The 576,716-nt window shown below is 45.0% G+C and overlaps 4 protein-coding genes and 2 long non-coding RNA genes across 8 annotated transcripts; 3 read left to right on the top strand and 3 right to left on the bottom strand.

Moving 5' to 3' along the window:
* Positions 1-101,909: 101,909 nt before the first annotated feature.
* Positions 101,910-115,962, top strand: Arrdc4 (arrestin domain containing 4). Its single transcript, XM_070043173.1, has 8 exons — positions 101,910-102,386; positions 107,082-107,148; positions 107,383-107,530; positions 109,358-109,460; positions 110,646-110,902; positions 111,486-111,648; positions 112,513-112,667; positions 113,068-115,962. The coding sequence occupies exons 1-8, from the start codon at positions 102,095-102,097 to the stop codon at positions 113,122-113,124; spliced, it is 1,242 nt and encodes a 413-aa protein (XP_069899274.1). The 5' UTR covers positions 101,910-102,094; the 3' UTR covers positions 113,125-115,962.
* Positions 115,963-129,864: 13,902 nt separating this feature from the next.
* Positions 129,865-145,765, top strand: LOC138842041 (uncharacterized). Of its 2 annotated transcripts, none has more exons than XR_011376565.1 (4): positions 129,865-130,185; positions 130,813-132,557; positions 135,786-135,869; positions 143,207-145,765. It is a non-coding gene; the product is annotated as an uncharacterized lncRNA (long non-coding RNA). The 2 variants fall into 2 exon arrangements; XR_011376566.1 differs by lacking the exon at positions 143,207-145,765 and adding an exon at positions 136,721-136,933.
* On the bottom strand, positions 133,968-281,073 carry LOC138842042 (uncharacterized). The gene is made up of 3 exons (XR_011376567.1): positions 281,034-281,073; positions 267,058-267,218; positions 133,968-134,072 (listed from the first exon to the last, which is right to left on the bottom strand). It is a non-coding gene; the product is annotated as an uncharacterized lncRNA (long non-coding RNA).
* A 1,028-nt stretch (positions 281,074-282,101) lies between these two features.
* LOC138842039 (protein FAM169B-like) lies at positions 282,102-311,962 on the bottom strand. Of its 2 annotated transcripts, XM_070043169.1 has the most exons (9): positions 311,924-311,962; positions 304,738-304,865; positions 301,290-301,389; positions 295,111-295,196; positions 291,655-291,832; positions 289,795-289,977; positions 287,991-288,122; positions 283,622-283,691; positions 282,102-282,358 (listed from the first exon to the last, which is right to left on the bottom strand). In XM_070043169.1, the coding sequence occupies exons 1-9, from the start codon at positions 311,931-311,933 to the stop codon at positions 282,346-282,348; spliced, it is 900 nt and encodes a 299-aa protein (XP_069899270.1). In that variant the 5' UTR covers positions 311,934-311,962; the 3' UTR covers positions 282,102-282,345. The 2 variants fall into 2 exon arrangements, with proteins under 2 accessions (XP_069899270.1, XP_069899271.1); XM_070043170.1 differs by lacking the exon at positions 283,622-283,691.
* Pgpep1l (pyroglutamyl-peptidase I like) lies at positions 311,015-324,324 on the top strand. The gene is made up of 5 exons (XM_070043171.1): positions 311,015-311,105; positions 319,733-319,785; positions 320,709-320,831; positions 322,182-322,408; positions 323,121-324,324. The coding sequence occupies exons 1-5, from the start codon at positions 311,039-311,041 to the stop codon at positions 323,347-323,349; spliced, it is 699 nt and encodes a 232-aa protein (XP_069899272.1). The 5' UTR covers positions 311,015-311,038; the 3' UTR covers positions 323,350-324,324.
* Positions 324,325-334,442: 10,118 nt separating this feature from the next.
* Igf1r (insulin like growth factor 1 receptor) lies at positions 334,443-556,700 on the bottom strand. The gene is made up of 21 exons (XM_070043168.1): positions 556,454-556,700; positions 518,981-519,526; positions 382,360-382,672; positions 378,744-378,895; positions 376,921-377,065; positions 369,039-369,253; positions 367,104-367,230; positions 365,727-365,965; positions 362,039-362,206; positions 361,352-361,556; positions 357,017-357,300; positions 355,109-355,245; positions 354,135-354,294; positions 350,158-350,260; positions 349,219-349,289; positions 348,608-348,837; positions 348,272-348,382; positions 345,636-345,798; positions 343,169-343,298; positions 338,647-338,781; positions 334,443-334,992 (listed from the first exon to the last, which is right to left on the bottom strand). Exons 1-21 carry the CDS (start codon positions 556,545-556,547, stop codon positions 334,611-334,613), a joined length of 4,110 nt encoding a protein of 1,369 aa, XP_069899269.1. The 5' UTR covers positions 556,548-556,700; the 3' UTR covers positions 334,443-334,610.
* Positions 556,701-576,716: the final 20,016 nt, after the last annotated feature.

The raw sequence follows: 576,716 nt of genomic DNA, 5'->3' as shown, positions 1-576,716 counted from the left end.
GGTTGCTTTTCTAATTCTCTCCCTTTGCCAGGCTCTCTTTGCTGGCAGTCTGCATAGCTGACACTTACCTCTCCCCCTAACCCCTCAAACCTTTTACTTTTGTCGCTAATTTGTTGTGACGTGGAGCTCCACAGACGCAGGCTTATTGTTTATTAAAGGTATAATGAGGAAGTCAAGAACTGCATTTGCTACTCATAACGTCTAATCATCTTATATCCCCACGTTCGGTGGCTTGTTCAATTTCCTCCCAAATTCCGACCAGTACAATTTATCATCTGCAGGCCACTTCTAGTGGTAGGGTGATCGTTTACAGTAAGAGAATCGCACTCTGAGAAATTCACCGGGAGGAAAGTATAACCTTTACCCTCTCAGAAAAAATAATAATAATGATGATGATGAAACAAAGCAGCCAGCTGTGTAACCCATTAAACACACTTGGTGTGTGGAGTCACTCGTGTTATTTCAGTTAAAATTCATAAACTCTATTAGTACCAGAATTGCCCTATTGTAGTATCATATTGTGTTGTCTTATTTCAATGTGTTGGTTAAAAGGAAACCATTTTGTCTATTTCGTCCGAAGTGAAATTGTGTTTATCCACCACAAACATAAATAAAAAGAAAAAAATAATAATAATTTTCCATTTAATTTTCTGCTAACGTGTTTGGGACAAGTTGATTATTCAGAATGAAAGATGCCTCTATTTGCTTTTAAGACATCAGGGGTAGAATAAATGTAAGTAGCTGTCTCATCTCCAGAAATAATCTGGGTCTCAATAAAGCTTGTTTTATATGGTTGGCTTGATGAAGCACCAAGCAAGTCATGCCAAGAAGTGTCAGGCTGTGGGAACTCCAGGACAGGTCATTTTGCTATCTGCCCCAATGACTTGTTGCTTGGTTCCATATAGATTTGTTTCGCCTGTCTGAACAGCAGCAGGTGATCAAGGTGTTTCAGGTAAGTTATGTCTTTTCCTAGGACTGGTGTCATAAGCCAACGCTTCAGAAGTAATCAATTGTTGGGTGTTTACAAGTTGGATTCAGAGGTCAAACTTCCATGTTAAACTCCACTGCTTAAAAAAAAAGGTAGGACTTCCCTGTTAATGTTTCTGTCTTCAGAACCCGAAGAGACAATTAAGTGTGTAGGCAGAATGTAGAGATGGCAGAAGAAATCTGGCATTGTTTACCACTATACCAGAAGTTAGGTTTCTCTTGACAAAGAAAAATAATAATAATTCAATGGAAATTCTAGCCACATAAGCTCTCGCCAACACAGTATGGGTAAACAAGGTTGTTAACACTGTAAATAAATGCAGCAAGAAGCCCAGAACAGAAGACTCAGAGAAGCTTAAAAGGGCTGAAGAGGAAGTAGAAATCAGGACATATATCAAATTGTAAAAACACAGAAGGATCAATCAGGTTGAGCTCAGGGAGACTCAACCATTCGCTTGATCTGTTCGTTCATGCTCTATGCATCTATTGTGAGAGGTTTTGTGCTATCTGCAGAAGCCAATCAGAGTTGAGAAGCCAGACCCAAGCACCAGAGATGATCAGGGACTCCTGAAGAAAGGCACAAGAGAGCTCTTACCAATGACATACGTGACAATAATTACATCATTCATTGACAGTACAAATGTAAGGGACCAGAGGCCAGGAACCGTGAGTGGTTTGTGGATTCTGTGTGTGTCTAAATAAAGCCAAAGAAAAAGTCAAGGAGCAGAAGGGTGCAAGACAGAGAAATGGTCTGTCAAGCCTTTGCCACACCCAGCTGGATTGTGCTGCGTGTGTTAGACTCTCTTCCTTTCCATTTTCCTCATGAGTGAGAAGTGCATATCATGAAGAAGAGCCTATGATTAACTAGGATATGATCTGCTTCCATCTGTACATAAGTGATCCCCAAGCCCTGGTACCCCTTCCCACCAACTTCAGCTGTAGCTACACTCCTGCATTTAAGTGTGGAAGGACTTCTCTATCACCTTTGCAGTTATGCAGATCAAATTGTATCTTAGCTGCTAAAATGGTGTTCACAGAGAGAGGATTCAGTTCCTCTTTGCTGGTTAATGGATGGTTTTAATTAAATATAAACCCTCAGGAAGAATTCCTAAGTAGTGTAATGTACTTCAATCTTCAGGAGTCCGTTGCCTCTCTCTGTACTGAGGATTCTTCTTCGGCCCCTTCTACTGGCAGGAAGCCTTTCTGCCTATTGTGAGCAAAGAGAAATGCTTTCTTTCTAGCCTAACCAAACCTAGAGGCATCTGTAAAGTGTAATTTCCTTTCAGCTCTTTGACAGAATTGGTATAAATTTTAGAGTGTGGAGGAGGGGTCACTTTCCAAGATAAATTTCATCATATATGTCTGACAATAGTATATATGGTCTGAGCCCCTTTCTCCCCACCCCCAATTTATAAAGGGAGGAAAAAGACTGCTTTTAAACAATCAAAGGTTAAAGTTAGCCCGTCATTCATGTGGTTTCATTCTCTTATGCATATTGAAATACCTCAGAAAGATTTATAACCCTGGTTCATACAGTCAGAGTTCCAGTAAATGAGTCCCTTTTTGAAGGTTAAATATTTATGCTTCTATTTTGCTGCCTTACACAGACAGCAAGGGTAAAGCCATGAGAGTCAAGGAGCCATGGTGACAAGCCAAGTTATGAAGAGAAATGGCGGTGAGTCCTACATCCAATCATCTCCTCCCCTCTTCATTCTTCATGCCTTGTAGATTAAATGATGGATGGATAGACGGATGGATGGATGGATGGATGGATGGATGGATGGATGGATAAATGGATGGATGGATGGATGGATGGATAAATGGATGGATGGATAAATGGGTGGATGGATGGATGGATGGATGGATAAATGGGTGGATGGATGGATGGATGGATGGATGGATGGATGGATGGATGGATGGATAAATGGGTGGATGGATGGATGGATGGATAAATGGGTGGATGGATGGATAGGTGGATAGATGGATGATGGATGGATGGTAGGTAGATGGATGGATGAATGGATGGATTGATGGATGAATGAATGAGTGGATGGATGAATGGATGAATGGGTGAATAGTCCATAGTAGACCTAAACCTTCATGGAAATAGTTTACATCATTTGGCAGGACTATCAGAATCATCATTTTTTTAATATATGAAAGTCCATGGGCTAAAGATTACATATACATCTTTAAAGTCACATTCCAGAAACACTAAGTTAAAATTGGAGAATAGGTAGGAGTATAATCCTAGCTGTTCAGGAAGCTGAGATATGAGGATCATGGTTCAAAGCCAACCTAGACAGGAAAGTATGAGAGACTCCTACCTCCAATGAACCAGTAAAAAGCTGGAAGTGGAAGCTGTGGCTCAAGTGATAGAATGCTAGCCTTGAGCATACAAAGCTCAGGGACAGCGCCCAGGCCCAGAGTTCAAGCCCTAGGAGGACTTGCACAAAAACAAAACCAAAATACTTAGGAGAAGCTATGTGCAAGTTCCAACATAGCTGTCGCCTCCATCTGTCCCCTTCCTATTCCTGCATGCCCACCAGGAGAAGAAAAAGACATTGCGTTAGCTCAATCTGCTAAGGCAATGAGAATCTGTGATTCCATGTTGCAAGTGAAAAAATAGAATGCCACACAGGGAAAAAAATATCCCTGACATAAAGTAACACAACCACCTCAGACAGGGCTTTAAGCACAAATTCTAGTGTATCGCCTAATTTTGCCCAGCATCATTCGGCAGAAATTAGGCTGACTGCTTTTTATTTTTAAGAGTGTGTCTGGAATACTCTTACTCTTCTTGCAGTTTCCTAGTGATATCATGGACTTATCACTAAGTAGTTGATGTAAAAGAACATGGGAATTTCCCTGTAAATTCTCAGAAATAGATCCAGGTTTCAACAACACTATAAGATAGGAAACCGGATCCAAGTCAATTAATAACAATAGAATGTTGCTCCCATTGGCAAAAGAACAGGATATGGGAAAAGAAGAATCCATTGGCTCAGTTCCACACAGGATTCTTACAATATTGGTTGTTCTGTAAAAGAATCTTGCTTGGTCTATTTAGTTGGTGGGGAGAAGGGAGACACAATTCTCAGGGTCTGGACACTGTCGCTGAGATTTTTTTGCTCAATATTAGCTCTCTACCACTTGAGCCATATTTCTACTTAGGGATTTTTTTGGGGGTTGTTCATTGGAAATAAGAAATCTCACAGACTTTCCTGCTAGGGCCGGCTTCAAACCACCATCCTCGCTCTCAGCCTCTGGAGTAGCTAGGATTATAGGTGTGGGCCACTATTCCCTGACTATCTAAAGGTTTTAAATCCAAGAGCGAGATGCTTCCATCAGGTTATCAAATAATGGTTCTTCTGAATTGAAAGCTGATCTCAGCACATGTCACCTTAGAGAGGCCCCTTAGAGTTCTAGGCCAGTGACTGTGTAGTAAGGCTATGATCCACCCTGTGTCCCAGTAACTATAACTGTTAAGAGAGAAACAATGAGGAAAGATACATAGGTAAACTACTTAGCTACATCTCTCAACTACAGGACACAAAACCCTTTACTAAGACCCTCAGAAGAGTCTTAAGCCCAGCTTAAGACTTCAGTCATGCCCTTCTGAGGAAACTGCTGCGTATTAGGTTAGAGGTCCTCTGTCATTTAACCCAAACCGTAACAGCGTTTTCAGATCCTCTGCTAAGTCAGTTTCAATTCTCTGACAACTTCAGACAGAATCTTCTTTCTACCAAGTAAGGGTGGGCTTTGTCTCACCAAGCTCTCAAAACAGTGAAGTGTTCATAGTACCTCAAAGGCCACAAGCATGCCTAGATTGTCCCTTGGGTCAGGTACTTCAATCATCATCCTGAGAAAAAGACACCTAAGATGGCGCTACGCCTTCCTAGGTGGTGGTCGGGAGGCGGGGGGGGGGGGGGGACCCGCGAGGCCAGGGTGCGGGGGTGGGGGGGTGGAATGAGATCTTGTGGAATGTTCCAGACTCCTCTGGCAGCCTAGAGTACAGGAAGGTCCCATAGATATAGCTGGCCAGCAGAGCTATGGGTGAAACTTAGGGGCATTTGCTACGTAACACAACTACAGCAGTCTCTGAGTTCAATCTTCAGTACTGCCAAAGTAATAAAGAAAAGGGAAGAGGTGGGGAAGGGGAAGGGGAAAAGGAGGGGAAAGGGAGGTAAAGGGGAGGGGAGAATATATTCATACATGTATATTCTATAAATATTCTAATTCCTAATAAGTAAACTTATCAGAAAGTTAGTGTTTAAACATAGCAAACCCAAAATTTTATTGAAGATTTTCCTGGTTTTACAAGTCTATGTTAACCTCACCAACCTGCTTTGTCTATATGTTGTAAATACTTTTGTAAAATGACTCCAATACAAAAACAATAACATTAAAGCGGTTAATGCAATCTAGATGTATGTGAGAACATTCCTTTCCCCTTTGTTTTATCTTTTTACTGGCATTATTGACCTCTTTAGCACATCACTTAATGGAAAGGAAAACAGAGAACAAAAAACTAACAAACTAAGAAACCAAAATGTGGCAGAGAAGATAAACAGGCCAAATATTGTTCCTTTGAAGAAAACATTAAAGGGAAAATGTAACATTCTCAACTTTGAGGGGCATGTAAATGCATGCTCAGGCCACTAGGATAAAAACAAACAAACAAAAGAAGTCCTAAAATAAAGAGTAATATATCATAAGAAAATGAATTGAAGGAATTATACATCATAAGATAATCCCACAATGGAATACTAACAAAATAAAGCAGGAAGAAAAAGCCAATTTTCACCGGAATGAGTCAGCAGGGATTACATGTACAAAGATAATCTTATTGATTTCCTCTCATAAGCACCTCCTCCTGAGTTGCAGGTAGGTACATGAGTGAGAATCTAAATTAGAGTCAGTATCTGTCATCAGGAAAGAATGCAAATGGTGAAGAAAAACTTAGAAAAACTAAGAAAATCTAAGAAAAACCAAGAAAAACACAATGTCCCCCTTAATAGTGATTCAAAGGATGAGAACCCTGGAAAACTTCTATAATGCACCTGTACAAAAATCTTACTGCTACTATATGTACATATCATATATATCATGTATATGATATATATATGTGACAGTCACTTAGATCACTTTATACTTTGTATTTTTAACAGAATTAAGTACAGAAAATAATCGGCATTAACTGTTAAAAGTTTCCGCTTGTGATTTTTTTTTTTTGGTCCATCATGGGGCTTGAACTCTGGGCCTGAGCACTGTCTCTCAGCTCTTTAGCTCAAGGCGAGCACTCTACCACTTGAGCCACAGCACCACTTCCGGTTTTCTGGTGGTTTATTGGAGATAAGAGTCTCACAGACTTTTCTGCCCTGGCTGACTTTGAACAACAATCTTTAGATCTCAGCCTCCTGAGCAGCTGAGATTACAGGTATGAACCACTGGCTTCCAGCTTCCTCTTCAGATTTTTTTTTTCCTTGCTACAACTCTAAGTATGAATGAATACTTTTTTTTTTCCAGTAGAAAAATAGAGTCCTGTTCAATATAGACCGAGTGACGGAGGAAAAACTCACTGAAGTATCTTTATTTCCTGCCAGCCACATCACAGCCTACAGCAGACGTGTGAGACTCTGCTCACTAAATAAATAAACCTCCAACAAAAGCCTTCTTCGAAGGATGGAGTTGACCGGTATAGTAGAGTATATTTTATTACCATCTCTGAATTTTTTTAAACGTGACATTCAATGACTCTTCTAATTTTATTTGATGGTAGAGCCCTAAATAATCATTGAAAGAACATATTTGGAAGAAGCCTTCCACTTCACAAAGGATATGAACACACACACACACACACACACACACACACACTGAATTTTCAAGTCAGGTAACACGATCCCTTCCTTAAGTGTCTCTACTCAGCAGATGGGGTCTGGGCTCAAGGGCTAAGTGCCTTAGGTAAGGATCTTAAGTTACAGGAAGTGACAATGAGATCTAAAACCCAGCTGTTTTCACACCAAAGTGTTTTGTTGCCCAAATACTATAATAGGCTGCCGACAAAGACAACCCAACAAATCAAACTTGGGAAATTTAAAAAAAAGGCCCAGGACTTCTGAGTCAGGCCATTTGAAGCACGGAGAAACATTTGGGTTTTTTTCTGCTTCCAGCTATCATTCACGAGGATGGGTTAACCATCTTGTATCCAAAACATAAGACATTTAGAAACAGACAAAAATCTGAATTCAAACCCCACCAATCTTCCAATACTTCCAGGGGGTAGGGGATGGAGAGAGAGAGAGAGAGAGAGAGAGAGAGAGAGAGGAGAGAGGGTTTTTTTTTAATCACTACAAGTATATATCACATTTCCTGTGAAGAAGAAGCTGGTTAAAATGGCAGTGAGCTCCCTTTGCTGTTTTAACACAAGGCTTTGAAACAGCAATCTTTAATTTAACCTTTTTTAAGTCTGAGTAGTGAGTTTCTAACTGCCCTCACCACGGCTATTCAATTGGGCAGGAAGAGTTAATAGGTGCTCCTCCAAGCCCCACTCCTCCCACACTACCCTCAACACATTTTTTTCCTCACATGGATGAACACAAAGAGATAATCAGATCGAAGATTTTCCTTCTAAATTAGACCTCTTGTTTGTAAACTGAAAGAGCGCTAATGCGTTTCCAACCCCGCTCAGCACCGCCTAAGCCCCATCTACCCAGACGCTCACAAAGACAGAACAGAATGATTCCGTTCTATTCTTCAGGCCCCTTCTGTGTTGAAAGAGGGCATTCAAGACATCAGAACCCTCTCCTTCATGTGCTTCTTTGGAGCTCTCTCTCTCCCCCTCCCTTACCTACCCTCTGACATTCATTAGAAGCCAAGCTTTAATGTTCACCTCTCCTGACAAACCTGTAGTAAGAGGTGAGGGGCTGGTGTATAGGGGAGCTAGGAGGTTTTGGTAGGGAAGAACATCAAAGGAAAGGGGACAATGCTGATGGTTTGGCCACACTCCTGTTCTGTTCTTTCAGATGCTCCAGGAAGAAGAAAAATGCCAACCAAACCAACCAGCTACCTATCAGCAATCCCCCGTAAGAGTCCCTGCCAGACGCCTGTTCCAGCTTCACCCTGCATTTCATTTTGTTTTGTCAAAGGAAGAAGAAGAGATGGAATGACACAAGCCACACACAGAGCCAAAGGGACAAGGCCAAAGGAGAGGCTGGTTCATCCGGGGAACCAGGAGGGCTGGGTCACAGCCCACTGCCTCACTTCAGGCTGCATTGCATGACTGGCCTGGGCCAGGTGTCAGGGACACCACCAGAGAGCAGGTGACACTGGCAGATTCCCTGTCCCCACACCATAGGCCGGGGACATGGCTAACGAAGGACGTGTGTGACCCACACCACTCCTTGGCTGTTCTGCTTGAGATAGTTGAGTTTCTGGGAGCCCAGATACAGGCAAAGGTTGTGGCTGCCACGTTGTCAAGATGAGCCTTGAACTTGACCCCTGGTGACTCTCTCTTGTCTTCACCCAGTGAAGGGCCCAGGGTTCTTTCAGCCATATGACAGAGGCAAGCTCTCAGCCACACGCTCGGCCAACCGCGGATAAAACACCAGATCCATGCTGCGTTCACTTCTCTTTAACATATTCCCTTCTCTTCATTTGTGTTAGTTGTTTTTTTGTCTTTTGTTTACATTCTGTTCTGTTTTATTTCTGGTAATTCTGAGGTTTGGACTTGTGTTGGCAGGTGCTTTACCACTTGAGCCATGAGCCCCAAACCTTGCTTTTCATACTTTCGTGGTTGTTGTTTTCTTGTGTGGTTATATATGTGGTGTGTCCCAGTGTGTGGGTTTGGTGGCGGTGGGTGGTGGGATATTCTTGGATAGGGTCTTGCTTTACCTTTTTTTTTTAACCCCAGGCTAGCCTTGGTCCATAATACTCTAACATATGTCTGTAGACCATACTGAGTTTATTAGTTGAGATGAAGTTTTGATAAATGTCGCCAAGAGCAAACACCGCAAAAGGGGATGGAAGTGTGGCTCAAGAGATACAGCATTTGCCTAGCAAGCGCGAGTTCAATAGCCAGCACCTGAAAAACAAAACGATCGGCCTTTCCCGTAATTAGATTTCTTCTAGAAGATAAATCTCTTTAAATAGGAAAGAAGAAGCCTTTGATGTTTCTACTATGTGTGTCCCGAGATTGCCGCTTTCCTGACTGAGTGCGGTATTGATAGGGACTGCATGCTCACAGGCAAGAATAGCATCTGCCCGTCACCTTCTAAATGTCGTTTGGGCCTAGAGAAGCAAACACGGGACAAAGAGCTTGCTTTTAGGTTGTTTCCAGAGTCAAGCCTGCCTCTCCCTTACTGTACAAGTCACAGAGTAGAAGAAACTCCTGGACATCTCCTCCGCTCCCTGCTGAGCCCTGCGAGAGATGCAGGAAGGAAGTCTTCCTAGAAAAAGCTCAGCTTGAAGCCAGACCTTATGGTGGGGTGAGACAGGGGGCTTTCATTCAGTTCTTCCCTGCATGGACTTTCAGCTCTGAACTGGACTTACAGTAGCAAAAGGTGTTTCCCCAATGGACAAAACACGAAGGGGCATGTGAGCTAGACCTCCGTGGCTGACACCTGTAATCCCAGCAACTGGGGAAGTGGAGATCGGGATTTTTTGTAGTTCAAAGCCAGCCTGGACAGGAAGTGTACCAGATTTCATCACAAACAATAAAAAGCTGAGCATGGTGGTTTATGTCTGTCAGCCCAACGAACGGGAGAGGAAGACATAGAAGGATCACAATCCAGGGTAGTCTGTGTCTAAGAATGAGATCTTATTCCAATAGAGATAGAGATAGAGATATTGCATAGAGAGATACAGATATAGAGAGATAGAGAGCTAGATAGAGATAGATATACCTATCCTATTCTGGTATACACACACACACACACACACACACACACACACACACACACACACACATATTACTTGGCTCCGGCAGGTGCTAAGTTCAAACACCAGTACCAAGGGAGGGGGCAAATTAGAGAGAGAGAGAGAGAGAGAGAGAGAGAGAGAGAGAGAGAGAGAGAGAGAGAGAGAGAGAGAGAGAGAGAGAGATCTAGATTAGATGAGATAGAGCCATTTGCTTGAAAAATAAGTACAACCCCAGAATCAAAGGCTGTAGTTGAGCTACGGATGCCTATTTTGGAAGCCTGAATCATTTTGCTTTTTTAAAAGCCATCTCTTGATGTGGAATGGTACAATCATGAAAAATGCATCAAAGCATTAAAATCCCAACTAAAGCAGATAAATCGCTGGGTGGTGGGGGAGCCCTTCTCCTGGCCCACAGTCAGGCTCTGGCTGCTGCTCACACAGCAGGTTATCTCCGCTAACTCCCCAACCCCCCCCCCTCGCCCCTCAATTATGAAATCAGCAAAAATTCTCAGGGGGAAGAAGACCCAGAAAGAACAAATGTGGCAGTGAGGGACGGAGGGATCAATACCTGCCGTGTCTGAGAAAGTAATGGGCCCTGTAGGTCTGTTAATTATCAAACAAAAACTCTGTTTCAAGAAGAGAAAAATACATTTTAATAGCTACTCTATAATTAGCCCGGGCTCTTCATGCTTTCTTAGTAGATTTCACTGTCTGTCTGTTTCACCTTTAACAATGGCTCAGAATTGCTGTCTCTAATTATTTACTGTAACCACCAACAAGCTGAGAGGAAGCTGGCAGAGTAGCAGAACGCTGGTAGTATGAAATGTCCTGGACTGTTCCTTCCTACTCCTTCATAGCTCGTTCTTTTCCAAAGGATCATTTGTAAGTATGCACAAAACACCTCGACTTTCATTTAGGGGTGTTGCCAGACTCTCAGACTGTTGATAGAACCTGCCCATCCTTCTGTCCTTCAAGTCACCCTTGCCAATGTAGAGCAAGTATGACATTTGTGGGGAAAAGGGGTATTCAGAACTGTACAGGGGACTCCCAAAAGGTGGTCAGTGCTCAGATGCTGAAACAAACCTGTAAGAAAAGAAATAAGGCCAGGTACCAGTGGCTCACACTGCAATCCTAGCTTACTTAAGGACTCAGGAGGCTGAGATCTGGGGACCTGAGTTCAAAGCCCGATGAAGCTGGAAAGTCCATGAGACTCTTATTTCCAACTAACCACCAAAAAGCCAGCAGTGGAAGTGTGAATCGAATGGAAAAACACTAGCCTTGAGAAAAAAAGTTCAGGGACAGCACCCAAGCCCTGAGCTTGAGCTCCAGGACTGGCACAAAAGGAAAAAAGAAAGAAAGAAAGAAGAAAGAAAGAAAGAAAGAGAGAGAGAAAGAGAGAGAGAAAGAGAGAGAGAAAGAGAGAGAGAGAGAAAGAGAGAAAGAGAGAGAGAAAGAGAGAGAGAGAAAGAGAGAGAGAGAGAAAGAGAGAGAGAAAGAGAGAGAGAGAGAAAGAGAGAGAAAGAAAGAGAGAAAGAAAGAAAGAAAGAAAGAAAGAAAGAAAGAAAGAAAGAAAGAAAGAAAGAAAGAAAGAAAGAAGAAAGAAAGAGAGAGAAAGAGAGAGAGGGAGAGAGAGAGGGAGGGAGGGAGGGAAGAAAGGAGGGAAGAAAGGAGGGAAGAAAGGAGGGAAGAAAGGAGGGAAGAAAGGAGGGAAGAAAGGAGGGAAGAGGGAAGCTAAGGGAGGGAGAAAGGAAGGGAGGGAGAAAGGAAGGGAGGGAGAAAGGAAGGGAGGGAGGGAGGAAGGGAGGGAGCAAGGGAGGAAGGGAGGAAGGAAGGAAGGAAGGAAGGAAGGAAGGAAGGAAGGAAGGAAGGAAGGAAGGAAGGAAGGAAGGAAGGAAGGAAGGGGAGATAGGAAAGAGGGAGGGGAGGGAAAAGGAAGGGGAGGAGAGGGGAAGGGAAGGGGGAAAGAAAGAATTTAGGGAAAATGATCAGTGTGACATTGTAGGAAAGCAAACCAAATGAGAAAACTAAATCCTTAGAGGGCAAAACTGGAGACAGAAACCCCTAAAACAAAGTCTCTGTATTCAAAGTCTCTGTAATCAGAGGAAGGCAGAAGATGTGAGGTATCTGATCATTTGTTCCAAACTGAAATGGTTTGCATCTACCTTTCTGAAACCCCACCTTAAAAATGTGAATTAGGACCCAGCAACTGGGAAGCTTATGATACAAATAACCCAGGCTCACTACCCAGCCAACATCTGGGCTGTGGATGAGGAATGAATTTGGGAGTCAGAGCATAGATCACTTTGGAAGCAGGTTGAGCCTTTCTTCCACAGTAGATTGATGAATAATTATTCTTATTCATCAATAACACGAAAGCACTGTTCTCAACAAGTCGTCACTGCCAAGTGATTGGTCCACTGCCGGTGACGTGGCAGACTGAAACTTGAAGAACTCTAAGGTCACCAAAAATCAACCTTGAGGGTGACCTTTGTATTCGTCCTAAAGTGACACATAAAGAAGGGCCTACAATAAAGAAAAAAGTTCAGAGTATACAAAGATACCACTGAAACCAGAAAGCAATGTGGTAGCAATCTTTCTAGGGGTTCTCTTTTAAGTCAATGGTAAGTATGACCCATAAGCTTTGCTATTTCATTCCAATATGCATTTCTTTCAGAAAAGCTATGGCTGGCACACATAGCTTATCAGAGGGGGCTTCCTTCTTTCCAGTCCAGAGCTTCTAGAATAAGCACTAGATCGTCTCCCTGTATCATAAAGCAAATCACTGGGTGATGCTGGAGCTTTTGAGTAAGGTCAGGAACAAAATAAATTTTGCTCTGTCCTCTAGGCAGTAGTGCTTCTTAGTAATGGGCTCTGGCTATAGTTTATTGGTCCATCTTGTAGTCTATTAGAGCAAAGCCTATGTCAAGACTTCTATTATAAAACTATATTTTCTGAGTAGAAAAATCAACAATAAAATTGAGCTGGTATTGAACCCTAAACCTGTATTTGGACCTTCACTGAGGTGCCTGCTGCTCGTACATTGAGACAAAGAGAGAGAAAGAAACCTCAGTGGGTAAGATAGGGTCATTTCCATGTTTGTTTATTTATTTTAACAGGCTTCCTTCCCCCCCCCCCCACCAATGTTAAGATTCACGGTCATTTCATTTTGCTTCTACCTAGGGGGAGGCAGGCTGGAACAAAAGTGAGTCTTCAAATTCAATATTTCATAGAATGAAAGGGGAAAAAAATAAGGAAAAAACAAATCAACTTCTTGCTAAATTAACCATATATCCAGAAAAAAAATAACCCTATCCTTAACAATGTAATTTGGTACGTAATTCACCTACAGAACACAGGCTCAACATTCCAAAAGCCAAGAGGAAAATAGTGGTGTTATTGCTCGCTGATTTCGTGAGTGTGTGTGTGTGTGTGTGTGTGTGTGTGTGTGTGTGTGTGTGTGTGTGTGTGTGTGTGTGTGTGTGCCAGTCCTGGGGCTCGAACTCAGGGCCTGGCCACTGTCCCTGAGCTTCTTTTGATCAAAGCTACCACTCTACCACTTGAACCACAGCTCCACTTCCGGCTTGTTGTGATTTTGTGGAGATAGTCTCAGAGTCTTTTCTGGATAGGCTGGCTTTGAACCTTGATCCTCAGATCTTAGCCTTCTAAGTAGCTAGGATTACAGGCATGAGCCACTGGCATCCAGCTTGTTTCTGGATTTTTTTTCCCCAGTGCTTTCTTCCTTTCTTTTCTGGTGATGATCATGCAGCTTTTATGATTTTCTTCAATTAAACAAAGCCCATAGAGTACAAACATGTTTATTTTACTTGTACTACGCTTAAGGAAATTATGTAAACTTATTTAAAGCCCTTCCCAGGATAACAATATCTTAGGAAGTTCCTGAGTAAAATGCTCCATTTGGAAATCCACAGTCTGGTTGTAATGTCCACTATAGAGAGAGAGAGACCTTGGCTTAAATTATACCACAGCTATTTTAAATGGATTTTTAAATTATCTACCTTTGCATTTTATCATAAAGTTTTCAGGGAAATTATCCTGAGATAATGCCAACAAATGGCTTCAGACTTCAGGTTTATAATTGCTCTTGTTCATTTAAGGTTCCCAGCAGACCACATCAGGAAATTCAATGCCTGGGAAGTCCAGGTTGAGAATGTACCGTAACTGGCGTTTTCTTATTAGACAAGTGCCCAAACCACCTTTCATTTGTAGCAATGACCCTAATTAAGAGAACCATGATTTAAAGTAGAGACTCTGCATGTTAAGACTCAGAATTTTGGATAGGCTAGCGTTTTAGCCGAAGGCTTATTTTCTTTTCCTAGAAAATTGATATCATCTCATCTTCATTTTAAGGTTTCAATAGCTATCACATTTTTTTTCTATTCTTCCCTCTTGAAAAAAAAATGAGGAGCTTTTTCTAGATGCTGAACAGAGATACTCATAGAAGAAAACGTTCACGTGCATACACATGCACAAGTACATCTGGCTAAACACAACCTATCTCAGTTCTCATTGAATGATTCTGTCGGAAATCAGCAAGAGACCTAGAAAGAATGATCTCTCCATTCGGTCTCTACCGTCTCTGCCATCTCAATGGGAGGAACAGAAGACCAGGGAGTTAAAAAACACTTTGTTCATTACATCTGCTATCAAGTGGTAGAATGAATCAGAACTCCACAAGTCCCTAGAATCAAGTCCAGCCCTCTGGAATTGATCTGTCAAAACTGCCCAAAACACCCCCTTCCAAAGAAAAGTCCTGTTTAAAGATGCTACCTGTAGTATTTGTGGATGCCTCTGACATTGTTGTTTTTTAATAACTCATTCAGTCAACAGAAATTATTAATCACTGTGGGCTACAAAAATGTTCACTCTGAAATTTTATTACAAGGTTCCAAGGAGCCTTTACCAAAAAGTAATTTTGTACCATGATGTAAAGACCTTTAAGTGTTTCATATAAGAGTATGTGTGTGTACACACACACACACACACACACACACACACACACACACACACACACACACACACACACACACACGTGTCCATTCACATATGCAAGTGTATAAGTTAATGTTTTAGTGGGTGTAATTTAATGGAAATCAAATTTATATAATATGTCAGTGACAACAAAATGTTGGAGAATAATTAGCAACATTTGGAGATCATTTTACAATGCCTAACAAATGTTTGCCTCTGTTATTTCTTTACCTGCAATGTGTCTTCAACCAAACATTGTAAAGATTCATGCAAAAGACCAGCATGTGTGATGCAACTATCACCTTCCTTCCTGTTATGGTTGGTAAAATAAAGCTCAAGTTTGATTAAGTGGAAAATATAATGCCTGTCTTTGTTAACTTTCCAGTGCATTCATAACGGAGGCATAAACAAAAGTCAACCAAAGACCTCTTGATAGAAAACAAGAAAGTCTACTTGAGGATAGATTTTCTGTGTCTTCTGTGTGTGTGTGTGTGTGTGTGTGTGTGTGTGTGTGTGTGTGTGTGTGTGTGTGCGCACATCATTGTATGCATGCACACACACGCACACACACAAGAAAGACATTACATGTATATCTGTATCTGTATTTTCATTTGGACATAGAATTACATCAAAAACAAACTTTTTAAAATAAGAATTCTTTTTTTTTAATCACATATGTGTAAGATCAATCACAAACCCCCAGAAAATTATCAAGTTATTAAGTCAAAATTTTTGTTATAAGTTTAGTGCAAGAGGAAAAAAGAAATCCTACCAGTGTTAAAGGCAACTTTTTTTATCATCAAGGTTTAATTGTGGGAGTTGCTTCATTTCAAGGAAAATGATTTTGCCCCAGGGTATGAATATCACTATTATAATAAGCCAGTTTTTTTTTTTTTAGAAAACCAGGGGAGGGCCTTCAGCTATTCTTGCAAGAGTGAAAATTTCCAGGAATTATTCTTACTGCTATTATAAATTAATAAATTTTAGTAATGCCACACCGCAAATCTCTGGCACTGACCTATCTAGAAACATTAATATCTTATGATATTGATTTCAAAGACAAAAGTCCAGAACCTTATGGTAAATCTGGAGGAAGTTTGTCTCTTGTGATGGATGCTGCCGTAAGGTTTACCTAATGATATCTGAGTAAATCACAATTGTCCATGAGCTGAAGAAAGGCTCAACTAGGCATGTGCACTCCCCTCAGAGGCCCTGGACAGGCCTGGCCACCCAAAGCCAGCATTGCTGGTTCTCTGTGATTCTCATTTGTGGACTGAGTGATTACCAGGCTCTATTTGTGTTGTCAGCGCCATTTTGGTGGGGTTGGATATGCCCCCACCCCCTCCACCCCAAGGCAAGGGCATTTGCAATGGAGAAAAAAATAAATCACTTAAGGAAAATGAGAAAGAGATGGAAACAGAACTAGGCACCAGAATCTCAGACACCATAGCACTGTTTCAGACTTTGGTAGATCCACTGGCTAAGCATTCATCTTTCTAGATATTCTGCCCCTGACTTACTGCACAGGAAGGGCAGGTCCTTAAAAAAGAAATAAGTTAAATGATTGCCTGTACACACTAGGATTGAAGAAAAGCGGTGTTTCTCCTTTTCCTCTCCTCTCAACTCCAGCACCGGCACCAGGTTTATTATTATTACTGGAGTTTTATAATTCAGAAAATATTCAGAATTATTTCTAAGCTGAATCCTTTTGATAGGTGAACACTAGAGAGCAACTTACATAAATATATCAGCACCATCTTTAGGAATACTCGGTAAGTTACCTTTCACAAGCCCCTGTAGTGCCTGGAGAATAGGAAGGAAAGGGACAGCAATGGAAGTTCACCTTCCCGCAGCTCCACCTATCAACCTATAAGCTATTTTTCCAAAGTGCCCAGCCTGCGTACACATTTGAGATGATATATTCCAGTTTGTTTATCTTCTTCCTGCCATGTTCACCCATACTCTCTGCCCCTCTTGGCAGCTGACCTTTCAGAAATGTTGGCTTTGTTTTAGATATGCCCTATTGTAAACAAGAGGGCAGGGATCACCAGAGCAGAGGCCAACATAACCAGAAGGCTCTGTGTGGGCCGAGGAGCCTCGTTTCATCTGCCAAAGGCAATCGTTTACCCAGTGCCAGCCTCAAGGAGAAGCGGGTCAGCTGTCACCCCCCGACGCTTCAACCAGTTGGAGCATAATTTCTGAATCGCCTCCAGGATATGAAGTTGGCTAATTTGTTTGCTGTGAGCTTGTCTGGGGTGGGGGGGGGGAAGAGGGGTCCACAATCATCTGGGTTGATTTTTAGATACAGAAGTTGAAATTAACCAGTCAATCAACAGCACGGATGATGATTTTTTTTAAGAATGTCCTCTCGGAGATTCCTATGTTCCATGTTGCTTTTTTTCATTTCTGTTCAGAAACCAGAGTCTAGTATTCCACAAAATGAATGGAGTTTATGTTAAAGGAAAGCAGATTCACATAAATGAGGTGTAAGCCCCAAGCTCATTCCTATCAGAATATCCTATATTCTGGATGGGGAAGGATGGGGGGTGGGGGGGGAGGGGGGAAGGGATCAAATATCATCGCTGACCCCACAACACCTTCATCAATAAAATTAAGAGAATAACCACTACCTACCTGCTTCAAAAGATTGTGAAGCTCGACCCCTTGGACACGGCAAGATTGCTCATGAGGCGGATTTGGCCCGCACAAGCCTCTTCAGGCCAGCTTTACATCATTCACCAATTATCCTAAACAGGGGCTTCAGGGAGTCCCAGACATGGAGCCTTCTTAAATTAGAAGAGTTGAAATGAGGCCCCACATTTCTAGGGCTTCATACACGAGAGCAGATTGCAAATGGGACAACTGTGTCCATCATGAGGGAAGAGGAAGAGGAAGTGGAAGAAGAGGAAGAAGAGGAAGAAGAATAAGAAGAGGAAGAAGAGGAGGAAGAAGAAGAAGAAGAAGAAGAAGAAGAAGAAGAAGAAGAAGAAGAAGAAGAAGAAGAAGAAGAAGAAGAAGAAGAAGAGGAGGAGGAGGAGGAGGAGGAGGAGGAGGAGGAGGAGGAGGAGGAGGAGGAGGAGGAAGAGGAAGAGGAGGAGGAGAAGGAGGAGGAGGAGGAGGAGGAGGAGGAGGAGGAGGAGGAGGAGGAGAAGGAGGAGGAGGAGGAGGAAGAGGAGGAGGAGGAGGAGGAGGAAGAAGAAGAAAAAGAAGAAGAGGAAGAAGATGTCCATGCAAGGGGGTGATGGAATGAAATCAGAGATTCTGCACAGCAAGCTCTTCTCCATGTGTCAGGACACAGGGTAGCTTAGAGTGGGGAAGGATTTCCACTGGCCAGGTACCAGTCAGCAGGGAGGACAAGGGCAGCCTAATGCTATCCTTCAGTTGTCCATAAGTACACCTGGGATTTGCCTCCCAGAATGCTTTGCAAATCCCCCATCCGAACAGCCCTTCCTCCCTGGCTTCCTGATCATCTGTCTTCCTTTCCCACCTCTCCTCCCCAGGAGGTGACAGGCAACCTTCTGCCATTCCGATCACATGGGTGACTTGCCTGGTAAATCTCTGCTCTGCCATGCTTTTCATTTGTCAAAACACAGAAAAAGAAAGGAGCTCTTGGAAGAATAGGATGGAGAGACTGAGGTTCTTCAAACTGGCGGGGGTGGGGGAGGAATGTGTAAGTGTGCTGTGATAGAGAAATGGCAGTGGCGAGTGATTCAGAGATGGTTCCATTCCGTCGCTGGGCTTGAACTAGGCGCTGACCACGTCCAGATCCATCAGACAAAGTTGCCATCGTCCCTAGAAAACGGGTGGGCAGGGGGTGACTTTCTCTCCCCCTCCCACTGTTGCTGGCATCACCAACCAAAAGCTTGGAGCCTCCATGCCACCAGGCCACATGGTGATGGATAACCCTCATCCACCAGCAACTCTTCAGATCGTGGTCCATTTCCAATCCATCCTCTGCCTCTGCTGTGTGTCTTGCAACCACCTTGCACTCACAGACCACACATGGGGAGACACATGAGGAGGAAGAGCAGGACCAGCAGTGCCATATGAACTGTCAAACATCCCAAACCCCAGAGCCCATCAAGGCCTACCATGGTGGGAAAAGGATTCCGGGAGACACGTGCATCGTGCATCAGAAGTTTGATGCCCAAGGTCTCACTGGGAGAGGAATGAGGAGCCAAGGCCTAAGAATGGGTCCTTAGGTCATTTGGGATGGGACCTCTCAGGAGGATTGTGGGACTGTGGTGGTCCATCCTCCGCCTCTTACTTCCTGGATCAGGAAGGGAGCAATCTGTGTGCTCTGCATCCCTAGCAGAGATGCAAACCACCCCTACCCCTACCTGCCCCCCTGGGCCCCGCCCTCCCTTTTCCTGGAACCCTCCAGAACTTTGGAGTGGGATCCACCTTTTCTCTGAGGCGTTAATTTTGACAGGGATTTCTGTGACATTCCTGGAACACTGGCTCCCACGGTGTGGACAGGACGGGAGAAGTGGCTGTGAGCATGGCCGTCCTGGGCCTCCCCTGGGTCGGTGTCTGTGTTTTATTGTTCTGCCCACATCCCTCCCCAGAGGGGCTCCGGTGCACCCTCTCTGCGTAGCTAGTGCCTCCTCTGTATAAAAGCCTCCAAAGGACAATTCCTCCTTACCATTCTCCACTCTGCTTTTGTCAATAAGCGCGGAGGACATAAAAAGGGAAGATGGGCTTTGCTCCTGAATGAGAGCCATTTGACTTTTCAATATCAAGACGGGGGCAAAATACCTTCAGATGTTCCGTCCCGCTGAGCCTTTTCAGAGGGAGGTTTTGTCTGCAGAGGGCTCTTTTTCTCCTTCAACGAGGCCCAGAGAGTTGATCCTCTCTTAATTTGACCTTGTGTGCCCACCTCCTCCTCCCCCCCCACCCCTTGGCATGCCAAATGGCGCCCTGGTCATTTGGTGGGGAGGGATGATGTGTGAGCAGTGATTTGGGCATGTGGTAAGTGCCATGCTTGCCTCTCTCCTGCCTTTGGCCGCTGCCTCCTTCCCTCCCTCCCCCCCCCCTTCTCTCTCCCTCCTCTTTCTCTCTCACTTCCTGTATCTCTGTCTCTGTCTCTCTGTATTCCACTGTTCTGTGTACGTTTCTCTCTGGATCTGTTTCTCTCTGTCTTCCTCTGTCTCTCTTGTTCTCTTTCTATTTCTCTATGTGTGTTTTACCTCTGTCTGTCTCTTTCTCTGCCTGTTTCTCTCTTTTTCTGTTTCTCTCTGTCTCTGTATTTCTCTGTCTCCTTCTTCCACTCCCTTTCTCTTCACAGCCCTGGGACTGGCAGCATTTCAAATGCAGCACCTTAAAAGCCACTATGAATTGTCGTTTTCAGGCATTATATTTTTTTGCAAGCATTAGGTCACACAGAAAGAATTTCAATGCATGTCCAAATAGTACTTGGTATCAAGAATGAAGATCTTGAAGGTGCCCTGTGGAGAATGATAGAAGCTGGAACAGGACCACAAACAGAAGAATGAATGTACACAATGAACGTACCCTCCTGCATCAGTACTTTAAAAAGAAAGAACGAATGAAAGCAAAAGCAATGGGGAATAACAGCCCATTCTCTCATAACAGTCTTCATAGTAAAAGACACTTTATATTTATGCAAAATGAGCTGTTTCTGTTCTTTACAGGCCATTTTGCACATGATTTTTGTGTCTTGTATTAAATTTGATGATGTATACAAAAGTATTTTATAAACACAAAGTTGTTATGTAGATTTTAGCCATTATGAAAATAACGATGAGTAAATTTACTTCAGGTAGTGAAGTCACTAAGCCCATGTGGATACCTCTGTGTTCTTGAGGCAGAAACAAAAATGAAATAAACCTGGGACAGGACAGGCACTGGTGGCTCACGCCTATCATCCTAGCTGCTCAGGAGCCTGAGATCTGAGGATTGTGGTTCAAAGCCAGCCCAATCAGGAAAGTCTGTGAGACTCTTCACCTCCAATGAACCACCAGAAAACTGGAAGTGGTACTGTGGCTCAAGTGGTAGAGCGGTACCCCTTCAGCTGAAGAGCTGAAGGACAGTGCCCAGGCCCAGAGTTCAAGCCCCACAACCGACAAAAACAAAACAAAACAAAAAGTATACATAGATAAAAATTAGGCTAGGGTAGTATTGTTCATAGTCCAGTAAACTAAGTAAAAGAAAATTTGTATGATCATTAAGAAATCAATAGCCATTCTTGCATAAGATAATTTATATGTGCTATTCTCAAGACATAACATACTTTATGGAGACATGCTTATTTTTCAATGTGTGAGTTCCGGTATTTTGCTATTATATCAATGAAAATAGGCAGAAGAAATCTTTTCCTGCAACTCTGATCGTTCCTGGGCCATTTGTTCCAAAGAAGAGACCTGGAGAGAGGCAAGAGTCAGGGGAGGTGAGAAATCAAAACAGATCACATCTGTAGGTTGAGAAAAATTTGACAGTGTAGATTAGTTGGGAAGTTTAAGGAAGAAAGCATTCTCTCCCCCAAAAAGAAATACTTAACTCAGAGAGCTGGTCTATAAAAATGAATCAGGAGGTCTGGGAAGGTGGCTCAGTGGTAGAATGCTTGCATAGCATCCATGAAGCCCTGGGCTCAATTCCTCAGTACCACACACACAGAAAAAGCCCTACGTGGTGCTGTGGCTCAAGTGGTAGAGTGCTAGCCTTGAGCAAAAGAAGTTCAGGAACAGTGCCCAGGCCCTGAGTTCAAGCTCCAGGACTGGCAAAATATCCTTACAAAATAGCCTTTGAGATAAAAAGACATAGTAGGTCTAAAGGCCCCGAAACAAGAAAAGCATTTCAAAGGTTAACAGAGTTAAGAGGAGAGAGGGAACGTATACATCATGGACCCAGTGATCTTAGTGAAGGAATTAAATTTTCCTGTAGAAGATGCTGTACAAAGCTTTTGGGAGTTTCCAAGCAGAATGAATTCAACGACGCGACGTGTGAACGGGCGTGGCTCTGGCTGTTTGTAGATGGGTTGGCTGAACCATGTAGGCAACAGTGAAATGGCCTGGCCTCAGGGACAAAGACATCATAGACAGAAATGGCCAGATGACAGAAAGGAAGCGCTCAAGAACAACGGCTAGGTTTTGCTGATGATTAAGTGCGCCCATGGTAACTGCATCCAGTGATGGACAAGAAAACAAGTTGGAGGAAGGCTTGCCTCCAGTCGACTGTGAGGAAGATAATTAAGGTGGTCAGCAGGCCCCAGGAAAACTCTGACAACAAAGATGCTGAAAACCATGCTCGAAGAACATGCAAAAGTGATATATAATATATAATGGATATATATGGATATATAATGGATCATCTACATACTGTAATATATGTAATATATTATTATATAGCATATGTAATTTAATACATTTTAATATATTATAAATTATATGTAGTATGCATACATATTATACTAATATTGTATTTATCGATATGTAATATTATAATATATGCCATGATATTATATATAGTATACATGCCATATATATTATAATATATATTACATATAAAATATTTATTATATTTTACTATGTAATTATTTAGTATATACACTATATTATTTACTATGTATTTATATATAGTATATATACTAGATATAATTATATGCCATCTAACTATATATAGCATAATATATTTATATGATATAAAGTATAAATAATATACAGTATGTATAGTATATGTCTAATATAAAATATACATAATATATACATATATTCTTTGTTTTGATTTGTCTTTTACCCTGTGCTAATGCTTACATGTTCTTTTGTCTTTTTATGATATTATAGCAGGACAGGTGATTTATTGTTCTGGTATTAGTAGCAGTACTTTATGATTTCTTAAAAATAAAATCAGTAATGATATTTGATCCCTTCAAGTATGTAACACTGATTTACAGAGGTTTTTTTAATGATTTATAGCTTCTTCCTATTTGTTCTTATACCATATCCTAATTCTAACTTTATTTGTGCTCTCCATTTTATGGGTAGAATTCTAGAGATATGACTTGAAATTACTTTCCTTATTAAAAAATAGCATCTTAAATCTGCTTATTTATTTACTTGTTGACCTGCAAAAATTGATTATATTTTTTGTATATTGGATAATCTTCCACTTACTGTAATATATGTAATATATAACATATTACTTTAACATATGTAATAAAATATATATTCTTGTATATAGTATATATAATCCAAATATATTTGTAGTTTTATAGTCTTTCTTGAGCTTAATGTTGAATTTACTGTTTTCAATTTTATCTTGCTTAATAATGCTATGAATTTGCTTTTCACTACAGTTTTGGAAGCATCCAAGAGCCGGTGTGAATGATATCCACTTTTGCTTGTAAAATAGTTGCAGAGATAATTTCCTTCTTGTTTTCATAGACATGGATAGTAAAATTTCTGAGTAGGTTGACTTACAATTTTTTCATCCATTTATGCTTTTTGGAATTTGAGGTGCTATTTTTATGCCCTAGGATATGAGTTCTTTTCGCTTCTCAACAGATGCCTACAAAAAGAAACACTGGTTTTTATTAGAGGGCAAAAAAAAAATCTACTTGAATATCTTTTTATATTATCCTTGATAGAACCAGAAAATCTAGTAGGAAGACTTGTAAGTAACGACACTGGATGGTATGGAAGTTTACATATACAAATGTCTATTACCTGGAATGAGGTAGATTCCAGGGGAAATTCAACTGGTGTAATTCCTTAGAAAGGCAAAGTATGACAAAATAAACACCAGGAATGGAGTAGTAGAAAGAGGTTGGGTTGGGATCAAGGGGAGAGGGGTAGATGAATGGAGGGAGGAAGAGGAAGAGAGTGCAGTCAAGAATTCAGTGTGTCTCCTACACAATGAAGAAGAATGAGAGAAGGGGTGGGGAGGTAAGTAAGATTGTTGAAATGGTGACATCGATCAAGGCATGTGGTAGTCATTAACTGCTCTGTTCAATGGCAAGTCCTTTATAACCCCTTAGGATATTTTTTTCATTGTAAAAACAAAGTGATACATTGTACTTACAACCTGACTTATGGAATTGTAACCTCTTTGAATAACTAGTTAATAATACTTTTTAAAAATTTCAATAAAAGTAAACAACTAGCGGGGTTAAACAGTCGTCAGCTGAGAGAGTTCCAAGTCGATGAATAGTCGTTATCTGACTTTGTTTCCTCGCCTCTTGCGCATGTATTCTGTTCCTCCTTGAGTTTCAAGCCCCTGTACTGGTAACCTGTTCCTGACATGTTAATCCACAGTCTTTATCTTGCCAGCAGCTTTCCTGGTAGATGAAGACGCTCAGCTCCTCCTGTGAACCTGAACTACCCTAGCTCCACCACTCCCGCCTAGTGGCTTTTCTGGGAATTACACAGAGAGAATCTGCCTGCAAAACTGATTGTGGTTCTGACACATGAAAGAAAAATCATTGCTGCACTAGAAAGATGGCGGTTATTAAATCCCGTCATGTTGCATTAAACTGCGACACTTTCCTAACACTGAAATACTAAATGCCTTTCCTTTTCTCGACAATTTCTCTCTCCTTACTGGGTCAAGGGGAAATAAAGCCATCTACGTGACAACCTTGCTAAGTGGCTACTATTATAATCATTATTGTTGTTCATTTAAATTTCAGTCACCTTCTCTTCACCTCCAAGTTATTTATGATCATGGGACACACATGACAGGTATAAAACTCATGGAGAGAAAAGAACACACATGCAGTTTTGTGGGGGTTTTTTGATCAGTCTTGGGGTTTGAACAGGAATGGGCCGGGTTCTAACATGCATGTCAGCTGCAGTGTCTGAGTTTGCAAGGAATGTTTAGATTCTCCACAGTCTACTGCTGGACTGAAACCATGCCCAATAGAAGAAATAAGACGCGTAGTTATTCTCGCTTAATTTCCATATTCAGCTCTACAACTTGGCCAAATTTGTTCTGTCCCTATGCTTCGTAACACCTGTTAGCAATAACTCTTAGTTTTCCAACTCAAAATACTAGATCCTTTTCCTGCTGGTAGTAGGCCTTGAACTCAGAGCCTTTCACCCACATGGCTTGCTTGCTCATGGCTGGCGCTCGGCCACTTGAGCTACATATCCAGCCCAACATGTTGCTGGTTAACTTGGAGATAGTCTTGTGAACTTTTCATCCCCAGGCTGGCTTTGAACTAGGAATCTTCTGGATGCCCCAAGGGGAAATGCATGGCCAGGACCTGGAATCAGAGAGAAGATGACCCCCCCCCTCCATCCTGTAGCCCTACCTCCTGCTGGGGTTTGTGGGGAGGGACAAAATATCCAGAAGACCCGAAACCAGGCCCAGAGGCCAAGAATACACACACACACACACACACACACACACACACTCACAATTTCTTAAGGTACTTTAGTTCATTTTTCCAGTATGATTTCTATGATGCAGTATGAATATTAGATAATAAAGTTTAGGACAATAAACCAAGCCTAATTTTCCTTTAAAATATTAAAGATTCAAGAAAGAAAAGACATAGGCAAAAGGAAGCCAGAGACCACGCAGGGAGGAGGAGAGGGGGCAGCTGACCTACCCCAACCCAACATGTCGACCCCCCCAAGCACAGTGACACCTGAGGAGCCCTAGTAGTCTCCTCCTTTGCCCTCCCAACGCACACCCTGGGTCCTCCTTCTCTGTCCCCGCTAGTTCTGTGAATGCACACAGATTGCTGCCACCTACGACCCACACCCCCTTCACCCAGACTCAGCTTTGACCTGGGCAGTGCAGCTACAGGGCGTGTGCATAGAGCAATCTTCCTGTAAACGTCTGTGGACATGAGCTCGCAAAGGGCCTATTACACAGACACGTACCTCAAACCATGAAGTTGGACAGAGGGTAAGAAGTTGCTCTTGTTCTTTCCTTCTTTTCCAGAAAGGATCCAAATTTACTAACATTTGATACAGCTACAGATATATAGGTATGGATATAGATGATAGAGATGGACAGACAGGAAAGAAAGAAAGAAAGAAAGAAAGAAAGAAAGAAAGAAAGAAAGAAAGAAAGAAAGAAAGAAAGAAAGAAAGAAAGAAAGAAAGAAAGAAAGAAAGAAAGAAAGAAAGAAAGAAAGAAAGAAAGAAAGAAAGAAAGAAAGAAAGAAAGAAAGAAAGAAAGAAAGAAAGAAAGAAAGGAAAGAAAGAAAGAGAAAGAAAGAGAGAGAGGGGGGAGGGAGGAAGGAAGGAAGGAAGGAAGGAAGGAAGGAAGGAAGGAAGGAAGGAAGGAAGGAAGGAAGGAAGGAAGGAGGAGGAAGGAAGGGAGGGAAGGAAAAGAAAAAGAAAGGAGGAAAGGAGGGAAGGAAGGAAGGAAGGAAGGAAGGAAGGAAGGAAGGAAGGAAGGAAGGAAGGACAAATGAAATAGGGAGACAGACAGACAGACAGACAGACAGACAGAGATGGCTCTGGACCACAGATGCCCTAACACTACAAATATGTAAACTCTCCCTTAGTTGCACTAGCTGAACTCGCATGTGGTTTTGCAAACCTCCAAGGTTTTGGATGCTCGGACACCAGGAAGTGCCTCCTTGGGAAAGAGAGAAAACTAAGTATATATACATAAAAAATATCAGCCTTCAAATGAGCAGAGAGAGCCCAGGTAATTCTTTTCACCCTGCCTGGGAAGGACTCAGCCACCTCTCATTATCCTGGCTTTTTCTCTGAGGATAATGCACAAGATACAAATAAACAAGCCGCGACATTCCCCAGTGGCTCCCGGGCGCCCATTGGTGCAGATAGGCTGGTTCAATTAGCTCCCAGCAGGTGGAGACGTTTCTAGGGTCACAGGAGTAAATCATTTCTTCAGAGGCATCTTTATTTTCTCTTTCTTTCTCCCTGGAAGCCAGATCAGCCAAGCCCACCCCCTTCCACCCGCCCCCCACTGCCCAGCCAGCCAGCAACAGGAGTGAGGAAATAGCTCCAGCCATCTGGCAGGTGACTCTCGGGGTCTTCCATCTCAATGTGTTTCGTGAAAGAGACGCAATTCTCGAACAGATTTTCTTCAGGCCGTTGCATCCACGAACCACACAAAGGGGAAGATGTGACCAAAACGCTGGCCCCCCGGGGGGTGGGGGGTTGTTTGTTGATGCCATCTTTAAATCATTCATCTTTATCTCCCATTGAATCCATCGCTGCATGCCAAACAATAAATAAATAAATAATAAATAAATAAATAACGGTGTCGCCTTGGCCTATTGTTTGCAGCTCAGGATTGTGGAGCGAGAAGAAGAATACATTACAGAGACAGAAGGAGATACACGCAGAAGTCTGACCTTTCCCTGCACTACCTATAAGCAATCTCATCAAATTAAAGCGCTGTATATTTTCCTTAATAATCTCTGATTAGTCTGGGACTATGAGTGGACACGGACAGCCGCCATTGCTATGCAGTCGGACGTCTGCTTAGCACTAGCAAAGCGTGTGGGAATAAGTGAGCAAAATGCTTTAATTTGATAGGGTTAGAATCCTGCAGGCTCTAGAGCCAAAGGTCCCCAACAGCTCCGCGCACACTGAATATGCAGAAATAAAAAAGTAAATGGCTTACATCTGCTGCAGGCAGCAAGGAAAATGATCTGATTGGCCTATCCGAGGGCTCTCCATCTCTTTTGGGTTAGAAAGAGGGTTTCAGAGTATCAAAAGCTTGTAATTGGAGTAATTCTGAATTAATGGACACACACACACACACACACACACACACACACACACACACACACACACACACACACACACACACACACACACAGCTGTTGGCAGAAGCCTGTCTGTTTAGGAATGCTTACAGATTGCAAAAAGATGCAACTGCAAAAAGTAGTCCCCTGTCCTCTTTTCCGGGTCATCTGTGATGATCACCCCTGATGTAACCTAACTGGGAGCTTGAACTGGACCACAGCTAACAGGTAGACGATTCCAGTTCCTTGCGTAGCCTCCTGCTTCTGTCCCAAAGCCTGGGCGATGTTAACTCTCCCACTTGGAGCATCTGGCTGAAAATGCACGTCCAGAGTCTTGCTCTGCTGTATGCATAAAAGGGCTTCAGGAAGATTCCAAGGAATCGACCTAGAGAGCTCAGGTTTTTGGTCTGGCTGTGTGATGTGGGGTTCCATCTGCGTACTGGATCAAGAGGAATCAAAGGCAGGGTTCCAGGGTCTTTGGGGGGCAGGAGCTGGCTTGCTCTGGCACACACACTGTGTCAGGAGCGAGCCAGGGACAGCTGGCCCGTCCCCTGTCCTGTCTGCTGTGTGAGGCCGAAGAAGAGGCCGGGGTTGGCGTGTTCACTTTGTGCACACTGTGAGCCCTGCTATGCGCTCACCCCGGCTTGCAGATCTCAATGAGATCCCCTACTTCTTCCTGTCAGCTGGCTCCTTGTCAGGAGCTGAGAGCCGTGCTGGCCTCCGCTGGCTGGGGGGAAGCTCCTCCTGGGAAGAGGGGGATTTACTGAAACGCTGCTGACCTGGGAGAGCAGACTGGGAAGCGAACCTTCAAGGAGGATTTCTCAGCCAGGCAATGGGTGTGGGAAGGCCAGGATGCAAGGCTGAGACCCGGGCTCAGCCGCCTCCGACTGGGGGCACCCCCCCCCACCCCGAAGCCTCCAAGGTTTTCTCTATAAATAAGGATGCTGTCCCAATTCTAAGCTGTATTCCTCTCTTTTTTTTTTTTTAATTTTCCCGGGTTCAAATCACTGCCCCAGGCTTTGGGGAATAAGCTAAATAGCTGGCTATATTCCTATGAGCACCAGATTCATAGGTTTTAGAATGTCATTTAAAAAAAAAAGCAAAAACTATCCTGGATAGTAAATCCCATTCCGGCTTCCCTCTCAGTACATTTGTGTAAATGTACATAAATGATTACATATGATATATAACATAATCTTTAAGCTCGTATGAATCATAAATCATTATGTGCATTACATATAATTTCGTATTTTATATACTATAGATAATTATTATAATTATATATTATTATACATAAGATCTTATGTATAAGATAAACTATGCCTTACAATCATGCATAATATAATTATATATAAGATTATAAACAACCAATCTTATCTATACTTATGTATAAGATTAATATATTTATTGTGTAATTAGATAATCAAATATATGTTTGTTATATAATTATATAATACAATCTTACATCTAAGATGAATATATATTTATGTAATATAATCTTATATGGAAAGCTGATTTATTATATATAACTGTAGAAGACACAGGCTCATGATGTAATTATATTTGTCAGGATACGGTATCATCTTATATCTAAGATGAGTATATGTTTATTGTCTGATTGTATAAAAATAAATTTACATTATGCTTTTGTTTATTATAAAATTATGATATACGATTCGATTATATATCAGATTTCCCATTTCTGTGGCTCAATGCAGAGTTGATGCCATCATTCCCTCCCGGGAAATCCTGAGACCCTGAACAATGAGTCTTTGTGATTTCTCCGTGTTAGCAGGATGGGCCCGGGTTGGCCATGGAGGGACCTTGACCTTGTTCCTCGTGGACGCTTCCCACAGCTGTCTCCTCCGTAAGGCTCAGCCTCCACCCAGGGAGGAGGTCTGGCCTCTGTCATCTGCAGTTGCCTTTGTCTGCCTGGGCATTGGCACAGCCTGTTGGAAGGTATTTGCCAACAATTATATGTCTATTAAGGATCCGTCAATCAGCGTGGGCCCAAACAACCAGGCCTCCAGGGGCCAGAAGTATCGATAGGAAACTGTCAATATCCCACCCGGCCCTTTCCTCCACAGATCACATCGTCACCTAGCCGAAATCACTGTCTGCAAACACGGACGGACGGCCTGAATCCCGGATTTCTCTCTCACATCCACATTTGGTTTGAATGAACCAAAGCCGTTCCAAATTTCTGAATATAGGATACCTATTAAAATACTATTTAAACCCAGTGCGTGTGGGAGGAGGTGAGGGTAGATATTTAATATAATTAAAAATATTACAGGAAGATGGTACACGTAGGTGACTGTAATTACTGTTGAAAATTGTAAAAAAAAAAACCAGAAGAAAAATTAATAAGAGATATTTTAGATGGTAATTAATAACCTATAAATAGGATTCATTGCATCAACACCAAATTTTAGGGCTGTTTTCCTAATTCGTGATGAAAGGTTGTGATATTTATTCAGCCAAGGTTTTCTTCTTTGCCTATTTTCAGTGGACAGCAACTTTGGCCGCAGGTTTAGGGGGTGATTGTTACAAGGGGCTGAGAGATCTACGGGAAGGTTTTAAATCCAATGCCTCCCCACCCCCAGCTGAAGCCACAATGTGGAGGTGGAGGGAGAGGAGAGGAAAAGAAAGAAAAGAAGCCGTGAGGCCGGCCCTCTCCTTTGAGCTACCATCTCCTAGCGTCTGAGAATTGGGGTGATGTGTGTCCAACAAAGGCCTGCACACCCGGCCGTAGCTAGAGCAGATGTAACATTTTTGGAGACTCAGGGTTATGTAAGGCACCCCTTTTAAGATCTGTGAAAAGCCAGAGTAGAGGAAATTTACACACACCAACACTGTGTTGATTTTTTTTCCTTTCCCCCCTTAGCATTGGGAGTGTTTGCCTACGATGCTCAGCTTCGGCCTTTCTCAGTCAAAGAAATCAAAGCCAGGCAGTTCTTCTGCTGGCCGGAATTCAGGTAACACACATCTACTTACTGCTTACTTACTGCTCTTCCTGATGAACTGATGCTCACTGATGATGAGCTCCAGCATTCGCGCGCGCGCGCGCGCGCACACACACACACACACACACACAGTGTGACAGAACAAGGAGAATGCAGGGAAGCTGAAGTTTCAGGTGATTTTTTTTTCTAACTTGGTGTAGAAATGGAAAGTTTTTCATCACTCTTGGTTTTGCTTTTGTTCCTTTTTCAAGTCAAACCACAGTGAGTTCGAAGCACAAGCTAATTAGATGACCAGCTCCACCCCATCTACAAAAGTATCCCTGGTCACTCCCAAATCCAAGAATCTGTCCTGTGGCTTATGACCACAAACCCAGGGCATTGGAGGGGCAGAGGCAGTGTCCACGATCGGCTCTCGTGGTGGATGTCCACACGCTGTATGCAACCCACCGTTCAGAATGAAAGCCGACCTGTCTGGTTCGGTTCGGATATTCGTATCAGGAAACCATAGATGGATTTTTTTTTTTAATGTCCCAAGGTCATGAATAGAGAAACGGACTAGGTCAGAAACTTGTCATGAAGAGCCCCTGGCCCGTCCCTGCCCAGCAGATGTTTATCATTCTGATCTCCTTTCTGAAAGCTCTATTATATGTATTGATAAAATAAACAATGCATGCGTGTTCATGATTGCTGCGATTCATAATATGCATTTTAGCAAACCATTAAATAAATATACAGGCCATTGTGGTCTGCCAGGCCCATCAGGCCTTCTTTTTTTTTTTTCACCTACATTCCATCGAAGCTATTGTCTTTGTTCTGATTTTTTTAGAAGGAGAAGGAGGAGGAGGAGGAGGAGGAGAAGAAGAAGAAAACCTCGCTGTTTGTGGAATGATGCCGCAGCCACAATAAATCATTAGTTAAAATAGCTCAGATGCTCCTGATTTTTTTTTTTGTTAATCATGTAAGTCAGCAAGTTCAGAGTTGAGAGGAAATGGTCTCATTAGACTTAGGTTTTGTTTTGTGTGGTGTGTGTATGTGTGATGTGTGTGTGTTTTCTGAGACACAATTGCAAAGCATGAATATAAAATGTTCTCCATGCTTCAGTAATTAACTCTCCTTTCTGTGGAAAAAGACAGACAAATAAATAAATAATGTGATCTTTGCCCAGTTCACACCCATCAGGTTTTGTGACATGAAATTCAGTCCCCATGCTCCCTTCGAATTTTATTCTATAACCTCAAGTCTTCCTCTTTGACAAACTTTTCCATCTACCTGCATACACACACACACACACACACACACACACACACACACACACACACACACACACACTTAAACAATACCACTTACCTTGAGGACTTTGAACATCAAGTCCTGCACATCTGTATATAACTGTTCAGAGGCCTTAGTCACTCTCTGGTTAAAGCAGGCCGTGAAAAATGTTTAAATTCCATATTTTTAATCTACATGTTCATCCAACTTCTTTCATTAAGTAATATCTAATTTAAAAAAAAGAAAAAAGAACAGGCAAGAAATAGTTTATGTATTAAAAAACAAATCCCTGTAGGAAAGAGCTTAAGCTTCTCTTTGTTTTTTTTTTAAATGCATAGGAACATTGAATGTGCAGCAGCATTATTACTGATATATTGTATCTGAAAGTTATGTGGCATATATGTGTTTAAGAAAAGGTACATTTATGCCATTCACTAAAATAAAGATAGAGTCTCTTCTGGCTTCTAGAAAAGGTGACTTTAAAAAGTTTTAAGAGGGGAAGATGGTTGTTAAGTATGATCGCAATTAATCATATGGTCAAAGAAGCAATGCCTGCATGGAATGAGCCTTGCATTTTTTGCCTCTGAGCCTTTCTTGAAGAGAGTTATCACAAGACTTTTTGGACATTTATTTCATACAACCTTGCCAAATTTCCAAGGGTAACCCATATGCCCCAAACATCAGCGGTGATACTCGGGTCCCCAGAGGGTCAGCCCATCTTCCACCCGCAGGAAAGTGCAACTCTCCATGCAAGTTATACATTAAAAAAAAAAAACTGAACTGAGACAGACAGACAGACAGACTGAATGACTGACAGACAGACCAAAAGGAAAGGGAATTAAAGAAAAAGAGCGTGTCTGCATCGATCAGATGAGAATCACAGGATCGGATGAGAATCACACGCATCTTCTGGTTGGTGGTTGTTGTTGTTGTTTTAGTGTTGTTGTTTGTTTTTGTGAGGGTTTTTTTTCTAGAAAAATCCTCTTACTCAATGTCTGACAGGGTGCTCCAGTACTTTTGGAATGAGCTCTTACCGTCTTGGAGTGTCCTAACAATGTGAGCAAATTAAAGCAATGATTCTCCCTGTAAGCCCAAGGTACCGTTTAGTGCTTCGAGTTGAAGAGGAGTAAGGGAGCCTGCTGCTGCTTTGAGACTCACTGCTGCTCTCTGAATACGACTTTGCGCATGAAGAACCAGGCTAGAGTAGGTAAAGCCAGCACCTGCCTGCTCCCGGTGAGTGGAGAGGAAGATATTTCCCTTTTAGATGAGCTTGAGCACCAAGTGTCTTGACGTGATTTCTTTTTAAAGCAGGGGAAAGGAAAGGGCAAGCTACATTGTCTTATTATTTACAAATTTAAAATCAGCAAGCTGTATTTTCCCCACGCTTGGACATCGAGACATTTTTTTCCTTGTGACAAAGTACCAGAGTTGCCCGTGCACTGCAGAGCGCCAAAGAGAGAAAGCTAGAGGAAGGGCAAATCTATAGTTCGGGGGCAGTCTCCCAAGCTGAGCACCCCACAACAATAATGTTAAAAGGGCAACCGTTTCCGTGCATTGACAAGGAAAATACGTTTTTCTCTTAAAATGAGTAAGCATCTCAGTAGAAAAACACGTGTCCTAACAAAATGTTGGGGGGTTTTTTTTGGGGGGGAGGGAATTTCTTCATAGAAATACATTCTATTCGACTCAGCCACATATTTTTAAGTTTTACACTGAGTAAGATATATTAAATTTGGCAATTGCGTTAAAACAAGGCCTTTCACACACACACACACACACACACACACATGCACGCACGCACGTACTCACACATGCACACATGCACAGAACCACAAAAAAAAAATTTTTAATTCAAGCCAAAGAACATTGGTGGGATAAAAACAAACATATTTGCTAATTGTTCCTGTCTGTTTAATTAGGAAATATTATTTCCTGCTTTTCAAACCAGTGATTTCTCTCGGAACAGTGGATTAGGACACACCTTCAAATAATAATTAGAAAAACCCATTTTACCACCCTCCTTCCCCCCCAGACCCCTGCACTGGGGGGGGGGGGGGCAGAGAGGGAGGAAATTTTCCAGTGGCGATTGGTAACATCCACGGTATACTAGTGCCATCTACTGACAGTTGTTGGAATATTATGATGTAAAGATATAATTTACATTTGCAGACTGAATTTCAACACTTGGGATGATCTCGTGGAAGAAATCAGTGCTTTGCAGGTTGTTCTAAATGTTTGAAGGAACAGGGGGGAAAAAAAAACTTTCCAAATCTGAGCTGAAGTCTATACCTTCAGCTTCCTGGGGCCAGGCTTCGCTGTCTGTGCGATTAGGCATCAATCACTTCCTTCTTTCAAACTGAGAATTCTGAGTGCAATCAACCAAAGTTCAAGCTCCCCCTCTCCCACCACCTGGCCAACACACATGTATACGTGCGCGTGCACGTGCGCGTACACACACACACACACACACACACACACACACACACACACACACATCCCCTCTCTCAGCTTCTTCCCTCACTCCATATTTTCCATGTTTATCATAATGTCCCATTTCCCACATGCCAACTGGTTGTTCTCTGAACTTATTTCCCACTCTCCAGATGTCTTTTTTTAATTCTCTACCTGGAAAACAAAATATTAGGTAGACTCGATTGATTACCTCCTTATTGTGTGTACCACAAAAACCAACCAGATCCTTTCTGTTTATTTCTCTCCTGCCTGTGGTCTTGAGCTATTTTGTGAAACCAAAATAAATAAATAAAAATCTTTGCATAAACGCCATTTTTAGGTGGTGACCCATGGTTCCCGTCTTGCCAAAACATTCTGTAACTTCGGGCTTCTTTCTACTTTAGTTTTCTAGTGGTGAAGTTCTTGTCATGGATTCGTATTATTATTTATTCATAAGTAGATAAACAACATCGGCCACTTCCCACCAAGCCACGTTTCTGAATTCCCACACAAGTTCTCCAATGTAATGAGACACTTCTCAGGCGGGAGTGGAGGGTGTCACTTAATTGCTGAACATGATGTCTAACATATCAGGAAAATGTCAACAAAGGCTGCTATGCTTGTGATTGTCATTAATAAAAAAAAGATGACAGTTATTTTAAATTAATGTGAGATCCTAGCTCATGTACCTCTAATCCTAGCCACTCGGGAGGCTGAGGACCAGAGGATCACAGGTCCAATGTCAACCAGACTAGAAAATTCATGGAAAATCCCTCTCTAGAAGAACGAGCCAAAAGCTAAGCTGAAGGCATGGCTCAAGTGGTAGAGCACCCAGGAACAAGCAAGCTGAGCAAGAGTTAGGGATCTGATTTCAAGTCCTGGTGCTCTCTCTCTCTCTCTCTCTCTCTCTCTCTCTCTCTCTCTCTCTCTCTCTCTCTCTCTCTCTCTCTCTCTCTCTCACACACACACACACACACACACACACACACACACACACACAAATTTGAACCCATGATAAGAATGTAATGTATGACATAAATTGTAATTCTAATATTTTACTGATAAAATCTAAAATGCATGAAAAAGCCTGATAGGCCAAGTGAAAAGCCAGCCAACAAAATGACCATGCTGAATCAAGTTTCCTTAGGTTTCCTGGTGGAAAGACTTCCCTTTAAATTGCTGAGGGGGAAAAGTAGCCCACAGAGCCCTCTCATTTTAATTATGGCCAATTTTTTTTGAGTTCCTCACTCTTTACAATCTCTCTTCCTTCCCAGACTATGAGCAATTAAAACATGGCCAGTGGACAAGCTTCTGTGTCTTGGTAAATACACGCTGATAACAAATCAGAGATGGAGAGATAAATAAGTGCAAACGTCCAAAAGAATCTTCCCGTCGCCTGCTGCAGTGTCTTCCTGGAACTCCACATTTGTGGTGGGTTGCTAATATACTTTTGACTAAGAGCAATATTTGTATCTTTATATCCTCTTAAAAGGATATATACATATGTATATATGGATATATATATACATAGATATATACATATATGTACATATATATAGAGAGAGAAATCTTGGCTCAATTCAGTATGAATTACATACCACGCTTCTCAATATACTATGCTCCAAACGTCAGAGTTAGCCCAGTGGTTACCATGTGCTAGGAATGAGTTGCTAGTGGGGTCCAGGCCGCCCCTGTGATGTCAATGTCTTGGCATTTGACGTCAAACTTGACCAAACACGTCCTGAATCCAAAGCTTTCCCTGGGGTGGGTGTGGGGGGGCTGAGAAGGAGAGCAAAGGGCCCGTGGACACGGGGCTGGGGACCCCCAGTGCGCACCTCAGCCACAGTGCGGAGGAAGGCGATGGCGCTTGCAAAGCAATGTCTTGGAATTGAATGCAGGAAATAAAAAATTATGTAGCTAAACGTGGGCTACGAGACTATTCAATACCCTCACCTAGAGGAAGTGCAGCAGGGGACACATATACCTAGAGCCTGTGCCTTAGCCAGATCTCCCTCTCACCTGCCCTGCTTACCCTCCCCTCCACTTTCCTGCCATCTTCCTCCTCCTCCTCCTCCTCCTCCTCCTCCTCCTCCTCCTCCTCCTCCTCCTCCTCCTCCTCCTCCTCCTCCTCCTCCTCCTCCTCCTCCTCCTCCTCCTCCTCTTCTTCTTCTTCTTCTTCTTCTTCTTCTTCTTCTTCTTCTTCTTCTTCTTCTTCTTCTTCTTCTTCTTCTGCTTCTGCTTCTGCTTCTGCTTCTACTTCTGCTTCCTCTTCTTCTTCCTCCTCTTCCTCCTCCTCCTCCTCCTCTTCCTCTTCCTCCTCCCCTTCTCCCTCTCCTCCCTTCTTCTTCATCTTCATGGTCTTCTCTTTCTCTTTTCTTCTTCATTTCCTCCTCCTTCTTCCTCTTCTTCTTTCTTCTTTTTCCTTCTTCCACTTCTCCTCTCCTCTTCATTTCCTTCTTCTCCTCTCTTCTTCTTCTTCCTCTTCCTTCTTCTTGCTATTCTCCTTGTCTCTTCCTCCTCCTCTTCCTCCTCCTCCTCTTCCTCTCCTTCTCCCTTCTTCTTCATCTTCTTGATCTTCTCTTTCTCTCTTCTTCTTCATCTCCATCTCCTCCTCCTTCTTCCTCTTCTTCTTTCTTCTTTTTCCTTCTTCCTCTTCTCTTCCCCTCTTCATTTCCTTCTTCTCCTTCTCTCTTCTTCTTCCTCTTCCCTCTTCTTCCTATTCTTCTCCTTGTCTTTTCTTCTTCCTCCTCCTCCTTCTTCCTTCTCCCTTATTTTTCTTTTTTCTCTCCCTCTCTCCTTCCCTCCTTCTTTCTTGCGATCCTCTGAGCTTCTCTATCCTGCCAAGCCCTTCTCACCAGGATGCATTGAAAGTCTTGATCCCAAATAAAGCTACCGTCCTTTAAGTCATTTGTGCCCCGCATTTTGTGATTAAAAAGGGGAAAAGCTAACATATCAGCCCCACCAGAGTGCTCACAACACCATCACGAGCTCAGGTCTCTTTCTCAGGGCCATCTTCATTACCTTGATTCCATAACCCTTTGGGAACAACACCTTCAGGAAATAATTACTCCCCGGGGAGGGTGGGTTTGCTAAAATAAAATGGCAGAGGGAAGAACAGAGAAAGAGCCCATGGACTGCATCGATTCTGAATAGAGATAACAAGACAGGCTCGGGAAACCTGACATCTAGGTCAATATCACAGAGCTCAGACAGAATCTGGGAAGCCAGGCTTCTGTTTCTTTAACCACAGCAAAAAGTGTTTAAGGGAATCTCCCAAGGGGTCATGCCCAGGTATATGGCTTTGCTCTGAAGTATAGGTAGAACCTCTGACTTCCTTGTAATAAATCTGACAGCTGTGATAGCACAGAACTCCGATTCCCTTCTGAGATCATATAGACACCCAGGCCTGCACACTTGCATTGGCCCTGATGTCTATGGCCAGACTTGGAACGGTCGATCTACGTTCATGGAACCATCACCTAGCTGCTCCCCGAAGCTCTTTGCTTCCTGGGCTTTATTTGTTCAGCAAACAGGGAAGAAACACAAAGCCCCGCCATCGGCTCTGAGAAATGTTCCATGTGGAAAGAAAAGGTGGTCCGGAAAGGGGATTCTCCACATGAGCCAGGAGACCCCCCCCACAAAACATGGAGGCATGTTAATAAGAGATATCAGAGAGAAGAAATAAGGAAGAAAAAAAGACCAGATTTCGTGGGACCAGCAGATGCAGCAAAAACTAACCTCTGCCCATCCACCCGAAGGACAGCAGTAACAGGCCCAGGAGGCATGTGGGAGGCATTCTGTCATGTGTGACTCCCTGGTAGTGAGAGTTCCAGGCCAGAACTCAGGGAGTCCGTGTGGTGAGGCGGAGGCTCACATAGCTCTGTGGAGTGGAGCAGACACACAGGTACCGGAGGCAGGTACGGCTCCACTGGGAAAGTTAGTTTACCAGGCTGGGAAGGTGGCTCGGTGGGAGAGTGCTCGCCTCGCACGCATGCGGCTCTGGGTTTCGATTCCTCAGGGCCAAATAAACAGAAAGAGCCAGAAGTGGCGCTGTGGCTTGAGTGGTAGAGCGCTAGCCTTGAGCTGAAGAGCGCAGGGACACCGCCCAGGCCCTGAGTTCAAGCCCCACGACCAACCAAAAACAGAAAAAGGAAAGTTAATTTACCAAATGCCCATTTCTACTGGCAGGTAGGACCATGTTTCTAACCACAATCATCACGGACTAGATCTATTTTTAGAGCCCCACCCATCTGCCAGGCTTGCTTTCTATTTATTATTACTAGTATCATTATTAGTGTTATTATTGTGAAGCAGTTGTACAAAGGAGTTGTCATGTAACAAAGTAGTTTGTAAATACAATATATCTCGATCAACATCACCCCTTTCAACATTCCCACCCATCCATCCCCTATAACCCCCCCCCTCCACTGTCCACATTCTTCTTGATGCTCTAGGATATAAATTGGATTTTGTTTGCATTCTCCTCCTCCTCTTCTTCTTCACCCCTTCACCCCTTTTGAGTACCTGCTTCCTGGTGATTTGTTTTGCTGAACTTTAATTATGGCTTTCTTAGGGATTTACACTGTCAGCTCTCCCTTGAATCTACCATAATTCAGTTAATATGTTTGTATACACTTACCACCCAGTGTATTCACTTATAAGTCCATAAGCTAAATCTAGCTTCCACACAGAAGGGAAAACATGTATCTTTTGTCTTTCTGGGCCTGATGTAATTCACCTAATATCATTTTTTCCCCAAGACTTTCCATTTCTTTACAAATGGTACCATATCATTCTTTCTAGGGGATGAGTAAAATCCCACTGTGTATATATACTACATTTTCCTATCTGACCACCAGCACCTTGGTCTTTCTGGTCTCCCAAACACAAGTGTAGTTTGTTCTCCATGATGAGCTCCATTGATTCCCACCATCACAAGAACACCACTCAACGCCACAATCTTCATGGCTCATGATGCCAATTTTCAATCGTGAATCAAAGCTAAATAAGCAAATGTTGACACCCAGGACATCGCAAACAGTTGTGTCCCCACCGGAAGGAAAAATGCTCCTTCCGATATTTACGAATCCTATTTGTTTCCACTTCAATCTTCGGAGTGCTAGAGGAAAGAAATGTGATCTGATGAGGGACCCACACTCTAAAATTCCTTCTATTATCAATAGTAAGTCCAATTGCGGATTTTTCTCCTTTTGGGTTCCCCCCCCCAGTCCTGGGCCTTGAACTCTGGGCCTAGGTGTTCTCCCTGAGCATCTTTTGCTCAAGGTTAGCCCTCTACCACTGGAACCACAGAGCCACTTCTAGATTTTTCTGTGATTTAATTGAAGGTCAGAATCTCACAGATTTCCTGCCCAAGCTGGCTTCAAACTATGATCCTTGGATCTCAGCCTCCTGAGTAGCTAGGATTACAGGCTGGGGCCACTGGCAACCGACTCAACTGTGGTTTTAAGTAAGCATCAGATGTTCTCTATACCCGGGATAGAAAGAAAAATTTTTTTAAATCCACACCACTAATTTGTTTGCTTTTTTTTGTTACTGCTGAAAGTCTGGTAACTGAAAATGAAATAAATTGCCATAGGTTTAAAAAAAAAAAAAAACAATGCTTTTCCAGAGTGCGGCTCCCTGTCTGTCTTTCTCCACGTCTGTAACTCATCTATAAAAATTAATACTCGCTGGACGGCTGACCTTCACGTGAGAGAGGAACAGAGAGGAAGGGGCTCTGTTTCTTTCTCCAGCCTCTCAAATATATTCTTCAGTCAAATCACCCATTCCAGGAAGCCACAACGCCTCTGCTTTGTATATTTCCTTTGCTTTCCCCCAAAAAACAATTTCTATTCACGAAAAAATTCAGAGTCAGTGTATTTATAAACTTCACAACAGCTTCTCAACAGGAAGGCAACCCCCCCCCCCAAAAAGAAGCACTCAAAACTTTCAAAAGTGTGCTATTTATCTTCCTCCATGAACATAAAAATATTTCCACATACTAACAGGGTGAATATGTATTTTGAGCATATGCTATACATAGAAGAAAGTGCCCTAAATTTCTTGTTTTTTCTTTTTAAACCCTCCTAAGTTTCAGGCAATATCTGTAAGCGAAGTCAGTATTACAGATGTTGGAGAAGAAGGAATGACTTTGCCCATGCATGCCTTAAGTCCTAATGAAGGGGCTTATTTGTTCTAGGTAGATCTAGTCCAAAAAAAAAATAATTCCCTTCCTGAAAAGAAGAGGGTCTTCCTCAGCAGGCAACTAATAAGGTCTTTCTTTTCTTTTTTTTTTTTGCCGGTCATGGGGCCTGAACTCTGGGCCTGGGTGCTGTCCCTCAGCTCTTCAGCTCAAGGCTAGCGCTCTACCACTTGAGCCACAGCGCCACTTCTGGCATTTTCTGCTTATGTGGTGCTGAGGAATCGAACCCAGGGCCTCATGCATGCAAGGCAAGCACTCTACCACTGAGCCACCTTCCCAGCCCCACAAGGTCTTTGTTCATCCTGGGGTGACAAGTATCAAAGCTCCTCACGACACCCAGTTCATTGTTTTCTATTGTTCAGTTCTATGGTTTGAAAAAAAAAATCTTCTATGTGGAATAAAATTTAACAACAAGAAAAGGAAGAATGGGAATTTGTTTCTAATGGAACAATAAATAACTCCGTGCAGTTTTAATTAAAGAGACCTGAGTCCGTGGGAACACCTGGCAGGCCAGAGAACTTCCTGTCCTTGTGGGCAGTGTTCATGTTGAGGAGACTAATACTTAGGAAATACCACAAAAGGTCGAAGTCGCCATATATTCATTGAGCCATCCCTAACCCGGAGATCTGTGACTGAATAGCTAAACGGTTCACACCTGTCAGCCTAGGTACTCAGTAGTCTGAGATCTGAGGGTCGAGGTTCAAAGCCAGCCTAGGCAGGAAAATCCACGAGACTTTTATCTCCAATTAGCCACCAAACATCTGGAAATGGAGGTGGGAATCAAGTGGTCAAACACTAGCCTTGAGAAAAAAAATAAAATGAAATAAAATAAAGCTCAAGGACAGAGCCCAGGCCCTGGGTTGAAGCCCAATCTGTGACCCAGTAAAAACAAAAACCCCATTTCAGAGTAAGAATTAATTTCATTCCCCATTCCTTCTTTATGGACCAAGAAAATTAACAACTAAATCATGTTGCTAAACCTAAAATGTAGTTAGTTCCTTCAGTTGCTATTACAGTAAAATGAGGCAGAAGTTGCTTCCAGAAAGTTCTCTAAAGCAAATGCTAGGCTCAAGTTGCCCTTCCAGGAAATTTCCGTACTTTCAGATTCTGAAACAAGTGAATCCTGACTGTTCTATTTTCAACTTCCCTGGGAGAAAACTCTAGACTAAGGGTTGCATGCAAGGGTTCATTGTGGAAAAGCTCTAGGAAACAGAAGAAGTAAGCTCTTTTCAGCCTCTGCTGCTACTCAATCAGTATATGGGCCTTTACTTGTGTATTTGAGTAGGTTGTATGGTCATTTGGGCTGATAAAACAGAATACTGTGAGGTGAGTGGCTTATGAGCCATAGAACTTTATTTCTGATGCTCCACCAAGGCTGCGCAATGCAAGTTGAAGTCACCAGGAAAGAGCAATGTCTGGCGAAGGCCATTTTCCTGCTCTTCTCCCTGTGACCTCAAATGGCTAGGCTCCTTGGGACCCCGAATTCGAATTCATAGAGACCTTCATCCCATTCATGAGGTCCCTGTCCCCCTCATCATTCCTCCAGGCTCCACCCACCCAAGGCCATCCACCAGCGACCAGATCTAAACACATGAATGCTGAAGAGACACGCTTTTCCCAGCCTCCAAGATCTGAGCTCACAGTGCGATAGCGCAGTTCCTAACTTCTTTTTTCTCTAGAATCGGGCCATCCACAGACGCTGGGACTACACTCATGAAGTAGAAGCACGCTAGATGCCCAGGCTGCGTGTTAGTGAGATGTGAACCTGAGAAAGAGTTGATTCCTGCCAGTATTTACGCCAAGTGAGTGGGAACACCCACGGCTCACTCTAGGATGGCCTTTGCAAGAGGGATGGTACTTTTTGAATGAGGGCCCCTCCTCTGTAAGATTCTTCCAGCAACTATAAGGTGGGGGAGGGAGAATGAGGAAAGGGGTGACACTGGCCATTGGTCCCTACCTAAAGATAATAAAAATGGATGATTATTCAGGACGTAAGGAAGGCATCCCAGATTTGCCTGGATCCCTGCCTCCTACACCTCAGAAACAAAACAAAACCTTCAAGGATGATCATAATGCTTTCCCAGTCTATGAATAAAGCGAGAAGAGACACATGAGTACATTCCTCAAGGATTTATAAACAGCACATTTTCTTCAGTAGCCAGCCAGTTCGATTCACATGGGAGACCAAGGAAGACTTCTAAGGAGTTGTTCGTTGACACTTGGAATAGCTTTCTGTAGTCACCATTCTGAAGATGAGACCCATTAATTGCAGAGAACAGATGCACTTAATCAGTCTAGCAACTAGGTTAATATCATCAGCTTCAACTCTTCCCGGCCAATGGCAATCCATCACCAAGCTTTGGGGACTAAGGAAGGAAAAACAAACTAGGAACCAGTGTGCCAGGATGATTTAAGACCTGGCATTTCCAAGTTCCTAATTCAATGGCTCTTTTGATGTGGCTTTTGGCCTTGCCTCTTTTTGAAGAAAGCTCTCAGAGAGTCACCCCCAAATTGCCTGTGGGGAGGGGAGCAGGCAAGCCCAAAGCAGAATGTTTACTACAATCCATCCCAATGGCAAATGGAGATGAATGAAGAGAGGACCACAGGGAGAACACAGTCATAAGACTCAATGCAAAGCCCATTAAATTAAGAACATTGAGGGAAAGGATGGGATGGGGAAGGATGGGAGGGGGGGCGTTGGAAGGTGAAAAGACGTGACACTGATCAAGCTGCCTTGTATTCATATGCTGCTTGGTTGAATGGGAACTCCTTTGTACAACTACTTAAAGTTAATACAAATATTCTTTTAATGGCAAATGGCAGTCCATCTAGAAGAGCAGACTCCTACACTTCATTGCCATGGTGAATAGAAACCCCTGTGTGCAACTACTTAAAGAGAATTATTTTTAATCATTTAAACAAAGGATGACAGGATTGTCAAACAGCTTCTGTTTTGGAGTGTGAGTTCCAATGAAGGGCAGGGGAGGGGAAGAGGAAAGGGTATAACGGGGTACATAGGAATGTGTGAAGGCAGAGCAGGGTAGATCTTGAAATTCAAGGAGTAGGAAGAGAAAAGGAATGATGAAATTTGGTCAGGATATATAACATACATGTATGGAGATGTCAGAATCCCCTGATGTAGCTAATATATGTAATAAGAAAGGGGGTGGGGAGGGAGGGAGGGATGGGGAGATGGACCAATGGAGGGTTGGTCTTGATCAAGATATATTGTATTCATATACTGTTTCACTAAATGGCAACTCCTTTGTACATCTACTTAAAGATATATTTTAAAAAGAGAGACTGATGGCTGTATATTTTGAACTTTTTTAACCTAGTTCATACATGCACAAACAATGAAAAGAACTTTAGCCCACAGGTGTTGAAAGGTGTTGTAGAGGAATTGGCCCAAGGAAAGGCTACACCCAGACTGGAGCTGTCCTGTCCCTCCGGGACTCACAATTCTTTCTCTTCGAGGGTTGGAATTCTGAAGACTGAGTTCCATGAATGCACACACACCGGAGTCCCCACTCCACGACTCGGCTCCGTCATCTTTACAGGAAAAAACCCAAGCATGACAATTGCCTAGTGCTCCAGTATCCCCTCCAGGTGACCCCTATCCTTCTCTTTTATTGGATTCTACATTAGTAAAACGTGAACACAGGGTGTTTCTATTCTCCTGCTCCTTCAGCTTGATTTGTATTCCACAGCCCAAGTGCTTCTCAGCAAGGCTGATGTGAGTTTAGACCACAATAACCAAGGGCCTTTCTATTTTAATAAGAGGCAAATTCAGCAGGAAAACTCACCGATGGTTCCTTTTCCTTTCTACAATTCAAACAAAGGTAGGTTCTCCACCGTGTGTCAAAGTTGGTAGATCACCATCATCAAGATAGAAAAACAAGGTGCTTTCAGACTTTCAATGAAATCTGGAAAATGTCTGAGCATCCCAGATCTCCTCTCCCCTCTCCCGGGGTCTCTTGCTCCTCTCTCTTTTTCTCTCCTTTCTCCTCTGCCTTCCTCTTCCCTCCTTTCTCCTCTCTCTCCTCTCTCCCTTCTCCCCTTCCTTTCTCTCAGCCTTAGGATGTTATAGATGCCTTTACTACTGCCTAAATACTCTTTCCCATCCTTTGCTGATCTCTTCTGCTGAATTATTTTTGCATGAGCTGGTTCCTTGAGTGCCATCTTCTGAGAGAAATGGCGTGTTATCTGCCCCTCTAGTGAGATCCTTAGACTTCCTCACTGCTGTTGAAGTACCCATGTTGCCAACTCATTACTCCATCTCCTCCATGACCAGAGTCTCATCTTACTGCACATTCTATCCTGGCACCTAGCACCTAGTACCATGCTTGTCCCATAAAGAAGCCAGTGCTTCCCAGATGCTTGTGGAATCCAGGACTCAGTGGTTGGTAGGAAAGGCACGTCTTGGAGGACTGACTTTTCTTTATTTCCCTTGCAATTTTATGACCCCCCGAGAGCTCGCTTCTTCTCTGGCTAGCAGGGTTAGTGCTTAGCTAAGTTTTCCTGGGCTGTTTCAAAGATGACATTTAGCCTCCGATGGGGGTGAGGGGGGAGGGAATAAAAAGTGGGGGTAGATTAAAAAAAAGAAAGAAAGAAAAAGCGGTTTCAATCCTGGAAAGCATCACTCACAACTCCCGCTTGAAGTTTATAACAGTGGAGGTGCTATTCGGTCGCCAGGACCTGGAGAAGAAATGGAAAAACAAAGACACCAAACGAGGTGTGGTGTGAGGAGAGGCATGTCATTCCTGAGCAACAGCCAACCCCGACCCCCAGCCACTGCTGAAAGCCAAAGGCAGCCCCCCAGCCCGCTTCCCTCCAGCTCCCAGAAAAGGCCCTTTCTGACCTGAGAGTGAAGATTTGGCCCTAAATCAAAAAAAAAGAAAAAAAATAGACATCCTGGTGAGATGGGGTAAGTCAAACAGATGGTACTGGGTGGTGAGGGGAGGGGGGAGCAGGGATGGTCATTAGGGACAAAACCAAGTGAGTTCCTCCAGAATAACAGCCAGGAAGAAAAGCCAAGAAGCAGAACGCAGCAGGGCAGGGACCAGGGGCTTGTGGAGCCAAGGACTCTGGGATCGCCTCACTGCGGGGACCACGGGCACACTTTCTGGCCTGTCCCTGGGTCCTAACTCCCAAATGCCAGCTAGTCTAATCAACTGTGCCCCACCCACAATACGACCCCAGTGTTATCACTTGTATGTACAGGATGCTCACCCACCATCTTCTTACCGATATACGTAGAAAGGTCAGGACCAGCTTGCACCACTGCTGACTAGCTGTGGATCCTGGGCCCAGACACTTCGTATCTTAGTTTGTGAAATCATACAGCCTGCTCACCTCCCGAAGAGTCGATGTTATAGGGAAGGAGCCCACTTTGGGGACCCTTTCTAGACTTGATCTGACACGCTCATGGAGGTGTGGAAAGGCATACATGTACATGCATATAGAATATTATAGGTAGTATAGAATACATGTGTGTTTATGCTTTGGGTAAAAGTCCCAACAATTATGACATCAGTGTCTGGCCAGATGCATGTGAGAGAAATCATAATCAGCTACTATGGAGCAGTTGTAGATGAGTGGCAGGCTGGGAAGGCAGTGGAGGGTAATGGCGGGCGCTGGGCGGGAGGGGTGGGTTGAAGAGCTCTGCTTTTACGCAGGTCCCTTGGGGCTGCCAGATCCTAAGGCCACCATGTGAAGGAAACATCCCCAGTACTGTGGGTTGGTAGGAGGGAATATAGCTCCCTCCCTTCCATCTTGGTCTTAGTGCCCCCGCACTGTTAAGTTGGGAGTCTCTGAGCTCCACAGCAATACTAATGAACCACTTCAGGAGGAGTCGGTGTACAGACTAAACCAGAAATGCATTCAAGGCAACCCCAGAGCCTTGGCTTGACCCTCTGAGCCAACATCAAAGGGACGTCCAATGAAAGGGCTAGGTACCCAGAGACTGCTTCTTTTCTAACCTAACACCCTCTCTTCTTTCGGTCTCTTCTTTCCTGCAAACCTAGGTCCTAACCCAGAGGGTCATTAACAACCCCTTGGCACATCTTACAAAAGCAAAGATATTAACCCAAGGCCTTGGCTGTATTTCAACCCAGACAATTATGCCTCTGATTCCCAGGCGTGGTTCTTGAAAGCATAATCATTATAGCAACTTGGACAACTCCCTTTTTTTTTTTAACCAGTTCTTCCCACCTCAAAGAAGAACAAGGAACTATTCTCTCCAGGGTCCTGGATAGATGCCAGCCATGGTCAATTTGATTCTACCTATCAGGACAAAATCTATTCCAGGACTTTGGGCAGCAGAACTGCTTCATGTTTCATAGGTCATAAGTTCAAATCCTATTGAGGTGATGCTTTCAATAAGACCTCTGTCAACATTCGGGGAATGAGTAACGGACCCAGGAGCTCTCTCCCCACTCTTCCTTCTTTGCCTACAGGACAGGTAAGGTTAGCTTTCATTTCCCACCCTGACACAAGCCTCGTACCCAGGACCACGTTGACCCTTGGCATCTCATAACAAATCTGGTTCCATTTCTAAGAGCTGCTGTGGAATTGCTCTTTCTGCTACCTAGGGTTGGGGGCTGGAGGTAGAAGAAGGAAACAACAGACTTCCATTTCCTATTCAGATCGATGATTTATACAGCAGTATAAATTACAGTGATTCAATAAAGTTGTATGACAAGTACATTAAATTCAGGTGCCCAATATATGAAGTATATAAAATATCTGATCAACATATTTTGACATGTTAGCCAATACCTGGAAACCTCTGAGTCACACATGCATTTCTGGCCCTGCGCGTAGAGGGAGGACACCCTAACACACACAAAATAAAAATCAAATGGTTGGCTGGGCATCGTTGCTTCACACCTGTTGTCCTCACTACTCAGGAGTCTGTGATTTGAGGATTGTGGTTTGAAGCCAGCCTGGGCAGGAAAGACTCTGATCTCCAAAGAACCACCAAAAAGCCAGACGTGAAGTTGTGGCTCAAGTGGTAGAGCACTAACCTTGAGCAAGGAAAAGCTCAGGGACAGGGCTCAGGCCCTTAGTTCAAGTCCCAGGACCAGTGTGTATACATGCATGCACACACACACACACACACGCACACACACACACACACACACACAATCAAATGGCAATAGATGTTCATATCCAGTGATCTTAAAGTACAAAGACACAGAAAGGTTCTGTATGTGGATCATCTGATTTGATTCATAACATCTCTTTAAAGTTATCACTGATAGCCCTGAGATACAGGTAAGCCCACAGCTAGTAAATAGTGGTATCCAAGGCCGTACTTCAAGCACTGGGTCAAAGTCCTTGAATCTTTCACATCATTTCCTCTAAGACACAGAAGTTTATGACATCAGCCCCAAATGAGTTAGGGCTGTGGACTACTTTTATTTTCTCCTTTATGTTTATTAAGTTGCCTATGTTTTCAATAATGAACACACATTACATGTATAATTGGAAAAACATTTTTTAGCATGTACCCTTTTTTGAATATTATACATTTCAGACACAGTTAAGAAACAAATCTCAGTACCAAGGAACCTTTCTGAATCGGTCCCTTTTTTTTTTTTGCAATGTTCAGAACAAAAGAAAAACAGAGATGTCATATTGTTACAGATCTGCTTTCAGTCCTGTAACAATACATGCTTCAACCCCATTCTGCAAATAATAAGACCTCTTGACACACAGAAACTAAAAAAGGCACAAAAAATTGAGAGGCAAAATGTCAAATCTAAACGCTCAGAGCTGCCAGCCTTGACCAGGATGAACTGGACCTGTGGGCACAGGAATCAGAAGGGCCTGTGAAACTTGGAAGTATTTTAATACCATGAGATAATTCCCCATCCACACTATAAAAAAAGGGGAGAAAAAAATATGGACTTGAGATCAATACAGGGTGAATTAGTAGTCAACAGCGATCGAGGATGACGGAGAAAATATGATTCATTTCCTAGAAGGGCTAAGATCTCAAACCGTTTATTGAGAAGTGTTGGAAGACTGGGAAACGGAGCTGGGAGAGATGTTTTCATTTAATCGACAAGTGGGTTTGTGGAAGACACGGGCACTCGAAGGCTTTTGAGACTTGATTTTCTCATTTCGTGTGGTGACTGCCATCATCTCCTCGCTGTTGTTTCTCTTACAGCTGCTTCTAAAATCCCAAGAACAGCCCCAAGCAGGCAGAGCAAATGACCTCACACCTTAACGCATGAAAATGAAGTTTCCAGCTCAGCCTACCAGACAGTAATTAATCTAATTAACAGTGACTGGGTAGCGATGGAGTTAAGAATGTCACATCTCATGGCAGCCTTTTAATTTCAGATAGGTTTTTGAATGTGATTTTTTCTGACATTTATCTGCCTTACCGTCTGTCTCTCTTCTGGCAGAGAAATACAATTTATGCAGCCAGGTTGTGGTTTCGTTCTCCTTAGGTGCTAAAGATATGACTAAATGTGGATTGTCTTAGTATAAAAAGGGACAGCCCTAGATGCCTGCATGAATACAAATATCAGAAGAAAGAAGTCCTTTTCCTGGGTGTATTTTGCCATCAAGTTTGAAAATCAAGCTGGGTGCTGGTGGCTCACGCCTGTAGTCTTAGCTACTCAGGAGACTGAGATCTGAGAATCACAGTTCAAAGCTAGCCCAAGCAGGAAATGTCTCTGAGACTCTTCTCTCCAATTCTCTGTGAAAAAACAAATCAATAAATAAATCCAGATGTGGAGTTGTGACACAAGTGATAGAAGGTGAGCCTTGAGTTAAAAGGCTAACGAACAGCACCCAAGCCCTAAGTTCAAGCCCCAGTACTAGTGTGTGCATGTGCATGCGCGTGTGCACGTGTGCACTTACACACACACACACACACACACACACACACACACACACACACACACACACACACACACATGAGTTTGAAAAGCAAAATATCTTAGCTTCACAGAAATTTCCCACTAAATGTGGGTTCCTGACCAGGCATTTGAAGAGAGGGTGATAATATCAAGTGGCATTTATAAAATCTCCGCTCTTCTTCCCACCATTTTGCTAGTGGAAAGTAAATGGCCAGGATCACTACAAACATCTCTCAACAAGGCTCTTTAGATTCTAAATTTAGAAGAGAAATGTGATTGTTTATCTGTCTCTCTCCTTGGAAAATCTTTATAGAGCTCATGTCTTTCAAGGCCAGGCCTGACAGAGAGTCATTAATACAGAACTAAATTCTTCATTCACCGTGGTACCTATCTTCTGAAATCTACCAGTCATGAAATGCGCACTCCACCCTACCTCCCACACCAGGGAAGCGTGTTATTTTCTAAAGAAAGAAACAGAGTGTGGAGGCTAGACAGGAAGATTCTGAGCTGACTTTGGGCACACAAATATGGGGAGCCAGATAATCCCCAACTAGTTCGTGAAGAACCTCTACACGTCGCTGTTCTTCTGCAGTTCAGAGCCATCACCAAGCTAACTGACAGGTATGAAGAACAGAGGAACTCTGACCGATAAACAGCAAATTCCAAGGACCCAAGTTTGGCTCTTGCAAAAAGGAAGAACAGACTGTCACACCTCTAGTGTGTCACTCAGTATTAAAGTATCCAGGAACCAGGAGTTCAAGCCCTCACGGGTTAACCTATTCAATGCCCCGACAAGCCTGATCTGGGTACCTGTGAGGGATGAGGCCTTTCTCCTGGACACAAAGCTGGGGGTTTTAAATACGTGTAACGTTTTTGAGGAAAAGCATTGCCTCCCCCCTACCACCACCAGCTTTGAGCGAGATAGCCACTGAGTCTCAGACAAGCTAAATGGCAGGGTTATGTCACACCATTGATAAGTGGTAAAGAGAATTGTCCAACCTGTCCGTCCTATTGGAGACTCTGGGTCATCCCCACCCTCTGTGACAATGGAGATCATTGCTCCATTATCCAAAGTATCTGGAACCCAGGCTGCTCTTGGAAGTTAAAATTCTACCCTAGCAAGCAGAGGCTGCTGGGAAAACTCAGTTCCCACATTGGTCCAGCGATCGCACAGCCGATCACTGCCTTGGACTCCACCACACACCTCAGACCCACACCTCCCGTTCATGATGGCTGCTCGCTTTCTGATGGTTGCTGACACATCTGTCTTCCCTCCTCTGCTGTATACTGAGTTCAGCCAGGTTCCCCTAGTATATGGCGTAGGGCTTCCCTTACTAGAGCTGAAGTCTTTGTATGTCTGACTACGCTACCTATGGGTGTGTATCACATATCACGGGATATACACATATATGTCCTTAGCCAATAGATAGTAGAATCGTGCAGTGCATGATGAAAAAAAGATATAAGTTTAAAATAGCCTAATTTTTAAAAATGTGTTTAATGTTCCTAACCCATCAAACATCATAGCTTAGCCCCATCTAAGTAAAATACGCCACTTGAAACAAAACTAAAACTTGGCGCACACACACACACACACACACACACACACACACACACACACAAAAGAAAACCCACCTAATGCAAATCCTATTTTTGAGTAAATTGTTGGATGGCTCATGTCATGGAATGATTGCCTGCGATCAGAACGAGACAGTGACACGTGTCTCCAAGGTGTGCCAGAGCCTTCTGCCCCGTGAACGTGTGAGTCGCTGACACTTGTGGTTTTGGGGTTTCACTGCGACTCGGAATGATGAGAGACGACTGGACAGAATGGGGAAAAGATCAGACTCCAAAACTCAACTTACAGCTTCTACGAAATATATCTGCTTTCTCTAAAGTTATATTTCTATTCACAAGTCAACTGATAAATACAATGCACCTTGATCAATACCGTCCTTCTCAACCTTCCCAAACTACCCCTTTTCCTCAAGTTGTTTAATTTCATAGGGTATGCATCAAATAATATGACTCCATTTCCCCCTACTTCCTCTCTCTATTCCTTGACCCCGGTACCTTGACCCCCACCCCACCCCTCACACATACCCTCCAAATACCAATGTCCTGGAATTCATTTTGTTGGACTGTGAATTCATTCATTTTCCTAAGGAATTCCACCCTTTGGATTGTCCCCTGCGAATATCATACTTTGGTTACCAAATGCATCTACTTTTGCAGCATCAAAAAATTAAGAAATGTGTTCAGCAGAATGATCAGAAGTCAAGGATCACTACAAGTAGTTATTACATGTTGTATGGAATATATACTTCATAGGCCACAATATAATGACCATGTACTATACTACATTGTTGTATGTTACAAGTATGTGGCATCTACACATACATACAAAGTATGTTTAGATAAGTGAATGAATGAAGCACAGTCCACTTGATAGAGAATGTAATGCTAACTGTCCCCTCATCTGCGGATGTTTCTATGCATATAGTAAGCACTCAGAATTTGAATCTAGGCACTAACCGGCTAGGTAAAATTCTCTTTGCCATCTAAGCCTGAGCTAGTGAAAGATGATGGCTCTATGTGTGTACTTATTGGCGCTTCCTACGTACCAAACACGTAGCTGCTAAGTACTCCCTAGCCAAAATGAATTAACCTTCCTAGAGGCCTGAGTCAGGTACTAAGATGAGACTCATTTTGTAAGTGAGGAAACTCAGGCATAGACAGATAGGTGCTCGGGGTCATGGAGATAGCCCAAAGAAATATTCTGGATCTGTAGCTCCTGTGCTTGGGTTCTTCAGTGCACTTGAAACACCTCTCCTGGCGTCCCATACACCCCCGGCCCCAGCAAGCCGTCACTTGCCTTTGGGTAAGTCCCCAGCACTCTCTAGCTAACCACATGCGCTGTTAAAGCAAGACTATATAGTTGACTTGCAAAGAATAGAAGAAGAAATCGGTTTGCATAGATTTGATTTCCAAACAATCTATAAATAATCAGTTAAGGGGGGACTTGCCTTTCTTATTTAAGGGTCTCATTTAGATGCTTTATCAAGATGATTTAAAATGCCTTTCACTAGGAAGCCATATTTCAAAGACTTTATTTATGAGGCCTTCTTGAAAGTGTGTTTTTAATGCACATTCTGACTTTTTGCCAAGCCTCTTCTCTGAAACAGTAAAATTAGAGCAGGGCCCTCTTTAAAGAGTTATATTTATTAGACTTTTTTTTCACATATTGATACGGTACAATTTATCAAAATAAATCTCACTAAGAATTGGCGCATAAATCTTCCAACATTCTTTATATGCAGAATCTCCACTCCTAACTTCCCTCGGGTATTCCTTCAGAGCCGTCTCCTGGTAAGAAACTTCTTTTCAACTGGATCAAAGATGCAGCTTCAAGCGTTAACTTTTCGTGGCCAACTTCCCTCTCCTTGTCCTTATGGCTCTACCTGGACCAGAGTGTCTGTGTGTGTTTTATCTGACACTGGTAATTAAATGTAATTACATCTTAAACCTAAACAGCTGTGAACTCTGCAAAACCTGCAGGGCTCTTATGCCAAGACCTAAAACAATGCTTGAACCATTTGAAAACATGTTTGAAGAACATCATATATTCTCTCTCTCTCTCTCTCTCTCTCTCTCTCTCTCTCTCTCTCTCTCTCTCTCTCTCTCTCTCTCTCTCTCTCTCTTCATGCCATGCCTTGCAAAACCTTTCTTATTTTTATTTAAATCAGGGACCACTGCTTCAAATGAAGACACCAACTTTAAAGCATTTTGGCACTCAGATTCACCACATAACTCGCTCGAGCGATTTTGAAGGCAAGCCTTTCTTTGTTAAAACAACGACATTAGCACTATGGATGTTGAGTATGCATTGCTACTGATATTCTGGGGCACTGAAATGTATCATTTGATGCATGGATTTCCTGTTTGATGACACAGAGGTAAGAGATTGCAGAAAAAATAACAATAAAATAAGGCCTCAAGTTCTTTTTCTAGGGTAAAAGCAATTCAAATCTTCCAAAAGTTATGTATTAATTGTGCCTGCATTGTGTTTCTTCTTTGGACAAAAAGTCTGGGGGTGGGAGGCATCAAATGCACTTAGCAAAGAAGACAAAAATATGGTCATTGTGATAGTCTACTTTGTCTAGGTAAAAATAAAGTATTGGTTGAGTTTTATCCTATCATCAAAAAATAGTATTTCATAGCCAGGTGGTGGTGGCTCATGCCTGTAATCCTTAGCTACTCAGGAGACTGAATTCTGAGGTTTGAAGTTCAAAGCCAGCCCCTAGGCAGAAAAGTCTGAGATTCTTATCTCTAATGAACCAGCAAAAAGCCAGAAGTGGAGGTAAGGTTTAAGTGATGAGTTCCAGTCTTAGGTGAAAAAGCCAAGCAAAAGCATAAGGCCCTGAGCTCAAGCCCTAGAACAGCACAGACACATGAGCATGCACGCACACGCGCACGCACACACACACACACACACACACACACACACACACACACACACACTTTACAAGGCATCAGACAGCACACAGATCAGTCTCCATCTCCCTTTAATTCCTATTAGTGGTTTCTTTGGGTGGACTTTACTATCAGGGCTTTTCTTTATTAGTTTACCTTCTACTGTAATCAAATATGTGGCCAACTTTGAGAGGAGGGAAGGAAGGAAGGAAGGAAGGAAGGAAGAAAGGAAGGAAGGAAGGAAGGAAGAAAGGAAGGAAGGAAGGAAGGAAGGAAGGAAGGAAGGAAGGAAGGAGGGAAGGAGGGAAGGAGGGAGGGAGGGAAGGAAGGAGGGAAGGAAGGAAGAGGGAAGGAAGGAAGAGGGAAGGAAGGAAGAAGGAAGGAGAAAAGGAAGGAGGGAGGGAGGGAAGATCCAGTTATGTAGAATGAGGAATCAATCAGTCAGAGCTGACTTCCTCTCTTTCTGAACAAAATGTCACCAGGCCACACAGTCCCAAAACACAGCTGAGAGACTCTGGCCATTTTAACTATAGGGAAGAATGGAACCAAAGTTTCTTATGTGCCAAGAACCCTCCTTCATCATATCCACTTACCATTGCCTGCAGGGCAGTTTTTTAAACCATCTTCTGTGTGAGAAAAAAAAAAATGACATCTTCGTCACAGAAGAATTGCAACCAGAATTTGAATGCAGATTATTTTTTTGTTTTTCTTTAACCAAGGCTTGTATTTATTTATTCACTCTCAGTTTGAGCAGTTGCTCTGTAAAATACTCATCTAGCACTCAGGTACCAGGAATTTTATGATACACCCAGGGCCTTCTAGTAATGTTCAATCTGAGGAAAACAAAAAAAACAGCATCTGTCATTCCTGACAGGACAGGAAGCCTAAAATAGGTGGATCACACTCCAGGTTCGTGCATAGGCCAGACAGGATAGCCTATCTCAAAAATAACCAGCGCAAACAAAGAGCGAGAGGCATGGCTCAGCAGTAGAGCACCTGCCTAGCAAATTAGTCCTGCCCAGTCCTGAATTCACACCCCAGTACAGCTCCCCACAAAAGGAGGAAGAAGACCCCAGGTAGCAGGTTTGCTCTGCCACGTCAAAAATCAGCGAGATCCGCACTGATACTAAGCAGATGCTGCACCAGGCTCCTGGCCTTTTGAGCCTGTCAAACCATGAAGCAAAGAAACTTCAGTTCTCCATAAACATCCCCAGTCTGGGATGGTCTGTTATAGTCACAGAAAATGGACAACAATCCCTCCTTCTTCTCACCTCATGTTTCTCCATCCCAAAACAGAAACTCAGACTTTTCTGTTCTTTCTTTTTCTTTTCTTTTAATACTTCAACCCTCCCCACAAGAAACACTTCAAGAGTTTGCAGCATGTATGCCAAAGGTGAAGGGAAATGTGAGGGAAATGGTCTTTCCTCTGGGAAATGCAAAATCGAGGAAGGAGTTGCTTCTCCTCGACCGCGAAATTTTTGAGATCCTTTTCAAATAAACTGTAGACGCGGTTTGTTGATCTCAGCATACCGGTCTTGGATGGATTTGATCAACCCTGTACTTCCTGGCAATCGGGCCTTGTAATCAGACATGGCCACATCGGAGCTTCCGTTACAGATTTTTGTGGATGATCCCTTGCAAGTTTCTTGGGAATAGCTAAGGACTCTAAAGTCACCGTGCTCAGGTTTTGAGCAAAAGGGGAATTTTGTTTTCAAGTACGGGTTGCATCGTGTTCCTAACAGGACCAAAACAGTGGGCTTAAATTTTAACAAGCATGATGATGTGCCAATTGGCATAATCAACAAATTCTCTGGGCTCAGCCAGATGCCGATATATTCTTTGACTATCGCTTCTGTCAAATGTCTGTGCACACCACCGCCAAGCACACATTCTTCATCGTCCATTTACTTATTTATTTATTTTATTTTTCCTTAGCAACTTGTTGATGTTCGCTGGGCTAAGAGGAGCTCCAAAATTACTTTCCCTATCATAAACAACCAGGAAGAGTTGTGCTCAGGGTTACTGTAGTAATGCATTCCCAAGGACTTTAAAGAAATAACTCAAGCCAGTGTAGTGGAGCTAGCCTTCTGCCTTTTCTTTTTTTTTTTTCCATAATGCGATGGACTAAATTACCCATTGTATGGGGAGCATACATAAAAGCCTTTCTCCGCATAAGTGATAGATCAAAGGAAGGGAGAATGAGCGGTTCACAGGCCTGGGCCACACCCCCCGAATTCTGAGACCATGATCCTGCCGTCTGCATTTTAACTACCTCTCCTTGACATAAAACACGATTCGTGTGTCTCCTACTGAGGCGAGTCAGGTAAGGCTGGGCTACAAAGATCTCCCTCCATTCAACACTTACCCCCCTCCCCTGCTTCTTCTTTTCCATTCCATCAGAAGGATGACAGGTCCCTGACTGGGCTCAGGTGAATCTAATTTAAAGTCTGGACTCCACAAGTCCCTTCCACCTACGCAGTCAAAATGGGCATCAGCGCTCAGCATCCCAGTGGGGGTCCCCGGTATATTTATGGGTTTGGATGATGGCTCCCTTAGTCCCAGAGCAGCTGCAGGTGCTCTCTCCCCCTTCCTCCCCTTCCTCTTCCCCCTCCCTGAAACTCAAGCATGTACTCTGGTCTGCCACCAATGTGTCATTCAGATAATCATCTCACTAGGGGTGCTCAACATTTGTCAATATCCTAAAAGGGCTACTCATTTATTCGCTCCTTCTCATATCAGACAGTTGCCAAGAGTCTCCTAGGGGCCAGCCATTGGCCCACAACCGTAAACACGCCATCCGAAGGCTGACTTCGCCAAGCTCGCGTCCCTCACACCTTCCACATGACTGCTCCTTGACCTATCCAGCCATCCTCTGTTTCTATTAATTTCCTAGAAGGGAATGGAGAGTGACAGCCAGATCTCCGCTGAGGATTTTCCATTAGAGAAGCTCCAAGCTGAAAGAGAGAGAGAGAGAGAGAGAGAGAGAGAGAGAGAGAGAGAGAGAGAGAGAGAGAGAGAGAGAGAGAGAGAGAGAGAGAGAGAGGGAGGGAGTGGTATGTCAAAATTTGACATCATCCTTGAAAGGCAAAGATGTTGCGGGAAAACCACAAGAGTCACGTGACTAGGAGTCAGGGATGGGATTGGGCAGGTCTCTTCTTGGGCCCACGTCTTCTTCATCAGGGGCCATGGTAGGTTGAGCACTACTGGAAGAGCTGTACACATTGGAGTGAAACCAATCAGAAAGCACCAGCTCTCCAGGGGACTCTAAGTTTAGGTAGGGGTCACATGGTCAGGGGAGCGGATAATAAACACATTCGTTAGTCTTTGCAGCTGATAATAAATGCTGTTAACATAATGATGGGAAGAAAGGAAGGGTAGGAGTTAGGCTCAACTCTCTAGTCCTTCACATGTTAGTTAAAAAAAATATTATTCGTAATTTACTATTTATTATCTTTAAGTAGTTGTGTAAAGAAGTTTCAACTTAACCTGTCCAGTCTGGGAATACAATGCCTCCTGATCAATGTCACCCCTTTTGTTATTTTTCCCCCATCTCTCCCAACCCCACCCGTCCCCTCAATTTACTGAGAGGAAGGGCAAATAAATGCAGTCATAATATTTAAGGTACAGATATTAAAAACTTGGCAAGGTGAAGCTCAGGCCTTTATGTCTCTGGCCTTACTGTCCTCATCTTCAAGGTCCATTCTGATGCCCAGTGTGTGCCCTCCTTCCAGATCCATCTATCTACCTTTCCTCTACACAGTCTCACAATTGAATCGGTCTGCACATCTGACATTCATCACCAGCCAAGAATGCACTAGTAAGCACTCACCGCTGAAGAGCCCCTCAAAGTTTCCAAGGATGTCACAGGCACAACCTCATTTAATCACAACACCTTTCAACCTGTGTGGACCACAGGCCTGGCGATAGTGGTTCACACCTGTAATCCTAGATACTCGGATGCTGAGATCTGAGAATCCTCCATTCAAAGCCAGCCTGGGCAGGAAAGTCTATGAGAGTCTTATCTCCAATTACCCACCAAAAACCTGGAAGTGGAACTGTGGCTCAAGTGGTAAAGTGCTAGCCCTGAGCAAAAAAATAAAGTGCAGGGACAGAACCCAGGCCCTGAGTTCAAGCACCGGCACAACAGTGGCAAAACGGAGGCTCAGTGAAGTTCATCTCAGAGGACGATCTGAGAAGAAATGAGCCGTTAAGCTGAACTTAAAGCCAAGCCTTCTACCTCTCTACTATGTGTCTGACTTGCACAGATTAGTGACCAGGAAATCCACATGAATGGAAAGACTGGGAGGGTGGGGGAAAGAAGGAAGCAGAGCCTGTGTGGCTGACCAGAGGTGGCCCGTGGTGAGCAATGAGCTCAGCTGAAACTTGTGACCAGCACAGCAAAAGTGAAGGAGCCCCAGAAGCTGTAACCGGGCTTGGCTGTCCACTTGGGCAGGCCTGGACAATTCCACCCATATCACCAACCTTGGGACCTTCAGCTCCATTGTTCACAGAATCCTGCAGCTCAAGTTTGCGAGCCTACCAAACACCTCAGGCAGGGGAAAGAGTGGAAAGGCACAAAGACATTGCTTGCCAGGGAGTATTTTTTTTTTTAAAGAAAAGCTTCTGAGCAACATCCCATGGACCAGAAGTAAAACCAGATGTTGAAATCCAACCCTCCTGTCCAGCTGCTTCCAGGACACCAGGCACTTATCCCCAGAAAGCACTTCTCCAAAGCGGGATTGAGGGAGGACATCGCTGTGCAGAGCCGAGGGGAAAGCCAGTGTGGATCCCACCTATCAAGTCCCATGCCTGCCCTCCAGGGAGAAGGAGGAGAGGGAGAGAGAGAGAGAAAGAGAATAAACGAAGCGAAGTTCTCAGGAGGTTACTCAACCTATCCTTTTCTCATCCCTACACCAGTTTCATAAATGAACAATTGCCCCCAAGCTTTCCATGGTGATCATGAACCATTGCATGTTTGTTAGCTACTAAATATATGCATCGATGAAAAATCAATTAAGTCTGGGGCTGGGAAGGTGGCTCAGTGGAAGGGTGCTTGCCTAGCATACATGAAGCCTCGGGTTCAATCCCCCACAAAAAGCCGGAAGTTCAAGCTCCAGGACTGGCAAAATAAAAGAATTAAGTCTCAGTAATCCTGGGACATTCACGCTGCAACCTTGTGTTCACAGAGCAGACGCCTGGCCACTTTTCTCCGGGTCTCACAGCTGTGGTGGTAGCTGAGCTGGAAATGTAGGCCTAGCTGTCGGCAAAGTCCCTGCCCCTCAAAGCTGCCCCCTGGATGTCATCTCCTCTGTGACTACCAGCCCACGCCCGTCAAAGCAGAAAGTGACGCACGTGTAGAGACTTGAAAAGGGCCGATAACGCGCTGATCCTCATCCACTGGAAGCCCTTCTTTACCAGGTTATGAATGTCAATGAAGAAAAGCTTGAACACACGAACCTGTGCTTATCTTTTAATGCCTTTGGTTCCAAGGAGTCTGGTTCTGGTCACTTCACTCAGAGCCCAGTCTACCTAAGAAGAAAAGGCTGAGCCCAGGATTTCAGAAAAAACGTCTCCAGAGAAGAATACATTTTAAGCCGAGGCTCCTTACAGAAGTATGGCAGCTCATGGTCAATATTTCTTTAGCAATGGCGTGGGTGTAGCATCCTGCTTGTGTCTTGCACACGGGATCTGGCCGATGAATGATGGGTAATAACCAACAGCATGAAACAAAGATGGACCCAGGTCAGTTCCAGGCTCCGCCAAAGCCTCGTAGCTTCTACTTTCTCTCTTGGATGAGTTGCTTTGCGGAGTGGTGGTAAATTGGATAGGTCACTTCCCAAAGATACGTCCATTGTCTTAAGCCCCAGAGTATGCTACTAGGAGTTTATTTGGAGAAAAGAAAATCTTTGCGAATATAAGTTGGTTCAGGATTTTGTGATGAGGTCACCTGGGATCCCCCAGGTGAGTCCTTTATTCTGATGAGTGTCCTGATAAATGAAAGGCAGAGGAAGAATTGAGAGAAAGAAGGGTGGGATCCACCACACGAAGACAGTGGCAGAGACTGGAGATGCAGCCACAAGCCAAGGACCCCTAGAGACATCAGAAGTGCCAAGAAACTTCTCCAGGCCTCATCCCTAGAGTCATGTGGAGCAAGCATGTTCCCACCAACACCTGATTCTACCCTTGGGCCTGCACAACGGTGACAAGACATAGCTGTGACTTCTTTCACACTGTTGGAAGAGAGTTCAGGGAAAATCAAGGACCAAAAGCTCCTGAGGACTTGAGATTGGCTACGGAAAAATGTACTTGCCCCATCTGGGAGAGAAGAAGGAAAAGGGTCTGAGAATATATGGTAAGGAAGCCCCCCCCCCACACACACCAATTTCTTTCCTCTGAAAATGAAAACAAAATGCCAAAGAATAAGGACTATTTCGCTGGGGCAATGTTAATGACCAACGGTCTGCATTTGGATTCAACCATGATGCAGCAGCAACTTTGTGTTATTGTACGATCAGCTCTCCAACACTTGTATTTGGGAGAGACCCTGCCTTGAGTAGATGCCACCTAGTGTCCAAGAGAATAGAGTTCTACACAATGCAATGACTTGTTTCTTTTTGTTTTTCCATTTTGTATACTATAATCACTTAGGTGCATCCAAGTCTTCACTGTAAAGGCATTTAATGAACCTCCATCGGGTCCCCAGCTGTGGAAAAGACTCCATATGGATAAGCCAGACAGGTGTACATATGTGTGTGTGCATACATGTACTTCCATGTGCACTTATACATCAGACAGATTCAGGTGAACTATTGAAGGATAGTCATCATAAAGACGATCAATGACAGTAAAGATTGCACACATCATGTTTTCCAGTGCTATGCAAAGTAGTTACTCAGTCTCCCTCATCTTTGCAAGAATCTGGGCTACAGTTATCTCCTGCATTCTGTAGGAGATCATCTTAGTCATTCACAGGTCTAGAAAGATCCATTGCTACGTCCACCTGTCACTGGGTAAATGACCATCAACAAAGGTTCCCACCGCATTTAGCACCTGGTGGTGGAACAATCGTGGGGCCGTAAGAAGGAAGAAGATACAATGGGAAAGAAGATGCGTAGGTATTTGCTGGAGACATAGGGAAAAGAAGCATGACAGGAAAGGGAAGCTGGGGGATACTGAAGTGGAGATCCTGAGACGCGTTTAAGGGGGGGAATGCAGGTGTACAGGAAGGCTGAGGCATCTCCATTCCTTTTCTAAATGGGATTTCTTTTGGAGTTGTGCTTGGGTGCTCTAGCCTTATGAACCATCTGATGCAGGAGAGAAATCACCAAGAACAAAAACATGCCAAGTGGCTTCATCTCTTTAATTCTGTAAATTAAGGTAGGGGAAAAATTTTTTTTTAAAAAGAATGTTGTACTTCACTGATGCACTGATGGAGAAGACAAGTCTTCCTAGAGCTCAACTCAGTAGTTCGTAGATGAGCATGCCTAGCATGAAAACTTTCACGCATGGAGAGAAACAGCATTTCTAGGGCGGGAGGAAGAAGGTCCAGAGGCATCGCATCCAGTCTGTAAACTCTGGGTAACCTGGAAGAAATCAGACACCAGACAGGATGCGGGAGCTGGGAGTCGGGTGATGGCCAGGTGATACGGTTTATAAAGACAGAGGCCAAGAGGCCAGTCCATGGGAAATGAAATGGGCGAGGGGCAGGTCAAGGAGCAGAAGGAATAGTAAAAGTTGAGTGATTTCTTGTGTGATTAAGGGTTTATTTGGTGTTATCTGGAGTTAGAAGGAAATATAATAAGGCCTCCACACATGCTTGGGCCAGTCTTAAAAAATAAAGCAGCTCCCAACAGGTTGTACCGAGAGAGATTATTATTTTAACCTCGTGACCATCCTCCTCCCCCACCCCCCACCCCGAAAAAAAATGTAAAAGGCCCTCATTTAGGAGTGCCAGGTGAAACCTATGGAAGTTTCAGGACTGGTGCTTACTAAATCTTTTCACGAAGGAGACTCAATAACTGAGAGATTAGGTTTGCCTGGACACAGCAAAATGCCCTTCCGCTACCAAAATGTAAAATGCTCTTCGAAGAAGTTGGGTGTCTTTCTAAAGTCATCTTAGCTTTTCAAAACCTTATGATTTTTCATTTCTTTCATGCATGTGTTTCTAACGCATTTATAAGATTATTTCTTTGTTGCTTTGTATGTCCCTCCCCCACAGTGTAACCCCCGCTTTCACTATATTTGATGTCAGTATAACATGTGGAGGAGAAGGGGACAAACAAGTCGTTTAAGGATTCAGGTGGACCTGTTGCAACAATGAGAAGTACAAAATGTCATGTCAAAACCAGCTTTACAATGTCGGTGGGGGGGGTATAATTGGGTGGGGGGAGGGGGGAGGCTGGGAAGGGAGGTGAAGGGTAAACAAAGGAGGAGGCTGCAATGCTTGGTAAGAAATGTATGCATTATCCTGCCCATGTAATTGTAGCCCCTCTGTACAGTATGTTCTCAAATTAAAAAAAAAAACCTTATGATTTTTCAAACTTTTACTTTTGCCCTGAGCACATTTATTTCCAATAATTATACATGCTCTCTCTCTCTCTCTCTCTCTCTCTCTCTCTCTCTCTCTCTCTCTCTCCATATGTTTTGATCAATAACTTTAATGTTGTAAAAGTAACTTGATTTACAAAGACAAAACACGGGAGAATAATTTCATATGGGAAGCAGATTCATTTTAGCCATGTATTCAAAATATGGTGAATTTGCCTCTAATTCCCTCCTGCCTCTCTTTAAATGAATATTTCTATAATTCTTCAGTTAAACAAGAACTTTTTTATGCTTTCAGATTTAGAAATAAATGTAATAAAAAAATTTCAAAAGCCTCAACTCTGATACCTTAGGCAAGATAAGTTTGGGGATTAGTTCATGATGATACATATTTCGTATTCTTTCTATCATTGCTAAATGCCACTGACTTTTTTTAAAAAAAATATCATGGAAAATATTCATGAATAAACCTTTGAGGTTTATTTTTACAAACTCATGCATACATATTAGATAATTTGGGGATATCTGGGAAATCTTTCAGACATTCCGAAACCAAGATTTGAATCTATGCACTTCATGGATTCAAACACAAAGAAATTTTTTTAAAAAATCTAAGAGCTGAAGTATTTTTTTTGTTAGCAGAGAGAAACAGTATCAACAAAAACTTGAGTAAAGAAACCTAAGATGCTAATAAATTTCACAATGGAATAGAAGCAAGTGGCTTCTACTTCCTTGCATTCAAAGGATGGCCTGCAGGCTGAGCAAAGAAAACAAAACTGATACTTCAAGAAAAAAAAAAGAAAGAAAGAAAGAAAAAGAAAAAAAACACTTCCGTGCCTCTAATGCATTTGGGAGCAGGTGTCGGAGCACTGGAGTGGAACTTTAGGGTCACTGAGAAAGGAATGTCAGCACTGAGTTATTAAGTTTAAGCAGAAAATATGGCCTGAAAGTTTAGCTTCAGACAAATTAAGGATGGGCAGGGGGAATGAGTGAAGTATGTTCTCTCCAGCCATGGGGTTAAGCAGGTTGGGATCCTGCATCTGGGCCTGATTATGTTGTGTTTTAGGTGACAGGTGGCTTTAGGAAATGGAGCTCTCCCTGAGCTTTTAAAATATTTTCCTGGGAGGGGAAATAACCTGGTGCCTCCTCATGCCCTTCTGCAGGCGGTTTGAAATACCAGAAAAATAAAAATAAAAATAAAATCTACATCTTAAAAGCCACATCAAAGTCATTTCGTGGGCGATCGACTTCCAACGCTCCCGGTTGGACCCATCGATTTTACTTCCGGCATTCTGAAACCTATTCTTGGTCCACGAGGTCAGTTACCAGAACCTATTGCTACCTTTACTAAAGCAAATATTTCTCAGTCGTCTTTTTAATGCCTGATTTTTTTTTTCATAAGCCTGAAAACTTTTATTACCCAATGTGTTCCCCTGGGTGGTCACAAATGTTGAGCCAAGAGAAAATAACCTCAGTTTTGGCACCAAAGACAACACAAGAATGAATTATTCCAATTTTTTTTTTATTTTTACAAATAAAAAAAATGCTCCCTGGTATCTGCCAAGTCAACAGTCATGGCACTTGGATGAAAGATGATGGGGAATTGATTTATTCATCAGGAGCCTCCCCCTTGCCTTCACCTTAATAGTTCTTTTGGCTAGTTTGTTGTGTTTGGTTTGGTTTTTGCCTTTCTTTACATTGTGGTCCAAATTATGTTTTGTCAAAAGCTACAGCCCAGTAAGAACTCTGCAGGCTGTTCCTCCATCAGAAAGAGTTGCATAGAGATCTCTTGACGACTAGACAACTTAAGATAATGTGGACGAGAGAAGACTAAGCTGGGTTCCTTATATAGATCAGGAATACATCATTATTCAGTAGTCTACGTTTCCAAGAGTTTCTTTTTTATTATGTTGTTTTGATTGGGGGGGGTAGTGTGGGAGGGAGTGTGCATGTGTGGGTGTGGGCCAATAGTGGTACTTGAATTCGGGGCACTATCCCTTTACTTCTGGTTCAAAGTTAGTGCTCTACTGCTAGAACCACAGTTCTACCTCTACTTCCAGCTTTTAGCTAGTTAGTTGGAGAAAAAGAGTCTCATATATTTTCCTCCCGGGGCTGGCTTCAACTCTGGATCCTCAACCATTTGAGTAGCTAGGATAACAGGAATAATAAGCCTGTTGTTTTGCTGGTCCTGGGGCTTAAACTCTGTGGCTTGGGCACTGTCTCTGGGCTGCTTCTTTTTTTTTTGCTCAAGGTGAGTGCTTTACCACTTGAGCCACAGCCTCCACTTCTGGCTTTTTTGAGTAGTTTATTGGAGATCAGAGTCTCATGGAGTTTCCGGCCCAGGCTAGCTTCAGACCACGATCCTCAGTTCTCAGCCTCCTGAGTATCTAGGATGATGGGTGTGAGCCACTGGCACCTGGCTTACCATGAGTCCTTTAAACTTCATCTTGGCAAGTTGATACTAATTTTGTTCAATTGTTTTAATTCTCAGAAGTTATTTTCTTATAAGGAGGGAAGTTTTTTTTAATTGTGTCTATAAGGAACTTTATGGCTGAGTGAATACATTTATGGAATTTCTTTACTATATTGCATAGCTTTTTCTTTTATTCTCAAGGACAAATTGCTTTCATTTTTCTACACTCTCACTTACATTTGGGTCTGACACCTGGACCTGAGAACCTTAATAAACACTGTTGGCAGTCTACTATGATGAAACATGTAAAGGGCCTATGAGGTCAGCTAAGCAAAACCACTTCAAATTCAGGACCTGTCATACCCAAATAGCCTGGGATCCTTTCCCAGTGCAGATCCCTGGGTCTCACCTCCAGAACACGTAATTTCGTAGGTGTGTCAGCCAGTTTTTGCATCATGATGGTGAATGCCTGAGGTCATCAACTTAAAAAGAGAAAAGTTGGGGGCCAAGCGTGGTGGGTCAATGCCTGTAACTCCAGCAATCTGGAAGGTCGAGCTAGGAGGCTTGCCATCCAATGCCAAACCTGGGCAAAGGCTCGGCCTTATCAAGGATAAAATACAAAGGCCCTAGGGCATGGCCCAAGTGGTATAGGTGTTTGTGATGACCTGAGTTCAAGGACTAGTACCAACAAAAACAGAGAGAGGGAGGGAGAAGCGGAGAGATAGATAACAAAATAAAAGAGACTGAATGAGATAGGTAGAGAAATAGGTATAGACAGACAGAGGTTCATTTTGACCCATAGCTCTGGAGGTTTCAGTCCTGGGTTGGTGTTAATCCATTGCTTTGGTGCCAAGGGGGAAGTCATACTTCTTGGTAGGACTCTCTCCTTGCAGCCTGGTCACAAAGAGAGCAAAGGACCAGGGGCCAGAGTCCCATTGAGGACACAGTTAGCACATGGTCCCACTGAGACACGTGATATCTCTGTTTTCTAACCACCCAGATCACTTTTCTTGACTGAACTTGTAAGCCATGTTCACACATGATGGATTTAGGCCCATCTCTAAATGCTGTGATGACTCGCCCTGGGTTTTATTTTTTTGTTGGGGGAAAACCCTTAAGAGTATCCACAAAGGAGATTCTTTTGGGGGAGGGTAGGTCAGTCATGGGGCCTGAACTCTGGGCCTGGGCGCTGTCCCTCAGCTCTTCAGCTCAAGGCTAGTGCTCTACCACTTGAGCCACAGCGCCACTTCAGGCTTTTTCTGCTTATGTGGTGCTGAGGAATCAAACCCAGGGCTTCACGCATGCAAGGCAAGCGCTCTACCACTGAGTCACTTTTTTCAGTCCCGCAAAGGAGTTTCTTTATGTTTGAGAGGTGAAATCAAGCTCAGAAATCGTAGCACTCATTCTGCTTCTTCGGTACCCAGAGGGGAAAATGTATTTTTCTGACTCAAAGCCAGGCAGAAGTCCCAGGATACCTAGATTTGGTTGCGTCTTCTGCAGATCCGAAGACAAAATCTCCACTGCCTGCGAACTCATGGCTCTGCCCAAATAATGCCCATGGGCTCCCAACTTGTCACACTGAGATTCGAGTCTGTACTGGTCCTATACCCAGAAATGTAAATTATCACTGGGACTTGGAAAGCATAAGAATTTAAATACTAACTGGGCCTGGTGGCTCACGCTTGTAATCCTAGCTACTCAGGAGGCTGAGAGCTGAAGATTGCCATGCCACCCTGGGTAGAAAAGTCCATAAGACTCATCTTCAATGAGCCAGCAAAAATGCCAGACGCGGAGGAGCTGTGGCTCAAGTGGTAGAGCACCAGCCCTGAGCACAAAGGCAAATGGACATTGCCTAGTTCCTAAGCTCAAGCACAAAAATTCTGGCACAAAAATGAAAACAACAGAAGGAAAAAAAGAAAGAAAATACTAGTGATATTTAAGTACTACTTAAATACTAAGGGCATGGCAGTACTGGATCGACAGAGGAGATCTACTTGTTTATCTAAATGAAGAAATAGTAACCTACTTATCCAATTAAAAATTTTCAGAGAATTTCATAGTCATGAAAAAAGACCTCAGGAAGAGGCTGAACTGTCAGGAAATACTTGCAGAGTTTATAATTTATGTGTTTCCTACTTCTCTGTTTTTTTCTTTTCCTCCCCTTCCCTCCCGCTCCCATTCTTAGTAGCCTTCATTAAGCAAAATGCATTTGCACAGAGGCTGACTTGGGTATTTCTCTTTCTACATTGACAGGCCACATTTCTCCTCACATAAATCCAGGTAGACTTCAGAGTCTTGTTGTTGTTTTGTAATAGCTCCTAGAACTGGAATTTATTTTTGGAGCAGTTTTAGGTTCACAGCGAGCTGGGTAGGAAGGTACAGGGAGCTTCTATAACCCCATCTCTCCAGCATGAACAGCTTCCGCTACTATCAAAATTTGCCATGCAGTGACCATTGGCTACAACTGATTCTCTACAAGGAGACTTTATCACCTCCCAAAGCACACGGTTTACACTTGGTGGTTTCAATCTGACCGGTTTTTAATAAACGTGTGATATATAGTACCATGATAGTATCACAAACAGTCATTTCTCTGCCAGGAAAATCCTTCCTGCTATACCTAGAGGCCCTTACCCCACCCCAGCCCATATCAACCACTGAGTTTAATGGTCTTCATCATTTTGCTTGTCTTTCCCTCCCCCAAGATGTCACACAGTTGGAATTGTGTAGTTATTTGGCCTTCCCAAGTTATCTTCTCTCTCTCTCTTAGCCACGTACCTTCAAGTTTCCTGCGTGCCTTTCCCTAGCTCCATCAACCTTTCCTTTCCGCACTGAATAACATTCATCGTGTGAATGTACTGCAGCTTATTTATCCCCCTCAGCTGCTGAAGGACGTCTTAATTACTTCCAAGATGTTGGATGCTTTTTTTTTGCCAATAATGAATAAAGCTATTATAAACACCCATACGCAAACATGGGCTTGAATGCAGTTTCCAGCGACTTTGGGTCAGTACAAAGGACTTGTGGCTGTGGAATCCTATGGTAAGAGTATGTTTTGTTTTGTAAGAAATAATCACCCTGCCAGTGTGGCCGTACCACTTTGCATTCCCACACACTCATGGGGTGTCCCATGAGGGTGGTCTCAATGAGCATTTCCTTCTTATGGAAGGACATGAAGGGTCATGTTTATTGCAAAGGCTTCTTTACCACGGCAAATCTTTTTGGTGAGGTCTTGGGTCCCATTTATTTTAAACTTAGTTTGTTTTTATGATGAAAAATTTTAAAGCTTCTTTTTTTCCATTTCTAGGTACTAATTCTGTATACATCTTTTGCAGATCTTTCCTTCGAGTCTCTGCCTTATCTTTTCATGCTCTAGAGGGTGTCTTACGTAGAGTAGAAACATCGCATTATATACCTGAGAGATCTACAATTCCTGCTCATTCACCTCTGTGGAATGCCATCTACAGGACACAGGAGTGTGTTGGTTAGTTCTCTGATAGCAGTGTGTGCATTTTTTTAAATTATCTTTATTGTGGAAAAGTAATTTTTTTTGTTGGTTGTGGGGCCTGAACTCTGGGCCTGAGCGCTGTCCTTCAGCTGTTCAGCTCAAGGCTAGCGCTCTACCATTTGAACCACAGCACCAGTTCCAGCTTTTTTCTGCTTATGTGGTACTGAGGAATCGAACCCAGGGTCTCATGCATGCGAGGCAAGCACTCTACCACTGAGCCAACTTCCCAGCCCCAGAAAAGTAAAATTTAAAGGGAAATTTTGCATTGCTTTCAACAAAAACGTTGTTTAGCTGGGACTGAAGTCATTCAGAAGCATCTTTAGAAGCACGTGTAGGTGTTCATGGCTTACAGCTGTAATCCTAGATACTCAGGAGGCTGAGATCTGATCATTATGGTTGGAAGGCAGCAGGAGCAACAAAGCCCATGAGACTCATCTCCAATTAAACACCCCGAATCTGGAAATACAGCAATGGCTCAAGCGGTAAAGTGTTTAGCCTTGAGCACAAAAAGCTCAGGGACAGCACCTAGGTCCTGAGTTCGAGTCCCCCCCCAGGACTGGCACAATAATGAATTACTTGATAATAAAATAGTAGGCTGTGTGGCAGGTGATCCTGGATGGATCGGAATTTGGATTGTCGCTAAAGGCAGTCCACTTTTCCTTTTGCTTATCATCACAAAGCTAGATACATTGGACCCCTCCATCGGAATGGACCCTGACTTAGCAAGATCTTTCTCGCCCTACAGCCTTAGAGGAAGACAAGGTTGTCACAGCCCTGTCCTAGACACTAAGCATTGAACTCTCCTGTCACTCAAAGCCACCGTACTTAGAGCTTCGCAGAGATCAAACTTGCTTTCTTTGGTCAACATTCTTTTATTTCCTGTCCTCTCACATTCGAAAGGGCTTGAGCTCTTCTGATGGACGCTGCACACTCAGGAGCCTGAAAGTTTCCTCACCTCCTCTGGGAACACTCAGCGCTCATTCCCTCCTAAAGACAACGAGAACTCTCCCACCCAGTGTCCAGCAGGAGCATCCTCTGGTTTTTCTTCACTGATATTAAATAACAGACTCAAACAGAAGCAATGGCTTCAAGATGTCTTCCTCGCCACACTGACCAGGTTTTCTTCCTAAACACTTCTCAAATCATTCTCGGTTCTGCTCTTACCGGGCTATTCCTGGCCTCGACCACTTCTCTCTTGAACTCAAACACTTATTGGCAAGAGGTTGGAGGTCTCCAGGCAACTGTCCTGAGACTCGAACCCTAACCACGAGAAGAAGGCAGTTTGGGCTGCCCATGGCCCTTTATGCTGCCTCTGTCATTATGTTTCTCATCATCCAGAGCTGTAGAGAGAGCCCTCCATGAGGAGCTGGGAAGTGTTCCACCCCCCAGCGCATCGCCATTTATTTACAGCCAACAGTCCCCGTGTGCCGCTGGGCTTTCTTGGCACCTCTCTCTTCCCAGAGCTAACTGCTGTTTTCTTACTCTGCGAGCCCGTTGGCAATGGGCACCGCGTCATTGACGATTTAACTCCACTACGGAGATTGTATTCGCTTAGCCTGCACATAACTGCATCACAAGTGTAATAATTGTGTGTGCTTTGACCCAACTCGTGTCTTCTTCTAGGATCTAGGCCACGAAGGTGAATGAAACACGCAGCCCGGCCAGGCAACCCCGGAGGAGCCAGGCAGCTGGCGGGAAAGCCAGGATGCAGGGCTGCGTCTCTGCAGTGAGGAAGAGAAGCCACCGTCAGAGTCTTTACTGGATCCAGACAATACAGACTCAGGAGTGGACTTGCAGACCAAGTCATATCACAGTCCTCGCTAAACGGCCTTGCCCAGTTACTCACCTGAATAGAAATCTAGTCTCTAGGTTACTGAAAGCCAATTTTAAAAGGAGAGAAAGAGCCTGTGTATGCCCGCCTCACTTTGTGAATGTTCAAACTCATCAGAAGCCACGATTATATGTAGCTACAGGAACAGGCAAGAACGACCCCTTTCCTTGGTTCCTTGGGTAAATACAAAGGTAATCAGTACTTAAGGGGTGAGTCTAAATTGTCATTGCTCCTTCTGCCTAAGCATGAGCAACCCAATTTTTCTGCCAAACGTGTTACAGTTTGATGGACAGGTCTCTCAAGACTCTCGTACGTGTCAACCATTGGGTAAAAAAAAATGAGTTCTGAAATGCAGTCACACACACACACACACATACACACACACACACACACACACACACACACGAGGAATCTCAATTGCCCATGCCTCAGAGATCTGTTTGCCCTGTGTCTTGCTGCTGGTGGATAATATATTCATTTGCTTCTGGCTACAAAAATAATAGTGAGAAACCACCGGTGCATAATAATGGCAAGGAGCAGTCATTGGGCGACACGATGCACAGTCCTCTGCGTACCTCCCATCATCCTTCTCCACTCTGCGACCAATTGGAAACAATGAGCCCCCAAACTCTGAAGGCCTGGGTAAAAGATCGACCTCCTTGACAAAAAAGGGAACTGGCTTTCAAGTGTCACTAAGTGTTTTCACTGAGTACCAAGTATCATCTGATAAAGATGACTCCCCGTGGGGAATGTGTTCTTGTTCCTGACTACTTCCACGGTGTTTTTAAATAACACGCAAGATGCAGACGTCCTTCAAGATCCAAATATTTAACTTGGATCTGGCAGGAGTGAGAGCGTGTGATGGAATGTTTGAAGGTGGAGAAGGGAGCCATAAGTACAACCAAGTTCTGCCCTCAAGAGAGAGACAGTGGTCATTTCCTGGTGGTGGATGCATTTGAGGACAACAACTTGCTTTCAGGGACTCTAGCAGCTGCTTGTACTCAGCACGGGCCGCCCTTTTACCACAAATGCACAGTTGGACGTGTCATAATGTGGTATGTGTCCTAAAAGTCAAGGATGTTTGTATATCAATATGAATTATGATGGATATATGTTTTAATTGGAGTTCCTTCATTTTGTTTGCTATTACTTAGAATCATTGTGTGTGGAGATGGTACTGTTACTGTCTCTATAAGAATTATTTGTTTGTATTTCATATATTTACAAAAGTTATTTTGTTGTGCCATTCCAGCTTCTAGAAATAAACCAGAAAAAAGCATGGTTTTTGGTTTTGGGGGTTTGGTGGGTTTTTTGTTTGTTTGTTTATTTTTTAGTGCAATAAAGAAAGCTGGCCTTGGGCTGGGAAGGTGGCTCAGTGGTAGAGCACTTGCCTTACATGCATGAGGCCCTGGGTTCGATTCCTCAGCACCACATAAGCAGAAAAGGCCAGAAGTGGCACTGTGGCTCAAGTGGTAGAGTGCTAGCCTTGAGCTGAAGAGCTCAGGGACAGTGCCCAGGCCCAGAGTTCTGAGCCCATGACTGGCAAAAAAAAAAAAAAAAGAAAAAGAAAGCTGGCCTGGCCGGGCACTGGTGGCTCACGCCTGTAATCCTAGCTACTCAGGAGGCTGAGATCCTGAGAATCATGGTTCAAAGCCAGCCTGGCAGGAAAATCCATGAGACTCTTATCTCCAATGAACCACCAGAAAACCGGAAGTGGTGCTGTGGCTCAAGTGGTAGAACACTCACCTTGAGCTGAAACGCTGAGACAGCTCCCAGGCTCAGAGTTCAAGCCCCATGACTGATGAAAGAAAGAAAGAAAGGAAAGAAAGAAAGGAAGGAAGGAAGGAAGGAAGGAAGGAAGGAAGGAAGGAAGGAAGGAAGGAAGGAAGGAAGGAAGAAAGAAAGAAGGAAAGAAAGAAAGAAAAAAAGAAAGGAAGGAAGGGAGGAAGGAAGGGAGGAAGGAAGGGAGGAAGGAAGGGAGGAAGGAAGGGAGGAAGGGAGGAAGGAAGGGAGGAAGGGAGAGGAAAAAAGAGAGAGGGAGGGGGAGGGAGGGAGGGGGAGGGAGGGAGGAAGGAAGAAAGGAAAGAGAGAAAGAGAGAGAGAAAGAAAGAGAGAAAGAGAGAGAAAGAAAGAAAGAAGAAAGAAAGAAGGAAGGAAGGAAGGAAGGAAGGAAGGAAGGAAGGAAGGAAGGAAGGAAGGAAGGAAGGAAGGGAGGGAGGGAGGAAGGAAGGAAAGAAAGAAAAAAGCAAGCAAGCTCACCTGCTCCAGGTAACATGAGTAGCTTTGCCCTTTTCTTTGGTCTGAAAATGTACTGCCCTGACCATATTCCTCACCATCTGGAAATATAAAACGATGCAGTTATGACCCAAGGTCAATAGCATGAAGTTGCATGGCTGGGGAAGCCTTCTCCAGAAGGAAGTGTATGCTCTGAATCATCACTCAGCATAACGGTGTGCAGATCTAGGAATCGACGTGTGGGAACAGGAATGGCGCTGTTTAACAACCACCTCTAAACGTCACTAGGAAAACACCTTTGCTTCTATGCTAGTCATGAGGTCTCAGCTCCAATCAGAAAGACTCTTTCACCAGGAGCCACAATAACCCCACTGAGCTGGAAAATCAGGTGGGTCCTTGGACCCAATGAACTCTTCAGGCCTCTGAATGACCTAAATGTGGGGGGGGGGTAGGGCTGGGAGGGGTGTATACCCAGATATATGTACATACATTACATACACACATATACGTACACATGCATACATATAAACTATTTATTCTGCTTCTCTGGGAAATCCTGGTTCATACAAGCAATATCGCCTATTTTCTTGGGACTATTTCAGTGGTTCTATTGTTAATCGAGCATTTTAAAAAATGCAAAACAGAAATCTCCATTTCAGTGCGTTTTGATGAAATTGCAAATCCTCTGCATAAACAGCATCTTTCTTCTTCGTTATCATCTGTTTTCCTGGAAGGCAGATGGCAGGTGTTCCCATCTGTATGTGCTGTACCCACAACATTGCATGTAGGAGCTTGCGGGGGGCGGGGGGGGGAGGGTGTGGAGAGTCGGACCAAGTGACAGCAGTGGTGAAATCAGTAGCTATGGAATCCACTGATGCAGCATGGAAGAGAACATTACAGAAAGTCTAGATCCAAGACAGTGGATGAGGTCTAGAATTACTGATTGTATTCATCATACAGGCTGTGGTCTGTCAAATCCGAGGACAAGGAGTGATAGGTACCCAGAAGGGTTTATGTCGATCCATTGATGGAGAGCTACAGACCCAGAATCGAATTAACTGGTGACATTATCATACAAGTTCCATAGATAGATAAGTAGATAGATAGATGGATAGAGAGAGAGAGAGAGATGTATGCCAGTTATTTTCATATATATATGCATGACATTAGATTTCCCCAAAGTACATCTAAGTTTCCCCATTATGTTATGTACTTTATAACAGTATGTGACAGATATTACTAACCTGACCAAATGAGACAAATTAAGGCAAGGTAGATTGAACTATGAACTAAAGTATATATTTGGGGTAAGGGGAAAGGTTGTGGCAGGAAGCAAGTGCTAGAATGGAAGGAGGAAAAAAAATCCAACTAGACACAGAACACCAAAAATGAATTTCCAGAAACATGTAGTCTGCATTCCTGGCAGGTAATTATGGAATATGCTACACAGCTAGAAATACCTAGAAATAGGGCTTTTGTAGAGATAAAGCTGAAAGCTTTCAGCACATAGAAGGAAATCTATCTGCCAATCTCTAGATGATGCCTCAAGAGGAACTTCCAGGAAAGAGAGCTAGAGAGAGAAATACAATGTGGGCAAAGGACACATGCACAAAGAACATCAGAGTCCAGAAAATTAATAGCCAGGTATAACACTAAGACCACAGTGATATATACTCATAGCCCTGATGAGCATAACTCCTAACCTACCAGAACAACTCCAAATACACAAGCAGAGAGGCCCCACAGTGAAATTATCTTTGGGTAACTAATAAGGAAGGAAGGAATAAGCAGGGTTTGGCAGGAAGATGTAGATTGATGATGATGAAGAACAGACAAGTCTTGGCTAAATAATTGTCATTGTCATAGGGAAAATCACCGTAGTGGGCAGAACTGGCTGGTCCTAAGTATCTCTGCTGTTTGTAGGCTTTCCCGGGGCAGTCAGCTGAAGAAAACATGGCCTCAGATAGGATGGGAGCTTGTGCAGGTGCTGGAGCTAGAGCCGGAAGTGAGCATAATTCTTGAGGTTTTTTGGTACATAGCTTGTTCCCCCCCCCATGTTGTTAGCCTTAAAAAAAAAAAGTCCAAGGTTCAGAAAAGAATCTGGAGAGAGCCACCTTCCTATCATCTATTCATTTAAGGTCATTTAAGGACATTTAAAGCCATAACTGGGCATTAAAATCACAAGCTAAAGTGAGTTTACAGAGTGATAGGCAAAGGAATGAGGTTCACCCTGCAAAAACAAGAGCCTGAAGAAAAGAAAAGCAAGCAAGCAAGGCGCTGGTGGCCCATGCCTGTAATCCTAGCTACTCAGGAGGCTGATACTTGAGGATCTCAATTCAAAGCCAGCCTTGACAGACAAATGCACAAAACTCTTTTCTGCAAAAGCCAGTAGTGGAGCTGTGGCTCAAATGAAGAGTGCTAGCCTTAAGAGAAAAAATAAACACTAAGGAACAGAGCCCTAGCCCAGAGTTAAGCCCTAGTACCAGCACCAAAGGTGAGGGAAAAGAAACAAAGACAAAAAGAATCACCAGCAAGGTCATACCAAAGCTACCAGCACAACCATGTTTATTGCAGCATTCATCACCATAGCTAAGATATGGAACCAACCCAGATGCCCCTCAGTAGATGAATGGATCAAGAAAATGTGGTAGATATACAAAATGGAATTCTATGCCTCCATCAGAAAAAATGACACTGCCCCATTTGTTAGGAAATGGAAAGACTTGGAAAAAATTATATTAAGTGAAGTAAGCCAGACCCAAAGAAACATAGTCCCATGGTTTCCCTTATTTGCATAACTAGTACATGTTTAGGACAAGCAAAAAAGATCAAAAGCTATGTACATATGACCATATAAGATGATATTAAGAAAATGAACCCCAAGACAGGGACACAGTGGCTTTTTCTTTCTTGCTATTGTTTTTAATGTACTTACGATGCACTATGTGATTCTTTTGTTTCTTTTGTATGTTATTCCCCCCAAGGTAAAACCCCTGTTTTCACTGTATTTGATTCCAGTGTCCTGCATCTTGTATATACATTTTTATAATTTGGGGAGTGGAAGGGATATAACAAAATGCTTAAATAAGGATACAGGTTGACCCATTGTAACAATGAGATGTACAAGACACTATGTTGAAAATGAACTTTACAATTTGGGGGGGGGAGGGAGGAAGTGGGGGAAGTGGGAAGGGAAGGTATGGTAGGGAATAAACAAAGGAGGAGGTAACAATGCTGGATCAGAAATGTACTCATTGCCCTACTCATGTAACTGTAACCCCTCTGTACATAATTTTTACAATAAAAAATACCTATGGGGAAAAATAAAGAATCACCAGCAAGTACTGGTTCCTCATTCCTATAATGGTAGCTGCTCAGGAGGCTGAGGTTTGAGGATCTGAGGACCACGGTTCAAAGTCAAGTCAGGCAGGAAAGTTGGTGGGAATTTTTATCTCCAATTAACTGCCAAAGGCTGGAAGTAGAACTGTCACTCAAGTGATAGAACATTAGTCTTGATTGAAACAGCTCAGGGACAGCACTCAGGCCCTGAGTTCAAACCCCAGGAATGACTGAGAATTTTTTTTAAGTATACCATCTCAAATTAAATAGTGGGGTTGGGAAGGATACAGGAGAACAATAGAAGAGGGACAATATGCATTACACTTCTGAACTGTTTGATCAAATTGAAACTTCTTGTACAAATATTTTAGGATAATTCTTTAAAATAAATTTTAAAAATGAAATGTTATCCTGGCACCTTTGTGCCAATTTATTTTTATTTTCATATGAATGAGTCAAATAAAAAATATCTTTCTAGTAATGAAAAAAGGTATATTTTTTAAGTTTAGGAGTAGATATTTTGGAGTAGCCAAAGATAGATTTTGATGAGTTAACAGTCCAATGCATTAGAGTTAAATAATATTCTGCAAGAAATGTAGACCTCGCATCTCTGATAACTAAGCTGCTGATAACTAAGCTCCCATTTGGTGTAGATTTCCACGTGGTCTATATTTGCAGTGAAACCTCTGTCCTTGGTTCCTATTACAAACATTGATTCACATTTAGACAATGCCAACATGGTCTTGTTTCATAAGATGCATCTCCATCCAATTGAGCTCTGGTAGTAAATGTTGTAGCAATGAATTGGGCCATTTGTCCACAGGATGTACACATCCATGCAGCGCATATATATCACACACCAGACACTGTTTGGAGAAAGAACTTCAGATGCTCTGCTTTTCAATCAAAGCGGAAATCACAGTTTGGGAAAGGAGTAGTTTGTGAGCTCACTTCTGTTGACCTGTGAACTTTGGCATTGACGCCTACAGTCACAGTGTACAAAACTCATAAAAGTAGGATAGCCTGGTCAATGGGAAGAGGGATTGTTGTGTGACAAAGGCTGATAAATTGTACAAATAAAAAGGAAAAAAAAACACTTCAGAGAACCAGTTAGAGACTAACTTTCCTCATCTTCCTCAGGATCATGAGATTCCTAAGAGCTACACACAAAGATGGTGGCTCACAACTGTAATCCCAGGTATTCGGGAGGCTAAGATCTGACTCTTATCTCCAATTAACTACCAGAGCCAGAAGCAGGGGTGTGACTAAGTAATAGAGTGCTATCCTTGGGCAAAATAAAACTCAGGGCCAGCACTGAGGCCAGGAGTTCAAGCCCTAGGACTGGCACCCAAAAAAAAAAGAAAAGATTCAATCAGATGAGAAAAGATGAAGAGAAGAAAACTGATCAAGGACAAGAGGAACCTGATTCCAGGGATCTTGCTTGCCCCTGCTGGCTTCCACGGTAGGCCCCATGGCCGCTGGATAGAGAGTTAGGGGAAGAGTCTCAGGGACTGGTCTCATGGCTGCCTGAAGACAGCTTCTTATCCCATGACTCTCACAGATTTCCTTTCACCTCCCATAAGGATGCTGAAATGGCTTCGTTTTGCCTTACAACTAGAAGAGTGAAGGTCAAGGCCTTGGAGACATTCCCAGTGAAGAAGCCTGGATGGAAAGGCCACCATGTGCCTAGAGCCTGCTGTTCCTTGGGCACTGCTCCACAGTGCTTCCTTCTTGATGGTGGTGGGCCATGGCATCCTGGGGCCATCTTGAATATGCAGAATGCCTCTGCCAGACATCCCTCTTCCCCAGCTCCATGCAGAACTCCTAGCACTCAGATAGGAGGCCTTTGTTGCCCCTGAGCAAATGAAATGCAGCTCCTCCTCCCAGCCTCTGACCTAACCTCGCTGATATCCCTCCCTTTTCCCAATGCAATTCCTAAGACGGAACTAACCACCAACCGACCGACCTGGCTTCTTCTCCAAATGTGTGAAAACTAAGAATGAACGGAAAAACCCCACTTGGTGTCCAGCATTCCCACTAAACAAAAACCCAGCTCCATGCTCACCCATCTTCCCTCCATCAATCACATGTAGGGGCTTAGCACCAAACAGGGAGCAGGGAACAACTTCTTCAGACTGGCCACCTGCTCCTTTGTCCTTCTGGCCTGGATAAAGAGTGGCCAACAGCCTAGTTCATCTAGCGCTTTCCCATTTTAATTTTCCAGTTTTTCGTTTTCTCCAATCTTAACTCTCCAGTGTTAGCTTCCCAACTCCCCTGTGTTTAATTCCTCCTGCCAGGAGAAACAAAACAGTGTTGCCACCCTGTAGCTGGAGGTTTCCATTCTAAATGTTTGTCCTCTGCCTAAAATGGCCCCATATTGTGGGTGACCATTCAAGCACAAATTTGAATGTTCTTGCTCTCTCTAGTCATTCCTTTTCTTCACTCCTGGTGGGGCGCTGACTCCAGATGAGGCTAGCTCTCCAGTGCTGAACCCTGACACCTACAGGCCCCTAGTCTAAGTATAGCACCCACCCCTGTGGCCTGCAGGGTGCTTACTTCTGCTATAGGCCCTGCCTGGTTTCTTAAGCCACTGGTTCATCCGGTGCTGGCTAAGCAGCTTTGAACCTCTGACCCAGTGGAGGGAAACCTGCCACGAAGGTGGAATGTGGGACTGACCACCGTCCACCATAGCCGAGAACCCCAGTAAATGTCACACCACCAACCGAGTGTGGATTTCTCCATATGAAGGCCATGGCTAGACCCCCCTATGAGCCATTAATTCCCCATTGCGTTTTCCACTCCCCCCCCCCCCCCGAGATAACTTCCCCAGCTCTGCTCCATTCTTCAGCTAGGAATCTGCAGGCGTGCAGAATGCTTCTCCAAGAATGAGAGGCAGTCCGCGATCACCATGCTGGGTCTTTCAGAACGGTGATCATTACCTAGGCTGCCTGGGAAATTGCAAAGGCGCTATTCTTTAGAGATGAATTATAAAGTCGGAGAGGAATTCTGACAAGTCGGATTCACCCAAATCAAAACCAGGCCACCCTGACTCGAGCTGTCGGCAAGGGGGAAAGGGAAGCCGCGGGGAGCTCCATGAGCGCGTGCAGTCAGGCACTGGCTGGGGAACAGAGATGAGAAAGGGGGGTACACGGGGGAGCTTTTGAATCTCACAATTCCCAGAGCTCCTACCTAAGGTGTACATTTTTTAAGGCATTCAAAAGAAAAATAAAATCTCAGTTCAGAGGCTTTCCAACCAGGATCAACGACAAGAAAGGAAAACTTTGGGTCTTTTCCTGCGGTGCTGTTACGTCGGATTTGTTTTCGGGGGGCTGCCATTCCCTAGACAGTGAAGAAATCTCTCTCCACGGGCACATCATACATCGTTCTTTAATGGCTTCTTCTCTGTATTCCATTAAATTCAGTATGATTTTATCTGTCACCTATTTAGTGATTTGTTACTTACCTATTACTTAAATGTCTACATAGCAAGCAAACCGTTACATAACTTTATGTGTACTTTAGATCTGATGTGCATATGCCATTTATTGGCTTTATACATTCATACCTATATGTGATTATATAACATGTGTGTATACCTGCATATTCACCTATGCACAAGTACATGCATATGCACACACATGTGAGAATGTGTATACATATATATATACATACACATGTGGGGTGTAGACATATGTGTGCACACACACATACACACATACTCACATGTCATAGCCCTCAAAAGTCACAGACTCAATGCAGTAAGAGAAAGGCCTTGCATTACCAGCGCATGGCTGAGTTTTCTCCTCCAAGACAGGTGCAGTGAACACCACAGGCCAGCACAGCACTCTTCCAGTTGGAATCAAAGCCAAGGCCAGTATTGTGTTCCGCTTGCCAAAAGCTTAGCAATGTTGTGCACGTCAGAATTCCGCGTCGGTATTTCTCCAGGGTTTTGAGCCTCTGTGGAAGCCTTTCTATCACTGCTGGGTGCTGGTGGCACAGGCCTGCCATCCTAATGTATCCAGGAGGCTGAGATCTGAAGGATTACAGTTCAGAGCCATTCCAGGCCACAAAGTCCAAGAGACTTCATCTCCAAACTAACCTGGTCTGGAAGTATGGCTTCAGTGGTAGAACACCAGCTGAATGAACAAGTGTGAGGCTTTGAGTTCAAAACTCAGTCCCACCCATCAAACAAAAACCCCTCAGTTCTGTAGTTTTGCATGCAGCAAGCTGGGGGATGTAAATTGGTATTCATTTCAAGGCATCAATGTATGTGTCAATAAGCCAAGAAATATGAGATGATTATTCTTTGATCACATTGCTTAACAAGACAGTTGTATACAAAATGTACACCCAAGTGCTCCTCGTGACATTCATTAAAGCCAGTTAAGAGAATGGTAAGAAAGTAAAGGTTCAAATTCAGGGTCTACTCTGTGAGTTAGAAGGCCCACTGACCTAGTGGAATAGAACTCAGCCTTTAAAAACAATGCCTTGGTGTACCATGGGAAGAAGGGCACTGGCAGCATCTCCTCCAGCAGCCACAGGTAAGCAAGTTCACGGAAAGGAAGCCAGGAGAAGGCTGCCAGGGTGACGCCACCCAATTTGGATCTCTGACAACCATCCCGGGATCCCCAGATGGTCTGCGGCTTCCAGAAATGGCAGGCAAACCTTTTCCTCCTGCTGGCGCCGTGGGTTTGCTGCAACTGTCACGTTATTGTCACCACCCCGTGACACTCAGAAGAGTCCACCGCTGTCCTTCCTCTGGGCACGGACTGGAATGGGGGGGTCCAGGGGAAAGGGCAGATGCAGGAGGTGGAGGGAGGGGAGATGTAGCAATGGGCAGAGAGAAAGAAGGTCCCAGAGACAAGGCCTGGGGCTAGAGCCAGAGCTAGACGCAGCAGTGAAGACGTGTTCACAGAGCTGAAGAGAAGGAGATTTCTTCACTTCTCTCCCTTCAATAATGCGAGTGATAAATCAGTGGGACAAACAGAGGTAGGGCCTGAGAACTGAACGGGGTTCACTATCTGAAAAGGTGAGGCTTTCTCCTGTCCAGCCATCTCCTCCTTTTCTTCTCCATCATCCCTGATCTTTAGAGATAAGACAGACAGACAGAAATGATAGATGGTGGATAGATAAGTAGATAGATGGTAGGTAGATATGTGGATGGATAGATAGATAGATAGATAGATAGATAGATAGATAGATAGATAGATAGATAGATAGATAGATCTGTTTATGTACATCCTGTCTTCTTCCCATATGGTAATGCCAATGGCTTGGAATAATTGGATGAGCAATAGCAACCTGGTCTATCCTTCTTGGTGCAGGACAGGAATAGTGATTCACCTGTTCTCACCTTGGTCTTGAACTTGGAGAACTCAACATGGATGACTGAAAACAAAGATTCCATAAGGAAGAAGCATCTTCGTGCTGTATTGATCACCTAGATGGTTGGACCTTCACCCTGTTTACCTTCCACTGGTGGTTGTCTGCTTCCCTTCATCACTTTATTTCTCTGGTACCCCTCCCTAACTCCCTCTACTTAATCGCTGTGGATTCTCCACAGTTCTATGGTTTGTTCAACAGTCAGTGAGACTCGTCTACTTCCTTCCCTAAGAGGAAGGATGGTTTTCTTCAAGATCTTTACATAACTATGTTTTGCCGTTACAGGGCAATGACAACAATGAATTATTGGACCTTCTAATGAGTGGGTAGAAAGAGATACAGACATGAAGATCATGAGTGTGAAGTCAGTTTGAGCAATTATAGCAAGGTCAAGGATATGGGAGCTACTTAAGAAGACCCTGCCTTTAAAAAAACAAAAAAAAAAAAACAAAAGGAAAAAAAGAGTTGGGTGCTGATGACTCACCCCTGTAATCCTGGCTCCTCTGCAGGCTGAAATCTGAGGATCATGGTTGGAAGCCAGGCTAGTCAGGAAATCCCCACTTAACCACCAAAAAAGCCAGAAGTGGAGGTGTGGCTCTAGGGGTAGAGTGCTAGCCTTGAGCAAACAAACAAACAAAAACAAAAACAAAAAACCTCTGCAATAGTACCTAGACCCTACATTCAGTTCAACCCCTAGCCCCAGCACAAAAACTACTACTAATAATAATAATACTAATAATAGCAGCTAGGGATATGGTTCAAAGGTTATGCACACACTTAGCATGTTCAAGACCTTAGATCTGATCCCTAGTATTGAAAAAGAAAATCTCCAAACTGTCTGAAAAGGTACACGGAATGTTTTCATCAGCAAATACCTATAAGAATTAGTCCACTACCAATTAAAGGGGAAAATGTTTCCTCTGACACATTTCTATACACTGGTATTTTTATTTGGAGTATATATAGCTTTATTGTTAATAAAAGGGAAATGAATGGACAGCATGTGAATAAAGTCTGAATAATTAAATTGCTGATTCTATATGCTTAGTCCACTCGTGCTGATGAAATTAGTTCTGCTTCTAGGAAAGAACTCCTGACAAGAAAGGCATTTACTTAAAGCCAACCCAGTAGCAGGTGAATGATGCTATCTTTGGAGCCTACAGACTAAATTCATGGTTCAGCCACTAATTATTATCTACAAATGACAGCTTCCTTATATCACACACTTCTTATTATAGCAAGCTTAGGTGAAGTAAAAGAGTCCCAGGGTTCCTTTCTTCCTATCCCCTCTTGCTGAGAAAAGGAAAAAGAAAAAAGAGAGAAATCTCGAGTGTCACCAAATAGCCAAAACATTAAAAATGTTAGTGGCAGGATCCATAGGAAGACAGGCAGTTAACAGCATCTGATTTTTAAAAATAAAAAAATAAGTACACTTAGGAGGTTAACATTCATTTGATGCCTTGCTGTATGATATGAATTTGGGCTTTCATCTGTATTCAACCCTACATAACATCCTGTAAGAGGGAAGGGTACTGTTAATGGCTTGGCATCTCAAGTTTGGAGCTGATGGCCCATTTGGAATAGATTACAACTCTGCTTTCTGTCAACACGCATCCTCAAACCCATATTGCATCCATATGTGGCCAGAGACCAATTGCTTGTCCAGTGTTTTTTCATTTGGGGAGAAGAGAATAAAAAATCAGACAACAATTTGGCATCAAAATCTCTCTTACTCATCTTTTCTCCTAACGTGTGGATTGGGAAATATATACATGCACACAGTGATCTATCAATGCTTAACTTTATAAGCCGAGTCTGCACGTAATAGGAGAACAGAAGGAAGCAAGAGTCTCAACATGAAACAGAGCCTCCTGTCATAGGAAACAAATTGTGAATTATACTCCGAATAGGTTGTAAATTTTTTAAAAAGTAAGATCAGGAAAATTATTCAGACTTCATCTAATGAGCAAAGTTCCTTTTTATTGTCTACTCGCCGCTTACACATAATATTAGCCTAGATGTGCTGCACACATAAACTGACATTTTGGATTGAAACCCTTTGTACAACTACTTAAAGAGAATAAACAAAATGGGGAAATAATAATAATGATAATAAAGCCATTTCTTTCAATGGTGACATCCCAGAGTCACCATTGAAAGAGGCCCAGAGTGTACAATCTTCCCTTCAAATTGGACAGATTGTTCTCTGTGTGGTTTCTGATGGAAGGCCTTCATTAGGTCTTTGAATGGACATGTTCATTCTTTTTTTCTTTAGCCAACACTAAAGGAAGATGCTCTCTCCTTCTTCTACTGGGAAATCAACGCACGGAGTCTTGCCCTGAGCCCTTCCCAGAAGGACAGACAGTGTGCGGTCTTCCAATCTCCTGCCTCTAGTTTTCATAGCCCAAAAGATTTCTTCACTCCTCTTTGAAAGCCAGGAGGGAAGATCTGGTTGGACGACATGGAGGGCCTTGGAGGAGTAGAAGTTGTGGAATGAGAGGGATGACAGAAAGGCCCGACCTTCCGGACTGCGGACCTGAGCATCAATTGTTAGGGCGACAGGCTGAAATAGGAGGATCTCTGTCCAGAGCATCCCAGAATGCAATCCTGAACCTCTATCTCAAAAACAAAACACACTCAAGGAAAAAGAAATACATTCTGGTGTGGCTGAAGTGGTAGAAAGCCTGCCTAAGAGGTTCCATTGAGGATGGTAGACAAGTTCAAGATGGTGAACGAGGGGACAGTAAGTGAGCACACTCCACAACACAGGAGCTCTTGCAAGAGGATTTCTGTCTCAGGAGGAGTCACACAAATGCTGCTTAAAAGCCAGGATTGGATAAGGGGGGAAAAACTGATTTCAAGTTTCTGTGCACACACGGCTCTGTTTTTACATCTGTCACACCTAGCTCAGAGATCCTGCCTGCCGCCCCAGTTTCTTATTTAAAGAATACACCGTGGGTGTGTGTGTGCAATGCACAGATCTGAGAACACTGACATCCCTGGCCCAAGTGCACACACACACACACACACACACACACACACACACACACACAGAGAGACATAGCTAGGAGAGCTCGAGCGAGCTTTGTTAAATGCACACAGATTCCAAATCGGCAAAGCCAAGGGTTGCTTTGTGAGAAATCTGCCATATTACGGGAACATTTGGTCTCTGAACTGCCTTGAAATGGTGACCTTTTCCCTCTTGCCAAAGAAACAGTCTACAAGCTGCACTGGAGAGAAAAACGCATCTAATCGTGGAGCATACCCACTGGAGACTTGTCAGGTCCTGTTATTTAGAAAACACCCCCCCCCCAACACACACACACTAAAAAAAAAAAAAAAAAAAAGCATGTGTTTAAATTCGAAGCAGAAATCAGCCCATGCTGCTTGAAATGCAAAGAACACAAAATAATAAACGTTTCAAGAGTGCAATAGCACGCAGCCCTCCTCTGATATGCACATAAGCGGAGATGCAGAGAGAAACAGACAGACAGAAAGACTTCATAAAACATTCCATCTCTGTGAATCTACATGCCCAATTTTGTATTTAAAAATCAATTTCTGGAAGCCAGGTGTGCAAGGTTCATGCCTGTAACCCTAGATACTCAAGAGGCTAAGATCTGAGGTTCAAACCCAATCCTGGACAGTTAAGTCCATGAGACTCTTAATCTCATTAGCCAGGAAAAAAGTGAAGCTATGGCTCATGTGGTAGAGTGCTAGTTTTGAGCAATAAAACTTGCTTTCAGGGCCTTATATTTTCTCCCTTGGCTTTTTTTTTTTTTTGCTTGAGACACACAAACTTCCCACTTCTGCTTTTTTGGTGGTTAACTGGAGATAAAGAATCTCATGGACTTTTCTTCTGCAGGTTGGATTCGAACCAAGATGCTTGGATCTCAGCCCCCTGAGTGGCTAGGATTCCAGGTACAAGCTACTAGCACTCAGCTTCCCTTCCTAATATGGCCTGAATCCCAGAAGGTTGGTGAGTGAATGAGGACATGAATTTGTAGTGGGAGGGGCAGATAATAATATTCCAAATCGAGACTTTTAGCAACTCTTTACCGATTTGTTATTCCATTTTATCATAAGATCATTCTTAGCTATAGTACCTGTGCCATTCTTAAGGACAATCTATTTTTTCAAAAGAGAATTTAATTGACATTCAAAGACAGCCCTCAAACACAAACTCTTGGAGGAAAAGAAAAAAAAAACTCAAGGAAACAGCTCCAAAATAATAAAAGGCTTGTTTTCGAGGCTGGAACCTATTTAAATTCCAAGTCCAGGGGGCCGCTGCGCCCTCTCCAGCCCTGTTTCTTGTGCAGAGGCCACGACCGTAGCTCTGCTAGACTCTAAAACTCCCTGGCTTGGATTCTTCCCGACAAAAGTTGGGGGGCTCCATCATCCAGAGGCGCTTGAGCTACCCAAATTAATAGCCTGCTCAGACGTGGGGTCTTGTACGTCTCAAGAGGACCAAGACTTTCACCACCGGCGACCCTCTACATCTCACCAAATTCTACCGAGCCGAGGAGCGTGTGAATGCCACGCCTTTGACCAGTGTCACCCCCTTTAACCGCCTCACCCCCTTTCCACCCACTACCTGGCATCCCTTCATTCTGTGATACAGACAATTAATTCTTGACTGCATTTCCCTCCCCCTCCCCCTTGTACATCCCGGGTTCTTAGCTAGAATGCGCCCTCTGTGAGAATGATGATCAAATTATACTTTAAAATGAAATAACGTGAGACGTCATCTTGGTCTGTCCAGTGGACGGACGAAGGGGAGAGGTTGTGCCCAGCATCCTGGCTGCTAGACAGGGTCCAGATTCTCTTGGGACCCCAAGAGAAAGGACCACCTAGAAGTGGCCCATTGGCCCAGCAAGGCCTCAGGGGCCAGGATGAGACCCCTCGCCCCGCTCAGAGTCCCTCTCCCGAGGGGCCTTGCATTGTGCCAGATGAAGGGCAGGGATGCCACCAACAACGCCCTAAGGGACTTCATTAACCCAGAGTACTGGGGCTCTCTGCATGGGTCTGGCAACATGCCCAGCGGACACAAGGTGGCGCCCTGCAGCCAGGAAGCCCCAGCTGGAGGCTAGGAAGACAGGCCCCTGGGTAAATGGGTTATTTCTGCCTTCTTAGTGACGTTTGCTGAGTAAAACACCATCACATATAGTATAGATACTGTAGTGCATACTTAGGTAATATAGATGCACTACATATTATATTTGTATATTATCTATATGTATATAATATATAGTACATAAACATATATAGTATATTATATACTATATATATAAATATATAGTATATAAGAGATACTATATATTCTAGATACACTATATAGTCTATATACACATATTTTATATATAATACTACACATATAGTATATTTACATATATACATATATATGTAAACATATGTGTAGTATATGCACATATATATATATAGCATATATATATATACACATATATAGCACTCATTCCACTCCTCTACACACAGAGATGAACAAGTGAATTTTAATAACAAGATCCTTTTCCTAGACTTACCAGTTGTTCCTTAATGAAGATATGATTTGAAGAGCTGGTCACAGAAGAAAATAAAACCAAGTTTTTCTAAACCTCCCGACTTTCTTTTGTCGGCAGATAGATTCTGAATTCACCAGTGAGTATTTATAAAGTGATTTTAAAAAAGAGAAGAAGGAGGAGGAGGAAAGAAAGAAAGAGAGAGAGAGAAGGAAAGAAGGAAAGAAAAAGAAGGAAAGAAAGAAAGAAAGAAAGAAAGAAAGAAAGAAAGAAAGAAAGAAAGAAAGAAAGAAAGAAAGAAAGAAAGGAGGGAGGGAGGGAGGGAGGGAGGGAGGGAGGGAGGGAGGGAGGGAGGAAAGAAGGAGGAAAGAAAGGAAGGGGGAAGGAGGGAAGGGGGAAGGAAGGAGGAAGGAAGGAAGGAAGGAAGGAAGGAAGGAAGGAAGGAAGGAAGGAAGGAAGGAAGGAAGGAAGGAAGGAAGGAAGGAAAGAATAGAAAAAAGAAAAGGATTGGCTTAAAAATCCTGACACTTGCAGTGAGACTCGATCACATTCAGTAATTCAATAGTATCTACTCGGTCATTGAATTCACCCAGTGAGGCAGGCTGTGCACTTCTAGTATTGACAAGAATTCTCAAAGAAGTGTATTCAAAACGGCCTCGAGCTGGAAATAATCCAGATGTCCATCATCTAGGGGGATAATGAATAAATGGTGTTGTATTCTTAACATGAAATTGCTCTCGACAATCAAAAGGGATGCACGGCTAATACACAGAAGCGAAAGAATGATTGGAACCAAATGACCAGGAGAGAGCATCCTGCGTGAATGCACGTCCATGAAATTTCAGGACAGCCGCAACCATTTACAAGGGAGAGGAAGCACCTCCCAGATTGCCAGAACTTTCTAGAACAACAAAAATGTGTTGGTTTTCGATTTGCCTGACGACTTCCTTCCCATCGCGGGAGCTGTACATGGAGGGGTTTTGCCACCGCCCTGCCTTCGTCTCGCTTTTGTTTGTTACTGGACTTGTTTGCTTGGTTTTTGTGTTTGTGCATTTCTGTAGCACTGAGATTTGAACTCAGCCCTGAGTTTGCTTCCTCCCAGCTGGCACTCTACCACTTGAACCACACTCCCAGCACTGTTTTGTGTCTTGTTGATGTTGCTGCTGTTGCTTGTTATTTTGGAGATAGTGTCTCAAAGAATTTTCTGCTCCCGTTGGCTTCGAGTTACAACCCTCCAGGTCTCTCAACCTCCTGAGTACCTGGGATTAAAGGTGTGCACCACTAGCACCATTTGCTTGTTCGGTGGAGGGTGCTAGGGTAGCAGTATGTTTACATGAATGAGATTGAACTTGTACTGTTCCAGGATGGAAATTCTCTGTTCATCTCTCCTTCTAGAGATTTCTCTCCGTGAGTTTCTTTCCCCTTTAATGTGAAGAATATAGCCTAGATTTGGCATCTATCCTTCCCATCCCATTTTTTTTCCCTTTGGTTGTTGTTTTGTGTTGAATAATTGAGATAAAAACTTCATTAGTCGTCTCTCTTTTTAAATGTTTATGCTTCCCATCTAATGAATTGTCCAAACTCTCATCATCCGGCTTCTATTTCACTCATTAGAACCTTAATTGTCGAGCAGCTGAAACGATGCTTATTGTTTATTCTAATTGCAGCTAGGAAGGAGAACTGGAATTATTTGTAATTTATTAGTCGCATAAAAATAATGAGGGATAAATAAAGTTCTTTTCCCTGAAGTGATTTTCAAGGTACAGAGGCAAGGAAGGGTTGCTCTGGGCTGGAAAGCCAGGCAGAGCAGACTGGCTCTGGGTAGCCACGCTTGCTTTCCCCTCCTCCATGTCAGTATTTCTCCTCCTCTTCCATACCTGGAGCCTTCGTGGTTTCCTGTAGGCTAAGTCTTGGGAGCAAGATGGTCATCCTAGCAGCTCATGAGGCTGATCGATGAGGATCACAGTTCAAAGCCGGCTGGAGAAGGAAAGTTTGAGATGCTTATCTCCAATGAATCACCAAAAAGCCCACAGTGGAGCTGTGGCTCAAATGATAGAGTGCTAGTCTTGAGGGGGGAAAAAAATCTAACAGACTGCTTCTAGTTCAAGCCCCAGGACTGGCATGTGCGTGCATACAGCATGCGCGCACACACACAGACACATACACATAATAAAGAATAACACCACCAACACTTCCTCAAGGGCAGCTGGCAGATTCACTTGGGGAGCAGGTGGAGGCCTGGGAGGGGACAGACCAGGACACGAAGGCCTGTCTCTCAGGGCTGAGCTTCTGTTCTCATGGAGGGGAAGAGACAGGAAGCTGCCCCAGCATGGGCCCGCGCAGTACTGCAGGAAATGCTGGCTACATCAAGAGCAGCTGCTCAGATACTAGGTAGGAACATGGGATACAGAGTCTACAAACAGAGACCATAGGAGCAGAGCCAGCACCTGGCAAAGACATCATCCCAGGCCCTGGTGAAAGACAGCAACATGGATGGACAGACAAGACAGGCTCAGAGGAGCAACATGTCAATCAACAGAGGAAGATAGGTTGGATGTGAGGGGTGAGCCTGTCACCCTTGCTACTCAGGAAGCTGAGCTCTGAGGATCAAGGTTCAAAGCCAGCCTGGTTCAACCAACTGAAACGTTCTTTTATCTCCCATGAACCAACAAAACAATGGGACTGGAAGTGATGGAATGCCAGTCTTGAGCGAAAAGGCTAAGGGACCATGCCCAGGCCCCGAGTTCAAGCCCCAGGATTGGCTTTTTTTTTTTTTCTGAGTTACAAAAGTAGTTTTCTTAGAGGAACTTTCTTAAGACTCATATTAAACCGCACTGGCTTTCAGACTTTGTGAAGAGCCAAGTTTACGTCACAGATGGACAACGGAAGTGTGTGGTAAATCACAGATGGCTCATCCTCTACTGTTTTACCAATCAGGCCATTTTGACCACTGGTTTTTTTTTTTCCTTTTACGTTGTGTTCTCGGTCATCCTGTAGCTTATTTGGTAGGAGAGGTTTAAAAGGAAAAACCCTAAACTAACAGGAAACATAAGACCATTTACTTTCTGCTCATCATCTGACTGCTGAGCGGATGGGCTCATCCCGAGCATTCTGTGGTTTCATTTACTTTCAGAAAAAAAAAAAACTTCGAGTGTAATTCATTTTAGGTGAGCAATTTGTTTTATGAGCCGTGTATGTTTATTTGAGTTCGCACTGTGGTTGCTGTCTTTTTACTTTTTTTTTTTTTAATGGAGCACCATAAAGACACTGCTTTATCAATTGATTTGTTGTATCAGCAGCGGGCTTCTTTCCAGACTGAGGCACGGCAGCTTTTTGGAGATCATTATGCGGCATATAATTTCACCACAGATATGAATCTGGGTTCATTAGGGCTCCCGCACACGGCCTGTTATGACCTCATTTCGGGGATTTCTGCTGGATGATGGCATTAGCTCTGCATGCACACGCATGCTGTCAGACGGCTCCCCCTCCTGGGATGGTTCATCCGCAGGCACCACTTTAAACTGTGCCAACTTTTTATAGCAAAGGATTAAAAACCCGGGAGTTCAAAAGTTCACTCCCAATCCCACATGCCACGAAAACTCCCCGGTACCACGGCGCTTACAACCTCCCGGGGATGCCGGTGGAGAATTCAGGGTAGAACTGGACGTGTTCCATCACTCTGTTGGTGCTATGTCTTTTTTAAATCAGACCCAGAAGCATTTCTTAACCCAGATGTGTGGGTGCTCACAGACTTTCCTACCCAGACTGGCTTTGAACCATGATCCTCAGCTCTCAGCCTCCTGAGTAGCTGGGATTACAGGCGTGAGCCACCGGTGCCCAGAACATACTTTTTGTTGTCGTCGTTGGTTTTGGTTTTGGTTTTTGCAAGTCACTAGCCTTACCATGTTGACACTTGATCATAGGTATTTGCACCTTTCTAGGGTGGGAAAAGCCCTGTGTGGAGAACTAATGGGTGAAGATCTCTTTGGGGTGCGGGGTGGGCGCTGTGGGAACATGGAGAGATTTCATCTTGCAGAGCAGGGAGATTAAGCAGCTGTGCAGCCGGGTTTGCGAATGCTCAATCACGAAGCTCTGAATTCAGGAAGAGCGTTCTCCTGTAATCCCCGAATATCACATCTGGGCTCTCCCAGCCACGGGATGACATAGTCTTTAAGATGATTTAATGGGCTGCTGCCGCAGAAGAATCTTGGGAGTTTATTTAACAACTGCGCATTATCCGAATGCCGCTCTTGAAATGACGTGCCGCCAAAGCAGATAAAAGCAAACATCCGTGCTCCGTGACGACACCCCTTTATTATAGACTTTTCACTGTAAGTCAGTAGAAATATCCGTACTCAAGCATAAACGGGATATGCAGAAATGGGAAGACGGGAAGAGAGGCTTGGTGATAGGAACTGAGGGTGAGCTATGCTTAACAAAATGGAGGAAACTATCCTTAGAGATTTGGGGGGAGAGGGGTGCAAGATTTGTGAGGTGGAAGGATGGGGGGCTGTTCCTAGCCAACAAATCCCTTCCTCGGGCTTTTCAGCCCTCACCTGGACTTCCAGTGAGCTGGGACACAACAGAGCTCTTTGGCTTGCTTCTCCCTTCCCCACAAATGTGTACCTCAATTATAATAGAAAACGGAGGTTCATCCTAGCTACTCAGGAGGCTGAGATTTGAGGACTGAGGTTCAAAGCCAGCCCGAGCAGGAAAAGTCCCCATGAGACTCTTATCACCAATGAACCACCAGAAAAGCAGAAGTGGCACTGTGGCTCAAGTGGTAGAGCTCTAGCTTTGAGCCAAAGAAGCTCAGGGACGGTGCCCAGACCCTGAGTTCAAGCCCCACGACCGACAATAAGATAAAATGAAATAAAGGGGGGAAAAATCAACTGCCTCAAGTTGTACGCACCTCCTTTCTTACACATTTCTGCTCCCCAAACCGTTCTTTGGACCTCAAAAAGAAACCACACAGTCCATAATTTGAAGCAAAAGGTTAACAATGCTGTTACAGCTATTATCCCTTTTTAAAATAATTATCCTTTCGGTATTTTTTTTTCTTCGCAGCTATATTACCTTCCCCTTTCCCTGAACCCACTTTGCCAGCTGTTTCCCTCGGTCATAAAGTTTTGTTGAACATCATCTCAGGAATAAGAAAAATACCACGTTCTATCCATCAAGGCGAAGGGAGCGCTGGCATCTTCTAACTACAACCGTAACGAGAGTTGATGACAGGTTTCTGTTTTGCCTTGCCAGTGGTCCTTAAGTAAAGCACACACCTGATGCCAACGTACAGGGAATGCAAGGTGGGCGCAATGCAACATTCTGCCTTGCAAAAAGGTGATGGGCTGGCCAACGAGGAGGGATGCAGGCATGCCCGCCACGGCTCATGTCCCCACCCCTACCTCCCCCAAACTGCATGGCCTGGGGCTACACCCCCCAGCCCCCCAACACATGCGGAAGGTAGAAGGCTGGAGGGCGCAGCACAGTGCAAACTCGAGAGCATGCAAAAGGCATTTACAAGTTGACTAGTTCACGGACCGCCAGGCACCCATGGCTTACGCCTGTAATCCCGGCTATTCTGGCGTCTGAGGGGTGACACCATCGGGGGCAGGAAAGTCTATGAGATTCCTCGCTCCAATTAACCACCGAAGACTGGAACTGGAGCTGTGGCTCCATTGGTATGGTGCGAGTCTCCAGCAAAAAATAAAACAGCTCAGGGGCAGCGTCCAGGCCTCAAGACTGGCCCTGCCCCCAATTCAAATACCTACATTCATGAGGGGCTTCAAAATACACCCCCACATGATAAGATGCAATTAACTGCCTATCATGCTCACAAGTACTGTAACTTGTAGGTCACACCTAACCTAATACTTCTAGGAACTTGGAGGCCTTCATTAAAATTGTAGGGAATTAAAAAAGAAAAAAGAAAAACCAATGGTGTTGAATGAGATAAGCCACACACAAGAAGCCAAAAAGGTGTGTTCCTGTTCATCTGAAGAATTTAAGACCTAAGATGATGATGATGATGATGAAGATGATGATGATGATGATGATGATGGTGACGATGATGGTGGTGGTGGTGGTGGTGGTAATGATAACAGTGATGATGCCCATGGTGATTATGATGGTGGTGATGATATTGATGTTGAGTTATTGGTGATGATGGTGATGGTGGTGATGTGATGACGATGGTGGTAATGACAGTGGTGACGATGATGGTGGTGGTGATGGTGATGATGGTGATGGTGATGATGGTGATGATGGTGATGGTGGTGATGGTGATGATGGTGATGGTGATGATGGTGATGACGATGGTGGTGATGATGGTGGTGGTGATGGTGATAAAGATGTTAATAGGGTGTGAGTGTAGAAGAAGGACTGTCTAAGGGAATCAGCATGATGAGAAGGACAAAAGGAAAAGGTCCTGGGAGTAAGGAGATCCAAGGAAGTTTTAGGTACATATGTAAATACATGTAGGTATATTTACATATACTGTAAGTTCATTTGCATAATATTTGCATATACAGTGACATATATATTGATTGTATATAATGCCTAAGGGACTATGTATATGTACACATATGTGTGCATATATATAATAAACCATTACATACATATATATGTATCATGACAAATCCCATAAGCACCATTTGGAAAGGGAAGGAGGAAGGAGGAACAGGCATATGAGGTGGAATGTGCTCAGGGTACCTTGTACACATGGGTGGAAATATCACAACGAAACCTGCTCATAGTATTAATGTCTGTGAATCCAATAAGGAAGTTTAAAAAAATTAAAAGAAAGTACACAACCAAAGCAGATTTAAAAAGTGAGAAAAACATATGTAAATAAGAAATGGGAAGAAACAGAATGTATTATATATATATATATATATATATATATATATATGTATATATATATATATAATCAAAATACATTTCCTTGAAAAGATGAATACAGGTGTTAGATCTCTATGGAAACTGACCAAGAAAAAGAGCCAAGAAGACACAAGCACTCCTTGATTCAGAATGGAAAGGGAATGTTACTATAGATATGTTATACCTCTGTTAATACTACAAACAACTCCGTACCGATAATATGAAAACATGGAATGCGACATCTCCAAAAACCAGCTTGATCACCAGTTCCCTCAAAAGTGAATCGATGCTGAATGAGAATATATTAAGAATAAACAACACTAAATCACTTTATTCAATTGTCCAAATATTAGAAAAAAAATTAAAGCACCACTTCCCAGCCAATTACACAGGAAAATCATACAAAGCCCACCCTAAAAGTCTTTTTTTTGGGATGGGGGTGGGGAGAAGGATGAAAACTGTCCAATTATTTTATAACAGCCAAGGGGGAGGGGGAAGGAAATTTAGCTGGCAATGGTGATGTATGCCTGTAATCCTAGCCACACAAGAGGATGAGGGTCCAAAAACAATCTGAAATAAAAAGGGCTGGGGGTCTGGATCAAGTAGTAGAGCACTTAGCTAGCAAGTACCCTGAAGGCCCTAAGTTCAAACCCTAATAAGCATACGGATACCAAACGGTTACTAAGTCCAACCGAAGTGTCTATGAAAAATAACACACAGTGAGTTAATGGACTTGTACCAGTAAGGAAGACATTTCAAAATCGTACAACTAATACCAGAAGCAACAGGCTAAAGGACAGCCTTCTCCAGACACACAAATGTTTGAAATGTCGGTAGATACCATGACAAAATCTTTTGACAACGGTATAACCGACACTGTCTTAACCCGAAGATGACATCAGTCTTATAAAGAATCCTGGAAAGTTCTGGGACAGAGCTCCCATCATTACCAACGCTGACTATCTGGCACTAGAAATGGTAGCCTAGGAAATACATGAAGAAAAACAAACAGCAAGAAGGTCTTAATGTATGGTTCCTAGAACCAAAACAGTAAAGCTGTTGTCTATACCTAGGGTCTGTAGATTTAATGGATTTAGAAGCTTCTAGACTCAAGATAAACGAACAGATCTTATCTTCACCAGCCTAATCTACTAGAAAGCTGTGTTTCAAACACAGTTGTTGTTGACAGCAATAGTAAATAATCTATCATGCATAAAAATAATGCCACACCACGACAAAAAGCAAAATAAATGAAGATATTTTACTTAACAAAAAGCAAACGCTTTATTTAACGGCCTTGAAGGATACAAAATAAAAATGGAACAAATGGAATCTATTACTTACCTGATGTGAAGAGTAATAGTAATAGCATCAACTACAACCAAAACTGTATCTTCTAGGATCTGCCTTATTCTGAGATGTAGATAGATAAATATATAGGTGGGTATATAGATAGATATATACATACATACATACATACAGATATAGATACATATATACACATGTACATAATAGAAATTTTAATCAGGAAAGTATTATAGAAAGCCATCCCTTGGCAAATATCACAATATATTTTGAAAGTAAGATAGGATGGGCTTTGAAAAATAATAAGTTTGACCCCCAAAAAAGGCAGAATAAAACATGCAGAGGACCACATATAAGGAAACATCCATCTACGAAAAACATAACCTTAAAGGTCAGTAGGAATAGAAGAACTAATTTTGAAATGGTGCTAGGACCACTATTTATTGTGTTGGTTTTCATTACCTTTCAACCCAACTCACTGGATTTTGTTGTTGTTGTTTAGGGGTTGGTTTTTTGTTTGTTGGTTTGTTTTCCTGTTCAATGACATAGGTAGGATCCCGGCCTATTTATTATCTTGTGTCACAGGACACAGTGTGAGTCTTATATCACTAGAGGGCGCTTAAGAGACATGGCATGAATAGGGCCCTAGGAATCCTGGGTCCATGGCGTCCTCTACCCAGGTTACTAGGGCTCTTGTCTCCAATCCAGCAGGCCCCTGCCACAAAGACATCTGTCTCATGCACAGGGTCTTGCACTGTTTGGAAATAAATAAGGGAAATACGCAACGACACATTAACATGAGCATAGGATATACCAGGCACAAGAGTTAAAATCAACTGGGAGCCTCCCCTTGCTGGTCTAAGCTGTTGAAGAAGCCGGCATTATTCCTCTCAGTGTGAGGAACAGTGTGATTTGGAGCCATTCCCTGACTTGATTCAATCCCTCACAAGCTGAGGAGTTTACATGTGATGCCTACATGTAAATCAGAATCGCTCCATCCGGGCCTGCTCCTACCACACCAACCATGGGCCAGCATTTGAGTGACACCTATAGTGTGGAAATAAAAGAAGCTCCGAAGATTAATTATTCACCAGATACTATGATTTGGGGGTGGGAGAGACCTTCGGAAATGTCAATAGACTGCCATACATTATTAATCCATCTCTCTGAGTCAAGAATTTAAATATTTAAGCATTTCTTTGGCTCAAAGGGAGGAAGCAAACACCACAACCACTAAAATTAGTGAGAAAAAATTTAAATGTCTAGTTTTTCCAAATGTACTATTGGTATAGCTCTAATCAATTTCAACAGAACCAAAAAATAAAGAGAATTTGGGAGAAAAATAGTGAACAGGGAAGAAATCCAGGTCACTGATTCTTCCTCTAAAAATCTATTTCCCCAACTATGATTTTTAATATCTTTCTATCTCATTCTAGCTAAAGGTTTAAATTTTTTGCAGTAAACCCCAAAATATGTGATAGCACCTTAATTTTCTTTAGAAAATTGTGTTTATGTAAGGAAAGAAAGGTATTACTTTGACAGCCCTAGTAGCAACAGATAACCATTCTGCACCATCAGATACTTTTTTTTTAACTTAAGCTCTTGAGATCTATAAAACTGCTTCTGCCTAGAGACTCACTGGAGCTTAACGATGAGCTATCAAACAATCGGGGATGCTGTGGATAAAAGACTGAATTCATGATGTAGAAATGAAATCTGACCTACAAAGAAAGTGGGTTAGCAGTCAAAATTAATTTCCACAAACCAGACAGTCAGTGTCCAATGGATTGGTTCAAACGGCCAGGTCAAGACCTCTGACACATCAGGACTGAAGAGGAAAATAAGCTACATTCAGTGTTGGATCAGGTGACTGGATTATACAATATTAGGCAGTATCTCTCTATCATCTATCTACCTATCTGTCCATCTGTCTGTCTGTATATCTGTCTATCTATTGATGGATCTATCCTATCCATCCATCATCCAGAGATTCCATTTTTCTAGAGAAGTCTGACACAGTCTAACACAGATGTGCTAACTAGGAAAGACCCAACTGTATGGCAAGTAACACATAATAGACAATAAATAATAAGCCGGGCGCCGGTGGCTCACGCCTGTCATCCTAGCTACTCGGGTGGCTGAGATCTAAGGATCACAGTTCAAAGCCAGCCTGGGCAGGAAAGTCCATGATACTCTTATCTCCAATAAACCAATAGAAAACCAGAAGTGGCACTGTGGCTCAAGCGGTAGAGCACTCACCTTGAGCTGAAGAGCATAGGGACAGCGCCCAAGCCCAGAGTTCAAGCCCCATGACCGACAAAAAAAACAGACAATAAATAATAAATGAGATGAAACCTTAGCTCTAAAAAATGCCTAGGGAGCAGGGTCCTGGTGGCTCACCCCTGTCATCCTAGCTACTCAGGAGGCTGAGATCTGAGGATCCGGGTTCGAAACCAACTAGGGCAGAAAAGAGACTAAGACTCTTATCAATTCAAATAACACCACAAAACCAGAAGTAGCACTGTGGCTTAAAGTGATAGAGCACTAGCTTTGAGTGAAAGAGCTCAGGGACTGCGCCCCGCCCTGAGTTCAAGCCCCACAACCAAAAATTAAATAAATTCCTTCTCTCAACTCAAAACCATCACTTAGCAGATTCACAAGGATATATTTGTTTGCTTAAGCTTTAGGAGAACATCAGGCGTGGGGTATCCACTCAAATAAACACAGATTCCCACCAAACTGGTTCCACTTTACGTCTTATTGTTAAAAAAAAATTTAAGTATTCTTTTGGGCATTTTGCCAGTTCTAACAACATAAAAATCTTGAAGAGTTTTCCTTCACCGATATAATGTTGCTGTTAAAAACAAAAGTAATGATGAAAACAGTTTAGATTATTAATTGCATTTTAATCTTACTGTTAGGAATGTATCTTTGAACCAATAAAGGTTCTAACTTTCATTTTCAAAAGACACATGGTAATTGTTTTAAAATAGAGATTTCAAAATGGGTTGATTGTGTTTACGCTTTCTTTTGCCGGGGTAATTTTAATATTTTCAATTAAATATTTTAATTAGCTGCTCTCAAATTACCTTTGCCAATGACACAGTTGTCTATAAGAACTGGAGACCTGCAAACACTGTCTTAAAATTCAATTAATTTAAAATACATTGGAATAAATTATGGGGGATTTTTTTTTCCAGGACAGTTCTTTTAGAAGGCTGAAAAAAAAAAGAGATAAACAATTAAAAGATTGTTTCTCCACAGTCAGTGTAATTGCAAGGTTTATCTATAATTATTACAAAATCCTGCACGTGTCATAGAGAATATGAGCAAGATGGATTTTTAAAATCACCCATACACTTTTCATAAGTTAACTGAACCACAGCAATGCGGTTTAGCCCCTAGGAATTGACCTACCTTTCCTTCTCCATGCTAGCTTCCTTCTTCCCTCTCAACTTCTGCCCTCCGTGGTCCTAGGGACCAGGGAAACTCGGACTGCAAACTAGTCTCCATTGACTCATAATGTGTGAGCCCCTAAGCAATGTGTAATGTACCCCTGGTGCGCCCCTGAGCTTGAGATCAGTGGTACCATGCTGCCCTGTGTTATGTTTGTCCGATGGTCACCAACCCTTTGCCTTCTCTCACTTAACACCATGTTCTCGAGACTCGCTGAGACTGAAATACACACAGCTCTACCCCACTCAGCTTCCCAACACATAAACGCTACACCCCATGCCCACACATGACACCCCCCCACAGAACACTTCACACACGCCACACCACCACCCTACCACACCCACACAGCGACTGCACACTCAAGCCACACAGACATCACACATCACATGCAGCACACACACACACACACACACACACACACACACACACAAGCAAACAGTGCCCACATTCCCACTCACAAACCCAGTCTTGCCATTGCCAGGAAGTTGGAGACTCAATTCTAATCACTTCTTTAAAATACTTCGGCTCATCAGAAATGCAACTTCAGTGCAGCCGTGAGGAAACACAGAGGGTTGGGGGAATGCACTATGATGGTATGGCACGTGAGAAAGCAATCATCACCTAGCGTGGCATCCTTAAAAACATGTAGACAAAGATTCAAGACTAGTATCCAAACAAAACGAGAGTCAAGAAGGCATAGAAAAAGATTTTCTTCCCTTGGTCCGACATGATTCTTGATGCCCCTAGAGTGCTCGACAACCATGTGATCCCCAAAACAATTCTAAATAGAAAAGTGGGGTTCCCTGGCCAGAGGATATGGGAACAGACGCACCTCAGGTCCCTGCAGGAAACAAGGAAAAGAAGAGCCTCGGATGGGGGAGTGGGAGTCAAGGATTCGAAAATGGGTCCCCAGGAGTCACAGAGAAAGATCAATGTGCTGGAGAACCAATGAAGACAGAGACCTTCTGACAGAAGTCAGAACTGACCTAAGTATGACTGACGTTCATCCCAGACTCATGACCCGTGCTGGCTGCTCATTTGTGGAGGCAGAGCGGGCACAGGCCAAAGCCTTGACCCCCCAACTGCTATCAGGCCCCAGGTTCGTGCCCTACGGAACAAAACATAGTGCTGGCATTGTTCTTGTTCAGGCCACCATTGGTCACATTTTTGGGCCTGGAAATGGAAGGATTCACTGACGGTTCATCAAAGTGTGGATGGTGCATGCCCCCTAATCTCAAACACTTTGGGAGGCTGAGGTAAAAGAGGATACTGAGTTCAAGATGCAGCTCAAGCTTGGCCTGGAAAGACAATAGCTTTGGTTTCAGCATGGAGGGAAAAGGAAACAAAGCAGTGACAAACGAACAGAGAGCCTGGTCTTTCTCTCAGCACAGAAGGCTACGGCTGTCAGTCTTTAAGATCACCTTCCCCTTGTTCACCCTAGTTAGGACCCATTTACTGATCACTTGCTGTATACTACGCTGTGGTTAGCAGGAGAGGTTGAGAACAAGATGAATGAGAAATATCTGTGTTCACCATGGGAGTGATGCACAGAATTCAGGGTCTGGGATGAGGGAGAATAGCAGTAGAACTGCTTGCTGGGGAAGATTCCAGAAACGACCCCAAACAGAGAAAGCTATTTCAGAAATGTATATGGGGCTGGAGGTATGGCCCCTCCCACTTTTGATTTTCAAGGTATGATCAGGAATCTTTGAACTCCAAAGGTCTCATCAAAGTTCCACATTAAAAATGGATACCCAAGTCTAGGGGTAGGGGTTGGGGGGGGAGGGTTGGTGCACCAATGGCTCCTACCTACAAATCCAGCTCTTGAGGAGGCTGCCACGCCTGAGCAAGCAAAGTCGGTATGACTCGTATCTGTTATTAGCCACCCAAAAGCTGGACGTGGAGTTATGTCTCAAGTGGTAGAACACTAACCTTGTGTGAAAAAAAGCTAGGCCCACAGTTCAAACCTCAGGACCACTACCCATTAATTAATTAACTTTAAGAAACAGATGACCAGAGAGGATGGTGGCTCCAATTTTACTTTGGGAATCCTTAAAGGAAAAACAGGAGAGAGTTAAAGATCTCATGCTGTGACTCATCAATCCACCAGTGACAACAGCTCACAAACTGGAGATGTTGATAAGTAATAAAAGTTAGAAAATGATGGGCGTGACGGTGACAAATGTAAAATGAAAGATGAAAGAGGAGGGGGAGGGGGAGGGGAAGCCCCCATGGATGTAGAGAAACAAGTCACCAAGGAATCGGGAAGTCTTCCTGGACCATGAACACTGGGGCTGGGAAATAAGGAGGGTGGGGTTGGGACAAAAGCTGGGAGTGGCAGATTCTTCTTTCTTTTCTTTTTTTAAAAATAATATATATATTATTGTAAAGATGCTGTACAGAGGGGCTACAGTTACATGAGTAAGGTAATGATTTCATTTCCTATCGAGCATTGTTATCCCCTCCTTTTTTTCCCTCTACCATCCCTCCCTCTCCACCTCCCCAACTCCTCCCTACCTCCCAAAGGTGTAAAGTTCGTTTTGAACATAGTGTCTTGTACATCTCAGTGTTACAATGGGTCATGCTGAATCCTTATTTCAGCATTTGGTTTTATCCCTTCCCCAAATTAGAAAAATGTATATACAAGATGCAGGGCACCGGCATCAAATACAGTGACAACAGGGGTTTCTTCTTTCTTTGGAGAGATGATACTTATACATTCACGATGTTCCGTAGAAGAACTGTCAGATAAGCACATATATATACATATATACATATCTATTTAGATAAGCACATATATATTTAGATAAACACATATATATTCAGATAAGCACATATATATGTATATACATATATACACCTATATATCTGACAGTTCTACGGAACATCTATATATTTATGGAACATATATATCTGTGTATATATATATATATATATATATATATATATATATATATATGGGAGGCAAAGGAATATTATGCAGGCACGATAAAGAATTCACTTCTACCATTTCTTTGCAGCAACGCGGGTGGGCGGTCGGTGCAGTTTTGAGTCAAGCCTGACTCACGACCTTCTGTGAGAGGAAGTAACCCCAGGTCCAAGCCTGTTCCCAGATTCGAGGGAGGGGCGGAGGGGTGCGGGCCCCCCCCTCCAGACCATGGCGGGGGTCTCGGGAACCTGGTGGAAGTTCTGAGGCGGCCCGGCCTCCGGGTTTCACGGGGATTGCGGACGTCCCGGTTCCAGGGCTTTCGTTCCCTTTCCAGCATTGGAGATGCGATCATAAACAATTCACGTTCCAGCGCTGACACTGGAAGCCACGCCCCCTCCCGTCACCATGGGAACGGCGGCCACGCGGTGAGCCGGAGACGCCGGGCTCGGCCCCCACCCCCCGCCCGGACAGATTGTTTCCCCATCATCTGTCCACATGGGCGCACCGCATCACTATTGGTCCGCGCCCGCGGACGGTGCCTTGCCCTGGCCAATCAACCGCGTGTGCACGTGCATTCCTGCCGCTTCTGATTGGTCAGACCCTGCTGATCACGCTCTGTCCTCCTGCTCCCGGCCCGTGAGCAATTCCACCAATAAAATGACTCACTGGGTATTTTTCACCAATCAGCATGCAGCAGCTCTCAGGATTGACCAATGGGCGTGCGCCGGAGGAGGGCTATCCCGGCCCGGCTCCCATCTCAGTCAGGTTTGTTAAAGCGACAGGCTCCGCGGCCGCGCTGGTGTTTCACCGGTCACACCGTGGCCGCGGCGGCCCTCGGCGCCCGTGACAGCGGCGCCGCGGTGTTCACGACCCGGGCTCTGGGCCACTGCCGGGCTCCGCGGTCCCTTCCCTGCCCCCCGGCGGCGGGATGGGCGGCGAGGCGGGGTCCACGGCGGCCGCGGGTCTCGAGGGCCGCGTGAAGAGCCTGGGTCTTGTGTTCGAGGACGAGCGCAAGGGCTGCTACGCCGGCGGCGAGACGGTGGCCGGGCACGTGCTGCTGGAGGCGGCGGAGCCGGTGGCCGTCCGCGCGCTGCGCCTGGAGGCCCGGGGCCGAGCCACCGCCGCCTGGGGCCCGGGCTCCGCCGTCGGCGCAATCCCGGCCGCCGCCTCGGAGGTGGAGTACCTGGACGTGCGCCTGAGCCTGCGCGAGCCCCCGGCGGGTGAGCCCCGGAGGGGGGCAGGGGGAGGGAGGGAGGGGGAGGGATGCCCGACCTGGCAGGCGGGCCTGGGGAGGCTTCAGGAGCTGCGATCCCCCCCCCCCGCCATGGGGTCTTCAGGGCCTCAGGTAGGCCTAGGAGGTGCAACTCCCCCCATGGGGTCTTGATCCAGGGCCTCAGGTGGGCCTGGGAGGTGTGACCCCTCCCCCATGGGGTCTTGATCCAGGGTCTCAGGGTCTCAGGTGGGCCTGGGAGGTGCAACTCCCCCCATGGGGTCTTGATCCAGGGTCTCAGGTGGCCCTGGGGAGGTCTGACCTGGAAGTACAATCTCCTCCAACCCCCCAGGGTCAGAGATTCCCCAGTGACAAAACTCACACTTGCAGATCATGGAGAAGAACCGAGGTGGAGGAGGCCAGGGCTTCTTAACCTGGGAGTCTTGACCTTGGTTGGGCTTGCTGAGGGCTCAGGGACCACCGCCCCCCCCCACCACCAAGGGAAATGGGCTGTTGCCACGGTAACCAGTGATTAGACCCCCAGGTGCCCAGCCTGGAATCCACAGAAGGCTTTCTTAGTGGATGATGTCTTCGCAGCCACTCAGGTCCTGGATAGAGGGAAGTGAGCGCTTTGGTCATTGAAAGGAACTGTTTCTAGAAAGGCCATCACACTTGGCTTCCTCTCTCTGGAGAGCTCGCTGGTCTGCCTCTCCCTCATGTTCTCTGTCCTTTTGCATCTCTTCCTCCTGCCCAAAAAAAAAAAAAAAAAATGGCCTTTGAAGATAATGGCATCTGGATGACCCCTTCTGTTCACCCTTGTCAAAGGCAAAGGAAGAGCAGGCTTTTCTAGAAGGGTCCATGTGAGTGTCCTATTCCTTCCAGGCACAAAAATTCCCTTCGTCATGCAAATACCAACAACCATGAGTGACTTAGAATGATTTTTTTTTTCAAGGGAAACGCTTCAAACTGCTACCTTTCTAACACCTGAGCTGTCAAATACATTCCTTTGAAGAGCAGAGTGCGCCGTGTCTGTATGCTTCACCTTTGCTGTTTTATACAAACTAGGAACACATCTTTGTCTTAATTGCTGTTATGGAGAAGGAGATTTTCAGAGTTAAATCCTTAAAGTATGTATGTCTGTCATCTGAGTAATCTCAAAGTCAAAGTGAAGGAAACTCTCTTTGGACCCGCAGCTGTCTTTTGACTTGAGCACAGGTGCTAAGTGAAGTTGTTACCCGCCTTCCCAGTCTGGTCATCCCTGTGGTTTTCAGGATTCCCCGGGCTCCTTTCCCACAGTGGTAAGAGCCAAGGTGCTTTCAAGATGGCCGATTAATGAGAAGGACCACAGCAAAGAAGTAAATTGGTTTTTATCCAAGACTTTAGACTCTCTGAGCCCTTAACTGCTAAGTAAATAAGCATAAAATTAAATGCAGGTGAACCTATGATTAAAATTGCTTTGGTACAATCTGGGCTAACAGGTCGCTTTCTGATTAGCAAGTCAGATCTTGTGTTGGGTTTGTTTTTGTTTTCATTTGAATGGAGGAGTATTTAAACCTAGACAACCTAAAAATTCTGCTTGGTGTAGAATGTATTGTGATAAATATTTGTAATGGTACTCTTTTATTTAAACCAGAATCTCTCTTAGCTGAGGGACAGATAACCACCTCTCATATCTACAACTTGTAAGAAGTTAGCAACATAACATAGGCTGGGGTTTTCAGGGTCATTTAATGGCTGTCTAAATCACTAGAAAAAAAATTTTTAATTCAGGTTTCTAAAGTCAGGTGCTGGTGGATCACACCTATAATCCTAGCTACTCAGAAGGCTGAGATAGGAGAATCTTGGTTCAAAACCAGACCAGGCAGGAAAGTGTATGAGACTTTTAGTCTCCAATTAGCCACCAAAAGGCTGGAAGTAGAACTCTGGCTCAAGTGGTAGGTGCTGGCTTTGAGCAGATATGCTCACAGACAGCACCAGGCCCTGAGTTCAAGTTCTAGGACTGGCTCACACACCACACACACACACATTAGATTTCTAGGAATTGTGATCCTAGGATCTGTTTTCAAAAAACTCTCCCTAGATAATTCCTTGAATTATTCATCAAATCCAAGGCCTTGCTGCTGTTGTGTCTGAAATTTGTGGTTTTTATTGAGGAATTTTGATAGAAAGACAGGAAGACAAAACTAGAGACTCTGTCCAGTTCGTAGGTGCCAAGGGAAGTGTGACCTTGTACAAGCCCCTTACACTTCGAGAACACAGTTTAGTTTTTGAGCCTCTATCTTCTAGATCCCATCATCCTGAAGCCTTTAATTATGAGCCTGGCTATAAGATGAGGAATGGAGTCGCTCTGTAGTCCTCAGACTACATGAGAGGGGAATCAGAAACCAGCATGGAGTTCTAGTGCCTATTCATTAAAAATAACAAGACGCACTGAACACCAGCAGCTCACGCCTGTCATCCTAGATACTCAGGAGGCTGAGATCTGAGGTTCATAGTTCCAAGCCAATCCAGACAGACAAATCCAAGAGACACTCTATCTCCCATGAGCCACCAACAACACGTGGTGGTGTGGCTTAAGTGGTAAAGCACCAGCTTAACAAAATGCTGAAGAGACAGCTCCCAGGCCCTGAATTCAGGTCCAGGACTGGCACAAAACAAATAGTAATTTAAAAAGGGAGAAACAAACAAACAAAAGTTTCTAGTCCTATAACCAGTAGTTCCTCATTTTCTTACTTTTGTTTTGCTGGGTTTCGGGAAGGTGGTTAAAAGTCTCATCTTCAGTGAGGTCGTTACTGCGCTGAGTGCTTTCCTCAATGGCGGCACATCTTCCCCTTTCCCTTTCTCCCTCCCACAGTTCTGCTGTCTGCTCACCTGCTGTGCATCCTCACCTGGTGCTGTTCCTTCATCTGCGCCCTGCTCCATTCCCCTTCTCAGGTCCTCAGGGCGCCAGGCCCAACCATGTTCACCAGTGGCGGGGGGGGGGGGGGGGGGTGCTCTAGCCCTGCACAGCTTTTCCTTAGTACCACTGGGTAGTCTCCTTTTCCCCCTGCTGGCCTGTGTGAAGGTTGTAGTTATTTGTCTCTCGATCAGCAAGGCCTGAAATCTAAGCCCCCTAAAAGTTGAACTGGGATAAAAACCCACATGGGCAGACGTTTCTGAGTACTTTGTCGTGCTCTGTCATCGGGTAATTACAGGTAACCCCACACACACACCCATGAGTGGGAGCCGCCTCGTTCACGGAGTGATAGAAAGCAGGGCAGGCGCAGCGTCGGTGCTGGGCACGTCTGCCGCAGCCCTTCTCCCTATCCTTCCATGTGACCTCATGTCCCAGGGCTCCCACGGCCTTTGGTCAGCCAGGTGCAACCTGTTGCCATGCAGAGGGACTTTGCGCTTGCCTGCTGGAAGTGGCAGGTGGAGCTGGCCGGGTTCCTGTGTCCCTGTCTGATAAAAGAACAAGGAGAAAACAGCAGGTGTAAGGCCCCACATCACTAGCCACTCCAATCCCACGTCACCAGTGATTTCGGCCCCCCAGAAAATACTGACATGAATGTGTACAGGAGAGAGAGAGAGAGAGAAGAAAGATGTTCATTTCAGTGTGAGGTGACCGAAGCAGATCTCAAAGCTTGCTGGCTGTGCCATCTTTTCTCCAGGGTGACCCCACGCGCGTGCGTGGTGAGGAAGCCTGGTGTTCCGTCTGCGCGTGAAATACACCCGCCTTTACAGGTCTCGCCGCACAGTCCCCTTCCCAGCTCCGGAAGCCATGGAGTCCGCTTCTGGGTCTGAGTCCAGCAGGCTGCGTGTGCGGACGTGGGCTCCCGTGGAGCCCATGTTTACCCACTGCCCACCCACATCCTGGGCTCTCAGCCTTTCCCAGTCAGCACCCAGGCAGGAAGAGAAATCCCACATTCCTCCCCACACCCCCCACTGAAAACCCAACTCTGTCTTCCCGGGGGGCTACAAGGTAGATGCTTCCCTCTCGTCTTGTTGTCTTGGATATCTGCTATCGCAGACGCTACTTACAATGAGAGTATTATTCATAAATCTCTACCCACAGAATACATAGTGGTAAGCCAGGTACAGGTGGCTCATGCCTATGGTCCCAGCTACTCAGGAGGCTGAGGTCTGAGGATCATGGTTCAGAGCCAACCTGGGCAGGGAAGTCCCTGAGACTCATCTCCAATGAACCACCAGCACACCGGAAGTGGCGCTGTGGATCAAAGTGGTAGAGCGCTAGCCTTGAGCAAAAGAAGCTCCTAGACAGTTCCCAGGCTGTGAGTTCAAGTGTGTAGTGATGTACCCAAAATAAATCTAACCTTTGCTAATTAGTTTTAGGTCCAGTTACTATTTCATGTGAGTAGAATAGCATAACATCTGTGTACCTGTGTAGATATATAGACAGACAGATGTATGTGATGTATTCACATGGTCTGAGCATGTCTGTTGAGTAGTTAGAGTTAAGTCATCACTTGTGTAATTAGTCTTTGAGAATGGACATGTGTGTGTACACAATGCATGTTTCTACGGATGCATACATCTGTGCATACCTGTGTGTTCCTTGGCAAACCAGATTCAAATCTAATTCTCTAAATCTGTTTATGAATGTGCAGATTATAAACAGCTAATCACCTTTAAAAATATAATTCAAGTTGCCCAAACCCTTGTAAAATAAATAAAAAATAAGAATAAAATGCTGTCTCTCTTGTAGGTGAAGGCATCATTTTATTACAGCCTGGGAAACATGAATTTCCATTTCGCTTCCAGCTTCCATCTGAGTAAGTGGCTGTGTAGAATCCCGCTCTTCCCTGCTCTTCCCTGCCCTTGCGTGGTCCAGCCCAGGTCTTTTGACCCAGAAGTCTGCTTGCTCAGCCCGCGTCCGCCCACCCTCCCTTCCACTGCCCCATTACTCTTGCGTTTCTCAACCCAAGCTAACTCTTGGAAGCGGGCATTCCTTGGCACTGGTAAACTGGAAGAGAAACTCACAAGTGAATGTCTGTGGTTTCTTTCAGATCATTGGTCACGTCGTTTACTGGGAAGTACGGGAGTATCCGGTACTGCGTGACTGCAGTCTTGGAAAGACCCCGGGTGCCAGACCAGAGCGTGAGGCGTGAGCTCCACGTTGTCAGTCACGTTAACGTCAACACACCAGCTTTGTTGGTAAGTTCTTCCCTTTTTCCTCCCTTCTTTTCTCTTTTCCTTTGAATAGTTGGTAATCTCCGTGGAGCAGTTTCGTGGTCCTCCGTCCTTTGTCACTTTCCGATGGCTTAGAAAAATAAATCGGTGAAAGAATGCCATACAGGTATTCACCATAAATATATGAGTCTAGGTTAAGCAAATTACAAACCTGTGTGTGTTAATACTATTGATTATGTCCCGGCTGTTCAAGGCTTTCTTTTGCCAAAAAGTTAACCCAGGCTTGAAATGCATTAATAAGGCATAATAACAATAATGTACCCACCAAGAATCCTTCCCCCATTCATGGCACTGTGGTGTTCTCAACTCCTCAATAATAGCAGGTTGAGGGACCGTAATTATGGAAGAGTATTAATGGCGCTCCGCCTGCTATTGAAGCCCAGGCCATTATGTGCCTCGTCTCTCCAACACGCGTGTCATTTTCTAGCATTAAGTGAGCGCGCGCAGCTGTGGAGCACAGCCCAGAACTGCTCTCTCTTAGCATTGCCTTATGACAGATTGGGTCACATGAAAGCACTGAGCTTGTAATCACCACCAGCAATATGGTAGGCCCATAGGAAAGATCAGCCTATACATAACCGCAGAGCAGGCAGGAGGGGAGCCAATGAGCTGGATTCTTTTATCTAAACCCAATTTATCAAGATAATATAAAATTATACCTTGTACTTTCACCATCCTTAGTGGCTCAGACCCAAGGGTTCTTCATTTAAATATGAATGAGTTGGGGTTTGTTGTTTTGTTTCGTTTTTACTTCAGAGAAAACATTGAGATAATTTCAACTTTCCGACATGATAGGCTGTGACAAAGATGTTTTTTAGTGTCAGATGTTTCTTTTTTCTTACTGGTGTTTTAAAGGAAAATGCTCTCTGTGAATGGTCATTTAATCCTTATTGTCTCAAGCAAAAAAAATGAAATTAGTTCACCTTTGGATAAAAGATAGCCAGTGCACCATGGGCGTATGGTCTCTTGTGCTAAAATCAGCACAGAGACGTCACCAGCCTTTAACCAGGACCACAGCACCCTCTCAGAGTCCCCTATGAAAACTTGAGGGTTAGAGATGTATAAAAGTCTTCATGCTTGTTAGGCAAAATTACTTAAGTACTCTATCCCCAGAGAAATCCATGTGTATTCTTTACGAAGTTCTTTCTATAAATAAAGAGACGGAGATGACAAGAAACTGGTTTCGTGGCAAGTTGGTGGTGTACGATATGTGTGAGCGGAGGATCTTAAATCTCAGGACATTTCCTTGAATACTAGGAATGGAATCGGCTCCCAGTCGTGGGGTTCCATGTGTTCATAGCCTGTTCACAGCTTCTAACTTGCTTTGTGACACTAAATGTAGAGATCTCTGCCTGATGATACCTTTGGAAGAAATGAGGGAAAAAGCTGTTTGCTTAGTCCACATACTAATGGCCAAACAAATACAACATCCTGATTAGTGATTTTATATCATTTCTCCTTTCACCTGGTGTATACATAAAGACTTAACAGTCTGTCCCATTTGTAGATAAAGCAACAGCCTTTACATTTTTTAAGAGAAGGTGTATAATTTCCTACAGTAACTTCCGGAAGAAAAGGATGCTCTCACTCCAATTTGGATCTGGAAATCCACCCCGCTCCCTAAGTAGAAAATGAGTTTAGCACAGCATATTACAGACACCCATTTTCCTTGGCAGCTGCCACATGAGAATAAGAAAAGCTGATGTTTCTATAAAGAAAGGCAAAATTGTAAGTTCTATGATTTCTTTAGAATGGTTTAATTAAGGTCATTTTATCTGAATTTTTTTCAAGACCCCCGTATTGAAAACTCAAGAGAAAATGGTTGGCTGTTGGTTTTTCACCTCTGGTCCAGTCTCGCTAAGTGCCAAAATTGAAAGGAAGGGATACTGTAACGGTAAGCGACCGCGGGAACAGCATCCTGAAACATGGCTGGTCTTAAGTGGCTTGTAAAGGGCAGCTTTTATCATGTGTCAAGTACACTGGCGTTGAAAACAATGTATAATAAAGTTTTGTGTTGAATCGTAAGCGATATATTTTTAGCTAGATGAGGAAGTATCAATAAAATGCCTGGCATTTCTGACCTTGGTTCCATTCCATCAGTACCAAAGAGCAAACCTGGCACAGGGAGGGAATGCCAGCAGCTCATTTTAATCTTGGAGAAGAATGCCCAGAGGTAAGTTGTTCATGGGACAACTATTGCATTATGAAAGGACTTTGGGCATTCTGATTCCATGCTGGCTTGAGGGGGACAGAGAAATGGGTCCTGAATGTAGAACCCTCACAACTTCCATGACACTGTCAGGAGAGGTATCAGTTATGAAGGCCTCTTTCCTACAATGGATTTGCTCCCTGATCCTGGCTTCTCACTGGAAGTGAATGTGATGTGAAATATTATATTGTAATGTTGTAAAACTTGCCCACTCTACCCATTGTTTTAGTTATACCTATGCCTTAACACTATTAATTCCTTAAAAGCAAATGTTTTGAGCCCCTGTTGGAAAGATTTTTAATCTGATAGGCACTTTCTTTCTTTGTACCAGTCATGGCTCTTGAACTCAAGGCCTGAACACTGACCTTGAGCTTTTCTGCACAAGGCTACTGCTCTACCACTTGAGCCACAGCTTCACTTCTGGCTTTTTGGGGTGGTTAATTGGACATTAGAGTCTCTCACATGCTTTCTTGGCTTCAAACTGCAACCCTCAGATCTCAGCCTCCTGAGTAGGTGGGATTACAGTTCTGAGCCCCTAGTACCCAGCTTGTTAGTGATCTGTTATACTTCACAGTACTGAACCATCTATTTGCACACTTTATCTTCATTTGTATGCCATTGGTCATCTGGAGTTGGTAGTATTTTTACACTAGAAAGTGAGCGGTGGCATCATTGGAGAATGCTATCTACCACATGCTGCCACGCATTTTTCCTCATCCGCCTCGAGTTTGCAATGTAAGTGTTCCATCAAGACTTCTCAGTCTGCTAAGGAAGTTCTGGAATGGGCCGCTGTCCTTGGTCACGGCCCCTCCCGTTTCCCAGAGCACTTCCCGTAAGCCGCTGTGAGCCCCTGTGGTCTGTTCTCTCCAGGAGAGGCGATCCCCATCTACGCGGAAATCGAGAACTGCTCCTCCCGTCTCATTGTCCCCAAGGCAGCTATTTTCCAAACCCAGACCTACTTGGCGAGTGGGAAAACGAAGACCGTGCGCCACATGGTCGCCAACGTGCGAGGAAACCACATTGCTTCGGGGAGCACGGACACGTGGAACGGGAAGACCCTGAAGATCCCGCCCGTCACGCCCTCCATCCTGGACTGCTGCATCATCCGCGTGGACTACTCCTTAGCCGTAAGCAGGGCCGCCCGAGGCCTGCGGGGGCATCCTCTGCAGGGATGCCCAGGGGCAGTGTCCGCTCAGGAGTCACTACGGAGATCCAGATGCTTTCGGGGTGCCTGTTACCTCAAACAGAGACTTTGGGGGGGGGTTGTTAGGAACTTTTCTTCTCGTGCCAGTCCCGAAGCTTTGAACTCAGAACCTGGGCGCTGCCTCTGAGCCTTTTCACTCAAGGCTGGCACTCTACCGCTTGAACCACGGCTCCTCTCCTGGCTTTTTGGTGGTTCGTTTTATCGCCTGCTCCTCAGATCTCAGCCTCCTGAGTAGCTAGGATCACAGGCATGAGCCACCAGCGCCCACTTAGTTTGCAGTTATTATTCTGGCGAAGCCCGTGAAGGCCGCAGATGGCGGCGACAGGATTGTTCCGTTTGTTCTGTTCTGCATTTCTGTGTAGTTGGGACAGTTTATATTTGTTCCCGGGTGGGGTAGTAGGCGAGCAAGGCGTTTTTGTGTGTGTAGGAAAAGAGACGTGAACTTCCCATGAGGTTTCACTTAACTAACCTACCCCCCTCTTCTTTTTTACTTGTTGACATCTTAGGTATACATTCACATCCCTGGTGCTAAAAAGCTGATGCTCGAGCTGCCGCTGGTGATCGGTACAATCCCCTACAGCGGCTTCGGCAGCAGGAACTCCAGCGTGGCCAGCCAGTTCAGTATGGACATGAGCTGGCTGACCCTCACCCTGCCCGAGCAGCCCGAAGGTAAAGCGTCTTCGCAGGTCGCGTCGCACCCACCCCCCACCCCACCCCACCCCACCCCACCCCACCCCACCCCACCCCACCGCTCGCTGGGGACAAGTGAGGCACATAATACGCTCCTCATCCTTTCAACGGCCCCAACTCTCCTGCCTCTCCACCCACTGAGCAGTCATAAAGCGTCCTCAGAAGGGATCTTGAAGGTTTGATTGATCCACAGCTCACATCTGCTAACACACCCACCAGGAAAGTGTACGTGTCCCCACCCCACTGAGTCACAGTAACACCATGAAGAACAGACAAAACACAAGCAGACAATGCTAAGAATTTTTCCAGAGCCACCGCTCCATGACATTTGGTTTGTCGAGACTATAGAACAGGCATCTCTGATAGAATGTCAGCCACGTACCCGTGGCTCACACCCGTAAGCTTAGCTTCTCAGGAAGCTGAAATCTGAGGATCGAAGTTCAAAGCCAAGCCCAGACATCTCCAGTTAGCCAGCAAAAAGCCGGAAGTAGAGCTATAGCTCAAATGGTGGAGGGCTAGACTTACGCAAAAAAGCTAAGGGATAGCACCCAGACCCTGGAGTTCAAGCCCTATTGCTACCCCCCCACCCCCCCGCCGCCACACACACAGAATAGAATAGAATAGAATAGAATAGAATAGAATAGAATAGAATGCAACACAACACAGTATATTAAATGTCAGTAGTAATAGAATGAAAGCAGAATCAAATTTTGTGTAACGGGCAGGGACAAGTTCCTTTTATGTGTCTTCTGTTCAGCTAGATTTCTTGTTCCTGTAAGTGTTCAGAAAGCGGCATGTTCCTTCACGCCTAGATTCTCAGCTCTGACTCCAATTCTGTTGCAGCCCCGCCCAATTACGCAGACGTGGTATCAGAGGAGGAATTCTCCAGACACGTTCCCCCATACCCGCAGCCTCCGGACTGCCAGGGAGACACCTGCTACCCGAGGTTTGCCTGCATTCAAGAATTCCGCTTCCAGCCTCCACCTCTTTATTCGGAGGTAAGTGGAGCCAGCTCGAGTGCGCTGCCCTCTGTGTGGCGGGCCTGCGACTAGAGGAAGAGGTATGCAGACTGGGTTGTTACTCTGATGGATTCACCTGGTTTCCGGCATTGTCCTTTTGGGATCCTTGGCACACATGACCAGGAAATGCCAGCGTCTCTCTGGGCAGACTCGGAGCAGCTTAGCTTGGGGATACCATAGAAGAAAGGGAGAATGGAATCAGTGGATTTTCCTTTTTTCCCAGACATGGGGATATAGTCTAAATTCTCCATCCTCCTGCTTTAGGCTGTTGAGTGCCGGGATTATGCACTACAGTGTCTTTACAGGTCATTATAGGAGTCACTACAGGGATGCACTACAGTGCTCATTACAAGCCTTTCTTTCCCTTTTCCTCCTGTAGGTTGACCCACACCCAAGCGAGGCAGAGGAGAGTCAGCCTGTTTCCTTCATTCTCTAGACCTCCTCCAGGCCTCCCCTTGGCCTCGCCAAGACTGCCCCCCGCCTCTCTCTTTGCTGTGCGGGAGGCCAAGGAGGGAAGGCCAACTTAAGAATATAAAAGATCACCAAGGAAGAAGGCAATAGAAGTTAAAGACTACGAGAACTTTCTAGTGGGCCCACAGAAGGGTCTGCACATGTGTAGAGGATGGTGCTGTGGCTCCCATTCGGGGATGAAGAGTCAGAGAAGGTTCTGGAAGTGTTGGTGGTGATAGAGCAGGTGAAGGAGTGCCGTGCTGGGGAGAGGAGGGAATCTGTGAGGAGTGGACACGCCTTCACCAGGGAGCCTCACAGCAGACCGGACGTGCGTGTGAGCCGCGTGACCCGTGGCAGGCTGGGACGAGGCTCCGTTGGGGGGTGAGTGTGAATTAACGCGTGAATGAGAAGGTGACCCACCATCAATACAAAGTGAGACCCTCACGTTGCCAGCGCTTCCTGATTCCTTACCACAGTTCACGAACTCGAGCAAGGACTGAACTTTCCACAATGTTCTTTCTTGACACCATAATGGTTCTCACTCCTGGAGAGAGAGGTTGACAGTGCCCTTTACAAATTGGCTCAACAGTATTACGAAACCCAGACAGGGTTCCTTGGGAGGCCCGCCCCTTCAAATCCCAAAGATGGATTTCAGCCAGGCGCTGGTGGTTCAAGCAGCTCTTGGGAGGCTGAGACCTGAGGATCAGTCAGGGTTTGCGAAGCCTGCCCAGGTAGGAAAGTCCGTGAGACTCTTATCTCTAGTTATCCACCAAAATGCTCAAGTGGCAGAGCACCAGACTTGAGGGAAAAGAGCTGAGGGACTACACCCAAGGCCCTAAGTTCAGTCCTTGCTACGGGAACAAAAGAGTAACAAGAAAGTGTGTTCCGAGGAAGGCTGCCAGTTTGTTTCTTTTTTTTTTTAATCACCTTTAGAAATTTCCACCCGGTTATATGCTTGATTTTCCTCATCTTTTATTTACCTAAGGGAACTTGTTTTTTGGGGGGGGGCAGGGGGGACAAAAGGTTATAGCCTCAGGATGCCTTGATAACTGCACACATACACAAAGAAAAAAGAAAACACTTCACCTACCTCTAGTGGGTTATCAGATGTGTTCTTAAATCTGGGCTTGATGAGCCTTTTTTTGGAGTTTCTGTGATTTACAGTAGCAGATTCCTCTTACCTGTCACTAAACCTGAAACTACACCCAGGTGAAAAACCCAAATCTCGCATCCAGTGGAAGGAAAAGAACGTGTGAATTGCTAGGGGTATTTGAGGACGATTGCAAAAACTCAGAAGAGGGTAGGAATGGCATTTTTGAAACTTAATTCCTGCCGTGAGGGGAATTAAGGAGACCAATGGCACTTGGTGACTTGCACTTTGCTACTCCAGGCCTCTAGCAAGTCCTATTTAAGCTGTGATTTATTTATTATTGTTGTTTTGGTGCAATATTTTGTTGTCATCAAACCTCAGGATCTTCAACTGGATTGTGTCACTACTGGAAGGTTCCACAGTGCTTTAACTGTCCACCCACCCACTCCCTGCTCACGACCACGGGCTCGCTTGCTTTTCCCTGGTCTCTTGGGTCCAGACATTCAAGTGCAGGGAGGTCAGCGATCCCCATGGTAGAGATTTTGGGATCAGCCAGATCCTAAGGGTTTCTTCTAGAACCCTGGTGCTGCCCATTCAGAATATTGTAACTCACTCCGCAGAGTGACTCACTTCCAATTAGTATGCTCCCTTAGGAAGAACTTCTCCCACAGTTAAATTTTGTATTTCAAACTCAGTTGGCCAACAATCAGGGAAAATGTTTTTTTTACACTCATTAGATAAAATGTGTATGTTTCCTTCTCTGAATGTAATTGTCAGCTCTGAAGTTGCCATGTAAAAGATCACAATGCCAAACTTGTCAATACTGACGATGGTACTAGAATTGTCCCACAACTTCATTCCTTGATTTTTTTTTTCTATTTTGTTACTGTGTGTCTGTCTGTCTGTCTGTCTGTCTGTCTGTCTGTCTGTCTGTCTGTCTTTAAGCAGGTATGTGTATTTAAGTGCTTTCTAAACAGTTTTATTTTTACTGTAGGGAAGACCTTCAGCAGTTTATTGACTTGTCGGGCTGTAGTTTATGCACGGTGTCAAAAGTGTCTTTTTCTAGGAAACCCAAAACAAAGGGAAAAGCACAACTGGTGTGTGAACAGAGAACATTTATATATCTGGTTCCCTGTAGAAAAGCCACAGTTGGGTAGAGTCCTTCTTTCAGCTTGCTTTGATCCCTTGGGGAGACAAGTCACAAAATCCTCCACTTGAAGCAAAGCTAACTTTGCAGCCTTTCCAGGGAACAGCTCATGGGCATGGCCATAGTGATCGCATGGGAAGCATCTTAAATGGAATACTTTAATCAAGTTATTTGGTGAATGCAGAAAACTACATTTTGGGAACAGAGCAAACCTATGAATGAAGATAAAAATTTAGGCTTTTTTTTTGCTTGCTTAATCCCCTCTTGGTTTAGTTTGGATTAGAAAAAAATTTAAGTGACCTTGGAATTTTCTTTTCAATGCAAAAATTTTGCCACTGAAAGTGTGCAGTTTTGCTTTGTTTTGTTGGGCACAAAAGCTATTTCCTTCCCTGGGTAAAATTTTATTTTGCACAATAAGTGACTTAGTAGACAGGGTTAGGTTTTTGATAAGTTAGAACCATGAAAACTTTTTTTTTATTAAAAAATGTAACAATTTAGCCCCCAGGGAAAAAAAATAAAGATTGTATTTTGTATTCTTGTTTGAACCCCATGGGTTCCTTTTGTTAATAAAATGATTATGCCAATGCTGTGAGTTGCTTTTGTGAGTTTTGTTATTGTGTTTGCTTGAAAGATGGCTTCATAGCACTGAGGACTAAGAAACAGTGAAGTGCTTTGCAGATAGCTTGTATGTGTGTCTATGTCTTGAGAAAATTCACACACAGCACCAGAACTCAAAGCAAAGGGTTTTTACAGTGGACTCAGTTTCCCAAGGTAATTTAGTTTTTAGCATTCCATGAAGAAAAATCAGTATCATGGAACAACTTGACAATAAGGACGCTAGACTCTGTTGATTATTGAGACAGAACGAGAGAGTGCTATCTCCATTTATGTCCAAATAATAGCCACACCAACTTCCTGAGTTTCAGTGTTCCCTTGGGCAGCAATTCAGCAAACATGAGCGATCAGAGACAAGTCTGACCCTAGAACCTCAGCTAAACACTCAAATTCTAGGTTAGCTTTTCCCGTTGTGAATGTAGGAGATGGGGTTACTTAATAAAAGTTGGCATCCTCACAACACTGAACTATCCATCTTGAAGTAAATATTCAGGTCAAGTTTATAAGTTTGCATTACAGTTTCTAGAGTTTATTCTGGAAATTTGTGGATTTAGAATGAACTTGTAGACTACCAAGCAACTAGGGCAAAGCCCCTGATTACCAGAGAGGATAGGAGACCCCAGACGGGCCGGACCCGAGCTCTGGGCCTGAATTCAAGGCCTGGGCTTGAATCTCCTGCAGTTGGAAACATTCATTGCTCTCAATCGCTTCACACATGCGCTGCGTCGGCCTCAGCTTCTGTCTCCAACCCTCCTCTCCCCAGAGGTCGCCAGACTTGAGTAAATTGCTTCCTAAGTACATTTAATTAGTAGCTGAATACTTTCTCCAACACACATCTAAGACCTTGATAGGCCGAAATAATTACAAGGTCCCAAGGAGTTTTGAAAGTAACACAGCTACTTCTCCACCCACCAGTCTCCCCCAGTGTTGAGACTGTGCGTTGAGACTGTAGGGTGGTAGAAACTCCGGGACGTGGGTATGGGATAACCCATGACTATATGCACGCATTTGTGCTGTCTGTGTGTGTGGAATATATGAAATGCCAGCACATGTACGGGTTCATTGTAATTGCCATGGAATACCATCACAAATGGCTGCCCTCGCAGCCATGGCTTCCTTCCCTTCATGCCCCACGTTTTCTATCTCTATGTAGTGTCATTTAGGAATGGGAAAGCCTGGCTAGTCAGGGCTGAGATCCAAGGATCATGGTTCAAAGCCCCCCAGGTGGGAAAGTCTGTGAGACTCTTATCTCCAATCAACCACCAAAAGGGCAGAAATGGAAAGCAGTAGAGCTCATGTATTGAGCTAAAAATCTCAAAAGACAGCTACCAGAATTGGCACACGCGACACACACACACACACACACACACACACACACAGATGCCATTTTCTTCATTTCATCTACATCTTGTACATGCAGACCTGAGTCTAGTTCAGCTAAGACTGTAAAGTGTTCTCACAAAAGGAAGAAATGGGTTCCAATGTCCGTAAGAACTTGCTGGAAGACGCTATGTCAAAAAACCAACTTTACAATTTAGGCACGGGGCAGGGATGGGGGGAGTAGTTGTGGAGGTGGGGAGGGATGGGATGGTAGGGGAAAAACAAAGCAGGAGGCAACAATGCTGGATAGGAAATGCACTAATTACCTTGCTCATATAACCGTAACCCCTCTGTACAATAAAATAAATAAAACGTATTTTAAAAAACGTATTAAAAAAAAAAACTTGCTGGAAGAGAAACTATTTTCCAACATCTTTTTTACAAGTCTGCCCCCAAGATAGTAGAAAACTGGTAGAGCAGGACCGAGAATGATTACATGAAAAAAGGGGAAAGCAACAGATGCCAAGAATTTAGCTTTAAAAAAAAAATTACTGCATGGAGTAAAAGTAAAGATCTTTAGTGGTTACAAAAAAGAAGACGACGAAGAACAAGCCGGGCACTGGTGGCTCACACCTGTAATCCTAGCTATTCAGGAGACTGAGACCTGAGGATCACAGATCAAAACCAGCCCCAGCAGGAAAGTCCGTGAAACTCTTATCTCCAATAAACCACCAGAAAACCGGAAGTGATGCTGTGGCTCAAGTGGTAGAGTGCTCACCTTGAGCTCAAGACCTCAGGGACAGCCCAGGCCCAGAGTTCATCCAACAAAAAACAAACAAAAAAGACATTCTAGATCAAAGCCGTGATTGTAATACAAAGAAACCACACAGGTAGCATTTGTTCTCTGCAGATAGGAACTCATTTGATCATAGTTGAAGACGATCTTCCTGTATATTGACGTTGTCTTCTCATTTTAGATGCCAGAATCTACATTGTCTGTGCATTGAGTAATCCACACACTTGAGTTCTATTTGTCTTAGCCATCTATCACTGCAAAGCTTTGGACTTACCTGTCCTGGTTTACTGAGCAACTCAAATAAGCCATAGATATGCATTATCTATGGTTAATTAGCTCCAAAACAGTACATATGAACCTGTATACACACACATATGCACAGAATACATGTAACTACATATACATGCTTACACGAATACGCATATACACATACATGCAGAAGCTGATTGAAGGCTTCACTCCAGGGGCAAGAAAACACACTAACATTGTTTATCTGCCTTGGATCAGCAAGGAGAGCATTTTTTATGTCAACTACTAGAGTGTGGATTTTGGGTAAATGGCTGACATATTGGTGGGCAATTGTCAGACAGCAATAATAATTTATTCAATGCAATAATTACATGTCTCACACGCCCGTTGAATGACAGATGCATTAGGAAACCAAAAGTCAAACCTTAATATCGAGCCATGAACATCCCGGCCATAACTGAGAGGGGACTGGAAGCTCACACAGAAGAAAGCCAAATGAAGGTTGGCTGTTGGAACGCTTCGCTATCAATCCACTTACGGAGGGCCCAAGGGGGCCAAGATTACGGAGAGATCACATCACATTGGGTAGAACAACCCAATGTTTTGCCTGAATTCAACCAAATTGGAGAAGCATGTAGAGTCTGGACATGCATACACATCAGAAGAGTGTGATTTATAATTTTTTTAGGCTATTCTTTCTTTAATCCTCCTTCGGAGAGGATAAAGATTGCTGATAAACCTCTTAAGAGAAGCCATATCTACTGAGGTGATTTAAAAGCAAATCTCTGTGTGTGAGATTTCATCCTCTAGCCAGCCATCTGGGCCTCTTACATAAGGATGGAGACCCGGGAAAACCCTCCAGCAAATCCCTCCCTTCATCTTATCTGGCATAACAAGATACCCACGACCTGATGGCAGAAGATAACTTGTCTCCAATGTCTGTGGATGAGAACACCACAGCTGTTCCTCTCCAGGAGTGGCAAGATCGTATTCTTTTTCTTTTCCTTTCCAAAAAATAATGAATCTCACAGAAACCTTTTTATACCATCATTCCGGAATCATCTTCCCCAAGACAGAACAATAATGCCCTTTGCCAATGGGAAGATGTTTGGAGATCAGATTGTCTTAGACTTATTCTAGAACACTGCGAAGACGTCTCAGAGGAAGAGCTGGAAAACCAGTTTTCCTACAGGGAGCCAATACATCAACCTTCTCTTACATTTTGTTTTCTTTTCCAGTCATAGGGCTTGAACTCAGGGCCTGGGTGCTGTACCTGAGCTCTTTGGCTCAAGGTTAGAGCTCTGCCACTTTGAGCCACATTTTAAACCACTTCTGGTTTTCTGGTGGTTCACTGGAGTTAAGCGTCCCATGGACTTTCCCTGCCCGGGATGACTTTGAACCACGATACTCAGATCTCAGCCTCTGAGTAGCTAGGATGACAGGTATGAGCCACTGGTGCCCGGGTCTCTACAGCCTTTCCTAGACAAAAATTCTGGGTCTTTGGACCTTCAGCCCTAGCCTGACAGGTTCAAGGGCAAGCAGCACCTTCAATGATTCCAAGCTAGCTGCTGGGGAGGCTGGATTGGGTCCAGTCCCTGCCAGAGTGAATGACCACATACTTTGCTCAGGCATTGGCTTTCTCTGGCTGTGTCGTGACTTCCAAATAGTACTGGGAACATACTGGTGGGTGAGGCTTTCCATGGAGACTGAGGTCCAGAAGCTGAACTTCAACACCAGGGACAATCCCCAAGAGAGGACAGCACTAGAAACTCCTTAAATGCATAAATGAATCAAAAATGGATCCCATTTGCAAGAATGAGGATCTCATAGATCATATTCAGTCATCCAAAGGAAATTGTCAGCCGTGCCTGTATTCCTAGCTACTCTGGAGGCTGAGATCTGAAGACTGAAGTTCAAAGCCAGCCTGGGCAGAAAAGTCTATGAGACTCTTATCTCCAGTGAACCAGCAAAAAGCCAGAAGTGGAGTTGTGGCTCAAGGGAGGGAACACTAGCCTTGAACAAAGCCCAGGGACAACACACACACACACACACACACATACACACACACACACACACACACACACGGAAGCTGTCTTTTTAGTGCACACAGATTGTGTTGTTGTTGTTGTTTTCATTTTTCATTTGCTCCTATCTTTTGTGAAGGAAGTTGAAGCATGAAGACTCAAATAGCTCCAGGCTCTCTGGTACACATCTATAATCCCAGCTACTCCAGAGATGCAGAGATCTGAACGTGTGGGAGAGAAGCGAGCAGGAAATCCTGGGGGCCTGAAGGCTGATCTAAAGAAGATAGTCACGTCTGACATGCACTAACCTACGCATATCCTACCTGACCTGGCGTTCCCAGGTACCCTCAGCTGTGCCAGGGAGGTGGCCACCCCTTGCAAAATAGCACTCAAGCTGGGGTGAGGCTCGGCGTTAAGAGGGTCTTACAGTGCTTGTCTAGCATGTGTGAGGCCCTGGGTTCAAGAGGAGGAAGAGGAGGAGGGGAGGGAGGGAGAGAGGGAGGGAGGGAGGGGGGGAGGAAGGAAGGAAAGAAGGGAGGAAGGGAGGAAGGGAGGGAGGAAGAGGACAAAGAGGAGGAGGAGGGGGAGGAGGAGGAGGGGGAGGAGAAGGAGGAAGAGGAGGAGGAGGAGGAGGAAGCGCAGCCTCTTCACCCAAGGCCTCCTTCTCCCAATGACTTCAGGAAGGCTCCACAGGCAGCATGCCCTCTAACCCATGTTGTCTACAAAGCACAGGCTGTGATGAGGGTTTAGCAAAGTGAAGAGTGAAGAACACAGTTCATTTCATTCTGTGATTTGCTAAAACACACACAAAAAAGGCTGCTTTGTCCCCGCCCCGCAGCCTAGTGATCAGAGACGCTGCTGCTTTTGCTTTTCTGTGTGGATCTGTCTGTCTGTCCATCTTGGGTGGGATGCGGGACGCGGTGTGCAACCTTGGAAGTGGGCTGCTGCCAGGAATCAGGTGACCCCTCAGAATCGCCACCTCTCGGAGGACTAAAGCGCCAGGTCGGGCTAAATCTGTCTTCCCCGGGTCCTCTCACCTTAGGGTGCATCTTCCTGGCCCCCCGGGAGGTCCCCAAATAATTTCCAAACAATGGTGTCTAGGCTCAGGGATCAGCTGAGGCTCCATCTACTTCCTGATGGGCAGAAGTGATAGAAAAGTAGAATGATTACAGAAGGGCCCTAACACAGAGGGACAGAGAGGGAAAGAGGGAGAAGCAGAGGGGGAGAGGGGCAGAGTGAGATAGAGGGGAGGAGGGACACACACACACACACACACACACACACACACACACACACACAGCCTCCCAATCCCAGGCACCCCAGGGCAGGGCAGGGAATTGGAGCACGCCAGGCCAGCATTAGAGACTGTGGACAAGAACAGAGAATTGGCATCTCCTACTAGAGAAGAGAACCATCTGAGCGATGAACCCACGGCCTGGACACAGCAGGTCTGGACGAGGTAGTAACAGCCTTGCCCAGGCCACAGAACCCACGGCCTGGACACAGCAGGTCTGGAGGAGGTAGTAACAGCCTTGCCCAGGCCACAGAAGGGAACCATTTGGGTGTCAGCTGCAAGAAAATGGGCGCAGAGTTACCCCTCTCCTTACCCAGGCTGCTTTCCAACTCCACCTTGAGTCTCAGTGACATTTCCATAGCTATGTCCCAGAGTTCAAACCCATGGCTGGCCAAGACTGTTAGAAATGCAGCATATCCATATAATATTATATATATATATATATATATATATATATATATATATATATATATATAAAGAGTTTCATTATGTCATCAATGACCAGTGATTCTTCTGCCTCAACCTCCTAAGTAGCTGGGACTATAGGAGTACACCATTAGGCCTGGCCTGTAAACTCTGCCCTATCTCCCTTTCACCTATTCACGTGGCATTGTAAGGCTCCATCTCTAAAATAAGATTTTCCTATTTTACAAAAAAAGAAGCCTCCATGTGTGCTTAGTACAGAAGCTCACAAGTCTGGGGAATTTTTATAGTTATTACAGAGAGAGACAAGCAAGCATCAATTCTGCGTGTTTCCATTAACACAGACTGGCAATTAAGGCTTTTGGTTCAAAAGCCTTCAAACGTTTGTATACCCATTTGCACGTCGAAATGGTTCTGTATAACAGTCAAGCAGGTGGTTAACTATATGTATATTAAATTCATAGAGAAACTGGTAATTTTCAATTATAATTGTCAATTCACAGTTTACATGATAAGAATTTTTTGAATAGACCCATTAGCTGATTTAGTTAGCCAGGGTTTTTTTTTTTTTTTATAAATCATAGTTTATTTGCTTCTCCCACTAAAAAGAGAAATTTTCAGTATTCTCTCATGAATCAATAAATATTTACTTTGGTCTTTATTCTATTCAAATGCCAAGGTTGACAAAGGATGAAATATCACTGGCTTTTCTTAAACAGCTGTTTGCATGCAGCTGTTTTATTAGTTGTTTTGTTTAGTATTATTACTCAGATAATGACTGAAAAGTTTTTATTCATTGGCTATTAATTTGTTTTTTATATATATAAATAAAGTCAAAATAGGGCTTTAGTGCCATTGCTTGTAATTTTACAATGGATCGTACTTTCCTGGTAATACATTTTGACAATAGAAACTTCGAAGCCAATCAAAAGCCGGGCCACTTTTCTAAATGATATCCTTTAGAGCAAAACTCAGAAATATATAGCACTGACTGGCACCTCATAAAATTTGATGATTTTGTTACTGTGGATCATATTTCTTTTTCCTAGGCAACAGAAGTAATTTAAAAGCCTCTCATTTGGTTTTTTACAGCTCACGAGGTAATACAAGGCAGCAGAGCTGGAGAGCAATGGGCTGGCAGAGAGACACACGGACTGCCATTCTGAGAAACACCATCAGAATTCTCAACCTTTGTCCTTTCCCCAGATCTCTTCTTGGATGTCTCCCTTCATAAAATGATCAAGCAAAGTTCAGCAAAATAGAACACCAGGAATTGGATACTCAGAAGGGGTGGGGTAGGGTCAAGAGGCAAGGATGGATGAAGACGAGAATAAGGCCGAGAATGCAATCGAGAATTCAATGTGTATCCCATGAAATTAAGAAGAGGGAGGGAAGAGAGGAATGGAGGAGAGGAATGGGTGAGGAAGCTGAACGGGGTGACACTGATCAAGATATATTGTCTTCATAAGCAGTTCAAAGGCAAGTCCTTTGTACAATTAAAGACAAGATAAATTGGTAGATACAGAGATAGATAAATATAGATAAGCAAGCGAGGATGACAGAAGGGGCGACATTCATCAAGCTGTGTTGTACTCACAAAACGACATGGTGAAATGAAACCCCTTTGAACAACTACTTGAATGTAATTTTTTTTCAAAAAAGATTTAAAAATGACATCAAAAATAAAATGATCAAGCACGCACTTTTCGGTCATGTCAGGAGCGTTTCTGGAGACGTTTCCAGGGACTGAACCACTTGAACCACACCTTCCTTACCCAGTGTTTTTTGGTTGGTTATTTGGAGATAAGAGTCTCACAGATCTTCCTGCCCTGGGTTGGCTTTGAACCACAGTCCTCAGAGCTTGGCCTCCCGAGTAGCTAGGATGACAGACAGAGATTTAAATCCCACCAAATCACGGGATGTCTAGGCGGGGATCCCAGGAACCTCTCCTCCTTTTCCCCATTGACAATCCGATTTGGCAATAGATAATCTCTTAAAACTCCTTACATCGCCCCCAGGGACCTGTCCTTGAGACACGGGCGGACGCCTGAGTCAGGCTGCGTGAATGTTCTAGTACTGTGGCACTGACAGGTAGGCAATCAGATGACTCACTGGGCAGTGGAGTGATGTCAGCTCCCCGGGTCTCAGCTGGGTGGTGGTCATCCATAATTGGGAGTCAGCCACGAGGAAAGGTCTCTGGGCTTGCCTGGCGAGAAATCCCTCCCTGGGAGAAATCCAGAGAGGGCTAGAGAGGAGGCAAGGCCTCAGCCACCCCCTCCAGGCCCCGCAGAGACCACTGGTGGGGACAGGGGAGCTCTTTGGGAAGGATCGCCCTCCGCAGCAGCTGCCACCCACCCCTGACCCTCGTTCCTTTGATTTCAAGCCACATACGTGGAAAAATGGAGACTCGGAATGTGTGCCACTATGTTTGCCTAGAACGGTGAGCCTCTCTTCCTCAACCATCTTCTCGGTCCATTGCTCTCTTCTAGGAATTCACACAATGAGCACTTTGGGGAAAAGATGTCCGCGTGCTTTCCAACTTCTCTCTGCTTGTTTTGTTCATCATTTACAACAGTTTCTATCTCCAGATCTTCCTGTCTGTGGTTACTGGATTTCAAGCTTTGGGGTTTTTTTGTTTGTTTTTGTTCTCTCTCTGGGACAGCACACAAACATTGTTAAGTGGGTCATCTAAGGACTTCAGTCCCTTCACATATAATTATGAAAGGTAAACAGAGATCTTTCGCAATGAGAGGAACCCGAGTGGAGTCAGGAGATGAAACTTCCCATTGGGAAAGCCTCAAACAAGCTAAACAGAGAAATAACTCCTACGACACGCAGTAACACTGTGTGGAGCAGAAACCTGAATTCCAGTTGAGAAAAATAGAGAGATCTGTGTGCTTCTAGTATTCTGTCTTTAGGCTCGGCGTGGGTAGGGGTTGGGGATGAATTCTGTAGTCAGGTTGGGAAAACAAAACATGCTCGGGGCTCTAGATTTCAGATCTTAGAGTTTGTAGGTGAGGCTCGTGGCTGGAGAATGTGGATCTTGTGACTCATGGACCTCTTCTGTGACTTGCTCTTAAGTTTAAAAGTTAACATTGGAGAGGTGCATTGGGGACTCATACCTGTGATCCTAGATACTCAGGAGGCTGAATTCTGAGCATGGTGGTTGAAAGCCAAGCGGAGCAGGAACATCTGTGAGACTTCTATCTCCAATTAATCACCAAAAAGCCAAAAGTGGAGTTGCGGGTCAATGGTAGAACACTAGTGTCCTAAAAGCTCAGGGATAGCAACTAGGCCCTGAGTTCAAGCCCCAGGACCAGCACCAAACAAACAAACAAAAAGTTTACATTGGAACTGAGTGTGATCTCTGGTGGTACCTAAAAACAGTTCAGAGTTTCCCTACAGCTAGACAGAAATGTCAAAAAGCTGCTTATTTACTGCACATGGGCACTGTCTGATTTCAAGTCCTACTGCAACCAGTATGGTCCTGGGTGGAAAGTTAAGCATTCGCTCTTTGCTTTACAATTTACAGAAATCACCCAACATGTACTGTGTTTCTTGTGGTCTCACTTATGAAGTTCCGAGAAACATACATATGACCTACCTTCCTTCCCTTGACCGCCGAGTATTTTAATAGGGTGCCACCTTTTAACCTTTACTTGTAGGGTTTTTGTTTTGGTTGAAGGTAATCGTTTTACTGTACATGATAAGTCTTGTGTCAGCTGAAGTAAATGTACTCTCTGATAGTCACATTATTATATTTTAAAATCAGTATCACATCAATTTATTAAAAATCAGTATCAAGAGTCGGGTGCTGTTGGCTAATGCCTAATTCTAGCTATTCAGGATGCTGAGATTTGAGGATCGAGGTTCAAAGCCAGCCCAGGCAGGAAAGTCCATGAGACTCTTATCTCCAACAAATCACCAGAAAACCAGAAGTGGCTCTGTGGCTCAAGTGATAAGAGCGCTAGCCTTGAAGAGCTAAGGGACAGTGCCCAGGCCCAGAGTTCAAGCCCCATGACTGACAAAAAAAAAAAAAAAAAAAAAAATCAGTATCACCTGCAACTGCTGGGGATTTCAGTTCAAAAAGCCAGCCTGGGCAGGAAACTAAGCCTATGAGACCCTCAACTCCCGTTGACTAGCAAAAAGCTGGAAATGGAGGAATGGCTCCAGCAGTAGAGCACCAGCCTCTGTGCACAGATTGCTCTGCAAGCCATCGCTTGGAACATGATCTTTAGGAGCAGATTCCAAAGGATGCATAAGGAATTACGGGATGGATGGCTGCCTGGGGAGAAGCTCCTTTTTGATGGTTTCAGTGGCGCTGGCTTTCATTTCTCATTACTCACCTGATTTGGGCACTACCCGGTGACTGGCTCTTTATAAAAGCTTCAAAGCAGAGGACACGCCAGCCTGCTGGATTGTTCCAGGGCAAGCTCTCCTGGGAGTTCCCCCCCCCCCGAAATGCTCTGCGTGCCGGTGGCAGGGCTGGGTTCGTGGGAAGTTTGCCATTCCACAGGCTGGCAAGAAGGCCAGGCCATATGCCTGGAACAGGTTGAGAAGTGGTGTGCTGACATCCGTCCCAGAATAGACACCCGTTTGCCAATCTCTACCAACTTCTGCCTCATTCGTCGCCCATTTCCACCTAACCTATTCGCTCCAGGAAGGATAATAGAATTTAACGGGCAACTGCTCCGTCTGGGTTGAGCTAAACGAGGGCCGCGCACTGGGAGGCAGGGATGTAAGACTTACAATGACACCCCAAAGGGAGGTGGTTTGGGAAATGCCCTTAGGAAAGGGCCATCTCCACCAGAAGTGGCTCCCCGTATTTTATCTCTAACTCTCTGATTGCAAAGCGAGGTCTTTCCAACAGAACTGCGGGAGGAAATTTCTAAGCACAGTACCACCAATTGTGTCTCCCCTTCAGACTCCTAAACTCTCATTCTGAGATCCTCTCTCCTCAGTTTACCTCAGAACGTGACTGTATTTGGGCATGCAGTCTTTCAAAAGGGCACAAGAAAATAACTCATCTGGGGCTTTAAATTATGTTGGGCCTTAATCCAGTATGCCTGGAATCATCAGCAGAGGAAATTTGGACACAAACGTGAAGAAGGCTGGCAGTGTATGAAGCAAAGAGAAGACTCAGGGAAAACCAAACCCCGTGAACAATGTCATCTCCGGCTTCTATCTTACAGACCTGTGGAAAAAAACCATGTGGCTATTGGTTATGGCAGATCTAATTAGTATAATACCTATTGTAAATGAGATTGTTTTGGTGGATGTTTTTGTTCTGCTTTGTATGTGGGTGCTGGGGCTTAAACTTACAACTCTCATCAACTTTTTCATTCATGGCTGGCTCTCTACCACTTGAGCCACGCTTCCACTCTGGTATTTCTATAGTTATGTGTGAGACGGAGTTCTCTTGGGCCTTTTGGGCTCAGCCTCCACTGGCTTTGACTCTCAATCCTCCAGATCCTCAGTCCTCAGGAGCAGGGATAGCAGGGGTGAGCCCCCCCAGGCCCAATGACAGATGGCATATCTGAGTGCTAAAAATTAAGTGCTTCCTCTTCAGCAAGTACAAGGCCCTGATTTCAAACCCCAATACTACTATTTATAGAATCTACACCAAGAATCATTTCTTCTCAGAGAGGGCACAGGGGGAAGCAAGCTACAAATATTTGCCAAGTTAAATCCTTCCAGGTTTTAAGGGAAAAGACACAATGAACACAGTCACCCACAAACCACACAGATACCCCAGAGATTATCTATCCATCCATTTATCTATCTATCCATCAACCTATATGTATGTATATATAATGTGTGCATGTATATATGCATATGTGTCTGTATATGTTTATTTGCTTATTATTTATCTATTTATTTCTGTCTGTGCTGGGATTTGAACTCAGCACACCTCATGCTTTCTCAGCAAAGATGCTCCACTGGTGCTTTACCATTCAGGCCATGCCTCCACCATAGCTTTTTCCTGTTTGTTGCTGTTGTTTTTGGAGATGGAGTTTCACAGGTTTTTCTGCCCAAGATGATCATGGAAAAGCAATCCTGTGGGTTTCATTTACTAGGATTATAGGTGTGAGCTACCAGCATCCAGCAGTGTCTCTGTGGGGTGGGGTGTGCATATGGTGTGTGTGTGTGTGTGTGTGTAGTGTGTGTTGAGAATGTGTCTATATGGTATGTGGTGTGCACACAGCACATGTCTATAGGGTGATATACACACACATATGGTGTGTATGTGTGGTGTATGGTGTGTAGAGAATATATAGTGTGTGGTACTATGTGGTACATGTAGTATGTTTCATGTGTGTGTTGTGAAGACCATGTGTGTGTGTATGTAGAATGTGTTTGCATAGTGTGTGATGTGTATATGCTATGTGGTATGTGTGTGTGTGTAGAATGTGTTTGCATAGTGTGTGATGTGTATATGCTATGTGGTATGTGTGTGTGTGTGTGTGTGTAGAATGTGTTTGCATAGTGTGTGGTGTGTATATGCTATGTGGTGTGTGTGTGTGTAGAATATGTTTGCATGGTGTGTGGTGTGTATATGCTATGTGGTATGTGTGTGTGTGTGTGTAGAATGTGTTTGCATAGTGTGTGGTGTGTATATGCTATGTGGTGTGTGTGTAGAATATGTTTGCATGGTGTGTGGTGTGTATATGCTATGTGGTGTGTGTGTGTGTGTGTGTGTGTGTAGAATGTGTTTGCATAGTGTGTGGTGTGTATATGCTATGTGGTGTGTGTGTAGTATGTTTGCATAGTGTGTGGTGTGTATATGCTATGTGGTGTGTGTGTGTGTGTGTGTGTAGAATGTGTTTGCATAGTGTGTGGTGTGTATATGCTATGTGGTGTGTGTGTAGAATGTGTGTGCATAGTGTGTGGTGTGTATATGCTATGTGGTGTGTGTGTGTGTAGCATGTGTTTGCATAGTGTGTGGTGTGTATATGCTATGTGGTGTGTGTGTGTGTGTTTAGTGTGGCTGGGTAGCGTGTGCCTTTCCCGGCATGGTCGTTAGCTGTGGGGTCAGATGCTGCAGGTGTGGCTTCTGGCTGCTCTGGGCATCCTCCAGCTGGCAGGGGGCAAGGTGTGCTGTTCACACCCAGAAACGGTCTATGGCTCCCCACTAGTGAGGTCCCTCTGGGCCCCTCCTGGGCTGCTCCCCCAGCCTCTCTAAGGAAAGGGGTGAGGAGGTAGAGGAGTGGTCCAGGGAGGGGGAGAGGGAGTGATTAGCAGGTGCTAGAGAAAGAGCCAGCTGGGAGGAAAAGAAGCCGAAAGAAGGGAGACAATCCAAAGCATGCGGATGGAGAAGGGAAGGAGGGCATCATCAGACAGGAGGGGGGGGAGGGAGGGACCCCTGGCTGCCCTTCCCTCACGGGGCACAGTCTCTGGGAGGCATTTACCACAGTCCAGTGGAGCATCTGGAATGTTCTACAGGTCCTGAGCTTGTGCTGGGCAGCAGCCAGCTCCCATCGAATGTCCTGGCAGGCCCCAATTTACCAAGGCCATCTAATAAACAGAGCATGTGAGGAGCAACAGAAAAACCTCTGCCAGGGGAGCGGACGGGTGCGAGGTGGGAAATCTGCCAGAGGCCCTCACAAGGCCAGAAGGCGGGTCCTCGGCAGCCATGCTCAGGACCGGCTCTGGGTGCCAGGTTGGTTGGAGGGAGGGAGGGGGAAGCCAAGGCTCCAGCCCCTGCCCTTTGACCTCAGGGTTAGGTCAAGGGCTGATGCAGCTGCAGAGACAGAGCCGGTGACACGGCTTGCGTCCCAGTGAGCTACCATGGGTGTCAGAAACTAGATCAGCGGCGCAGGCCGACCGCCGGGGGTACGTGCTGGGTGCTGAGAAGCAGCCAGGCAGGATTCCAGCCCGAGGAGATCCTACGCTTCCGTCTGGCAGGTGGCCACCCAGTCCTTCAGATGAGTGGCCATGGAGAATGACGCCCAGGGTGCCAGGGGGAAACCCGGGTGTCTGAGGAAAGCTTCCTGGGCGAGGATCACTCCTGAGCACACACCTGGGCGGTGAGCCATACCAGAAATACCAGTCCTGGGCTATTCCAGAGAGAAGCAGGATTTAAATCAAGGTAAACACCTGCCCGGTACAGGAGGGCTTGGGGAACAGGCACTTGAAGGGACACGGGGCTGGGTGGGTGGACCAGTCAGGGCCTGGTCAGGGAGGGGCAGTCACATTCACAAGATGGGGTGACAGAGAGCAGGACTTGTGGGAACATTCTGGGTGACACAGAGGTTCACAATGGATCTTCACACTGCAAGAGCTACCCATTGGTTCTAGAACATTCTAGATCATTCTAGAATAATGATCTGCCCCGGGGAAGAAAACTCCTGGAGTCACACAATGCCTCTTCGCATTCATTAACCGACCAACTGTGAGGAATCCAGATTCTTCCACGACTCACCCACAGGGGCTTATTCAACAAGTGTGTGGGGACAGAATGGTCTGCTTAGAGGGCCTCTTCTTAATCGACACACAGAGAGACTGTCCACACTCAGGACGGGCAGGGGTGAGAGTTCACCAGGCACGTGGGGGCATTAATGGGATTTGCACCTGCAGCAGTATCTCCATACAGCAAGAAGGAGCCACAGCACTCTGCGGTGGGATGATTGCTACCTGATGCATCCTTCTGGAAAATTCAGCTAGAAGGTTTTCACTTGTTCCCTTCCCTGTGTTTACCCTCCTCTTGTCTTCATAGGTCCCTCACTCACCAGGCCTCTCCTGAGCCAACGTGACGCCATTACTCAGTGCTCATGGGAACTATTGTGGGATTCCTTGTGGCTTCTTTCTCTCTTCCTACCACTCAGTCAAAAGGAGATCGGATTTTCTGGTTTGCCTTTTGATTTTGCCAAGAGTTTTACATTCAGGACAACCAGATCAATAAGAAGAAGAAGAAAAAAAAAAGAGCTCTGAGGTTTGTCTGCATTGGGTAAAGAAATGAAGACAGCAACAGGAAGCAGAGAATCATGGTCAATTTACTAACGTGTTTCAATCACAGCAGTCATTCTTCCTCTGACGCCCTGAAGCCAGCAGTGACCTGATTTGTCAGTGTAGCTGTCAGTCAGGGCCATGTGACTGTGGCCTACACCTCCCTGCATCATAGGAATGGACCTCTCCATCAGTGATGTTGCACAGAAGAGACACCCGGATCATGGGTGACATGGAGAGTTTATGAGACATGAGCCATGCTAGGAAATGCGTCCATAAAAAGAAAAGGGAGGAGACCCATTAGTCACCAAGCATGCTGCCATTTTGAACCCTTGAGGAAAACTCTTGAGATCTTGTCCAGGTCGCCATTTCCTGCTGGGCAGTCACATCTATCCCTCACCCTTAGCTGAGCCTCCATCGCTAGGGAGTCAGGTAAGGAAGGGGTAGGTGTTTTCCAGTCAGAGCATCCTTAAGACCAGCAAATTTGCTTTATTTTTTTATCATCTTCTCATGGCTGCATGGAGAATAAAAAAATTGGCACAGGAGATTCCATGATGATGACAATCATGCTAATCCTAGTTAACATTTTGAGAATGCCCGCATCCTCCAGGAATCTAGAGTTATTCGCTCACCACTGTCTAGCAATGAAGCGGGGACCATTTTCTCCATGTTACAGTCAAAGAAATGCATCTAGAGGAGCGAAGGAACATGGGCAGAGCCCATAGGTGATGGGCAGGGGTGAAGGAGCCGGGCCTGTGCAGTGATAGATGTTTTGCCTGCTGCTGTAACAGGCCCTTGTTCACTGTGGGCCAAGTGCTCCGCTGATCAGAGCCGGTGTCATCTGGCTGGTGTGACTGCCCATGTGTTCAAAGTCCAGACTTGTCCCCAGTATGTTGACTCCAGTATATTAGCTGTTACAATCAGCGTTCCCTAATGGACTCACTGGTGAAGCAATGAATACGTCTTTCGGTGACTGGATGGTACATGGGTGGATCTCTGATGCTACAGTTGAACCACAAAGGTGAATTGTCCACGGGCTCACCAATCAACGCTTGTTTCCCAGAGGAGATGCCCTGCCGTGTCCAATCAGGGCAAGGCAAGGAAACCACTGGTCATTTTTTCCTCTGTCCCCGACCGCCGCCGCAGCCCAGCTCTGGTGTGTTCAGACTCTTTCTGGGCCTTCTTGTCCTTCACCCTGGGGTGGGGATGGAGGATGGTCACTGCTCATTTGTGGAGGTTTTTGTAAAAATCCAGAAAGAAATTTGGATTCCGGTTCCAAAAGCTGTTATTTTTCAGATAGCTCATCTCCACGTTTAATCAATTGCTGTCTTCACTCCCAGCTGCTCCACAATGACTCCCTTGTTTCCTAATACAATCCCTGCCTTACCGCTCCACGGATTTCCAGTAAATCTAGGGCCCAGTACTTTCTGAAATCAATGAGACTCCATCCAGCCATTTCCATACGATGATCAAATATTTATCTAGATAAATAAGTTATTTGGAGGAAGATGTAAGGTAAGTACTTTGCAACTTTTCTCAGTAGGATTAAATGAGATGAGCAGAGATTGATGGAGGTAGAGCTCTGAATACAATTCCATTACCATGTGTATGAGGATCTGATGTTTCAAATACAATTATAGAAAAACACATACTTGTATCATAGGAGTAACTGCCGGGGCTTTCTCTCTCTAAAAACAGGCCTCCGCCTGGGCGCTTGCCTGTAATCCTAGCTATGCAGGAGGCTGAGATATAAAGATCAAGGTTCAAAGCCAGCCCGGGCAGGAAAGTCTGTGAGACTCTTATCCACAAAAAAGCTAGAAGTTAGAGCTGTGACTGAAAACGTATAGTGTGCTAGCTTCGAGTATAAAAGCTCTGAGACAGCCTAAACCCCGAATTCAAGCCTCAGGACTGAGACAAAATTAACAAAAACAAAGTAAACAGTGCACTTATCAGTAGGCTCCAGTGAATCTCGAAAGGAGCAGGAATATGTGTATTCCCAACAACAAACCCTAGAAGAAATCAATGGGCAAAGAATAAAGTTCTGTCAGTATAAAAATTAAAAAGCAACTTAAACCCACAAAGAAGTTGGCAGTACTTGTAGCTTCATTAGTAACCACACTGTTTAGACTTGTTCATATGAAGCTTTATATTTAAATGGATCAGGTTCTCTGTACAGACTGGTTGAATGTATTTTTCCCTTCTTTTCCTTTATTGTTAAAATTTCATTCTGGTACCGTGGCTTGAGCTCAGCATTTTTGCTCAAGCCTGGCACTCTACCATGTGAACCACATCACCAATAGGGCTTTTTGCTCATTATTTGGAGATTAGGGGCTCACAGATTTGTGTGCTCAGTCTGGTTTTGAATCATGAGCCTCAACTCTCAGGCATGAGCCACCAGCACCTGGCCAGATTACCAGGTTAGTTTTTAAACTATGGTATGGCTCCTTGTTCTTCAGGAAATTTTTCTGGGCTCTAAGAATTTAACACATTCTTTTTTGTTGTTGTTGGTCATGGGGCTTGAACTCAGGACCCGGGTGCTGTCCCTGAGCTTTTTTGCTCAAGGCTAGCGCTGTACCACTTTGAGCCACACTGTAAATCACTTTTGGTTTTCTGGTGGTTCATTGGAGATAAAGAGTCTCACCAATTTTCTCCTGCCTGGGCTGGCTGTGAACTGCGATCCTCAGATAGCTAGGCTTATATACAGACCAGCCTGAACACATTTTCCACCCCCGCCCCGCTGCTTTTTTGCTTTGGTTCAGGGACAACATGCTGTCTCTATTACCGACGTATTCGTTTCTCTTCTCTCTTATCCCTTTGCCTTTATTATTCACATCCTGGGATTCAAATTAGGGGCCATGACCACCCCACCACCACCGTATAACTTGGAGGCACAGAGTCGGTTCCACAGGTGGACCGGCCAGTAGACCGGAGCAGAGTCACGAGACGCAGTGACCCCTCGTCTCCACAGTGACCTTCCACGCAGGCCACCGGCCTTCTTCCTCCTCTCCCAGGAGTCTTCTTCGGTGCCTTCTGGAAGAGAAATCACACAGAATGTGTACACCACGGGGCCTTCTCGTTCCCTGACAGCACCCTGAGATCCGCCCTTGCCCTCCCTTGTGCCTCCTCATCCCCAGGTGCCCGTAGGTTTTGCGGACGAACCTCCCCCACCCCCCAACTATTTACCTATTCCCCACTTGCCAGGGAGCTGGCTCACTGCTACTTGGGAGCGGTTTATCAAGAAAGCTGCTGTTCCCGTGTGGATGTTAAGTGTATATGCAAACCTACTCGGGAAGTAGAGAGATGAGGATCGTGGATTAAAAAATAACCCAGGCAGGGCTGGGAAGGGGGCTCAGTGGTAGAGCGCTTGCCTAGCATGCATAAAGCCCTGGGTTCGACTCCTCAGTACCACATATACAGAAAAAGCCGGAAGTGGTGCCGTGGCTCAAGTGGTAGAGGGCTAGCCTGGAGCAGAAGAAGCTCAGGGACAGTGACCAGGCCCTGAGTTCAAGCCCCAGGACTGGCCCCCCCCCCAAAAAAACCCCAAACCCCAAAAACAAAAAACGAACCCAGGCAGAGTTAGATCCTCTCTGAAAATGAACTAAAAGCAGAATGGGCTGGAGGGAGGGGGGGTGGTCATGTGGCCCCCAGTTCCATCCCCAGTAAGTACTTTGATAGTAAGAGTAACGATTTGAGTTCAATAATGACTTTGTTTTGCCTCTTACCCTGGGATTTAAGTTCAAAAGTTCTCTTCCAATTCAACTGTCTCTGTCATTTCAGCTTGAGCCAAGCTGAATTTTCGTTCTTACTGAATCACTCTGTTGTGAGTCTAAAGCATGTGTGAAGAAATTCCTTCCCGATTTTTTCTGGGTCATCCCTCTCGGCTTCACGCCATTCTCCTCTGGTCTCTCTCCACAGTATCTTTGCACCTGAGGCCGGTGGCTTTCACCTCTGGCTTTCCCAGATGACTCGGTGTTTGCCCCGTTCCTATCACAGGTTCTGTTTGCTCTCCTCCAGTCCAGGTGGCTGTTTTCCCACTCAGCTGCCATTTTCATAGAAGCCGTTATCTCCTAGTCAGCCCATTTTACCTGAGCAAATGTTAAATTCTCAACAGATGACCTTTTCCCTTTCCATTTCTTTCTTAAAGAATGCCTAGCTGGGCGCCGGAGGCTCACACCTGTCATCCTAGCTACTCAGGAGGCTGAGAGCTAAGGATCATGGTTCAAAGTCAGCCTGGGCAGGAAAGGCTGTGAGACTCTTATCTCTGATAAACCACTAGAAAACCAGAAGTAGTGCTGTGGCTCAAGCGGTAGAGCGCTCACCTTGAGCTGAAGAGCGCAGACACAGCGCCCAGGCCCAGAGTTCAAGCCCCACGACCGACAAAAAAAAAAAAAAAATAGAATGCTGCCCTTCCTTCACAGATTTATGACACTGGGTGGTTGGGCTGGGGTACAGAGAGGGGCTGGTCCCCTGGAAGCTCTCTCAAGGCTCAAGTACTCCATCCTCTCTCTGGGTAGAAGAGGCCACTGTCACGCGCGCAGGCGTGTGCACGCACACACACACACACACACACACGTGCTTCCAGTCCCTAGAGCATGTCCCCTTCTGTCACACACAAAGAAAACCCAGAGAATCATCATCTTCAAAGGAATGGGCGCACAGTAAGAATTTGGGGGTCTTTAACCATCCAGTGCCGTGACTGATAAATCCATCTTTGTAAGTGGGGGTCTCTTTGTCTTCCTATAGCCCCTGGGCCTTCCCCTACAGCCCTGCCTTCTGGAATTCTCCTACCATGAACTCGTGTCTCTTCTGCGAATGATCCAGATATTCGTGAGTTATATTCCAGACCACTACAGCTCTCCTCAGGCGCTTGTTCCAGACCTGCTGCTGCTGCCTGCTGAGTGTGTGTGTGTGTGTGAGTGTGTGTGTGTGTGTGTGTGTGTGTGCTCACATGGGGGCTTGAACTCAGGGCCTGGACACTCTCCCTGAAGTTTTTTTTTTTTTTTGGTTCAAGGCCAGAGCCACAGCTCTACTTTTACTTTTTTGGGGGTAGTGGTTAATCAGACATAAGAGTCTCCCAGACTTTCCTGCCGGGACTGACTTCAAACCTCAGTCCTCAGATCTCAGTTTCCTGAGGGTAGGGTTATAGGCACGAACCACTGGTGCCTGGCTTGTCAAACTGTTTCTTAAAAAAGAAGCTCTCTCAAAGCAGCCAGGCCCAAGGTGTGCTACTCACAGCCTTGCCTCTACCCTTTCTCCTTGATCTGGTTAATGTTTGACCTCCCGCCTTGGCTCTGGCAGGTGCAGTTAACCAACAACCATGACAGTGCCCTTGGCTTGCTCTGTGCCTTATCTCACCAGTGTACGTGAGCCTGGCTGCAGCTCCCTGCTGGAGCTCCCAGGCTTACCCTGTAAGCAGCACCTGAGTCCAGAGCCCACCCCATCCCACCCCCCGCCCCCGGGGCTAGGGTTAAAGCAGACGTGGTACTGGCCAGTCATTGTCTCTGTGAGCACGCACTCTCCCAGGCCCTGGCCTCTGAGCCTGGAATTCGTTGGAGACCTGGCCGGGAAAGAGGGGGGACTTGTGTGTCTGGGCCTTGCTGTGTTTGGGGGTGGGTTCATTGTCTTCTCAGAGCCTCAGAGCTCCCAAGATTCCTTGCTATTCCTCTTCCCTCCCCTAGGCGGCGCACTGCACTCCTTTGAAGCATGCTGCCAGTTTACTGGACAATCCTGGAGCATCTGTCCACCACTTCTGCCCGCCACTCCCCCCACCACACACACACACACCACACACACTCTCCCCCTGTCCCTCTGTGCCCACCACACTGCCCTTCCTCCTTTCTATCCACGAGGATAGTGGAGCACCTCCCTACCGCGGGGCCTTGGCTCCTGACGCTTCCTTAACCCAGGTCCACTGTCCCAGGTGACACAGGATGCGTTCTTTCCTTGCCCCTGTGGGACAGGGACTCTGGGTCCAGGAGACCCTGGTCTCTGCAACAGCGTTGGACCCGACGTCCCTGCGGAGGACCTTTACTGAGGAGCACTCACTTCCCCAATGCTCAGCACCCGCCTTCCTTCACCACCACCCCATCCCATCTGTCCTCTCTCTCCACTGGCTTGGGTCTGCTGCTCTGAGTCCCTGCCCCAGATGTGAGCACACTGGGAGCAGGAATTCCCCAGCTGCAGGGCAGCACTACAGGACAGGAGTTCATCACCTGCAGCTGAGTGCCTGACGGAGCTCTACCCACAATGCCCTGGGCAGTCTGCAGAGCAGGAGTTCATCACCTGCAGCTGAGTGGAGGAGCTCTACCCACAATGCCCTGGGCCATCTGCAGAGCAGGAGTTCATCACCTGCAGCTGAGTGGAGGAGCTCTACCCACAATGCCCTGGGCCATCTGCAGAGCAGGAGTTCATCACCTGCAGCTGAGTGAGTGGAGGAGCTCTACCCACAATGCCCTGGGCAGTCTGCAGAGCAGGTGTTCATCACCTGCAGCTGAGTGCGTGACGGAGCTCTACCCACAATGCCCTGGGCAGTCTGCAGAGCAGGTGTTCATCACCTGCAGCTGAGTGAGTGGAGGAGCTCTACCCACAATGCATTAGGCCATCTGCAGAGCAGGAGTTCATCACCTGCAGCTGAGTGCGTGACGGAGCTCTACCCACAATGCCCTGGGCCATCTGCAGAGCAGGTGTTCATCACCTGCAGCTGAGTGCGTGACGGAGCTCTACCCACAATGCCCTGGGCCATCTGCAGAGTAGGTGTTCATCACCTGCAGCTGAGTGGAGGAGCTCTACCCACAATGCCCTGGGCCATCTGCAGAGTAGGTGTTCATCACCTGCAGCTGAGTGGAGGAGCTCTACCCACAATGCCCTGGGCCACCTCCTTCCTTCCACAGAGGAGGGCAAAGAGTTGAAGGGATGTAGCTGTCCCCAGGTCACCTAAAGGTAATCCGCTCCAGAGCATGCAAAACTCAGTCCTAGTGCCAAACTCGCACTAGCCTGGTGAGTGTCTCTAGTGTCTAAGTCTTCCCTGCCCAAGGAGAAACTTGGCTGTCATACATCTATCTGGTTCGCTGGAATCTGGTCAGGAATAGACAGCTCTGCTGCTGTGAAAATGGAGCTCTCTCCTCTCACTGATTCTCCACTCGGTTTTCACTGGCAAATGCATGGTGCCTTTGCTTCTTCAGCCCTGAAGTCAATACCCTGCCAGCAAGTCACCGGTACAAGCTCTTCCTTTACTTCTCTCAGTTCTACTCGCCTCTCTGTCTCTGTCTCTGTCTCTGTCTCTGTCTCTCTGTCTCTGTCTCTGTCTCTCTGTCTCTGTCTCTGTCTCTCTGTCTGTCTGTCTCTGTCTCTGTCTCTCTGTCTCCGTCTCTGTCTCTCTGTCTCTGTCTCTCTGTCTCTGTCTCTGTTTCTGTCTCTCTGTCTCTGTCTCTGTCTCTCTGTCTCTGTCTCTGTCTCTCTCTCTCTTTCTCTCTCTCTCTCCTCCAATACTTTTCTCTCAAAGCAGCTTTCAATGCTCGAACCACTGCGACAGCTTCCCAACAGTATCCAATCTCACGTGCCACCCCACCAATGAATTCTTCACCCCGAACACCAAAGGATGTTCAAGTGTTTTCCTTGTTTGGATCCATCCAGTTTTCTCCTTCCCTTCAGGGTCTGTGGTCAAGCACCCAAGATACTCCATGCAAATATAATCATTATGCTCATAGCCTACTCTCAATTATGCACCTAAAGAATGATTCAGTGATAAATGGAATTCAATGCCTCAGGGCCTTTGCACATGCCATTCTCGCTTCCCAAAGTATTTCAGCCCTCTTCCTCACATCTTGCTGATGTCCTGCCTCTGTTCTTCCACAGTGCCTGTGTTTCTTTCTCCCAGAAAACATTCCAGGGCACAGCATTGAAGACATTTCCAAACCAGAATGGCTTGTTCTGATCTCCACGGACACACAGTGGGGCAGGCACTTCATAGATACACACGTGCTTCCATACAGAGGTGGAGATCCTTTGAAATGTTTATCCAACACTGAGCAGACATTATGAAGGCAGAGGTCCCATTGCAGAGCGGCTAGCTGTTCAGAAGCAAGGGGCGGGGAAATGGCCATTCCACAACACATTTAGCCCCAATCACCCTTTTCATTCCATTTCTTCCCCCTTTGCCAACATCCCCCCCGGGACGCGTGGCCTGCAAAACAGAAAACTGGTTATTCAGCTATTTCAAGAAGCCACACAGAGGCCTGCTTCAATTTGCCATTCAGATCAGCATCCTAACCTATGGCGCGTTGATTCCAGCTGGAAATGGCCCCGGTAGCTCTCTGTTTGTTTGCGTCTGTGAGACAGGAAGTTTCAGGTGGTGCTTTGCCACTCATCCTTTTGGTTGGCCCAGGGCCAGGAAGTCAAAGCACATTATGCCCGGAACACTGGAATACCTGCCTGGAAAATGCAAACAGCCAAAGATGCACGCTGTGACCCGCAGGGCGGTTCCGTGCATCCAGCTCACCAAGGGCCCTGCAGTGCTGGTTTTCTTCCAATAGAACCACAACGCCGAGTTGGGTTATTAACTTAAATGAGAGCGTTTATTTATCTCACTGGCAGGTGGAAATGAAGTTGCAGAAATCCAACCAGTGCAGGCCAGTTATTAACGAGACAAGGAGCACATGAATATATTGTCAAACAAGACAGATTAAAAGCCCCAAACCTGACCAACTAGGGACTGGTGGCTCACACCTGCAATCCCGGCTCCTCAGGAGGCTGAGATGGGGCCGACTGTGGTTTAAAGTCAGCCCATGCAGAAAAGCCTCCAAAATGATTCGCAGAAAGTGAGGTTGGAGGCATGCATGACTCAAATGGTAGAGCATCAGTCAAACAGGCATGAGGGCTTGAGTTCATTCAAACCTTTGTCCTGAAAGGAAAAATAAAAGCATGCCTAAACAATGCAAATGCCATAGCAGCCTTAAAAGAAATGAGGTATATTTCTAACCTCTAGAGTGGTAAAGGGGCTACAGGAGAAAGAAAATGCAGGCCACACACACACACACACAAAAGAGGTAATATTATATCAATGATGATAGCAGATGATCATCAGAATTTTCAGCCTGCGTTTTCTAATCTTGGTAGGTGGAACTTGATAACTCTTAACACATGTAGAAAGTCATCTTCCATGGGAAAAAGTATTTCAAAGTACAGGATTCAAATTAACTGTGGTGTCTGAATGGAGATTCCTTCTCTTGGCTGGAGATCACCAGTATAAAAAAAATCGCCAAACCTGTACATGAGAGAGGCCATCCACCATTGGAACAAAAAGGAGCCTGGATTCATAGAGCTACCAGCATCCACTGGCTGAACAGTTGCTCACAAAGGTCATTATCAATCACAGGAATCAAATCTGACTCCCAGCATCTCTAAAGCTGTTCAAAGGTCATTCTGTGTGCATACAGCCTTCTGTGGACATAGTGGCCCTACACTGGGTGAAGAGCAGCCTGGTTTAATGATTCAGCCATTGTGGACAAGAGCACAGTGCTTTTGAAATCTTTTCGACAGGCACCTTGCAAGACAGCACGTAGCCAAGTCTCAAGAGAGTGCCATTAGCCTAAACCCCACTGTTTACCTCTGATTTATACTAGTAGGCAGGACCTGATGGTCACGTCAGAATGAGGAGCTCCATTAGAAAAAACAACTCCAGTTTAAAAGCAATCTTCCTATTTTCATTTCAAATTTGCAAAAAAGATCAATAGAAACCTTTAGAATTTTATTTGACATGTTCTTGCCTCTGTAAATAGAATAAACCAAATTGAGTACATTATTTTTTGTTAGTTGTGGGGCTTGAACTCAGGGCCTGGGCACTATTCCTTAGCCTCTTTGTGCTCAAGGCTAGCACTCTACCACAGAGCCACTTTCAGTTTTCTGGTAGTTAATTGGAGTTAAGAGTCTCAAGGACTTTGCTACCCTGGCTGGCTTCAAACCTGGATCCTCAGATCTCAGCCTCCTGAGTAGCTAAGGTTACAGGTGTGAACCACCAGTGACCAGCCAATTTCTTTTTTGAATTTACTGTTTTTGGCCATATTCTAAATAGTTGAAATATGAGATAAATGACCTGTCTTTTACATATAGGTTTTACTACTTTTTCTTTTTTCCCATTTTTCTTGAAAGAAAATACATATTCTTCAGTGGGAAAAATTATGCTTCATATTTTTATATGTTCTACTATTTTCAATATGCTGCAGATATTTGAGAAATGCTGGTTAAGTGGATATTTGCAGAACTCTAGAGCTCTTTAATAACTTCAGACGCCAGGGGTGAAGGTGTGAAATAATAGAGGAAAACATAAGAATATGATGGACTAAAACTACAAAAACTGTCATCTTCCTTGTGTTTTGTTTGCCTGTTGACTACCTATGAAGACCTACAAAGAATATGTCTTTAGCATATTGTAAATATGGACTTGTAAAAATGAAGTTGGTCCTTCATTTTAAGATATCTGGCAGCGTCTAGATACAATAATGACAGGAGATCTTCACTACCCATTTAAAAGCACACAAATGAGTCAGGCACTGGTACTCCTAGCTACTCTTGTTATTGGAAGCCAGCAAACGCAGTAAAACCCCTGAGGCTTTTATCTCCAATTAACCAGCAAAGAAAAGCCAGAAATGGAGGTATGGCTCAAAGGTAGAGCCCAGCCTTGACTGAAGAAGCCAAGTGAGAGTCGAAGGCCCCGAGTTCAAGCCCCAGTATCAAAACAACAGCAAAGCACAAATTCTTCTTTTGCTGTTGGGCATGTCCAAATCATTTCACTCCTGGAAATTATATTTGTATCCTCTTCACCTGCCAGGATTCCATTTCTTCTGGTTTGACCTATTGTTACAGTTATTAATGCTTGTTAGGGTTTAAGTTTATGTACTGTTTCTCCCAAGGTTCACGGCCTGGCTGACCACACTGGAAGGTGCTGTGGGCCTTTAAGAGGCGGAGCTTAGTGGGAGGTGCTCAGGTCATTGGGCCTTTGCCATCAGTGAACGGTTGGGCCCTGGTCTCTCGGTTTCTCTCTGCTCCCTGGCTGCAGAGGTGAGCAGTTTGCTCTCTCAATCACTCCCACTACCCTGTGGGCAAAGGCAGCACACAACCTTAGCCTGGAGCCTGCAGAGCTCTGAGCCAAAATAATCCTTATGGCTCTGTAAATTAATTGCCGATGCAGCAACCCAAAGCTGTCCTATGTGACAGGAAATAATCAACAGTTCTCAAAAGTTTATTCAACTTATATCTTTTATAAGACCATGAGGGATTTTTTAGTTTGGCCTTTTTTTTCTTTTTCATATATTTACTGGTGATTATTATCCATTTGCGAAATGAGAGGTGGTTGGAAGAACAGAGTCCAACAGACTAAGGAAAGACCTCTTTCTGGGGCCCCAAACACCTGATGTTTCTTCAGCAGTTGGCTTGAATCTTCACCCACCTTCAGCTCCTTCCTGCTTTGTCTTTGTTATTTCTTGCTCCAACATTCCTGTAGACTTATGTGCTTCCTACTTCCTGGAAATGGCCCCTGCCGAGGCTTTCCTCTGCGGGCTGCACTGTGCGGGTTTGCAGGCTGCTCGAATCCTTTTCTTGGAATGAAGCAAGGCATAAATAAATAACATTACTATCTCAGGAGCCTCATCTTCCTCCACCAAGTTCTCAGGCCCCAAGGCTGATGGGAATTCCACTTAATAAATTACTGATTGCATCTTTCCTGAAGGTAGAACTTCCAAAGGTGCAGAAAAATTCACCGGAGAGTGGTTTATGCACTAGGAAAATCTAGCTTAATACATCCTGCCACATCTATATTTACTTTCATGGCTTCAGAAGCACCCCGAGGACCCTTTGGGATGAGAAGAGCTGCAGGAATCTAAAAAATAAAATAAAATTATTAAATGGATTTATTTTGAGTTCGGGAGGCCCTCTGGAGAATGACTGAAGGAGAATGAATTATCTTGTGCCATCTCCAACACTTGTCTTTTTTAAGAGTCTCTCATCGAACCCCTGGTGCCTACCCTAATCATTCCAGCTCATCCTGTTGCTATAGTTACAATAATTAATTATATGCTTAACTAGCCTTACTAGTACATTGCAGCAATTCAATTAAAATCTGATATTATTCTTTCTGTACATTCAGGATGGGTTATTATTTTTTTTTGCAGCTTCCAGTTCTGAAAACTGCCCAGAATATGGATGTCAATTTTTTTTTAGAAAATCCCAGAGATTGCTGAACCTGTGGCATATTCGGCTATCACTGGCTGGATGGATGATGGAAGAGGGGACTCTTATCTTGAGATAGATTTTGGTACAAGAGAAAAACATTTGGGAGATTGAATCCAACCACCAAGAAACTCATACAACTAATATCCTATGGGTTTTGAGCCATACAAAAGGGACTCTTTCCCTTCTTAACCTGAACAATGGATTTACATTGGAATCAGGAGATGCATGATTCAGGAACTAATGGCTATACCCAGCTACTGCTTTGACATCTTGAGACATCCCACCGCCCACTGTCCCCAGCAGCCTGGGTCACACTGCAGCCTGGAGGCCCCAGAGGACCAGAGAAAGGATGCCGGGACCCATTGAGGCTTCAGTCTGTGCTGAGGTGGGGGACAGTTTGGCTGGAAACATTCTTCTGCTGGTGGTCTCAGTGAACCACAGCGAGAACCGGACACTTCATTTCTTCTGTGAGAAACAACAGTTCAGAGGTCTTGCTCAGACCTGGGGACAGAGGTGATTGGTGGGAAAATCCATCCCAGTAAACTCTATTTTCTCTCTTTCGATTGTTTCATTACGAAAGATATACTATCCGTGTAGTGAACACGAGGCTTTTCTGATCTGTCTCCATTTTTTTTAACTTTGGTCCAGTAACCATGACAGCTAAAGCTGATGAATCTCAATGCACTAGGTTCAGAGGGCTAGGAGAAATTTCCTGCATCGCTTGAGCTTGCTGTCTGGTATATAAAGGCTTTCAGTGACAAAGCTACTAGCAGGCTCTCGCTTGGTGTTTTCCTCTTGGCTGGTGCTCTACCAGTTGAGCTACCTTTCCACTTCTACCTTTTTGCCAGTTAGTTGAAGATAACAATAGCATGGATTTGTCCACCCAGGCTTGGCTCAGAACCTTGATCCTCAGATCTCAGCCTCCTGACTATCTGGGATTATAGGCATGAGCCCAACCCCTAGCTTTAATTCTGTGTGTGTGTGTGTGTGTGTGTGTGTGTGTGTGTGTGTGTGTGTGTGTGTGTGTGTGTGTGTGTGTGTGTGTGTGTGTGTGTGTGTGTGTGTGTGTGTGTGTGTGTCCTGGATATTGAACTCAGAGCCTGGGCATTGTCCTTGAGCTTTTTTTGCTCAAGGCTAGCACTCTACCACTTGAGCCACAGCTCCATTTCTGGCTTTTTGGAGGTAAGAATCTCATAGGCTTCCCTGCCCAGGCTAGCTTTGAACCATGATCCTCAGATGTCAGTCTCCAGAGTTCCCAGGATTACAATGTGGGCCACCAGCTCTCAGCATTGACGCTCTTCCTTCAATGACCTGACTGAACCAAGTTTCAGTCTATGTCTCTGAGAGGGTCCCCCAATTACAGTGGAGACTCTCCCACATCTGTCTAGGACACTTCCCTTCCTTACTCTTCCATCACGTTCCAGCTCAGTGTGCACAGGGCAGGGGTGAGATTCCGCTTCCAGCCTTCACACGTCCATTCTCCTGACCCATCTCCCGCCGCGATGCCATCCAGCTTTCTTTCTGTCATGGAACCCTGGGTCCCCATCTTCTTTGTTCCTCAGCTCTTCCTCAGCTTCCTGCGGATAAGATCTAATATTCCTCCACACAAATATGAGTATGATCTCCTTTCTTTTAAAAGTTTAGGTTTTTAATTTTCTTGTCAATCAACAGACCCTCACTGTCTATATGGGTGGGGTAAAAGACTGGCATTATGATTTATGAGACAGTGTGAAATAATGAAATCAAGGCAATCAACGTGATGTGAATATATGAAATTTCATCTTAGTGGTTTTGAAATGTTCACTAGATTATTATTTACTCTGATGTTTACCATACTGTGCAATAAAACGGAAGCTAATTCTTGACTGGCCATCTTATTCCTGTTCCCTCCCCCCCACCTCCCCAGAAATGTGAACCACCCATCCATCTCTCCTTGAGTTCTGTTGTTTTAGAATTCATGTATAAGTAAGAACATGTGATTTGTGTCTCTCTGCCTGCCTGATTTCACTCAATACAGTATTTTCCAATTCTGTCTTCCAGACAGAACTTATCACAGTTGTTTCTCATTTATTGGTGAATTCTGCATTTGCAATTTCAACTACCTGCTCATATCTGTTAGTGATCCCTACATCATTACATGGTTTGGAGTTGAAGTCCTTGGAGCATTGTGGAGTATTCTTTTTTTTCCTTTGATCAGCATATTCGTCACACCATCAACTTAGCGCTTCTATGGTGAGAACACTAAATATCTGTTGTTTTAGCAATTTTGAAGTACACGGTGCATTTATATTAAGCATGGTCACCATGCAATGCGATCTATCATGAAATTGACTCCCAGTTCTCATGTGGTTGGTTTGATCAAGTTCTGTCTTTTGTCATCATTTCCCTCTCCCCCAAGGTCTCACGTGGCTCTGTATTTTTCTTTTACTTCCTGTGAGGAGTACAAATCAAGAATATCGTCAGATGATTCATTTTTAGCTCGTCACCCTTCCTGATATGTGAACTTATTCTTTCAAGTGTGGATTTGACTGCCTTCCACACATGTAATGTGTCATATTTTTCACTGCTATACAGTTAAAACACTTGAAAATTTCCATTAGAATTCCATCTTTGTTCGTAGTTGAGATGTTTATCGTCACATTTATAAACATTTGGTGGTTCTTCTAATAAACGCTTCTCGCTGATTTCTGACTTTCCTTCATTGTATAGTTTTAATAAATGGAGTTCTTACGAGATTTGATTCATGGCTCAGCATATGGTTAATTCTGATAAGTATTCCACATACTCTTAAAAAACAATGTGAGTTCTGACAATAGCTGTATAATGGTTAAATCATATTGTTCAATTTCAGATACTTGAAATGATTTGGGTTTTGTGTGCTTGTTTCACTGCTTACTGAGAATGTGTTAAAATCAGTTAATATGGTTATGAATTATTTCTTTTTTTCAATCTATGTCACATCTTGTTTTTGACACTATGTCACTGGCTGCATTCACATTGAGAAGTGTTCTGCTCGTACGCTGCTGGGCTGATCTTCTATCTTAATGAAATGGCTCATCACCTCCAGAACTGTCCCTTACTTAAATCTATTTGCCTCACCGACACGCGCCAATTTCCTTTGCATTTGTATTTGAATTACTCAATTCTTTTGTGTCCTGATACCTAAAATATTTCCTTGTCTTATTTCTTTTTAGTTAGATTGAACTATTCAGCCCATTGACAATGGACACATGTGCCGATCCATGGGAGGTTCTATTTTTTCTAGACTTTTTGTTTCATTTTTCTCATAATTACAGATCATCTATTTCAACAAATATTCAAGCTCTTTCATTTTCCCTGCCAGCCCAGTCTCTCCCTCTAGTACCCACAACCTCCACTGATCAATAGTTCTCATTGAATTTCCCAAGGCTGCTTTCACAGGTACTTGCAACATATCACAAAATCATTCACCTTCTTTCCTCTTCCCTTTCCCTCTCTCTGGGGAGTTTCCTCCATTCTCTATTACTTGTCTCATTGGTTCCATGTTCCTTTATATCTTTTCTGGCAAACTTTTGAGGCAAAGCCTTTAAAAAATATTTCCCAGTTTCTTCTATCTTACTTCCTTCATTATTATTTCTTTTCTTTTTCTTTCATGGCTGCTCAGGGATTCCAACAAGCACCTTAGACTGGAATGAAAACTAGTATTGGACTCATTATATAATGAAAGACTTTTTGGAGATTTTAATTCTATTACCTTGCTTTCATCTTGATTTATGTGGCTTTAATCTATTTATTCTTTATTAATTTAAAATCCTTCTTGCTGTATACAGACTGTTCATTCTGATTCATCCAGATATTTCCATTTCCCCTTTTCTCTACTTTCTCTGACTTACAGTTCTCTATTTTTCTCTAAAACAGTTCTCTCCTTTGAGAAAATGTTTTGCTATTGCTTAATGTGTCTTGGAAGACAATGATTGTGTTAATTTTAGTTTTTCTGAACATATACTTCTTTTTCCCTCAGTTTAAAGAATGTTTTACCTACATGTAATCCTAGAATCACAGTTAATATCATTTAGCAGTTTTTACTGGGGGGGAGGGCCTAAAACTTATCCAAAATCTGCTTTGACCAAGAAATTCCACTTTTAGCAAAGCAATTGCAGTAAGTTGAAATGCAAAAGCAGCAGCACACCATCATGTCAGTGTTTATAAAAGTAAAAATGAGAAACAAGGATAAAATGCAACATTCAGACAATTGTCAAGTAAACACTGGTACAATGTGAGCCTGTAAAAGCAAAAGAACTTGCTAACGTTGCTAAAGTACTTTTAGAACAAGGAACGATTACATTCTTAAGTGGGAATGACAAATTTTATATTTCTATACATGGTATGATTTTTTAACCCTACATACATAGTATCTCTATGAACTATTTACCTACCAGTAAGAGGTATGGGGATTATTATGTGATTAGAACTTATGATTCTCATACACAGCTAGAGTAGACTCAATTTTCCTTTACCTTTTAAAAGTACAATTTAAAATGATCATTTTCGATGGAAAATTGAAGAGAGAGTCTATCTGTCAAGCCTGAGGCCCTGAGTTCAAATATCAATACTACCACTTGGGAAAAAAAAACAAATTATACATTTAGCTCAGTCAAAGGACATTCACTTAAAAATCTAACTGTCCTGTCTCCTACAAAGAATTTTGCCTGAAATGAAAATGTGGAAGTATACCAGAAAAAAAAACATTTTTTACTGTCATTAATTTTTCTAAGTCTTGATCATGGAGAAAACCCACTTCTTCCAGGGCAGCTGCCATTTGCTCCACATGTAATTGGATTCTTTTTTGGGGGGGAGGGGGCGTGGGGCTTGAACTCTGGGCCTGGACACTATCCCTCAGCTCTTGTATGTGTATACTCCAAGACTCAAGTGCTATAAAGCCAAGAGGCCTGCGGTGCAAGTCTGGGAGTTCTAAAGAGAATGTCAAGGCTTAATTTCTAGGAGCAAGAGAAGAAGAATGTCCCATCTTGGGAGAGACAGAACTCGTCTTCCTTTCTCTAGTCAGATGGTGCTTAATCTAAAGACAGATCTTCTCCATCTTCCTTCACTCACTTGTCCATCTCACCCAGACTCAGCTAGAAATAAAGCTTCTCCAAGTTACGTAGGCATACTTTAATCTGGTGAAGACGACAACTAGTTAATCGTTGCAGTCTAGGTATTTTTTTTTGTCAGTCATAGGGCCTGAACTCTGGGTCTGGGCCCCAGTCTATGTAATTTTAAAGGAAAAAAAAATGACTTTGGATAGTATTTTCCTGATGTAATTAGAAAATTTAAGATATTTTGAGTAATCATTGAAATAATCAGAAATTGCATTGGAGTGAAAAGCCATCTTAACTTGCTCTTTTAAAAAAATCATAAAAAATACCCCAAGTTAAAAAGAAAAGAAAAGAAGAAGAGAAGACATGAAGTTTGGGCTCAAGAAAACAGGGACCTCATCAGACACAGAATCTGCCAGTGTCCTGATGATGGACTTTTTAGTCTCTAAAACCATGGGAAATCAATTCCAACTGTTTAGAAGCCATCCTGTCGGTGCTATTTTCTTCTTGCTGCCCAAATGGTCTCAGAAAATGCCATCAACATATGATCTTAATGCAGGAAACTTAATCCCACGCACATTTCGCCTGGAATTAAAAGACTAGTGTCTGCCATCCCTCACACTTGACTATTCACTTCCTGAAGCTCATTAGGCATGGTAATAATGCTTCCCCAATAGGAATTAATTTTATGCTAATCATATATGTCAGTGACTCTCACAGCTGCTTCTCAGAAGCAAGGGTTTTAGCAAATTAGTTGCTTTCTTATTTGGGAAAGGTGTGGGATGGGCCCAGGAGCGAAGGCATCATTGGAACGCGCCATAATGTTTTCAGATTTGTTAATTAGCCTCACAGTCTCATTTTATCATTTCATCAGGAGTTGGTTTGGGGCTGCAGCCATCCTGGGGTCATCAATTCTGACTCAGCTGATTAACACTGGGCTTGTCAGATAATTGGAAAGGTCAGACAAAACAGTGTCTCGTCTTTTCCTCTGAAGCTAAAATTATTGTCAGAAAATTTTCTAAGACATATTTTCCAGCCCTTGTGGGAAGAAACTTTGGAATTAGAATCTTAACTTAGATCCTTGGTCCCTGCTGTGGTGGCTGTGTGGCTTTGGGGAAACTAGCTGGTCTTGGGGAACAAAAGCCTCCCTTCTGTGAAAGTGGAAATAAAATCACCTCGTCCGTCATGACAGAATGTGTCGCGTTCCACATGCTGTGGAGGGTCTAATAAATTTTCATTTGTCCAAATCGTCTTTTTTTTATGAACTCTGAGGATGCTTATTCACAGGTATTTCTCTTGTGTATTTATTTTCTCATCTTAAGATAGAAACCCAAGAGTGGTACAGCAGTGTTATAATGTAGGTCTATTTTTTTTTTTAGTTTTTTGAGGAACCTCCATACTAGTTTCCATAGCAGTTGTACAAATCTTCTTTAATGCTTCCTAGAAAACCTTGTCTGTTTGGAAGGACCAAATTTTCCAATGTGCAAACCAACTGGACATTTCCACTCATTGATGTTGACATGCATGATTTGTCTTCTTTTTTCCTTGCCCTGGAGTTGAGACACTTCTGTTTCTTGTATGATGTGCCAATTTCTATTGAGTCTTGGGTATTTAGTATGATGTTCTGAGAATCTGCATTTTATGTTAATTGTCTGTTCATTGTATGGCTTTCTTTGCCATTACTCTGGCAAAGAAGGGGCCAGGGCTATTTTTCTACGTCCAGATGGGAGTAGAAATTCACGGTCTCCCCTTGATTTCCATAGCACAGAGGTAAAGAGGGCTCCTGAATACTACTGGTAAGGCTGAGTCCTATTTCTCATGGTCTTCAGGGACGCCATGATGGATGAGAACCGGGTACCAGTGAGGATGAATGAGTGTCTGTGGGTGTCTGGCCTTTCCTGATGCGACCATGGGTGGTGCTGTGGGGTTATCTCATTAAGCCCCAAGAAAGTGAAAATCTAAGCTTCTCATCCAAGTTTTCCTAGTGTGGTTGGGTGAAGCCATGGTTTATTCTGTGGTGTTGAAGTACAGTAGAGTGGTAATTGTCTCAAACTTTACTGTCCAGGCAGGGTTGGTTTATCTCTGGTCTCTTGGCTAGAGAGAGGAGGCATTTCCTGGGGCCATTTTTTCAGTCATGTTATTTTTGTTTCCTACATAACGTTCAAGGTATATAACAAATCTAGGGGAGGAAATAGGAAAAGTAAATCATCTACTCATCATCTCCTGTGTTGTCTCCTTTTATTGAAATCACTGAAAGGGAGAATCTTGGAACTTTTGTTCTGTTTTCCATATGAAGAACTGGCCCAGAGAAGCTGAAGTTTCATCCCAGTTCCATAGCTGCTCACTGCCAAAGCCTCAACTAAAAACCAAGTGATCTCAAGTCTAGCCGGGATTCTCTCACCCGGGATTTAAATCACAGGGGATGGAACCCTTCGACCACCAGACATGTCTGGGAGATGAGCAGAACCTCAGAGTTGACCACAGCAACTCCTGTGAGGTCAGACCAAGGTTCAGATCAAGGGGATGGGATGCCTAGGATCAAGCTCTAAGCAGCCCAGCCAAACGTCATCCTCTCTGTCCTCAGCCTTAAGTGTTAGGAGGGAAGAGTCTTTGGTTGCAAACACTTAAGCAAAGAATTCAATTGTCTGTCTCTGTGAGTACGAGGAAAACAGCTTTAACTTGCCTCAACTGGTACTAAGGGCTAGCGGTGGGATCATTTCGGTGATCCTGGATGGCGCAAGCAGAAAATTAGAGACTTCTAGTCCTGCAAAGGGATTAGGCAAACTTTTTCTCATCTAGTTTCTGTTTTGTTTTTTTTTCCACCCCCTACCTCCCCGCCTGTGGTCAGAGTTCTTGAGATCCTAGTCAAATCTTGGCTCTGTTGACGCTAACCACAAGCAAAAGATGCAGGCAATGTGGGAAGGCTGCTTTGCCCAACCACCCTTCCTGACATCTTTGTTGAAGGGGTGTTTTCAAATCTTTCCTGCAGGCATTGAAACAAAATGACAAGTCAGAACCTTGGGAGAGGCCAAGTTTAAAGAGGCTATGCCATAAGGCAGGCATTTCAGAGGGCCAAAGTACAATGCAGACTTTCAGAGACCCACAGAGCAGAGAAGGTCAGAGATCTCTGAATTGCTTTTCTTACTTGTATACAGTGACTCTTCAACCTAGCATAGCGCCATGTGCATTTCTTCTTGCCTTTTCCGTCCCTCCCCTGGTCTAGTGGATAGCTAGCCCCCAGAACTCAAGTGGGCAGAAGAAAACCTGGTGCTTCCTGCCATTTGTCCCCTAAGAAAAAGCAGAGAACGGTTCAGAGACAAGAGTCTTGACCTGAAGCCTGGCACTGGTGGCCCTCACCTGTCATCCTAGCTACTCAGGAAGCTGAGATCTGAGGATCGTGGTTCGAAGCCAGCCGAGGCAGGAAAGTCTGTGAGGCTCTAACCTTCAATAAACTGCTCAGAAGAAGCCACAAGGGGGGCTGTGGCTCAAATGGTAGAGCACTAGCTTTGCCTTGAGTACAAAGAGGCTCAAGCAGAAGGGATGGTCTTAAAGGGGGGGACCCGGTGGGGATTAGCCGCTGTTGTAGAAAGTGCCGGCGTATTTGTGGCTGCCCCGCTGGGTTTGTGGCCAGTGGGGGTTTCACCATGTCCTCTCACTGACCCCCGGCAGCATCCTGTGACGAGCAGAGTCAGATTCTCAGAATCTACGTGACTGTGCTGAGCAGCCAGGGTCAGGAGGCACAAGACAAGTGGGTGTCTCCAGCCGAACCGGGTGATCCCAGACACCGGACATACGCGGTCCCTTCCCCCATGTGGTTGCTTGTTTTCTGCCCATGTGAATGGTTACTACATTTCTTCTGTGAGTTCCCTAAACGCAGACAGGTTTGAGAGCTATAAGAAACTCTTAGCCAGGAGTCAGTGGCTCGGCTGAGGTCTGATGATCACAGTTCGAAGCCAGCCCAGGCAGGAAAACCTATGAATGCTTATCTCCAGTTAACCAAAAGAAGGCAGCGGTGGAGCCATGTGACTCAAGTGATAAGAGTGCCAGTCTTGAGCAAAATAGCTCAGGGACAGTGCCTACGCCTCAAGTTCAAACCCCAGGACTGGTGCAAAACAGTCACCTGTCCTCCCTCAAATATAATAGCGCCTTCTCTCCTGCCTTTGCTTCTTCATGCTGGACGAGAAGAACGGGGTCTCTTTATCACTCCGGTCCTTACCTCTCCTCATCTCCACTCTTACACGTTTGCATGTGAAAATTACCTTCCTCGCCTCCCGAATGGAGGTTTGTACGTGCTGGGAGAGACCTCGTTCTCTGAAGCTCGAGGAGACAGTGCTAGAAGAAGAATGATCATTTCTATTCAGATACTCACTCCATGGCCTCTCCAACCTTCCCCGTATCAGTGTGAGTGACAAGAAACCCACCCCCACACTCCGGCAAGCGTCCATCTTACTTTAAGTATGATCTCGAAGAGAAACCGACGCTGCTGCTTCCTCCTGAGTTAAGTCTGACAAACCTGCAGCTTCACGCCTCCTGTTTTCCTACTCTGTGTCACTTTCTGACATCAGGAGTGGTTTGATCTCAGATGTGACGATGCCCCCCCCCACCCCGGACCTTCTTTCCTACAGGTTGAAATGGGGACACAGGAACGCGGGACCTGCGTCAGCATCGCAGTGCTCTGCCGTGGTACACGGCTGCAGACGGCGGCTCCCCTCGGCGTCCCATGCTCAGGAAACCTCTGGATTCCTCGGGGGTTCTTGGAGGCCTCCACCTCTGCCGTCACTGGAGAGCATTGTGAAGCTGTTTCCCTCCCTGACGTCTAATCAGCAGCCCTAGGGCCTTGACAAAAAATGGTCTCACGGCCAGGCTCTCTCATGGCCTACATATGCAGAATGTCACTGAGGGGGAGGGAAAGGGAGGGGAGAGGAGAGGCAATAGTTCCAAAAGAGCTGTGCCCTGTGATTCACACCTATAATCCTGTGGTTTGGGAGGTGGACATGGAGTGGATCACAGCCTGGGCAAGAAGTTCACAAGACGGCATCCCCACCAATGGCTGGGCACAGGGGTCTACTTGTCCTCCTAGCTCTGGTGGAAAACATAAACAAGAAATCATAGTCCAACAATTTATCTCAGAAGTCACCAAAGGGGAAAAAAGGGGCTGGAGGCATGACTCAAGTGACAGCCAGCCTAGCAAATACAAAGTCCACTGTTGACACCCCAGTGCTACTTCTACTACTACTACTATTAACACTAATAATAATAATAATTCTGAAACAACAAGAAGGAATCTACATTCTCTTATGAATGCAGTCAAAACAGAGAAAGGCTTAATAGCAGCCATGCCATTGTGCATTAATGACAGGGATTCGTCCTAAAAAATACATCCATCGCTGACTTTGTCCCTGTGTGAACATAGGAGTGTGTACTGGCACCAAGTAAGACAGCTACAATGTCCCCAGGCGATCTGCTCTTCTGGCTGCACTATGGGACATGCGGTCGGTCTTTGATCAAAGCATTGCTACAAGGCACTGACTGTCCAGCCTTCTGGAGAAGGCAAAATCAGAGACACAGGAAATAGGTGCTCAGCAGAGGCCAGGCAGACAGAGAAGGCTGGGTATTGACTCCCAAGGGACAAGAGAGAACTCTTTAATGTAGTCATGTATAGCTGTCAAGTAACTGCAAGCTTGTCAAAATGCTCAGGATCAAACACTAAGAAAAAAAAAAGAACAAGATTTACTATATTACTATATGCAAATTACTGCTTATTAAGCCTGATCTCCCAAGTTCACTGTGGGCTACTACTGTGGATACTTAAACTTTATTTCCTAAGAAGTGGAGAGAGAATTATGAAAAGCCTCTGATTACCCTTGCAATTGGACTCCTTAGAAATATGCCTGGCCATCTCCATGCTAAACTCTACAAATGCAGGAAGGAGCCCTGACTCCACTCTGCTGCCTGTGGGGAAAAAGCATTTAATATCATTATCCACCCCCAAACACTGAGTGACAAGATTATCTATCCTCAGTGGGCAGACATTTCAAGTATGAACATGATCTTAATTATCTGCACCTCCTTCCAACCCAGTTACGAAGAAGTTTCACCAAGGTCGGTGGAGATGGGAGAATTTGATTAAAGTTGGTCACTAAGAAAAATCACATAAGCCTAGATGTACAACCTAAGAGAGCAGGACCTCAGGGCCAGGCACCCATGTAGTTGACCATCGAAAGTTATGCTCAAGAGGGGAATTTGAATTCTGACTGTCCAGTCTTTTGTAATACATTACAAAAAATAATCTTTTCAATGGCATAGTTTGGTTGTTAGTGCTTGAACTCTAGGCACTGTCCCTGAGCTCCTTTTGCTCAAGGCTAGTGCTCTACCACTTCCAGCTTTTTCTGTGATTAACTGGAAATAAGAAGTCTCATGAACTTTCCTGTCCGGGCTGCCTTTGAACCATGATCCTCAGATCTCAGCCTCCTGAGTGGCTAGGATGACGGACTTTGAGCCACCAGAGCCCAGCTATGGTGTCCAAAGTTTACTGATTATTTATTTTAGTTTTATCATCTTTAAGTAGTTGTGCATAAGACTTCAGTTCAACATGTCGGTTTATGAGCTCAACGCACCATGATCAGTGTTGCATGTTCTCCCCCTCTACTGTTCTCCCCCATCCCCTAGTTCCCTTTTCCCATATATGCATTGAATGCTGTGATTGCATCTCCCTACCTTTCCTCTCTTCATTCGTCTATCCCTATTCCCTTTAACTCCATATGCCTCAAGTTCCTGGTGTTCATTTTGTTTAACTGTAGGTTAGTTGTTCACAGGAGTTACACCATTGGAATCCTCTCTCACATATACCAAACTTCAGTTAATAAGTTTGTGTATGTATGCATAGGACCTTGTATGTGGTTATGCACATATTTATAAATTAGAGCTAACATCCATATAAATTAGCTTCTCTGGGACTAACTTACTTCACATAATTTTTCCCCAGGCCCATCCATTTCTCTGCAAATGATATAATATCAATCTTCCTAATGGATGAATAATATTCCATTATATATATGTATATATGCATACACATATATCACATTTTCTTGATCCATATATATCCCTTGAGGGGCATCTGGGCTATTTCCAACCTGGGCTATGGTGAATAGCACAGCCATGAACATGGTTGTACATGTGGCTTTATTTTTCCTGGAGGTCCAACAAATTGATTCAGGCACACTAAGCTGCTTTGTCATCATAAGTTACTACCTTCTCTTCACTGTTGATTGTATTACTCTGACAGCTAAAATAATATGCTTGTGGCTTGCCCTGTGTTGACTCTCTGGGGTTAGGAAAAAGATGGACAGGTTACTGCATGTGTGGTATTTTCTAAATTGACCTAAGCTCTGTCTTGGAGGCTCAAGTCAGACACTTGGTGCCTGAGGAGGTGGCAGGAATAAGACCGGGAGGGATAAACAGTTTGGTGAGGCGAGACTGTCCAATTGTTTCAGCTTGCCATACATCAAATATTATGCTTCTGCACATCCGTCACTATTCAACAGCGCCCTCTCATGCCCCTTCCCCTCGCCCAGCACCCCACCTCCCAGTTCCTCTGGTTCTCCTGATTCTTGGAAAAGTTAGAGAGAAGAGTGGAGTGTGTCTCTGGTACAGTGCTTGCCTAGTATGCAAAAGGACCTGGGTTTCAGCCTCAGGAAAAAAGGAGACCAGAGATTAAATAAACACAAGAACAGGAGTTAGAGGGAAAAAATGCTGACATATAGGAGAAGTTTCTTTGGGATTCTCTGGTAATAACTGAGTTAAGTGACAGTAAGACTTTCAAAACCCTTCTTTTCCTTGCTTTTCTTTTTCAAAACCTTCTTTGCTTAGATTCACGGAGCACCTAGCCTGTGCCAGCCTTAAGCTAACATACTGCAACCATCGTTTCTAATCTGTGTGATAATTCTGGTAATAGAGATGAGTATCAAGCCCATACAAAGCAGAATGGGCCAGGGACTCAGCTTTCTTATTTTGTTTCTCTCCAGGTGTATGATTTAAAAATGACTCAACCTCCCCTCACACACACACACACACACACACACACACACACACACACACACACACACACACACACACACACACACACAAGCACACACAAGCAGACGCACACGCATGAAGTGGATGCAGACCTCCACAGCAGGTTCTGCAATGGACCAACACAATGCTGGGTAGGGCAAGGGGGAAGATTTAGTACTCTCCCTCATTTTGTCTCAAGGATGGTTAAGGAAATTAGAAAGTAAGCAGGGTGCTGATGCTTAAACCTGTAATCCTAGCTACTCAGGAGGCTAAAATCTGAAGCTCACAAGTTGCAGCCAGCCCAGGCAGAAAAGTCTTTGAGCCTTTTATCTCCAATTAACCAGCTGGGGGTGTAGGTCAAGTAGAAGAGCACCAGTAAAAAAAGCCAATCAGGAGTTGAAAGCCTTGAGTTTAAGCCCCAGCATTGGCAGAAAGAAGAGAAGAAAAGAAAAAGAGGAGAAGAAGAGGAGAGGAGAGAAGAAAAGAGGAGAGGAGAGGAGAGGGGAGGTAAAGGAGGATAGGGGAGGGGAGGGGAAGGGATGGGAGAGGAAAGGAAAGGAAGGGAGGGGAGGGGAAGGCAGGAGAAGAGAGAAGGAAAAGAAGGAAGAGAAAGGAAAGAGAAAGAAAGGAAGGACGGAAGGAAGGAAGGAAGGAAGGAAGGAAGGAAGGAAGGAAGGAAGGAAGGAGAAGGGAGGAGAGGAGAGGAGAGGAGAGAAGAGGAGAGGAGAGGAGATGAGGGAGGGAGACAGGCAGGCTGGCAAAAAGGAAAGAGAAAACTAGAGCATGATGAGCGTATATCCATATTTATATAGACCCAGACTAAGAAAAGAGAGGACGTATATTAATGTTACATTAATATTAATCAGAGGTATAAAAATATATCCCTAAAATGAAGATGCTTGGCTCAAATTTATCCCTGACAAAATCTAGCAAAGGGGATACTGTTTCTGTTGAAACAATGGACCTTTCTGTTGTTTAAAATTACAATATGCACATACACACGTACACACGCATCAGAGGGTAATATGATAATCAGTCCTGTATTCTCCATCCAAAATTGATTTGACATCATTCCCATTCTAACAATAACAGGGTTACTAAGCTAGCTTCAAAGACATTATTGAAAGGAGCCTTCTAAGAAAGGTTTTTGATGGTGCCACCTGGTGGATTTATCCTAAAAGTGCTCTCTGATCTGGCTCACAGATTAATTGAGAAACGGTCTAGTGTGAAATGAGACATTGAATCCACTCATTTCCCCCTCTACTTTCTCTCCTGGCTGAATCAATCACTCAGCCTTTTTTTCTTTCCACTATAATCTACTGATCCTTGACGCTCCACCTTTCATTTCATAGCCATTCCGCTCTATTGGAGCACTGTTACAGCAAGATTTACAGCAGTGTCAAAGAATAACAAAAAACAATTGTAACACAGCCATGCACAGTATTATACACTGGCCAGAAAACTAGCCATTATGCACAGCCGGTGTTCATGCAAACCACCTGTTCTATCTTTAGTCTTTCCTGATCAACTGGGTCTATACAGTTGATGAATGACCATTCATTTGTCTCCTCCTCGAAATTGCCAGAAGCTGTAAATTCCAGAAGGCACTGAACACTCCTATTGGTCTAGCCATAGCTACGCCCAGAGCCCATCGGGACCAATTCTTGCTTCTGAGCTGTTGTTTATTTTAGTCAGTTCTGGGGCTTGAACTCAGGGCCTGGGTGCTGTCCCTGACCACTTTGAGCCACAGCTCCACTTCTGGTTTTCTGGTGGTTCATTGGAGATAAGAGTCTCACAGACTGTTCAGCCCAGGCTGGCTTTGAACCTTGATCCTCATATTTCAGCCTCCTGAGTAGCTAGGATGACAGGTGTGAGCCTCCAGTGCCCGCCATGGCTTCTGAGTTTTTAAGCATTGCCAAAACACAGATATCAGACGGAACGGAAGCTTCACTATCACTTCTCTGCAGCTATGATACACCTGAATCCACTCACACATACTCATCCAAAAAGGGTTAATAAAAATATTCAAGCAAGTTTATTCTGCATCCCACAATAGGTGTACATATAATAAAGCCATAATTTGTAACACTAGTTCTTATTTAATGCATCCATGCTGGAAAGCTCACCTTCATTGTTTCTATACTCTGTGACAACTCTTGGTTGAATCAATCACTCATTTCCTCTGTGACTTCAATAAACAATTCCATTAACTCAGTTTAGAACATAACTAATCAGCTACATGCAGGCTCATTGGAAGAATTAAAAGCATGGTTGTGAAGGGGGCTTATCCTGAGCCGAGCATTCCCACGAGACTTGTCCACACACTAATTTATCTTTTTAATCACAACCAGTCCACAATGTGAGTACTCTTACTACATCCAGTTCATACAGGGAATTTCCAAGGAAGTGGAGTAACTTGCCAAAGACTATAGACAGTAAGAGGCCAAGCGAGTGTGTGAAACGCTAAAGCAATCTATCAGAACTGGGCAAGAATTATAAGTCTGCCTTGATGGGCATACAATACATATGGGGTAATTTCTGTGGTCAGAAAAGTCCAAAAGGCAGGGGGGAGGAAGGGACTGTATGATAGCCAAGTTTTTGTATAATATTGTAATTGAGTTGGCATTAATATAAACTAGATTGCAATAAGTTAATAGGTTAATTGGACCCTCAGGGCAATCACTAGGAAAACAACTACTATATATATATATATATATGTATATATATATATATATATATATGTATATATATAAACACCAAGGGAATTAAACTAAAACACCAGAAAATATCTGTTCAACACAAAAGAAGGAAGTCATGGAAACAAAAAGGAAGAGGTTGTATGGAATACGAATTGCGAAATGGCAGTGTGAATCTCACGTAACAGTCATAAAGATAAAATAAATTTTCTGAGTAAAAGGCAGAGCTTGGCAGAATGGATTTGTTGGGGTTTTGTTTGCCAGTCCTGGAGCTTGAACTCAGGGCCTGGGTGCTGTCCCTGAGCCTCTTTGTGCTCAAGGCTAGTGCTCTACCACTTGAGCCACAGCACCACTTCCAGCTTTTTTTTATCTTGATTAAAGATAAAGAGCCTTTCTTGCCTGCCTCTCAGACCTGTCCTTCAGGATGTCCCTTCCGTAGCTGGTGTTCGATTCCCCTAGCAGAGGAGAACCTTGCATTGTATTAAATGAAGAAGTCTCTGACCACACACACACACACACACACACACACACACACACACACACACACACACACACACACACACACACACACACACACACACACACACACACTCCCTTAGTCCTAGTTTAAAGCCACACTTGCTGCCTGTGTTCACTGCCTATTAGAATGCCAAACAGCCCTGGGTGGCCCTTACACCCTTCCATTTTCACAGTGGCCCCTTCCCTATGTGCCATCGAGTGCTGGAGTCAGCAGGGTTTTGCTGCTGAGCTGGTGACAGGTCAATCTCCCGGCAATGCCTTTGGCCCTACGTGGGCGACAGCTTCACAGTTTGCAGCGTGCCTGGCACCCAACCAGAGACTCTCCTATCTGCCATCGTGGCTTTCTGCACACTTCCGCCAGCCACAGGACTTTGGGAGCCCTTTCCCCGTGAAACTTGATGAAGCAAAGGGGGAGTCTGCGGACTTTTTAATGTGCCACTAAATTCCAGGCAGCTCTTTGGAAAGGAAAGAACTTCCTCCAGTGAAAATGTTGTGGCAAGATGGCATGATTTGGAGGCAAAAGCAAACCCAGGAGGTCTGAGCTGCGGGCTGACATCCCCAGAGCAGCGAGGCAGTGAGAGGCGCACGGGTCACCACAGCCCAGCCCCTCCGTGCTAGGAAACTTCTCCCGAGTGCTGCTACGAGCTGGAATGAATTAGTGGCTTAGACAGCGGCTGGGAAGTAATCCTCCTAATGACCTCCATATTGTCCTATTCTCATTAGCTTTCTTTACCCAATCTGTGGCCTCTCTGTCTTTAAGTGAGATGTCAAGATCTGGAGATGGTCCAGAGAAAAGCAATAAAAGTTATATGGCCGAGGAAGATGGTAACAGGCTATTCCGAGAGAGGGCTCAGAATCTTGTCATTCTAATATTTCTAGGCTTGGAAGATATGTCATGGGTAATTCTCTTATATTCCCTTTCCATCTCTACCTGTTCTGTGGTTTGAACTCAGTGTCTCTCACTTGCTCGACTTATTTGCCCATCACCGCGGATGGTCTACTATTTGATCCACACCTGCAGCCCAGCTTTTTGCTAGTTAATTGGAGTTGGAATCGCAGGGATTTTTTTTTCTTCCTGTCTTCAAACTGGGATCCTCCTGGTCTCAACTTCCAGAGCACCTAAGGTTTCAGGCATAAGACACAGACACAAGCCCCCAGCTTGACTGTTGCCTAGACGTGTTTTCTCCTTCTACACTCAAGGAGTGTGGGCTTCATGACAGCAGCAATGGTCAGTGCACTAGTGACCATTTCCCAGCACCCACTCAGAGCCCACAAAGCTCACCCCAAACACAGCACCGTAGGGCAGTGCATTCCTTTAAACACCCCCACTGCACGTGACATTCATCCCAGGGTGACTTCGACTTAGCTTCCACTGTCTCAGACACAAAAGTATGAAGACGTTTCCAGAACACATGTCTCTCCCTGTGTGCAACTTTTTTTTTTTAAGTGGGTACAATGATTGCAATCATCTACTGCATTTGGGGGGGGGGACATTTGTTCAGCGGTCTGAGAAAAAATAAAAGACAAATCATTTTCATTTGGTGAAAGAGCTAGTGATAAATTAAAACTCTCGTGCCCCATAGAAAACGGTTTTGTGTTTTACATACGGAGCTCGCTGTGTCGACATTCAGAAAGACGTATTTATGAGGAAAGCAGAATAGATGATCCCGGCTGCATTCTGAAGGAGAGCCACATCTGTCTCCAAGTACCGCGAGCCACTTACCCACGATAAATCTTGCGAGCCCAGAAACATGGGGACGCCAGCATCAGAGCCTCCTCTCCCAATAGCCTTTCCTTTCTAATTTGGGGAGGTCAAAACCCCTTCTCCTCACCATTATCCTCCCAATATTTTTGCCGCTTTCAAAATTCATATGTTTTCCCCCACTTTGGAGAACTCTTGACTCTCCAGCCACCCCGTGGGCACAGGCATACACGGCAGAATTTTAAACATCTTCCGTGCATCTGTCTTCCGACCTTACAGTGACATCATGTGGTCAGCCCGCAGGGGGAGATGCAGTATTGCCTTGGCAAATGTGCTCTCTGGTGGGCGAGATGGAGATCTGCCTGTTCTGCTTCAGGCCTCCCTGGGCTGGAACTTCTACCAGGGCCTGCCACAGCCTAGGCAGACATGGGCTGGAAAGTTCTATTGAGTGACACAGCCAGGAGGTGACCTGCAGGCTTTCTGCAGAAAGCCAAGGGCCAGGGTGGAGAACATGGCTCCTGGATTTAGATTAAAAAAAAAATCCCAAGGTCAAGGCCCCCGCACCTGAGGCTCACACCTATAATCTTAGCTACTTAGGAGGCTAAGATCTGAGGATCACGGTTCAAAGCCAGCCTGGGCAGGAAAGTCTGTGAGACTCATATCTCCAATTAACTGCCAGAAAACTGGAAGTGGCACTGTAGCTCAAGGTGGTAGAGTGCTAGCCTTGAGATGATGAGCTCAGGGACAGCATCCAGGATCAGAGTTGAAGCCCCACAATCAACAACAGCAACAACAACAACAACAAAAAGGTCAAGTTATCTTTCTAGACTTGGTCTTTCTCATCTACTAACAAAGACATCAAAACCTCCTCTTCCACGTGTCATGAGAAATTAAGAAAACTCTGCTTGCTGGATTTGCTTCCTAGCTTTAACAGACTTTGATACAAAGATGCAAGTGCAAGTCTCTTCTTTGAAGATAAATCTGTATGCAGTTGCCACGGTTGCCATGACAACATACCATAAAGCTGGGTGGCTTAGACACAGAACCTGACTGTCTCCCAGCTCCTGAGGCTGGAAGTCCAAGAAGCCAGTAGGACTGGCTTCTTCTGAGACCTCTCTTCTGAGGCCTCTCTTCTGAGACTCCTCTTCTGGGCTTGTCGGCAGCTGATTTCTTCCAGTCTCTTCATATGATCTTCTGTGTGTGTCTGTGTCCAAACTCCTGTTCTACTATGAAGACCACATACGTAGACGTAGTGTCCACCCTCAGGACCTCATTGCTCTTCATTACCTCTGTGATGACCTCTTCTCCCAACAGCTTCACATTCTGGAGGACTGGAGTAAGGACTCTAGCGTCTGACTTCCAGGAGAGACATGAGTCATTTCTGTAATGGCTCCCAGCTGCCCACACTGCAAACACACACAGGGAACACAGGGAGAGGGAAGCCCTGAAGGCTGGGCCAGCCAGAAAGTCGGCTGAGAATTCAGACCCACTTGGGGATTCCGAGACACAGGAAGCCATCAACAGACACAGGAGTGGATCTCAATCGAGGGCAGAAGATGTGAAGTGCTTATGTTCCAGCTCCTTTGTCATCATTGGTTGAATAATCATTCATAGTCTTTCCATGGGAGAAATTCCTGCCCAGAATTTGTGAGAAAGTTTATATATCCTACCTCAAGATCCAAAGAAAACAGGGCAATCATATTTAAGTTGTAGCAATCAATGAAGTGGTTCAAACAAACCCACTGAGTTAGGTTACAAAGCAGGACTAGGAAAGGCCAATATGCAGAGCAGAGCTTAAAGTCAAGGATTTCAGGACCCAGAAAGAGAGCATGCAGCAGAAAGATGCTAGGGTCTAACCAGTAGCTCCTCTGGCTGAGTGTTTAAGGGCCTCTTCCTACAAATACAGCAAATAAAAATATACATGCTTAGTGTTGTTTTATGCAGATCTCTAAGTAGCAGTCTTCCAAGGAACAAGTTTAAGAGGCAACTAAATAAGTCCTTAGATTAGCAATTCCATATACAATTCTGAGCAATACTGATTTGTTAACCCTAACAATAATACTGTTAGCTTACACCAATACTGCTCCCATAATATTCACTGTTGTGTCTATCATTTGAATATTCATTATAGGTTATAATCCTTTGTAAATACTAAGAAGACTACTTTCTCTTTTAAATACCTCTATGACAGGCACAAATCTATATAATTTATGATTCGAGGAATCGCCTCAAAATTCTGATTTGTCGTACTAAATCCTGACACTTGCTCTTGGTCTGACATTTGGAAATGCTACTTGAGGGGTAAACCCTGAGCCTGGGGTGGGGGTGGGGGACCCTCTGGAGCCAGACTGACTTGTGCAATTCGGCCAGTGGGAGTATCCCAGTAGCGTGGGACATGCTCAAAGAGCGCAGGGGGCCAACCTCCGAGCAAGATGTCTCCACAGTAACATCAACCACCAGGGCCCTGGACGGTGTGCGGCTGGACGTGGGGTCCGCGTCCATCGCAGCCGGGTGCAGATAGCGCACGCTGGCCCCGGGTTGTTTCACAGCTTGTTCTTGGTGTGGTTGGGCTCACACTGCCCGACCCCCGAGCCGCCCGTGCTACAGCAGCAGCCTGTTCTGCTGACTCTGCTTTCTGTTTGAAGGACCGGCTACTGCCGAGTCTCGGCTCTTCCAGGAGGAGAATGCAATGGGAGACGTGGCCTCTGCCCCTCTCCTCCCAGGTGCTTCATCCCCCTCCCTCTCCTTCTTTCTTTTTCTTTTATTTTTACCTTATAGGATGTACTCCCTCCTCCCAGTTTCTTCTGCTCGTTAGCATCGGTCATTAGCATTTTCCTTTCAGTTCTGAAATACTGCTCTCCTCTCAAGCCCAGACCCCCTGCAGCATGAGGGATGACATCCCGTCCCCTGCGCCCAGCAGGACACTGGCCCTGGCCCTTCTTCTGGTCCCACCCTGACACATCACGGAGTGTCACCTCACAACCCTCTTGTAGCTGCCGATCGATTACCTTGTGACCCAGGGTCCTGCTCATAATGCTGGCAGAGACAAAGCAAGTGAGGGGGAAAGCAGAGCTATGGAAGTCCAGCAAGTGGAAATCGCAAGTCCCAGTTCTGTCTCTTGGTGAATATGGTGGGTCGCAGATGAAAGATGGTTGTACCTCCTTGCGGCACCCATTGAGTGACGAGATGGAGGGCAATCCTCTTTCCTTCGAATCTAGACTGTCTTGAGTGATTGGCATGATTAATAGACCATAAAAGACCTAGAAGTCTAGGGCTTCCTGGACAAGTCATAAAAGGTCTTGTAGATATTTGTGATTTCTCTCGTGGGGGTTGCTGGCTGCATACAAGTCTGATAGGTCAGAGGCCACTATAATGTGAGCCCCAAGCCATCTGCAGACAGCGAGAGTGCAGGCTAACTCAAATGCCTGGGTTTGAGGAGGGTGAACTTGGATGTTCCAGTCCAGCAATGTGACACAAAGAACCAAGGAACCAAAAGAGGCTGGTTATTTCACAGATGGAGCAAGGTTTGTACAAAGGAAGGGATCCAATTCATTCATTCATTCTGCCAAGTTCAAACACTTATAGAGTTCTCTAGGCACTATGTTAGACTTGGAAAGTTCAGTGATAATGAAGCATGAATACCCATCCTTCTCCAATGTGCATGGATGAAAAACCTGGGCTGGATCTAAAGCAACAATGGATAGATTCATAACCAACGACACCCAGGCAAAAAAAATAATAATAAAGACTGAGTCTATGACATTTTGAATCAGGTTCCTGATAGGTCATCTGAACAAGCCCAATGTCGGTGCTTTCTTAGAGTGAGAACTCTTCTCATCTTTGCTGGCTCTGATTCTGTACTGCGTGGAGCTGCATCTTCTGGCTGTCTTCTCTCCATGCTATCTCCACTGCCAGAAGAAAACCCTTTTTTTTTCCATCTCTCGTCAGGAATTCTCCATACCCAACTTCCCCATCCATCTCTCTGCCCTTTAACCTCACCCTATTCTACCCTGGATAGTACGTAGGTTTTACAGGTCTAACCTGTGCTACATGAACTCTGTCTTTGGATGCATTAAATCAGATTATAATGTAACTATCTCTTCTTCAGCTGTGGGCTTCCCTATTCTGATCACCATTTGGCTTGGTGATACCCCTCTAGAAGGTCACCCATTTCTCAGCCAGGAGATGCAAGAGGCCATAATCACTGGCTGTAACTGATGACGGGGGACACAGAATGGAGACAGGAGTGCCATTATCTGGGCCACTTCATTAGCATTAGTCAGCGAGATCATGATCCTCACTTCCTAGATATTAATGGGTTAATGTGGAAGTCCCCCAGCCTACATAGATCATTGTTTAATAGCATTCCCTTCTATGTCTTTAAGGCAGTAAGCATTCGCAGATCTGCGAGGCTGGGATTCTAGGCCCAGTGCAGATTTGGACAGGACAAGCATCAGACTTCCAGTGTGTTCTTGGCCCATCCTTAGAAAGCAGGGATGGGGCTCCTGTGGACGCCACACTCCTCAGCTGGGCCCCACACCTGACTGCTATCCAGAGACAGGAGCATCGTGGCAGAATTTCATCTTCATGATGTGCTCTTAGGAGGAGAATTCCAGGAATCTGAAGCATGTATTTATCATACGCCACCTTTCTTCCCCCACCCCCCTTCACACACACCTCTCTTCCTGGTAGATGCCCAGGGATTCTGTCTGGGAGCGTATTCCATTGTTGCTTAGGGCTTTCTCTGTTCACAGGAACGTGTTACATGAGCACTTGCAATGTCCTTCCTGTCCATAGAACTGCTCTGTACGGAGAAGTGTCTAGCTCTAGGGCAGAATGAAAAGGCCAGGAAGTTCACTTTCTCTAGAAAAGCCACTCTCAACACTCAGGGAGGAAGGCGGCTGAGAGGCAGCCCAGCTTTCTCCCCACCCGGATGCCCAGGGTAGCATGGTCCCCAGCTGTGCGCTGCAGCGATGCGCCACCTTCCCTTCTCCATCTTACAGTGAACGGGCATCTCAGGGTCTCTGTTCCAAGGAAACACCTTGTATTTCTGAGACCTCTTCCCAGTTAAGCAACTTACAGCCAGATCCTTGTCCTGTGGTCTTCTGGGGGAAACCCAAACAGAGGCGAGAGTTCAGAAAGAATTTGTCATTGAGTTTAGATCGTTTACAGACTGAAAATGCTTACTGTCTCAATTTCTTAAGACACACATTTCCTTCTTTTCCAGCCTTCTCATTGGGGTAAGAGCCTTGTCCTCTTCCACTCCGACACAGAAACAACTCCTTAGCCCCTTTCTCTCTCTCTTCTCACTTCCTACCTATCTACCCCACTTGTCGGAGTGATAGCTGCAAATTTCAAATCTTGCCATTTCGCTGATCTTGCGAAATGTCCCCGGTGACCATAGGAAGACTCTCAGCTTCCACAGATGAGCCTCTAAGGCCTTCCTGGAATCTGTACCCCTCCACTCCCAGCCCTCCTACTCCATTAGCAGCCTAGCCCAGCACCTGCACCAGTCTAACCCACACACCAGTGTCCTGTTCTCCATTTTTCACCGGCCCTCTTCTCCCAGGTAGCGTTTCTGCAGTCTTGGACTATTTCATTAAAAACTCTTGTTCCTCCTCAACTCAGGTTAAGAATTGGACCTCAGCATTTCACAAGCTAAGGGTTGTCTGAGCTCAGCTCCCAGTGGGGGGAACCATATGAGAGAATTCTGAAGAAGATTCCCAGGAGTGAAAGTTCTTTCACACTCAGAGAAGTTCATGCCAACGGTGCTCATGGGGCTAGACAAAGACCCAGGGAGAGATGGAGATACAGAGTCAATGGTCAAGCCAATTTGGGAACCAGTGCCTTTAAGGCCTTCCTTCCCACAATGCATATTTCCCTCTGAGTGTCCTAGGAAGCTGCAGTAAGGAAGCGCCCAGGATTGCTGAACTGGCACTGGCTGCACTCTTAGGAACACTGGACCCCGAACATATTATGTTTTCCTGCATCCCACATAGGAGACCTAGAATGCACACTTGAAAACCTCCCCGCCCCCCAAAGTACTCAGGAATGATGGAAATGTCTGTCTCACAGCTTGGTGCGCCATGATTTATATTTCGGGAATGAGCATTGGCAATGATGCAGAAGCATGAATTAAAGGGGCGTCTCTTTCAGCAATGGCGGACTATGGGATCTTACCAACCTCAACATAGCCTCTAGGGAGAAAGAGCAGGCCGGAAGAGAAAAGAAATAAAAGATCAATGACTTTTCTTCCTGAAGACAGAGCTCTACCAGTGCTGTGAAGAGTTACAGACTAAAGAGAAAGCCAGAGAGGAGGGTCCACATTTAGGAGCCCTTTTCCTGGGGCTGGGGTGGTAGCAAGAAGGTCTCTACTGGTTTCAATCCAGATCGAGAAGCTGAGAATTTGGAGTATTAATGGGAGGAAGGAAATTCTGACCCCTACTTCACCGCACATACTAAAATTTCCACGTGAATTATAGATCTAAATGTAGAAAGCAACACAGTAATTAATCTTAATGACTTCAGGGTAGGGAAGCATTTCTTTAAAATACATAAAAGGCAGCAGTCATTAAGGAAGACGTTGTTGTCTGACTACATTAAAATCGAGAACTTCTGTTCATCAAGAGACACCATTAAAACAGTGAAGAGGGAAGGCGGGCAAAGATACTAATAAGATGGAGGGCTTATGTCCAGAATTTAAAGAGGACTTTTGCAATTTGAACAAGCAAAATGTAAATAGATGAACATATATATATATATATATATAACTTAAAATTGATAATAAACAAAGGAAAATATGTGCAATCTTATGAGTTATAGATTAACACAGCCAAGCACTGTGGCTGACACCTGTAATCCTAGCCACTTGAAAGGCTGACATCCAGAGGATCTATTCTTTAAAAAAACTCTGTGAGCCTCCATCTCCAAAATAACTATCACACATCTGGACTGGGGATGTGGCTCAAATTGTAGAGTATCAGCAATGCAAAGGGTCCTGGGGTGGAGTGCATTTAATCAGCAAACTTCCGTGGCACACAGACAGACCTACAACCACATCCTGTCTCTACTGTTTAGAAAACCATATCACATATTCAGTCTTTGTTCATTTATCTTTCTAACAGAAACCACCACTGTTCCAAGGCAGAGGAAATAGGCTGTTTATCTTCCAAACCAGGGTTCCAGGCCTGGAGGACAAGATGCTAATAGTACAAAGTGCCCGGCAAAGAACAGTCCTGAGAACCGAGCCTAACAGGCCCGCTTGTCTGCCTGTCTCTCCTCTTCTTGTTCTCATCTCCCTCTTGTTGTCTGAGTCACAGCCATACTTTAGTCTCTAAATGTCCTGAGTCCCCTGTGCTCGGGCACTCCGCCCCCACCTCCTTCATCCAGGTGACTGCTCCCTCTACTCCACACACCCATTACCTGAGACCTTTCTAGACCCTGTACTTCTGCAATAAGTGACAAGGATCCATCTTTACCAACACACATGTGACTGCCCATCCATCTAATTAGCCAGCATCGTCCTCACGCCAAGCCCAGTGTCTGAGCTAAGGCAGGTTCTCGGTCATCTTTGTTGAGTGAATGAGTGAATTCATGGAAGCTGAGTATTTATGGATAAAATGGCATCTCTGCCCTACCTGTCACTTGGTCCTAAATAAGCGACCACCTCTGATGAACACCTTCGGGTCTCTGGGAGTCGGGTGGAGTGAAGTAGCAATCTCTCCCCTTCTGTGTCTTCAACAATTTCCTGTGGGGTCTTCCCCGGGCTGGTCTCACTCTTGGCTTTTCCTTGAAGTATCTCTCTCCCACTTGATGCTTGTCTTTCTGACTTTGGAAATCATCTTACAACGTGCTGACCTTTCCTTATTTCTCATCCCCCAAAGGTGGATGTGATCTCTTTTTATTAAATCCTTGTATCTTTTTGTAAATATTTGTTTAGTGCAATACGCCGCTCCTGAGAATCTCACACGTCTCTTCTCAGGTCCGCCGACTGAGATGCTTGAATTTTCACCAACGTTCTAAATAGCCTACTGTAAATGTGTTTTTATACAGTGTAAAACACTCCCTACTCTTTTCCTGGCATGTGTTTCACAGACACATGTTCCCTCTCTCCCTTCCCCATGCTCTCCCATCTTTCTTCTTTATGGCCTTCTTTCCCCTCCCCTCCCCCAAGAAGCCATCAAGCTCTGTCTAGTCCCAGAAAAACTGAAAAGGAATTCAGACTTCAGTAGCTCTTCATCCTCCCAGCAGCCTTTGCTCCCCCTTGCAGTCACTCAACGCAAGATGGCCGCCCCTGTGATCCAGCCGTTGGGTGGCTCTGCTAAGTGCAGAAGGACATACATGTATTTAATGACTTTCTTGGTTTGAGATTATTGCTGCAGATTCCAGCCCCTGATAACTGTGAGGGAATTTTACGCAGATATTTGGCCCACACTTCTAAAATCAGATTCGTTCCCCAATTTGTGATGGTGATGATTACTTCAAAGGCAGCTGTGGTTTCAGAGAATCATGGCTCCGTGCTGGGGACCTTGCTAGTGGGCTCGCTCCAAGGAGCTCAGGAATGCTTCCCACGAGGATGGCCGGCATGCTGGATTTCTTCCACCAGGTCAAGTAGTCAATGTCACAGCTAGAATCTGCACCTGGGGCAGGACAACTGGATCTTGCCCCAAGAGAAAATCAACAGAATGTCAGCAGGCAAGGCTAAGCATTTCTACTGTGGATAATCTCACTCGTTTTTTTTTTTTTTTTAATGCAAAAAGGCCGAGCTCTGCAGTTGACCCATTTAGCTTCCTCTTCTGTTGTTTGTGAGGCTCCTCCAAGCCAGATTTCCTCATCACTTCTCTTGCCTACTTTCTCCCAGAGTCAAGGAACAATACCTCTACCCTTGGCCATGCAGGAAACCCAATTCTATGCAATTATTTCAAGGAGAGGAATCTATCACAAAGTGCAGGGATGAAGATCAGCTGAAAGGGGCAGAGACCCAGGAGAGAGCACATACGTGTAGCACCTCTCTTTTCTGGGTCTTGAAACACTGGTCACACCATCTCTACCTCCTGTTGACTCACCTCTCTCCCTAGTCCTCTCCAACACTACAACCAGATCTCCTCCTGGATCCAGTGTTCTCTCCAAAGAAAACCATATTAATCAAGGCCCTTCAGCAAAGCAGAATCAATAGGTTATACAGAAATAAAAGTGATTTATTGTGGGAACTAGATTGTGCAGTTGTAGAGACCCAGAGGCCCCATGATGCTGTCCGCAACATGAAGACTCAGGAAAGACAAATGTGATTCACTCCAAGGCCAAAGGCCAGAGAACCAGGAAGGTTGCTGGTCTAAGTTCCAGAATCTGAAGACAGTCAGGAGACCATGTATGCAAAAGAAGCTAGCTACCCCAACTCCAGCAGAGAGAATGTTCCCTTCCTTCTTGTTCTGTCTTTGTCCTCAGTGGTTGAATAATGTACAGTCATATTGAGGAGAGTGGGTTTTCTTTCCTCAATCTGACTTTGATACTAATCTCTTCCAGAGATACCCCCAAGTATGCATCTAGAAAAAATGCTCCACTAGCTATCTGGGCAGCCCCAGGCAGAAGCCAGTTTATAGAATTAACAATTGTATAGATCTTAAGATGAGAATGTGAGCGCATGTGACATTTTGGGAGGTGGCCCGGGAAGCCTTGTAAGGTTGTAGTGGAGTGAGATATGGAAGGAAGGAGAGTAGATGATAATAAGAAACCATGGGAAACTAGGGCTTACCCACTCTCACCACTAGGAGGTAGACAGGCCCTGCCTCTGTGAGGGCTTTTATTTACTACTCTATCCCTTAGAGGCTCCAGTTGCTCCTCAGGCTTTCATTCCCTGGCACTGCCAATCTCTTTCACCAAGCTAATAGATGCAGAAGGCACCATGACCTGTGAAGGAAGTACAACAGTGACCTAGGGTGTTAAAAGGGAAAATGGGCATGATCTCAAGATGTCTGTTCCTTACCCTGAGTCTTTGTGGTCCTTCTGCCTGAACCTTGTGTGGGAGAAGGCACACAGAAATGATCAATGTACTTAGGCTAAAACAAAATGCACCATTGATGCTATCAAGTAACACTTAGAGTAGGGACAGCTAAACAAAGGCAGAACCAGAGACAAAGCAGACTCTGGGTAAGGGATGTTGACTCAAAGAGGGTGCTGTGGATTCTTCTAGGAAAAAAAAACTCTAAAAGGAGAATGGGACAGGAAAAAGGAGTAGAGGCTAGAAAGAATAAAGAAAAGGGAAGAAACAGATGAAAGGTCAATGAAGGAAAGCTGAAAAAGGAAATGAATAGTTGATCCAAGAAAAAAAGTCCCAGATTCTATTTATCATTTTCCTTGGCCTCTTTAAGCAGAGTTGAATGTAAAAGATCTAGAGAGACAGGTAGACTAATGCCCACCCCTTCCAAGAGGCCTGCCTCCTGATCTACAGAACTTTGCCTGGTAAAAAGGACTTAGGAGAGGTGATTCAGGTTCAGAACCTTAGGAGGGAGCCATATTGGAATCACCCAGGGGCCCAGTCTAATTCCATGAGTCCCCAAAAGTACAAAAACACTTACAGCTGCCTTCCCAAGCCATGACAGTCTGAGCAGGATTCATCAGCCTTCTCCGTCTCTGAAACACAGAGCTAGCTGAAAGAATTGGGGAGAAGATTCTGGAAGCTGGTTTCAAGGCAAAGAAAGATATTCTACCAGGGAGTCTCCAGAAAGGACCACAGCTCTGCCTGTACCTTCATTTCAACCTAGGGAGACTGAGGTAGGAATCCTGACCTCCAGAGCTGTAAGATAATAAGTACAAGGTCACTCAAACTACCAAATGGGCGGTGGGTAATTTGTTAGAACAGCAACAGAAAAATGACTACACCTAGAGACATTAAAAATGGAAGATTATCAAAAAAAAAATCTCTCTCCAGCTCTGGTATTCTGCCTGTAATGGGTTTCCCATTTAGGCTGGAATTGTTTTTCCTCTCTGCAGAACAGAGAATGTCTGCTCACAAGGCTCATTAATATGCATAAAGGGTGGCATAATTAGTTGCCACAGGTAACCCTTCTCTGGCAGTGTGAACTGAGCTAATGTGCAAATGCAAGCTGCACCAGCCAGCAGAGCAGTGTGAGTAAAAAGTCCCCATTTCATAAAAGGAAATATTTGAATAATATGCAAATGCACTCGATGTTATTAGCAGGATGTCAGGTTTGACAGTCCATGTTATTGTGAAAATAAATGAGTTTTGACACAAATAACTTAGGTATGCATTGATTTTTTTGGAAAAAAAAAAAGCAAATCATGTAACGAGATGTTATGTATTGTGCTGTAGGTTTATAAAGATTTTGATGGCTATTAAGCGAAAGATCGTTTATTAATGTATTCATTAAGCTACTCTAAGGTATAACAATTATTACTTCCTCCAAAACGTAAACCGTTCCTCTTGCATATTTAATTGACTCTGGCAACTGATATTTGAGACAATGAAGGTAGTTGTCAGCGATGTGAAAACAAAAATACAGAGAAATCCGGTCGCCATCACTGGCCTCCAAACGCTGTTTGGAGGAACTGCTGGCACTCTTTTCTCTGGGTGTTCTTCATCTTGAAGCAATCTACCTAATGAAATTCCTCCGGCAGCTTTGGTCTTCTCTCTTTGATGCTCTTCTTCTTTTGATTCTTTTTTTTTTTTTCATGAGAGGTTCTAGCAAGCAGGCAGGACACGGTGGTGTTAAGGTCAGAGCTTTCCTGGCACGGGTCAGGGGTTGGGGGCTGCTAGCTTTTGTTTTTGAGGGGCAAAGATGAGAAGAATCTAGGAAAATATCTCTGCCTGAGGACAAACACTTGTTGGAGAAGCTCCTGGACCAAGTTCACAGACTTGGAGGGAGCTGCGGGCTGGGCCCTTTCACCTCTGGGACTACAGGGAAAGAGTTGATAGGTTAGGTGTTCTTCTGACTGACCCAATGGCTGACCAGCCTTCCTGCCTACACACCACAGACTTGCAGGTGTTTTCTGCACATAGGAGATGGAAATCTCAGGAAGGCCAGGCTGTAGGCTGCCCCCTTAGGCATAGAGCTTTGTCCTTAGTCAATCCAGCTCTGTGACTTGGGACAATGAGTTGATTCTCTCTATACTTTAGTCCCCTCAACCATAACAGGGAAACAGTAATAGTCCCTACTTCACAGAGTGCTTGATGAGGATTTAATGAATTCGTGCATTCAAAGCACTTAAGACAGTACCAAGCAGACCTGGGTGCTGGCAGCTCATACCTATAATCCTAGCTACTCGGGAGGCTGAGATCTGAGGATCACAGTTCAAAGCCAAGCCTGGGCAGGAAAGTCCACGAGGTTCTTTTCTCCAATTAACCTGCAAAAAGCTGGAAGTAGAGCTGTGGCTCATGTGGTAGGGTGCCAACCTTGAGCAAAAAAAAAAGCTCAGGGCCAGCACGCAGGCCCTGAGTTCAAGCCCCAACACACACACACACACACACACACACACACACACACACACACACACACACACACACACACACACACACACACACACACACACACACAGAGAAGAACAAATGTTCTATATAGTACTACTGAGTGTATTTGATCTGGATGGCATTCATCCTTAAAAGGGTAGCAGTAGGAGGAATGACAATAACTTTCATCAATAACTTTCGTAGAGTATCCAAAAGTTACTCTGACTTAGACTAAAAGTACTATATACTATTTATTCATTTATCACTAAACTCATGTGTTACTTCTTTTCGGCAGTACTGGGGTTTGAACTCAAGGCCTTGCGCTTGGTAGGCGAGTGCTCTCTGCTGCCTGAGCCCCTTTCTGCCTGGATTATTTCTGAGGTAGGGCATTGCTTTTATTTTTGTCCATGCCTACGACCAGATCGGGATCCTCTTCCTCACACACCCAGCTCAGCTGAGATGACAGGCGTGCGCCATCATGCCCAGACTTTTCTGCTGATGCCTCAAACAAACATGAGCAATGTGTGCCATCCCATGCCCTCGTGTGTAGCTGGTCTGCACTGAATGGCTGGCACCTGGCATAAGCCATGCTGATGACGTAGCTGGACTCCTCGACATATGACTTTCTCCAATCCGGTCCCAGAAGGGGCAAAGACATCTTTTTCCCTTCTACAGGGATCCAGAGGTCCCCCATTCAGCCTGCCGGGGTGGATCGGAGCTTCCACCCAGATCGGGCGGGAGGCTGCAGCCCCGTGAACCACAGTGACAGGCTCATTTAGAAACAAATTAGGGGTTAAGTAAAAAGTGCATGGCAGAGGCAAAACGGAGGCTGCCTTTCCCCTCTCCTGTCGGTAAGAATTAGAAAGTGCCCCTGAGCAGAGGGTGTCAAGGATATGAACGGGAGATGTCATTTCAGCGGGCTCTAATTGAAGCCAGGATAAATGGAGTGGAAAGGCAGCGTCTAATCCAATCAAAACATGAAAAAGGTATTTTGACATGTAAATTACAAACTTCCTGTGTATTTTGTCTCCCCAATTACACCCTCCCCTGTCATGTTTTTTTAAAAATTATATCTTAATCTCCCAGTCTCCTAATAATTATGTCATCATTCTTGGACTCTCAGCGCTGTGTAATGGTATTTTATGGGATGTGCCATTCATTATTAACGACACTCCCACTCCGTCTCCAGTGAGATCGTCTCTTGCGGTGCTCAAGCGTGTGAGCTTTGTGAATGCTTCCGCGTTTCAGTCTCTGCTTTGTAGTGACATGGGAATGAGTTGGCGAGGCCCTTTCTGACAGTTAATTTGATGTGTGTGTGTGTGTGTGTGTGCATGCACATGCGTGTACATGCACATGTATGCGTGCCTGACACCTTTGTTTTTGTTTATGTTTTTTTTTTGGTCAGTCCTGGGGCTTGAACTCAGGGCAAGAGCTCTTTTGCTCAAGGCTTGTGCTCTATCACATTGAGCCACAGCACCACATCCTGTTTTTGAGTAGTTAATTAGAGAAAGAGTCTCATGGGACCTTTGCTGCCCAGGCTGGCTTTGAACCATGATCCTCGATCTAAGCCTCCTGAGGAGCTAGGATGACAGGTGTAAGCCACTGGTGCCCAGCTTTTTCTTTTTGTTACAAATAAAATCCAAGCATCTTCACAATTGCATTTAAATCTACAAAATACAAAAGAGACTGAGACTTGAAGTTAGTATCTGACACTTTTGCTCATTGGCTGGCACTCTACCACCTGAACCATCCCTTCAACCCCAATAGGAAAGAGCTTAAAAACTCAAGTAAACAAGTCTCCACTATTAGCATCTACCTGCATTGCCGACCTGGCAAACTAGCATGCCTGACCAACTGAATCTATAATTGTACTTAATTTCATTCAGGTAATCATTTGTAGAGTGTAACCAGTAAATTGGGTAGAACTGGTTCATTCAGCTACTTCTATGCAGTTGTCTAACCACGGTGGTTAGGTTCCCTGGATAATTTTCTCCTGGAAGTGAATCAAAATACATCAGAATGGGATACATTATGCCCACTGAATTATGGGATTCCCCTCTCTACCCCCTCCCCCCAGCTAATAGGAATGAGAACCACTTTTGGCCCTGTGGGAGTCCTGGGGTTATTTTCTCTCTCTTGAATCTCTCCATGCAAAACCTCAAGGGCTTTGCTCACACACCTGTGCTGTGCTGACCAGTTGCAAGTGAAGACTGCAGGAGAGCTGGAGTCCACACACAGGGTCCAGTGTGTGCTGATGTTCTCTCACTGTCTTCTCTCTGGTACCTGTCACTATGTGATCCCTAGGTTTCTGTCCTTCCCACCCCCGCCCCATCCTCCCTCCAGCTCGTGGAAACTTCTGAGCACGAGTTAGATTTCTTCTTCCCACACCACGGGCTGGGATTCTTCTGTAAACAATAAAAATGGGAGAAATCAGAAGATTTACCTCTTCTGTCCTATTCTGTGGTCCCGCAACCATCATCTCATGCATTTTGTCTCTGTGTTCAGGGGACTGGGTTCATTGTGTTTTGTTGTTTTCAGGCAAGATGGAAAATCTGGTTTGTACTGTTCCATCTTATCCAGGAGCAGAAATCCTGATGCCCTGCTCTTGATCCCTGGAGAAAGTCACACATCTGATTTCGGTCCTGCCTGCCAACAAGAGGTACCTCGCACCAGGCTCTGTGCTCAGCTGCAGACTTCGAGTTTTCTGCCAGCTCTGGGTCTAATTATGCCTTGCTCTCTTGCTTGGGTTTTTCCTACTCTTCTTCTGTTGTTGTCTTGTGTCTCTGCCTCTTCCTCTCCTTTCCTCTATCCTGCTTCCTCTCAAATATTCTTAGCCACTAGGGGACAGGTTCCAGGTTAGGAATGAGGTAGCCAAGGGTGACTAAGATGTGATCCTGGAATCTGAAGCTTCATTGCAGATGTGTAAATGCTTTGGGACTAATGAGACTGTCACACATCATTCCTTCGTGTGTGAGATCAGGAGTGTGGACTTTGCAGTGAGACCATGTGGCTCTTCACCCTTCTGTAGCTTCAAGGTTGATACTTGACTGTTTTCCTTGACCAGAAATGACAGCACATTTTTCACAAGACCCCATGAAGCGCCTGCATGCAGGAAATGTTGCGCGTGCAGCCCCTACTACATAGTAGGTGTTCAGTTAATGTCAGTCTCCCTCTTTCTTTTCCCTTTCACAGGGATCCCTTGGCCCTTAGAATCCAATTCTCTCTGCATCCTCTTACCATCCTGTAGGAACTGTAAAGACCAGACACGTCAACATTCATAACTGGTCTTACCACTGTGAGTCTAAGCCATATATACCCTGAATCCTTGAGGACAAAGTTTACATTTGCATGAAGCCCATAGGAACCGCTGCCCCTTTTCTCCCCGAGCAGATTCTTTCCGTGACACTCATGGTGCAACACCATCCCCGTGACCTTGGGAATACAACTGGCAAGAAAGCCGAGTAAAAGCATGAGACACTGCGTTAAAACCCAGGTACCAGTCTGCATGAATAAGCAAATATTAAAAAAAAAAACTATTCTTAAAATAAGAAGTACTTACGTCAGAAGAGGCAGAAAGAAAGAAACATTCTAATCTGAAGTACAGAAAATGTAGCTTGCTATAAAGAAAAATAACCAGGCAGATCCACAGGACAAAAGTGTTCAAGAGCCAAAGAGCAAGACCTGGACACACTGCGGTGCCTGGCCGAGGCCGTGCAGACATGTTTACATTACACCCACGGTCTGTCTGCCACAATTCCTCCTCCTCCTCTCTCTCTGTCTCTCTCTCCTGTCTGTCTGTCTGTCTGTCTGTCTATCTGTCTGTCTGTCTGTCTATCTGTCTCTGTCTCTCTCTCTCTCTCTCTCTCTCTCTCTCTCTCTCTCTCTCTCTCTCTCTCTCTCTCTCTCTCTCTCTCTCTCACACACACACACACACACACACACACATCCTTCCCAATATTTTGATGCTCTCACTATACCAATGCGCCACCTGCCCTCACACTTTTAAGCCTCTGACCTTGTTTTCCCCCTGCCTGGAGCATCTTCGTCCCTTTTGTGCCAGTCCAAGCCTGGCTCCTCCTGTAAGACTCAGGTATAGCGTCCTCTTCCAGAGAACCTCTCCAGGCTTGCTCTATAAGCTGTAGTCAGTTAATACGGGGAGGGGAGGGGAAGGGAGAAGGAAAGAAGAAGCCCAGACCCTTATGGCAAAGGTACCAGCAGTTTTAGCTCGAAAAGAAATCTGTAATGATATTCTGTTAGATGCAAATCTTCAAAAGCATTTGGGGCCACAGAGAGATCTTCCCAGGGGATCGCCACACAGCCTGTACTTAACAACCTCACCATAGGGTTGAAATAATATCAACATCTGAAATTCGAGGTGTAGGAAACACTCACAAGCAAAATAGTATAGTTATACCTAATAAAGTGGTCCCTGCTGACTGTAACACACACGCCATAGCACAGCAAAAGCCCCATCGACACCCTCTATTTCTCATCTGTTTCCTGCCTATCTGAGAGGTTAAGTGAAACTACCAGAAAACTGTACAGGGAGGCTGCCAATGCCAGTACCGTTAAGAAGACTTCCTTTTTCTTTTTCGTTTTCTGGGGGTCGTGAGATCTCACGGCTGGAAAACATGGCCTGTGTGCTTTGCCGCCGATTCATGCACGGATACGTGTTCACAGTGTACAGCAGGCATGAGCTGCTGGTGCTGGCGGGGCATTTGAATGTGCAATGAGGTGAGAAGTGAAATCGGAAGAGCCAATGGCTTCGTGTCAAGTATCCTAATTAGTTATTTCCTCCCAGACTTATTTCCAAGATGAAAAGCACTTGGATCATGGATGTGATCCGAGGCTGTGTGTGTGTGTGTGTGTGTGTGTGTGTGTGTGTGTGTGTGTGTGTGTTCTTAGTTATTGTGAAATTTATATGTGTGTGTGTGTGTTCTTAGTTATTATGAAATTTTATCCGTAACTCTTTGCATTCAAGTTGGAGTCTAGATGAGTCCTTGCTCTCCCAAGTATAGAATTATATTATGTTTAGATCTTTTCTCAAAAGAAAATTAGTAACTGTCAGAGAATGAAATATATTATCATTACTCCAATAATGGTCTAGTGAGACTTTAAAACCCTTACTATCCAATATGGTCAGGGAGGATTGTCCTAACTGCTTCTTTATCATTCTAATTGCTTTACAACTATGCCAAAGGGACTGCAGTAGCTAAGCAATAACCAAGTAAGTTGTTGGTTTTCGGCTCTTATTTATTTATTTATTTATTTGTGTGGGGGTTGGGCGTATGTATTGCTTCACTTTTCTGACTCCTGGCTAGTGTACTACCACTTGAGCCACACCTCCAGTTAGGACAGAGCAGTTTGAATCCGCGTGAGAACTCCGCACTACACTGTTTGTGTTAGCACTGACAATGGGGGTTAGGTTTTAGCCAGGTGTTGAGGTTAGTGTTTTGATTAGGTATAATAGGAAGGATTAGTATTTAGTTTGCATTGTGAACAAGGTTAGTCCTTACTGGGGTGTTGTTCTGTGTTAAAATTAGGTATTATAGTGAATGTTGGGTTGGGTTTAACATTGGGAATAGAGTTACATTTGATCAGGGATTGAGTTAGTGCTATTATGTGGCATTATATTTAGGGTGAGGGTAAGTGTAGATATTGGCAATGCTGTCATGTTTTGTGTTGGGGTTTTTTTGCTGGTCAATTGGAGTTAAGAATCTCTCAGATTTGTCTGCCTTAGGCTGGCTTGGAACCACAATCCTCAGATCTCAGCCTCCTGAGTAGCTAGGATGAGAGGTGTGAGCCACCAGTGCTTGGCCTTATTCTTCTTAATGAAACAAATATGTTCTCTATCCATGATGAAACTAGATGGAAGCCTGTTCCAGATGCATGGGTGTTTGTCCAGCTCTTACTACCTGCATGCCGAACCCTCACTGCTGATCAAATGATAGTGTGTCATCAGTACTGGTGTTAAATCATGTTGTTTCTCCACTGACCCTTTTGCTGAACTTGAGAGCAAGATAAACCACTGACCACATTTTCCCCCAAAAGATTCTGTATTGGAGGAGTAAGAAATACATCCCAGTATCCAATCCAAGACTTAATCAAAGTAGATGCAAAAGGCATTAAATATATAAAATGCATCAAATCATATATGCATATAACTATATCAGAAATTTTAATACTAGGAACCTCTTTTGGGTGTTGTTTTTAGCTTTTTTCTTACAAAACTATTGTCTCTCCAAGGATTATAAGACTAGATCAATATATGAGAAATCTATGAATATTATGCCATATTAACAGACTTTGTTTTTTTTTATTAGACACAAAGCATCATTGCACAATAGACGCAAAATGGGGGAAAACGCCCTTAAGTTGACAAACTATATAAGACTAAAACCTATAGCAAGCATTATAATTAACAGGGAAAATCAGACATTTTTTCAACCAGAACTATTATTAACTTTTACTAATATTACTGTTTCACATAGTACTACAGGTCCTGACTTGTGCTTAAGGAAAGGACATATAAATAAGCCATGTTAGGATAAAGAGGCACATTATTGGGGCTGGGAAGGTGGCTCAGTGGTAGAGCGCTTGCCTTGCATGCATGAGGCCCTGGGTTCGATTCCTCAGCACCACATAAGCAGAAAAAGCCGGAAGCGGCGCTGTGACTCAAGTGGTAGAGCACCAGCCTTGAGCTGAAGTGTTCAGGGACAGAGCCCAGGCCCAGAGTTCAGGCCCCATGACTGACGAAAAAAAAAAAGAGGCCCATTATTTCCTTACCAATATAATCTCCTTCCCAATAAAATACAACAAAATCAATAAGTATGCAAGTACAATCATCAAGATTGTTCAGGAAACTTTCTAAATACAAAATTCTATATGAATAGTTATTAAACATTTTCCATACTAGCAGCAAACAACTGGAAACTTGTGGGTTTTAGGGGCATGTGTGTGTGTGTGTGTGTGTGTGTGTGTGTGTGTGTGTGTGTGTGTGTGCGCGCACACACACACAACAGTACTGAACTCAAGGCCTGGCCACTATATCTGAGCTTTTTTGCTTTGGGCTAATGCTCTACCACTTGAGCCAGAATACTACTTCTAGCTTTTTGGTGGTTAATTGGAGATAAAAGTCTCATGGACTTCCCTGCCCTGACTGGCTTTGAACCATGGTCCTCAGATCTCAGCCTCCTGAGTAGCTAGGATTACAAGTGTGAACCACTTATCTAGAAGTACTTATGTAGAGTACTTACCTAGAGTACTTATCTAGAAAATCTAGAAAACGCAATTTTGACAAAAACTCACAATAACTTCAAAAATTTAGGAAAAAATAAAAGAAATACTCATAACTTCTCTTTCAAAAGTAGAAGTAGGCCAGGCCAAGCAGCTCACACTTTTAATCCTTGCTACTTGGGAAGCTAAAATTGAAGGGATCTCAGTTCAAGATCAGCCTGGGCCACAAAGCTCACCTGGTTACTTCTTGACTGATGACAGGATGACACAAGATGGACATCCTAGTTACCACAGTAAGACTAAAATAGATGAATTATAGCCCAAGGCACCCACTGGGATAGAAATTGACACTTGATCTCCAAAACAACTAGAGCAATGAAAAAAAGAGCTGGGGGCCTGCCTCACGGGAAAGCACCAGCCTAGCAAATGTGAGACTTGAGTTCACACCTCAGTACCCCCAAAAGAAAAACAGAAGTAGCATTGCCACACTCTAATAGGAAATCTGAATAAATGGAATGGATTTGTTGTTGATGTTGTTGTTCCCTAGGTAACACCATGTCAGAGACGTGGAAATAAGGAATTAGGCAGATGGAAATATAAAGCATATCTCAGACTGGCTGTCCCAAATGGCTCCTGATGTTGGCATCGGCCGTGGAACCTCACACAAAGCCTCACACAAGCTCACAAGGCTACACACCCGGATAACAACAGCCATTCAGCTGAGTGTAGCTCTGGAGAGCGCCCCGGGCAGTTTCAGTGTGTACCTGTAGGGGGCGCTGCAGAGCACTAAATGCCAGGTAGACTTAAAGCTATTAGACACAAAAGATTGACAAGGTACACGTATAAATAGGCCGCTGAAGCACAATACTAAGCAGACAAAGAAACAGGCATGCAATTATAATCAAGTCAAGAGCCTAATAAAGTGAACAGCTCCATATCGCATATGTAAATTAGAAAGCATACTCATAAATAACAATATATATTACACGGCGATTCATGGGAATAAACAGGTATAGTATGGCAAAATATTTGCATAGTTGCTGTCAGAGAAGGGTGAAAGGGGGCGGCGGAAATTAGGAATGGAGATGAGAAAATAAATGAGAAAAAAAGAAAGAATGTGTGAGTGAGTGAATGAATGAATGGGTGAATCTCTTATCTGTTAGAACATAATGAAGCCTCTCATTTGATTTTGTTATATATTTTTTCTTATTTGTATTTCAGTATCTACACTAGGATATAGATTAACCTCTACACCAATATAATAATGGAATCTGATTTCCTTCCAAAGAAAACAGGTTGTTGGAGAAAGTCTATGACATCCTTTCCTCCCATAATCTTGAACTTCACAAGATCACAGCTTTTTAAAAATGCACTGAACTATACTTTCACCCCATCCCAAAAAAAAAAAAACAGTTTAAGGAGCTATCAATACGCTGAAAAGACAACAAGAATAAGACAACAAGAGGAATGGAGAGAGAACCTGGAACCAGACTGTGAGAAATACAACTAAAATGATTAACATTCTCATTTCCTGGTCAAATGAAAGACACGCAGAGCAAAACAGACTCGCAGCAAATCAGTCCTTGGATTTGCCTGTGACTCCTTCTGCCCCATGGTGGCGCCGATTCAGGTCTGTGTTTCCTGTCTCACAAGCTGGCCACGTATTTCCTTTCTTCCCTGCTATAGAACCAAAGGGGCCTGTGTGGCCAGGAACCTCGTGTGGGGGACACACTTTCAGGAATGGCTATGTGGCCAGGCCCATTTGTGTTACTCTACTCCCATCTACTGATAAAAGCCTGCTACTCCAGGAACTCTCCACCAGCCCCAGACACTCAGTAAGCCTGTGTCCTGCCTCCATTCTGTTGGAAGATGAGAATCCACTGCTGCCAAGCATTCCAATTTGGAGCCTCTCCGGCCAAGACATGTCTGTTCCATGAGTAATAAGCAATATTCTAGTTTACCAACCGGGCAAGTTACTATTTTTCTATGATTGAATTCACTTTGACAATCAAAAGAAAAGACAATTATCACTCGCAGCTGTTTTCCATCTTTCTTTCCTTTTTTTTTTCCCCCAAGAAAGGGTGTGAGCTTAATTAGGGGGAAAAAAATCACACTTTATAATAGTTTTCAAAGCATATCATTTTCCTCCTCCTCCTCCTCCTCCTCCTCCTCCTCCTCCTCCTCCTCCTCTTCCTCCTCCTCCTCCTCCTCCTCCTCCTCCTCCTCCTCCTCCTCCTCCTCCTCCTCCTCCTCCTCCTCCTCCTCCTCCTCCTCCTCCTCCTCCTCCTCCTCCTCCTCTCCACTTTCTCTAGCAGCAACAATACCAATTTCCTCTGAATAAGACATGAGATGTACAGGGCAGTCAAAGGAAGCTTTAAGTGGTCCGAATCCTTGTTGGCTTGTGTCCGGGGAACAGCAGCTGGGTACTGGGAGATGATCATTCAACTTGGACCTTTGGCTGGAAGAGCATCTCCACTGAATCACACCGCGAGTCTTTATTTGATTAAACAGCAGTGACTTTGGGAAAGAAACTCTAGCGAGTTTTAGTCAGGTTTACCCCATTTCCCACAACTCATTCCCCTTGCCCCTGGAGCCAGAGACTGAGAGACAATTCACCTTTTGAGTTTAGTCTGCAAGATTAGTTGAGGCTCAAAGAAATTAGATGTCAGTTTTAGCTTGATTCATCACAACTCTTTAATCAAAGTCAACGTCTCACCCCCCTGAACATCCCTCCATCAAACACTGACCCGAAAACCTGCCTGACCCACAGCTTCCTTGGGCAAGCTGGCTAATTAGGAACTTGGCTGTTTTTCCTCCAGCCTCGGAGAAAAGGGGCGGGGGTGGGGATGGCAGAGATGTCCCTGCCCCAAAGAGAAGAAGAGCTCAGGAAAGAGGTCAATGGTAATTACCACACAGCAAAAGAGTCCATGAACACCTTGGACATTATTGGTCCATAAATGATCTCGAGATTCTTCTATCAGAAAGCAGAAGTCTCCTGGGTTGCATGCCAAGTTGTGCCAAACCAGCTCCCGCCTCAGAAGCAGGTGAGAGAGCCAGATCTGATGAGGTGCATGGGGTACCCTGGCTGGGGAGCCCTGCTGGGACAGTCCAGAGAGTCCGTGGGAAGGGTCTGGGCGCCGTTGGGGGACAATACGCAAGCTCTCACCCATACATCACAGCAATTCACTCAGGCCATACTGGGACTAGCATCCTCAGTGGGCTGAAGTTCTCAGACTCTGCTCCAGGAATCTATAATCGTGAAAGGGGGGACTTAAAGGAAGGAACTACCGCTCATCATTTCACTCTGGAAACCATTGTCTGGGGGGCGTTGGGGTGGGGGAGAAGGAGATGGAATAAAGGACTCTTCTCCCTCCTAGATCAGAGCTTGGGTTTTTTTTTTCATAATCGTGCCCTGGCTCCTCGCTGTAAGTTAATTGCTCTCTCTGGAGCTCAGGGGAAGAGATACTGGTTTATTTCAAGACGGGAGGGGAACTAGGTGGCACCGGATGTGTAGACAGTCTGTCTGTTGGTGCTCAATGGAGCAACTCACCCAGGGCATTTAGGGGGAGGTACTGACTTTAGAGTCCTAAGCCTCACATAAAAGACTCCGACCGGGGCTGGGAAGGTGGCTCAGTGGTAGAGCACTTGCCTTGCATGCCTGAGGTCCTGGGTTCGATTCCCCAGCACCACATAAGCAAAAAGAAAAAAGCAGGAAGTGGCGCTGTGGCTCAAGTGGTAGAGCGCTAGCCTTGAGCTGAAGAGCTGAGGGACAGCGCCCAGGCCCAGAGTTTTCAGGCCCCGCGACTGGACCAAAAAAAAGAAAAAAAAGACTCCGACCATCTCTCTGAACCCGCGCTTTTTCTTCGTAAGTCAGTAGAAGTGCTTTTCCATTGAGGATTGAATGAGGGGACCTGGACAGTGCCCGGCAAAACCCTGGGTGCCATCCGCCCTGAGGCCTAGAAACAGCCCGGAGCCCTGTCCCTGCACACACCCCCAGGGTCCCATCCCTGGAACACATTTCCCCCGTTTCACACCTTTCTTTAATACAGCACATTTAGCCAACATTGATACATGAGTATTCATCAGAACCCGTACTTTATCCCCTGCTTTTACCCAAGATCCAATTTGCACTTAGCCATTGCCTCCTGGGCCAAGGTTCTCCAGGTTCTGGTTTTGATGACCTGACAACGTGAGAGGCACTGATCAGGGAGGGGTTCTAGAGACTGCTCCTCCATTGGGATTTGCGCAGTGAGATGCAGTTATCGCCCAGGCAGAGGATGAAAACAGCGGTTATCACAGCCCACGCACAACACACACCACCCACCGGGCTCATCAGTGCTGTCTTGAACTTAGCATTGACCTTGAAACAGTGTCTTCCGGTTTGTCTACTGTAAGGAGATTGATTTCCCCCCTCTTTTTTTAATATGATAATCTGTGGCAGAAAGCCACAGCGTTGATCATGAAACGCTCCTTCCTTAGGATTGCAGTTGATCTGCTTTCCCTGTGAGACAGCGGATGTCCCGCAAACTTCCCCAGATAAGACAGGAGAATGATACAGAAGATCATCCCACCAAATCCTGGTTCCGCTGATTCTTTTCCCTTGCATTTCAACTAGAGGGTTGAGCTCACCCTGTAGGACGCTGGCTTAGGTCTTCAGTTGTTACTTCAGGTAGTCCCAGGCACCATGTCTGCTCTGAGTGGTTGAATTAAACGGGCCTAAAATAATGCTCTCTGGCTAGGAGGGTCCAGAAAGGCTGGTCTCACCAGTGGGTGGATGAAGTAGCTGGAGAAAAACAGACTATCCTAGTTCCCAGATTAAACCCAGCCTCGGCCACTATCACTGAAGCACCACACTCCACTGGGCCTCTGAACCCTGAAAAGGAGCTATCCACGGTGTGTTGTAAGATGGCTCCCCTCCCGATTCTCAGCTCTGGAATCAGTCAGGCCCTGAACATTTACACCATAGAAATTAGCAATGCTGTAAGTTAGAAGGTTCACCCCCCAAAAGCTGAATGCGAAACATTTAGTAGTATATCACTGTTTTCATCAATAGTCCTAATTTGTGTGTGTGTGTGTGTGTGTGTGTGTGTGTGTGTGTGTGTGTGTATGTGTGTGTGTGTGTGATAGGCTGGTGCTCTATCACTTGAGCCACAACTCCACTTTTGACTTTTGGGGAGGAGATTAATCAGAGATAAGAGTCTCAAGGGCTTTCCTGCCCAGGCTTGGCTTTGAGCCACAATCCTCAGATCTCAACCTCCTAAGGATCAGCCTCCCTAGAAATTGAGCTAGGAGTGGAGGTGTGAAGCACCAGCACCTGGCAGTCCTGACTATTTTTTAATGATAAAAGCTTCCTGTGCCTTTTCAAGCAAACATTTGCTTCTGGTTCATTTTATCCACCGAGTTAATCACCTACCCCATGTTAATGAGCACGTACTACATGGCTTGCTGTATATGTCTTGCTGTTTGGCTAAGCAGCACTTACTTTAATCATAACCACCATTGGAGCCTAATGTCCTAGGAAAGGATTCAGGGCTAAAGACTCCTATATATTCATTCATCTTAGTCCCTGTGGAGTAAAAACTGCATGTGGACTACAATGCTTGATAAGAAATGTACTCATTATCTTGCCCATGTAATTGTAACCCCTCTGTACAGTATTTTCACAATAAAAAAAAATTTAAAAAAATATAAAAAAAACTGCATTTGGAGATCCTCGTGAGCTTCACCACACCACATCAGTGTACTTCAGGCAACCCAACGATATCATATCAAAATGCTTTGCCAATGTATTTTCATAAGCTATGGCTGTATGAACACACTGTGCTGTGGGACAGTCAAGGAGAAACCAGTTCAAAGACACATCTCCAAGAACTTTATAACTCTCCAAGGTAATATGCAACATGGCTGCAGTCCCTTTTTAGGCAAAATAAAAGCCACAGACTCCCCAAAGCGTAGGTTGATAAAATACCATGGTGTTTCTTCCCTGTGGTGGGTTAGGGATGTGAAGGAATGCTGTTACCAAGAGCCACTGGCATGTTTTTCTAGGAAGGAAAAGAATGGTCTTGTATTAGGGCCATGAAAGGAAAAGAGGGAGAGCAAGTGAACAACAGTAGAACCTGGCGATGGCGGGGAAGAGGGGCTGGACAGGGGATGATATTTGTTCTTGGCCTTTTGTCAATGAGGACATTATCACAGATTGTGACAATGTCTACAGCAAACCAATCGAAATATTCCAGCACTGGTTTCACACAGAGTACTTGCTATGAGCTGGGCACCAATGACTCATACCTGTAATCCTAGCTACTCAAGAGGCTGAGATATGAGGATCGTGGTTCAAAGCCAGCCTGGACAGGAAAAGTCTATGAGACTCCACTTAATCATCCAAAACAGGCAGAAGTGGAGCTGTGACTCAAGTGGTAGAGTGCTCAAGGCTACTTGAGCAAAAAAAAATAATAAAGAAATAAGGAAGCTAGCTCAGGGACAGCCCTCAGGACTGAGTTCAAGCCCTAAGGCTGGCACCAAAAAATAAAATAAGACTATTTGCTCTGGATTTTTCTGCTTCCTGGATCCAACTGGTCCAAGAATAAAAAGCACTCAATATGCTTGTGTCTTCTGATCAAAAATCCAAAATACAAACTATTTGTAAACCTGAACAGAACAATGCAGCTTGGAATGAAAGTGGTTATAAAGGTGAAAGGGCATGAAGGCTTTCTCTCTCTCTGGGCAACAATTGCCAGGAAGATGATTTAGACCCAACAATCAGATGGAAAAAAAAGCCTGATCAACTAAGAATCCATGCCAGGGAAAGCGACTCTGCGAGTATGCTGCTACACTGGCCTAGGTGTGTAAAATAAACTTGCAAGATGTTGCGTTCATTCGACAAAGCTAAAAGGCAGCACTATTCAAATCAGTTCCTGTGTTACAGAAATAAGTCAGGAAGTTCTTTGCCCCTTTCCTCCATGGCATTCTCTTGACCCCCGCCGTGATTTCTGCTTCCCCACTGCTCTTGGATGCCTTTAGTCATTCTTCAAATAGCCATTGCTTTGCTCCATCAACATAACTCACGGAGAATAACCAGATGTCGCCCGAGCCGTTTGTCCGAGATGATGGTAATCTTTTATGAAGGGCAATGACAAGCGGCATGTTCCTGAATTTCATTTAGCTTATTGAGTTTAAACAGTAAGGACCAGGGGTCCAATTGTCCTCCAAGATTACCCAAGGGAAAGAGGAAAGAGCGACCATATGCTTAGGGCTTGCTAAGTGTGAGACACTGCTATCGACACTTCAGGTATGTCACCCCTCCATTCATTCATGGCACAGAAGTGGATGCAACGGGATTCAAAAACACTCCCACGATTCCCGAGGTGCTGGCATTTCCACCTGATCAATGATGCTCTCTGGTGGGAAATCATAATAGGGCACTTGGAATGGTTGAAGCTAGAGAGGAACCGAGATGTGAAAGTGAATTCAGAGTAAGCAAAGGATGCGAAGGGGATTCATTCCACCAAACTGGAAATAGAGAAAAGGCAAGGGTAAAAATCCACCTATTTTATTTATTTTTGTTTTTGTTTTTGTGTCCATATTAGAGGCTTGAACTCAGGGCCTGGCCACTGTCCCTTAGCACTTTCACTCCAGACTAACCACTTGAGCCGCAGCTCCACTTCCAGCTTCTTGGAGGTTGATTGGGCTGGCTTCAAATCTCTGTTCTCAGATCTCAGCCTCTTGAGTAGCTAGGATTATAGCTATGGGCTACCAGCATCCAGCCTGTTTTTAAATAGATACAATAAAATCTATTTTTAAATAAATAAAATTGTAATATGCCTGAACAATTTATCACTGTTCATCTATGCCAGTAGTTTTCAGGGTGAGGTTTGCTGGATGCTGGTAGCCCATAGCCTGCTACTCAGAAGGCTGAGATGGGAGGATCCTGCCACAGAGCCAGACAACCAACAAAACTGAGAGACGCTTGTCTCCAATTAAACAGCAAAAAGATGGAAGTAGAGATGTGGCTCAAGGGGTCAAGCACAAGCCTTGCACAATAAAAGCTCAGTGACAAAATCTCAGGGCCTGAACTCAAACCCCAGCACTGGCCACACACACACACACACACACACATACACACAGTAGGGCTCAGATCACCTGTTCACCTATTCCATCCTCTGAGCAGAGACTCCTTCTGACCAGTAGCAGACATGGTATGTCAAGCAGGGGTTCGACTTTGGTGGCTTTAAGTAACTAAGCTTGGGATGGGGAAGGGAAGATGGGGAACATTTGTTACCTCAGCATAACCCACCCTCTCTTGACTGATACAATGACATTTCTGATCTAAATTCTGTAAAGCTGCTCTACAGGACTAATGCCCTATATTTTGAGTTTGGGAGTTAGGTTAGCCCCTACTAAGCAGTTCTAGTGAGGTAAGCTAGTGACATAAACCAAAGGAAACTCTAAACTGAGATGAGAAGAAAAGAAATGTAAAGCAGAGAGGAAGTATTTGGGGAATAGAGTTATCTCCCAGATCACTTGGGCCCCAAATCCAGTAATTTACCTATGTAGCATTCTCTTGTCTCCCAAGAGGACAACAGAGCACTTCCTTTTTAGAAGAATATTGACCTTTTTCTATTCCACAGACCAACTAGCAGCAATTTAACTATGATTCCTGTAGTTCATCTCCTGAGACATCAGCTGTGCAAGGGAGAATATTGATTCTTACCTTTTTATAAAGTAAACTTGCTAAAATAAGCATGATGGTGATTGTTTGGTTTGGTTTGGTTTTTTTTAATGTGGAAGGGGGTTAATTTTTTTTAATAGACAGTGAATTATGGGATCAGGATGATATGAAAGGGATAGAAGTATTTTGAGCTTTCAGACAGAAAAAAAACCCCACAAAGAATAACATACTACCACTTTCCTTTTGTATCCTGGGACCTCAGCTGTGTTAAATATAGATGCAATGCAGTCTATCTTAATGAACTTCAGATCTGCATGTGCAGGCCACATAGGAGCAGCAGAAGGGTTTTATTGTTTGTTTTTGTTTTTGTTTTTAATGGGGATAGAGGCTGTCTGAAGTGCTGGATGGACCTAATTGCTCTCTGCAAATGTCTAGTCCAACAAGGCTGTTTCGTTGGTGTGGGTTCAAATGCACAGCCAGCCACAAGGGCAGCGGTTGTGGCCTAGGAAGAATCCAAGCCAAGAAAGTTGACAAGGTTGACAAACAGGAGTTTCTAAATGAGATCATCCCTCTCTTCCTGCTTCATTCATGCATTAGGACAGCTTCCACAACTAAAAGGACCTCCCAAATCACACAGCATCATTTCTGGTGTTCTGTAGATCTCACACTTCACTGGATTTTATTCCACCAGAGCATAACAGCATTCACTGGAATCCTTTGGACAGTTCAAGTGGTTCCTTGCCCTAAACGCTACTCTCCGGGGGGGACGGGGGGGCGAGGGGGAGTCTGCAGGCTACAGCAGGGCCCCATTACATCCCACAGATGGCCCTTACAGATGTGGCTGACTGCAAACAAAACCAAAGAGTATCTAGCCACCCCTCGTTTTCAGAGGAAATCTTCTATCATGGGTCACTTCGACTTGACATCTATGGGGTTCATGCTAACACGTCATTTCCTCTGCCGGGCTGGAAGTGTTGTTTGTAGTTTCTGTTATAAGGGATGCTCATTTATGCTCCTGCGGCACAGATGAAAAAGCTAGGGACAGAGAGAAGGAGGTTGCACACAAGGACTGTCTGAATGCCTCCAACAACGTGGAATTTTCTCATTCCACAAACACTTTCTGTGGAATATATATGTATATATGTGCATATATATGTATACATATATGTATACATACACATGTGTGTGTGTGTGTGTGTGTGTGTGTGTGTGTGTGTGTGTGTGTGTGTGTGTGTGTGTGTGTGTAGTGCCAGTACTGGGGCTTGACTGCACCCAACTGGTATTGTCCCTTAGCTTTTTCATTCAAGGCTGGAGCTCTACCACTTAAGCCACAACTCCACTTCCGACTTTTTGGGTGTTTGAATGGAGATAAGCGTCTCACAGGCTTTCCTGCCCAAACTGGCCCTGAACCAGGATCCTCAGATCTCAGCCTCCTGAGTAGCTAGGATTACAGGAGTGAGCCATTGGTGTCCAGCTATAACTTCTTATTGCTGTTGTGGTTGTTAATGCTTTCTGCATCTAGGTTTTAGGCTCTGTCATTGAAGCTGATTCACCTCCCCATCCTGAGCCTCTGATGAAGTCCACATTCCAGCCTCGTCCCTTCTCAGGTCCTCAGACTCCTGGACCACTGTGCACCTCCACAACTAAGCCCAGGGCCAAAGGACAGACACCTAGCATGGGACCCGGAGCCCAAAAACATCTTCTCAATTAACCTAACCCCATGAGGCCCTGTGGGCCCGGCTAGCCTGCTCAGCTCCGTGCAGAGGCTGCCTCCTGCAGCCCTAGCTGCCCATTACCCATGGATGGTGGTGGGGCCTGGCAGAGTCCTCTCTTTCTGAGCCCTGAGTTACAAAGAGCTCCGTCTTTTCATCTAAGTGTCAGTGCATTATATCCTGCCATCAAAAGACCTTTTTACACCATATAAAACACCTTCTCCCACCCCCCAAAGCACTGAGTCCTTTCTTGGATCACAAATGTCGAAGAGACACGGCCTGTTCCAACCCGACAGCTATTTGGGTGGCCCTGAGCTGTCAGAAGCATTCAAAGTGCTCTACGGAAACTCATTACCACATCTAAGTGAACGCTAACCACAGAGCACTACTCACACACTTCCTGTTGGTGGCTCTGACCCCCAGCTGGGGGCAGGACAAAATTATACCTGTCTCCACTGCCCCTATCATGCATATTTGCATTCATCCCCTTAATGCAGAGTTCCAAACACATAACAGGTGCTCATTAGATGCACAGGGGCTTGTTTAAGCCTCACTACTGGCACACACACACACACACACACACACACACACACACACACACACACACACATTTTTATTCCCTATAGGCCCAGATTAGATGTAACCAAATTTCATCACTAGTAAAATGAATGAAGTATGTATTCCTAGGAAAGAATATCACATTATTTTTTTCAAAAAGAGAGAGAGAACTAAAGTCATGTACAGCAATGATTCTTGTGCAGCAATGATTCCTAAAGGCTGGGTGAGAGAAGTCAGACCCAGCAAGATGCATTCTACTTAGGTCTATTATGCAAACTCCAAAGGTGGGCAAAAACCCATCTAATGTTGAGGTCAGGATAATTCCTTTGAGGAAATGTGAAAGGAAAATAATTGGAAGGGAACCCAGGGGAAGTTTCTGGGTTGTTGTGAGATACTACCCCTTATCACATGGGGAATTACAAGGCACTCTTACTTTGGTATTTTCACATTTTCTTATAATTCACATATTTTAGAAAGAAAGAAAACAATAGGGGGAAAAAGTAAGTAAAAGGAAAGCAACAGTCGAGGAGCTAAGTTAGTGAGTCAGTCCCCGTGTGAGAACTGGAAGGGGAATCTCTCTCAGAGGCCGTGGGGTTGCATTTCTAAGGATGCTGAAGAAGTGGGAGGGACCCACCTCCAGATAGCTTCTTCCTGGCTAGCCACACCACCTCAACAGCGGACACCATGAGGTCGTCTCAATCACGTAAGATCTAGGCCAGTTCTAGGCTAATTCTTTCCATGAGAACCATAGAACTGAAGGTAGACTATGAAAGTCCATCTGAATTGATAGCAAAATACCTGAACGTCTTTCGTGACAACCTGGTTAGTGTTTGTTTCTACTGGGGCTGGGGACAGGTGTGTTTCAGAACTCATGTCTTATCCTCGAACCTTTCTCATCTTTCAGGAACATGGGACTCCACATAGATCTCGACTTCTGACAGGTTACATTCTTTGTTCTTTCCCTAACCTACAATGACCAACTACCAAAGATTCTCTGTGATCCAGAAGTGTTGGGGATTTGTGGAAGGTCAGACGATGTGTATCTCAAACTAGACAGCCCACCAGCTCAGTGGGCCATGAAGTACACCTGGCTGGCTTAGAAACCCAGCCTTTCTAACTCATCTACACCATCAGTGGTCTCAACAATGCCTCTAGAACACTTCCTTTTAGAAAAAAAAATACTCCATAAACCTGTGTGTGAGTGCAGGTGAAAGCAGTCATAAATATCCAAACCACCAGAGCAGAATGGCCTTTGATTCTTTGTTTATCACGGGCTAATTAAAACACAAGCAGAACATAACTCAGTTCTTTAATGCCATTTGCCAGATGTGTTATAACTAGACCCCGCTCTGTATGAAGCCTGTGTATAATAACTATAATTTTTTATTTAGTACAGCAGCCCTGCTGTCATTGAGGGTGTGTCTGGTGGTGGTTTTTTTTTTAATTATAAGATCCAGGCTTTCAGGAAAAGGGAAGACGGTTAACTTTGGAGAACATGTTCTCTGAGCAACAAGATGAGCTCTGTCCAGGAGTGAATTCTTGGATGAACTTGCTCACGGGAGCTATGTACTGTGCCAGAGATACTACTTCTCTGGAAGTATAATTACTGACTTTTAAAAGTCACCTTTCATCCCAAGGAGGATCCCTAGCTCTCTTTAAAAAAATCAAAAAAGCCATTATGGAGTACAGTCAGAGTAATAGCTCCAACCATTCAGCCATCTCTTAAGGGGTACTTCAGTTGCCAGGCGTAAGAAAGGTCAACTTTTCCAGATCTCCCTCCATAGCTGGGAAGTCTTGTGGGTCTTTTTTCCAGTGGGGTGGCCCTGAGGAAGGACCTGATCCCAGAACCACAAATACAAAGCCCTCCAGTACTCACAATTCCATGATGCTATTGGTAGGTAGTGGGAGGGCAGGGCGAGGAGGCATTAATTTCAACCATGAACTTGGGATGCTAATCTCTGACTCAGAATCTGTGCCAGACTCATTGGAACCCAAGCCTCCGTCCCACTGGATATTTCTACCCAGATGCCTTCCAAGTTTGCATTTCCGGAAATGGAATTCATCATTTGCTCAGGAAAATCCCTTAGATCTCAGTTTCCCCTCATCCTGTTGTTTATTCCTTCCCCCTCTCCGATTCACCTCCCCTCTAATCTGTCAAGTCTATCTGTTATCCTCGGACTCATTCTTCTGCTGTCATCCATCACCTTTCCTGGTGTTCAGATGGTGTTGCGTCATTCCTAAGGGGAGTAATGCCACACAGACCCTACCCTACCAGTGGGCATCTGGCAATGTGTGGAGACCTTTGGGTTAGACAACCTGGGGGAGCTATTGACTAGCTAATGAAAGCTAATAAGGAGTAGCCAGGGATATTGCTAAACATCCTCCGATTGTATCACTCACCACCACCCACAAACGGTTATGGGTCTATAATGTCAGTCACACAGAGGTCCTGAAACATCTCTGCATCAAGGTGTCAGGGAGACACCTTCATAAAGCTCAAATCTTAACACATTAACTCTCCTTCCAAGGTCACATGTCCTTGCTTTTAAGCTAAAGCCCTAAATGTCTGATACGCAACAGAAGGAATTGATCTCACTCACCTTCATGGTAAGGTCTACATTTCAAATGTATAATTCAAGACTCTTTCATGTCCTTAAATTTTCTGGGCCTCTTTCTGAAATTCTCCATCTACTCCCACTGAGGAGATCACCCACCCATATCAAGTGAATTCTTCACTTTCCTCTTCTGCGATCAGTCCTCACACTGACTGTGTCCAATGCCCTGAGATGGCCCGTACACTTGTTGGGTACAATCTGAGACTTATTTGTGTCCCTTGTGAGCAGGAGCCATTGTCTGTCTGTCCACTGCAGCTCTATCCTGTGTTTGCCTGGCTGTGAGGTAATCAATGAATGGCCACCAAATTAATGAATCCACAATTCCGTGGTGACGGTTCCTCTCCATTGTCAACTTGATTGCATGAAGAAAAGGCTTTGAAATTAGTAGTAGATTAGCCGGGCCCACTTCTGGGTATGTCCATGAGGGCATTTCAAGAGACAAGTAGATCACCAGGGCTTTGATCCAGTCAATGCCTTAACCCAGCAGCAGGTTCAAAATCTGAAGAATCAGGAGGTGGTAGAGACATGCAAAGTGGGGCTAGTTTGAAAGAAGTAGGTTCCTAGGAAGGTATGTTTTTGAAAGATCTACCTTCCCTTGGCCCCTTCCTGTTTCTACTTCTAGTCTGCCATAAGATGACCAGCCACCTCCTCTGCGCTCTCCTTCCACCATGATGCTCTGCTCTCCGATAAGTCTGGAAACATAAAGCCTGACCATGGAGCTCTTGTCAATATTGACTAAAATACATCTTTCATCCCTTGAGTTGTTTCTGTCAGGTATTTGGGTCCCAGCAACAAGAAAGCCTAACTGACACAACCGTATTGCCATAGAATTTCTTGTTATCGGTATTTAGCTTTGGGCAAATCAGTCAAACAAAACCTTGTATCTAAAATGAATCAGGATTTTTTTTATGGTTTGGAGTGGTTATTAAATCAGTGCCTCAGAGAATTAGAAAGCGCTTTAAAGTCATCTATGTCCACCTTGAGGCTTGTAACCCTTTCCTCTGGATGTCTTTGAACAGTAGTAAGCATGTTGCAACTGGTTAAGCTTCCAGGTGGACCCCGCTGAGTCTTTTAAGCATAAAGTAGCAAACTTTCCTGAAACTTACCAAGTTCAACATCTTTGATCCAATCACATACCTGTCTGGTAGCAGAGCCTTTTGCACTCAGAGACACAGGAACAAGGATATTCACCTTGTAGCATTATTTTCCAAAGGCAAAAATGTGAATGTTCTGAAATATCCATCCTTAGGGGACAGGTTCATACCCAAAGGCACATGAACAGATTAGACAAGCCACTGCTAGAAGGAAGGAAGTGTCCTTTGGCATGCTGAAGGGTCATTAGCTGCAACACATATCAATATATACAAGATCCAAAATTTATGGCTGTGTGTGTTGGCATACACCTGTGATCCTTGCTACTTGGGGTGCAAAGAAGGAGGATCAAAGTTTGAGGACAGTCCCAGGAAAAAGCACAAGATCCTTTCTGCAAAATAGCTAAAGCAAAAGAGGGCTGGAGGTATGGCTCAGGTGGTAGAGCACCTTGCCAGCAAGAATACACTGTGGAGAAAATATTGTCCTTGAATCACCTACTTGAGTTCTGTATTAATGTGAAAGATCTGAGATTGAACCAATTTCATATTCCATCGACTGAAAAATCTCACCCTCATAAAAAATCACCTCTAACTTTTAAGTTCCAGCTTCAAGTCAGACTTGGCTGGAACACAGCGCACTCCCAGATGCTTTGGCTGGCCTCTATGTAAGACTGGATTTTTTTTCTAAAATGTAAGTAATGATTCTTTAAGATTTCTTCAGAGTCTGCCTAGTTCATCTGATGAATCCAACTTCTGGATAGGAAGTTTAATCCATGGGCTTTGACAACCAGCCAACATCATCATCTTATGTATTCATTTGTCACCCTTGAAAAAGAAAAAGAAAAAAACTCTACCAGCAGTCTGAGGGTTAAGAGGTATTCCTGTCATGTCTGCCCTGAACTTGGCCAGTTAAACTGCAACAGCATGGGCCTCCATAATTATCTAATTGTGAGTGTTGCGCCTTTACGTAATTTATGATGTAGCATTAAAGCCTGACCCTGGGTTTGAAATGAAGTACATTACTGCTGACATCCAAGCTCAAATTAGTAGGTAAGCACCCAATTAACGATTATGCTCTGAGCTTTCATTTCCATCCGACCACACTGCTACGCTAATCAGTTTTCCAAGCCTTTCACCTTCCCCATAACTAACAAGCATTTCTCCTGCTTTTTATGTCTATGGATGTCCTGTTGCCTCATAAAAAGATCTCCCCAGGACTTCTGTTTTGATGATACCTGCCCAAGGTGGCCGTCCATGCGTCTGCCAGCCAGCTCGGAGGCCCTTCAATGGTGAAGTCAAAGGACAGCTTGATGGATACCCATTTTTCTTGACAAGAGATCATCTCTGCAGGACATTGATATGCTGTCGGTGGTTTCCACTGGCTCACCAGGAAAGAAAGAACCCTCAGACATTTAGATCGTGAAGTCAAGGTACACTCTCAGGGAAGAGCCCTATCCAAATCCTGACCCCTCTATACAGCAAATTCAGGGAGAAGAAGAGAAGACCTTCCAGAAAAGGAAAAATCAGGAATGGGCCCTTTTTCAGTTCCACACCTCCACGTCCCTTCCCTCCTAGACCACTCTCCCATTCCCTCCTGTCATCTGCACCACTATGAAACCTCAAATGAAAAAGAAAAAGGTTCTACATTCATTGAGTACAAAGTTTGCTTTGGTTCATCATTCAAATAGGGAGGAGGGCGCAGGACCTGGTGGCGCATAATTCCTGTATGGGATGGCCTATAATTCCCATACTCAGGAATTTCATCATGCTTAATGAGCACTTTTATAATTAAGAAATGTATGATGTTTTATAATGTATCTGAGCATGCAAGGAAAACACTGTATAGTTGTGGAAGGAACAAGCAGACTAAATTTCTCCACTAATCATTATACTAAAATCAAAAGAGTTTGAATGATTAAGACCTAGATTAGATTAATGCTCTAACTATACTTTGCAGCAGTAAAACCAGCCTTGTTATTTAATCAGCCCAAGGCTCCACATTATCACCTATAAGGTAGGAATAATAATATCCTGTTTCACTGCATAATTTAAAGATTAAAGGATGCAATGCAGATAATGGGCACAAAGCACACAGTGTATAGCAAATCATCAGTGAAGGCTAATTCCTTCCCTTGGACCAATCCAATCACTGATGCACTGATAAGTGGTTCTCAGTGTCCCAATTCAAAAATACATTTTAATAATTTCAAGAGGGCAGCAAATAAATAGAAAGGCATCCCATGTTCATGGATTGGAAGTATCGACGTTGGTAAAAGGTCCATTCTACTCAAAGCAATTTACAGCTTGGATGTGAAATTCCAGTTGCATTTTTTCGGGTAAGTAGAGAAGATTCGCATGGAAATACCAAAGACACCCATACAGCCAAAGGGATCCTAAGACAAGAGAGGGAAGGTACCATGCTGTATGATTTCAAAATGTAGTACAAAGCTCAAGGAACCCAACGAGCCTAGCACTGGCATACAAGCAGACACTGACTGAGGGAACAGCACAGACATCACAGAAATAACAACCCCAGGCTGTTATGGCAAACCAGGTTTTTGACAAAGGAGCCAGAAACACCTAGAGGGTGGAGGGTTCCTAAGCTGGGCCAGCCACCACCCTGCTCAGTATTGCCCCTGACCCAACTTCAGGAACGTAAAACTGGCTGTGCTGGCTGGGTGTGGTGGCATGCACCTGTAATTCTAGTGCTTGGAAGGCAAGAGGGTCGCAGGTTTGAGACTAGCCTGGGCTAAGAAACGTTTAAAAGTAAACGGTTGCTTTTCCTTCTGACTTCCAACACTTGCGTGAGTTTTTCTTTTGTCCAGTCCTAATCTGGAACCTGAGAGCAGAGTATTCTGGGAAATGCAATCCTCATTTAGCTAGATTCACATGGCACGAAACCACCACAGAGCACAGAAAGCAGAAGTTGGGAGGCAAATGTCCCTTGCTGGTGGTACACAGGCCAGCTGCCAATCGGCAGGCTGCTCCGTTTCTCTCCACCTTTGTTCTCACAACTCACAACAGCACTATTAGACTAGAAGTTCCTGAAAAACAAGATCTGGGAGCTGGGTGCTGGTGGCTCACGCCTGTCATCCTAGCTACTCAGGAGGCTGAGATCTACGGATCGTGGTTCAAAGCCAGCCTGGGCAGGAAAGTCCATGAGGCTCTTATCTCCAATAAACCACAAGTAAACCAGAAGTGGTTCTGTGGCTCAAGTGGTAGAGCACTCGCCTTGAGCTGAAGAGCTGAAGGACAGTGCTCAGGCCCTGAGTTCAAGCCCCACAACCACCACCACCAACAACAACAACAAAAAAAAAAACAAGATCTAGGGTGGATTCATCTATGGAGAGTTCTTGCTCTGATAGAAATATTACAGCTCAATAAAAGGAAGAGTCCTTGGCTCCACTTTTTTCCTTGCGTGTGGGGGCTCTCCTTAGCAATGCCCTCATCTACGTCCCAGAAGATGGCATCCTTGTACGTGAATCTTTTCATCACAATGGTTCTCACCCAAAGTAAGCAAACCATATTGGGATGCCAGCACCTTCTGTTAAACAAATTGTGTATGAAAGGCTGCTGAAAAGCAGCATATGTTTTCCATAACTGTAAAACACATTATATTTAAGAATCAAGAAGAAATATAAATGCCGAATGTTAATGCACTTGAAGCCTTATTTAAATTAAAGACTGATCTTTGATATGACTAAATTCTTCCCCAGACATGCGACTCCTTTCAGGCTACGATATGCAGAAGGTCTCTGTGTCCCTGTCTCAGCAGCAAGAATTCAGAGTATGAGACCAGGGTGTTGCTCGTGTCATCCTAGCTACTCAGAAATCTGAAATCTGAGGATCACATTTCAGAATGTGACCAGACAAATTCAAGAGACTCTTATCTCCAATTAACCGGCAAAAAAGCCAGAAGTGGAGGTATGGTTCAAGTGGTAGAGCACCAGCTTATAGCAAAACACACTAAGCAAAGAGGGCATGGCCCTGAGTTCAAGCCCAAGGACCAGCAGAAGAAGGAGAAGGAGGATGAGGAAGAGGAGGAAAGGGGAAGAAGAGGAGGAGGAGGAGGAGAAGGAGGAGGAAGAAGACGAGGAGGAGAAGGAGGAGGACGAGGAGGATGAGGAGGATGAGGAGGAAAGGAAAAGAAGAGGGGGGGAAGGAGGGAAGAAGAAAGAGAAGGAGAAAGAAAAGGAGGAGGAGAAGGAAAAGAAAGAGGAAGAGGAGGAGGAGGAGGAGGAGGAGGAAGAGGAGGAGAGATAGTAACACATTGCGCAGGAGGTGGTGTTGTTTGTTTTGCTGGTTGTGGGGCTTGAACTCAGGGCCTGGGCTCTGTCTCTAAGCTCTTTTGCTCAAAGCTAGCACTCTGCCACTTGAATGACAGCTCCACTTCTGGTTGTTGGTTGCTGTTGTTGTTTAAGGTGGTTAATTGGAGGTAAGAGTCTAATAGCCTTTCCTGCCCAGGCTGGCTTCAAATCTGATCCTTAGATCTCAGCCTCCTGAGTAGCCAGGATTGTAGGCATGTGTCACTAGTATCTCGCTGCAACACGCTGTTTTGCAAGTGGGGTGAGATTTTATTTTTTTAATGTGGGACCAAGTAGCGTCAATGTTCAGTGCCCTGGTGGGGATAGCTGTGAGCTACAGAGCCCAGACACATGCGCAAAACCCTGCTGGCTTAGCATGTGGGGCTTCACTGCACGAGGAGCAAAGAGAAGCCAGCCCTCAGGGCTGTCCGTGAGCGCTAGAAGAGGGGTTTGTACCCTCTTACTTTCCACCACGTCCTGTTCCCCATGGGTCGAAGTTTGTTCTACACAGACCAACTGGCCGACACGTGTGGGGTGTGTTATTCAGCCCTCCACTGCCCCTCTGGGGTGCATACCACATGCCCTTCACGGAGTGATGCCAAACATGAGAAAGGAGACTTAAAGAAAGAGAGAAGGAAGGATGTCTTGAAAGCTCACTGTGAGCATGTCCAGGCTTGTTCCCTCCTGTGCCCCTGTGGCTGTAGAGTCCCGTGGCCCAGAGGTGACAGGAGCCTCAGCAATGACCGAGACACAGCATCCTGGAACTCTGTCACCTTGCACACACCTGATTTATGTGCCAGGCCTGTGGTCTCTCGACCGGTAAGCATGTGGGAGGAAGGGTAGGATGGAGTGTGGACGGAGAAAGATGAAGAGGTGGGTAGCTGAATTCAAGAAGTAAAAGCTTAAAGCCTCATCTCCACCATGTAAGAGCATGTCATCCACTTCGGGTAAGTCACTGACTCCTCTGAGCCAAGCTGTCCTGTCTTCAATGGAGATAGCACTCGACATGACTCCAGTCATTCAATCAACTACTAGTATGCATTATCAAAATCCAGCCGGCCTTGGATTGCTGAATAAATAAAACAGGCGAGAGCGGGTCATTGCTTGGGGAACTGAAATCACGCAGACGAAGTCACCAGAGTCGAAAAGATCCCAGCATGACCTACAAACACTTGGGGAACAAATACGTTTGACAATAGATAGGGCCCTGACTTCAGCCAGCTAGCCCTCCCATGATACGCGTCCACCTCGGAATGGCTCCAAAACTCAGACTTGAGGATGAGCTGCCTTCTCCCTCCCCTTTTGCAAGGACAAACCTGACAGCGATCTAGGACCCTGTGTAGATATTTAAACATCCCATGTGACAGGAAGAACGTTCAGCAAGACCATGAAGGATAGACTCTCCAACAGCATCCACTGCACAGATGAGCCCTCAATTAGTACAGGAGCCCCGAGTCCCAGGCAGAGAAGAGAGGCCCAGCCAGGGCTCTGCCTCTGCCACTCGCCACACGGCGGACCATCCATCACCATAAGCACCACCAGGAACGCCACCTCTGATACCTCTTCATCGGGACGCCAGCAAATGAGCCACTAGATTAGGCCTGACACGGACAATCACGCAAGTCGAGGTTTGCCTGGTGTAATTAATTGGAACTTCTCCAGCTTGACAAATTGGGATGATGAATCTATCTTGTATGAATAGGGAAAAAAATGCATAATCAGTCAAAGATTTAGTTAAGACAGCTTTTCTCTGACTCTCTGTCTTAGCTAAATCCATTAAGGCAAGGGGGAAAAAAAAAGCATCACTTGAAAAGTAGCCGGGTCCTGCACGGGGTCCATTTATAACTTTCGTTCTTGAATTTATGGGCGAAGTCAACTCTGATTCTCTTGATGTTTTCTCTTGTGAGCTTAAAACGTCATTCGCCTCTTGTGTCCTTTGGTTCAGTGGGAAATACTACTCAGGAGACTTCTGGAGGGTTTTATGAGTATTAATTTTTAAGCCATTTCAATACAAGTTGAAGGAAAAGGGCTATCTGGCCACTCCAGAAATTGGCTTGTTGTCAAATGAAAAATACAAAAGTCTGTCTCATCAGGCCTGACTCCTCACCTCATTCTCTCTAGCTCACCTGGTACAGACAAGCATAGATCCAATAGTAAGCTGATGAAGACTGCTTTCTCTGATTGGCAAGAATCAGAATTTTAATTTGTTCTGCTTCCAAGGTGGACATGGTGATTATCTAACTAATTTGACAACTAATTTTTTTAACCAAACAAGATAAATCAGCTCTCCCATTAAAAAAAAGATTTTGAATTATTGACCAGATTATTGAGCTAGTTACGCTCCTGACAAGAAGACATTGCGTCTTAGGGGGGAACAAACAAACAAACAAACAAAACACAGGAGGCCATTTCTTGGTCTGAAAGTATTCATTAGTTCATGGTCTTTATGTCCATTGGAATTTTTAAAAATTTTAGAAAAAAAATTTCAGACTGAATAAGGAAGCAATGGGGGGTGGGGGTTGACCCTTTGTTCTTTTCCTTCAGAATAAAGATATTTGTAGCTTTCACAACCACAAATTTGCAAGCATTAATCTAACGATTTCTATTTCAATCTGTGTAATGTTCTGTTTCCCTCAGCATGGAGCAAATCACTAAGACACTGCTCAAATTTAAATGACATTATGGCCAGGCTTTGGATCCCTGAGCAACTGGACACAGACATGGTACCCCCACCCAATGGGGTAGGTCGCCTTCCAGGAACCTACCTATGTCCATCACCTGCACTGTGTCTCTGTCCCAGTAGGAGCTTATGGAAGGAAGTGACCTGGAGCTCATTCATGGGACAGTATCCTGAGGCTGTTTGGCAAAGGATGAAGACAAAGAGGAGTGGAAGGGAAGAGCGGTGCGGGCTGCCTCACACACTCTGTTGCCTTTGCTGAGTCTCTCACCAGTAGAAATGTCCATAAAAAAGTTATCTGTGAAACTCGTTAAATACCATTTTGGAAATGGACTCTGCTACCCTGTAATTTGGATCACACCTTAACTTCAAGTGACAAAATGCCTCTCTTCTTGATACTCATAAAAACTTGTGATGTTCGATGAAACTTAAGAAGTAGAAAGGGGAGGGCAGGCATGCTGAAAGGTACTCTGTCTCTCTTTAGTAGTTTTGTTTCTTTTTTTTTTTTTTTACAGCTTTTTCAAAGGCTGTTCCGAGACAGCCACAAGCAAACGTGCTGTTTTATGGGGGTGCCGAAGAGGAGGACCCCCTTGGGAGACTACTGAAGTTACAATTAACAAAGGGGACCGTGTTTCGCTCCAGGCACCAGAAATTACATTTATGAAGATAATCACTAAGAAAATTGGAGTCGTTGTTAACTAAAATTTTACTTCTCTTGTTTGAAATTGCCATTTGAAGTAGCAGTGTTAATTCAAGTGCTTTTGAGTTTTCCTCCCCCCTCGCCCCCCTCTTCTCATCAGTCCACTTTACCTTTCAGTCCCCATCCCACCCCCACCCCCCAGTCAAGACATGTTTCAGCATTAGTTACGTTAGCCAATCATTAAAAACAGCCCAGGTTCCCTACAACCCACAAATGGGCCAAGAGGATGGGAGATACATGAGTTTCATTCATCCATCAGGACTAATTACATGATACTGTTTGCAGAGACGTAGATGGAACTGGAAAAGATTGAATGAAGAAAGGCAAGTTCGGACTGACGAAGTCTACCTGTGTTCTCTCATATGTGGAAGTCAGACCTATAATACCATACTTGAAAACACGCACCGGGCCATGCAGATAAAGACATAATAAAGCTGGCTAAAGGATAGTATACATCCGAGTCAGATCCCGTGGTGTAACTAACCCCTTTGAACAACCAACCAGGCAGTTCAACACAAACAAACCCCAGGAAGCTTAGCCAGCGATTTGGAGGACTGCCCATACTGACTTCCACAGTGGTTACGCTCATTTATATTCTCCCCTTTTTTCAAAGAGACTGTAATACGTTTTACTGTTCTGTGTTCACATATGTGTATGACACTCTCTGATTATATTCACTACCTCCCTCACCTTCTCCTGCTGGTCTAGGATGCATCCCTGAACCTGGAAGAGAGCCAGTGTTCCATGAAATCTGGCATCCAGACTTCTGCCCCCAGCTCCACCCCACAGCGATGCAAAGTAACCCCAGTCAAATGCAAAACTAACTGGAAGCAGTTTCTCTCTGTGATTGCTGTTACATCTTCACATGGGACTTTGTGAAGCTACAAATTAAAACACACACGCACACACACACATCAGTACTGGAAGCTATCTATTTATTTATTTATTTGGGGTGGTACTAGGGCTCGGGTTTAAGGATTTGTACTTGCTAGGTAGGCATTCTACTACTTGATTCACACTTCCAGCCCTTTTGGCTTGGGTTATGCTTTGAACAGGATCTTGTGTTGACTCTCCAGGCTGACTTTGTTTCTCCATAGTCCTCCTCCTTATACTTCCTACGTAGCTAGGGTAACAGGCTGATGTCACCACGCCTAGCTATTGACTGAAACGAGGATTCAGCCACTTTTTGTCCAGTCAGACTTTAAACTGACATCTCCCAAGCAGCAAGGATTCCAGGTGTGAGCCACCAACACCTGAACAAAATGGAATCTGACAAATCCAGGCTTGAATGATGATGATGTTGCTTTACAGCCATGATGCTGGCCACTCCTTTGTTCTTTTTATATTTTTCTTTTTGGTAGTAATGAGATTTGAAGTCAGAACCTTCAGCTTGCTGGGCAAGTTGCCTTGCCCCTGACCCTTTTTGCTTGATTAAATTTTTAGGTAGTGTCTCATGGTGGGTTTTTGTTGTTGTTGTTTTGTTTTTGCCCCTGGACAGCCTAAGACCTTTGGCTTCCCATGTAGCTAGCTAGCATCACAGTTGCACACCCACCATCCCTGGATTGTTGTGGGTGAGATGGAGGTCTCACTAATTTTCACATGGGCTTTGAACCTTGATCCTCCCAATATCAGCCTCGGGATTACAGACATGCATCACCACCCCTAGCCATCCATAAACCTCGGCTGAGCGTGGATAGTGCATACCTCAGCGCACGTAAACCTAAAAGCGCTTTCCCTGGAGGAACATTTAAGGTTGTAACGAATGTTAATCCATCTCAGGTAACCTGCTTTTCCCTTTCCTTTGCAAATCCTCCGTTCTCAGAAAAGATGGCCAAGTATGTGCCTTCCTGCAACCACATTCCTGTTGTCAATGAAGTATTCACCACGACTGGTCCTAGGGTCCCGGGAGTTCGCCATGTCCTTTCCCACTGGGGAGATGGCCTAGCTTCTTTACATTTGGCAGAACAGGGCCTCAAAGCCTCATGAAAGTGTGACGCAAAACAAACAGCAGAGACTTCAATGGCTTCCTCTCCCAAAGAAAAGCCAGCAGGCTGAAGGTAACCTGCTCAGGTCCTTTCGACATGATTTAACATCTGACGGTCTGCAACGTCTAGCTTGGCACGGTGCTGTGTTTTATTGCTAGCCATTGAAAATAATTAGTTGGTGACCCAGAAAACTGATACATAAAATCCTTTTAATCACCAATATGGCTTTCAATTATGCAGCGTAAACTTATTAACCTTTTTACTGCTGAGATTTGATTTATGGAATTTATCTACATTATCATTATGAGAGGAGATTAAAAAAAAGGTATATTATCCGAGGGGTTGGCATGAACAATAAAGAATGGCTCGCTTTTTTTTTCTTTTTTTTTTTAAAAACCACTGGGAGACCTAGATGGCTACAGCTGTCTCTCACTGAGCCTCTGAAGAGTCATTTGATTCCTACAACCATTTAAGAAGGGTGACCTGAAGACCTACTGTGTGTCTGTGCGACTAAAACCACAAAAGAGTAAGGCCTCTGTTCAGTGAGGCCTCAAATAAATTTCTTCCAGCTTCCTCTCCTGAAACTTTGGCTCAGAGCTAAATCAAATAACCTCACAAAACTCATCCTCTCACGCAGTGCAGGGTGTGCTGTGCAGCAGGCTGGGAGCTGGTGTGAGTGAATGCCGCAGCCACAGGACTGCCTGCCCTGGGGATATGTTTTGTTGTCTTTTTTTTTTTTTTTAGCTCCAAGCTGCAAAATTTGCAGAAATGAATGATGCGCTTTCGTGTTTCAAATTGGAAACAATTCTGAGGGTTTTTGTTGGTTGTTATTTTGTTTTCCTTTGTGTCTGTTTTGTTTTGTCTTGTACTGAAGAACAAACCCAGAGCCTTGATCTTGACCTTATCGCTGAGCTGAAATACCAGCCCGGGGGGGGGGGGGGGGATTTTATAGGTTAATTGGTTAGTTTTAATAATCTACCAAAAACAACAACAAAGCTGGGTGCTGGTGGCTCACACTTGTCATCCTGTTATCCTAGCTTCTCAAGAAGCTGAAGTCTTGAGGATTATAGTTCGAAGCCAGCAAGGCAGAAAAGTCCTGAGACTCTTATCTCCAATTAAGCGACAAAAAACTAGCAGTGGCACTGTGGCTCAAGTAGTAGAGTGCCAACCTTGAACAATAAAGCTCAGGGACAACACCCAACACTGAGTTCAAGCCCCAGTACCAGCATATGCACACCAAAACAAAAAACAAACAAAAACCTTAAGTTGGCTTGTAGAACTAAGTTGAACATGTAACAACCACATACATCAGAAATGAGGAAGGAAGAGATAGACTCTGATAGCTGCTCAGGACGCTAAGACCAGAGGTCTATAATTTGATGTCAGATTGGGCAGAAAAGTCTGAAATACGCTTATCTCTATTTGACCAGCAAAATGACAGACTAGAGGCATGGCTCAAGTAGTAGAGCATGCGTTGAGAGCAAGAGAGCTCAAAGCCTTGGGTTCAAGCCATGGGAAAGAAAAGAGAGGAGAGAGGGAGGGAGGGAGGGAGGGAAACAGGGGGGACTGAGGAGAGAAGGAGAAAGAGAAAACGAGAAATGGAAAGGGAAAAGGAAAGGGAAAGGGAAAGGGAAATGGAGGAAGAAGAGATAATATTATTGCCATCAGACAGATGAGTCAAATTCTTTTACATGACACAGCTGTTTTTTGGCATCTGCAGGGATTGGTGCCAGCACCTTCTCCAATATCAAAATCCTAGGATGCTGAAGTCCTTTATATAAAATGATATAATATTTTCACATATTATATATATGATTGATAAATCATATATATACATATATATATGTCAACCTGTAAACTTTAAGTGAGCGCTACATTATTTATACCCAGAAGAATATAACTGAAGTGTAAGCAGTTGTTATGTGGTATTACTTAGGAAACAATGTCCAGGAAAGAAGTCTGCACATGTTCAACACAGATGTAATTTTGTTTAAATGTTTTTTTAAAATTCAGCACTGAGTGAATCCTCAAATACAGAACCTGTGGGTACAGCAAATGAACCACATTTTGTGAAACTAGAGCAGCAGTAAAAAAAAAAAAAAAAAAAAAAGCAAAAACACAAAGTCCATGGCACCTAATCACCAGGTCCAGTGCCTTCGCTATCTCACGAATCATCATTTGCTCAGTTGGGGAAATTATGGGCTGTCTGGAAATAATACTGAGAAGATCGTCAATGACAATTAGAGCATAAAGAGTCTAATATAGACTCTGTGATGGGTTTGGGATCTTGCCTTCTACTAAAGCCTATTTATTACAGAAATCTCTGGAACTGCTTTACCATAAGTGCTCAATTACAATGAAATTCCACAGGAAGTATATATTAAATGCAGAACATCTACATTAATACTGGGAGAATTTGGTAAGATTGATGTTATTGCAATGGATACTGGATGAATATTAAGTATCTTGCTGAAGTCTTTCACATTCTTGGACTGAGCCACTGTTATTCTTTTATTCTTCTGTGATCTCTCTTTCAGGAATTTTTTTTCTTTTTAATGGAGACATGAATTAGGTTCAAAGCCCATTTTTATTTACTTGTAATCCAGCACAGAGCTAGATGGTTCTCAAACACTGATCCATCAAGACACATGGCATTATAATATTCGAATCACAGACATCTCACCACCAGCACCAAAAGCAATTCATTTCTAAGGGGCTGTAGATCTTATGTAATGGAGAAATTTGTAAAAGGGGGTAATTTCCAGCTGAGCACCAAAAGGACATGTTAATAGCTCCAACATGGATTGAACTCAGTGGAGCAAAGCAATCTCAGTGAAAGAATTAGAACTTGCCCTGTTGAAACTCAGGGATGTTAAGGACAGCAGTGTGGGCTACAAGGACACTGTTGACACTCTGTTTCAATACAGGTGACTTTAGTGAGGGAAGAATCCCTCCTGGGGTCATTCATTATGCAAATCAAAAAATTTAAGTCCTTCGGCAGGAATAGATGATACGAAGAAGCTGAATTTCCATTATAAAGTTGGGATCATAAAAGAAAAAAATAGCTAATGAAGCTGGGCCTAGTAGCTCAAATCTGTAAGCCTTGGGAGGCAGAGATGGGATGTGGTTCAAAACCAGGCGGGACAGGAAAGTTCTAAAGGCTCCATACCACTCAGTGGCTAGGCACGGTGGTGCCACGCTGTCATCCCAGCTGAGTCCAGCAACTTGGGAGGGCTCATATGCCAGCTGTGGTACCCAACATAAGTAACCCTGGCTACGTGGAAGACATAGGTAGGAGGATTGTGAGCCGAGGCCAACCCTAAGGAAAAATGCAAAAATCATACTTGAAAAATACCTAAAGCAAAAGAGCCTACAGCTCAAGGAATAGTGACTGCCTCACAAGAGCAGAAAGGAAGGAAGGAAGGAAGGAAGGAAGGAAGGAAGGAAGGAAGGAAGGAAGGAAGGAAGGAAGGAAGGAAGGAAGGAAGGAAGGAAGGAAGGAAGGAAGGAAGGAGAGAAAGAAGGAAAGGAAGGAAGGGAGAGAGGGAGGGAGAGAAGGAGGGAGAAGGGAGGAGGGGGAAGGAAGGAGAGAAGGAGGAGGAAGGAAGGAAGGAAGGAAGGAGGAGGAAGGAAGGAAGGAAGGAAGGAAGGAAGGAAGGAAGGAAGGAAGGAAGGGAAGGAAGGAAGAAGGGAGGGAGAGAGGGAGGGAGAGAAGGAGGGAGAAGGGAGGAGGGGGAAGGAAGGAGGAAGGAGGGGGAAGGAAGGAAGGAAGGAAGGAAGGAAGGAAGGAAGGAAGGAAGGAAGGAAGGAAGGAGGGGGAAGGAAGGAAGGAAGGAAGGGAAGGGAAGGAAGGAAAGGAAAGAAGGAAGAAGGGAGGGAGAGAGGGAGGGAGAAGGGAGGAGGGAGAAGGGAGGAGGGAAGGAGGGGGAAGGAAGGAAGGAAGGAAGGGAAGGACGGAAAGGAAGGAAGGAAGAAGGGAGGGAGAGAGGGAGGGAGAAGGGGGAAGGAAGGAGGGAAGGAGGGGGAAGGAAGGAGGGAAGGAGGGGGAAGGAAGGAAGGAAGGAGGGGGAAGGAAGGAAGGAAGGAAGGAGGGAGGGAGGGAGGAAGGAAGGAAGGAGGGAGGGAGGGAAGGAGGGAGGGAGGAAGGGAGAGAGGGAGGAAGAGAGGGAGGGAGGAAGAGAGGGAGGGAGGGAGGGAGGGAGAGAATCTACGCACATGTAATTCATGTGTCTATCCTTTAAGGAAAAAATAATAATTGGTAGATTTATCTAGGCCACAGACTAGAAAGCAATGCATGCTAGATGAACAGAGTCCCCTAAGCTACACTTGAAGGGGTCAGCTGTAACTGTCGCCCACCCAGTGGTTTGCTCCATCTATATAAAGCCTTCACTTCGAGACAGAGAAATTGCACAGTTTGAAAACCTGTATTGAGACTAGATCCAGTCCCCACGTGGCAGCTAAAATGAAGCCACTCTGTTCTCTAAGCCACTGTCTCCAACACAGGCTCCCCTTTCTTGAGTGTCCTGCACTCTGACCCCTTCATTCTCTTAAGTGACTGACATTGAACTGGTCCTATCAACTCTGGATTTCTAGCCTATGATTTCACCACGCCCAGAGATAACTGACACTGGCTCCTGGCTTCACTAAGAAGCAAGCACTCGCACAGCCATGGCCGGAGAGTTAAATCCCGGTGACCTTGCTTGAAAGCCCAGACCACAGAGCATGGCTTTCCAACGAGAGCATCAGGCTCCCCCGGGGGAGTGGCAGGCCCAACCCCAGTCCTGACAGCTGGCGGGATGATTCTGATACCCACCAGAGTAGAGGGAAACTGAGGCACACCAGACACCCAGAAATCCCCTTCTTTTTCTTTTGAAAAAAAGAAAAAGAAAAAAAAGCCTATTCGCATGAGCCGGATCCAGCTGAACTCTGCAAGGTGTCCTTGAGGCGCGAAGAGTTTGGCTACGTGGCTGCTTCCCCGATACTAATCTCTGCATGATCGTCCTAGCGCAGGGATGCAAAATGAAGCCACGTCCCCGGAAATGCGACAAGGGAGAACCAACGGTACTGAAAAATGAAGTGCGTGTCACATCCCCGACAAAGTTCATTACCAGAAGGACACATTGTCCCCCGCTCTTCCCATGAGTCAGCAGCCATTCCTAATTGGTTTACAGCTTAGTATGAAATATTAGGATGCCAGGGTATGTGATGACACAGCTGTATTCCTCAGGGGGCTGGCTGATAGGTATCTGAGTCCAGCAAGAGACAGGTGGAGACAAAGGGATCAGGTGGAAATAGGTTGTAAATATACAAGAACTCAAACTATAATGGGGTGTGCTTGCCCTGAAGGCTTCTGGTGCTTCCTCACTAATTAAATATTGAAACTGTGGGGGGAACAGAGAGAGAAAGTTACACAGCGGTTTGGATTGGAGGCATAAATGTAAATATCTTTTGTACCATCGACTGTGATTTTATCTGAAAAATACATGCCTGGTCTCAGAGCACTGGTTATAGGCCTGTGAGCTGCAGAAAGGAGGTAGACTGAAGGAAATATGAGCAGTGAATCGCCATGTGCATTTTCTTCATGCTGGTAAGGAAGACTGGGTTTCCGTTCCAGGGAAGTGTTTTACAAATTTAGAAATCTGATGAGGCTTTTGAACAAAATAGATGACTCCCTGTGATAAGCATTGCAGTTTAAAAAAAACATCATACTGAGCTGAAAACCTATTGCCAAATGCAGAAAATCTATGGACAAATCACCTGGAATTCTTAAGTGATTTGCACCAGAGAGCAGCAGTTGAATATTTATGGCCTCCATTCTCCAAGCTTGCAACGGAACTTGGAACAAGGCGTTGCTCTTGGAACTCAGGCACAGGGATTCGGAGTCTTGGCTTTTCGTGTCAGGTGATCCATCACTCTGTGAGAAGCTTCTAGACACGGAACCATAGAGTTGGACTGTCAAAGTTCCAGTCAGTTGACTTTCACCTGTGACTGGCTGAGCCTGGCTTCTCCATTTGCCTGGCTCACGCAGTATCTGTAAGCTAGATGGCGCTGTCGAAGAGTTATTTTAGAAGTACAGAGAATTTGTTCCTGTTTGTCCAGACAAACATAATCTTGGGCCTCTTTTCTCCTCATAGGATAACATGATAAAGTGTCTTCCCTGGCTATATAATCACTCTAGTATCTGAACTTGAAGTCTTTCAACTAGGAGTCTTGTTCTAATTTTCTCATTCATATACAAGAAGCCTCTGGAAAAGTGGGTGGATCTGGAGATCATCAATGTTGAGTAGGATCGGCCAGACAAGAGTGTGTTACTACTTATTGGTTGATGATAGGCCTGAAATGGTGCTGGTGGTCATTGTAAAGGTAACAGGTCAGGAATGCAACAGAGAGACTGTCTAGAAGGGGGCCCGAGGGAGGGGGAACAGGGAGAAAGGAGGAGATACCCAGTGGCAAAGAAGATCAAAGGAAGTTATCTCAATACATGAAGATATATGATGAAATCTACCACACAATTGTTTAAAAAGGGGAGAGGAGAAAGGGAAGAAGTGGGCACATGGTGCAAGGGGTGTATTGGTTCAAATCATCCTACATGCACGTATGGAAATAGAATAAAACTCCCTCATATTACAAATGTATATTAACTTAAAAGTCCATTCATTCATATGTTAATAGTCTTAATTTTCTGATCTTACATGGCCTGCATGATTTCTTCCTGAGGTTTTGGGTTAGGGCAATATGAAAATAAAATGATCTGCCACGTGCTGGTGGCTCACGCCTGTAATTCTAGCTATTCAGGAGGCTGAGATCTGAGGATCTCTTTTCGAAGCCATCCGCCACCCCACCCTGAGCAGTAAAGTTCATGAGACTTATCTGCAACAATTAACTACCAAAGAAGTCAGAAGCAGAGCTGAGGCTCAAGTGGTAGAGCACTGGTCTTCAGCACAATGACTCAGGATCAGCATCCAGGATCTGAGTTCAAACCCCAGGTCCAGCATACACAAGCAAACAAAACACACACACACACACACACACACACACACACACACACACACACACACACACACACACACACACACGATGATCTGCATGAGTATTTTGGAGGGAGCGTACTTATTGAATAGATCCTGAGTCCTAGGTCAGAGACCCCTCAAGGTGAACTGGGAGCTTCAATGTGTGTTCCAGAGGTACCCACTTGAGGTAGGCATATCACAGATCACAGAAGGGACACTGCCAAAATGAAAACTAAAGGAGATCACACAGAGGGTGGCCAGCACTCACTGTGCTCCAAGGGTTTAAATGATGGGTTTTGTTGTTGTCGTCATTGTTAGTTGTTGTCATTGTCATGTTTCATCTCAAGCTTCCAGGAGACAGTGCAAAAATAACACCAACCTTGGATTTGTGGGGTGTCCTCCAGCAAGGGCTGAGCAGCTGGCGGGAGTTAGGAGTGAAGTCTCATTCAGGAAAGTTGTACACTAGTGATGGCACTTTGACAGGAGATAAACAGGGATTGGGAGGTGGGAATTCTTGAGTCAAGTAGGATGTAGGGATAGAAAAGCAGAAACCTGTGTTATTGAGTGGAATTACTGAGCACTTACTTCAAATGGTTGGCTGACCCGCAGCCCGTACTTGGTACTAACCCTCTTTACGGCAGAGCAGATGTGGCAGATGTGTGGATCGTGAAGAACACGATCTTTTTCTCTGTGGCTCATCACTGAAACTTCTGGGATCAGAGTCCATCAGAGTCAGGGGCTGTTGTGCCCAGTGAAAATCAGAGATGTTGAGGGAGGTGGTCAGGTCTCACTGGTTGTAACCAGCGGATCCAGGACTTATTTTAGTATAAGTCTCATTAAGCTAATGATATTCCTATTCTATTATTCTCTATATCTTTCCAACCCCTTTACTATGTGCCTCCTCTGTTTCCTCCTCTCTCCCCATCCTCTTTCTTTCTTTGCAACAATTCTCATTTATCCTTGCCTGACCATTATTCCTTTGAGGATCCTGTCAGACTGTATCCAACTCCAGCACTAAAATTCTAACCAGAACGCAAATTCAAACTATTCTCAGATGAGCTTAAAATTCCCATATGAGTTAAGAGATCATGATGTCAATGCCTAATGCTTATTTTTTATCCTCCAACCAAACATGCATTTATGCAAAAAAGAAAAAGTGAATCATCTGAAGTCCCACTGGGAGTAGCTAACTATTCCATGGTCTAATCTTCATGTGCTGGATATTCAAAACAAATCCTTTAAACCATTCCCCCCATCTTTTCCTCCTTAATCCAAATTCTATTAGGTCAGGCTGTTAGAGGCATGTTTTTCCTTTGTTACTCTCTTTGTGTCTTTCAAAGTTTGGTAACATATCAAGTGTTCCATTAGCTACTTAGCCAAGCTGAACTTTTAGTGCATCCCAATACAGAGTAAGACTCATCTATAAATTATACTTTGATTCCTAAATCTCCTTAGTTCATACAATTTTAATGTCTATTGAAATTAGCATTTCTGATTTAACAAGTTTGGGGAAATAAGTACTGAACACATGCTTTCTTTCCAACATGTTTCTGTTATTTAAATTTTAGGATATAGAATGATATATATCAGGAATGTGTACATATGTGTCTATTGGGGAATCTGGTGAGGTTAATGTCTGCAAATTCACCTTTCCGTTAAGAGAAAAGAGAGAAAACACCAGAATCGTTACCATTACCTAACCAGTCCAGAAGTAACTACTATTTTTAATTTGGTAGTTATCATTCTCTTGGTTTGGTGACTTAAAAAACAACATGTTTTTGTATTTTTCACACTAGAACTTTATTTTTTTAAAAGATGCCACCTTATAATCAGTTTCTGGAATGGCTTTTTCACTGAACATTCTAAGCTGAATGAATTTTGGCTAATTCACACATATTTATTCAGCCCCTTGCCGATGGACTTTTAAGTTGCACTTTTTTTTATTTGCTACTTTAAGTTCTCTTGTTGTGTGCACTCTTGCACGTGTCAAAGTAGAAGTACCGGACCATGGTGTATTTGAATGTTCAACCTTCGTCATCGTAGAGGTTTTCCAAGGCAGTTCTACTACATCTTACTTTGACAAATAGGTAAGAGAGGTCATTGTTGGCCGATAGCCTCTCAGATTTGCAATCAGATTTTTATTTTCTTTCTCCACTTGGTTTGCATATTGTAAGATTCCCCTGACTACTAATGACACTGTGTGAGTTTGCCTGTGTTTTGCTCTGCTGTGTTTCTTCCTCTAGCAAATGCATGATCTCATCTTTTGCAAAATGACACGTGGAATTCACTTCCTCCCAACAAACCTGCCTTGGGAAAAATCACTATTCTCCCTCCTGGGGCTCTGTCTGCATGTTCAGCCACAGGGCCCTGCCATGGACCACAGGAATCAACCTAGTAAGCTGCCACTCAATCATGGAAACCCATCTTCCCTGCACTAGATGCCACTCCGTGCTGTCACCCAAACAACAACATCCCAAGTACACATCCGGGCATTGAGAGGAGGAAGATGACTTCCTGTTGTGCTATATGCCGATGTCAGTCAGCATCCTCCTTGGATACAGGGAGGAAACTTAAGCCCAAAGGAAAGAACCCGGGCCCAGAAACAGAGAGGAGCAGGGCCAGAGTCTGAGTGAGGAAGAATCGTGACAGTAATTGATCCCCTGGATCTCGTCGTGATTTAACTTCCCAGGAAGAGAGGGATAAATTTTATTCGTTGCTTAACTTTCATTGCATTGGGTTCCCATAACTTGTAACTAACATAAAGCAAAGCTCTTTGAGGCTGAAAAATAATAATAATAGTAATAGATAAAACCTGTTCAACCAGGCGTGGTAGTACATACCTATAATCTCAACACCTGGGAGGCATTCTCAGGAAGCTCATGAGTTCAACGCCAGCCGGGGATATAGAGCGAGCCCCTCCCTGCCCCCATCTCAAAAATCCAAGGAAAACCAAAAAGCTTTCTAATGCTTTCAGTCACGAAGCACAAGAAGCTGGATGCTGGTGGCTCACGCTTGTCATCCTAACAACTCAGGAGGCTGAGATCTGAGGATAGCAGTTCAAAGCCAGCCCTGGCAGGAAAGTCCGTGAGACTCTTATCTCCACAGAAAACCAGAAGTGGTGCTGTGGCTCAAGTGGTAGAGAACTCACCTTGAGCCGAGGAGATCAAGGACAGCGCCCAGGCCCAGAGTTCAAGCCCCATGACCCACCCAAAAAAAAAAAAAAGCACAAGAAAAGTATTAGCATTAAACTTAGGATAACAAATGATGTTTCACTAGCATTTTATAGCCTAAAAAGCACACTTACATACATTATCTAAGCAGACTTTCCTTGTAATTGAGGAAGATGGTTGTATTATTGTCATCCACATTTCACAAACACATTACAAGATTTGAGACTTATGCACTTTAACCACCCTTATCCTCAATACTTTGAAGGAGTAAAGAATCTTTTTTAAATGCATAAAGCAGAAAGTATTAGAGGAAGGAATGCTGAATTAATGCAGTACACAAGTGAACAAGTCAGCCCAAGTCTGACCTAACAGAATAGTCTTTCAGTGAATTTTTTTTCTTCCAAGTCCTCCATCTGCCTGGAAAACAGGAAGCTACTCCAAAATCCTTAAAAGAAACAATTTGGCAAAATGCCAGTGGCTCACACCTGTAATCCTAGCTACTCAGGCAGCTGTGGATCTGAGGATTATAGTTCAATCTTACCTCCAATTAACCAGCAAAAACTGCAAGTGTAGGTGTGGCTTCAGTGGTATAGATTGTCAATCGTGAGTGAAAAAGTCAAGAGCAAGAGGTCCTGAGTTCAAGCCCTAGTACTGAAACAGAGAGTGAGGGGGAGAGAGAGAAAGAAACATCTGACTTCCAGTTTTAGGGAAAGAGGAGATGGATGGATTTCCTACCTATATAGTGGGAAAAAAACCTATTCATCTCTCTGAGCCTAGATGCCCCCATCTATCAATTTTTTAAAAAAATAAAGACAATTGAAGCTTTTGCAAAAAAAAAAAAAATCCCTAAAGGAGATACTGCATTTGCAAACACCTGTCTGCACATAATTCTGGCCTGAATTCCATTATTCAAAGGTAAATCGCCCACAAAGAACATTCCCATTAGTAAGATTGGCTTCAGTGTCTATGCCGGTTCTCCTTTTCCCTTCCCTCGTCCTCCCTCCTCCTCAGAAAGGGCCAGCCGCGGCAGTCAGATATGTTTCGTGACAGTGTTATGACATACCAGCAGTCCTGTCACAACACTCACCAGGTCCCCACTCGAGTCCAAGAAGACACTTCTGTTACATTATTTCTCAAAGAAAAAGGTACAAAAAAAATCCTCCTTAGCAGCAAGTACGTCTTATATTTTTTAAATAACCTAATCCTTGACTAAATGTAGTATGCTTCTAATTGCTTTTCCTTCTCGTGTTTTATGTTCACTATGGGGTCCTATTGTTCGAACATCTCTTCAAAGAAAATTGTGCCAGAAAAAAAAAAAGACATAACATCTTCACATCCTATTAGTCCAACTGTGAACTTTAGACTTAATCCTTTAGGGCACCCTTGTCTGGGAAGGTTTAATTTATATTAAATTTTCTAAAAGAAAAGGCAGAATGGTCAAAGCAGCGAGATAGTGAGACAGACGAAAGTCTGTCTTTCATAAATTAATAAACACCACTGACTTGTCTTTCTTGACCCTCTAAACTCTATGAAATTAATATAAGTAGACAACTAAGGTCTGCCTGGCCCCTCCAGAGCCCTGTGAGTTCACTTAAGCAATCCAAGTTTCCTTAAAGTTTTATAAGCCAGCTTTTAGAGCAAGCCCTCTGTACTTATTACTGGTGACAGTGAACACTCCAGCATCCAGAGAACCCGAATGACCTATGACCCCAATATGGCCGAGCATCAGTTATCAAGAAAAATATCAGAATCAATGCTTGCATGTTACACTGAGGTCCTGACTTCTGAAAAAGCCCTCTACAGACTTTAGACTATGTCAGTGAAAGAAACAACAGATACTCCAAAGCATGCTTCACCCATCTCCAAGCATTCTAAGCCTGACAAAGGGTACAGCATGGTTTTATTTCTATTTTTATTTTATTTTATTTTTGGTTGCTGGTGGGGCTTGAAGTTAGGTCCTGGGCACTATCCCTGGATACTTTTGTGCTCCAGGCTAGCATTCTACCACTTTAAGCCACAGTGTCACTTCCTGTTTTCTGGTAGTTCATTGGAGAGAAAAGTCTCACAAACTCTCCTGCCCAGGCTGCCTTTGATCCGGGATCCCCAGGTCTCAACATCCTGCATAGCTAGGATTACAGGTGTGAGCACCCAGCGCTCAGCACAATGCGGTTTCAGAAGGAAGACTAAATAAATAAATAAACAAACCAACAAATAAATAAATTAGGTACATGTCCCTAATTCTTCCTCCCCCCTGGGTTACTACTGGGGCTTGAACTTAGGGACGTGGGCCTTTTGCTTGGCTTTTCTGCTTAAAGCTAGCACTCTACCAACTTGAGCCATACCTCCGCTTCCAGCTTTTTGCTGGTTAGAGATAAGAGTCCCGAGAGCTTTTCTGTCCAGGCTGGCTTTGAATCATAATCCTCATAATCCCTCAGGGCTCCTATCCTAGATCCTCCTGAGTAGCTAGGATGACAGGCATAAGCACCTAGCTTCTGTGCCTTCTGCAATAGAACCACAGTTAGGCTTACTTTCAGAAGCAACGTTATAGGTGTCTTTGCTACAGGAGATAGAGAATGCCCAGAAGCAGCTTTCCTCCACAATCCATGGGTTGCCAGATCAGTTAACTCGCTTCTGGTAGAAGAGACTGAGGCTTCTCTAACGTGTCACAGTCTGATGAGCTTTCATTCACAGCCCATATGCAGTGGAGGAAGCCTGGGCTCACAACTTAGTGAAATCAATCATGTCATTTCTGCAGTGTCTCTTCCATCTCTGTCAGCATCAACCTTGTACACAGACTTTTCAGGAAACATTTATACCTTTCCATTTATGTCGTGCTTAGGGTTTTTTTTTTAATTGTTACTCTGCCATGTCAGGCACAGGAGGAGAGTTTACGATTGCTGTGGTGGCCCTCAGAGTATAAGGTTCGGAGCTATCTGTCCTCTTTATGGTCAAGAACTAAGACATCTTGCAATATCAAAAATGAACATGTGTGGTTCTTTATAAAGAAAGACGTGGTTCTTTATAAAGAAAGCACCTTTATAAAATAAAGATGCTCTTCCTGAGAAGAATTCTCTCTCCTATAGTTTTTTTTTATCTTTTTTTTTCTGCCCTTGATCTCTATACACTGAGCCATTCAAACATTTCCACCTGATGGAGTGCCACTTGCTGAACTTTGTCAGCCTGCAAGGCCCCTGGGCATTGCACTCACAGAGTCTGAGCAGACCTTCCCAGAACTCAACTGAAAGGTCCGACATATCTGTGATGTCCAGCCGACCATCAAAGGTCCAGCACTCCCTTCTGCAGGCCTAATAATCTTAGCACTTCATATCCATTTAACTTATTATTGGGGAATAGTTCTTCAAAAGAACTTGGTTCAACTCATGTTAACAGCTGACTTCTCTTTGGCTTTCTCTGAAGAGGTGATGGCCTTTGGATGCCAAGGGTGACTCCTAGGATGGTGACTGAGCTTGGGCTATGGCATCCTAGTCAGAGTGCTCGAGCAGAAGATGGGTCCCCAAGGTCAACTGAAGGGCTTCAGCAGTCAAGGCTCAAAGTCTCCAAACAACCAGGCAAGTTGAAAGGGAAAAGAAAGGCCAAGATCAAAGCAAGGTGTCCTATATTATAGACTCTGAAGTCAAGACTCAAAAGCACAAAAGGTATTCTTGCTGATAGCTAAATGGGACTATGAAGAGCATCAGCTCCATCAAGCTGGAAGTGCCTTCACTGTGTAAGCTACTGTCAACTTGGCTGAATCCATTCGCTAGTTCTTGGAACTCTGTATATGACCATATTTTCTGCAAATGCTGATTGTTTGACTTCCTCTTTTGTAATTTGGGTGCCTTTTCTTTATTTCTCTTCCGTGATCGCTCCTAATATCTTGTGGAACAAAAGTGGTTAAAAGTTGACATTCTTGATCTTAGAAAGTTTCCAACATTTCATCATTGTGATGTTTTCAGTCTACTATTTATAGCCTTCATTATGTTAGGTTATATTCCTTCTATATCTAATTTGGCCAGTGTTTTTATTATGAAGGGATATTTTTGAATTTCTGATCTGCCTCTATTAACAGGATCGTATGTGTTTTTTTATTTTCCATTCTGTTGATGTGGTATACTCTGTTTATGGATTGGCATGGGTTGAACCATCCTTGCATCTCTGGAATGAATCCAACTTGACCATGGTGACTGTGCTTTTTTATGTGTTGTTGGGTTTGGTTTATTGGTATTTGTCGAGGATTTTTGCACCTGTGCCCATCAAAAGACACTGGGTTGTCTTGTATGTCTGTGTCCCTGTCTGATTTTGAAAGTGATATTTTTATTTAGTCAGCCATGAAGTATGCATAAATGAAATAAGTTTTGCCTCAAAATGATCTCTGAGAGGAAAAATGAGAACTGACAAAGATATGTAAAGTAAAACTGGCCAGAAGGGATCACTGTTCAAAGCTGGATGACAGTTACATAAAGGTTCATTGTACCATTCTGCCATTTGTATGTTTTGACATTTTTGTTAATAGAAACTATGTAAAGAAATTAGATCTCTGTACAGTATTTTCACAATAAAAAAAATAAAAGAAAAATAGAAAAAAAAGAAATTAGATCTCTACCAGCTGAGCAGGAGGGATTCTTTGTTGTATTCCAAGGTACAATGAGCAAACAGAAGTGTCCACACAGTACACATCCATCCATTCATCCACCGTGTCTTCCTGGAGGATATCTATTAGAAGCAGGCACAGAGGCAGGAAGTCGGGGTAAGGGGTGCACAGGGAAGCAATGGAGCCTCTGAGTGAACACTCCTCCTCCTTGAGCCAGAAGCTGCATGAAGGCTGAGATTCCCTTGTCACTGGCAAAGAAAGATGGAACCTTGAGCTTCAGCTATTCTTTCCTCTTCGGCAGGCATTGATTTACCCTGTAACCTGTCTGTGCCCACTCAAACGTCCCCACCTTTCCAAGGAAAGACTGAGAAGACCAATAACCTGGACCTTTTCATATTGCAAAGACTGAACTATTTCCTAACAGCTTTATCTGGAAATGAGCAACTGTGATACAGCATGAATAGGCTGAATCACAGGGATAAGTAGCCGTTCAGTCATCTCCAGAGATTGCCATAATTAAAAATTCTTTAAAGCTGGATTCTCAGAACTGTCTGAGGACTTCTTTTAGTAATAAGATGACCTCTGCTTCTTTTTTTCATAACCATTTTGTAATTAGTAACATGCTAGACAATTATACTCTATCATATAATAACAAGAATAACAATAACAATAATCTAGCCAGAAACTAGAAGTAAAGGGAGAAAACTCTCTCTCTCTCTCTCTCTCTCTCTCTCTCTCTCTCTCTCTCTCACACACACACACACACACACACACACACACACACACACACACACACACACACACACAGTGAAGAACTTTATTGCCTGATCTTTCTTGATGCCTCCAAACTATTCATTTTTGTTGTGATGCTTTCTCTCAAAATATTCCTAAGAATTTGACAGATGTTAATGCATGTTTGTTAACAAGGGCAGATAAAATGATGACAGAATAAGTAGCCAATTAATTGAACAGGGAAACTCAGAACTATTAATCCCTAGGATATATTGGGAGTTGCAGAATCCCTAGAAGTACATGGAGCAGATTTACTTTCTCCCGGGATGAGACTTCTTTGTTGGCTGGAATTCCATGTGCTTATATTAAATGAAGAGACATACTCATCTGAGCACTTTGGAGAGGCCTTTCTCCTTCCAGCTACCATTGTGGAGGACATAGAAGAAGCTCACTAGGAGGAGAAAATATAGAAATGCCTGAAAGGAAGCTGACACCTTTCCTTTCTCCTCTGTACCCTCTCTTTACTTTCCCCCCAAATTCTCCTTTCCCCCCATCTGGAGGTGAGTGAAGAAAGGGCAAGCCAGTAAGATAGAGAATGAAGCTGTACTGTGGATTTCCCAGCTCGTGGTACAGAAATCCCATACAGGAACAAACAGCCCTGTCATTTATTGTCGCATCTTCATGTGAGTTCACCTCTGATAGCGACCTCTACTCTCAACTTCAAACCAACGTCTTATAAAATTTAACTTATATCCTAAGCCCATGAAAATCCATCACTGAGCGTGAAACCTCATTTGACTAGTCTAAGGAACCTCAGTGAGCAATACATTTGCCTGAAAAAAAAGAAAGGAGACTCTGAAGTAACTTCAGAGTCTTAAAAGACATTGAAACAGCATGGCTGCACTTCATTTTTAACTTCCCACTTGGAGTTTTGTTTTGTTTAGCTGTTTGTTTGTTTTACTGGAGAGAGGTGCTTTTCTTTTATCAAGAGCTAGCAGTCGCATAAATAAGTTAAGGAACAGCAACTGAAGAACTCACACAGTACTTAGAGTCACGCTCTGGCTCTCAGCACACTGACACAGGCTGGGCCATGGTGCCTGTGAGGCAAGAATTTCTACACCACACAGGGGGATCTCGTGCCAAATGTAAGCAAAGCTTCTCCACTGCAGTGGACCACGGTGGTGATAAACACCTAGTCCAACAGCCACTGGATGGGCAGCTCTGAACGTCAGCTCAGCCCAAGTACTTCTCTGAGCTGTGGCTTTCATGTCTAGAAAACAATTTTGGTGTTGTTGTTGTTTGTTTGAGCCCAAGGCCTTGCACTTGCTAGGGTAACAGGTAAGCCTCACCCATAATTTTTTCGCTGTAGTTATTTTTCAGGTAAGATCTCGAGTTTTTTTGCCCCGGATGAACTTCAACTGTGATCCTCCTGACCTCTACCTCCCAAGTAACTGGGAAATATTCTGCTTTTATTCTTTTTGCTTTTTCTTCTTCTTCCTTCTCTTCTTTTTTTTTTCTCCTTCTCTTCTGAATGCTTTTCATCTTTTTTTTGCTTTATTACCATATATTTATTGTGCAAAGAGAGTTTATTAGCTATTTCCATACAAGCGAACACTTTGGTTGAATCCAACTATGCCCTTTTCCTCCCCTTGTTAAACAATGTTAACAGGGCTTCCATCCCCAAACACTCCCTGCTTTACACTAGTGTCATTATTTTAAGGTCTAGTTTCTATTTATGGGGAAGAACAAGCAATGCTTCTCTTTCTCAGTGATCTCTGTTCCATTCAATTTCCTGCAAATGACAATTCATTCTTCATTATGACTGCAGTGTATAGGTTTGTGTGTGTGTGTGTGTGTGTGTGTGTGTGTGTGTGTGTGTGTGTGTGGTTGTACTCATGTAAATTCCTTCCAACAGTGTGTGATGATTCCTCTCTCCTTGAACTTCTGTAGCATTTGTTGTTGTTTGTTTTCTTAAGGGTGGCCATTCTGACTGAGGTGATATGGAATAGCAATTATTTACTTTTGAGGGGGGGGAGGAGGGAGGCGGTTAGTCATGGGGCTTGAACTCCAGATCTAGGAGCTGTCCCTGAGCCAAGGTAAGCACTCTACCACTTAAGCCACAGCGCCACTTCTGGTTTTCTGGTGGTTAATTGGAGATGCGTTTCACGACTTTCCAGCCCAGGCTGGCTTTGAACCTTGATCCTCAGATCTCAGCCTCCTGAGTAGCTAGGAATACAGGCATGAGCCACTGGTGCCCAGCTTAACAGTGTTATTTTGATTTATGTTTCCGTCATGGTTAGGGATGGTGAACATTCTTTCATGTGCTTGTGAACTGTTTGTACTTCCTCTTTTAAGAACTGTCTGTTTAGTTCCATTTTCTCATTTTTTAATTAGATTGTTTGTCTTGGGGATGTTTAACATGGGGGTCTATATATTCTGGATATTGAACCTTAATCTGATGAACAGTTGGCAAAGATTTGGGTAATTGTGCAGAAGCAAGCCCACATGTCAATTCTTGCTCTGGATTTCCTCAGCAACTCGAGTTCTACAAGGGAAAAGCTTTCTGGTAGTCGCCTTCTAAAAACTCACATTTTAACACAACAAAACAGCATTCATACGTGTCCACATATAGGAACTTGATGTTTCCTGTGCTCTTATTGCCCTGGTGAAAATTTACTTTCAAATCTATCTACTCCTCTCCTTGTATAGTGGGGACGAGAAGGCTCCTCTTGCCTTGGAAGAAGGAGGACATCTCTTCGATGTTCCTATTTTCCTCTGGGATTCAGAAACCTCCCTGCCCCTGAAAGTAATTTTAAATGCAAAGAGGAACTTGGTTGATAGGGTTCTGCCTGCTTGTGTGTGTGTGTGTGTGTGTGTGTGTGTGTGTGTGTGTGTGTGTGTGTGTGTGTGTGTGTGTGTGTGTGCGTGCACTGGGGAAAGGAGAGGTTTTTTTTTTAATAATGATCAAACACAGATAGAAAAAAACACTATAATTAGCTAATTCAACGCCATGCCAACCAAGTGGTGCTTGCTTTGAATTTCCAACCTTCACAAGGCTTCTTGGCTTTATAAAATTACCCGTTTTCAGTCAAACACGCCGCCTTGATAACTCTTTCTGCATGATCAGTGAAATTAGTCGTGTCATTACTAGGGCTGTTCACAGTAAAGTGTGCTAATTGGCTGTTGCAATCCAAAAACTGGTAGCTCACTTAAAGGCAGTATGAAGGGGCGGGGGGGGGGGATTTCACACACACACACACACACACACACACACACACACACACAGAGAGAGAGAGAGAGAGAGAGAGAGCAGGAAAGTCTGAAGAGGAAGCAGAGGAAGATGAATGGAACCTGACGAGTCTCCATGGGAGCAAGCATTTCTGCTGCACTTGCTGAGAGGTGTGTCCTTCTTGGAGGATTGGGGCTCAGTCTGCATGACAGGTTTTGAATTTGTTACATTCTGTTCTGCTTTGCTTGCTCAGATGGTGATCTACCTACCATCTGATCCATGTTTCCATCCCAATAATTTGCTGGTTAGTTGAAGATGTGATTTCAGACTTTTCTTCCCCTGGATGGCATCAAACCACAATCCTGATACCAGTCTCTTGAGAGCAGGTGTGAGCCACCAGAACTCATTTTGTCAATTCTTGCTCTTATTTCCTGAGCAATTAGTGTCTTTCAGGCCAAGAGGACATCCATGCACAGAAGTTGCACACTCTGGAAGAAATTTTTAAGGGGCTCTATGTTTCAGAGCTAGGCAGCAGAACTTCCAGTCAGAGTATACTTGCAGACAGAGAGACTAGGGGCCTCCATAATACCCTGCCCAGAAAGCACCAGCAAAGCAGAGTTCAATCAAACTCAGAGTTAACCAGGATGACAGAAAGAGGGCAGCAAACTCAGAAGTGTGGAATGAGACTGGGCTGTACTTAGAGCCCCACGGGAACTGGAACACAAAAGGCTCCTATAATTGATGACAGGATCGGTCCACGTGGCCTTCACACCTGGGTATACATTGCTTACCAGCTGGTATTTGTTGAGTGTGACTCAGTATTTGCCTTTAGCAATCGGAAACCCCCAAGTGACTCCAGGTAATGAGCACTGTAAGCATTTAGATACATCTGCAAACTCATCCAATACTTCTTGATTCTTCCTTTTGTACTAGTAGTTGAACTCAAGGCTTTGCTCTACTGCTAGACCCATATGTCCAGCTCTTTTCTCTTTAGGTTATTTTTCAGATAGGCTCTCTTGATTTTGGCTCAGTGGATGGCCATTCTCCTACTTCTGCCTCCTGGAGGGCTGAGATTACAAGTATGAGCCCTATGCCTGCAGCCTACTGTCATTTGGGCTGATTTCACCCTCAGGCAAGGATCTGGACAGGAAATGACAGGAAATAATATTTCCCTTAAGCTCCACCCCCCAAGGAAAAGGAGTGTGTAGGATCTACAACAGGCTGGGTGTCCCCTAAGATTCAAATGCCCAAATCCCGACCCATAGGGTGATGGTATTAGAAGATGCAGACTTTGCCAGGACATTAAGTCATGATGGAGGAGCTCTTGGTCATCCATGTGATCAGTGCGCTTGCAAAGTGGATGCTGGAGAGTTCCCTGGTTGCAGTCTACAGCCCAAATGAGAGAGAGCCTGCCCAAGAGCAGAGCATGCAGGGCCCCTGGTCTCCATCGTCCAGCTTCCAGAACTGTGGGGGACCTGTGTCTGCTGTTTATAAGACACACAGATTACAGTGCTATGTTAAACCAGACAAGATTCACAGTGCAAGACCGTCACATTCTGCAGAGGACAGACCTGGGGATCCGACCCCGGGGGATGGGCCGGAAGTCAGGGCCACCACCACTGAGCTCTGGATTCCCCAAATACCCACATGTCCTCATCTTCATCCTTCCCTTTCCTAGCAGCCTTCTGTGTGGTTCTGGCCTCTGTGTGTCCTCATTGCCACTGACTTTCCGGCAAGCACGGGCCACATCTGTCTTGCTCGCTCTCCTTTCAGCACACCGCAGAACTCGGGTGATCGTGAGTGAAAGTGGACAGTGATGTGGTTGCTGAAGCAATCCACAAAGATCTTGGGATGCCTTAAAAGAGGTAGACAAAGAAGGTGATGGCTGTTCCCTATTTGAGGTAGGCCATACACCAAGGTTCACGTTGGGCCACCACTCAAGAAGAGGGTCAAAGCAGAAAGAAAAGAAAAACCATGTTCTTGCAGAAGCAAATCACGTTTCATCTGAAAACAACACAGGTAGAGTATGTCCTCCAGATGCAAATGTCTGAACAGCTCTTACAGAGGCAATGTCTCTGCTTCATAGAGAGGTGACACCGTGACATCTCCCCAGGCTCTCTGCCTCTGGAAATGCCCGACCTGACTCTTCCTGCCCCTTGAGAAGGGTCCCAATTGAGTGGGCTCTCCCTCTCCAACTCAGATGTGTAAGTATCTCCCTCCCACTGCTCCCCTGCCCCCTGCCAAGTTCTCAGACCTCTCACACATGGCAGGAGACCATGATTTGAGGACTTACAACCAACAAAGCCAAAGCAGGAGCTGCCCATCCAAAACCTGGGAATGGTTAACAAGCATTGGTTCCGATGAGCTGTTTGTTTCTGGTAGCTGGGAGTTAGCATTTCAGGAGGGAATATGAATACATGGAATCCCAATCTCCTACAACAAAAATCGATCCATGCAGAGGACACAGCACTGTGGGAAAATGGCTCTGTCTCCATCACGTGTGTGTGTGTGTGTGTGTGTGTGTGTGTGTGTGTGTGTGTGTGTGTGTGTGTGTGTGTGCGCACGTGCATTTGTTTGCTGGTCCAGGGGCTTGAACTCAGGCCCTAGGCACTGTCCCTGAAGGTTCATCATTCAGGACTGGTTACTACTTGAGCCACAAGTCCACTTATGGTTTTTTGGTGGATCATTAGAGATAAGAGCCTTGTGGATTTTCCTCTCAAACTGGCTTTGAGCCACTACCCTCAGATCTCAGCCTTCCTTAGGTAGAATTACAGATGTGAGCCACCAGGGCCCGGCTCCATTACTTCTTCACCAGTGAGTTAGTCCTCACCAAGAAATGCTGTGTCCTGTCAGGTCTAGCGTATTGCTCTCCCTCGGTGAGCAGCCTCCCTCCTAACCCTGTCAACTTCCTGGTTCTTTTCCAGGTGGCCTTCATCTTACAGCCTGCGTGGATGACCACCCAGCCCCAGATCTTCTCTTTCCCTCCTCTGTCTTCCTGAAGTGTTAAATGGGAAATACCTAACTCACAGCCCATCCTACCTCCCGCTCTGGGTGCTTCCATCATTTGTAACAGTCCTTAATACACACACCTCCATTCGATTTTCCTTACCCAGCTTAAAATTGTCTCATTCTAATTACCGCTTCGCTTTTCTTCTATTTCTCCCTGGAGGTGTCTCAATTAGTGTCCTTTTTCATGCTGCCTGTCACCTCTGCGCTCCAAGGTGGGTCTAACTCTAACCGAAACCACAGAGAAAATAAATGAGGAGGCATTCTGGGCGGCCGGGCTGAAGGTGGGGTTACTCTACCAAGTAGCACACCTTTAATTGATGATAAATGGACAGGAAAGTAGCCTTATTAATGCAGCAGCCCTGATGCGGTTGGCACATGGTGGTCGTTCATTACTCAAAGATACAGAAAAAAGAAAGAAAGATAGAAAGAAAGAAAAAGAAAAGCCCTGCTCAGTCCTGGGTGAGGAACTACCATTCAGAGAGAGAGAGCAATCATCAGGGCTAATTAACATAGTTCTGGTCAAAGTCGGAAATTATCTCTTTAAGACCACAACTAAAAAATGTCATTTGTCTTTCCTTGTAATTACACTTACAGGCAATTACACGCCCCCCCCAGAATTCTGCAAGGTAAATGAAGGTACAGCTTGACTGTACCTATGGCATGACTCATTCCATCCCAACCCTGTCAAAGACTAAACAAAACTAAAGCTGTCTGCCACCTTATATGTCTTCCATTAATGAGTAGGCTAAGGCCCTCTGGGAAGGGAGCCATCCAGCTCCCCTGTGAGCTCAGGGTCCTTACGTGAATGGCCTGTGGAACATGAAAGCATTTCCCCCACCGTTCGTATGTGCTCTGGTCTGCGAGTACAAGGATCAAGGACAAGGGTCAGGCAAATGTCAAGTGACAAGGTCACTTCCCCTTCCCTCCTGGTCAGCAGACCTTTCGCTCTCCTGTCACATCCTGGGGCAGGAGAGCCAGCGTGCAAGGCCTTCACACCTCCTTCCTCTTCTGTCGCCAGCGTCTCTCCGCAGACCTTCAGGAGCCACAGGCGTGAGCCCCTGCGCACGCATGAGCGGCACCGAGCCCTGCTCTAGCTGGTAGTGCTCCCATGTCCCCCGGATCAAAGACGCTCATGTGGGGCTCGTTAGCAACACCCTGGCTCAGCCACACCTGGGGGGGGTGGGCTGTGGGCGAGGTTGGCTGGGGTCCCAGGGGACAGAGGACCAAAGAGCCCTTTCCAGTCCTACTGGAGAATTCAGCGCGATCTTCAACTTGTCCCATAAATTGGTCCCTCAAGAGTCCACCGCGTATGGTCTCCAGGGGGTGAATTCTCGGAAGGGCCTCGGCTGTCTCCCCCCCTTCTCTCTGCCCCTTCCCCTTGCCTTCTCTTTGTCTCACAAGTTTGGCATGCATTTCTCACTTCCACGCACCCTTTCCCCCCTCCCACCCCCCCCCCAAGTTCCATCCAGAACCTTACGGCCTATCGTACATCTCAGGTGATGCTGAGGTTCCTTCGGAAACATGATCTGAGCATGTCTGAATTTCCACCCACCCTGATGTCAACCTTGTGAGGCAGTCTCAAGGGTTCCCACTGGGAGAAGCCAAGGGGCCTGTGACTTCCTTCCAGCCCACCCACGAATATATCTAGAATTAAAGAGTAAACATCTCTAGTCACACATTCGCTGGGTAATTACTTGTACAGCTATCTCAGGAAGCCATTTGGCACTGTGTATGAAGACCAATAAAAATATTAGCTGAAAGTTTCATGAGGAAATAATCTTAAATTCGGAGGGGGGGCGGTGGATGTTCAATGCAACGTAATAATGGTATCCCAAACAGCAGTGACAAACGAGAAAACAACCTAAGTACTCAAAACTGGAGAATGTTCAAGCTAATAAGCGGCACATTTTCTTGATGGATTTTTATGGGGCCATTAAAGGGGATGGTGTGGAGACTGGCAAGACATCAACATCTGCTTGACAGAGAGGGTTTTAAAAATCAGACTAGAGGGATGGGCAAGAATGCTGAAGGGGGTGACGTGGATCAAGACGCATTGTATTCATAAACTGCTTTGCTGAATGACTACTCCTTCAGTACAACTACTTTTTGAACACTGGAATATGAATCAGAAAAAAAGACTGGCCACAGAAATCATATCAACATACTAATAGTGTCTGAGTCAAAAGGTAAGGATTATGGGTGATATTTTTCTGCTACATTTAAACCCTTCCTAACCAACAAAAATGCATACTAATCTAGTGTTGTTCTTTTTCTAGCATGTAAATCTTGTGAGTGTGTGTGTGTGTGTGTGTGTGTGTGTGTGTGTGTGTGTGTGTGTGTGTGTGTGTGTGTGTGTGTACCAGTACTGGGGTTTGAACGCAGGACCTAGGCTCTATTCCTTAGCTTTTCACTTAAGGCTAGTACTCTACCACTTGAGCTACACTCTATTTCTGGCTTTTTTGCTGGTTAATTAGAAATAAGAGTCTCACTGATTTTCCTGCCTGGCCTGGCTTTGAACCACGATCCTTTGATCTCAACCTCCTGATTCTTTAAAAGAATCTTGGTTCCCAAGCCTCACGCTCCTGGAAGGAATGGTGGTCTAGCAGCCTTCTTCCCTCTTCCTCTCTGAACACAGCCCCTCAAAACAGTCTCTGAGTTCACAAGGCCACACAAGTTCACAGAGCCTTGGACCTCTTCTTATTGGTCACCAACCTCTGGGGATGAAGAATTCAAAGGTTTGGAATCTTGCTTCTCCAAACAGCATCTTAGCTTCTGGTCCATGCAGGGCCACTAAGAGTGGAATTATTTCCAGAAGTGTTACCCTGATGTACTTCACAGGAAGAGATCAGTATGAAGTATGCCAAACATAGCAAATGTGGCTGGCATGAATAGAAGAAAAGATTTTCTTTCCCTCCCATTTATCCTGGCTCCCTCTTTCCTTCTTTTTAGTTAATGTGGGAGGGTGGGGTATGAGTCTATATTTTTTTGTGAGTGCTTGGATTTGAACTCAGAGCCTTGCTCATCAAGCAGTCTACCACGTGAGTCACACCTCTACTTTTGCTTCCATTATTTTCCAGGTGAGGTAGCACATGTTTGACCCAGGACTGATCTCAAGTCACAGAGGTAGCCATTGATCCCTATTTCACAGAGCTGCTAAAGCCATGCTTCTATACAGTGGCTGGCCACTAATAAGCACTTGCAAATATGATGTGTTATAAATGATAATTAGTGACAACAAGCTGGGCACCAGTGACTCACATCTGTAATCCTAGCTATTCAATAGCTTGAGATCTGAGGACAGTGCTTTGAAACCAGCCCAGGTATAAAAGTCTTTGAGACTCTTATCTCGAGTTAACCACCACAAAGCTGGAAGTGGAGGTATGGCTCAAGTGGTAGAGCACCAGTCATCTTGAGTGGAAAAGCCAAGTGAGAACATGAAGCCCTGAGTTCAAGCCCCAGTGTTGTCACAAGAAAAAAAAGTAGTGGTGGAATGTCTGGTCCTATTAATTCTCATTGCTACTGTTTTGTGTGTTTTCTATCAAAAACTGCCTGACTTTTATAATCACACAAGTGAAATATATTTTCATCCATTTCAGTCAATGAGATGAATCCAATGAAGAGATGAGTCAGAATTCCTTTGCCATAATTGACACGCCATCTGCGATTTCCGGGCCTAAATCAAATAAAATAGAGTCAACTCCCGATTCTACACGGGGCCTGTTCATTTGTCTGCAGCTTAACTTGCTTCCCTGTTTTTACTGGCCTCATTAAGCACTGGAGAGAACATCATATGTTACAGCTCTATCGAGCGTCTGTTTACTTCTCTCCCACAGCCACGAGCTCAGCAAGAGCCTTGTAAACCAATTCTCTTAATGATCTCTCTCCAGTCGCTTCAATGAATCAGGAAGCATGGGGGAAGTGTTCGTCCCACAGCGCTACCTCTGAAGAAGGCACTGTGGCACTGGGGCTAGAACAGAAAGCTGAATATGGCTCTTCTTGGGGTGTCTCAGCCTCTGGGACAGAGCCACCTGGGGGCCCATGACTTCTTGGCATCCCAGTGTTTGGGGAAAAGGAGCCTTTTATGTTCCAGCTCTGTAGGACAATAAAAGATCTATGGAGAAGGATGGGGACCCAAGATCTATGAAGAAAGTTATAGCATACAGTATATTACAAGCACAACTTCCAATGGGGTTCTGGATCCCCCCCCACCCCCATACATTAATCCCCGAGTCACTCTGCAAACAGGGAGGTGAACACATTGCTGGAGGCTGAAGGTTTAGTATTTTGGATTACCCAAAAGACAGACAGACAGACAGATAACCTCCCACAAAACAACCAAGGTTTAGAGCGTGAGCTGATATTCCATGCACAGAGAATACGCTGTGGGTGAAACTTTAAGAAAAGCTTCAAGTGTTTTCCTCTGAGCATCCTCTTGCTCCTTGACTCCCTCCTATGATGATGATGACATATTGCAATTCTGTTCTAAAAGCAGCTTAGGGGGAACACTGGAAGATGAATCATCTCAAAATACATTGCATCTAAAAAGGCAGAGTTTTCCAGAAGCTTCTCTGCCTTCTCTTCCCAGCTGTTCTGCTCCTGGGCCTAGCTTCAAATGTACCCCTCTCTGTCAGCCTCTGTCTGGGGTGCAGGGCGGCTCCACACCCTGGCCCTGTGAGTCATCTGGGGACCACCACTGTCTTTCTGTGCACAGTGAGGCCAGAGGAGCAGCACAAGGCTCTGGGTTCTGGATCTGAGCTGAAGCAGCACCCCAGCAACCCGACCCTGGGGTGGGAGCTGGTCCTGGAGCCCCGCCCCCACCCCTGCGCCCCCTGGCCCTGGGACCTGGCCAGGATGTCTGTCATTGCTGGGCTCTGGTGCGTCCTGCTGTCATGCAGGACCACTTGTGGCTCTTACCTGGGATGCAAATATGAGCAAACACACAACCACTCCTAAGCTGTAATAAAACCTGACAGAAAACACAGCCCTGATTCAAACACTCGGGGGTTGATGCAAAACCCACAGAACCAGGAAGAAAAAGATGCAATTACCCTGCGAGAGCTTGAAAACTGTAATAATCAAACAGATGCAGGGTTTACAGAAATGCCTACATGTGCCTAGGTAAGCAGCCCCAGGAGTTAGGAGCTTCTGCAAGGGCCAAGGACACTGGCAGGACTCCCAACTCCCCCAAAAGTGCCATCCACAACTGGGCACTCTCCAACCCCTGCCCAGCCCTCACCCTCACTCTAATCATCCCAAAGAGTGCAGAAATCCCCTGCAGGCCAGCCAGCGGCTTGCTCTGGCTCTTGTTCTCTTGTAATTATCCACAACAAGCGCCACCCACCGACGGTGGGGATTCCTTCATGGTTAATCAATTCGATTGATCACTGTTTATTAAGTAAGAACCTGCTTTATAAACAGTTCCACCTTAAATGCTGTGTTGATTTGTTTGTTTGTTTGTTTTCCCAGGCTGCTAGAGAGCAGGGGAGTCTTGGGTTTTTTTAATTTAAATCTAAGCAGGGGATGGGAAGAGGTAGCTGAGTGAAAGCATTAGGGGCAGGATGGGGGGAGGGGGCATGACAAGCCTCTCCCCCAGAGGGGCGGGCTACCGCCCACAGGCTCCCATCCCAGAGACCTCCCAAAACCTTCCCTTCATTCCTCCTTGGCGGCCGGGTCAGCTGAGGACATCAAGAAGGAAGCACTGATGAGAGGGATCGTGCTACAACGCTGCTGCGCAGATCTGCTCCCTTGGGCGCCTGGCACGGCCACATGGGACATCAGCGGCTGACGGCAGACAGGTGTGTGGTACCCAGACAAGTAACCACAGTGGGTTTTGTGTTTTATTTTCCATTAGCTCCTTACAGAGAATACTCCGTCTCCACCGCCTGGAGAGTTCTAAATCTAAGCAGAACACATACTCAGTCTACACCCAGGGTCATTGAGCGACTAAAAAATATCTACACAGGGTGATACACAGGGGCAGAAGTCTTTCTAGGGCTGGCCACTTCTGAAAGGGAAGACATGCACACACCGGGGCAGAGGACAGATCTGTCCTGTCCACACCCGCACATGAGTAAACGGGACCCGCTAGCAAAAGCACAAATGTGTCGCCTGTGATTACACGATGAAGGCCCTTCAGGGGAAAAAATCCTGAAAATATCCTGAAAAGAAATGGAAATCTCCTTGAGGCAACAGGTAAATTTTAAATTTCTGGCTGATAGGCATTTGAGGGGGCTCAGATTCCCCCAACAGGTGTTAAAAATATCAGATTTTGTCCACTGGGTTCAGAGCCAGTTTCTTCTCCGTTGTTGGTGAGTCTGGTGAGTCTCAGAGCATCGGTGTGTGCTAGGCAGACACTTTACCACTTGGCCCAGACCCTCCAGACCTTGCTGTTTGGGTTACTTATCAAATAGGGTCTTGCACTTTTCTCTGGGTCAACCTGGACTGTGATCCTCCTATTTAAGCTTCGCACATAGCTGAGATTACAGAGGCAGGCTACCACACCTGGCATTTTGTTGACTGAGATGGGATCTCCAGCACTTTGGCCCTGGCTGGCCTGAGAAAACAGGAAAATGGAAACTTCAAAAATGGCATGGTACTCAAGCCAGAAAGTGTGTGAGACTCTGAGTTCACATTAACCACCAAAAAGGCCACAGGTGGAGCTGTGACTTAAGTGGTAGAATGGTAGCCTTGAGGGGAAAAAAAAAAGTTCAGGGACTGCTCCCAGGCTGGAACGAACACACACACACACACACACACACACACACACACACACACACACACACACACACACACACACACACACACACACACACACACACACACTTGGTAATTATTTCCCCAGTCACTTACAACCTGCTTATGACCTCTGCAGAACCTAGATCCAGGTTTGTGTTGAATCTGTTTCTACCTTTGCCTCACAAAGGAAGATCGGCTGATCACATGATAGCGGAATAAGTGGCAGGTGCCTTTCCCCATCCTAAACCTGGAACAGAAGCAGCCTTAGCACAAAGGTGCCTGAGAAGTTACTGCTCTGCAGAGAAGGACGAGGGCTAGTTTGAAATGAAGAGCTCACTGCATCCACAGTTCTATGGGGAAAAGGGAAACTTTTTGTTGGAGTGGAGCGGCATCAAAGCAACTCTAATTAGGTACAAATTTGCACACGGTTCAGCAATTTACACAGATTGGCTGTGTTGACCTGCTGGGGGCCTGGGTTTTACTTTCACATTTGTGGTCCCAGAGTGACCTCTAGTGTTAAAAGGGGAGGATTAAAAAATGGTAACACAGAAATGAACATCTACTCTCTAACCGTACTACTCAGGCTGGGCTGAGATGGAAAGTTTACAGGAAATCTGCAGACGGTCACCGGACTCAGAGGGGAGCTCTGTTCAATATTCGGATCAACCTGGGCTGCCTATGGTGCTCTAAACCATCAGCCGTGGAAAGTTCCACAGGGAGGCCACAGTTAAGAGCACATCTATGTTGGTTTGCAGGGATGTGGGTATGTCTTATTGTCTGCTGAAGTTGTGTGAAATTGTATAACTTTTTTAAAAGAAAATTATTTTTCAGCTGGGCACCAGCTACTCAGGATGATGAACTCTGAAGACCAAGGATCAAAACCATCGCGGGCAGGAAAGTCCATGAAACTCTTACCTCCAATTAACCACTAAAAATCTGGAAGTGGAGAAGTAGCTAACAACATGGTAGAGCATCAGCCTGTGTGAAAAGCTAAGGGCACACACACACACACACACACACACACACACACACGGATGGGGACAGGAAGGGGTTGTTCATATGAAAATAGTATCCCTCACTAGGTTATTAAAAAAAATAACAGAGGAGAAGAGATTTTTAGCTTGACATAAACCAGACCACAGGGGAAACTGTGGGTGAAGTCTCTGCTTTGACCTTTGACTCCCTGAGGAGGAAAAACCACTTTACAAAGTGGTCCCCTATTCCTGGGTTCCGTTGTAGGGTCCCTCTGAGCAAAAGGCTGCATTGGAGACCCAGACTCCATGACCCTAATACTCACTGCTCACAGGAGCCCACGCAGAGCAAGGAACTCTCCAGAAATAGTACCTGGATTTCCACCCCATTCTGTGAACTTTTGACTGAAAACAGCCTTGTGCTTTATTAAAGTGATTTCTTTTTATGACTTGCATACAGTAGGTACTTGACCTGGAACTCCAAGAGTCTTGCAGGTTCAAACGGCTTCATCATTCTGCTCCTTTGGCTTTGTGTATTACAACCATTAACTGATTCCATGACCTTACACGGGCCACTTAACCTCCTCTGCTGATCTTCTTCATTCATAATAAAGTCCCTCTCCTCAGCTAACACAGCAGCCACAAGCACAGGTACACACACACACACACACACACACACACACACACACACACACACACACACACACACACACACACACACACTGTGCTTTCCATGTTCACCTGACAACCAGCGTGAAGTGTAGGTTCTAAACCCGGCACTAGTGGCTCATGCCTGTAATCCCAACCGCTTGAGAGGCTGGACATGGAATGATTGTGATTTGAGGCCATCCTGAGAAGAAAGCTCATCAGACTCAATCTTGATGGAGGGAAGCGAGATTTGGCAGTGAATGCCTGTCATCCTAGCACTGGCTGAAAGCCTAGAACAAGCAGATTACAGTCTAGGCACATGCCTGCGTAATAAGACTCTCTCTCAAAAATAAAATGAATCAGACAGGCTCCCTTGGTTCACACCTGTAATTCTACCTACTCAAGAGGCTGAGATCTGAGGATGGAGGTTTATATTTTGACTGGGCAGACAAATTCAAGAGACCCTTGTCTCCAATTAACCACCAAAAAAAACAAAAATAAACAAAAATTAAAAAGCCAGCTGGGTACCAGTGGCTCAAGTCTGTAATCCTAGCTACTCAGGAGGCTGAGATCTGAGGATTGCAGTTCAAAGCCAGTCCAGGCAGGAAAGTCTGTGAGACTCTTATCTCCAATAAACCACTAGAAAACCAGAAGTGGTGCTGTGGCTCAAGTGGTAGAGCACTAGCCTTGAGCTGAAGAGCTCAGGGACAGTGCCCAGGCCCAGAACTCAAATCCCACGACCAAAGGGAGGGAAAAAAAGCCAGAAACAGAGTTGTGGCTCAAGTGGTTCAGAGCCAGCCTTAAACCAAAAAGCTAAGCGAGAGTGCGAGGTCCTGAGTTCAAGCCCCAGTACTGGCACAAAAAAAATTAATAACAAGAAATAAGATAATATTTCCAAAACAAAATCAGGGCTGGAGGCATAGCTCAATGATAAGCCACCTGCCTTGCAAGCTCTGAGTTCAAATCCTAATAGCGTCTGAAAAAATAAAAAAGCAAAGTTCTACAACCACCTCCCCATCACCTTCTGAATTTGTAGATTGAGGGGTATTATGCGTTCATAATAAACATCCCTGAAAATGTGAGTACAGGTGTCAGAAAACTCATTTAAAAAATAAACACACAAAAAATTACGCTTTTATAATAAACATGTGAGTACAGGTGTTAGAAAACTCATTTTAAAAATACACACACAAAAAATCCCACAATGGCCTAGGCCTTTTTGTTTCTATACAATATTTCATTGATTACAGAAATGTATAAATTGTAAACAGCAAGCAGTGAACTTGGGCATCCGTGGAATTGATGCCACCACCTGGTAGGAAATGATTGAGCCTTGAATACAGTAGATATTCAACAAATGCTGGGGGAGATCGATATTCCTTCTACTTTGCTACCACCCACCCCTTTCAATCCCCATACTTCCCTGTTCCCAAATGCTAAATGATGTACCATCGGCAAAGAAGCTTCAGAGAGATTGCAGGGTGTGGAAAACTAGGCTGGCATTCCTCAATTGCTCTCAGGGAATTTGGACCCAAGTCTGACGATTCAATCCAAAGTTGCAATTTCCTAGCTCAAGGTGACGGGGGAGGGGGGGAAAACACCTCAAAAATGTACTTGGGGGCGATGCTGCCAGCAGCAAGACCCAGACTGCAGTTACTTGGTGAGAACTCACTTTTTCCTGCCATTCTCAGCAGATCTCAGGATAACAGACGGAAGCTGGGACAAGTTCCCTCACACACCCAGACACCAAGGACACTGAACCCCGCGGGGATTTTCCCCACACACCAAGTCTGCCCTTTGCTCCTCTGCTCTCATGCCTGGAGGCCATGATGAATGGCCACCAGGGTACAAAATCTGAGGTGCCGTGAAGGTAGTTCAGTTCTGGCAAACCAGACTATTGGCTACTAAGTGACAAATGGACAGAGCCATGGTTTAGAGCCTCTGATCCATAGGTAGTCCTCAGCTTGGGGCTGCGGGGAGACGGAGGGAACTTGGACAGGGTGGTTAACGGGTGGTCTCCCAGGTACTGGAGGGCCTTCCAAGGGGTTGTGGGAACCTCACCCCTTCCTCTTCCCTGCTTTTTCCTGTCTGGCCCTGAAGTGGATTGATTGCTCCTCCCTGCACTCTCAACCATTCAAGCACTCCGTCAGCACCAGACCAAATAATGGGGTCACTGGCTATGGACTGGAACCTCCAAATCTACGCGCTCACATAAACCTTTCCTCTTTGTAAGACGGTTGTCTCAGGGGTTTTGCTGCGGTGATAGGGAGCTGATGGACCCGGGCGGATAGCTTGTAAGACGGTTGTCTCAGGGGTTTTGCTGCGGTGATAGGGAGCTGATGGACCCGGGCGGATAGCTTGGAGACATTTTATGTTAGCATCCTATGCAGGAGGGGAGATACCTCTCCCACAAGATGAACCCTTGGGCTAAGGTGTGATTTGATCATCTGTCCAGAAAGCAGACGTCCTGTAAACATACAGAGAGTCCACCAGTGGAACTGGCTCTGCTGATGGACAGCTCTCTTGGAGTTTGCCCTTCTTATTCTTTTTAAATGGCAGTTCTAAGGTTTGAATTCCATGTCTGGATGCATATCCTGATATATGTCTTGATATATATCTCTATCTTGATATATAGAGAGAGAGATATACATACCTTTATAGATAAATGATATGTATATGATAGAGATAGATAGATGATAGTTGGACAGAGATAAAGGTGGGTGTCATCAAAATATATATAGTATCAGGCCACACACATACATCCTATAACTGACCACTATACTGTCAAACCCTTGAGCACCATAGACAAAAACTCAGAGCATTCTCAGGCCATACACTGAGCTACACAAACTTGTTCTCCCTCTCCCCCCCCCCAACATCTTGAGCTTCCCATTGCTTCCCCCTGACATGACTACCCTTATTTCAGATTCCACTTTCACAATGTCACAGTCTACCGACTGAACACCAAACCCCAGTCTCCCTCGTGTACGTCATCTCCAGAAGTGTCCAGAAGCATCCTCATGCTGACATTGACCCCCCGCCCACCCATCACCTCGTCCGCTGAGTGTGTCACCAGCCAAATCAATCCCACGCTGCTGGAAACCAACACTCATAAATCATCTGTCCGCTCTCAACCCACAGATGGTAAGTGTGGCTCAATACAGGTAATTATAAAAAAAATGACTTTGGGAGCAAAAAAAATCAAAACATGGGAGTATGTGTCTAATAGAAAAGACCTGCAAGGAGATTTGGGAGTTCTAATGGCTCCAAGGAGCCGGTGAAAGGTCTCAGGCTGACAGTAGCAGGACAGCCTGATTGACAGGATCGATCTCTCCTTCCTCCGACATCACCAGGCGCTCTCTCTCTGCTTGCCTCTGGGTCCCCTGCGCCAGTCTTGGCAAAGTGAGGGGCCGGAGTGTTCCCTTCTGTGTTAATGTGTGTGCAGAAAAGAGCTCCCCGCCAACCCATCAATTACCAAGACTGTCAGGCTGGGGAAGGTGTTGGGGCCGTGACAGGGTTAGGGAAAAAGCCTCTGGGGCTACATTGAAAGGTTCCACCAGAGGTGTTAAACCATTCTTCATATGCCTCTCTCCTGCTTCCCATCCTCCCCTGCTCCCAAGCACAGATTTTCCTCTCAACTTTCTCAGGAATGGTGCTAGTTTTAAAAGAAAGAAGAGTCGCATGGTCTTTATTATCTCAGCTGTCTCAGTAGAGAGGTGGGTCCTCTGTCTGTACTCAGGCCTCAGTTGTTACTCCTTTTGTCCTTCCACTACGTCATGAGAAGATCACCAACTCAGAAGAGATAAAAAAAAGACCACACACACACACACACACACACACACACACACACACACACTCCCTCAGATAGCACCAAATATTTCATCCACTCACTACAAAAGGAGAATTTCTGGATGTCATTCAAGCTGCAATTGTCAGATCTGGTACCAAAAAAACATCTTCATGTCAATGTTCTGGTGGAAAAAGCCTTATGGTCAAGCAGAAGTAAACTGTGAGTTAAAGTAGTTCTTTGAAATCAAAGGCTTCCAAATAAAGATTGATTATAAATATATAATATGTGTATACACATATATATGTACATTTCTGGACCAGTGTATAAATGTCCCTTGATGATGAAAATAGGTCATGGATAGGTTAATTCAATCAATGAGAAAACTAAGTAAAAATAATTCAACTAATCATTGATGGAACTGATCCATTAATGCATGACTCAGAAATTGCTCACCCAGTGCTCCATCTTTACTAGAAAATGGAGATCTCTGCCTTTAAGATACCGGAACAGGCTGGCGCCAAGTAAGTTCAAGGAAATTGCAGGCAAAAGTGTCACATCTATGAAGACAATTTGCATCACTTTTCTTTTCTTTGTGCCAGGCCTGAGACTTGAACTCAGGGCCTGGGTTCTGTCTGTGAGCTTCTTTTTGCCCAAGGCTATACTCTACCACTTGAGTCACAGTTCCACTTCTGGGTTTTTTGAGGGGAGAGGGGCATTGTTTTTGTATTTTGGTTTTGGTAACTTATTGGAGATAAGAGTCTCATGGACTTTCCTGCCTGGGCTAACTTTAAACCACAAACATCAGATCTCAGCCTTTTGAATAGGGTTACAGGCTCGAGCCACCAGTGCCCAGCTCTGTTTTACATTTTGTTTAACTACAACAAGAAAAATGGAATTTCTGTAAACCGCTGAAAGGTATCTCAGAAGAACTAAAAAAATGTAGTAGGAAAAGGCATATTCTCCTTACAAGGATAAAGAAATCCTGCAAATTCATGATGCAGGATTGACTTTCAGCTCTGAAAAATCAAAGAGCAGAGTTGAGAAACTTGCTGAAATTTCAGGAAAGGGCATGGAAGGGACTCTGAGGGCCCTACCATCAGAAAGAAGGTCATCAATATCCTGGGCTCAATCATCAGGAGCCAGAGGGTAAGCCAGTAACTCCAGGTACTCAGCTACCTGACCTCACCTCTCACCCGGGTATTTTCTGCAGCTCCTGAGTTGGTCTATCACTTCTAAAGTCTACAAGGAGAGGCCAGAGAGTTCAACCATCCTTCCCATCTGTCCAACATGCTTATTTCTAGTTAGATACAGAAAATATTCAACTTCCATAGATACAGAGTTCCCATCACCACAAACTAGCTGTACTTACCTGAACTGCCAAACTATTTCTAAGTGGCTTCTGAGCCAATCCCCAGAGGAGGTTTATGGAGTTTTGTTGGTTTATACACTATAGAGCAATTATCACTGGTAAGAATATCTCAAGGAGAGAGAGAGAGAGAGAGAGAGAGAGAGAGAGAGAGAGAGAGAGAGAGAGAGAGAGAGAGAGAGAGAGGAAGCAAGCAAGGAAGGAGAGAGAAAGAGAAAGAAAGAAAGAAAGAAAGAAAGAAAGAAAGAAAGAAAGAAAGAAAGAAAGAAAGAAAGAAAGAGAGAAAGAAAGAGAGAAAGAGAAGGAAAGGAAGAATTCACACCACAGGTGCTAATATCCTCGACTTTACACACACACACACACATACACACACACACACACACACACACACACACACACACACACACACACACACACACACACACACACACACACACGCTACCAGAGGTATTTTACATCCTGGATACACACAGACATCAGGGCCAACAGCTTCAACTTAATTAACACATTTTCATCCCAAGGCCTCTCAAGATGAATCTCAAAAGAAGCAGAGATCATTTACTCTCCCAGTCAGCAGTGCCAGGGTAACATGAAAAGAAACAAAAGCAGAAAGACAGAAAGACTCCCCATTAGGTGTGCCAAAGGGAAGCTGTCACAGGCCACCAAATAACCTTGAGCATCTGTCACGTGCATATTACATGAATGGCACCACGGAAGGAAAGGGAAAAGTCCTATTAAAAATGCAGCACCCACAGAGAACATCATGTACAGGTCAGTGAAAACCACACTTAGGAAAGGGCTCTCCGGGAACTTTTGAATGTTTCGTTTTGGCCACCCTGGGAAGTCACCAGGGAGAGAACAGACTGTGAGAATAATGTTGGGATTCAGCAGAAATAATTAAGAGGTTGTATAATTGCCCATACTGCATCTCACCTCTGGGGTGCGGGACTGCCTGGTTCAAGACCCCAAGTGGAACACCAGGTCATATCCAGTGAGGGACATTTTCTCACCTCCCTGTCCATCCAGGTGGAAATTAATGATCCCAGGACACTTTTCAACAGAACCCCAGGGATCACCCAGCTGTCTGGACCAACAGGCCTCAGCCTCAATAAACTCCAACTTTATGTTGCTGGCTAGGAATGAGTCCTCCTGAATACAGAGGCAAGTCTGTGTTCATGTACACAATTATTAAATTGTCCTTCGAGCACAGTAATTACTTTATAATCCATGGAGGACTCCAGATACTTAAAGAGGAGGATTCTTTGAAAAAAGTCAATTTGATTGTAATTTATAATTGAATTTATCCACAGAGAAACAGTGGGTAACTAACTGAAAGTATCTTCTAGGCGGTACATCTACCGGTGTGGGATTTGTAACAACTACTGGTTGTCACAAGAAATTCAAATGTCCAAATAACGGCTTTCAACAAAAATATAACCATAGCAGTGAGTATAATGGATAGATGCTATGTGGTTTGTTTAAAAAGAATCGAGTGTTATAGATGACAAATTATATTAATCTCTCATTAACGGGTTCCTAGTTGTAAGAGAATGTCTTCAAGAAGAAAAAGAGTATCACTGGGTTTTTGCAGCAAAACCCATCTGAACAGCCTGTAACAGACACATCTATTATAGTTTGAATAGGTAATGTCTCCCCACAGGTTCTGATGTTGAAGGCTTAGTCTCCAGCTGGTGGCGCCATCTTGGTTCTTGGAAAGAATTGGTGCCATCTTGGAGATTTTTTAGCAAGGCAGGACCTACTTGGGAGAAGCAGGTCACTGAAAGTGGTTCCTCTGAAGGTTGTACCTGGTCCCTGTCCCTTGCTCTCTGCTTCCTGTCCTCCCTGCTGAGAAGCCTCTGCCATGTACTCACGTACCTTACCACAACATCCATGGAGCCCAGAACTATGACCTAAAACCTCTGAAACCACGAGATAACATAAACAATTCCTCCTTTTAAACTTTGGGTCAGGCATCCTGTCAGTGACGAATATCTGAATAATACAACATGTAAATGTAGATACTTGGTCTGTAATTCATCTTTCAGCCTATGATCTGGCAGACAATTCTGCAGGGTATGGACTGTAGGTTGAAAATATATGTATGTTATGTATGTGCTTATATAATATGTATTTAAATTGCCAAATATTCACATAAAATAAAATTTATTCTTGAAGTAATTTAGAAGAGAAATTATTTGCAAGAAGATATTCACTGACGTATTATCTTAAGTACTAAGAAAAGGAAACAACAGAGGTTTGTCTCAAATAAAATAAAGCTTTGATCAAATAACTATGTCACCCAACATACTCTTTTACACACACACACACACACACACACACACACACACACACACACACACACACACACACACACACACTTTGCAAGCACAGGAGAAAACTTATGTTTTCTTCATTCCTAATTCACCTTACTCCCAAATTTCACAACATTGTACTTCACACAAAACTTTCTCATTGGGATTTTCTCACAGAACTCTGCAGTTGAGTCTGCATTTGCCCAGGAATACCCTTTGTGCAATCTCCAGCCTGTGGGAAAAGCTATCAGGGACATAACATACATTTTAAACTCCAGGACCAAGTGGAAGCTGTGGTCCTCAGATGGCAGAGGCCGTGTCTGTGTGGATGCACTGACAAATTAATTGTACAGTAAAATTGCATTTGCATGAATCTCCATCAAACCAGAGCAAGTACTTACCACACAGCCATCAACTCTAAGATTTGGAAGGCAAATATATAATGCCGCCCCCAGCAGGTGTCTCCCCCACAGTGTTAAATGAACAGGGTCCCTCTAATGCCTTGCTGATAGGAAAGACAGGTCTGGTTTGCGCCATTTACAACCACAATCCAAGCTGATCCCTGGGTGGTTAGTAAACACCACTTAGACTTTAACACAAAATTTTATTTTCCCCCCGAAGAGAAGTATGTTCTTTGGGTCTGTGTATTTGTTGAGATGTGCAGACAAAGCCTGGAGGTGGAAACACAGGATCATTTAAGGGAATTTTGCACCTTAAACCATCCAGTCTCTTAACTTTGCCGGCAAGAGAAGCTATTCAGATCACTGGAAAACTGTTAAATGTCAGCGTTTGTCTTCCCAAGTTCACACGTTTCTGCTCACTTTTTGACATGTTTATTGGTCCTGACAGGCAAGGAACAGAACAGGGAAACTGCAACCCTGCGATCAGCTGACTGGGCTGGGGACAAACCAGCCATGGTGTTTCAGCTTTGCAGAGCTCCCCGTGGTGGCTAAAGACTCCTTCTGCCTTTAACCGCCTTCACATCCGATTCTCTCTAAAACTTATGGCAGTAAGTTGAGGGCAGTTAAATATACAGCCAGGGTAATTAAACAGGTTGCAGATGAATATTATATGGTGTGTATAGCATTCTGTAAAAGGTTCCAGGGAGTCCTGTCTTGAGGGTTCGTTGCTTAGCCATGGGGTTTGGACAGGAAATGGCTAATTATGACACCTGCACAGGATTCTATGCAATCGGGCCCTGGGGATTCTCCAGCTTATGTATACAAGTCAGCCTTGTTTTTTGCATGGAGAGCCACAAGGCAGAAGTTGGCAATCAAGCAGAGCCTTATTAGCAGCCCCCTTGGAGAAAACAGCACGGCTCACATACATTGTGCCGGGCTAACATCATACCCCTATTTATTTCCCCATGCAATACACCCCAGGGATGCTGGCGTGGAAATCAGCCCCCTACCTGACCCCAAGCCACTCTGGGCCTTCCACTAGCTCTTCACAAAATCCCACCCCATAGACCGGACTCTTAGAAAAGGATAACTTGGATTAGGGAGCTGGTGTCTGCCAAGCTTCCTGTAAAACCATAAGCAGAATGGGCAATGGCTATAAATAGATTCCACAGTTCGTTTCTGTTTCTCAAAGGTAACAGACTGAGACTTTGCTCTGCCTGGAGGGAATGCTTCTGTCTCAGAGCAGTGAGGATCTTTTAAAAACAAATTCATGGCAACACCACAGGCTGCCCAACTGGAGCCAATTCTTCTTCTTCTTCTTCCTCTTCCTCTTCCTCTTCCTCTTCCTCTTCCTCTTCCTCTTCCTCTTCCTCTTCTTCTTCTTCTTCTTCTTCTTCTCCTCCTCCTCCTCCTCCTCCTCCTCCTCCTCCTCCTCCTCCTCCTCCTCCTCTTCTTCTTCTTCTTCTTCTTCTTCTTCTTTCTTCTTCTTCCTCTTCCTCCTCTTCCTCTTCTTCCTCCTCTTCCTCCTCTTCCTCCTCTTCTTCCTTTTCCTCTTCCTCTTCCTCTTCCTCTTCCTCTTCCTCTTCTTCTTCTTCTTCTTCCTCCTCCTCCTCCTCCTCCTCCTCCTCCTCCTCCTCCTCCTCCTCCTCCTCCTCCTCCTCCTCCTCCTCCTCCCCATCTCCTCCTTCTCCTCTTCCTCCTCCTCCTCCTTCCCCTCCTCCACTTCCTCCTCCTCTTCTTCCTCTTCCTTGGACATTGAGGTGACACCCTTTTCCAACCTCCCCTGCTGGAAGGTGTGGCCTCATGACTGAGTCCTAACCAATGAGATTTGAAAGGGAAGAGAGCAGCCTATTCTGGCCAAAGTGTGAAAGAGTAGCTGGCCTTCCAGAATATTCTTTCTTCTCCCACTAGCTCACAAAGAGTGTATCGGGGAGTAGAGTCACAAGACATGAATCCTGAGACAGGATAGAAAAAAAGCTTCCCCCCAAAACCGAGACCAGCTACCACAGATGGTAGAACAAATATAAATAAACTTCTATCATGTTGAGCCAGTATGCATGTTTCAATAAAAAGTACAGATAGACATTGTTTGAATCTTAAGCTCATACCCTAGACCCAACAGACCAGGCTAAAAGAAAAAATCAGAGTCACACTAAAGTTCCTTGTCACAGGCTGAAATGAAGCAGTGTTTGGGGTCTCTGAGAAATCAGGATTAATGGAATACCAGCCGAATCTCCCAGTTTCCAGTTGGCATGATCATGAAATTCTGTCTGTACTAATCCCTACGCGACATGGAAGGCACCTGGAATAATCTGGAGCTAGCCAGTTCTTTTCCTGTCATTCTGCCCCATTGTCCCCATCTGTCCCGGTATACTACTTTGAAATGACCACTCTTGGTCTCCACCTCTGCTTTCTTCAAAAAGACTTCTCTGTCTACAAAACCAACTTTTTGTTGGGTGTCATGGAATGAAGTACTGTCGGATTCTAGTACTTTTTTAAAAAGTCAATTAAGCTCTTTGAAACTTTAGGCTATGTTGCTGTAATTTTGTCATCTGACAGACAGAGTAGTCTAATCTACATTAACATAGTGTGCGCGTGGAGCCTAACATTTCAAATAGTTTTTGAAATGCTTTTCGTATTATCATTTTTCAAAGTGCCCGACACAACCTGCCATTCCCAAAGTGCCCCAATTCTTAGACAACAAGAAAAGCATTTTATTTATAGATTGGCAGCCCAGTCATCTCCTTCAAATGGTACCCAAGGGCAAAAAGTCATCCAATACTATTTCCCTAAATATTACAGCCAATTTTCCCTTGAATATCTCCAGTTCTAGGGTCTTGACAGCTTCCAGAGTGTAATTATTCTACTGCCTCATTGACCTTCATGGTTCAGAATTTTCCTTTTCCACAGCTAACTTTAGGATTTGGTTTTTGGTTTTGTTTTGTTTTTCATTTGTTTTCTTTTGCTTTTCCTTTTTGGTTTTGGTTTTTTCTAACTTTAGCAAATAATCAGCTCTACCCTGGTGAGTGAAATCACTTCCTTTTGAAAAGCATAAACATGAATATCAATCACTTAAATTAGCTTTTATAAAATATTCCTTAGGTGCAATCACATTTAATCCTCTTTTTATTTAAGAGGATTATCCTTTTTAGGGTAAGAAATATGATTTCATTGAACAAGCTCTGAAATTTCAATTCACTCGCTTTTGATCATAAGGAACCACAGTGAGGTTGTCCATCACGAGCCCAAAGCCAGCCCAGCCCACTCTATTTGGCTAAGACTTAATTAATAGAAGCACTTGACAATTGGTTCAATCCGTTCATCAGCAGTTTGAAGTGCTTAGTCCAGTTCACTTCCAAGGGCTGGCCAGTTTGGGAAAGTACTGTAGTTCTCTTGAAAGGGACCCAGGAGAAATTTTTGTAGGCAATACACATAAGAACTTCACTTTCTCATGGCATCAAATGAGCTTTTGGCACTGATTAAAAGGTACCCACTCTGCTGAGCATTGGTGGCTCACACCTGTAATCCTAGCAACTGCAATCTGAGGATCAAGGTTCAAACTCAGCCTGGGCAGAAAAGTCCATGAGACTCTTATCTCCAGTGAAATGGCAAAAAGCTTAAAGTGAAGCTGTAGCTCAAGTGATATAGAGCCAGTCTAAGGCAAAAAAAGTTAAGGGGCAGTGCCCAGGCCCTGAGTTTAAACCCTAGTATATGTGTGTGTGTGTGTGTGTGTGCATGCTCATGCACACATATACACACACACATCACTGAAAGTTTAGAAATTTTATATTGGCTTCAATGATGTCCATTTCTCCCCCATGCATTGAAGGTCTGAGACTAAGGATCTCAGTATCTGCTCTCTTCTCTCTCTCTCTCTCTCTCTCTCTTTCTCTCTCTCTCTCTCTCTCTCTCTCTCTCCCTCTCTTTCTCCCTCTCTCTCTCCTTCCTCCCTTCCTCTTTCTCATCCCCCCTCCCCCTTTCCTCCCTCCCAGTCTCCCTCTCTCCTCCTCTCCCTCTTTCTCTCCCAGACCCTCTCCCTCCCTCCCTCTCTCTTCTTCATTTCCTCCATTCCCATGGATGGGAAATGATGGTCTCCAGCTCTTCCTCTATTCCCGCCTTCTCCTGTCATACTTATTCAGTGATTTGCAGCTAATCTTTGCTAGGGAAAACTGGAGAGCTGAGGTCAAAGGAGACACCCACCCACCTATGCTGGCGGGGCGAAGGCAGCCCTGAGCAGCAGGCTGTCTATACCAAGCTCATCACCAGGGCTAGGTAATGAGGTCAATGTAAAAACAACTGCGAGGCACGTTCCCCAGGAAACACAGGCTGAGTGGAAACGGCAGACCTTCCGCTATGGCATCCAGATCCATTGAGTCAATTGCCAGGAAACAGGACATGACCTTTCAGCGGCAGTGAGCTGCACCGGGAGAGCGCCCTGTCCCTTTCCCTGCTGCCCCTCGGGCGGCAAGTCACTGAAAATAATAGCCCAGGCTCCACAGCAGCACTCCTTTAATGAGATACACACGGCTCGGCATGGGGCTTGACACTGGGCCCGTGTGTATGAATGCCTGTTTGTGTGTGCATACAAACACACATGCATGTACATGTGTAGTTTGTGTGCATCTTCTATTTATGAGTCCCTTCACTTCAACACTTTATGTCCTTGTCAGATGATTCCCTCCAGCTTAGATTTTGAATAGAAATCTTTGAATACAGTGTACACTTTCAATGGAGAAAAAGAACCAGTGTGTGTGTGTGTGTGTGTGTGTGCACACGTGCACATGACACACGCATGTGTGCTCGTGCACTAGTACTAGATCTTGAATTCAGGGCCTGAGTGCTATCCCTTCAAAAAAAATTATGGTTAACTGGAGATGAGTGAGTCTCACAGCTTTCTTGCCCAGGCTAGCTTCAAATATCAATCCTCAGATCTTAGCCTCTTCTGTAGCCTAGAGTATAGATGTGTGCCACCAGCACCTAGCCAAGGAAAAATAACCTTAAAGTCTCCTTCTAATAGCAGCAGTGATCACCAGCCGGAAATCAACTCCATAGCCTCTTCGCTGCCCAATACCGAGCCAGGCCTGAAAATGGCCCAGTACATCCTGCATTTCTGTTTTCCTCTACACTAGATCAGGGCCTCAACCCAGAGCCTGCTCTTTATGATTTATAACAGCAAGTTAAAGGAAGTTGTACTGCTTTTTCTTCAGAAAAAAAAAATCACCCAATCTGATAGTTAGGGCTCACACTTCAAGCTAAGAAGGTCTCTCTTAAGAGGCCCAACCAGGCTCCAAGGATAAGCAAAAGAAAGAGCTCAAAGCTCCTAAATGGAGTTTAAATCAGAGCCCCCCCCCCACCCAGAAGCCTCTGAAGACTTGACAAAGGTTCAACGGCTCTAAAGTTCTTAACAGAAAAAAACAGTTTTGAAGATTTCATCTGAAATCTGAAAAATACGGTCCTATTTATATATTTAAAAATAATAACAATTAAGGCTGGGCCTGCTGACTAACTTTTATAGTACCAGCTGCTCAGGAGGTGAAGATTGGGAGAACCAAGGTTCAAGGACAGTCCAGGCAAAAAATGTCTGTGTGACTCCATCTCGGCAAACAACATCGTAATTCCAACTGTTCAGAAGACAGAAGTAGGAGGACCACAGTTCAGGTTGGCCCTAGGCAAAAATGGGAGACTATCTGGAAAAAAAAAGAAGAAAAGGACTAGAGGCATGGTTCAAGTGGGTTGAGCATCTACCTTGTACACCAAGACCCTAAGTTAAAAACCAGGACCACAAAAGCACCCACCTAGAGGTGAATGGGGGGGGGAGGTCCAAAGTGTAATAGGACATTTCAGCTTTGTTCCTGAGAACAAATAGCATTGTCATCCACAGGCTGGCTTAATTGGTTAACAACAGGTTAATTACATGGGTACTGCAGATAGCAAGTTTCTGAAAGGAAAATGTATGCCATGATTCCTCTAATAGTCTATGCTCTACTTAAAGCTTGGAATGACAAATAGCAGTGCCAAGAGGGCGACTGGGAGCTATGAAATACATTCCCTATAGATTACAAGATGCTTTGAGCAATCATTAGGAAAGTAATCACTACTTTATCACATAAAACTGTTTCTCCCGGTCGGAGGCTGATTTTTGTAGGTTTAATATAGCTCTGGGTCGTGCTTGCAGGATTACTCTGTAAAAAATGCATTGCTGGAAGTTTCCATCAAGGGTACTTTAGCAACCAGGAGGTCAGGGGTGTGACCCTATTTCTGATCCAGCTGGAGGAAGATCATAATTCCTAGGGCTCCCTCAGAAGCCTTAACTTTGGAGATAGCCCCTACAGGGTCTGCTCACGATAGGTAAAGCCCAAGGAATTTATAGAGTCATCAAGAAATGGGAAACTCGTGTGAAGCCAAAAGTTCCCCTGGAAAAATCCCTGAAGTTGCTCATTAAGTAGAACAATGTCTAGCTGAGTTAAGGATGATTGAGTGCCAACATGATTCTGCCCTTAAGAAGCAGACAATTAGCCAGGCACCAATGGCTCATGCCTGAAATCCAAGCAGCTCAGGAGGCTGAGATCTGAGGATCTTGATTTGAAGCCAGCCCAAGAACACACAGAGAGAGAGAGAGAGAGAGAGAGAGAGAGAGAGAGAGAGAGAGAGAGAGAGAGAGAGAGAGAGAGAGAAATAATCACATGGCATAACTTCATTCATGCCCTATATTATTTACTGAAGCATAAACATTATTCCTTTTATCTTGTTATCTGAACTGTTAGAATTTAGAAGCAAAAGCTCAGGAAAAAAGGGAGGAGACAGAAAAACAGACACATGGTTATAGTAATAACCATAAATTCTAAAGCACGTGGATAAGTGACATGCTAATACATAGAAATAAAAGGTTACAGCAATTCGGTGTTAAAACAAATGCACCCTCCTACATAATAGAAAAGAGGTCTCAAGGTCCCCTCATGTGGCAGCATCAGCAGATTGCAGCTCCATAATCAGAACTGTTATTATTATTTATTAAGCACATAGCACTGAGTGGATGCCTCAGGCATGCTCCATAAATGAAAAAGGAAATATCTCTTTTAAAAAATCAGTGCTGGAAGGCCTTATGAAATAAGAGGATTCTATGTCCAATATTGCAAGGTAGTCATAGGAGAATGTGATTTTCCCTTGTGTTTCATTTTATGGCTCAAATCAACACCAAAGGACAGTTTTTATCCTTCTAGCCTTGAGGGGGGGAAAAGAGGTAGGGTGGGAGAGGGCCAAGTGGCTACAGGATGCCAGGGTAAGGGGAGTTCTTGGGAACCCTGGAAACCCCAAATGTGTGTGGATACTCCATTCATAACAAACACTTATTCCTAGCTGTAAGTATGAAGAACAGATCACATATCAAAAATCCAACTGAAATAAAAAATCAAACTGAATATAAAGACAGACTCTTCCCACATTTCTTTTAAAAATCAGGGCAACTGAGCCGGATGCTGACAGCTCACACCTATGATCGCAGCTGCTCAGAAGGCCTAAGATCAGGAGGATTGTTTTTCAAAGTTAGCACAGGCAGAACCATCTTCAAGACTCCATCTCCAATTACCCAGCCAAATACTGGACTAGAGGCAGGGCTCCAGTGGTAGAAGACCAGCCCTGACCAAGTAAGTGGAGTGAGCACGAGGTCCTGCGTCCAAGCCCTGACACCAACACAAAACTTAAAAAAAAAAAAATCAAGGCAACTAGTTAATGATTTAACCAAGTCTATATGACTAAAACAATTCATTTCTAATCAAGTAAACCAATCACCTCTAATTTGCTTTATAAGGAAATCTGGAAGGAATATGGATGGAGGGATGGAGGGAAGGATGGATAGATGGACAACTAGAGGAGAAAGATCACTGGTTGCTAATAAAGGACTGCTTTCAACCCCCTGATTATCCCAGGCTGCAGATCTGGGCCTTGTTCAACAAGGCTCCCATCACCCCTAACTGAGTCCCAATTGTGAGAAATGTCCCCTTTCTGCCTCTACTTCTTCCCATAGCCAAAATTAACCAACAGTATTTGTGACTGTCTGCTTGACTTCAGCCCTCTTTCAAGAGGGTAGTTTCAACTCTATAAACGGGGGTGTGGCTGCCTTCCACATGGAAGTGAAGAGGGGTGTAACAAGGAAATAGGGGGGAACCCTAGAATTTGTTCACGTAGCAGAACCTAAATGAGCTCAGCCATCTCCTGAAGTCACCCCACCTAAGGAGTAAACCATAGGCTGGTGACTGTTTGAAAGTTCCCAAAGTGCCAAAGACAAGTCCACTGCCTTTTCTGTTGTCTCTGTCTCTTCCCAGAGAGGACTTTAATGGTGTGCCATTGCTCTAGCAAAGGAAGACCTTCTAGAATCTAACCCTCTCTCTAAATTTTCAATTTCATGTTTTCTACCTTTATAAGCACATTTAATACGCACTTGATATTCAATGTGTATAGAAACACAGATATGCACACATAAATACATAGAGGCTACAGTTAGTGGCATTACTTTCCACACACATGCACTTCATTTCCATAAGTTTGCAAAGGGGTGAATGCAAAGATAAGCTCAGAGACACAGCCTCGCCAGAGAACCACTATCTTCCCTTTCAGTATCGATCATCAGCCATTAGCTGTCAGATTGTTTTCCACTTTTCCCTTGAAAAGTATTCCAAGAAGAAATGAGTATTTTTAGTCAGCTGATGGACTTCTGAACTCTTCTAATGAAAGACAATTACTTTCTGTTACCTCAGGCTCTTTTCAACCTATGGAATATAGATGTCAAATTCTCCAATTAACAGGGACATTTTTGTAAAAGACTAATAAAAAAAAAACGTGAAAGAAGAAAGTTAGTTTAGCACCATGCTGACAGTCAGAACTTTTAATTCACTAGCAAGGTAGCTACTGATGTGTAGTAAAAACCGCACAGGGAAGTCCCAAGCCCTAGGTTCAAACCCTAAGCCTGTCCACAGGTAGATTTTTCAATATGTATAGCAGTGACTTTCTTTTTAAAAAAAAAATCAGGATAGATATTTAAAAAGCATCATTAAATTGTGAATTGTGCATATCCCTCCCCACAAAAACATGTGGAAAATCTTAATTCCTTTATCTAAAATAAAGTTTAGCACAGTGGTTCATACCTACAACCCCAGCTACACAGGAAACAGAAGTAGAATAGTGGCCAAAAGCTGGCCAGTGACTGAAGTGTAAGACCCTGTCTGAAAAATAACTGAAGCAAAAAGGACAGGAGGCATAGCGCAAATTATAGACTGCCTGCCTAGCAAGCATGAAACTCTGAGTTCAAACCCCAGAACACCACCAAAAAGAAAAAGGAAAGAAAGTAAAACAGAGTAATCGGTTTGAGTTACAAACTCATGACTAATCTCTCTCTCTCTCTCTCTCTCTCTCTCTCTCTCTCTCTCTCTCTCTCTCTCTCTCTCTCTCTCTCTCTCTCTCTCTCTCTCTGTCTGGTCCTGGGGTTTGAACTAAGGCCTGGGCATTGTCCCTGAACCTCTTTGTGCCCACAGCTAGCACTCTACCACTTAAGCTACAGCGCCACTTCCAGCCTTTTCTGAGTAAGTTGTTAGAGATAGTCTCACCAATTTTTCTGCCCGGACTGGCTGCGAACCACGATCCTCAGATCTCAGCCAGGAGTACCAGGGGTTATGAGGTTATCTCAAGAGTGGGTTGTTGAAAGAGTAAGGTCCATTCTGAAAGGAAGTGAAGGACATTTTTTTTTCTGAATTCATACTTCGCCATCTATGGGGCTGAGATGCAAACCTCAGGAGTTAGGAACAGAACACATTGAGACCCTTTCAACAAAGACCCTCACTCATGCCTGTCTTTTATACGGTCCTCTGAAAGGAGAGAAACACCTCCCACCCCCATCCTACCCCCGTCCCAAGCTCCCAGATAAAGAAGCCATCTGCAAAGCAGCACAGAAGCTGAGCACAAAAGGTAGGTCCTTGCTAACGAGTGGGAGAGCCTGGCTCGACAGCCTGGGCTGCTGGCCAAACTCATTTGTTTCCACATATTCCATTTTGCCAAGAGAACTTGTTATAAATTAATAGGCCCCCAAAATACTTCCTTGGATACCTGAGGTAAAAGCTGCCAACTCTGGCCACTTCCCATGATGTGAGAAGAAGCCACGTGAACATGTAATAGAAGGAAGGAGCTGAGACGCACCACTGAGAGCACCCGAGGGCGCCACCGCCATCGCCCCGGGAAGAGAGTTTGTCACAGGAACCATGAGGAATGGTGACTGTAAAGCTAGCTTCTCCCCACAGGCGTCTACAGGCTTCTGTGGGAGGCGGGACAGAACGGAAGCCTTGTCCCATCACAAATAACAAGTATCTGTTCAGATCATGGGACTGTGCCCTTAAAACCATCCAATTGGTTTAGACTAACCTTCCGTGGAGGGAGACATTAGGAAGAAAATTTTAGCTGAAATAGCAGATGAAAAGTGAAGGGAAATGGAAGGAGGATCCTGGATTCCTGATCACATGTTACTTTCATGTTGACCCTGTGCTTTGAACTCAGGGCCTGAGTTCTGTCCCTGAAGTTTTGTTTTTTTTCTCTCAAGCCTGGTTTTCTACCACTTGAGCCACAACTCAACTTCCAGCTTTTTTTGGTAGTTCATTGGATGTAAGTGTCTTACAGACGTTCCTCCTGGGCTGGCTTTGAAACCAGGATCCTCAGATCTTCTGAGTAGTTAGGGCTAGTGGTATAAGGCATTGAAGCCCAGCAAAACACTCTTTAATAAATAAACCCATTAGGTTCACTGTTAGCCAGTAAGGAGCTAACAATAATAAAAAGCTAATAAGACTGAAGAAAATCAACAATTCAGCCTTGATCTGTCAAAAGAAGTGAAGTCCCAGGAGAGATCAATGGCTCCAAAATTAAACAGGTAAATACAAAAAACAAAAATCACATTCTAGCAGAACAGAAGTCCGTGGAACCAATGGAAAGCTGACTGTAATGGGTGGACGACAGAAAGCTCTGTGTGGAGACATCTGAGGGTCAGCACTTCAGGAGGCCTGGTCACAGAGGCCCCTCACACCTGAGGATTTTACCACTAAGACCCCACCCAGTCAGGCCCTCAATGAATGAGCATCAAAGAAAAACCCAGAGAGTGGGGGGGGGGTCATAAAATAATTCTGAAATACACCTTCATGCTCAATTCTTCTTGACAAGGAGAAAGTTTTTCACCAGAGCCTGTCCTAGGGTAATATGAGCAAAGTCCACCTATATGAGGAAAGGGAAATACTACCCAACTTAGGTCCCTCTGGTTATCTTGTCCCACCAAAGAAGGGGAAGGTGGAGAAAACAGATTAAGGAGCACTAATGATCACTGGCAGGCTGATCCGGGAACTGTGGGACTTTTTCCTCTGAACACCTCTCAGCCCCACCTTGAACCAGCATCCCTGAATCTCTGCCTGACAAGTATCTGGCATTAGGGGGCTGGAGAAACTGAGCCTGGCTTGCTCTGCTTCTCTAAGTAGCCAGGGTTTTTTTTTTCCTTTTAGTCTGCCTTTTAATTTCTTTTTGGTTGTTGAAATCTGGACATAATGGGCTGGTAGAAAGGAGCTCTGGTGGATGGGATTCCAGTGGGGTAGGAGGAAGAAAATAGTCCAAGACTGATCTGGACAAAAGCAATAGACTCTGTAAAAATCAAAGTGACAGCGAAAAGGAATTGAGTGGTACATGCTTTCCCTACCAAGTATGTGGCCCTGAGTCAGAGCACCAAAACAGAAAAGGAAGGAAGGAAGGAAGCAAGCAAGCAAGCAAGCAAGCAAGCAAGCAAAGTAGTAGGTAAGCTCTCACTAGTACTGGCCACAGAATATACCCAAAGATCCACATAACTTCACTTTGGGGTAAAATAATTAAACCTAGAGTTGGGACTGAGAGTTGTACTATATCCTGTTTATTGACCTCGTCCGACAGTTCATTTCCACCAAACCCCAACTTCCTGGAACACGACTGGCCACAGAGCACCACTGGGCTTGCTCAAAGAGTTCAAAACGTATGCACTGTCTCATCAGTACTGATTTCCTCCACAGAGTTAATGCCTAAGTTTATCTTCACTTTAATCCAATTTCACGCCTGGAGCAGAGGGATTCCAGCAGAAGGTCTCTCTTAACCTTCCGATATCATTAATTATTGCTACATTGGGAGTTACTGCATGGAACACGCAGGTTTTTAAATAGAAATCATTTGTCTCTCAGCAGGGAAACTCCACGGGTGTATTTCCCAGAATTCAGGCTGCTCCACTTGAGTGCTGAGTTTCATGGTGATCTCCCAGCCTTCACCTCTAAGCACTCACCCCAATTCACCACCTGTAGCAGGAGATGTCCATTTCCTCTTTAATTGTCGACTGGTGCTTTCTAGAAGGGAAGGCTAGCTTTCACTTGAGCTCTGGGCATTTGGTCATATTTCCTGGTGATTTTGTGCTAAAGGAAATCCCCTACCTCATTAAAAAATAATAATAATGGATTAATTGACCAGTTCAGTAACAAGTCGCTCCAGGACCCAATAAACTGTAAAGTGTACATTCCAATTACGACCGTGCTCAGCGGGCACCCGGTGGGGAGGCCAGCCTAATCTCTCTCCAGCATACAGGAATCTTTATGCTTGCTTCCTTCCTCATGTTGCTCTCATGATCCAATCGCCTCCCTCCCCATGTGTCCCGCTGTTGTGACCCAGCGTGCCAGGCTCTGTGAAAGCCTCGGGGCCTGGAGAAAGGATGGCTCAGTGTGCAGGACTTATTGGAAGAAGGGAGCGGTCGGGCTGAGGAGAGCCCATCCTCCCTGGGACACAAACATCTGCGATGCAAACCGCAGTAACCTGGCTGGCAGTGTCGCTGCAGCTCACCCTCCACACAGAGAGAAGGTCAGCAGGAAGCAAGAACATCGGTAACCCTCTCGATTGCAAAACCAGGCAGAGAAAGCCCGACCTAGTCAGGGACCTTCTGAGAGGCACAGCGAGAACAGTTCTCCAACGGGCCTCTCCCTGGAGGGCAAGCTACACCATCGTTTGGAAATCTTCGATACCATTGTAACAACACCACCACCCCACAAATACAAAGCACCACAGCATACGTGATTTCACAGGAGACCAAATTCCAAATTAGCTCAACAAATGTTTATTGCATGAATCCTCTGAGATGAAGGCTGTGATCATTGGTTCCATAAGAGCAAATATGTTACTGTGTCTCTTCTAACATGACGTTATAAGGCTTAGATACAGATCATGAGATTGATCTTAAAAGGAAGAAAGGGGGGGAGCGGGCTCAAGTGGTACAGTGCACGGTTAGAAAGCACAAGGCTGGGATTCAATCCACTATCCAAGGATTGTGTGGTTTGATTTTTCCTACCATATCTTGGTGCACTGTGAATACACCATCCAAATCTCTGGTCCTCAGAACCCCTTGATCACATTCTAAGCCTGCCATCAATAGGCAAAAGCCACACACTGCAATGGGAGGTACTTGGAAAATCAAAAATGCATTAGTAAAATTGGATCTACAGCACCAAGTGTTCACGATGGTTTAAAATATTAATGTTTACTGGATGCCAAGCTATTCTGAAGGCTCAACCACACTCCCGTGTAGCAAGAACAGTTTTGTATAGGCAATTAAATACACGTGCAAATATTTAGCACTATGTCGATGTCCATACCACTGAAATATAGTGGCTCATCAACTAGCCACCTGCTTAGCGGAGCCCATTAAAAATTTGCTCAGATTACAAATGAAAGCTCTCCTACCTTCTTGGCATTGTACAAATGCAAACAATTTGGGGAAACTGTGGGAGAAGGGTGTTTTTTTCCCTTAATATTGAAAGATAACTGAATCCTCAATTCTCAATGGAGGCCAAAGAGCTGGATTTATGCCAGGTGTCTCCATTTATCTTTATGATACTTTTTATGTCTCCTCAGAGACCATGAATTCTGCTGAATTGGCTAAACACATTCCTACTCATCCTTCAGTTTGGGTTGATTTCCAACAATTGAACATTTCAAGTAAGATATGAACATTCTTGGATGTGATATAAATAAATAAACCTGGATTTGATCTCCAGCACTGCAAAAAAAAGTAAATTTTATAAGTTAATTAGCATATCAAAGATCAAGTCTTATCCCAAATTAAACAGCATAAATGTGTGTATAAATATGCACATATACACACAAACATACAGCTTCTTTTTTAATCAGGGTTATACAGTTTATGTCTGGTATAGTAGTTATAATCCTAGCTACTCAGATCTGAGGAGTGAGGTGCAAAGCCAGCCCAGGCGGGAAAGTCCCTAAGACTCTTATCTCCAATTAACCACTAAAAAGCCAGAAGTGGAACTGTGGCTCAAGTGGTAGAGGACTGGCCTTAAGGGGGAAAAAAAAAAGCTCAGAGACAGTTGCCAGGCCCTGAATTCAAGCCCCAGGTGTGCACAAAAATAAAATATATGACAAGGTTATACAGCTCATTTCTATGTTGTATGGCTTGTAAGAGACAAAGCAGGAGAGAAACCTATATCAACATGTATCATATTTTTAATAGGCTGCTCAGACATCTTCATCATTGAACCCTGACATGTCACGATATGGACATGTGGCAGTCCCCAAGCTAAGAGTCGAGGGTTCATATGGTTTTGTTGAAGCCAAGAGCAAACAGCCTCTGCTTCTTGGAAGTCTGTCACGCGGAAAGCAGGAAGTGTGCGTAGGAGACAGACACGTGCCATGGGATAAGTGAGCTCAGCCCAGCTGCCCTGCTCACCACGCCGCCCGGGACAAGCACTTCACCCTCCTGAGTCCCCATCTCCTTACCGGTAAATGCAGTATTCATATCCCCGTGTTCAGGGCACCCTGCCCCACTGTGGGCTGGGCATCACAGCTGTCCATTCAGTGCCTCAAAAGAACTGAGTGCTAACTAAGCCTTCCCCTGGACACAAATAAAATCCCAATACAACGTGCTTTGCCCCCTGCTGCCATTACTCACATTGGATCATTTCTCTACTGAACACCAAAAAGAAAAAAAATAATAATTCTTCAGAATTTTCTCCAAGTCTTTGGGAACTCAAGAAGACTGGGCAACTCCCAGCATGACTTATTTATGTCCTGTGTGACTTCGGCCAGGTACTAAAGCCTCCATTTCCCACCTGGAAGTGGCAACCATTATAAAACATCCTTCCTAGGGCTCTTCTGAAGATTATATAATGTAATGCTTTTTAAGAAGTACGGGGCCTGCATTTTGTGTTCAGAGAATGGACGATATTGGCCTGGAAAGCCGCCATCTTCCTCCCCATCTCCCAAGACCTCCTTGAAAGTTGAGACCTAAGAGTTCTGCAAGGAGCTGAACTCATCCTGCAAAGCATTCTGGGTCAGCATCTGTGAACCCCAAGTCACCCAAAGGCACATGCCTCCTCAGCCACCCCTGTGTTGTCTTATCGTATTTCTACTGATTTTAAGTCAAAATGAATTTGTGGAGATTATTTTTTTTCTGTTTGTTTCTGTCCTAAATCCCACTTGCCCTGCATTGGTAGCTTAAAAAATGTGAGAGGTCAAAGAAAATATAGGCCAATGAAAATAACATTGCAGCAAGAAATTAATTGCAAAGCCTGTTTAATATGACAGGGGACTCCCTAAAACCCTATTACCTCGTTCCCTGCTTCCCGTCCTCTCCTGCTCAGGCACTGGGCACAAAGGCCAGGGCAGGCTCCCCCGTGCATTACTGCATTAATTTGACATTTCTGGCTCCAATTAACCTTACATTTCAGCTATTTCCAAAAGATTGTTCTTTTAATTTGTGATAAGGTTGTATTTTTTTCTATTGGTCTTTCATTGGCTTGTGCACAAAGGGCCTTTTGTAGAAAACCCAGCCCAGTTTCTACATTTCAAGGTAACACATTGTCATTTATACTTTTCCTTTTTGGGGGGGGGGGGGACTGGTCATAGGGCTTGAACTCAGGGCCTGGCTGCTGTCCCTGAGCTTGTTCGCTCAAGGCTAACCTGCTATCACTTTGAGCTACATACAGCTCCACTTGCAGTTTTCTGCTGGTTAACTGGAGCTAGAGTCTCACTGGCTTTCCTGGGCTGGCTTTGAATCCCAATCCTCATGTCTCAGCTTCCTGAATAGCTAGGATTCTAGGCGTGGGCAACCAGTGCCTGGCCTTCCTTCTTTTTGTTGTTTTAGTTTGGTTTTTGCAGGTCCTTTGGCCTGGGCACTGTCTCTGAGTTTTTGTGCTCACAGCCAGCACACTACCACTTGAGTCACAGCTCCATTTCTGGTTTTTTGTGGTTAACTGGACATAAAGAGTCTCACAGACTTTCATACCTAGACTGTCTTCAAGCCACAAGTCTCAGATCTCAGTCTTCTGAGTAGCTAGGATTACAGGCATGAGCCCCCGGCACCCAGCTTACTTTCCCTATTTCTAAGCAGAAGAGTTGAGTGAAAGTCAGTGCCCTGCAATGCGTGTGGCCAGGAACAGGTGGAAGAACCCCACGCTGGCACAGAGGGCAGTCACTGTGAACTAACTGGTCATACTCCAGGGCCGGGGCAGGGAGATCAAAGTAGGAAGATCTGACTCAGATCTGGATTCAGATCTACCTGAGTTTCTATAACACCAGGCTATCAAGCCTCAGGATTTTCATCAGCTTTGTGGGTAGGGCCACCATCCTCCAAGGACCAACAGAAAAGTGACCTTCTCAGAAGAACCTCAGGAACCTGTCCCCCAATAGCCTCTCCTATTGTTCCAAACAATTCTAGAGCAAGGACAGAGAACTATGGCCCACAGACCTAAGTGTATCTGGTTTTATAAATAAAGTTTTATTGAAACACAGTCATGTTCATTGTCTCAGTACCACAGCAAAGTTGAGAACTTGTGACAAAGACATGTGGTCCCCTAAATCTCACATATTTACCACTTGCCTCTTGGTGGACAATGTTTATTGACTTCTGTTCCAGACAGAGGAAAGAACAGAGGGGCCATGGGTCTGAGCAACACAGCACCCCCTGCTGGGTTCAAATACATTGCCGTTTCCCCCAAGACTCATGCAGCGAAGACTTGGTTGCCATCCTTGGCACTACTGGGAGGTGGCAGAAGCATCGAGAAGAGCTTAGTAGAAGGAAGCGACTCTTATTGGGGTACCCTTGAAGAAGATTACATGGGCCCTAAGCCCCTTTCTGTCTCTCCTTTGGCTTCCTAGCTACCAGGCGAGGAGCAATTCTTCAGACATGGGCTCCCATCATGATGTTCTGCTTTGCTATAGGCCCCAAAGCAATGGGCCAAGTGACTATGGATTGAAACCTCTGAAATGATGAGCCCAAATAAACCCTTTCCTCCTTTTAAGTGAATGACCTCTGGGCTCTCGTTACAGACTAGCTAGCACACACACCTGCAACCCTGTCCAGTTTGCAGGGTTTAGAAACAAGTGGTTGAGATATAAAGATGGGGAGTAGCTAAATACTTGTGTGCAGAGACCAGCATTGTTAAATCAGCACACGTGTGGCTCCTCCATGATGCTGAGCCCCAGCCACATGTGTATGTGTGCATGTATGTACATGTGCACATGTGATGCCCAGGCACACATATCCATGTACAGACATACCTATATGCATATGTACTAACACGCACACAGAAACACACGCAGACTGCATCATTTACTAGGTGTGCCTGCTGACACCCTAAGGGCTTTTTCTTTAAAGCACATATTTGACATCTGTATCAAGAAAACAATGCCAGACAAATATTTGACATTATTCTTTCTCTTTTTAAAGAAATTGTGTCGTAACCCCTCTATACAGTATTTTCACAATAAAAAAAATAAAGAAATGGTGTTGTACACCTTTAAAATCATTGTGTTTTGTAACATTCAGATTTGTTGCATCTGAACAACCATAGCTAAAGACGCACCCTGGTACAAAAAGCAATTCAAAATCTATCAATGACCCTAACATAAGACCCGAAACTCAGAAATGATTACAGGAAAGCACTGGAAGATATGATGCATCGACAAGAACTTTCTGAATCAGGGCTCAGGAAGTAAGAACAAGAATTAACAAATGGGAATGCATTGAATTAAGTCTTCAGCAGATCAAAGGAAATAATTACCAGCATGAAGAGACAGATGACAGGATGAAAGAATGTCAGCTATTCATCAAGGAAAAAAATGATTAATACCCAGAATATTTTAAAAGCTCACCCATAGAACAAATAATCCAATTAATAACAAATAGAACAAATAATCCAATTAATAACTGAGCAAATGAATTGAACTGACAATTCTCAAAAGAATTAGGAATGGCCAATAAATATACACAGAACTGTTGATCATCTTAGACATAAAGGAAATGCAAATTGAAATGACATTGAAACCTCACCCCCCTCAGAACGGTTGTCCACAAGAAAACAACGAATGCTGGAGAGGATGTGGAAGAAGAGTCATAGAGTCATTACATTCTGTGGGTGGGACATGAGCATAGATCCAAGGGAATGTAAGTCAGTGTACAAAAGAGACACCTGCAGACACACACACACACACACACACACACACACACTCACACACTCACACACACACACACTCACACACACACACTCACACACACTCACACACACACACTCACACACACACACACTCACACACACACACACACTCACACACACACACTCACACACACACACACACACTCACACACACACACATTAAGAACAGCACTGTCCACAATTTTCAAACTATGGACTCAGCCTGAATGTCCATCAAATAGTAAAGAAAATCAACTGATTGATTAATCAACTAATAAACAACTGATTTCTCAATTGGTAGATATAGAGTGTTATTCAGTCATAAAGAAGAAGAGTATTATGTCATTGGCAGGAAAATGGACCAAATTGGAGATCATGCTGTTAAGTGAAATAAATTCCAACTCAGGAAGACAAATGTCACGTATGTTCTCTCATATCACACACATACTGAGGGGTGGTAGAGAACCACTGGGTGGAAAAGGAGAGATGGATGGCAGGTGGACATGACAGATGTCATTATACACACACATATAAAACTATCACAATAAACCATTAAAACTGTAAAAAAAATAGAGGAAGGGGGATTTAAAAATGTATATGCCCATATGGATCTATCCCAATGAAACCCACTGTAGTACTAATGTATGCTCATTCAAGATTAAGATTTAAAAACACTTCAAAGAATTGTAGGCATGAGAGCCAGAGCATTATACAGCAAAGAACACAATCAAGTGTTTAAATAGACAACCTACAGAATGGGAATGAAAACATCTGCCAGCTGTCCATATGACAAGGTCATCCTTAGTCATACACACAGTCTATATGGATAGAACTCCAAAAATCTTAACAAAAACCAAGAATCTGACTTAAAAATGGGCAAATGACCTGAACAGATACTTCCAAAGACATGTCCAACAAATATGCAAAAATGTTTTTGCATATGGCCAACAAATATACCAGTAAAAAATGTTCAATATCATTAGCCACCAGGGAAATGTGAATCAAGAGTACAACACAATATCAACTTGCCCCAGTTAGAATGGCTATTAATAAAGCAAAAAAATTAATGCTCACCAGGATTGGTTTTTGTAAGGAATTCTTCTGCACTGTTGGTGGGAATGTAAATTACTACAACCATTACACATAACAGCATGAAGGTTCCTTCAAAATTAAAAATAGATCTGTCATACGATATAACTATCCCACCCCTCCGTAGATATAAAAGGAAATGAAATCCATGTACAATAAAAATGCCTTCACACCCATATGTATCACAGCTCTTTTATAACTGCTAGGAAATGGAATTACCCTATGTGCTCACAATGGATAAATGATTAATAATAATCTGACATATCTTCACAATGGAATATTATTCAGCCATAAAAAAGAACTATGTCATTTGCAACAGAATGAATAAAACCAAAGGATACCATGTTTAAAACAAAAAGCTAGACACAGAAACACAAGTGCTACATGTTCTTTCTCATATTTGGAAGCTGAAATAAACAAACAAACAAGCTCACCTGACAGGAGAAGAATGACTGGGAGGGGGCAGGGTGGGGGTAGGAAAAGTAGGTCAGGGAGACTGAATCTGATCAATACATACCATATGCAGATATTGAAATACACCCTGAACATCATTCGTACATCTAATTAATACACATTAATCAAAAGTTTTTAAATAAAAAAAAAGGAATCATTGGCGAGAGAGTTCCAACTTAATCAACCTCAAATAAACCCTCCATTTCTTAGGAAGGAAGGTTTCCTGGGCTGCCTTCTGTCTGCGTAATGAAATTATCCACCCTTCAAATTCTTTTTCTCAGAGCCCCAGAGCTGGCACGTTGGCTTCCTGTAAAATTGGGACCTCTAACCCCTTCAGCACTGCAGCCTCCCAGGTTGAAGCTCCTGATTATCTTTCTTATTTGAGCTAGTTTTGCTCAAAGGACAAAACTTCCAGGTCTGCAGCACTTGACCCTCTGAAAGATATTTAACATCTGAATTAAACCCACAGGCTCAGCCAGCAGTGCTCTTTGCATTTGATGTCTGAGGCTCTTTTTCCTCAGTCCTTAATCACAGCAGCAGCAGTAAATAAAGACAACACTGACCAACTGCATTCTCTGAGCTAAATGCCATCAATGAAATTCTTCATTTCCCTTACATCACAAAGCATCCTATACTCTGGGTCCCCACTGATTTTCAGTTATTCTGCAGACAAATACTAATGTTCTAAGTGAAGACCCATGACCTATTAGCACGCATCAACATCTGGACCTGGGCGAACCCAGGAGCAAGGAGTCAGAGAGGTGGACGGAGACAAGGAGCCAGTTTTGATAGAGGATTAGACAATAAAATCACACAGCCCTTTTTGCTCACTGCCCTTACGAGATAAATGCCAAAAGGCCCATTCCACAACCATTGACTGCAAAAAATAAAAAGAGGTTGGACATTTCCAGAAAGACATGCCTAGACCACCTTACTCCCAGAGAATCAGGGGACAATGTTTACTAAAGGCCTCAACAGCACATGAAACCTGCCACAAAGTATCATGGGAAGAGGAATAAGGCAAGCCAGCACAAGCCTTTCTGAAGACAGATATGTACTCTTCTGGCTGGGGAGTTGAGTTTCTGTTATGGGCTGATGCCCGAGAACCGGAAGGAAACCTAAAACCTTGCTGGGACCAAGCTAGAGCTGGTCCATAGCCAGATTTAACAGGCTAAAACCCACATCCCAGGTATAAGAAAAGCCTCCTGGTGGAAAGCAGTGGTCATAGCCACCAGACACAGACATGGAGACATACGGCCGGCACAGCATCCCTGGGGCCATTTGGCCTTGGCTTCCAGAGCAAGAACCTCTTCAGCCTGAGCCACCAGTGACCGAGAGGCCCATAGGAATAGGGCAAGGCCTTGGGTGCTGACCTTCCGGCTTCCATCTTTATGGCTGGCAATGAATGGCTACCAATCCTTGGGGAGTAAGGTGAGGGCCCTTTAAGTTTTAGGGTATATGGACCATGTCTGGCCAGAAGTCTGAAGGACAGGTTGCCCAGGGAGGAAGTCAGGGACTTAGAGAGAATACCAGATATACTGGAGGAAATAGTTGCTGGATCTCCACACACACACACACACACACACACACACACACACACACACACACACACACACACACACACACACACGTGCATGCGCATAGGCACGGGTACCAAAATCTATGGACAATTGACTTTCTTATGTAAAGTGCTGTAGTGTTAGCACAGGGCCTGGATGGGACCCACATACACACTTTAAATCACGTCTGGATGATTGTATTATTTAGGGAAAAATGCCAAGGGAAAAAAGTCAATACCAGTTTAACATGGCTGCCATTTTTACAAGTATTTTCAGTCTGTGGTTGGGTGGTTTGACCTCTGGCTAGGCAGACCACAGATGGGGAGGGGAGAGGTAAGCAGGTTATTTGTAACCACTGAGTCTGGGGTGATTTGCTCCACAGCTGCTGTTACTTCCCCTGGGTCCCTGCTGCTCTGGGTTCAGTTAATTCAATGAGTCCTCACAGCCCCATAAGCACATATTCTCCTTTTTACTGGTGAGAAAATCAGAGCTCTGAGCTGTCATCCAGTCCTCAGGTAATGTTTTATGTCCCCTGGTGGGTACTGAAAGCCAGGGAGGTGCTGGCCGGGCCTCCCCTGCCAGGCTGCCCGCCTGAACCTTCACCTTTCTCTTCCTTGTCATCTGAGGGGCTCTGACCTTCTTCAAGGTAACAGGGAGGCAAGGGCTGGGGGGCGGGAGGGGATGCCTGAGTCATTCCTTGGGTTGTTAAGTTAAAGCACTACATGCTGGACAGTTCGAACAACTAAAAATTTCCTCACAATTCCAAAGTCCAAAGCCACAGTGCTGGTTCCCCCAGAGGACCCCCCCCCTCCATGGCCTGTGTGACCTCTCAGGTCTCCAGAAGGTATGGTCCATGTCTATGTCCAAAGTCGTCTCCTGACAGGGGCACTGATCACAGTGGACGGGGGCCAGATAATCTTGATGTACCACATGACCTTGATGTACCTTAACCACCTTTCCTTAAAACCTCATTTCCACATGCAGTCCCATCTGAGACACTGAACACTTCAACACATGAATCTTAGGACTACACCAGGTAACTCGTTAACGATCACCAAAGAAAGTTTGGAACAAACTACAGAACCCATGGGAGAAGTTCTCCCCAAGTTCCCACCATAAATTCATGGGCTGACCCCAAGCAGAGTTGTAGACTCCTCTATTCCATCCACGGGGCCTCCCGATCCACTCTACTAGCACCCAGGGCCCTGGCATTGGGCTATCATTCCCTGCTCTGTCCATCAAAGTACAGTGTGTGCCCCAAGGGGGCACACAGACTGGACCATAATCCCCTCACCCTCCACAGTTCCAAAAGAAGGCAATATTGATCAGTTCAAGCAGGGCAACGGCTGACATTAAGCAAATTTCAAGGGTTAGTTGAAGTTAATTGAGTTTAATCATATAATGATTTTATAATTGGTCATAGCACACGTTTCTACATGGGTGGACTGAAGATCTAAAGCAAAAGGACTATCAGGCCGGAAGGAGCCTGGGCAGCAGGCCAGGAAGTGGGGTGTGGATCATGAATCTTCAGGGATGCCCAATGCCCTACGCCCCAGATGTGTGCACCAGCCACGATATCAGCCCCCACTCGATCCACTACAGCTTTCTGGGTCTTCGTTCTGCCTACTTGGTAGTATGTCCCCTCTTTGTTGAAATGGAGCTTGAAGCCAGGGTATCAGAAATGTCTTAGGTGACCAAAACCAACTGTGAAATAAGTGGGGCTCATTCCAAAATATTGGCTTTGTCTCATCCACCCAATAGGTGGAGGCCCCAATAATGAGTGATAGTCGCTTGCGGGCTGAGCTCATTTCAAGATGAACGTCCTGTGGGTCCCATGACCTCTCACACAACCATACTTGGGGCTCCAAGTTCTGCTTACAGAGCCACAGCATGAAACTACTTGGAACTTCACTGCACCCCTGGATTTAGGGAACCAGAAATGGCATCACTGTGTCCGGCCGGTGCTTTCAGATGTGGAGCTTCTTGGTGGGGAACAAATCAAGAGGAGAAAGAGGATGGGGAGCTGGACTGACCACCGCTAACAGTACCCGTGTTGTTATGTGTATGACTCCCAAACCACCAAGGGAATGTTTGCTTAACTTCGGGATTGCAATGAGCCAGAGTAGAAGAAAAAGCATGTAGCATTCATTTACTTACTGCTGGGCAGACGTGGTGCTCTCTTGGCTTCTCATGATCACCCTCCGGGGATCACAGATGGACAGAGGCTCCACGAAGTGAAGTCTTGTGCCTGAGGTCACACGTCCAGTGCCTGGCTGGCTCCAGCATCTAGGAACCCGCTGGCCGTTCTGGAATACCTGCTGGTGCATGATGGGAAAGCTTGGTGGACTCATGCAGAAACTCCCTTCCATTGGACAGATAACATCAAACTGGGTACCACTCATGGTCCTGCCAGGAAGGGAAGTCTGAGATTCCACCTCAGGCCAAATGGCCAAGGATTCTGTTAAAGACACACTAACACCTTTGTCCCCTCTTAGCCCTCTTAACCTTTTCTCCAGGAGGTTAACTATTCTGATAGGAATGCAAGGGAGTGAAACAAACTAAACAGGGGATGGGACCTACCTCACAGACAAAAGGACAGCACTGGGATGAGGGTCATGGGTCAAGCGGCAGAATGCCTACCCAGCAAGCCTAAGGCCCATCCTGACAAAAAAATAAAGAGACAGACAGAAAGACAGACGACAGACAGATAGACCAATACATATATGGACATGTATCAGATGGATGGATGATAAGATATATTACAGCTATAGATATCATAGATAGATGGGAGAGTGGGTGGGTAGATGGATGGATGAATGGAGGGATACCTTCCTATAACAGGGTGTCTAGAAAGGGTATTGATTTGTCAACTCAACAAAATCTCTAGGGATTGTAAGCCCATATTCCTGACTCCGCCTTGATGGCCAGCTATCAAACAGGTAGGCTTCCCACCAGGTGGGTAGGAAGGCAAACTGTTCTTACCCTACAAGAGACAGAACACCCCATCCATCAGTGACCTGGAACTTTTCCTGCCGAGACAGGGCACAAGCTCAGCTTGCACTCAGCTGAGGCGCAGAGGATCACAAGCTGGGTCTTCCAGCCACATCTCTGGCCCTCCACAGTCATGGAGGGAGGAGGGAACTGACAAAATCAGGATCCCTCAGAAGTAAAGGGAGCGGAGTACTTGGGAAGCAGAATCCCAGGGCTATTGCAGCTCCTACAACAACATTTCCTCTTAGCACCATCCTCAGATCAGACTCCCCAGCAGACCCAGGAAGAAGCCAACACACACTCTGATACCTGTCCCCAGAAAGTGATTCATCATGAAACTTCCTGAGCCCACCCAGACAATACCTGCCTCCTCCATCTCAGGCCTTTCATTGGTCCCATAGGACCAAGTTTAAATGTTGTACTCTAACACAGGATTGAACATTAACAAGGGGTCACCGTCATGATTCTCAGGACCTGCTGACAAACTCCCTGTCTTCTATTCCTCCTGTTTCAGTACGTTTGTGTTACCTTCTCCCCATGGCTGTACAAGAGCTGAGAGACCAAGTGAATCTTCTGCCTTTGCTTCCTCTGGAGTGGGGTCTTTTCAAAGCCTCAGCTGTGAGAACTTCGTCAGAATTTGGGGTGTCTGTGACTCCAGTTGAGAAAGTTTTGCTTTCCCACCCATCACTTACAGAGCAAAAGGAAGGGATGGTCATATTTCCGCATTCAAGGCCACCTTTCCTGTAGGTTAGCTATATTGATCACTCACACGTCCAGGCCTGACAGGTAATCAATAGGCCCTCTGACCCAGATATGTGACTTGGCCTGTTGAGGCTTTAAAAACAAGAAGTGAACATGGCAACTCTGGTTCACGCTTTTCATACACGAGAATTACATTTTTTTTTAATTCCCCAGAGTTGCAAAGCTGTTTCTGCTCAAATTACCCCAGCCATTTTAGGAGTGCATACACAGAGGGGTCTTCTCATCTGTTCCTGACGGCTAGGTCTGAAATCCACCCCAAGCTATTAAGAGCAAGTGACAGACCTAACACTGGAGAAATCTGTGTCTGCCCCCAAAGAGCCAGGCTTCTATCCCGTCACTCTTCAGGGGGACTGTTAACCTTCTTGGGGAGAAAATGATGACTTGCTGGGGAAGAGGAAGACAGAAGTGAGTTGAGCACCTGTCAAGGAAGGAGGTTGCCATACGGAAGCCACTGATAGTGTGACCTTCAGAAACTGAGAGATCATGGCAGGTGCTAATGGCATTGACCTTCACACTATGGGTTTAGTAGAATGGGAGATGCACAGAAGATTCTCAAGGAGAAACAGAAGGCAAAACCTCCAGCACTGTGTCCACTACAACTAAACCCTGTCCACAGGCACCTCCTCAGTACATGCTCCCTTGGACATACCTTTAACATCGTGTGTGTGTGTGTGTGTGTGTGTGTGTGTGTGTGTGTGTGTGTGTGTGTGTGTTCTGTCTCAATCCAAGGTTGCAAGTCCATTAAATCTAAAGGCATGAATCATGACCAATTCATATCTAAGTCCCACTAGACAAAACTGATTCTGAATAATGCTTACTAAATGAATGAATGAATGAATGAAATGTGGCATCCAACCAAACACAGAATTTCAAAAGATGCCGAAATCTTCAAGAATAATATCCTGAGGGAAGGGAAAGGACAGCCTCCCTTGTCCTTGTCCTTCAGTTTTGTAAAGGAGAATTACAAAGTACAATAAAAAACAAATGGACTTTTGCATCCAACATTGGGTTCAAATGTCGGCTTCACCAATTGGTTTATACCAACTATCGAGCCCTTTTGTCCTTCAGTTTCACAAAACAGAAAGTGGGCAGGATATGGCTCAGAAAGTTGTAGTAATAGCAATTACAGAGCCATGGTAACAAGTACAGGCAAGGCACAGGGGGTGCCTGACACCTCTTTGTTACTCAATGAGCTGTGATTATTCCTAGGGTTATTTTTAACCAACACATACAGGGCTAATACAGACAACTGATAACAAAGGGATGGCCAAGAAATAGTTGGGAGATGTTGATGAGGGAAAAGGAGGAGGCTCGTTAGACAATTTTTACCTTAGGAATGACACAATATCAGCACATCTAGCAACAGACACACACTCTAGAAAGCTTTTTTTTTCTTTTTTAACTTTTTTGGCAGTGGTGGGGGTTGAACTCAGGGCATTGCATTCGCCAGGCAGGTACTCAGCTAAATCCTGGTGACCTGTTTATCATGATACATGCAAAGAAAGAAAAGCTTCAGAGATTATTCCAAGCATGAGTGACTGTGAGGCCAAATGCCTTTCAAAACCATGGATCTTGTCATTGTCATCAAAAATATCATCATCAAGGCATAGATGTAAGATGGCGACGGGGCAGTAGGGAAACGCCACAGCGCTCTCCAACCAAAAAGAGAGTTCGAGTTCCAACGCTTAATCTCCCCAAGAGACCGACAACAACAAAAAGACGAACACTCAGAGAAAAACCAGAGGCGGAGAATAACAAAAAAGAAAGAGGAAAAGAATTTCAAAACAGAGAAAAGCGAAGACCCCTCTCCCAACTTTTACTGGCCGCGCGGCAGCGCGCCAAGCCGCCGGCCAGCCGGCCCGGCGGGGGCTGTGGGAGCCCCAGAGAAACAGCAGAGACACAGGGGGCCACTTTCAGAACATCAGGTACTGGTTTGCAGAACAGCAGATCGCCAGGAACAGAGAAACCTACCAGCCGGGAGTCTCCACGAGGATCCCACCCCCACCCCTCACTCTCCACCCGAGCAGAGAGGCTCCATCCCGCCAAAGCCGCTCGGCATCAGCAGAGTGACAAAAGGACCTGCGGCAGACCACCCGGCCCGCCTGATCGCGATCGCAACGATCCAGCACTCTCCACCCGAGCAGAGAGGTTCCATCCCGCCAAAGCGGCTCTGCGCGACAAAGGGTCCTGTCTGCAGACCACCCGCCCGCCCGATCACGATCGCAACAACCCGGCGGGGTCACTTGGGCCCCAGAGGTACCGAGAAGAAGCTGCCTGAGCGTGGACACTCTTGACCCAACAGCTTCGACAGAGGCAGAGACAGAAAAGAATCACACAGAGCCACCACCGCCCAACCCAGCCCGGATTGCAACAACAACTGACGACCTACACCACACAGAAACAACCAGCTCCAGGGTGAGTACCCCACAGGGGAAGTGTATCCCTCAAGGGAGACCAGAGCTGGAGGGAATCCCCAGACCCTGACCTAGACTCCCTACCCCAGCACCCGGACCACAGGACCCACTAAAACTGGGAACTGTTTGAGAGCTCCACCAGCCCGTGGAGCACACTCAGCTGGCCAGGCTAGAGCAAGAGCACCCCTGGAAGGGAGCTTAAATGCCCAAGCCAGGAACAGCGCCCCTGGGTCAAGACTACCAACAGTAGAAGAAATTTGAACTGTGTCCCCCAGGCTGTATAACCTAGGGGGTATACACATCAGCACAGGCCTAACAAGAGCGCTCCAGGCTGGGGCCGGAACCAAGCCCGGGGATCCGGCGCCTGAACAACACAACCAACTCCTCCCAATTGAAGTAAAAAGCTGAGCATACGCCTCAACAGAGGGGAGAAAACCAGGAAACAACACTCCCCCGGGAAGCACGCCTGTGACAACAAAAGACCTGGAGGCCCAGGACAAGAGAAGCCCAAACCCCACCAAAACTCCACCCATATACCCTAGACTGGGAATTGGGCAACACAGGCTGCCAGCACCTGATAGTAAGCAGGAGCTCAGACTGTTAAGGCGGCTCAGCAATAGAGTGATAGTCTTGGATGTATGAGGCCCTGCATCTGATTCCTCAGCATCACAAAAGCAAAAAGGGTCAGAAGTGGTGCTGTGGCTCAAACGGTAGGGTGCCAGCCTTGAGCTGAAAAAGCTGAGGGACAGCACCCAAACCTAGAGTTCAAGCCCACAACCAGCCCAAAACAAATAAACAAAAACACATCAGGAGCCCATAGCAGACTCCAGCATTTGGGAGAGTGCATCCAGAGCATCTGTTCTTCACAAGAGCACCCGTAGGAGCAAACACAAGCAGTCTAGGCTGCTCAACCCTTCCAAAGGCAGGAACTGTCAGCAATCTACAGCAGAGAGCTGAGAATCCTAAGTAAGTCAGAATAGCAGCTGGAAATAGGCTCCCAACAGAACCCAGATCAGGCACAGACTCTCTCTACCAATACAGAATCAGCAACCAAGCAAAGACAGACTCACCAAAACAAAATTGAAGAGCAGTCTCCTGAACCTCCATGCGAAAATCACAGAGAAAAATCACAAGGTTTACTACCACCCAGGACAGCAAGCTCACCCCAAAAGCCAGCAGCCACACAGGGGAGAGCCCCAGTGGGAGCAAAGCAGGAATGGAAGACAAAGGCTACTTCCAAGGGTTGCTGGAGGCAATGACTCAAGAAATAAAGCGAGAAATTTATCAGAAATTGAAAGAGCACAAGGATGAACTATCCAAAGAGATACAGGGTATCAAACAAGAGATGCATGCAAAAATAGAAGCTGCACAAACCTCAATAAGAAGTGAGATAAACGCCAAATTAGAGGTAATGCATACCTCATTGAGAGGTGAGATCAGTACTCTGAGAACCAACATTGAATCCATAAAGGGATCCATTTCCTCCATGCAAACCACAATAGAAGCCACTGTCAACAGAGTGAATGAAATGGAAGGTCGAGTGTCAGATACAGAAGACAGAATACACCAACTGGACCAAAAAGTGACAGATATGGAAAAATTACTCAAATTAAACCAAAGGGATATTCAAGAGCAAGCAGATAATGCTAAAAAATTTAACCTTCGCATAATTGGAGTGGACGAAGGTGAGGAATTCCAGAGCAAGGGAATGCAACACCTATTTAACAAGATAATCAATGAAAATTTTCCCCACCTCAAAAACGACCATCTTAACTACATCACAAAAGCTTATCGAACACCCAACAAGCAAGACCCCAGGAGAAACACTTCTAGACACATTATAGTAAAAATGATAGATCTGAATAATAAGGAAACAATCCTGCATGCAGCAAAAATGAAGAAGGAGCTATACTACAATGGGAAAAAAATAAGAATTACTGCAGATCTCTCCACACAAACAATGAATGCAAGAAAAGCCTGGGAAAGCACCATACGAGCCCTGAGAGCCAATAACTGCCAACCCAGACTGATCTACCCGGCAAAGCTAGCATTCACATTTGATGGAGAACTGAAAACTTTTAATAGCAAAGAAAAACTAAATGAATTCATAAACATTAAGCCAGCATTACAAAGAATTCTAAGAGGGGGGACACAACCTGAAGAAAGCAGCCAGGAACTGGGGCCTGCCCCAAACAGGCATTACTCAAAGTCTAACTGAGCAAGCACAGGAGGAAAGGAAAAAAGAAAAACTTAGGAAAACGGAATGGCAGGGACAACAATGCATCTCTCTATACTTTCTCTTAATATAAATGGGCTGAATTCGCCAATTAAAAGAAAACGAACTGAGGACTGGATAAGAAAACAAGACCCATCCATCTGTTGCCTTCAGGAGACCCACCTCTCAGCCAAACATACAAACAAACTCAGAGTGAAGGGGTGGAAAAGGATCTACCAATCAAACGCCCCCAGTAAGAAAGCAGGTGTAGCTATCCTGATATCTGACAAAATAAACTTTTCATTAAAATCAGTACAGAAAGACAAGGACGGACACTACATATTAATAAAGGGAACAATCCAAGAGGAGGATATAACCATCATCAACTTATATGCCCCAAATATTGGTGCACCTAGATATGTCAAACAAATGCTCTCAAACTTACAGAATAAAATAGATCCCAATACGATAATACTAGGAGACTTTAACACACCACTCTCACCAAAGGACAGGTCTACCAACCAGAGGATTGGCAAAGAAGCTACCGAATTAAGAGAGGCCATACTGCAAGCGGAATTAACTGACATCTACCGAGTATTTCACCCTAAAACAACACAGTACACATTCTTCTCAGCAGCTCATGGAACTTTCTCCAAAATAGACCATATCATAGTTCATGCAAGGAACTTAAGCAAATACAAAGGGATCGACATAATCCCCTGTATCCTATCTGACCACAGTGGAATCAAGCTAGCTCTCAATAACAAAGCATACAGCAGAAATTTCTCCAATACATGGAAATTGAACAGCACACTCCTTAACAATGCCTGGATAACAGAAGAGATCAGAGAAGAAATAAAGCATTTCCTACAACTCAATGAAAATGAAAACACCTCACAAAGAAACTTGTGGGACACAGCAAAAGCAGTCCTGAGGGGCAAATTTATTGCCCTCAGTGCCCACATCAAGAGAATGGAGACAGACCAAGTAAATAATCTCATGTTGCAATTAAAACAGCTAGAAAAACAGGAAAAAATGGAACCTAAAGCTACTAGAAGAAGCCAGATAACCAAATTAAAAGCAGAGATTAACCAATTAGAAAATCAGAAAACCATAACCAAAATAAACCAAACAAAAAGCTGGTTCTTTGAAAAAATAAACAAAATTGATGGCCCATTGGCTAGATTAATTAAAAAAAGAAGAGAGGAAACCCATATTAATAGGATTAGGGATGCCACGGGAAACATCACCACACGTACCCAAGATATCCAAACAATTCTAACAGACTACTTTCAAAAGCTATACTCTCTAAAGGAAGAAAATCGGGCAGAAATGGATGCATTTTTAGAGAAATACAAGTTGCCCAAACTGAGCAAAGAAGAAGTTAACCAATTAAATAAGCCAATATCCTATAATGAGATACAGGAAGCTATCAAAAGTCTTCCAACAAAAAAAAGCCCAGGACCAGATGGATTCACAGCAGAATTCTATAAGACCTTTAAACAAGAACTAATACCCATACTCCTCAAGCTCTTCAGAGAAACAGAGAAGGAAGGAGCTATCCCAAACTCATTCTACGAAGCCAATATCACACTCATCCCCAAACCAGGCAAAGACCCAACCAAAAAGGAGAATTACAGGCCAATCTCCTTGATGAACACAGATGCAAAGATCCTTAACAAGATTCTAGCTAACAGAATCCAGAAACACATAAAAAAAATAATTCACTATGACCAGGTAGGCTTCATCCCAGAGACACAGGGATGGTTTAACATACGTAAGTCAATAAATGTAATCCAACATATCAACAGAGCCAAGGTCAAGAATCACATGATTATCGCTACAGATGCAGAAAAGGCCTTTGACAAAATTCAACATTCATTCATGCTAAAAGCTCTGGAGAAAATAGGAATAGAAGGAACATTTCTAAAAACAATAAAAGCCATTTATGACAGACCAATAGCCAATATTATACTTAATGGGGAAAAGCTACAACCAATTCTCCTAAAATCAGGAACAAGGCAAGGATGCCCACTGTCTCCACTCCTCTTCAATATAGTCCTAGAACCCTTAGCCAGGGCAATAAGGCAAGAAAAAGACATTAAAGGGATCCTCATAGGAAAAGAAGAAGTTAAACTATCCCTTTTTGCAGACGACATGATACTATACCTCCACGATCCCAAAAACTCCATCCCCAAACTCTTAGAAATCATAAATCACTTTGGCAAAATAGCAGGATACAAAATAAACCCACAAAAATCAGTTGCCTTCCTATACACTGATAATGTACAGGAAGAGAGGGAAATAAAGGGAGCAACCCCATTCACAATAACCTCCCGAAAAATAAAATATTTAGGAATTAACCTAACCAAAGATGTAAAAGAACTATTTAATGAGAACTATAAAAAGTTAAAGAAAGAAATTGCAGAAGACACTAGGAAATGGAAAGACCTCCCATGCTCCTGGATAGGCCGACTTAATATAGTAAAGATGGTAATACTTCCAAAACTAATATACAAATTCAACGCAATTCCTATTAAAATCCCAATGACGTACATCACTGAAATACAGAAAACAGTCCAAAAATTCATATGGAACAACAAAAGACCTAGAATAGCCAAAACAATTCTAGGGGATAAAGACAATATGGGAGGGCTATCCATGCCGAACTTCAAACTCTACTACAGAGCTATAATAACAAAGACAGCATGGTACTGGCACAAAAACAGACCCGAAGACCAATGGAACAGAATAGAAGATCCAGAAATAAATCCACAGGCCTACAGCCAGCTGATATTCGACAAAGGAGCCAAAGACATACAATGGAAGAAACACAGCCTCTTCAACCGTTGGTGCTGGGAAAACTGGGCAGCCACATGCAGAAAACTAAAAGTGGACCCCAGCCTATCACCATGCACCAACATCAACTCAAAATGGATTAAAGACCTTAACATTAAACCTGAATCTCTGAAACTACTGCAGGACAGAGTAGGAGAGACACTTGAACTAATAGGCACAGGAAGGAACTTCCTGAACAGAGTCCCAGGGTCACAACAAATTGGAGAGAGACTCGACAAATGGGACTACCTTAAAATAAAAAGCTTCTGCACAGATAAAGCTATCGCAACCAAGCTAGAAAGACAACCAACTAATTGGGAAAAAATATTTACCAGCAATATATCAGACAAGGGGTTAACATCCTGTATATACAGGGAACTCAAGAAACTAATCCCTCCCAAACCCAACACACCAATTACTAAATGGGCAAGGGAACTAAAGAGGGACTTCTCAAATGAAGAAATAAAAATGGCAAAGAAACACATGAGGAAATGTTCATCATCCCTGGTGGTGAAGGAAATGCAAATAAAGACAACCCTGAGATACCACCTTACCCCAGTCAGAATGTCCCACATCCACAAATCAGCCAACGACAAATGCTGGAGGGGATGTGGAGAACGAGGAACGCTATTACACTGCTGGTGGGAATGTACACTCATACAACCACTTTGGAAAGCAGTCTGGAGGGTCCTTAGAAAGCTAAAGATTGACCTCCCTTACGACCCAGTCATACCACTTCTAGGCATCTACCCTGAACAACAGGAACCAATATACAAGGACACGTGCACCTCCATGTTTATTGCAGCACTGTTCGCAATAGCTAGGATATGGAAACAACCTAGATGCCCCACCACAGATGAATGGATCCAAAAATTGTGGTATCTATACACAATGGAATATTATGCAGCCATTAGAAATGACAAAATAATGGCATTTGCAGGGAAATGGATGGAGCTAGAAGGAATCATGTTGAGCGAGGTAAGCCAAGAACGAAGAGACAAACAGTACATGGTCTCCCTGATAAGTGGATGATGAATCCAAAATGTTAGGTGATATGACAAAACTAACAGGACTTAAGAAACAAAGAACTCCCACTCATCTGGTTGAACCACTACTAAATATCCCCATGCTGCTGATCACATATATGGTATATAACATATGAGCACCGTTATATATTACAGACTGTGATAGACAATTTGCTCCAGGAAAGTTAGAATGAACTTGTGACTTTAAATGAGCATCATTATTCCACAATACTGTGAATTTCCGGAAATTAAGTAATCACTTAATCACGATCAAAAAAAAAAAAAAAAAAAAAAAGAACCTTGGGGAAGGGAGGGAGGGAGGGGATGGTAGGGGGAAAACAATGGAGGGGGTAACAATGTTCAAGAGGAAGTGGAAGTGTACTCATTACCTCACTCATGTAGCTGTAACCCTCAGTATAGTATCTCTACAATAAAAAAAAAAAAATATCATCATCATCCTGTTAGTTTCCTTTTAAAGAACGTTCTAAAAAAAAGCATGATTTTAAAGGGGTTTCCAATCTTGCCATTTCAATGGTCAAAAATAACCAAAGCATGTCTTGTCACCCAAAAAGTTTCCATTTTGATGTCGTGTTTTCTACACTGCTTGTAATTACCCACAAGTGTTTGAGAAACTTCTCAAGAGTCAAGTAGGCAAGATAAATCCTCTCCAGAAACATCTTGTAGCACTTTGAACAAGTATGTGTTGACCGAGGAGCCAAGGAAGATGTAGACACACACACACACACACACACACACACACACACACACACACACACACACACAGATGTGTCTCCCCAGAGGACATAAAATAGCAAGCATGTCATACCGACTGCCCATCAGCAGGGCAGCGTGGAGCAGAGAGAAAGGAACTCAGCTGGACAGAAGGAGGAACCCGCGCAGGGAAGTGGGCAGACAGCACCTTCTGTAAGGAACTCTTGGCTCATGTCAATTAGTTCCCTTCTGGTGGAGTCACAGGCAGATTGCATGCGCTGTCACCAAGTGCTGCATACCGCCTAACAGCTTTTCCTGGAACTTCAGCATTTTAGCAGTGGTCCAAGGGCAGAAAAGTGGCCCAAACATAAAAGTACCTTCCAACCATTTTTCCAAACCCTGTCCTGCCACAAGATACATTAGTGCTTTTTTTTTTTCTAACTGTGTAGCCAATCCAGGAAGGAGGTAAAAGGTAGGCTGTTCCGGCCCCCTGTATTCCTTGGGAAGGGTTTAGAGCATGGTGCTGGCAGGCATGGTGCTGGCAGGCAGGATGGAGAGAAGGGAGTTAGAGCAGTGTGGGAATCGCCAGCATCACCCAGGCCTAAAATCGGCCTTCCTGCTAGAAGCCTGGAGGCTCTTTAAAGTCCCCTCCATCTCTGAAAGAGAACCACTACCTGATGTCCCCTGTTTGTGCTGGGGTGGGAGGGGGATGAGAAGCGGCAGAAGCAGCTTGACTCTACACTTGCCCCCTGCTGTAGCAGCTGGAGAAGAAACTGATCTCTGCTGAGTCCCAGCATAACTTCAAACATACAAGACAAGCATGAGGAACGTTGTTTTTAAAGGGGGGTAGAGGCTCTCCTGTGCTACACAAGTGTATCATAAAAGACAAGGAAATAATGCTGGGCGTATATTCCAGGTTCCTGGAGCAAAAGACACTTGACAATCCAGTGCAGGAATGCACTGTCTGTCCCTACACCAGATCCTGTGCTACACGGAGAGGAGAGGCTTGCTATAAAGGACATTGATTGGGTCAGTGGATAAACTCGGCATATGGCCAGTCTGTAGGATGAAGGCGTTCTATGAATGGAGACTGAGAATACTGCAATCACATAAACCACAATCCCCGGCCCTGACACATACATATATTTGAGTGTATATTTAAGTGGAAAGGATGGTGACACATGTGATTTACCCTTAAAAACTTTAGAAAAAGTGATGTGTGCAGAGCAAATACGGATAAAGGATCCTGCGAATTCCTTGGAACATCTGCATTTCAGCTAGCCTTGTGAACCTCAGGTTGATTTCTAAATTTACCCAGGCCACTTTCATGCTAGTTCCTTGGGAGGCTGTGACCTGGAGGATCACAGGTGGGAGCCAGTCCAGGTAAAAAGGTCTACAAGTCTTCATCTCCAAAATAACTGTCATGCAGCAAGACTGGAGGCCTGGTTCAAGTAGTACAGCACCAGCCAAGCCAGCATAAGACCCTGAGTTCAAACTCAAGTAACAAAAAATAATTCAAATTTTAAAGTTGTTTTAAGTCTTATTTTCTTGAGCTAACATAGGAAGAGGCAGAGTCCCCAGTGCTGGAGTGAAGAATGATCAGCCATAGGTGAGAACCCAGTCCACATTTCTCAGGTCCCCACTGTGTCCATGGGACCTCCAGGGAACCCGGTAACCCCGAGCTCTGGGGACCCTGTGACTCCTCTGTGACCCTGACAGAGGCCGTGAACAGAGATGAACGGGAAGAAGGCCTCCACGGGGAAGCCCCCTTCCACGTGGTCTCCATGTCCCCCTGGAACCTCCACCGCAGCCCTGTAGGGTTCTCTGTCTGGAGTCAGAAGGCCTGATTTCCAATCTTGCCTCTACCTCCCTGCAAGCAGGGGAGGCCAGTCCCCACCCGCAGAGAGGGGGTCCTTATAGCTGTCCATGTGCTTATTTACCCTCACCATCTCCTCCTTTCGGAGGAGAGCGGAAGGGGGAGGGGGGAGGGGGGAGAGGGGAAGGAAGGGGGGGCCGCCAGTGGGGGCTCACCCATGCGGCCCGGGGTGTCTATTAAAGACTCCCAGGCTCAGAAGCTGGGCGACCATTGAGTCCTCCTGAAGCCCCTCTTCCCGCGCCCCCAGCCCCAGCCACTCAACCCCTCCTGTTTATCTCTGAAGCCTCTTCAGGTCCCAGGCTAACCCAGGGTGATTTTCCTATTGCACCCTGTCATGACTGAATTGAGGCACAAGGCACCCCGAAGGAACAGAGGTGCGATCAGACACTAGAAACTCCCCTTGAGACGGAAATGGCCGGTCTCCACTTCTGTGAAGTCCTGTACCGGGTCCTAAGGAGGTGGGGTGGTCCCCCGGGGGTCATGGGGAGGAGGTGGAGATATGGAGGCCTCCAGGACCCGGGCATGGGGCTATCACACCTCAGGGACCCCCCTGCCCGTGCCCCCCAGGACTGACGGTTCCTGCAATAACGCCACCTGGCGGCCTGCGGGCATCCTTGCCCGGGCCTGGGGTCCCGGGAGGGAGAGTCTGTGGGCCGCTGCTGCGGGACAGGGGAGGCCGCGGGAGGGAGGTCCTCGTCCCCCAGGCCCCGGGCCGCAGGCAGGGGCCGCCTGGCTGGAACCCTGCGTCCTGAACGCTGTCCGCGGGCTGTGGTCTCAGAATGGCGGGGAGAAGGCCGGCCGGATCCGGAGGAGAGCCTGGTCGCCGGCCTCCCAGGTGCCCCGGCGGGGCCCAGGGGGACCCAGAGGGACCGGCGCGGCCTGAGAATCGGCCTTCGGTCTGTCGGGTCCCCCCTCCCCCGTCCCCTGCGCGGCCATGGCTACTCGAGGGACCGGAAGTCCGCACCTGCCTGCGCTGGGCGCCATCATTAAGGGACCGGAAGTCCGCACCTGCCTGCGCTGGGCGCCATCATTAAGGGACCGGAAGTCCGCACCTGCCTGCGCTGGGCGCCATTATTACTTGAGGACCGGAAGTCCTCGCTTGAGGGACTGGAAATCCGCACCTGCCTGCGCTGGCGCCATCATTACTTGAGGACCGGAAGTCCGCACCTGCCTGCGCTGGCGCCATCATTACTTGACCGGAAGTCCGCACCTGCCTGTGCTGGCGCCATCATTAAGGGACCGGAAGTCCGCACCTGCCTGCGCTGGGCGCCATTATTACTTGAGGGACCGGAAGTCCTCACCTGCCTGCGCTGGGCGCCATGGCTGCTTGAGGACCGGAAGTCCTCACTTGACGACCGGAAGTCCGCACCTCCGCGCTAGACTCCGCGGACACCTGAGGGCCCGGAAGGCGTCACGGCCTGCGCGCAGGGGCCCAGGGGACGCAGAGCCCCGGGAGCCGGCCGTGGCGCCCTCCCGGCGGTGGCGGCCCCCGGGACGGCCCAGCTCCCGGCAGCGAGGGCGTTGGAAGCGGCGGCAGGCGCCGGGCCAGGCGCGGCCGTCCTCGCGGGCCCGCTGCGGCCCCTCGCCGCTTCCCCCATTCGCTTCCGCTGCTGGACCCCGCAGAGGCCTTCCAGGGGCCGCAGGCGTGGCCGCGTCCACGCGCTCGATCCGAGCTTTACTTCCCCCGTAGCCACAGGACGGCAGCGCCCGCCCCCATCACTTCCCGCATTCTGGTCAGCACCTGGGACTGGACCGACCGGGAAAAGCCACCCTGACTCTCAGAGCCGCTCTGTGCTGGGGACTGGCTGCTCAGGTCTGACTTCCTGCCATAAAGGAGGAGGGACGCACGGCGTGATCACAGGCAAGAATCAGCAAGAACCAAGGCCTACTTCTACAGGAAGAGAAATGGAAGCTGGACAGCGCTGGGGGAAGGGGGGAGTGATGAGAGACAGGAAGAGAAGAAGGAAGGAGAAAGATGAAGGAGGGAGGGACAGGCAGGGGTGACACGGTGTTATGTCTTTTTCCTTGGCGCCTGCTCTAGACGCCAACCTGCTGAGGTTGCCGGGGTTTTCAGGAGCCCGGCGGAGGCCCTGGCCCAGGATCCCTGCTTGGTCCCCCAGCCAACCTCCAGCCAGCCCTGCCTTGATTTGTGCAAGACTGCCATCATGTGGCCACCATGGAGACTGCCCGGGAGCCAGCGCGCCTCTGGTCACTCCTGTGTTGTGCAGAGATGGCAGCCCCTTCCTCCACCGGCCTGAGAGGACCTCAAAATATAAACTGAGGAGCACAATCAGGTCTCACGGAGCCATCGGGGAAGGGGCATGGGTGCTATACGGAGCCATACAAGGACCATCACAGTATCAACTGTCTTCCCTGAGATTTTTCTTTTATTGAATGACTGGCTTATGGATCTGCTGTCACGCTGGCAAGGATGCACCAACCGTCCATCTCAAACCACCAGGTGATTACAACACCTCATTGGGTGGGGGGTGAGGCTGTGCTGGGCATCACACGGTGTCCCCTGCATGCAGGCCGCAGTCTACTTCTGTGCTCCAGGTCTCCTTCACACAGAGTCCACATGGTCGCCATCAAGAAATAGTCAACCTTTATTGTCTAGGTTCTGCATCTGAGAGAAAACACAGAGGCTTATTTCACTTAACCTGATGATCTCCAGTTCCATCTTTCTGCAAGGGACATAACTTCATTCTTGTGTATGGCTGAATAATATTCTGTTGTATATATACACCACACTTTCTTTATCCAGCCATTGGCTGATGGATACCTAGGTTGATTCTCTACTTTGATATTGTGACACTATAAACATAGGTGTGGGAGGGTCTGTATTATATTCACATAGTCCTTTGAATATATGCCCAGCCTCCTGAGCAGCTAGAATTCAAGGTGAGCAACAAGCACCCAGCACTCAAAAGTATTTTGTGCACATATATGGAAATAGAATTGTGAAAGGCATTAAAATGGTTTTTAAAGCAGGGGGAAGATATAAAAGTAAGATTGAAATATGCATAGAAATATCACAATGAAACCCCTGTGTTCAACTTTTTTTTTTTTTTGGTCAGTTGTGGGGCCTGAACTCTGGGCCTGGGCGCTGTCCCTCAGCTCTTCAGCTGAAGGCTAGTGCTCTACCACTTGAGCCACAGCACCACTTATGGCTTTTTCTGCTTATGTGGTGTTGAGGAATTGAACCCAGGGCCTCATACATGCAAGGCAAACACTCTACCAGTGAGCCACCTTCCCAGCCCCTGTGTTCAACTACTATACAGTAACAAAAAGAACATATTTAGGCTATGTGTGGTGGTTCACACCTGTAATCCCAGCTCCTCAGAAGGCAGAGATAGGAAAATCACAGATTGAGGCCAGCACAGACAAGAATGCAAGACTCTATAAGCGAAGCAAAAGAACTGAGGTATGGCTCTACTAATAAAGGCTTACAGTAATTGGTGCAAAAGCCTGAGTTAGATGCCTGTCACCAAAAGAAATATTCAGCAACCACCTCGACCTGGGCCTTGCCCCACATGACTGGGGTGGGTACAGGGAACCCACACACCACGTCTCTATTTCTAGCAATTGGGGCTCCAGAGGCAGGGAGGAGAGCAAGACAAATTAGTCTTGCATTGGTTCTGCCCCAAGATGCTAGTCTGTGGCCCAATTTGAGATTCAGAGTTTTTTCATTCCCTCCTCAGGTGTCACATAGTGGCACCATGAAGAGCGAGGAGCACACAGTAACGTTAGTCATCCCCCAGAGACTTCCCTCTCACACCCCTCCCCACACAGGCAGAGCTTCAGCATAAATCAGCACGGCCCATGAAGCCACGTGATTGCTAAGCAAGGAAAAGATAAGAAGCTTTGGGATGACGCAGCCCTACTATACCTTGTGGATCCGCCATCCGGAGAAGGCTGCTGGGAGTTGCCCTCGGCCTCTTCAGAGCTTCCTGGAAGTGCTGCCGTTCCCGAAGCAAGAAAATAAGGAGGCAAAGGGGTAACGCCAAGGCTTGGTAACCCACTGGGGACCCCTGGCCCTTAGTGTGACCTTCACTCACCAGTCCAAGGTCCTACTCAAGCATTTCCTAACTTCCACTGGGGCCTGGGCCTGCAGTGCCTCAGCTGCCGGAGGAGCTGACCCCAGCACTAGCCCAGGCCTTTCTCCGCTCCATGTCACACTCGCAAACGTTGTGTGACCTCCTGCCAGTGCCAGCTGATAAAATAATGACGTCTTATGAGCTGTGCACATGGGCTCCCTACTCCCCACCCCAAATCGTGTGTGTGTGTGTTTCAGATGACTGTGTAAAATACATGGTTCTACATTTGCACTGGACTTATACATGCAACATGCTTTTACTAAGCAATAAATGTATTAATTGATGGTTATCTACATAAGTAAAATGTTAAGTCTATTTACAGAACCATATAAATTAACAAATTTGGTTTGGCAAACTTTAATTTTAAGCACTTAGAAACTCCAGCACAGTTTAACTCAACTAATAAGAGTTTTGTTGTTTTGTGTTGGTACTGGGTCTTGAACTCGGAGCCTGAGCACTGTTTCCCTTAGCCTTTGCACTCAAAGCTGGCACATGACCACTTGAGCCACAGCTCCACTTCCAGCTTTTTGCTGATTTAACTGTAAATAATCTCACTGATTCTCCTGCCCACACTGATTCCAAACTGCAATTCTCAGATCTCAGCTTTCTGAGTAGCTGCCACCGTGCCCAGCTTCAGAGTCTTGTATTACCCAATAGTGGAAGCTGTGGACTTATTAGTTTATCAGTGAGATCAGAGAGTTTGTCAACCTTCTTCACAACTGTATCCCTAATGTCCTAAATATCTGGCATATGCAGATGCTTCATTAACTGTTATTAAATGAATTAATGAAGAAATCCAAAGAAGGAAGGTATCAAAGGAAGAAGGAAGGAGATATCCACTTATCAGTTTTCCACCTTCCCTCATACTTTTATGTAGTATGCACTAAAGCAACCACTATGACCTGTTTATGTGCACTTCATTGCTAAGCAATTTAAAGCCCAACACAATTTTTAAATGAATGTGCTATTTTGCAAGCAGCCACACAGACAAGTTGCTAAACACCAGCTCTCCAGGACTGCACTACATGACAGTGGCCACAAGGGGACACCATACACCTTGACAAAGCACAGAATCAGCACACCTTTGTGGGTGCAGAGTCCGGCTTTCCAGTTGGGCCACAAAGGTACCCCTGTGGCCTGCCCCGCTGGCAAACAACTCAGCAGTCCAACCTGAAACTAAGCTAGATCTCCAGTTTGCCCCTTTTACAGAAGGGAACCCAGCTCCATCTCAAAGTGTCCACCTCTCTTCATGCACAATCCCATTAAGAAAATAATAACAATAAATATAAAGGGAAGAAAAGTGGCTTCCCTGTGGACGACAATTGGGTCTGTAAAGATTGAGCTGAAAAAAGAAGGCAAAACCGTGAGCCTCTAAGAGAAGAATAACTGAATTTCTAAAGCACTATGCAATGGTTTCTTACCTCCTGCAATATTTTTGCGAAAGGACACTTCACTGGGAATGTATTCAGTTTCATTCCCGCCAGGAAAAAGAAACTAAAGGCATATGCAGGCTGACTGAGAAATCACATCAGATGGAGTTATGATCCTATCGCTCAAGTTTCAAAGGCTTTGTCATATGTAACTGAGCATAAGGGGGAGGAAAAAAGTTCTACCAACTTCTTGTCTAAATGCTGTGAAATATCTGCGAATATTTTCAGGGTCATTATAAGCCACAGATGTTAGCAACTGCCATGGTAGTGTTAGCCTTAAAAGACTTCATCCATAAACGAAACTGCCTCAAAAATAAAATTTAAAACATTTGCAAGGAGCCTGCGTGAACTTCCCTTTGAAATGTAATAAAATGCTCGTGGCTTATTCTGAGTTCAGAAACACATGGCTCCTCTGGTCTCCTTGCTAAAGGTTCCATTTGTGCCACGCACGAAATTACAGAGGAACTTGGAAAACCACCACCAGAGATAAAAAGGACAAGAGGAACACCTCAGAAAACAAGAAAACCACTGGCTAATTAATGACAAAAATCAAAGTGTCCTGGGGAGAGGTCCATGGGAGAGAAGATTCTAGAATGTGCATTGTTTGCAGAGCTGTGGGAAATTCAAGTCTGTTTAACATTTGCTGATCTCCATGAAGGGAAAAATGGATTCCCACTTGGCCCTGAGAAAGTTCCAAGCCTCTGTGCTAATCTGTGATTACATTTGCAACCCCCTCTCATCAACTTGGACAAAACAAAAACAAAAACAAAACAAAACAAAAACCCTGAGATGTCAGCCGTAACCTCCATCATGGCTGCAGGCCGAAACTGGGTGAAACACTCAGCAAGCACACTGAATCCCTGCCGGCCAGGAGCTAGCCGCGGCCTCCACACGCAGTGAAAAGAACCCGTGCTGAGAATCGGTGTTGCCAAAGTTACCATTTTAGTCACCTAATTACAGCTCAACTAGAATGATGACCATTCTTCCTTCGAGGCTTCTGGAATGTTCTCTGGGAGGCTGTTTGAAAGTGGGAGTTGGGGCATCTCTGCGTGAATTCATGTGACAGGTTTGGCACCCGGTTCTCCAGCCCAGCTTCCTCGGTCCAGACCACACCAACTCCTAGCTCTTGAAATAACCCCCTGGTGGAACTCTCCAGAAGGAAACCATCTCCCCAGTTGGGCAAGCACATCCTGTGTGGATTCCACATTCTGACGTGCACAGCCGTCTCTTTCTGCCTCTCTGGCTCAGGGAGCTGCAGGGCCCTGCACCAGGCCTTGTTTGTGAAGCTTGTGCAGAAATGCGTGGCTGGTCTGCTCTGTGCCCACAGACGTGCCACACTCCTAATACAGTGCCACAGCGCATGCCCCTCAATGGTCCCATGACCCCCACAGTCCTGCCGGCCTCCTTCCCCAGCTCCTGCCCACCCCGTTTGTATCTGCAAAGACCCACTAAGCCTTCCAGCTAAAAACAAAACAACCAACCTAGACTAGTCTCATCAATAAATTCCAAGGAGCCTGAGTGTCACCGCCTGGCGGGGGCGGTCACCCGAGTGTCAGGAGGCTGAATACCATGGGGCCCTCAGCCCCTCATGAGCCACCTGCCACCACCAAAGAAACTTCCAGAAACTTCCAGAAACTTCCACCAAAGAAACCTCCCCCTGGCTGTGGGCCTCGGGGGAGGACCGGGCTGAGAGGCATATCAGGTGTGACCCTCTCCATCTGGGAGAAATCAAGCTGGGAATACAGGGAGAAGGGAACCTGCATGCCACTCGGGCTATGTGAAGGACACCTCTTCCAGCCTCCCTTAGAAGACCCAGAGAGGCCCTGTCCTCCCTTGAAAACCCCTTGGTTCCAATTCCCTGGGAAAACTCACCAGAGCACTGTCTGGCACTATCCAGAACGGAAGCCAATGTGCTATGTCTGTAAGTCTGTCCACAGGGAAACAAATAACAAGATGTCAGCAGGTGTCATACTATGCTGCCATCAAAAAGGAAAACACGAACCAGGGCTCCCTTGGCTCACACCTGTAATCCTAGCTACTCTGGAGGCTGAGACCTAGAGGATCATGGTAAATTGCCAGCCTGTGTGAAAAAGTTGTGAGACTGCATCTTGAATTAACTAGCAAAAAATGTCAGGCTGAAAGCATGGGTCAAGTGGTAGACTATCAGCTGTGAGCAAGAAAGCTGAGCAAGACTGTGAGTTCAAGACCTAACACACACACACACACACACACACACACACACACACACACACACACACACACACACACACACACACACACACACACACACACACACACACACCAAAACACAATTAGCAGAATGTTTTCTGCAAGGCATTTCTGTGGGTGTATGTCTCCCCTCTGAAGAAGAGACTTGCTTATTAACAAACCATCAAGGTATCCTCTGACTTTTCAACCTCACCTAGGCAAAGCAATATGTGCAATACACTTTAGCACGCACAAACTGACCTTCGGAGAGGCTTCCATAGCCTGCTATGAATCCAAGAGATGATCAGTAGGTGTGTCCCCTTCAGGAAGGGAAATCACACCAAGGACAAAGGCCCCCGGCCACGGCCCATTGCCCATTTTACCCCCACCACAGCCCAATCCCACCTGGGAACCTGGTCTGTATCAGCTGTGGGTGTGACCAACAACTGGACCCAAGCACACCGTGTTGGGGACGAGAGCGCACACAAGCACAAGGAAGTTTGTTTTGGAGATGCTCACTCACAGTCAGGAAGTCCCGCCTGCTGAAGCTGAACCCTGAGCCAGATGTTGATGCGCTGGCCCCAGGCCCCCGGAGGCTCCACCTCCCACAGCCGCCCTCGCACCTCTGGACAGGCTGACAGGAACCGCCTGCAGACTGGGAGAGGAAGGCAAGCCTGAATCAGGAAGACCTGCCCATGGGTGCTCTACCACTTGAGCCATGCCTCCAGCCCTTTCTGCTTTAGTTATTTTTCCAACAGTGTCTCCACTTCCTGCCCAAGCTGGCCTGCTAGATTGTGATCCATTTATGCTCCCCACGTTGATGGAATGGCAGGTGCACACCCCCACGCTCTGCTTTTTATTGGTTGAAAAGGAAGCCTCTCAAACTTTTTGCCTAGGTTAGCCTTGAACCTTGATCCTCTGGATCTCAGCTTCCCGAATAATGAGGATCATGGGCATCAGCCACCACGTCCAGCTCAGAACACGTCTATCAGTCTGTAGTCTAGCCCCTCACCTAACACGAAGCTTAGTTTACAATCAAGTGAGGACCCTTTCATGTAATTCATTGAACGTCAGCCTCCACAACACACTAGTCACAGGCAGGAGGCAGAGTCTCAGTTGTCTGTCTCCTGACCCCTGGCTGACAGGGAGCCATTTGGACCCAATAATATCACTAGCCCAGAAAAAGCTCAAAATGCTAAATTCAAAGTTCAGTTTTGTCTCTGTGTATGACTTTAACACTGTTGTGAAATTGCTCATACTGGAGCTCGAACTCAGGGCTTGGGTGCTGTCCAGTAGGTTTTTCCACTCAAGGCTACCACCCGACCACTGGAGCCACCACAGCTCCACTTCTGGCTTTTTGATGGTTAATTAAAGGTAAGAGTCTCTTGGGTTTTCCTGCCTGGGCTGACTTCAAACCTTGATCCTCAGATCTCAGCCTCCTGAGTAGCTAAGATCGCAGGCATGAGCCATGGACACCAGGCTCCATCTATATTTTAAGCCAGTGGTTTCTTGGGTTGGGAAAGATTTTCTTTTTGTGTTTTTGGGTGGTGTTGTTTGGGGAGTGTATTGTTTGTGTGTGTGTTTGTAGCACCAGTGTTTGAACTCAGGGCCTCATGCTTGCTGGGCAGGTGCTCTGCTGCTGGGTCACACCTACAGCCTTTCCTTGCACTGGGCTCCTCCCTCCCTCCCTTCATTCCTTCCTTCCCTCCTTCCTTCCTTCCTTCCTTCCTTCCTTCCTTCCTTCCTTCCTTCCTCCCTTCCTTCCTTTCCTCCCTCTTTCCTTCTTTCCTTCCTTCCTTTTTTAAGACAGGGTCTAGCTTCCTGCTAGACCACAATCCTCCTATTTTCCGCTTCGCATTGTAGCTGGGAAGACAGGTAGACACCACCACGCCCAGCTACTTCCATTGAGATGGAGTCTCACAGACTTTTCTAGCCTAGAAATGCTATACTCCCAGTCTCAGCCTCCCATGTGGCTTGAGAAGACTTGGCGTGTGCTGCCGTGCCAGCTACAGGTTGAGAAGAGCGCCTTGAGAACCTTTCTGCCTAAGCTGGCCTCCAACTGCAGCCTCCCCTTCTCAGCCTTCCTGGCGGTGAGGGTGACAGGTGTGAGCCACAGGCACCCAGCTAGGGTCTACATCTTCAGAACTGAAGAGGAAGCCTCTGTGCCGGAGGCATGGGGGACGTCTCAGGCAGAAGCAGACCAGGTTCTGTCTCTCCGGGAGGGTTCCCAGGGCACCACCCACCCTGGGAGCCTCGGGAATTCCTCCCCACGTGTTCCTCGTTGCCGCCACCGAGGCTGCTCGCAGGTGACACGAGGCGGGGGTTACCTTGGTACATGGCAGGAGAGATGGGGGCACTGACCCCCAAGGCCTCCTCTTCGTGGAAAGTCTCGCAGAAGTCCCGCAGCAGGGCCGTCCCCAGGCCTTGGCGACGATGCTTCCTCCTGATGAACACAGTGTCGAAGACAGGCAGCAGGTAGCCGGCACCTGTGCCATCAGCGCACAAGCTGCCTGTGGGGAAAGCAAGATGTTCCCGCTGTCCCCTGCACAGCCAGTACCACACGGTACCACGCGGAGGTGGAATTCGCTTCACAGGCTCCGTGGTAGCTGCTCAGTCCAGGCCAGCCGCTCCCCAGCCCACCCGTCCCTGTTGCTGAAAGGCCTATGCTATTGGTTGCTGCTGGGGCAGCCGCTGGACAGGTGCACCCTGGGAGACTGCGCAGAGCCAGGGACCCAGCTCTGCAGCTCTCTCCCTCACAACCCACGAGGATTATCCGAGTCACACCAAGTGCTTCCGGGACGATCCAGGAGCCAGGGGACGTGGCTCCCGCACAGGGATAGTGCAATCTGGTAAGAAAAGGGCTACACAGCAGATCCAACCCCAACTAAGAGGTGAACGTGTCCCCAATTCAGAAAGTGAGTGAGTCATCACCCCCCACCAAAATAATAATGGGGGGATGTTCTCATCCCCTATAAACTGAAGTCATGAAGTTCCAAACAAACTGATACTCATATTTCAAGCCCATTGGGGGTAGGATTCTAAATAGTTTGCAATTGCAGTCTTGTCAGGCGAAGATTTTTGGTTGAACGTAGATTATTCACCTATTTGGGCCATTAATGTATTCACTTCATTTAATTAACAAGCCCCTTGATTGGCACCTGGGCTGGGCTCTGCTTGGTAAGTGTCTAGCCATGGGTGGTACTGACATGTGATCGCAGTGTCCCACCTGTCAGGCTTCCTTTGGGAGGAACTATAAATGCAGATGTAAGCTGGGCATGGAGGCTCACTCCTATGATCCTACCAATATGAAAACCCAATACTGGCAGGACTGTGGTTCAAAGCCAGGCAAAAAGTTCCTAAGACCACCCTTCCCACACACACACACTGATCTCAAAAATGCACCCATTTTTTTTTTGTTATTCAGTCAAAAATATTTCCACTTTGTGATTTCTGTGGGTTTGGGGAAGAGGTCCCTGAGGAATCTGCATTCTTACGCTTTTTGTGCAGTGCGGCGATTCCAAAGAGAAGTCTGTTCAAGTGGCTACCCCGGACCCTGCACCCCTCTCCCGCTTCAGACCCGTCCATGTTCACTTCTGTACTTTGAAGCTTTGTTGTGAGTCACATCTGTCACCCCAGCTACGTGGGAAGCATTAATCAGAGGATCACAGGCCAGTCTGGACAACAGAAAGTAAGACCTTATTGGGAAAAAAAAACAAAACATGCAAGCAAGAAAGGACTGGCATCGTAGCTCCAGGAGTATAGTGCCTGCTTGGCAAATCTAAGACCCTGAGTTCAAATCCCAGTACTTTAAAAAAAAAAAAAAAAAAAGGAATGTAACTAAGTTGCGCTTGTTCCACATTTTCCGCTCATCACGGCCCTGAAAATAAGTCGTAGTTGTTTAATGTAACCTTGTCGTGGTGGCTGGCCTGCCGCGGCTGAGGTAACGTCTGTGAATCTTGGCTCTCGGGCCCTCCCGCCCCACCTGTCAGCTATTAGCCACAGCATTTTGTCTGGCAGTGAACCCGTGACAAGAAAGAAAAGAAATAGACAGGCCTTGTGCTTAAAGAGTCTTTGCCCCCGTGGGACTTCGCTGTTCCAGAAGATTCTCTCCACACAGCACTCCTTCTAAGGGCAGTTAGAGTCCCCAGAACCATCCAGAGCTGGGATGGCCCAGGCCCCGCCCTCACCTTTCATCTTGGTTGAGTAGAATCCAATGGCTGCTCCGTCTCGCCACAGGATTTTAGCCTGCTCCCTCGCAGAGTGAGGTAAAAAAAACATGCCGTCCTCTTTCACACTTCTCTCCAGTCTTCCAAAAACAATGACGTTTAGAGTGAAAAGCACAATCCTTTCCCCAAAGGAGTGGACCTTGAAAAAAGAGAGAGAGGGGGAAGACAGACGCGGGAAAGCTTGTGTCTGGCGTCAGCGTGCGCACGCAGGCCCAGGTGCGCGTGCCAAGATTCTTTTGTGCTTCAGGGCCTAAGTGTGAATCACAGTGTCACCACAACATGGCCTCCCGGGCCAGCCACAGGGTCAGGTGCCCAGGCCTCCCGGGGCGCACAGAGGTGAAACGCAAGTCAGCAGAGCAGAGTCAGCCATGGGCTAATGGAACAGGAAGTTGCCTCCAGGGGCAGCCAGGGCAAATCATTCCAGCACATTCCCTGGATGTGTCCTGAAGTAAACTCCATCTGCCATTTTTAACAGCAGCAGAGTTCTGGCCCTCTGAGAAGACATCATCGAGGAGATGAACTGCCACATGAAAAATGAGGTTTAGTAGCTTGTGGCAGATTTCAAACACCCGCTGAAATCCCAAGCCCAGAGGTTTGACTGGGGTTCGAGACCTGTCCCGGTCTGAGCTGTGACCCAGAGCTCTCTTGCCCACAGCCAAGGCCCCTGTCCTGTGGTCAAAGCCAGGCCCGCAGAGCTGGATGTTTTCACAGGCCACCAGGGAAAACGATGTCACGCTTCTGTCTGTCACCATCTCCATTTTGCAGCCCATGGGGACCAAGGTGGGGGCTGGGGTCAGGGCCACCTGCTCCCAGGACACCCAGAGAACACAGGAACCCCCAAACACCACAGCAATCACTACAATTTGGCACAGGAGTTGGGAGTCACTGGCTCTTTTCACAGTGACCATGTTGTCCTATCTCATTGCATGGCTGCACACGTGGGCGTATGTGAGTGCATGTGTGCGCACGCGCATGTGTGCACACTTATGTACACACACAACCACCAGCCTGAGTTCCCCATTACCTGGGTTAGGACTGCCACCCACATACTGTCAAGTGTTTCTTGCCCCCTACCAGGGAGGGCCTGGTACCCAGATGAAGAAGTCCCCGTTTGGAGAGGGCACGTGGTCATGTTTATGGACTTCCCTGCCTTTTCCAACGAGGACTGGAGACAGCTAGACAGGGCTCTGACAGCCAGTGTGCCTGACGCCCACCCAGCCGCCATTGTTGAGCTCCCTTCTCCTGAGACGGAGAACAGGAGATTCCCATCCACAGAGGAATGCCTGGCTTTATGTGGAATCACCTGGCCACTCAATCACCATCACCACCATCATCATTTGAAGTTGTGGGAGCTCAGCTTAGATTTCCTGGGTAGTCTCCGGCAACCCATAGTCCTGACCCCCTCTTTCGTCCACAGGTCAAGAGAGAGGACCACTCAGGTGATCTCTCAGACTGTTTTTCCAATGCTCCAGTAATAAAAATAAAGCTGTTTGCAGCAGCCTAGCAAATGATACCCAAGTGGTCTCTGTCAATAAATTAATTGGCCCAGGGGGTAAAACTCATCACCTTCACCCACAGTCAAATCTTCGAGCAGGAAAGGATCTGTGAACATTAAACCAGATCAGCTCTGAGAGGCCCTCACATTTGGTGTCTCAGACAGTGGCAGTCAAATGATGTTTAGACTCTCAGCAGAACTGGCTACTCCCAAGAATCAATCATGATGTGGGATGTTAAATTTTTCAACTTCTACAACCCAAACAGCTTCAGAGGAAAGCCAAAAGAAAATAAAAAAGAAGACTGCATCTGCTAGAAAGGAAATATCCAATCTAAAGCTGGCAGGAGAGAAAAGGAGTCAATGAACTTATTTCTCCAAATTTACTACAGAAGGGGGTAAAGAATTAAAAAGATATGTAACATGTGATTTTTTGACTTAAGAAACATTTCCGAAAACATAAAACTAAGATCTAGTCTAATCTTCATAAGGACCACTAATTTTATATTAGCAGAGAGAACATGAAATTGTTGTTGTTGTTGGAGGAGGAGGAGGAGGAGGAAGAAGAAGAGGAAGAAGAGGAGGAGGAGGAACAAGAAGAGGAGGAAGAGGAGGAGGAGGAACAAGAAAAGGAGGAAGAGGAAGAACAAGAGAAGGAAGAGGAAGAACAAGAGGAAGAAGAAAGAGAAAGAGGATTCAGAAGAGGAAAAGAAGGAAGAGGAGGAGGAATGGGAAGAAAGGGTAGAGGAAGAGGCAGAAGAAGAGGATGAGGAGGAAGAAATGGAGGAAGAGGAAGAAAGAGAAGGGGAAAAGGAGGAAGAAGAGGGAGAAGGAGAAAAAAGAGGAAGAAGACGAAGAGGAGGGAAAAAGGAGGAGGGGAAGGAGGAGAGGAAGAGAAGGAAAAGAAAGAGGAAGAGAGGAAGGAGGAAGAGGAACAGGAGGCAGAAGGAGGGGAAGAAGAAGATGAGGAGGAGGAAGAGAAGGAGAATGAAGAAGAGGAAAAAGAAGAGGAAGGAGGAAGGAAGAAGGAGGAAGAGAAGGAGGAAGAGGGGGGAGGAGGAGGAGGAGAAGACCACATTCTACAAGGGAAGAAATAGGGGTGGGCTGGATCTTCACACTATCACTCTGTTGGTGGAATGCACACCCCTACCATACTCCTACATCAGCCATAGTCGTGGAAAACTGGAATATTCAGAACAGGCACATCTACAGACCAAATGTGGACTCAGGGTCGCCTGGGCCCATAAAGAGAGAAACAAAGGGTGACTGACAGTGAGTACAGAGCTTCTTGTTGGATGTCTCTTCTGGGGAACACAGAGGTCCAGGCAAGTAGAGACATCTTAACTCTGGACCTCCAGCCCCCCTAGAAAGGAGAAATGGCTGTCGCCATCTGACGGCTGTGGCCGGGGCCAGGGGCAGCCCTAGGGGGCAGTCACGATGGAGAAGACAGCTTCTAAGTCATTCACACCAGAATGACTACAGTGCCTGAAAACCTGGCATGCAAATGCTCATTTAAAAATCCAGTCACCCGGGGCTGGGAAGGTGGCTCAGTGGTAGAGTGCTTGCCTTGCATGCATGAAGCCCTGGGTTCGATTCCTCAGTACCACATAAACAGAAAAGGCCAGAAGTGGTGCTGTGGCTCAAGTGGTAGCCTGCTAGCCTTGACCATAGAGAAACTCAGAGATAGGGTCCCAGTCCTGAGTTCAAGCCCCAGGACTGGCAAAAAAAAAAAAATCCAGTCACCTGCTATGTTAAAAATGAGACACACAACCCATGGGTGGGGATGGGAGGGAAAAGCTGGCAGAGAGCATAGGGGTGACATGGTCCAAAAAAGAACCCCATTCTCTACCTGACCTGCGTGACTGTGATCCTCCTGCATGCCACCTTTATGATAACAATCTAAAAACACACTCCAGTCCCCTCACCTGCAGGAGACCCTCCCTGGCAGGCTCAGAAGTTCTCAGAATGTCTTCAACAGACCACCAGGATTCCTTCAAGTAAACAGCCACAACTGGAAGAGAAAACCAGGGGCAGTCAGTGAGCTCCACACTGGAAATCAGCCACGTGGGACATCACGGATCTACCAAGGTGGATACACACACACACATGCTCACACACACACACACACACATGCACGCATGCATACATACACATATATACACATATACATATATACTCTATAGTAGAAGATATATAATGCATAATGTGTATATAGATACTGTGTGTGTAGATATGTACATCTATCTATATCTATCTCTCTCTATAAATAATGAGAATCACACACAGGATGGTCACATATGCCAGGGAAGCCTACCACTGAAATATATACCCAGCTCTGGAGGGATCTTTTCAGAGCACAAGTTCCTGAGAGTACTAGACAGGAGAGTCACTGGAAGATGATATCATAGTTGTTTATAAGAGACCCAGGGGTCATTTCTCAATAAGATATATCCTAACACTATTGGGCAAAAGCAACAGCTCCACCAGCGGCTTGGACAAAAACTATCAAGTCATTGGATCAGTCCAAGCAAGGAACACCATTGTCATAGTGGTGTTTTAGAAAGATAAGAGTTGGTTCTAACCAGACTAGAGAAACTAGTGCTTGCACAAAGAAAGAAAATGTTATGGGAAGGGGTTGTCACTCAGTTGTGGTATGTTTTTTAGCACATATGAGATCCTGAGTTCAATTCCTAACACACACACAGAGGATTTGAATGACCAGACTCTGCGTATTAAAATGATAGGTATGTAGCCTTATACAGTTGTACAAACCCACAGAATATCCCATGTCAAGAGTGAATCTAATGTAAGCCAGGCTCTGGGTAGTTAGTGTCTGTGGTGGTGTGAACTCTGCTGTGCTTGAATCCAGGCAGGGTGTGAATGGGAAGTCTCTGCCCTCCTACACCCAAAGCCATGAGACCTAAACTGTGAATCTAAAAATGCTCATTTGTTGAGCCTGGTGTCGGTGGCTCACACCTAGAAGCTGAGGTACTCAGAAGGATAAGGTCTGGAGAATCACAGTTCAGTGCCAGGGTGGGCAGACAAGTACTCCAAAATAACCAGCCAAAATCTGGACTGGAGGTGTAGCTCAAGTGGTAGGCCCTCATCGAAGCAAGCAAGCTGAGCAAGTGTGAATCCTGAGTTGTTTTTTTTTTTTAATCCTCTTTTTTAAGTGCCACTGTGAATGTGATAATAGATTGGGATTGGAGTAAGAGTGGAGGCAGGGAAGACCAAAGGAGACTGTAGAGGAGAGCAGAAAGGACCCCCGGGGAAGCAGATTGGCCCTAAGCAGGAGAGCAGGAAGGACAGCCTGATGTCAAGTCTGAGCAGAAGGACACAGATGGACCCATGTCCTGTCTTCTGACAGCACAAGGACCAGGAGGACCGGAGGATGACAAGGCAGCAAGGAGAGGCCGGCCAGCAAGCAGATGGACACACACAGAGCTGAAGGGACATTCCACTCCCCTCGCTCACCACCCCCAAGTCCTCTTCCCTCTTGATAAAAACCAAGGCAGAACAAGTTCCCCACACACATCTTACCCCACTAAACTAGCTACAAATGGTTCCTGGCTGCTCCAGGGCTTGGGACTTCCTCATCAAAGCTAAAAGGCCCTCAAGTCCCTTCCCCCATCCCCTTTCTCCCCTCCTTATTGCTCCCCTGGAGTGTAGGCCACCACTGCCCCGTTACAAATCTAAGAAATATGTAGTTCCACAAACAAAATACGAGAAAAAAAAAAAAAGCACAGTTAAACCAAACTGACAGGCCATCTTCCCAAAAGCAAAATAAAATACATGCTGGGGTAGGAGGGGCATGAGGGGGAGTGGGGGGAACACTGAGAAGTTCTGGCAAAGCCTAGCACATAAACACATTCCAAGACATTGCCTGACTTTTATGCAACATTGACTGAACTGGTCAATAACTTACAGGGAGGGGAAAAAATACGCTGGTTGACATAGCAACTGTCACATTGCATTAGGGAGACTAGCACTCCATACAGATGTCTTCCTTAAAGGAAAACACGTCCCCCCAGATGCCCGTGAACTTGGGTGCCTTTCTGTTATGGAGAAGGAAACATCTGGTCAACAGCACAGTTGCCTCAGCCTCCCTGTGTTTCTCATGACTTTCTTGCCTGGAGCAATTTTGTTTCCCACCCCCCCCCATAGATTTTTCTTTTTTCCTTAACTCTAGGAAAACGGGGTGAGGGTAAAGAGGGTGCCTCTTTAAACTCTAAGCTGTTGGGGGAGGCAACAACAACAACAAAAAAAATCCACAGTAAAGCCAGCCCCTCTAAGGGAAACATTCAAAATTGCTAAGCAGGCACAAAATCAAGGCGAGCTTTGACCAAGCGTCTCTCGGGTGCAGCCATCTACCTACCAGGCTGTCGTGGGAGACCCACGGCAGGGAGACCCACACAGGTAGATTCGTGGCAGGTAGACCTACAGTGGGTAGATCCACCACAGGTAGACACAAGGCAGGCAGATTCATGGCCAATAGATTCGTGGCAGGTACATCTACAGCAGGTAGATCCAGTGCAGATAGATCTACAGCAGGTAGATCCAGTGCAGGTAGATCCAGGGCAGGTAGATCCAGTGCAGGTAGATCCAGTGCAGGTAGATCTATCCAGTGCAAGTAGATCTATCCAGGGCAGGTAGGCCCATGGCAGGTAGATCCAGTGCAGGTAGATCTACAGCAGGTAGATCCAGTGCAGGTAGATCTATCCAGTGCAGGTAGATCCAGTGCATGGCAGGTAGATCCAGGGCAGGTAGGTCCAGTGCAGGTAGATCTATACAGTGTAGGTAGATCTATCCAGTGCAGGTAGATCCAGTGCATGGCAGGTAGATCCAGGGCAGGTAGATCCAGTGCATGGCAGGTAGATCCAGGGCAGGTAGATCCAGTGCAGGTAGATCTATCCAGGGCAGGTAGGTCTATCCAGGGCAGGTAGGCCCATGGCAGGGAGATCCAGTGCAGGTAGATCCAGTGCATGGCAGGTAGATCCAGGGCAGGTAGATCCAGGGCAGGTAGAGCTATCCAGGGCAGGTAGGTCTATCCAGGGCAGGTAGGCCCATGGCGGTAGACCCGCCGTAGGCCTCCAGGAGCGGCCTCGCCTGCCCTCGGACACTGAGGCATTCTCCTGGACGGTCCCTGCTGTCCTCGTCGTGTTGTTGTTTGGACTCCAGGCTGGCCTCTACCGCTCTACCACTCGAGCCGCAGCGCCGCGTCCGGCCACCACGGCCCCTCCTGCTCCCTCGGGGGCCCGGGGAGGCCGCCGGCCGCGAACCCAAGGCCCTGACGACCGGAAGTGCTGCTGGCGCGGGGACAGAGGCAGCTTCCGGCCGGAACTGTCCATCTTCCCAGGCTCTTCAGTGAGCCTTCCTTCTGTAGGGCACTTCCGGTGAGAGGTCTGTCAGCAGGGCACTTCCGGTGAGCCTTCCTTCTGCAGGGCATTTCTGGTGAACCTTCCTCCAGGGAGGCACTTCCGGGTCATGAGGCGGGATGATTGACAACTCCCCAGGCTGAGCTTTCCCTTGGCAGTTATCTGAAGAGTTGCCTGGGTTGAAATCACAAGTTGCCCTTCCCTTAGGGTCATGGGAGGCCAGCACGGTGTCTGCGAACCAAGGGGGCCCAGAAGAGGACAGGGGGACACATGCCCTATCTATGAGTCTGTGGGATCTATGAGTCAAAGCCAGGAAATGGCATCTCTTCTTCTGCTGAAAGTAGGCCTCTTCTGGTGGGCGAGCCTCTCCCGTGCGCCCCCCACATTGGCTTGTGGACCTCAAGTTTACAACTCAGCCAGCTCTTAGACAGAGCCTACAGGTGAACGCTGCCTGTCTGTCCTGCCCACCTCCCTCAAGGCCAAAGCAGGAGCTGGAGGGGGAGAGGGGTTCCAGGGTTGAGAATCCACAGCCTCTCTGCCTCCAGCCTCCATTGCCGGAACCATTCCCAAAGTCTGGGCAGCCTGTACAGAGGTGAGTGAGGAGACACCCCAAAATGGACCTCCTGGTTCTGAGAAAAGTTCTCCCAGGCTCCTTGGACATGCAGTTCCAGCCCTGCGAGATTCCCACCACCTGCCCTCAACACACAGCCCTGCGGGGGCCTGCCCTGAGGTCTGGCCTGGGTATCTCATCCAGGCCAGGCTCATGCCCCCCTCGGAAGGCAGGCTCCAGGGCTGCTCTGGTTTCATTTGAATGTTTAGCTTGGCGCTTGCTGTGGCTGCAGGCTATAATGAACATGTTTTTCCAGGAAAGAAATCTTTAAAAAAAAAAAAAAAAGCCTACTTGTTTTTCTCAGGATGCACAAGATGTGCAATCACCAAAAACTGTAAATAAATTAGCAGCAATTTGAAGGGTGACTGTTACAAGACTGGTCACAAAATGTCCTGGGAGCTGGCTAGAAAGACAGACATTCTAAACAGAGAAATGAACACAGGGTCCTACCGTGTTCACACTAGACCCTCCATTCCCCTGCTATTCGACTGTCAGCTGGTCTGCTTGCCAGATACCCAGCAGAGTTCGGTAGGGGCATGCCTTTACCTTCAGGGAATTTATCATCTACCCACGATTGGCCACAGGAAATGATCAGGCCCATGAATAAGGACCTGACCCCTACAGCCCAGATCCTCCTAAATTACCAAGCACAATTAGCAACTGCACGGGGCCAGGCCAAAACCCTTCCACGCAACCTGTGTCCTATCTTTCCCCACTGTTTGTCTGCCAAGCACGCCCACGGCATTGCTGAGGATGAGTGGGTCCGCCCAGCTCCTACCGGCCTTCCTTCCCCTCCACCAAGCAAAGAAGACTCAGAGATTGAATCTCAGCCCCCAGCCCCATCCCGCCCATCACTCAGTATCTTGTGAATGCTGTGCTCGCTTCCACCTGCCTGTTAGCATGGCCTCTGGTGCAGGCAAGCATGGGGAATGTGATGGGGAGATTGAACAGAAACCTGGGAACACACAAAGGGGCCTGGTGTGGTTCATACCCAGACTGTGCTTGGGAGGGAGGGGGCAGATAGCACCCCGGAGTCAGGAGCCAGATCTGGGCCCTGGGGAAATGGGAGATCCATATCCTTCCAGACCTCACATCCCATTATTTCCGCCCACCTGCCGCCATCTTGCCAGGAGAAGCTCCTCATTCTGGAACCTTCCAGAGACTGGTGCCCCCTCCATGGGACTCTCAGGGGAGTCAACTACAATTATCCATCTCATCCGCCCTGAGGACACTCCCAACTCTTCTTGCTGGGGTTTCAGAAAGAATGAAAGGCCAGCTCTCTCGTGCCCAGGGGGCCATTTTCGCTAGGAAGGCAAGTGACTCCAAATTAGAAGCAAGGGGGGGGGGGGGGTAGGTGGGGACAGGAGGACAGGATGGTGCCGACTCAGGGGACTGACACCCCAGCAGCTCTAGCCTCGGATTCTGAACCTGAAGTTGAAGCCCAAACTTCCTGAGACATACCACACCAGGCATAGGCCAAAAAGACCAGCTATGAACCAATGGGTGAGGGGGAACGTTGGCTTCAGACCAATGCCTGGCTCACCAAACATCCACTCCTACATGAAGAGGGTTTCAGGTGAGCTTGTAAAGAAAGGTTCCATAGGCCAACTCAAGAATGATTGGATTTGAAATGAGTGTGAATTAGCTGGGCACTGGTGGCTTTGCCTGTAACCCTCGCTACTCAGGAGGCTGAGATCGGAGGATCTCAGTCAGAGCCAACCAGGAAAGAACAGTGGAAGAGGCTCTTATCTCCAATTAACTAACAAAAAGCCAAAGGGAAGGTGTGGCTCAGGTGGTCAAGCCCTGCTAGCTGTGAGCAAAATAAGCTATGAGAGAGCTCAAGGCCCTGAGTTCAAGCCAGAGTACCATCATGCACACACACACACACACACACACACACACACACACACACACACACACACACACACAGAGCTACCACACTTGTGGGCAAGATAAAAAGATACATGTTAGAACCCAGCATGGTGGCCCCTAGCTATGATCCCAGCTACTACGGAGATGGAGAGCAGAAGGATCACAATCAAAAAGTTAGCCAGCCAACACGCAACACAGTACACACACACAGGAGTGTGTGCACACACATATGCACAATAACTCCCACCTGTCTTTGTGTCCTGTGGATGAACCCAAACCAGGATCTTCTGCTGGGGTTCATCTCGGTACAAAGCGCAGAAGCACACAGACGAAGCTTCGAGTTGAACCTGAAGAAAAACAACAAACCCACCGCCTGGTTCTTTCATCACAGCAAGGGCACAGGAAATGGCTGAGCAATTAGTTAGTACGGTGATTCACTGAAAGAACACGGGAATTAATTTAATGGGATGCCAGCGAGACCCAAGTGAAACCCTTCCCCGGCCTGAGCTCAGCACAGGAGAATTTGGCAAACGCCTCTCCCATCGTGCCAGCCCGCGCTGCCCACCTCCACCTGTTTGCCTATCCAAGCATTGATGAAACACCTCCTTTGCTGCCAATGCCCTGGGACCTCTCCTCCTGTCCCCCCCTCCCCACCTTCCTCAGCTTGGGGCCTCCAAACTCAGGCCTCACTCCCACTTCAGAGCCACATCGGTCCAGTTAGCCTCCACGCTCCTCCCTGAGCCCCAGTGGTGGTGTGGCCTCCACCTCTGCCTGCAAAGCAGTCAAGAAAAATGCACACCTTGTCTGCACACCCCTGGCCTCAGTCCTGCTCCTTGCCTCCCATATAGAGAAGCTCAATTTGGGGTGCCTGTGTGCTTGCTAGGGTCTCCCACACTGGGATGGTCCCCTGGGCTCAAGGACCCCATAGCCCAAGGCCTGTGTGGAGCCACCAAGCCAACTCCCAGCTGCCCAGACCGAAGATCAACACATTCCATTAGCAAGACTGCTTTGGACACCAAGGGGAGTATAAGAAAGGCAAAAAAGAAGGCGTGTTCCAGGCACAACTGACTTCGCTGGAAGCCTCCAACTTCCAGGGAACTGTTTCTCAGCAAGTCCTGGGACGCATACACATCTTAGTACCTCCTCATTTGGAGAGCCATTTTCCTGAAGAATCCTGAAGATGATTGCCCAACCCCCTGCACTCCTAAGGTTACATCAAGAATAGTGCATCAAAGAAATGGACTCGTACCAAGCCATGAAACACCACAGCCTATCAACCTGGAAAGAATCTTATTGGATAGACCATGTTCCATTCAGAGAGTCATCAAGCTTATATATAATTTTTTTTGGCAGTCATGGGGCTTGAACTCAGGGCCTGAGCAATGTCCCTGAACCTTTCTGCTCAAGGCTAGCGCTCTACCACTTTGAGCCATAGCTCCACTTCGGTTTTCTAGTGGTTAATTAGAGATAAGTGCTGCATAGACTTTCCTGCCTGGGCTGCCTTCGAACCGAGATCCTCAGATCTCAGTCTCCCGAGTAGCTAGGGAGATATGAGCCACCAGTGTGCAGCTAAGTTTATATTTTTAAAAATATATATATTAAAAATGCAAAAAGCCAAGCAGGGTGATGTGTGCCTGTAATCCCATCATTTGGGAAGCTAAGACTAGAGAATGGCCAATTGGGGCTCTATAGTGAGACCTTATGTCCAAAAAACAAAAACAAAACAAAAAATCTAAATTTAAACATATCAAAATGTTTACAGTAGTTAACCAGGATGCTTGTATTTTCTCTATCTGTTGTCATAGTTCCCAAATAAATCCACAATGAATAATACTGCTTTACAACGGGGGGCAGGGGAATCAGTAAATAACAATTGTATTTTAAATGGGTCAGACCGATTTGAAGACTGGAAAAGAGTTAATTATGGGAGAGAAAGATTACACCCCAAGCTTTCTGGGGTGGAGAAAGACCCCTCTGGGTACAAAGAGCCAAGTTAAACCTGCTAAAAGCAATGAAAAGACCCAAACCTCATTCCTAATGAGATTACCCCTCCACCCCCACCAAATTGCTAAATGGCAGGAAACAGCCCCTAGATCTCTAGCTCACTAAAACAATTGTAGTAAGAGTCTCATTTGATGTTTTCATTAATGATACTAGGATCGCTCGCTTGTGAAGCGTACTCTCTCGCTATTAGGGTTGGTTGGTGGTTTTGAAGTAAAGCAACCTGCAAATTCAGGGGCAATAAAAGCAGATTTCACCGGCCTCTGGTTACCTTCAACATTCAACTCCTGGGCAAGTCGAGACCCAGACTTGGTGCACATCTGCTCATGACCACTGGGGGGCGCCAGAGTATGCCAGGCCAGCATCCTTCCCCCTGCACTCCAGCTCTGCAACCCTACAAATCAGGGTGCTTTGGGGGAGTCACACCTTCAAAACCTCAGGGAAGCCACTGCTTATAATCTGTGCTAAGCCAGGTCTTCATTCACTCTGGAAATGTGTCCTCTCTACCAACTTGGGCAGGGGAGGCGGGGGGGGGGGGGGGGGGGGGGACAAATTCTAGCAGGAATGAAATCTTCCAGGTATAAAACGAGGAGTCTGAGTCTCCTTCTACAGATCAGCTGTGAATCTGAAAGAGGGGATGGACCTGGGTAAGGCCCACCATTGCTGTGTTATTTTCACTTGCTGGAGAGAGAGAGAGAGAGAGAGAGAGAGAGAGAGAGAGAGAGAGAGAGAGAGAGAGAGAGAGAGAGAGACCTAAAGAAAAAAAAAGACTGGAATTTTAAAGTTGCACTCACAACAAACACTTTCACTACAAATAAAAGTGTCTGTCTCCCCTTCTCTCTGTTCCCCCAAAGTCCTGCTTTACAACGTACACAACTTTAATTCAAAATTTGAATTAAATTCACAAATTCAATTCAAAAATCTTCATCGTGCCAGCTGCCATTGGCTCATACCTGTCATCCTAACTCCTCAGGAGGCTGAGATCTGAGGATCACAGTTTGAAGCCAGCCCAGGCAGGAAAAGTCCATGAGACTCTTATCTCTAGTGGACCACCAAATAAGCCAGAAGTGGAACTGTGGCTCAAGTGGTAGAGTTACAGTCTTGAATGTAAAAGCTTAGGGACGGTGTCCAGGCCCTGAGTTCAAGTCCTAGTATTAACACACACACACACACACACACACACACACACACACACAAATCATAATTGGCACAGCATAGTTCCAAATTACAAAAACATTAGCACTCTATCAAATCTGACAGACCCAAAATGAAGCACTCTCCTGAGTTTACAAATGGGTAAACTGAGGCATGGCTAGGCATTTCACATGGAGTCTCACTTAATACTCACCCACCACCATGAAATAAGTGCTGTTATTACTGCCTTGGTTTTAGACATGAGCATACCAAGACCTTTGGTGTTAAGACACTTGCTCGAAGCCACACAGCAGGCTTGAATCCTGAGGGCTAGATAGCTTTTTGCCTGGCATGGCTCAACTCACATTCAGGATTCCAGAATCCCAACCAAGGCCTCTATCTGCTTCTCAGATGTGTTAGTTCACACATGTCATGGGGGGCTGTTTAAGTTTCATTGTTGTTGGGGTCTTTGGTTTGTTTTCATCTAGGATATTCTTTCTGGTGCAGTCTATGATCCAAATGAGATTTGAGGGAGCGCTTCGTGGAGAAAACATCCATACCTGCTCCCCCGTGGGAAGGGAGAAAACTGGCGTGGCCCCAGTCCCGTGTCTGAGCGAGGCGAGGTAAGCTTCGGTCGCTTCCTGATATCCCTCAGGATCATCTTCTAGAAAATCCACCGGGTAGCTGCCTGCCGGGGGAAAACCAGGATGATCTTAGCCCGAGTCTTTTCATGAAGAAAAAGTCACTTCTTGAAGATGAAAACAAAACAAAACAATTGGAATCTTCGGATTGGGTAGCGTGACTCTCACCTGCCATCTTGGGAGCTGCTTGGAAGGCTGCAGTCAGGAGGATGGAGATGGGAAAGCCAGCTGAGACTTGGGGGTGTGTGGGGGGGAACAGGAGATATGTTCTAGAGACCCGATCCCAACCAGTAAAAAGCTGGGGTGCTGGACAGTCGTCATGCCAGCTCCGCAGGAACTATCAACAGGAAAAGACCACGATGCAGGCTGACCCAGGCAAGAGAATGAGATTTTGTTGGGGAAAAAAACAAAAAGGGGGACCAGAGGCCGGTGGCTCACGCCTGTCATCTTAAGTGTTCAGGAGGCTGAGATCTAAGGATTGCGGTTCAAAGCCAGCCTGGGCAGGAAAGTCCCCATGAGACTCTTATCTCCAATGAACCACCAGAAAACCAGAAGTGGCGCTGTGGCTCAAAGTGGTAGAGCACTGGCCTTGAGCAGAAGAGCTCAAGGACAGCGCACAGGTCCTGAGTTCAAGTCCCCACACCTCAGGACTGACCCACCCACACACACACAAACACAAAAGCTAGTGGCCCACAGCCACTAGCATGAGGCTAGAGAGATTTGGGAAGGAAGGGTCAGGACTTGGCCAAGAATCTGCATTCAGTTTCCTACACAGAGAACATTCCGGAAACTTGGGGTGGAGGGTGGATGATAAATCAGTAGGAGAGAGTCAGGGCATCTGAGGCAAAGCCCCCTCCCCGTCCTCCATCCCAGGAGAAAGAAACTTCCCTTTCTGAGACCCCCCAACTCGGGTCCACCCCAGTAGCAGACGCCCCTGGAGCAGTTTGAGCCTGTTCAGGGTTTTAATGGCTTGAAGTGAACATGACATTTTGGTTTTCTTTTTCTTTTCTTTCTTTTTTTTTTTTTGCAAAGCCATAAAAAATGTAATCTTTTCAGTGCAATGCAAAATGGTTTTTTATTAGAAAGGGGTGCACAGCTGAAACGGAAAATTTGCTGTCAAGAAGTGGAAATCCCTCACTCAACAAAACCTGCACTTAAGAATTCACTTTGGAGTGCACATTGGCATGTAATCATCCAAAAAAAAAAAAAAAAAAGGAATAGTGGTATATCCAAAAGTCTTTCCAGGCAAAATACTTGAATTATTCAGGATCTTTGTAGCAGAGCTCAAGTTCCCAAGGCTATATTAACAGATGCTACAGTCAGTCACTCCTTTACCATCCCCCACCCCCACCCCCATTGCAGCTGCTCAGCCCCTGCTGGCCGGTCAAGCCAGGCGTCCTGTTTGAAGAAGCCTTTACCAGCACTTCTTTTTCTTTTTCTTTTTGGTCCTCCCAATGTAAACAGCAATACCAATTAATGAATCTCTTGAGAGGGACTGGCGATTCTCATGTAGTCATACGTAGCTAGTCTTTTGCCTGACATCCTTTTCAAATGCTAATTTACCACCAAGATTGAGGAACATACTTCCATTTTTTATTTTTTGCAAAGCATAGCTTTTCTCAGACGGGATTGCTATTACAAGGAATATTAAGAAGGTGTTTTTAAGTTTTACTAGCTGTACCCTTCACCAGCTTTGCTGTTTCGAAAAGCTCATCTCCAACAGAATTCCAAGGCGTCATGTCATTGGAAAAACTGGCTGTAAGCATGTGGAGATTTTTTTGTTTGTTTGCTTTTTCAGTGTGGGTTATCTTTCTTTGGTTGTAGTAAGAATAATTTTTTGCTTGGAGAATGTCGGTGGGGAGGGGGAGAGATGGAAGGAGGCAAAACTGAAGTAGTAATATTCAACTCCTACTTATAAGAGTTAAAATTAGCTATGGCTACTACCTAACCATTTTTTGTGTTTTTATTTCCCTGTTGTGGTGGTTAGGTTCTTTTTTTTTTCCTAGTTGACCTCTGCCCCTCGTCCTTCACAAAGGGGTACAAATAAAATGGGTTTCTTAGGGGAAGCGTCAGAGGGTATTGAGAGAACACAGGTGCTCGGCTTCACACTTTGTGTGGATTGAGTTGCTGCCCTCAAGTAATTAAACTTAGGCTCCCCACTCAGACATGCTGCATTCAAGGAATGGATAAGGGACTGTACAGCGGCTCATACCTATACTCACAACTACTTGGGAAGTGGAGGTTGGGAAGACCTAGGTTTGAAGTCAGCCTGGGCAAAAAGAAATACATAAATAAAAAGAGATACTTCCATCTGAATCAATCAGTTAGGAGTGGTATAAAGCCCTTTTCATCACAGCTACAAGGGAGGCAGAAGTCAAAGATGGTGGTACAGGCCAGAAAAATACCTAAAGCAAGTTGTCCCAGGGTCATGGTTCAATTGGTAGAGCACCTTCCTACCAAGTACAAAGGACCTCAGTTCAACTCCTAGGACAGACAACAAAATGGATCTGTGGAGTTCAATGAGATTATCTGAGACAGAGGTGCATCTAAATAACTGGAAATACAATGTGATAACTTCTTTTCTTATTCTTTCTTCACTTCCTTCCTTCCCTTCTTTCCTTCCTTTTCCTTCCTTCCTTCCCTCTCTTCCTTCCCATCCTTCTTTCTTTTCTTTCTTTTTGGTACCAATAATAATGCTTGTACTCAGGATCTTACACTGTCATTTAGCATTCTTTGCTCAAGGCTGGCACTTTACCACTTGGTCCACACTTCCATGTCTGGTTTTTTACTGGCTTATTAGAGGCTAAGAGCCTTAGGGACTTTTCTGCTCAGGATGGCTTTGAACTGTGATCCTTACATCTCAGCCTCCTGAGAAGGTAGGATGACAGATGTGAATTACTGTACCTGGTGTGTCATAACTGGACCTGTTTGTAAGATTGAAAAATAAATGGTGAATCTAGTATTCGTATCAAATACTTGGTGGACCTTGAAGAAAAAGAGAAGAAAAATAATAGTCTACCTATTGCAGGTAGAAGAATTAGAAAAATAGCACATTATTGTACTTGTCTTCTATTTATTCCTTACCTTTGCAGCATTTTCGAGTTTACAAAGGGCTTTCACATAGCTTGTTTGAAACTTTCCTCAACCCTCATAAAGCCAAGAAAGCATAATGCATTCACCCTTTCTTTCAAATATGTAAACAGAGGTTGAAAAATGAAGTTAATAGAATAATGAAACCCATTAAAAAGGGGTGGGGGGAGTTAAAGAAATCTCCCGCAAGAGAATAGCAAGGCGATTGACAACTACTTTCTCACCCACAACTATGGAAGCCAAGTGACAATGGTAATCTATTTTCATTGCAATAAAGAAAAATAGTTTTCATCCTCCATCTAGCAAAAATATCTGAGGATTGTGGTTCGAGGCCAGCCCAGGCAGGAAATTCTGTGGGACTTTTTTTTTTATCTCCAGTAAGCCAGAAGTGAAATTATAGCTCAAGTGGTACAGCACCAGCCTTGAGATAGTAACCAGTCCCTGAGTTCAAGCTCAGGACCAGACACAGACACAGACACATGCATCACAGTAGAACTGGGAACTACATAATATTGGCATGTAAGCTAGAAAGAGAAAGTCAAGTGAAGGTATTTTAAAGCCCTTAAATGATCCCAGAAAAAAGTAAACTTTTTGACTAATTTCAGAAAGAGCTAAATACACACACACACACACACACACACACACATACACACACACACACACATATCACTTGCAGAATTAGCCCTTAAAAGAAAAATGGCGCAAATATTAAACTGCAAAACAGGAGATGGAAAAATAGGATTTGAGCCAGGATGGAGGAAACCTTAATTAGTATAAAAGAAGACACAATGAAAAGATGATCCGTCAATAACCAGGTTTCATTGTTACTTAAAAACAGATATTCACCGCAAATAACTAGTCTTTTTCAGAAAGACATATTTTGTTTTGTTTGTGCCTTTACACCAAATGCTTTTAAATATTTAAACATTTTTATTTAATATTCATGTTTTCTGAGCAAAGCATAAATAAAGGAAGACCTTTCCTTCTGTATAGTTTTTTAAAGATGTTCCTTCTAAGAGCTCAGATGTGGGTAAATACACATTGCACAAATCAGCTCTCTCTTTCTCTCTCTCTCTCTCTCTCTCTCTCTCTCTCTCTCTCTCTCACACACACACACACACACACACACACACACACACACACAAACACCAAAAACAGTCCACGAAAGCACAGGGTCATATAGAGTCATACTTGGACTGGAGACCATTATTGTAAGAAGTTATATTTTTGTTTGTTGTGCCAGTACTGGGATTTGAACTCGGAGTCTGGGCATTGTTTCTTAGTTGTTGTTTTTTTTCACTCAAGGTTTGCCTTCTATCATTTGAAAAACAGCTCAACTTTGCAGCTTCTTTGTTAGTTAATTGGAGACGAAGGGTCCCATGGACTTATCTACCTGAGCTGGCTTTGAACCAGAAGCCTCAGATCTCAGCCTTCTGAGTAGCTAGGATTACAGGTGTGAGCCACCAGTGCCCACCTTTGCCCTGAAATTTCTATGTCACAAAACCCACACAATTCCCTACAATCCTCTCTTTAGAACTTCCCAGGGATAAACCATAAATAATATCAGAGAAATGAGAAGTGGGAAAAAGGCAGCCAGCCAATCACCAAACTAATGATTCACAGGTCAGAGAGACAGACCTGAGCACCCACCGTCCTGGACAAGTTCTGGTCATTCACCCTACCCTGCCACGCCACCCCTGGACCCTGGGAGAAAGGTCAGGACACCAGCACCTCCAGCCCCACATCGTGCTGTGTGATCCACACAGAAGTCTAGATGATACATTGTGTTGGTGTCACGATTGAGCAAGGAATCACGAGAAGGTGCAAAGACCCTGGGGTCATTAAACCTGAGTACACTGTGTTCCCTCTGTGCACAGCAATCTCTCACTGAAGGCTCCATTCCTTTATGGCTCTTCCTGGCCCCAAAACCTCAATATTTAAAAAAAAAAATCAGTCAGGCACTAGTGGCTCATGCCTATAATCCTAGCTACTCAGGAGGCTGAGATCTGAGGGTTGTGGTTCAAAACCAGCCCAGGCAGAAAATTGTGAGACTCTTATCTCCAATCAACCAATGAAGAGCCAGATGTGGAACTATGGCTCAAGTCGTAGGGCACTGGCCTTGAGCGAGAAAGCTAAGGGACAGAGACCCAGGACCGGTACAGAAAAGAAAAGAAAAGAAAGAACAGAAAGAAAAGAAGAGAAAAGGCTGAGGGCTGTGACAGAACTGGGCTGTTTGTGCCTTTTCTCTTTCTTTCTACTATAAACTGAAATGACAGCAGCAGATGGTCTTGGGAAACCTCAGATGAGTTTCAGTATCAGGGAAATGAAAAACATGTAGACACTCTGGAGAGAGGGGAGGGAGGGAAAGAGAGAAGAGAGAGAGAGAGAGAGAGAATCACGTTGATTACAGGGCATATCAGAATGATCTGAAGTACTATAAGGCACCTCTAAATCCTCTCTGGATAGGACCCCCTCCACCAAGCCAGAGATGCTGACAAAAAGGATGCAGGCCTTTCCCCTTTGTTTCAACACGAGAGCTAAGTAGGGGCTTGATACAGCCTTACCTGAAAGCCTAATTTTTCATTTCATGCTTCTTTGCTAAAAAAGCAATTGGTCAGATTCCCTGTTGATCTGTTCAAGCTTAGTTGTTTTCGTGTTTTGGAAATGGGCTGTCAAAATTCAGGCAATGGTTCAACTATGCAAAACTCCGATCTAGGAAGATCTAACACATATGGAAGCCACCCATGTGTCACTGCTGTGTGTCACGTGAGCCAGCAAAACCAGGTGCCAGTGGCTCCCCACCCTCATAATCCCAGCTACTCAGGAGGCTGAGATCCGAGGATCAAGATTCAAAGCCAGCCCAGGCAGGAAAAGTCCGTGAGACTCTTCTCGCCAATGAATTACCCAAAAGTCGGAAGTGGAGCTGTGGCTCAAGTGGTAGAGCACCGGCCTTGAGAAACAACAAAAGACAACTACAAGCTACTTTCTTCCCTCGTCCCAATTCTCCACCTTACAGAGGAGAAACAGCAGCCATGACGCGAGCCATTTGCACGCGCTTTCAAGGGAGAGAGAGAAAAAAATTGAAAGTACAAACGAAAGAGGAAGCGTCACTTGCTGCTCCGCTTATAAAATGAAGATATGCTTTTCTGGTCTGGAGAGGGAGGGGACGGTCCGTGGGGAAGCGCAGCTAAAGGCAGGTAGGTGGTGGCCACCTCCTCTCCTCAGGCTGCCTGGAGGGGGACAGAGCTTACCCCCCCCCCCACAGGGCCCCTGGGTTTGCTGTTGGCTTGTTTTGTGGCTTACAGAGACCAGGGACAGAGATGGTGGCTGGCTTGAGGTCTGAACTCCTGGGGTACCGGCGAGGCCACCTGTGCCCCAACCTGCAGGGCACAGCGGAGCCCCCCGGCCTGCCCGGCCTGGCTGGGGACCCTGCGCCCCACAGGAGGAAAGGGGGGGCGCAGGGAGGAAGAGGGCATCTTCTGGCCATCAAAGCCCCACCTGCCCCCTGGGCTTCTGTCCCGCTTGGCTTTGGGAATGGGAAATGGCACCTGCTGGGGGAGGGGGCTGTGGGGAGAGCAACCCAAGGGGGGGAGGGCAGGGGGGATGCGTCCGGGCAGGGGGCTGTCAGGGGCGCAGGCCCTGTGTCCCCCCCCCCCACCGGGTCCCCCGGGGTACCAGCTGTGATCTGAGCTTGGGGACAGGGGTTCGAGTCCAGGTCCGGGCCATTCCCCCCCCCCCACACACACACCCCGGGCTCCCAGGATCTGGGTGGCAGGGGTGAGGGCGGGAGGCGCCTGGCACCGGGGCGGGGGTAACAGGCGCCCCCCTCCTGCTCCCCTCCCGCCCTCCCGGCTCCGTGGCTGTTTACCGGCTCGGTTTACACCGGGCCATTGAAACCCAAGACGTGGGGCGGGACTGGGGGGGGCGGACAGTGGGGGGACAGTGGAGGGGGGGAAGTCGGGGAGGGGACAGGTGGGGAACAGGTGGCTCCAGCCCAAGCCATGGATCCGCTTACCTGACTCCATGCTCTCCGCAGCCGCGCCACACCCGGCCCTGGGGCCCTCCCCGTCCCCGGGGGCTCCCCCCCTCCCCCCCCCCGCCCCTCCCCTGTGCCCTCCCGCCCTCCCCCCCCCCCCGCCCGCCCCACCTCCACCCCAAGGCCACCAGACCAGGCCCTGCCCACCCTCCCTGCAAATACGAATTATTCCAAATATTAGGGGGTTTACAGACTCCAGCAAGCCCACAGCCCTGGACCTTCTGCTCCTCCTGTTTCTATTTTTCCTATGGATCAATTATCTATCAGTCTATCTCTCTATTTGCCTATCATCTATTTGTCTGTCATCTAGCAGATATCCTTCATCTTCTTATCCCCACCTGTCCATCTATTTATCTGCCTGTCTTTCTGTCATCTGTCCATCTGTCAGTTTTATGGATCCATCCTCTACCCATCACCTGCCTACAATCACCCATCTATCTACCTGTTGATCTATGTGTTTGTTTTTGCAGTACTCCTATTTTCTTTCACTTTCATTTCTTGTGTTTTATCTTTTTTTGCAGGGGGGGGATCAGTGGGGTTTGAACTGGGGGTGTCAGTGGGGTTTGATCTCAGGGCCTCAGGCCTGCTAAATGGGTGCTGTGTGTCTCTTGGGCTACCCCTCCAGCCCCTTTTGGCTTTAGTTTTGTTTTCTTAGGTAGGATTTCAGGCTTCTGTTCCAGGCCAGGCTTAGACCCAGATCCTCTTTTACCTCCTCCTCCTTGTGCATCTGAGATTACTAACCCTTGCCGTGTCTCTTTGTTCCTGTAAACAAACAAACAAACAATATTTGCAACAAGTCTTCTGGAAAATGTAAAGGCAAAGCACACAGAACAACAGGAACCACTAGTGACATTATAGTAACAAGATGCCCTGAGAAACTTGGAGCTTCATTCCTCCTGGTCGGTATTAAATAAAATCAGCCGCGGGGACGCTGCCACCTGCCACCTCTCTGGCAGCCAGCCAGCATGGGGCCGGACAGCCCAGGATTCCATTCCCCTGCTGGGAACAACGTACCATTTAAAACTCCTGAGTTGTTGAGCTCTAGAGTTTTCCATCTCCTGTTTTCAGCTCATCATGGACCTTGGGTAACTGAAACCAAGGACTGAAAAACCACCAGTGAGGTGGGACTAATAAAACCTGTTTACTCCACTAACTGAAATGAATCCCAGAACCTGGTACCATGGAATCGCTACCGGCATCATCTTATAAGAAAAGTAGTATGGGCTGGGAAGGTGGCTCAGTGGTAGAGCGCTTGCCTTGCATGCAGGAGGCTCTGGGTTCGATTCCTCAGCACCACAGAAGCAGAAAAAGCCACAAGTGGTGCTGTGGCTCAAGTGGTAGAGCTTTAGCCTTGAGCTGAAGAGCTGAGGGACAGCGCCCAGGCCCAGAGTTCAAGACCCATGACTGGCAAAAAGAAGAAAAAGAAAAATAGTATATGCCAATACAGGATTTAGCAACTGACAACCAGCATACCCTCCAACCCATTTTTTTTCTATTTTTCCACAGTTCGGGAATCAAAAAAAAAAAAAAAAAAAAGTTCTTATACCTGCCAATAGTTGAGAGAAGAATCAAAAGCACATTGGATCATGCCATTATGATATGGAGTTCTGAATTCTGCCATCATAAATGAGGATGGAAACACAGCCCCGCCCACTCATTTGCATACTGCCTGTCACCTGTGGCTGCTCCTTGCTTGGTCTTTTCTTTCTTAATTGTCTGGTCTGGGAATCCAGGGACAGGTTAGATCATCAGTGCTTTAACAAGAAGCAATTTGTCTATGGGTGATGGCTCTGATCTTAGGGATAAACCTAGGGAGCCAAAACCAAAGTTGGTTGGTACACACACACAAATTGAATTACATTACCATTATCTTTCTATTACATTACTATTATCTTTATATATAGATTCTATTACTATTATCTTTATATATTGTATTATATTACCATTATCTTTGAAAGCACAAGTGGCTGGGGTTTTATATTTGGGGGCAGGGAGATGATTGATTTCCTCCCCCCCCCTCCATCTCCCAAAGGAATTTGAATGGTTTGATTCACTTTCCTCCAGGTCAACTATATCAAAATAGGTCACATTTTAAGAGCTGTTTGTGTTAGAGACAATAAACAAACCCTTTAATCCCTCGGCCTGCTTTCAGCAGGAGGTCCACACTTGCCAGTAAGGAATTTCAAACAAATCCTCCAATGTTTTATGACTGGTTCAACACATGAACTATTTGAGGGCTTCAGATCTTGCATTCTTGGCAGCGAGCATTTGCCATCCCTGGTGAGAATATGTGGGGTTCTCTGGTTTGCTTTCCTGTTCACGAAGGCAGCTGGTGTGTGAGTGTGTGTGTGTGTGTGTGTGTGTGTGTGTGTGTGTGTGTGTGTGTGTGTGTGTGACACCTTGACCTCTTAATCCTGGAGTCAAATATGATTCCAAATATTTTCCTCCGTGGAAGTTAACTTGTAAGGAAGGTCACGGTGTTTTCTGTGAAATCAAACTTCTCCCTCCAGTGGTCTTCTTCGTTCTCAGGCTTACTGTATTTCACCAGCCTGAAGATCATGTTTGACATCAGCAATTGTTAGAGACCATTTGTTTTTACAGCGGAAAAAAAAGAAAGAAAGAAAGAAAGAAAAATACAGATGGCAGGCCTCAAAAATCCATCCTTCTCTGAGCTGTTTTCATTTTACAGAGTGAGAATGTGGTGGAGAATTTTTTTTTCCAAGTGGGGGAAAAACAGAATAGTAGACATGTCATAATGACTAAGTAAAAATATTTTGTATCTTTTGGGGTATTTTTTTCAATTCAAAATTAAAGAACTGTTCAGAGAAGAAGGAAAGTGTCAATGAATTACAGAAAAGTAGAAACTCCAGGACATGCTCTAGTTTCAGTTAAAAGAAGAATAGTTCATGTCAAATTAAAAACAGAAAAAACAAGTAAGACCTGGGTATGATAGTACATGCCTGTAGTCTCAGCTTCTCAGGAGGCTGAGGTAGGAAAATCACTTGAACCCAGGAATTTGGAGCCAGCAGAACAGCACTGTCTAATAAAAAACAAAACAAAACAAAGATAATAAACATTGCAAGAGCATCATCAGAAAAGTAGCATTATTCAAAATGCACACTCTTAAAGAACGCTGCTTATAAACACACTGGTTAATACCGAAGTACCCAAGTTTGTGGCCACTTTACACACACGGGCATTTCCTAATGGCCCGATTTTATTCATAATGGCCCTTGAAGTGAATGCTGCCGACCCACGGAACCCCTCCAACACCCTCCACCTGTACCTAAGGGAACGGGAGAAAGTGATAGCATAATAACACCGCTGGCCGAGCCCCGGGCCTTCCTCTCCTCCTGGAGCTGGGCCTCCCAGGGGAGGACAGAGCTGGCCGGCAGGGGAGACACAGGGCCATTTCCCTCCAGATCTCCACCACCCAGGAACATGAGCCCACCCTACCTCAGGGCCAACGAAAGGGAGAGGAGACCGAAGTGTGGAGCCCCCGGGTTCTAGACCCGTGGAATCTAGTTCTTAGCAGTGAACCAAGTAAGAGGGTCCTGTGTCTCAGAGAGATAGATTGATAGACAGACAGATAGACAGATAGATTGACAGATAGATAGAGATAATAGAGAGATGATAAACAGATGATAGAGATAAATATACAGAGATGATAGATTAGATAGATGGTAGAGATGATTTGGTAGATGATAGAGATTGATGTATAGATGATATAGAGAGATTACAGATGATAGATTAGATAGATAGATGATAAATAGATAAACAGGGCTAATTAAGTACATCGCTGATAGAGAGCTTACGGAACTTTCTAAAAGACTGGTTGGCCATGCTTGAACCATTGGGTGAACTCCCTTGAGAGATTCTTACATCCTTGCTTGGCTGGACAAAGAGGATTCTGAGTTCTGTTCCTCTTACTTCTCAGCGTTTGAAAGCCAGGCACCCGCAGGGCACACCTGTCACCCTAGAGATACAGATGGAGGTTCCAGGTTGAGGAAGAAAACAACAACAAAACCCTCTGGGAGAACCCATCTCAACCGAGCACGCTGGCACAAGCCTGTCATCTCTGCAGTGCCGGAAAGTGAACAATAGAAGATCACGGTCTAGGCAAGTCCTCAAATGGGACATAGCCAGCACAGAAAGGGCTGGAGGCCTGGCTCAGTGGAACGGCACCTACCTAGCAAGCTCAGAGTTCAAACTCCAACATCACCAAGGATTCTCTTCATTTATTTATTCCTCTTGGCCAGTCCTGGGGCTTCAACTCATGCAGGGCCTGGACACTGTCTCTGAGCTTCTGTCAGCTCAAGGCTAGCATTCTACCACTTGAGCCACAGCGCCACTTCTGGCTTTTTCTCTGTGTGTGGTACTGAGGAATCGAACCTGGGGCTTTGTCTATGTGAGTCCAGCACTCTACCACTGAGCCACCTTCCCAGCCCATTTTTTTCAAAGGTTATTTGATAGAATTCACAGAAGACGGACGGGTTCCTCAGATGCAGGGAAAGCTGGGGCCTCTCCTGCCCTGGGTGGGGGTGGGGGTGGGGCTGGCAAGCAGTGGCCTATGGAGAGAGCGGAAGAAGAACTTTCCATAGGTCAGAGGCGGTGTTGAGAGGTCTCCAGGGACGCCAGCAGACCCTGCGCTAGCCCAGCTGGTGAGCCCCAGCTTTTCAGGGTTGTTCTGTGGGTTGTACTTTAGAAACGGGCTTGCCAGGCCCCCAAACTCCCGCCTGACATCCTAGCTTCTCAGGAGGCTGAGATCTGAGGATTGAGATTCAAAGCCAGCCTGAACGGGAAAGTTCACGAGACCCTTATCTCTGATCCACCACCCCCAAAGCCGGAAGTGGCACTGTGGCTCAAGTGGTAGAATGCTCACCTTGAGCACAAAAACTCAGGGATAGCACCTAGGCCCTGAGTTCAAATCCCAGTACCCGCAAAGCAGGGAGTCATTATCATCCTTGCTGTGTGGGGGGGAGGGGCTCTTGTTCTCTTGCTCCCTCTCCCACCCACCCTTTCTTTAGCCTCCTCCGTCTTTCTGTCCTCCTCCCTCATCTCCCCTTGCTCTTCTCCAACTCCTTCTTCACGTATTTCCCAGAGTCCACTTTTAAAGCAACCAAGCTGGTGGTTTGACACGACTAGGAACTAACACAAGGGAAGAGATGGGCTTGTGGAAGCAAAGAATTCATTTCCCACCGCCCAGGGTGGGACAGAGGCATGGATGGCAAGTTCTAGATGTCCTGGCAAAAACAAGCACTCATGGTCTTTGTCCCCTGCCCCGCCCCCATCCCATGGGGCTCATCATTGAACAACCCTAAGCCGCAAAGCACCCCACACCCCAGTGTGGCACCCAGTGAGCTCCCCATAGCACGCTGGCCCCTGCGTCCTGGCCAGGCTATTTCTGTTCGCAGGGGGCATCACCTTACCACCCTCCCTCCCCCCCACCCCAAGCCTGGGCCTCGGCTGGCCTGGGAATGCAGCCTGGTGGAGAGGCTGGGCCAAACACCTCCAATGAGGCCAGAGAGGAAGGGGGGGGAAGGCTTGGGTCAGAGGGCTGGCCTGGGACCTGCTGTGCCCCCCCCCGGGCACCAGGGCTTCATGGAGCCACCGTCCAGCTGCGTGGTGGTGACCGGTAAGGCTGCGCTTTCCCTGCGTGCCTGTCTTTAGACTGAGCTGGAATGTGCATTTGCCAGAGTCATACGTGGCTCCCCCGTGGGGGGCGGGGGACAGGAATCGTGGCAGCTGCTGGTGCCACAACTCCAGAGGGGGCCCGGGGGCGGGGTGCAGCTCCCTCTAAAAGCCCGGCAGGGAGAGCAGGCCTGCGTGCCTCCCTCCGTGGCTCATTCCTGGAGCATCACTCGAGTGCACACGCCGTGGTACCCACTGGGACCGAGGCTCAGCCTCTGTGCGTGTCCCTCAGCCCCTCGGGGAGGAGGCCGAGGCAGGCACCTGCTGGCCCCGAGGTGACTTACTTGGGGGCGCTGCAGAAAATTCAGGGCCCTCAGCAGCCCATCTCTAATGGCCACACGCTGAGAGAGCACGCAGCCTCCCCTCCCCCTGTGGCCCCTTATCCCGAGGGGGACCCCAGAGGTCATCCTGGAAGGGGCGATGGCTGCTGGGTGTGGAGTCCACCAGCTCAAGGGAAGTGGCTCAGACCCCGCCCTGCCCTCGCATCCTGGCCGCAGCCGCTCCCCCGGGGCTCGATCTCTCTTCACAAAGCTCTTTATTTTTAGTTAACTGCCAAAGTGTGCTGTTTATTTTTAGCGAGACACACTTAGCACATTTAAAGTTGTTTTTTTTTTCTTTTCTTTCTTTCTCCAAATTGTGTTGAATGAAAAGATGAGGATTCTCGCATTGGGGAAAAGTCAGTTCTCTTTGTTGGAAGCTGTGGGTCTTCACAGGTTATCCAGATTGCACTGCGTACTGCTGATGGCAGAAAGAAAAGAGAGAGAGAATGAGAGAGAGAGAGAGAGAGAAAGAAAGAAAGAAAGAAAGAAAGAAAGAAAGAAAGAAAGAAAGAAAGAGGAAGAGAAAGAACGAAAGAAAGAGGAAGAGAAAGAACAAAAGAAAGGAAGGAAAGAGAGAGAATGAAAGAATGAGAGAGAAAGAGAAAGAAAGAGAGGAGGAGAAAAAGAGAGAAAGAAAGAGAGGAGAGGGGAAGGAAGGAGGGAGGGAGGGAGGAAGGAAGGAAGGAAGGAAGGAAGGAAGAAAGGAAGGAAGGAAGGAAGGAAGGAAGGAAGGAAATTGTTTTGAATTGCTCTTAGGTCTCCTGTTCTCACATGTGCTCTTTTGCATCTAGAGAGATTCTGTGGTTGGAAAGGACCCTTGAATTCCTAAACACACCTTATCTCTGTGCATCCGGTGCTGGTCAGGCACACTAGAATGTGCGGGGTCCTCTTTGCCCCCTACTCTCACCTGGCCCCGCACGTTTGCTGTGGCAGCCTGCGGCTTTCTGGCAAACCCCAGATCGTCTGATGGGGCAGCGGATGACCTGCAGCCTTGATCTGGGACGATTTGGGGATGGCCACCCATTCCGCAGTGTAACCTGGCTTCCTTAGGAGCACATCAGGCCGCCAGGGCAGGCTGCTGCTTCCATTGGCTTTGCCGAATGTGTGAATCCAGCCAGGACAATTGGCATGGGGACCAAAGTAGTGTTCTGGACACCAACAGTAGCAGAGAGAGAAAGGGGAATAGACCCGCCCCCCCCCCCAGAGCCTCTGGGTTCTAGGAGATGCTTCCAGCCTCTTCCCCAGGTCCTCACCAGGGCCTGCAGATGGACAGCTATCTGACCTCAGCCGGAAGAGCAGCTTCACACCTTGGCTTGCTGCATTGTTCCTTTCCTAATTGAAAACAGATAAGAGATGAGACTTCTGCTGATCTGACTGTGATTCAGGATTGGCTTCTCTCTCTTGCCATGTTTTTCTTCTGTATTTCGGTACTGAGGCTTGATCTCAGGACTGGCGCTCTACCACTCGAGCCACACACTTCCACGCCTGGCTTGTTGCTGCTTCCTTGGGTTTAAAAGCCTCATCAACTTCTCTGCCTGGGCTGACTCTGAACCATGATTCTCAGATCGCACACTCCTGAGTAGCTAGGATTACAGGCGGGCGCCACCATGGCCGGCATCGTTGTACTTTTACAGTTGAGCCCCCCAACCCGTTTTGAGTTCATTATTGTACTCAGTGTCCACTTGAGGTAGAGGGTCAGGGTTTCGCCTGTCCGTGCCCCGTCCCCTGGGCACCCCCTTCACAGTCTCTCCTCTTCCACATGGGGGTTCGTTTGCAGGTTTTGGACCTTTCCGGCAGCACCTGGTGAATTCTAGCTGGGAGGCAGTGAAGGTAAGTCCTTGGCCGGGCCCAGCAGGAAAAGGCTTTAGTCCCTGCCCTGGGCTCTGCTGCTTTTGCCCAGGGAGGCTGAGCAGCCCCTTCTCTCAGGGCCTCTGGGAGACCAGGTCACTTGGGTGCGTGGGTTGGTGACTCGCCTGGGGTGGGTGATCTTCCTAAAGCAGGCTCCGCTTCTCCTGGGCTCAGAGGGTCCCCACCCCTTCCGGCCGTGGGGGCTTTGGGGCGGGCCTTTCCATCATCCAGCCTCCGAGTCCTCATTCGTGAATGGGAGAATGGTCATTCAGATCCTGCACTGGTGCCCTGCGTGTTGACCACTGTGCTCTTGAACCTGGAGTCGGTGAGATCTACCCCATCCTTGGTGGGCGCACGCTCTGTTCAACCTGCTCCTCTCGCCTTGTGGAGGTCAGGCCACATCTTGTTTGTAACAAACAAACAAACAAACAGGTAGCTCCGGGTACTGGTGGCTCACACCTGTCATCCTAGCTACTCGGGAGGCTGAGTGAGGTCTGAGGATCATAGTACAAAGTCAGCTTGGGCGGGGAAAGTCCATGAGTCTCTTATCTTCAATAAACTACTCAGAAAAGGCTGGAAGGTGGAGCGGTGACTCAAGTGGTAGAGTGCCAGCCTTGAGCAAAAGAAGCTCAGGGACAGCACCTAGGCCCCGAATTCCAGCTCCGGGACCAGCATGCACGAAAAAACCAAACGCGCAGGGCTGTAGGTCAGGTGTACCTCCTTAGGCTCCCTTGTGTCTAGGTGCCACCGTGCGGGGCGTTGCCTGGGGCACGCGAGCCGTGGCTTCTTGCTGGTATCTCATGGGTGGCAGCTCTCTGACGGCCAAGGCCAGGCCACAGGAGAGCTTCCGGGGCGGGAGCTGCTTGCAGCGTTTGGACTTCCCTTGTCTCTACCTCATCTTGCAGGAGCTCTCCAAGCTGGGCTTAGGGACGCACCCACAGTTGGAGCTCCTCATTTTCCAGCTGCCCGTGGATTACAGGGAGGCAGCGAGGAGGGTCGCCAGCATCTGGGAAGATTTTCACCCACAGGTGAGTGACAGCTGATGAGGGGGTGGGTGCAGGAGGCTGGTGGAAGAGAACCCAGGGCCCGTGGGTTTGCCCGAACTCATTCCAGGGCCAAGGGCTGGAGTGAGTGAGCCTTGTCCCCCAAGATGAGGTCCCAACGGCTGACCGAAGGCCTGAGTTGGTTCCTAAAGGTTTAAGCTGAAATATGGAGCAGGAGAGCAAGCGGAAAGTGTCGTTCCCAGCCAGGATTGAAGGTAGTTTCCGCACAGCGGAGGTGTCCTGGGTTAGGCCCCAGCTGTGCAGGTGTGGGGATGGCCAATCCTCAGGTCAGACAGGAGACAGATACGTCCTGAGTTGGGAAGAGTTGTTGAGAGGATGGTCTAGCCACCGGGACGCAACTTCAAAGCATTATCTGAACATAATTAACTATGTATGTGTGTGTATATATATATATACGAAATACCTGGCTGGTTTTGGTAGCTCACAACCCTGTAATCCTAGCTACTCAGGATTCTGAGATCTGAGGTTTGAGGTTCCAAGCCAGCATCAGGGAAGAAAAATCCACGTTAACTCAGATTAACAAGCAGAAAGCCAGAAGTGGAGCTGTGGCTCAAGTGGTAGAATGCTAGTCGAGCGTGTGTGTGTGTGTGTGTGTGTGTGTGTGTGTGTGTGTGTGCGCGCGCGTGTGCGTGTGCGTGTGCATGTGCATGTGTGCATCCCCCAAACAAAAACCTGATGAGACTTTTCTTAATCTCCTGTTCAAAAGATCACATGGCAATCACCCAATGTGGAAGAGATAACTGCACTGCAAAGCTCATAGAACCCATACATGTGATAGACCGTGGTAGACAAGTTGCCCCATGAAAGTTAGAATGTGTTTGTGACTTTAACTACGCATCACTATCCCACAATACTGTGAACTTTGGGGAATTATGTAACCACTGAACCACAATAAAAACTTGAAAAAAAAAAAAAGGTCACATGGCAAAGTTAATAAAACACCTACAACCTAGATTAAAAAATCTAGATAAAACACTCCGCAGCTGTTAAAGCAAAGAAGACAAATTATCTCAAATAAATCCTAATGAGACTTTATCGAACTGTTATGAACTTCCTTTACAAAAGTTTTATTAAAGAGATGCCACTAAAATGCTAAGCTTGTCCCCTGGTGGCCTTCCTGACTCCTTCACAAGGAGACCATTTGGAAATACAAATGCATTTAAATGTGCGTGCAGTGTGGTTTTGGTTCTGCTCGAAAGCAGCCCTGCTGCTTTGGCTCTACTTACGTTAATTAGGGTGCACAGGCAGGGGACGGGGTTGTGGGGGTTCATGGTCAATTCATGGCTGGCTTCAGTGACCTCCTTTCCTCTACAGCTTGCCGTGCACGTGGGTGTGGACAGCTCAGCCAAGGTGATCTTTCTGGAACAATGTGGAAAGAACCGAGGCTACAGAGACGCCGACATCCGGGGCTTCCGGCCGGAAGCTGGTGTGTGCCTCACAGGTGGCCCGGATGTGATCGCGTCGGTGGTCAGCATGAAGGCGCTTTGCAAGCGCGTGATGGCTGAGGGCGTGGAGGTGGCGTTTTCTGGAGATGCGGGAAGGTGGGGACCGGGCAGGCGTCAGGGTGCTGAGCACGCAGGACCCAGGGAAGGGCCTGAGAGCCCCTCTCCTGACCACGAGGTGTCCCCAATGGCCACCCTTCTTTGTCCCTAACCTGGATTGGGGAATATCTACTGTCATAGGAGAAAAGGTCTTCAGAACATGAATAGTGTGGAGGAACCAAAGTTAGGAGTTAACAACGCAGCTTTAATCCCAGGTGAAGACTCGTTTAATCCAAGCCTCTGCAATCTAGCCTCCCCCCCACCCAAGTAGGCATTTTCTTCATGCATTTCTTCAAGAAATGAATGAACAAATGACCCAATGAAGACACGAACTTCAAAGCATTATCTGAACATAATTAACTATATGTATATAGTTATATATAGCCAGTTATATATATATAACTGGTTGGGCATTGGAGGGCAGATGTATTTGGCCATTTGCTGATTGTAAGACCCCGAGACCAAGAGCCAGTGTGTGTGTGTGTGTGTGTGTGTGTGTGTGTGTGTGTGTGTGTGTGTGTGTGTGTGTGTGTGTGTGTGTGTGTGTGTGTGTGTGTCTAGCCCTCTCCCTGGCCTTTCTGAGCAGAAGCAAATGTAATTCTCCCTGAGGGATGGGTCTTTCTCTTCATGGCCTTGGGAACATGGCAGTGCCAGGTCGGCCTCCGTGGCCTGCATGGTCTGGAGAGTCACGTGGCCTTTCGTGTGGTTGCAGATACGTCTGCGATTACATCTACTACTTGTCCCTCCACCACGGAAATGGGCATGCAGCCCTGGTCCACGTCCTTCCACTGTCCCGTGGGCTCCCAGCCAGCCTGCTGGGAAAAGCCTTGCAAGTCATTCTCCAGAAAATGCTGGAAGAGAATGAGGAAAGCCCGAGCTTCAAGCCCGGTCTGCAGAAAAGTGGGAGCACGCTGATCGCAGCCAAAAGGAACCCATTGTGAGGAAAGTCTCCTTTGTTAAGTGATTGCATCCTGTGTGCGGAGTTTGGGATGTCAGGCGCTTTGGAAGAATTGCTTATGACACAGCTTACGTGGAGGGGAAATTTTTTGTTTTTTTCCTTTCTGAATTAGCCCAAGAAAAACCACGAAGAGTTATTTTATGGAAAGAAGAACCCCTTAAAAGGCAGATAGGTAAGCCGGGCACCAGTGGCTCAGGCCTGTCATCCTAGCTACTCAGGAGGCTGAGATCTGAGGATCGAGGTTCAAAGCCAGCCCAGGAAGGAAAGGCCATGAGACTCTCATCTCCAATGCACCACCAGAAAACAGGAAGTAGTGCTGTGGCTCAAAGTGGTAGAGCCCTAGCCTTGAGGAAAAGAGCTCAGGGATGGTGACCAGGCCCTGAGTTCAAGCCCCACAGCTGACAACACTAACTTCAGTTATGCTGTGACCCAAACCTATTGTTACAGAGGCTGAAAACAAAACAATAGCCACACACAAAAAAAAATCAAAAAGCAGACATGGTATTGCAACAGGAACTTCCATTCCTGGAGCCCAGCTTGCCATCTGGACATTGAGTCCCAAGGGGTTGGCTTGCCTCTCTCTCTCTTTTTGCTACTTATTTTAAGCATTGGAGTGTATAGTACTGTCATGTTAGTATGAAGGCCTTGTCTCAACCTGTCTCTAGAACTTTCTCCTCCTCCCACATGGAAACTATACTAAACCATACTCTCCCCTGGCTTCTATCCAATGCTGTGACTCTACTTATCTAACGTAGCGATCATCTTGTGTCTTTTCACTTAGCATTGTGTTCTAAAGCTTCATCCATGCTGCGGCATGGAATGGGATTTTGCTGCTTCTTCCACTGAGTAATATTCCAGGCCCCATATGATTTCTCTGTCTTCGTCTGCAGATGGGACAGTGGCTCTGGTTAGTAAAGGCCGCAGGGAACACCGGTGCTCACACGTCTGTTCCAGTCCCTGATTTCAGTCTTTTCATCTGGATGGCGCGCGCACTGGGCTGCAGGAGGATTCTGGTGGGTGTTCTGAGGGTCTGCTCTCCTGTTTGTGGCTGTTTTCCATCGCCCCTGACAGCACAAACTTAAGGACTGGGCTTAGCTTCCCTCCATTATCCTTCTGACCCCTGAATTTGAAAATCACAGTCTCCCATTTCAACTTCTTACGTTGACCTGTGACACACTGCCCACAGGCACGTGCTCTGTGTTCAGCGTGTTGTGGGGGGCATTTTCACTATGAACCCATGGATTCCTTTGGAATGAATAGGGACTTGAATTCAGGACCTTGAGCCCTTGCTCGACATTTTCCACTCCTGGCTGGCAATCTACCACTTGAGCCACACCTCCACTTCTGACTTTTTTTTGTCAGTCATGAGACCTGAACTCTGGGCCTGGACATTGTCCTTCAGCTCTTCAGCTCAAGGCGTGCGCTGTACCACTTGACCCACAGCATCACTTCCACATTTTTCTGCTTATGTGGTGCTGAGGAATCGAACCCAGGGCCTCATGCATGCAAGGCAAGCACTCAACCACTGAGCCACCTTCCCAGCCACTTCTGACTTCTTAACTGATTATGTTTGGAAATAAAGAGTCTCGTGGATGTATCTGAAGCATGATTCTCAAATCTCAGCTTCTAGAAGCAGCCAGGTTTTCAGGCATGAGCCACCAACCGCAGGCAGGAATTCCTTGTCATGTTGGTGTGTGCTCACCACTACCACATGATCCTTTAGTGGGCTGGATTCATTTACTGTTTAAAAAAAAAAAAAGAGGAACAGACAAATTGCAACCTAATAACATAGGAACTAGGACTAGCGAGGAAATTCAGGAAAGTACTTGCCTGGAATGCACAAATGCCCGGGTACAATTCCCAATGCCCAAGAAATCGCACCCCAAACCAACCACAGGACTGGCTGTCTTGCTGCTAGGCCTCCTGCACACTTGTGCATTTGCCACAGATGTCACAACCCCCCCCCCATTCCCCTTGGTGAATAAACCTGGATTGTGTGACGTGCAACAGGTGTCGGCAGATGTCAGGAGATGGGGTGGGATGGTTTGGGGCACATGGATGCCCTCGTTGCACGGTTGTTTATGAGGAAACTCTTCTGTTCTTAGGGGCAAACAGCTGCTGTAAGAGGTCTCAAAATTCTCCACCTCCAGTCCTGGGACCCAGGAAAACTGGGAGACTCCAGAGCCTGACTTCAGTGTGTTTTTTTTTTCAGCTCATATGACACACACATCATACACATTAAAACAGATTTAGATATTCAGTTGGCAGGCAGAGAGCTCCCCCAGGGTAGATTTGTCTTGCTTTGATGTTTTCTAAGAACGCATTAGTGTCTGGTCTGTGTCAATGGCCTGGATTACTGGTGGTATGTGTGAGGCTGTTACAGTGGATACAGGGTTGGTCTGAGTCTATGGACTGGTAGCTACCTGTGGTGTAGACGTGATTTGTCTCCCAGAGGGTGTGTGTGTTGGGAGCTTGGTGCCCTGTCTGATATTGGGGGATAGAAGTGGGGCCTGCAGGGGTGTTCCATAGGCGGGGGGAGGCTCTGGCCTGGGAAGCGGTCGCAGCCTCCTGTGTGACTCGGGAGCTGCTGCTCCAAGGCCGTGGTGGCCCCAGAATTGCTCTCCGCTTCCAGATTTGCGACGTGGTATAGCCTTGCCTCACACGCTCTGTGGTCAGCCACGGGGTCCTCAGAACAACACTGCCGTGGGACCATGTTCTGGAATCTCTGGGCGCAGAGAGCAAAATGCCTTATGTCAGCCTCAGGCATTTTGTGACAATAATGCAAAAGAAATACATACCGGGATCTGTGGCCCTCCACACAGAACCCCCCTAAGAAGTGCCATGGAGGGGAGAGGTTCTCACTCTGAAAGGCCCAGTGCTTTCATTCTAATGAAACTGCTCTCTGTTGGTGGGCAGGCCGAGTGGAGAATGTACCAGCACAGCCTGCAGGCCTAGCATCAGCCTAAGCTTGGAAACCAGACTTCCCCGGCATCTAGCGAAGGCCCCTGGACACTCGGTGGTGGCAGAGAATGGAAACCCTGGGACTCAAGAGAATGTGTTTTCAGAAAGACCAGCTGGCCCGGCATTGGTGGCTCACACCTGTCATCCTAACTACTCAGGAGGCTGAGACCCAAGGATCACAGTTCAAAGCCAGCCTGGGCAAGAAAGTCCGTGAGGCTCTTATCTCCAGTGAACCACCAGAAAACCATAAGTGGTGCTGTGGCTCAAAGTAGTAGAGCACAGCCTTGAATGAAAAGAGCTCAGGGACAGTGCTGAGGCCCTGAGTTCAAGCCCTAGGACTGACAAAAGAAAAACAAAAAAGGCCCTCTGTTGTCACACTACCTACCTGTGAGACTCAGCAGGACTTCAGTAACCTTGGCCTCTGATTTATGTCTACTGCTTACAGCTTGCTAATTAGCACTTCATCTGGAGGCCCTGATCATTGGAGAAGTTCCTTCAGTCGATGTTGAGTGAGACGGCCAGTGTTGGTCCTCCTGGCCTCCTCTAAGACATCTTCGGTCTGATTCTAGAACATGCTTAGCTTGTTTTCTTTTCCTACCATAACCCATTTCCCCGATCCTCGGGATAAAGATGCTGATGTGTAGATGATTGATTTCTGGGAGCCGGACAAGGATCGTGGATCACTGGCTAGACAGGGACTAACCCACTGGATCACCCAAAACGACCACATCCTGGTTCTTCCTGGCACCCACTAGGGTGGGCATGTTAGCCAAGGAAGTACCAATAAGGACCCGGAGTCACAATCACATAGACCCTGGACTAAAGAGTCATATAGATCACACACCTGCTGGGCCTGAGTTTTGTCACCTGAAGGTATGGGAGGAGAGGAGGCAATCAGTCAAAATAGAAGCACCAGACTCTGTACATCATGCATTCAAGTTGATTTAAGAGGGAGATGAGCTCCCCAAGTCTCCCCGGCATTTGCCTGCAGAGCCCCAGCTGTAGCAGTTCAGACTGGGCCTTGGCAGGCACAGACGATGCTTCTAAGTGACACATGTGCAGAGGCTGGACTCTGCCACAGAAGCACAGCGAAGATTCCAGAGAAGAAAAGGAGACAGAACGGGAGACCAAAGTGCATACAGAATTCATTTATTTAACTTAAACCATGTAGTACTTGAACTAACTAGAAAAAGCAGAGTAAGAGAAACTAAAATCACCTTAGCTCCAGCCATTCAAAATAGACAAAAGTTTTTTCTTCTTCTTCTTAATGTAAAGAACCCAGAGTATATCGCAGTAACAGGAATACATTCTTACAACAGAATATACAAAAAAACATTTTGAAAATTTTTTTATCTACTGATTTTTTAATATAAACAGAATTTTTTTAGGAATAATTTATACACAGAAAAGTCATTTTATGTAACAAATTGGCCATGTTATTACCTTTTTCTTTTTTTTCTTTTTTAACTTTTTTTTTAAAAAAACCTTTTTTTAAAACAAGAAAACTCAGAAAATGAATTATATGCGATGCATCTGTTCCATCGCACGTTCTAGCTTGATTTTTTCTTTTTTAATTTTTTTTTTTTTTAATCCCAGAGGTAGACAAACTCTGGCAAAACTTTCCTCCCAACCTCACTGGAGTAGGAAGCAGACCGGAGGGTTCGCCGGGCATCAGCCACCTTGGCTCTCTCTACACAATGCCAAATGTCCAGATGAGAACGTTCCAAACCAGAATCTGGACCATTCTCATATGGACTGCAAAAAGTTCCAGATTCTTGGAACTGGGGGCATAGCTCAAGCGGTAGAGTACCAGCCTTGAGGCCTCCCCCAACCCCCCCACCAAAAGTTCCAGGTGTTTCCAATAAGAAGTATCCTGTGAAGGTGTACAGACACAGCCCACAGCCCACAGCCCATTGCCATGGGAGCCCAAGGGCACAAGATTAAACTTAAAAAAGTGAATTATGTTGTAAATTGGTTTTTTATTAAAAGGAAATTTGTTCTGTATTGGAAAGAATAATCATATATCCTCAGTGTTGTGCCTTAAATAAAAAGTAAATAAGGTCTCTTCCTTGTTAGAATAGGGCAGTCACATGATAGGAGATCTTTAAATGGATGGCCTTATGTGTCCTAGAATGTTCTGGGTGGTCATTGTAAAACCATCCACTGGGCCCTGAAGTCCTTCCATCTCCATGGCATTGTAGAACAAGGATCATAATCAAGCCAGATGCCAACAGTACGGTCCCATGCTAGGCGACCACACCTCTGCTACCTTCAGTGAGGTGGTTCCTTCTATTTGTTGAAAGTTGCTACACTCCAAAGGGAAATGACTGGGGAAAAAAAGAACTCCTTCCCAACCAGAAGGTTCTAGAAGATACTGAAAATACAGAACTATTTCTGAAGTTGTCATCATTCCTTTTGTTATAAACTAGGGTAACAAAGCATGGCAGGGGGTGGGGTGGTAAAAGAGGATGAACCGCATCTTGGGTCCTGGGGGAGGAGGAATCTTTTTTTGTTGTTGTTTTTTGTTTTGTTTTGTTTTGTGTTTATTTTTTGGCATATTGTAAAGCTTGCTAGTAAACAGGTGTCCTAAAAGAAAATAACAAAATGGATCACAAACACACACTTGCACACAGAGGGGAAAAAAAAGTGTCTTTAAATTATTTTCGGCAATTATAAACTACAAATATTTTATAAAATTATTCTATGTTCTTACAAAAACAAATGCAATGAAACATTTAATTAGTTCTTGTAAACCAGATCTTCGTCAACTGACTACCCGTAATCTACTGGACTTAAGAGCCCTATTGGAAATACTAATGAATGACTAATTAAAAAAAAATGTTTACCGGAAAGATGAGGACACATAAACTCAGACATACAAATGATTAATTATGTTCTTGAGGAAACAAAATAAAAACAAAACCTTAACGTCATGCCCCAGAACTGACAAACTCAACTGGTGAGTGTGACCCAGTCTTGTGTTCTTGAACAACTCCGTGTGAAGTTTCCAGAGCGAGAGGTTAGGTTGGAAGCAAATACCCATGATGGCTGCTGAGCCTTCATGTGAGCCGATAACCTTCAGAAATGATCACGTCCAAAGCGTGGAGGACATTTCCTCCAATCCCAGTGACCCCCCCACCCCCCCTGCCACCCCGTCTTCCCGTAACGCTTCTCTTCATGCCACGATTCCTGGTTCACATGGCTCCTGGTACCATCAATAAGGAATCTTCATTTTCTTTACATGACTCACTAGTCTAGTCATCCAAGATGGTGGCCAAACATGAAACCCTCTGGCCCAGTCCAAGGCTAGGATCTTCAGCGTCTCTGACAACAGATGTCCAATCTCAACCATGGCCTCTCTTCCAAGCTCTCATTTTGTTGTCACTAGGAGAGTGACCATCATCACTCGCTCGCTCTCAAGGAGTGGATCTTGGGTCTGGGTTTCCCAATGCTGCTTAGCCCAGAGGAAAAACAAATAAAAAGCTGACACCCATGTTACATGAAGGTAACAATAACAGAAGAACAAGCCCCGAACTGTGAACGCAATTGCTGGAATGGGCTATGTCCTAGACAGCCCCAGCCGCATGAAGGGTGTGTTCGTGTTGTGGAAAGGAGTTGCCTTCGGCATGCTCTGGCCAATCTGGGAGCCCCCGGTTAGTATCAGGTGAGGGCCTGTGGTGAAGGCTGCCACCTTCTCACTCACCTAAATTCAGGGGGACATCGGCCACTTGCCCAAAAAGATGGGTGGCTGAGAAGGAAAAACCCAGAGGCTTCCGTAGGTCAGACTGGCCTTGAATTTGGCATCAGACACACAAGCAGGACGCATGGCTTCCTCCTACCACACATTTTGCCGTCTGGTATGGTTTCACCATCACCACCTTTCTGTCTGATGAAGCCACGCTTTCTATCATCAAAAGGTACCAATAGTGTTCTGAGTCTCCAAACAAGTTGAGGGGAGAGGCTGGCCACGGCCATGAACGCACACGGTGTTCTGTGCTCCTGGGAGTTCATTCAGACTGGGTATCCAATGCCTTGGCATTCCCTTCAGGGACATGTGGGGGGTGGGCCCGAGTTCCGCCGTGTCAGGAACACACCCCCGCTCCTGCTGCCTCTGGGAAGGGCTGTGTGGGGGACTGCCTTAATGCCCACATCAACTCATGTGCCTCAGTGGTTCACGTGAACGTCAAGCAACGTGAGCTGTTGCCAGAAAAGGAGAGCGCACGGAAGATGCCACAACTCGGCAAACAGAAGAGAAAAACCAAGAAGAGGTGGGAAAAAAAGCAGCATACAATGTGGGGATGTGAGCGATGCCTTGGTTATCATGGAGGTGGATGAGTTGGTCAGTAAAAGGGACTGCACCATCCCACGAGCATAATTTCCGCTTTTGATTGAAGTGCCTCGGAGGCTTTTAGGAGGGACACTACTGGCAGGTATTTTCTCTCCACTTAAAATCTACCCTATAAGAAAACACAAATCGAGACAAAACCAAAAAGAAAAAAAAAAAAAAAGACAACAACTTGGACAGCTGAAACAAAACCCTATCACCAGCTGAATGACCTGTAGAAATCCAGTTGTGGAAAGCGGTAGGTTTGTGCAAAGGGAGGAGAGGCTGTGATTCCAAAGGGGTCACGTACAGTGCTGAAGAAAGAAATCCTGATCAGACAGGACGTGTCTCGGTGACGTGAAGATCCCACAGACCAGAAGGAGGCGGCTGGCATTCTTTCAGGAGGACGGAGGCTCCCGAGCTGAACTCTTGAGGACTGAGCTGTCTAGTGCTCACCAATCTCGAGGAAGAACCGCCTACCAAGTTGCCATGCTACCATCCTCAAAGGCCCGTGACCACAGTCTCTCATCCACTCCTCTAAGCAGCAGGGTAACAGGGCGATGGAGGCCCAGCCCTGGAGGAAGGCTGGGCACTGACCTCTGGCCTAGCCGGCCCTCAGGTTTGGCCCGTCCTTGTTTACCCCTAGGGGACGAGGCAGTGTGGGTGAGATGGGTCACGTGCCACTGTCTGGGGATGCCACTGGCCGTCCCGCGAGAGCCTCTGTGCTCCTGAGTAGGGTGTAGGTGGATCAAGGTCTCTCTGACTGTTGATTGGTCTTGCCTGGGTCTGTCTCAGCACAGGAAGCTAGGGGAGTCACCCGGATGTCCCTGACATAACACACAGGTGGGGCTCCTTCCAGACAAGACTTATGTGTGGGCATCTTCTGGCCCTCAAACTCGAGGAACACCTGCTCTCTCAGGGACCAAATGTATTGGCCATTGAATCTGTCTAAAGCAGTGGTTCCAGAGGTAGAGGTGACAGGTGACCCCCACTCTATGTTCTGGTGAACCACCTCTCCCCCTCCACACCCAGCGGTCACAGAGGCTGCTGAGTGAAGGAGCGCGGGAAATCCTAAGACCTTGCAATCACCAAGGAAACCAGGTTGGGGAGGGGGAGAGGAAAAGAACTAGCTCAGAACAGAAAAGCAAAGGCAAGCCATTGGAAATAGGTGCAGAAGCGAGTTAGTGTTGTTTGGACCCCGGAATGCAGCCTGACCTCTCCCTGTGTCACCTGTGTGTGTGTGTGTGTGTGTGTGTGTGTGTGTGTGTGTGTGTGGTCTGTGGTATGAATGAGGTTAGCAGTATCAATGGCCTATTGTCAGGTGAAGTGTGAGATGGTTTCTTGTTTTTTTTTTTTTTTCTTTTTTTTCCCTATATACACATATAAAAAAATAAGAGTGAGGTAGATAAATGTTTGAAAAGCAACAACCAAAACACCCCCAAAACTATCCTGTCCTACACACACACACACACACACACACACACACACACACACACACACACACACACGCATGCACGCACACATTCTAACCTTTGCCTTTAAATTCATAATGGGGGATTCTCTACTGGTATCACAAAATAAATTAAAAGAAAACTACTCATAATACGTTCTTATTTAGCGTTTTCTTTTTTTTTTTTTTAAGGGGAAACACTGACTGAGGCTAGTAAGAAAGCTGAGACTGAATCTACTCACAAGCAGAAAAGCTTGGCACCTTTGCTTTTCTGAGTTTAATCTCCAGCCACGACTAGCAGTCATCATCTTTGAGCTTTGTCCTCACTCATTTTTTTTTTTTAACATTTCATCCCAGAAGCAATGCGTGTGCTGTGAAAAACAAAACGTAATCGAGCAAGACCTCTGTCCTTCCTGCACCCCAGGACTGAGATTCCCAGCCAAGGAAGGCCCGCCAAGGCCAGGCTCCCATCTAGGAGAGAATGAAGGGATCCGGGGCTGCTGTGCAGCCAGCGCTGCCCTGTTCACACTCAGGCTGGCAGGCCCTGTGCGTAGCACCCTCCCCCCGCACCGGCCTGCTGTGGCTGTAAGGCACAGGTAGGTCCGATGAAGATGGCCAAGCCACATTCTGCTTGCTGTACAGGTGTTTCAGGGGATGGAAGGATTAAATAGTCATGAAATAAAAATGATCAAAAAAAATCAGCATTCCAAATGCCTAAGTGTCTGCAGTTGAACACTGCTGTTGTACCCAAGAATCTCTCTCTCTCTCTCTCTAAATACAGATAGATGCATGTTACCACCAAAAGAGCGGCAAGGGAAAGTGACAGATGAGACAATGAGGAGGACAAACACCCAACAAGGACATGTGAGCTATTCTGTTTTGTTTTCTGACCTGAGTTTGTATCACGTCTGGTCTGGGACAGAAGGGGCACCTGACCACAGAGGGGAACGAGGTCCTGCGGCCTCCACCCCAGCCCCACCTGCCTCACGCCCTAACCTTGTGTCCACAGAACCTACAGGTTAGAATACAACAAATGGGACTGGGGACAGCAGGGAAGGGAGAGATGTATTTACATTAAAAAAAAAAACAACCTCCAAAAAAAAGAAAGACCAAAATAAAAAGAGAAAAAAAATCCACAAAAAGATAAAAACAAACAACAACAACAACAACAACAACAACAAAAAACCACCAGGCATCAAAGAGTTAATGGTAAATTATGGTCCAGAAGTATCCATTGCTGGGAGAAGAGCAAAAGGGGGGGGGGGAGGCGGAAATCACACACTCTAGTACAAAGCATTAAGAAGTTTTCTTGGAGTGAGCAGAAGAGAAGAAAAAGGAGACCTGTAACTTTTCATAGATTAAATCCACAAAGATAAAGAACAATAACCAAAAAAAAAATAGCAGCTTTTTTTTCTGTACAGACATATAGATGAATATCTGAATCATAAAAAAGTTATAAAAGTGACATTAAAGACGACGTGTATGCAAATGTTTTCCTGGTCTAACATAGAACTGTAAGACCGTGAGGAAGTCCTAGTCACAGAGCTTAGAATGCTTGAATCTGTTGCCTGCTATTCTTCCCGCTACTGTGTGTCTGAATGCCCGCCTGCAGCCCCGGCCCATCTGTGTCCCTTGGGGTGGGGTGGTGGAGGTCAGTAGGGAGGAGGCTGCGGAAGAGAATGGCACAATGTCCACAGAAGAGAACCCCGTTTTCTCATCAGCCCCGTAACAGCCTGGTTGTCATAATCAAGGAGAGCTGAGTGGATGTGGGGGGTCGGAGGAGGGGGGTCATGGGGCCCATTACCCACCCATCCCTTAAACCGGAGGTGAACAAGGACCTTCTGGATGCACCCACCCCCGTGCCTCAGAGCGGCGTGGCCATGGCGGGGGGAGGGGAGGAAACACAAATCCAGGATTTTGGCAAAAATTTGGCAGCGTAAAAATGGTTAACAACCATGGATGAACAATGACCCTTTAACATTTTTTGGAAGGCCCTACGAAAAGGCTAAAGATAGTTTAAAAAAAAAATGTCGTTCTCTATGTGCGTGTGTGTGTGTGTTCTATGTTTGTGTAAAGACATATACGGTGTTGGGCGGGTGGGTGCGGGGAGCGTAGACGGGGGGCGGGGGGGGGGGGAGAGAGACACTTCTTGGTTGGGCTTGCTGCAGAGGTTTGTTGTTTGTTTTTTCCATTATGAAGCAGAAAAAGGAGAGAGAGAGAGAGGCAGAGAGAGAGAGAGAGAGAGAGGCAGAGCGGCTGTGTTGCTATTGTTATCATTCAGGTGTGTAGAGGCCCTTGCCCAGTAGTGTTTGGGGAGGGAAATAAAAAGGCTGCTTGCATATTGAAAAAGGAACACCCCAAATGCGTTTACTGCGGAGAAGCTGTCCCCCGTTGGGTAGCCATGGTTGCTCTGAAGATCCACTGAGGTGCAGGAGGCTTGTGATTCCATGGTGGGCCCCGCTCTCCCGGCCCGCCCCTGCGCCCACGTTACTGTCAGCGGCTCCGAGCATCAGCAGGTGGACGACTGGGGCAGCGGCAGCGGGCGCTCGTTGGCGCGGCCGCCGTTCATGTGCGCGTACGGCTGTCTCTCGTCGAAGCTGGCTCGTAGAACCAGCACTCCAGGGCCCGGGCCATTCTCGGCCTTGTGTCCTGAGTGTCTGTCGGGCAGAGGCAGGGAGGAGGAGGAGGCCGAGGGGTCCAGGGGCACGCTCTCCATGTTCTCGGGCTCCAGGTCCAGCTCCTCGGATTCGGGGGGCTTGTTCTCCTCGCTGTAGTAGAAGGAGACCTCGCGGAAGCCCGGCTCCATCTCGTCCTTGATGCTGCCGATGATCTCCAGGAAGGAGGGCCGCATCTTGGGGTTGTACTGCCAGCACATCCGCATCAGCTCGAACCTGAGGAGGGAAGGGCAGAGGGTGGATGGACCGGTCTGAGAGGGGGCCCCATGGCCAAGTAGCTAGCCCTAAGGGCTTCTTTCTGTGCTTTCCTATCTCATACAGGTTAAGTGAGAGACCTGGAATGATTCTACCATCACCCTACCCAGCTGGGTGGCTCTCATCAGCACAGAACCCAGGCACAACCAAGGTACAAAAACCCCAATTCTCATCTCCTGAGAAGGCTGACTGCCTTCACACCGTCCACCCTGGGGGTCTGATCAACGGTGGCAGGGGTAAGAAATGAAGCTGGGTGCCAATGGCTCATGCCTGTAATCTTAGCTGCTTAGATCCCGGGTTGAAGCCAGTATCGGGCAGGAAAGTCCATGGGATTCTTATCTTCCACTAATCACCAGAAAGTTCGAAGTGGAGCTGTGACTCAAGTGGTAGAGTGCTAGCCTGCAGCCTAAGGAATAACTCCTAGACCCTGAGTTCAAGCCTGAGTATTGGCATAAAAAACAAAATTTCTCTCTCTCTCTCTTTCACACACACACACCCTGGCTTTCTGCCAGAAGCACCTCTTAAAGGTACTGACTCAACTTCAACTAGAATCAGAAAACAGGAAAGCTCCATTTCCCACTAATAAGGCTGAAGAAGAGCTACAGCTTCCCCAATGATGCCATTTCTAAGCTGCCTCGGGGTTCAGGGGTACCCTCTGGTAGAGGTCCAGAGGAACGACAGACAGAAAGAAGACAGGCCCCTGCTTGCTGGACACCATGCATAGGCAGAGCTCTGACCCTGGGGGTTCAAGCCTCACCTCGTCAAGTCTCAGTGGAGACTGGAAGCAGGAAGCCAACAAGCCTGGAAGAAGATGGCCTGCCCCTTGGCCATGCACTGGGGCCGTCAGATGTCCTGGGAAGGTTTGGTTTACAAACTGGCAGCTAGTGTGGTGTCCTGTGCTCTGGTCAGGTGCAAACACTCCAGAGTTCCCATACTCCCAGCATTTCCCAAGAAAAGACCCCCCCCCCCCGGCCCCACACCACCCCGGTGCGAGGCCCTAAACACGTGGAACTCATCTCTATGGCTGGGCTGCGATTTCCTCTCTGGCAAACCAACTAACTTATCCCCGAATAGAAGTTCGGCAGAGCCAAGAACACGAGATGCATCTGGCTCTGTGCCCCGTGGCCGGGGGGGCTGAGAAGGTGCCACCGGCGGGGCAGTGATGTGGTAACATCAGCACAAACAAACCATGTGATGACTCTTTGAAATCGCTCCAGCCCTGGCCTGTCCAGCACTGCCCATAAAAGGAAGTCTTTTTTACACTGTGGAATCCCAGACCTTATTTACACTCTTTAACACAAGAGAACTCTCCAATAGATTCTAGAAGGATTTATGAGCTGATTTCCTTTAAACAAGGCATTTAAACAAAACAAAACACGCTGGCCAGCCCTGGTGATTGCACAGCTGTCTGTGTGTGTGTGTGTGTGTGTGTCTCTCTCTCTCTCTCTCTCTCTCTCTCTCTCTCTCTCTCTCTCCTAAGGCTTGAACTCAGGGCTTGGAAGCTGTCCCTTAGCTTTTTTTTTTTTTTGCTCAAAGCTGGCATTCCACTACATGAACCACATCTCTACTTCCAATTTTTAGGTGGTTAAATGGAAATGAGAGTCTCATGAATTCGCCTGCTTGGGCTGGCTTCACTCAGCCTCCTGAGTGGCACCCGGTGTCCCCTGGGTGTTGATGGTGGAGCTCACACTGCTGTCCTAGCCTTTATCCTGCTGTATTAAAGACAGATTCATCCAGGTCTCCAGGTTTCATGAGACCCAGGACTAAGTCTGTCCTCATTTTTGGTGACTTAGCAGCCAGTGTGCACCCAGAGGGTTCAATGGCCTTTGCAGGCTAAGCGCACAGACAGACCTGGGTATGAAAGAGAGCTGAGGACTGGCTGCCTCATTCATTTAAATGTGGGTGCAGCAGAGACCCACAATCCAAATGCAGTCTTGTGGTAGTTGCTCAATCAATTTCAACTGAGTGGAGGCACTGAGATTCGCAGACCTAAACACCCCAGGGTTCAGATGACGACATCCTTCTTCTAAAGCTGGATCACACTGCGACACTGACAAGATTTGGGGGGGTGTTCCTGGCTAGTCCTCAGGACACCTGCTGCCCATACAGACACTGCAGAGTAGCCAAGGGGTCTTCCTGAGCCTGAGCTGAAACCCCCCCCCCCGCCCCATGGTTACCGCGGTGCCAAGGAGGCCCGTTCCCCTCAAAGCATACAACCTAGCACTGTCTCTTCGCATGAGCCCAGCAGGTTTCATGCAACTCCAGAGGGCTTAAAGACTCCCCTCTTCCCTTCCTTTCGTATCTGTGAGCCGCTCTTGAAGAACACATAAGAAGGCCGCCACAGACTCCCCTTTCCACGAAACTAGCTTGCCTCTCCCTCACGCTGTTCTGTTCTTGGAAAGGAGGCAGATTTGCCAAGGGTGGGGGTGGGGTGGGGCCGTTCTGGATGGTGAGGCAGAAATGCCTCCTGAATGAAACATTTCAGGTCCAGGAGTGACCTCTGTGTGTCAACTTCCTCCTCGCTGCCCTGGGAACAGGAAGTGCACAGGCTTTCCCATGGCAGGTGGCTGCTTCCCAGGCAGATTAAATTCCTATGAAAACTCTGCTTGTCTGGAGGTGGATCCAAACACTCAAGAGGCCCATGCGTGTCTCAGGGACAACTGTTTACCAAAGTTTGAGGGGGAAAAAAACACAAAGACAATACCGCTCCTACGGCCAACCCCAAACCACAGGAACAAAACTCATACACCTGCGGGAGGCTCTGGAACTACTTGTGAGCCGGCAAGCCACTGCTGATCCCAGTAGGCCAACTCTATTCCTGTACTGTGTGCCACTGTGCAAATTCAGTGGGCGTCACTGCCCAGCCTTGTAATGGGCTGGCACGAATACAGGAGCTGCCCTGCTCGAGGTGGAGAAGACACTGCAAGTGGGGGAAGGGGGGAGGCTAGCCTCAGGGCATCTTCTCCCCCCTCCCCTGCCAGCTTCTCTGGGTAACCTCCTCCCCCTCTTGAATTTGGCTTATGTGCTGCGTTCTTACTCTCTGTTACTCTGTTGATGCAGGATTGCTTTGGTCATATATTTCACAGACCCTGGGCCCAAGAAATCCCAGGGAAAACCATGAATCCAAACAGAATGATGAAGCTGGGTGCTGGTGGCTCATGATAGTCATTCTAGCTACTCAGGAGGCTGAGATCTGAGGATCACGGTTCAAAACCAGCCTGGGCAGGAAAAGTCTGTGATATTCCTACCTCTAATTAACTGCCAAAAAAGCCAGAAGTGGAACTGTGGCTCAAATGGTAGAGTGCTAACGTTGAGCCAAAAAAAAAAAAAAGTTCAAGGATAGTGCTAAGTCTCCAAGTTCAAGCTCCAGGTCTGGCACAAAAACAAAACAAAAACTGAAGGACTAAGGAATTAAGGTGCTTGTGTACAACGACTCTGGCCTTCTGTGAGGATAAAGGATTCCTCTTGTAATCCTTTCCCGATGGTGGCTATACCCACAAGACCAGAGAGAATGACTCCTGTACTTCCTAAGTTTTAGGTCATGTGACCCAGGGAAATAGTCATTTGAGGGATAAAGATCCAAGGAGTGGGGAAAAGGGCTCAGGGAATACATACAGCATGTCGGGGCAGTTGTCTGGTTTGTCTAGAAGCCCGCCTTCCATGACGAAGCGAAGGACTTGCTCGTTGGACAAGCCTTGGTACGGCTGCTCAGCCAGTGTGGCGATCTCCCAGAGGACCACCCCGAAGGACCTGCAGGAGAAGAGAAGCGTGAATGGCGTGGAAGGACACTAGCAGGACCTCACACCTCCTTCCTTCCTTCCTTCCTTCCTTCCTTCCTTCCTTCCTTCCTTCCTTCCTTCCTTCCTTCCTTCTTCCCTCCCTCCCACCTCCCTCCCATGGTTCCTGAACCGTTTGGAAGCACTTGATGTTCACCACACACATTTCCAGTCCCAACCACGCATTCATCTTGCAGGGTGATGCGTGCAGACCACAGCGTTCTAGCCTGGCCATAGATTTGGGGCGATCCAGTATCTCAGGCTCCTCGGAGGCATTCCAAGCCAAGAGTTAGGAGACCTGTATCCCATAATGCCCCATCTGGACCCTCTGTGTAGGCTCTGATTTGATAGGTATGGGACGGGAACCTGGGCCTTTACATGAAGCTTTTAGAGGGATCTTGCTTTGAGCCAAGGGAGAAGAGACCACAGAATTCAAGACCTGCTGGCCAGGGGGGAGGGGAAGGGGAAACTCTGTCACAGGTGGAGGTACTGGGGTGGGATGTGCTGGTTTATGGAGTATGTTATACCCGAAGACCCTTCTGCACAGAGTCTGGCTGAGAAATATACTCAGCTGGGAGAGCCATGGGCAGCCCTGCCACCAAGGCAGTTTGGCCCATTAGTTCAGAAGAGCAAACCACAGCAGGTGCATCAGACACACAGACAATTCATAGAGCTACCGGCTCACGAGGAATGTTATCATCTGCCAAGTGAACGTGCACATCTTTACCCTTGACAAATCCTATTTGCCATCATGCTGTCAGTGGAATAAAGCAGGCTGTCCACGAGGCCTGCTGGCGGAACCTGAGTGGGACTGGCCAAGCCTGAAGGAAGAGGCTCTGGCGGGGTAATTTTCCATCCTGAGCTCTGCGAATCCTGGCCTTGCATGCCAGATGGGGGCAGGGGCAGAGGTCTCTGTCTCTGACTCAGAATGATTGGTCTGCTGTGTTAAGTCCTTCCTAGGAACAAAAGGTTTCTGTGCATATTGGTACTCAAAGCTGATGTCAGACATAAATAGAATCTTAGCAATCAGGAGACTTGACCACACTGAGGTCCTTTTCTAACTGCCGGGGATTAAAGACATCATCTTCATGTTGTGCAAGAGACTGAGAAAAGCCAGATCCGAAGGCCAGGGCACAGCTTGAAACATCTGAGGGCCAACGGAAGCGGTTTTCTGTTGTCTTCACTGGTGGAACCCCTGCCTTCTAAAACCTTCCCAGTCCTATCTGTGGCACACCTTGGCATCCACCCGCATCCAAAACATGGCCAGGGCTCACAATGATCAGACTTCCATGTTTCCTGATTCCAGCCTGGTCTGGCCCTCTTCTCCTGCCCCATGTGCCCTCTCTGGCCTGTGTTGCTGGCTTGTAGGCATCTAACTCTTGCTGGGTGGTTCCCACACTGCCCCGGCAGCTCTCCTCCAGCTGGTCACTTAGCTTTCCACAAAGTCAGCGTGCCTCCAGCTGAACTCTGTCCTGCCCCCTCTTCATTTCCTGTCCTCTCTGCAGCCAACGCCTCATTCCACTGGAGCAGCCCTACCTGGGGTAACTTGGTCTCCTCAGTCCTAATGCCAACAGAGGCTAAGGTGTGTCCAGAGATCTGGTCCCTTCTGCTATGGGTCTGTTGCACCCTTTCTAGAGGGTTCTAGCAACTTCTAGCTCTTTACCTTCCTCCCCCCCTCTTTTTTTCATTCTGTGCCTTTTGTTCTCAGTTGCCTATTTCCACTCAAGGCTGGCATTCTTGAGCTACAACTCTACTTCTAGCTTTTCACTTTAATTGGAGGTAAGCGCCTCAGGGACTTTTCTGCCCAGGCTGGCTTCAAACCATGATCTTTTGATCTCAGCCTCCTAAGTGTTAGGATTAGAGGTGTGAGCCACGGGTACCCAGTTCCCAACTCTAGCACCCAGGCTGCCCTGTCCTGTCCAGCTACCTTCATAATTCACTACAGAGCCTGTAGATGTAGCCCTCCATCCCTAGCAAGCTCAGTAAGCCAAGAAAGAAAGGCTGGGTGGGGAGTGATGCATATTCTTGGGCAGGGAATACAACCAGGCTTTGTGTCCCCATCTGCAGTCCTTTGGACCCATCTTCCTCCAGGCCCAGGGGTGTGCCATGTCCTCTAAGCCAGATGGGCCATATGAGGGGAAATAGGAGCTGAAGGAGAAGCTGCCATGATTTATAAAACCCTGTAACAAAGTCTTAGATGACAGAGGAGACTGGAGGGCAGGAGACAGCCCACAGGGAGTCACACAGAGAATGACTGGAGCCACACGCTCCTCCCTCAAGTCTGGTGGCCCCCATCCTGGCCTGGGGGCCAACACAGCCTTGCCACTTGCTGCTTGAGTGCCAACTGTGAAAAGTGCTGTGGACAGGATTCAGGGCTGGGCCTAGTCTCAGAGATGCTTTCCCCAACCCTCTGATTCTGGAACTTTCTACCAAGTCAAACTCAGTTCTTCAGACTTCGTTTAAGAATGACTGTCCTGTGCTACAAAATACGTTCTAAACATGCCCCATATTCGTGTGTGTGTGTGTGTGTGTGTGTGTGTGTGTGTGTGTGTGTGTGTGTGTGTGTGTGGTGTGCAGGGGGGGGGAGCAAAACCCAGGCAGCTGAGAAACCCACATAACCCAACATCCTGGCCTCCCCTCCGCCCCTCGCCCCCGCTGTATCCTCAAAGGCTAGGTTGAGAAAACAAAAATACTGCAGCACTGTCAGAGCCTGGCCATTTGATGGAATGAATCCCAGAGGCCTGCTCTCCTTGGTGCCTGTTTTTCTCTTGTTGGTTCACAGCAGTTATGTAGTTCAAGGGCAGGGATCAGCATGGAGCACCACGTGGTCCCTTTGCTGCTGCTGCTGCTGCTGGTGACGGCTGCTAACCAGAATCTGGGTAGAGTCATTCGGTGAGAAGTTAACAGCTCTGGTTTCATCCGCCCACCCTGCCTACGCTCCCATCCTGCAAACTGACCTCAAAGCTTCCTGAAGCACGAAGCCTAGAGCGAACCCATGAAAGAGAACACCCAGGTGTGCCTTCTGCCCCTCCGCTCTCAGAAGTGGTGCATCCACTTTGTTGATTTGACAGAAAAGAGGTAACCATCTTGGACAGGCTCACTGCCCAACAGATCTCATCTCTGAGGTTCAAGAAGCAATGGGGCTCATGCTATTTCCAATTTGCACCTGTCCTCCAAATGAGACTCAGAACTGTTGATGACACAGGGTTCATGAAGTTTAAAAATGATGTCGGTCACTACTGAAATAGTTCCTCTCTGCGGTCATCCACAGTTGGGAGTAAACAACTACCATTTCCGTAACATAACAGCAACGGGATCTCCCGAGAGGAAAGCCAAGACACTTGCTGAAATTCTAGAAGGTGGATGTGCCAGGTCTCTTGCCTGCCAAGAAGCTCAGTTGTATTTCAGAACCTGACGGCCTCTCTACAGTGTTTCCAAGGAACAGTGGTAAACAATGCTGCAGGGAAATCTTCCTACCCCCTGGCCAGTGTCCTTTCACCACAAGACATTCGCACTACTACTAAGGGAGACATCTGGTTTTCCAAAACCACTCGTGGGTCCACAGGGATGGGTGCCTCCAGAGAGGGCAAGCCGCAGATGAGACCAGGAGGAAAGTATGAAAGAGTCACAAGCTTTAAAGGGGGAAGATCCCAATGGCACAGCTCCTTCCAACAACCAACCCACACAGTTTAACAAAATGAATACCAGCCCAAACACATTTTGTCAGAGGAAGGTGAAGCTCAAGGGGGAGGGGTGGATGAATGGAGAGAGAAAGGGTGGACAAATACAGCCATGCTTTTCCACGTACGTGTGTGCAAACAGACGCAAGCGACTTGAACGGATGGGTGGGGTTGGGAGAGATGGGGGAAAACAATGCGAGGGGTCACATTGCCCAAGATGCATGGTGCTTATAAACTGATATGCGCAACTGCAATCTCTGAGCAACGACTTCAAGTTAACAAATAATCAAATAAAATACAGAAGCGGCTCCACTCTGAAGGTGCAGCTAGGGGAGACAGGTGCATCAGCACAGTCGCTATCTACTGAGAAAGAGGAAGAGAGGGGGAAGGCAGGCAGGGGAGAAGCATGGCTCTAACTTCTGGGAACGTAATTGAAAGCTGCTACAAATGGATGAAAATGTTTGGGAGTTCCCACCATGCCCTTCTCTCTTTAGCTGCCCCCCACCAACAGCAGGAGCACCTCCAAGACGAAGGTGTGCGGCCCACCCATCATTGAGCTCAGGATGGAAATTAGGGAGGAACCAACAGAGACCCAGAAGAAAAGAAAGCCCTGGACTTTGAGCTACGGCACACACAGAGGCCAGAGGGACCCGGCCGGCCTTGCGTCAACGCTTGTCCTACCAGACATCCGAATGGGTGGTGAAGACGCCGTCCTTAAGTGACTCCGGGGACATCCAGCGCACGGGCAGCAGGCCCTTGCCTCCCTTCCGGTAGTAGTCTGTCTCGTAGATATCTCGAGTCATACCAAAATCTGGAGGGTGTGGAGAAGGGGTGGTTACACGGTGCGGGGGAAGCAGCCCGTGGGAAGAAGCAGAGTCATGGCTGCCATAGCACTGACCCAGTGCCTGGCTCTCTCCACGTTCAAGGTCAGACACAACCAGTCCACTTCACTCTCGGGAGGCCCAAAGAAAGGTTTGCAACTTACGAGGGACAGACTGTAAGGGGGAGAGATTAGGCCCATGACAAGTGACTACCAAGAAAGCTCCAGGTTTGAACACAGTCATTTGGTCTGGTTCACTTAAGAAGTTAACTCTCTTCTTACATTAAAAAGGATGGGGATGGGCCATTTACAAATTATGGAGTTCCTTAATTTATCAAGAAAACTATACCCCCCCACAGACCAAGGATGGTGACATGTTGCCTAAATGGGAGAAAGTACACTTGTCTTCTTGGCAGTGTGGGCTTATGGGCAAAGAAAAGGACTCCAAGTTTAGTAAGGGGGAAATCACTCAGGCTAACCAGCCAATCAAAGAACACGGTGAGACATGCGAGAGCTGCTGTTTACTAGGCTCCTGAAGCAATTACCCAGCACTGTTTTTCAACATAATATACCCAATTGTTTCTAAAAACTTCCTCAATTTTCCAGGACAGCAGGAGATGTCATATAATTATGTCTGATGGCAGGCTTGCTTTATAATCCCAAATTATTTGTTGCCATTCAATCATGTGACCTTTACTCCTGTGGACTCTTCATTCTCAGTCGCAGGAGAAAAGGACTGCTCTATTCTGCCCATCTCTAATGCCTGCCACCAAGAGGAAAGGCTACAAAAAGCAAAGCAAACTCGCAAAAGACAGTTTCGTGGACATTGACCAACGTAAGTCACTCTTGTCCAATACGAAAGGCCAAGCAACTCCTTCCGGGGAGGTGATTTGTCATGTGTTGCATTTGTAACTGGGAAAACACTAACCAACCCTGACCAAAAAAAAAAAATCAACGGGAAGTGCTAAGATCAGATCTGACTTAATCCAGCAGCAAGTAAAGGAGAGAGCCTCCCTCTACCTGCGCATGATGGGAAAGACAAAATTAGAGGGGGGAAAAATAAACAAACACCTCATCTTAAACACAAAAGAAAAAAAAAATCCTGAACTCTTGAAAGAAAAACATGATAAAGAAAGGATCACTATAAATATGTCACATGGTTGGATAGCAAATCTCAGTCCCCTACAGGAAAGCAGAAAGAGTACTAAGGAAGCTCCACCAGTAAGGGGAGTGGCTTTTCCCCAGGATATCCCGGAACAGTCTTGTGGGATATCTCTACTTCTCTGAGAGCTGCTCGGTCAAGCTGGGCATCACAGGACCCTACCTGTGAAAATGCCTGACACCCTAGCCCAGGGCCTCTCTGGGGGATCCTGAGCCCCTCTAGACCCTCTGAAAACATGCAAAGTGAATGCAGTGAACCTCCCCTCTAGAAAAAGGAAAAGAAGGAAAGGGGAAAAAAAAAAGCATTGCTAACGCAGAACATGTGATTCAAGAGCTAGACAAAGAGCTTAACTGTAAATAGGTTTCCTTGCCTGCTAAGGTGTCTCTGCACTTACTTTCTCAGGCTGAAAGTTTGGTCGTTTTCTGAACTATCCTCCTATTCTAGTCGGAAGATATAGGTCGTAGTCCAAGCAGGTGGTGACCTGAGCTCCCCTGATGCTCTGTGTTTTTTGTCAGGTGGATGAAAAGACCAAAGCAAAACCCCACACTGAAAGGCTGAAAGGAGTTGTCAGCTAGTGATCAGAAATCCAACTCAACCCTTTTTTTTTTTTTTGGTGTAACAGTAGGAGGGGTGGCAATGGGAGGGCCAGTCAGCTAAGATCATAAAAGTACAATGACAAAGGGGTCAAAAGCATGGAGGCTGACCAGCCTCGGGTGTGAAATGCCTAAGCAGAGATCTTCCATCCTCTGAGGGACTGCCATGTCTTTGTCATGGCTCCTTCACTCTTTATGGCTGTCCACGGGAGACAACACGCCCTAGAACCTAGAGAATTTGCAGGAAGATTAGACCATGGCTGTTATTCTCATCTGAGGACACTGTCCTGATTATCACGGGAGCCAGTGCTCTGAGAGGTGTCTACCTAGGTGACCTCAGGGGCCATGGACACTTCCTGGACCACCATGTCAACGCGCTCACAGGAAGAGAGCAAGACCGGGCAGGATGACGAGCAACTAGAACTCGGCCGTACAGCTTTGTACTCAAGAGTAGGTTCTGGCACTTTAGGAATACATTGGGCAAACTCCCCCGGGGCAGGCTAACTGCCACCAGATTCCTAAAACCACCTGCAAGTTTAGTTCTTGTCTGGGACCGGAAAGCAAAGGACGCACCTCCGATTTTGACTGTGAAATCCTCGGCCACCATGCAATTGCGGGCCGCGAGGTCTCTGTGGACAAACTTGTTGGCGTTGAGGTATGCCATGCCGTCGGCAATCTCGCCAGCCATCTGGATCATCTTGCTCAGACTGGGAGGTTCCAGGACTACGTTCTTCTGCTGCAGATGAAAAAGAAAAATTCGTGTGAATACTTAGTGGGGGAAAAAGATTTGATTGTGTGCTTTTAGTTCCTGAAGGGGGCTTTGCAAATCCATCTCTGTTCAATCTGAGAGCATCACAGGTGCTTCTGCTCAGAAACCAGGATTCACTCTGAAGGAACCTATTATGTTTGGAGCCCACAGTGTCCGCTTGGTGGTTGGCCCTGTGCTCAACCGCTGAGCATACATACAGGCCTCTCAAGAAAGCACCAATGAGCACCGGTTGGAACTGGCATTTTCCAAGAATCACTGAACATGAAGCAAACAATAGTTTTGTTTTTTTTTTTGGACATGAAGGATTCTCATCAAGATTACAATCAGTTGGTATTTTTCCTTTGATTTCCATAATCAAAGTTGAGGAAAAGGGAGAAGACACGTGATGGAGGTCCCACAGAACAGGCAAGCGTGTGCCCCAAATGGACCATGCCTGCTTTACTTCCCAGGGAGGCACCCTAAGAATGATTTCATCTTCTCCTTCCCCATCTGCTTTCTTCTAATGTACGAAGCTACTAAAGATCAGCATCTTCGTCTTGGATTATTGCTTTCTGTGGACATGAGGGCAACAGAGGATCAGCCCTAAACTCACTTCAAAGGTAAAGGTGTGATCAGTGGCATGGACAAGTAGCCCTTTTTCAGAAGATAGCAACATACTGGTTTTGAATTTAAAAATGACCCCTAAGTTGGCGGGTGCTAGTGGCTCACACCTGTAATCCTAGCCACTCAGGAAGCTGAAATCTGAGGGTCCATGATAGTCTAATCTAAAAACCAACTAGTAAAAAGCTAGAAGTGGGGCTGGGAAGGTGGCTCAGTGGTAGAGTGCTTGCCTTGCATGCATGAGGCCCTGGGTTCGATTCCTCAGCACCACATAAGCAAAAAGAAAAAAGCCAGAAGTGGTGCTCTGGCTCAAGTGGTAGAGCGCTAGCTTTGAGCTGAAGAGCTGAGGGACAGCGCCCAGGCCCAGAGTTCAGGCCCCATGACTGGACCCCCCCCAAAAAAGCTAGAAGTGACTCAAGTGGTAGAGCACCCCCAGCTTTGAGAGAAAAAGCCAATGGACAGTTCTTCTGAGTTCAAGCCACAGTACCACCAACTCCCCCCCCCCCCATCCACCCCTGTAATCTGACAAATTCAGAGGAGGATTTCAGATCTGAAAAGGACTTGAGCGAACACTTCATCTACCTTCTTCTATTATACAGTGAGGAAACTGAGGCCCAGAAACCTGGATCGGCTAGCTGAGGACTCCAGGTAAGACCACCGCTAAGACCCGAGTTCTTATTCTGTGCCTAGATTGGGGACAAAGGGGTGAGCACATCCTGCTTTTCCAAAGTGCCACAGATGAGGCAGGCGGTTCATTTGGCCACACCTCGGGTCACCTTCCTGCCGGCTTGTGGATTAGAGAGGACCAGGCAGGAAAAGGCAATGCCATGCAGGGGTCCTAGGGACCAAGGCTGGGAGAAGCAGAGGCTAGGAGACTGACTTGTCCATTACCTGGCTCAGACCCTTGGGGCTCTCACAAAACCCCAAACACCATGTGTTATAAATAAATGAGATCATTTGTGCTTGGAACTAAAGGGAAGGGACTGTCACTTGGGAGATGATTAGGTTGTAGGTTAAAAGAAGAAAACAAGAAGTTCAACAGAATGACAAGAGAAACATAAAAGGGGTCAGAGGGACTAACTCTTTCTAGGGAACGCAGGCAGATAGCTGAACTCTAGCCCTGTGAGTAGCAAAGTCAGGGTCTCAGGAGACTTGAGACCTAGCAAGGTGGCCCGATGCAAGGCAGCTGCTTTTGGCATTCTTTCTCATGTACCTCCTGACTTATGAGTTCATGATGTATAAAAGCCAGTCTTCCACATGTTAAGAAGCTGGCTTGTGGGATGACAGGAGGGAATTGGGGATCCCACAAGGACTCATGGGAACTCGCACAGGACTTGAGCAGGATTTGAATTAGAAGTTTTTACAGGTTGAGGTGACTACTATTCAAAAACACAGGATCCTGCCTGATCTGTGGATGGAGAATATGAGAAAACTTGTCTCCTGGTTGTGAAGGCACAGCCCCTTGGCAGGGCTGGGAAAGTCTGTGTGGCAGGAAATCACTCCTGCAACTTCCCAGGAGTACAGTGAAGGATCTAGCTAGCCAAACACCAAACTGTCCAAACTACTTATGGGGTAGGCGCTAGCCTGGCCTGGCTAGGGACTATGAGATGCCAGAGAGGATGGAGTACTCCAGAACCCCAAGCCCCTGTCAGGAAGATCTAGGTCTGCCTGCACTTGGGAAATCCTTGACAGCAGAGAGTGTTCACAAACACTCAACGTCCAAAGAGTGAAGCGATTTAAAGATACAACGTGTTGTCTCCTCCCTCCCCCGCCCCCCACAGGTGGTAAAGGAAAACAGAACAGAACAGGTGAGGTCATATGGTGAAAAGTGAAGACTGACCTCTGTTTCCGGCCTCAGAGACCTAAGGTAACTTTTGAGATCGCCCCGGGTCATCAGTTCCATGATGACCAGCGTTGGCTGGCCCTGGGACACCACGCCCAACAACCGCACCTGGGAAAAGTCAAAAACGAGAAGGTTGGACACTGCTTTGCAGTATGGTGCTGGGGTCTGGTGGCTGGGTCCAGGGCTAAGTAGGGGAGTTGGCAACAGGGTAGCTATCTAGAAGGCATAGGGCGAGACATCAATCCCCACAGGCTGGGCCGTGGGGGGAGGAGGAGGGCAGAAGGGAACACATGAGGGAATCTCTACAGGACTCTGGCTTTCTGAAGACCTTACCACGTGGTGACAATTGAACTCCTTCATCACTGAAGCCTCATTGAGAAACTCAATCCTTTCCCGCATGCTGGCTGCCTCATTCACCGTCTTAATGGCCACTCTGGTTTCAGGCTCATCTTTAACCACACCCTTAGCCACGCCTTCATAGACCATCCCAAAGGACCCTTGCCCAAGCTCCCGGTTCATGGTGATCTTCTCCCGGGCTACCTCCCACTCATCAGGAATGTACACTGGAGAAGAAGAAACCAGGATTGAAACAGGTCTAGGAATAAACACTGGGGCCCACCCCGTGTAGCCTTGGGGAGGGGGGGGGGGAAGGGGACACTGCAGGCTGGAGAAGATGAGATGGCATTTCCTAAAACCCACAAAAGAAAAGATCAGGAGGACTGTGGTCTGGCTTGTTCCCCACATGTTATGGATTTTGGTAAAACTGTGGGTGGTTAGGTATGGGTTCTCTTAAATCTTGGGAGAATTCTAGGATAATTCCCGGAACACAAAGACAGGTTATCAAAGATACAGCCCGGGCCAAAGGTCTCTCAAAATCATGCACATTGCTTCCCCACAGAGCAACCCTCCATGACCTTGACAGTGACCTTGGCTGGCACCCTTACCATCTGCTGCACTGAAGTACTCTGGGTTCACAGAGGCATAGAGCACTCCGTTGCCCAGCCTACTGTTATTCCTGTTTAAAAAAAAGAAAAAGAAAAAGAAGAATTTCAAATTAAAAGACTTCATTTCTATATATTTCTAGAAATACTTTCATATTCTCTGTCTCTGTCTCCCCCCCCCCCCCCCGGGCTGGTCTTGGGACTTGAACTCAAGGCCTTGCACACTCATTTGGCTTTTTAGCTCAAAGCTGGTGCTCTACCAACTGAGCCACAGCTTCATTTCTAATTTTTTTGAGGGGGGGGTTAATTGGAGATAAGAATCTCACAAACTTTCTTGCCTAGGCTGGCTTTCAACTAAGATCCTTACTCAGATCTCAGCCTCCTGGGTAGCTGGGATTACAGGAGTGAGCCACTGGCACCTGGTTTAATTCTTACATTTTTGCTATATCCATTTTATCTGTTCTGCCTCATAACCTATCCTGAGGGACAAGTACAGAGGGTAGACCAGTAGTGGGTTTTCCCATTTACCCTCTCAACTTGGTTCCTACTGGGCCAGCAGACATTTGAAGACAACATTCACTGAGCTCAGGAGAGCACAGAACCATTTGTTTCTTGGCTTCATTGGAAATTACAAGGCTTACTTGATGAGGAGGACTTAGCTAGCACACTTGGAAAAGTTCTCTATAAGCCAGAAGTCTCGGTATGTGCCTGAACTACCAGTGAGGTGAAGACGGGCACTCAGTGTGTGTGTGGGGTGGAGTGGGCTGGAGAAGACATCCCACCACAGAACAGTCTGATGGTTCTTTCTTCCCGTGAAGGACACTGGACTGGAAATCAGGTTTTCCAATCTGTACATGGTCTCCAAAAGATAACCTTTGCTCAAGTTCAAATTATAAAACCACCTGGCCACCAAAGTTACCTGCACCTGGCTGAGACCCTCACCTCTTTCTGTGGAAGACGTACAGCATGATCACCAGACCCCCCACGATCAGGACGATGGCCACGGGCAGAGCGATGATCAGGTGCATGAAATTTTCATAGGTGGCTGCAGGAGGAAGGGGAAACCGATATGATGTCACTGGGAGAAGCATCTGCTATGTACTACGCTTAACAGTGTGTGTGTGTGTGTGTGTGTGTGTGTGTGTGTGTGTGTGTGTGTGTGTGTGTGTGTGTGTGTGTGTGTGTGTGTGTGTGTGTGTGTGTGTGTGTGTGTGTGTGTGTGTGTGTGTGTGTGTGTGTGTGTGTGTGTGTGTGTACACTAGGGCTTGTACTCAGGGATTCATGCTCTCCCGTTTTTTGTGTGCTTTTCTTTTTTTTGTTTTTTTGCTCAAGGGTAGTACTTGACCACTGAGCTAAGCTCCACTTCCAACTCCTCTTTGGTTGGAACTATGCAAACAACAACAACAACAAAAATCCCTGAAAATTCCTTTACTAAGTAAATGGTATCAGAAACACACTAAACCAACAGTTATATGAGGGAAGGGGAGTGAAGAAGGTTAAGTAAGTACAGACTGAATAGGAACTCATTTTTTAAAGTGCAGGCTATTCTGATAGCTCAAATGATAGACTGAAGGAAAATAATCTTTGAATGCCACTAAATGACTCAGTGGAAATGCATACATTTGCTGAAATAAAAAGGACAGAGAGACTCAGCTCTAGAGTGTTCATACCACATTGACCTTTATCTGCCTCAAGATAGTTCCACAATGTATACACATAGACCCAAGTGTGCACATGCATGCACACACCATCCCATGCCAACGCTGCTCTGAATTTTCCACAAACATTTGAAACCACAGAACTTGTCACAGCCCTTGTTCCCACCATTTATACAATAGATGAAAGACCAGGCTGGACACTGGAGATTCAAGTCCTCACCCCTGAAGTTCCTGCTAGATGCAGGAATCGGCATGTCAACAGGTAGAAGAAAGTGAACCACCAAAGGATGCAGAGAGAGGAGGAGGGAAGACACAAAAGACAAGGGGTGCTAAGGGAAGTTCCTTCAGCCCAAGTCTTGGAAAAAAAGAAAGATGGACTTTTCCTGGGGTACATGGATTTTTTCCCCCCAAGCAGAGGGATGGTTTGGAGATAACAATGGGACATGGACAGGGAGAGTCAAACCAAGTGTACAAACTAAGTGATTTCAACACCATTCTGCAGATTAAAAGGAGTCAGTGTTTTTAAAATCAGCAGTGAACTGATCATCATACTCATACCCTGGACAGAGAGGGGCTCTTGGCCACTGCCAAGTCTTGGAGAGTTGGGAGAACATGTCACATTGCCTGGGCATGTCTCATGAAATCTCTGCTCCTTTTCCTTTGTTCTTGTAGATGGGGTTTAGCTATGTAGTCCAAGCTGGCCTTGAAGTCACTGTGTACTCCAGGCTGGCTTCAATCTCACCATCCTCCTGCCTTACAAGTCATGGGCCCTACATGGAAGTCCCACCTTACTGAAGTCACAGTTTATAATAATCCCATGACACAAAGCAACCCAGTGGCTCTGAGCTACAGTGCTGGTGGTAGCAATGGAGAGGCTGCAGAGAAGGAAGGGGGAGGGACATGATGAGATCACTTACTTGGGTGGCTAATGGGTAATACCACCATAGAACAAGTTAAAGAATGGAGGAGGGCAGGGGGGGTTCTAAGGCAGTATTTGATTTTTGAAGTAGTACCTGTTGGACACACATCTGGAAATATCTACTTGGAAATACTTGGACTACGGTACAAGGATTATAAGTCACTTACCAAGTTTTTTTTTCACTACAAACTAGTATTATTCTTAACTTTTTCAATACTATTAAAGTTTCATTAATTTTTAAGATTAATGTTTTAATCAAGTAGATTGCAAGTGGAATAGTTTTATGAGTCTTGTAATTCCTGAAAATCCTCACCCCAGATATCAATGCCAATTTGAAAAAGGTGGAGGTTTTTCCATTTTTTCTCCCCATCCCCACCTCAAGAACTGTTTCTTATGTTTGTACCACTTACTCTACTTGGTCAGACTGTACCGTGTTCTCATTGAGTTTCACATTTCAACAAGGACATGGAGAAACTGGAACACATCCAGAAGAGCAAAGTGACTAAATGGCTAGAAAATTGGTTGGAGCAACTGGGTTCTAAGAAAAGACCAAAAGACCTGAGAAAATTCAATCTGTAGATGAGAAGTCTGAAGGATAATTTAATAGACTTGAAGCATACAAAGAGTTCCTAAAAAGACAGCAGGTTCCAGAAAGCTCTCAAACCCTCTGTCTCCTCAGAGATGTAAACATGAGGAAATGTACCTAAACTGTCACAGGAAAGCCTTGCCCCACACCAGGAAGCAAAGCCAGCACACGCTTTGCATCTCCTTGCCGTACAGCCAGCTTCCACGGCAGAACTCCAGGGGCTCACGGTCACAAGGCATCAGAAAAAGCTGTCAGGGAACAGGTCCTCTCTCAGGAAGAGACAAGCTCACTAATGGCCAGAAAACAAGGCTGCAGACCACAGCCCAGTGCCAGACCTCCACATCTAGGCTCAGTTCCTGAGGGACAGATGTGGGGGTAGAGGGGGAAAAGGGTGAGAGAGAAAAACACTACTCTGGAGAGGGTGCTAGATAGGTCTTCCCAAAGCTCTATGTGTCAAAGGCTTGGTGCCAGCCTGTGGTATGGTGGTTTGGGAGGTGGGGCTTAGTGGGAGGAAGTTAGGCCGTTGGCAGGGAGGTGAAAGGGAGGGTCCTGGCAGGGGACTTGGCGAGAGTCTGATCATGAATTGAACCGCTAGAGTCCCTGAACAAAAATAAACCTTTCTTCCTTGTAAGTTAATTATCTCTGGTATTTTATTACAGTAATGGAAAGTGGATTAATACAATGGTTAGCTAACCAGTAAGACTAGTTAAGGGGACTACACAGGAGAACTTGGGTTATTTCAAGGAACAAAATTACCTGCCTAAGCAGCTGCTTATCCCTAAAACCTGAATCCAGGCATAGGCGGGTGAGCACCAGGTACATGAAATGCTGGCTTCCATTTTGCAATGCTATCCAAGCCATCCTGCTATCCGTCTCTAGGAATTTCAGCTCTCAAGCATCTCTTTGAGCACCTGGTGCTAACTAGGTAGACTAGAAGAACTTTTTTTTTCTTTAAACTTTTACTTATTCTGATACATGAAAATTTTATACACAGCATCCATTAATCACATAAGCATGTTTTGAAAATATATGTTGAATAACATAAGCACTTCATATTCTTATATGTGGGGAGAGGAAACACCAAGCACTGTTCTCAATATTCAAGACTCTGTTGATATGAATGGCAGCCTGTCACACAATTGAACTAACTTTAAGTTTTGTGTCCTTGACTAGCATCTCCTCAAATCCCCTCTTCTAATCACCCCAACTTTTTTCACCATCCATATTTCAAAAATAGTATACAGTTCTGTTTTGTTTGCAATGTTACAAAGTTCTGTTTGGAATCTGATGTTGTCCCACAGAATGCCTTCCAAGAACCCTGTCCTAGGGTCTGAACAAAGCTTGTAGCATTCCCCATTAGACTTGGTGCAGAACCATGAGCACAATGTAGATTCAACGCAAACTAGTGCTTTCTGTGATTCTGTATTTTACCAACTGGCAGGCAAGCTTGGGGGAGTGGGGAGACCAAATGACAGCCCTGGTTCCAGTCACCTCTTAGGATCCAGGCCCTTTAAATGTGTGGTGGAATGGTCCATGGAATGCTTGGGAAAAATGCTTGGGAAATTCAGGGTCAAAGCTCTCCAGTGCTTAGTCCATGTCCCAAAGAAGGGTTCTTCAACTCTGTCACGTGAGGTAAGAACCCATGGCTCAGCGTGTCCCAAGTGTGTTATAAGGCCCTGTTCCTAGCACACAGTTTTCTGAGTCCCTGCCCAGCCAGCGTTGAGTTTTACCATACCACTCCCTTCACAGGCCTTACTTTTGGCTGGGACATAGAAGAACACAGGATCTGTCCACGACCCATTTCCAGAGAGAGAGGTAGCCTGAATTCGGGCGGTGTAGTTCCCTGGGTTTAGCCGGTTAAGCCTGGCCCCTCCGTACTTCCTGTATTCCTGTCTGGACACACATTCCCGCTGGTCCTGGGGAAATAAGACATTGGTGTCATGTTCCTACAGTCATGGAGAGATCTGGAACCTGCCAGTTCAGCTTGCCACACTGTTCAACATCTGACTACCCACTGAACAAAGATCTTCATTATCAATAATATGAGAGAAGCCAAGACTTAAAAAAGGTAGCCCTCACTAGGCACTGGCAGCTCACGCGTGTAATCCTAGCTATTTAGGAGGTTGAGATCTGAGAGATAGTGCCTAAGCCCTGAGTTCAAGCCCCACAACCACAAGAAGAAAATAAAAGGCAGCCCTCATGGGAAGCTAAATCACACTCAGAAATTGTAACCAAACATTTTTTGGAACTAAAAAAGAACTCAGGAAAATTGAAAGTTATTAAGACTGCCAGGCCCTAGTGGCTCATGCCTGTAATCTTATGTAGGAGGCTGAGATCTGGGGATCTCAGTTCAAAGCCAGCCTGGAAAGTCCCTGAGACTCTCCTATCTCCAATTAACCAGCAAAAAGCCAGAAGCGAAGCTGTGGCTGAAGTGGTAGAGTGCCATTATTGAGGGGGGAAAAAAAAAGTAGAGCACACCTAGAAATTATAACCAAACTTTGTAACTAAAAAGAACTCCAGAAGAATTAGGAGTTTTTAAAGACTGATTTAGACTATGGCATACAGTCATTCTCTACAATAAAAACTGTAGAAATACAGCCTTGCTACTTGTAGGTCTTGGGCTGTTGGAAAGACAAAAATCCTCACAGACTGAGCTAACAAACAGGTAACAGGTAACTTGTGGTATACCCAACACATGCTATCAACTGACACAGGTACAGCCCCTCTTACCTCCACCTGGGAACCATATTTGATCTCATACATCAGAATGAGTCCATTTGGGTTCTCAGGTTCTGGCCACTTTAAAAAGATGGAGTTCTCTGGCCTTGGTTCCCAGGTGACTGGTCCAGGAATGTCATCTGCTCCTTCTGCATAGAAGTGTAAAGAAGTGATAACGTTGGGTTCGGGTCCTCAGGCAAGGAGACCACACCTGAGCTAAATGGAATATAACCCTCCCAGTCCACATACACAGGACTGTGTGCTGTCACCAAGTGGCCTCTCCTCCAGAAAGGACCACTCACACTAGTGACCCGAACCCCTCTCATGCTATTTTCCATTCTAAGACTATGATCTGTCCAAGAGGAAATCCCTGGCCATCTAGTAACTTTTTTTCTTTGATCCTGCTTCTAAGACTTGAAGAAAGCATCTGTCAGGGGATGGGTGGCAGTGGCTCACACTATAATCCCAGCTAGCTAGGAGGTTTGTATTTTGAGGCCAACCTGGTCAAAAACACATTATCTGAAAACTATAATAAAGTGGGGGAGGGCCTGAGGGCAGGGCTCAAGCAGTAGAGCAGCTGCCTAGCAAATGTGAAGACCTAAATTCAAACCCCATGGCCACATATACTACCCCGACCCCAACTCCCCCCCCCCAAAAAAAAATAGGAAAGGAAAGAAAGATTCCATCTAACACAGCAACAGCATCACTGAAAGCACTGAGCTGAAGCGGCCGTGGAGCCTGTAGGACCCACTACAGCGTTCACTCAGGTTCACATCATACATGGCAGCCATAGCTTCCCAGGAGGCTAGCCACCAAGCCAACCTGGGGGGAAGCAGAAAGCAAGGGAGCCACCTCTGCCGTCGTCACCTCCTTCAGCTACTGCTGACCTTACAAGGTGGTGAGCCAAAGTCACAGACAGTTACAGCTGAGAAGAGCATCTCTTCTCCTAGGTGGGCTGGGAAAAATGACCCTCACAGGAGGTGAGAGGGTCACCCTAACAGATGTAGTAGTAGTGTGTGAGTGTCAGAACCACACTCAGGAGGCCTCTCTGCCCATACTCTTATCACCTCCAAACTTTCTCCTTACGCCTCTTGTGAGAATGAGGACTGGGTAGTTCAGTTCTCTTTTAAGGAGCCTGAGCCCCAGACAGTGTCCAATTTACAGTGGACAAACAAGATAAAATAAACAGGGCTACGGGCTACTCCAGGAGCTGACCTTAAGGAATGACGGTCTTGGAGCAAGTCAGCTGCTAACTGATTGTTGCCCAAAAGTCCATGTGTTGAAGACTTGGTCTCTAGCCTGTGAGACTTTTAGGCAATTCAGAACTTTAGGAGGTGGGGCCCAGCGAGAGGAACATAATGGGGGACATTAGGATCCTCTGGTTTTTCCCTCTTAGCTGCCATGAGGTATCAGAGTTTCCTCTACCATGTTGTGCTGTCGCCTAGCCACAGGCCCCAAAGCCAACGAGGAACCAAGCAACCATGGATTAAAACTTCTGAAACTGTGAACCAAAAGAATCCTTTCTGTTTGGTGAGTTGATTATCTCAGATATTCTGTCACAGTGATGGAAAGCTAACTCATACAGTGGCTAAGTGAGGATGGCCCTGAATCTGGATAAATGCGGGAGGGAACGGATTCATCAATCATGACAGAAATGGGGCAAAGGGTTTATAGGTACAAATGGGCTGTGCAAAATAAACCAAATATATAACCCAAGCTGAGAGGAAGGAACCCTAGGGAGAGATAGAGACTGCTTTCAATAAGGAGAATAAGGAGGGAAGGAAACCAATGTAAATATAAGTGTTCCTTTCCCCAGTCAACTGGTTGACCCATGCTGACTATAAGTGATCACAGGTTCATCAGCAGAACTGGGTCTAAAGGTTGTTAAGTTGGGGATATGACTACTGGATCACTCCATACCTGCAGGCATGGTTCTTGCAAAGACAAAGTTGGAGGCGCTGCAACCTAACTTCTCAGCCTCGTGGTTACAGCTGTGAATATCGATGCGGTACAAAGTGAAAGGCTGGAGGTTCGAAATGACAGTTCTCTCTTTGTTATCCACTCTGCTCTCAAAGAAAGGGTATTCTGTCTCCACCTCTTCTGGGTCTGTGATATTGTAGACGTCCACCACTGTGGCATTCCTGCTCCGGCTGGACATGGTGGTGTTGGCCACCTGCATGATGTCTCTCCGCTTCCTTTCAGGTCTGCAAAGGAAGAGAGAAGCTTGGCTCATAATACGGTTTCCTCTGAATCTTTTTGTCTTTAACTAGGGTAAGAGAAATAGAAAAGAAAATTCTCCACCTTGGAATAAGAGGAACTATTCAGGGCTCCTTGGAGGAGAACCAGCAAGGAACAAGGGGATTTCCTTCTTCATTATTTACCTGTCTTTCTTTTCTCTACACCCAGAGAATCAGCACACATCCTCTCTCCTTGGCTCCCAGAGTGATTTCTCAATGATACCAGGAGGCAAAGAATGCCTCGGATACTGTTAGCTGGGCTGTGTACTGCTTCATTAGCATGCTGTGCCACGTGGCCACAGACATTATGGTTGAGCATTAAAAAGATAATCCAACTAGCTGTACTAAGATTCATTAGAGGCCAAGGGAGAGTTTGTTAGGGAAGACATCAGACAAAAAGGTTTCATTCAAAGGCCTGTTACAGTGGCTTCTTTGATCCTCTTTGAAATTAAGTAAAGAAGTCCTAGTATGAGCAGCAAAGCAAATGCCTGAACCCCAAGGTCTTTCTGTTATTCCAACATGTCCCTAGTATGTATTTCAGTCAGGATCTTGAGCTCCACCACTTGAGCCAGGCCCTCAGCCCTTTTTTGTTTTCTGTTGACTCTTTTTGATGGAGTCTTGTGCTTTTGCCCTTGTTGGCCTTGGACTGCTCTCCTCCCATCTCTGTCTTCTATGCAGCAAGGGATTGGAGGCAGGCATCACTAGTCCTAGCCCATCCTGTAGGTCTTCTGAGCCTGGCTTTGTCTCCTACTCAGCAATAGGTACCTGTGGCTTCCCCCAGGTCCCACCAATGAGAGGGGTAAAGTCCTTGTCCCTGAACTTAAGGAGGACTGAGAAACAGCAGTCACAACAGAGAAACAGAAGGGAACATATGCAGTCCCCATGGAAGGGTACTGCCATCCACCAGGGCAGATGAAGACATCATCTTCCAATTGCTGACTTACTGTCGAATACAGAAAATAGGCTTTGGAGCTCTTCCAGAAACATCCGAAACAGGATCTTAGCATTACAGGAATGAAAGAAATCAAACAGAACATGGAAGAGGTGCCTAGACAGGGGAATGGCAACTTTGGGGCCAGCCATGGATGGATGGAGGGAAAATAGGGCTGCTGGCAGGTGTGCTTCATGTTGTAAATGGGCAAAGAGAGGTGGGTAGAGAGAGAGAAGGGGATAAACTTTCTCTCTAACAATCTAAGAAAATGAAGAAGCCTAGCCAGGAGAAGGTTCATGAGTCTCCAGTATTAGAGGAGAAACACAGTATGGAGCCAAAGTCACCTAAGGAGGGAAACCATGTAGAGGCTGAAGTACTTTGCCAAAATCTGAAAGAGGAAGTTGGGACAGGGCTAGTGGCTCCTCAGTCTGCTGGATCCCTGGAATTACCTGCAAAAGTATGACCCTTCACTGGATGGGGCTGTACTCACCTCCAGTAAAGGCTGAAACTGGCCAACACAGCTGGGTACTGCGGCTCACACTGTCATCCAAGCTACTCAGGAGGCTAAGATTAGGAGGATCAAGGTTCCAAGGCAGACCACACAAGAAGTCTGCAAGACCCTGGGCCAACCAATAAAATCTGGACATGGCATGCAACCCTGTTATCCCAGCTTCAGGACTTTTGCCCAGGGGAAACACATGGGGAAAAAGCAAGAACCTATCTCAAACATAATCAGGGCCAAATGGTAGAGAACCTACCCGTCAAATGCAAGGCCTTGAGTTCAAACCTTAGTAATGGCAAAACCAAACAAAAGCCACCTGACACAGATAGGTTTGTCCAAAGTGAGGAAACAACAAGGTCAGGGGCAAATGCATCTGTTTTCACAATGCTGGGGAAGAAAGGGTTGGGAAATGAGGCCTCCCATCTACCATCCTCACGCCCTGCAAACTGACCAGTTAGGAAGGAGAAAAAAACAACAAAACCACATCTGTTGCTAGGGATATCCTTTCAACACATTACCAATAAGTTTCCTGCCTTTCTTTCAAGACCAACGGAACACAAACTCGTGCCTACAAATCAGAAGTTGCCTGGGCTTGGTCTGCTGCAAAGTAATAAGCCTGCATGTCCACCATTCATTCACTACAACACACCCTCATGCTGTCTACTTGATTGTCAGTATTCATTGTGGAGACTGTTCAGCAGTCAGAGCTGACACCAAGTTGGAGATTATGAGAAGGCATCCACACTGAACTTTAATAGGAAGGCAGGGGTGGTGTAAGCAGAGTGGTCTGTATGTAACTCTGTGCCAATGGCTACGTTCCAAATGGTAGGACTAACCCTTACTGCCAACTTTCCTCATTCCCCTCTGACACAACCCACTTGCATTGGAAAACCTGCTACTTCTCAACACCTGTCAACATCTTAGTTAAACCAAACTACTTGATTTGGCAAACAATGATGGTTGCCGCTGAAAGGTATTTACTACCAAGCATCCATCACAAAGAACAACTCTAGCATCCATTCTGCTTCCAATATGCCCTACATGTTGGACAAATGGAGGAAACTACGTCTGACTTATTTGAATTCAGCCCCCCAAATAATTTGTTCTTTGAAAGGATTGAAATCAAAATAGGATTTGGTAATTTAGTTGTAAAACAACCACAAAAAACCATGAAACAACTATAACAGCACACACACACACACACACACACACACACACACACACACACACACACACACACACACACACACACACACACACACACACACACACACACACACACACACACACACACACACACACGGCAAAATGAAAAAAAAAAGCAACCAGGCTTGATGATTCATTCCTTCTGTCATCTGGACAACTCTTTTACGGGAATCTTGTCAAAGCTTGTACAAAGGTCGATTTATGCCTTGGTCGGAGGCAAACAAACAAACATTAAGTTCTCATAAATAGTGATGACTCACACGGACGAAACCTGGTATCTCTTTTCATGCATGTGAAATCTGCTTTATGGGGGAGGGGGAGCTCAGGCTGAGAGGATGGACGGGTACATGCATTCACCACATGGGGTACGGCGAAGAGAAAACACATTTGAACAACAGGAACACTGTGCATTCGCAACATCTGGTCCACACACATCTGTGTTGCCACTGTCACTGGGACTCCATGTCCACTGACAAAGGTACCATCCACTAGCAGTTCCTGTGTGCGATCCACAGGGCAAGAGGAAGAAGTGGTGGAACCTTTAAGATATGGGGGACTTGGAGGAACACTGAGGATACCACTCTCAGAAGGGATTAACACTGGCCTTGAGGAGAGTCAGTGGCTCTCAGGAGAACTTGTTATAAAAGAAGGTCACAACTACCCATCTCTGGCTTCCCACCTGCTCTGAATACTCTCCCTCTCAGGAGGGCTGTGCGTAGGATCTCGTAAGCAGAGGTGATGCTCCTAAATCTCCACAAGTGTGAGCTTGACATACTGCTCAGCTTCTGGTATTTTGTTACAACAGAAAACTGATGACTAGCACCTTCTAAATCTTTCACCCAGTAATCTGGACCTCTGATAGGCTAGGTCATGAACCAATCACCAGTCACCTTGGATGGAGAACTAACAGACAACTTCAGAGGGCCATTCTACACTCATCTGTTCCCATAGCAATGGGAACTGTTTTGTTGCTGAGCCTCTGCTGGCCTGGATGGAATGGACTACAGGAAGATTATAACCAAGAGAAAGAACTTCAGTATGTGGGAATGTGGGATTGAGACCCACAGAGAGGTTATCAGTCCCACTGAGTTATGGCTGTCAAATACCTTTGAGCTCTTTCAGACTGTAGGAAAAACATGTGATCTGTAGGTAGCACAGAAAAGAAAATAGTGGTGCACAGTAACCTACAGCTAACACCTGAACAGTAGGCCCACAGGCCCACAGGAACAGCCCCAGGGAAGCAAGAGGGAGAGCCTGCCACCAGCTTAAGTCATCTTTTGTGGCTCCTTCTGCATGGCTGTGTTGTGGCCCACAGTACTTGGTGGAGATTACCTGCCCAAGGAGCACCACCCGCACATGTTTTGCAAGGACAGACGTACCTGGGCACAAAGATTGAGTTGTGCAGGAAATTCTCAAAGACTTTGCGGTACTCGGCCTCCTCCTTCTCAGCTTGCTTCTCAGCTTCCGTTTTGGGGCAAGTGCAGCAGGGTCCTTTCTCCCCGCCACACACCTCTGTGTTGGGATTCTCCGTCACCTCCTCCACGTCGATGGTACCATCGGCATATTTCCTAATGGGGATTTTGTCTTTCGGGGAAAAGAGAAGCCGAGAGGAGAATGAGGAATGAGAGCTGGGTGTAACACAGCTTGGGAGGAAATGAATAACTGTCTGGTTCCCCTAAAGTCAAGGAGTGGACTGGAGCCAGGTGCTGTAATGTACACCTGTAATCCTAGCTACTCAGGAGGCTGATATCTGAGGGTCATGGTTCGAAGTTAGTGTGAGCAGAAAAGTCTATAGGAACCTTATTTCCAATTAACGAGCCAAAAGCCTCAAGTGAAGGTGTGGTTCAAATGGTAGAGCACCAGCCTTGAGTAAAAAAACCCCAAAAAACAAAAAACAAGAGAAGCTTTAATTTCAAGCCTCAGCATTAGCACAAAAGAAAAGGAAGGGGAGGGAAATAAAGAGTGGGGGACTGATTTCTAGGACAAGGCACTAGACTATCACTGGACGGGTGTGACCCGGAGGTCCAGCCAGGTGTGCCTCCCCGTGGAGGTCGGCACTCCCTTACCTTTGGAGCAGTAGTTGTGCCGGTACAGGTAGCCGTCCTGAGGCTGCCGCTGCCACCTCACGATGTAGTAACTCAGGTTGCCATTGGGCAGGGATGGTGGATTCCACTTCACGATCAGCTGAGAGGAGGAGTTCGAAGCCGAGAGGACATCCAGTGGAATGGAAGGAACTGGAAAGGCAAAGGAGGCCCATTTCAGAAGCTGGAAGGAGCCTAAGGTTGGGGCAAACCCATAGGAAGCTGCGAGTCTGGCTGGGATCGGCAGACAGACAGCAGTAAGCCCTGGCAGGCAAGGTGAAATCTGAGCCTTCTGTGTCCCAAGAGTATTCCTGTAAGCACCAGTAGGTCTTTGTTCCCAGCATCTCTGCTCAGGTTATCCTCTGCAAGCAAACAGTCCAACTCTAAGTGGAAGAGGTTTGTGGGGGAAGGGCATGGCTACAGTTATAACAGGTGACTCAAGTCTACAGTTCATTCAAACCTTGGATTTTTTTCTCATTTACTACACGTGCCAGGCTTCCAAAATATTGAACAACCGAAGCAGGCTTAAGTGATGGTGAATCTGACTGATTTGAACCTCATCTCAAGATTTTTTTTTTCAGTCTGATCAAAATGGCAAGAAGACAACTGAAAAGCAGAAGGAGTAAGAGGGCTGGAGAGCTCGTGTGCATGTGTGTGTGTTGAGTGTGCCAACATGCAGATGTTCATGGAAATTCACCCATTCTGTAATCTACCCTCAGTGAATGACTGAGATATGGCTGAGAGGCAGCCTTAAAAGCACAAACACATGGGAATACACATTTTAGCAAATGATTTGACTACCAGCAAAAAAAAAAAAAAGAATACTGCTATAAAGGCAAAGCACAATAATCCAACCAAACTGCTGAGTAATAACACCCAAATTCAACCCAGAAAAAGAGCGAAGCACATTTGAAGACCATATTGAGTTCATCAAAAACAAAAGTAGAAGAGGGGCTGGGAAGGTGGCTCAGTGGTAGAGCACTTGCCTTGCATGCATGAGGCCCTGGGTTCGATTCCTCAGCAGCATATAAGCAAAAAGAAAAAAAGCCAGAAGTGGCGCTGTGGCTCAAGTGGTAGAGCGCTAGCCTTGAGCTGAAGAGCTGAGGGACAGTGCTCAGGCCCAGAGTTCAGACCCCACGACCGGACCCAAAAAAGAAGAAGGAGGAAGATGAGGAGGAGGGGGGGAGAAGGAGGAGGAGGAAGAGGAGGAGGAGGAAGAGGAGGAGGAGGAGGAAGAGGAAGAGAAGAGGAAGAAGAAGAAGAAGAAGAAGGAGGAGGAGGAGGAGGAGGAGGAGGAGGAGGAGGAGGAGGAGGAGGAGGAGGAGAAGAAGGAGGAGAAGGAGGAGAAGGAGAAGAAGGAGAAGAAGGAGAAGAAGGAGAAGAAGGAGAAGAAGAAGAAGAAGAAGAAGAAGAAGAAGAAGAAGAAGAAGAAGAAGAAGAAGAAGAAGAAGAAGAAGAAGAAGAAGAAGAAGAAGAAGGAAGAAGAAGAAGAAGAAGAAAGAAGAAGAAGAAAGAAGCACCAATTCTGACAGTCTTTCTGAAGTACAAGAGAGATGTCACTCTATGTTGCTTAAAAAACAGGCCGGACTAAGTTGTTTTGAAGCGTATAGAGGGCCAGTCAGCATCAGGAGCTACAATATGCACAAGGCTCTGAACACTTCTGAAGGACGATGCTTTGCGGAAAAGGGTTTTTTTGTTGTTGTTTTCTTCACCAGTTGCCGATCCAGTGAAGACAGAACGACTGGATGTTCAACCATTTTAGGGTTTCCAAAAATAAGTATTTCAAAATGAAACAGCTTATCCCTAGATATTGCAATGAAAAGTGTCACCAAAAAGAAAAGAAAAGAAAACAAAAAGCGGAGGTAGAGGTCCCAGTTCTTCTGTGTCTCGAGTGTTAGAAAGGACAGCGGTGGGGCTGGGAAGGTGGCTCAGTGGGGCCCTGGGTTCGATTCCTCAGCACCACATAAGCAAAAAGAAAAAAGCAGGAAGTGGTGCTGTGGCTCAAGTGGTAGAGCACTAGCCTTGAGCTGAAGAGCTGAGGGACAGCGCCCAGGCCCAGAGTTCAGGCCCCACGACCAGACACCCCCCCCCCCCCGCCCCTCCAAAAAAAGGACAGCAGCTAAAACTGACTCCAGTCCCTGGCTTCATCTTTGGGAAAAAGGAAACAGATTTCTTACAAAATTTCTCAATTTCTATTTTCCCTCAGATTTGCTGCAATGATTTACCTTTCCAAAGTTAAGATAAAGAAAACTGATTTCTGTAACTCCTGTCACATCTGACCAACCCCTGAGAGTATGACAAATTTATTTCTATAAACACTTCAGGGTTGATGACCTGACAGTGGCCTCTCACCAAGTCACAGAAATGGGCAGAGGAAGGAGGGGGGAGCGGGGAGAAGCAGACTCCTCACCATTCCCCCCCACCCCCCGCCATTCAAACTCACTTGGTGCTAGCATATGAGTATTTAAAGACACTTTTCTCATCGAATATTTAGTCTCAGAGAATATTTATGAGGGCTATAGACGATGCCCATTCCCTGAAAGATTCCAATGTGGAAATTCTAATCCCCAAGGAGGTTAGTTATAGGACTTGAGACGTTTGGAAGGCTTTTAATCATGAAGGTGGGGCCCTCAGAAGTGGAATTATTGCCTCTAGGAAAAAACACCAGAGGCTTCCTTGTCTGTTCTGTTAGATAAAGATACAACATACAGATGTAGAAACATACAGATCAAATTCTTCACCCCAGAACTTTGCCCACAACTGACACTTCATGTCTGAGCACCTCCGTCTTAGACTTCCCAAATTCTACAACTACAAGAAATAAACTTTTCATGCTATTAAGCTATCCAGGCTATATAGCATTTTCATTGTAGGAACCTAACTGGCCAAAGTATCGAAGTTGTAAAGATATGAAAGTATATGCTGCCTAAATAATCTTAATACTCTTTGAAACTATACTTTGCAGGTGCTGTTTCTAGAGATTGTGAAGATAATGTGAAAAGGAGAAGTATTTTTCAGGTACCTCAGCTCTTTTCTACATGATGGAAACCCGAATGGCTACAGAATAAATATTGGAAAACCACAGAGTCACAAGAAGCAAATGGCACACAGATCAGCAAAGCTTCAGCTCCTAGTAAAACATCACAATAAACACGAGTGGCCAGAGAAGGCTAGATCTTGCTTGGGCCTTCTAAGGACACCAGCCCAGCACCCTGGAGACCTGGGCTTCCAAGCAGGAAGATAGCTGAAGAGGAGGGTACCAGGACACAGGACACAGCACAGAAAAACTTCAGGTGTCAGCAGTTAGTAGTACTATAGAATACAATACAATACTACTGTTAGGTGTTTAGTTAGTAGTATTGCAGAATAATATACAGTATTACCAATAGGTGTTGGTTGGTAGTACTGAAAAATACAATACAGTACTGTTAGGTGTTTAGTTATTGGTATTACAGAATGATATTCAGTACTACTGCTAATAGTTCATTTGTTAGTACCGCAGAATACTATAGAGTACCCCGGTCAGGTGTTTAGTTGGTAGTACTGCAGAGTACAATATGGTAGTAGAAACACAATAGGCATATCTGATAGCCTACAACCATACCTGTCTACATAATAACATCAAACCCTGAAAGCTGGGCAGGGAGCGGCTCGTGGGCCATGCTGCCGATACCTGAAGCATTGGTGCGAATGTATAAGATTTCACTCTTGGCCCCACGGATGTGGTCATTCTCTACCATGGTGAGGGTCACGGCCTTGACGTAGACGGCATACTGTGTCCAGGGCTTCAGCCCCTGCAGGAGAATGCCGGGCTCCTTGTCTTTATTGTTAGGGAGGTCCACGTCCACCATGTTCCAGCTGTTGGAGCCACAGGCATCCTGTCCATCATATTCTGTGACGTTTTTAAAGGGTCTGAAAGACAACCAATCAAGTACAGAGAATGTGTTTGGGCTCTCACATCAAAACACACTCTCCCCGCCCCCACTCAAGACCCTTTCCCAAGAGCTGAGCACGTCACATTTTCTCTAGTAGGAATTCCAAAGAAAATAATCACCAGTTAGATTTATATAGAAGAACAAAATTAGGCAACTAGACATGGGGGTTCACTGGTTTACAGAAATGAATACTCCAACTCCACAAACACAAGTTCTGCGGTTACTGGAATCCAAAATATGGCTCTTTAAACAGACACGCAGAAAGCCGGGCACCAGTGGCTCACGCCTATAATCCTAGCTACTCAGCTAAGATCTGAGGAGTGTGCAGCCAGCCTGGGCAGATATAATAGTCCATGAGATGCTTATCTCCAGTTAACCACTAAAAGCCAGAAGTGGAGCTATTACTCAAGTGGTAGAGTGTCAGCCTTGAGTGAAAAAGCTCAAGGCTAACACCACAGTTTCTGAGTTCAAATCCCAATTTAAAAAAAAAAGAAAATTTAAAAAAAAATGGAAAGACTGAGACAAAGGAGATCTGCAGCCTATGAGTATTTCCTGACTGCCAGGCAAGTAAACAGTGTCTGATGGCAGAAGAAAAACTCCCAGCAGCTTTTGGGAGAAGTCACAAGAGGTTAGAGACATGGAGGCTGATCTGTCTTATTTCCTCTTTTCTTGTTGGAGAGTTCATGACTCAGAGCAGAGATGGAGGAGACCGCCATGCATATAATGACCAGATAAGACAATGGACCAACTCCAGGGTGAGAGCAAAGACAGCAGTGCATTCTGGGAGTGTTTCTCAACTTTGTGACCGTTGGGTGTGACCTAATTCTAAAAAAAAAAAAAAAAAGATTCTCAACCTTTCTTCCTTTAGGATGAATGTACTCAGACATTCCTAGTGACTCACTAAAGAATGAAACACTTCAAGCTAACGGTTTCTTATCAGTTGGGCTGTTGGTCACATGACAGCTAGGGAGGGCACTGAGGAGGAAGCAGGTTTACTTGGCCCAGTCCATGGAGACCATGCTGACTCCCTGTTTGACCAACACATGCACAGACCAAAGGACTGGTTGCCCACACTCCCAGCCCTGCTGAATGGAGCCACAGGGCAGAGAACTCACGCCTCCTTGTAGTACACGGTGAAGCTGATGAGGTCCCTGTAGTCCGGGGGCCGGTACCGGTGCCACGTGATGATGATGTGGTTTTTCCACGTGGTGGTAGAGGTAAAATGCAGGACGTCACTTTCACCTGGGGCACAGAGGCACACCGTGAGTGTGACAGAGTGTGACGGTGTGTGAGTGACGGTCAGTTGGCTTTCTCCACAGCTGGCTGTCATGCTTACTGCTTGTCTGGACTTGGGAGGGAGCTGTCTTGTTTTCTACTAAGCAGTTTCCTGGAGAAACTGGGTCCATCCTTAGCTTTAGTTCAGGCAGTTTAGGGGCCACTTGCTCAGGAAATGAATGGGACACAACCCTCTGATTGATTCTTAACCTGTGTTGAGTAGGGCCACATCATGAAAGAAGTGGCCTAACCTTTCTGCCAATCTCTAAGTTGCTGGCAGCCACAGGGGCCTGGCTAATCCAATCTACAAGCTGGCCTGAGTCTTCTGTGAGAGGAGTGGGCCTATGCTGTGGGTGTGAGACCCTGGTGAGTTACAGAAAAGAGCTTTTGTCACTCCAACCTGGGTATGAAGCTGCAACGGCACAGCACTCCTTAGCTCTATGGCTGGTGTCCCCTATCCAGTGACCTACGGGAGCTACCCTGTGCCCTTCTTGTTTTTGTTCCAACTACCATAAGAACCCCAGGAAGACAGAGGATGACAGCCGCCAGGGAGACACAAGGCTCTCTCACACTGAAAGTGGGATAATGAAGGCAACAAGATATTCAGAAACCTTTTTGGACATATAAATGTACTTGAGTAAAATCTGGTAACATGCGGAAGTTACACTTCGGTTGAGGTGTCATTTAGAGAGAAAACTTGGACAGTGCTTCAAAGGGAAGGACATGGCGGCTGCATTCTTAGCCTCCCAGGTCAGGCTGGCTGACATTTAAGGGCAAAAGCACTCTGAATATGCTCTCACATACCTGCTCCTGCTGTGGTCTGAATGAGAGCAAGGCAGGAATTAGGCAGTAAGGGCAAAGGCTGTGAACGCTCTCCACCTCTAACTCCTCCTGCGGACACAGCCTCCCAGCCTACCTTAAGCAATTCAGACTTGTGTCATGTGTCTGTGTAAACCACCCTTGATCATATAGGTTACTCTTCTCCCCCCCACCCCCAGGCCCAAACACTATAAAGTGGAAGTTAGTGGGGCAATTTGTTTTTATAATCCTAACCAGCCAAATTGAACTATAATACACTGTTGTTTTGAGACAGGATCTTTCTAGGTAGCTATTCCTGGCCTGCAACTTGCTGTGTCCCCCAGCCTGGCCTCAGATTCATGATCCTCCTGACTTATGGCTGGGTTTATAGCCAGGTACCAACACATCCCAAAGAACCATAACACGTTTAAAGGCAGCTTTCCATACAGGGTGAGAGGAGAGAGACGGAATGGTTAACATCCAGTGTGGAATACACTCAGACAACTGCTGTTCTAACAGAGGTTGAACTCCAGGTCTGGATGACTTTAAAATTGTATCACCAGAGCCAGGTGACAAATGTACTGCTCATAATTGAAAACAGCTTATGGACTTGAGGATGTAGGCTTACTCCTCCTTCTTTGCATTGGGGATGCAGAGCAAAGAAGAGATCTGGGGAGCATGTGGCACATGGGGGCTCACCATGGCAGGGTTTCTTCTACCCAGAAGCCTTTGCTCCATTCTAAGGGAGTGCCAGGCGAGGCTGGCTGGGCTGTTCAGGCTTGTCTTTAACTAATACCTGGGGTATTAACTATGAAACAGAGATGTGGAATGAAGGTGTTAGTTAAGGAGGGGTCCACTGAAGTGACGAGGGGCTCCCCAGGAAAGCTAGCCCCTCCCCACTCGAAGAGTCTGGGGTTATCCCAGCTGGGAAAGGCTTGGGGTGGGCGGAGCACAGTGTCTTGGAGGCGGTCACTCACAGGAGGCTCTTTCCCCATTGTTCCTAGTGTTTATGTCCCCTTTGCTCTGGCGTCCTTTTGTCCCCGTCACTTCCTCCATGCGGTAAATTTCGGAAACACACAGCTTGGGGTTGAATGCAAAGTACATCTTCCCCGATTTGATGGTGAGGTTGCGGTGGTCCCAGTCCCACAGCTGCTGAAGGTTCTGGTTATCCAAGACGTAGAAGGAGTAGTTCCTGCAGCACAGACAGCCACATTTGTCAGTCAGGGGATACAGATCTTCCACAGGTCCCACAGGCTCTGACCAACAAGAGAACGGCTTGGTGACACACACAGCCGCCATTAACACTGGCCACAGCGAAAGTCAGGGACACATACTGAAATCCAGAGGACACTCCTAAATGCTATGACCTCTCTTACCTTGCCTCCAAGGATGCTCCTCAAATCAGTCGCTAGAAAGCCTTTGGGTATTTGTTTTTTGTTTCTCAGGTACGTACGTGCACTTGAAACAAGTCCCCAGAGAGCAGATATGCTCCACTACCCAACCAAAACAGCTTAAGTATTCGCTGCGGACTTTCCCACTATTGTCTGTGGAAGGAAAACCTCCCCGCGCCCCGTCGACAGGGCAGGATGGAATGGGAGCCAGACAAGGGGCGGGCAGCATCTCCCCAAACTGGGGACCCACAGGCAGCCGGGGCACCCCCAGCCTGAGCCTCATTCAGATGAAAGACCAGTTACAGTTTCAATGCTACCCAGCAGCCTTCAACAATTCTTTGAGCATCAGCAAGGGAGTACAGACCAGGAGGGAGCTCAGAGGCAGGTCTCTAAGTGCTGTGAATAGCACCGAGTTGTTTACTCTGTGACATCTGAGCTCTCTATTGCTGTTAAAAGTCTTAATATCTAGAGGAATCACTAAGCCCTGCAAGCCTCAAGTCTCAGTCCTCCCCAGGCACTGGGCCCTCTGCACACAGACCCAGGGCAGAGTGCTATGGATACAGGGCATAGTGAACCAGCAAACAAGTCCACAGAGCCTAGAGGTAATTTGCAACTCCATTCTCTAGCCTCTGGATACATTAATGGTCACCAAAGGAGTGGCCGAAACTTGCAAGTCAATAATCCTTTCAGAAAGAGCTCTTTAACATGACTCTCTATGCCCAGATGTCTCATTGGATCCAGCTGCCATACAAGGCTGTGAGTCCTAGGGCAGTCTGGATCTACTGCCCCAGGGAACAGGGCCCACACAAGTCCAAACATAAGTCTACTCTGAGAGCCCTGACTGAAGAGTCTAAGTTAGTGTTAGCGCCCATCTCAGGTCCCTGAGATAGCTCCCAGGACAAAATCTTGTTGTGGAGAAATCTCCAGGCTGAATGCAAGGACCCATTAATCAGGTCAAATTTCCATCTTAGTTCAGGACTAGACCTCTTTTAGTAAACTAATTTTACTAGGAGGAAATAGATCTGTACTAGAAATACCTTCTGAACAAAATATCCTCCCCCTAAGAAGGAAGAATGAATTACAAATTAGGAATCTGACAAATGAAAGGCAGGCACAAGGAACTATGTATATATAATTAAATATATATTTTATTATTAAATATATATGTTATATATTTCCATGTGCATGTATATTTATTACATATATGATTAATCACTTTGAAAAGCATATTTATCTTTTTAAAGTAAACACAATCTTAAAAAAAATACAACAATGAGTAGCCTGGGAGCTAGTTGTTACAGAGCCTGTGGAAGGTAAAGGAAAAGAATAAAATCCTTATTAAAATAGTAATCAAGTGGTTTGAGGAATTATCAGTCAATGCTGCTCTCGTTTTGCTAGCCCCTAGCTTGAGGTTCTGTTTCCCTGCCTAAATTCCTTCCAGGATGAGGTGAGAAATGAAAAAAAAACAAAAAAACAACAAAAAAAAAACAACCCAAAAAACACTAGCAAGCCAAGATCTGTCTGTACATCTTCAAAACACAAATAGATTTAAATTTTCATTGTTTCCTAGAGGAAATGACTAGTTAAGACAATGACTCAGAAAATGTAATTTTCTAAACTGTTTCTAAGCTCATTGCCTCTGCATTCACAGCATACTTCTAAAAATTATTATTTGGTGTTTTTTTTTTCTTTTGCTTACGTTTCAACAGGCTCTGTGATGCTTGGGTTTGGTTGATATTGGTATACTGGCTGTCAGCCTTCTCAGTAGAGTCAATATCTATCTATCTATCTATCTATCTATCTATCTATCTATCTATCTATCTATCTATCTATCTATCTATCTATCTATCTATCTCTCTATCTCTCTATCTCTCTATCCATCTATCTGCCTACTACCTACCTACCTACCTACCTATATGCTTTGGTTATTACATAGGTTCCATCTGTCTATCTGTGGATCAGCTGGGGTGACTGGGGACACGCTAAAGGGCATCAGCATGTCATTTGTGATTTGGGGTTACCATTTTGGGGCTGATCTCACTTTTAGTTAGCAGTGCCAGCAGCAGAAAGTGTGGGAAGGCCAAGGGTGCCATAATTTCTAGGTCTCTGAGTGGTTACTTGGAAGACAGCCCCAGGAATCAGGTTGGGAGCATTCCACTTGGCAATCCCCAAAGACTAGATCTATCTGAGTCTCATCTCCATCTTGCATGAAGTAAAACTCCAGGCAGTTTTTTTTTTTTTTTGGGTTTCTCCCACCTGGAGTTTTCTTCAGCTGCAAATAGGAGGTTTCTCCTCTGCTCTCTGCTGGCCAAGAGGAAGAATCGGATGAGTTAAATATGAAAGCACACTGAGAGCTTTGAATCACCTCACAAAGGTGTGAGATGACCTGCTCTGCTCTGTGAAGTGTCAACGAGCCACAGAACAAAGTCACCGAGGACAGGCGAGTCCTGTGCGGTGACACCGAGGGGCTGAGCCCGTCCTGTGGGAATACGAAAGGACATTCCTCTTCTCCGCCCCTTCAAACTCTGGCTGACATACTGGGATAAAAAAAAATCTGCAAATATATAACCCATAATTCTGTTTATTTCTTGGAGAAAACTGCTGGCAGCTGTCTCTAGAGGGCATCAGAACCCAGCACACCGAGGCTGCTGTGGGCACTGAGACGTCTACCACAGACAGAGACGGTGGCCTCACCACACCCCTAGAACTCAACTGCAGATGGCTGGTTTGCACCATCCTAAGTCCAAGATTACACCATTGGTGACAGTTCAGCAAAGGAGGAACTGTATGTCCAGCTGCAGTACCACCAGATGCTCAGAAAATGTTTCTTCTTTGCTAAGTGATTTTTTTTTCTTTTTGATTTTTAAATATCTTTACTACTTGGATGCTGGTGGCTCATGCCTGGGATTCTAGTTACTTAGGGGGCTGAGATTTGAGGATCATAGTTCAAAGCCAGCCTGGGCAGGAAAGTTGTGTGAGATTCTTTAATTAACCAGAAAAAAAAAAGGCAGAAGAGGTGTGGCTAACGTGGTAGAATGCTGTCAACTTTGAGCAAAAACAAAAACAAAAAACTAAAGGACAGCACTAAGACTCTTGGAGTTCATGCCCCAGTATTGATACACACTCAAAACATAACTTTACCAAAGTATAATTGGCCACCAAAATTTTCACTCTTGGTAAATGTACCAGCTCGCAAGCCTCGGTGGATCTCTACGGCCATCCATCACCACCACTACCAGCTCACCACACCTCAAAGGTCCCTCATTCCTGCTAGTGCTCAATCTCCACTTCTAACCTCCAGCCACCACCATCCACTGTTCCCACAGTTGGCTATTCTCTTGTCTTTTCTAGAAGTTATATATCAAGAGAATCACAGGAACCAGTCTTTTTGGGTCCTTTTGTTTTCACTAAGCCTAATGTCTCTGATGTTCACGCATGCTACTACATGTTTTATATAAGCCATTCCTTTTTATTCTTGAGTAATATTCCACTGTACCATATTTTGGTTACCCATTCATCTGCTGATGAATATTGAGTTTCTAATGGGCTGAGATTTTTGTAGGGGGGGTGCTATTACAAATAATACAGCTATAGAGGCTGGGAAGGTGGCTCAGTGGCAGAGCGCTTGCCTTGCATGCATGAGGCCCTGGGGTCGATTCCTCAGCACCACATAAGCAAAAAAGAAAAAATCTGGAAGTAGCACTATGGCTCAAGTGGTAGAGTGCTAGCCTTGAGCTGAAGAGCTGAGGGACAGCGCCCAGGCTCAGAGTTCAGGCCCCATGACTGGACCCCCCCCCAAAAAAAACAAATAATATAGTTACAAATATTTACATACTAGTTTTGCATGGGCATGTTTCCATTTCTTTCTGAGTAAATTCTGGAATTGCCGGGCCATATGGAGATATGTGTACATATATATATGTGTGTGTGTGTACATATGTGTACATATATATACACATATTTTTAACATGCAGCTATATTTCAGCTTACTCTTAGAGCTGCAAGAGGGTAGCATGAGGCACTGAGTGTTGTAAAGTGATTAGGGACACAGTATGGAGGTATTTAAGTGCATCTAACCTACACTTTTCTGTATTTTTATTTAAAAACTAAACTATCCTTGGTAGCACCAAAAAACTTGAAACTTTAACTTCCTGTTGATATGGTGGCATCAATAAACGAAACTGTCCAACTAAGGGGATTTTCCAGATAACAGAAATATTTTCTCTCTTATTCAAGAAAGAAATCTCATGTATTAGATTACACCATCAGTTTCCTTTGCCAACAGCAGAAAAACCTTGATTTTCTTACTATTTCACGTCTTTCATCTAGAAACACACACCATGTTATGCAGGGCCATGTCCTCCGGGACATAATGTGTAAGTCTGACACAAATCAAAGACTACACTCTGGGCTTTGGTCTTAGTGATGGATCATCCTGGTTCTTGTTCTGATGGCAATCTGCCTCTCCCTGTTACTGAACTGAAAAGCAGGTAACAAGACTGGCTTGTAGTGAGTGTAAGCTCAAGGTACATAGAATGAAGGATGCAGGAGTACTACTAGAGGGAAAATGATTGCACTCTTGTTGTGGATGGCACAGGAAATCTCATTTCACTTTTTGGGAGGGCATTTGGTGACATCTTGGAGACCCAACACTGGAAGAATGATTGAAGGAAGAATGATTCCAGTCTCCATCAAAATAAAAAGTCTACAGAACTTCAATCCAATGGAACCACATGTAAACAATTATTTGTGCTCTCACTGGCTGTAGGACAAGTTTAGGAAATATAGTACATTAAGACAGCAGAGTAACAAGAATATGGACACACACACACACACACACACACACACACACAATATATGTATACACACACACAGCTCCAAGTTCTCTGAACCAAAAAATAGGCATGGGAAGGACACAGTACAAGGATACGTAGTACAATGATTTTCAGCTTTTGTGGCAGGCTGATAGTACCCAAAAATCCTTAAAGAAGTTCACACTGGGCACTGGTGGCTCATGCCTGTAATCCTAGCTATCCAGGAGGCTGAAATCTAAGAATTGATGTCTGAAGCCAGAATTAGGCAGAAAAGTCCACGAAAATCTTATCTCCAATCAAGCAGCAAAAAGCTGGAAGTAGAGCTGTGTGGCTCAAGTGGGAAAGTGCCAGTCTGGAGCAAGAAAGCGAATAAACAGTATGAGGCCCTGAGTTCAAGCCCTAGCACTCACACAGGACAAAAAAAATTCTTACTTCCTGCATGGCAGGCCCAACCGTTGAATAAGTTGGGCATCAGGACCCCTTCAAACCTCCTCATTCTGCCCTGGTAATTATAATGTATTGCAATGTTTGGGGAGCACTGGGAGACAAGTTTTCTTGGTTTAAAAATCAACAGTACACTGGAATTAAAATTCAGACAGCTCGGCTTACACTCTTTAACTCAGCAGCCTTGAATGTGTCTGTGGCCTTTCTAAATTATAACCTTTGCTCATAGGTAGCTCACCACCTCAGGTCACCCTAGTACCATCAACCTCGCCAGTACTGTTTGACAAACAAGCCTCAGGATGCCCAAACTTGCTGCTTTTGCTCCTGCCCTTTCCCCGACTGCCCGCCTTTAATCTCTGATGCTACCGCTTCTTGGAAGCTTGTGTGATCCTTACCACCAAGACACCTCTCTTCTGTTCCCCGGGGCGCATTCCTGTCTTTCCACTGAAACACTCAGAGAGCCGTGCTTTGAATTCTCATTTATCTGTTCACAGCATCCATTTCTTCTACTCCTCTCTGACTTTCTATCTCTTTTTATTTTTTAAATCAGTATATATGAGTTACATAAAGGGGTTTCACTGTAATGTTTTTATAGATACATATAATATGTTTTGATCACCTCTACCCCCTCTATTACTCTCTTATCCTTTCCTCCCCATTTTAAAAGCAATCTTGAATTGTTTTTTAAAAATCTCTTTTCATAGATGCTCCCCAGTCCCTCTCTCCCTCTTCTTGTGCCCTCCCCAACTCTCTCCCTACTGGTCCCTCTGTAAGAGTGCTCCTGTGAACAGTCTTTTTTTTTTTTTTAAGTTCTAGATCTACATAAATTAGTGGTTCCTCTTGGCTTTCTCCTCTTTGCCCATTGCTTGCTCAGTCTGGGAAAGAACAACCCACCAAAACCCACCAAAACCCACCAAAACCCACATGTAGACTTAAGCAGCAAGCTTATTCCACAGCTACCAATCTGCCAAAGACAAAAAGTGGTTGCTGATCTGAGAGATTTCCAAACGCCGGTCTACTGGGAGGAAGGGGGAGAACCCTAGGGGTTAAATTCATTTTAAAACTTAATACAACCACCTGAAGCCAGCACTTCAGAGCCCTAGTGTGTGGGCAGCTTCTGTGGACTTGCAACAAGAATGAAGATTTTTCTAAAGATTCAGGGCCCTGAGCGGAGAGCGCAAGGTAGTCTTTAGAGAGAGGGAATGAAGAGCAGCTCACTGCTCTCTCTCTAGCTATGATCAGATGATGGAATTTTAAGAATTTAAGACTGATCAACAGTCAGGCTGAGAAAAACTAGGATGTTATAAGGAAACCCTGACGTGGTAACTTTATCCAACTGGGACAGAGAAAACAGCCAGGACGACCTTTCCCATGACCTTCCCACCTCCCCCCACCCCTCCAGCCCCTCCAAATGAATTTCTTACATTCTCTTTAGAGGAAGTTCACTCCTTAATTTTATTTCAAAGTATTAGGCTTAAAAGCCGGGCAAGAGTTCTATTTAAAAGAGGAAATGTGCAAAGAAATGAACCAGCCGAACAAAAGGTACACTCGGGCTAACAGCTGGGACGGGAACATGCGAGCAGTAAGCACCAGCTGTTGCCCTCTGGTGAAAAGCTCACCCCTGCTTTCAAACCACATCACACAGCCCGTCTCTGCAGAAGTCAAAAATTCTACCAAGAGTGCCGATCCAAGAAGCTAATCAATAAAAACAATTTGGGGAAACCGAGATTTTCTTCATGACAAACCTGTCTTTATACTTTCGACTCTTCGGTTCTGATCTTTTAACAGACGGATGATTTTGACAGTGGAGGACAACATCTCAGGGAAGAGAAGGGTCACGTGACCAAGGACTCTATCAGGAGTTAAGTGTGTGAGACTGACTACTGTCACTCCTGGCAGGAAAAGCCCCGCCAGCCCCAAAGCTGCGACCTCACAGGCCAGCTTAGATTTGCCATCCCAGACTGAAGTATCTGGACCCAGAATGAAAACATTTGTTTCCCCAAACAGCATCATCCTGAGGGGTAGAACCAGGGCCTTACACAATGCCCTGCCCTGGGCAGTCAGTTACCACCAGTCTAACAGGGCTCATTTCATCGCTTCTTCCCTTCTATTGAGGAAGGAAGGTCTCTTACCTGGGTCCTACACTTTTACAAGCAGGTCACTTACGCTGTAATTAATCATGGCTCAGAAAATGGTCGGGGAGCACTTACCCTTCCAGCTGCTCCTCTCCTAGAATATGGCGAAGGTTTTTGAGGAAGGACAAGGAGACCAGGGCGTGCGAATGGCGGATCTTCACGTAACCCGTCACCACCTCAATGAGCCCCATGAAGGTCTCCAGCTCCGAAGCAATGTTATCTACAACGAAGCGGGGGACTGGGTCACAAAGTGGCCACTTGGTGTTGTGGGGGACATATGCTGGAGTGCCATCATCAGGTATGGAGGATAATTCAGTGGCAGGTCTTGTTCTGGGGGGAGCCCAGAGCCATACCCAGGATCCCGGCACAGGGCCAAGCATCCCCTCACCCCCGCAGCCACCTCCAATCATAAAACACACCTCCTTAGCTTTGACTTTCAAGAATACTCCTGGGTCAAGGCCTCTGAGGCAAGGGAAAACATGTTTCCAGGAGGCTCCCGAACTGCAGTTCCCAGGCTGATTAACAGAATGTAAAATCATAAATACCAGACTCACAATTAGCTAGGGCTGACAGATCCAGGGACCGCCTTTTAATAGGCTCTGTCAACAGAGCGCTGCCTCCGCAGCGCAGGGCATGGCTGAACAAACATTTCCCCAGTCTCATTATCAACAACAGCCTTTGCTCTCCCCCAAGGCACAGGCACCCAGAGCTCATGCCGGTGACTCAAGCCTATCATCTTAGCTATTTAGGAGGCTACTTCTGAGGATCGAGGTTCAAAGCCAGCCCAGACAGAAAAGTCCACGAGACGCTTATCTCTGATTAACCAGAAAAAATAAAAGCAAAAAACAAAAAGCAAAGCAAAACAAAAAGGTCAAAAAAGCAGAGGTGTAGCTCATGTGGTAGAGCACCAGTCTTGAGTTTAAAAAAAGATAAGCAAGAGTATGGGGCCTTGAGTTCAAGCCCCTCTACTGGCACCAAAACATTGAAAATACTATTTATTGAAACCAATTCCAGGAAATGGAAATATGGTGTGGGTTGGGTTTTTTTTTGGTTGTTGTTTTTTGTTTGTTTGTTTTCTGTCTTTCGCAGAGGGCAAGAGAGTCTCAGACATGAAGGAAAGGTGAACAAATGCAGGCAGGGTACTGAGTAGACACTACGTGGGAAATGAACTATGTGTCTTGAGGGCAGGAACGGGAGGGGAAAACTAGGGAAAAAGGAAGGAGTAACGTTGTCCGAAAAGAAACGTACTCATAACCTGACTTATGAAACAGGAATCCCTCTGTACAATACCTTAAAAATAACTGTAAAATTATATTTTTAAAAACATTGCCCTCCAGGGACCATTCTCTGGATGGGTGAAGTCTCACTATTTCCCTTTCAAATAAACTTATTGTTTACTTAATATTCTTTTAACATTAAAAAGAACAACCTCTTCCCTTTGCTCAGTCCCCTCAATATATCCAAGGAAGCCAAACTCTTGGGACTTGAAGCAGTATGGGCCTAGCTACAGCTGGAGCTGGCTGAGTCATGTCTCCCATCCACCCAGTCTCCTCTGGGGTTTGAATGTGCTGCTCATGTACCTCTCTTGGGAAGAAGATGACCAATGGAAAAATGGGAGATGACCCTTCTTGAAGAAGGAAATCCTATGCCAATGGCTCAAACACAGACTGCCTTTCAATCTGCTTTTTCTTTTTTAAAATCTCTTGAGTGAAACCCAAAAGAGAGATGTCATGTACGAGGTTTACTTGCATAAAGTTTCTTTAAACCCCTTTTCTACTTGTGACTCAGAGACAGGATTAGGGGGTGTGGGCGAGGGAGGGTGGGGGGAAGGAAATCATCAACCAAAGTAAACCAAAGGTACATTCAACCATTTGTCCAGTCAGGGGTAGAACACTTACTGCCTCGTCGGATATTAATGAGCAAATTTCCCCGGAAGATGGTGCATCCTTGGAGCATCTGAGCAGAAGTAACGGAGTCGATAGTTTTTGTCTTCTTTTCTTCCTCTCCACAAACCTTGGGGCAAGGACCTTCGCAGGGGATACAGTACATGCTGTTGAACCACAAACAAACAAAGAGAATGAAGTTTGCCTCCTTGCATGAAAAAAACTTTCAAGAATAAGCCAGAAGTTGCATTTGTACAGCACGCAGGACCAAATGCAGAAATGTCAAGGGCTCACGAGGAAGCTCACTGGACCTCAGGCCCACCCAGAATAAACCATGTCTTAGTTGTCCCCCATAGGGGAAAGTGCCTACAAAGGAAAAGTGTATTGCTTATTTCTAGACGAAATATGCAATCTATCATGGGAAGCATGTGTGGACCATAGGCTGCTCCCTACTAAGCCAGCTGGTTCCATGTGGGAGACAGGCTGGCAGGAAGGAAGCTCTGGGGGCTGGAACTAGAAGAGAATGGTGTTGCTCTGATGTTGTGGCCTGGGCGGCCTTCACCTGCACAGCAGAGGGCTTGCTGGGACAGCCAGCAGGGGCAGCGGAAGAAGCAGTGTCTTTGCCATTCATTAACCAGTCTGATTTTTCCTGCGGTCTGTGTCGCAGCAAAGCCCAGTGAGAGATTCCCAAAAGGCATCTGTATAGTACAGAGCCGTCATTTTCTTGCAAAAGCACAACTGAAAATTATTTCTTGACAGTGTTTTTGCAGAAACGTGTAAATTGATCCAAATGTTGTTTTTGCTGCACATACAATAAAAGCAGGGAATTTCTATTACTTGGTAATGCGCTCCTATTTCAAAATGCTATCTGAAGCCTGGCACAAACAACCAAGAAAGTCAGGGAAAAAGTAAGGCTGGTCATTCTTCCTGCTTACCTACCATTATTTAGGAAGGGATGGGAAAAATGCTAATGCAACAGCTGGATCTTTGGGATTGTAGCCGTCTATAAGAATCAGGATAGAGAAGATGGGTCACTCACCAGACAAGATAAATAAGAATCTTATGGGATTTATAATACAGTGGTAAGTTGGAAAAACCATTAGATTGGCAGGATGGTTCTCCAATGGTCTTATGAAAATTCCATAAAGAAAGAACAATTAAGAAAAACAGTGGGAGCCGAGCGCTGGTGGTTCACGCCTGTAATCCTAGCTACTCAGGAGGCTGAGATCTGAGGATCTCGGTTCAAAGCCAGCCCGGGCAGGAAAGACCGTGAGACTCCTATCTCCAAGAAACCACCAGAAAACCGGAAGTGGCGCTGTAGCTCAAGTGGTAGAGCGTTCGCCTTGAGCTGAAGAGCTGAGGGACAGCACCCAGGCCCAGAGTTCAAGCCCCACGACCGACAAAAAAAAAAAAAAAAAGAAAGAAAGAAAGAAAGAAAAATAGTAGGAGTTATAGGTGTTTCCAGTAAAGTCTTCCCCTTGCCCTAGAATGTTATTTCTTACCCAAGGAAAAAACATATTTTTGTTTTTGTGCTACTCATGGAGCTTGAAGTTGGTGCTTGAATACTATCCCTGAGCTTTTTTGCTCAAGCCTAGCTCTTTACCATTTGAGCCACAGCTCCACTTCCAATTTTCAGTGGTTAAGTTGAAGATAAGAGTCATCTCACAGACTTTTCTGCCCTGGCTGAAATCACAATCCTCAAATCTCAACTTCCTGAGTAGCTAGGATGACAGGGGGTATTGTTTAAACATAATTTCTCTGACATCTTCCTATTTCATGTTTAGAGAATGGGGTCAAGGTTTCCAAAATATCCTGCAGTAAGTGGACCTACCTAAAGAAGGGGTCAGGAAGATCCTCTTTGTGCTGAGATCACATTCAACGTTCTACATTCTAGCATGGGGAGGGGCTTTCTTTCAGCACTTTCTTTTTTTTTTGGTCTTCTTTTTAAAAATTGACCCACGTATCATATAATCCCTCCCAGACCCTCTGTTTCCTAACTAAAAGTTCTTATTTTGAAATTACCACTGCGCAGAAATTTACAAGCACAGGGTAGAGAGACCCACACACCCTTTGCCCAATTTCCTACAGTGGTGGCTACAATCTTTCACACAGGTAATGCAATATCCAAACCAGAAAATGAACACTGGTGTGTGTCTGGAGTCCCGTGTCAACTTTCCACTTGTGTCATTCTCCCCACTACCATACCAATACAGAGCTCTTCCAGCACCACAAAGGTCTCCGGAGTCGCCCACTCTTTCAGTCACTCCCTGCTGTACTGTCCCTAACTCTAATCTCTTTTCCATCACTATGACTTCATCATTTTGAGAACCCTGTATAGATGGAATCAAGCAGTGTGTCAGCTTTGACATTGGCTTTCTTTATACAGTACAATCAAGGTGCTGTGTATTTCCGAGACTGGTTTCTTTTTATTACCCAGTAAGATTCCAATGCTTGCTTTGCTTCACTATTTACTTTTTTGTTTGTTTGTTTCTTTTATGTGGGTAGAGTGAGCAGTGCTTAGAACTGAACCCAGGACCTCAAGCATGCTAAGCTACTCCATTTTACTTGATTTTTTTTTTTTTTTGGTTTTGAGATGGGGTCTCACTATCTATGCCTGGGTTAGTATTGAATTTATGATCCTCCTGTTTCTGCTTTTTGGAGAGCTGGGGTTATCGATGTGAACCCCTAAACCTGGTACCATTTACCTGTTCTAGGACCCCTGAGTTGTGCCTGGGTTCTGGCTATTATATAAAAAGTTGCTATGAACAACTGTGAATATTTCTTTGGACACATGTTTTTGTTTGCCTGGGGTACGTGTTCAGGGTCAGCCCTGTTGCACTGTGGAGTTGGGTATGTGAGTTTCTCTCCCTCTTTCATTCAAGTGCATTTTTAAAAAATTTTGAGCCACATACATTCCTTTGTGAAAACATCTAGGAATCACTGAATCACTGAACACTGAAAAAAAGTTATTGCAAGGAAGCACTTTTGATTATCTAGGTATAGACTAAGCATCCTCAAATTCACTCTGGAAGCAAAGGCGTCTAAATAATACTTTAAAATATTTTCAAGTGCGTGTCAAGCCCAAGCTGGGGATGGAGGTGGGGTGGGGGGGAGACAGCATTTATCATTTCTTGATGGTGTTTTATTTTTGGAGCCAAAAAGGTCCTCCCTGTAGCTCTGGATAGAACTGACATGTTCAGAAACTCACCGCAGAGGGATTGAAAACAGAAACAAACAAACACAACCCACAAAGCACAACAACAACAACATTGAAAGGGTACAATGTTCTCTTTTCTGCCCACTGCGGTGACCGGACACTTCCCAAATTAGCCAAAGAAGCTGTATCTGCAGGTCAAAGCTGACACTGGGCCAGGGTCGTGGGCCAGCTGTCCCTTCCCTGTCCCCCCCTCCCATCCTGTCCCCTCTCCTGCCCCCCCACTCCACCTCCAGGCCAGTGGGAGGCCTAGCCCCCCCCTCCAACTGGCCTGGGGTGTGCGCCCTCTGCTTCCCACCCAAGGCCCGGCCTGGGGTGTGCGCCCTCTGCTTCCCACCCAAGGCCCGGCCTGGGGTGTGCGCCCTCCTCTGCCCTCCCCGCTTCCCTCCCCCCCCACCCGCAGCCGCGGACCCGCACCTCTGGGAGCCGTTGCGGATGAAGCCCGACGGGCACTCCTGCATGCAGGCGCCGTCGTGGATGACGAAGCCCTCCGAGTCGCCGCTCTCGGCGCTGGGGATGTTGGCGCAGGCGTCGCGGTCCACGCAGCGCCAGCCCTCGAACTTGTAGGTGTCGGGCGGGCAGTCGGGCACGCACTCGCCGCGGTGGAAGTAGTGGCGGCAGGCCACGCATGCCGTGGCGTTGTCGGGCGCCGTGCAGCTGCCCAGGCACTCGGCGTGGCAGCACTCGTTGTCCTCCGTGCACGCGCGCTTCCCGCACGCGCTGGGGCACACTGTGGGGGACACGGAGACAGGGGTGCGGTGAGACGGGGTGCCCCGGGGCCGGGGAGCAGGTCCCACCCTCCCAGGATCCCCGCAGGAGAGCGGGAGTCCCCCCCACCATGACAGCGCGCGCGCGCACACACACACACACACACACCATGACAGCACAGTACGTACACACACACACACACACACACACACACACACACACACACACGCCGGGTGCTGCTGCTCACGCCTATCATCCTAGCTACCCGGGAAGCTGCGATCTGTGAGGGTGGAGATCAGGTCTGCAGCCCAAGGAGAGATTCTCATCTCCTATTCCTCACCCAAAAGCTGGAAATGGGGCTGTGGCTCAAGTGGTAAGAGCGCCAGCTCTGAGCAAAATCAAGCTGAGACAGCTCTTAGGCCCTGAGATCAAGCCCCAGTACTGGTGCGTGCGCTCACACGTGACGTGTATACATACACGGTACAATGCTCTCTGCATTTCACCCACAGTAGTCCCCTGCCCTTTTACACACTGGGGTTTACTTCAAGACCCCCCCCCCATACCAAAAACCACTTACAGAACAGTTTCTTATCTATTTCTATATCATCTCTATCTATCTATCTATCTATCTATCTATCTATCTATCTATCTATCTATCTATCTATCTATCTACACATCTCAATAAAGGTATATAGATGCCTATGTATATCTATCTATATATGTATATATCAATAGATATCTATGTGTATGTAGATATCTATACATTTTCCTATCCATACACAGTGATGGTAAGATTTAAAGGAGAAATGGAGCACAAAAGGAAGTTAATTTATAAACCAGAACAACTGTAAGGATGTATACTGTGAAGACAGTTACATCAGCTTGGTCTCTCCTGTTGAAAGAGTCAAGGCCGCATTCTCAGACCATGATTGGCAGCCGGGAACTGAGACCTGGGGGAGGGAAGCTCAGGGACAAGCGGACAGCTGTGCTCTCCTGCTGAAAGGCATCCATCACTAGCCTTTCTGAAGAGAAATCCTTCTTTATTCTGAACAACATTCAGCCACAATGAGGAACGATGAAGCCACTCAGGTTTACAACTTTCCCAGCACCGGGAGCTGGTCCTGCCATCCCAAATAAGCAGGACACTCTTCTCTGCACAACTCTTAACTATGAGATCATCAGCAAGTTGGGGCCACCATGTCTTTTAAGCGTCCACCTGCTATAGTGAGGGGAAACTCAGGCTCACCAGCCACCACACCCACCGTTCACCCCAGCCAGATGAACTGACCTTGATTCCCCTAACAATGCTGTCATGATCACTCTCCACTGTGAGTCTTACTCATAAAGTATAAATCAACAGAATGGGAAATCTGGTTCACATTATACGTGCCCTACTTTTTTTCCCCCCCTGAGTTGGAGAACAATACAAAATTATTTACATATGTATATTTTTGACTCTGACATGCAATTCTGTGTGAAGATTTTATTAGTATTTTTTCCTTATGAAAACACACGCGCAACAGACGTCAGTGATTACAGATAAGAGAAAACGAATATAAAGAACATGATGTAAACCCTTTTAACAATGAACTGACAGTTTAACAAAATTAATGCTAGGAAGTGGAAACATGTTCTATCTAGGCAGGGTGAGACTTAAAGGAGCAGGAGAGACAAATGGAGAGAGGAAGGGTGGGCAAATGCAGTCCTAATATCCAATGTAGCTATCTGAACATGCAAGCAGGTAACTTGAGGAGATGAGTAGGGTTGGGAGAGATGTGAAAAACAAAAACAGAATTGGTAACATTGATCAAGATGCATTATACTCAGAAATCAACATCTTGAACTGAAACCCCTTTGTACAAATATATGAGGATTAAACAGATCATGGAAGGCCATCAGTCTCTTTATTATCAACAGCTTTGCTGGAATCCTCCAATACCTTTTTTGTTTTTGTTTTTTGTTGTTTTTTTTTTGGGGGGGGGTGCTGGTACTGGGGGTTGAACTCAGGGCCTGGGCATCATCCCTTAGCTTTTCCCACTTAAGATTAGCATTCTACCAGTTAAGCCACAGCTTCACTTCTGACATTTTTCTGGTTAACTGGAGAAAAGAGTCTCATGGCCTTTCCTGTCTGGGCTGGCTTTGAACCATGATCCTCCTATCTTTGCCTCCTAACTAGCTAAGATAGTACCAGCTTGCCAAGACTGTTTCTTAAGCCATTCATGGAAACAGAGGCATGGGTAGGAAGACTGGAGTGAAAAATCAACCTCAGGCAAAAATTGGAGGCCCTATCTGAAGAATAACCTACAAGTAAAAAGTGCTTGAGACAGGGTCACATATCAGAACATTTTCTTAGCAAGCACAAAGCCCTGAATTTAAATTATACTACTACAACTAAAAAAAAAAAAGAGATAAAAAGAAACAATAAAAGAAGCTCAGTCCTCCTGACAATGAAATCACGAGGGCAATATTCAACAGCTTAGAGCTAGACTTAGAGAGGAAGTTTTGTCTGTTGCATGCAGCTACACACATCTCAAGTGAGCCACCCTTAAGTGAAGGACCTGTTGGTCCATGTCAGTTCATGACAGGGCTGGTTCTCAGTGGCTCTGCCTGCTTTCAAGATTTAATAACAAGGAGTTAACTACCTGATCACACAGAAGAAAGAAGAAAGAAAAGAGAGGAAGAGGAGAAGGAAGAGGAGGAGGAGGAGGAGGAGAAGCAGCAGCAGCAGCAGAAGGAAGAGGAGGAAGCAGAGGAGGAGGAAGAAGAATAAAAACGGTATGTTAGCTGAGTACCACATCTGTAATCTTAGCTAGTGAGGAGGCTGAAAGCTGAGGACTGTGGTTTGAAGTCAGCCCAGACATATAGACATGTAAGACTCTTATCCCCATTTAACCACCCCAAAGCAGGAAATGGAGATGTGGCTCAAGCGGCAGAGTGCTAATCTTGAATTTTTTTTTTAAAGCTAAGGTATAGCACCTAGGCCTTGAGCTCAAGTCATAACACAAAAATAAAATAAAGTAAATAATAGAATTGCTGCAGCAATGATACTAACAGCCTCTGTCCCAGACACACCCCCAATTCTGAGCCACTCTTTGGCCATCCACCACCATCACCCTTTATGGCTGGAAGCAAACAAAAACTGATTAGGCATCTTGCTGCCAAGGCTGTGACTAAGAACCCCCTTCCCTCACCACAAAAAGAGAGAGCTATAAACATGAGGAGCATGGACTGGGAAGGTGGCTCAGTGGTAGAGTGCTTGCCTAGCATGCATGAGGCCCTGGGTTCGATTCCCCAGCACCACATAAGCAAAAAGAAAAAAGCCGGAAGTGGCACTGTGGCTCAACTGGTAGAGCGCTAGCCTTGAGCTGAAGAGCTGAGGGACAGCGCCCAGGCCCAGAGTTCAGGCCCCACGGCAGGACCAAAACAACAACAACAACAACAACAACAAAAAACAAAAAAAAAACATGAGGAGCAACAGGCATTAAGATCAAATAGCTGTTCACTCAGTAGTAGAAACTCCAGAACATTTAAAGGAACAGGAAATCTCCCAGTGCACTTGCTTGTAATCAGCGATAGTCATATGTAAATGCCGGGTTACCCCATGATGAGACATGACCAGGTATGTACCCATTAGGTAGGCTTGGCATTTCCATCATTTCCCTGTAAATAGTGTGTCTAAGCGGGGTCCCCTGAGCCCATCCAAAAGGGCAGGTTGGTGGGGGAGGGTAGCTTTGTTGCTAAGTAGTGAGGGGCTTCCAAATAAATTTTAATGAAGTTTAAAGTAAGTTAAGATCGTTTTCTTCTCCCTGCCCTGCTTCTCTTTACCTGTCTTAGAGCTTGAACTCAGGGCCTGGGCGCAGTCCCTGAGCCTCTACCCCTTGGGCCACCGCACTACTTTCTGGCTTTTGTGTGTGTGTGTGTGACTAGTCTATTAAAGATAAGAGTTTTATGGGGACTTTTCCTGCCCAGGCTGGTTTTGAACTGCAATCCTCAGATCTCAGCTTCCTGAGTAGTAGTAGTAGGTGTGAGCCACCAGTGCCCGGCAAGATCATTTTCTTTTAAGATGGAACAACCCTTCTTTATAGGATGCCAAATCCACGGGTGCCTTTAGGTTTCTGCCGTACACACATACATTGGATACCCAGCAGATGGACAGAAATGCAACAGGAAACAGAGGAGACAGAAGAGAGCTGACTTGTTTGCCAGAGGACAATCTACATCAAGACTCGTCAGTCCAGGCTGCTCTTAAGAAAGCACACTTCGAGAGGATTCCATGAGGCAGGCTGCCGAAGATGAGGAAGTCTGGGATTACAGAGTCCTGGAGCCAGCCCCAGAAGCCTGCTGTAAATTTTGTCTCATCTCAATGTATATAAATATTATTAGTGCTCAGGACTATTAAGGGATTTCTCGAAAAGCCCCGGGCAGTGTGTCTCGCCAGCAGATGGATGATTGTTCCACATGAGTGCCAAAACTTAAAAAAAAAATCTAGTACAGTAACCAAATTTCCAATTACGGCACCAAGGGGGTGAAGAAGTCAAGCTCTTCACACAGAGTATGATTAAAAGCATTTTAGCTTTGAGAAACAAGAAGTGAAATGGAAGCTGCTATCAACTAACAAAGGTACACAGGGAACCACAAATTGATTCTGCTGGGGAGAGTTTTCTATTCCTTGGAATTCTAACAATGACCAACAATTAAACAAAACACACACACACACACACACACAAATACCTAATAAAAAAAAACCAAACCACTGGAAAAGAGAAGGATGAGTCCTACATCAACCACTAAGAGGAAGGTCATGGTTGCCTAACAGGGAACTGCATTTAAAATCTCAGATTCTTCACTGGGATGAAGAGGGGAGGAGAGACGAGTTACACACATGTATCAGTGTTTAATTCTCTCCCTCCCCAGAGTCCCTGTAATTCCTTTTTATTCACATTTGATTTCACTCCTGCTAGTAAATTCTTTAATGATCTTGAGCTTAGAAAACTTAAAAAAAAAAAGCACATCATAGTCAACTTCTCTGCTAGAAGTAGAAGCCTTGTCTTCTTTACAAGGAACAATAAAACCAAAACGGAGGCCACTCAACCACACAACTTTTTACAGTGCTAACAATTTTAATCCAAACAATTTCTAAAGGACAGAATGGGTCTGTGGATATTCAAATAAGGTAAGCTTTCTGAATCAAAATATAAAATACTTTAGGAGCATCTTGGCTATTCTGGGTTGTTCTAAGAGACACATCACTGTTCCATTTAAGTAGTATGCTTTTCCTGATAGGCACAAAGAACTACTGCTATGTTAGTTACCTGGGAACATGAACTTGAACCCCCAAAGGAAAAGTTCACATGGCAACTTCTGTGTTAAACACCCACAGAAGAATATCACACTGGCTACACTGCTCTTCTGAACGCCAAAAGAAATCACCTTCGCCTCCGGAGGGAACATGGCCTCAGAGTAATTAGATCCAGAAGACTCATCATTTTGGGTTAGGATCCAAAGATTATTCAGTTTCCTTGTTTGAACCAAAACAAAGATGTGTTCCATGGAAGGCTGAGGCAGAAGCTTCAGGATGCACATGGTACATCAGCTCTCAAGTCAGGGGCGGGACCTCACTTTTTACAACCTGGAACACTCCCCCCCCTCGTGTGTGTGTGTGTGTGTGTGTGTGTGTGTGTGTGTGTGTGTGTGTGTGTGTGTGTGTGTGTGTGTGTGTGTGTGTGTGTGTGTGTGTGTGTGTGTGTGTGTGTGTGTGTGTGTGTGTGTGTGTGTGTGTGTGTGTGTGAACTGAGCACTGGTCTCTTAGCTTTTTCACTCCAGCCTGGCCCTCCACCGCTTGAGTTGCACCTCTACTTCCAGCTTTTTGGTAATTAATTGAAGGTAAGAATCTCATAGGCTTTCCTGCCTGGGTTGGCTTTGAACTATAATCCTCAGATCTTAAGCATCCTGAGTAGCTAGCGTTACAGGCCAACAGTGCCTGGCAATAACTCCTAAGTGTCTCCTAGATGAATGCATTTGTATCAGAGAGCCTGAATGCAAGATTGTGTATTCATGAACAGTTAACATCCATGAAGTATTTCCCACATGCTTAATAACACCATTAGCATCTCATATATATTATTTAACCGTTCTAAATATTATCTCAGGGTCACAATCACTACGTTCATTTATAGAAGACCAAATTGGAGGCACTGAGATGAAATCATTTATATAAGGACCACAGCTGCAGAACTATCCCCCCCCCCCAAAAAAAAACACAAAAAACCCAAACCAATAACAATCGGGCTTCAAATCTATACCCTTTTGACTGCTTTCATGGCCTCTTCACCTCCACCTCCCAAGGAGGTAGGGTGGTTCCCTACATCTCTGTTGTCTGAAAGGGCTAGGGGAGATCCTCCTGGGCTTGTCTTCTGTTCAAGCAGGCATCTGTTGTGAGGGAAAAACTGCAAGTCCCCCCACCCCCCTCCCCAGGCACCAAACCCACACATCATATAGGAGAGCCAGCGTCTCGGTGATGACAGGGGACAGATAATATGTTCCCACTCATCCCTCTTTATTTATTAAGTTGCAGCAAAGGGTCAAGGACATTGTCCCCGCACAAATCGGCAAGGCCGAGTCTTGTCTTCAAGGATCTCTGCTGTGCTGTAACACGGAAAGATGCTTTGCTCTTGGAGGGTGCTGGCTCATCGTGGAACATCCAATGACACCAATGTTGCTACAGAGCAAAGACTGTGCTATCAAGGAGCCAGACAAATGAGACCCAGAAGACTCAGTGTCCCGCAGAGCCGGTTCCACACAAACAAGTCTTATTAAAAAGATTAGATAACGAGAGTTTATTCTCTGTAGTAATTCATATAGAAAAATGGAGTTCCATGTGGCCTTCCCCTTGGTTGAGGAAGGTTCCCAGAAAGAGCCAACTTCCAAGTCTATTCTTACAATCTAGACGAGTGGATGTATGTGCAGATATTTCATTAATAAGCAAAAGAATCAACTGCGTACTGACCAGGCCCACTGGTTCATTAAAATCTCAGAAACCAGTAAGCCATGCTAAGCAAGAAAGAATGGAACAAACAAGGAAGTAGATGCCATAAACAGGGCAACCGAGAAAGCAGACACCAAGTTATAAAGAGCATCATTATTAAATAGAGATTTGGAAAGCTAAGATGGAGACACTACCAACCCGGAAGACTCAATGCAGGAAAAGTTCAATGGAAAAAAAGGTTGAGGAGCAGAAGCTCGGGGGAGTGGGTGGGGGGGGAGTGCGGTGGGGCACCGGGATCCCTCTGGCTGTTAGTCTTGGTTACTGTGGGCTAGATGATTTTATTTCTTCCTTTGCACATTTAAATAATAGCATTAGCCGGACACCAATGGTTCACACCTATAATCCTAGCTATTCAGGAGACTGAGATTTGAGGATCACCATTTGAAGTAAGCCCAGGCAGGAAAATTGAGACTCAGATCGCTAATTGACCAGCAAAAAGCTGGAAGCAGAGTTGTGACAAGTGGTCAAGTGTCAGCCTTGAGTGAAAAAGCTAAGGGATAGCATCCAGGCCCTGAGTTCTAGCCTCAGGACCAACACAAACACATAAAACAATCAAAGACAAAGGATGGCCGACACTGGGGGTTAGGTGGTTGACAGCTATACGCAAGACACACCGTGTCTCTCTCACACAGTACTCTCTTTCCACATCATGGTAAGTTTCCTCAAAAGAAGCAAGAAATCTCTGCAGAGGAGTGACTTTCCCATAGCTCAATCAGGACAGCAAAACCAGCCCAGAAAGATGCTGCTCACTTATAACCGCTGTCACGGCTGCCTAAATGGACAGGGTGTAGGGAAATAAAAAGAAAATACTCCTTTTCTCTCATTTAAAAATGACTCCAAGTTATTTTAAATGTGGAACTGTTTGCCTAGTCCTTATAAGTTTATAAAGCTCACATTGTCCCTCCGTGACTAACTGCGGAAGAATGAGGAGAGTCTCCTATATTTATCACTGGTCTGCTTGTCATGCGTCCAGCCCTATTTCCATTCCCTGTCACTGTACACAGAGCTATGCGAGGTATCGAGGGCTCCTAAATGTTGCTCATTTCCTAACAAGGCAGGCCTGGGACCCACAAGGCCCCACTGGGGGCTGTGTTGACCAAGTAGAGGCCAAGCTCAGAGGGAGAGGCCTCAGCCTCTGCATTGGCTGCATCTGTTTCAATGGGTATGAAGGCCAGTACTGGGCCTTAATATATCCTACTACTACGCTGAACCCACATGTGTGGCCACCACGGAGACATGTAAGGTTTACTTGGTAAATAAAGGGCTCATGATACAGCAACTTCTAGGACATAAAACCGTGCTTCCCAAATAAACTTTAGCCAGGTACCAGTGGCCTGTCATCCTAGCTACTCAGGAGGCTGAGATCTGAGGATTGCGGTTCAAAGCCAGCTCAGGCAGGAAAGTCCGTGGGACTCTTATCTCCAATTAACCACCGAAAAAAGAAAAAAACTACCGGAAGTGGCACTGTGGCTCAAGTGGTAAAGCGCTCTCCTTGAGCTGAAGAGCCCAGGGACAGCACGTAGATGAGAGTTCAAGCTCCACAACCAATCCCCCGCCAAAAAAAAAATCTCTCAACTAGCTAAGTAGCACACTCCCCCCCTCAAAAAAATCTTTTATCCAAAATAACCTGACAATAAGCACCTAAAATATCTTAGAAGAATTATCTTGTGTTTCTTCTTCAGAGGCATATGCCACGTAGTAACTTCCTTGAAACTCATGTCAAAGCAACTGCTGGTTCTGGGAATCCCAGAGGATCCTCAGCCCTGTGCTGAGAGCCTGGGAGACCAATGGGGCCAGGAGACCGTGGTGCTGGAAAACTGGTATTCCACATTCCTTCAGGATCTGTGTGTGTTTTACTCACAGGGAGAACAAGTACTGGCAAGTGACAAAAACCATGTTTTGCAAACAATCAGAGTGACCTGAAACCCAGGGTAAAGACTGAAGTCAGCCTTTGTTCTTTGCAGTGTGAGCCAGACCCTGCTGCAACGCTTATTAAATGGAGCACACTGAAGAAGGGGACGCCTGTGTGGGTTTCCCCATGCTGGACATTCACCTAGAAAAGGAAGGAGGAGAGGAGAGGAAGGAAGGAGAGCTGGGCGGCCCCAGGCCCACCCTCAGCCTGGGCTGCATGCAGACAAATACCCCAAGGAAGGAGTTATAGGATTCCAGAGTTGAAAGCAACCCAAGAACTCCACATCCACTCAGATTGTCTGCACTTGGCAGAGAAAGAAAGCAAAACCGGACAACTGACATGATGGAAGTCATAGCACTCATGAGGACTGGGCAAAGGCTCCGAGCTCCTAGCTTTGGAGCCGAGGCCGCTTGTCACATCATGATGTCCTCACACGCCATTGTCCCTAAAGAGCAGCATTTCTCAACCTTTTAAAAACACACATAAAGCTGGGTGCCGGTGGCTCATGCCTGCAATCCTAGCTCTTCAGGTGGCTGAGATCAGAGGATCACAGTATGAAGCCTGCTGGGGCAGGAAAGTTCATGAGACTCTTAACTCCAGTGAATCACCAAAAAGGCTGGACGTGAAGGTTTGGCTCAAATGGTAGAGCTCCAGCCTTGGGCAAAAATGTTAAGCAATAATGCTCAGGTTCCCAGTTCAAGATCATAGTACTGACACATAAAAACATAGCAACAAAAAAAAATCACACAAACCCTTTCAATACACAGCCTATATATAAATCCTCTTTAGTTGTATTAGAAATTCTGGAATGGATTTCCAATTTTTGAAACTGCCAACTGAGTGCATCTTGCCCAGCAGAAACTGGCTTCACTCTATAAACATATTTCTCCTGGGCATCTCGATAGATAACACCAAAAGTTTCCTCAAAGCTGTTTTCTCCTCAACTCAAGGAAGTTCTTTTTCCAGATGAACATTCCCTGCTGTAAGAGGATTGGACACATCCATCCCAGGGGATCACGCAGAGGCAGGCAGGCACAGGAGGAAGATTATTATAAGGTTTATTAGAGGAGCCATATTTCCCCCAAGAGAGAGCACATGGCCTCCGTCACCATCCATAGGAAGTGAGGTAGATGGGAGTCCAGGTCTGCGTGGAGAGAGGGAGGGGCCAGCTGTATGGAGGGAACTCCAGGAATGGAAAGGGGGCCCACGTCTGGGTGGAGCTGAGGACCAAAGGTGAGCATAATACTAACACCAGCCCATGCTGGTACTGCACAGTGGCACAGATGACCTCCTCCTGGACCTGCCCACTCTCCATTACAAGCAGTAGAGGAAGCCTGCAGGGCTCTTAATAAGTTCTGTCATGCTTCAACTATCTGCTTCACCCACGAGGGGATTGTAGGCAGAGACTCCAACCTGTGCTCGCATTGAGGGAAAGGTGGATCGGCCTCCAATATTTGGAATTCCTCAACGAGCCACTCTTATTCGTTTTCATGAACACACCTGTGAACTTGCAATCGCTTTGAGGTTGAAAAGACACCCTCTGGAATAGCCTCCTACGCATACTGTAACAACTGTGGGTTAAGAAATTGTCCTTCCTGAAGCCCTATGACCACAGAGGGGTTCACACTACCGCCTGCCTTTGCCCAGGATCTTGCAAAACATACAGGAAATCTCCTGCCACCTACGTAGAAAATGCAATGCCAGAAAAACTCACCGTTAACACTTTCTATAAAATCAGCCAGGTGTTTAAGAAAAAAATTGCATCCCAATCTGGCATTTTCAAATTCTGGATCACATTCAAGTCTCAGGACATCTAGCCTAGGAAACAGAGGAGCAAGGGACATCTGCATTTTGCCCCTGGCAAGAATTATCAACAGTAAATTAGTCTATATGCATTAAGTCACCAAGAGAAAGAATACATCAACTACATTTACTTCTTTTATGGTGCCCTTCTGTATCTTTCCACTAGGCAAGAACACCAAGAATACAAATGTGGCCAGTTACCAAAGGCTCATGCTTGTAATCCTAGTTATTGGGGAGTCTGAAGTCTGAGGACTGAGGTTCAAAGCCAGCCCAGGCAAGAGAAGGGATGATGAGATCTGTTGGTCTCTAATTCCCTAGAGGTGCCTTCTGGGACACACACTGTACTGAGAAAAGGGCAACAGCAAAGACTGGGAGTTGTGTCCCTGATTGATTTCATATGTTGGGGATCCACAGAAGATTGGGTATATGGCTGAAAAGAAAAACAAAAGGATAGGATTCTGAAGTATTTTACTTCACCTCTGCTCAAATCAAAATTTCAGAAGAGCTTTGCGCTGGAATTCCAGTTTTTCAGGACTGTTTACAAATCTACTTGTTGTGAAGTACTCTTCATGTAACCCAAGGTAGACAGAAGCTTACTTAAGACATCATTTGAAGGGTCAACATAGACCAGATGTGGTGTGTGTGTGTGTGTGTGTGTGTGTGTGCACGCATGTGTGCACGGGCACACATGTGCCAGTCCTGGGGCTTAAACTCTGGTCCTGCTATCCCCGAGCTTCTTTTTGCTCAAGCCTCTACCATTTGAGTCATGGCTCCAATTCTGGCTGTTTGGTAGTTTACTGCAGGTAAGAATCTCATGGACTTTCCTTCTGGGGCTGGCTTTGAACTGTGATCCTCATGCCTCAGCCTCCTGAATAGCTAGGATTACAGGCATGAGCCACCACGGCCTGGCCCCATTAGTTTTTATTTCCTCCCTGTGCTAGAACCTAGGGCCTAATGCAAACCTGTTAAGAGCTCTTCCACTGAGCTACACTCTGGCCCTTACATATTAAAGAATCCTTGGGGTGCAAATATAATTTGATAGTGGAGTGAGGGGCTGAGGTGAGGGATGGATTATATTTTGTTCAAACTCTATCAAGAAAGGTCTCAAGCATAAGAATGAAAACTTCCACCAGGAGCATGGGGCAGGGCAGGAGTGTAGCTCAGGAGTGGAACACTTGCCTGGCATATAGGGGACCCTGAATCCTTAGCACTGCTAAACAAATCCAAAGTAAACGAAACTTCCATCAGGAACAAACTCCTTCTAGACAAGGAAAGCAGAGGTTGAGGGTGTGATTCAGTGCCAAAGCACTTGGCAACCATTCACAAGGCCCTGGGTTCCATCCTCAGCAGCACAAACAAACCAAAACAGAAACCTCCCACCACAATGTCCTCCCAGATAGCTTTGGTCAACTTTTGTAATGGTTAGGTGAAAATTCTATCAGTAAAGATATACAATAGGCTCATCCCTGTAGGATAATGGGGAAAAATTCCCCCACAGTCAATAAGACAGAGAGGAGGAAGTACAGCCCTTGTAATAAACTTGTGGACTTGAGATGGAGGTACGCAGGAAATAAGATGCCCAAATGGGACACAGATATGTGGAAATGCTCAAATACGCAGGCAATGTGAAATCATTCCGTTCAACAAGGTTTTGCAACTAGTAATGTCAGGCTCAGCCAGAGGCTGCTGGCAGGCAGCAGCTAACAGCAGGCACTGAGAGGTTTGTTTGAGGACCAAGAATATCTGTCATTATGGTTTTGCAAAGCATGATATCCAGGGCAACTCTCCCAGGATCCCTGGGCTGGCAGTTGGGTTGCAAATTAGAGCATGTGCAGGCTCAGGTTTGAACTCAGAGCCTGGGCACTATCTTAGATTTTTTTGCTCAAGGCTGATGCTCTATCACTTGAGCCACACCTGCTTTTGGATGTTTAATTAGAGATGAGAGTCTCATAGGTTTTCCCAACGGGGCGTGTTTGGAATCAAGATCCTCAGATCTCAGGCTCCTAAGCTGCTAGAATTACAGGTATGAGCCTCCAAAACCAGGCTTATAGATAGCTTTTCACTGAACCCAAGTTTACTATTTGAAAAATGGGTCCTTGGAATTTTATATAAAGGTGGATGAGAGTGCATAAGTACAAAAACATATAGATCTTAATGTAGCTCTTCTTTTTTCTTTGGCTGCCAAGAATCCCAAAGGGCCTCATTCTAGGAAGAAAAAAAAAATCGTCCTTTTAGTGTGGTGGACTTGGTCAGTTCAAGTCCTGGGCTATCCACAGGTTTCCTGCTGCTGTTTTCATTTTTGTTTGGTTTTAATTGAAAGCTGCCTTGAATTCTTAGTGGAATGAGGCAAAGCATAAATGGGAAGCAAATAAACCAAATCATAAAGGGGAACTACCTGCAGGATAAGTACTCTTAGTTTTGCTAGCAAACTGTTATTAAATAAATAACAAATGGCAAGACTACTATGGAGAATTATCTCCTGACCCTTCCTGCAGAAGTGGGGGAAATGACAAGAAATTGAACCAGCCAACACGTGTGAGCCCCCTGCCCCCTCACTAAAGTTTAAAGGAAGGAAGGGGAAGGAGAAAGAGCAGGGGAAGGGGATAGGGAAGCGGAAGGGGAAGGGGAAGAGGAAAACGGAAGGGGAAAGGGAAAGAAGGGAAGGACCAGTCACTAAAACTGCACCAGCCACTTTTAGGGGATGAAAAATTAACACAAGGAAGCACTGTCTTCAGGATTCACTTCTTGGTAGGTTTTCCCCAATAACCAAAGAAATGATTTGACCCAAAGCAAGCCCTATCTCTCTCACAGGCCACACTTGCTTCTGGGTGGACTGAAGATATCTCATGGAAAATAATTCTCCCTCTCATGGGGGAGATAAGACCAAAAGCTGAAGGCATGAGAAGGAGAGGGAGAGAGGGGTCTGTCTATAACTCTTAGTAGTAAGGCCTCAACCACTGACATACTCACTGTGGTATGTGCTGAGCGTTTACTCTGTGCTGTCTGATTTCATCTCTACAACAACCACAGGAGGGAGAGTTTGCTTTTGCCCTCTCTAGAACCAAAGCCCAGGGCATAGAGGAACGGCTGAGCCAGCATCACACAACTTGCAGGAGGCATTGCTGGAAGGACCCAACTCAAGGACAAGGCTTCTGACCAGTAGGCTACAGTAGACCTGTATGCATTCCACAGCTTCCCACAGATACCCTCTGACACAGGGTCTTAACAAGAGATCCTTAGGAATTCTGTGACTAAGGGGGTAGGGCTTTTCAGATCCATGTATTTCAACAAAGTTATAAACCATCATCTTTACTATGGTGCCACTGAAAAGCTCTCACAATTGCTTCTGTCTTCTTCCTTTTGAGAAAGTTTACAATTAAAAAAATTTTTTTTTAGTTTAAAACATCACAGGATGATCATTCCCAAAACTGTTGAGAATGGGTTAACTCTTTTCTGTCTGTCTCATGTAAAACCATCTACAATCCCTCCATTAAATTACAGAAAAAAAAATAAAACAAACCTCTATTTTTGAAAGGTGCCACTGGTGTCTTCCTATCATAGAGGGGATGAGGGCTAAAGAACAGCCTCACAGGTCAGGATTGACTGAATGTAGGCAAGTGTAACAAGTTGCTTGATCAGGCAAGAGTAACAAAACCTGTTACTTGTTCAAACATATTCTCTCTCTCTCTCTCTCTCTCTCTCTCTCTCTCTCTCTCACACACACACACACACACACATACATCTTGTGAATTCTAAAAAGGAGCACACATCATGTCTAAACCTTAAAATTACAGGGTTTTTTTAAAGCAGGATGATAGAAGCAAACAAATGGATAGCACCCCCTTTCTCTGGTAGGTATCAATTTCTGGGTCCATCAAGCTGCTAAAATGACTGCCAACATCCTCACATGCCAGCAGGAAAACACCAGGGCTCCTGAAGTTCTGAGTGAGACCCCTGGGCATGCTCCTGAATGTGCCGATTCTCTGGAGCTGATAGCAGGAGACCGCTATAATTGATGGCCAGACACAGACTAGCCTACCTGATGTCTGAACCACATCTCTGAAATAATTTATCAAAAGTTGGATTTCCATTTTCAAAGTTATTAATAACAAGAGTCTGTTTCTGGCTTTTGAAGCTGAAGTTTAATCTTCCAAGCCTGTCTTCTCCTCAGTGAATTGCCTCTATAGACTGGGATCTCTCCATTAATACACTTCATGCTTTACTGCATCTTAATGAAGGTGAATAAGAGAATAAACCAAAGTGATCCTTACATTTCCCATGTGAAATGGGAAGGAATAAGTATGGATTTGTGTTTGCCAGGGGCAAAGGGATTAGGAGGGTGGTATGTCCCCTTGGATGGGGTGGTGTGGGGTAGGGGTTCAGGCGAACACTTGAGCATCCTCCTCCTGGCTCTAGTCCCTGCAGGCAATGAGGTAGTCACATGAACAAGAACACTAGGTTCACTCTGCAAAAAAGATTTTATCTACCTCATATTAGTTTGTTTACTTGCTTCCTTCTTTCTCTCCTCCTCCTCTTCCTCTCTCTCTCCTCTTCCTCTCCTTCTGTGTGTGTGCGTGCGTGTGTGCGTGCGTGTGTGTGTGTGTATACGTGCATTTGCCAGTACTGGGGCTTGAACTCAGGGCCTGGGTGTGCTGTCCCTTAGCATTTCACTCAAGGCGGTGCTCTATCACTTGATCCACACCTCCACTTCTGGCTTTTTGGTGGTTAAGTGGAGGTAAGTGTTTTAGGCTTTCTTCCTCAGGCTGGCTTTGAACTGCGATCCTGAGATGTCAGCCTCCTGTCACTAGGGTCACTTGGTATATCCACCTCCAGCTGGTGAGAGGCTACACAGTTGCTTACCAATAAATCCGAAGTGGCATGTTCAATCATATCAATGCAAACACTGACAGTGATTCTCAGCCAGGGTCCAGAAATAACACCCATCAATTTCACCTTTCTCGGTCTGCTTTTCTGCCTACTTTAAAATATTCTCCAAAGAATTACCAATCTGAAACAGAGCTTTTAGACATTTTAGATATGAGGAATCTCATGCATCTTCGAGTTTACATGTACTTAGTATGCAAACTAACTCAAAATCATTCATGAACCCCCACCATCAAAATTCTCCCTTGCCCTAAAAATGTGAGCTGACAGCTGGTTCATGGAGTATTTGTGCTCTAAGATGCCTACGATTCACCTTCCTCCTCCCAAATATAACAGCTATATTTCATACTCCTAAAATTTTATTTGTAACTAGTTAACACATGCCAGGGAGGATATTTAACTACATGGCCACTAACAGTCTACCAAATAAATACAGAGAATTTGATAAAATATATTGTGGCTGGTGAGTAGAAATAGTTTTAAGGTACAAATAAAAAGACCAAGATCATATAGGTAGAACTTAAAGCACAGTATAGAATATGCTGCCCTGTGTGTGTGTGTGTGTGTGTACAGGTACTTGGGCTTATACTCAGGGCTTGGGCACTGTTCCTTAGATTTTTCGCTCAAGGCAAAGGCTCTATCACTTGAACCACACCTCTATTTTTGTCTTTTTTTTTGCTAGTTAAAAGTCTCCCTGATTTTTTTGCCCAGGCTACATTTGAACCTAGATCCTCAGATCTTAGCCTCTTAAGAGGCTAGGATTATAGGGATGCGCTATCAGTGCCCAGCTTTTATTAAACGTATCTTTCGGTAATGAAAAATTCAGAATTAGACTAGGGTGGTAGCTCAGTGGTAGAGGGCATGTTTAATCAGCACAAACAAGGCCCTGGCTTTGGTCCCCAGCAACACACACACACACACACACACACACACACACACACACACACACACACACACACACACACACACACACACACACACACACACACACACACACACACACACACACACACACACACACACACACACACACACACACACACACACGCACACACACTTCAGAATAATGATCTCTTTACACTAATAAGATTTGAGGGCTGCTGAAATTTAATCTAATAGAGAGTCACCTCCAACTCAGTTACTATTCAGTAGTAATATACATTCTGAAAGAGGAAAACAATATTTTAAACATTTCTGTTACAGCGTTTACAAAGCGCTGAGGTAAGATGTCACATTACAAATTAAATGCCTTCCAAACATCCCACTCTGTCAGTGTTAGTCCCTTGACAGAATTCCCTCTGAGACCTCAAACGCCAAAGACATCTGCGGCCTGGACTGAAACAAATGAGACCGTTTTGGCTGCAGAGCCCCCCCCCCCATCCCCCCCCCCCCCGCCTTCTCCCTCACCTACTCTGTAGGGGAAAATAGCAAGAACATTTCAAATAACATTCATGTTTGAGATGGTTTTTGGGTTTCTGCATATTTTTTCTGCTTGGTGTCACTTGTCAAATTGTCCTCCCAGCTTAAAGAAAGTGGACCTGTCATTGCTATTTAAAAAGTTTTGTCCCTCACTTAAACGAATACATGAAGTCCTAAGAGTAGAATTCCAATTACTAAGTGTAAATAAAAACAGAACTAGAAAATCACCACTGGGGAAACACCACAGTAATGGATGTTAAAATTAGGACGCGAAGGCACAGAAATAAAGAACAGCACACGCAACAAAGTGCTTTCCACTGACAAAGGGAGAAATAAAAAAAAAAAAAAAAAGACAATAGCCGGGCTTAAGTGGCTCACACCTATAGCCCTAACTACTCAGGAGGCTGAAATTGAAGTTCAAAGCCAACCCTGGCAGAGAATCTGAGGAGAACCGAGAAAGACAAATCAGAGAGACTCTTATTTCCAATAAACCATCAAAAATCCAGCAGTGGAGGTGTGGCTCAAGTGGTAAAGTAGCAGCCTGGAGTGAACAAAGCCAAACAAGAGCAAAGGGCCCCAAGTTCAAGACCCAGTATTGGCACAAACAGCACATGTGCACGCACACACACACACACCAAAATAAAAAGAAATCCAGGAGATGACTCGGTACCCTTGAAGGGTCTGAAAGCTGGTAAATGACCAAGAAAGGCTGGCTGGGAAAGTACACCAATGAATCCCAGGTGGAGCTTCCTCAGGAATTCAGGACCATGACAAAGGTAGCAGGAGGGATGGGAAGATGGGACTCTACTCTGAAGAGCAGCAGCCTAGTCTGCGGTCTGCATTACCCTCATGGTTTACATAACCATTGTGGTTATATAAGATGCTCACATTGGGGAAGCTGGGTGAAGGCTGTTCTGGAACTCTTGGTGATTTCTGCAACTTTTTTTAACATCTGAAATTGAAACATTTTAAATTAAAAAGCTAAAAATGCTTTTTTCAAAAAAAAGTTTTTAGAAGTTCCTAAAAGGAGGAAAAAGAAGGCAACTTACAGTAAAAAGGTCACTAACTATATTGGAGAAACATAAAGTCTCTTGACCCAGGTATAAATGTACATATTAAGTCATCATAGATGGACTAAAATAATCTCACTTTGGTATATTTTATGTGGTATTCCTCACCACTTGAAACATTGACAGTGCTTCATAAATAAGGTAACTCTCTAGGTTAGAGACAAGAGACATCTCTACTTTTACAGGAGATTGCCAGGGAAATGCTGTTGGTAATGATTATTGAGGCGGGTAGAGAATTACCCATCCAATGCTGAGCACTTTGCTAGGCTGACATAAAGGCTAACATTTAATCTGTCCTTGATTTACCTGGTTGGGGGGGATAGAAATGGAAAGTAAGCTGGTTGAAGATGTACAGCCAACAAAATGCAACAGAAAACCCTGTGTGATTCCCTCTGGGTCCTTTCATCTTTGTCTTAAACTGTTTTTTTTTTTAATTTAAAAATCTTTTTGCTAATCTGAACATATACATCCTTAACCCTGTTGTTGTATCCTCTGCTACATAAAATGCATCTGCTGCTCCCATCTTTGCAAGTTAGGCCATACAAGAGATCAGATTCTTTCATCAGCAAAAAAAAAAAAAAAATCTTTCCGACATAGAATCTTTCCTACATAGTTTCCAGACCTACACCACGTGGCAGGGAAGGCACAGAAGAGGAGTTTGTTCAGGGTTTCAACTGAAATCTCATCTAAAAAAGCTTGATCTACTTTTTCTTCCCCCAGTGACTGGCCTGAAATGAAATGATCCTCACTGGGGAATAATGGAGAATTGAGGCCACGGATGTTGTGCAAATGCTACCATGTTCTTACTTTGGCGGCCTCAGCATAATGGGATATGCATCGGAGGGGGATCACTCTGCTGTACCCTTTTGGGTACACATGCTCCCCCACCCCTGCCCAGCAGGGTGACTGAAATGGATCAAGTCCTACCTTACTCCAGGAGTGGTTGAATCTCTGATTACTCTGATTAAATAGGCGTGATATAAACTCTGTGTGTGTGTGTGTGTGTGTGTGTGTGTTTTGTGTGTGTGTGTGTGTGAGAGAGAGAGAGAGAGAGAGAGAGAGAGAGAGAGAGAGAGAGAGAGAGAGAGAGAGAGAGAGAGAGAGAGAGAGAGAGTGTCTTGGAGCTTGAATTCAAGGCCTCGGTGATGTCCTTGAGTTTTTGGTTCGAGGCCAGCATTTTACCCATTTAAGCCACAGTTTCACTTCTGGCTTTTTGGTTAATTGGAGATAAGAATCTCATGGACATTCCTGCTTTAGCCTGTGATCCTCAAATCTCAGTCTTCTGAGTGGCTAGGATTAGAGGTGTGACACCAGCACTGCACTCAGCATGGCCTTGCCACTAGGCTGATCTTTCATTCATAGGTCCAAGGAATTCTTTTGTTGGAACTTCAGGCAGGCAATGCTACTTTTTAGAGGCAGGTTATTAAGCTGCAAAAGAGCTTGCCCAGCTTGTGCTGCTAATCAGAGAGACTGTGGTAGATCAGGAACTTGGGGTTGCTCTCACCCCAGGATCCAGGATCCATTTTACCCCCAAAATTCTAACACGATTTCTAACAGCTGTCCAGTGGAGGGTTGGATGGCTATGTCCTCTAGAGGGAGTACTTGCCCTGTGGACTTTGGGAGACCACGAAGATCTCTTAGCTGGGGAGGTGGGGTTCAAACACTAGGAGTCCTAGGACTCTACCTTACCTGTCAGATAAATGGTCTCCCTGTAGGGCTGGCACTGACCAAGAATTCTTTGGAGGGAGGCATGGAGACAAACAGGAGGAGAAAGACAGGACCCACAGTAAGCCCTTCCTGATTATATTTACTTCTGGCAAGGTATAAAGGGGCATCTCAAATACTGTGCCATTCATCCACAGTGAAGATCGGTCTAGGGTATGGGCAATGACACAACCTGAAGATTTCTGTTTATGTCTGACTTAGGCTTAGGGTGGGTTAGTGTGTTATCTTCATTTTAAATATCCCAATACTATCATACTATAAAAGAGAAAAGAGAGTGAATCAGAAATAGACATGTAGTGGATGGCAGGAGGTTAATAAAACAAAACAAAGCAACAACAAAAAACCATGGAAAGAAAGAAAGCAAGAAAGCAAGCAAGCAAGAAAGAAAGAACTATTCCAAACAGACTGATGATAAGATATTTTTCAGCAAAAATTCATTTCTAAAGTCTAGCCAAGGTCTAGAAAGATGGCAGGCTTTACTTGCTGCCTATTTACTCTCACATACAAATCCAATAAACTTGGAAATCTATTTTTTAAGCATTCTTAGGGAAAAAAAGTTTTTTTAAAAAAGCATAGTAAGTATTCACCTCCAGATGAGCTGATGGAGACAGTCTTTCCTCTTACTGCACTGTCTATCAAACAGAAAGGGAAGCGCATAAATGAAACCCCACACTATTTGAACACAATGAGCACAAGGAACCTTCAGCAGAGGGCAAACTGCCTCCCAGTGGCCTATGGGTATCAGTGGATTAAGCACAATACAAGCTACGCTCGCTGATGCTCCCTCGTTGGTGAGAGATGATTAAACGATATTCACTAGAGTAGAGGGAAAGCAGTACAGAATATGTCTGTCAGCAAATTGTTCAACAAGCTAACATAGAAAGCCAGGTACTGACATCTCATCCTCCCAAAGGCTTGAGCATTTCATGGTCTGGTCATTCTTCCATTTAACAAATAGATGGTATGAGAGGCCAGGCTACTGCTCACTCACAACTCTGATCTATTAAGTATACAACTTACTCAAGACCCCAAACTTCTAGTAGCACAGTTTTCCATGACACATGGGCTTTTACGCTCAGCACTGAACATGGAATCTGAAGGTAGTTGAGACTAGGTTTTGATATGAACAACAGAAATTGTCCTAAATGCTTAGAAACATGGTGATATTTCAAAAGCCCTTAATGGTACCGTTTGGAGTCAAGCACTAGGCAATATTTCAAGAAGTTGAATCCATGTGTGGTCATGCAACCAAGCACAAAGACATGGCATATGGCTTTAACTGCACAGAATTATAATGGAGAAGTCCAACAGATGTACAATGCCATAAGCTGCCCCAGCTCTTTCTCCTTGTTGAAATTTATTCTAACACATATGCATTCTTATATCCAATACAGCACAACCTATAACTCAATCAGCTTATACATTCACCCTTTCACTTAAGAATCTGATCTTTAGCTAGGTGCTGGTGGCTCATGCTTATAATCCTAGCTACTCAGGAGGCGAGGATCACAGTTCAAAGCCAGCCCAGTCAGAAAAGCCCTGTGAGACTCTTCAACTAACCACTCAGAAACCAGAAGTAGCACGGTGGCTCAAAGTGGTAGAGTACTAGCCTTGAGCAGAAAAGATCAGGTACGGCAACTAGACAAAAACAAGTATAAAACAAATACCAGGGGCTGCCATTATAGCCATTCCAGAGGCTGAGTACTGTAATCTGAAGTCAGCTTGGGCAAAAAAGAAAAAAGGGGGAGAGGAAGGAGAAAGAAATGAAGAATGAAAAGAAAGCGATTTTTATATTTTAAAAAAGTGAGTCAATTTTCAAAATTCTACATCTTTTCATGCTGAAAAATTTACAAGATCACAAAAATCATATTCAGAAAACCCAGATATAATAACGCTCCTTTTCATATTTATTCTTTTAAAAAAAACTCCATCTTTCTTCTTGTTTTAGAAATCTAAGAGTTTCTTTCCCCCTCTTAAGGGAAAAGCTTACAAACTGGAAAATTTCATTTTACTAGGTTCTTTCTTAAGGGAAAACAAGCAACACACAATTTTCTCAGTGTCTCGGTACAAAAATTATAGAGGCTGTAAAACAAATGAAAAGCATACACTTTAAAAAACCAGGTCTGTCTTGGTTCAAATGCTATCTTGCCAGGTGTGTGCAGACAATTAGTTTTCCTAGGTCTAGGTTTGCTCACTGGTAAGAACAATGCTGGCTGGTAGAAAGTACCACTTTGGCTGTTGGAAAACATAAATAAAATGTGCTCTCAATAAATATGCTGCTTGTTATTTTGCAGGTGATTGTGCTGGGTTTTGCACAGATCCCAATGTACATGGGTTTTATAACTGTCACAAAACATGGTGGAGCTCCAATTGGCTGTGGTATGCCGCCCTTTTTTTTTTTTTTTTAATAGCTTTCTCTCATTTCAGGTCTTGGTCCATGCCCCTCTGAGGATGAGTTTCTTGATGAGCTTAATAACTTCTATGCAACGATGACAACAAAATCAAAGGGTCAAGTGAAGATCAAATTCTGCTGCTAATACCGGCTAACTTGCCTTTCTCCATCAAGAAAAGTGTAAGCCACACTCTGTGGTATGTTCTAACACCTTCCCACAGAGCTGGTCCCAGACATCACATGGAAGTTTGGAAAGAAAGGAATTTCAACATCAGCTAGACTTGGCAGGCATTTACAAGTTGTTCAGAGATAAAATTTGAGCAGGAAGTTAGTGGTTTGTGCCTATCATCCTAGCTACTCAGGAGGCCGAGTTCTATGGATCAGAGTTCCAAAGCCAGCCCGGGCAGTAAAAGTCTGTGATACTCTTAGCTCCTTAACCACCCCCAAATCCAGAAGTAGGTAGAGTGTCAGGCCCTGAGTTCAAGCTCTAGTTCTGGCACCAAGAAACAACAATAAAACTGGAGGGGGGGGGGGGGGAGAGAGTGATGGTAAGAATGAGGATGGAGGTTTAAGATGAAGGAGAGACTTCACGGCAGGCTCCCTGCTTAGTGCAGTACCAATTTGTTGTGTGAGGGCCTTGTCCCAATTTCTCAGCATCCTGAAAGACAGGGTCCATGCCTCTGAAAGGCAGGGTCCCTGGGGCCTTTGTATCTCCATTAAATAGCTGAGTGCATTTGGTAGACTGATGTTATTTCTAAAGCATGCGATTTATTTCTAAAGGGGAGAGGAAAGATTACATTGGGAATTTTTTTTCCTATTGAAGAAAAATTAAATATAAGTGGAAATGTTTTTCATGAAAATGTTTTTATAGTTTCGTTTCCTGGGAGTACTCTGAGCCAAATACGTCGCGGGACTGTGCTAGATTAAAAAGGCATGAAGGCAAAATGAATTTAAATAAAATTGAAACTGACCAGACTAGCCAGGCTCTATTCTTTAGATCTCAAACAACAGAGCTGGAGGTGGGGTAGAAAGGAATCTCACAAAGAAGAAATTTAAAAAAAAATCAAACTTAACTAAAAATTTCAACTCAAATGATTTTCCATTTTATCCCAAAATGTTTAAAAGGCAGTTTATTTTCACAGCCACAAAACTGCTTCTGAATATCTATGAATCAGCAGACACTACCATCTCCCTTAGTACTTTAACTCCTGGAACTCAGTTATACATAATTTGCTCTGGTTTAGGTCACTGTAAGTACTTAGTGTTTTCCATTGAGCAACACCAACAGTACACACACACACACACACACACACACACACACACACACACACACACACACACACACACACACACACACACACACACACACACACACACACACACACACACACACACACACACACACACACACACACACACACTGTGCAATCAGGCAGCACCTGGTCTAAATGGTTATGTTGTATTTTTCTTTAATGGGCACATCTCTTTTGACAGTCCTAAAAATGGCCAGGACAAGAGAAAAGTATCTACAATGCACCCTGAATGAAACAACTACTTTAAGAGGAAAGTATTTTGTGATTCTTGTGGTTTCACCTGTGCTGTGAACGACCAGTTACCATGTAACCATTCAAGGTCAAGTGAAATAAAACCTGAAATTCAGTTCCTGGGTAGCAGTGGCTACCATTCATGAGCTCTCAGCTACTGTGGGTGAGTGGGTGCAGTCAGAGAACATTCCACCAGACACAACATTCTGTACGACACTGCAGGTCTGGGACTAGCAGAGCTGTGGGCCCCAAGTGTGTATTTCTAAAAAGGTTCGCAAAATGGCTTGCTCTGAATTCTAGCATCAGTGGCTCATGCCTGTCATCCTAGCTACTCAGAAGGCTGAGGTCTAGGGACTGGGGTTTGAAGCCAGATCCAGTAAATAAATCTATGAGATTCTTATCTCCAATTAACCATTTTTTAAAAGACAGAACAAAAAAGCCAAACAAGAACTTGAGGCCCCGAATTCCAGCCCCAATACCAGTGTGCACACAAGGCACACATGCACACACAATACTCACAAATCTATAACTAGTTCCCCAAGACACTACCTGTATAAGCCAAGGCACATACTACATGTACGTGTGAAGATATTGAGCCAGCTCTCTCCACAGCACCATCTCCACTTGTAACTTTCTATTGTAAAAGGTACAGTTAAACATACCACTTTACTTTCTACTGTCAATTCTTTCTATTGTAAAACCTCTCTTCCTCTAATGACTTCCCACCCAAATGTGAGCAGGATTACTGTGGCCTGCAGAGAAAAGAATTATCTGCAGGAGGAAAGAAAAATATGGAGTTCACAGGGAAATATTACAGCATCAAAAAGATGGACAGGAGGCTTCTCCCTCCCGGCTTGCTGATGCACCAAGGGCTGGGATGAAACAGATGCTTAGATTTTTGCAGAATGATCAAATGAAACTTAAGGAGAATGGTATTTTGCTAAAGCACAGCAAGCAATCCTTTTAGAGCCTGGATCCAATTCTTTATACTTGGGCAGCAATCCACCCATTATTTTTAAATGTACACTTAAAATAACTCAAATCGTGCAAATATGTATGCTACAGTTTATATCATCCATACTCAGCAAAGGGCTCGCTCCAAAAGGCAGAGCAGTGATGGGAAGGGCTAATGTTTACTGTGCAGTTCAGCGTCAGGCCCAGATGCTATTTTGTCTGCCCCTTGCTCCAATATTCTCTCCGCTATGAGAGGAAACCAAGACTTAACAGATATGGAGTGACTTGCCTAGACCACAGAGCTGTAGCTATATGCTGGGGAAATCCCTGGTGAAGACCATGGACTGTGGCTTTAATACAGATTGGCAGTACAATACTTGCTTGGGTTGGGAAGGCTATGGAGGTCTTCCTTAGGGAAGGGTGTGACTCTTTATCTTTGTACCCCCAGAGCTTAGCTGAGCACCTCCCTTGGTCCTATACGCATCTCACAGATAACAGGGGTCAGACTCAAGAGTCCTACCGGCTTAGGCTACCTGGTGTGGAAGGCCCCTCCTAGAGATACAGCTTGAGGAGGGGTCAGCCATTCACTTCCCTCCAAGCAAAGGCAGCAGCAGGAATCACTGCAGCTCTGCCCATTATACAGCAGGGTCAAGCTTTGGCCACATGTCTCACACAGCCTTTAAAGCCCTCTAGCATCAAAGACTGAGTCTCTCCTACAGATGAGCAGCTATGCACCTGAGGAGCTGGAAGGCATTCCAACCCAACTGTGTCACTGCTCAGAAATATGCTTGGAGCTGGGCACCTGTAACCCTAGCTACTTAGGAGGCTGAGGTATGAGAGTCAAGATTCGAAGCCAGTACAGGCAAGAAGTTCTACGAGATGTTTATCTACAATTAACCACCAAAAGAAAAAGCCAGACATGGAGCTGTGGGCTCCAGTGCTAGGGCCACGAGTCTTAAGCAAAAAAGCTAAGGGACAGTGCCTGTGCCCTGAGTTCAAGCCCTACTACGGTTTCCAAAAAGAAAAGGAGCAGGAACAAGAGACGGGGAAGGAAGGAAGGAAGGAAGGAAGGAAGGAAGGAAGGAAGGAAGGAAGGAAGGAAGGAAGGAAGGAAGGAAGGAAGGAAGGAAGGAAGGAAGGAAGGGAAGGAGGGAAGGGAAGGAGGGAGGGAGGGAGAGAAGGAAAGAAGGAAAAAAGAGGAGGGGAGGAGGACAAAGAAAGAGGAGATAAAAGGCAGAGGAGGAGAGAAGAGGAGGAAGAAGAAGAGGAGGAGGAAGAGAAGCAGGAAGAGAAAGAGGAAAGGGAGAGGGAGAGGGAGGAGGAGGAGAAAGTAGTAGTAGTAATAGTAATAGTAGTGGTGGTAGTAGTAGTAGTAGTAGTAGTATACGAAGGGCAGTTGTTTTTATGGAAGTGATTTCACATAATTCTCAGTAATTCTATTGGCAGTCCTAGAGAGTTGGTAACATCCATCTATGGATGATAAAAACAACCCTTACAATAACTCTCCCTTCCTCAGTGCTTGCTATGAATAAACTTGAAGCCAAGCACAGTTAATCCTTACAACTCCCCAAGGAAGAGGTGTTAGCACCCCAGCATCAGATTGAGAAAGAAGGGCTCTGGGGTCAGTCCTGAAGCCCCAGCACCAGCAATGCTCTAAGCCAAAGGGAGTGGAGACAGACAGCAGGTCACCTGATGCCTGGTCACAGTGCCGTTAAATGAAACTACTAAGGACATCACACAACAAGGAGTTTCAGGCTGGTGGGCATGGAACCTGCCAGCCTGTTAATCCTCTCAGGAGACTGAGATCTGGGGACTGAGGTTCGAAGCCACCCTGTGGCAGGAAACTCCTTATCAAATTAACCAGCAAAAAGGCAGAAGTAGAGGTGTGGCTCAAGTGATAAAGCATCAACCATGAGTGAAAAGTAAAGTAACAGCACCCAGACCCTGAGTTAAAGCTTCAGGCTCAGACAGACACACAGACACACAGACACACAGATACACAGACACACACAGACACACACACACACACACACACACACACACACAAATGAGGTGATAGAAGGGGGCTAGTACAATGGAGGATAGACCGGAGGCTGGAAATTGGTTCTAGAAGATGGGTCAGTCTGACATGTTAGGTTGTCTGTGTATCTCTGTCATCACAGGAGCACTGGACAGTATGGTGACAGGGAAAGAGACAAAGAGAATGAAGTCAGATGTGTAAAAGCAGGTGGGGGAACCTGAACATTGAGGAGGGGTTACATCAAGATTTGGATTAGGATTCCAAACCTGTCTCAAGTCACTGAGGAACGGAACAACTGGGCTCTTTGGCTTCCCCCGCTATTTGAACAGGAGCAATGCACTTGGCTCCCAGACTCATTTGCCCTGGCACTCTCTAGCAGGGAAACATTCTCTGGTTATTCAGACGTGACTTCCTGGCACTTAGAGGCTGTTGGCATGGAAAAATGAACGGGCTGACCTGGCCAGAAGGGAGGTGGTGATGTAGAAACCCAGTAAAGGTGAGTTCAATATGCCACCCTCAATAAGTAGAAAGGATAATAAGAAGGGGGATGGGGGGAGAAGATGCTTTACAACCACCCCCCCACCCCCCTGCAGGGCACCAGGCCATCCCCTAACCTGCATCCCTGAGCCCTAGCAGGGCTGTAGACTTCACAGCTCCCATCTCAGGCAGGGGACACAGAGGCTAAGTGAGGTGAAATCACTTGGCTCAGATGGGACAGATAATCAGGAACAGGAGCTGGAGCACACATCATTTCGACACACTTCATTACAGTGTCTTTCTGCCTTCAATCATGTGCCCAGTTTGTAACTTCATCAGGTGGTGTCATGATGATGCCGGGAACTTCATGGCCCAGAGGCAGAACTCTGCCCCTGCTCTGGCCTTCTCAACTTGCTGTCGCCACCCTCCACACCACAACCCTATCTTCACATTGTGAGGGAGGTCTCTATTGGCCACATTGTGTCCAATGCACTAATGCAATCATTTGGGAAAGAGATTCCCAGTGAAGGATGAAGGGAAAGAGGGAAGGAGACTCAAATCAGCAGTTGTGGGTAGCTGTCTGTGGTAGAAATCAGGAGTTTCCAGGGACTTAAAGTAGGATGTGGAAGCTGCTTTTGCAAATCCTGGCCAGTATATACTAGGCCTGCAACATTATCTTTCTCCTTCTGCATTCCCCATTTGTTCCCCCAAGTGTCTGATCACTAATGTTCACAGGCTGCAGGGGTCCAGAGGGGTGAGGGGTTGGATCTATGTCCTTCAAATGTCTGTAGCTCCAGGGTGGGCCCCTATAATTCATTCTTCCAACTCCGAAATGGATACAGAATTACAGGAAGAGGAAAGGCCTAGTCTCCTTTCAGCAAAGAAGAACCTCAAAATTTATCCTTTCTATGTTGACAAAGCTTTCCACAAAAAAATATCCCAAACAAGCTATCTTCATGGATTTCCTCCCCCCCCCCATTCTTTTTAATAGGAAAAAGAAAAACACAACTAAGCAATACTGGATGTCATCTGGGATAGAAGCTCCTAAGAAGAGCATTTTTGAACTGGATTGCACATGCTGCATTCTGCTATCTTGCCAGAGCTTCCTGCTTCTAGCCTGTGTAATAACAAGAAGAAGAAGAAAAAAAAATCTCAGGCACTGGAGCTGCTCCAGGGCACGCAAAATCCACTCCGCACCTTTTAGGCAGCCCTGTCGCAAATAATTCATGTCCACTACGCCCCTATCACACTGAATACAACCACATTGTGCTGCTGGAAAACGGAAACCTGATTCAGATCACAGAAGGTAGAAAAACACTGAGTTCCACACAATACTGACTTCAAAAATGGGAGGGGGGGGAGAAGAAGGGGCACAGCCCTTCTCAAACCTCTAAGCAGAGAAAGGAGGAAGATCTAAAAAAAATTACAGAATTAAAATAGCATTCGATGATAACCAGTAAAAACAACAAGAAGGGGAAAAAAAGCCACACAGTCCTAGCAGAGCTGCGTCCACCGCCCTCTCCCCCTGCCCCCCTGCCCCGTTTAGGCTGCAGGGGTCCCAATGGAAATCGATCTAACCCTTCTGCCTCGAGTAAAGACGAAAAGGACAATATCCGCAGAAAATGGTGCAAGTGGATTAAGCATGGCTCGCCCCACATGGACAGCAAGAGAAGGAAAAACAAGCCTGCAAGAGCCCCGGCAAGCTTCCAAAAGGGGCAAGCAAGCAAGCAGGATGGAGGATGGAGGGGGCAGGGAGGGGGTGCCTCTGTCCTGCAGGGTTTTGTTTTTTTTTTCTTTGTAAACAGCAGCCTGTAATGGCCACTGTTGGCAGAGAAAAAGAGACATGGAGAGGAACGTGTTTACAACTGCAGCAGCAGGAGGGAGGGAGGGAGAGAGGGAGGGAGGAAGGAGGAAGGGAGGGATTCCCTGACTCTGCCTGCTCCTCTCCTGTGGGGCCCCAGGGCTGGGTAGCATGTGGGTTCCCCCCGCCCCCCACACCTCCCCAGCCCCCCACTTTCTTGAGAGGGAGGGAGGGGGGAGACATCTTGTTTACGAAGAAGGTCACTCCTCCTCCGGCTCTGGTGATCATGTCTCTTAATATTTCTGCTGCATCCTTGCGGGATGCCCACTTGACGGACAAGAGTCTCGGCCAATCGCCGCGCAGGCCTCCCTCTACTGGAAAGGTGGAATTTCCCAGCGATCTGATTGGCCGGCGTGGAGGGCGGGCATTGATGATTGGCGTGTTATTCGGAGTAGAAAGTAGTAAACAACCTTGGGCCAGGGGCTGCTGGGTGCGCGCGCAGGCGCGTGTGTGCGCGCGCGCACGCGGGGCGGGCGGTGCCAGCTCCGGCTTGGCTGGTGTGTGGGGCGCGGTTGGGGCGCCCGCATCAGACAAAAGGAGAGCCTCGGGTCTCCGCGGCTAGGAAGAGCGGGGAGGTGCACCCCCTAAAATGCAGGCACGAGTGGGCATCCTCCTGGAGCTCCCAGCGCCCGTGCTGCTGACCTGCAGTTTCCCATTTGGGGTGTGTGTGTGTGTGGGGGGGTGATTGTTGTTTCCTGCAAAAACCCGCAAAGGCTTGGCTCCCAAATTCCAACTCTTCTGAAACTACAAAGGCAGTGCATGGCCCGTTTCCTCTGTTCTCTCCACTCCTCAGCCCAATCGATTTTGTGGTTATTTTTTTTCTCCTGAAGTTTGTTTTTTTTTCACTTATTTATTTTTTAAAATTTATCCGTTGCTTAAACCCCCGTCCTCCTACAATAAGCCATTACTGGCATGCATAGGTGCACAGGATGCCCTCTGAGACCTCTGGTTGCAAGTTTCTGAGCTGCGATCTTACCCCGAGGTGCCTGAGACCAGGAGCTCTTATTAAAAAGAAGAGAGATACATCAGATGGTATTAGGGTCACTTGACAAGGAAAAGATGATCGGTTCCCACGTGGGGTTCCATCACCTCCACATTCTGGCTTCATCATGTTCCAGGGACCCCAGCCCTGGGAAACATCCCCAGACTCAGGACTAAGGTGCTACTTCCCTCCTCCTCCCTCCCCAACCTAGGTAGCCCTGCAGTGGTATGAGCAAATAACCATCCCGAGCTAGAGATTCTTCCTAAGATTCTAGCCATGCTGATAGAGAAATGGGGATAGGAGGGAAAGGGTCATTTATTTGCCCCGGGTGGCTCCAAGCTCTGAGTTTAAAACATAAAGGGCATAAAAGGCTCCTGGAAAGCAACTGAAAGCTGGGCGCTGGTGGCTCATGCCTGTAAATCCTAGCTACTTGGGAGGCTGAGATCTGCCTGTAATCTTAGCTACTCAGGAAGGAGGCTGAGAGCTGAGGATCACATTGAATCCAAACTGACCCCCGTGGGAGTCAATCTGTCACCCCCTGCCTGATGCTGTGTCCCAGCTCTGTATGTCTCCAGCGGAGCCTGACCCGAGCGTGGAAGCACTCACACAGGGAGAGGTCTCCACAGCCTGGAGAATGGAGTTATTTAGGCCCTTGGCCCTGCTAGCCTAGACCTAGACCCCAGCCCACAGCCTCCTGGGCAGTAAGCATCCTCCCCTCAGGCACTTTGATCTTCCAGGCTCCTGCCCAGGCCATACACACCCTTTTGCTCCGATTTTTTTTTCCTCTGCTTTTTCTAGACTTTATCCCTCCCTGCCCAGGAGAGGCCACTGTTCTCCACACTGTTCTTTCCCTGCCTCAGCCTCTGCACTTCCTGCAGAAGGCTGTGAACTCGGGACCGGCGTTTCATACTATATTCAGACACGGTCTGCAGGTCTGTGTGTACCTCTTTAAACCTTGAACTTCCTGAGGGCTAGGGTGGTGTCTTCATTAGAAAAGGGCTCCCACTAAGCCCTCATTCCACATAGCACTCAGGTCTCATCTTCTCCACCTCCACCCTCCTCACCCCTAGTCAAATTCCTCATCCTGGGTCCTTGATAAATATGTTACCCACATGGTCTCCCCCAACTCCAAAGAGCCTCCTCACCTGTCCATCACTCTGTGGGTCCCTACACAGGTGCAGTTACCCTGAGGTGGGCTGTTTCCGCTATTTGGCAAGCCTCTATCTGCATACCAACCACTTGCCCTCTTTGCACACCTCATACCAACTCTACCTCACCATACTGTGTATCCAGAGTCTCAGAGAGGTCCCCTGGCATCCTCTCCTTTCCTGCCAGAGCACAGAGACAGAACCACAGCTGGGGGAGAAGCCAAGAGCAGGAAGGCAAAGAGAGAGTGATTGAATTGGTCTGAGGTATGACTTGAGCTTAAAATAAATTAAAAAAAAAAGAAATCATCATCCCAGGTAATTCTAATGAAGAAACAAATTTGAGAGCCAGTGCCCTTATTTATTTCTTTCCACACTGATGGAATTATGAGTGACTTCTCACCTTTTGCCATTTCAAGTAACATTATAATGAAAGGACTTTACAACTGCCATTTTCGCATGCATGCTGGTATATTTATGGGGTAAATGCACTGGCAAAATTGCTGAAGTCAAAGTATGTGCGCGCGAAACTTCAGAGATATCACCAAATTCCATTCCACAGAGAAGCCATCTTTTCAATCCTTCCTGCCACAGGGGTCATTTCCCACAGGTTTATCAACAGACTGTGTTCTCAGATACTGCAGACTTCCTTCCAAACATGGAGGAACGCTCTAAGGTTATATGAAAGAATTCCTGATGTATTCGTCTATAGCATTCAGTTCTGTGGTGTACACTTTTACCTAGGATCAATTTGGAGTTTAACCTGGTGTGTGATAAGAGGTGTGGGACCAACTTCCTTCTTTCCAAGGGCAAAGGGTCCCCATGCTCCAAGACCCGTAAGTGGACAGTTCCTCTTCACCCACTTTGCTGACCTAAGATGCTCCCTCCAGCAAATTCTTTGCACACTCTGAGTCTGTATTGGGGCTTTCCACTATGTTCTGCTGTTCTTTCTCTTGATTAATTGGGTATTTAGGCTTTATGGAGTATCTTACCTCATTGCTCTTTTTTTAAAGAACTATATATATATATATATATATATATATATATATATATATATATTATGACATTGTGTATATATAATAGTGATCTTAGAATCAGTCTGTCTAAAAGGAAAAGTTGTTGGGAGAACTCACATCTTATTAATGTTGTCTTCCTGTCTATAGATATTGAAGTTGACATTCAGATCATTTTATAGTATTTTTATGTTTTCCTGTTAATCATCTAGCAAGTTATTTGTACTCTGTAGAACTGCATTGTGACAGGTTTATGTTATTTTTAGTAAAGAATGTTTGGTTCTGTCCCTTTAGGAGAATACAATGGGATAAAGGAGAGGGAGGACACATTCAGGTTCTAATCAAGCATTAAAGCAATGCATTCTTTGAGTTGGCCTTCAGAAAACAAGTAAGTCAGATGGTGTAGGGCACTGAGGGAGAGAAGCTGAGGTAAAAAGGGACTCTAGCTAGCAGAGGATGGAATTTCTTGAGCTTCAGATTTGGAAATATAAGAAGTAGGTTGGAATGAGGGTACAGCATGGGGATGAAGACTGATCTAACAGGTACGGGTTGCTAACTACGTGCCCTAGAGCAGATGCATTTGGATGATGCTTACACCCTGACTAGCTTGGGTATATCAGCAATACACATATCCAAACTCAAGAGACCGGAGGTTGAGTATGAACATGTGAACGTTGGGCTCTTTCACACAAATAAATGGACCAACATGACCAGCCCACTGCCATCCCCACTTGTTAGTGGAGCTACTGAGAATATGCCATTCCTGCACAGAACCTGAAGTGCCAGGCACCAAAGTATATGTTTACTCTGAAATTCTTTCTTCACTATTCTTTGCAAATGTGTCTGCAACCTGGCCTCTGCCCAAGGAGGCATCAATGCATCCCAAGATAGCTTGGAAACTTTTGTCAGAGAAGGAGCCAGTGAAGAGGTGAGCACAGGGGAATCAGTGGAAGATGTTAAACCTGAGCGGAAACATCAAGTGCAAATGCAAAGTCAGCACGAGCACATGTCTGCTCTTCAGGCACGGATTAGGCAGCTAGCAGGATCTAAAAGTTTTAGAAGCTATGTGGAAGAGCATACTTTAATAGCCATGTCAGAGAGATGGTAGAGAAAAATGTATAGGTAGCTGATTATCCAAGACTCCCTGAGGGGAAAATGATTAACATCTCCTTTTGAAAATAACGGATGTTAAAGGAAAATGCCAGTGGTGGGAGTCGATATTGCAAAATATAAGACTAACTTGGGAGGCAGTTTCCAATGGTGGGCCTTCATCAAGCTCATAGTTTTTTACTTTTTGAAGAGCTGAGACTTTGATTTTACAGTATAGAAATTTTAGTCAATTAAGATATCTTTAATAGCCACTCTACTCGGAGAAGAAAGATGATCTTAATGGAGTTGAATTAAAAAATGCTGCTTTTGAACACTGATGGGCAAACAAGAATTGGAGACTAGCAGGGCACCAGTGGCTCATACCTGTAATCCTAGCTACACGGAAGGCTGGGATCTGAGGATGATGGTTCAAAACCAGCCTGGGCAGGGAAGTCTATAAGACTCCTATTACCAATTAACCACCCAAAAGCCAGAAGTAGAGCTGTGATTCAAGTGGTAGAGTACCAGGCTTAAGTGGAAAAAGCTAAGGAACAGCACTGAGTTCAAGCCCCAGTACCAGCAAACACTCAAGAAAGAGGCGGAGCCCTAATCACTATAATTTCCCTACAGCAATCACTAGAGAAGGCACTCTGAAAACGGATGGAAACAAGCAAAGATCCAACGTAGTATATGGAGGATAAAAATTTGCCAATCGATGGCAAATAGTGTTATACAGGCTCACATCAACAGAGAACAAAGGCAGGGACTAAATGAATGCAAGAGTGTGTGGAGAGAGGAGAGGCAGACTCTCTTCTTTTTTAACTCTCATTACTAGTCTACCTACTGTATAGAGTAAAAGGCGAGCTGGCCAAGTTTGCTACATTCTCTAGACACTCTCAGGGTTAATTAAGCCAAAAATATATATGTAACCCCCCCCCCAACAGGCCCAGCACATGATACTTGGAGCAAGTGTCCAGGTGCTTGCTTAATGACGTCTTCCCTTGTATTTCTGGGCCACCTCAAAGGTCTGGCTGCAGAATTACTAATATTTTCAACAATGCAAATGTAATTATAGTTGGAGCACATTCGGCAGCAGGAGGAGGAAAAGATTGGCATTTAGAAGCTTCATTAAACTTTTGGCCTTTTTCAAGGGTAAATGAATCTTAGGGAAAGACATAAAGAGTTCCCGCTGATTGATTTTAAAAACAGATTTCTTGCAATTAACAGATCTCAGTCTACAAAAGGGGAGCACTCACAGTAGTTTCAATAGCTTCTCACTTTCTCTAGGTATTTTGAATTGTAATAATCATAAAACCTCTCTGTATGTAGGGAGATGTACAGCTACAGATACAGTTACTCAGCAAAACTTAAATTTCCTATTTTCTAAGCTCAGGGAAATGTCAGTTACATTTGCACAAACATAGAGAATTCAAGTCATTTATTTATAAGCAGCTATGCCTGGTAGATGAGGGAAAAACGTATTCAGCTGCATATCATGTAGGTCCCTCTGACTATCCTCAAGTGTATGTGTGTGTATTCATATATATGGGTGTGTATATACATATACATATATGTATACATATGGGCTAGGAAAGATATAAAACATCATTGAAGTATATAGAAATATTCAGGACAAGATTATTCTTTGCTTATGGTTCTTACTCCAATGTATAAATTGTATCAATTTATTAAAAATTTGATCTAAACTTTATACATATTCTCTTTCTACTCACCCCACTTCCTTTCTATCTATACCCCATCAGTACTGGGGTTTGAACTCAAGCCCTGGGTACTGTCTCTTAGCTTTTTCTGCTCCATGTTGTATTCTACCACATAAGTCACACTCCTACTCTGAGCATTTTGCTCGTTAATGCAAGATAAGAAGTGGTCATGGACTTTCCTGCCTTTACTAGCTTCGAACTCTGATCCTCAGATCTCAGCCTCCCGCGTAGCTTAAAGGCATATTATGGATGCCAGCTTCATATTCTCTTTCACTTCCGAATTTACTTAGTCTTGGTATCCTGTTCTTTCTCTGGAATTTTCTTCGCTTTTCTTTTTTTGTCAGTAAGCTAAATTGCTTCTCTTGCATGCATAAAAGCACTAATTTATAAAATACATATCCATATGTCATATCTCATGTAATTCTATTCGACATTTCACGGACACCCAGACTTATCTAACAGGAGCAAACAGATATTATTTACTGTAGTGAGAATGAGAATTATCTAATGACACTTACATAGCCATAGATTGATTTTTGATTAATGTTTAAGCAAAATACAAACAAACCCATCTGCTCGGGGGAAATAAACAAAAGGAAGTGGTAACCGCACAGTTTGCAGGAATTACTGCTGTGACTGTTATGAAAATGTACTGACTATAATCCAGATCATTCCATCCCCAGATCCTCTTCCTCCTCTAGCAACTGTCAACTTAATAGACTAACATTGATGGTGAAACAAAGAAACAAGACCACTCAGAAGAAAGCCTAGATAGTACAAATAACCAGCACCGAACTTCTGTACCACTTGAGGGGAGCAAAAGAAGATTTGAATTGTTGTGCTTCCCCTCTCAGAGCTTGTTTCCTCCATGGGTCAAGTTTAAAAAAAAAAAAAGAAAGAATAAAAGCTAGGTATAAACTACCTCACACAGGAAAGCAAGTGTTAGAAGAGGATTACTTTTTAAAAACATTCTAAAAATGGGACAGGCTTGGTGGCATATGCCTGTAATCTCAGGAAGTGGAAATAGCAATTTGAGGCCAAAAAAGAAAGAAAGAAAGAAAGAAAACAAAAGGAAACAAAAGGAAAGGAAACAAAAGAAAAAAAGGAAAAGAAAAAAAAAAAGACAAGACCAGACCTTGGTGAGAGCCTGTCTCAAAAATCAGACCAGCAGGGTGATACTTGACTATAATCCCATCTACTCAGGAGGTGAAGGTTAGAAGATCTTGAGTGAATGCCAACCTAGCCAAAAGCAGGAGACCTTACTTGGCAAAACAAAACAAAAGGACTGGGAGTGTAGCTCAAGTTACAGTGTCTGCTTACCAAATGTTAAGCTGTGAGTTCAAGACTTAGTACTGCAAAACTTTCCACTATCTACTCTGTATGTAAGAACCTTCCTTTGCAATACAACATAGAATCAGCAAGCCCTCAGCTGACAAGAAAGAAGTGAAACCATGAAAATGCTCAGTCCTACTTATTTCTATCATCTCAGGGGTTCTCTGCATATAAGACTCACAGCTTAGCGCACACCTTTTGGGCTGGGATGCAGCTCCATATCAGATTGCTTGCCTGGTAAATGCTGGGCCCTGAATTGGAGCCCCTAAATCACAACAAAGCCTCTAGGCCTCATGCGTGGAAAATGAATTTACCCTACTTCTACGGAGACAAAAAAGCTGACTTCTTGGTTGCATCATGTGGAAATTTCACTGATGCCAAGAAATTTCGTGTGTGCGTGCATGCGTGCGTGCGTGTGCGTGTGTGTGTGTAGTGTGTGTGGTGTATAAAAATAAAGGACCTGGGAAGGTAGCTCAAGGTAAAGAATTTCCACAGTCAAACAGACCTAAGAACACATTGTCAAGTAAACAAGTCATATTTTCATGATGCAACAAGAAATTTAACTTACAAGTTTCATAATGAAATTTTATAAACTTGATGACCAAAGGAAACCTTTAAAGTGCTAGTTGTAAACAATATAAAGGTGAAGGGTTAGGATTGAGGGTTTGCTTGTGAGCCACCTTCAGGATTCTCACTTGGCATTTTTTCTCATGTCTAGCAGTCTACCATTTGAGCTACAGTTCCACTTCTGGCATTTTGCTGATTAACTGGAAAAAAAAAAGTCACAGACTTTTCTACCTGAGCTGGCTTTGAACTGCAATCCTCAGATTTCAGCCTCCTCTGTAGCTGACAGGCATGAGCTACCAGCACCTGACTTGTAATTGAATTGTAAAATACTTTCTACAAATGTTCACCTCAGTAAGACAGGTATCATGTGAAGGAGTTTTTTTGTGATGATTTTTCTACTTTGAAAATCCTAAGCTCATGGTTGTAATGCTTATATGTGTCCTATTCCATTCCATAAATATGACCCTGTTTTACTCTGAGCCTAAATCGAAGTTGTTCTGTGTGTATGTGTGTATCTCTCTCTCAACACACACACACACACACACACACACACACACACACACACACACACACACATCTCTTAAAATAAGGACCTTTGCTTTTCTTTGCCAAAAGACAGTGTTTCTTGAGGCCTGCTCTAGCCTTAGACAGGTTTCACAAAAGAATCACATGACTGGCCTAAAAGGGGGAGAGAGAGAGGTAAACAACAACAAATAAAAATGACAGTTGGCTGGATGCTGGTGGCTCATGCCTATAATCCTAGCTACTTGAGAGGCTGAGATCTGAGGATCATGGTTCGAAGCCAGCCTAGGCAGAAAAGCCCATAAGACTCTTATTTCCACCAGAATACAGGAAGTAGAGCTGTGACTCAAAGTAGTAAACCTGAACAAAAGCTCAGGGACAGCACACAGGCCCTGAGTTCAAGCCCCATGACCAATTCCCCCCCCCCAAAAAAAAAGAAAAAAAAAGTGACTTATTAACACATCAGTTACATCAACCTTTCCTAATTACAACGACTGCACTTCCTTCCTTAGGCAAAATGAGTAGCTGAGTCTACAGCCTGCAGGTAAACAAAGCCTTTGACTGTTCAGCACCAAGTCTGATTTCATAAACATTCATTCTGTCTCCCAAACCACAGGCCAGCACAATGGGTCTGTTGTTGACTGCAGCCTTGGTCTTCACAGGACAATACTGTTTACTCTCAGCCGCCGTTGAGAAAAATTAGCTTCCATGGGGAAGTCTCTTTCTTACCTTAGCAAAGGCAGAAAAGGAACCAAAAGGACACTGACAAGAAGAACACACAGGGCATGGATTTCTAAGCTTGGATTGTACAGAAATTGTAGGCGTTCAGTGTGCCAGGGAAGTGCATTTTTGCTTCTCTCTAGGAACATAGAGGAAGGGATTTGTCATGGAATTTTCCAGAAGCCATCTTCCTTCTTAGATCAAAGAACTTTTCAGTCGGAATGTTACTCATCTTTACAAGGATGAGCAAAACAAAACACTGAGGAACTGGCTTTTTAAGGAGCTTATCTAGAAAGAGGATACCTCCCATACAGAAAGCTCTCTTCAGGAAGCCAGCAATGTAGAAGCCCTTTTCCAGAACTTTCCAAGGAGCTGATGGATTTCTTTAGAGATGTGCAGGAAGGCCAGGGATGGCAGTCCCCAGTAGTATGAAAAGCAGCCCACACTGCTAAACAAGAAAGAGAAGCAGCTCTCCTTTGTGGTACGGCAGCATGCGTCTCCAGTGTACACTGCAAAACCCCTTAAGTGGCTTGTTTCTGCATTTAGATGGCATTCAGTATACAAAGATGGAGAATTTGTTAAACAGAGGCCAACTCACCTGTTACCTGACTTAAACTCTACTGACCTGGGTGGGGGAACATGAGAAGCGCTAAATCCAAGGGGATAGAGAAGTCACATATGGCCCAAAGCTCTTAAAAACTGTCTTGTCACCAGAAGAGAGTGAGAGAGAGAGAGAGAGAGAGAGAGAGAGAGAGAGAGAGAGAGAGAGAGAGAGAGAGAGAGAGAGAGAGAGAGAGAGAGAGAGAGAATGAGTGTGTGTGTGGTCTGTGTGTCCCAGTACTGGGGCTTGAACTCAAGGCCCAAACACTGGCTCTCAGCTTTCTCATTCAAGGCGGGCAACTCTCCCATGTGATCCACAGCTCTGCTTCTGGCCTTCTGGCAGTTAATTAGAAATAAGAGGCTCACAGACTCCTGCCCAGGCTGGTTTTGAACCACAATCCTCAGATCTCAGCCTCTGGAGTAGCTTAAATGACAGGAGTGGGTCACTGTGCTTGGCTCCAAAAAATATACTTTAACTCCACCTCAATGGAGTCAACGTTTCGCCAGCATTTCCTTCAAGTGCAAAGGGCTTCTATGGGGCACCATGAGAAGTGTATTTATTCCATCATGATGGCAGTTTAAGATACATTTTCAACAAATACTCACACTTTCAAAAATAGCCTACTGGTAGAACAAGGCCTTTAGGGTGGTTTTCTCAGGCCTTCTCTTTCTTTCCCTCAGTTACTACTTAACTTTTAATTTTTTTTTTCCCCAGAAGGGCTAGGGCACAACACAAGCAGGATCTGAAGGCAGTTAGGTCTGACAGCAGGACACACTGTTTCCATGGTGTCTTGTCACAAGGAGTCCATCCCATTGTGTGTATTGGGGCTCATTCACTACACCCCACTGGAATGCCTCCATTCTGGGGATGGGGGTGGAAAGGGGGAAGGGCGAGGAGGTTCTGTGACAGCTTGCTTGCCAACAATGTCAACAATAAGAGAAGAAGGGAATCCAGGCAGGGAAGAAGGGAACAAGCCATTGAAAATCCTGAGGAAGAGTGACTTAGGTACAGAAAAGTTAATTACAAGGCCCGTGTCCATGCTGGGCAGAATTATGGAGCGTTCAGAAAGGCTGTGCGAAAAGATGTGGTAACAACCCTGGACTGTGCTGGTAGCTCTCTTCAGATGACAGACAAAATGGCATCAGGAAAGTCATTTTCTTTCTCAAATGGGGGGGGGGGGGGGAGGGAGGGAATCCCATAAACTGAGCGAAGACCCAGGCCAAGGGACCCTTTGAGCAGACATCCATCCCTTGTAGGATGAGCAGATGTTCCATTCAAGGAGCACTGGGAGGTGAGCTTCACCTCAAGGAGACAGCCGCTGTGAGGGCGGGTGTGTGGGGATTCCTGCTGAGTGCCATCCCGTACTGGCTGACGGGAGCCCATTTAATGAGTGCACAAAGCTGGAGGGCCTCAGATCTATCCTCAGTGGAGCAAAGATTTCAGCTAGCACTACCATTTCTATCACCCAGGGGACCCTCTTCACAATGAGCACAATCTTGACACAAGCAGAGTCTTTCTGCTTCCGCTATTCAAAACTAAGAAAAAAAATGAAGTCTGAGTGGTACTGGAACCAATATTTTCATGTCTGAGACATACAGGTTGAGCTGTCAGATCCATTTACCTAAACCATCCAGGCAGACTTAGAGAGAGGGAAGAAAAGAGGGAGAGGGAAGAGGAGAGAGGGAAGGAAGAAGAGAGGGTAAGAGAAAATGAATGAGAAAGAGAGAGAGAGAGACAGTGGCAGTAGCTGGGGATGAAGAGGTCGTAGAGACAAGGGTCTGAGAATATATATTCTGAACCCATACTGATTGAGTTTCAATCCCAGATTTGTAACTTACTAGGCTCAAATTCACTAGGTCAAATTACTCTTTGTGCCTTTATTTTCACATCTCTAAAATGGAATAGTGATTTGTAACCATTTGAAAAGTGAGTCTGAAAGTAGAAAAGGCTAAGAATAGTAGCTGGCATATAGTAGTGGGTAAGTTCACAACGATTGTTGTGATCAAGGCCTATGCTTGCTGGCAGCAGGTATGAGGGTCTTTGGGACTCTAGCATGTATTAACTTGGCTAGCGATAAATGTTTGTGCAATCCAGTGGCCTCCTCTCCTTAGCCCTCCATTCCTTCTGCCCTTGGTGGCCTTGGCAGGGATGTGAGGTTGACTGGGGACGGAGACAACTGAAACTCCCTCGGCAAGAACAGGAGCCCCACCTCTCCTGCAGACACCAAGGAAGATGCTTGTATTTTTCCAGGGTCCTCTGAGTGGTCACAGGGCGGGGAGAACTGAGGGGCAGAAAGACAGAGCCTCTGGCAGTGATGGGAAGCCCAGCACCTCCCCCAGAGTGGCAGCCAGCTGCCTTTTGGCTGGAAGCTTATTTAAGTTGTCCTCTGTCCCATTTCTGAGGCTCTACAGGGATGCTCTGGGCACTGGGATCCGCGAATAAATTGTGAAGAGTGAGGCAAGGGGAACACTCTGATCAGATGAGCCTGGCTCAGGCCACCCTTGGACCTCAAGAGCACTGGAAAGGCCTCGATGGGCAAGAGCACAAAAGCAGGAAGGGGGCATGGGTGCTGCTGGGGCGGGAGCCTTGTCCGGCTGCAGCCCGGCTGCCATCTTCCTCCTAAATGAGTGTAGAACTACAAAGGTGGGCATCCCCACCATTCCTGTTCCCAGAACTACCCGTATGCCGAGAAGTCTTAGAATAGTTGTCATTTCTAACACTCCAGATAGCATTATTAACTCCAAGACCTGGGATATGAGGAAGAGGATTTTTTTTACGTACTTAGTTATTTATGTGTTAGTTTTCATTGCTTTACAAGCAGGGTGCAGAGGGGATTTTAATTTTCAGCTTCCTAAATACAGCTAATTTGGCCTTTCCCCATGCCTTGATCCCATTCTCTCTAGCAGCTGTGCTTTAACAATCTATCATTATCATCACCTGGTAGGATTTATAGTAACCTATCTCTCTTATCTCCTGGCAGGACCATCCACCTTTTGAAAAATCCATGATTAAGTCCTCGGAGCCTGTCTAATTGAAATCAAAGACAATCTTAGAAATTTCCTTTCAGCCAGTCATGTCAACTTTCTCACCTCTTCTAATCATTAACCTGCACTTGTGACACAACCTCTAAGAGGGGCTATATCTCATTTCCTTCACAGACATTCCAACCTTCTGGCATAGATGCTAACAAGCATGACACGGTTAAGTGCAGGCAGTTCAAATCATGGCAACGCACACGTATAAAGTTGCTCTTAGTGGGAAATGGAACAGCTGAAATCTGAAAGGTCTAAACTCTTCCGCCATAAGGGTGAATCCAAAACCTGCCCAATGATAGTCTACTAATTAGTCTGTTCATATAGAAGTGGATCACTGCTAGAAAGACTCTGTGGGCATGAAAGCTCAGCAAAAACAAGAGCCTCACAGGTATGGCAATCCAGTAGCCCCCAATCAGCACTGGGGTCGGGGCCTTCTATACTCTCCATGCTAGGTGAGAGAGACATTCTTGTGCCATCATTTGAACATTTCATGGACCTTCCATCATCTAGAAGTTAACTGGATAAAAAGTGGGTCAAAAGAGAGTGAGAAGGTCAAAAGATACTGAGAAGGGGTGGTAGCTTCTTCCCAGAGAAACACCAATGAGTAAATGTAAACAGAGACAGAAACTCACCACTGCAGCTCAACAGTACTATTTGTTGCAAATAAAGTCTGTCAAAGAATGCCAAGATTAGTGAGTGACCTTGCAGTGAGAAGAAGAATATCTGTAATATCCAAGTCTTGTCTTTTGAGTCTCTAGTAGTCAGGTGGAGAAGCAGGGGGCGGGGAGGAGGCTGAGGCAGCTGTGGTTAATGTACAGAGGTGAAGCCTGGCAGGTACTCTATCACCCAACTGATCAAGGCGAGAATCACTTGCCACAGACGTGCTGATGGCAACCGGACGTGATACACCTAGGACAACACTATGTTCTCCCTGCCTTCACCTAAAGCCCAAGCTGAGTCTAATGACAAGAATTCTCAGAGAAACCTAGATAAAGAGCATACTGCGTAACAATTCATCAACACACTTCACAATATCAAGATCGTGTGAAGCAAAGGAAGACAAAGGAAACTTCCCAGACTAGTAGAGACTACACAGATATAGTAAATAAATACCATGCTGGATTATGGAACTGAAGAAAAAGAAAAAGAAAGGATATGAGTAGAAAAACCAGTCCAATCCAAAAAAAAAAAATTCTGCAGTGAACGAGTATTGTGCCAATGTTAATTTCTTGGTTGTGATAATTGGATTATGGTTATGTAAGATGTTAACATTAGGGAAAGCTGGGTGACATTTCAGGAACTCTCTGTGCTGTTTTTCCACTTTTTTATAAGTCTAAAATTATTTCAAAATAAAAAAGCTAAGGAAGAGGGAGAGGGAGGAGGAGGTGAATGACTGCTCAGCTTGGCTGACTGCTGGAAGCGAGGGTCATCCTCACTACAAAGTTGCTGGTTTGGGGTCCAGCTATGCAGATTTTCTCTCTCAGTGGATTCCACAACCTTGAGGGTCCCTATTACAACATAGCTGAAATTCCAAGTGAAGAGAGAATGAAGACAAATAAAAAAGTCACACTGACATTGAAGACAGAATTATTTTCCTTTCAGTTGTACTAAGATTGGAACCCAGGGGTTTGCTAGGAGATATTTCCACATTCCTTTATGTTCTGGTTTTTGTTCTTGTTGTTTTGGTTAACCATGGGGCTTGAACTCAGGGTTTGAGTGCTGCCCCTGGACTTTTTTTTTTGTTCAAGGCTAGCACTCTACCACTTTAAGCCACAGCACCACTTCCGGTTTTCTAGTAGTTCACTGGAAATAAAGAGTCTTATAGCTTTTCCTGCCCAGGTGGGCTTTGAACTCAGATGTCATTCTCTTGAGTAGTTAGGATTATAGGCGTGAGCCAGTGGTGCCAGGGCTGGTTATTTCTTAAAGACAGAGTCACCGACCTTTTGCCCAATGTCAGCCTGGACAACAACTCCCTATTTCTGCTTCCTGCATAGCTACAGTGGCAAGCTATTGGTTGACACAGGGTCTTCTGGACCTTTTGCCTGGGCTGGTCTTCAATGATGAGAGGACAGAATAATAATAGCTACTTTATACAACCCCCTAAGTGCACATACCCTCTACCTGATTCAGAGGCATAACTCCTGTGACAACACAAAAGTAATTTGCCTAGAGTTCAAAACCAAGACTCCTTATACGTAACTTGGCTTTGTAGAGAATGGAGCCCCAATAAAACTTGCGGTGAGTTGAGAATGACGAGATGTGTATGTTACAAGAGTTAGTTCCAGATATGTTTTGGGGGAACCATGGTTCTTCTTAGATGGCAAATGTATTGAAAGCTATAGGATTTACTTTTGACTCTGTAACTCCCTTCCAGACTAAGGCAACATCCCTTATTTCCAAGAATTGCAAGTATCTCTACTCTTTGTTGTGCCCTAAATTTAACTCTCCTAATACAGGCAGGACATTCACTTTGCTTGCATAGAGTCCTCCTGAGGTGAACAAATGGTTTTCCAACAACTAGAGAAGCCTTCCCATAGTGGGAAAAGCTATTGTTCCTGGAGGAAATCTGTCCTTAAAGCCACAATTTTACTCACCCCTGTCTTTGTGCCCCTAAACTTTCTTTCAAAGGGTAGAAATGGAAAAAGATGAGTGCTTCCACTTTGCTCGTGTGAGTTATTGGTGAGTTCCTACTTGTGTTCCTACCACGGAACTACCTGCACACAAGAGCAACCATGCAAGCTAGGCGCTACTCAGGAGGCTGAGATCTGAGGACCATGAGTCAAAGCCAGCCCCGGTATTAAAAGCACATAAGACTCCTCTCTCCAATTTACCAGCAAAAAGCAATTAGAGGTAATAGCTCAAATGGTAGAGCTCCAGCTGAGTGAAAAAGCTAAAGGCAGAATGCTCAGGTTCTGAGTTCAAACCCAGGTACCAGCACTTTAAAATAAATGACGTACATCCACCCATCAGCAGTTGTGTCACGATGTCACTTCTTAGCACAGACCTTCACATCCCCATGGGGGTCTTACGTGTCTTCTCATCCCGTACTCCTAAAAACCCTGAGTTGCTTTCAAGATCTCATCACTTTTGGCTCAATCTAAGCCTGGAAGACAGCACAACCTAAGTTCCTGACTGTTCCTTCTGCCTGTCTCCTCAAATCCTTGACCTAAATCCCGTGGTAACAGTTGAGGCGCAAGGGATGGCATGCACTATGAACACAGGGGTCAGCGCTATACTTCTAGGTTTATGTCCAAGTTTATAAGATTGTCCCTTAAATGCCATCCCTCAATGAAAACCCCAAGATCAAGGACAAAGGGTACCCCTGAACCACCTAGGACTTGCTCACCACATGGGTCTGCAAAGCGGAAGGTGCTCAGAGATCCCTGCTAAGAGAAAACTGCTGTGCTTTCAAATATTTCTGGCAACCCCTAGAGTTCAATGTCTTCCCAGCTAGATGGGTCCCCAAAGGACCAGAGCCTTATTGAACCCATACATCAACTGTGATGCAGTGAAGTGCCGAGTAAGGAACAATGAAGCTGCAGTAAGGGAAAAGGCAAGACTTGTTGGGTTTGGGTTTTGTTTTAAGCAGATCTGATCCTTCCACGAGAGATCACACACACTGGAAAGTATGGCCATCACTGCCAAAGCTAGAATGATTCATGGCTTCCCTTAAACATTGATGACAACTGTCATGTCCTGATGGGACTGATTCCTCTGTTTGTTCTCACCTGATATTTCTGTAGCCCTACTTTGTGCCAAGCATCATAGTGATCTTGCCCACCCTCCACCCCACCCCCCTAAAAAAAAAGGCACAGGTTAGAAGTTCAAGTTGTAAACACATGGTGACAACACAGATCACTGCATGCTAGGGAAACAGAATGGACTCACATGGTGGGGCAGGGGAGAGGAATGGTAAGGGCAGAGATGGGTTTCTATTAGGACACATCATTAGTAATTTCTCATAAACCCAGCAGAGCAGAGCTGGCTGTATAAATCATATCCTTGTATTCAGGGTCCATATTATTACTCAACAAGGATAATTCAAGCAATTACTAGAGTTATCACGATCCAATGCAAGTTCATTTGAGGACCCCAAGTATGTGAGCATGAATATGTTTTTGGCTGCCTGTAGCCAGTACATTTATGAAAAACAGGTTAAGTTTACTGGCTCCAAATGCCTTTTTTTTAATTTTAAAAAAAGCAAACAAAGAAAAGCTTAAGCTTTTAAGATTTTCTTTTTTTAAGACCTGGAAAATAATCTTGCTGTCAAGAGCATGCATGATTAATGATTTATGTGATATAAGCATGGGTATCTGTGTTACTATTACATGACATTTCCTAACAGCTTGTAATTGCCCTAAAGATTTTTTTTTTGGAACTAATATGTTCTTTCCCGACTCCTATCTCCTTTTTTATTTTTTTTTTAAAAAAAAAGCATCCTTGCATAATTTTCTGGAAAATTTCAGACTACATTTATCAATAGGCTATTCAAACACTGAACCGCTGTCAAGTCATCCACATGGAATTATGAAAACTACCATCAAGAGAGAATTACTCCCACAAAAGAGATGATACAAACACATCGTTCCTCTATATCCATGGGGAAAGGTTCAAAGAACACCCCCCCACACACATACACACCAAGGTTCCAAAATCTGAGGGTACTTGGTCCCTTCTAATAAAACGGTTCCCAAATGCATACAACCTGGGCTCATTCCCCCCACCCCATACTTAAGCTCATCTAGAGAGGACATAATACCCAGGTCAATGCAAATGCATTGCAAACAGCTATCATACCGTTTTGTTTAAAGAATGATAATTAAAAAGCCTCAACCCTAATGAGATTTATCTTTAATAGTTTTACCTTTTTTTTTTAAGTGGTACTGAGGTTTCAAACTCAGGACCTGGCACGTGTAAGGCAGGCACTCAATCAACCACTTGAGTCGTGCCCCTGGCTCTTGGTCTCTTTGCTAGTGCTGGCCTGGACCTCGGGCTTCCTTCTCATGTTTTCCATATAGCTGGGGTGACAAATGCCTGCTACTACACTCACCTTTTATTGGCTGTCATGGAGGTCACACAAATGTTTGGCCTCAGCTGGCTTCAAACTGCAATCTTCCCCCATCTCAGCCTCCAGCGTGGCAAGGATTACAGGCATGAGCCACTGTACCCAGTTTCTTTAACAGTTGTAAAATGTGGGCAGAAGGCATAGAACTCTACATCGTATGTAGAGTTCACCATCTCCTCTCCTTCAATAAGATCCAGCATCAGACTTGATCTATAGGAGGGAGTCACAGTATGCAAAGCTCAGTTAGGAGGATGCCTACTTGATATGGGCAAGGCTCTGTGTTCAGTCCACAGCACCACCCTGCAAATAAACACATCCACCTTACAGGACTATAATTCAACACTCGGCTCCCCAAACAAGACTGTGATTGGAAGCAATTACTTCCACAGATAGAAGTTTTAGGATCTGGAGCAATTAAACTAATAATGGTACTAATTTTCAATCAGAAAGTAGTTTTGCAAACCTGTTACCGGGTCTAGGTGAATGTACCTGAAATTCTATAAAGCATGGTTTACGTAACATCAAGTTCTTCAGTAGACACAGCAAGCAAAATAGTTTTAGGAAGTCAATTCCTATGTTCCAATTTAGCCTAAGTTAATTAACTGCATCTTAAGCGAGGAGCTGAAAACAGCCCTAAAGCTTCCTTAGGCATCCTACCTAACTTGAATTTGCTTTTGTAGAGATAACAGTGCACTCAAGAAAGACAATGAAGATCTGCTTAGTTAATTCATATTCACTGAAACGTGTCAGCGTACATCAATAGAAGGATAATCCTTAATCTTTCAGCCTCTTTGAATAGTAATGAAGTGTCCAGACTGTAGCTTTAAAAAAAAAAATCTAACTTGTGAGGAGGTTAACCATCTCAGCTTTACAGAATTTCCTTCTTGGCCTCTCTCAATCTTCCTTTCCTTCCTTCATTTAACTGTGTAATGAGTCCTAGAATATTCTGAGAACTGTTTGTGGAATAAGATACCGAGATTCAGCCAGGAACCAGTGACTCACGCCTGTAATCCTAGCTACTCAGGAGGCTGAGATTTGAAGATAAAAGTTCTAAGACAGCCTGGGCAGGAAAAATTTGTGAGATTCTTATCTCCAATTACCCATTAAAAAGCTGGCAGTGGAGATAAAGCTCAAGTGGTAGAGTGCCAACTCTGAACAACAAAAAAAGCTAAAGGAGAGTGCCCAAGTCCTGAGTTCAAGCCCCAGTATATTCTCATTCTCTCTCTCTCTCTCTCTCTCTCTCTCTCTCTCTCTCTCTCTCTCTCTCTCACACACACACACACACACACACAAAGTGGGGGGGGTCAGAGGACTAAAGCTTAAGCTGAGCTAGAAAAGTCTACTGAAAGAGAGGAAAGGATCTTCCAGGCCAGGTCACAGTGGGAACCAACAAAGAAGACATCACAAGGCAGAAAGCTTGCACCCCTATCATCTCCATTTTAGAAAAATCACAGTCAAACAATTTATGGTAGACATCTGATAAGCAGTTAATTAGTCACAAATAGATGGAACTGCTCCTCAAATTCAATAATACTTTGCTTTGCACATCCAGTTATCGTCATAATTAAATAATTTTCTAGTTTAAAAAAAGTGTGCAGAGAAAAGCAGGCATATCAGGTTTCACCAAACAACAGCAGTCGCCAATTCTGGTCCATCTAAGATGACCAGGTCACTGGCATTTGTACAGTAACTATTTTTTTTAATTACCAAATGTCAGTATTAGAGCCACCCATTTTCCAAGGTTATAATTGCTGCATTTAAAACAGAGTCACAAACTGTCCCCAAACAGTGGAAGCCCTCATGGCCCGCCTCTCCCAGGATCTAAGAGTTACAGTGTTCTTCTGCTTCTATTTAGAGCATCATGAATGCTAAACAGAAATGTTTAAAAATGATTCCACAAAGCGCAGCAAAGTAGACATCAGCCTCCTGCAGATCTGAAGGGGTGGCACTCAATTTTAGCTTGCAAATGTGTTCTTAAAAGTAGACTCCTTGTTTGTCTTCTGTAACCCCTAACCACACTAATGACATATTTGTATAACTCCCAAATAGGGGTGTGGGGAACTGCAGAAAGCTTGGCTCAGTGGTAGAATTCCTGTCTATAAAGCTTGAAGTCCTGTGTGCAAAGTCCCAGGGACCCCCAAAGCAGGAGGAATAACACCACGACCAAATAAATGTGTGTGGAGAGAGAGGGGGACAAACCCACTGAGTTATTTTCTATGGCAACAGCAAATGCTATGGGAAAATCAAGAGCAATTCTCTCAGGTCAGAAACAGCGTTACTCGGCTTCCTGTGACCTCAGACACAGGGAATGCTAAAAGTGTGAAGGGACAAATGGGCATCAGAAACAATTGCGATGACAAATATTCTTCTGTCACTCAACAAACAAATGTTTTGAAGTAAGCAAGCAAACAAACTAGGTTGGGCACTGGTACCTCGTACCTGCAATCCTAAATACTCACTGAGGTAAAGATTAAGTACATTGTGGTTCCTGGCTAGTCTGGGCAAACTAAACAAAACAAAAATCCATGAGACCCTCATCTAAATAAAGAGGCAGGATTCCGTGGGCCAGCTATACAGGAAGCATAAAAAGAGGATCACAGTCCATGCCAGCCCTGGGCAAAAAGACCCTATCTCAAAAATAATCAAAACATAAAGGACTGGAGGTATGGCTCGGATGCTACAGCATTTAACAAGTAAGACCAAAGCACTGAACTTAAACCCCAATACTACCACAAATAAAAGCAACCATATAAAACAACAACAACATAACCCTCTTGGACTCCAAATGTAGTAGATGAGCTAGAAGTTATTTTTAACCTAATGAGGCTTTCCTATTCCTAAGGAATGTGTCCTAAAAGAAGTTCCTGGAGACTTATTTTGATGATTAGAAAGAATGTAGGCCAAAAGTTATAAGCAAGTGCTTCTGAGGGTTTGAAAGTAGTCACTCCCAAGTAATAGTTCAAATAGCATCAAGTTCACATAATGGATTCTAAGGGAACCAGTCAGCTTTGCAAGGCATTAAGATAGTAATTGAACCCATGCACTCAACAGTTCATATTAGGCCTTCCTTAGGTTTTTAAAAAATACCCAAACCCTTTAAAACACACAAGCACATGTGCGAGTGCACACGCACACACACACACACACACACACTCAGAACAATTACATTAGGATAAAGATGTATTAGAGGAGTTTCACAGTGTGTGCTCCTTTCAAGTATCTCAACTCTTTCTTTTCTCACCATACTTTCCAGAGACCATTTCATCTCCCCCTTTCATTCCAAACAGACATACAAGTCAGATCAGAAAGTAAGTCCCCTTGGATTGCTTCCCCAAGCAGCCAGGGGAGGGAAGCACAGAGGCCAAACCAGGATCTAGGCAGAGAACTCTCTGCAGGTCTGGATAGGTTTCTGGCTGGAGCCCAACTATCAGTGAACCAGAGAATTGTGAGAAGTTTAACTCAAGCATCTGAGTTGTTGGGGAAACCTTAGAACAAATCCCTTTCTAAGGAAATGGAGTTAACACTGGACAATGCTGTTCAGGAAAAAGCACAGGGAAGGGAGCCCTGGACCTGTCACATGGGGCCAGGGGCTGGCCACCATTCCTGGGATAGTTCTCCCAAGGGTTTGGCTTTCTGAGATCATAGCCCCTCCCAACCCAGAGTTTGAGGGCTTACCTATAGGGAACAACTTGGTATCTGACTGGCCAGTCAGCTTTTGGCAGGCGGGATAGGGAGTGGGAAAGTATTTCTCCTCACCTCCACTTTCTACTGCAGAATACACTGTAAGAATTCTTACCTCCTAAGAGTTCCTAGCACTTGCAATGACCTCATCAAGTTGGCTAAGGGAGAGTTACTCCTTTATTTGTAAATGGGCTTTGAAACCAGGTCAGACTGCCAAGCACTGCCTTCGTTTTCCAAGTCTGAGGGTGGCCCAGAACTCTGCTTGTAAGCATGAGGACGAAATTTAATCTTAGTTCTTTTCTCATACCTCTTTTACTTGTTGATTCATTAAGAATTGAAATTGTCAAGCAGTGTGCCTGTCATCCTAGCTTTCTATCTCCAATGAAACACCAAAAACAAAACAAAACAGAAGTAGAGCTGTGGCTCAAATGGTAGAGCAGGCGCCTTGAATGAAAAAGTTAAAAGACAGCAGCCAAGCTCTGAGTTCAAGCCCCAGGACCAATGCGCACACACACACACACACACACACACACACACACACGTACACACACACACACACGTACACACACACACACGTACACGTACACACACACACACATGTAAACATCACCCAAATGGAACTGGAGGTATGGACTGCCAGTATGCATACAAATTCTGTGTGAACAAGGTGCTATGACACAAAGGGAAATTCTTCAGATTCTACAGGTGGCTGCAAATGCCCATCTGACACACATGGTATGATTTCCATCAGAGCCATTTACTCTGAAACTTCTAAACCCAACTGGAAAAATCACATAGGGGGAAAAATGACAGACTACACTGTCATATTTATTATTCCTTCTCTGATGGGAAAGTGGGAAGGCTAAACATGTGGAGCTAACCAGGCCTCTAAAACAGAAATCATTTATTCTGGCTACTCAAATTCAAATCTCAGTAACATAGCAATTACATTTTAAAATAAACTATCTCTATGACCTTGCTTCTGAGAAGAGGGCAGAGTGGGATGTAAAGAGTCTACTCCAAGGCCTCCATATGGCTCAAGCCAATGATAAACCCAACCCCTTTCACATATCACAGAGAGCAAACTGGTCCAGAAGCCACCTTGAATTATTTTATTGCCTATTCAGGTGCCCAATCACTATTGAGATATACTTGTCAGCAACAAAATAAAGCTCTTCCTTCTGTCTTTATCACGCTCATTGCCAGACAACTATGCTGAGCTAACGTGGGTAATGGGATGGCAAACATTTCCCTAAAACGTTTATAGATGTCATTGACAAACAACAGAAATTTAAACGAGATACAAATGTACTCCTGGAACCTTAAATCTCGCACCCCCCACCCCCACAGTGAGGGGCCCCAGATCCTCCAATCTTCATATACCTGGCAAAGAAGAAGGAAAGCAAATTCCTAGGGAAGTCTAGATTTATGGCCTAAATATGTCTTCCTCTAGAATATTTAATACACTTAAGCTTTAGTCATTCTCTACACTTTGAAGACGTTCTTCCACGATAAATTATAGTAGTTGCATCTTTCATTGCAGTGCACATAAATACCGTTTGGCTTTCAGGAAACCAATTACAGAGCAGTAAATCATTTTAACATTGCTTCCCAAAAATCTTTTAAGTTGTGACATGGACAGGGTGAAGAATCACAAGAAAAATACAGCTTTCACATTCTACCATTCAGTCTGCTACATTTAGCGGGTTAAATCTCCAAAGGAAGTGCTATACTTGTTTGGCTATTTGAGTATATGTACAGAGGTATCAGGCTCCATAAATACTTATTGAGCTCCTGGAAAATGCAGATGTCCAGGGGTGGGGACAGAAATGTCAGGATCTCCATGATTTCAAGCAGGCAAAGGCTGCTATCCCGAACAGCGGCTTTGTGAACATTTACTGTCACCATGGGCCTTCTATACACACAAAAGCACACCTCATCCTCATAGCATTCCTGAGAAATAAATGGGAAGCAATGCTCAGGGCCATGAGGGGCACACAGAAGTGCACTCCACGATCCACTCAAATTCCCAACACAGTGCACAAGTAGATTGTGCCAATGAGATGGCTCCAAGATTATGCCACATTTGCAAAAGCGAAGAACACAACAACACAGCACATGATGGAGTCTTAGGAGAGCCCGCAGGCTGAATTGGGAGGCAAGGGTTGAGTGCTTTGGCGGACTCTTCAGAAACCCAGTCCAATAATCTGTGCCTCTGTGGGGCTGCCAAAGATAAGCTGAGGTATCAAGGGGGAGAAAGCTGAGTCTAACAGTTGGCACTTCACATGACAGACAATAGGGAGCCATTGTGAATTACTGTGAACAGGTGAGTGCAGCCCACCTCCAGCAGCAGGGTACACTCAACAGACTGGATTGATTGACAGCATGGAATGGAAGGAGGCAGGCCCAGCTGAACAGAGACCAAAGGAGTGAGGGTCACCACGGGAAACACTTCCAGAAGAGGATTGGAGGAGATGACAGAGAAGAAAATTCCTTCCAAGTCCTGCCTGGTTATGCAGGTCACTAGATACTCACAGGCAGAAGGAAGGAGCCAGATGGGTGGGAAGGAACGAGGCCTTTCTTTGTTCTCTTCCACCTGGGGAGAAGTGGCAGGCCTGACCATCCACACAGCCCTTTCCTGAAAGAATCGCTCGGCATATCTCCTGTTACCTTCTCTGGTTCCTAGTGCTGGCTGTGCAAGGAGGGCTCTAATTTAATGAGACAATCGATTCTCATTTCAGCTTTCTTTGAACAACCACACCATTCACAAACGACTGAGTGGTGAGAGATCAGCACAATTCCCAAACTAAGGTTGCTTTAATTTTAGGATGGGTTGTGTGTAGATGTGTGTATATGTGAGATGCGCACGCATCTCAGAATGTGTCCAAAAGTAGCAGTTAACCACATTTGTTTGCCTGTTTTTGCATGGTGGTTGTTTTGTTATTTCAACTGGGGTGGTCCAGAGTGAGAAATGGTTTCTGAAAGACTTTTAAACTATTGGATCACAAAGAGAATGTGCTACTGCTATGCAGAAAACCCTTGTGATAATGAAACCAATACGTTATGGTTGGGAAACCCAGTAAATGCGATGTTAGCTTAAAAAACAATCACAGTCTCAACACCTGGAAAAGTGCCACAAGGCTCCCTGCAAGGATTACAACCTCAACTAGAACCAAACCGGACCCTAGGCCCATTCCTCGAGTTAATAAGGAATGGTTTGGCTATTCTAGTAGGGCAGAGCCAGAAAATAAGATTTGAATTAGTCTAAATATGTTTGCCCAAACCTACCAGCTTGTTAAGATGTATCCTCCAGGTAAAACTAAGCCTAGTGTTATGACAGGAGCATCTAGTCTCAGGCAGGCTGCCTTGGCTCAGTAGGAGGAGGGCAAAGAAGGAAGGCTGCTTCAGCCTTTACTCTTGTCTTGTGGGCATTTGACTCAGCTGCTGGTCAGGTGACACAGCTGTTCCAATTGGATCAGAGTGACTGTTGCTGCATTATTCTACCTGTTTGGGCTTTCAGCTTCCTCTTCTTCAGAGACCTTGGACTCTCACCAGGCCAAGTCATCTTAGTGGGGAAAGTGAGGGGTGGAGAAGGAGAAAGGGGAAAAGAGGAGGAGAAATGAAGAAGGGGAGAAAGAAGAGAGGAGAGGGAAAGTAAGGGAGAGGGGAGAAAAGAAAGCAGAGAAAAAAAGGGGGGAGGAAAAGGGAGAGGAAGGACATAGAGGAGGAGGGGGAGAGGGAGGAAAAGGAGAGGAAAAGAGGAGAAAGAGAAGCACATCTCTTGGAGTCATGAAATGCCCATTGCAGGCCCTGGACAAGCTTATAACTGGAACTGATAACTGAAGTTCCCATCAGTGCCCCAGGGCACACGAGGGGGAGGGATGGGAAGAGGAGCAGAAGGAAGCTAGCTGCTTGGCCTGAAGTGACAACTGACCAGCTTCAATAAAAAATCCCCGAAGTTTGCTTTCAGTGGGGAAAGCTGTAACATGGAAACCCACACAACACTTTGCCAGAGCCTCATGTACATTATTCTACTGCCCCTAAAACTCAAAGAACACTTTTGATTTGATCCAACTACCCTTTCCTCCCCAGGGAGTCCTAATTTATTCACTTGATGCTGCTATCCTTACATTTAGCCACGTGACCACCAAAAGGTGGAGCAACTCCTTTCTGATTTGGAAAATCAAAGATTATTCTGATGGATATGTGTGTGTGTGTGTGTGTGTGTGTGTGTGTGTGTGTGTGTGTGTGAGAGAGAGAGAGAGAGAGAGAGAGAGAGAGAGATATGAAGGGAGGGAGAGATAGAGAGGGGAGAGAGAGAGGGAGGAGGGAGGGAGGGAGAGAGAGAGAGAGATGAAGGGAGGGAGAGATAGAGAGGAGAGAGAGAGAGAGAGAGAGAGAGAGAGAGAGAGAGAGAGAGAGAGAGAGAGAGAGAGAGAGAGAGAGAGAGAGCATGAGAGAGTTGTCCCTTAGTCTTTTCCCTTCAAGGCTGGTGTTCTACTACTTGTGCCACAGCTCCACCTCCAACTTTGGGCTGGTGATTTGAAGATAAAGAGCCTCAGGGACTTTCTTGCTCAGGCTGGCTTTGAGGCATGATCCTCAGATCTCAGTCTCTTATATAGCTAGGATTACACTGTAGCTAGGAGACACTGGTGCCTGGCTGATTATTCTGAACTTCCCTCTCCCCATCTTTCTCAGAGTAAGCTATCAGAAAAGTCACCAAAATACAGAATTCAAGTGCTACTACTTCTGCATGTTCAACTCAAGAGGAAGAGTTTCTTCCTGGGAGAATGGGTGAATACATGAAGGAACAGATAACAGGCTTTATACACCAAACCAATTAGAAACTGTGTGGCTCTCCACCATGAAATCACACCAGCTCTGGTATCAGTATATCAAAATGCCTCTTAAATTCTAAGTTAGGTTCAGACTTGCTCTCATGACTGAACTTTTGCTAGCCTGTAGGTAATACAGTGGCACTATCCAAATACACAAAGCTACCTCAAGTCTCAAAAATGCCTATTACCACAAATCCTGACCAGATTTGCTACCAGTGAGAAATGCCACCAAGGATGACTGCATACATGGCCAAACTGCCTGAACTGTGGGGCAGGGCTGGGGCTAAGCACCATCCCTGGTATCTTGGAAACCAACAGCAAGGTAGTACCTGGGGAGCAAATTCATTGTGTGTAACTATTTGAGTGTGGCTCGACTGAGACAAAGAGAAATGTTCTACCTTTCTGGAAAAACAAGAAACTAAAAACAAAACAAAACAAAAAACCCTAACGTCTCTTTTCTTATCATCCCACTGATTCATTCTGTCTAGACTTGCCAAGTCAATTATTATTTATCATCTGTAGTGGCTCCTACTAGCCCTGCAAATATCTCAGTGCTTCATAAAGCCCCTGGTTTAAAGGGAATTGAGCCACAGTCAGCATTACGAATATAAACGTGTGTGAGCAGGCGTGTGCACACGAGTGCATTCTTCTGTTCTTTCTCACCCTCTCACACTTCAGACTGCAGTTCTGTATGCCCCAGGTGCCTACACTTCAAACTCTGTGTAGATACCAATCAAGAAAACAGTCACTCTGCAAATAATCGAGCGGTGCAAGGCAGGTTCATGACAAACTAATCCCATTCGTTTTCTCAATTATGCTGCTGCTGCTGCTGCTTCTCTTTAAGTAGTTGTACATGGGAGCTTCAGTTCAATGTGCCAGTTTCTGAGTGTCCACCCTTTCCACCATTCTCTCCCATCTCTCCACACCCCAGCCATCCCCTCCCGTCACCATTCTCACCGCTCATCATGATCCCTCATCTGTGGGGGGAAAAGTCTCACTGAATATTAGAACACTCGATGCACTTAGTTATTGGGCATAGTTAACACCTTCCTCACCTGCAGCTCAGCAAGCTGCTAAGCCACCCTTTCGCATGCTCCCCTAAATGTCACTAGATAATATTCACATATGTATTTTCCTAATCAAAATTCATGGACTATGTAAATAGGTAGCTTGTACGTACTTAATTTTTTTTGAGACAGGGTCTCACTGTGCCATCCAAGCTGTCCTTAAACTGGGGATACCCTTGCCTCTCAGCCTCCTGAGTGATGGGATTACAGGCATGTACCACTTTACCCAGACCTTGTTTACACTTTCGGCATGATTCAATATTTAAGTTCTAAAGCCAAAGTAGATTAGAAGCAGCCAATTCTAGGATGGAGAGTTAGGCATAGTGATGAGGACAAAAATCAGTATAAAAAGAGAAGAAGAAAAAAAAAACGAGGAATGTGGGGTTGACAATTTCCACGAAAGAACTTAAAAACCAGGAACTCATGCACCCTATGTCACACCACAAGTCTTCCTATGTACTCGTAGGGCTCCAGAGCTCTCCTAGATAATAGTTATTTTGCCTGTCTTGAGTATGAACTATTTTATCTACATATCTTCCAGTCCATCTACTTAGCCTCTTACAACTGGGTGCGACAGGTGACTTCAGCATCAGCATGTGCATAAAAAATACATTGGGTGCAAAATGTTTTAATTTAATCTGGATGCTGTACACAAGACAAAGGAGAAAAAAAGTTTTTGTGTGTGGGGAGGGTGGTGGGAGTCATGGGCTTACAGTGGGTCTGGTCACTGTCCCTGAGCACTTTGCTAAAGGCTAGCATTCTACCATTTGAGCCACAGCTCCACTTCCTGTTTTCTGGTGGTTAAGTGGAGATAAGAGTCTCACTGACTTTCCTGCCCAGGCTCACTTTGAACCTCCATCCTCAGATCTTAGCCTCCTAAGTAGCTAGGATTATAGGCATGAGTCACCAGTACCTAGCTAAAAGGCATATTTAACATGTTTGTATACAAGGAGAAACCAAAGCATGCTGTGATACCCTGCAAACTTCAGTTCTGTTTGCAATACAGAAAATGAAAAATCAACAGGAACTGGGCACCAGTGGCTCACACCTGTAATCCTAGCTATCCAGGAATCTTGAGCTGAGGATCGTGGTTCAAAGCCAGCCCAGATAGGAAAGTCCATGAGACTTTTAGCCCCAACTAAGCAGCAAAAAGCTGAAAATGGAGCTGTGGCTCTAGTGGTAGAGTACCATTTTAAGTGAAAAGCTAACTAAGAGTGCGAGGCCCAGAGTTGCAGTCCCAGCACCTCTTCTGCCCGCCCCCCCCCCAAAAAAAATTTACTGGATTGTTGAAGGCACAAATAAATTTACATCTTTGAGATCATTTAATCACCTCAAGAACAGCAAGTTAGTCTCAGTAAAATGTAACTTATGTAATTCAACTAGAGTTTGGGTTTTAATTTTTGTTTTGCACACATTTAATTATATAAATTTAATTTATGATTGTAAGAGAAGTCTAAGAAGTCAATACTATATCTAGTTTTATGGCTGTACAATATTTAAGTCTCTTTGTACCCAAGTGATTTGTAATAACACAGAGGGCCAGTAAATACATCTTTTATCTCTAAAAGGGGTCTCAATTATCTCTAATGGAAAACACTACTTTGTCTACCTGGGAGCATCATTATCTCATCATAGAGTAAAGCTACTTTCACAGAAATGACCCTGCACACCCAGGAAAAGATGGATTACAGTCGCCACACTCCTTCTAATGTAAGCAACAGGCAATGTCTTTCAGAATGATTTCCTTTAAAAAATGATTATTTAAATGGTATGACTTCAAAAGATGACTCGCTTACCAGCCAGGTGATTCCATTATTATTGAAAGTGTTTTCCTATATGTGTGACACAGGAAAATACCTATATAAAGTTATCTGTGTGTATCTTGAGAACCAAAGAGAAAAGCTTAGAATTGCACAAACATCAAGAATGGCTCCAGCCAGTGCCTAGTTACATAGTCAAAGCTTAAAGTATGAACTTGGGGAGGAGGGGTGGATAAGTAACAGACAATGAGCCTCAGACACAAGCTAAACCATGTAAAACCAAAAGAACCACAACCCTAGGGCAGTGGCTTCCAGTGAGGTCTTTCCGTGGAGGTTCTGTGGCCCTTTCAGAAGGGTCTTGGAGACCAGCATATTTCCATAACTCTACTAAGTTATTATTTCTCTTTTTAACTCTCACGTTCAGTGTACGGTGTAGATTTCCAGAAACATTGTAAACCCAGAAACACTCAACCAATTGCTCAACCAATTGCTTTCTGTTAAACCAAACACCGAAGGGATTCTGAAAGGCCTGAAATACATATTCATGTTGTCAAGAGGGGACAGCTTCGTCACCTCCCTCCTCCAAGACATCCAGCAGTAACGAGGTGGGTTTCTGATGTCATGCCAAGGGTGCATGATCTGGACTAGGTCTCTTCCTGATGGATGACATGAGCTAGTCTCTAGCAGGTACAGACAAAGATGCTGTCCAGTGTCCTGCAATGCCCAGGACAGTGTCAGCACCAAGAACTGTCCAACCCAAAATGTAAATGGCCCTGCTGCTAAGAAGCCCAGCTGGGTAGTTACTGATCTCCCGTTCTGTGCTCCTCATTCCTTTCCCTCCAGCTGGTGGCTAGCATGATGTAGATGGAAAGCAGAGGGTAGCACATGGGTGGGGGGAGGGGGGGCGGTGGTTCCCATGATCTATAGAGCACACTCTCCCTCTTGCCAGGGCCTACATCCCCCTACTCTGATTCCGGGGTTGGATCCAGGACCTTTGTGTGGGGCAATTTAAGGTTGAATGAGGTCGTAAGGATGAGATCCTTGTATGAGAGGATTAATGCCCTCATCGGGAAAGTTACCAGAGTTCACTGCATCCCTCCATGTGAGGAAGCAGTAGGCTGCCCTCACACCAGGATGAGGCCCTCACCAGGCCCTATCCTGGCTGGACCTCTGTGTGTGGACTTCAGAGAAATGGTGAGAATGGTGAGAAAATAAATGTCTGTTGTATAAGCTACACAGGCTAGGGTATTTTGTTATAGGAGCCTGAATAGACTACTACATTCGATTTCCCCACTCTGCCCAGTCCCCAAACTTGCTGGTAGTGAGCCTGTAACCCAGCTCATAGCTTTCTGTCCTGCTCTTTTCCCTGAACCCCCCATGAATGGGCCCTAATCACCTTTCATCCAAATGCTATCATCTCAAGAAAGGTCTTCATGAACCTAACGCAGCACCCCTCATTGACACACACCCTGACCCACGTGCTCCTGGATGAGGACAAGTCCCCGTTACTTTGCCAGGAGCATACTGACTTCTTTGAAAAATGTCAAAACTCTCTTCTGTTCACTGCTGCATAGGGGCAGAACATGACAGGCACTCGATATTTGTTCAAATAAAAGCAGGTGAATGAACCTACCTCTGTAAGATTTCAGATTCCAACAATTTCAGAATGGACCTATCTGGCCATTCTGGAGCAGCCAGACTTTAGGGGCCATAAGATCATGCAAATCTACATCAGTCGCTGACTAAATCTACTCTCGCGTCTCCCAGAAGAAAAGTTGTACTGTTTGTACCAAGCTCAGATCCTCTAGGGACCATAAAGGACAGGTGGGAATAATTAATTACAATATCCAGAGTAGCATTCATATTCCCTCACTCCCATACCAAGAAGCATTGAAGTTTAAGGTTATATTAAAACACAGGTCTGGGGGGGAAAAAAAAAAACACAATCACATAGACACAAGGGAAGTTTCCAATGTTTACTATCTGCAGCCAGAGTATAACTGGTTTGCTTCAATGAGACGTACAAGCAATGTTTCTGAAGACCAGTTCTGGAGATGTGCCAAGAAAACAAAGACAAGTAGTAGGGGTGCCTGTGGGTCTTCTCTGAGGCCATTTGGAATAAGGGGGGTGGAAAGGATGCCCATGGGAAGGTTCAGGGAAAAAGCAAAGGAGTCCAGGCTGGGCTGATGGGAATACCAGACAGCCAGGACTGAAGTTCGTTCTTTCTGTCATATTAGAGATGCAGGCAGGTGTGCTCAAATAACTGGACACATAATAAGGAATGATGAGCCCATGAATGAAAAATGTGAAGAAGAACAAGACACTCACAAATTCCTCAAGCCTGCTATATGCTGAAGTAATGGATGGGAATTTCTGTGAGTCTTATGGTGGAAAGTCAGCTGCCCCGGTCTCAGAGAAGCAAGCAAACTAGGGTGAGACCCATGATTAAGGCTCTGTGTGAAGCTTCCTTCTGGGGAGAGGGAGAGGAAGAAGAAGACAGGGAGGGAGAAGAAGGTAGAGGTGGAGAAGTAGATTGTAGGAATAGTAGATCACAAAATGCAAGATGAAAACAGCAGGAGGGATGAATCCTCCCCCTTGCAGGAATAAAAAAAGTCAAGAAGAGACAGTTTTCCACTTTGGATGCTACTGGAGTTTGGAGAGAATATCCCAACAAAGTCCATGTGGTCACTATAGCTGGGCACAACTGGGAGAGAGTAGACGCTTTAAGAGCTGTGGCTTAGTGGGAGGTCTTCATTGGAGGCGTGTCCTTCAAGAGAATGTGGAATTCCAAGCCTCTGTGGCCTTCCAGAACCAGAGGTGACCCACAGGATCCATCACATACGCCCGGCCACGATGGGCCGCCTCACCACAGATCCAAAAGCAACAAGGCCAACTGAGGATGAAATGGTAACTTCCAAAACTCTGAACTTCACTCTCTGTAACTTGATTACCTCAGCTATTGGTTATAGTGACTCACATAGACATGCACACCAAGGGACAGAGGAGAAGTTGCGAATATTTTACCATTTTCACTAATAATTAGTTGAGAATTGATGTGACAGGTCCAGACCACAGCCAGGGTGGAGGCAGGATGTGGGAACTCTTGCCCAGAAAGCATCAAAAAGCACAAGGGAGAAGGAAGCACTGCAGAGCAGGCCACCCACATCAACTTCAGGTAGTGGGGAGCCATTCTCCATCATTGTTACCAGGACCAGTGCTGGACATGCCTGGATTGTCTGTACCCCCCCCCACACACACACACTTCTATGAACAGAGACATATGGGGTAAGAGGTAAGCCCAGCCTCTCTCCCTCCCTTGTCCCTCCCCATAAGCAACCTCTTCCAAACACATCAAATATTTTCTTCCACAAATAATTGCAATAGGATGCCATAGCTTTCCTCAAACAAACAATACTCAGATTGTGCCCTGTCTGCCATGGGCCCAGCCCTACACACACAAAGGGCTGCTTTCACAGGCCAGTCCTCTCCCCACTGTACAGAGATAGAGATGGCTCCACCCCTTCCATTTCTGCAGTGATCCCATTGGGAAAGGAGCACAAGGAAAAGGGCTGTTATCACAGAGAGAAGGAATGATTCCCATCACAAAGAGCAGCCTTCGCTGCCCAGACTTTCAGGGTTTTGTTTTGTGTTTGTGTGTCCTCCCCCACCCCTCACCCCCCCCATGCCTGTCCTTGGGCTTGAACTCCCGGCCTAGGTGTTGTCCCTGAGGGTTTTTTGGGGGTTTGTTTGTTTTTTGTTTTTGCACAAGGCTAAGGCTCTACCACTTGAGCCACAGCTCCACTTCTGGCTTTTCAGTTGCCTTTTTACCCCATCCAGAATGCTTTCTTCTCACCAGCTCCAAAACCCAAATGACACCATTGTATGTCAGCGATCCTCTTTAGAACTTCTGATTATATTTCAAACAATTTTAATTTGTAATACTTTGCAAATGTTCCTGGTTTGACAGAATCAGAGTTAAAATGAGCGCATATTTTTTTCATATGATGAATTATGATTCCTGGTTAAAAAAGAAAAGGCTGCACAAGGACAAACTTGTCAGTCTGTAGTTATTGCCTGACAAACAGCCTTTTCTCTGTGTGTGTGTGTGTGTGTGTGTGTGTGTGTGTGTGTGTGTGTGTGTGTGTGTGTGTGTGTGTGTGTGTTTTTGGTTAAAAATGTGAATCATTAAGTTCCTTTGCAGAATGTAAAATTTGATTTCTTACCCTGGGCAAAGGCACAAGAAAACTGCTCAGCCAGAAATGTACTTTGTATTTTAAAAAAAATTTTTTTTTGGCCAGTGTATCACATTTTCATGAAGGAAGCTAAAAAGTCATCTCTGCTTCTAACAGTGTAGAATGGCCATGCACCCCTCTAGCGTCACACTCCTGTGGGGTACAAAGAGGTCTCTCCCTCCTCCTTTACAGGCAAACTTTAGGGTCTTTCTCCAACTTACTTCAATTTTGTTCTAACTGAAATGAAATGTAGCTTCCTATGGGCAAGATGCTCATAAGCCCCCTGAAAGCCATCCCGTGAGCCCATACATACACTCTTATTTTTAAAGTCATACAAACAAGCCATACAAGGCTACAGAGAGAAATGCTGCGTGAGGCCCAGAAAGGACATTGGAATGCCTGGAACACTGTCACTTCTACAGTTGTTTATCCCTGCATGGCGGGAAGACATGACTTAAAACACTTGAGTGCATTTTCAAGTGTCATCCTGACTTCTCCACAGGGCCCAGTGAGGAGGACAACCCACGGTCAGGAGCTTCGCCGGTCCTGGATCTCCACTGGGAGACGCCGGTTGGCTTGCCGCCTGACTAACTTCAGTTTTGTTGCCACTGGCAAAACATGCAAGAGGTGCTTTTGCTCTGAAAGCACAGAATGGCAACTACAGTGGACACAAATCTATTCCAGACCTTCTATTCCAGTGGACTGAGCTGTGCATTGAAAGCTATGGCAACTGTCTATCCATGCAGCCACACTGACGAAAGGGGCTGAAGGCAATTCTTGACATACTGCCTCATCAAAGGATCCTGGTACTCTACACAGGGCTACATAGAGCAGAACCCAGGGTTAGTTGCAGGTGAAGGAAGGCATGGAGGAGGGCCTATGCTATGATTTCCATAGTGAGGGCCTGTCACAGTTTGGATATCCCTCAAGAGTCCAGGTGCCAGGGGAAGGGGGAGGGGTTTGATCCCCAGGGTAGAGACTAATTTATAGCTGGCAACTGGTGGCTCACACCTGTAATCCTAGCTACTTAGAAGGCTGAGATCTGAGGATTGAGATTAGAAGCCAGCCCAGGTAGAAATGTCCAAGAGACTGTTATTTCCAATTAACCAGTTAACAAAAAAAAGCCACAAGTGGAGGTCTGGCCCAAGTGGTAGAGCATCCGCCGTAAGCAAAGAAACAAGCCCCAGTACACGTGCACACACACACACACACACACCAAACAACAACAACAAAAAAACTAATGCTGAAGTAACTATTCACAAATGATTCCAAAGCTACAAGCACAGTTTTAAGGGGTTAAAAATATAAGAAAGAGGGCTGGGAAGGTGGCTCAGTGGTAGAGTGCTTGCCTTTCATGTATGAGTCCCTTGGTTTGATTCCTCAGCATCACATAAGCAGAAAAGCCCAGAAGTGGCATTGTGGCTCTAGTGGTAGAGCACTAGCCTTGAGCTGAAGAGCTGAGGGACAGCACCCAGGCCCAGAGTTCAGGCCCCATGATTGACAAAATACATATACATATATATACATATATATATGAAAAGATATATATATATATATATGAAAGATATAAACCTTTCAATTTCTGGTTTCAGATGAATAAATGTCATCATTTAATCAATATCCCAATACACTAGTATTTTTTATATGAACTTGCTTTACACCACACCAAATGCTACTTTGCCTCTGGTTTTGCTCTCAGCTCCTTAGGGGATATGCCCCGCTCATTCTTTCTCAAGCCAAGCTATCCTGAGTACCTCACCTGGATGATATAGATTGACTTATCTTTGTGATGAGAGCGTCATTTACAAAACCTTTAACATCTAATTTTTACTGGAACCATTCTTGGAGGAGAATTTTCCAATTAGAAGAGAACCTATGGCTCAAACCCTCAGACAAAATTCACAAGCCTGACTTTGCAAGGGGAGTTACTATTATCACACAGCTGCTATTATTTCCCCTGACATTACACCGTGACAACAACAGAGCAAAGCCCACTGCTAAAAAGAAAGCAGTGCCAGGCAGGCAATAATGACCACAGGGACAGGAAAACAAAGAAAAAATGGCATCTAGGTACACAGATGCACTTCACAATGGCTCAAGCCCTGCTCAACAGTCTTCATGTGGGTAAGTTCATTTAAACCTCAAAACACAACAATCCCTCAAGGTTGGGCATGGCTTTGAATGCCATTTATGGATGGGGAAGCAGAGGCACGGGTCTGGTTAAGTCCCAGAGCTGGGAGGGAACCCCTTCGGACAGCAGTGGGTGGCTCACAGTCTCTACTCTCTCTTAGAAGATGCACTCAGACCTGACGGAACACTAAAGCTAACTCTAAGAAGCCAATATAACCCACACAATCCTGGAATCACAAACAAGTGCTTTTTCTGCCCAAAGCTGCACAAGGTAAGTCTCTTGAAAGCTGCCTAAACTTTCATGGTGAACACCAACCAACACCCAGGCAAAGGAAGAGTTCCAGGAGACAGGAGGATCTGTCACAGGTGGACAGGATCTAGTAAATCTGTTAATACATCCAGGACATGGCCTACAATCAACACTCTACTTAGAGAACTCTGAGCTGGATGACTGATAATGCTTCTGGCTGACAAAAAAAAAAATGTCAACTACCTCCTAAGTTATTTGGATTTATTTATTTTTAATGTGGAACAACTAACAAAGCATGTTATTGAGTAACTGTGAGCCATACATGAACCACGAGCTAAGGAAGACTGAGGGTAAGTGTGGTTGTATCTAGCCTATCACTGTACCAATTTGTATGATAGCAAAAATTACATCCAGTTTAGGGTCAGCTAGGTCCTCAAATTCTTCCCCCAGCTCCCCTGCCCCTTCCCCCCCTCACCTCCCCACACTGGTATTAGGATTTTTACTCAGGGCCTAATAGCTGTCCTTGGGTGTTCTTTGCTCAAGGCTGGGACTCTACTCCTTGAGTCACACCTTCATTTCCAGCTTTGGCTAACTAGAGATAAAGAGTCTCGTGGACTTTGAATTCTGATCCTCAGATCTCAGCCTCCAGAGTAGCTAGCTAGGTTTACAGGTATGAGCCACCAGCACAATGGTCTTAGTGCAGTCCTTTGGAACTTCCAATCACAATCAAATTCAGGAGCTCCGTGTCACCTGCCACACCCTCACCAGTCCATCTCCACTTGACCTGCCCTAGAGTACATATACTCCTCCACCTCCTCTTGAAAAGAAATTAACATGCCCTTCTTTTACAAAAGAACAGTGTGTTTTCTTCTTCCTTCAACTTCTGCCTACTGGTGTCCTACAGTACTAAACCAGTTTTCAGACAACCCTATTCACCATCACCTTGGGAAATGGCAAGGACAAAGCTTAGAGTTGATATTTTATAAAATTCTAGAAACTACATCCAAGTTTTTTTTAAGGCTCTACATAAATAATAATAGAATAAATGTATGAATCAGACCCTTCATTTTCTTAGTATATTACATTCCATCCGATGATTAAACATGAACACTGCTTAGTTAGACCAAGACTATGAGTTATAAATACATTACAGAGATCTGTATATTTTTAATTACCTTCAAGTTGCTGAATCTAGCTTTAATAGTAATTTTTTTTCAAAAAGCAGCAGGAAACCACTCTTTCATTGTGTTTCAAGTCAGCTACAATTAAAAAGTCATTAGCTCTGTGTCAAGCTAAAATGCAAACAAATAATTACCAGCAGAACATCATATAACACATTCACTTTTCCCTTTCATTTGCATGACTCCCCTGTAGGAAATCTAAGTTAGGAGTCATAGGTAGGAAAAGTAAGATAAAGGACCCAAAAACTCTTAAGGGGCTTTACTCATTTTGGACCACTAATATCTAAGAAAAAATAAAACCAGTAACAGTAACAAATCAATTCCCATTTGCAGTTCATATTCAAGAACATATTTAGGACACCATATATCTGATAAATGGAATGTTCTTCTCAAGCATGAAACAGAACCTGTCAATTTAAAAGTCAGCACAAAAATTCTGAGTTTGATGAAAAAACCCTAAAAATACTTATTTTGCTAAATAACAGCATAAGATGAGAATTCACAATGCTAAGATACAGAAAGAATAAGATACAAGCAGGCAGAGAAGTCCAAAGCTACTTAAAACATTTTTTTTAATTTAAAAATCAAGTGCCCTTTGCTAACAGATTCTGAGGAACCGGGTTTCCGAAGAGCACTATGGATTACCAAGAAAATGATCTATTATTAAAGACTGCGGAATGCTGTTAATCGATAACAATTAAGAGGGGGGGAAAAACCTTAAATATCTGAGAAGTTTCAACTACTTGGAAAATTATCTCAAGCAAAAGAAAAGTCTTTCCATGATCTATACAGATAAAAAGCACATCTAGTTAGTTGTTCACATGTATTTAGAAATTGCAGGTACAAACGGACTGATGGTTTAGAGGTGAATTTGCACACAAACAGCTCTGTGTTTCATGGAGAGTTAGGTTTAAAGCCACATACACTTGTGGGTCAGGAATCCGCTTTAAGTTGGAGGAGGTATTGGACATCAAGGAAAGGGCTCTTCCTGGTCTCAAAGCACTTAAGAGGAATGGGTAAACTGTCCCACTCACGCTATCTATCTGCTGCCCCTTGCTCTGGGTATGTTTTGATAGGAGTTCATTTGTGGCCAAGACAATGTCCTTCTTTGTCCCATCTCTAAGCTCCTGCTTCCTAGCAATAACAAGAAGAGGCCCAGCACTGTCCTCAGGGAGGAGGGGGGGAGTTTCCTAATTCAAATTCTGATGACCAGAAGAATGGGCCCTTAAGGGTCACAAATAAAGAGCAGCCAGCAGGGTAGAGGGAGCTCACTCCTGTAATCCTAACTACTCAGGAGGCTGAGATCTGAGGGTTGCAATTCAAAGCCAGCCTAGGCAGGAAAAGTACGTGAGACTCCTATCTCCAATTAACCACCAGAAAACCAGAAGTGGCACTGTGGCTCCAGTGATAGAGCTTGAGCTGAAGAGCTCAGGGACAGTGCCCGGGCCCAGAGTTCAAGCCCCACAGCTGACAAAAGGAAAAAAAAAAAGAGCTGCCAGACAAGGACACAAGGCAGGGAAATGCAGAGAGGAAGCGTCGGAGAATACGGGCATGATATTCAATATACATCTGAGATAACGGGACCAGACAAATTGAGAGGATGGGGGAGGGGGTTGGGAGACATGGGGAGAGAATTATGAAAGGGTGACATTGATCACTGTACTCATAAACTGACATGCTGAATTGGAATCCCTTTGTATAACCAGCTAAAAAGAGAAGAAATTTAACTACTACTATTATATTTCTTAAAAGATACAGGACAGGAAAGTAGTACACTCAACCTGGCAGATCCCAGGTGCAGTATTAGTCATCTGCCCACAGACACTCACCTTCATGGAAGTTTGGGCAGAGGAAACCCAACCCTCCCCCTTTTAGGTAGCAAAAGGGGAGAGAAGCTACCATGGTCCCAAGAGATGACAAAGTCTTCCCTTCTCCCATGTCACCCTTCCTCCTACTTAAAGGAAAAAACAAAACAAAACACCGGGAAAATAAAAATAAATGTGATGTGAATGTTCAGTGTTTGAACTTACTGACCTGGAAGGGGGGGGAGGGGACGACAGGAAGTCTAATCTCAATTACGGAAAATGAACAATATCTCATAAACCCGGGTTACGTGGCTGCCAGTGAATGGACTGTATTACCCAATGGCTGGCATGATGCAAGCCCTCCTCTCCCCGTGGGGCTCATTCATTAAAAAAAGCCCCAGCAGCTGCAGGAACTGGGATTGGATTTGTGTCTGCAGTTTCCAAGACGGAATTAAAATAAATAAATTTTAAAAGGTTCTTCATTGTTGGTAAAAATTGGGGGCTACCAATTCCGATTGGAGGTGGCATGGCATTTCTAAAGAGATTGCTGAAAATCAGCTGTTTTTTTTTTGGGGGGGGTAGATATCATACCCAAATTTTGATACAGTCTCCTAGAAATCATAAGAGAGAAGGAACAACTTCAGTTCTTAATAGCTTTTTCCCTCTCATTTACCAACAAAACAATAATCACTAAGTTGCACCCTGGGAAAAGTTCTCCCCGGTCCAGTCCTCCTCCTCTACAGCAACCCTGCCAGCCCAATGCCTTTCACCTACTCTTGACCCAAATCCAAGGCCCAAGGTGGCTGGGTTTTGTCAAGTGACAGGCTCCAGGAGACAGAAAAGTCCTAGGATAGTCAGGAGTCATCAGGGCCAGTGAAGGGCTATCCAAATTTTGAACAAAGCACCATTTTTCAAAGTGGGCCTGACTACACAGGCATGTACTCATGGCTTTCAAGGGAGAATAAGAGAACAGAAAAAAAAAAAGAAAGAAAGAAAGAAAATAAAAAAGTAAAATCATTCTTGTTGCCCTAATACCAAAACCAATCTCCATTCTGGCGAATCTCTCCAGAGATGAGGTGAGCTACAATCTCTTCTCTTGAACTCTTCCAAAACAGCAAGCTGGCTTCAGCATCTTGTACACAAATATGGTACACAGCCCACCACCAACATATACACACACAAAAAGCTACCTTTAATACCACCAGCCCATCCTACCCAGTTGCTGGTGCTTGTGGCAGATGGGAATGAAGGCCTGTAAACCCTGAGTTCTACACACTCACCCACACACGGGCCTCCACCCACCTCTGCCCAGGATGGACAGCCAAGGCAACAAAAACATAATTTGGAAAGACCAAAGGAATCTTGTGAAATACACGGCCTCCGATTCAATCACCGTAATTCTATAACCTCTTCAAAGGCAAAAATGTCAAGATAACAAGCTGAGAGCAAAAAATAAACAAGCCTTATGGAAATGGTGCCACGCTTCATAAAGAGCCCGGAATCCACAGTTGTTTGTGAAACTCATCTGGGACCTGCTGGCCATCCTGTGAGAGAGTCCAAATGGGACCTGTAGGTCCGTGGGCTTTCCGGGACAGTGAACGTGTTTCACAGGTGAAGAAAAAGTGCCAATGTTTGTGTTCATGATCTATGCAATGCATACAGATGGAGTGACTGTGAAGGTCATCTGAGGTCTCAATATCCTCTTGATTCCTGGCCTGTGGGTATGGTGACCTGAAGACTGGGAAACTTCTCTAAAGTGGAATAAAATGCACATTTGGCCATATATAATGTTTACCAACCCTTACTAACTATGTGACCTTGGTCTAGATGGCTAACCTATCAGTGTCTCCGTTTTCTCAGTTATATAATGGGTTATGGTGTGGGCAGGGGGTGGGAGGAGGGGACCCTCACTGAGCTGGGCACCAGTCAGTGGCTCATGCCTGTGATCCTAACTACTCCAGAGGCTGAGATTTGAGGATCTTGGTTCAAAGCCAGCCTGGGCAGGAAAGTCCATAAGACTCTTACCTTCAGTTCACCACCAAAAAGCCAGAAGTATAACTGTGGCTTAAGAGGTAGAGAGCTAGCTTTGAACAAAAAACCTCAGAGACAGCATTCAGGCCCTGAATTCAGCACCAGTACTGGACCAAAAATAAATAAAGGCTCACAGTCTGTATTTGTCAATAAACATGTACACACACAAGCACTCTTTACAAAATAGAAGCTGGATCTGCAAGAGAGACTAGAGGGTCTTATCCCAGGAGACACACAATGAACACCGTGACACCTAAAATTGCTTCATCTGGTAATAAGGTACATCTCCCTTGTATCTGTCTCCTGCAAGCACTCAGAGCCCAGAGATGGCTTGTAAGCAAAGGCAAACAAAGTCACTAAATAACAGCCCAACATCTGCCATTGCAGATGAACCACTCTGTGCTGGGTGCTGACTGTCCAAACACCAGGCCTTCGGTTTGCCTTCCCCCTGAGTGGGCTTTAATACCGCTACGCTGATGCTCAGGAGACATGGCTCTCAGAACAGGGCTCCCACTGCAGCCCAGGGGCCCACAAAGCCTCCGGTTTGTCTCCTACACAACAGAGACATCAGGTGACTTCCCAACATAAGAAAATGCACCCTACCTACAAGGCCACTGGAAAGCAGGTGTGACATTTAGTGGCATGCCTGTCCTCCACAAGAAAGCCACAGGCCACAGATAGGATGTGTGTACAAAAGCCTGCCATCCCTTCAACATCAGTGCCCTGCAACTGAGGCAAAAACAGAGGCTTGCCCCAGGCCACGCCAGGGTTGTAGCTTTGGGTGCCATTGGGAGTTTATAAAAGAGCAGGGTGAACACGTTAGACGCACATCAGCTGGACCTCTGTTTGGCAACAGGCTCTGCCCCCCAGGGCTTGGGAAACATTCATTTTTTTAAAAAAGGAAGAAAGGAAAAAAATAATAAGACCCCTGCTTCTGGGGGTGGGGGTCGGGTGGTGAGAAAGGGGGAAGGGACCAAGGAGAGGGGAAAAGGAGGAAGAAGAATGAGAACGTATGCAAAAGGGGCGATGATGAATTTAACCGAATCTTATGTTAAGAAATCCCGATGGGTGAATCCAGTAGTGAGACAAGCCCCTGCAGGGTCACACCGGTGGGTTTTCTGTGACAGTGGTCTCTTTGGCACCATAGACCTGAGGCTATCCATGGTCTGCTAACTGAATGACAGTAATATAGAAATGCCTTTTAAGAACAGAGAGAGAGAGAGAAGAGAAATTTTAGTACTAGGGAGGCAGAGCGCAGGAGGACTATGGTTTGAGGCCAGTCCTAAACAAAAAGTTATGGGAAACCCTATCTAATCCAATATAAAAAACTGGGCATGGTGGTGCATATTTGTTGTTCCAGTTACATAGTAAGTATAATTAGGAGAATCAAAGTCTGTGTCAGTGCAGACAAAAGAGAGAGGGGGGAGGGGGAGAGAAGGAGGGGGGAGATGGGGAGAGAATACTCAATTAAAAGCCAAAGTTAAAAATTAAAAGCAAAAAAGGATGGGGACATGGCTCAGGTGGTAAAGCACCAGCCTAGCAAGCCTAATTCTAACCCCCCCCCCAAAAAAAACACCTTAATAGAGAATGCAGCTTTCAGTATGCCTTTCCTTTCCTAATCTCCTACACTGACTCATTTGAAATTTAAAGAAGTATTTACCTTTGAGCTATTCCCTACACAATCTATGGCTGCCACAATAGCTAATCTCTCTATTATTTTTATTTTCTTAATTACCTTGCTTACAGGCTTGAAGGTTAAGTGTTATTATGAAACTTGGTCAGGATTTAGTGCTCAAACATCAGCAAATCAATCTTCTTCCTTGAGCAGATATTGAACAGACACTTGTTTGGTCCAAATCATGAGCACTGCTAACAAGAGCCATCAAATCAAAGCTCAGAAATGGGGAGGGAAGTCAGGAATACTGATGTCTATAGAACAATGTAGAAGGCTCAAGTCCCACCCAGCACAGTAAGAAGGAAGAGATATAGGATTTTTGCTTCCAGAATATACTGGGAGCATTTTACCAGTTTGGGACCCTGATCACTTGGTGTTTTCAAGTGGTTCCCAAACTGCTGTGAATGAAGGACTCTGAAATTATTCCGCCTTGAAACTCATGACTAATTTGGTAACAACCAAATAACAGCAAATATTTGTACAGCAGTTTCCAGAAGTTGTACTTGGATCACCTTACTTGGGAAACAGAACTTTACATAGACAAATCAGAGCACTACTTCTCTAATGGAGACTGTCTGTCTGCTAATTAAGTTGCAAGTCCACTTTGTAAATAAAAACAGTACAAGGCCTATCCTGGAGAATCATGGCCCTGTTAACAAGCCACAAAGAGGGCACCGGTTCGCTTCTGTCTGGTCTTGTACGTGACAGAGCTGAGCGCCCCCATGATGAACTCTGCATAACTACCCAACATGCCCATCCATTTTTAAGGAAGATCATCTCCCTGGTAGAACTACCTAATACAACCTAAACCATGGCCTTACTGTAGAGTTTATTTCTAACTGATCTAGAGAAGAAGAAAAAAAAATTTGGTTGGCAACATCTTCTAAACGCATAGCTCCTGACATCAGCTTTTAGTCACTGAGCTGGGCTGAAAGGTATACTCATACATGGCTATTTTCAAACAGCATTTCCTTTCTCCAGAGAAATGCAAGCAAGGAATGCTTGCGGTGAGTTTTACACAGCCATTCCCATCAGGTGCTTTCCTCCTCAGGCATCCCGTTTTAGCTCAAAAACTAAAATTTTATGCCAAACTCTCCTCTCCTCTCCTCCCCTCCCGTCCACTTCCCTCCTCTCCTCTTCTTTCCTTTGTGTGGCTTCCCCCCCCCCCAAATGCAAAGCTACTTTCCTGTCAGTAAAGAAATGAGCATATGTTTTCAAAGTACTCTGCCCTGAAGGGTATCAATGACTCAAGGGGTTCTCCCCTTCAAGAATGGAGTTTTATCTCCACTGAAATAAAACGGTATTAATAAGGTTTGCTTCCTGCAGACCTTTCAATATAAATTACAGATGGATGTCAGTACCATGAAACGAATTCAAGGATGTTCCTTTCACAAAATATTAGGCATCAGCGTATATTCTACACTATCAATATTTAGCAAGGAATAATATGACATTTGCTAATATTTCTGTCAAAATAATAGCATCTGAACTGCCACTTTAGCAGGCTAACCTCTCTGCCTGCTTTAGTATAGAGAAACACTGAGATAATACTCTATTCTTCTTAAAGAAAAAAAAATGTATTCTGACTGCCGCTGAAACCCGCAGTAACTTGACTCTGTGGCTTAAAGGGCGGATCTAAGCTTGAACCCTGTGGAGATTACGAAGGACAGGGGGTATTTGGTTACATGAAAGCTGGTTCTCCGTAAGTCCTGAAAACATTTTTAAGCTTTCGCTTCATTGCAAATGCTTAAAAATGCTTTTGAAATGGATGCATTTGATACTGGGGAGACAAGATTTTTAGATTACTCCACCCACCGACCCCCCAAGGAAGACTTCCTCTATTAGTTAATTTTTGCCTCTGTCACTGATAAACAGTTGAATCGGACAAACATGTATTTTTTTAAACAAAGAAACTTCAACATGGAACTTAACTCCTAATAGAATTTTATGATCAGATAGAAGAGGATGTGGGGTTAACCACAGATGGTGCTATCTAACAGTGCCCATGCCCTACAGGTTCCCTGGAAATGACCCTGGGGAAGAAACCAGCCTTTGTATCAGTGAAGAACAGAAAGGAGGGGTTAGGAGTTGGGAGGGGGGAATTGAGGAAGGGGGGGGGGAATCAGTACAATGATACACAATGGTAGACAAAGCTACATGTGTTTACAGAGTTTCCACACCTAGAAAAATCCGGTTCAAAAGCCGATTGAACTTCAGCTCGTGTTTGGACTTTCAAAGCAGGCAACTCCTAGCAAAATGTCAACTCTCCCTCAGCTCAAGTTTTGTGTTCCCATAGCATAGCCAAAGCTCCATTTTTCTACAAGAGAAACAGTTAAGTTCAAGAAACCAACCAATAGTTAAGAAAAGTAATATTTAAAATTTGAGCTCTAGGAGTTTGGCTTGTCTGTACAGTCCCCACTTGGCAATATAAGTAAATACCACACACATGCACACACACTCAAATACACACACACACACACACACACACACACACACACACACACACACACACACGCACATCCTATAATTTGAACTACCCATAATCATCTTAAAATGGTAGCCTGGTAACAACTGCCCACCAAAATTTATCCTTTGAGGATAATGACCACACATTGATAATTTTCATTTCAAAAGTCTCTTTCTAAATAAATAAATGTCAGACCCAAAAAAAGCACATTAAAAAATTAGATTTTACTAGCTGGGTACCAGGATCTCATGCCTGTAATCCTAGATACTTAGGAGGCTGAGATCTGAAGATCACGATTTGAAGCCAGCCTGGGCAGACAAATCCCAGAGATTCTTACTCTAATTAACCAGCAAAAAGCCAGAAGGAGAGGGATGGTACAAGTGGTAGAATGCCAGCCTTAAGCAAAAGGAGGTAAAGGAATAGTGCCCAGACCCCGATTTCAAGCCCTAGTGCAAAAGAAAAAGTTGGAGTATGCTATTTTATCTTATCTCTGATAGCCCCTTTACATGCTTCTTTTAAATGACACAGCAACAACCAAAAGTCCTTTCTAGCCAAAAACACAGGTGGCCTCCTTCACATCAGCACTCCCAACTCGCTCACACCCAGTTCAGCATGGTACACACAAGCACCTCACCGTGCCAAAGAAGCTGAGCTGCCTGACACAAGGTGAGCAAACACGCGCCTTTCACTGCCAACTGTTCTCCCCACAGCCCGTCTCCTGGGCTCTTCTGGACCCCAAATGAACATGGCTATAGGCTCTGTCTCAGAAATCCGTACGTGACAAAAAGTCCAAAGATCCGGAGGTATACAGCAACCAACAGGTAACTGTGGCTGACGTCTGGGGTCCTAGCTACTCAGGAGGTTGAGATCTGAGGACAGACGTTCAAACACAGCCCCGGTCAGAAAGTCCAGGAGATTTTTATTTCTAGTGAACCACCATAAAGCTGGAAGGGGAGCTGTGGCTCAAGTGGGACAGAGTGCTACCCTTGAGGGGGAAAAACTAAGGGACAGTGCCAAGGCTCTCTGGAGTTCAAGCCCCAGTACCAGCACAATCAAATCCAAACAAATGAGAGACAATAAAAATGAAACAAGCAGGTAACAATGTGCCTTCCCTCTGGCTAAGTCAGAGGTGAGGTAGACCTAAACAAAACAGGACCAGTCAGTATACAGAACCTTCCTTTCCCTAGGATCCCCAGGAGCTCCTTCTTTCTGACAATCTCCCTCCACTTTGCTTCTCTGCAAAGCCAAAGACCCTCTGGACCATAGAATGGCCCTTGTATTACCAGCCACAATTTAAAACAGATGCCCAGTATTTTTCTCTACTAAACTCTAAGATCATCATCCAATTTGACATGGCTTCCCTACAAGTTCACCACAAAACTTTTAAGATAGACTTTAAAAGTTCCACACAACTACTACATCGGAGAAATGGCACATCATCTCTTCTATAAGGCCCCAAAACGTTTAGCTTCCCAATAAAAGACAACCACCTCCCCCCAAAAGGAGGGTTTGGTATCAGAGACAGGAAGGGCAGGGAGAAAAAAGGGAAAGATAAAACCCCAAATAAGATCTAGACCACAGAAGCAGCTGCATTCTGCTATTTATTTTCTAAGGCATACAACATAAGGAAAGGGATGGTGAGATAAACTAAGAGTGTAAGTTTTTTTTAAAATTAAAAAAGGTAACCAGCTGACACAAAGGTTATAAACCCCAGGGTTCCAACTGGGAAAAAAAAAAATCATAGGTGCAACAGTGCAAATCAGGAACAATGTGTTCTTGTAAACAGTGCAACGTGGTTTCTTGTTCCTCTCAAAGATAAAGAAAGCCTGAGAAATAATATAACTACTTACGCACAAAAGGGAAAGTTGGCAGAGCTGATCTGGGTCAGGTTTAAGGGTCTATTTGTTTTTCCACATTATAGGAAGATAAATGAGCAGGAAAGGGAACTGGGACAAGTCAGCTCTCAGTCCTGAGCCCATATGCTCTCCTCTGTTAGTATCCTTTACCTTTAAAACCAAGGGAAGAAAAAGTCACCACCATATCACTACTTTGAGTTAAAAACGAGGTAAATTAATGTTGAGCTGATTCCTGGGCATGAAATTTCTTATTAGTTTTCATCAGCCAACACAGATGTTAACTAAGCACAACTGTGGAGAAAATGTAAAGAACACCTGTTATATACGCTTGCTTTGCTGTAACCCACACAGGTATGGGCTGAAGAGGAAAAGGAAAGAGAAGGGAGGAAAGTGGACTGATAGGTGGGTTTACATAGCCTCCATCTGAGCTGACTCGCCCGTGCAGGAAGGCAGATTCCTGTATAGGCCGACAGGCCCTCCCTGACCTGTGGGAGCTGTCAGAGCTCAGCGGAATGCTGAGCCTTCAGGAAGCCCCCATCAAAACAAAGAGTTAACCAGCCAGGCACTGGTGGCTCACGCCTATCATCCTAGCTACTCAGAAGGCTGAGACCCGAGGATTGAAGCTCAAAGCCAACCTGGGCAGTAAAGTCCATGAGACTCATATCCAACTAACCACCAGAAGTGAGCCGTGGCTCATGTGGTAGAGCTCCAGCCTCGAGTACCCAGGCCCAGAGTTCAAACCCCAGTAACAGTGAGCATGCGCACCTACGGGCATGCACATGCACACCCATACACACCCACACAGAATCCCAGAAACAATATTGGACAATTTGAAGAACTGCACAAAATGCAAAGTTGCTGTCATTGATATGAAGAGAAACTACCCCAAACGAAGGGGGTCTGTGTCTGATAAATGCCCTGAAATTGTTGATGGATGGAAGAAACATCACAATGTGAATAAACAGAAGGTACCACTGAGTCAAAAGCACCCCAGCTGATCAACAGAAAGAGAGCCTGTGACTTAGCAGATGTGACAACCTCTCCTGTTGGGTTTTCGGGGATCCTGTTTCTACCCCCCCCCCACCCTCAAAGGAGACCCCTACTCTCCTCTACTACCAATCCTCCCTACCAAAGGACATTCCTATAATCTCAGTACCAGGCAAGCCCAGAACCCCTGCAGGTGAGCAGATTCCTTTCTGTGTATGAACGTGCCCAATCTAATGCTTACAAATGACAGTCTTGCAAGCAAGCATATGGGTGTACACAACTCCCTTCAGTACAGTGTGGGTGAAGGCAGGTCACGCCAATATTCCTCATTAACTCACACCAAATATGGTTCCAATTACCAAAAAGAAAAACGCTACTAAGGGAAGAAAACTCCCTACCTGCCACTGAATATGACCTAAGGCTCCAGAAGTAAATCTGTGGTCAAGCCTGATAATACAAATGGAGCCCTACTTTCCCTCATCTGCTTCTCTGTCCTCTCTCCAAATTAAGTCTTCTTACTAAAAATGGCCTCCAGGTACAGGCATGGGACAGGCACATATGCCTTACCAGAAACTTCCAGCTGAGGGTTCCAAGTTTTTCCTTCTGAGTTGGGGTTTCTAGAAGTCTCCACAGCGTGTTACCATTTTAGTTAGGAGTTTGCCTGGGATGAGTGTAGAGTCAAGAAGAGAGCTCAGTGAATGTCCAAGGGTCCCAGGCCGGGTGGGCAAGAGGCTACATTGCTGAGTTGGGAATAAGAAAGGCAAAGCTGGCTCCCACCATTGTCTGTGAATGCCTTCATTCTCCAACACCTTCCGTGCATCTAGCCCACCAGCACTACTACACTTATCGCTCCTCTGCAGCAGATGGCTGGGTGAGCAGCTGGGATTTGTCTGAAAATGTTTATTTGGGAAGACTTTGGGGACACAAGCTTCCAATAAAACCACAGACAACAGTCAGGTGAGGTTGGCAGAGAGCAACTGTCCTGCAATGTGGTCCTGACATAATCTAGCAAAGGACAAAAACAAAGGCAGGCCCTGGAGACTGCAGGAGTGTGAGTGTGAGTGTGTGTGTGTGTGTGAGTGTGTGTGTGTGTGTGTGTGTGTGTGTGTGTGTGTGTGTGTGTGTCCCTGGGGTTCCTGAAGGAACAGGCCCTGGTTTGTTCTACCACTGCATTGAGCGGGGCTGAGTCTCATGACCAGCTCCTAATAGGTGCTGATGGATCTAGGGCACGCCTGTGGACATTTAAACTGCAGTGCGGGCTTAAGAAATGTCATCACCACCCCCAAAATAGTGTCATTTCAATCCTGAACCCAGGCTCCAAACACCCCAACTGGGTGAGTAAGGAAAGCCCAAGTCAGCATCAGTTCCCCAGCATGGAGCAAAGGTTAGGACAGCTTCATGGACAGAGTCTTCACATGTCGGGAGACTCCAACAACACACACACCTGCTCCATCACCTTGTGCTTGTGACGGGAGACATCACAGGTGCCCAGCTGGAGCACAATGCCCTCCTCAAATAAGCCCTGTGAAGGAAAAGGCACATGCAATCCTCCTCTCCCCCTCGTGCAGATAAGAGCCAATAGGGAGACCACCTTTGTTCCCAGATCCCACAAACATCTGCACAACTAAGAAAATTGTTATTAACATTTTAAAAAACCCAGAAACTTCTTCTAACATAATGAACAGAGCAAGGATAGCTACATTTCACACTTCTATTCAACCTCTGCAATATGACAAGTTAAAGGACATAAAAGGCTGCAGAGGAAGAAAGAAATCTGTCCTTGTTTTTAAGTTGCATGATCATCTAGGTAGAAAATCCCAAGAAACCTTCCAACAGAAGTTGTAAAACTAATAACTGGGGCAAGCAAATAGTACTACCATCTACTAAGCAAACAAAAGACCTATTAATTCACCTAGGTATCACTCTAACAAAACACACATAGGACTTACCTAATGATAACTACAAAACACTGGTGGAAAATAAAAATTAAAGACCTACCATGTTCAAGGAATGAATGAATTTCTAGACTGAAGAAGTTCGTTTTCCCCAAACGGATTCACAGGTATACTGCAATTTATAGCAAAATCCTAGTGGAACTGCTTTAAGTGTACACGATGTTATTCTCAAATTGATACAGAAAAATGACTAATAAAGCAAAAACAATTCTGAAAAAGAACAACCTAGGGTCTGTTTATCTGATTCCAAAATTGTTGATATAGATACACCACTCAAAATGTGTGGAATCGGTAGAGAAATACAGATCGATCAGTAGAATAGAGTATCTGTGTGAGGCTTTTTTTTTTTGGGTCTATTCTATTCTGTGAAGAATAAACAGTCTCTCCATAAATGGTGGTGGCATACACTGGCATCCTCAGTGGGGCAAATCTCAACTCAAGTCACATCATATACATGTCAGCTGAGGCCGTTGAGGAGAAATAAAAAAAAAAAATCTTTGGGCTCTATCACAGGCAAAGAGTCCTTAGCCTGGAGAAAGCATAAAAGGAAAAAGAAAACTGAACAGACTTCCTACAAAATTACAAACTTTTGCTCACTGAAAGTCCATGTTAAGATGAACTGATAAACACAGACTGGGGAAAAATATTTACACAGCATATATCTGACAAAGAAATAGGATCTATAAAGAAACTCTGAAAAGTCAGCATTACAAAACAAACAATCCAATTAGAGCTGAATACAGGAACAGATGCTTCACTGAGGGGATATATAAATAGTAAACAAACACGTGAAAAAGGTGTTTGACATGATTAGTCACCAGGGAAATGCAAATTAAAACTACAATGAGATATCACCCCATATCTATCAAAATGGTGTCTCAAAAAAGAAGAGAAAGAAGATGCTAAATGTCACCCATACTGTCAAGTGACATAGAAAACAGCAGAGCCATTCTACAAAACTGTTTGGCAGGTTAAAAAAAAAAAAAAGTGTACAAGAGCTGGTGACCCACACCTGCAATCCTAGCTACTCAGAAGACTGAGATCTTAGGATCATAGCTCAAAGCTAGCCTGAAAAGGAAAATCCTTAAGACTCTTACCTCTAATTAACCAGCAAAAAGCTGAAAATAGAGGTGTGGCTCAAATGGTAGAGCTAAGGAAGAGGCTCTGAATTCAAACACAAGACTGCACACAAAAAAAGATATGCATACATGTACTAAACAACATAGCAATTGAACCTGGACATTTTCCTTCAGGGAAAAGAAAAGTTAACTCACACATTTGAATAGTTAATGTGTGTACTACATCCATACCAAAGAACACTCTTCCAAAATAAAAAGGAACAACTGACATTCAACAACCTAGATGAATCTTCAGAGAAACATGCTAAAGATGAAAAAACAACAACATGTCATTTGCAGAACAGTCATAAGATCACAACATTTCTGAGCTGTCATTTGTAACCAGGAGTTAAAGAAGGTAGAAAAGAAAGGGAGGAAATCAGGAGGTGTGACTATAAAAGGCAACTTGAAGTCTTTGGGTTGATGAAATCTGTCTGGAGGTATTACTATCAATATCCAGGCTAGGCCAATGTACTGCCTTTTTATAAAATATTCCTGCCAGGAAAGAAAGAGAACTTGGGAATCTATTGTTTCTTATAATTGCATGTGAGTTTATAGGATCTCAAAACAAAATGGTTGGTTTGGGGGGTTTTGTTGTGTTTCTAAAAGGAACAAAAGTATCCCAAGAAGTGCATTAAATGGCAGACTTCTAGCAGCCCAGGCAGACAGCTCTCTGCAAATTGGATCCCTGCCTCTCCCCGTGTGGCCTGTCCAAATGGACAGCATCTAATGCTGGTACAGCGATACTGCATCAGGAGGTCACGGCTCCAGAGAGGTTCGTTTTTCAACCTCTCTTTAAGAAAACCCCTTTTTAAGCTAAACTGCATTCTTAGCAAAAGTACTATTTTAGCAGTAATAGTTTAGGATTATATACAATGAAAGCAATAAACTAAAAGAAGGACTCAACATAAGCAATCACAGCAATTAGCACAAAAGAATTTCTAAGTCCACTGTTGGGCAGCTTTCTGAGAGAACATGGCTGCTTTAAACTAAAGAACGCATTTCCACGGATGTTTATTAGGGGCTGGTTTATAATACTAAAAAATTCATAACAACCTAAATGTCTAATTTGGAGTGACTAACGATGTTGTGTTCATCATTGTAGAAGGATACAATGCTTAAAAATAACAGAGAGAGGGGGCTCAATGGTAAAGTGCTTGCCTTGCATGCCTGTGGCCCTGGATTCAATTCCTCAGCACCACATAAGCAAAAAGAAAAAAGCTGGAAGTGGTGCTGTGGCTCAAGTGGTAGAGCACTAGCCTTGGGCTGAAGAGCTGAAGGACAGCGCCCAGGCCCAGAGCTCAGGCCCCACGACCGGAGGCCCCCCACCCAAAAAAAAGAGAGAATGAAAATCAAGGTAAACAAGCCAAAAAAAAAGGCATAAAGCAATGCAAAGGAATAATCCTGAGACTTCAAAACTACATATTAGAATATGTGCATATATAATGTTACTAAATCAGATTCTAGTTTCCAAATGATCTGCAATGAAACTTCAGAGGAAGAAAGGTGACAGCATTAAAATGTATTTTACTTTAGAAAAAGTAAAATCAGAATGCACAAGTTTAGCTCTCTATCAATAACAGGATGAAAATGTTTCCCACTTAATTCAACACCTAGATGCATGTATTCAAGTTTTTAATGCAAATTTGTATAGAGAGTTTTGATCCTTCTTAAAAACATCTAGACCAGTAACTCAAACTCAAGCCTTTCAATCTTATAGTTATTTGCTCAAATAAGTTTCAGAAATGCTGCTTAAAATACAAACCGGACAGGAGCAAGACAGTGACCCTTAAACTTAGCTAGGAAAAAAAAAATTTCAGTTAGTGCATGAAAAGAGATTGCATAGATTTCAAAGTCTAAGAAATGTTAACTTAATTCTCCTGGACTTGTAATTTCCAAGGTGTTGTTCAAATTATCCATCCAGTTCCATAAAGAAAAGCAACAGACCCAATGTAGGCTCAGGACTTGGCATTAGGCCTCCACTACTTCTAAACATGTACAGGAAGATGCAAAATAGTTGTCAAAACTGCAAGGTAGGGGAAGTTCTGGGCAGTCCACATGCCTGTCCTGCAATCTTGTTGACAGTATTAAGTTGCCAGGAAAGATGAAATACAGTCAACTCATTTCCATTCAAAAAGCATCTGACAGTAAAACAGTAAAAACGCAATAGTAAAGTCAGTTAAGTAGATCTAAATAAGAGTGAAAATGTTGGTTCTGCATATTATCAAACGTCTTCACCTGTTATTCAGACATTTCCATAAAAGACAGCATTTTCTAGTGGATTTAAACATTGGTGACTGGAAAAGGGGGGCATTTATTTCTAGCAAAAATGATCCAGCTGAGCCTGGATGGCTCACCTAAAACCCTAGCCAACTCAAGAAGTTGAGCTCTGAGGACTGAGATTTGAAACCAGTCCTGGTAAACAAACATGAGAGCTCTTATCTCCAATTAACCACCAAAAAGCTGAAAGATGAACTAATGCTCAAGTGGCAGAACACCAGCCTTGAGCAAAAAAAGCTAAAGGACAGTGTCTAGGCCCTGATTTCACCCAGCATCAGAAAAAGAAAAAAATTCAATTAAAAAAACAAAAAGATCAGGTAGGTTCTTTCTATCCTCACCTTAATTTATTTCTCTTTTGTACAAAGAAGAAATTAAACCTATCTCACTATTAGAGCTTTAAAACAAACTTTAGAATCTTTTACCAAACTCCAAACAAAATACAGAAATGATTTTTAAAAACTGGAATTGTACATTTATTTGGGAAGAAGAGATGTGGATTATATCCCAGCTTCTCACATAGAAAAACTGGCATCTTCCACATTATTGAAACCTTCTCAGATTTGCTCAGTAAGACGATGTAGATTTTCTGTAAATATGCCCTGTGCCTTTCCTATTACAATTACTCTTTGTTATCTGCATTATATAATTAAAGAGAACTGCAGTTCTATCGCTTCCAAATACACCAAGAAATTCAATTAAGTTATCCATCTAAACCTTAAGGAGACTAGCCTGCCTGGGTGAATAGTGGGAACAATTTGTAATTAGCATGTTAATTTCATCTGTAAATAGGAAATTATAAAACCCTTCAAGGTGCTTAAGAGGGTTCCTCTATTCAGTTCATTGCACAGTCACCTTAGTAACTGCTACACAGTTACACTTTAATATCTATTACTAATTTACCCTACAGGAGAAGTATTAAATAATAGTGACACATAGCAAAGTATGTGGACAAGAGTCTGACACATAAGCATTTAAGAAAAATGAAAGTCTTTTTTTTAAATACATAGATGTATAAGAAAACCAACAATTCCAATAAGCCTCTGGCTCATTCTTGACCATGAACTTTTATGAAGAGGACCTGTTAAAGCAGACAGAAGTGTCTGGATCTCCCACACAGGTTACTCCTACAGCTAGATAGCTCAAGTCAAAGAACTCTGGGGATACCTTCAATAACTATCAGAGAACAGGGAATCTAGACTCCTACTGGAAAGAAAAGTTGTGGCTAGTTAGCTCACTTCCACTTTCTGTTGCTTGGGTTCCTCTGCCCACTTCACCCCTGTTTCCCTGGGACCCCCAGACCACCAGCCTGCTCTCCTGTCCCTCTGCTGGACAGCTATGGTCACCCCAAAGCCACAGTTCTGCAGACCTGATGCTCTCTTCCAGGAACCAGCTCAAGTTCAGTGCCAATGTCTTACCAAAGTCTGACTTGAGAGAAAGGGATAGTTCTCTTTTTAATGAAAGATCAGTCAGCCTCAGAAAAGATTTTTTTTAATATTCAGCTTAAGAAAGTAAAGTTTCACACTAGTTATCTTGAAACTTATAAAATAGGACTACCACCTAGGAAATTAACTTTAGCAACTGACTTGAACCACTCTGTGACTCAGTTTCCTCCTCAGTACAGTAGGAAAAGCAGCACTTAACCATCCAAGTTGAGGTTAACATGAATTAATTATACACAAAGCCCTTAAAATGGTATGGAGCACAGAGCGGCACTTGAAAGTATTTCTTCAATAAATTAAATAAAGCAAAAAAGCCAGCCTTAAGCCTTAAGAGGGATTTTTTTTAAGTCACACTTTTTAAAAGCAGAATTTTAGAATCAATTGCATGTTTTACAGTCATTATTAAACATGAGCTTGCTGCTATAGTCACTTGTGCTAAATTATATAACCAGAGAAAAACTTATTCTCTTGGGAATTTCCAGCGCTCAGCAGCAGAGCCAAAATACACTGACCTTGAATACATTGTTCTTGAACAAAGGGGATGTACTGCGCAGTGAATAGACGTTACTACTTCGTACAGAGCACCCAGCACCGAACACTCTCAGGTTCAATTATCTGACAGTGATGCTACTAAGAATAATACATAATTTTTAATCTTATTTAAAATGTATTATGCACTCCCGGGGTACTTTGGAGAAACTACTCTTCGGCTCTACTGGGTTTGTGGGTCTATTCATCAGAAGAAAGACAGCTGGTTTGGGGGCTGGTGATGGGTTTTTCCATTGTTTGTAAAAGACAGAGAGCTGTGCTCTTGCTCACTACTAGCCCAGCTACAGTCAGTCGGTGGAAGTCACTCAGGTCACCATCAGTTCTCACTTGAAAGCTACTACAGGCTGTTGCTGGTCTCCGGGGAAGGTAGCCTGGTGCAAGGCAAGCATGTAAGACACAGCTTGCTTCCTCATCTAGCCAAAAAAAGGAGGGACCTGCTCACAGCTCTAAAACCAGTCCAAGATGGGCATACTCCCTTTCACCCCCATTAGATCAGGGCCAGCCCACTGCCCACTCTGCTCCTCTGAAAAAGACCCCTATTACTCTCCTCCCCACCTCCATTTCCTTCTCTCCCATTCTTTCTTGATCTCTCCACAGTACCAGGGCTGGAACTCAGGGCCTGGTGCTCATTACGCTTGCTTGCTCAACTGCCACTATACCATTTAATCCACACATCCAGCCTGGCTTTTAGCTGGTTATTTGAAAATAGGGTCTCTCGCAGACTTTTCTGCCCAGGCTGAGCTTGAACTGCAATCCTTCAGAATGCAGCCTCCTGAGGAGCTAGGATTACTAGCATGAAGTACCAGTGACCAGCTAAAAGAGTCCATCTTCTAGTTCCTTGTCAAGGAACCTACAGACTACAAAGATACAGATAGCACTGTGCCCTACTGGGTTATTCCACCATTTGGCCAACACAAACAAGGTAAGTAGGACATAGCCCCTCTTTGGGTCTCAGTTTTCTCACCTGAGAGGTGGAGAAGGGGACCAGATGATTTCCAGTACAAAGAGAGGCTATAAAGGAGGAATAATAACAGTTCACAAGCTTAGTGTCCAGGATTACGAGAAAGGAACAAAGGGTACCTCGAATTTCTCAAATGAAAACAAAGTCTACAAAGATGATTCCTAGCTGTCCCGTGGGTACAGCTGGTCATGCCATCCACCAACCTACACTAAGACATAATTACCCATAATCACCTACCACATGAGTTCAGAAATTAGGGGAGGCTGGGGGGAGTAATCATATGAGGACTTGAACACAAGGACTACCCACTGGGACTGTTCTTTATCTTTTTCACTCAAGGCTGGCACTCTTAACACTTGAGCTACGCCTCTACATCTGGCTTTTTGGTGGCCTAAGGTAAAGAGTCTCACAGACTTTGCTTCTTGGGCTAGCCTCAAAGTACAATCCTTAGATCTCTGCCTCCTGAGTAGCTCAGGAGATCAGAGAGGCTCAGAACTTGGGTCTCATCAGACTCTGCAATGTTAATATAAAATATTCTGTCCCAAAGTAGCTGCTCAAAAAAAAAAAGTCAATGTTCCAAACTCTGCCCCCCCCCAACTCAATCATACACACAGAATAACATCTGGCAGCATTTATACTGTGAGGCACTACTCCCTTTGAGCGGTCCCTTCTAGCTCTTTCCATAATGGGTCCCCTGGGACCTTTGCAGAGAACAACCTCTTCTCAGAGCACTCAGGCGGGTGCTTAGCTGCTACTCCTCTGTGTACTTGTCGGGGTATCTGCAGTCCTTGTCTTGCACCTCTGTACGCTTCTCTCTGGCTAACGTACTGTTCTCTCCTGGGCTGTCAGGATAGATAGTTACCACCTTCCTTGGCAAGAGATGACAACTTCCAGTGTACATGCTGTGTCCTTAGCCAGCACTTTATATTTTCGGGGGGCCCTGGTCACTGTCCTGACTCCCGAACTCTGAAACTCTCTGAAAGTTAAAAATGGAACAGCTCCTGAGCGGGAACGTCGGAAGGCACGTTCACCTAGTGTCCTGAGTGCTCCCAGTCATGTGAGTTAAGGGATGGCCCATTTAAAACAAAACCACGTGGAGCCGCTCCAAGGAATGGCTCCCTTCCCGCACATGTACAAAATTCAAATGAAGGCCCCGTGACTGGCAATCTCGTGGGCTTCAGAACACTGTCCCCTTCTCTTTCTCTCCCTCCTCCCTGCCCCTGCCGCTGTGGTGACACACGTGGGCTGAAATGGTATCTGAGCATACCCGGGCAAGCAGACCACAGCCCTCCCTGGCGCCCCATGATTACAGGGCAAGGCTGAAAGCAGCAACAGAGCCGAGAAACAAAGCCTTCTGTGAACTAGACACCTCCCAAGGTCACAAAAACAGCAAGAACGTAGAAATCCCCAAAGGCCTTCCGAGAGGAATTTTCCTGAGCACCTGCGTGCAGCACTGAAACAGGCAAGCCTGGCACCTATGTGAGATGAGGGGAGAATACATCAGCACTCCTTCACCCCCACCCCCACCCCCCCGACAGAGACCACTCGAGACCATAAGGACTTCTAATCTATAGAATAACATCCAAGACACAGACTAAACAACGGCCTTGAAAACACGGTTACGGCCAGACAGAGGGCATCTTGTGCACTGATGTGGCCTTAGGCAAGCAGAGGTGATGGAACAGACCTCACACACCTAAGCTATTCAGAGCTACAAACTCAGCCATGGGGAGGAGGTGTGCTTAAAACATGCTCATGAAATTGATTACTTAGAATACAGGCCTGTGAAGACTTATTAGGTCTCTTCTTTCTTCTCTCCTGCCCCATCAGCCTTCCCCCTTCAAGAGTTCAGGGGGAAAAATCACCACAAGAAGAAAGCCAAAAGCCTGGCGTCATAGCTCACATCTGTAATCCTAACTACTCAGGAGGCTGAGATCTGAGGATAGAGATTCAAAGGCAGCCTGGGGAGGAAAGTCTGTGAGCTTCTTTTCTTCAATTAACTACTAAAAGATCAGAAGTGGAAGTATAGTTCAGAGAGCGAGCCTTGAGCCTTAAGTTCAAGCCCTAGTGCCTGTACAAGAAGAGAAAGGCAGGGGAAGGGAGGGGAGGAGGGAGGGAAGGGAGGGGAGGGGAGGAGAGAGGCAATGTCGTCTAAAGTTGCCTAAAAGATGTACAATTACGTGTGATTTAGAAAGTCTCTATATGATTAAAGCTTGAAGATGGCTGGGTACTTGGCAAATACTTGGCAAGGCATCTAAGCAGATATACTTTCATCAGTCCCTTCCCTCCAGTCCACACCTTCCTAACAGGCAAAGATCGGGTTCAGGAACAGGGGTTCTCAGAGTGCATCTGCAGACAGGCAGCAGCAGCACCTGAGAGCTTGCTAGAAATGCTGTCTCCACACCCTGCTTCCTCCCCAGCCAAGACAGACCTGCTGAATCATGGGAGACCTGCAGAATCAGAAACCTGCGGGAGGAGGCCAGCCCAGTGAGTCTGAACAAGCCCCTGGGGGATAAGAACCAGAGAGCCTAGGCTCTGGCCTAGCTCCAGCAGGCTGGCAGGCAGGCTGGCTTCCCTCTGTTTCTGATTCAGTGCTGTTCTCATTCTAGCAACAGCAGAGGAGGCCAAAGACCCCCTCTTTCAAATGCATCCCCCACATGCAGGGTCATCAGACACACCTCAGGGAGTATGACTGTGATGGTAGCAGGGGCAGGAGGCCCAGGCTGAGACAAGAAGGGAAGAGCAAGGTCAAGGATCTTGGTTTTCATATTGAGAGCCTTAAAAATACTCAACTCTGCCAGGTGCCAGCGGCTCATGCCTATAATCCTAGCTACTCAGGGGGTTGAAATCTGAAGATCATGGTTCAAGGGCAGCCCCGGCAGGAAAGTCTGTGAAACTCTTATCTCCAATAAACTCCAAAAAAAAAGTCAGAAGTAGAGCTGTGGCTCCAGTGGTATAGCACTAGCCTTGTACAAAAAAAGCTTAGAGACAGTGCTCAGGCCCTGAGTTCAAGCCCAGGACCACCACTATATCTATCTATCTATCTATCTATCTATCTATCTATCTATCTACGCCCTCCCCCCAGCGCCTAGAAAGAGTGAGTCAGTAGATTTGAGATAGAACTTTGGCACTGTCAAAGCTCCATGGGTGATAAAAACAAGTAAACAAGTTTAGCTCTGCTTACTGTTCTGTGACAATCCCACTGGTAAACACAGAGATGGAGTAGGAGGCAAAAATCCCTCCCATGTGGACACAGAGAGGTGGGCAGATGGGTGGCAAACAGAAGAGGGGAGGACTTCCAGTCAAGGGGGGGGTGCAGGTGTCATCTGCCCCCCGGGGCCTGGCCCCTGGGAGAGCTTGACGCAAATCACCAGGTATCATCAATCTGTTTCGCTCACAGAGATGCTGAGGCGAAGCGGGAGGGGGATCAGCCTGACCTGACGTGCAGTCTGGCTGGAGCTAGGATGCTCAGCTAGTGTGCAAGCTACAGCGCGGCAACCGAGACCCCCACCTCCAGCTCTGCGCTATACCTGCTACAGCTCTTTTTATGTGTATTTATTTTCATGGTGGGATAGAGCATGACAAGATCTACCAACTAAGCAGTTTTAGGTACAGGGCAGCAGACAGTAAATATATTCCCGGTGTTATGCAATAAATTATCACTATCCATCTAATCCCTATCTCCCCCAGGCCTGGTAAACCCCAAATTCCTGCCTCTCCAATGTGACTATTCCAGGCATCTCATGTAAATGGAAAGAAACAGTATTTGTCCCTTGTGATTGACTTATTTCTTCAAATTTGGGGGTGGGAGGGAAGACCCCACCTCGCTTTAAGACCCCTTTTGCTTTTTGTCATGGAAGGACCAAGCTCTCTAGCTGTTTCTGAACTACCAACACAGACCAAAAGTCGACCCCCTAGGAAGAAAGGCAGAGGTGGTAGCTGGCTTAGGTCAAGTGTGGCTTACACTCACCTAAGTGACAGACTCAGTACAGGGAACATGATCCCTCAAGATACCTCACAGCTTATGCCTCTAGAAAATTCGTTGATGAGAATAACAACTTTCAATCGAAGACTAACTTCTCTCTTCTTTTCTCAGAGTTGATTTGTCCCTTATGATCAAGTCAACATTCACACAGTTGCCTTGATCTTTCCTACCTATCTGTAGTCTAATAAAGTTAAACTGCTAAAGCCAATAGCAGTCACACTGGTCCTTTAGGGAGATGACAGGCTCTAAGTCCCAAAGTTAAGACAACCTTCGACATTCCCTGGATGAGATATACAGAGATGATCCATCCAGAAGCATCGAAACATGAGCTACTTGCCCAGCAATATACCAAGAAGGCTCTGGTTTTTCCACACTGGAAATTCTAATCCATCTACTCATCCACAGATAGCCCCACGGAAGACTCATACCAAGTACTAAATTCCAAAAGATCGGTGTAGAAATGGGATGCCAGATTCTGTCATTTCTGATGTACTTACACCTCAGTGATAAAGAATGACAGAAACAGGAGTGTTCGTGACTCTAGCCAGAGGTGAAGGAGAAGAATTCTAACCACTTCTCCTCCAGCTTTGCCCCTGTACAGGATCCATCAATATAGGATCTTCATTGGTCTGACAACAAGGAAAAAAACAAAACACGCAATCACAATTGTCACTGTCTCTTGTCACCCTTCCCATCCCCCAAAATAAGCTTTTCAGTGTCTCCTTATGGTAATTTTCCTTAAGCATTTCTTTGGCTAAAAACACCCTGCTCAATATTAATTCCATAAACAGAATATACTACGCTATGATATATATACATATATATATATACGTATATACAGTAGCACAAGTAGTAAAAAATAAGTTTTTTCCAAGAAGAGACTAGAAATGAGCAATAATTGACTAAAAAAAATATTTACAGATCTGAATGGATAGTTCTTAAGAAAGCAGGCCCAGGATTTATTTCACAAATTTAAATCAGTAAGTTCCATATAGGAAAGAAGAAGAAGAAAAAAAAAACACCTGTTTCATGTTTCCCAAAACTTGCAAAATATGGATACCATGCGGCCATATCTTAAAAGAAAAATTCACGCATTTCGTTTCAAGTAAAATTCTGTTTATTCACAGTTTGAGGGTCCTACAGAGAACAGAAGCTATGAATTTACTCTATGTGGTGTTCAGCTGTGCAGCTAGCTGGTCTTTTCTCCATAAAAGCTACAAGATACCACGGGGCGTGGGGGGCATTTAAGCTATCCTCATGCTGTTAAAAAAAATAATTAAATGCTTTTCTACTTATTTTTTAAAAAGCAAGCTGGGTACCAGTGGCACATGACTATAAACCTACCTAGGCTGAGATCCAAGGATCATCGTTTAAAGCCAGCCCTGGCAGGAAAGTCCATAAGACCCTCATCACCAATTAACCAGCAAAAGGCTAGAAGTGAAGGTATGGCTCAAATAGCAGAAGGCGCCAGACCTGGGAGAGAGCGAGGGGAGCTAAGGGGACCTTGCCTAGATGGGGTTTAACCCCCCACATGCCTTCCCTCCAGTCACTGGAGCAGGAGTGGGAAGGACGGAGGAAAGAGAGAGCCAGGGCAGGAGGGAAATCAGCTTGGACATCAGTAACTTGATAAGCTGTGGCTGGTAAACAAAGCACACTCTGCGCTCTGAAACAATTGCCAACAAGGAAACAAATAAGCCAACCACCCAAACCCAACCTTGACCTGAAATTTGTTCCACTTCTTTTTATCATTAAAAATGTTCAGGTCTTGTGCCTAAGTTGTTGTTTGTTTGTAGATGAACCATAGTAGCCTCTATCTCCCCTTTAGGGGTACATAGAATTCTCATGGGAGATCTCCCTAAGGTCATATGCTGGTTTAGACCAACTGACTGCCTTGAACTTCATGGTTTCCTGGGCATATACAAAATAAGAGAGGAGAGAGAAGGGATTGAGGGGGTGGGGGAAGGGAGGGATGGTAGTTATGGCTAATGAATGTAATACCATGTTTGATACTTGTGGAAATTCCCAGGCAAAATGAGACAGAAATTAACTGTGTCAGCAATATCTAAATGTAAAGGCCAATAAGTTCTCTTAGATCCCTGGTCTAATTAAATCTTTTCTACACAAATGCTAGCAATCGATTTGTTTTAAAAAGTATTTCTTATTCAATTTGGACTTCAGTTTTCATTACCAGGGGAAGCATCTGATCTGTCTGAATCTATTCCTTATCAAGTCTAAAAGAAGGAAGTAGTAACAATGTCTTATTTTTTTTTCTGCTCCTGGGCACTTCATTTTTACAAGAAGGGCTTTTAGAGGTCCCTGGAAGTAAGCAGTACTCACAAAGCTGTGAGTTTTCACGGCAAAATAGAACCACAGAAAAGGGTAGTAGACAAGGTAGGAGCTAACTTCCATTCATTTCTTTAAAGCAAAAATTAGGTGGGTTTGGCAATGCTTCAAAGGGAGTGAATGATTCGAGCAGTAACAAATGTGTGCCTTCATAGGGAAGTTGCCACAAGATGCAAGAGACAAAGACAGGGGAATGAAAATACTTTGATGCTGTTTGCTTACAAAGATGATGTGAAGAATCTTCCAGTAGAATAAATTTCACTAAACTAAGAGACTATGTATTTATGCCTTAAAAAAAAAGCCCTTGTTTCTTTTGATATAGAGATTCATAGCAAAAGATAGAGCAGAAGAGTTATAATAACAAGAGAGGTCAAATAAACATTATCTCTTTCTTGCAACCACTACTAAGTGGGTTCACATTTTGAGTTGCCTAAATGTATTCATATGTCAGCTCAGAGGGCCTCAGAGTTGTGTTCTTCTTTAAAATTTAATCCTTCCTGCACATGCCACCTTGTCAAAGGAGAATCAGTGATTTCTTTCCTCTGTGGAATTCCGTATCAATGGAAATCAATGTTACATTTTTTTAAAAAAGATCCCAAAGACAGGAATGGCAGTGCATGCCTGTAGATCCAGCTGCTCAGGAAGCTGAAGTGGAAACACAGGAGTAGTACAGAGATCTCACCTCAAAGGAGGAAAAAAAAAATCAGTAGAGTAGAGGTTACCAGGAGAAATTCCTGGACATCTAAGGTCACCCAAAGTACGGAAGCAACCAGCAGAGAAGAGTCCATTGTTGACTCCAGTAATCTGCTAACTTCATAATCAAACCTGAAATTTCTCGTGGCCAGGCAAGCTGGCACACCCCACCATGCACTGGCACGCGCATAGACTGAGGAACTCTGGGAATTTCTGTTACTCGGCAACATTCTCAAGAAAACATCTCCCCACACACAAACACGCAAATATTCAAGCAATGCCGAGGATCCAACTGGGAGGTGAGAGCTATTGTTGCCCACCTCTTCCTCCCTGTTCCAAGCATCGTTGGAGGAAACAAAGAGGGCTCCAGTGTAAAGTACCAGTCACGCTCACCATCCCCACTATGACCTACTTTATACAACACATTTTAATATATTAAATTCTACTACTTTTTAAAGCACATCAAAAGTACCTTCCCACAACATCAATGCATTTGAAAACTGTCAACAATAAAATGTATGTTTCACCTGGGTGAAACACAATGGCTCATGTCTACTCAGGAGGCTGAGATCTGAGGATCCCAGTTTGAAGCCATCCTGGGCAGAAAAGTCCATGAGAGTCTTATCTGCAACTAGCCACCAAAAAGCTAGAAGTGAAGCTATGGCTCAAATAGTAAAACACCAGCCTTGAGTGACAAAAAGCTAAAGGATGGCATTCAGACTCTGAGTTCAAATTCCAGTATGTGAGAGAAAGAGGAGAGAGTAGAGAAGAAGAGAGAGAGAGAGAGAGAGGAGAGAGAGGAGAGTAGGGCAGGGAGTGGGGGTTTAACTGTCTAACAAGTACATGTAAAAAATAAAACTAATGCTGGACACTGGAGATCTGAGAACGGCAGTTCAAAGTCAGCTTGGACAGGAAAGTCCATGACTTTTATCTCCAATAAACAACACAGAAAAATCCTGAAGTAGCACTATGGCTCAAGTGGTAGATAGCTAGCCTTAAACACAAAGAGGCTTGGGGACAGCACCCAGGCCCTGAGTTCAAGCCCCAGGAACAGCAATAATAAATAAATAAAACTAATGATCCAAAAAAAAAAAAAAAAAAAAACTAATGATCCAGACACAAGGAAGGAAAGAACAAAATGAGCCATGTGAAAATCCTATCTGGTTTGCTCCTGGCTCTGGGGGCATCACTGGGAAAGTAGATAACTAACTTACTAGGGTAGAAAGGATGGAGGCCACCCTGGATTGCCAAGCTCCCCCAGCCAGCACCACAGCCCTGTCATAGTCTGGCTGCTACATCTGCTGGAATTTTGCTACCAACAAAACTAGAAATTTGTCACTTGGACGAAGAACCCTCTGTTGAGATTTTTACAGTAGCTAGAATTAACAAAGTAACTGACTTAGTACCTGAATTCTAAGTACAAGATGATCAGGAGAAAAGCAGTTGAAGATAATACTGTTTTCTCATTTCTTCCAGGTTAATTCAAAGTGTGTGCGTGTATGTGTGTGTGTGCGCGTGCGTGTGCGTCCTACCACACCCAATAGCTCTACCAGCTTTGGCAGAGGTTAACACTAAAATTTTTGTTTGTTTTTAAAGAGGTCTAAAAAGTTTAACAAGATGGTTCCTTACAAACACACCAAGTTTAAATAATCAAGAACTGAGTTCTCTGGTCTCCAACTCTACCCAAGACATATTAACTATGGCCAGCCCCCATCTGGTTCTGCAAGTTCTGAATCATTATAGCATTTACTTTAATCTCTAGAACAAGCTGAAATAGTGACTACTGTTTTGCTTGTTCTAACAAGGAAACCGCCGCTCAGAGATGGCATGCAACTTGATCAATGTACCACAACTTGGAATGGCTGGCCCCAGAAATGTCTAGTAACTTCATATCTGAAGCTGAAAGTACTCCTGGCCCCTAAAAACCTCTCTGGAAGTGCAAATGGACATCCAACTCTCTTTTTCGTGTGTGGGCAAATGTGACAGTACCCAGGGCTTGAACCTGATCAGGGCTTAGGTGTTATCCTTGAGCTTTTTGGCTCAAGGCTTGTTGCTCTACCATTTGAACCACATCTCTACTTCCAGTTTGTTTGGGTTTTTTGCTGGTTATTCAGAGATAAGAGTTTCACAGACTTTTCTGCCCAAGATGGCTTTGCACTCTAATCCTCAGATCTCAGCCTCCTGAGTAGCTAGGATTACAGGAGTGAGCCATAGGCACCCAGCAACCAACTCCCTCTTAACCAGAGGGAAGGGTCCTCTTCAGGAGTCTTTGTCAAAGATTAGATTTTCTATGGTTCTGAGACTTGTTCTGGGCACAAAAATGCCTAAAGTCATAGTATTTTGTTTTGTTTGGATAATACAATAAAGCATAGCAATGTTGCTTACCCAGTAATTAAGCATATGCCCCCATCCACAAAAAGGAATGGTCCTTATAGCACAGAATAATGATTACCTTTGAATCTTTCAATGGATCAAAGTTTTCATTGTTAAACCATTTGTAGAACTGGAATTTCCAATGTACCATCTTTGTTAAAATATAAGCCAAGAAATGTACAATATTTTCCCGTTACTATTAAGCAGAAAATCGAGGAAAAGCAGGAGGTAGCAATCAGACAAATGGATGAATGGAAACAAGAACTTGAGCTTGGCAAAACCTGGTGGGAGAAGAGATATGGATGCTGAGGAAATTGGAAAGTCTGCTGGGATTAAAGTCATCATTTGGATGATGGACAGTTTATCGATCTTGACTTTATTTAAGCCTTTGAATGAATGAATTAGAAGGAAGTCTGCTTGCATGGGAAAACCCTTCAGGGTTGTCCCTCATGGCTGGAAGTGGAGCTGTAGCTCAAGTGGTAGAGAACTTGAGCAAAAAAAAAAAAGCTCAAGGCCAGTTCCCAAGCCTCGAGTTCAAGCTCCAGGACTAGCCAAACAACAACAACATCAACAACACCGAAAACTCATTTGCAAACATTTCCTAATTCCATTTAAATTACCACATTTTAGGTGCTTTTTGCTGCTTAGTAGGGAGAAACATTCTATCCCAGTAACTATACAAAAACCTCGAGTAGTTAAAGGCTCTCCCAAGCAAGGGAAAGCTACTCCTGTGGTAGAGAGGTGTGGGCTGAGGAGAGGGGTGTGAAATATGCCAGCAGAGTGTCTATTTATTGCCAAGGCAGCCGCCACAAGTACAAATCAGACACTGTGCACCAAGTGTTCTCATCAACAACATTTGCTTGCTCCAGAAGTATGAGAAAACCAAGCCAAGCGCATCTACCTGGTACAGACAGAGGCCATGGCTCTTCTTCCCCGAGCCAGGGGGATGTGAGAGAATGTGCGACCTCTGGACAGTCTCATTGCCCTGGAAACACGGTGGAGAGCGGCAGGATTTATTTCGTGAGGGACTCCTACCCTTTCTCTAAGGGATTTTCTTAGCTCCGCCCTTCACAAAGCAGGCAAAGAAAAGGGCCAAAAGCCACTTGTGGAGTGGTAGCAATTCTGCACCAGAATTTAACATTAACAATTTGGATAAGATCAAGGCCCTTGGGAATTCTCTGGGGGATCCCAAGGGTGCTATACATTAATACAGTTTATAACACCATCTAAAAGTAAACAAGCTAGAGCCTTGGGGTCAGTTGTGACCCACACACATGCATCCTTTTGACCCTTTTATATCTTAAAGAGCAGCACCAGGAATTAAAAAAAAAAAAAGTGGAGGAGACCTAAACAAATAGGGGGGTAAGTGAAGTTGGGCTGGGAAAACTTCCATGCTATAATCTGATTCTGTAAGACGAACGCCTAAACTGTAGAAACAACAAAACAAAACACACAACTCAATGCAGTACGTTCCTCTTACAGGAAGCTCTCTGGTTCTCACCCAGGGTCTCTCCAGCATTGCCCCTGCCAGCACCATTCAGTATAGAGAACAATGCCTTCTATCAATGGGGTTATCCTAGCTAATAGCACCCATTATATACCTGTAAGTGTACACACACACACACAAAGTGGCACTCCCTCACTTCACAGCTAGCAAATGTGGAGCAGAATGTCTAACTAGCTCGGCCCAAATTGGAGGGTGCCGTTGGCACCTCAGTGCAGGTGCCTGTGGCTTCGATCCATGGTCTATTTATAGAGTGGTGTTGGGGGTGCCCTAGAAAGGGTGTCAGCATCAAGTCATGTCCTTGTATTCTTACTGTCATATTAATGATAGTCTTATCTTGGGAATTATTGGTGTATTTCCCCATTTTTCACTATCTCAGGATGTAAGTGAGCACCTCAGACTTGGTCTGACATGTTAAATACCTTCCTCTGCACCCCAAGAGAACACCCCCAACCCATCTGTTCAAGGAACACACGCATTGTTGCAGCAAAGTGCTATAGAAATAGCTTCATGTCCTTGCAAAATTGCCAGCACGAGTAAGGACCTGGAAATGGTTGCTATGCATGTATGTCAGAAAACTTATTAACTGCTTCTGTGCTAAAGAAAAGACGACTTTTATTTTCAACTGCTATAGGAATCTGGGACACTATGCTAGATGCAGTTGACTATTTTCAAGACAATTTTAGTTCACTGAATACGTATCTATTTTGCTAATGTTATCTAGATGAATCAAGTCTAGAAGATGCAATTGCCTGTCACCAGTTAGTGGAAGAGTAGTCTGGGCTTGACCATGTGGGGTTCAACCAATTTCTCTTGCAGAGTTTCTTAACCTTGCAAGCTTTTTTTAATTTTTTTTTGGGGGGGAGGCGGGTGCTGATACCAGGATCTTGTGCCCTCACTTGGCTTTTCTGTCAAGACTGGAGTTCCATCACTTGAGCCATATCTCTTCTTCCAGCTTTGTAGGGGGTTAATTGGAGATAAGAGTCTCAAATACAGCAGTGATACTCACTAGACACTATGTTGAAAATGAACTATACAACTTGTTGGTGGAGGCAGGAGGGAAAAACTGGGAGAGAGTGAGAAAAGGGATGACATTGTCTAAGAAGAAATGTACTCATTGCCTGACTTATATAACTGGAACCCTTCTGTACATCACCTTTACAATACTAATCAAAACATTAAAAAAAAGAGTCTCACAGACTTTTCTGCCTGGGCTGGCTTTGAACCAAGATCCTCAAATCTCAAGCCTCCTGAGTAGCTAGGATGACAGCTATGAACCATGGACACCCAGTCCATGCAAGCTCTTAAATCTTCCAATGACCCTGCTACCTGGCCCATGTCACTTTGAGATTTGCTCCTTAGCCAGAGTGACTGGTATTTATTTGCAGACAGGACCACTCTTTACCACCCTGTTTTGCTTGGTTATTGCGCAAAAGCACCATGGTTTTTCTCTGCTTTTAATGAAGCATTAAGGTCCGTTTACATAGCGATAAATAAAGTAATTACTGTAGGGATGGCATTCTGCCTAAGTCATCTTGAAAACTGAGTGCAAAATCTTTTTTAATAGCCCCATAATGGTCTCTTGAAGTGTTACAGATTTTTTTATAACGATAGCTGTAATACAAGTGCCATTATTTACTTTGAGACTTGAACATTTTGACCATTTGTTTGGTCCCCGTGTATCTCCCGCTGAGCTGAGCACAGGAGGTGGTAGCACAGTGGATACCTGTATCCTCTGCCTTCTTTCTGCTCAGGGTGGCCGTGAGCAGTGGAGGGAGCCACAGTGGGGCATCACTGGTAATAATAGGCAGATGTCTGTGTCTGCCCAGCTCTCCATTTCCATGGAGGCGGCGTAAGAAAAACCTTCTTTGTTGGCAAAATGGAGATTCTGTTTGGGGAACTCAAGTCACTGGCCAGTTTGAAAGTGTTCTGCAAGAAAGCTCATTGCTTCCGTTTTCTGATTTTTCAGCCTCTGAAGGAGACCAAACAAAGTATAGTGTTAAAAAGGAAGAGGGCAATGTCCCTTGGCCTTTGTGTGTGTGTATGGGGGGGGGGGGGGCGGCGCCTGAAGGTGCCAGTACTGAGGCTTGAGCTCAGGGCGGAGGCACTGTCCCTGATCTTTTCTTTTGTTCAAGGGGTAGTACTCAACCACTTGAGCCACAGCTGCACTTCTAGCTTTTTACTGGTTAATTGGAGATAAAGGTCTCACACACTTTCCTGCTTGGGCTAACTTCAAACTGGGATCCTCAGATCTCAGCCTCCTGAGTGGCCAGGATGACAGGCATGAGCCACTGGCATCTGACCAATAATTTATCCTTACCTTTAAGAGGAAGAAGATGAGCCAGGCAACAGTGGCTCACGCCTGTCATCCTAGCTACTCAGGAGGCTGAGATCTGAGGATTACGATTCAAAGCCAGCTCAGGCAGGGAAGTCCATGAGACTCTTATCTCTAAACAACTAAACAACTCTCTAGACACACTCTAAACAACTCTCAAGTACAGCATAAGGTGGTAGCCTTCTGAACCCCTGAGTGTCCCTAGTATCTCCCACAGAGCACCATGGTCAATAGGCCTAAGAGCCCTTCTGCAAAGGGAGAATCCATACACTAACCTATGGGAATCCGAAAGAAGGGAAGGGGCCAGTGCAAGGCAGATCTGCTCCTATGCAAAAGACTACTGAACAACAGGGTCTACCTCCTAACCTGACACCTACCACATTCTAGCAGTTGCCACTGCCTGTACAGCAGGCATGACATGCTGAGGGCCGAGGGCAAGCCACAAGAAATCGTGGTCCATCCAGGACAAGCAGGGGCCTGAGGGAGAGTGACCAAGTCCATCGGTAGCAGGTAGCAGCCACTGAAGAAGAGCCAGAGAGAGAAGAGGATGTAGGGAAGAGTAGTTAGGGAGAGGATGGAATGGAAGTACCAGTACTCATTAAAAACCAATGCAACACCGCTTGAAACCTAACTGATCTACGGCTCTAGAGAATCAAGTTAATGTTCAGGAGGAATCAAATAAGAAGATGAAATGTGCGTACAAGGCCCAGAAGTAAGGATGAGAAGGTCAAAAGTGAAAAGACTGAGAGTCAGAGCCACAGATGATAGACATTGGACACAGGACTGCTGTCTTAGTCAGGGATTCATTTGTGACTTAATGTTTGTACTGATTTTCAGGGAAAAATAAAAATTTCTTTTTTTGCTGCAAGGGACTCCCAGAATAGAAAAATCAAACACCTTTCAAATTAACACTGGATCAACATGGGAACTGATTAAAAAAAAAAAAAAGTCAAGTGTAGGGCAACTTGGGAGTAAGAGAAAAGCAATAAAGCAAAATGTATTCATCACAGTAAACACAGACAAGGCTGAATTTCCCTACTGAAGGACAAAACTGTCACAATGAGGTTGAAAAAATTCATCACAGTGCCAAGCATGGCACACTTATAATCCCAGCACTTGGGAGACCTAGGCAGGAAGATCACAAATGCAAGAGCAGCCTTGGTTACACAGTGAGACTCTGTCACACGAAGTAAAAGAAATCAAATGGGCTTCTTCCAATAAAAGTTAATATCTGAGTGGAAGACACATCTTAAATTTGGTAAGTTATATTTACCAACACTTAACAAGAATATTCACTTCTCATACACAAACATGTTTACTGAAGCCAGGAACAGCACAGTAGTGCCCTTTTCTTTAAAAAAAAAAAAAAAAAGTAAGCAAACAAGGATGAATGTGCGCACATCAACAAGTGAATTTACTATAATCTTGTAGCATAGAAGAAAGGGAAAGGCAGAAGAAGAAATAGCATGATTGTCTCTTTAACACACTATAGCAAACTAACATCTGCAACTGACCTAAAGTGATAATCAACAACAATTTTTTTTAAAAAAAATGCAACTGCCGGGCGCCAGTGGCATCACACTTGTCATCCTAGCTACTCAGCAGGCTGAGATCTGAGGATCACAGTTCAAAGTCAGCCAAAGGGCAGGAAAGTCCGTGAGACTCTTACCTCCAACAGACAACTAGAAAACGGAAGTGGTGCTGTAGCTCAAGTGAAGAGTGCTTGCCTTGAGCTGAAGAGCTGAGGGACAGCGCCCAGGTCCATAGTCCAAGCCCCATGACCAAAAATAAATAAATAAATGCGACTGAAAATGTTATGAAACACAGTGTAGAAATGATTTCTTTCCCTCTTAGTGAAACTGGGATTTGAATTCAGGGCCTTCAGCCTAGCTTTCTGCTGGTTATTTTGGAGATGGAATCTCACAGACTTTTATGACAGTTTGGCTTTTCAACTGCAACCAGATCCTCTGGATCTCAGCTTCCGGAATAGCTGGGATTACAGGTGTGAGCCACCAGCACCCATCTACAATATTTTCTCTACAAATAATATGATCTCATTTTATTAAAAACTGAAAACTATAGCAGATCTATTAGTATACATTTTACTCTAGGAATACATTTTACATTCCTAGAGAAAGAATAAAAACTAAGTACAGATTACTCTTCTACCTCCCTATCTCCCCTGTTTTTGGTTGTTTTTGTTGTTGTTGTAGTACCAGGGATCAAACCCAGGATATCTCCCACATGTCAAACAAGCACTCTATACTGAGCCACACACCCACTTCAATCACTTTTTGTTTTTATTTTGTCCAGGAAAACTTTTAAAGAGACCACATCTATGTGTGTTATACCTATGCACACACACACGTGTTTTGATAATACAAAGAACCTTGGAGGCATACAGAATCTAGAGATGAATTATCTGTGTGTGGTTATTTCTTGGGAAGGAGGCAGGAACACACTGCAACAGCTGGCTCAGAGCTGACTAGCTTGAAATCCTGGTTTCATCTAGTAACAAGTCCTCAGGAGCCTCTGTCCTCTCTCTGTGATATAGGGGGGTGGCACCACCCTAACTGGTAGCTACCAGGGTCAAATCTTTACTCCTAGCCCTGAATCCCAGCCAGTAAAACCATCCTTTTATTTAATAATAAAAGGAAAGACAGAAGATAGGCACTGGTGGCTCATACCTGTAATCTTAGTTACTCAGGAAGCTTGAGATCTAAGGATTATGGTTAGAAGGGCAGACAAAATGGAGAGATTCTTATCTCCAATTAACCAGAAAAAAAAGCTAGAAGTGGATCTGTGACTAGAGTAGTAGAGCACTAACCTTGAGTCAAAAAGGTAAGGGACAGTACCCAAGCCTTGAGTTCAAGCCCTATGACTGACACACGTTAAATTTTTAAAAAGGAAGAGAGAAGGAATTAGTTAACCTGCCCTCCTGACAGGGAAGTTTAATTGTAAATCCACAGCTGGTGTTCTTCCATATTCCCCCAGTGTTGGATGGAGTCTCCTTGCTGGTGTCACTCTGGCTGCCAGCCCCAGAGCCTCAGGTGAGCAAGGAACTCCAATGGCTCTCGGCTGTCTCCAAGGGAACTCATCACCACCACACCACCAACTTTCAACAACTGCTCAACTGGTATTTCAAAAGTAGAAAATTTTCTCAAATGCTCACAGGCAGACTCCTGGCAGGACACAGGGATTTCCTGGAGATTATTTCACACTCTTTTGGAGAATGCAAAAAAAAAAAAAAAAAAAAGACTAAGGCAGCAGGAATAGAGCCCTCAACTTCCAAATCCTCAAGTTCCCCTGCCCAAAAGGAATGAAGTATCAAAACAGCAGGCAGCCCCACAACCACTCTTCCAAGCTGCTTGGATTCATGAAGGCTCATTAATCAAAAAGCAGAAAGAGAAGAACGAAACGTTAAAACCTGGGCAACTCCTAGTCATGACATGGATCCAATTCTGTAAGAGATTATTACAAATAAAGTAGAGAGGACAATGTGTCCACAGAGAAAAATTTATTCATAAGTACATTTAAATTTTCTGAAAAGAGGATCACAAAGCTTTCCCACTAAGAGCTGGGGGCCCACTGGCCACAACGCATCTTTCATGATCCGAACAGTAGCTACCATATCAAGGAAATAAAACCACCTGAGCAGAAATATCAATTTATCATGACTTGGCTAACTGAGAATTCTTCACAAGTGCCCCTCTGATGATAAGTTAAAAACTAAATGAGAAATGAGTCAAAAGCTTTTTTTGTTCACAACTGACTTTATCAATATACTCATAGAAAAAAATAAAACAGCAACAACATTTTTTTCCTTAAAGAGAAAAACTTTATATCAAAAGTAACCTAATTCTCCCCAAACCTATCTATCTTACCCCAACATTTTTTTTTACTATTACTATAGGTTAGTTTTTATTTCTGGAAAATCTGCTGATTGAAATAACACACTTTAACTAACACTGATGTTTGCATCATTTCCAGTAACTCAAAGCATATTTACGATTTTGTGCAATTGCTTGAGCTATTCTATTCGCATATAAGATACATCTAGGGGGTAGAACTTACATCTTCTCAATAAATGTGCCATTCTTTAAAAATGACGTTAGTCACTGGGCACTGGTGGCTCTTGCCTGTAATCCTAACTTCTCAGGGGGCTGAAATCTGAGGATTGCAGTTCGAAGCCAGCCTGAATAGAAAGTCCCTAAGACTCTTATCTCTAATTAATCACAGAAAAAGCCAGAAGTGGCACTATTGCTCAAATGGTAAAGCACAAGCTTGGGGCAAAAGGAACCCAGGCCCAGTGCCCAGGGCCAGAGTTCAAGCCCCAGGACTAGCAGAAAAAGAAAAAAAAAAAAAAAAAAAAGACTTCAATCAAAAATCACTTCACAGACAGCAGAAGCCACTAGGTAGGACTACCTCTTGTCCTGAGTTCTCACAGTTCTGGGTCAGGATTTTATACAAAAATGGCCTGATTTGGAAAATAGTAGTCGACGTCAACAGTTCACAAATGAGGGTTTCATTAAAGAAATCTGTATGTCGTTGGCTACTATGGACAGGGAAGGCTGAGACAGAGAATGTGAGACTGGGTAACCAAATGGCTGTCTAAATGTATTTAGGGCCAGCTCAGTGCCAAAAGTACCAAGACTATACACAGTTCTAGAGGAAGGGCTACTGCAAAGACATGGCCCGATGCTCTAATTCCTGTGTAAGCAAACACTGAAGTGGGTTGACAAAATAAATGCAAAAGACAAACAGGAAAGAGTGTATGAGAGTTGTTTACACTGGAAAACATTGACTTGGGTAAGGAGGGGAGTAAAGAAATCCACAGAGATCACAGCATACATCCAAACAATTATGTTATTGTGTGTTTACGAGTTTTTCTTATTCATGGGGAATATCTCACTAAGCTTTTATCTCTAGCACATCTCTAGCACAGGAGTTGGAAGCACCAACTGGCAGGCAAACTGGGATAGGCTGCCTGGAAAGCAAAATGTGTTCAAGAGCTTGAAATCAGACCTTTTCTTCAGAAATTCTATTTTGAGAGTAAAAACAGTGGTAGAGCGCTTGCCTTGCATGCATGAGGCCCCAGGTTTGATTCCTCAGCACCAAATAAGCAGAAAACGCTGGAAGAGATGCTGTGGTTCAAGTGGTAGAGAGCTAGCCTTGAGCTGAAGAGCTGAGGGACAGTGCCTATGCCCAGAGTTCAGGCCCCACGACCCACCAAAAAGAAAAAGAAAATAACCAATAAATACAAAATAACAAAAAAAAAAAAAGAACAAAAACAAACAATCAAAGCACAGCCTTCATATGATTACAAAAAAATGGCCAAGGGTGGAGGATCACACCTATAATTCAAGCTACTTGAGAGGTAGAAAATGGGATTAGGGCTCAAGATTTCATAACTTAAAAGAATAAGCCAGGTGCTGTGATCCTCTGTGGATGAGGTTATCCTGGATTCCTTCAACAGCTGTCTGTACCTCAGACTTGTATCTGAGTACGTGCTGGAGAATGATTCCTTAGGCCCAAGGACAAGGTATGCCAAATGTCAGAGTCAAAATCCTATTGCTGTATGCCAACAACGTGCTCACAGCTTCACAACCCTTACAGAGCAGGAAGGTGAAGACGAGAGAATGGCTCCTCTGAGATTTAAAGAGGAAACATTATGTATTCATTCCTAAGGAGTGAGGAGAATGAAAAACCTATATAGGATGGATTCTTTTTCTCTTTCTCAAATTCAAAAGCCTAAAAAATTTCTAAATTTTCAGTTGATCTCAAGTTGTCCCCAAGTGATACAATGAACACTGTGGTGAGCTACATTCAACCAGAAAAGTGAGAAGGGTACACCAGGCTGTCACCTGCCCACACAGCCTCCAAAGAGACAAATCTAATCTCTTAGGCAAAATATGGAATGATAGGATTACATAATTAATTTTCCTGTTAGGCATAATTGTTACTGACTTCATGGCATTACAATTTCAGCTCATCTGGTAGACGATCGCTATCACGTTCTAATTACAAAAACACACAAACAATTTGTAACCATCCATTATTAAATAATGAGAGGCCACAGTGGCTCAATGGAAACCTAGAAAATGAAAACCAAAGGCAAAATGGACAAGAGGTCCTTTAAGAAATTAATCAATTAATCCTAGTCAAGTATCTCCCGTTGTGTTACTGGGTACCTAGCTCTCAGGTTACCTGCTAAGCCTATTTTCTAAGAGCCACGTTGTTTAACTTGATTAAATGTCAGAGTGACCCAAATTACACCATGTCGCCAAGAACAGATAGCAATACAAATATTTATGATACAGCTTTAACTGCCTGGGTTGCGTGAGAAAGGTCAGAATCTTCCCTTGGCTGTCTACAATAGAATATAAAACTGGCCAATTAAAGGATATGTACGTAATAAAAGGCTTTATTCTGCTGCTCTGGTGGGTGGATGTAGTTTACAAAGCATTAATTGAGAAGGAGGATGTCAGAACAGAAAAAGAGAGCCACTCTATAAAGTATTGGTATCTCCTGCAACTGTCAGTCAACCTAAAGACAGAAGTGAACCACTTCTGATTTCTAGGTCAAGGGTTCCAGATGTGCATGGCTTGGTCCTCAGGAAGGGTGGAACTGGTAATTGAAGGAGAGTTCAAGGAAGCAATAAATATCTATTAAGTACTCCTGCTATACAGTAACCCTACCTAAATGAAAAAAAATTAAACATGGGAGGGAGACAGGGAGGAAGGCAATAGTTATCTCCCAGGAACAGAAAACTCATTGACTAATGGGACAACAAAAAGGACTTTCATGCACATTTAGGCTCTCCCAAAGAAAGGGAAAGCATCCTGCCTGGACCCTACAGCACAGAGTCCCTGTGCAGGCAACATGTGAACAGCCAGCCAGCCCAAATGTCACTTACAGCAGCTCCCTCTGGCTCTCAACTCTGACAACTCCGGGAATGCCACTGCTGCTGATAATCAAGCCCTACCAGCAGAGTGAGACTGTCTTGAGAATAAAAGCAATTAACCACATTTGCGGCAAAGATGCCAACACATACATTAATTGCCAATGAACTATGCACATTGCAAATAGCTTTAAAGGCAAGGAAAAGGCAAGGTGAGTACACCAGTGAAAATATTAAAGATTCAAAACTGGAACATTTTAGAACCTGCTGTTTCTAGGTTTTATAATGAAAGTCAACAGAGAAAGATAAATTGAACACATATCTTCATTTTATATATATATATATATATATATATACACACACATCTATATTTTATATCTATATAATGTAAATGTGTATATACACACAGCTCCTGAATATTTGGCATGGAAGTGTTAAAAGAGTTAAATGCCACATAAATGGCCTACACACCTGGGCCATGAGGGATGAATGACAAATTCATCCCTCAAGGGAGCACAGATTCTATGAGAAACAGGGTGTAAGAACAACACCACTCCAAACCAAGGTTCAAAGAGTTTCTTTACCAGCCCTAATCAGTGAAAAAGCCAGTATCATTCAAGTGCAAAAAGAAGGTCAAAGAAGTTATTAGTAAGCCACACCCACTGAGCCCTTTAGCTGAAGTTCCCAAGGGGCCCAACTCCCAAATGCAAAGTGAAACACACCAAAAAGGCAAGTTCTCTGAAACCTTTATAGATACATTTGATCAGAAGACTTTGTGACTTTAAATCTAACAAGAAGAATCAAAGGAGAAGACAAGCATGTGGCCTGCCATATATAGATATAGATATAGATATAGATATAGATATATAGAGGATATGTATTGTCTTTAAGTAGTTGTACAAAGGAGTTGTCATTCCCCAGAACAGCTTTTGAATATAGTACATCTCCAACTTTCTCTCTACTGTTGTGGTTGATTGTAGAAAGATAAGAAAATACACAATGGAGATGGCAGGTGGTTTTTACTAACCCCTGTCTTCTACTTTTCCTCCAGTTTTCATGGATGCTGTCATACCCAGACACCTATCTTATTGGGTCACATCTGTAATCCTAGCAACTCAGGAAGCTGAGATCTGAGGATCAAAGGCAGCCTGGGTGGGGAAAGTCTGTGATTCTCACCTTCAACTAACTGCCAAAAGGCTGAAGTAGCGGTGTGGCTAAATGGTAGAGTAATAGCTAAGGGAGAGCAGGAGACCAGAGTCCTCTGAATGCTGTCAGACCAAGTTAGCAGATGTTCCACAGCTCCCTGTGTTCAAGCAGGAGAAAGCAGAGCAGTCATTCTTTCAAAGATTTAACATATAATATTAGGGCAGACTGAAAATACAAATTGGTGCCAAGGTGTATTGGAGCTCATGGGGGCCAGCCCCTCTCATCCCTGCCCCACCAGATTCATTCCCACCCACTTCATGTACCACCGCATTGATCTGTGTCTGTATTATGGTTTTTCCGGATGTCACTCTAGTACAAGAAAATACCAACAGTCATATTTTTCCCCTCTTCAACGTTATACAAAGACTTGCACCTTGTCTCTTCCAATTAGTATCCTGTCAGTCTTTGTTCAGACGCAGCACATTCCATTTTGTGCATATACCTTAGTGAGCCAACCGTCCTGAATTGCTGAAGGACAAGTGGGTTGTTTCAGCCTTTTATTATCACTACCTGTTGCACTCAGACCTGCTTGTGTAAGATAAATCCCTCAAAGGAGGACTTGTGCGTCAAAGGCTACAGGCTTTTATAATCAATAGATTATGCCAATTTGCCTTCCACAAACATTGTGCCACTTTAGATCCTCCACAGGAATGAAGAACTTTTCCTATCTCAAATTCTTGATATTAGAGACTGTTAATACACCTGTAGATTGGAGTGTGTGTGCATGTGTGTATGCACACATGCACTAGTACTAGGGCCTGAAACTCATGGCCTGGGTGCTCTACCTTAGCACTTTTTTTCAAGGATGGTACATTGCCACTTGAGGCACAACTTCCACTTCTGGCTTTTTGCTAGGTAATTGGAGATAAGAGTCTCAGGGACTTTCCTGCCCAAGTTGGCTTCAAATTATAATCTTCATATCTCGGTCTTCTGAACAAGAGCTAGGATTACAGGCATGAACTATCAATGCTCAGTTCAGCAAACCTGTGGGTTTTGAAGCAGCTTTAACACCCCAAAACAGGAAAGGAAAGGAGAAATTTCTCTGAAGATGCATCTGAATGACAACCACACTTGGCAGTTGTCATCTTTCACCTAGCATCTGTGGTTCCTCAAAGATGGCGGGGAGCACCTGATCCTCAGGAAACCCCAACAAAACCAGAAAGGTACAGTGATCCCCACTAGTAGGGGCCTGCCTTTCAACACTTGACAGGTCCTGGCTTGGCCTTTGGACTTCCCAGCCTCCTCATTCGCATGGGACCGTGTTGGCATGTGCGCAAAGCCAAGAATGGTAGAAAGGCATGAGCTCCAATAAAGAGTAACTCGTGCCACTTCTTAATAAATGCATGGCCACCATTTTAGAATGCCAACCGTGAAACCAAGTAGAACCTAGCACGTATAATTTAGTGAAAAGTTCATTTGAGTAAATAATACACAGATACTGCTGCTTTTTACGCAAAGAACACTGAACTTCGTCCTCCTTCCAGAGTTAATATTATTAGAAGAGAACTAATTATTAAAACAAATGCAGCCATTCCCTAAAGCACTGAGTTCATATTAAACTATACTGAGCTAAGAGAATCATTAGACAGTTGCTCTCAGGGTTCTGGGTCAAATGACAGGAGTACAATTCCATCCCAACAGCTCAGGGAGGCAGCATGTGACAGAAGGCAGGCTTCAAGTTCAACTACCTGTGTTCAGGACTGAGCGCTAGCCTTCCTCCCAGGCACATTTCCTAGGTTTCTAGGCTGTCATGTTCTGGTCTACAAAATGAGGAGAATGGGGGTTACTTCTCAGTGGGTTTGGAAGGATCAAATGAGGAAAACATACATAGTTCATAGTAGAGAAGAAAAGAAAAGAGCAGAGCAGGATATATTACTTGTCTGTATGGGACAACCTGCAAAGCTAATTAATTGTTGCATGCTAATTGTTGGTCTGTGCTAGAGCCTCTGGAATCTTACTGCAACTTTCTCCTTCTGTCCCACGGACTTTTAGTCCTTGCTCCCATGTCAGATTCACAGACAAAAACCACAACAATCCTTAGATTCTCTGGCGCATGGCCGTGATCTCAGCCTCATCTTCCCTCCTCATCTGCAGTCCCTCACTCGCCTGGCCTCCTGGTGGCAGACTCTGCTTCTTCCTTGCTTCTTGCGCTCTGACACCTCCAAATCCCCTGCTCCCTGGAATGCTGGCCAGTTCACTCTTTGGCTTTTCCCCCAGTCCGCTGGGCATCTGCGCTCTTTCGTGGCTCCGACTCCGATTCCTGGTCCTTAAATAGTGACATTCCTTCCAGCTCCATCCACAGCATCATCCTCTTACCTGTGTTTCTTCTGCTTTCTACCCCCACACAGAAAACTTCCTAAATTAAGTCGTCTGCCCAGACCACTGTCCAAATGCCAATTCGTGTTTCAAAGACCTCCTTGACTGGTCTGTGCCTCAAAAGTCAAACTCATACTTACTCAACCTTGCCACGGCATCTTCATTCCAGCCTCTCCTAGCTCAGTAATGCGCAGTAACACAGATGTCACCCAAGCCAGAATGCTGAAAATGATGCCTGACATCTTACTCCACCCTTAGGTGATGGTGGGCAAATTTTACCTCTGTATTTTCCCAAACTCTGGTTGTCTTCCCCACTAGTCGAACTTATCCTCACCCTCTACTGTACTCCCCGATCTCTTCTTCATGCTCTGGCTAAGATATACTTTCCTACTCAGTTTCCTCTCTCCTCTTCTTCTGGCTCATGCTACAATTTCCATTGGTAACCTACATTGGCTTCTCCATTGTTCCGATGGTTAAAACAAAACTCTTCATATGATTTCTGGGACCCCGTGTGGTCTGGCACCCCTCTTTTCTACTACAGGCCCTTGGCATGCTATTTATTTATTACCTTCTGGGGCTCACAGCTGGTGTGATTGAGGTATCTCCCAACAGTTGGTCCATGAGGACAGGCACCAACTCTATAATGCCCAGTGGGCATTTAACATGTATTTATATAATGAATGAACCAATGAAACAAGATGAATGAGTCACCAGCCCAGCCCTACCCCAACAGACAAGATAATGCCAGTCATCTCAGAGGTACATTGCATCAACTTGATGACTTACCTGTGCCATGGCAACATAATTTATTATGTTTACATTTCCAAATCTCATCAAAAACAAACTTAAAAAAAAAAGGAATGCATTTCAGCCAGGCATGTGTGGCTTATGCCTATAATCCTAGCTACCCAGGAGGCTGAGATCTGAAATTTGCAGTTCAAAGTCAGTGCAGACTCTTATCTCCAATTAATTGCCAAGAAGTTGAAACTGTGGCTCAAGCTGGTACAGTACCAGCCTTGAACAAAAAAAAAAGCTAAGGGAGAATGCCCAGACCCTGAGTTCAAGCCCCGGTATTAGCATATATAGGGTACACATGTGTGTGCACCCACACCCAACCCCCCCCCCACACGAAATAATGCATAAAGCAGTAAGTACTTTATGCATTAAGTATTTCCCTTATGCTTCAATCCCTCTAGTTTGTGCTTTATTTTCAAAAGCTTAGGACATAAGAATGCTAGCCACTGGCAAAAGGAGAGTAAAAGAAAAAAAATATATCTAAGAATAACCTATTTATAATGAAAACATGATTTGTGTAACGTATTTCCTTTGAGGATTCATTACGAGTGCAATTATACACAGGTAAGCTAGTTTTTGTGACAAGTAAGAATGGTATTACTTAGAAACCATCCAAAATAATCAGTGGTTTTTTTTCTGTTTCTCAAATAACATTTAAAATATAAACTTCAGAAAATGTTATGCTAATAATTTAACTGCAGACAGAATCTCTCTTGATGTGACAGGTTCGGATCCAGTCCCATTAGCTCACACTTAAGGCTACAGTTCTTTGTAACTTTAGAAAGTTATCAACACCCTCTGCTCTGTCTGCACAAAGACTCTGGAGGACCTAAGTCTCTCTGGTCCTCCTGAAGGATTTCAACATCTAGGCCAAACCAAGTTCATCTCTACTCCTGTGAGGTTCTTCCCTCCCACCCCCGACCCTCGGTACTAAGGCTTGAACTCAGGGCACTCTGCTTAGCTTTTTCACTCAAGGCTGGCATTCTACCACTTGAACCATATCTTCACTTCTGGCTTTTTCATGGTTTAATAGAGAAGATACTCTCTTATTTGATTGCCTGGCCTGGCTTTGAATGGTAATCCTCAAATCTCAGCTTCTTGAGTAGCTGGGATTACAGTCATGAAAGTCACCAGGGCCAGGCTATCAATTCTATATAGTAGAGACAGAGAGACTCATTCTAGCTTTATGAAAAACAAAAAGGAAGGGAAATATAATGCCTTATTGTTTATCTGTGCCACCCTACTATCTAACAGAACAGAACTTCTAACTATTATTTAGTACCCATTACTTAACCATAGATGTTAGACCAAAGCTTACAGGGCTCTTTAAAATAAAAATGTTTTAACATTACTAAAAATCAGTCTTTGGCATTTCTAGGATTTTTTTTAAAGACCACAAATATGCTAGATTTTTACTTGCTCGGCCAATGAGACCCTTCTTCCTGGTATACTACCCTTCCAACAAAGTGGGTTCTCCTGGATAATTAAGTTGCACCCAATCTCTTTAAAGAGCCAGTCTAAATTTATAACAAGGGTGGGAGAAGAGACTTGCCAAAAAATGGGAAAAATTATTTCCTAAACCAACCATGTCATTTACAGTTGTAGATTCTAGAACATTTTTACATGTGCAGCTCCAATGCAAGCTCCACAGCACATTTTAGTATCTGCTTTCTTCCTGCCTTTAAATCTTTGCCCTGTATAATAGCCTAAGTCGCACATTCATTGTAAATAAAACATTTCTCCTGGCTGAATTTATTTATTTTTCCTTCAAAGAAGAAATCCTACTTCTCTCAGACACATCGATTTTTGATCTCACACATAACTAACCACAAAAACCCTCTGGCTTTCAGTGCTAGATCTGGAGAACCTTCTAAACATTGGACTTTACTGGGTGTGTTCCAAGACTGCTTAGGGTTTGTACTTATTTACTGGTTTTCCTTCTTAAAAGTTTAAATCTTTTACCAGCTACATACATATATATATATATATATATATATATATATATATACACATATACATATATACGTGTATATATGTATATGCACGTATATATGTATATGCATATACATATATATGTATATATATATATATACACACATGCATTTATTCTTGGTCCCATTTATCATCAGATCAATCACAGACATGACACTCTCTAAGGGAAAGGTTGGAAAGAAGAGTTGAAGCCAGCAGAATCACACAGTGAATTGATCCCCAACACAGATGTGTCAATTAGAGCAAACCACATGGCAAGCCAAAAAATAGTCAGGAATACCAAGGCATTTTAACACATCAAGATCCCTCAGAGTAAGTAACAGAGTCAAAATGTTTCCAGGAGAAAGTGACACTATCTAAGGGTACCCTCCCTAGGTTTAAGCTGTCTTCTGCATCAACAGATCTTCATGGGACTGCAACCTTGACCCGGATCAGAGAGCAGAGAACTGAGGAAAACACGGCGTGCGTCACAGGACTCCTGCATTGACGACATTTCCAGTCTTAAGGCTAGTATTTTCTCTTCAGCAAAAGAACCATTGCTCATTTGGATTTCACAAAACCTCATGTGAACAGTATAGATTCAAAAGCCCCATTTATACAAGACAGTGCAATCAGCCACCAAGAATCTGCTATTTTGTCAAAAGTCAAAAATGTGTAATTATTTGCCACCATGTTTAGGGTAAGAATCCAAAGGTATACTTCAGCTATTAGTACAAGACAGTGCAATCAGCCACCAAGAATCTGCTATTTTGTCAAAAGTCAAAAATGTGTAATTATTTGCCACCATGTTTAGGGTAAGAATCCAAAGGTATACTTCAGCTATTAGTCAAAGGGACATGATGACAAGAATTATGTCTCTAAGAAGGCTGTACTGCAAAGGAAAATAATCAAATCTTCCTCAGGCCACACATTCACGGGGCACCCAGAGAAGAAGGCACATGGACCACCATTTCACAAACAGAATGGCAAAGATCAGCTGCCACTATTCTCCTGCATGTTCTGCATAGTTCCTGGGTCAAGCATTAACCAAGGTCAATTCTAAGATGCTTGAGGAGGCATACGGTCCGGATACAGCATACAAACAGTGAGAGTGTTCTTCCCACACTCAGTCACAACTGGTTTCTTGGAAGCAATGAACTATGAAATTGTTGAGGGAAGACGTAGTTTAGACTTCACAGCTCGGTTCTTATTTCTCTTCCTTTGTGTTTTTGTACATGAGTTTGTATACATCGTAAGTTAGAAGGGGGTGCAGGCTCAAGCGTGGCCATTTAAGGAGCTGAGAAATCCTCAGGGTTTGATGGAACCATCTTTTATTCTCGAGGCAACCTGGGGTTCATTATTCCTACCTATCACGGCTGCTGACACAAGCAGGTGAGTCTGCTGGGAGAATGACCTTCAAACTATAAAATGGTAGTCAAGAGAATGTTAGAGCTCACATCTGTAACCCCAGATATTCAAGAGGCTGGGTACTGAGAATCACAGGTTCAAGCTTGCCTGGAAAGTAAAGTCCATGAGACCCATATTCCCAATTAACTATGAAAAAGCCATACATGAAGCTGTGGGCTCAAGTGGCAGAGTGCCAGCCTTGAGCAGAAAAAGCTAAGGGTCTGTGCCCAGGTCCTGAGTTCAAGCCCAATACTGGCGCAATCAATCAATCAATCAACCATCAATAAATGGATGTTAAAAAAAAGAAAAGCTCTAAAACCTACTTTTATTCATCCTAAGATCTGAGATAGGCAAAAGAACAAGGTAGCAGGGAATAGTGTACCTTTTTAATTCTTCTTTTAAATGAAACTTTTTTTTAAAAAAACCTTCCAGTTGAGAAATCGACCTGGCAACCAACCACATGTGATTTATTTACCTGATTTAAAACTCTTGAGTGTGCCTGTGACTCTCCAGCCCACCCAAGGGCAGTCCAGCTCCCTCCTATCAACTTACTCTACCATGCTCAGGCCAAAGACATGGTGTCCCAGGCACACACAAGCCAAGGTTCCGAATCCTCAGGCAATTCCTAATCTCTACATTGAAAGACACCGAGGAACCAACTGGTCACTGAAATGTCACCAGCTAAGCACTTCAGCACCCTGTCACTGTGTGGTTCCAAGACAGCAGCACATGGTGCAGAACTGTGCGGGCTGTTCCCTTGTTCTCACTGTTTACCTCCGAGTAAGTCACAGGAAAGCAGGAAATAATTAAGCATCAGGGATCGTGGCGGTATCACGTGCAAGAGCAAGAAGACAGGCCATTTAATTCCCTGTAGCCATGATGCCCCTCCCAGAACATTCTACTTTCCAAAACACTTGTCCTTCTGGGGCTGGGCTGATGCCAGAGAAATGACTTGACTTTTAAAGCATCTTGTGCTATAGGTTGCAGAGGCATTTAAAACAAGAAGGCTGTTTACCATCATCTCAGAGTGGGGCATGTTGTTCCCTTTAAAAATACCACCAACTGAGAGCCAACGCCATCGGCTCATGCCTGTAATCCTACCTGCTCAGAAGGTTGAAATCTGAAGATTATGGTTCAAAGCCAGGCAGGGCAGAAAAGTCCATGAGACTCTCCAATAAAGTAGCCAAAAAGAGCCAGAAGTGAATCAGTGGCTTAAGTGGTAGAGCACTAACCTTGGGTAAAACAAGTTCAGGGACAATGTTCAGGCCCTGAACTCAAGCCCAGGACCAGCACACAAAAAATAAAATAAAATAAACCATCACTGCTTGAACAAGCATATGCAAGCCCTCTTGGAAAGTTCTTAGGAGAGTACCTTTAATTAAGGTGACCTACTATTTCATACAAAGCTACCCTAAGTCCTGTAAGGTGGTTGCATCTGATGCATACTGCTTTCAACCCCTGTAAAACTTCAAGAGAAAGGAAACATCTTCCATGTCTCACCAATAACTCTCCAGTGAGTTATAAATGAAGCTATTGGGTTTGCTATTATCCAAGCTTTTAGGACAGTTCAAGTTCAATACACACAATGCTTCATTCATGCTGTTAAATTGATAATATTAACCTTTCTTGCTGAGATGCATTAAAAATTCTGGCTTTTCAGAGCAAATGTAATTAGTTCACATTAGTAACTTCACCAGCAGCAGTGGCAAGAGAAGCAAACTGAACTAACAGGATATGGCTTAATGTAATCAAAATATCATCTCCCATCATCTCCATGCTTTCAGCAGCTGGCTGTACTTCTTCTCTTGGTTTGGATTTTTTTTTCTCTTTTAACAAAAACAATAGATCAATGAAATGGATGCATAATGGGCTTGTAATCCCCCCCTTGGGGGATTACTGTACAGGAAACCATTTTGGTGAATGATCCCAAAAGTTTTTAATTTGATGTGTCTGCTCAATACCATTTTGACAACAGAATAATGGCAGAAGGTTCTTCCGGACGAAAGAGTTTGTGAGGGAGGGACGAGGACTTAAGTCATGGGATTGGCTGTTTCTAGAATCCTCCATAACTCTCTCAATTGGTAAGCACAGTGTCACTAAAAGAAATGAAGCAAAATCGTGTAATTATCTCCAGTGTATGTACCTCCAAAAATGTATGTCCTAGTAGACAGTACCTCCCGTCTAAGGGAGCTATCATTTGTTTTGAGCCTTCTTTACCTTTCTTCTAATCAGAATGCCCACATCCTCCTGCAATGGGGCCATCTTATCCTCTTGCTGGTCCATTTCTGGAACACACAGCTGTATGGAGTCTATAAAGAGACTTCTATAGAACAGAGCCCTTGCTCTTGGGAATTGAACACTAAGTGAAGAGAGCTCAGGGCAGCAGTTGCCAACAACCTTCCTGCTCCCACAAGGAATCCTGCCTTCAATATGCAGGCAGGGGGCAAGAGTCATGAAGAGCCATCCATGGGCTTCCAGAAGCCTACACTCATGCTGATACCGGGGATTGAACTCAGAGCCCCAGTGCTTTCCCTTTGCTTTCTGGCTCACTGTACCACTTGAGCTACAGCTCTACTTGCAGCTTTTAGGTAGTTAATTGGCGCTAAGAGCTTACAGACTTTTCTCATCATGCAGGCTTCAAATGAAGATCCTGATATCAGCCTCCTGAGTAGCTAGGATTACAGGCATGAGTCACCGACATCCTGGCCATACAAATGAAGTAGAATGATAGTCCATTTTGGGGACTAGTATTTACATATCATATAGGTTATAGAAAAGTTCCACCTTGCCCTTGAAGGTAAAGACCTAAATAAGAAGATAAAAACTTTAAAAAGCAAATACTGCCAGAAAAAAAAAAAAACATGATCTCATAGCTCCTCCAAAGTCATCAGAAATCAGAAAGCAATTTATTCTCCCCAAAACAAGGTTGGCAAAGGTTCAAAACTGGCCTCCTGTTATCCTTCATAAAGGGCAGTTAATGTTCAGAGTGGTAGTCACCAATTAATCCAAAACTCGTACTTACTTATCAAATTCCTACCTCTGCTGAAGTTTCAAATAGCTGGGTTTGCATTTGATCAAGCCTCAAGTGACACAGGTTTGGGGTCAGTGACTTTACTGGGAAGTTAATGTCACCTTTGAGAAGCTTCCATGAATGCAAACTCTGTAGGTCATTCTGCGAGGTCCTAGGTGCAATCAAAGGACATACAGAAGCTCCTCCCCACCACCACCATATGTTTCCATTTGAAGGGGGAGAAAAAAGAAAAGAAAAACAAAACATGATGAAAACTATGGAGACTTGATTGAGGCTGACCTACTTTCAAATGTAAAAGGGTGTATTTATAGCTGATGGTTTTTTTAAATTTAAAACGGTAGAATTTTTTTAATGCCATGTCCTATGACTCTAGGTTAATATCACTGAGCAGTAACTGACTGATTAGGAATATCAGGTACTGGGCCCAGTCACAAAGCTACAGTGATCTTCCTATCCAGTGACACCATTACAAAGAAATACAGAACTTGAAAGTAATCACAACACAACCAGAATTTCAGCTGGAAAACAATAGTATGGTTTATGTGAATTTGCTACTTGGCTCTTTCACTCAGAATTAGGAATTGCAACTGATTCTGAGCAGCATCTGAGGGGCTCACAAAGCAGGCTAAAGTAACTAGAAAACCTTTCTGTCACTGTAAAGGTTTGTAAAGAACTTTCAGAACGTATAGTATCAGCCCCTTTAATGGTGCTGCCTGTTAGTAGATAAAATACACTAAATTATCTAGACATAAAGATTTAGGAGAAAGGGAAAGGAAGAGAAAATGAGGAGTAAACAAGACAAATCCCTCCACTTTGTCTCCCAGATAGACCTTTTTTTCTTTTGGTAGGTTGAAGTTTCTATTGCTGTGATTGCAGAAAGAGAACTAGTCCAGAGTTGAATCAGATCTCTGACCTTCCTCGGAGAGCTATGTCGAGTTAATCTCTCAAAGACAAGTGTTAGGAGGAAGGCCAAGTAATGCAGGTTCCTAAGAGGAGGGAGGTCCCTGCCTGAGACCCTTACCTTCTCTGTACCAAATAGGGGCTGTTAAAAAATGACAGACACCTTTCTCTGAGGTTCCTTTCTCTTTCTTTGAAGCCTGCAGGAAGAACTGAGTCATTCCAAATAGTCTCCTTTCCTGAAGACTCTCAGAGGTGCCTTTGGATGCCACATGGTCGTTTCCTGCCAAGCAGGTTCACAGGAGCTCTTAATTCACACTGGGTACTCAATCGTTCACAGAGCCAACATAAAAGATGAACAAGGACCCAAATGAAATGGACCCTAATAAAGCCTTCTGTGAAAGCATAGTGATGTTAGCAGGTGATGGAAGTTTTAAGAGATGAGGGCCTAGAGGGTGGCTTTCGGAGTGTTCCCTAGACGAGGAAAGTGAGTCCTAACTCCTTCCTCTCCCTATTCTAGACTTCCTGGTGAGCAACTGCCAGAACCATGCACTCTAGCCATAATGTGCTGTCTTACCAGAGGTCCAAAACACTGAGGGCCCTCAGTCATGGAAGGAAACCTTGTGAGCCAAAACAAACCTTGTCTTGTTGTAAACTGATTGTCCCCAATATCAATGATAGTGGTAGGAAGCTGACTAATACATCTCCCTTTGACGGTGTCAAGGTGATAACTCCATAATCAAGTATCTAGGGATCTCTCTCACTCTCTGTCTCCTCTCCTCCCTTCTCCTGTCATCCCCCCGCCCCCCCCACACACACATACCCCACTCTTGGTGGGTCAGTGTTTCCAAGACCTGCTCAGGTCACAAGCAACTCAAAATCATATGCCATCATCACGAGCATGTGCTTTCCCCTCTCCTGCCAAACTTTTTACCTTCTATTTTTCTGTGCTTACTTAATCAATGATCAGTTTCTTCCAATCGGTCTTCAGTCACCTGGTAGCTCATTGCTTTTCCTTCCCTCCCCCTCACCTTCATCCTTCCCCAATTTCCGCTAAATCCATCTCCAGCCATGCAAAGATCTTTTTCTATGCTAGCTTCTTATGGCAATAGCATCTACCTCCACCTAACCACTCTGCCAGTTTCTCTCCCTCCCAGGTGAAAATCAGAGAGCCTTTACCATACACAGAGATGTCTGTGGCATTCTGCTTCGGAACCACTGCCTCTGTGGGAGGCAGACAGAGATGGGGCCCGGTACAACCCACAACCTAGTTTCTTTCTATCAGAGTTCTCACCCTCATATGTCCACAAGGACTTGTCCTCATACCCTGCACTGATCTACCTGTCCCTACTACATGGCATTCTTCCCTACTCCAGTAAAGACTGCTCAAGAAGTCTTCAGGTCCCCAAGAGCTGAGGCTCAGTGTCTGGCAGAGGCAGCAACTAGTAAATGCCTACTGAATATAGATGCTGTATTCACAAGCTTGGGAACAGCTAGTATTCCTCCCATGCTACCTACCCCCTTGACTAAGGTAGAATACCACCAAGGCAAACACACTGTCAGCTGGCCCCGCCAACCACACTTCCCAAAGCTTTGCTTCATGCCATGGACCAACCAGCCCAACCCTATTTATAAGTCTCCAACCTGGATGCCTGGAACTAGACAAAGATCACAGATGCTTTTAATTATAACTCTGGGGGTTTAGAAGCTCGAGGGCAATGCCACGCTGAAAGGGTGCCCTGTCCTCTAACAAGTCCACTTTGCCGGTACCCAGCCCTTCCCACAGAAGACATGTCACAGCCGCACCCACCAAGATACACTAAAACCCAGTCCGAGTCACGAAGGACTAGATAGAGTCTCCGTGAGCCCTTGGGGGTAATGTCATGACAATCTTCTGTCATAACCCAAATTTGGAAACATTCACTGGGAGAAGGAAATAAGGGGCAAACATAATTGAAGCCAAATGAGGGGGAAAAATGGAATCATTTTTTTAAATGTCACTCATCCTTAGAGGTTAATGATTACATGCGCACATGATTTACACAGCCAAGCAACCAGACTCTAATAAGGGCTGGTCTACAATGTTCCCTCGGTTGTTATAAACTATACTGCTGAAAAAAAGATTCACACAACCCATGATATCTATTTTCATAGCATACAGCCCAGAGTTGGTCATAGCACTTTTAATGACCTGAGATTCCAAAAGAATTATCACTATGGTAACATTTCAGAATGGTCATCAAAGTTACCAGGCACCAATTCACAACAGTGTGGATCTCAGAGGGCTTTTTAGGACAGAGCCAAGTTATATTCATCTAGAACTTATCAGCTAATAGACTATCTACAAATGCAAGTTAATAGAAAGATCTCTGGTGCATACAATAAATGCTCAGATAATTTCATCGGCTATCACTTGGAATCAAATTCTTCTAATAAAAAGCCATCAGTAGACAACTCATTGGTGATATCTATAACAAGTCTTATTGGTTTTTTCATATGTATGAAAGTGCACGCCAAAGTACAATGGGAAGTATAAAGTTGGCTATTATTTTTGAAAACATAAAGCTGACCTCAAAGATCAACAGCATGAGTGTCATTGGTATAGGGACTTACCCTGAACACAGAGGAAACAGACTCAAAATCTGAGGTGGCAAATCCCTGAATACTGTGCTTAAAAAGTCTGCCTTCACCCATTGGCAGTTCTCAAAAATATTAATGCTTCTCTCTCCATAGAATAAGAAAATACTGTGGTACTATCTCAATCATAAGAGAAAGCGTTGTGTCAAGTAAGAAGTTTTTGAAACACATGTCAGTATTGTACTTTTTTGTCCTAGGATCAGAAGGTAGATCTAGGTCTTCCTGTAGGTCTGGTTGAAACAATAAAGCAGAAAATAAACTCAAACATGAGACTTTAAACCCTCCTGGTGTTTAAACGTTCTTTCAATTAGTGAACAAAACATTCAATGTGAGCATCCTGAAGGATAAATCCACAAGTAACAAGTAATTTTAGAAATCAAGAGAATCACTGACACAAATTCTGCTTTTAACCCTGCCTTTACACCTGATGCCCTGAAATGGGCCATAAATTTTCCATTACAATATCGTAGACCTACAGACAAGAGTGTTACAAAAGTGAGAACTGGGCTCTCCAAGGCCATGCAGGAAAAACCTCATCAAACTTGCCAAAAGCGCACAACGTTTTCAAGGCAACTGACCAAGGAAAGACAAGTACTCACACAGACCGTCCAAGGGCATTCAAGACCAAGGCCTCTGCCAGAACCTTCTACTTGGAGTCCCATAGAAGAGGAAGGTGAATCCAGGTTTCTATTCCTAAGAAAGACCAGTTCTCACCAGGGGCCCCCAATTATTGTCTCCAGGGATCTGGGAGGTCACTAGGACCACACACACACAGCCTGCTGTCTCTGAAGGAATTTGGAAGTTGTAAAGTCTTCTCTAAAAAGAAAGATAATAATAATAATAATAACCCACACACATTTTGTTAATATTTGTTTCAAAATACAAAAAAATGAAGATTATGAATTGTAACTCTACTGTCCAGATAACACTTGTCGACCTTGAAAAGAATAAGTCAAACAAAAATACACAGTTAAAACAGCACAAAGAGTACCCAAGAGGAGCCATGAAGGGCATCTAGCATTTCCAGCTCTTTTCCAGGGAAGGCAAAAACTTACTCCTCCCCTGATATTCCTCCCACAAAACTTCTGACGACCATCCCAGCATACATGCGCTTTGCAAATCAGACCTGAGCAATCAACATGCACAAACCCTTTCTTGTCTCTTTTCACTTGATTAACAAGCAGCATTCACAGATCTAACTTCTTTTAATTAGTTTCTTTTTAATAAAAATTTTATTATTAAGATATTGTACTAGAAGGGTTACCGTGTCATTAGGTAATAAGTACACTTCTTTTTTTGCACACCGTCACTCCTTCCTTTTTCCCCCAGTTTTCTCCTCCCATCCCTGCTCACATGTTGCATAGTTCATTTTCCATACGCCATGATAGGACTTGTTCACACTTCCTTCTTTTCTGTACTACCCCACTTTGCCCCACAAAGGGGAAAAAAAACAAAAGCAAAAACAACAAATTCCACCACCAACAACAACACAGATCTAACTTTTAAAGAACATTACTCTTAGAAATACATAAATCAGAAGCAAATTCAAACCACCATTTTTGTGCCATCTTTATAATCTTTTTGTCCTTGAACAATTATGCCTGCAGAAATAACAGAAGAAGAAAAGGAAGAGGAGGAGGAGGAGAAGGAGGAGGAGGGGGAGGAGGAAAAGGAGGAGGAGGGGGAGGAGGAAAAGGAGGAGGAAGAGGAGAGGAAGAGGAGGCAGGAGATGACCATTGCTATTTCGTTTTCTTTAACTATATATTTTTGTCTTTTCTTTTTTGGTACTGGGGATCAAATCTAGGATGCTGCACTTGCTAGGTAAGCGCTTCGCCATGGAGCTACAATGCCCCCCTTGGCTAAGCTTGGTCCTAGACTCCTCACCTCCACTTGAGAAGGGCCTCCTACTACAAAGACCTTTCTCAGCACAAGATAAAGGTGCTACTACCTGCCTCTCCGGTGAAGTGGAAGCCACTTAGGAAACTATCCTGTGAAAGGCCTGGCAGCTGGCTTTGGGAGAGAGATCAGGACAAAGAACAGTCAAGGGTCCTGCCCACCTGCAGGTGGCCCTGGGCAGAGTATAGATGACTCCCCCTCAGCTGAATCTAAATGACGTATGACCAACCAGACAGTCTCAGACTCATCTTGGAATCCTGCCTGGGTTTGTCTCCTGGGAGTCTGCTATTAGTCCCAGTACCTTAAGCAAGTGTCAGTAGAGCGACTGGGATAGTATGGATCTGGGGGAGTAGCCCAACACCAAACCCCAGACAGGTGGCTACCCCTCACCCCTGCTCTTCTGTCTCTTGGATGCAGGGCTGCAACAGTCAACCTAACCATTCCTACCCGACTCAGCCCATCCAGCTGTACGGACAGACAAAAGGATCCATGGTCAGCTGCCACACCAAGGAGAATTTCCCCTCCAAGGCCACTTCCATGAAAATATTTAATAGCTGTGTGATAACAGATCCAGAAAGGTACACAATAAATCTGCAACTGTTTCTAAACTGTGGGTACTAGAGGTCATCTTCAGGAAGAAATGTGCCTACCTCGTGTTTCCACCTCATGCTCCTCTCCTTTTAGGCAAAAGAAGGCGAGAGGAATTTACTTTGAGTCAGCCAGGCTGGGTCTGCCAAAGGAGCTAGAGAACTCTCTGGGCCCAGCAGCCCTGGCCTGGCCTGCATTCCTTTGGGGTGACAGAGCGCCAGTGGTTTCCCTGTCCTCCAGCCACTAGTGTGGTGACTAAGCCCTCAGGAATCCCCGTCAGTGCTAGACCCACCCACAGGACAAGCAGGCCAGGAAGAGGCCTTCCAGGATCCAGCTAGGGGAAGAAAGCTTCAAAGCCTTTCTTGTGGAAAGAGCAGGAACAATACCCACTTGCACTGAGGTGGTGCCCACCCTGCCTGTAGCGTGGCATCCACACTCCGGCCTAACTCTACCAAGGCAGTCAGAAAGCCACATTTCAGGGTACACCTCTATCACTTGAGAAAGATACCCAGTAAATGCTGGTAACTCTAAACAAGCAACCACAAGTACAGTTTGCACAATACAAGAATAACAAAAATAATAACTATAAGGCTACCTTGGTCCCATCCCTTTTTAAGCCTATTTTATGGTAAAAATTCAGCAGTCCAAGATCTGATTTTGATAAATCATCTCCTTGACGTGTCACATATTTTTCCCTCTATAGGACAATTATATTTTTGTAAAAGAATAAAAAGACTGTAAACCGCATCCCTTTCTTCCTTTGCCACAACCTGCCATTCATCAGAGCTGAAGCATCCACCCATTTAAAGATATTTTTATAAGATTAAAGAAGAGTTTTCAAAACAAAGAAGTCTCCCTAGTTAAAAATCAGCCAAACAAAAGTGCTTGATCACTGATCAGGATCAAAGCTTTGCCTCCCACATAAAATAGTTCATCAATGTAAGAATAAATCCTGCCTAAGTGTGTATAGGGAGGGGGGAGTAGCTTAACTGAGACAAAAGGTATGAAGATTCAGAAACAAGTTGTTTCATAATTAAGAATCTGTAATTTAACTATGCTTAGGTATTCACAGATATTCTCTGATCATGTGAAGATAGACAAGGGAGAGACAGAAAATGAAGGATTAGGAAGGAGAAAGGCAGAACAAGAGAAGGAAAGCAGGGAGGGAAAAGGAGGAAGAAGTAAAGGGGGTATGGGGTAAAAGAAAGAGGAAGGTGTCAAGTTAATGGAATCCTCATCATAGCTGACTAATTACTGGACAAATATGCAAAAGAAAAAAAGTATCCAGGAAAGACTCTAAACTAGAGCAAAAAAAAAAAAAAAAAAAAACCTCCAAGAACCCAATCATGATGACCAGCCCTCCCAAAAGCAAGACACAGCACCAGATCATTGCTGGGTTGTGTGTTATTGATTGGGGGGGGGAAGGGAGGGGGTCCCCTGGGAGGTGGTAGGAAAGTAACAGGCAGTGGACTACAGAAGGCAAGGCTGACTACTCCATTGAATGGATTACAGGAAGGCAAAGCTGGCTACTTCACTGCATGGATTATAGGAAGGCAAGGTTGGCTACGCCACTGTGTACAAGTTATTCCAAGTTTCTCTTTGTGCTTCAGTTTTCTGGTCCCCAAAAGAGAGACTGAATGAGAAAACCAGTGAAGTGCCTAGCACTTTGTCATTTCTCAAGAGTTGGGGGAAGTCATCATAAACACAGCCTTTCTAAGAGTTATCGCCACGATGGGACCAGAGGAGATCAGGATCTAGTATCCATACAGTCAGGAAGGAACCTAGACTGGCATATGTAGTTTAGGTCCACTGGGCCATGGAGAGGCAGCTCACTATAGGAGCTGCAGAAACCTTTGAGAGGAACTAAGGTCCTAACTTGCAACACCCCAAAGCATTGGGAAATCTTCTATAAAAGGCTCTGAAGTTTTAATCATTGATTGGCCTCCAAAATGTCCTTTTATCACCACTAAATGTCTAGTATTTAGACAAGGGTTTTTTTCCCTCCCATTCAGAAAACAATTACATAAAGATTTGAAAGAGAAGACAGTCTAACGTAAGAAGGTGCTGTAGGTCTGAGCTCACCTTTACCAGGTACCCACAGTGCCATCACTCTCCTCTGACCAGGAATGCTGGGAAGCAGAGTTGATAGCCTGGAAGTGTCCAGGTTCTATCTGGGCTTGACTATCAGAGCTCTGGGTGTGGCTTGGCTAACCCCTGTAGCCCTTTTATAAGTCACAGCCCTCCTCCAACCCCCAACCCCCACCCCCCAGCTCATGGTAACTCTTTTGGAGATTAAGCAGGGCATATGAAATTATTTCCTAGAAAGTATTCTTGGAACACGGACACTCTAACTGAACTCTAAATGGCAGCCTGCCTTTGAATAACTAAATCTGTAGATACTGCCCAACTCTAGAGGACCCTGCTATGAATGATGAGAAGGAAGAAGGCCAGGTTATCTTGGCCTCCTGTTGTCTTCTTTCTGTGTTCACAAGATGCCTTCATTGGCTGCAGGAAAAAACAACCTTTACACTTTCTACTCCAGGTGGACAGGGAAGCCAAACATGCTGTTTTCTACAAACTGGAGATTTATAGAAGACCCACCTTGACTACATACCTATAAACATGAAGATTGGCATCATCAAACTCACCCACAGACGTGAGGAATGGCAACAAAGTATCTCTGCTACACAAGTCTCAGCTCAATGGAGCAATGGGCAGGGCAAGGCTGGCCACAAGGCTGGCCACACAGGCATGACTATGAGAGTTCTCACCCAGCCTGGAGAAGGGATTCCTGAACTTAATCAGGTGACCTCTGAGCTCCCTGCTCACTCATTGAGATCCACAGCAACCACAGCATTTCTCCAAATTGGCTGCTTTTTCTCCCAACTAATAACCCTTGCTTCTGATTCTACCAATCCCCTCCTTTACATTGAACTCATTTTGGGGCCAGGAAAAACTTCCTTCACAAGGGAAAAAAGGAAGAAGCTAAGACTTCTTAAAACACATCAGTATTACAGACTGTGGGTATCACTCAGTTACAGAGTGAGTGTACAATGAGGCCCTAGGTTCAATTCACAGCACCACAAATGAATGAACGAACCAATCAATCAACCAATCAATCAATCAACCTTGTAAAACACATAGGTTTTTGGTTTATGGGTGATACATTAATGAAATCATCTTGCCAGAGAGGGTAACAAAAGATAGAAAATGTTGGTAGTTACCTACTACTAATCTGGTAATATGTGTGATTCTTTCCATTCTCTCAAAATATGAATCACCAATACAATTATCAGTAGATCAGTGTAAATTGCTCCAGTATTTTCCCCAACGTGCCAATTAAATTTGTTCTCTCATGATAAAAAAAATTTTTTTGCAAAATTTTGTCTATCTGGGTATTCTGTTCAGGGAGAAAAATAATCAAATCTGTTGAGTCCTATTTTTTTTTCTTTCTTTTTTTTTTTTTTGGTGGGGGGTATCAGTACAGGGGTCTGAACTTAGGGCCTACATGCTGTTTCTAAGGGGGTTTTTTGCTCAAGGCTAGTACTCTACCACTTGCACCTTGGCTCTACTTCTGCCTTTCTACTGGTCAATTGGAGATAATAAGGTCTCAAGGATTTTCCTGCCTGGTTTGGCTTTATATGGCAGTCCTCAGATCTTGGCTTCCTGAGTATCTAGGATTACAGGCATGAGCCACTGACACCCAGCCCACAGAATCCTAATCTACTGCCCTACTTATTACACAATGGTAAAATAATAATAGTAATAATATTAATATTAATAAATGCATTTTAAAAATCTAAATGGCTTCACACTGTACCCACTGCAAGTCTTACTATGATTGTTTGAGGAAGATTTCAGACAAGACTGTCAAAAGCTGTCATCCACTAAATTTCAGACCTGGGGTGTGGGCTTCCTGTCAGAGCACAGGAGTGGCTCGGCTAGCAGTGGCTACCATGATCCATACCAAATGGAATGGCTTTACTCTTTAATCCAAGTCACTCTATTAATAGGCAGAAAAATCCCAACTGGTTTCAAAAGTCCCTCATCTTTTCATTTCCTCAAATGACAATCTTTTTCCACTCCTTTATCTTTGCTTTAAGTACCAAGAGCTGAAAGATACAATCAATTCAGTATCTCTTTCTGCCCATTTACATTACTTATTTGTTCCAGCAGATTCTCAGGACCCAGCTCCTTCTTTTGCCCATTCATGCCTGCATGTTTAACGTAGATTTAATATTTCTCCAGGCCAAAGATGATACACAGAGTTCTGCTTTGACTTCTTTGAGGAACTGATGAAACAAGCAGGGGATATCAAGAATTCCTTTGTTTTTGTAGACAACACTGGAGAACAACCCTTATAAGAAAAGTACAAAGTTCAAACCTGCACCCTCACATTTCAGATTCAAATACCATCAGATACTTCAATAATTTTTAATCATCCAACTTGCTTGGTAGCCCTAGAAGCAAAGCAGAGATCTGATCCTAGACACAGGACTACAGGTCTATCATTCTTCCCCTAATCAGCCACCTTTAGCATCCAATGACTCTTCTCGGGAGGATTTGTTTTTTGGAGAATGTTTGTCAAGCTAAAGAAATATTCTTCTAAGAAAACCACACATTCCCAGGATTCCATTCATAAGGACATGACCATCAAGCCTGGACCCCCATGGGTCGAGAAGGAGTAGGGAGAAGAGGGCACGAAGACCAATGAAGGTAACACATCACTGACCAGGCCTGGGCCAAAACACCACTGGACAATAGCATCACCATTGTGGACCATGTTATCTGGATAATGCATGAAATTAGCAGATACACCTTCAGCACCTAAGCATCTCTGTCGGACGGGGGGAAAAAGCTGCAACTTTATTTTCTTAAAGAGTCTTTGACATGGCTAGCCCAAAGGAAACTTTTACAATCCAATCATTTCAAATTTACTCAGCACCAGAGCTGCGCCCTATCTCTATTTCCTATCTGAGGAACAGCCTAAGAACTTACTAGCATCATTTACTCAGTAAAGCGTAAGGAGGTCAGGAAATCAGATGCTAATGTAAACAGAGTTTGGGGAAGCTCTTTGGGGAGGGTCGGGTCACAGAGGCAAATGACAAAAGAAGAAGGTGATGGGGGTGGTGACTATGACTGAAGTACATTCTATGCCCTGTGAAAACACAACCATAAACCCCATTAAAAGTTGCAAAAGCGGGGTGAGAAGGGAAGGAGAAAGAGAAATAGAGGGGGAGAATATGATCAAATACATTCCCACAGAAATGGGAAAATGAAACCCCTTAATGCAACTAGTGTGTGTGTGTGCATATATATATTATATATATATATATATATATATATATATATTATATATATATATATCTCCAGGAACAAAGCTAGTCTTTTTTTAAACCTAGTTTAAACCTAGAGATCTGAGTACTTTTCAGTTGTCTCTACTGGGGGTAGGGGAGGACTGAATTCCAACACTGGGAGCTTCCCAGGAAGAATTTCTAACAAGATCAGTCTTTACAATCTTTATTGTTTTCTATTTTATTATAGGCTCTCTGGCTCCCTTTATTTTTTTTTTATGTGCACTGCAGCTGGGTCCACCTCCCCAGTGACCCCCACCCCCACGCCATAGGCACAGGCAGCCCAGCACCCAAACCACCACAGCTGCTGTCAGCCACAACTTCTGCCTACCTGCATGGGCTCAGACATCTACTGTAGTTCTCTTACCTCTTTGACTTCACTTTCTACTGTTTTGGTTACCCATGGTCCACTGTGGGCCAAAGCACATTAAATGAAAAATTCTAGACATAAACAATTCCTGCACTTTAAGTTACACACTGTTCTGAGTCGTGTGATGAAGTCTCGAGCTGTGCCACTCGGTCCTGTCGGGGCTGTTAAGTTGCCCCTCTGCATAAAGCATCCACACTGTTTGGGTCACGTGACCATTAAATGCTCAGAAGTCAGCTAGATAGTCAGATCAGCTCTCCGGGTATCACAGTGCTTGTATTTCCTAAGATTTGCTTACTTTACGCAATACTGGCCCCCAAAGTGTATGAGGAGTCATGATGGTGATTTTGTTACTAGATACTGTGAATGTTGTTCTCCTCCATTATGAGCTATTATTTCAAATCACAAATGGCGTCCAATTTAGAAATTGGACTTCATCATGACGTATATACGCATGGGGAATACGTAGAGACCTGAGACATCTGTGGTTTTAGATATCTACGAGCTGGTCCTAGAATATATTCCCCCACCTCACTTCAGATAAAGGAGGACTACTATACTACTACTCCGCTTATCCAAGGCTTTCATGAGAACAAACCTGAGGCAGCTACCGAGGGGATCTGTCTCACAGCTTTTCTAACCAACGGCTCTGAGTATCTAGCAGCTAACGGAGCTGCTAAACACAATGCCTCTGTTCCCATCCCACGTGGATTCCATGAAAAAGTGGCAGGAAGGAGAGAGGGCTGGGTGCTTGTTTGTGACCAAAGCAAAGAAACAAAAAAAGACTTCTGTTCAGGAATGAGTTGAAACAGAAGCCCAGCTTCCGGAAGAGGGCCTGGCATTCCCACACGACATTTTCCCACCCACCTGATCCCCTGGAACGGAAGGAAGATCTAAGGGAGGACAGAGAGAGCCTGTGTTTGTTTCCTGCAATGGGGGTGAGAGGAAGAAAATGAAACAAAATGACAAGAGAGGAGCTGGGTGAGAGAAGCAGTGGTGTGTACATGCATGCACACGCGCACACACAAATACAAACATGCACAAAACACATGAACACACAACGTGCATGAGCGCGCATGTATACACACACCCACAAACACATGCACACAGAGCCAGTATTGCCCAAAAAAAAAAGTAGGCACAAGCTCCAGCCTGCAACAGATGGCTACCTTCACTATGTGAGACACACATTGTCACAAACAGAAGTGTACCTCCTTCTTGCCTTTACCAAAAACTGTGCCTACTCTCTAACAACTTTAATTCTTACACATACACACACTCACTCACTTTACAAAGATAGCATTTAATGTCAGTATCAGACAACAATCTGCTGCTGTTTCATAAATTCTCCCAAATACCAAGCTTGTAGGCAGAATAAATGCATAAAGTTTGATAACCAAATAGTTTACATGGAACTATAAAGTCCCTACTGACATTCTGATATGGGCGCATGTACACTGCTGATTGTTCTTAAAAGATATGGCTTATCTAGACAGCCACCAGAACTTAAAACTCAGGTTAAATTAGCAAGAACCACTCTTACACGAGGCCCAGTGATTTTTCACAATGTAGAAAAAGCAACAGAAGAGATTGCTTTAGATACAACAGTAAACAAATCCAATCCAACTTTAACACTCAGAATTTTAGGTGGTCTCAGAAGGTAGGCCTTAGCTTAAAAATAAACAGCTGCTACCATTTACCAAGAACCAGCTATGTGCTGGGCAACCAGATACGTGATCATCATTGTGTCCCTACAGAAGGTGTGACCTGCCACACTGCCTTCAAGTCAGTGGGAAACCTAATTAAGGGTCGTATTTGGAGACCCTACCTTCTGCACCTAAGCCCTGGATTTATACCATACGCTGGAAGGTGGCAAATCTCCATGATGGCTTCCAGCTACTCCACTAGCCAAACTTCACTTTTGAACCACGCCATGCATGAGTTGGGCAATACAATCCAGGCCAAGATGACATGGGCCCACACATTCTAGTTGAGAATGTCACATACTAGCCTACACATGAAAAGAAAAGAGGCTTTTTAGGAGCACGAAGAAACCAGAACCATCCTACAAGTCAGCTTAACTGGTGAGATCTGAAAGCACTTGGGATTTTTCCAAACACCTCGAATTGGGGGGAGGGGGGAGTGTTATTAAGAGGGAAAGACTGAGAACATATTAGTTTCTAAGATGCTATTTTAAAAACATCTGAAGTAGACTCAGGAGGCTGACACCTAAATTTAATGACAATTAGCCAAGTAAAAATGACACCTCTTCTAAAGAGACAGGATAGTATAAGAGCTGCCCCAAAGAATCCTGGACACAAACTGCTTCATGATCAAGGTACTAAGGGGTCGACAATCAGGGAGAATGCAATGTGATCCCCATGCCTTACTATAAAAGGCATAGCAATGAGGCCGGGGGTGGGGGGGCACGTGATCCTCTTCTAAATAAAGATCACCCCCACATTGAGAGCAGCTGACCAGACCAGAGGTGTTCCAAGGAAACAGAGACAACATGAAGTCAGAGCCCCAGGGTCCACTGGCCTTTCTCAAGGTCCCACCTAAAAATGCTGGTCCAAAAACTAACAGGACTTAAGAAACAAAGAACTCCCACTCATCTGGTTGAACCACTACTAAATATCCCCATGCTGCTGATCACATATATGGTATATAACATATGAGCACCGTTATATATTACAGACTGTGATAGACAATTTGCTCCAGGAAAGTTAGAATGAACTTGTGACTTTAAATGAGCATCATTATTCCACAATACTGTGAATTTCTGGAAATTAAGTAATCACTTAATCACGATCAAAAAAAAAAAAAAAAAAGAACCTTGGGGAAGGGAGGGAGGGAGGGGATGGTAGGGGGAAAACAATGGAGGGGGTAACAATGTTCAAGAGGAAGTGGAAGTGTACCCATTACCTCACTCATGTAACTGTAACCCTCTGTATAGTATCTCTACAATAAAAAAAATTAAAAAAAAAAATTAAAAAAATAAAAATGCTGGTCCATATCATGTTCTATTTTAGTAGTCTAGGGGGGTAGGGGGGAGGGTCTAGAGTCAGAAGAAGCCTAGGGAAGACCACCCAGTCAGCATTTAACAGACAGACTCCAAGATCCCTGCATGTAGACCAAGTAGGGGGGAAAAAAGTTAAGTTGAAATACCACACAGCACACAGCACACATCACAGCACAGAAGCCAGCAGGTGATGTGCCAATGCTTTAAAAAGGCTTCCTCCTTGATCTGGCAGGCCAGATGTGCCAACCTGGGAGAGAAGGGAGAACCTACTCCACAAGTCAATACCACCCATGTAAGGGGGCTATTGGACCAGTAAGAACTTGCAAGCCCAAGCCCATAGCATCTACCTTCATTTTGTGCCTGTTCCGGGCACAGGTGCTAAGATGACAGCAGCATGGTTTCTCTGTCATTAATGGGTGCCATGTTCTCAACACAGGCTCCAACCTACTACTTTCCTGATTTCTCATTTCAAAAGCAGAAGGTAGTGCCACAAACTCCGGGACCACTGACCAGTTGAGGCCCTTTCCATTGAAATAAGGCTGCCCCAGCAAAGCCAGCTTCCAACACAGCCAGGCACCTTCACGGATTTCCCAGTAAAGACAAGAACTTTGCACAATCAGGACAACCTGAATAGATAGAACTATTCACTCTCATGAGCTAAAAAGTACTGGGAGGCAGAATTTAGCAGTTAAGGTCTTAGGTTTTAGCGCTTGTTTGGCTTAGGAAGCATCGCCCATAACCTGGAATGTGGTAACAGGCAGCCACTATGCACAGCAACACTTAAGCAAGGAAGGAAGAAAACCACAGACACTCAGGAGGATTCACCTCTGCCCTTCCCAGCATGTGGCTGGACTTCAGTAAAACCCAAGTAATGAATTCACAGCTTCGCAGGGTCAAGCTTCAACCTTCCAGATGATGTTGATACTTCTCCATCTTTGGCCTGGAATCATCCAGACAACAGTGGGAGGGAGAAGAGTGTCCATCCTCAGTGGACCCACTCTGCCAACTGAGAGCTAGAATGGGTCTGGGTGGCAATGTTTCTTAACAGCGATGATGGCGACAAGGACAGAGAAAATATCAGAGAGGTATTTCAAAATCCTAACATTCTTGGGCTCGCTGGGAACTGCCATTGCATAATGCTAAGGAGGAGGGGTAGGGGCGGTCCTCAGACAATAAATTCCTCATGAAGTGGGCGCCATCTTTGTGCCTGAAGAGAAAACCAGGCATCGATGGATTCTCCCACACTTCGCACAGCACTGCAAACAAAAAAAAGTAGCCCACCTGGTGCTGGAGAACAGGCCCACCAAAGGCCACCATGCCCAGTGGAAAAAGCAAGTCTGGTACTCAGCCAGGTGAGCAGAGGGAGTGTGGGAATGGCTGGCTAAGTAGGAGAGGACCACTGGAGGTCAAGGACCCCCAGCAGGAGGGAGGGAGTGGCCCATGGTCCAGTGCACATGGTCCAGTGCCATGGGGAGGTGGTGGATCACCAAGGAGCTCATCCTCTTTGGACCTGCTACAGGGTTGTGGGGAGGGGAGCTCACTCCTGAGGGTTAATCATGCCAAGTGGGGCTACAGGGTACAAATCAAGGAGGCTCTGTCATGGTGAAGGCAAAAGGTAGGGTGGAGGAAGGCAGACTGAAGCAACATAAAGCAAATATCCAAACAACACCCATGTTCCCGACATGTGAGCCAGGGGGACAAGTGCTTCCTAGCCCAACAACCGGCTGGAAGTGAGGAAGATGCTCAGATACTCAACTGCTCTGGATGGGTGCAATCAAGAGTGCAGAAAGCTCTTGTCTAGGCCTGAGATGGTATCTGGAAGCTAAAAGAGAACAAATAAGGCCCCGAAGGACCCACAAATGCAATGGGAATGAGGAAAATAGAACTCTGGTCATGAGGTGAATGCAATGTTCATATCAGGAAGTGCAACTTTGGGGAAATGATGAAGGCACCAAGGTGAAGCCTTTGGGAATGAGATTAGTGCCCTTATATTAGAGAGATCTGTTGCCCCTTTCACTGAGTGCAGACAAAGCAAAATAGCACAATGAGCCACAAAGCAGACTCTCTCCAGACAGTGAAATCCATCCACACCTTGATCTTGAACTTCCAGCCTCCAGAAATATGAGAAACAAATCTGTTGTTTATAAGCCACTCTGTTTCTGGTGTTTTGTTACAGCCAGCCCAAATGGACAAAAACCACCAGCCAGTAAACTCTAGACTGAGGAACAGAGGGCAACAGAGAAGACCAGAGAGGGAGGACTGACCACCCCAGACAGGAGGGCCCTAACACTGTGTCCTTGCCAAAGTGAAAAGGCCACATCAACTTATTTCAGAGTCTCTTGCTCTTGAGGATCAACCCGGGCCTGCATGAAATCTCAAGTCAAAAGCAACCAGAAACACAGAGGTGTGCAAATAAGCCACCAAGTGGCCACTTCTTTAACAGGCTGTCTACCGTACTGCCACCCACCAAGAGTCAAGATTTAGAAGAGTGTAGAGTGTCAAGTAATAGCTGTACATCAGCACTAAACAATTGAGTGTTTCTCCGTGACATCAACAACTTCACACTTGTACTTGACGTTTCTCTCCAGATAAGTCTCTTTGCTTTTACGGCCGTCCAGCATAAGAACTGAATGGAATTCTTCAAATGGCCATCTACCACTTAGGGAGAACTTGAGGTAGGCATTTTGTCTGGACTCAGTGCCCTTCTGGTTCCCTGGATGATTACCAAGGGTTCTGGCTGGAGAGGTAAGGACATGGCAACATTACAGAGGCCAGTGGGCCAGAAAGAGAATGCGGGGAGAAACTCCAGACTCAAAGAAAACCTCTACAATGGTATTCCCTGGCAGACACACATGCAAATCATTTGTAATGTCAAATGTTCTGTTAGCTACATCCAGAGTAAAAAGGAGCAGGTGAATAATTCCATAACACAATTTTTCCTAGTCTAGTGTATCCCACACATTTGTATTTCAACATGGAATTCATAGAAGAGATTATTCACGAGCTCTTTTGCTGGATTTTTCTCCTTCTTCTTCCAATGAATCCTGTATGTGTTTTACATTTAAAGCAGGTCTCACTCAGACGGTCCACAGATCAAGTACTCAGGTAGGTTAAGTGCATATGGCTTGTGGCCACCATAGCTACATAGGTCAAAAGGGAAACCAAGTGAAAGGAACACAGTCCAACTCAAGTAGAAACTTCTAAGAAATTGTGACAGTGCCTGAGTTTTCCTGACAAGATAAAGAGAGGACAATTCCCCTGAATGGTTTTTCTTTATCAATCTTAAACAAGTGCTTCATTGTGAAATCACAAAACACATCAGTAGGATTGGGCCAGCTGGTGGGGGGTGGGGGGGCTGCAGGGTGTGACCAGCATCTAGTCCACAGCTGCACCAGCATTAGGGCTGGCTCAAACCGTCACTACTCTTTCATGTGCCTTTTCTCTTTGTACTTTCAATCTTCCAACAGCCCTGTGAGGAAGGAAGGATCCATTCCATCCCACAGATTAAAAAACAAAACAAAGAAAAAACCTGATGTCCTGGCAATTTAAATTACTTGCTCATCTCTGTTCACTGCTCTTAGACTTGGGCCAAGAATTCAAGCCTCAACCCTGCCCCAGGCTTCCTCAGCAAGCAGATGTCAAAAACAGACAAAAAGCCACAATGAGTCCAACACATCTGTGAGTCACTAACAGGTGCCTATCTAATAGCACTGCCCATTCCTAAACACTTACATCCTTACGTTTAATCACCAGGAAAGAATAATGTAACTGCTCTAGGACCATGCCCAAGTACCACCCAGAGAAACTGGCCCGTCCAAGGTCACCTGGGACAATCATCTCTGCGTTCAACACCTCTCTCTCCTACCCCACACTCACTCCCTCGATAACTACTTTTACTTTTAAATTTTAAATACTAAGGCCACTTTTCAGATATATTTTGTTATTTTATCCAACTACAAATGAAGTCAAGGATAGGGTACAGTTTTTAATCAATCACAAAAGAACCCTCCTCCAGCACTAGCCTTACAGTGGTCCTTACAGTGGCCCCATGGTGTTCTTGGCTCTTTGAGGTGGGAACCTGGCCCTACTAATCAAACAGTTACACACACACACACACACACACACACACACACACGCATGAAGGTATGTAATATCTCAGGGAACCTGGCCCTACTAATCAAACAGTTACACACACACACACACACACACACACACACACACACACACACACACGCATGAAGGTATGTAATATCTCAGAGGATGCACCTCTCTCCTCCTGGGCTCTGGTCAGTGGAGAGCTCAAACAACCACTATCTATAGGGTCTGGCCTATCTTTATTTTACACAATGTACTATTTCAGCATGCTTACCCATTGAGGACTTCTTTGCGACTAGCTAGAGTACATGGGCTCTGGGTCTTTCACTAGGCCAACCACTAAATAATAAGTACTTACAGCTAACACACTGAGGAAAACCAGTGAAGAGAACCTTTCTAGCCACTATATCTAAACACTGGTGAACATATAAGACAAAAAAAAAATAAAATAAATTTAATTTAATTTAAAAAAAAAGACAAAGGTGCCCGATGTTGGTAGCTCACACCTATATTCCCAGCTACTCAGAAGGCTAAGCTCTAATTATCACAATTCAAAGCCAAGCTAGGCAAGAAAGCTTGAGACTCTTATATCCAATTAACTACCAAAAAGCCAGAAGTAGAACTGTGGCTCAAGTGGTAAAGTGTCAGCCTTGAATATTAAAAAAAAACAAAACCCTCAAGGACAGTGCCCAGGCCCTGAGTTCAAGCCTCAAGACCAATACAATAAGTAAATAATAAATTAATTATTTAAATGAAAATGCACCCTCTTACACAGCTATCTGCAAGCACGTCTTGAACAAGTCTGAACCACAAACTCCTGCAAACCTATCCAGAACTTGCTTGCCTCAGCTAGGAGGAGTTCTAATCATAAGCCAGAACACTCACCCACTCCTGTAAATGCTTAAGACCAAGGACCACTTACAAAGGACGTGAGTAAGCTCTTTATTTTTCCTTTATTAAACTATATTCATGCTAACGAAGTCTTGCTATACAAAAAAAAAAAAATCTCTTCTTGCAAAGGATAAGCAGCCCCTACCTGCCAATTTTGGGGTATTTTCCAAACCTACCAGGTTCCCCTTTCTCATCAGGAATCCAAAGCTGAAGGCCCACCGACTTCTAGTCCAGAAGTGCGGTGGATTATTCCTAATATATGATTGGATCTGTCTTGACAGCAGCCATGATGGCCTCCATTCATGCCACAATCCTGTATTCCTGAGGCTCTCAAGTGCAGAAGAAAGCCAACCAGCACCCCCGGCAGTTGGGGCCCCTTTCCACAGAACGCCACACCGCGTTCCTGATGTGACAGAGCCTCACCTTGGTTCCCAGGACCCATGTATTCAGAGGAGGAAGAGGAGAAAAAGGAAAAGAAAGGAAGGGAAAGAAGGAGGGGAAAGGGAAGGGGGAGGAGGAGGAGGAAGCAGAGAGAAGAGAGTAGCAGACCCCAGTGTTCTTACTTTTCTGGCAGTGATTCGTGGTCCAGCAGCGGTAGTTGTACTCGTTGTTGATGGTGGTCTTCTCACACACTGGCTTCTCCTCCATGGTCCCGGGACACAGGTCCCCACATTCCTTCGGGGACTTGTTCCCCACGATGTAGTTATTGGACACGGCATCCAGGATCAGGGACCAGTCCACCGTGGAGAGGTAACAGAGGTCAGCATTCTTCTCGATTCTGATAGCCCCCCGAGTAATGTTCCTCAGGTTGTACAACCCAATGTCCTTGAGATTGGTCATCTCGAAGATGACCAGGGCGTAATTGTAGAAGAGTTTCCAGCCACGGATGACCGTGAGGTTGGGGAAGAGGTCCCCGAGGCTCTCCAGACCAGCCACGCGAAACAGCAGCAGGTACTCGGTGATGACGGTGAGCTTGGGGAAGCGGTAGCTGCGGTAGTCCTCGGCCTTGGAGATGAGCAGGATGTGGAGGTAGCCCTCGATCACTGTGCAGTTCTCCAGGCGCCTCAGCTGCTGGTAGTCATTGCGGATGTCGATGCCTGGTCCACAGACTAAGCGGGGGACAAGAGGGCAGAGGCAGGACATGTTTCAGTGCAAAGAAGGGAAGTCTTTTTTGTTTTTTTTTTGTTTTTTGGTTTTTTTTGGTAGGACATGGGGCTTGAACTCTGGGCCTGGGCACTGACCCTGCGCTCTTCAGCTCAAGGCTAGTGCTCTACCACTTGAACCACAGTGCCACTTCCGGTTTTCTAGTGGTTTACTGGAGATAAGAGTCTTAGGGACTTTCCTGCCCGGGCTGGCTTTGAACCATGATCCTCAGATCTCAGCCTCCTGAGTAGCTAGGATGACAGGCATGAGCCACCCGCCCGGCTAGCAGGGAAGTCTTAAAACTACTTCCCAACCCACAACGTGGTCAATTCATGGGGGGAAAATAATCTATGTTAAGGAAAGGAGATACAGTTCTCCACTGCAGACTGATGAGGTACAAGCTGTAGGCTGAATACCTGGCTGATGATCTGGCTACTTATAGTACCCTCATGAAGTGCCTACACCAAGCCAGATGCTGGCCAACACACTCCCTGACCGTGGCAGAGACCAGGTGCAAATGAAAGCCGAGAGCCCAAGGTATCATGAGGGTACAGACAAAAAGATGAGGCTGCAACCCAGGCCAGCCCAGCTCCTCAGCTGAACAGAGCTCAGTTAGCCAAGTTCAACAACTTCCATCTGCACCACTACACCATCCTGTCTACACTGGAGGATAGTTACCATGACCAAGATAGTGGAGACTCAAAGCAGCCTGCTTTGAATCAAACATCTATAGGTCAGGTAGGAGGGTAAGTGTGGTCAGCAAGCATATGAACTAGGAAGTGCCTTGCGCAGATCACTGGTTCTCTGCGATTCCGAAATGCACATCAATGACGGGTAATCATCCAAGTGTACCCCTCTGCCTCCTCCACATCTAGTTCTTCCACCCCATACACTACCTCCCAGGACTCCCTATCTTTTACTCAATGACTCTCTTATTCTCTGACTTGTTCATGTCGAAGATCGGCCATTCCTGATGCTCCTCTGAAGGCACAAAGCTAGCAACTTAACCAGCAACACCTTTCTCTGGGCTCTATATCCCAAAGCCAGAGTTCTTGGATGCTTTTTCTCAGTTACACCCCTATCTCCCTGTCTCGGGAACCCAGCTCAGACCTTTCTTTTTACTTTGTCAGTCCCACAATGGCAGGTCCAGGAAGATGGGGAAGGGAAGTTGTTTTTATTTCCCTCACAATTATGTCCTCAGGACCTAGTACTTGGTCCAAAGTTACTACATCGCAGAGCTGGTGTTGCATGAATGAAGTCCACCCAGCCAGTGTCTCTACCACTGTAACTCTGTTCTGAACCCTGTGGTCTCCAGGGTGGTCTGCAGCCATACCTTCCCATGCCCAGCCTCCCCTGACTCCAGGGGAGTTCATCTCTTCCTACTGCTACTTAATCTAATGATGTTCTCCTTGCTTAATTAGCCAAACAGTCTCCATCTCCACCACACCAAGCTCCTTCCCTCTTCTCCCTTCCTTCTTCTCTCCACACACTGCCTTGATCTCTCCCTATGCAGATTTCAACTCAAATATCACTGCCTCACAGCTGTGCCCAAACATTCCTCCCCACCCCACAACTTCACCCTTCCTTCTCCCCTCCCCCCCCCACACACACACACTGATTTTTCCATTTCAGGTCAGTAACTGCACATCCTGGAGGACTAAGGCTCGAGTCTTCTCTGAGAGACAAGGAAAAAAACCTATTTCTTTCTTTCAGTGTCCCGTTTAAAAATTCTCATTCTTTCGATGTCACTATAGGTTGAGTACATTTATTTGTTTATCCAAGAGCATCTGAACTCAAATCTATTATTGTATTCAACACATGCTCAGTCACAAAGAATGAGGCTCCAATTTTATTTGCCATCATTTCCAATAAATCACAGAAATTCAGGACGCAGAGGAAAAGCATGAAGGCACAGAACCCAAGCCGGCCGGACTTCCGCACTGCCACCAGACGCAGACGGCAGCAAAGAATCTGCTTCTCTCTGCCATCTGGCTCCTGTCCATGGCCAGCGAAGACCTCTGCAGGCGGAGGTGGACCTGGCTGCGCCTCCCAATGAAAAAGTCATCTCCACACTTCACACTTTCCTCCCCATTCATAGAACAAAAGCAGAAAAAAATAGGAAGAAACTACCCTTTCATTCCGGAAGAGAGGACAAACCCAAGCCACAAAGTACAAGGCAGGACCCAACAAACAGCCGTTTGGGATTCTGTGAATGACACTGTTGGTCTTTGGGGTGTTTTGTCACAGAAACAGAAAAAGAAAGAAAGGGAGAGAGAGAGAGAGAAAAAAAAAAAAAAAAAGGAACTCAAGCTGGACCATGAATGATAGCACAGTGTTCAGACTGCACCAGCCACAAACAGGAAGGAGAATGCAGCATGCTACATTCTGTTTGTTCTGGGAAAGAATGCATGCATTCAGAGAATAAATACTGGGCATAGAGTGTGAGATACGCCCTTTGCTACCACCCATTGATGACTACGGAGACTTAACAAAACTCCATTCCTCCCTTTGCAAAGCAACCCACACGGGCAGGATCCACTTGAAGAAGGTGAGATCTAGGATGGCTTAAGAAGAGAAGGGAAAGTTGGCATTGATGAGGAGAGGCAGGAAGCAGGGAGAAGGGCTGTCATGGGGCGGGGGGATGGCCTCGCTGCAGTGCCCTGAGCCACAGCAAATCAGCAGAGGCCAACTGATGTATGTTGAAGGCTGGGGAGGGTCAGGCAGCCTGGTACCTGGGGCAGAACTCACTTTCCCAAAGACACCATTTTAAAACCAAACCTTTTACAACTGCAAAGTTCACTGAGAAAACACACACACACACAAAGCAGTGGACCTAAATGTTTGTAAGAATTATACTAGAAATGTAGTATGTTCATAACGTGTTCTGCAAGCCATGGAAGCTTGAGGTCCTAGAAAAAGAAAATCGGTTGGCTCAGGGCTGCAGGGCAGAGGGCTTCATCTTTTTCAAGGGCAAGAAGGGCTGTTCCCACCTACTGTGCAGAAGAGACCATGACAACCAGCTAAGTGGAATGTGTTACTGCCAACAGTCACAGGCTTGAGGCAACATTACTGATCAACACACGTTAGTTAAAAAAAATGCCCCTCCACTCATAAAAACACCCTCTCCATTAATTCTGCTGCCAGTCTAAATATTACTAGCAAATACGGTAAATAGCAAAATCCTTCATGATCCTTCAACAATTCCCTTAGAGAGTATCATGCTATCCGTTTCATTAAAATGTTTTTTATTTTGATCAAGCCTTCTTCAAAATATGGGAGAGTCTTAGCTTACGGCTGGAAATGAAAAACATTGAGAAGAAAAATTAGAACTCTCTTACTATAGGTCTATAGGCAAATAACGAAGGAAATTATATTAGCCAACCAAGCATCATCTCTGGTTCTGATGATAAAAGCCAACCTAAAAAAGCCTTGGAGTCTGTGTAAGAAATCTATTTGGTCTCAGCTGGTGGCTCTCTATAGCCGTTCATTACTTGTCTTAGAAATGAATTCATTGGAACAGATAACTTTATACACCAAAACTCTCACTAGATGCTATCTTTCTGTGGAAGTCAAAATGATTTAAAGGGTTAGGAGAGGATTAACCTGCTACGGGAGCAACCTCGTCTCCAGCAAGTAGCAAACTAGACACCATGAGATGACCCACAGTCAGGGCTGCAGGAACATGAAAAGAGGGGCTCGTGACTTAATTCTAAGAAGGTCAGGAAGACTTTTCAGAGGGGGAAACCCCGGAAGATGAGCTGATGATTGGCAGGACCTTGCCATTTCTCTTCTTCTAGGACCCAAGCTTGAGTCTATCACAGAGGCTGGGCATCTAGACTCATCTTAGAGATGGCTGGAGCCCACTTGACTCCCCCTGGGGAGGACTCTGGGGGTCATGGCCTGTGCAGCAGGGACCAGAGTAAACATAGCAGCAGAACTGAGGCTACAGAGCAGTCTGAGACATGGAAGTGGCTCAGGAAGCCAACTTTACTTTGCACCTCATAGGACAGCATTCAAAATCCCTATCATGCACTGAGACCATGCTAAAAGCTCACAGAAACACCAAAAATTTGCTCCTGAGAAATGCCCAGGTGATACCGCTCCTGTTAACCCAGGAGGCCCTTCCTGCACCCAGGGATGGGCCTGCAGGACCCACTGCATAGGAAAGAACTCGCTGACTCCCCCCTCACCTGCCTAGGGCGCAGTGCGGTGCAAGTGCAGCCTATGATCAGGTGTTTGTCTGACCTGAACACAGCCAGAAAACCCTGAAGCAGCCCACAGAAACTGGACACACGGAACAGTGCAAGGTAAAAGAAAACAGCACCAGAAAACTGCAGGGACCTCCCAAAGTGGCAGAGATTACAGGAGACCTTCGAAGTCTGGTAGAACCAAGCCAAGGGGGTGGGGAGAGTGGGGCGAGATTGCTTGGGAATAGAGATCTTATCCTGCAACTAACAACAACAACAAAAAAAAAAAATCAGAGACTGGGAGATGGGGGAAGAGGGAGATAGTGTTATGATAACAAACACTACCAATTCTCCAGAGTTGGTTAGAGTAGAATTTTCTGTGTTCAGTATAAACAGACACAACTCATGGTAAGCTCTTTATCTGCATGTGTCAATGAGAAGGTGTTTACATTGTATATGTACATTTCTGTTTTTCACAGATGGCAGTCTGAGCCACCTGACACATCCAATAGTGAAAGGGAATCACAGGAACTGAAGGAATTCCTATTATATAACAGGTGACTTTTGAGGGCAGAAATTAAAACCTAAGTGCCATCTGATTGTGCAAATTATTCTTTACTGCCTGGCAACAGTAGTTCACACCTGTAATCCTAGCTACTCAGAAGGCTGAGATCTGAGAATCACAGTTTGAAGCCAGCCCAGGCAGGAAAGTGTGAGATTCTTATCTCCAATTAAGCACCTAAAAATGGGAAATGGAGCTGTAGCTCCAAGTGTTAGAGCATAACTCTGAACATACACACACAAAGCTCAGGGCCAGCACCCAGGCCCTAAGTTCAAGCCCCATGACTGACCAAAAAAAAAAAAAGTATTTTTTACAATCATGCATAGAAGCCATCTCTATGGTGCCTATAAACTATCTAAAAACCTATGCAGACACAAAACAGTTCTGCAGACTGGAAACATTAAAACTGAAGGCTGCAATGTAGCAAAGAATTTACAAAGATGGGTGAGATGCTTACATCCTGCCATGCCAATTAAGAAATTGAATTAATTCAAAGACTGGAACACAAGCTCCAGTGTCCGCTCCACCAACAGCATCTGTAGCCAAACAGATTGGTGCAGAATAGAGCTTTATTTGCTTTAATGGAGGAACAGCAACTGTTTTCCTGGATCCTCATAAAAACAACTTTGCCCATCCTGACAATCACTCTGAATGTCTTTCTGGTCTTAAAATATCTAAGTCAAAACAGGCACAGTGGCTCATGTCTGTAATCCTCACTACTCCAAAGACTGAGAATGAAAGCAGAAAGACTTCAGTTCAAGGCTAACCTGGGTTTACAAGACCTCATCTCAACCAATAAAAAGATGTGCATGTTAGCACACATCTGCCATCTCATCTGCACCATAAAGTATAAAATAGGAGGACTGGTGCCCAGGCATGTACCTTGATTAAAAAAAAAAAAAAAAAAAAGAAGACTATTACAATGTATCTAGAGGGCTTGAGCGGCAGCTCACTGTTTGAGTGCCTGCCTGGCAAGTATAAAGTTTTGAGTTCAAACCCCAGTACTGAGGGAAAAAATTATCAAGTACAGTGGCTTATACCTATAATCTAAGATCGTTGGGAAGCTAAGATAAGAAATATCATGGTTTTAAGGCCAGCCTGGGCAAAAAGTTCTTGAGACAAAAACATCAGGCACGGTGGTACCTATCTGTCATCCCAGCTACACAGGGTGCATACATAGGACTACAGTCTGGGGGCAAGGAGACAGAGGAGGAAGCTATTTGAAAAGAAAAGGAAAAAATGGCTAGAGGCATGCTTCAAGTGGTTGAGTGCCTGCTTAGCAAGCCCAAAGCCTCAAACCTCAGTACTGTCTGCCTACCTGTCTCCAAAAGTCCAATACAGTAAGTCTCTATGTTTCAACAATGATGACCTTGTTAAAGACTCCTACCCTGACAAATTCTTTACAATGTCAATAGACGGACTGACTTTTTGAATGGATGATCGATTTTTCTCTTTGATGACACAGTTCTCAGGGGCTGGATCCCCTTGGTTATATCCCAAGGTTACACACACACACACACACACACACACACACACACACACACACACACACACGCACGCACGCACACACGCACACACACACACACGCACACACGCACACATGCGCACACACTGGGGGGCTCTTCAGGTAACCAGGGCCCATACAAGTCACACACCCTCTTCAGTGACTGCAAAGCCAGCTGCTGTGGGGCGGGAGGGGGGGTGAAGAACAGCTTGGTGTACAGAGGTCAAAGTAATGCCCACAATGAGCAAGCATGCACCTTACGATGTTTAGCTTTCCACTCAAAATCAGGCTAACGTTCTACATCAAAGCCAGCACTGTGTCCCCCTGTCCTCTCCCCGCCTTCCTTTTGTAGAACACATTACACAGCTCTAATCACAGATCACAGGCTCCTGTTAAAACTGTTTTACTTCACTCTACAATGCTCCAGTTTCCTTAAATGACCCTGTACTCCTTTTAATTAGCCAGTTACCTGAATCTTGTTGATTATCACTGTAGAAATCCCAGGTACCTATTCACCTAGCCCTGGGATGTGATTCTTTGATTCTGTGCAGATATGGTGTTAAAATATGAGCCTTGTAGCTCAGTGGTATAGTCCTTACCAGGCATGCATGAGGTCCTGGGTTCCATCCCAGTAAAGTCAAAAATAAATGCAGACGATAGATGAATGGATGGATGGATTGACTGAAGTGTGTGTACATGTATGCACAACTACCTGAGCCTCTTGAATTACTGGGGTTTCTTTTTTCCTTTTGTGTTTTTGTGTGTGAGAGAGAGAGAAAAAGAGAGAAAACTGGTGCTCTTGGGCTGGAATGTAGCTCCATGGCAAAGCGCTTGCCTAACAAGTACAATGTCCTGGGTTCAATCCCCAGTACCAAAAAAGAAAAGACCAAAAAAAAAAAAAATACAGTTTAAAAAACAAAAAGTGGTGCTCTAGCACTTGAACCACAGTTCCACTTATGCTTTTTGCTGGTGAATAAGTCTCATCAACTTTCCTGCCCAGGTTGACTTTGAACTGCATTCCTCAGCTCTCAGCCCCCTGAATACCTAGAATTACAGGTGTGAGCCACCAGCTCCCAGCTGCAGAGATACTGCAAATGCCAGACTGCAAGAACACAGACTTCGTCCACTGAGTCCTGCTAAGATCCTATTATGCCTCTATTGAAAAGGCAGAGAAATATATACACCCAAATAGTAAGTATACAATCTCCCCTCCAGACTGATGAATAATGAAGAACCTGAGGCAAATCTCCAGTAGAGGGCCGAGGGGTGCTTTCTGAGTCATGTTATATGTCAACATTTTTTTTTTATCAATCACTTGATGGATGGCACAGATAAAATGCTTATCTAATTCTAGGAAGACAAGTTTTCCAGGAGAAATGGTAAAATACACTGGATGACAAGAGTCAAGAGCTAAAAAGATCAACAGATTGGAATTGCAACCGGGAGGAAATAATGTTATTTGGACACTTGGGTGCAAAAAAAGAAATGCACAAATGTAGGAGGTGTGAAAAAGACTTAGGAGATTTAATTGGATATAATTTCTGTATGTGATGATGGGGTGCTGTGCCTGCCAAAAGAAAGAAGAAAGAGAAAGTCAGGCGGTCTTAGATGGCACCTAAGGGAGACTTTAGTAGAATTCAGGGGAGGCACCAGATGCTGAGTTCATTGCTATCTCCAAACTTTAAAAGATAGGCAAGATGGTAAGAACATCCAAGCGACAGCCAGACAGGAAGGAGCAGGCTCCAGAACACCTATCTTATGGGGAACAACTGCAGAAACCAAATAGGCAAAGGTCCCCAGAAAGGAGGGCTGGTCAGGCCCTAACTGATGGCTGAGGGAGGGGGACACAAGACAAGGTGAGGGATGTGGGTTCCAAATCAAGCACACAGTAAGCTGGACATGGTGGCTCACACCTATATAATTCCAGCGATTTGGGAATCACAACTTTATGTGCGAGAGGGGAAAAATGGTCATGAGGCCCCCATCTCAATCAGTAGAAGAGACAGTGCACACCTCTCATCCCAACTACTCAGGAAGTGTAACTCAGATGATCATAGTCAAGGCCATTCCAGACAAGAACTGAGATCTATATAGGAAGGAAAAGGGAAAGGGAGGGAGGGAAAGAGGGAAGAATGGGGTGTTGGTTCATAACAGTCATAGACTGTTCTGCCTACCAAGTACAAAGCTCTGAATTCAAGCCCTAGGACTGCACACGTGTACAAAAAGATTATGTATCCTTGATCACCCCCACACACAAACCACACCCAAATGAGTCACCAGGTACTTTAGAATTCTATTTTCTAGAACCATGCTGTGTGTATCCCTCCCCTGCCCATACCTAGCTGGTCTCAGGGAAGGGTAAGGGCACAAAGAAGCAACCACTCTTAGAGATAACCTGGCCTTGCCCTGCATGATGGCCGGTAAAATGTTCTATTGCACAGATTCTGTTCAATTCTAACAATGCTGCTCCCCATTCTGAAAGAGCTATGGAAGCTGGCCACCAATACTCATCCATCCACAGTGGCAGGGAGTGTGGCACTATCCTAACATGCCTTCTGAGTCACCCTTACACATTACCTTCATTGCAAGGTCTCTGCCTGCAGGAAATACGTTGTAATGCTTTTAGATTAGCACTTCCTGCTTAATCAGCCACAGACAAATTCCTGGAGCTTCTAGCAGGGTATCTAAAAATCCAGGGCAACCATCCAGAGCTGCTCCCCTCAGTAAAGACAGACAGACCCATGAAAGCCCTACAAGTCCATAGAGGTTGAAAAGGGCAGGATGAAGATGAATAACAGCCACTCCATGCTGCTTTTAAGATCTAGTGATTTAATTTCACTAACATTGATTTCTGCAAGGTGATTTCATTTCCCTAACACTGACCCAGCTGATGCTTACTTGACATGCCTATCCACCTGACAGGTCATCTATATTCAGATACAGGTGAGCCCAAGCACCACGAAGTAAATCGGGGAGCCCATAGTTTTGCCCAGTTTCTGGATATCTCAAAAAATCAGCTAAAAGCTGACTTTCTCCAGCTACTCAAGAGGCTGAGATCAAATTCCTGCCTGAGCAAGAAAGTCTGTGAGCCTTTTCTATCCAATTAACCTGCAAAAAGCTGGAAGTGGAACTGTGGCCCAGTGGTAGAACACCACCAGCCTTGAGCCAAAGCAAAAAATAAATAAATAAAAGCTCAGGGACAGTGCCTAGTCCCTGAGTTTAAGCACTAGAACCAGCACCAAAAGAAAAAAAGAAAAGAAAAAGTTGAAATATTTCACTGATACTTACTAAAATCCCAATGTGCCCTCAATCAGAACTATACTGAGATATCATCAGATAGTGGAGAGGAGAGAAAAGGAGAAAAAGGGGAAGAGAAAGGAATAACAAGACCAAGGATGCATAGCTCAGTGGTAGATTGCACAGGCCTTGGCATTCATTCAGCACCCAAAAAAGAAAAGGAAAAGAAAATAACAAACATTGGCAAAGCTATGTGGAGAGTAAAACCCTCTACACAGTATAGCTATCCCTCAAAAAATTGAGCGCAGAACTACTATAGGAGCCATTACCTCCCTTCCAGGGACAGACCGAGAAGAACTGAGCACAGAAGCTTGAAAGTGACTGGTGCCGGAGTGTTTCTAGTGGCTTTAGGTACAATGGCTCCAGCACAGAAGCAGCCCAGGCATCCAAAGACATTAAAAAGTGACCAGCATTATCTACTACCTAGAGTTCAGAACACCAGGTACATGTACAGTACCACATTTGGCTGTCACAGTGACTCAGAGGAAGTGTCACAAGTGTTGGAGCCAGGGAGGCAGACAACAGACAACCACATGGTTTAAGCCAGTAAGCCACACCTGGAGCTGAGACACTAGGAAGATGCCAAAAGGCAAAGAAGGGGGTTAGAGGAAGAGGCACCCAGCTGGGCAAATGAGAGCGGAGCATGAGAAGCCTGAACAAGGAGGCCAACCACTGGGAGCCAATGCCCTAGAGTCTCTTTAATGTTCTGTACTAACCCACTCAAGTGTCTCCAATGAGAGACAGCCCCAGCAAAGACCCACAGACGGCCACCAATCCTAGGGGTCTAAAGAACTTAGCACTTCACGGTTGGGAACCCAATACCAACTGCCCGACATTTCTACACAGTTCCCAGAAACCACAGTGACATTCACACACAAGTCAATACTTCCAACCAGACAGCTAAATGGGAATCTGAAATGCTAGGAAACAATCAACAAATACCCCATCTAGTGAAATACAATCCTAAAGAATACATGGGATGGAAATGGCAAAGAAACTGATCCATTAAAATGATCCAACAATGGATTACTTTGGCTTTGTAATAAGATTTGGGGCTCACAAAACTGACTTTCCTCGTTACACTTGGCCTAAGCTATCATTTAAATGAATTTGCAATTTTCAAATTAGGTTAACCAATAGCACCCAATCACATGCAGGATGCTGGGACACAAATCAAAGCTACAAAAAAAAAGAAAAATGTAACATGGACAATCTCAAATTTGGAGAAGAGAAAGAATTGTATAAAGCCTCCCTTCCCCCAGGGTCCTTGAGGGATTCATTCCAGGACATCCTTGGCTACTGAAATCCAGCGATACTGAATTCCTTCCTACAAAATGGTGGTGTTTGCACAGAAGCTACACATATCCTCCCTCAAAATTTAAATCATCACTAGATGGCTTAGAATATCTAATACAGTGTAAATGCTATATAAATCACTTATCAGTATTCTGTATTGTTTGGGGGAATAATGACAAAAAAAAACAGTTTGTGCATGTTTAGCTACAGATGCAATCCTTTTGCTTTTGAGAAGAGAGGGCTGGCACTGGGGCTTGAACTCAGGCTTTACACTCTTACTTGGCTTTTTCATTCAAGGATGGTACTCTACTACTCAAGCCACAGTTCTGTTTCTGACTTTTTTTTTTCTGCTGGTCAGTTGGAGTTTCTCAGATTGGTCTGCCTGGGCTAACTTTGAACTGCAGTGAGCAGACCTCAGCTTCCTGGGTAGCACAAGCTATGTGAGTCTGGCTGGATACAATCTTTCGGAAGACTATTTTGGAAGAACAGTGAACACATAGTGCCTGTGCCTACAGGATGGAGCCAAACTCCTCAACCAAGTTTCCCAAAGCTCTGAAATTCACAGAGTAAATCATTTGTCCCAAATCACAGTCACTAAACATTAGCACTGGAAAGATTGCAACACCCCCTCCCCTCCCTCCCTCCCTCCCTCTCTTCTCCCCTCCTCCTGTCTCTCTCTCTCTCTCTCTCTCTCTCTCTCTCTCTCTCTCTCTCTCTCTCTCTCACACACACACACACACACACACACACACACACAGACTATCCAAGGCCAAAACCCCACCCAAACTCTCTCAGCCTCTCAGCATATGGAGGATGTCAATTTTCTCTCTACACTCTCAACTGAAGCTTCCCAATGGCCAAAAAGGAAGGAAAGAAAAGTCCTCATCTGGATAAGCTTTAGTTATGTTTGTAAAACATGCAGATAATAGCCATAAAGAGCTCTTCACAGAAGGCCACACAAAGCATTAAGTATTATTCAATGAACCACAGCCTGGAGGTCGCCCGAGGTCTCGGGACAACCTGGAAAGTGTCCTGGCTGAACGCGTGCTCTGTTTCCCATTTCAGTGTTTAGGTATCACTCCTACTTGACTGCCCTCAGCCCTCAACTTCCCCATTAAAAAAAAAGCCCAAAACCAAAAAGCCAGAACTCCAGTTCTAAGACACAACCAGAGTAGGTGGCATATTATGATCAACATGGATGGCGGTGTGACATTCTTCCAGCTGTGATAAACACATCTAAGATCTATCACAGAGGCTGTCGGAGCTAACGTTGAAAACCATGAAAATTACAAGTTGTTTACAACAAAGAATTTTTGTGTCTTGGAAGCATTTATTTTGTAAGCCGAAATTGTCTCAATAGGAGATCATCTCCTTACCTTCTTACTGAGTTTCTACTGGGCACTGGTGGCTCATGCCTGTAATCCTCAAGTGACTAAATACTTCTTTCAGGGCTCAAAAAGTCAAGGGAAACCAGGTGCTAGTGGCTCATGCCTGTACTCCAAGCTACTCAGGAGACTGAGGATCAAAGCCAGCACAGGCAGGAAAGTCTCCAATAAACAACAGCAACAACAAAGCAGGAAGTAGAGCTGTGGCTCAAATGACAGAGCATTAACCTAGAGCACAAGAACTCAGGAATAGGGCCCAAGACCTGTGTTCAAGTCCAGGCCCAGCATAAAAAAATTAAAAAATTGAAGTCCTTTCCTAAGTAGTAACTTTCTGAAGCTGTCCATTCAAAGAGTTTAACCACTGGCTTATGGATGAACAACAAAGTCTTGAGAATGAATGCCAACAGCATACAGTCTGTCTAGCTCATTGGCAGGACTGCCAAAGATCATACTGCCCTACAAAGATTTACATCCACGTGGGTACTGGGGCTCATACCTGCAATCCTAGCTACTCAGGAGAGGCTGAGATCCCTGGAGGATTGTGGTTCAAAGCCAGTCTGGGGAGCAACGTCGTGAGGACCCATCTCTAATTAACTAGCAAAAAGACAGGCTAGCCTGGCACTGGTGGCTCACGCCTGTAATCCTAGCTACTCAGGAGGCTGAGATCTGAGGATCATGGTTCAAAGCCAGGCCGGACAGAAAAGTCTGAGAGACTCTTATCTCCAATAAACCACTAGAAAACCAGAAGTGGCGCTGTGGCTCAAGCGGTAGAGCACTCGCCTTGAGCTGAAGAGCACAGGGATAGCACCCAGGCCCAGAGTTCAAGCCCCATGACTGGAAAAAAAAAGTCAGGCTGGAGGCACAACTCAAGTGGCAGAGTGATCAGAACCCTGGCATTTACTGATAACTTAAATATTATGCACAAGTAGTTCAATTCACAACTGTCTTCACTACCACAAAAATTGGGAGAAAACTAAGAAGAATGGGGAATTGTGTTCAGTTTCCCAAATACATGGTCTTTCTGCCATTACTTGGACTATGAAACTACTTGGTTTCTACATAGAGACATCCCTTCCCAACATCAAAACACACACACACACACACACACACACACACACACACACACACACACATTCAAACAATAAACCTCGCCATCCAACTGTGACTGATGAGAAGTGCTTGTGAAATCGGCTTGTCAGATGCACTTATGTAAGAAGCTACTCGATTGCAATTCCTAATGTCCCTGACATCTTTAGAAACTTCAATGGACAGCGATTTCCCCAACAAACAAAACCATTGTGCCCTGCAGAAGTGGAGCTCAGATGACCTCATCCCGGAAAAACCAACGGCAGTAAACAAGTTGTAACTCCACTGGGCAATGCCAGCACACGCACAAGACCCTCTACAAAACCCAGGGGCTTTCCAACCACCATTCTGCCTTCCCAGCAAGAAGAACCCACACACACACACACACACCCTCCGCCATGTCAGGGCTCACAGGGAAGGCAGGACAGAGTTAGGAATATAGGATTGTGAAAGACTGCTAATAGGAGCCCTTCTTTTTTTTTTTTTCTCCAACCAGTCCTGAGGCTTGAACTCAGGGGCCTAAACACTGTCCCTTAGCTTTTTTTACTCAGGAATGGCACTCTACCACTTGAGCCAACTCTCCACTTCTGAGTTTTTAAGCTGCTTAATTGGGCTGTCTTCAATCCTCTGCTCTCAGCCTCCTGAGTATCTAAGAGTACAAAGTGTGGGCCACCAGTACCTACCTTCCCTTTGCTTTGTGAGTTCTAAAAAAGGCATTTAGTCACTTGATGGAGGATGGAGGCATTTTCATGGAAAGAAAAGGAAGAAAGCGGGGGGAGGGGGTCCTATCTCCTTTTCCAAGTTCCATACCCTGTGACACCAAATCTACCCATTTTAATGAACTCCTACTGTGTGCCAGGCCCAGTAAATGCAAGTGAAATGTATAGCAAGAAGAGTTAGGTATAACCCCTCATCCCACTTGAGCCCCAAATAACACATTAAAAATAAAAAGGAAGGATGCTGACATCGCCCCATTTATTAGGAAATAGAAAGGCTTGGGAAAAATTATATTAAGTGAAGTAAGCCAGGCCCAAAGAAACATAGGTTCCATGGTTTCCCTTATTTGCAATAACTAGTGTAAGTCTAGGACAAGCAGAAAAGGTGAAAAGCTATGTACATATGACCATATAACATGATGTTAAGTGAAATGAACCCCAAGATAGGGACACAACTGGGTTTTTTTTTTATTCTTGTTATTGTTTTTAACATATTTCAAATGTACTATGTGATTTTTTTTTGCTTCTTTTGTATGTGCTTCTCCCATGGTATAACCCCTGTTTTCACTGTATTTGATGTCAGTGCCCTGCATCTTGTATATATATACTTTTTCTAATTTGGGGAGGGTAAGGGAAGTAACAAAATGCTGAAATAAGGATACAGGATTTGGGGGGAAGATGGATGGGAAGGGGAAACAAAGGAAGAGACTACAATGCTTGATAAGAAATGTACTCATTATCTTGCCCATGTAATTCTAACTCCTCTGTACAGTATTTTCACAATAAAAAAAAAAGAAATAAAACAGAAACTAAAAATCAATCAATCAATCAATCAATAAAGGATACAGGCTTACCCATTGTAACAATGAGATGTACAAGACACTATGTTGAAAATGAACTTTACAAATTGGGGGGGGGAGGAGTTGGGGAGGTGGGAGGGAAGGGATGGTAGGGGATAAACAAAGGAGGAGGTAACAATGCTCCATAGGAAATGTACTCATTACCTTACTCATGTAACTGTAACCCCTGTGTACACTATTTTTACAATTTAAAAAAAAAAGGATGTTTAGTTTACATCCCTAAGAAAAAGTTTTTCAGTTCAAGCAATCATGATGGCTATAGTTTTGCCTTCTTTGGTCCTATCTTCTTACAATCTGATCACAAATCCTGTTTTGAGGTGGCCATCAGATCCCCTTCACAACCATTATATAAAACCTACCCTCTCCATGCCAGGCACCAGTGGCTTGCATCTGTAATCCCAGCTACTGAGAAGGGGGAGATCTAAGGATCATAGTTTGAAGCCAGTTGGGACAGGAAAGTAAATGAGACTCTTATCTCCAATTAACCACACACACACAAAAAAAAAAAAATAGCTGCAAATGGAACTGTGGCTCAAGTGTAGAGAGCTAGCCTTGAGGGGGAAAAAAAAGAGATAGTGCCCAGTTCAAGCCCCACTACTAGCACAAAAACAAACAAAACAACAACAACAAAAAACTCAAGTGTGTTCCAAAAGTTATAATGGCCTAGAACAGAAAGGATATGGCATTATAAGATATATCTAGCTAACAAGGTAGACAAGCATCTCCATAGAAAAATTACCACCGAGCACTGGCAACTCACACCTATAATCCTAACTACCCAGGAGACTGAGATCTGAGGATCGCAGTTTGAAGTCAGCCTAGGCAAGAAAGTCCATGAAACTCTTATCTCCAATAAACTACTCAGAAAAAGCCAGAAGTGGAGCTATGGCTCAAGTGGTAGAACACTAGCCTTGAGCACAAGGAGACTCAGCGACAGCGCCCAGGCCCAAGGACCCCACCCCCCAAAAATTACCATGGTATAGAAGAGAAGCTCACCCAGAAATATGAAACTTCCAGTCAAGCATCATCAGATACCTTGCTTCAAATCTACAGTCATCTGTATTTAGCAAATAAATTAATTACAAATGAAACTATTCCAGGACTGAAATTAATGAACACACTCAGAAACATGAAACCAAGATATCATCCCCTAAGGTTGGAAAGGTTTTTTCTCAAGATGCAAAGACTTTTATACTGAAAGGGATACAGAAAAATACATTCTGAAACCAGGAAGCACTGAAACTCTGAGCAGTCTCCAATGTCATGGAAAGGGTGGTGGTATTAAGACATAAGCCTGCCATTTAGACATTTGCTTCTGGCACTTTGACTCTTTCTTGCATTAAGAATCATAAATATTCCCAGTTTTCTCATAGTCACAAAATGTAATCTGTGTCTGAGTACATCTTTTTAAAAATAATCATGAACACAAACTTTACAGGGAAATGACCCGCATTGGGGAGGCCTGTGTGCCCTAGCTAAATAACTCACTACTGTTTGGATTATATTCATATACACGCCGCAAAGCTGAAGATCATAAAATGTAGCCTCTGTACCTTCTAGGCTGAGGAAGCTAAGTCCTTTTAACTCATCCCCTTCGTACAGCCTGTCCAAACCAAAGATTTCAGGAATTTCTTTGAAAAAGTCCAAACAAGAACCTGGACTTGCAAAGCTACTTTTTTTTTTTCTCCAAACACTGCAACAGGAAATAGAATTTCTAGGGCAGAGACTTTGCCATTTATTTTCTATCAATGACTGCTTGTAAACTGGAGGGGAGAATGGGGGCGGGGGACTACAGGCATTACAAATCCTTGGAAGCTATGAATCAGGAAGTGGGAAACCGGAAACCGGTGATCCAGAAATGGCCAGCTTGAAAATCCTGGCTCTTTTATGTTGTCAAGTCTCCAAGGCCAGGAATTTCAAAAATCTTAGGCATCCTGCATTATTTTCAGAATCTCTAAAGGGCCTAGACTTGTGAGAAGGGCCAGAATAAATTAACTAGTAAGTAAGCCCCCAGCTTCAAACTCCCAATCAATATACAAACTTCACCTCCATAATTAAAAGTTCAGTTGGAACTTGCACTCTACAAATGGGGTTTACCATGCTGTTTGTTTACCACGATGCTAAGAAGAAGGGGTGAGAGCTCAGGGTTTCCATACAGGACACCCCTGCCCCTGCCAGCAGTACAGACCCTAGAATGCACTTAGGATCCCACTAACTACTTCCCATCACAGCTGTACTCCATGCTGATTTCAAAACAGCCATCATCTTGTTTTCAGGGAAGACTACCCTTGAGAGATTTATGCTCAGAAGGCTCAAAAGGCAAGAACAAGCCCAGCACTAGTGGTTCAAGCCTATAATCCTGGCTACTCGGGAGGCTAAATTCTGAGAATAATAGTTCAATGATAGCTTGGACAGGAAAGCCAGAAGCCAGGCCAAAAGAGAGAGAGAGAGAGAGAGAGAGAGAGAGAGAGAGAGAGAGAGAGAGAGAGAGAGAGAGAGAGAGAGAGAGAGAGAGAGAGAGAGAGAGAGAGAGAGAGAGAGAGAGAGCCTGAAGTTGGGAGCCAGTGGCTCACACCTATAATCCTAGCTACTCAGGAGGCTGAGATCTGAGGATAATGGTTCAGAGCCAGCCAGGACAGGAAAGTCCGTGAGACTCTTATCTCCAACTAACCCAGAAAACTAGAAGTGGTGGTGTGGCTCAAAGTGGTAGAGCCCTAGCCTTGAGCGGAAAAAAAGCTCAGGGACAGTGCACAGGCCCTGAGTTCAAGACTGACCAAAAAAAAAAAAAAAGCCCGAAATGGAGATGTGGTTCAAGTGATACAGTGCTAGCCTTGAGTCTAAGCCCCAGAAATATGTTTCCACTCCATCCAAAAATTATAAATAAATGAATAGATAAGACAAAAAAAGCAACAATAACTAAAATTAAAACAAGTAGGCAATAAGTAGATAACTGAAGTAAAAAAAAGAGTTGGGGCACCCTTATCAAGTGATAATAGCACCTGCCAGCAAGCACAACATCTTGACTTCAGTCCCTAGTACTGCAAAAGAAATTAGTCATCTCTACTTCAGGTATAATCATTTGGGAGGGTTTTTCGGGGCAGGGGTGAGGGGTGAGCAGGGAGATACAATCCTAACTGAGCCTTCCACAAGCAAGTATGCAGAGGCACTTGGAAGACCCACGGTGATCAACCAGATCCCCACAATGGCTCCCTGCTCTGGGAGCCTCCAGTCCCACTTCCCCAGAGCCCAAGGCTTTCTCAAATGCCAGCAGCCTCCTGGGTGCTGCTTTCACTTGCCTCAAAGACCAGTCTTAGGGACTCCTTTTGCTCTTAAGAACCAGCAGCCCCCCCATAGCCTGGACTCTAAAGACCCAAAACACCATCTCCTACTATCACCTGAACCAAACCCCCTTCTCTCCGCTTGCTTTGCTCTTTAAATCGATCCACACTTTTAAATTCCCAACCCCAAGCCTGTTCATGTCCTCCACGAGGCATAAGGATCTCTTCCTGCTCTACTCCTAGTTCCAACAAGTGTGAATGCCTCAACCTCTCCCTCACCATCATTCCCAGAGACCACCTCTTAACACCTCCCATTCCTCCACCAGGTCCCTGAACACCCAAGATGCCCTGATTCACTTCTCTCTCCAACTCCTGCAAAATCAAATCTACTCAGCCTAGCACTCCTTATGCCCCTGCGCTGCTTCCTCTGTTCTGCAGAGAAAAACACAGCAATCACCCCCACTCTGCTGCCCACCAGAGCCAAACCCCAGGGATCTTCACCCCATGCTCTCCTGAACACCATGGGCTGGCCTGGCATCTACCAAGAGCCAGAGAGCCCAGGGGCCCGGCCCTGCATGGCTTCCTTGTCCTATGGACAACCTCTGGAGCACTAAGCTGACTGCCCTAGCCTGGGTAGCTTCCAGAGGAAGCTGAGAGGACTGGAAGGAGGTGGGAGTGAGCTGGTACCTCCACTCCCAGAGTCCCAGAGTTCTGTCCTCAGTGCCCTGCCCTTAACATCTACCCTCAACCTTTCCCTGGCTACCAGCTGATACAAATGCACAGTGGCCTTCCATGGTAACTTCAATTAAAAAAAAAAACTCAGGAATCCAAAGCCCAGGGATGAAAAATAAGTCACAAACAACTGTACACACACAGGTATCTGTATGAAAACTCTAACAGGTAGTTAAGTGTAGAGTTCGGGAACAACGGGAGAAAAGCTTACTGAGCTTGTGGCTCCTTCATTTAAAGGCAGAGGAGGTTGGGAGAAGAGGTGTTAAACTCCTACGGCTCCCAGCAGGTTTCAGATCCGCAGATAAAAGAGCTAACATGCCAGGCTGCAGGAAGCTCAGCCAGCCAGCCAGCCGGCCAGCCAGCCTAGCTGCCTACCTGCCAGCCCAGGCACACACAGAGGGATCCCATAGAAACCTTAAAACTACCTCCCCTGTCTCTCCACTGCTCTCAGGATTAGCAGCAAGGCCTGATCGATACCCATTTTACCATCACCGGAGTGACTCACCACAAAATTCCACCCAGCTTAGAGCTCAGCTGCGAACAGAAACAAAACAACATAATAGCAGGGTCAGATTTAAAATAGCAAGTATGACTGGTAAACAGTTAATGCTTATAAACAATTAGCAGTCACCTCCCCAGCCTTCTGGATTTGCTGGAGAAGAAGAAGTGCTGTTTCACTGACTCTGACAGGTCTGTCTTCTGTACCAGCCCCTACGAAATCCAGGAATCAGGATGGTATGGCTTTACCAAATAGACCAGAGGATCCAGAGGCGCTACTCCCCGCACCTTGGGGGTGGGGGGAAAGGGAGGAATGCATTTATATGGAGCTCAGTTTCCCTGAAAGCACATTTTTCCCCTCTACATAGGAGGTGCAGAGTTTTCAGTAAGCAACTTACTTGCCCTAAAATGGGAGGGGGAGGGGTGCAGAGCCATGTGAAAATTTCTCAACAACAAAAGAGTCTCTCTCTCTCAAAAAAAAAAAAAAGCAATAATGGAGTGAACAAGATGAACTACACGTTTCAGGCATCCAGCTGAGAGAGCCAATGTCCTCAGTGACATCCTGAAAACACACACAGCTGTCCCTTGCTGGGGTACGGGGGGAGGGGTCCTAGGGGTCCCCAGAGATACCATCACCTGAAGGCTTTCTACTCAAGCCCCTGAGGTAGGAAGTTGGAGTACTTGCCTGGAACATGCAATACTCTCCACATGCTTCCATATCCTCCCGGTCCTCTCTAGATCACTCACGACACCTGATACCACGTAAAGAGCTGTTAGGTGGCATTGTTTGGTGGATGGCAAAAAAAAAAGTCTGCACATGTTCAGTTTCCCCTCCAAATATTTTTGACTCACACTGGGGCAAATCCACAGCCACAGGGCCTATTGATACAGAAGGCTGACTATACTTTTAGGTACCGGATTCCACCTCCAGTGTTAAAATCTCATCTGCAGCCAACTCTTCACTGACTTGACCGTGGGCTTCTCTACACACAGCATCCTGACATTGGGAATTCTTGGCTACAACGCATCATGCCTGCAGAACCTTGTCTTCCCCCTCAAAAAACCCACACTGAAGCCTCAAGAGGATGACCCTTGCTCACTGGGCCACGTGAGGACACGAGAAACTACAGCGGGTGGCACCTTCAACTTGGCTGCTGAGCCTCCACAACTGTGAGAAACAAATGTGGGTTACCTGTGAATGGAAGCCAAGCTGGCCAAGACATCTATACAGTCCCGGTAAGATTGTAGCACCAGAGCCAGGCGCTGGCGGCCCACACCTGTAATCCTAGCTACTCAGGAGGCTGAGGTTTAAGGACTGCAGCTTGAAGCCAGCCCCCTGAGATTCTTATCTCCAATGAACTACCAAAAAACTACAAGTGGATCTTTGGCTGAAGTCGTGGCGTACTGGTCTGGAGCACAAAAGCTAAGGGGACAGCACCCAGCTCTTGACCTGAGCTCAAGACCCAGGACCAGCACACGCACGCACGCATGCACACACGCACGCACGCACGCACGCACGCACGCACACACACACACACACACACACACGAATGAAAATAAAGCAAGAGTGCATTATCACCAAACAGGGAAGGAGACAGATGCCCTCTCCTGATCACATGACACATCCCACAAAGTGTGCAAACAAACCAGAAACATAATCCTGAGGGTCCAGGAAGAGGGGGCTCTGTTTTACTTCTCAGTAACTTGTAAACAACCATCAGTAGCTGGCTTCTTCCTGTGAGTACCTGATCAAACAGAGCTGTGGCTAGGCAGGGGTGGAGAAAGTTCCTCTCGTAGCCAGACAAGCTTGGTTACCTTATAGTCTTGTCTGGAATCTGACAGGTCCAGGCCTGAGCCCCGGCACCTCGTTAAACTAGAGTATAACATCCACCTACAGAGTATATATGGTGCTCTCGGTAACCCCGGCCTGTACCCAGTGCCATGTGTCCTGTGATCTCACGTGCTCCGCCTCACCCCCACGGCTGACCTGATGTACTGGTCAGTCTCTTCCTTTCAAAAAGCCCTGGAGGATGGGGGAGTCCCTGTGCAATTTTTTTTTTAATGAGCTGTCAAAACAAATGAAAAGCTTCCAATAATCATCAGGGAGGAAAGCAGATATCTAAACAAATCTCTCCCCTGGAAAAGTGAGAAAATGAACAGGCAATTACACGTCACATGGCTGATTAGCAATAAATCTCATGGGCAATGACCACAGCCTCTCGAGTCTGACAAGAAGAAAATGACGTCTGCAGCTCTCGAAACTCGAATTAAACCACCACCTACCCCACGGGGACCCCAACTGAAAACTACACCCCCTCCCCCCATGCCACAGTACTCATGGCACCCCAGAGAGGCACCTGTCCCTCAGGGGTGGCCTCTGTGGGGGAGGACTGGTCTTCCAGTCTGTCTTCCCTGACAACCCTCATGGCACGTACTCAAAGCCAATCAAGATGATGCAACAAATAGCACTACAGGCCACATACAGGGGACAGGCTGGCTTCCCAATCCCACTGAGGCCTTCTCCTCTAGCTACCCCAGAGCGCCGGGTGTGTGGGGGGGGGGAGGTGGGGAGCAGGAACAACCCCTCATCCCTGCAGCAGTACTTGACTTTCAAGGGGCAATGAGTCTTAATTGTCCCCAGTCTATTCTAATTTGTTGTCTGGACACAGATTCCTGCTCTTCAGATTCTCTGTCCTAAATCTGGCCTGGGAGCATAAGTAACACCCTGCTCCCCATGCCCGTGCCCTTGACTGGGCTCCTTCCCAGAAGCCTAGTGACCCCAATTACTTCTCACACAATGGCTCAATGATTCATTTCCGTCATTTGGGTCCCTCACACTGGACATTTCTGTCGTCTTCTAAGAGGGCACTTAGAATCCAAAGAACCCATCTCCCCAGGGAGGAGGAGGCTTCCACATAGGCTCCAGAGGGAGGATCAGAATCCAAAGGGAAAAGACTGGGAAGAGGGAAAGAGGGAAGGAGGGAAGGAGGGAAGGAGGGAAGGAGGGAAAGAGGGAAAGAGGGAGGGAGTGAGGAAAGGAGGGAAGGAGGGAAGAAAGGAGGAAGGGAGGGAGGGAGGAAGGGAAAGAAGGAAGGAAGGAAGGAAGGAAGGAAGGAAGGAAGGAAGGAAGGAAGGAAGGAAGGAAGGAAGGAAGGAAGGAAGGGAGAAAAGGAAAGTTCAATCACTCAGGAAGGCCAGGCCACATTCCTGAGACAGGCACCATTGTTCTCTCCCATTTTCCAAATGAAGAAAGTGAAAAGAGAAAGTAAATAACCTCAGGCAGTGTGAGAAGGTAAATAACCTCGGGCAGAGTTTATCACAGTTTCCTTAGTCACTAACTCTGGGTTCTAATTCTAAACTCAAAGGGGCATCCCCCAACCACGAAGCAAAATTAGGAGGGAAAAGGGTGGGTAAGGCTGAGGCAGAGCCTATTTTGTAAAATTGGAAACACACATGAAAAATGATTGAAGCTTCGGAAAACTGATCACAAAAGCTTCCAGACCACAAAAGCCCCCTCTCCCCCAGGCTCCTCATTACGGTGGGTTTTGTTTTGTTTTGTAAGTTGCCTGGGCAGAACAGGCAGCAAGCAGCACTAATCCTGGCCTAAGGACCCACAGCCACTTCTAGCTAAGAATTACAATGAGCTCGATCAGTTTAAAAACCAATCAGTGCAAGTTAAAAGGCACCCATTGCAAAGCCCAGACTTGGCACCTCCTGAGCTCATCAAAGGACAAGAGCACACACACACAGACACACACACACACCTTGAAGACCGCTTACCACATCCTCCAATAGGGCCAAAGTTCACAGTTCACGTACGTGTGTGTGTGTGTGTGTGTGTGTGTGTGTGTGTGTGTGTGTGTGTGCCCATGCACCTGAGCTTGAACGCCTAAGGCATGAACTCAGGGCCTAGGCTCAAGACTAGTGCTCTAACACTTGAACCACAGCTCTACTCTGGCTTTTGGGTAGTTCAATGGAGATCAGAATCTCAAGGCCTTCCCTGCTTGAGTTGGGTTGGAACCTTGATCCTTAGATCTCATCCTCCTGAGAAGCCAAGATTACAGTCAACTTCCTTCTGAGGCCTTCCCCTCCTTCCAGCAAGCTGCCATGTGTCATCGCTGGCCTTCCCCCACAAGCCTTGAGAGCCAAACACTAGGAGCACATGTAATTCAGATCACTAAAACTTCCTGAGCTCACACTCAACACATTTCTCCTAATATTTCCCCCTAAAACCCTCACATTCCTGGAAACTCCTTGTCAGATCCCCTTGTGCATGCTGGTTATGTTCACCAGTACCTGAAGTGAACCAGAAAGATTCAGACCTCAGAGATCTTTGGATTTGGGAATATTTGCATAGACTTCACTGGGTGAGCACCCCCTAATCTGAACATGTGAAATGTTCTCCAACTCTGAAAAGGCTCTGAGTACTAAGACATGGGCACCATATTCGAGTGATAACCTTCAGAGGCCTTTGGATTTCAGACTAGGGATGCTGGACTTATCTTTCATTAGGCAGGAGGGAGCTTCTTGGGGTAGAAAAACAAGCATGTTTCCAGATGTTCCCCCATGGAGCTGAGGTCCTGAGGCCATTAGGTGTTGACACAGCAAACTGGGCTGTTTTCTGACTTCCCACAAAGCCTTCCTGGGCTCAAACTGTCACAGCAGATACTGAAGCCAAGACCGGAGGAGAAAGAGGGTTAGGAAGACTAGAGTCCTAGGACAGACCACCAGCAAAGTGCATGGAGAAAGACAAAAACATCCGTGAATGCTTCCTGTATGCCAGTCCTGCTAACCATCTCAGAGACCGGGGTTTAATGCCACAGCAACCTGCTGGAGGGGTTAATATTCCTAATTACAGATGGGAGATTGGCATCTGGGCTTCACTTCCCAGCAGACCTCCAGCATCTGAGAGGGAGACTTGCAAACTCAACCTCCCCAGAGGCAGATGCAGGAGCTCTGGCCCCACCACAAGAAGTTCACATTCTCCCCGGGATTGAAATTCACAGGGCAATTTTATAAGATGCTTTTTACCAGCCTCACTTGAAATTAACATACCAGATTCGAGTGGTTATGTCTACATTCTTCACAAAAACTACCACACCTTACAAATCTCCTCAGGAACACCGAGCCTGCCTTTAACAATAATTTCTTAGGTGTCAAGGAAATTCAGACATCTTCTCAATGCCATCCTGGACAAATAACTTTCTTCTGCTAGTGGCAGGAGCAGAAGCGAGCTTCACTTCTTCCTACCTAGCCCCATGGTGAGACCATCAAAGGCCTTGACTTATGCCCAAAATGGCACTGGGGCCAGAAGAGGGAACTTAGGTGACCAGGAGACCCTTGAGACTTGGCTACTGTCACAGGATACAAGGCACAACTTTGTTGGCCTTACTAAGAAAATAACAAGAGAAACTTCTGTTTACAGCCTTTTCTGCAGCTGCCAGCCCAACCTTGCTGAGATACCAGCTCTCTCTGCCTGTGTCCTGGGATCTGAATGCTGGAAGCACCTGAGAACACACGTATGTGCATGCTATCCCTCTGAAAAGGGACAGCAGACGGCAGCACAAAGCAAAACCTAGGAAGCTCTGGGGAATGGCTGGCTACTCATCCTCAAGACCTACGCCTGGAAGAGGCTGGGTTTACCATTTGACCACTAGATGGCGCTTATGCATTGGTAAGGCAGAGGGAGTACACACTGGACACAGACCTGTCAGAAATTGACAAAAGGAAGAATTAAAGAGAAAATCTAATAGAACTCTGAAATGTGAAATGACTTACAGGGGCTGGCTACTATTCCCTGAAAAAGAAAAAAGGGGTCTCTCTCTCTCTGTGTGTCTCTCTCTGTCTCTGTCTCTCTGTCTCTCTCTGTCTCTGTCTCTGTCTTTCTCTCTCTCTCTGTCTGTCTTTCTCTCTCTCTCTCTCTCTCTCTCTCACACACACACACACACACACACCTCTGTATTTTACAAGCATCTTAGTAAAAGGAAGTTAAATTATAGATCATCTGTTTATTGAACACTTTCTCTATGCAAGGTTCTATATCAGATAGTAAAAAAATCAAGCATGCCCTATATTTCTGGCATTATGCACAAAACATCTCTGACTAGGGATTGATACTTCTATAAAACAGTAACAGCTAAATTCCAGGGAGTACCTAGGTGCCAGGCTCTGTGCTAAGCCTTTAACATGGTATAAAGTGGTTTAACCTCAGGAATAAAGAAAGAAATAGATTCTAGTGAAATTAACTTCACAGATGAAGAGCCTTAGGCACAAGAATATTAAATACTTTGCCTAAGATCTTAGCTACTGCCAGTCGCTGGTGGCTCATGCATGCCTGTAATCCTCAAGAGGCTGAAATCTGAGGATTGTGGTTCAAAGCCAGCCTGGGCAGGAAAGACTGTGAGACTCTTATCTGTAATTATCCACCAGAAAGCCAGAAATGGCAATGTGGCTCAAAGTACTAGAGCACTAGGTTTGAGTAAAAGAGCTCAGGGATAGCACTCAGGGCCTGAGTTCAAGCTCCATGATCAATAAAAATAAATAAATTAATAAAGATTTTATCTACTAGGAATTAAGATTCAACCACTGGCTTCTTATAAAATGGGGAGATTCAGGAAACAGGATAGCATGGAGGTAATGGTAAACTCAGAAGGTGTATGGGAATGCCAGACCTACACAAGTCAAGGAAACTGAAAAGCTTCATCTGAGTCATCAGATCAATTTTTTAAAAAAAAAAAATTACAAAATAAGGTACTTTAGTGTAATGCAAGTGGTAGAACACAAGCCTAATAGAAAAAGCTAAATAAGAGTGGCATACTCCAAGTTCAAGCCCCAGTACTGGCATACCAGCGCACGCCACACACAAATCACTAAAAAAAAAAAAAAAAAAAAAAAAAAAAAAGTATAGAATGTAAGCTGATCACTGGTGTCTCATGCCAGTAACTCTAGTTACTCAGGAAGCTGAGACCAGGAGGATCACAATCCAAGACCAGCCCAAGTAGAAAAGTCAGAAAGACTCCATCTCCAATTAACCACCACAAAGCAGGGCTGGAGGTGTGACTTAATTAGTACAGTGCCATCTGAGAGAGCAAAGCCCATGAGAGCAGGGCCTTGAGTTCAAATCCCAGTCATAGAAACAGCTGAAGGAATGGAATTTGTCCACAGTAACAGCCTCGTCCTTATTTTACATATCTACCTGACACTTAAGAGATTTAAAATTTTTTGAAGATCACAGGGCTGGGAAGGTGGCTTAGTGGTACGGTGCTTGCCTAAAATGCCTGAAGCCCTGGGCTCAATTCCTCAGTACCACATAAACAGAAAAAGGAGGAAGTGGTGCTGTGGCTCAAGTGGTAGAGCACTAGCCTTGAGCAAATGAAGCTCAGAGCCAGTGCCTAGGCCCTGAGTTCAAGCCCCAGGACTGGCAAAAATAAAAATAAATTAAAAAGGTCACATTTCCTCGCAGCGATTTTTCTAATTGTACATTTCTACATGTATTAGAAAATGTTTGTTTTTTGCGGTTCCGTAAGACAAAGAGAAACTCTCCCCATAAGCATGTCAAGTCTCCACACTGAGATTCAGAAAGGTGACTTGTTTAGAACCCAAAAAACTGGTAAACGTAGCTGAGAATCTAGATGGTCCTTCTACGGCTTTCTGCTGCTTGGTGGGCAGGGGGTGGGAGCAGCAGACGACAAGAGAGGGAAAACACTCCAGGCCACAGAAACAGGGAGAAACACTCAGGAGACAGGAATAAATAAATAGCTTGGCTCACTTATCTTGGAGTGGGGCTGAGAATGCCCAAGGGATGCCTACAGCCACACCTCACGGAGACCTACAACAGCCTGCCATTGAAGGCACTTCAGGCTGGATGCCTGGACCACTGGGGGCTGGCAAGTCCATCAAGCCAAAGGGATGGTGCAGGAGCTGGGGAATTGGGTCAGGGATGGACGGCACATGTCCTCTGTGCTTAGGGGTTGACAGGCAGGTCTGGACTGGACCCGGGGTGTAGCCAGGAAAGAGGGGCAAAGCCAAATGATTTCAAGTGACTCAGTGAGGAGGAGAGGAAGCATCCAATTAACTGGGCTCTCCAGACAAGGCCAGGCTGCTGCTCACCTGAAATTTAACTGAAAGACTATGAGGAGCCAATCCCGGCGCTGAAGAGCTTCGTGAAATACGTATTAAAAAGCTCCCCTCCTCCACACACACACACACACACACACACAAAAGATTTCTGGTGATTAAACCATACCATGTGGATCACATGCCATGCACCCATAAACTCATGACTGGTTCAGACAGAACTGAAAGTACCCAAGGGGCAGCTCTCCCACAAGAGTGACCCCTCACGCCTGTAAACTTGTGTATTGTCAGGCAGAAGATTCTAGGAGAAGCAGAAGCACACGATGACACAGAATCACCTAGGCACAAATGAAGATTGCACACTTAAGATAGTCAAAAGCCAATCATTGAAAACTCTGCAAACTTACATAGGTGACATGGCTTATAGCCTGTCACCTGGAATTTCTCTAGATGCTTCTATTTCTTCAGGAACTCATCATTTAGAGACCAAATCTGGAGTCAATGTGTGTATGTGTGTCTGTCTGTATATGTATGTGTAAGTGCTGGTGCTGGGGCTTGAACACAGGGTTAGCTTTCTCTACACAAGGCTAGCATTCTACCACTTGAGCCACAGCTCCATTTCTGGCTTTTTGCTGGTTAATTGGAAATAAGAGTCTCACAGATGTGTCTATCTAGGCTGGCTTTAGACTGGGATCCTCAGATCTCAGCCACTTGAATATCTAGGATTACAGGCATAAACCACCAGTACCTGGATGGAATAAAATTTTCACACATAAACTCTTGTGTTCCCAAATTACCATCAGACTTCCATGCCTAAATAAAAATTCACCTGATGAAAACTACTAAGGTCTCATTGAATTGAAAGTATTCCCAATAATCAATTTTTACAGACACTCCATACACTATATTTTATCAAAGAGAATGTTATCTCAGAAAGGTTTTAAAGTTCTACTGTGTAAAGTATTTATGTTTTAAGGCTGTCAAATACATTTGCTATTCCTTGTCAAGTAGTATTAACTATATGTGCCCACGCTTCCTCCCTCCCTTCCTCCCCCCTCCTCTCCCTTCTCCCCATACCCACCACACATTCCAGCTTCCTGGTATCTGTTGCACAATATTTAATGTAAATACGCAAAAATGGAAACTAGAAAAGAGTTGGACAAGACAGAAGAATGATGAAAGCAGTAACACTGATCAAGATGAACTGGCATGATGAATTGAAACTCCTCTGAGTAACTGCTTAAAGATGATAAATAAAAAGAGTAGTTTTTAAAGCCATGTACTTTTAAAACTGGAAAATAATTCCAGCTTAAGGCTAGCTAGTGCTGTGTTATAAAAGAAAAAAGAAACTGGACCGATAAAAGCATACAAACCCCTAGCTCCAATGTATTTCAAACTGCCAGAATGCTGACGAATGTGTGGAGATATTTCCAGCAAATGGTATTTTTATTATGTAATTCTTGCTAAGCTACTGGCCTCCATTATTAAGGTGAGAGAATAAGAGAGTAAAGGGATGAAAGTATAAACTTTTAAATTCCTTCCCCTCACCACCAAAAACTTTCTGGAACTTTAAGAAGCTACTTTCTAAAATATTTAAAGCGAAACTTCTGTCCCGTTACAATGGCACATGCCTGTAAATTCAGCACTATGAAGACTAAAGGAAAAGGATCTCAAGTTTGAGGCTAGCCTAGATGACATAAACCATAAAACATAAAACCTGGTCATACATAAATCCAAAATGTATTAATAAATACTTGTTAAAAATGCCCTCTAACAAACAGTACATGGTCTCCCTGATAAGTGGATGATGAATCCAAAATGTTAGGTGATATGACAAAACTAACAGGACTTAAGAAACAAAGAACTCCCACTCATCTGGTTGAACCACTACTAAATATCCCCATGCTGCTGATCACATATATGGTATATAACATATGAGCACCGTTATATATTACAGACTGTGATAGACAATTTGCTCCAGGAAAGTTAGAATGAACTTGTGACTTTAAATGAGCATCATTATTCCACAATACTGTAAATTTCCGGAAATTAAGTAATCACTTAATCACGATCAAAAAAAAAAAAAAAAAAAGAACCTTGGGGAAGGGAGGGAGGGAGGGGATGGTAGGGGGAAAACAATGGAGGGGGTAACAATGTTCAAGAGGAAGTGGAAGTGTACTCATTACTTCACTCATGTAACTGTAACCCTCTGTATAGTATCTCTACAATAAAAAAAAATAAAAAATAAAAAATAAAAATGCCCTCTAGACTATTACAGTATGAGCAACTTAAGATAGCTATCTCTCTTTCTGTAGCCATTTTCTTTCAGTAGCTGCTACCCACCTACTCAAAATAAGAAACCAGGAGCTTTAAAAACCATCAGCCAGCTAGATGCTGGTGGTTAACACTTGTAATCCTAGATACTCAGGAGGCTGAGAACTAAGGACCACAGTTTAAAGTCAGCCTAGGCAGGAAAGTCTGTTAGACTCTTACATCCAAAAGCCAGAAGTGGAGTTGTGGCTCAAGTGGTGGTAGAGTAGCATCCTTGAGCAAAAAGATCCAGGGATGGTACTCAGGCCCTGAGTTCAAGCCCCAGGACCAGCACCAAAAAGAAAAGAAAATAGAAGAAAAGATCATCAGCCAACCTAGATGGGCAGTCAGTAAGCTCTGCAGATACTTCCCCACAGTTTACAAGGCTAGCCATCACTGATAAGAGCCAAATAAATAGCAACAATACACAACAAATATTACTGTAATCACTGCCCTGCTCTCATCCTAGAAACTCCGTCAAGTATTTTCCACTGGATTCCAGTAAAATCTGAATAGCAATCTAGAAGATCACAGATTCTCACAGACCATGGCAGGAAAAAAAAAAACAGAAATATTAAAGCCTTGGTTACTAGTTTGTTGGATTCTCTAAATAAACATTGCAAAAATGCCTACAGTTTGATTTATACCTCCAAAAACTAATGGTAAGATAAAAGAATTTCTATACTTCAAGACCTGAGTCCAATAAGTAACAATGAATTTAAGAAACAAAGGAAGAAGCTGGGAGTGGTACTGTAATCCTAGCTACTCAGAAGACTAAGATCTGAGGATCAAAGCCAGCCTTAGTAGGAAAGTTCACAGATTCTCATCTCCAATTAACCACCAAAAAAGCAGAAGTTGAGGTATGGCTCAAGTGGTAGAGCACTAGCCTTGAGCAAAAGTGCTCTTTGTCCCAGGCCTCAGAGAAAAAAGAGAAGAGAAGAGAAGAGAAGAGAAGAGAAGAGAAGAGAAGAGAAGAGAAGAGAAGAGAAGAGAAGAGAAGAGAAGAGAAGAGAAGAGAAGAGAGAAGATCAATAATGTCATGCTTCAAGTGAAGAAATACCTCTGTACTATTTCCTTGAAATTCTAAAGTTTAGCAATTTAATATGGCATAGTAAAATTAGCAGAAGTGGGGGGAGGGAAAGAGAGAAATCTTTAAAACTTCTCTCTGGAACTTTACAACCTGTGTGGCATTGAAATCAGACAGCAGTTCAGTCTTCAAGAGTCCTGACCAACTCTCAAAATCAAAGATAACAACATCTTCAGCTAAACCAAAGTGCTTTAACAAAAGAAACCAATTTGATCATGCCAAGGAACCCCGTGTCTGCTGGGATAACTTAAGTTTTCTATGAAGACCCTTTGTGTACCAGCCATTTCCTATACCAGCCCCTATCATAACACACCATTCATGCCGGTGGAGAAGACAGGGTGTGTACATTTTTTCAAGTTTTAATCTTTGCAAAGACCAGATTGCTCCCCTAATGTCTGCAAACACTGCGACTTCTGTAACACACACACACACACACACACACACACACACACACACACACAAATGCCTGAGTTAAAGCCAAATCACATCATCATAAGGAACTAACAAAACTTCCTTAAGTTCACCAAGAGGGTATGCCAGAAGGGTAGTGTGTGTGCATCATGGGCATTGTCTTTAATGTGTCCCAAGTTTTCCCTTCAGAATTTCTCAGAGACACCAAGACACTAGATCTCTGGCATGTGTGCAACTATTATAGATCCAGTACAACTGCAGAGTTCATCTCTTGGCCTCAGATAGCACCTGTCAGAAACTGGCTAAGAAAAACAATTCAAACAAGCTGGCTGGCAGGAACAAATACCTCTCCCTTTTAAACAAATTTTGAAAACAAAGAAAATCACAAGCCGGGGGGGGGGGGGGTGGGGGGGGAGATACATGATGTTGTGTGTGATTTTGATTTTTTTTTTTTAAGAAAAAAGAACATCTTTCTAGCCTTGACTCCTCCTCCATCTCAACCGTCCCCCCCCCTACTTCTTATAATAGCCAGTTATTTCTTAATTAAAGACCTTGAAAACATCCTCTAATGATGATTAGAAAATGTACAAAGAGAGACAAATTCTGATACTGGTCCTTTACACACACACACACACACACACACACACACACACACACACACACACACACACACACACACACATACATGTAACTCTTAGGTTCTTGTTGGTTTGTCTGAGACAGTCTCACTATGTAGCAGCCCAGGCTGGCCTTGTACTATTCATCCTCCAGCCTCAGCCTCCTGAGTGCTGACACTACAGATGTGTACCACCTGCCCAGCTATTTTTTTTATCACAATTGTCAGGACCAAGGATAGAAAGAAGGTAGTGGATTGGTTAAAATGGACAGCTACCTGTCTGCCCTACATTGCAGTATAAGGGAAAGTATAAATTAGGTTTAAAAAAAAATCCAGCACTTATTTACACAAATGAGCAACACTGGTTACATCAGGCCTAGGGCCTTTAAAACGCAACCTACTCTCTATGTGAAAATTGTCCATCTGATGAAGAGTCTAGCAGGGAAAAAAAAGTGAATTTTCAAATAATCTCCTTTCATGAAGGAGTATATGCAATGCCTAGGACAAGTCAGGTTCACACAGTAGATGCCCACTAAGTACAGGCAAAACTCACTAAATAGGTTCTTAAGAAAACAAACTGAAACCAGATTTAGAAAAAATTGGATTGACCCTTGAAGGGCTCCCTTAGGGGAAAAGGAAAAAAAACCCTAAGGCAACAAGTGAAATGACCCAGTAGATACAATGGCTTTTGTTACAGACCTTTTAACAATAAGATCAAGAAACATTGTAACTAAGCCTTGGACAAAGAAAGTGGGAAAAAATGTAAATAACTGTTTTCCAAGGCTTTTCCAAGTTAAATGTGGATAAAGGCACAATACTTTGAAAGAAAAAATAAATAAAATTAAAAGCTCACATCTCTAATCCTAGTCAGAGGCTGAGATCTGAAGACCATGGTTCAAAGCCAAACCACGCAGAAAGAGAGTCCCTGAAACTCTCATCTCCAATTAACCACCAAAACACCAGAAGTTGAGTTGTGGCTTGAGCAGAAAAAGCTAAGGGACAGCACCTAGGCCCTGAGTTCAAGCCCCAGAATGGCACAAAAATTAACCAATTACTTTTTAAAAAATAGGCTTACTATCACCTGTGGTTAATATGGCCTAATCAAAGTATAGAGTGAAATTCTCCACCCTTTTAAACCAGTGCATTATTTCTGTATTGGAAAATATACATAATGAAACTGGAAATACTATCAGCCATCTAGACTAGGCTGCTAAAAACTCTACAAAACGTCAACCTCATTTCAGATGCAGCTGTGCATTTTACTGCTTTTCACATGCATTTATGTGCTGTTGTTGTTTTTAATCCAATCTTTCAATTCTTAAACTATCTTTGACCAAGACATTTTGTCTATGCCTGATCTGGCTACAATGATCAATGTTTTGTTTTAACGTATAAATTCTTAAAAGAAAAGTGATGCCAACCTGAGGGAAAAATTGAACCTGGCCAATTTTAACCTACTTTCTGACATTAATGTTTTTCTTTTTTAAAAAGTAAAATGGGTTTGTTGAGATATAATTCACATGCCATAAAACTCACATTTTAGTATCTTTGGAGTTGTGCAACCTTTGCCACAAACTAATCTTAGAACATTTGCATCACCCCAAAAGAAACCCTGTACCCCCTCCCCCCACCCCCAGTCCTGGCACCCACTTATCTCCCTTCCTTCTCTATGGACTGGCTTATTCTGAACATTTCATATCAACAGAATCATACAAGTTGTGGTCTTTTATTAAAACGGACTCCTAAATTTAATTTTATAATATTTTTTTCAAATCCACTGTTTTGAACTTAACATATTTGAACTTCTCTAATCCTTTTGACACATCAAACATTCCAGCTTTTAAAACTTGAAATACACACACACACACACACCTCCACAAAACACCATTTACTTGCTATTTCTCTCCAGAGAACCTAAATTATAATTTGCTATTTAGGTTCTTTCAAAAGTTCTTATTGTGGGTTCTCTTTCTGGTAGGTAATAAAACCCTAACTTCTCTAAGCACTAACATTTCACATACCTAAGGTTTCTCTAACAATAGGATGTAGCTGTGCCTGGAGCAGAAAGATGAAGTCCTTTTTAGAAGGTAGGCACCTTACCTTACCATTAAAGTGCTCTCAGATTAAAAAACAAACAAACAGCCATGGGACTCACTGGCTGTCCCTCATAGCTTCCACATGTCCCTAACTTGGAAGATCTGTTCACATTCTCAGGACACGAGGCAAACTTCATGTCCTTCACAAAACTACATTTTCTAAGTTAAAGATTTAAAAAACAAAACTAGATTGGCACCACTGACTCATGCCTGTAATCCCTGCTACTCAGTAGACAGTTTTGAGGATTAGTTCGGAGCCAACCCAGACAGGAAAAGTCAATGAGACTCTTATTTCCAATTAACCAACAAAAAGCCAGAAGTGGATCTGTGGCTCAAGTGGTAAGAGCACTAGCCTTGAGCACAAAAGCTAAAGGACAGCACCCAGGTCCTAAGTTCAAGCCCCACGACCAACACAAAACTAGACAAAACAAGCTCGCCCCACTACCGTCAACCTCCAAGATCCATAAATACATAAATACGCCAACCAGATACCTTCAAATAAAACCCACAGCCTCTGTCTCCATCAACAGATGAACCTCGGAGAGAATGCCTGTCCTGTGCCTTTCTTCCGAGTAAAGTGGTCTAGCACCTTCCACACTGGACGAGTATGCCTCATTTCTCAGTGCAGAAGGGAAGGGCAGGCCCAGAATTTGGAGGTGGGGGGTACCTTCTGGTTTTCCCCTCAGGCTTTAAGATCGGAACCACTCAGGGTTGCAGGGATTAAAAACACACGTTGAAATGCCTTTCCCTCCACCCTGTGTGTTCAAGAAAGCACCAAACAGCAACGGCAACATGCAGAGATCTTGGGGCAAGGGGGAATGGAAGGATGGGGAGGTGCAAGGCTTTGGGTTTCATTCCCTAATAGACGGACTCGCTCTCCCGTGTCTTCTAAACTTATATTTCGATTTTAAAGTCTAGAAACGCTCCCATCTACCGCCACCGACGCCACCACCACCAGCCACCCCCCCACACTCCCCCAAAAAAACCACCACCTAAAATGCTTGAGTGGATAAGAAAGAGCCCGGAAGCTTTTCACCCAATCCCGTGTGCTCAAAGTTTGGAAAACAAAGAGCAGGAGAGCCCAGGATTGGGGAGGTCCGCCCTTCCAGAGGCCTCCCACCCCCCCCACCCCACCTCCCCTCTTTGCGCAGTAAACAGGCTAATTCCATAAAGCTCTGCTCTTAACTCCATCCTGGACTTGTTTCTTCAAAGACGTTGAGGCAAGATCTGTTTCGAGAAACAGCCTTTCTGAACTGCCCACCCAGCCACCTTCCTCTCCAGTTCCCGCCTCCGGGTTCTTCCCCATCGATCCTCAAGGCTGAGTCGAGATTTACACACACACACACACACACACACACACACACACACACACACACACACACACACACACACACACGTTAATAGGCACCACCTGCACACATACCCTGGGCAAACATTACTCACCAACTCGCCCTCACTTTTGGGGACTGCACTTAAAACTTGGAATCGTGTTCCGATTACCCTACCATCTCGAAAGCACCCGTCTACCACCACCACCACCCCTTTTTTTCTGAAGGAAAGCAACCCCCGCCACCTCCTCCTCCTGCCTGGTCTCACTTCCCTACTTCCCCGCGTTTCCCCACCAGCCCCTACCCGACACCACCCTAACAAAAGCTATCCGATTGCAAGCGATAGCGCGTGCGGAGCCATCTCGCTGATTAACTGTGTACAAAGGCAGTGCGGGGCGCGGAGGCCACACAACTCTCCATCCACAACCACAACCAGATCCAGAACCAGAACCACGGCCCTTCGCCCTCCACCGCGCCCCGGTCCCGGCGCTCCACGGCCCGCACAGCGCACGACACCGCGCGCCCCGGACCCCGCGCGGAGCCGTGCGGCGGCGGCGACACCCCGCACCGCGAGCACGTGCGCGCACGACGCGCCCCGGCTCCGTCCACCGGCCCGCGATCACCGCACACGCGGACGCGGTCCTGACCACCACACCCCACCCTTCCCTCCGGGAGGGAGACACTGGGAGAAGGTCCCAGAACCCTCTGGAACCTGGGGGGGGGGGGGAGAAGGGGGAAGGGAAATCCAAGTCGCGCTCCCCGGGAAGAGCCAGGCTGACGAAAGTCCTCGACCTCACGGGTCTCTCCACACACACACACCCCACACCCCACCCCGGGACACCGGGGGAGAGCGGGAACCCGCCGCGGGACGGGTTGAACTGGCGACACCCCCCCCCCCCGGGAGCGGCCAGGCAAAGCGAGTTAGGCTTGAGGAGGCCGCGCGCGCCGTGATGTTTGGAAACGTGTCCCGAGGTTGCGGGGGGGGGGGAGCCTCCCCGCGGGGCACCTTCCCCACCCCCCCAAGAACAACTCACACCCGACGGGGCGGGCGACTCCGCTCCCCACCACGACACCCCAACAGCGGCGCAGCGCAGGGGACCCCCCCTCCCACCACCCACCCCGGTTTTACGTGGCCCGCGCACGCGGGAGGGGGGAATGATGAGGATGGCGGCGGTGGGGGACCCCGGAATCGCATCCCCCACACACACATACACACACCCGGGACCAACGTCCCAACCGGGTCCTGGTGCCTGGCGTGGCCAGTGAGCCAGCCGGGAGAGACCCCTGCCTGCCCACCCACCCAGCCACCCAGCCACCCACCGGCCGCGGGACAGGGCGCTGGGGACAGAAAGCCTCCCCCCCCCAGGCCCGGCCCAGAGCTCGAGGGGTCCCCCCCACTCGGGGTCCTCCTCAAGGGCTGAGCCCCCTCCGGGCTGCGCCCCGACCCTTCCCGAGCCCGGGGTGGTGGAGGGAGCCCCCAGTCAGCGGTGGGATTCGCCCCCCAGGCGCAGCCCCCCTCGGAGGAAAAGTTCCCGCGGCGGCGGCGGCGGCGGCGGGCGCGGACTCACTTTCTCCACTCGTCGGCCAGAGCGAGAGCGCGGCGGAGAGACACAGGAGCCCCCACAGCGAGGTCGGGGACCCTCCTCCGGAGCCAGACTTCATTCCTTTGATTTGGGACGAAATTCCCCTCTTTCCAAAGAAAAAGAAAAAAAAACCGAACAGAAATAAAACAAGTCTCTAACTCCAGTCTCCGCTCCCCAAGCCAGAGCGATGCAAACAATCCTTGGCCCGGGGGGTGGGGGTGGCGGGGGGGGGGGGGGGGAGCGCGGGCCCGGGGCCCGGCCGGCGGCCGCGCGGACGGGGCGGGCGGGCGGCGCGGGGCGACCCCCTCAGCGCCGGCAGCAGCGGCCCGGGGCTCGGCGGAGTCGGCCAGCCGGGGTGCGCCGGGATGGGCTGTCGGCGTCGTCGGCCTCCATCTTCAAACCCCGAGGAAAACTGCAGAGAAAGGGGTGGGGTGGGGGCAGCGAGAAGCCCAAATCCCGTCTCGGCGAGCGGCCGCCTGGAGCTGCGGGGTCGCTGAAGCCGCCGGGGTCCGCGCACCTCCGCGCCGGGGAGCGGCGGGCGACGCCGGCGGCGAGACCGCCCCGAAGTGCAGGTCGCGCGGGGGAGGCCGGCGAGGGGCAGCGACGCGGGGTGGAAATGAATGAGCGGCGGCCCCTGCGCCTCCGCCGCCTCCGCGTCGTCCTCCGGGCTCCGCCGCCGCCGCCGCCTCCTCCTCCTCCGCCCTCAGCGCCGCCGCCGCCGCCGCCGCGAGCTCCGTCCCGGAGCCAGGGCGCACACAAAGCGGCGGCCCGGCCCCGCCGCCCTCGGCGCTCCCGCCGCCGCCGCCGCCCGGGCTCCCCGCGCCGGGCCCCCCGCCCGCCCGCCCGCCGCCGCCGCCCGGGCTCCCCGCGCGGGGCTCCGGCTCGCTGAAGGTCAACGCCGTGGGGCGCCCCTCGCGCGGGCGGGAGGGGCGTGGAGGGTGCGGGGAGCGGGCCCGGGGTCTGCGGGCGGGCGGGCGGGCGCGCGGGGAGGGTGGAGGGGGGTGGACAGGCTCGCTGTGGCGTCCCTCGGGCCGCCTCGCCTCTCTTGCAGTCCGCCCGGTGCGCTCGCTCGCTCCTCGGGGTTTTTTTCCCCCCCTTTTTTTTCCGCTCAGCAGAGTTAATGCTGGTAAACAAGAGCCTCAGCCTCGCCGCCGCCGCGCCGCCGCCGCCGCCGCTGCCACACACTGGGGGCTCGCGCGCGCGCGCTCCGAGGAGAGGAGGGGGGGGACGGGAGGAGGAGGACGCGCGCGCACGGGGCCGCGCACACGCACGTGCCCGCGCGCACTCAGGAGCGGCCACCGCCGCAGCCCGGGCGCGCCGAGGGCCGGGCCCTGAGTCGGTACACCGCAAGAACGGGAGCCGGGGATTCCAGGGACGTGCGGAACGGAGCTCGGGCGTGGGGCGCCGCGCTGCGAAGCACCGCCCCTCCTCCCTCCTTCCCTCCCCACGGCCCCGCCCGCGACCAGACACGCGCGCACTCCAACACACGCGCGCGCGCGCGCCCACAGGCTCCCGCCTCCACCCCGCACTGCGCCGGCCACCCCGCACGCGCCCTCCCCGCACTCCCCCCCCTTGCCCTCCCGCAGGAATCCCAAAAACAATGTCCCCTGCGCGGGTTTCCCGACCCCCCCCACACACACACCCCGCTACTCTCGGGTGGACAGGGGCGGGGAAGAGGGCGGAGGGGCGGGGCGCGGAGGGCGGTGGGCGGGGAGCGCGGGGCCCGACGAGGTTCATTGAAAACAACCGCCGCGCGGCTGGAAAGCCGTTTCCTTCGTTCTTGAAAAGCCCCATTGTTTCTTGCAGCTGTTGCAAAATAAATAAATAAGTGCGTTGTGCATGCGGCATTTTTTTTTCTCCGCAGCGTGCTGGAAAAGCCCGATCGTGGCGGGTGGGGTGCACCTGGGAGAAAAGGGGGAACCCCCCCTCCACACACACACACACTTCGCCAGGCTACTAAGCCCCGCACTTTTTCACGCGAGCCTGGGGCGCTGCTCGTGTTGGCGTGAACAGTGGTGCCCAGCGTTCCAGAGGATCGGCGTGGTGCTGGGAGGGCGGCGGGCGGAGGGGGGGGGGGAGTGGGGAAGAGAAGAAAGGTGCCCGAGGAAGAGATCCCGCCGCGGGCTCCCAGTCCGGGAAGTGGGGGGGGGGGGTCCTCCCTCTACCCTAGACAGGCGGCCCCGCGTGCCCAGGGCGCGGCCCCGAGGCGGCCGCCAGAGGGCGCGGCGGGCACTGGGCACGGTTGGCCCGCGGAGTGTCGCCTCCCTCCGGGGCAGGAAATGTGGGGGCCCCGGGTTGGGGTGGGATCGGAGAAGGGGGGGACCGGTTCGGCTGGGTTGTTCCGGGCCTGACGCCCCCCCACTTCCTCCCCCGACAAGGGCTCCCGGTCGCTGCGGGCTGCCCAGGGCTCCACCACCACGTGGACAGCTGCGGGGAGCGGCCGCGGCGCGTGCACGGTGCGGGCTGCCGAACCCCAGAGCTGGGAGGAGGGGGGCGTGTCCGAAGGGGGGAGACCCCCGCTCCCCTCTGGCTCCGGAAGGGATGGCGGGGGGAGGAGTGGGGAGCGGCGATCCTCACCCGGACACCCATCCTGGCTCGGGTCCCAAACCGAGATCGTGCCGCGCGCGCACCCGCCATCAGTGGCCACTGCGGAAACCCACCCGCACCTGCCACCACGGGTCCCCTCGCACTCGTCTCCGCCCCCCACACCCCACACCCCCTAATTGCTCATTGGATACGTAAGTGACTGCAAACTAACGGGAGCCCCCCCCCTCCCGCGAAGTCCCCGGCGTGGGGTTCTCCACGGTGCGGGTGGAGAGGCTTCCCCGGGGCCGCCGCGCAGTGAGTAAACACGGTGAGTCCAGGTACCCGCCAGGGAGGGGCGGCCCCGCCGCGGCCGCAGCGAGCACCGGGACTCACCGAGACTTGAAAACAGAGACTGGACCACGTGCCGCCCGCGTGTGGCCGCCTTTCCTGAGTCAGGCTAATTGAAGTCAATAATACATTATTTAAAAATTTAAATAGTAATACTACTACTAATAAAAGATGGCTAATAGACTTGGGAATGTCTGAATCGAGGAGTGTTTTTTTTTTTTTTTCTCATCAACAACCAGGATGGTTTCCTATAAGAAAGAAAGGTTTTGAACAAACACACACACACACACACACACACACACACAGAATGGCACGAGGTTTCTGTGTGCTACTGCCCTAGCCATCTTTCACAGATGATGTTCCAAATGAAGGGCCATAAATAATAATTTTGTTAAAAAAAATCAAAAGCTATCATAACGGAAACTTAGCCCTTTTTTATTCGGTATTTATTTTTCTACCCCAGTTTTCCCTTTGGAAATTTTTATCTTCAATCACTGAGTCAATTATATATATAGTCGATTATATATTTTTTTCTTTTCTTTTTTTCTTTTTCTTTTTTGTTTACTGACTAAAGTTATGTATAAAGGGGTTGTCTTTTTTAAAACTAAAATTCAGCTTAATTATTAAATGAAAATGTTCCAGTTGTAGGTTATTCCTGGACATTAACAAGGAAATATATTAGGGTCTTAAGTTCAGCACTACATATGAATCATTAATAGCATTCTACTTGTTTTTTTAAAAACTAAAATTTAAAAAGTTCCCTGCATTAGGTGCCCTACTGCATACAAACCCATCCACTCTGATAGTTTCAGCAGAATAAGTGACAAAGAATATCGAAACTATATGTTCCTTGTATTTGCTGTTCCCTGGGGACACATGCAGAATTTTTTAATGCCTCCTTGTAAATTGCAGCAAAAGTTTAGCATCGATTTTTAGAAGGCTGTTGCAACAGAAAACCTTTAAATACTATCTAGTTTGCTTTAAGTAATAAAAAAATACTAATTATTTTGTCCCTGAGAACATAAAGGAATATGTAGATTAAATAGAAACACATAGTTATTTGTAGGGTTTGCAAAGGTTTCTCTCCAGATTTATTCTTACTGGAAAGATCTTTCATCTGTGACGTTTTTAGTGTCTATTCCTAAAGTAGTAAGTCATCAATAAGATGAGTATTTAGATCATTTTTTCTTACATATTTATTTGTTATATTTATATTTATTTATTAGCTTAATATTAACAAAAAGCAAATTTTAAGGCACCTCAGGGTTTTCACATGGCAAACAAGATGATTTTTATTTTCTTCGGTGATTAGGTTCTACGCAAACTTAATCCTTTCCAATCTGGGAAATAGAATCTTGAAGACAAACACAAATGGTAGTCTTTGCTTTGTGGCCATTCTAACAATACACCACACTTTTTAAGTTGTATACCATTTTTTCCTTACCTAGGTATCTTATCAATTCTCTTTCTGTTGGAGAAGAAACTGGCTACTTGTTTTCTTTTTTTTTTTTTTTTTTTAGGAGAAAAGCTTGATAGCACGTTTAGTTCAAATTCTGCTGAATGCATTTGATTCCTCAAAGAGATAAGCATATATTAATGGAAACATACAAAAACAGTACAGAAAACAACTGACAAATAGTGCAGGTAATATAATATATAGTGTTATATTCTCCACCGTTCACCTCCCCCCCAAAAAAAGAATGTTATTCAGTAGTGAGTGAATAAACTACAACCACATATGACATAGGCAGATCTTTCAAATACATTGTTAACTAAAAACACACCAGTTCCATGGAACTACGCACAGCATCACACCATTTTGATAAAACTCATAAAAGAAAAAAAACAGCAAGGTAACTAAACACTTAACAAAAAATATGTTTTTGTTTTGCTTTGCTTTTGGTTAGAGCAAGGAGAAGTCCTTGGACACATGCAAAGTTCTTGAAAATGTGTCTATTCTTAGATTGGGTGGAGGACTTGCACACTTCCCTCCTCACCCTATGCTTTATAACCAACAGGTGTATAGTTTTGCTTGTATTGAGTGTCAAAGAAGACAATAAAAAAATATTCAAGAGACCCATGAAAGAGATCATTTAGATTTTCTAATAAGACTCTTCTGAATTCCAAGTTATTACCTAAAATGATCAGAAGAATTATTTTAAATAAAATGAAATAAAATGATACTGTTAATCTTACTCTTAAGAGTACATTTCCAAAGAGTAACAACCCATGTTGTATCAATACAATTTAAGGCAAAAATGGTCAAACAAAACAAAGGAATTCTCTTTGCAGGACAACTGAGTTAATTAAAGAAGAGAGTATAAGATAAACTGGGAGTTTCCTGTAAGGTTAATCATGCACATAATTCAGGACCTAACAATTCTACCCCTAGCTATTTACCCCTAAAACAAATGAAAACGTATTTGCAAAAAAAAAAAAAAAATGCACATTGGAATGAAGACAGGTACTAAATTCTTAATACAGAATAAACTGGAAACCACCTTCACAAATGTCAAAAGGAGAATGGATAGACAAACCATGATCCATCTGTTCAGAACAGTACTAGTAATTAAAAAAAGAAAAAAAAGAACCACTAACTCATGCCAAACATGGATTAATCTTAAGAAGAATGTATACCTCAAGAGGTAGAACACCAGCCTTGAAAACAAAATAGTACAATTCATTCATATGAAGTCCAACGGCAGGCAAAATGGATCTCTAAAACAGAAACTTAAATCATGGTTGCTCTGGTGGATGGAGAGCAAAGAGTGGCAGGTCACTAGGAAGCAGTTCAAAGAACTTTCTAGTAGTCTGGCAATGCCAGATGTCAGTTGGGGTGTTGACTATGCCTTTATCAAAAACATCCAACAATACACATAAAGATAACAGACTTCATTGTGGGTGATTTTATCTCAGTTTAAAAACAAGAGTGCATTATGTAATTGAGAATTTTTGCAGGTATTCTTTAAAAAAAAATAGCACAAAGCTTACCTTTTTTTTTTTTTTTTTCCTATTCTGTGAGTTCGTGGAGATGCTGCCTCTACAGATAAATTCCTTTCAGAGATGCTACTGCTAGGAGCAGTTCCCAGAAAGAGGCTTTTAATTATGGGGCAGGGAGAGGGGGGTCAGGATGAGGGGCACCAAGTTGTCTCTACAGAGCAGTGCACAGACAGGGAAGGAATGATTGACCCGCAGTCCCCATACAGCAACAAGCAACACAGGTCCCGGATTGAGTGAGAACCATCTACGTTCAACTCGAGAAGATTTTCTATTTCAGTTGTGCATGGCTAGCCAGCTCATGAGGTGGCATAAATGCTACCTTTTTCCATGATACTTTGAAAGCAGTGCTGGCATTTTAGTGGGCCTTCAGCTAAGAGGAGCTTCTGGAAAACTCAGGCCCAAGGCAGGAGAGATAGATGCATCTATTTAAGGTGGAGTCTAGGAAGCTTTTGGGGCTGACCCAATGCCTGGGCATATAGCCTTTCACAGGCTGGTGTGAACCCATCCCTGATGAGGGTAAGTATGATCTGTGACCTTATGATGATCAATAGGAAAGTATAACACACACACACACACACACACACACACACCAGTTGTAAGTGCCATATGTCTCTTGAAAACCTGTCATTTGCAATGGTTAATCTCCAAGATGGGTGTGCCATTTCTATTCCTCCCTGTAATTAACTTTCAAACATATCAATAGGAAGGGACCCTGTCAGGCAGACAGTACAAAAGTTGTTTCTTCATTGTTGAAGCTTATCAGAGACCACATGACAAATCAGGTGGAATCAAAATGCCTGTTTCCTGTGATTAATGACACCAGCTCTGAGGTGCTTTGCCAGCAGTATTGCTCGGAGGAGACAAACCTCGCCCCTTCCCTGCCCCATCTCACTTTGTGTGATTATTTTTTTTGCAAGTTGTTTCATGTTTCTGGGTTTTTTTTTTCTGTGAAACAATCACCTTCAGAATAGAGCTTTCTACCATCCAATGCCACTGTGTCTTGGGCTTTTTTTTGTTTTTTATTTTGATTTTTTTTTTTTGCTGTTTGTGGGGCTTAAACTCTGGGCCTGAGCACTGTCTCTGGGCTCTCGTTTGTTCAAGGCTAGTACTTTACCACTTGAGCCACAGCACCACATCCATCTTTTTCTGTGATTAATTGGAGATAAAAGTCTCATGGACTTTCCTGCCTAGGTTGGCTTCCAACGCTGACCCTCAGCTCTCAGCCTCCTGAGTGAGTAGGTAGGGTTACAGACAAGAGCCACTGGCACCTTGCGTGGTGTCTTTGTGTTTAAATTGATGTCTTGTATTTTATCTATACATCTACCTTTTCCTTCCTTCTCTGTCAGGTAATCAGCATCTATAAATCTACAGCAAGAAAGCCCAAGCAACACTTGTTTCTTAATTTACTTTAGTAATACAGGGTTGTTGGGTTTTTTTTAGTAGTAGTATAGATTTTTTTCACACATTAGTGTTTCTTAGAGTGGAAAACATTTTTTTTAGCAGTTCTAAATCCTCATATGTATTTTCCTAAGAATTCGAGTCTAGAAAGACATGCTAACAAACATCCCTAAAGCAGGACAAAGTAACTACAAAGTAATCTACAAAAGAAATGTTTCAACTGACCACTCATACTGCCCCTGCTAATGTGCTCTTTGAATAATAAGTTCCAATAGAGTCGTCTTCTTCTGTAAAATGGATTTGTACATTTCGTTTGTAATTTTTTTTAAAAATAGAAAAATCAATATGTCAGGCTTCTTACTCATGATGAACTCACTCTGGGTTTTTTGTTTGTTTGCTTGCTTTGCTTTGTTTTTGTCGGTTATGGACCTGAACTCTGGGCCAGGGCGCTGTCCCTCAGCTCTTCAGCTTAAAGCAAGTGCCCTACCACTTGAGCCACAATACCACTTCTGGTTTTCTCTGCTTATGTGGTGCTGAAGAATCGAACCCAGGGAAGGCCTCATGCACGCAAGGCAAGCACTGTACCACTGAGCTACCTTCCCAGCCCCTCACTCTAGTCTTCTAGGCAAGCTACTAAGTCAGGAGGCAGTGCTTGGAGATCTGGGGGTATCTCTGTTTCTCTGTGGTATGGACACCACATCTGCAGAATTGCCCAGCTTCATCTGTCCTTGGAGGACTGTTGATCGACCATAGAACTGAATGCTGACACTGGAAGAGTAGAGATGGGCTGGTTCCTACATCTCAGGAAGACAAATCCCAACATTTAGACATGAAGACAAGTCTTAGATGACTTCTGGTTTCAGATGCCTGAAAAACAACTAGTACATGTGATCCTAGTAATGGGCAGTGCTAGACCTATAAGAAGAAAACACATTTCCTTTCATTGAAAGAATTGTTCAGCCAGACACAAGTGATCCATGCCTGTAATCATAGCTACTCAGGAGGCTGAAATCTGAGGATCTTGGTTCAAAGCCAGCCTGGGCAGGAAAGTTCATGGTACTCTTATCTCCAATTAATTGCCAAAAAAAGGGGGGAAGCAAAAGTGGCTCAACTGGTAGAGCATTAGCCTTGAGCAAAAGAAGCTTAGGGATAGCACCTTGAGTTCAAGCCCCAAGACTGGCATTTAAAAAAAAAATTAAAAAGGGGAACAACTCACCTGTCCTTTGATGGAAGAATAAATATTGGGCCTATATGTATACAAAAGGATACTATATCGAGGTTAAACTGAATGAACTAGACCTAAATGAATCAACATAGACAGATGTGACAGCCAATATTGTGTGAAAGAGCAATATGTGAAAGTTAATGAGCTCTCCTGTATGTAACTATTAGCAGAAACAATAGCCTTTGTTGTAAGTGGATACATACATATCACAAAAATATACAATGTAAGTGAAAGGTATGAAGTTCATTAATGGAGGGAAGAATGAAACTGTATAGGTGTCAATTTTGTTTGTTTTGTTGGGGAGTTGGGATGAGAAGAACACAATATTCGGGGTATTTTTTGTTTGTTTTGTTTTGTTTTGTTCTAATTCCAGTGTGGCCAACACCCCCACCCACATCCAGCTCTGGGCCAGGATCTGTGGCTTGTTACTGCCACTTGCAGGAAGTATCAGGTGACAGTGGTTCTCTACTTATGGAAACAAACTATTTTAAGATCAATCTGTTTTATTTTTAAATAAAATCAATTTAAAGCAACATATACAGTGACATGTAGACAGAAACAGATGCACAGAGCGACATCTTGAATACAGAGAAAAGGGCACACACTTCAGAGCCAGAAGAATTTGGATTCAGATTCCTTTTGCTAAAGCTGGTTCACCTTGGTTCCCCATTCCTCTCTCTCTTTGCACTCTCTCTCTCTCTCTCTCTCTCTCTCTCTCTCTCTCTCTCTCTCTCTCTCTCTCTCTCTCTCTCTCTCTCTGTCCTCCCCCCCTCCCTCTCTGAATGCACTCACAGATCCTGGGGCTTGAACCCAGGATCTAGGGGCTGTCCTCAAACTTCTTTATTCAAGGCTAGAACTCTACCACTTGAGCCACAGCTCCCCCATTTTTTTTGGGGGGGGGTGAGGTAGTTAATTGCAGATAGGAGTCTCATAGGCTTTCCTGCCCAGGCTGGCTTCAAACTGGCATCCTCAGATCTTAGCCTCCTGAGTAGCTAGGAGTACAGGTGTGAACCATCAGGGCACGGCTCCCATTTTTTTTAGTCTTGTTCTCCCAGCCTTCTTCTTTGCAATTCTCACCTACCCAGCAGTCTTCCAAGTAAGACAGGTGGGGGAAAAAAACCTGAGGGGGGGGGGGGAAACAAGGGGAAAAAAAACCTTCCCTGAAATAACCCCCTAAGGCAGCAATGGAGAAAGGTGTGTCTGGCTTTCCTTTGTCATGAAGATCCCAACTTAGGGAACTAAGACAAAGAAAAATAAGGAGATGTGGACAGGGGCTCTAAAAAAGAGAAAGTCTTTGAAAGACTGCTAGCTAATTGGACATTGATGAAAATAAACTAAGCAACACAAGGGCAGTGATGGGAGGGAGGGAATGAGAGGGAAAGAGGGAAAAGCTGACACTAATCAAAAGGAAAGAAATGTACATATCACCCGATGTGGAAGAAATAGTTGTACTGTCAGAGCAAATGGAATTCACAAACTTTATAGACCAGGATAATGACAATTTGCCTTGTGGAGGTTAAAATGTGTTTGTAACTTTAAGTAAGAATCACTATCTACAATACTGTGAAATTTGTGAAATTTATGTAATCACTTAATCTCAATAAAAATTATTTAAAGCCGGGGGCCGGTGCCTCACACCTGTAATCCTAGCTACTCAGGAGGCTGAGATCTGAGGATCATGGTTCAAAGCCAGCCCGGGCGGGAAAGTCCTTGAGACTCTTATCTCCAATAAATCACTAGAAAACTGGAAGTGGCGCTGTGGCTCAAACCGTAGAGCGCTCAACTTGAGCTGAAGAGCCCAGAGACAGCGCCCAAGCCCAGAGTTCAAGCCCTACAGCTGACAAAAAAAAAAGAGAGAGAGATTTACAAATAGAATTTTCCAATGAGTTAAGCAACATTGGATTTTGTAATATACTCTCTAAATTGCATTGAATGAAAATATGAAGAAACAAAAGAGGAAAAGAAAAAAAGAAATGCTGCTGGCTACTAAGAATTCCAAGAACAGCTGTCTGAGAAGCCCGAACCTCCTTGTCAGTGTGGCTTTGGAGAGAAAACTATTTAGAACAACTCTATTTGGGGACTGGAGCTGCTGTGAAGAGATGGGGACAAGTCACAACTGCCTGCAAAAGCGTTCCAGCGCCTGGAGAATCAGTGACATGAAAGAATCGGATGAAATGAGAGAACACAGCATTGTGTTCCAGTTCTGTTTGACTCCCTTTGCCACTTGTGGACGTGAATTTCTGTAAATTCTAGATGTGAGTTCTTTGTCTATTGAGTTTCTCCTTTTACATTCTCCTCCCAGATGCCACACTCTCTGTGTCAGCCTATTTTTAAAGTTGTTTCACTATGAAATATACTAGGTAGCTCCTATTTTTCCTGAAATACAACCTCAGAGCCTGTGGTTTGAGATGATATATGTAGGTAGCGTACTCGACAAGTTGGAAACTGGGATGTTCGTTATCTTCTGTTCCTACCCAGACCTTATTTATTCTCCTACGTATAAAAGCTTCCTGGGTATTTATTTATCTGTCTTCAAGCAAACAATAGGGTTAATCCTTTGTCTTAATGATCATTACCCAGATTTACTTCCTTTCCATTAGGGAAAAAAACTGTTGGAAAAATGTAGGGAGGTTTTTACATATCACCTTTGAATTGGATCCTGTAGAGATAACTGAAGGCCAAGAGAAAACAAGGATACTTCATTAAGCTCTATCATCCTCATTTTGAAAATATTCAAGCATGTAAGTCATCCATCTTACTTTTCTGACAAGTGATCTGAGAAAATTTTCTTCAACAAAAAACAATATTGGATTTCAGACTGAATTTTCAACATGACATTCTGACTTCATCAACTCCTAAATGAAAATAGTAGCCAGTTGGCCTAGAACTAAAAATTTAGTGTGAGAGACTATGAAGAAAAGATCTCCATGTTGGCAAGAGACTGTAAGGACACAAATGATGTGACCTCTCAGGAACTATTTGGGGACTTGAAATATTATTTAAAAGAAAAAAAAGAGTTACTGATCACACCCTTTCATCTTTTAGCCCTGAAATGCTTGAAATGCATAAAGCACTTATAGATATTTAGATAAATTCAATTTGTATTGATATTTTTGAAACATCAGATTAGATTTCAAGCTGGGCACGTGAAAGACACAATATTTCAAGGCATCTAATGTTATAGCTAATAGATATTGACATTAAACTGCTTCTTTCTACACTCTACTCTTCAAAGCTGAATCATCAGGAAATTTAAAATATAACTTTTTTTTTTTTTACTGATTTAAAAACAAAAAATAAAAACAAACCATAGAGCCAGGCATTGATGATTCATGCCTGTAATCCTAACTACTCAGGAGGCTGACATCTGAGGATCATGGTTCAAAACCAGTTCAGGCAGCAAAGCCCATGAGACTATTATCTCCAATTAAACAGCAAAAAACCTGAAAATGGATCTGTGGCTCAAGCAGTAAAGCCCTAAGTTCAAGCCCCAGAATGGCACAAAATGAAATAAACTAAGTCTCTTCAAAATTGAGGATAGGGCTGGGAAGGTGGCTCAGTGGTAGAGCACTTGCCTTGCATGCCTGAGGCCCTGGGTTCGATTCCTCAGCACCACTAAGCAAAAAGAAAAAAGCTGGGAGTGGCGCTGTGGCTCAAGTGGTAGAGCGCTAGCCTTGAGCTGAAGAGCTGAGGGACAGCGCCCAGGCCCCAAGTTCAGGCCCCATGACTGGACCAAAAACAAAAATTACAAAATTGAAGATAAATTTCATAGATATATAACATTGGACTAATAATGATGGTATTGGGCTAGAAATGAAGACTAATGACTCCATGAAATCAGTAGTGATCTATACATTAGAATCACATATGAGCCATCTTCTGACATCTTAGGAGGAGTCCCTCGGTTTTATTCATTTTTTTTTCTCTTTCTCTGCTTCTCTCTCTCTTTTTGTGCCAGTCCTGGGACTTGAACTCAGGGCCTGGGTGCTGTCCCTAAGTCTTTGTGCTCAAGATTGGCCCTCTACTAATTGAATCACAGCTCCAGTGCTGGCTTTTTGGTGGTTAATTGAAGGTAAGAGATTCAAGGACTTTCCTGCTGCCTGGTAGACTTCAAAACATGATCCTCAGCTCTCAGCCTCCTGAGCAGCTAGGATCCCAGGTGTGAGCCACCACTGCCGGCCTTCCCCTCATGTTTTCTTGCCTAGGGTGTAATATGGGGACCCTCCGGCCACGTGGAAAAGCCCTAGCAGCATGCATGCGCCCCTTGGGCTCTTTTCTCCCTCTTTTTAACACCAAAATACCTTTCCTCACTGCCCCTCACCCCAGTAACAAGACCCCTGAACCCCCAGGGACCTCAGGCGGAGCCCTGCGTGCCTCGGGGAAGAAGAAGAAAAATCCCAGGCACAAATTCAACCCTGAAATGGGAAGAAGTGGTGAGCTATTCTGATGCAGGCTTTGTCTGGGAACCTGGGAATTGCCAAGGACATGAAATGCTATGGAAACAAGCAGGGATTGCAGTCAAGATGTGAGGATCCTAGGGTCTGGGTCAAAGGCAAGCTGGGGAGAAACAGAGCGCTGCGGTGGGCTGCTGATGTATCAACTAGGCATCTTGTGTTGCATGTGGGTTGCAAGCAGGCTTGGAGTAAAAGCGGGTAGAAGGACGGACAATTGCACTGCCTAGAACACGATCTTTCCTACTCAGTGCCCAATTCTTTATTTGTTTGCTTTTGTGCTGGCCCTGGGGCTTGCGGTAAGAGTCTAGGTGCCATCCCTGAGCTTTTTTGCTCCAGGCTAGCACTCTACCGCTTGAGCCACAGCTCCACTTCTGGCTTTTTGTTTTTTGTTTTTTCTTCCCATGGTGAATTGGAGGCAACAGTGTCTGGGACTTTCCTGCTACCCCAGCAGGCTTTGAACCACGGATTCTCAAATCTCAGCCTCCTGAGTAGCTAGGATTACAAGCATGAACCATAGATGTCTGACCCCAATTCTTAAACGGCCCTCAGATTTTAACATAGAAATGTTTCCATCAGATAGTATCCAAGATTGAGCAGACATAGCATCTTAACATCTCCCGGGCTTTCTAGTTAAGAACTAATTCTGAGTCTCAGAATTCAACATCAAGTTGGTCCTGCACACATCATCAGGACGATTAATTAATTATTAGTAAGTGATCTCTGAATTAGCAAAGCTGAGCCAAGCAAGAACTCAAGTTGAAGGTATCTACACACACACACACACGCACACACACACACACACACACACACACACACACACACACACACACACCTCTGCACCATGGACCCTTCTGTTCGATTTGTGATGTGAAAGTATCACACCAAGTTACAAAGTTTCGAAAGAGCAAACTGCTTAGGGAGAGAGAACAATCTTTCTGAAAAGAACAGAAGGGCTTTGTGAGTCTTTCCTGGCAGCAAAGAGTTAAAGCGCACGGTGAAGCTGGGTGCTGACACTTTAGGCACTATTGGTGTGAAATGGCACTCCAAAAGTTCAAGAGATATTTTAATAACAGGATACATTTTCACTTATCTTCCTTTATTTTTTTTAACGACTTTCTAGCATAGCATTCAAACCCACTGCATTCTTTTCTCGTGGTTTTAGTCTTTGTTTTGGTTCTTTACAACCAAAGGAACAGCATGAAGTCAGTCTGCGTCCTGTTGAGATGAACATGTGGTCTTGTCCTGCTTTCTAAGCACACAAGAATGGCCAGACCACAACTCCTGCTCTCTCTCTCTCTCTCTCTCTCTCTCTCTCTCTCTCTCTCTCATTCTCTCTCTCTTCTCATTCTCTCTCTCTTTCATGTGTCAAATGGGCAATAAATAAAGTATCTCTTTGTCTGTGTGTCTTCTGTCACTGTGTGTCTTGTCTCTTTCTCTCTGTCTCTCACACACACTGTCCATAAGAAAGGGAAGAGTTCTGTTGAAAATACATTTGTTACAAAGAGATGTACAAGTCGTTATGTGCAAAAACGAACTTTACAACCTTGGTGGAGGGGGGAGGAGGATTGGGTGGGGGGGGGCAAGGGGAGGATGGGAAGGGATGGGAAGGGGAAACAAAGGAGGAGGCTACAATGCTTGATAAGAAATGTACTCATTATCTTGCCCATGTAATTGTAACCCCTCTGTACAGTATTTTCACAATAAAAAATAAAAATTAAAAAAATTACTTAAAAAAAGAAAATACATTTGTTTTACTTTTTAAATAAAATATAAACTCTTTTTTTTCTCACCTCATGCCCCTCTTAATCAATACCAAAAGGCACAATACCCAAAAGTCAGCCATTCATTATATATACTTATAGGAACAGCCAGAAGATCTGATTTGGGGGTTACTTAGATAGCCCAAATTCTTCTTTGAGCATTTTTTTTTCTGAAAGGGAAAGAAAAGACCCAGAGAGAAGCAATGTCCTAGACTTTCCCATCCTGCAAATGGGATGCATGTTCTGCTTCATCTAGTAGGCATGCTTCCTGCATAAAGTGTGATTTGAAAAATGCATACCCAGGTTGGAGGCATGGCTCAATGGGTAGAGCATCAGCCAATGAGCAAAGAATCAGGTACTGAGTTTTAGTTCTGGTCTTGAAACAAGGGGAGAGGGGGAGAAAGGAAGAAAGGAAGAAAGGAAGGAAGGAAGGAAGGAAAGAAGGAAGGAAGGAAGGAAGAAAAGAGAAAAACTTAAAATGCATGCCCAAATGTACATGGTTCTTACATTAGCTGAAGTTTAAAGATGCATCCTTTCCTATTTTTTTAAAAATTATTTTCTATTTTACTTTTCCAAAACAAAAATATTTGTACAGCTTTAGCTACATCTAGCTCGCTTGTTACAAATGGCATCTGTTTAAAATAAGACACATTGAGTAGCAGCTTAATAGAGATATAATTCACCAACTGTAAAATTCACTTTTTTGGAATACACAATTCTTTAGCTATTTTTCCATTCCCATTCTTTAGCCCATAGTTTCAATTCTATTGATTAGCAAATGGATTTTAAAAACAATATTCCTTTTCTCTGATTAAGCTATTCAGTTATTTCTATCACCTCCAAGCTTTTTCTGATTTTTGTCCATTTGCTAATGTATTTGCTGACAGTTTTACATGTTTCCCTACAATGGTAGGTTCTGCTTTTCCTACCATTTATTAAACATTTTTTTAAAAAAGTTTTTTTTTTTCTTTCCAGAAAGGAGTAGTCAAATATTCTGTAGCAGAACATTTTTTTTGAAAAAAAATTCCTCTCTGACAAGGTAGTGAACCTATAACTATGATAATTGATTTCAATTGTTTTTTCCTACACAATTAAATTATTTCTAATGTTTGATGTTTTAAATAATGCCATTATTTTATTGTATATAATTTTAAAACATTTAAGTTCATTGTGCTACATTTTGAAAGGCACATTTTTCTGACTGAAACCCGTGTGTGTGTGTGTGTGTGTGTGTGTTGTGTGTGTGTGTGAGATCTGAATTGTTAAATTTCCTTTCAGAAGAAATGAATTGATTGTTTTTATTATCAGACAAACAGAAGTCCTGTTTCCCAAATGATTGCCTAGCAGTGAATTTTGTCATTTTCTTTTATTTAATTTAATAGAGTAGGTATGAAATTGGTCACATTGATTCTGTTTTTAGAATTTTTAGGTATTTCTCTTAACTTGGGAAAAAGGTATTTGTTTCATCAGATAGTGGCTTGCCGTTTGTGTTTCATTTTATTTGTAGCATCTTTTTGCTTTTAATATTTGTCCGATGAGCACTCGCATTTGGTACTGTTTTAGTAAATTTGAACAAACTCTCCATCTGTTTTACATGATAAGCACTTGCCTATCATTTATTTCAAATATTATTCACTACTTCATACTATCTTTAGAAATGTATCTATTTACCTCTTCTGTTATGGGGATAGTCAAAATTATTTTTATACATATTTTTACTCTTTTTCTATTGTTGTTCTATAACCATCATTATTATTTTACTGTTTAATCATGCACTATTTATTACAGTAATGAGTTTAGTTCTAATTAACTTTTTTCTTTCTGAAATTGAAGCAACCTCAGATCTTTGCTAAGTAATTATCATATTTCCATTTGCTTTGTTAATATTTATTATTTACCAATTTCTTGTGCATATTCGTTTATTTCCATATTCTCTATTGTTTAAATGTGTTTCTGTATTTAAACCAAACCATAGTGATTTTAATTTTCTTCTTTAATTTTCTTATTTAAAATTTTAAAGTATTTTTCTTATTTATTCGCTTCTAGAGAAAATTTCAGAAACATGCATTTTATTTTATTTTGTTTTGACATTTCATCCTGGGGAAAAATCTTTAAAAATTGTATTTGCCACTCTCTTATTTATTTTTTTAGACAAAACTTCAGAATAATTTTATTAGTTTTTTTCACAAATATGTTATAGATTAGATTGAGAGCAAATCAACTTTTCAAAATTAACCTGTTCATTTTTTTTCTTTTTTTTCACTTCAATGTCTTGATGTAACAGCTGTTCTTTTATATTTCTCTTTGTGTTTAGCATTTTCTAGTTTTGCCTGCAAGTCTTGAGTGAAGGCAAATTTAAAATATTATGTATTTATTTTGTGAATGGACTGACCAGTTCTAGCTACCAGTTACTTCCTTGTTTTCACTAGCAACGCTTTAGGACTTTGAGAATTTTACTTTGATGGAGATCTTGAATTCTTTTATATTTCTAACAATTTTAGTTGGAATTCTTAGTTTCTTCAAGGTTGCCTTAAATGAATAATTCTGGTTTGTATTTTATAATCTTGATTCTCTAGTGCATTTTTGAAGAACTGTTTAGAATAACCAGGATCTAAAAGGCATGCTAATATAGTTTTAACAATAACAAAAATCTTTACTTTTGCACATTTTCAATAAAATGCTTCAAAGGTTTGCTTTTGTTGAGTCAGCTGAATATCAGTGAATGATAAATCTTATCTGTTTATGATAAACAACTTTAAAAAAGTTATTCTATTTATAGATATTTCTGTATTTTAAAAAGCTTTTTCTAGAGACAGATTTCCTTTCAGTGGTCTGGAGCTTTTAAGATAGGATCATTTTTGCATGCTAGAATAAACTAAAATATATTTAGCTTAAACAGATTTCATAAGTTATAATTAATTTTTACATGAAATTTTGATTCTCCAAGAATTATGGTATGGCAGGGAAAGAACTTCCTTGGTTAACATCTCCATTTCTTTCCAAGCTAGTGGGACCATCACATTCTCAGTCTTACTGCACCATTTTAAATTTTCTAACTCTCAGAAAATCTTGCATTTTACCTAAAATGGATACCCAACTACATAGGCATTGTGAATGGTAGGATAATCCCTAATCATTCTTTAGCCTCCTTTTTTAAAAAAATTTTAAATGTGTTCTTTTTGTTTGTTTATAAAAGATTTTTTTTTCAAAAGCAGACTCAATTCTGAGGAGTCTTTGGTGAAAATGTCACAAAATCAATTTGTTTAGTGCCACGTAACATTTTTTTTCCTTATTTGGTTACATAAAAATACATTTCTTGCTTTTAATTTTTTATTTTTCTTATTAATAAAAACATTTATATCAGTATCTTTTCTCTAAATATGTCTTGGTGGGTAGTACTTTCATTTTCCTAGTGAGCATATTTTAAATTTCTTTGAGCAGGTATTAATCAGAATCTTTATTTCACTGGTATTTTGTTGTTTTTGTTTCTTTCAAATAGATCACTAATGCCTTTTGCACTGAAAGTCCATAATGTATACATCTATTTTGTATTTTTGGTTTTTTTGATATATTTGATATATTTCTTTGTAAAAATATTTGTTTATTTCCCCCCATATCTTATGTTTTCCTTTTAAACCCTCACCATAAAATTTCTCATACACCATCTTCATTGTACTTTTCAGTTTTACAAATTCATTTGGTATTTTCCTCTATTCAACTAATTTTAGGATAGGTTCTGTGGGGTTTTCTTTCATGTTTAAGTACCTGCATTTTTTAGTGTGTATTTTGTTGCTATGTGTTGTCACTCATATATGTCTAATACTTTACTTTGTTGTTTTCAATATCATTTTTTGCCCCATAGTCTGCTTTGATATCATAAAATATTTTGCTAGTGTTTTCTTACACAACCATTTAGTCTATCCACATTTAATTTGTCTTTTCTTTTTAAATAGAATATTTTTTTTCTTGAACTCAGCCTGAAACTTTTTAAAGTGAAATTTAATCCATCGACATTATCTTATATTTAAACTATGGTGATTATATTTTTTTATTCTGTTCATTTCTTATATGTTTTTGTTTCTCTTCTTTGGGAAAGGGGCATACGTAAGCACCTTTTACTTGACTTAATTCTATAAAAAGGACTAAAAAGGCAACACTGATTTCATAGCTAATGATAATTGTTAAGAAAACCCTGACCAAATTCTCTATGCTTAAGTTTGTACTTCTCCAATTCTCTTTTCCCTTCCTTGGTAAGTTGCATGTCTGAGTTAAATGGTTAATTTTGTAGTAGTTTAAATTTATAATCTATTATAATTCTTCTGATGCTGAGCAGAGCATTTATTGCTATTAAGGCAGGAGGTAAAGTGTATGTTTCTAAGGGGGGGGGGGCGGGAAATGCAAAATTTCCAGCTATCAAATCTGGGATGCTCTCTCTCTCTCTCTCTCTCTCTCTCTCTCTCTCTCTCTCTCTCTCTCTCTCTCTCTCTCTCTCTCTCTCTCTCTCTCTCTCACTCTCTCTCTCTCTCATAGACAATTACAGAGATTTTCCATTGCCTTTAGAAATGGAACAATCTCGGTTGGTCTCACCCTAATTTAGAGCACTTTTTTGAAAAAGCAGCAAATCACCAATGCTGAATACATGTTCAGCAAGAGCATGAAGTGAACAGGTAAAAACCTGCTGGCAGTTTAGATCCATTTCACACTTAACACTGAGCATTCGCGGCTTTCTACTGGGAAATTTTAGTTACAAGCTGCCTGCCTTTCTGCGGATGTCAGACTCTGTGGGCTCTTGCTGGGAGGAACATGGGGTTTAGACATCAATATTTAGCTCTGACACCAACTGCAACATCTTCTCCCTGAAAATCAAGGTTCTTTCAAAGAGTCATCGAGAGTCGTCAAAGGAACCAACCTTCAGCGACAGCTCTATTGTCCCAGAGTTCATTTATTTATAATATTGATTGATCTAATCCTGTCCGTATTTATAGCTTGCCTGTTATGTAACTGTCCCCACATACTTGAGATTCTTTTTCTGGAATGAGATGTGGAATACTTTAAGTGCCTAGGATATCAAATATGTGTTCACAATTATCTGTTTCCAGTCTAAGCTCTTTACCCAGTTCTGGACACTGGATTTGCATATAGTTTAAGTGATGGCCTTGGGGGCACGAATTTCTTCCTCAGGAATCATAGCTTTAGAATGGCTGGTGCTGACTCATCTGTTGCCATCTGCAGCCTTTTTGTCACCTCTGAAACCCCATGCTACAAACTCACTTCCCCACGTTGTTTTTTCTTTCCATGATATTCCTGGCTGATTCGATTGTTGTAATCCTTATGAAACACTTGATATTTCAGCTCACCCTTCATTTTGTTGATTTAATATTTCACAGTACTCTTTTATTTCTTTCTATTTCCTCTTCCTTTTCGTTTTTTGTTCCTCAGCTGTTCTAAGTTGTTCTGTTTATTCGATTTATTTATTTATTGTTTATTTGGAAATGCTAAAAACAGAGAGGTGGCAGTTACATAAGTTAGGCAGAGTG

This window comes from Dipodomys merriami, unplaced genomic scaffold (genome assembly GCF_024711535.1).
Source record: "Dipodomys merriami isolate MVZ:Mamm:240054 unplaced genomic scaffold, mDipMer1.0.p SCAF_33, whole genome shotgun sequence".
NCBI lineage: Eukaryota > Metazoa > Chordata > Mammalia > Rodentia > Heteromyidae > Dipodomys > Dipodomys merriami.
The sequence above is the reverse complement of the archived record's forward strand: the minus strand, read 5'-3'. Positions and strand labels throughout refer to the sequence as shown.

Bases quoted from the DNA above. Each gene is read 5' to 3' on its own strand.
- Arrdc4 (XM_070043173.1), top strand. From the start codon at position 102,095: ATGGGCGGCGAGGCGGGGTCCACGGCGGCCGCGGGTCTCGAGGGCCGC. The intron at 107,531-109,357 runs GTAAGTTCTTCC...ATTTTTTTCAAG, and splicing joins TCAACACACCAGCTTTGTTG to ACCCCCGTATTGAAAACTCA. The intron at 112,668-113,067 runs GTAAGTGGAGCC...TTCCTCCTGTAG, and splicing joins CTCCACCTCTTTATTCGGAG to GTTGACCCACACCCAAGCGA.
- Pgpep1l (XM_070043171.1), top strand. From the start codon at position 311,039: ATGAAGATATGCTTTTCTGGTCTGGAGAGGGAGGGGACGGTCCGTGGG. The intron at 319,786-320,708 runs GTAAGTCCTTGG...CTCATCTTGCAG, and splicing joins CTAGCTGGGAGGCAGTGAAG to GAGCTCTCCAAGCTGGGCTT. The intron at 320,832-322,181 runs GTGAGTGACAGC...TTTCCTCTACAG, and splicing joins GGGAAGATTTTCACCCACAG to CTTGCCGTGCACGTGGGTGT.
- LOC138842039 (XM_070043169.1), bottom strand. The intron at 301,390-304,737 runs GTATGGATGTTT...GTTTTTCTTCAG, and splicing joins CCCTTCCCACGGGGGAGCAG to GTTCAACTCGAAGCTTCGTC. The intron at 288,123-289,794 runs GTAACCCCCGCC...TTCCTCTCCCAG, and splicing joins CTCTCCTGCCATGTACCAAG to TCTGCAGGCGGTTCCTGTCA.
- Igf1r (XM_070043168.1), bottom strand. From the start codon at position 556,547: ATGAAGTCTGGCTCCGGAGGAGGGTCCCCGACCTCGCTGTGGGGGCTC. The intron at 378,896-382,359 runs GTGCGGGTCCGC...GTGGTTCAACAG, and splicing joins ATCCGCAACGGCTCCCAGAG to CATGTACTGTATCCCCTGCG. The intron at 377,066-378,743 runs GTAAGTGTTCTA...GCTTCGTTGTAG, and splicing joins CATTAATATCCGACGAGGCA to ATAACATTGCTTCGGAGCTG.